Here is a 562,321-nt window from a genome sequence, read left to right as displayed (position 1 = left end):
ATCTCTTAACGATGTGGATGCGTTCTGAGAAATGCATTTTTAGGCGATTTCGTCGTTGGGGCGAATATCAGTGAGCACACTTACACAAATGTAGATGGTGTAGCCTTCTACATACAGAGGTTACAGTAAACATTTTTATCAGTAGAAAGAGTACACTCTAAAGTAACGATTATAAGTACAACATACTACATACATAAATCAGTAAGTTTAGTTATCATTATGAAGCATTATGTACTGTACATCAAGGTTTCTCAACCCGGTCCTCGGGGACCACCAGACGGTCCACGTTTTTGCTCTCTCCCAATTGGCAGGGAATTGGGAGAGAGCAAAAACATGGACCGGCTGCTGGTCCCCGAGGACCGGGTTGAGAAACCCTGCTGCACATAATTGTATGTTCCGTACTTTTAAACGACAAGCAATGCAGCAGGTTTGTTTGCAGCAGCATCGGCACCAACCCATGATGCATCGTGCTACGCCGTTGTCATAGCTATGATGTCACTAGGTGGTAGGAATTATTCGGCTCCATTATGACGTTAAGGGATCACCCTTGTAAATGCGGTGTGTTGCTGGCTGAAACGTTACAACGTGGTGCTGACTGTACGGTATCCCACTGAACGTCAGGAGCCGGGCACGGCCCTGGGTGTGTGCCAGTCATGCCAAGGCCATGCAGCAACGTGCAGGATGAAGGAGCTCTTACGCATCGTATCAAAATGAAAATGTGAAGCCAAGCTTTACTGGCCAGTACACAGTGCATATCGGAGGCTGCTGAAGTAACCCAGCTGGGGCTAAGCAGGCCTGGCCAGGACTTGGATGGGAGACCAACTAGGAAAGCTGAGTTGCTGCTGGAATAGGTGTTGGTGTGGCCAGCAGGGGGAGCCCATCCTGTGGTCTGTGTGGGTCCCAAAGCCCCAGTGTAGTGACAGGGACACTGTGGCCAGCAGGGGGAGCCCATCCTGTGGTCTGTGTGGGTCCCAAAGCCCCAGTGTAGTGACAGGGACACTGTGGCCAGCAGGGGGAGCCCATCCTGTGGTCTGTGTGGGTCCCAATGCCCCAGTGTAGTGACAGGGACACTGTGGTCAACAAGGGGGAGCCCATCTTGTGGTCTGTGTGGGTCCCAATGCCCCAGTGTAGTGACAGGGACACTGTGTCCAACAAGGGGGAGCCCATCTTGTGGTCTGTGTGGGTCCCAATGCCCCAGTGTAGTGACAGGGACACTGTGGTCAACAAGGGGGAGCCCATCTTGTGGTCTGTGTGGGTCCCAAAGCCCCAGTGTAGTGACAGGGACACTGTGGCCAGCAGGGGGAGCCCATCCTGTGGTCTAAGTGGGTCCCAATGCCCCAGTGTAGTGACAGGGACACTGTGGTCAACAAGGGGGAGCCCATCTTGTGGTCTGTGTGGGTCCCAAAGCCCCAGTGTAGTGACAGGGACACTGTGGTCAACAAGGGGGAGCCCATCCTGTGGTCTGTGTGGGTCCCAAAGCCCCAGTGTAGTGACAGGGACACTGTGGCCAACAAAGGGGAGCCCATCCTGTGGTCTGTGTGGGTCCCAAAGCCCCAGTGTAGTGACAGGGACACTGTGGCCAGCAGGGGGAGCCCATCTTGTGGTCTGTGTGGGTCCCAATGCCCCAGTGTAGTGACAGGGACACTGTGGCCAGCAGGGGGAGCCCATCCTGTGGTCTAAGTGGGTCCCAATGCCCCAGTGTAGTGACAGGGGCACTGTGGCCAGCAGGGGGAGCCCATCCTGTGGTCTGTATGGATCCCAATGCCCCAGTGTAGTGACAGGGACACTGTGGTCAACAAGGGGGAGCCCATCCTGTGGTCTGTGTGGGTCCGAAAGCCCCAGTGTAGTGACAGGGACACTGTGGTCAACAAGGGGGAGCCCATCTTGTGGTCTAAGTGGGTCCCAATGCCCCAGTGTAGTGACAGGGACACTGTGGCCAGCAGGGGGAGCCCATCCTGTGGTCTGTATGGATCCCAATGCCCCAGTGTAGTGACAGGGACACTGTGGTCAACAAGGGGGAGCCCATCCTGTGGTCTGTGTGGGTCCGAAAGCCCCAGTGTAGTGACAGGGACACTGTGGTCAACAAGGGGGAGCCCATCTTGTGGTCTGTGTGGGTCCCAAAGCCCCAGTGTAGTGACAGGGACACTGTGGCCAACAAGGGGTAGCCCATCCTGTGGTCTGTGTGGGTCCCAAAGCCCCAGTGTTGTGACAGGGATACTGTGGCCAGCAGGGGGAGCCCATCCTGTGGTCTGTGTGGGTCCCAATGCCCCAGTGTAGTGACAGGGACACTGTGGCCAGCAGGGGGAGCCCATCCTGAGGTCTAAGTGGGTCCCAATGCCCCAGTGTAGTGACAGGGACACTGTGGCCAGCAGGGGGAGCCCATCCTGTGGTCTGTGTGGGTCCCAAAGCCCCAGTGTTGTGACAGGGATACTGTGGCCAGCAGGGGGAGCCCATCCTGTGGTCTGTGTGGGTCCCAATGCCCCAGTGTAGTGACAGGGACACTGTGGCCAGCAGGGGGAGCCCATCCTGTGGTCTGTATGGATTCCAGTGCCCCAGTGTAGTGACAGGGACACTGTGGCCAGCAGGGGGAGCCCATCCTGTGGTCTGTGTGGATCCCAATGCCCCAGTACAGTGACAGGGACACTGTGGTTAACAGGGGGAGCCCAACCTGTGGTCTGTGTGGATCCCAATGCCCCAGTGTAGTGACAGGGACACTGTGGCCAGCAGGGGGAGCCCATCCTGTGGTCTGTGTGGATCACAATGCCCCAGTGCAGTGACAGGGATACTGTGGCCAACAGGGGGAGCCCATCCTGTGGTCTGTGTGGATCACAATGCCCCAGTGCAGTGACAGGGACACTGTGGCCAACAGGGGGAGCCCATCCTGTGGTCTGTGTGGATCCCAATGCCCCAGTGTAGTGACAGGGACACTGTGGCCAGCAGGGGGAGCCCATCCTGTGGTCTGTGTGGATCCCAATGCCCCAGTGTAGTGACAGGGACACTGTGGCCAGCAGGGGGAGCCCATCCTGTGGTCTGTATGGATTCCAGTGCCCCAGTGTAGTGACAGGGACACTGTGGCCAGCAGGGGGAGCCCATCCTGTGGTCTGTGTGGATCCCAATGCCCCAGTACAGTGACAGGGACACTGTGGTTAACAGGGGGAGCCCAACCTGTGGTCTGTGTGGATCCCAATGCCCCAGTGTAGTGACAGGGACACTGTGGCCAGCAGGGGGAGCCCATCCTGTGGTCTGTGTGGATCACAATGCCCCAGTGCAGTGACAGGGATACTGTGGCCAACAGGGGGAGCCCATCCTGTGGTCTGTGTGGATCACAATGCCCCAGTGCAGTGACAGGGACACTGTGGCCAACAGGGGGAGCCCATCCTGTGGTCTGTGTGGATCCCAATGCCCCAGTGTAGTGACAGGGACACTGTGGCCAGCAGGGGGAGCCCAACCTGTGGTCTGTGTGGATCCCAATGCCCCAGTGCAGTGACAGGGACACTGTGGCCAACAGGGGGAGCCCATCCTGTGGTCTGTGTGGATCCCAATGCCCCAGTGCAGTGACAGGGACACTGTGGCCAACAGGGGGAGCCCATCCTGTGGTCTGTGTGGATCCCAATGCCCCAGTGCAGTGACAGGGACACTGTGGCCAACAGGGGGAGCCCATCCTGTGGTCTGTGTGGATTCCAGAGCCCCAGTGTAGTGACAGGGACACTGTGTCCAACAGGGGGAGTCCATCCTGTGGTCTATGTGAGTCCCAATGCCGCAGTGTAGTGCCCCTGAAAAATGGTCCCCACAATGTCAAAATAACAGGTTTTTATTACCTTGTGGGGAACATTTGGTCCCGACAATGTAATATAAACATAATACACACACACAGCAGTATAGTCCATTTAGGGGTGAGTCCCAGTATGTGTATTTGACTGTACTTGTGTTCTCGTGTACCCGTTTTACATCATCTTCCATTGCCAAAGACCAGTTTCACTACTAAGAACACAAGTACAGAGTCTTGTTCCACCCCAAAGTGTAAGGCCGCAGGCCCCGCCGGTCTGACCTCTGAAAAGCCTGTAATGTTCCACCCAGTGTCCTAAGGCAAAGGTCCATGGGCTCCGACAAGACTGGACCCAAATCACCCGATCACTACATCAAAAAGCACACCTCACCCCCACTGGGCGGCCAGAACCCTGCAGCCAAATTCCAGTGACAAGGCCTGGCTGCCTCAAGACAGAGATGCATCCTACACTCGCTAACTCACACCAACACAGGAGGTATTTACCTCAGACTAACATCAGGGACACATACTCCCATGTTTGTTCTCATTTGAATGGTCACAATATGACAGGCACAATACTCTCAACCTTAAAGCAGTATGTTCTCACATAAGAGAAATACAGAAAGTAAGACTAAACCCACCAAGGTGGAGGATCTTATTACCTGGTGGAACAAAGGAATTCCCACATTCCTCCTAAAGCAATTAAATTGGCTGAGGGTCTGAGAATTGATCAGCAGTTCTCCAGGACACACACACAAGATCAAAACAGTCCATAAAATAATCAATGGCCATTGGGACAGTGGATGGTTCCCTACATTGGTTCCATCTTCGCCAAACAAGATCAATCCCATGATTCACTCCAAGGTCCAAGGTCATTCTTAGAAGGCAAGTTAGCAAGACCAGTTTTGCCAAGACCACAAGTACAATCATTGTGTTCTTGGTATTGAGATTCACCCTAGGAAGGCAGGAGCCTACCCAATATTTTGTAAAAATGTAACATTTAAATTAATCATTCAATCAACTAATAATGTGCCTACACTGACTGTGAATAACATGTTGCATAAATATGAATAAAATTTGCAGCAAACTTGCAGTCAAGGAAATCTGGCCATTGAGCAAGTTTTCACCGTCTGGTCGCATCTCGGAATCCCCTCCCCATCCCTCATCACTACTGCTTTCTACCAATAACTCTGCAGATCATCAGCGAGTAGCCGCGTTGTGACTTACACGACTTGCATCTCAGCAGCAGTAAACAAGGTTCGCTATCTTTAGCTGCTTACAGTTGCCAGCCACGCAAATGACCAAGCAGCTTTGCCTGAACATATCACACTGACCTTCAGTGTCTGCTAGCCAGCCACAAACACAAACACAAACACAAACACGGCACAGCCTGCTTCGTCTCCATGTCATGTATTTTGAAAACAGCTGGCAAACTATTTTCTGCCTGATGTTAACTAGCTAGTCATCCAGCTAAATGCAACACTGCCTCCACTAACACCATTTCTAGATCACCGCACAATGCACCCAGCCATCTGTAAATATGTGCACTTTCATGGAGCATTTTTGACAATTAATTTACAAGCCGGATGTTTTTTGTGCATGTGTGACTCAGCAAATCTCGAAAGTGTTGCAGACGCTTTGTGGGGAATAGCTGATAGGCATTAAGTAGCAGTTGTCAATTGCTGGACATGTTTGAATGAAACATAGTTACATAAAGTTTGAACAACACTAATATCTCTTTGTATTTTTTATGTCTTGTGTGTGACACTGAAATGGCACCTACCCACTCCTATGCAGGTTTGGGTGAAGCTTATAACTTATAGTTTAACTTAGAGTTAAACTATAAGGAATTGATTGAAGATGACATGTGACAATCTGAACCCTCACTCCAGCAGCAGAATGCTGTCCTCCCTGTGGAAGTAGGGGAGGGGGCAGGACTAACCAACAACACAGACTATATTCGCGTGACTGTGAAGAGATCATTCCAGAAAACGCCATCAATCTATTCATTTGTCTATAGAGCAACATAAAGGCTCTCAAACGGAATTTGTGCAGATGGATTTGCTGTGACCCGTCGCATTCCTCATCCTCTTTAACGAGTCCCTGTTCGGGGGCTATCAGAAGCTAATTACGAGAGTCCGGCACCCTTCTGTTATATAAGCAAACTAGCGGCCTTGAATCCATTCGGAGCAGAGGACAGTCAAACCTTGGAGAACAGTAGCTAAGAGCGGCTCGCAGTATTTTTTCGGCTCAGCCATGCTGCTCTGCTGATAAATCAAAAGCAGCACTTTTCAGCTTAAACAGGTTACGTTCCTCCCTCACTGGGGCACAAAAACTCGGTGAACAATGAGGTTTATTCCTGAGAAGCCGGTATGAAATATTAAATATTCTGAATCACCAGCCGCAGCCCTCAAACTTCCCATATGGACGTCACGAGCCTTTCTACCGAGGTACGTCGCATTTTCAGAGTGCGACAGATGTGCTGGTCCTTCTGTGCATGTGGGCCAAAACAGCGTCCTTTCCCTTTAAGAGACTGAAGTGCCACCATATTCCCACTCTGGATCTATAACATTTCTCAGAGTTTGCCACTTGGGAAGCTGACATGTCCTCCTGACTGAATAGAGGCCAGGTGTTTAAACTCCTGCTCCCTGTGACCGAATCGCTTTAAAATGGCCAAGCTTATGATGCCAGACTTCACTGCCTCTTTCTAGTGAGTTTCGTGGATAAAGTGTGCTGGGAAATGTTTTAGAGAGGGAAGTGAAAAGAGGAGAAGGGCGAAGGTGAAGAATGCCTGCTATTATGCTTTTATGATGCATTTAACATGCACGGCCACTGGGATGTTCCAATTGGGTTTAAATACAAATTCATGCAGCCTACGCTGGAAATCGCGGAGGAGCTCACCTTTTCTTGCGGTCTATCTGTTTACTTAAATGGACAGGAAATGATGGTACCACCCAAAGACGCCTTCATTTCCTCTTTTACCTTCAGAAAGAGTAGCTGTCCTCATCTCTGGGTTACATTAGGCTTTGAGTTTGATTCATTATGACAGCACCTATTTGGATTTGATTTGAAGAGAAATAATTCAAGTACGAAGCCTTTAGTCGAGAGTACTCCGCACAAAATGTATGTGCATTTGGGCCGTGTGTTTAATGTAATTCTCATAGGAGAAGGTCAGCCCCTGTGGCATTTTATATTTACGACATGTTCTTAAATAACGGGGCCTGTCTCTAATGTCATTTAAGCAAGGTGATTTGCTAAACCAGGAGAGTCCAAGGATGGTGGACGTATCCCGTCCGACCACACAGACGCGCTTCAGGGAGGCATGATGGACCCCAGCAGCTTAAACCAGGAACAAATACCAGAGACTCCCTCCGGACCGACGGATGCTCTTTGAAATTCATGTGTATTTACATTCTTGCCACTGCTGTGCATTTTTATAGCTTATCGCAAGCGGGGAATCTTACCGGTGGCCCCGAAAACGGGCATTTCGGACAGCAGCTCAGAAATCAGCACCTCAGATCTTTGACTAATGCACCATGCAAACGGCCTTGTATAAATCTGCCATCCATCCAACTTTAATTCGTTTATTATTATAGTGCAAGAAAATGTACGCGATGTTCCTGCCAACCGTAACAAATCTCACATGATTCCGTTGTCAGATATATGTATCATGTTAATAATGCTCCAACAATGTAAACATAAGAACATAAGAAATTTACAAACACAAGGAGGCCATTCGGCCCATCAAGCTCGTTTGGGGAGAACTTAACTAATAGCTCAGAGTTGTTAATATCTTATCTAGCTCTGATTTAAAGGAACCCATGGTTTTAGTTTCCACTACACTAGCAGGAAGACTATTCCATACTCTAACTACCTGCTGTGTAAAGAAAGTGCTTCCTCAAATTCGTTTTAAAATGTAATTTCCACTTACTGCCACGAGTTCTAGTATTTAAACTAATATTGAAGTATCCATTTGGCTGAACAGCATCCAGACCTGTTAGAATCTTATATACCTGGATCATGTTCCCCCTTAGTCTCCTTTGCTCGAGGCTAAACAGATTCAGCTCAGCTAACCTCTCCTCATAAGACATTCCTCTAAGACCAGGAAACATTCTCGTAGCCCTCCATTGCACCTTTTCTTAGGTAGCAATGTCCTTCTTAAGATATGGTGACCAAACCTGCACACAATATTCTAGGTGGGGTCTTACCAAGGAATTATATAATCATAGCATCACCTCCCTTGACTTAAACTCCACACACCTAGAGATGTAATCCAACATCCTATTGGCCTTTTTTATTGCTTCCCTACACTGGCGAGAGTGGGACATGGAAGCATCAACATACACACCAAGATCTTTCTCATAATCAGTTACCTTTATTTCAGTGGAACCCATAAAATATCTGTACCTTATATTCCTTCTCCCTGCATGGATCACCTTACATTTATCTATATTAAATTTCATCTTCCAGGTATCAGCCCAGTCGCTAATTAAATCAAGATCCTGCAGCAGCCTCAGTGCTGCTAGATCAGTATCAGCTACACCACCCACCTTGGTGTCGTCTGCAAATTTAACCAGTTTACTGTATGTATTGGTGTCAATATCATTAATGTAAATTAGGAACAATAGTGGTCCTAAAATTGAACCCTGTGGTACCCGACTATGAACGCAGGCCCACTGTGACATTGTGCCTCTAATAACTACTCGCCGTTTCCTGTCAGGTAACCAGTTTTCGATCCAAGCTGCCACAGTTCCTAAAATCCCTGCAGCTTTGAGCTTAAACAAGAGCCGTTTTTTGTGGGGGACAACATCAAAGGCCTTCTGGAAATCTAAGTAGATCACATCGTAGGCCTTTTTGTGGTCAATTTTTCTTGTAGCTTCCTCGAAGAACTCAAGTAAATTAGTGATTTCAGCTTTTAGAGCTCTTTTGGAGTTAAAATATTGAAAGAAACTTTTATTGTCATCTTTAGACTCCAATGCAATTTTTCTTTCTACATTTCTCTTAGAGAGTCTAATGTTATTTAACTCAGCCTGTAGACTTAGATACTCCTGCTTAATTCTGACATCATTAGTTATTTTCCATTTGTGGAACAGAGCCCTTTTCCTCGTGACTTTATTCTTAATTTCCTTAGTAAATCACCTTGGTTGTAGTTTCCTAGATTTAGTTTTGCTGGAAACAGGTATGAAGTCCTCTTGTACTTGGAAGAATGTGCTTTTAAAAAATTCCTATGCCTCTTCAACTGTTTTGCTATTTAACTCCATCCAGTTTACAGTTTCTAGTTTCAGTCTCATACCATTAAAGTTAGCCTTCCTAACATTGTATACTTTTGTTTTGGACTTTGCTCTTCGGACACTAAAATTGACCTTGAATATAACCATGTTATACTCAACTACTATACTCACTACTGTCTAATGGTACTAAAACCTCTAATTTTCCAATCATATCCTGGTTATTAGAGAAAACGAGATCGAGAAGGGCTTCTCCCCTGGTAGGGGTATTAACAAACTGAGTAAAAAAAACAATCCTGTACTAATTCCACCATCTCAAGTTCATTTACAGAAAAGCCAGCGACTGTGTCCCACTATATCCCAGGTAAATTAAAATCACCCATAACCACCACATCATTTTTCATTTTAGAGTTTGTGTGAGTTTATCAACAACGACTTGATCGCACAGTCCGCTTTATGGTGGGATGTAAGTGAATACCAAAATATCGTCTCTAATGGCTAATTCTCATTTTGAGTTTATATTCAGGATCTAAACAGAGATCAACATTACAGAAGACTGTGAATGTCTGAGTTTAAGTGACGATGCTGATATTTACTTTTAGGTTTCATTAACGTAAAACCGTCACATTGTTGAAGCTGTCCTTTATGCGTTTAATGTGACTCTGTAAGGCTCACTAAAGAAAATCTCCTAAATCTGTAGGGTTTTTAGTCATATTGCAATGACCCTGAAGTCTAATCATAGGCACATGCAGTAGTATAAGACTGAAAAAGGAGAAGCCTAAATTTTCCCAGCAGTAACTGAAAAGATTCATTTGAGAGCATTTGAAACTTAAAAGCATCTTTTTTCTTAATGAAGTCTCTTGGACACACTGTAGGAAATAAATGTGTAACAGTGTGGTGATCCAGTCCTTACTAGGACATTGGAGGCTGTTTCAGACTAAATGAGATGGTTGTAGTCACGCCTTTTACACTTGTGTGATTGTTTTTCGGACAGCAGGTCTGTTTTCATCCAGCGTGATTTTTCTTCCTCTACAGCAGGGCACCAGTCCTGGGGGGGGGGGGGGGGGGGGGGGGGGGCGGAGCCATGTGTAGCTTAGTTCTTTACCCCTTCCACCACAAATGATTCAGTTCAAGAGCTGTGTGGTAATTAGCACAAGGAGTTGAATCAGGTGTGTTAAATGAGGGTGAACCAAAAACTGTGTAGGGCTCCGGCCCTCCAGGACTGGAGTTTGAGACCCCTGCTCTACAGTATATGGCATTAGCGTAATTTACAGCATTAGCATAAGCATTAGCTTCCGTTTCCTTGGTTACAGGAAGCCGGCAGCCGTTACCGGGCAGCTCAGGTGAGGTGGGACGCACTGTGAGGCCAGTCTACTCCAAAAGCCCCCAGGGTCCTAGTGCTCAGCCTGATTATTAACATCCCCCTGAAACTCTCCAGCAATATGCAAGGTGACTAAAGCTGGGAGACCTCAGCAGGCCTCCTACCCCCCCCCCCCGCCCCCCTCCACTGGCTAAATGATATCATCAGAAAGGCATTCTCTATGTGCCCACCCCTAATGGCCCCACAACGTCCCCAGAGACTTTATGAAGGCAGCAGAAAGACCATAAAGCAGTATTATAACACTTACTATGTCACTTCAGTCAGAGAGAGACAGACGCACACAATAAAATCTGGCAGGAAAGCCTTTTGTTTTGGAGCCATACAGACGATTTGAGGCTTAATGGGAAAAGCGTGAGGATATTTCAGCGTTTCTAAAATAAAAAAAGAAATAATTTAAAAAAATGCCACCATAACGGACTGCCAGTGTCTGGACTGATGCATGGCTCAGAAAAATCATTTGAAATTCGGATGCTTCAGAAACGGGCCAGAGAATAAAAAAGCAGCTTAAAAATAACTGACAGCAGGTCACAGGAAGGCTACAATAGATACCCAGAGCTACATGATTGGTTATCAATGGCCTGGCCACCTAGCCTTGCCCCGCCCAGGAAAGTCAGGCTCCACCCATACTGTTAATGCACACACACACACATTTACACATATATATATATATATATATATATATTCATGAGTTATCCAGATAAATAAACAGGTTATTAAATCTAAATTTAAAGTCACTTGTATACTGACAGGCAGGATGAAATTAAGCCACTTTAAGCATGTAAGAGTTTCAGACTATCTGTGAAGTCCCAAGAGAGATAACGCCGCATGAGGTGAATATTCTGTGATTGACGGCCAGTTTGTCCATCGGCTTTTTCAGTAAGCCATGAAAATCCTGAATTTGAAAAAAATCATTTCAGCAATCAGGAGCGCTGGGCTTTCTGGAAAAGATTGATTCCATTCCCACTCTGCATTTTCGCGCAATTATGATGCCGTGTGTGTTCTTAGACTCTTAGACTTGTAAATTGACTCTTAGCTGGAGGTAATCATTAGACCTGATAAAATTGGCTGGAAAAAGGCACATTACTGTAATGAAGATATATTCATGCAGGAAAGGGTCTTCAAGCAGGAGTCCGTGGCCCCCTGGGGGTCCTTACAGGCTTACAGGGGCCTGAAAACGCATTTTGTGAAGCCTGATTAAATGCCTCGCTGATGCTTTCATGTGTCGTATGTAAAACTTGCTATTAGCTGCCAGACAATTAGCACAATGCTCTTCACTGCTGTTTTATGTCACAACAAAAGAAGTTTTAAATGTCTTTCTTAGCGTAGCCTAATCATCCTATGTCTCATGCTGGCATCACGGACCCAGAGTGACAAACAAGTCTGGCTCCATGGGGTGGGGGGGCAGGGTGTGAGGGGGGAGGGTGTTACGGGTGGCATGTTTGGTGGGGGGGGGGGGGGGGGGGGTGTTGTCGGAGTGAAGTGTTGGGGGGCAGGGTATTGGGGGGTGGAGTATTGTGGGGGTGGAGTGTTTAAGATTCTCCAACCCACAACTAATTGATACTGAGCAAGTTTTTGTACATTTCCAGACTCCCTTCATTTCCATGGCTACTGTAGGTTATACTGCACATACCAGCTTTACCAGCAAACCGAAAAAGGCTCGGATTTATCCTCCCTCCCACATCAGGTAATCCTGTGACCCACCCAACATTTCAAAGCTGGAGCCCCCTAGGCGGTTCCTAGCTCTGGTCTGCTTTCACTTAGTGTTGCCTGGTTTTAGAAAGGCTGAAAACCCATGATGTATGGTGAGGAGATGTGGCTGGGGGGAGTTTGGTCAGGAAAGACCCCAATGAGAGCCGAAGTGATCACTGAGACAAGCAGATGGCATTGCTGAAGGTGATTTTTTCCTCTTACTCATAGGCATGGGACTCCCAGGGATCATCACAGAGGCCTTCACAGGAGTCATCACAGAGACCTTCACAGGAGTCATCACAGAGACCTTCACAGGAGTCATCACACGGTCCTTCACAGGTGCAAATACAGGGTCTTTCATGTGGGCCTTCACTGGACCCATTACAGGGGCCATCACAGGAGCTATTGAGGACACACATATACACACTACACAGAAGCTTGACACCCCAACCCAGTTAAACCACATGCTCGGGAATCATGCGAATATTATGAGAACACATAAATTCGATATATACACAGAAACGGCAGGGAACAAACACACACATCCCACTCTGCTTTTGTTAACTTGAAAATGAAGACTGTCCCTAAATCCTGCCCTAAAAGCTTATATGTTATGATGTTATGTTGGTTTGCAGCATCTAACATGTCCATTAAGCAGTATAAACACCAACATTAATTAAAAGTGTCTGTTTACTTTGTTACAGACTCATATATTGTTTGGCGGTTTCTGTGTCTATCCCCAGCCTACTGGATAGAGACACACAGATTGATTCTGTGTCTCACAGGACAGGGAGTCGATTGGCGTTCCTCAAGAATGCTAACAAAGGCTGTTTATTAAGCTGGCTGTTCATCATATGGCAAGATGTTTCATTGTTTGTGGGCTGTGTACCTCTGGACTACAGATCCCATTGGCTCCACAACAGCTTGAAGCTGGCAGACAATAATTAAAAAACGCTTGATCTTCAAGACAACCAGCTCACTGAGGATCACTGAAGAAGCTTTTCGTTGCACGACAGCAGTGGGTTTCACAGGCTTTGTCTGAGGAGCAAGTTAGGAAAGAGGGCCGAGTAGATGAAGGTCCCAGAGAAGCGAATAAATCAGACCCTAAAAAATATGCCCATTCCCAACAAGCCCTCCGCTGTAAGCAGGGTGGAGCTTAATTTTCACAGAGGACAATTTCCAGCACTTCAATGGAAATGAGCATACAAATCAATGCAAGCACTCTATCAGAGTAGATGATCCTTAATGGAACACCAGTTTGTCTTTCCAGCACGGTACAGCTCAGGGAGAAATGACTCCTGATCAAAAACGACCCCTGATTAACTTCAAAATGCTTCAACCGTCTCTTTAAGATTCCCAGAATTTGCTCTATTCACAGATTCATTGCTTCATTTCTATTCATCCCCAACTGCTGTGTCAGTAGTTCAGGGCCTTTGAAAATTAGAAACCACAATATGATTTATTACCCAGATAGATATTTCTATTTGACCTATAGTTGCAGGCAATTTCAATGTGCTGTGCACGAGAGAGTGCATAAAATGAATGTTATTGAAGTATTCAGAGCATCCCACACTCCGCAAGCAAATATATTAAACTGGAAATACTATCATTAAAAGTCATATCAGAAAAATGAGTGGATGGTGACATGCCGACGCATGGGACCATTATTGCTTCATGACACCGTGGATGAGGGTTTGAATCCTGCCTTGGCTCCATTGGTACTGATTCTGCTTCCTCCCTTAATGCAAAGATCTGCTCTTCGTGTTAATTGACTCTGCATTGCCCTTTGTGACTCATGTGACAGTCTGGCATCTATTCTAAAGTATAGGCAGGCTTTAGGCCCTATTCCTTCTGAGAGACTCTGCATTACTTTGAACATAAGTTTTGTTGACGATAGATAGCCGGCCGTGTGAAGTGTGGCGGAATATGACCTGTCAGAGACCCGCCATGCCGACTGACGACTTATTTCTGTTTTGCCGAATCGCCCACGTGGTTGTGGTTCTGTTCAGTGGAGTTCTGCTCCGCGAAGGTCACTCTTTTCGAAAGCCGAATTTGACAGGCTAAACGAAACGTCAACTCCGTGCCAGTTAATTAGCAAAAGCACCGGACGCCAGTTCTGAGAAGGGCTCAAGGATCAGCACTGAACGTTCACATGTAATGATTCACCGACTGCATAGAGAATCCACAGTCTCTGTTCTGTCAGGTAACACCAATAAATTACAGTTTTAATAAAGGATGCTATGTTTATATTTCTCTAGTCAATAATGGAGTAGATAAAAATAGATAAACAGTTGAAAAACAAGTACTGATAAAGTCACCGGGGACACAGTATTCAAAATGAACTCTGTGTTTCTTCTAAGAAGCCACTTTTTGTAATTGCTCCCAAGTGTGATTTCAGATGTGCTTGTGCTGCTCTTGCAGGGAACTGACAGAATACCTCTGTGTGCATTTTTTCCTGAATAGCATTACGGTATTTTTTTCTCATCAGTCATTTTCCTGATGCTGGAAGCCATCTGCTCAAGACGAATACAAATGAGATTAGACAAAGCTACAAGACAGAGCCAGCAAACGAGGGTGTACTTCATCTCAGCACTGCGTACATGTAACAGGGTTAACAATTACAGGCATACAACACACTGCAAAAAAGAGAAACATGTCCTTTGCTGGTGGTACAGTTGTACACGTTTTCCATGCATCATTTTGTTATATGAAAAAGTCACCTTTGATTAGGATAATCTCTGTCTTCCAGTGTATGACACGTTTCCTACTGGTCGTAAGGCAAAAGCATGTCCATGCACCCTTACCTCCAGGGGAGCACCTGGACATTTCAGGACGCAGTGAAGTCACTGCACTTCATTCACCTGAAGTTGGACGATGGATCATCTTCAGAACAAAGTCGTTTTGAGTCCCCTGTCCTGCATGCTACTCTTGTTTTGGTCCTTCCTGTGCATACTCTCCTCTCAACGCAAGGCATGCAGTTAGAAGAACTAGAGTATCTTAATTGTCCCTGGTGTATGATTGTATAATTTTGGATGAATGGATTGATTTTCAAGCAGTGCTAAAAAACTATGAACATGTTTTAATATCCATTTAATCAAACATGCACTGTCCTTTCTTGTATAATGCATTCTCCATTATCAGGCAATATCTGCAGACGTGGCTGCTATCGATCATTAATAAAACAGGCTGAACTCTTCGCGAGTTCTTCAGCTCTGCGGTACGCTGCCCATTTGAGTGTCATATTGCATGCGTTCCTGGGTGCTCGCCTGAGGACTCTGCATAAGAAAGTCATGAGCCGTCATCCTTCCGTAAGCCAGCATCCCCACTGGCCTGAAAAACATGATTTATGTGTTTTCCACGTGGTCAGCATCCTGACTTACAGCCTCGCTATCCAGCCGTCACGTTCAAAGCTGGATTTCACAGCTGTCTGCACCACAGTCCCACAGTTTTAATGATTTGCATGAAATACTAAGCTGTTTTAACTGGACTTAAACAGCGACAGCCATTCAAGCAAAAAAATTCTGCATCTAGTTATTTTCTATGCTTTTTTCCGACCGGATGAATTTATTTACCATATACACAACTATATCGTTCACGTTAGCTTTTGATATTCTGACTTGGTCGTATTTTCCTGATTTTTCTAAATGAGATGATTATTCAAAACTTTAACGCATATGCCAGAAAAAGCAGTGATTCGTGGATAATGACATTTGCACAAGATGCTGTGCTTTCTGGTACCTATTATCATAGAATCATGAGACAGGTTAAGCTGCTGGGTCTGTCAAGCATAAGTAATAACCAGAAAATGCACTTGCTTATTTTTGCAGTAATGTGGGAACATGATGCAGAGCTGTGATGATCTGAATATCCTGCAATTTTGCTATTTTATACAGATGGTTTTGTGACTCCAGTTAAGAAGGCCCCTCTGTGGCATGTCACACCATCCTTTAAAAAGCTCTAAGAAGCACAATACATTTACAGTTCTAACAGCAAGGTGTCAGGTGACCTTTATGGATGATATGCACCTTTTTTCATGATCCTTGTTGTTCCTAAGTCTATACATCTTTTTCTCCCTTCCTTGCAAATTCATTTGCTACAACTTATCTACCTTCCCTCCCCACATAAAAGCCCTGGGCCTCTTTCCCATCACGTCTGTAAGGTTCCTGTGTTCGTGATCACACTGGGAGCAAACGCTGCACATACTGCCTCAATAAAACTAATATGAGAACAACTGTTTTTTTCTTCCTTTAAACCTTTTGTGGGTGTCAGACAGACCAAGACAATCAATAGTAATGAAGACAAAACCAGGCTGGCATTAATAGTCTGACAACTGAATTAAAAATACTGACCCCAAAGCTGAACAAATCTAAGGTACATTACAGGACCGGAAAATGAACTGAAGTCAAGTGGAATAAAAAAAAAACAGTGAGCCCATAACGGAGTCACACAGTGAAGATCACGCACAGAGCCCATAACGGAGTCACACAGTGAAGATCACGCACAGAGAGCCCATAACGGAGTCACACAGTGAAGATCACGCACAGAGAGCCCATAACGGAGTCACACAGTGAAGATCACGCACAGAGAGACCATAACGGAGTCACACAGTGAAGATCACGCACAGAGAGCCCATAACGGAGTCACACAGTGAAGATCACGCACAGAGAGCCCATAACGGAGTCACACAGTGAAGATCACGCACAGAGAGCCCATAACGGAGTCACACAGTGAAGATCACGCACAGAGAGCCCATAACGGAGTCACACAGTGAAGATCACGCACAGAGAGCCCATAACGGAGTCACACAGTGAAGATCACACACAGAGAGCCCATAACGGAGTCACACAGTGAAGATCACGCACAGAGAGCCCATAACGGAGTCACACAGTGAAGATCACGCACAGAGAGCCCATAACGGAGTCACACAGTGAAGATCACTCACAGAGAGCCCATAACGGTGTCACACAGTGAAGATCACGCACAGAGAGCCCATAACGGAGTCACACAGTGAAGATCACGCACAGAGAGCCCATAACGGAGTCACACAGTGAAGATCACGCACAGAGAGCCCATAACGGAGTCACACAGTGAAGATCACGCACAGAGAGCCCATAACGGAGTCACACAGTGAAGATCACGCACAGAGAGCCCATAACGGAGTCACACAGTGAAGATCACTCACAGAGAGACCATAACGGAGTCACACAGTGAAGATCACGCACAGAGAGCCCATAACAGAGTCATACAGTGAAGATCACACACAGAGAGCCCATAACGGAGTCACACAGTGAAGATCACACACAGAGAGCCCATAACGGAGTCACACAGTGAAGATCACTCACAGAGAGACCTTAACGGAGTCACACAGTGAAGATCACGCACAGAGAGCCCATAACAGAGTCATACAGTGAAGTTCACATAGTGAGCCCATAACGGAGTCACACAGTGAAGATCACGCACAGAGAGCCCATAACGGAGTCACACAGTGAAGATCACGCACAGAGAGCCCATAACGGAGTCACACAGTGAAGATCACGCACAGAGAGCCCATAACGGAGTCACACAGTGAAGATCACTCACAGAGAGCCCATAACGGAGTCACACAGTGAAGATCACGCACAGAGAGCCCATAACGGAGTCACACAGTGAAGATCACGCACAGAGAGCCCATAACGGAGTCACACAGTGAAGATCACGCACAGAGAGCCCATAACGGAGTCACACAGTGAAGATCACGCACAGAGAGCCCATAACGGAGTCACACAGTGAAGATCACGCACAGAGAGCCCATAACGGAGTCACACAGTGAAGATCACTCACAGAGAGACCATAACGGAGTCACACAGTGAAGATCACGCACAGAGAGCCCATAACAGAGTCATACAGTGAAGATCACACACAGAGAGCCCATAACGGAGTCATACAGTGAAGATCACGCACAGAGAGCCCATAACGGAGTCACACAGTGAAGATCACGCACAGAGAGCCCATAACGGAGTCACACAGTGAAGATCACGCACAGAGAGCCCTAACGGAGTCACACAGTGAAGATCACGCACAGAGAGCCCATAACAGCAAGCGGCTGCTTATCACTCACCCACAGACTATAAGCGTGAGTGGAAACAACCCTCCCAGTTATTCCAAACTAAGCAGAAGAAATCAAGGGCCAATGTAACCTCCAGCAACAGAGCCAATGAATTTCTCATTTAAAAAGAGGCATTTGGCCATTTTCCTAGAACCTGTGTTAATATTTCAGGATCAGCCTCGAGATGCATGACTACCACAAGAAAGGAGCCAACGGAAGCCTGAAGATCCAGCAGGAGACGATATTCGGTAACCAAGAGTCAGTATATACTTTACAACACATAATGACAATGATCTGATCTGTAAAGTCAAAACATGATGATTCATGCCTATATTTTAATAAACTACAATAAAAATACATTTACAAAATGTTGTTGAAACACAGGTTTTAAAAAAATGGTTAAATTTAAATACATTTGGATGCAGCTTCAGGACTAAATTCCAGAAATGACAAATTATAGGAGGCTGTGAATTGGTGTCAATAACCTTGTAATTTAATAAGGTTTTTTGTAATCTAATAAGATTTCCAGTTTCAGATTTAACCAAGAACCAGTTCAACCGCACACAAGGAACTACTGCTGTATGTGCAGTACAAAATGAAATAGGAACAAAATGACAAATTTACTACTACAAACTCCAAAATATCTCAATATAACACTTTCAACTCCTGAATTATGTTTATGTAGAACATACATACACTTACCTTCCTAGACTGAAACATTAAAAACTGAAATGTTTCTAGGATACGATAAAGATTTTACCGGAGACTTCAGGTGCCGTTAGAGATTCACTTTACTCAGTTACTAATACTACTTTTTCCACCAGAAAAAAAAATTCTCTGACTGACAGCTTTTAAATGCTACAAAACAAAACAGCAAGGACAAAAAAATGCATGAAAATCGTCAGATTTAGCATAAGATTTCTCTTAATAAATAAGTATTTTTATCCATTACTTTTATATGAAATCTTTCTGTTATGATTTTTTTTCCCGTCTGATTGTATTGAAGTTTACACTTGTTCACTTCATAATATAAAAATTTCAGATTCTGTTACATTTTCTTAACATCCGCACACCTTTGAATTCAATACTGAGGGCATTATATATATATATTTTTTTTTTTTTTCGTGGCACTAAGCAAACATACACAAACAGATGCAAACAAGCGACTGAACAATTACATAAGAAAATTTGTTATAGATCACATGGAACAGTTCAGAGTTAGGTCTGTCAAAAATTATTACATTTTGTTGGAAAAAAAGAAAAAATGAAAACGAAACAAAAATCTTTCAAATCAATTCACAGTTAAACTGCTGCTTGTCTTTTAACATAAAGTGCAGTTTATAACCATTAAACAGTGTGCTTTTCTTTCTAGGGGATAAAAATGAAGAATTCATCTTTTGTTTTTTTTTGTAAATATAAATATTCTCCAATGCCACATAGAAATAGATAGTAAAAATAAAAAACGTAATTGGTTAACCTTCACATATTTACTGACGGACTGGCTGGGCTAACAAAAATTAGACTGGTTAGAAATGTAAATCCTGTGTCCATTGCCACTGGCCAGTGGAAGGGCCCGCGACAGGGAATAGCCTGGATAAGGGAAGGAACAGCAGCGGTAGGACATCAGGCCGTTGCCAGAAGTCATGGACTGGGGAGACAGACTGGATGGGGACGCTGATCCAAGGAAGGAGCAGTCTACACAGAAACAACACAAGCATGAAAACTACACTGCAGGTTTACCCTTATAATGATTCAGAACATGTCCCAAACACTAAATAAGGCCAATTTAGGTTCACTCACACTAAAGAAACAATCTTGGGACTGGACTATACCATCCTGGTCTATACCATCTTCCATACACTTAATACAGTAGTGTAAGATGGTGTCTTTAAATTTTATTTATCAGATTATATAAATATAAAAACAACCTATGTTATGAACTTGGTGTTACACTGCACTTGACACTGTATTCACTGCAGTTTTCAAAGTCTTTAAAAAGTTCTCTAACGTCATAGCTTTTATAATGTTATAAAGACGTTAAACGTGCAGCAATAAAAGTTCCTGAAAGCTTTCAAAGCAAAACAGATGCATCATATATTTTGCAAAAATATTATGCTTTAGCCTAATTAGGTACTGGGGCTATTTTATGCAGAACTTGATACTACTTTGAAGCACTTTGTTTTTCAGGATCGTCCAATACAGCCTAGCTAATAATAGACAATAGATTTTGAAAAAAGGCCAAAGCTTACAGTATTTTTGAAATTTACTGAAGGAATTACTTGCCCTAAATCTCACTCAAAAAAAAAAAACCGTCTCTTGGGAAGTGCAGTACCACTTGTAGGACAATGCAGTCTTCTAAATCACCAGGCTTGAGAAACTTAAGTGATTTTAGTACTTCTCTACACACTATTCATTCTAAACCCAAAGATCCTATTCAATTTTTCTGTCTGTTTTAAAGATCAAACTTTTAGTGACTTCAGCGCAGATTAAATTTTACAGAAATATTCATTTAGTTCAAGAGCAGTTTACAACTGCAATCAATTTTCTGTCATAAGCACTCAATCACAAAATAGCTGCCACAGTGCAGGTATTAAGGTAAATCTCAACCCTGTACACTACTTTGAACAGAAACTACACCATTAAATCTGGAAAGGATGACACACTAACCTAAACTCCACAGTGCGTTCTGTGCAGCCAATTCTTTGGCATCTTCAAGGATGGTGCAGAGCTTATCTGGCATGAAACTACGGCATGTGCTCATGATAACCACTTTATAGATGAGCAGAAGTGTCCCATCCTGGCTGTTGGTAGAGTACAGATAATACTCGGGGAGAGACCAGCTATTTTTGTGGCAGTAGTACTCAAGATGGGTGATGGCAGAGCAGAACTGCCTAGGTTTTAAGGAGTACATGCTGATGGGTATGAGGTTGCTCCCAGGGTAGAAGGGATATAGGCACCTCTGTATGTCGGGGGTATACTGGCTGCTGAGCCTGGCTGGTATGTTGAGAGACCTGCCTGGGGGCATGTCACAGTTATTATCATCCTTGTTCTGCATAAACACACCATCCACAGAAGATCCCACATACCCCCTCTGACTGAACCTGCGGCCGCCATCTTTGCCGACTGGCTTAGCCAAGGTCACCTCTATGACTGAGCCATCGATGGCCTTTCCGTTCATGGCGTGCAGGGCCGCGACGGTGTCCTCGCGGTTGTGGAAATGCACAAAGGCGTAGTCTGTGAGCTTCTTCACTCTCTCCACAGTGCCAGGCCTGAACTTACTGAATTCACTCCGGATGGTTTCCTCGGATGTGGATATCATGAGGTTTCGGACATACAGTACCCTGACACGCTGCATCGTCTCGTCGTCTACATCCTTTTCTGGTTCGGCCCAGTCCACCTGGATGTTGTGACCCCACAACTGGAAAGTGCCTGGAAACAGAAACAGCAATTGCAGTGCAGAAATGAAGCATCAACAGTGATAGAAGCGGCAAGTATTATTTGCGGAAGCATTTTTAACACAGGCAGGCGGTCAGGCAGAGCAGCTCTAATTGGTTCAGTACCTGGGATGAGTTTCCTTCTGCCCATTGCAGCGGCTTTGTGGGACTCATACTCCACAAATGCAAATCCCCGGTTTCTGCTCTTGTCTGCGGCACTCGGATACACGATGACATCAACCACCCCTTCGGTCACCTTCCTCATCTCCTCCAGGATCTCCTCCTTTGTCTTCTCTTTGGGAACCGAACCGATGAAGAGCCGGCAGTTGTCCAGACTGACACACACGCCGATGAATTTTCCGGGACGGATCTCGAAGTTGTCCAGGAAATGGATGGCTCTCTGGGCAGCCTCTTTCGTGGTGTACATGACAAAAGCGTAACCTCTGTTCTCCCCGCTAAACTCCATCATCAGCCTGAATTCATAGATGCGGCCAGCTCTCTCGAACACAGGGACGAGCTCATCCTCATACATGTCACGAGGGATTTTACCCACAAATATCTCACAGCCACGAGGCGGTGGGGACCCCTCCCAATCTGGAACCAGCAGACATTTTCAAAATATGAATAAATAACCGGTTCCTCCTACACACTCTGTCCTTTTTCTTTGTGCCAAAAATATCTGCTCTATTGGAATGCAAAATGAGTAAAAATAAATCACCTATACAGTCCTGATCGATTTCAATATTTAAATTACATTTTACAATCAAGTACTTTTGATATTTTTTTAATCAGATTTTTAAAATCTGTTTCTTCTAATCGGAAGAATTTTATAATGTAATTTTCACACAGCGGCTAACCCCCATGGGGTACTCACTCCAGCTCTACCAAGACGTCCATACCTGGAGGAGGGCCCCCAAACTTGCGCTGCCCATTCTCCTGCACCATACTGTAGCCGGTTTTCTCCATCAGGGCCAGAAGAGCGGCCTCATTTGGGGTGTCCGTCTGGCTGTCACCTGGCATGGCTTTCGAGATTTCCTCATTCGTCGCTTTGATGGGGGATTACAAATAATTAACAAAAATTTATAATTGTGGACCACACAAAATACAAAGCTAATATCTTATGTGTTATGTGATTACTGAATGTTGTAAGGTGTCCTTCAGTGTCCTGACAGTCCCCTATAGATATAATGCATTATTATTATGATCAAATATACACTTTGCGCACATTAAACACGAATGTTAAATTAGCGTCATGTGTTTTAAAGATTCCTCCACAAAATATTTAATTTCCTATCACTCTTAGCTAAACACTGAAGTCATACTATGAAGAGACAGCTACAATTAACTGATAATCCCAAATGACTGAGGCCGGCGTTACTTTGTGCGTATGAATACATTAATTTATGGCTTTCCCTTCTGAAAAAATAGTGCACTAAAGTATTTACTTAAAAAAATACACTTAGCACAAAAAGTATACTTTCAGCAAAGTTTATTAAGTGTGTTATATCCCTAAAAATGTACTAAAGTGTATTTGCTTACAGACATACTTTTATTCAAGTGTGCTTCAGTGTACTTATGTTTAAATGCAAAATATATTTTCTAAAAGTACACAGAAGTATAATGTCAGTGTATTTAAAAATGTGTGTAAAGAGAATGCATTTTTATTACACGTTTAGTGATCAAAACACACTTTACTACACTATTTTTTCACAAGAGTTCTCCCATTAGTTACAACCATTATAGCTAGTAGCGGGTAAGCTAACAAACGGCCCTTTCCAACAAGGAGAGTTTTGTAAGCCGTTTAATTGGGAGCCGTGTGTATACTGGTATCATGCTATATTTATGTTGATTGTAGTGTTAGCACATATTGCGTAAATAAACAGCAGTAAACGCCGCTCTTGGGCTTTATCTTAACGTTTAGCTACTATGACTAGCAGCTAGTCATCGTGTCCCTCTACCTGGCTAACTGCTAACAGGCTAACTCTGTTTGCCGTCGGGTCAACTTTACTATAAAACTTAAACCTGGGTAGTTTGTCGAGGGCATAAATGAACAAATAAACAGCTAACGAGTGTGATTTGTGTTTTCTAAGCTGGTAAACAGCACTGTGGGTATTATTCGTGACAGGTTTCCCTGGATACAGTGGGCCAAAAGGCCGTCGTACGGTGAGGCGTGAAATGTTTAAACTGCAAAAATAGCTTTTTAAAAACAGTGGCAGGTTTGAAAAATGTCCTCTGCTCTGCCTTCGTTTTATGAATTCTTACCCTTAAAACTTTGACTAACGGGCATGTTTCTCGTCGACAGCCGTCGTCCTTCCTCTCCCCCAGCGCTGACTTGGCCTCGGCACGAACCAATCAGAAACCGCCGATCATGCTTGCGCGGGACTGCCGTCATGCTCGTGCCCAATCGTGCCAAAGGAATAACTGCGTGTCAAGGCGAGAAACATCGCGCGGAGCAACATGTGGGTTAGTGCCGGTGTTACGACGAGTTCAGTTTCGGCCCAGGTGCAGTTCCACCGTTTTGGAATTAGGGTTAGGTTTTAGTGGTTAGATTTAAATTAAGGGTTTTAGGGGTTTTTGGGTGGTTAGGGTAAGAGTTAGGGTTAGGGCTATCGATTAGCACTACGGTAGCCTAACTCGACGAAGTAGCTCAACTCGACAGAACACCGGGCTGCTGTCATCGGCACTGTATATGGGTGACGATTAATGTCGCATAATACTTACTGATCCTCAAAGACTGGTTGCGTATTTGCTATACCGTGACTTCATTTGCAAACACGACAGTGTAACTATAGAATTATTGCCATATCTATCTCGTTCTCTTTTTATTTTAAGTTTTCAAATTGGTAGCGTGCAAGTGGGATGAAAACGGAGAGGTAAAATATATCATGTTCTATCCTCAAGAAAGATCTGGTATACAATTATAAATATGCCGTGCAGTCCACAAATATGGAAAAAAATACGTTGACCTTGACCTTGCAGTTTCTCTCACTGTCCTGCTCCATACACAGCAGCCTGGAACCTCGGCCGGAGTTGAGTACTTACCCCGCGTAGTTGTGTAGTGTTGAATGTATTTATTTTATAGAATCAAGATTGCTAATCGGGGTCCTGAAGAGCGGAGCAGGATAAAATGAGTCAAACGAGAATGATTTATGTAAGTTGCAACAAACATTGGCTCGTACATTTGATGCAAGATGTATAATATAACAATAGTATAAATGTAAGCTCACCTTGAAAAGATTGTCTGTCTCTCTGAATCCACCTCATCTTTAACTGGTATACTAATCTGTGCTTTCATAAACCATGCATTTAAATTCAAATGTGAAATAGATGTCAGAATAAACTTCAGTGTGCTTCAATTGAGTTATGCGCTATATTATATATTGTATCTCACACTAAAACGTACAACTAATATTGAAATGTTGCAAATGTATATGAGCACAATGGGATGGTGAAGCTGTTTGTTTGAATCAGAACCACCCCGACCCGCGCAGTGTGGGCACTGGAGACCCAGCTGTACATAAACTACTACGAGTCCTTCCCCATCTGCAATTTCTGCAGCGAAATTAAATGTATATGCGGTGCCATAACTTTAGAATGATGATAGTACACATTAAACACATAAGTATGCCACATTGTAGCCTATATTGTATTACTACCTTTAACCAGTTGAATGGATATTAATATTAACAAGTAAAGATACCGGTGGGAATGAACTCACCCCGTCACGATCGGATAATAAGATGTTTGGTATGAGTAACTGTGCTGCTCGCCCAAGCATGATTGACATCACCCAATATATTCTTTTCTTTCGTTTCTTTCACCGAAATACTTATGAAAAAAGCATGGCTTCTGAATATACTGTTATGTATTTTTATGTTTGCATGATATAAATGTACTATCTATAAAGGCCTAGGTCTATGTTTCCTTGTACAGATGTATTGTTCTAAATAAAATCGATTAAATGGATGCTTATTAAAGTTGCCATATGCACATAGTTAAAATAAAATTTTAATCATAAATGTTATATTTATTAATACCAATCTAATCGATTTTATTTAGAATTATGTCAATGATGCCATATACAACAATATTATGTGTAATGTACAGTAGAGGCTAACAATAGTAAGAGAAAATATTAAGAGTGCCATGCATTTAACCGCAGTTTATGTGTCCTGTTTTAAACATTTACTTTGTACGTATCCGACAGTGGAAACGGAACAAAGGAGAAACTTTTGTTGTGACGAAAACTGCTTTTTCACATGCAATAAACGTTTTTGGTGCCACTTCGGCCGCGTTGGAGCCGGCTGTAAGTGCAGGCAGCCATCAGAAAAGGCAAGACACGCGGCATTAAGTTAAAACCCCGTGAAACGTGACTGTCTGGCTGCGCCGGGGGGGCTGCAGTCTGGGCGGCGCTGCGCTCTCGCGTGTCCCTGCAGGGGCCGCTTCTCCGTCGGGGAAGTCTCTCCTGTTCTATTCGGTTTATTACTCTCTCACAATGTCAATAATCGCTGTCTTTGGCGTCATTTGTACTTATTTAAATACCTGCTAATCCGCATTGTTAACAGGCCTATCTCCACGTAAAGTGAGGGTGCAGATTGGCAGCTGGACACCAGAAAGCGCACGATTATGGTACATGATTCGGATTGTTTGTCGGAGAGAGTGCACTTTTTCACGCTATGCAGAGATCTGCATGTACAGAAAAGTAATTCTGGCATATTAATGTACTTCAGCATGAATAAAAAGCTGAATACCAAAGCCGAGTCTGTCTTAAAAAATGAGTCTATATATGTTATAACGGGCAGTTAATGTCTATGACGCTATGCATTTTAACGGAACCTTAATTTTGGGAAATAACGGCAGATGACAGCTGCGTGCAGCATTTTAAAGTCAAAATGGGTAAAAAAAAAAAAAAAAAGGTTGCGCCTCATTCAGGTTCTAATCCACTCCTTCTGCTCGTCACTATAAAAAGCTGGTGTAAAACCAAAAATTGGGAGATCCTGTGAATCGTTAGGCTGGCATCCTGTCTAGGGTGTGGCCCTGCCTTTGATCCCCCCCAGCGCCAAAGACACCTGCCTAAATACTAGGTTAATACGTATGCTATGCCGGTAACGTTCTGATAATCGACAAATCCATATTTAGTACATTCAACAATTAACGTTTCTTTGTATTTCAGTTGAAATGTGTCATATTATGCAAGAAAGCATACTTATGCATTATTTCAAAATAAGCACGCTTCAAATTAATATTGTACACGCGCAAGTCGTAAGTAGCCGTCGTAGCCGTCAGTCCTTTAATTGAGACACAGCTCCCTCTGCGGGTGAAACGTCCTTTGCGCGACTAAAAAGCGATTTGAATACTGCTCTTTCCCACCGCTGAAATGTCGATAACAGCTTTAAATTACAATTTGTCTTCTAACTGAATGACCAAGTAATTAGCTGAGTAATGAGTTGTTCTTTAAACGGTCTTTCCTATTGTATATACCTTTTTGAATGTAGATTACCCCCTAAACCAACTGCATGCCGATTAACCTCATTAAAGACAATTGGGCAGTTACAGAATGGATGTCTTACACTCGCCTTGTAATATGGAGAGAAGGATATACTTAAAGTTGTATATTTAAAGCAGCATTAGTCCTGGGGTATTTTCAGTCTTACAGGAAACTTTTGCTGACAGTCTGGCATGCAGGGTTATAGGTTTCTGAAGGATTGTGATTCCAAAATCTCCTTATTTATTACCCCTAAGCTACAGGATAATTTTGTATATAGAAATGCAAATGTTGTTTTCTTTAGTCTTATTTTCTATGTGATACTGTGATGTTGCCGAGGGGGAATGAAGCCAGACACAAGTAATTTTGAAATGTATCTGTGGTTGACATTTAAAACAAATGATTTTTAAAAGTCAAATAATAAACTATGACTGTTGCAGTGCTGAATTATTGTGTAGCATAGAAGCGAGCATACATCAGTACAAGCTATAGTTTTTTCCCCAGTAAATATTTAATTCAAAGTCTTCGATAATTAAAATTTAAGAAGACATATAGATATAGATACATTACACATTGAAACAGTTGTGCTACAAAAATCTATTGTAAACACAAATTGTCACAATTGTATAAAAATGATTAATTTCTATGTCAATACTCTTGGAGTGTAACAGAGAAGATACAGATGTCTTATGTGCAGTACCTAATTTATTTCCGATAAATGATTATTTCAGATTAACATTGGTAACAGCCAGACCATTTGGACTTACATAGTAAGCTTAAATGTGTATAAAACATTCATGAAAGCTTGAAGCATATACTAAACTCGCAAGCCAGCCTTTATGTTACACATATACATTTTCATGGCAAAAGTGATTCTGCCATGTGACTGCTGTCCATCAGCCTGCCATCCAAAGGAGGAATGGCACGAGGATTGTGGGTAACGTTGTGGAAGGAGCAATGCCCAGGTAGATAATGGACATCACTCCGACGAGAGCGGACAGGAAGATGCTTCTTTGGTCCCGTATTACAGACTTCAGACTTTCACAGAACTGTAGGCGAATGGCAGGATTAGAAAAACAGCAAATGCAATATTTGTTCTCAGGTTTGAATGGCCTTATATGAATATATATTGCTATTCAATAATATGTTTAAAAACTTTTTAGATCATTGTAGGTAATTATTTCATAATCATAATCAAACAGGGAATGACTACATCAGCGTGCCCTCACGCACGCCGAACGTGGATCTCTGTCAGACATGCATGTGCACCAGGAAATCAACTATGAGCATTCATATTACAAATATAACAGAATATAATACACAACTCAATTCGTAACAAATATCACATTGCAAAAGGAAATCGAGGCGCAGCATCAGTACCACGGACGGCACAAAGAAAGAGATACACTATGTTTGGAATCCCAAGTTCCGGTCCTGGGGTGGCAGAACACAACAGTCTGCAGGTTCCCCTGCTCAAACATGCCGCGATCAGATAACTACCAGGTTTGGTAAGTGCGTTTGAAGATTCTGGCCCTGCAGAAGCATGCTGTATATGTATTGTGTAGCATATTCTTATTATGCTAAAAAAAAATTAAGGAGCACAATTACCAAACCTGGATACATTAGCTGAATACACTTGTTTGGCACAATCCAAACAATATGAAGCAAATGGTGCCTCATAAGTTCAGGTAAACATTTCCCAGAAGAACTTCTTTGTCTAAACTTAAGCCATGGTGCTATAACTTCCATACTCATTATGCTTGAAGGAGAACGATTCGATTGTTGGGGATTTAATGCGGTCAAAAGACATGTTTCCTGCTGGTGGTCTGGGACACCCCCATAATTATGATACAGGGTTTCTGGTTTGGGGGCAAAGTAGAGATCTTTCATGTATTTAAAACAAAGCACGAATATCAGACTTGTAATGATAAACACGCCCACAAAGAACCCATTAGAGAAATCTATAAAAATGAATCAAATACGCCCCCCCCCCTCCCCGAGGGTGCCAGTGTGATTAATTTAGACAAAGAGCTCACGGCAGAGAAACACATTTACTCCAAAGTCCCAGTGATCAGACTTGATCTTTTCAGAATTTCCTAAGATGAAGAATAAAAAAAGAGGACATCGGGTTTAAGAAGCGTTTAAAACCTAATTAAACCGTCTAGTGAACAATTCGTCTTTACCGTTCCAGTATATAAGATAATGTAATTAATGTATGTAACATTTTGAATTATAGGCATATACAGTTTACCTTAATAAAAAAAAGAACTTAAGATAAATTATTTTCATCTTTCGGAAATGTTCAGAGATTAGACATTCGGACTGTAAAATACCCATTAACGCGGTAAAGCCCGGTAATACCTTCTCGGTCTGGAAGCTGGAGGCTGCGCCATATCTGCAGTAAGTAGCGAAATGTTCGCAGTTGCTCCACAGCAGACTGTAAGCTATGGCCCCCACCAGCTTCTCTGCCCGCCGCGCAACCTCTTCGTTAGGCAGCGGCGGCGTCTTGAGCGCATCGTCCATGGCGTTTAATAAAACAGGCGAGCCATAAGCAAAGTCCTCCACTGTGTCAACCCGTATGGTGGCATTCTTAGCCAGCACCCCTAAGAGTAACCGCTTATTCGTGACGGTCTTCTGGATCTGACTCTTGTCGTTTGTGATCAGCGGCATAATATCGGGCATTAAATGCGCAACTTTGTTGTCCCCAAGGTAGATGCCAAAGTGGATAAAAAGCGTGCGGGGCACCTCCAGCAGATCCCCTCTGCGGAGCTTAGATCCTTCGCAGCGGCTGGCGGTACGCGCGTCATCGCCGGACGAAATGCTATGAAAAGCACTCAATCTGGCAAACAGAAGTACCTTCTCAAGTAGAAATGTCAGCGGATCTAACATGTTGGGAGTCAGATAAAAGCGAGTTGTACTTAATTGAAAGCTTTTATTCCGGCGTCCGCGCGGAGGGGACGCGATTACATCACAGGGTTTCCTGAAAGCCCATTGGCTGCATCTATTTCTTTAGAAGGACGACGGGGTAAACCTCCTAGCCGCGATTAAGAGCTTTTATAATTGCCTTAAGGCTTAAGTCCTAAGATGCGTAAGTCCTAAGCACACATTTTTATTCTTTTTTCGTTTACAAATAATCTCCTTTACTATAATAGACAAATATTAAGCATGAAAAATCAACTTTGTACGTAAATGTTTATATGTTGCCTCACATTGCAATTCTGTGTAGCAGTTCTCAGTATCGTGGGGGTGGCAAACTTCGGTCAGCTGGCTGGACAGATTTTCGTTTCGAGACAGTCTGCACACACCTGCACACGCATGTACATGTATGTAACAGTTTAATTACCTTGTAAATAGTCTGTAAGGTTTGCAATCCAACTCAACGCTAATTTTAGTAACACATTTTGGGTTTATAATGGAGAAATAGAGATTTATCGTAAGATTTCTTGCCTGAGTGTCATGCCAGATGCGTGAGAGTTGGCAGCCCTGTATCATGATGCATTTTTAAGTAATTCCATTTAACGTAACCTACATCAATCAATAAGCCTTAGTGGGCATAACTGATTGTTGTTAATAGCGCAGCATTTGTGAAGTGGATTTTTTAAGGCTGAAAACGCGCCGCAGACATGAACTGAAAGGTCAAGTCGGTTGGGTCTCATTAAAGGCGGTTTCAGAGGAGAGAAGCCCCTTTTCAATATGGAAATAATTAACTCTCTGCAGGCAACGTGCCCATTATAAGGGACCTGGCAGGAAAAATTGAACGGAAACCCAGGAAGTACAAATTTGTTTCACAACTTTGTACAAACAGGCAAACAAAAAATCCTGCAGCGTAGATGGACATCTCTAAAACAATAAGTGCGTTTACATTATGAGAGATACATAAAACTCAACAGATAAGATACTATTCGAATGGATGTACAAACGAGGAAAAGAAACATTTCCATTTAAACCTGGAATCCATAATGGAACCAGTCGAAACTGGTTTATGAGATTTAAAGAAAAATACACCTTGATGTATTTGGTGTATGGAGTGTAAACACTGGCTGCTTTTCATGCTGTGTCATTAAGTCGTCGTTAACTTGCAACTCAGCTGTCATCATCTAAAAGCTTCAGTGTGTGTGGAGGAGAAGGGGATTAGCAGATTAGTGAAACCGATCCCATATTTCTCTGTCATCCTCCTTGGTACATGTGAATAGAGCACGGGTGATGACAGGGGGAGGCCAGCCCAGTCCGGGGAACAATGGCCCCCAGCATGGGGTTACTGCTCTCTGGCAGCCCGGGGGGGGTTCCCCCCTGACCTGTGCAAGGCCCCACACGCTGGAAGCCGTCACCAAGATGACTGATGACCTGCAGCTCCTCTTTGTTCAGAAGACAACGTTGCTGTATGATCTTCACCTTTACGCGTCACATAGACAGACAAGATCCCATTCCCATGCCTGCGGGTGTTTCCTAAAATAATTCTAATAGTGGTTTTTTTTTTTGCTTCCATGGTGTCACAGACCACATGGTGTTTTGCAGACCACTACCCGAAAAGCCAAACCTCAAACTGCCCATAGTTTTTTTCAGACGCTAACACCAAAATTACAAGTATTCCTGCTTTTTAAAGTTGATTCCAACAACAAGCAAAACTCTGATTTAGAATCTAACATCACTAGACTTCCGTTGAAGAATTTTTCTCTTCACAGTGTTCCGGTGATCTAGCAATAAGTTCAGCACTTTGGTTTCGCTCTGAGGGTGAATGCGGCCGCCTTCTGCCTCCCTCAGGCCCCCAGCGGCGCTGCCGCACCTCCTCACGTTCAGCGGTACTCCAGCCTTTTGCTCGTTTACTTCCTGTGTAAATGGCATTCGCAGAGCCTGACAGGAGGCGGACGCAGCACTTCAAGGCTTTATGGTAATGTTTGCGGAAAGCAGGCGCTGGAAATAGGACTCAATAAACCCCCGTGAGCGGCTCCCAGGGAAAAGCCCTTTGTCTGCGCTTTTACAGCAAGGTGGCGACGTCTTCCCTCCAAGAATGCTGCGGCAGATTTTTAATGCCGGGGAGGTGATGGAGAGGACAGACTGGGATTTGCGATTCCAAGCCCACTGACATCGTTCCTTGACCTCGGTCACGCTGGTAGAAAGCAGCTCGCTTCCTCCTCCACCGAATCGCGCCGAAAGTGATGAGAACAGCCGCAATATGGCTGATCAACAGGGGCTACATCAGACAGACTTCATCCTTCAACTGTTGTGGACATCAGACTCACAATTCTCAATCCCAGCGCCACAATCCACACACTCAGTCCTTCGCCCACATAAATATAATAGCAATGAGCTGTGTGTGTATCTAAGAGACGAAGCCACTGAACAGTCATTGCATATTTTTTATTTAGAAAAACCTTATTGAGCCATTAGATTCTCTGTTTCGGCCAGTTAGAAATACACTTAGTTGTATTTACTACACAAAGATTTTACACAGCAATAATTCTCACATCCTTCTGCGCCACTGCCCTGTTTGACTTGTCCAGTCTGTAGCGAGTTTTCACCCACCTCCCTTTACATATAATCCTTGAGCACAGCCTAGACGTCAACAGTTCGATGCTAATGGCTACACAGGCAAACAGAAATGTGCATTGTCCAGACTAGCAGTGAAAATATCGCTTTTTGTTTTTTCAACGCCTTTTACTTTTCTAAGATAAACAGAGGTCCAAGCCCGGTACACAACATGTGACGAAAATAATCTTTTAAAAAGACGCCTTCAGGGTCTTCTCAGGTTTCTCGCAAAATTTTAGCTTCATTGAAAGGAAAACAATCATATAAAAGCAGAGAAAGCTGCCCCTTAGTTTGCAAGGCTCTAAAATTACAATTCCCAGACGAACATGATGGAGAAATGTCACTCCTGGGCCTTTAAGGTCAACGGTCAAGGTCAGGGCAAGTCGATCCCGTGCAGGTAAAGCAGAAGAAAGACGGCAAACGTTTCCCCCAGCGGCTGGAAAGGAATTACGCAAAATGCATGGAACAAGATGGATCCAAAAAATGTAATGCGATACTTTTGTAATTTTATTGCATTTATAAAAGGGCATCTGATAATGAAAACTGTTAAATTAGTCGCAATGTATGTGCAGAAATCAGCTACATAAACTTAATGTAAATTCAGTTATATGGCAGCACGACTTCTCCTGTCCGTGGGTCACATGCGGCCTCCGTGAAGAGTGACGTGCGCAGCTAGATTCCCGCTAACAGCAGCCGGGGTTGTGTGTGACAGCTGGACGCCGCCCGGAATGCAATGCACCGTGGAGACACGTCAGCACCTTGTCACTCGTCTGCAAGCGGTTCCGGTCAATCCACAAGAGACTTCAGGTCCGGCAGTCCCTTAATTTCATAATCCAGCAGCATCTGACCATAGGCTTTGCCCTGTAAGACACGGGGGGGGGGGGGGAGGAAGGGGTTATGGTCAACCGACTTATGGTCAACCAACTTACGGTCATCCGGCTTACGGTCAACCGACATGGTCAACCGACTTACGGTCAACCGACTTACGGTCAACTGGATTACGGTCAACTGGATTACGGTCCACCGGCTTACGGTCAACCGGCTTATGGTCAATTGGCTTACGGTCAACCGACTTACGGTCAACCAGCTTACGGTCAATTGGCTTATGGTCAACCAACTTACGTCAACTGGCTTATGGTCAACCGGGTTACGGTCCAGATCCCCATCGTTTCCAGCATTGTGCTGTAACCTGTTAGTGCTCCATGTGAGCTGATATCCTCGGATATTTTACTAGGGGCCCGGAAGGGGGTGTGTCACTTCAGTAAGATATTTACACAGTCAGTTCAGTCAAGAAACAGGGAGCCCTTTCATCTGATCCGGGTCTGCCTGGCTTGTAAACCTGTAGGGGGCGCTAAGGGGCCACCCGGTGAGTCTCACCTGAGGGTCACTGCGGAGGGAGGCCACCCCTCCCCCACCCAAAGAGCTCCGCAGGAGAAAGTTCAGGCCATGGATCCCAGGCAGTTCGTACCTGGGGGGTAAAAAATGCCCCATCATGGAGCAACAACAAACCTTTGTGTGATCAACCCTAAAGCATTCCATACATCAGACATGTGTTCTGGTGTTGCAGTAGCTGGGGGAAGTGACCAATCTGGTATTTATTTTAATTCCCATTAAAAACAAGTAAATTACTAACATACCATTCTGATGCTGCATGCTTCAGTATTTCTGTTGTTTACAACCAAATCATCCACCAAAAGACTCTTTATAATTCTAAAGCTTCATGTCATTTGCAGGCTTATTTGTTCCATAACTTGTTCCAGAAAACTGTCTGGATGATGTGTGAAATGCCTACGTTCAGCCAGTTTCACGTCGCTCTGATCAAAGATGGTTCCAGGGGAAAAAAGTGCTTGTTAGTGCGGCATCATCTTTGGGCAGGAGTCCCCATGAACACAGGTTCCGCTGAGGCTCCAGCAAAGCAGGAGCGTGGCAATAGGTGTGGTGAAATGTGAGCGACTGGCCCCGCGTCTGCGCGGGCACCGAGGGCAGCAGCCCCGCGTCTGCGGAGGAACGGAGGGCAGCAGCCCCACGTCTGCGCGGGCACCGAGGGCAGCAGCCCCGCGTCTGCGCGGGCACCGAGGGCAGCAGCCCCGCGTCTGCGCGGGCACCGAGGGCAGCAGCCCCGCGTCTGCGGAGGAACGGAGGGCAGCAGCCCCACGTCTGCGGGGGCACCGAGGGCAGCAGCCCCGCGTCTGCGCGGGCACCGAGGGCAGCAGCCCCGCGTCTGCGGGGGAACGGAGGGCAGCAGCCCCGCGTCTGCGGGGGCACCGAGGGCAGCAGCCCCGCGTCTGCGCGGGCACCGAGGGCAGCAGCCCCGCGTCTGCGGAGGAACGGAGGGCAGCAGCCCCACGTCTGCGGGGGCACCGAGGGCAGCAGCCCCGCGTCTGCGGGGGCACCGAGGGCAGCAGCCCCGCGTCTGCGGGGGCACCGAGGGCAGCAGCCCCGCGTCTGCGCGGGCACCGAGGGCAGCAGCCCCGCGTCTGCGGGGGCACCGAGGGCAGCAGCCCCGCGTCTGCGGGGGCACCGAGGGCAGCAGCCCCGCGTCTGCGGGGGCACCGAGTGCAGCAGCCCCGCGTCTGCGGAGGAACGGAGTGCAGCAGCCCCGCGTCTGCGCGGGCACCGAGGGCAGCAGCCCCGCGTCTGCGGGGGCACCGAGGGCAGCAGCCCCGCGTCTGCGGAGGAACGGAGGGCAGCAGCCCCGCGTCTGCGCGGGCACCGAGGGCAGCAGCCCCGCGTCTGCGGGGGCACCGAGGGCAGCAGCCCCGCGTCTGCGGGGGCACCGAGGGCAGCAGCCCCGCGTCTGCGGGGGCACCGAGGGCAGCAGCCCCGCGTCTGCGGGGGCACCGAGTGCAGCAGCCCCGCGTCTGCGGAGGAACGGAGTGCAGCAGCCCCGCGTCTGCGCGGGCACCGAGGGCAGCAGCCCCGCGTCTGCGGGGGCACCGAGGGCAGCAGCCCCGCGTCTGCGGAGGAACGGAGGGCAGCAGCCCCGCGTCTGCGCGGGCACCGAGGGCAGCAGCCCCGCGGGCACAGAGGGCAGCAGCCCCGCGGGCACAGAGGGCAGCAGCCCCGCGGGCACAGAGGGCAGCAGCCCAGTAATCTGCGTGGGCGTGGAAGTCAGCACTGTGTCTGCAGCCAATCGCTTCAGCCCTGCTGGTCCTGGTGGAACGTGCTCATTGGGAAGGCATTAGGTCGGCCAGCTGGGCAGCTACAATAGCAGTCAGCATCGCTTGGGACCTGCCTCTGGTCGGTGTCTGTTAGTAGCTGGTTTTCCAGGTCTGTTTATGTGCGGTAAGTTAGTGGAGGAATTCAGGAGTTTGGGTTTCTGTTGTGTAGCTCCTGCTCCAGTACTGCTTACAGCTCTTACTGGTCTTACAGTGGAAGCTCAGCCTAGCTGCACTTACGCCAAGTCGAGTCCTCCACAGCCGTGTGTTTGTAATGTGCCGTTTGCCGAACAAGAACGTATGGTAAGTCGTTTTGGCTTTAATTCATTCCTGGAGGGTATTTCCTCATGGTGTAGAGCTAGTTGAGCATGAATAGTCACAGCCACAGAGTACTCAGCTGGTTGGTTGGAGAAAAAAAAATCGGTCTGGATTTTTGTTTTCTGGACCTGAACTATCCACCTCTGCGATTAACATCTTACCGAGTGTCCTTTAGGAAATGATGCTTTACATGCCATTTGCGCAAGTACTAGTACAGGCACAATTTCACCTCTAACCATCTGTCATGCCAATTGCTGACACTGGAAATTAGCCACTGTTTTAACCAGTGAGATTCAAAATGTTTTTCTCCTTCATTTCAATGGGAGGTAGAATTTACTAGTTAAAATTCCAGTTTCTGATATCAGGAATTACAAGTAGTTACAACTGTATACATGATATCAGAAATTGGATTTTGAACTAGCTAAAATTTAATTTCTGATATCCATAACTGGCATTTCAGCTCGTTAAAACTGAATTCCTGGTATAAGAAACTGGAATTTTAAGTAGCTCAAATTCCCGACTGAAATTAATGACAAATATGTTTTGAATCTCACTGGCTAAAATAGAATTTCCAATGTCAGGAACTGTCATGGTAACCAATTAAAAATTCAAGCAGAAATGGGAAAGAACCAGGAGATTCTCCGTCACTATGCCCCACCCTCTCTGGAGACAGAGCGCTCACCACCCCCCCCCCCCCGATAAGCGACCCACTGCCTACCGCACGACTGGGGGGGCGCCGCCATCCTGGTTGATGAGGTGCCGGAAGTACTGCTCGACGACACCAGCCGTCAGGAACTTCTTCAGGTAAGGATAGTAGAGGGGGTGTCGCGCTATGACACCTGGGGGCATTTACACGCAGAGACACACTCTTACGGGATAGTAGAGGGGGTGTCGCGCTATGACACCTGGGGGCATTTACACGCAGAGACACACTCTTACGGGATAGTAGAGGGGGTGTCGCGCTATGACACCTGGGGGCATTTACACGCAGAGACACACTCTTACGGGATAGTAGAGGGGGTGTCGCGCTATGACACCTGGGGGCATTTACACGCAGAGACACACTCTTACGGGATAGTAGAGGGGGTGTCGCGCTATGACACCTGGGGGCATTTACACGCAGAGACACACTCTTACGGGACAGTAGAGGGGGTGTCGCGCTATGACACCTGGGGGCATTTACACGCAGAGACACACTCTTACGGGATAGTAGAGGGGGTGTCGCGCTATGACACCTGGGGGCATTTACACGCAGAGACACACTCTTACGGGATAGTAGAGGGGGTGTCGCGCTATGACACCTGGGGGCATTTACACGCAGAGACACACTCTTACGGGATAGTAGAGGGGGTGTCGCGCTATGTCACCTGGGGGCATTTACACGCAGAGACACACTCTTACGGGATAGTAGAGGGGGTGTCGCGCTATGTCACCTGGGGGCATTTACACGCAGAGACACACTCTTACGGGATAGTAGAGGGGGTGTCGCGCTATGACACCTGGGGGCATTTACACGCAGAGACACACTCTTACGGGATAGTAGAGGGGGTGTCGCGCTATGACACCTGGGGGCATTTACACGCAGAGACACACTCTTACGGGATAGTAGAGGGGGTGTCGCGCTATGACACCTGGGGTCATTTACACGCAGAGACACACTCTTACGGGATAGTAGAGGGGGTGTCGCGCTATGACACCTGGGGGCATTTACACTCAGGGGTGACAATCAGGGGTGAACTAATACAGAGGCTTATCCTAGGGTATAGCTTAGGGCTCTGGCAAAATCAGGGGCAGCAGCCTGGAAGTCCCACCTGGCAAAATCAGGGGCCAAACGCAGCAAAATCATGGCCCCTGAAAGTAACTCAGTCACTAAGGGTCTGGTAGACTCACCGATATTGGCCGTGTCGCCCTTGTCTCCACTCCGGGTATAAGCCAGCTCCTCCACTCTATAACTGTGCAGTCCACTTGGCAAGTCTAACATCGGGGCAGAGAGCTCTGTTAATACCAGCCTGCTGCATTCATTCATAGCATCCTGAGGTCCTCGCAACACTCTTCTGATTTCCATTTCCACAAAATTGGTTTTGTGGTGATGTCACTGCTGGAAGGACTGGACAGGACTGGGTTTCAGGGAAACTCGTAAAATGGAGAGACTCCAGCCGTTTGTGTTGTTGGCGTCTGTCTCCGACTCTCGCTTGCAGATTTTCTCATGACCCCTAATCGTCATTAAGGTGCTCTTCTGATAAATTCCCTGGTAGATGTCCCCCCTCCCAGTAAGTAGCAGGAAATGGTTGAGGGACTGACTTCCTGTTGAGTGGAGCCCCATTAGCTTTCATGTGCTTTGCTCAAACCTGTTTATTTTCAGCTGTGCCTGTTCTAGAGACACAATCCTGAACAAAGACAGTCTTGTTTGAGATTCCTGTGTTTTATTCGGCTTACGTTACACGAAGGCTACACGAGGTACGTAAGCCTAAGCAAAGCAGAGCAGGGGATGCCCTGACAATGCAAAACCATGAAAAATACACGTTACATGCTATATGCTAAATTTCAGACTGATCAAGCATTTACCCCCAACTTTTACACATTTGCAATAATGAAGAATAAGTGTATATTAGCTATGGTGTACACTTTCCACTGGTTAAATCAACTTCATAAATTTCACTGGAATGCCAACTGAACGTTAGGAGTTTCCAGGTGGGAGACCACTTACAAACACAACATCCCGATTGTTCCATGACTGCTTCCTCACTTACAGGATTTAGTCGAGCTTGTACAGCTGAGCTCTGCGCTATGTAAACTTAATTAAGCACCGCCGTTTCAAATGATGCGGATAAAAGAGGCTTTCATTGCGAGAGCCGAGCGAGTTTGTGTTGCCATGGCGAGCGACCATCAACCCTCAGCCGACGGAAGCCCTTGTTAATGAATTCAAGCTGGCACTGATTGGATAAGTTACATTCTTGTGGTGAAACAGCCAGCAGGGCCAGCGTGAGGGAGGTACTTAGTGCTCGTGTGCTTTGGTTGCATCTTCTGTAGTATTTCTTTGTGTCTTGGGTATGCCAACTTGGCTTTTAGTCTCAGGAAAAGCATCTGACTCCTTGCTCTGTCCCAGCCTGACAGTGTCCCCACGCCCTGTATTAAGGGTGCCTCACCCTTGGCATGGCTGCCCTGTACCGTGCCCGAGCACGACTGCACCCCCCCCCCCCCACCTCACTCCACCCGCAGGTCTGCGCTCACATTACGCCTAACGATCCGGGGCGGGAGCACGATTTCATCGTCACCGTGCAACTACGCAGTGATCACACTATGCGTACGTGCCCAAGTCCAGTTGAACTGGACCCCATCCCACCACTTCCAGTGGGCCAGGACACGCTACGTAACGATCACACTAGTCAAGCGAACTGGACTTTGGGGATCAAACGTGCTTGGGAGCAGTAAGAATCGTCTAGTGTGGGTACACACTAAATGAACACCAAAAAGCCATGCTGTCTTAGTGCTTAATTACAGTATATCCACTCTGCTGCTGACACATAAAACATCTGCATTTAGCTCAAATCTCAAGATGGCAGCTGGCTTAATGTGCCACCAAACTTCACGTACGACGAAGGACGAAGATTCCTATCCTGACTAGACCCACTAACACAGTGCTAAGATCAAGTGAAACAGCTAGAAAACACTCTTCTTCTATTAAAGTTAAAGTTAAATCAAATTAGCTGCTGAGAATCATGCTGCATAAAAACAATGAACTTGTTTTGCTTGTTTTGAATGCTTGTGGGAGAAGAACCATATCTCAGAAGGTGTGTTGGACCTAGCAGGTCTGTAAATGTCTGAGGTGAAAGTGTCCAACAAAAGCAAAAATCAAGGATGTGTTCTTTCAAAATTCCAGTGCCATGTGTCCTGTTATCAAAATAATCACAATATCTAGAAATCCATCCATCCATTGTCCAACCCACTTATCCTACTGGGCACGAGGCAGGGCCAGCCCATCGCAGGGCACACTCACACACCATTCACTCACACACCATTCACTCACACATGCACACCTACTGTATGGGCAATTTAGTAACTACAAATAGCCTCAGCATGTCTTTGGACTGGGCGGGGAAACCGGAGGAACGACACAGGGAGAACATGCAAACTGCACACACATGTAACCCAGGCGGAAACTCGAACCCAGGTCCTAGAGGTGCAAGGCAACAGTGCTAACCACTGCACCACCATGTCACCCCATCCATCCATCCATCCATCTTCAATACCTGCTTGTTCTATGCATACCTGGTAATTTTCTTATTTATTATAGAAGGAAGGCTGGTAAATGTAACGTCCGGGTATACCATAGACATCCTGTGACGGAAAAAATTTCATGGCATGAGAGTTTGAGCATCAGTGTCTCAGAAGCCACTATGTCGTTTGAGGGAATGCACCCACAGCAGTGATTGGCTATAGGAGGATTCATAAACAGCCAATGACTGACAGTCTATCCCAAGATCGACTGTAAGCTCAGTTACTCTCATTTTTCCCAATATGCTATGTCACTTCCTCCACCTGGTGCATTACAGCTAGTGAAGGCGTCCCCTGGAATATGACCAACCTGTCGTTTTGTTGTTAGATTCTCATTTTTTCATTTTTTTTTCCACTGAGGCATTGTGGGAATGTATAATTTAAGCCAATCTTCTATATGGTAGGAGGACAAATCTGATTTCTCTAATAAGTGAATGCAGGTTTGCGACCCGACCTCTGACCTCCAAGCCGTACCTCTGAGTGTGTCCCCGGTCTCCTCCGTGTCAGGAGGGGAATCACACACTTCTTGCTGGGAAACATCATCGTGCTTCATCTCTCCCACATATTCCCCATCCAGGTAAATATCTACCTGGAACAGAAGGCAGACGACGACAAACTGGCTTGGGTGCAAAAAAACGAAACAGCCCCCAGGCAGCTGACATCACAGACTGGTTACCTTTAACGCTGACTTGGGGTGGAGGATGAAGAACGGTCTCAGAACTGGGGAGCTGAAGCAGTGGAGAGGGGCATCAGCACATTCTGAACAGAACTTCTGCTGTTGAATTTTAAGGCACAAAGCCGCGCGCCGGTAACAGCTGTTGAACTTACACTCTGGGCCGCCCCCCCACTATCGCCGTGAGTCCAGGGGCTGTGGGGAGATTTTCCAGAATGAAAACCATTGGTGTCATACCCAAACACCCGTTGCATTCCGGCAAAACACGTCCAGCGTAGCAGAATTCCGGCAAATGAGGATGTGATTCACTCCACTCAGCCCAAAAACTGCAAAGACTACTTACTAAGAACTGACCCAGCGGAGACCAGGAATATGAATCATCCAGGCGAAACCCTTCAAAGCAGACAGGGCCTCTTTCTGACGTTCAACCCAAAACAGTCTCTACCCCTTATAATAAAAATCCCTAATTTAAAGGCACGTTGCCAAAGACGCCAATAAAATATAAAACTGTACCCAACAGCGGTTGGGCTATTGTAAGATACTAGTAATTAAAAACACACCAGAATAGCTTACAAAGGACATTCAGCTGCAAACAATCTTTGGCCGCACTGGTCTAATTAATCAAAAGTTGCCTGGAACCATGATCTGTGACAGTTAAGGACCGCCTTTGCACTTTGCCGGGTTACCGGACCCAGAAATGAGCATAACGGATGGATCAGGAAGAAAACTCAGTGTTCCAGCACTAAAGAAAGCTTACGTATTATGGGACCACCATCGAAGGCTCCCCGTCAACATAGAGGGACTCGTCCCAATGAAATTCTTTACTTTACTCTTTTAGAAGAACCAATCTTTTAAACATGTTCTCTTTTCTGATGGCCTAAAGCAGAGTTCCTACAGCAGTACTAGCTCAGGGGCCAAATTCTGCCTCTGACGTTTTTAATTCGGTTAGCAGATCCAACTTTTATTTTCCAAAAAGAATAAGACAGATTTAACGCCTGCATTCAGCTAATCAGCCCCCTTCTGCTTTACCGCTGCCATTGCACACACGCTAATTAAGGTTATTGATGTTACATCGTTATTTTTGTGGCCTGGAGAGGATGCTCAGGTCACACGGCGCTCAGCCTGAAGGACTTCACAGGCCGTGACCACAGTCAGTCATAACCTCGATGTTCCGAGTGAAAACATCGGAACAATCCACGATTCACTGACCCCATTTTGACTCCTCCCCTTTTCAGGATTCACAGAGTCGGGTTCCCTACCCATTCCCGTTCCCGCCGGAGCCACTTCTCTGGAGAACAGCTCTAGGGCCTTTTTCTGCTGATGCTGGACGGCCATCCACAGAACAACCTCCCGAGGTCCCTGCTGGACAGAAGACAGGGGCAGCAAAACAAAAAAAACGTGCCAGACGCCTTTTACAGAGATCACGGCACTTCAATCCAAATTGTGATAATTTAAATCAATCTGACTGAAATAGGATAGAAGATGACATTCAAACTGGAGAACTGAGAATACCAGCAGGCGGATCAGGGCACGGAACACAGCGACTAAAAGCGGTGCTCATACCGCCGTTTATGGCAAACACACACTTACACGTTGCTCTACCTAAATCTTATTTAGTAAAAGCAAAATAAACACCGTAAAATTTCATGCCTTTTTAAAATGACTTTTTATTACCGTAATTTCCGGACTATAAGCCACTACTTTTTTCCCTCGTGGCTTAAACAATGAAGTGGCTAATTTATGGATTTTTCCCAGATTTTTCCCGGTTTCACAAGCTTCATGTCGCCAAAAAACGGAGTCCCGTAACATTAGACCAATGAAATTGCTGAAGAGGTTAAGGTGAACCAATGAAACTCTTTACATTAAATCGAGCGTGCTCCCACTGAATCATTCTGATTAAGGTAGTCATTTTGTCATGTACACGCCCTGATCATGGCAAAGACAGAGAAATGCATATGATGCAGCTTTCAAGTTTCAGCGGGGAATTGGCCTCCAGATGAAAATGACGAGAGCGACAATGAAAACGATCCTGACAAAACATCGGATGAAGCAATTCTGAGGCTGTTCAACTCTGACACCGAAAGAGATGACTTCAGTGGTTTCAGTGCGCAGGAGGAGGAAGACAATGACCAATGACTTTCTTGGTAGGCTACAGTTTTGTTACAAGCCGTGTTACAGGCACTGTCTTTCGTTAAAGCCTGCGTAAAGTTAATTTGTTTCAATGTAGGCACCTGCGGCTTATAGACGTGTGGCGTATTTATGTTCAAAATAAGTGGGTGTGGTTTATATTTAGGTGCACTTAATAGCCTGGAAATTACAGCAAATTAGTACTTTCTGCTTGTGACGTCTTCTATGGGTTCAAAAATTAGCAGAAATCCTGAATAAGTCAACAATGAGTTCTGTACCTTGGATTTAGTAGCTAATTCACCAGTTTTCACCTCAAGTAATATTTGCATTTTCCTCCCTTGCTTCCCTGGAACCTTAACTGAAAGGCTGCCCACAGCTGGATGATGGATGTGTGGTGATATGCCAGCAGAACATACCTTCCAGTTGGTGGCGTGAGGGCCATAGGTGTCCTCGGTACCAAGTACCTGCATGTTGACAGAGGTGTAGTCTGCGAAGCCGAGCTGCCTGAACATGGTCCGTGTCCTGAGCACACAAAGCGAGAGGGGAGTCTACAGCTGAGCTAACACCGGAGATTAACACCAGAGATTAACACTGGAGACTAACACTGAACAAGTCAGTAAAACCTGATGAATTACAACAGGAAAAATCAATCATGAAGTATCAACACGGTCAACGTAACACTCATTTTAGCAACTGACATGCCACAGCTTTGCTGTACTGTTTCCATCCCGCATACATATTAAACATCACGAGTGAGCAGACGGGCTGACCTTTTAATGATGCTCTCCGCGGTCCTTCTGGCTTTCTCCGCAGCTCGGGGGCCCCCAACGGGACAAACAGCTGTAGCCCGGAACCCATCCATGTAAGTGGCGCACACCTGGGGAGGGAGGCACGGGTGAGGTGTGTCTGCACCTATACTGAAGTGCTTGAGTACTTCCTGTCGTGGGGGGGGGGGGGGGTCACCTTGTAATCACTGGATGGGGGTGTTCCTTTTGCACCCTCGACCCTGACAGCCCCGCCATCCACACCTTGCGAAACACACAGAAAAAGGTCAACAATGCGACGCAGAATTGCTGCGACGACAATTGCGTCATCAGGATCCCTCCACACTTCAAATGACAACTCCGGTGACACTGGAGAAAGCTTCGGTTTCAAATTCAGTGCTGAGAACATTTAAAGATTTGCTTTCACTTCTTTGCTCTGTTAATGCTGACAAGACAAAGATCACTTATCACGCAACCGAACAGCCAAACACGGCTGTGGCTTTGGGTTAAACGTGGCGATAAAAGTTGATTGGGTGTTACAACAATGGCGGAGTGCCATGCCAACGGTAAATAAAATAGTTACTGACAGTCACCACTGTGGAAATAACAATGTCAGAGCCTGGCGGTGTAAATATGAACTATGCTGTGCTGAACAGACTGAACCACCCCAGAAAGTCGATTCCCCTCTTATTCCCTAGACGAATTGCTACTAATTGCCGCTCTGGACTGGCAACATAAACACAGCGGTCAACATGCGCTGACTGAAATCACATGCAGGTCATTGACAGCTAAGGTCACTGAGACCAGGTCAGGGAGAGCTGATCTGAAGGACCCTCGAGTTTACGCTCAGGATGGGTTTTCAGGCCATTCCGGGACAGCCCTGTCACATGTTAGGGCCCTGAGCCCAAGAAATGACTATCACTGGGCCTAAGGTCCTTAACCTGCAATGCTACCAGCCGGGTGGCCATGAGCACCACCTACAGTCATCCAAGAGAAAGACAGTAGATCTTCCCCAGCAAACCTCACTGTGTGAGTATATCTAAAAGTGACCAAAGGGGGCATACAGCCCTGTCTTCCTGTAAGGGGTCTTGTTTATCTTCTTAGCCACAGTTTTGCTCACACATTCTTTACGGATTCCTGCAGTACCCATGACCAATCACAAGTTAACGAAAACACAAAATCGTCGACAGGCAGATCAGAATCGCTGGGGGTGACTTAGGGGGGGTGGGGGGACCTGGGATCTCGGTGATGGTGACACGTGAGAAGTCACAGGTGACGTCTGGCAGCAGGTAGCGCGTGGGGTCGCCGATCTCATACAGCAGCTGCTCCGTGACCGTGCCGAAGGAGACGAGCCCGCCGGTGCGCGGGGGCTTGGACAGCACGAAGGTACCATCGGCACGGCACTCCGCCACCGGGAAGCCCATGTTATCCCTGGGGAGACACCAATTAGGGCTTAACGAGAATACAGAATCAGCAGTTTATGAAAAATGGAGAAGTGGTAAAAACCTGTGACGTGCAAAAACGTTTGACTGGTCGTGTACATCAGACCAACGGAACATCTCCTGCTGACTGAAGCGGGGGAAGGGGAAGGGTAGGGAAGGGGGCTCACCAGTCAGGCACCGTGTGCCAGTCCGTGAAAATGCCCCCCGTACTCTGGGCACCGCACTCCACCAGGTGCCCTGCAAGGCTGAGAGGGAAATGCGTAGATCAGAGGGGCCTCCTCAAAGGGGCGTGGCGGGTAAACCCCATCAAACGGGCATTGCCATGGTTACGGAGTCACCTCAGCTTACCTCCCGGCCGCCAGCAGATCGTAGTTTGACTGCTCCCATCCAAACTGCCGGGAAAAAGAGGAGAGGCTCTGTCACACAAACTCGCCGTGGTATCAGAAGAGGCCGATCAGCTATGGGGGTTGAAATCTGGCTACAGGACCCATTGACCCCTAGAGCGCTGGACTGCTGCAAAAACAAAAGGTTTGCCGAGTCTGACCTTAAGCGGAACGCTAACCCCAGACTGTACCGTGTGCAGGAGGGGCCCGAGGACCACAGCACTGTCCACGCAGCGGCCCGTGACGACTATCTCCGCCCCCAGGTCCAGGCATCTCCGGATGGGCTGCGCGCTGCAAAAGCAAGACAGGCATTCAGTAGGGTCTGCGAGGGAGGGGCACGGCCAGGACAAGTCTGATTGACCCAGGTGACGGTCACACAGCGTCACTCAGGCCAATCAGAAGGTGACACTGTGAATTCCCATGTTAAAAAGGATGTTGAAAAACAACAAACCAAACATGGTGTTAGAGAATAAGAACAGTGATACATCCATCCATCTTACCGCTTCTCAAATTCTGGGTTGTGGGGGGTCCGGAGCCTATCCCAGAAGTTACGGACACAAGGCTGGGAACAACCCAGGATGGGGAGCCAACCCATCGCAGGGCACACTCACACATGTACATCTATGGGCAATTTGATAACTCCAATTAACTACAGCATGTTTTTGGGGGGAAATTGGAGTACCCGGAGGATACCCCACGCTGACATGGGGAGAACGCCACACAGAGAACGCTGGTGGAGACTCGAACCCGGGTCCCAGAGGTGTGAGGCGACAGCGCTAACCACTGCACCACCAGACCGTACCAATGAAATGGTCATTAAGAAGGTTTAGGACTCGCAGGGTGAAACGTGAACAATAATCAAATCAAATTAGTTTATCAAATGTCAGTATCGCAAACAGCGGCTGATGAAGGCAATGAAACAAGCTTCCCCGAGAGATCCTTGAAGTAACTGTCAGAAATATATCAAATTAAATCAGTGTAATATGCCATTCCCTGGTCGAGACCCAGGAAATATTTACCCCAGGTATGCATTCATACTGTGGGTGCCTTTAGGGAGACGTTGAGTGGTTCCGCTGTCCGCCATCCTGACTTCTGTCAGTAAGTCTTTCTGGAAAAAAATTAAATGACAGGACTAAGCACAAGCACCCCAAATGAGCACGGCCATGGGTTATTTACAAACAAACGAGTTAATCTGTCACTTCTGGCTAATGAGCCTTTAACCTTGCCTGGGCCATGAGGTCATCCCCAGTTACCACGGCAACCTTCATGTCCAGGCCAGCTTTCCGAACAGTCTCCTGTAAGGCCCTTCCACAGGCCAGCGGGTTCACCCCCCCTGCATTGCTGACCACGCGCATGCCTGCAGCGACGAGGCACACTTCATCACTTTTGAACAGGCACTCATGCAGTCACCCTCTTCAGAAATTTAAATAGCATCTTTCTAAGTTAGTGATGACTAATGGAAAAACAAAGCCAGATGATTTAAAGGAAATTTCTCTGCCTTCGATAGTAAAGGAGGAAGGGTTTCAGAGGTAAATGAACCATTTAATGGAATATTGCAAAATTTTCTCCAGTCTCTTCTGAGTGCAGTTACCTCTTTTATGAAGCTCCTTGATGAATGGAGATAAAACTTGCACAAAGTCAGGGACAAACCCCAGGTTCTGCAGGAGAAAATACAGACACCACAGTAAATACAAGCCTTCAAGCAGCGACATCTGTCAGATGTGACTTTCGTATCCTTTATGAAAAACCACCCTAAACATTGATTATCTCTGCTGAATTGTCTTCCCATTTTAAATCAAGTATAATACTCTAAACAGAATGATAAGAACATTTTCATGTGCAACGCAGGGAGGGGGGGAACTTTATTGTTCATTTAATTTATATTATTCTCATAATCAGTCATAGACATTTTGCATTTTGTATTAATTACTCTTAATATCGCGGGGACAAAACATTTTTCATTGCTACAAAGTTGCAAAACAGGTGTAAATCTTTGAAAATCAAAATAGATTGGACTATCTGTTAAAACCACTACAAAATAATGAAGACCTGTAAAAAGTAGAATTTAACAAGGACAGTCATGGAATGTGTCTGACTTACGGGGTCCTTTGCTTTGGTAGCTGTAAGAAGCGACATGGTGATCTCTGAGAGGTAATCAAACACCAAGAAGTCCAGGTTCCCTCCGTGTATCAGCTGTGGAACTGCGACGGGAACCACTCAGTGTGAAACTTTCACACCAAAAGCTGCGCGTCAAGTCAGAGGGCATCTACAGGTGCTACAGCAACTCCTGCACTATGCGGTAAATTTTGATAAACATGAACACTCACATCAAACCTGGCTACGCTAGGCAACCTAATAATGTAACAGAAAATTTAACAGAGAATGAACACAGTGGAAAGCCTTTTCCCCAATTTCCTTCAGGTACTACCAGTAAAGGACTGGCACCCCATCCAGGGTCTTCTCTTATTTGCCCCCTATGCTGCGTAAAAGAGGCTTCAGCTTCCAAAACCCTGTACTAAGCGACTGGAAGACGAATATATTGATTAATGGATGGAACGACTTGCAATGTGTGATACAGATGGATCAAACTCACTCAACACTTGGAAAATGTTAAGCAAGCAAAACGCTTGTTCTCCCACATTTAACACTACAGCAGAACACTGACCAGTGTAAACCTGAATATAAAGTATTCTGAGTTTTAAAAAGATTCATAAAAAGCTGATAAATATGATAATAAAGCAAATAAATAAATTTAAGTAAGTTTTTAGTACAAATAAGTTAGAATGCATCACCATAACACATAGGTGTTAAGCGATCGACATACGGCACTCTTCGCAATGTCATCACATTTGCACTTGTGCGTATATTCAGGCGTTAATGTGCAAGTGAAAGGAAAGTTTACTAAAGCTGGTAAATGGAGTGTGAGTAAGCAGTGTCCGCTCAGGTCACGTCAAGTGTCCGTCTTTACCCGCGGTGGCTGTGTCTCCCCAGAAACCCGAAGCACACCCTATTCTGACATTCTCCCTGGAGGCTGAGTAAGTTACACGGCGATGACACTCCCAGCCATCGGGCTCCGATTTCGGGCTTTTTCTCATTAAGGAGCTGATGCCCCCGGGGTGACAGATACGCCTTGCATCTCCGCAGCGTGTAAATAAGGAGGCCTTTGAGCTGCTGCACGTCCACCGATGCAGGGCCGAGGCATGCACGGCGCAGCGAGAGCTGCACAACTTCAGCATCATCAAAAATATATGCGGTATAAAGACCGAGCTGCTAGCTCAATATCAACTTGCAAAGTTCAAGGTACGCATACAATATGTGCTGCAAAAAACTGTCGCCGTCTAGAAACAGCACATTTGTACATTGGTTCCGAAGATGCATTTTCTCATTCGGACACTAGGTGACGACAGATGCTCACCTTTGTTTTCATAAGCTAATAGACGGCAATAGATATTTTCCAAAAAGAATTATTTACAGTTTTAACGTTGTACGATGTAACGAAACAACAAAAATCAATAAACCAACTATTTAAAAAATCGCCAGTTTTTCCATAAAATCCAGTGAACCTACAGCATATCGGAAGAGGCACAAGCCAGAAAGCTTATGCAAACCCTAGATACGATGCCCGTCTGTTTCAGGTCAGACAGACAGAGATTTAAACCCCAGGAGGTGTGAGGCATGATCCTATCCACCCAATAAGTGAAAATGAGTTTATTTTTAACTACAAATTAACAAAAATAAATAAAGTTAGAAAGAATGGTAGAAAATATTAGAATAAGATATTCTTTTGGTGAATAGAAGCACAGGACTTGTCACCTATAAAATGGTTTTAGAAAAATAAACAATATAATCAGATAATGAACCTCAGGAAGTACCGGGCACATGCCAGACAGCATGCAGACAGGCAGCACGCAGACAGGGAGCACGCAGACAGCACGTATACAGACAGCACACAGACAGGGAGCACACAGACAGCACACAGACAGGGAGCACACAGACAGGGAGCACGCAGACAGCACGTATACAGGGAGCACACAGACAGGGAGCACACAGACAGGGAGCACACAGACAGCACGTATACAGGGAGCACACAGACAGGGAGCACACAGACAGGGAGCACATAGACAGCACACAGACAGCACGTATACAGGCAGCACACAGACAGGGAGCACGCAGACAGCACACAGACAGGGAGCACACAGACAGCAAGTATACAAGCAGCACACAGACAGGGAGCACGCACACAGCACACAGACAGGGAGCACACAGACAGCATGTATACAGGCAGCACACAGACAGGGAGCACGCAGACAGGCAGCACACAGACAGGGAGCACGCAGACAGCACGTATACAGGCAGCACACAGACAGGGAGCACACAGACAGCACACAGACAGGGAGCACGCAGACAGGCAGCACACAGACAGGGAGCACACAGACAGCACACAGACAGGGAGCATGCAGACAGCACACAGACAGGGAGCACGCAGACAGCACGTATACAGGCAGCACACAGACAGGGAGCACACAGACAGCACACAGACAGGGAGCACGCAGACAGGCAGCACACAGACAGGGAGCACACAGACAGCACACAGACAGGGAGCATGCAGACAGCACACAGACAGGGAGCACGCAGACAGCACGTATACAGGCAGCACACAGACAGGGAGCACGCAGACAGGCAGCACACAGACAGGGAGCACACAGACAGCACACAGACAGGGAGCATGCAGACAGCACACAGACAGGGAGCATGCAGACAGCATGTATACAGGCAGCACACAGACAGGGAGCACACAGACAGGGAGCACGCAGACAGGCAGCACGCAGACAGGCAGCACGCAGACAGACAGGGAGCACGCAGACAGACAGGCAGCACACAGACAGACAGCATACAAGCAGCACTCATACAGGGAGCACGCAGACAGACAGGCAGCACGCAGACAGACAGGCAGCACGCAGACAGGCAGCACGCAGACATTGCAGTATTGTTGTTGCTGGCAGCTGTGTTGGTGTGGCCAACAGGTCAGTCTATCCTGAGGTCTGTGTGGATCCCAGTGTAGTGACAGGGACACTGTGGCCAACAGGATAGCCCATCCGGTGGTCTGTGTGGATGCCAGTGCTCCTATACAGTGACAGGGACACTGTGTTGTAAAAATGGTGCTGTCCTTCAGATGAGACATAAAACCGAGGTCCTGACTCTCTGAGGCCATAAAGGATCCCTGGGTGGTACCCCGATGTCCTGGCTAAAATCGCTCACTGTGGCCCTTTCAGATCTGGCCTCCTAATCATCCCCTCCATCTAACTGTGTCATGGATCCGGGCCGTTCGGGCGCGAGGACGAGGCACCGTTCAGGCAGAAATGTGGACGACCCACTTGCGGCTTTCAGGAAAACAGGGGTTTATTAAACAAAACAGAAAACGCTAAGAACACTGCAAAATCCAAAAGGACCACGAAAGGTCAAAAACAAAAGGGGAAAAACAAAGACTAAATATACAAAAGGGTCAAGACAGGCAGGCTACTAACAGCATGTTCAAAACTTTACTGACAATACAACTATCACAAACCATCACAAATAATGAACCACTAGGGACTAAAACTTAGGCAGGAACTTAAATACAAAAACTGAACAGGGTAATGACAAGCAGGAGTGAGACAGACAATTAACCAATCGGGGAAGGTGCAGGACAATGAGCAATCAGGAAATACACACAAGGGCAGGAACAGGCAACAGGTGGAACTAATTAACTCAGGGAACTGAACAGGGAAACTAAGAACTAACCAAGGAAACAGGGAAACAGAAACTAACACTGGGGAATAACAGACAGGTAGAAACACAAGCAAGGGCACAAAGAATTTAACCAAAACCAAATACATATCAGAAGACACAGGAACTAGAAAAACTCATACAATGAAACACTAGGGAACAAAATCTACAAAAACAGAGGAGGTGGGATTCAAACACAAGACAGAAGGCTTCACAGACAACCACATGCTCATCAAGTTGAGCTATGAGGCCGACAGGAAGTGGGGGGAAAACACAAAGACTGACAACAGGAGGGACGGGATGACCAGCGACACCTGCTGGTCAAACGCGGAAGGGACACAGAGTGGGACCACAGGGGCTGACCCTGACAAACTGGTGAATTCTCTCCCCTTCACCACCTTAGCTACTGTGTGGTGAGCATACTGGTGCAGAATGGCTGCTGTCACATCATCCAGGTGGGGGCTACACAATGGTGGTGGCTGAAGTGGCTTCCCATTGGTTTTGCAAAGTACTTTGGGTGTCTTGAAGAGCGCTATATAAATGTAACATTCATTCATTCAACTAAACTTGATTAGCATGGGGCAAATACTGCACATGTAAACAGGGGATTCTAACATCATACGCTGGAAGTTAATCACAATGACGCTGCCCACTGAACCACACGCTGCCTGAACCTTTCAGCAAACCTCTTCATGTGGGAATGTCGCCCTTTCTTCCTTCGCAAAACATTTTTCTTATCATTCTTTGTTGCTTAATCTTCTTTAAACCGTCTATCCCGTGATTCACTACTATCAAAACAAGTCAGCTACCTTTCCGAGGAATGCTCGGTCATTTAGAAATCGCTTTGCATAACTGCCCGTGTGCTGGAACTGAGATGTTGTTTGTCTGTGCTGAACCACAACAGATAACCCAAACATTCTGCGAGCCTGAAGACTGTGGACTTCCACTTTTTCAACGAGCGTTTATGCGCATCTGATTTCCTGGAAGACACACGTGGCAAAACTGGGCCAAGGAATAGTGTGTCTGAAGAGCAGCCATCAATTACGGGAATGGAGAGTGTCCTGTGGGAATTACGGGCACGTGGGCAGGCCTTTTGGCAGGCCTTTTGGCAGGCCGTGTGGGTGTATTTGCCTTAACAGATAACCCAAAAACAACAAGGCCACTCTCAAAATCAATATGGAGCCCCCAGTCCGCTTATCGGCAGATTGAGGTGTAGCCAGAATCGATCCGGGTGTCCTTTTCATGTGATGTTCTTTAATGACCTTTGGACAATCACGGCAGATAGACAAACAGTGAGTAACTCGCATTCCCCATCGGCAGGTTCAAATTCAGTGTAGCACCATTGGGAGCTCGCATTCCCCAAGGCTTCCACGAAAGAGAAGGAAGATGTGGCTGCTGTCCTTTATTGTTGCTTTGTCCGTGCTGCTTTTCCCAGTCCAGGTATGTAGGCAGTGCATGTAGCGGGATTCGTATAATAGCTACCATTACATGAATATGACCGCTGGATTTCTTTTAATGTTTATATTTTAACTCTAAGCTACTGATGACCAAAGTATCAATTTTTGTTTGCTATTTTCCGTGTTTCCTTGCATATTTGATACTACATGCCGAAATGTGTGTTTCCTTTAAACCGGTGCTTCTCAACCTAGCCCTGGAGGACCCACAGACGGCTCATGTTTTTACTTAAAGATGGACTGTCTGTGGGTCCCTGAGGACCGGATTGGGAGACACTGTCTTAAACACTTTCTTGCCACAGCCCGAGCCCACAGTGGGGCCGAGAGGAAACCGGCCCGTCGAGCATGCTTACAAAAGCGAAGCATGCACAACTGAGAAGAACTGGCCTTTCTGTACAGATGAAGACTGGGTGAGTAGTGACCTTCGATGATTGACTGCATGGTTCATATGCATCTACTATAATACCCGAATAAGGACACCAACTCTTCCTCTTATTTTGTTTCTTATAAATATGCAGGGTCCCAAATGTCCTTCTGGCTGTAGGATTAATGGGATCTTAGACCAGACTGACCGAGAGCTCCTAAGTAAAATTGACAAGATTCGCAGGTTTTTAGAGGAGAACCGCAGGAACTACAAGACGACGGATCAGGTCAGCAAGCAGACCTATGACTATATCCGGGAGAAGCTGCTCACCGATGCTGGTGAGTGACAGCGGCGCTTCTTTTAGTCGTATATATCCAAGATGGCAAAGAGAACCGGGCAGGAATGGAGACTTGGCTTAACCAAATGGCGTGGAGGTGAACAAATAGAAGTGGTTTCAGCTTCGGCCTGAGTGAAATATAAAGGCAAACAAAATGGCCGCTATCTGTTTGTGGGATTGGACCTCGAGAATTGTGTAGCCGAGAAAACACAGAGAGGTTAACTTTGTAAGATTGGTCGCATGTGCAGTGAATGAACTGGCTGGTCACCTGACCTCTCCCCTCTCTGGGATGTCTTCAGTAAGCCAGGCAAATACCACCGCAGTCGTATTTGGCTGAAAATAGTTATAATCAATTACAGCTTATGTAGTTTTTCTAGCTTCTCTTATGGATTCCTACTGCATATTTCATTGTTGACACTGTTGTTACCAGAGTCATTAGAAGGAACCTGGCTACTGACTTAATACAACATAAAACTTTCAACATGTGCACTTTGAGGCGCCATTTCTGATTCTTCAAGCTACCATTTTCTCTTGCTAAAATACTGTGTTTCCTATATTAATTTCCTTATTATCGCCATAACACGGCTCTCTTTGTGGACCCAGGCCACGACAATAGGTTCAAGTCACTCGCCGAACAGCTCCGTGAAAGAATTCTGACCCTGAAGGTGAGAATTGACCAGCAACTGAAAATTCTGGAAGCTTTGAAAACTCGAGTGCGGGAGCAGGTTAAAGAGTCGGAGAGAACAGAGGTAAATTTCCACCTGTATTGGCGTACACATCTATTACTGCCATAGACAGGTTCAAAGACCTTTGAACATATATGGGGTCCCCTTCCCAGGTTGACATCGATATAAAGCTTCGGTCTTGCAAAGGATCATGTGCCGGCTATGCTGAATACAGGGTGGACAAAGAGAGTTATGTCACCCTGGAGAAACACCTCAGTAGCTTGGAGGCCATGAAGCTACAGAACGTAGAGACCGTCAGCACGCTGAAGTTGATGAAGAGCAGGGTGATGAAAGACGTGATCGTCCCCAGCCACTTCAAGGCCGGGGCGGCGGACGGAGGGGAGCAGAAACAGGACTACTTCTCGGATGTCGGGCAGGTGAAGTTTACACTGGAGCTCCCGACCTCCAGCCAATCGGCAGCTGCCAGTGTTAGTAAGACCTCAGGTACGGCTCAACAAACAGCTTCCGGCGCCGCCTCAGGCTCCACCTCTCACATCACCACTCAAACTGTGCAGTGCACCAGAACCATTCGAAAACAAGTCACACACACCAAAGACGGCCCTGTGGAAAAAGTTGAGGTAATCGGGGGTGGTCCCGGGTGCGAAGGGCTGGATGATAGTACACTGATTAACATGGCCAAAACAGGGAAAGAGATCACCGGAGACGGCTACACGGTCAAACTGAGCAGTACCGGTGGTGACGTAACCAGCATGTTCTCTGAAATGGGGAAACCCTCAAAGTCCATCACCCAGATGGGCCGGGGTGATGACGAGTTTTTTAGCGAGTTCGACAGCATGCTGTCCTCAGCCAACTCTAAGAGCACCACAGGCGGGTCAAGCAAGACGGTTTTTAAGTCAAGCACTAAAACTATAGTGGGGGATGATCTTGGGGCCTTCCAACACATGGACATGGAGGACGACCTGCCAGACATCCACGCACGCAGCTTCAAGGGCTCCCAGGACCGAAAGAAGAGGGATTATATTGGAAAAGGTACACCAGTCAGCCCGTAACCAACATGGCTACCCACCATTAAGGCTGTGACACGCATAGCAAACCAAGCTGCACAATGATGATTCTATTGCAAATATGACATTTTCACCCATAAACATCAAGGACGTCATAATTGAGGGCCTAGTGAACTTCGTATAAAAGGCATTTTTAATTTAACTATCATATTGTTTGCACATCCACTCTGCTTAAGTTGGCCTAGCCAATCCCAACAAGGGAGATGTTCAGTAAACCAAATTTTACAAGACAGACTTGCCATTCTGACAGGCAGAAATGCTTTGCTTAAATGTTACATTTTAGTCCATTACTATGGAGAAGAGGAATAGGATGATTTGGGAGGAATAACGGAAACTTCCAGGGATAAGCAACCCAGAACTGACAATGCTACTCTCTGGATCTCTCGGCCCACGTTGCTAAACGCTAATTTGCAGGTGTAATATCGTTTCAGATTGTCTCGATATCCTCCAGAAGCATGCGGCAGGACATAAAAGCGGCCTGTTCAAAATTAAACCCGAGGGCTCAGACGATGTAGTGCAGGTCTACTGTGATCAGGACACAGTGCTCGGAGGCTGGGTCCTGGTGCAGCAGAGAATGGACGGGTCCATTAACTTCAACCGGACCTGGGACAACTACAAGGAAGGCTTTGGAAGTGTAGATGAGCAGGGACATGGGGAGGTTTGGCTGGGGAATAAGTACCTGCACTCCCTCACCCAGGGTGAGAGCATGCTGAGGGTGGAGCTGGAGGACTGGGATGGGCGAGACTCCTATGCTGAGTACTCCATCAGTTTAGGGTCAGAGTCTGAGGGCTACCCCCTGAGCGTCTCAGCTTACGTCGGGGATGCCGGGGATGCTCTGGTGAAGGGGTCAGCCAATCTGGGTGCATTCCTCTCTCATGCCGACATGAAATTCAGCACATATGACAGGGATCAGGACAAGTGGGAGGAGAACTGCGCCGAAATGTACGGAGGGGGCTGGTGGTACAACAACTGCCAGTCGGCCAACCTCAACGGCATCTATTACAGAGGAGGGCAGTACGACCTGGGCAGTAACACTCCCTACGAGATTGAGAACGGTGTGGTGTGGCTGACATTCCGGCCGGCGGACTACTCGCTAAAAACTGTCAGAATGAAAATACGACCAGTCGACGTCATGTGATCATCTGTGAGCCTTTAGAGGATGAATGTGCAAATACCTCATGAGATAAATGTACAAAAATCTCCAAATACAGCCATGTAACTCCAAGCAGCTTGTTAATAAAGCCATGTTTTCACATCCATTGTACTTGTGTTTTTTCAATACTTATCTATGAGATCCCAGCAGAATTGGCCCAGCCCTGATAATATCTTTATTTTTGTTTTCTAGAAGTAACACTACCAAGGTGTTGCCACTGAGTGAAATGAAATGCCCAGATCAGGGAGTCTAAGGGCCGCAGTGAGTCTGCTCTCTAAATTATCTGACTTGTCAGAAACCAAATAACCTACATCCTCTCAAATAGGCTAGTTCTCCTTAAAAAGTGATAGGTTCTCTCTGAGCTTCAAGCATCACAGTACCTGAGTGCTTTAGAATTTACTTTGCATTTTTACTAGTCTTCCTGTTTTATGATGTTACTGATTGTTGAATTAGCAAAAAGCTCAATGTCATTAGCCATAGTCTAAGAGGTGCAAGGATGAATAACATAAGAGCATAAGAAATTTACAAACACAAGGAGGCCATTCGGCCCATCAAGCTCATTTGGGGAGAACTCAACTAATAGCTCAGAGTTGTTAAAATCTTATCTAGCTCTGATTTAAAGGAACCCAGAATTTTAGCTTGCGCTACACTAGCAGGAAGACTATTCCATACTCTAACTACATGCTGTGTAAAGAAGTGCTTCCTCAAATTCATTTTAAAATGTTCTCCCGCTAATTTCCGCCTATGGCCATGAGTTCTAGTATTTAAACTAATATTGAAGTAGCCATTTGGCTGAACAGCATCCAGACCCATTAGAATCTTATAGACCTGGATCATGTCCCCCCTTAATCTCCATTGCTTGAGGCTAAACAGATTCAGATCAGCTAACCTCTCCTCACAAGACATTCCTCTAAGACTAGGAATCATTCTTGTAGCCCTCCGTTGCACCATTTCCAAGGCAACATTGTCCTTTTTAAGGTATGGTGACCAAACCTGCACACAATATTCTAGGTAATCGTAGCATCACCTCCTTTGACTTAAACTCCACACACCTAGAGATGTAACCCAACATCCTATTGGCCTTTTTTATTGCTTCCCCACACTGGCAAGAGTGGAAAATTGAAGCATCAACATAAACACCGAGATCTTTCTCATAATCAGCTACCTTTATTTCAGTGGAACCCATAAGATACTTTATATTTCTGCTCCCTGCATGGATTACTTTACATTATCTGTATAAAATTTCATCTGCTAGGTATCAGTTGCTAATTAAATCAAGATCCTGCTGTTGCCTCTGTGCCGCTAGTTCAGTATCTACTACACCACCCACCTTGGTGTCGTCTGCAAATTTAACCAGTTTACTGTATGTATTGGTGTCAATATCATTAATGTAAATTAGGAACAATAGTGGTCCTAAAATTGAACCCTGTGGTACCCCACTATGAACGCAGGCCCACTGTGACATTGTGCCTCTAATAACTACTAGCTGATTCCTGTTTGTAAACCAGTTTTCGATCCAAGCTGCTGCAGTTCTTAAAATCCCTGCAGGGACCGAGAAACCAGTTTAAAACAAAACAGTAAGCAGCAGAAACAGAAGAGGTTAGTGCTGCAGCATTACAGAGATTGTAGCCATAAATTCCATTAAAATCTAAAAGCTTTAGACTGTGTACCTTCTATTTTTTGACCGGCTGCCACAGATGGCTGGTAATGACACAGATCAAGCTCACAGCTAAATGTTACTCTGCGCTAAAGAACGGCCATCATTTTCTAAAACATCATGGAGAGGAGGAGCACAGACTTGGCTGGTCTGTGGTACAGCTCTGTGAAGGCTTATGCAGTACATATATCTGCATCTGGAATTAGTTCCCCTCGGAGGTGCAGTATTATTTCGGATTCAGTCATTACTCCTGAAGTTGCAACATTGCAGTGTGTTCACCTCTGGGTCTTTGACCTTTTTGTTAGCTTCAGTTTTTACCAGTGGGAACATTCAGTGCTGGACAAACACTTAAAGACACATTTATGTCACAATTATTGACAGTTGTACCTGCTGACCTGGTCCCTGGGCAGTGTGCTTTGTGTAAACGACACATGCTTGTGCCATTTGTATGCTCCCATGGTAGCATTTAGCCAATGGTACCTTCCAGCCAAGCCCATATGAATCTCTGACCAAAGCAGCACCTCCTTTGAATACACACTACATAAGGTTACAAGTCATGAGACAATATCATGCGTTCATTTTGCATATTAAACATACTACGCTTTCAAGTAATGTACAGCGCTCACAGAAAGTCTCAGGATGTTTGCTCAATTCAGTAAAAATATTGCAATTTTATTGGTGTTATAACAAAAATCATTGCTTTATTCTTTTCTTTACAAAAATATGCAAATCACATTAGAAACAATCAGTAGGTTTAAGTAAAACTTTAATTTCAAGTAGTGATAAATTGAAACCCAAATTGCAGTTCTAAAAGAGCTGTTCTGAGTTAAAGATCACTGACAAGCAGTCTCACTGGGTGCTTTTTATTTTGTGCAGAAGATATGTGCAGATGACTTATACATTGCTTGTCAATGGACTTTTGTAAATTTACATTTTTACAGAGTTAAGCGTGACAAGACTTTCCGCCAGCAGTGTGTAAACCATAAGCAGTTATTTAAGGATCCGTCTTCCACCCGCTTATCCAGTACAGGGTCATGGTTTGTTTCCTGGAGCCCATCCAGTCCGTCACAGGGCACGGGGCCGGGGTACACCCCGGACGGGATGCCGGTCCGTCACAGGGCACGGGGCCGGGGTACACCCCGGACGGGATGCCGGTCCGTCACAGGGCACGGGGCCGGGGTATACCCCGGACGGGATGCCGGTCCGTCACAGGGCACGGGGCCGGGGTACACCCTGGACGGGATGCCGGTCGGTCACAGGGCACGGGGCAGGGGTACACCCCGGATGGGATGCCGGTCCGTCACAGGGCACGGGGCAGGGGTACACCCTGGACGGGATGCCGGTCCGTCACAGGGCACGGGGCAGGGGTACACCCCGGATGGGATGCCGGTCCGTCACACTCACAATTATGCTACATTATGAATATTCCTCACAGGTGCTGAGTGAGAATTTACGGTGTCATGAGTCACACCACATCTTTTTTTCTACCACAGTGTGTAAAATGCCCAAGTTGAAGCCTGCGCCACCCAAAACCCACAAGTACAGCAGGACTCAAGGGTGGTGTTCCCCAAGGTCACCCCACCCCCTGTGCTCAGACGATGAATGGGTACGTCAGGCTGAGGCTAAGCTCTTCGTACCAATAAATGAATTCTGGTTTAGGCCAAGGAACTGGACTAGACTGGAAGCTGCATTGTCACTGCAGCTGCACACTTACTAGTGTGTGACACCGTGCTTTGTGCTGTCAGTCTGACAGGTGTCCGTCGGGGTGTCGCATGCGGGGCCTCATCGATGATGCGCAGAGAAGCTTCTGGGAGCGTGTAAACAGGTTGTGCGCAGGGATGGAAGAGGACAGAGATGAGATTTCTAAATCAGTGATTATGACCAAACAGCTGTATGCCGACCAGAGAAAAACCATTGTGAGACATTATGGTAAGTCGTGCTTGTTCTAGACGGTAATCCGTGGTACCCGCTTAAGTATGTGGTGTTGGCTTGATTGCCTTATAACTTGGTGTAACTTAACTGTGGAGAAACCTGTAACTCAGTGGCTGTAGCTGATGTCATTCAGTGTTTATTTATTTGTCAGACACGTTTTTCCCCAAACTAGTCCTTCAAGCAACTGGGGGTTAAGTGCTTTGCACAAGGTCACAATGGTGAAATCACTCTGCTGAGCCTGGGATTTGAACCAATGCCCTTCTGACCTGTCTACCGCAGTCGCTGAGATGGAGTACCTGGAGCTCTTCGAACAGCTGCGTAATAACCTGACATCTCTGCGCAGACATGCAGTCGAGCTGGCAGAGAGGCTTAGGGCGCAGTACGGCCTCGTTCGGAGGCAGGTGACCGAGGCGAGGAAAGCGGAGGTGAGGACACAGAATAGCTCTGCGTGCCTCACAGCTCCCATGGGCCGTCAGGAGCTTCACTGTACCTGCTGGTTTTATGCTTCTTCCCAGACTATGAAGCTGGCTGAGTTTAAACACTCAGTCCCACAGCAGACATGCCGCTTTTATTTAGCTAATGCTTTCTCTGGGAAAGTAAGATCATAGAGTCCCTTGAACATCCGGAGAATAGGGACCTAATGGTGAAATCACTGTAGTGACCCTGGGATTTGAACCAGTGACCTTCTGATCATAGGCACAGTGTCCTAAACAACTGAATCACACACCACCCCCTATAAACATCCCAAAATTTCTTATTTTAAGTTGAACACTTCAGCAGACTCAGGTGACACCGGAGTTTACCAAATGTAAGCCATATTCCCAATATTCTCGGACAAAGTCAAAGATTTGTGAGTTTGTTTGTGGTTAAACAGTAAGCCGGTCTTCTGATAGTACATGTTTATTCTCGCTCCTGTTTGTTAGGTGGACGTTGACATCAAGATCCGTAGCTGCCGTGGTTCCTGTGGCGATGCCTTCATGTACCATGCCAACATGGAGAGCTACCAGAGCCTGGATCGAGAGCTGTCATTGTTCGACCGGACATCCATGCAGGAGAAACGACCTAGCAGGACTCTAGGAAGGAGGCAAATGAAGTCAAGGAGTAAAAATCCGGCATTTACCTCGTATGGAAACCTGCCATTTGAACGACAAGAATTTATCAACCAGTTTGAAGACATTGAAAAATATCAGCTTGCCCTAGAACATGTGCTGGAAGATCATGACTAATGAAACATGAACTTCAGTTCACTGATGTACTGAATATATACATTAATGGGTTCAATACTTATATGTTGGCACTCTGTAGCTAAAATAGTGGTACAGCAGTTTGTTGTGGTAACTACTGCCGGGAATAACTAACTGTGTTTGCTGCGAATACACGGAGGGATGGAATCATGCCTTTTCACCAATTTCTCAGTTATTTTATATTCATGTTTGTTAGAATTTTTAATGTCCTTTACACTCCCTCGGCAATTAAGATCTGATACAGTCCTGATGGATACAAAGTATGTGAGTTATAAGTTAAGTTAAACTAACTAGTTAGAATTAGTTACCAAATGTTCCTCGGCGACCTTAAGAACAGATGGTGTTTCATATTTGACAGTTGATTTCATAATCACCATGATCAGTGTGAATCTGCCCCTACTCTCCTAAAAAGCCCCACATCCTCTATCGCACTCCATCTCTCCATTTTCCGAGGCGATGCCCTGAAGCCGGCATCTTGTGATGAAGCTAAGGCGACGCCTGGCCAGCCTCCCTCGTCTTCATCAGCAGTCTGTGCGCGGCTGTGGAACTCCATACTGACTGTGTACAAACACAGGGCAGGGGAAACCATGCATGTTAAAACTAATGCAAACGTACAATTAATAATAAAGAAGAACCTTGAATCACCCTTGTATTACTTAATATATTTTTAAATGGCGTATATGACATTATTTAATAGTGTAGCGGGTAACCCTGTGGTGCAGTGGGTAACATTACGGTATAGTGGGTAGCTCTGTGGCGCAGTGGGTAACATAGTGCTGTAGTAGGTAACATTGTGGTGTAGCGGGTAACCCTGTGGTGCAGTGGGTAACATTACGGTATAGTGGGTAGCTCTGTGGCACAGTGGGTAACATAGTGCTGTAGAAGGTAACATTACGGTATAGTGGGTAGCTCTGTGGAGCAGTGGGTAACATAGTGCTGTAGTTGGTAACATTACGGTGTAGTGGGTAGCCCTGTGGTGCAGTGGGTAACATTACGGTATAGTGGGTAGCTCTGTGGCACAGTGGGTAACATAGTGCTGTAGTAGGTAACATTACGGTATAGTGGGTAGCTCTGTGGCACAGTGGGTAACATAGTGCTGTAGTAGGTAACATTACGGTATAGTGGGTAGCTCTGTGGAGCAGTGGGTAACATAGTGCTGTAGTAGGTAACATTACGGTATAGTGGGTAGCTCTGTGGCGCAGTGGGTAACATAGTGCTGTAGTTGGTAACATTACGGTATAGTGGGTAGCTCTGTGGAGCAGTGGGTAACATAGTGCTGTAGTTGGTAACATTACGGTGTAGTGGGTAGCCCTGTGGTGCAGTGGGTAACATTACGGTATAGTGGGTAGCTCTGTGGCGCAGTGGGTAACATAGTGCTGTAGAAGGTAACATTACGGTATAGTGGGTAGCCCTGTGGTGCAGTGGGTAACATTACGGTATAGTGGGTAGCTCTGTGGAGCAGTGGGTAACATAGTGCTGTAGTAGGTAACATTGTGGTGTAGCGGGTAGCCCTGTGGTGCAGTGGGTAACATTACGGTATAGTGGGTAGCTCTGTGGCGCAGTGGGTAACATAGTGCTGTAGTAGGTAACATTACGGTGTAGTGGGTAGCCCTGTGGAGCAGTGGGTAACATAGTGCTGTAGTAGGTAACATTGTGGTGTAGCCCTGTGGTGCAGTGGGTAACATTACGGTATAGTGGGTAGCTCTGTGGCGCAGTGGGTAACATAGTGCTGTAGTAGGTAACATTACGGTATAATGGGTAGCTCTGTGGAGCAGTGGGTAACATAGTGCTGTAGTAGGTAACATTACGGTGTAGCGGGTAGCCCTGTGGTGCAGTGGGTAACATTACGGTATAGTGGGTAGCTCTGTGGCGCAGTGGGTAACATAGTGCTGTAGTAGGTAACATTACGGTATAGTGGGTAGCTCTGTGGCGCAGTGGGTAACATAGTGCTGTAGTAGGTAACATTACGGTGTAGCGGGTAGCCCTGTGGTGCAGTGGGTAACATTACGGTATAGTGGGTAGCTCTGTGGAGCAGTGGGTAACATAGTGCTGTAGTAGGTAACATTACGGTGTAGCGGGTAGCCCTGTGGTGCAGTGGGTAACATTACGGTATAGTGGGTAGCTCTGTGGAGCAGTGGGTAACATAGTGCTGTAGTAGGTAACATTACGGTATAATGGGTAGCTCTGTGGCGCAGTGGGTAACATAGTGCTGTAGTAGGTAACATTACGGTATAGTGGGTAGCTCTGTGGTGCAGTGGGTAACATAGTGCTGTAGTAGTTAACATTACGGTATAGTGGGTAGCTCTGTGGTGCAGTGGGTAACATAGTGCTGTAGTAGGTAACATTACGGTGTAGCGGGTAGCCCTGTGGTGCAGTGGGTAACATTACGGTATAGTGGGTAGCCCTGTGGCACAGTGGGTAACATAGTGCTGTAGTAGGTAACATTACGGTGTAGCGGGTAGCCCTGTGGTGCAGTGGGTAACATTACGGTATAGTGGGTAGCTCTGTGGAGCAGTGGGTAACATAGTGCTGTAGTAGGTAACATTACGGTATAATGGGTAGCTCTGTGGCGCAGTGGGTAACATAGTGCTGTAGTAGGTAACATTACGGTATAGTGGGTAGCTCTGTGGTGCAGTGGGTAACATAGTGCTGTAGTAGTTAACATTACGGTATAGTGGGTAGCTCTGTGGAGCAGTGGGTAACATAGTGCTGTAGTAGGTAACATTGTGGTATAGCGGGTAGTCCTGCATGGGTTAGAATCCCACTCCATTTGTGGAGTTCATATGTTGTTCCTGCGTCGTATGCATTTCCTCCACATAGTCCGGAGTTCTGCATCAGTCCAAAAGCATGCATTTAGGAGAGCAGGCCGTGCATATGCCTTATGTTGTTAGGTATGGGTTAATTAACGGCCCTGCACACAACCCTGCTTAGGCTAAGCGGCTGGAAGATGGATTAGGACAGATTAATAAAGCTGACCTGCAGAGTGATTGTTGCTTTGTGGAGACACAGACGTTCATGTCTAATTTCTGTGTGTATCCCCTCACTGATGAAGCTACTTACCAAAATGATGTACTCAGAATGTTATCTGTAATACCATTAGCATTGAGGGAGTATTCAACACTCATCTCTAACTCTTTTGAAATGTTGTTAATGGGAGTTTTGGCTGCCATTTCATATGACAGGCACGTTTATCTTTATTAATATTAATGGTGCCAGCAAGTAGACTATATGGCAGGCATCTAGATAGCAAAATGCCATATTCTGGACAACTAACCTTTGTTCTTAGAGATACATCATAACTTTTGAAGACTTTTGTCCTTCATCTCAGCTCAGACAAGTTTCAGACTACAATGCATTTGACTGCAGGATGTTATTGATAATTTTCCAAAGGAACCAAAATGGTCAACAACCATTAGGTGTTACCCCCAAACACTAAAGTTCTGTGGTCATAACTTCAGGTTACGAACATTCACTTGGAAATGCTTTGCTAATTGCTTTGCTATCTATATATATGCATGTATATAAATACTGTGAGATCTGAAAATCAAACAGCACATGTAATTCAAATGATCTTCAACAAATTTTATTGAGCAGAGGAACAAAATTGCTTCTTCGGAGGAGTCACACATTTTAAAAAGGTCCTCTTGTATTTTAAATGTTTTTTATTTTTAAATAAAAATTGCTGGACAATAAATCTGCCAAGCATGTTTTGTTTTCATTCATTCAGTGTTGCTTTTAATGCCTTTGAAATATTATTTAAAAATTCTGTGTCGGCACACTTTATCCTTGAGCTGCAGTTTCCAATGTCATGGTTGGCCATCCTTTTTTTGCAGGCACATGGTTGGCCAACCTTTTTTGCAGGCACATGGTAGGGCAGCCTGCGCTACATGCTGACTATCAAGAGGCGAAAAATGGCCTGATCTTCATGCTGATAGTCTTCAAGGAATACCAGGATCCCTTCCAGTTCATCCACACGATGCCGTCATCTGTGCCGTGCTTGGCCATCTGCTTGGTATAGGCCCCTCCCCAGTAGTACCGGCCATTGGGGTTGCTTGAGTGGCAGCGATTGTACCACCAGCCCCCGCCGTCTTCTTTGGAGCACTGCTTGGACGGGTCCCCGGGCAGCCTGGAGAGAGACACGGTCACCCCATCAACAGGGATGAAGGCTCCAGAAGGTCTTTGAGCAGCACGTCCTCCCCTCTGTACTTACCAGTTGTCATTGTCTCTGTCGTAGGTGCTGAACATCATGCCGTTGTGTATCGTCATGGTCCGGTTCTCGCCCACCAGCTCCCGGGCCCCCGTCAGGAGGGTATCTCCAGCGGTGCCAGAGTAGCCAGCCACGGCCAGCTGGTAGTTGGTGTTCTCCCCCTGCACGGTGAACTGCTGGTACCTAGCTTGGACGCGAGCGCCAGACCAGTCGGTCATCTCATACAGGATCTCAGTTGGACCGATCTTGGTGAGCTGACTGATCCGGTCGTTGCCCAGCCAGTATTCTCCTAAGAAGATGAGAACATCATACATTTTTGTATAGAACAAGAATTATAGATATTTCATATTGACTCATATTACATGTAGTACATGCTACATCTGAAAATAAGCAAGGAGGAATATACAAGAAGAAGTCATTTTGTGGTGTTTTTATTCCATTGTAGCGGGTTTATCATCACCTGGGATTTTGCCGAATCCTTTTGTGTCCGCAGATGCGATGTTTCCAAACCCAGACCTGTAATCATCCCACCTTCTACCAAAGTCCACACTACCATCTTGCCGGTTCTGGATCAAGGTCCAGCCTTGGGAAGGAACAGCCCCATTAGCAAGCCTTAAGCTAACGTACAGCACGACGTGGGCTATCACAACACAAGGAGCTGCCCATAAGGATTAGATGTCTACAGCAGATTTGCCCAATCCAGTCCTTGGGGATCCACAGACAGTCCATGTTTTTGCTCCCTCTTAGCTACCTGCCCGGACATGAGAGGAAGCAAAAATGTGGACTGTCTGGCAGGGAGCTAGGAGAGAGCAAAGCTGTGGATCCCTGAGTACTGGGCTGGGTAACACTGTGATAGAGTAACTGTACCTCCATCAAGAGTGGTCATGTCGCAGTAGACCTTGTAGGGCTTGAAGAAGGAATCTGGCTGGATGAGATACATCTCGGAGGCGACTCCTCCCTTGCGGTAGATGTCCTCGCACTCCTTGCCGGAGACCACAGGGATGGGGTACGAGACAGTACATCGCTTGTTGCACTTCTCCCTCTGGGCCAAGATGGCTGACTCGATCTTCTGGATTTTTCCGCGCACGCTCTCCAGCACTTGCTGGAGGATGCGGATGTTGGACGGGAAGCTGGTGTCAATGGTGTCCTTGATGAAGGCGTGCTGCTGCTCCAGGTCACCTGTGTACTCGCCGACGACGTTCCCGTTATCTGAAAGGCGAGGGTGGACACCATGGTAAATGACACGGCAGTGATATGCTGCGGTGGGGGTGGGGTATTCTTTTATGCGAGCCCTTACCGTCGGTCAGACGCTGCCTCTCGCGCACCTGCGACGACAGGCTGTCCACGTAGCGGTAAATATTGTTAGAGGACCTGGACAGGTCAGTCACGTCCCGTCGGAGCTCAAGGATGGTCCCTTTAATGTTCTTTTCTTGTTTCAATATGACGGTTTTAAGTTCGCACCCCGTTGGACATAAAACCCCCTGAAAAATTAAAATGCAAAACCAAAAACTTTCAAGCTATGATTTAACTGTTTTACCCATATTCCAGTAAGGATATTTTATTGGAAAACAGCCCCGAATGAAAATTCCTTCTCTACCTATGACTGTGCCTCTGCAGTTGTTGCTCCGACTCTTAGGAATAGTTTTCCATTTCAGATCAGATCAGCTCCATCAATCACGGTTTTAAATCCGGATTAACAACATATTTTTACTCAATAGCATTTGCATCTTGGATGTTAGTGTTGCATGTCATTAGATTGGATTTTACAGTTGGATTCTCTGTATAGTGATTGTCGTTATTGGATTTACTATTATAAATTTTATGGTAGGATGTTATGTATAAGGTCTATTTACTGTGTTGTACTGCACTTTGGTTTTGTTAAATAAATGTGTTTTATAAATAAAATGATTTGACTGGTCAAAGAGGGAGAAGCCTTGGACCCAAGTCACTGGGAGAGGCGAGCTCACCATCTGCTCCGACGCGTGGGTGCAGCCGCCGGAGTCGGGCTGCTCCTCCTTCTGCTGCTGCTGCGGCGTGCGCACGGGGGCGGGGGTGGGCCGGCCGCGGTACGTGGAGCCACCGCTGACGGGTGGGGCGGCCGGCGGGGGCACGTTGTAGCGTTCCCTGCCCGTCATGGCAGGTCTGTGACCCCTCGGGTTCAGCGGGTTGGTCTGAGGCGGCAGAGAGGCTCGCGTGTGAGAGCGGCCGCAGCCAGCCACGGCTGGTCGCATTACAGGCATCATTGCCACGGCTGGTCGCATTACAGGCATCATTGCCACGGCTGGTCGCATTACAGGCATCATTGCCACGGCTGGTCGCATTACAGGCATCATTGCCACGGCTGGTCGCATTACAGGCATCATTTTTGTATTAGACAAAGACACAAGTATTACCGTAGTGACAGAAAATCAAACCAAATTCTTACCCCTGTGTCATCCTGAAAGACAAAAGAGACACATAGACCTTTATTAGCCAAAACCACAAATTGCTACAAGTAGCACAAGCTAACAGGATTATTAAAGCTGTATTTAATGTAGAGAGGTACCAGCAGAATGTTGATTCCCGCCATTCAGAGAGAGGAGCGTTTACCTCATCGTTGTCGTAGTCCGTGTCTGTGGAGCACAGGACTCCGTAAACGCAAAGGTGAAGGAGCAGCAGCCACTTCATGGTGGAGAGAAGATCAGCAAAGATGTGGCGCCCTCCAGCTCCCCAGTGTGTATATATACATCGATATCCACCCAGGGGGCGTCAGCAAACGCCTCTCCCGGGGTTTTGTAATGGGTGGATTGCAGGACAGCAGCTGAATGTTTAACTCCGAACGTTAAAACATCAGCAAGATCAGGGCAAAGTTGAGCAGGACTTTTGGGAAACAACTATCTGACTGTGTATTGACTCACCGCAGTGTAAATATCCACTCCTCAAATATCCTGTGAGTATGCATGTCAGCATAGGATCAGGATAAATTCAAACATACCCTGTGATGGACCAGCATCCAGTCCAGGGTGTACCCCGGCCCCGTGCCCTGTGACGGACCGGCATCCCGTCCAGGGTGTACCCCAGCCCCGTGCCCTGCGACAGACCGGCATCCCGTCCAGGGTGTACCCCGGCCCCGTGCCCTGCGACAGACCGGCATCCCGTCCAGGGTGTACCCCAGCCCCGTGCCCTGCGACGGACCGGCATCCCGTCCAGGGTGTACCCCAGCCCCGTGCCCTGCGAGGGTCCGGCATCCCGCCCAGGGTGTACCCCGGCCCTGTGCCCTGTGATGGACTGGCATCCCATTCAGGGTGTACCCCAGCCCTGTGCCCTGTGACGGACCGGCATCCCGTCCAGGGTGTACCCCGGCCATGTGCCCTGCGAGGGACCGGCATCCCGTCCAGAGTGTACCCCAGCTCCGTGTCCTGTGACAGATTGGATTGGGTCCATGTCCCCTGTGACCCTGACCAGGATGAGTGGTTAGAATATCGATCAATGATTGCATGAAAAATACAATAAATAAAGACACATTGTAAACTAGACAAAACATGAGTCAGTGACTTTGCTTAGTAAACAAATTTAACCAACAACCCCACCGAAGTTCAACTACTATCACAGCCAGACCAACCTGATCAAAGTTAAACAGAAACTTTGTCCTGTTTAACTGAACTGAGGCAAACTCAGCAATACTTCTCGTCTGTAACCTATAAATACATGTATTTTAGTCAAATGTTAAACTTCAGACCTTCGGTCTAGTTGCATAATATTACAATTACATGACACAAAATAACATACAAAGTTTGCTAGCAAATGAAACTCCAGGGTACGTAAGATAACACTCAAATAATTTTTTGTTATCATTCTATTATTAGTTTTTAACATGTTGCTACATTTTTAGGTCAGTCGCCTAGTCGATAAGAAGGCACGCATCCATCGGTTGTCTTGGGGGTGTGGGGGGGTGTCCTCAGACTATGGCAGGAAGTGACAAGGCACACAGAGAACAGAACTGAGATGAAAACCCCAGACCTTCAAGGCTTGAAGCACCAGTGTTCCCCTCTGAGCCACTATGCAACATATTAAAGATTCATCCCTGTATCCGTCATTTTACCAGAGGTGGAAATTTCAGGTCCAGAAAGTAAAAATCCAGACCATGATTTTGTTTCAACCAACCAGCTGATTACTCTGTAGCAGTGACTCTTCATACTCAATTGGTTGATCGAAACAAAATCCTGGTCTGGATTTTTACTTTCTGGACCTGAAATTTCCACCTCTGTATTTTACTGGGATATTTTACTGAATAATATCCTGAGAACAAAGATGACGATCAGACGTCAGTGTCATTAAGTCACTGTTTACTTAAAAATTCAGAATTTACACTTTATTCTTAAAAACGTCCAGAGGAGACCACGCCCCCAGACACCCCCAGAAAGGACTAACACTTTTGACTGTATTTTAAAAGCTCTTCCTACAGCCCAGTTATTACCCGAGTAAAAATGTAGCTGAAAAGCAGAGGTTTTCAGCATAGAATTCAGCTTATGATTCACTCTGACAGATACTGTGTCCGATGACACCATGTGACCTGTGGGTGGCAGTGCAGACACACATTTCTGTGCCATGAAGGATCCTGCAGGAATAAGCAGCAGGTTAATGGAGTAGGAAAATCAAGGCAAGGATCGTTTTGTACTTGTCTGAATTTGGAAGGGGTCAGGTTTGATAATTCTACCCTTAGAGGGCTACAGCTGCTTTAATAACCTGATTTTAAGCCTTTAGTTTTGCAGTGTCACCCCTGCAGTATCAACCCCCCCCCCCCCCCCCCCCCTTCAGATTATTGTAAGTTTACAGGTTGGTATCCGCTTGTGTGATGCCCATGAGTGTACCAAAAAGAAATGAGATATGACACAGGGCTATTAGTGGGTAGAATAGCATTAAGATAACATGTCACGTTTTACAGCAGCCGAAGAAGCTTCTGCCATCCTGTCAGATTAAGGAGGATTTTTTAAAACTACTTATTTTGCAAGACGTCAGCTGATGTAACTATCTTCACGTCATTGCTGGTGTCTGTTATCAGAGCGCTCTGTCGGGGGACTGGCCTCTGCTCAAAGACCTCTTTAAATCTTCAGCTTGGTTGTCAACATGAATGTGAATGTCTGCGTACAATGGCACTACGGTAAGGTGCGTGTGAACTGTCCGGTGGGCTTCCGTGCTTCATCAGCGTGCTGCGGAAATGAACATTGTTCTTGAAGCGCTGCCAGGTAAACTGGCCGGTAAGTCAGGCAGCCTTTATTTTAATTGTATTACATTTCTGTAAACTGTAATCTCACGGTTTATTTGACGTCCACATTGTAAAAGCTCACGGCTACTTTACAAGGTGTAATTGGACCAAAGTCAGACCTTTTTATGAACTGTGTATGAAGCTTGTATTTAACCATAAAAACAAACTTAAACAGTTCAAAGTAACTGATTCAACATTTTAATATCCATCCATCCTCTCAACTGCTTATCCTATTCCGAATAGCGGGGTGGGGGGGGGGGGCTTCATCTCATCTTCAATTCATTACAGGGCACAGTCACACTCCTGTCACTCACACAGTCACACTCCTGTCACTCACACAGTCGCACTCCTGTCACTCACACAGTCGCACTCCTGTCACTCCTGTCACTCACACAGTCGCACTCCTGTCACTCACACAGTCACACTCCTGTCACTCACACAGTCGCACTCCTGTCACTCACACAGTCACACTCCTGTCACTCCTGTCACTCACACAGTCGCACTCCTGTCACTCACACAGTCGCACTCCTGTCACTCCTGTCACTCACACAGTCGCACTCCTGTCACTCCTGTCACTCACACAATCGCACTCCTGTCACTCACACAGTCGCACTCCTGTCACTCACACAGTCACACTCCTGTCACTCCTGTCACTCACACAGTCGCACTCCTGTCACTCACACAGTCACACTCCTGTCACTCACACAGTCACACTCCTGTCACTCACACAGTCACACCTACAGAGAATTTGGTAACTCCAATTAGCCTCAGCATGACTTTGGAAAGTGGGGGGAAATCCAGAGCACACGGAGGAGACCCCACGATGACACGGGGAGAAGATGCAAACTCCACAAACCCTGGTTGCAGATGGGGGGGGGGGGGGACAGTACTACGCACCGCAGCACTATGCCGCCCACATTTTAATAATGCACCCTTAAACAAACATAATACTGTTAAACAAATTTAACTGTTAAACCGTTAAACATTGATTGCAGGATCTAATGTGTGACACTGCCACCCCCCACAGTGGGATTCACCAGCACTCGAATTACGCATTTGTGCTGGGGCCCCCGAGCTGTGAGGGCCTCCTGTTGGTCACTACACTACAGGGGCCCCAAAGTGACTTTTTTAGTGGGGCCCCAGAAACAAAAAATCTGGCCCTGGCTGCTCTCCCCCACCCTCCATAATGGGACCGGCCTCCTGGTCGCTCTCCCCCACCCTCCATAATGGGACCGTCCTCCTGGCCGCTCTCCCCCACCCTCCATAATGGGACCGTCCTCCTGGCCGCTCTCCCCCACCCTCCATAATGGGACCGTCCTCCTGGCCGCTCTCCCCCACCCTCCATAATGGGACCGTCCTCCTGGCCGCTCTCCCCCACCCTCCATAATGGGACCGTCCTCCTGGCCGCTCTCCCCCACCCTCCATAATGGGACCGGCCTTCTGGCCGCTCTCCCCCACCCTCCATAATGGGACCGTCCTCCTGGTCACTCTCCCCCACCCTCCATAATGGGACCGGCCTCCTGGCCGCTCTCCCCCACCCTCCATAATGGGACTGGCCTTCTGGCCGCTCTCCCAGTTTTGCCCCACACATTTTCCTGCTGCACAATAATCTCGGCTGCATGCTTACTGCAGGCTAAGGGTCACAAAGCAAGCTGGCAGGCAGGCAGGCCGGTTGTCAGACGTACCACATTCCGGGGATGAGGCCTTAGCAGCCACAGACTAACTCCTTTAAATATGGCTCATCTCAATTTCAGTTTTTAATTGATTTTTATATAGCGCCTTTCACAAGGGAGTTGCCCCAAGGCGCTTTACATGACCGCTCTGTTTTCTTTTGTAACCAGTGGGTGCATATCGTATTTATTACAGGGGGGGCTTCAGGAAGGATCCCATTTCCCAGACGATTAAGCTGTACCTGCACTGCAAAGACGATGAGAAGCTGACTCAGAGGTCTACTGCGATGGGAAACTTCTCTTATTGTTCCATCAAAATCCATCTTGGCAGTTAGGATATGATGTCACAAGCTATGATGCATAGAGTAACCTGGAACCCAGCTCTCCTCCAGGATTGGAGCTCCTGCACCTTTTACTTCCCAGTTTGCCGAGCCCATCCTTAATGCCTGCTTTCCAGTTAGGTACTTTGGTGGTCAGATATATAAGTATGTTTGCAAAACTGAATAACATTCAGCTGTGATTTAGAAGACGATGTTTTCACATTTACTTATTTAGCAGAAACTTTACTCCATAGCGACATAAATTTGAGAAAGAGGGGTTAGCCAGTCCCTGGGTGGGGGGTTAAAGGCTTCGCTCAGGGAGCCAATAGTGACATCACTCTGCCAGGTGCAGGATTTGATCCGAGGACCTTCCGATCACAGACATCGCATCCTAACCCACCACACAATGCACTTTTAAGTTAAAGACTGTTTAGCCTGATTAACCTGTGCTACGTTGCACAGTACCTGCTGGGGCGTGAAGCTTTTCCATTTACAGTGAAGGCTCTCACAGTGCATCTTCTTTGCTTTGTTAGGCAGTTGGTCATCTTATGGCCATGTTGTGTAGTTCAGTGGATTAATCCACCAGTGGTTGTGGTTGGAAGGTTGTTGGTTTGAATCCTGGGCTCAGCAGAACAGCTACATCTCCATTGGGCCCTTGAGCGAGACCCTTAATCCCACCCCCTTCAGAAAAATGTTCTAGGGGTGCTGATTGGATGGAATAACCCTGCATTCAGAGCCCAAGCTTCTTTTTTTTTTTTTTTTTTTGAGCAAAGAGTGTGGCCGCTCCGAACTCACCCGTCCCGTGGAAAAAGGAAAAGAAAAAAGAAAAACAGGGGGGGTTACAGAAACAACAAGCGTAACAATAACAGACATCAATCACCATGGGGAGAGGGGGAGAAAAAAAAAGGTATACAGAAATAATAACACTAATAATGTAGGTGGGGTGGAAAAAAAATTAAGTACAGGGGAATACAGAATACAAACAATCATAAGAAACATAACACTCATCAAATAAACTTTTTATTTTATTTATATAGCTTCACTATCGCCTCTCTCTCTCCAAGCTGTACCCATTCTGATATGGTCCTGCTTATTAGTAGAGCCAAAAGTGAGCCTATACCAAGATTGTTGGGTCTAATAGGTAATAATACACAGGCACAAGAAAGAACCATTGATCTGCATCCATACACAAAGATCATATGAAGGGAAAAGGGCATTTTCTATATTTTACTCATTATTAATAGTATCAAACATCGCAATGTATGTATGCATTCCAGATAACTTGGAACTTCTGAATTTCCAACCTAGTAAAAAAAACTACTATAGCAAGGCTGAATGGAATGGATTCATAATGCAAATATTCACAAGATGATGCTAATTCCACTATTGTTCGATGCTAACACAAGACGCCGATTCTCACAGATGTGCTAGCGGAAATTAGCACATAGTAAATCATGATGTACACCATGTGAACATTAAACAAGCATCTCTTCTGTATTCTGTCACTATCTCTCTCCAACTCAGCCACGCCTTTACTGGGCCGACCCTTCTGCAGTGGAAAACCAAAGCGATTTGGAACTAGTCTCTTTTTGGTGCGGCTCGGGTACAGCTCGGTTCCTGTATGCCAATGGAAAAGCACCATCAGGGTGACAACTGACAACTGGTTCCTTAAGACTATGGTTTCTGGGTACAGGTCTATGACCAGTACTCCACCAGGGCCAGAACACTGGGGGTTTGGCAAAGGGGTTGGTTAATTTTCAGAAATATACCATATGTTTTCAATTTTCCACAACCCCTCATATTTGCACATCCTGTTCACATCTGTAAAATTGATAACACTCAAGTTTATGAAATAGCCAATCAATCTGTTGGTGTCCCACCCCACTCTCCACAGTCTCTGGAATTTTTATGCGACGTATGTCAGTCCATGAATATCAGAAGACTGGGAACCGCTACTTTAGACAGCTAGCTGTTTTGAAATGATTCATGTATTCATCATAACATACCAATGTGTTTATATGTGTTTATGGTGCATCTGCCCCCAGGGGGCGCCATAGCAGTGCAGTGTTACCGCTGCTGGGCATTTGCCCCAAGGGGGCGCCATAGCAGCGCAGTGTTACCGCTGCTGGGTTCACAGTGGGAGGCTTGGGTTTGACTCTCAGCCCTGGCTCTGTATGTGTGGAGTTTGTATGTCCCCCCATGTGAAAGGTGAGTGTGCCCTGCGATGGGTTGGTGCCCCATCCTGGGTTGGTGCCCCATCCTGGGTTATTCCATGCCTTGTGCTCGTAGCTTCAGGTTCTAGGTCTCCGTGACCCTGCATAAAACAAAGCGGTATGGAAAATAGACGGACATATACACAGCGAACAGTTTATAAGTTTCACCTGCTCCTCCAAGCAACAAATCATGCGGCTCTGACCGAATATTTGGAACATGCACACAGGGTCAGGAGGTCCTGTTACCGTGTGGCTGAGACATTAGAGCGGCTAATAGTCTGATCTAAGTGGTTTTGGATGCGGTGTAGTTGTAGCTGCCAGATGTGGTGGTTCCCAGAAAGCACACAGCCTTTTGGGATTGCCGCTCCCTGCAGTGCAAGGTTTACAGAGAATGGTGTGGTGAGTAAAAATGCCCAGCCGAAGAACAGCTGGTTAATGAGAGCGGTCAGAGAGGAATGAGCAGCCTCATTATAGCTAACGGGAAGATCACAAGTGAGAAAATAACAGGGCAACAGTGATTTGCAGAAAGGCCTCACTGAAGATGGGTCCTACCCAGAAATAACTGTGTGCCATATAAGGTGGGCACTTTACTGAGTGTACATTGTATCTAATCTTGTCAACAGATATCAATCTTTAATCCTGGGCAAATAGAAGGGCATGTAAATATCTAGAATAGAATAGAATAGAATAGAATAGAATAGAATAGAATGTCCTCATTGCAAATGTATACAGCAGACACAATGAAATATAATGTTTATAAAATAGATTGTAATATATTACAACAGTTTTATTGCCACAAAAATAATCTCAATATCCACCAACTGCTTTAAGTACAAAACAATGACTCCAAAATTAATCAGTTATCTAAAGTACAATTTCTTATTTTCTCTTTACTAATTACAGATTTTACAAACCTTTTTTTGCATTTCCTCTACATAACTACATTTAATGAAGAATTAATTTCTCCTGGTCCCGCCGAGTTTGATAGGATTCTTCTTAGTTTGAACTGAAGAAACAAAGGAGATCAGTGTGTTTTAGACTCTGACTAGTCGGTACTGGGATCAGGTTACGTAGTTTTTTCAATGAGGTGAAAACAGACGAGAAAATTCGCAGGCAGGAAGTCGACGGATGGCTAAGGAACTGTCACGGCTGAGCTAGTGGCCGATACTCACCAGGGCCGCGGCACTTATGGAAACCACCTGCGGGATCGTGGCCCGGTGTTTGTCAGCCGATACTCCCAGGCCTTCCTGTCTGTACTCTTACGCCATTAGGGAATACGAAATGGCTCCACTTTTACTGTGCCAGTCGAGTGAAACACACAGTGAAAGATCACGGTTCTTTCAGATTTGTAGCATTGTAAGACTAACAATATCGTCAGCAATTAGCACAGTGATTGCAGATATTAAGGTGCAGTATTTAGGATGCTAATCACTATACAAGTTATTTCTACTTGTCTGTCTGTCTGTCTGTCTAATTCATAGATAGATTCATAATTCAAACACACCTGAAAACCCTTAGCATTTGGTTTTATGCTAAATGGAGGAACCATCAATGTGTTGTTTGTAAACCATAACACATGATCTACCTCTGCCTTATCCAGCACTTTCTCTGACATTCTGCAGCGAGACGTTGTCCTACTGTAGTTTTGCTTTTCACTTTTCTTGAAAAAGACTCAAAACAGTCTCTCAACTATGAGAGCATTTCTCAAAACAGTTTATGCATATAGTACAACACTATGTTTTAACTGCAAAAGGTTGTAATTCACCCAAAACAATTAGCTCATGTTTCAAAAGTCAAAATTCTTAGATATACTGTCGAAATGTCAGCATAAGTTTGCTCCTCAGCTGCAAAATTCTGAAGGATAGTCAGTTCCCATTTTCTCTTTGCCAATTGATTTATATTTTTTCTTTAGCAAACTGATACATTTCGTGTGAAAGACACCAGTTTCAACATTACAAGGTTCTACATTGTAACGGTACAAGTTCACTGGCAAAAGGAAGCATTCGCATGCAAATGTAACTTCTTCAGACCTCAAGACACAGTGCAATAGCAAAGAAGTGACACAGCCGAGCAACAACGAAATGGCAACAAAATTGTGTGCTGTGGGAACCAGCAATACAACACTGCAGTATCACTGCAATCTCTGGAATACATTCTTTAACCATTATGAATCTTTGGTGAATTATTTTGCATGTGGTGGCTTACAGGATGATTGCTTACACATACAGTTGTGGGTGTATAACTATTACAATGGGAATCTGCATAATCGATTTTGATCCACAAGACTAAAGCAACTGAAATTACATCAAATGATGACAGTTGTACGAAACCATTTGCATCTATGCACCAAAACCTTTGGAATTGTTTTTCTATCATTTATTTGCCTTCCCTATTCCCTGTTTTTGAATTATTCTGTAGAAATGATGCAGGAATGAAAGGCTCTATATAAAAATAAATTGAACCTGAATTGAAATTTGTGTTAAACAATGAGAAATTATGCTCTTCTGAGCACAAGTGGCATCATAGTGTGGAGATTACGCTTGGTGTTTGTCATTTGGGAAGTCCGCCAAAGCAATCAGGATAAAATGCATTACACTGAGAGACAACATAATTCATTTTGACCAACAAGACTTAAGCAACTGAAAATGATAAAAATAAATCATAAAAAATTCTATATATGTACTTAAGCATTTGCAAATTGAGATGTTGTTCTGCTGTGCAGGAGTGACATCAAGGTGTGGCGATTACGCTCATTGTTTTGTAAATATAGTCATTTGAGAAATGAGCTAAAGCAATACAGTAGGACTGTAATGATGAGCTTACATTACATGGGGGGTCTGGTTGGCTCTGTCATTTTGTCCATGCTAATGGTGCTCAGCGCTGCTCCTGTATGTTGATGTTGCTCTTCTAGGTTACAGGGAATCCTCTCCTCTCGCAATAATACCACAGCTAGGAGTTTTGAGGTTAAAATCCACGCCTGGGAACAGCTCAGACTGGCCTGTAATGCGACCCTGGAGGTGCGGAGCTGTCAGGTTAACCCTACCGACCTGGAGGCCGAGGCTGGAGCACGACGTCCAGCTGCCAGAAAGAGTGCAGGCCACATTATGGCAGAGCAGCCCAGCTGGGCACCAAACCAGACTTCTGCACAAGGGGAGAGGGTGACCCAGTGGATGGAGGCTGCTACCCTGTTCGTGGGAACTGGTTGGTTTGGGCTACCAGGAGTGAGCAGTGAAGGGCTATCAATTACACAAAAGCCACTTCCTCTCGAGGGAGGAGAGGACCGGAAACCTGGTCCACCAGAGAGAGCGTCTCCCCCCATCCATTACCCCATCTGGATCTGCCTCGTCTGCTCTGCGCTTTAAAACTCAGGTCAAACTGTCCTACTGCGAAACACTTTGACCTCTTCACCGAGCATGAAACATTACATTTACGTTTTTTCAGCCGTGCTGGTCCTGTTTCCCTATCTGTGCCAAAACTGGCTTTAACACAGATTAAGTGCCTGAGTGATTGATTTTGTTGACGTTAAGTTGGCCGATGAGAAGCAAAATCCAGAGCATCTCGTACCATAGGAAGACTGCGCAGATACCTCCCATTACATGTGTCAACAGGGCTAAACATCTGGAAGCTTCTGCCACAAGTGGACCGACTGGGTGTAGAAACACGTCCATGGACTTAGTAATGGAAACTCCCTTGTCCACTGAAGCCATCGGGAAAGTCGTCACCAATGTGGCTCAGCCAGCGTCTCATGTTGGATCGACTGGGAAATTTTCCCATATTGATGGTATTTCCAGCCGGGCATCTGGAAACCCCAGGTGCAGTGTCAAATCCCAGTGCCTGACCAGAGAAATTTATTTGGTAAGTTGACGGTAATGAGAATCGGGAGTCTTGAGTCTTTGATGGGTGTATTACTCTTGGCTTCACTGGGAGGTTCCAGAGAGAGGTATCAGACAATTAGGCCGCAGCACCAGATGTTGGTTCTAATGGATACAGTCTCCATGTGGACTTTATTCTGACCCACATCCAGCAAGTGCATATGGGCCAAATTCATTACCCACGTCAGTGTGGCATGGCCTGTTCCTGGGCGGCACCTGGTGCCCTTCAGATAAAGTTGTGTGGATCGAGGAAGGTTTATTTTCTAAGAGAAGTGTAATTCTTTATGTCAGCATTTTCCCCAAGGCTATAACCTTTCAACCAGAGGAGTTCACGGGACTATAAATGGCTCTCTGAGTGTGGTATTTAGAAAAACAACAATTGATTACACAATGGCTCTTCCACATCTATAAGTCAATGTTCATCACTGGTTCCCTCCACCCAAATATTTATCCTAATGTAGGTCCTGTATTAAGTTTAAATAAATCCCTGTGCAGAAATGGCTCATGACGCTTCATGATGGACTACAGAAGCATCGTCAAATGTTTCCTTTTGAGTATAGAAGGCATTTCCATGTTCTGAAGCTTCACTGGAGGTTAAAGTTCTTCCAGCTCAGTCTCTGACATTAACATCTGTTCATTGCCCTCAAAGCTCCTGTAAGATTTCAGCTTCCCGCGGAATTTGACAGTAATTTCCACAGTACAATTTATTGCATGTGTACCTGATTCTGGGACAAAGAAAACCCCAAAGATTTAAAGTACTGTTTCAGTACCACGGTACTATGGTCCACTTCAAGAAGTAATGTCTCTAAAACTCAGCTTGGCTACATTAAAGCTCAGTGGAATTTAGGAGGATTTCAAACCTTTTCTGGTGACCTGCGGCGTTCTGAACTGCTATGGGATTTAAAACCAAAGATTGCCTTCTGTCCACTCTGATACCTATAATCTGAAATTGATTTAATAAAGATCTTTCACATTTTAACAGCCTGTGATACCCAGCCGTCACCCACAGAACATTTTACTCCACATAAAGAGCAAAACGACTCATTCCTGCGGCACCCCTAGGTTTGGGCTCAGATCCTCTCCTATTCAGTCTGCAGGACTCTTTCATATTGTTCTGCATGATAGCAATATCTGATTTAGATTCAGCCACTTGTATAGCCAGCTGTGTGAAGCATTTCTACAGAAGCATTTGGATTAATACCTTTGATCTGACTCTGACTACAAGTCTGTGCCCCTAAACATAGAACGATGAAGTTTCACATTTAACTAGCAGAAGACGTTACTAAAACAAAATAAATGGATAAAATAGCAATAATAATGGCCATTTCTCAATGACGTTAAACACATCAGTAACCCTTTACTTGACAAGGCACAAATATTTACTAAGTGTTACTATGGAAGTACAAGTTATGAACAAATGATGAACAAATATAGTTGCTATTTGCAATAAAAGATGCATCATGATTCATTAATGATGAACTAACACAAGATCAGTATTTCACTTGTCATTCATTACTTCTTCCTTCAGTACTTCCTTCAGTAGTTCACAAAGGGTTACAGAATTAACAGATATAGCAACAAATATAGTAACTGCTTGAGATAAAACATGCATCATGATTCATTAATGATGAATTATCATGAGATCAGTATGTAACTAAGACTTACTTTGTGGTTAGCTAATACATAAGTAATGGCATAATGCTATATTATTTGTGCCCTGCCAAGTGACGTGTTACCAAAACATCAAAATCCCAGTCATATCTGATGTGATTTGATTGGTTGTTTTTTGCCGTATAAACCATTGTTTTCCTGGTTCTCCAGGTGGCCTTCTGTATTTATTCAAGTCACCCAATGACTTTAAAGGGATTTCAGCTGTGTTGAGACAAACGTAACAGATGGCAGATGGTGTAGCTCGTAGGTCTGGATCGAGCTCCGCGGTACCTGGGTCACCCCCGGTCGCTGCACAGCCCCCGTTCAGCCCTCGGCGATTGAATTTCATAACGGACCCATCAGTAAATCAGATGTTTTGCATGGGGGTCGTTCCAGCCGACTGCGGTGGGAGAAGCTGGGAGTCCGGAGAGCCACTTCCCCCGAGTACCAGAGAGTGCGTGGCCCTTTTTTTCCCCTTCATGCAGTCCATCATTTTCACGTGACAGAATGATTCCTTAAATGTCAGCTCGAAGTTCCGGCTCCTGCAGATTCACGCCCCTGCAGAGCTCAGCTGCAGCCCTAATTTAACACACCTAAGATTATCAGGCCCTTCAGTAGAATCTCAGTATTGGAATCGGCGCTGTAGAAGCTAAGCTGGCTCCAGTACTGAGACATTACTGATGGGCCTGATTACCTGTATCAGGCCTGTAGGGCTGCAGCTGAGCTCTGCAGCAGCTGGACTGGGTAACCCTGCTGTACAGTGAACCCTCAGCACTGCGCCAGTGTCCTGTCGGGGTGCGGATCACGGGCCACAATGCCGCTTGCAGTAAACCTTACATATGATTCCTAAAAGTCTAACTCACCATTAATTAAACCGCATTATTGTTTATGGTTATTGTCCTTTTTACCAAATATGCATTTTCTTCTTATTTCAAAAACCAGGTAACATGAGACAACAGGAATATCTTCAAGAAGGCTGAGTGACAGGCTCTGTGCAATGACAAATGGGTACAAATCATGCCCCCCCCCCCCCCAAAGGGCACGCACTGAGCTTGTGTGGCTGTTTGTGTTGTCCAGTGGCAGTGCAGAATAACGGTCCGTTCCTCTATGCCGAGGCAGTTATACCGTGACGATGAGCCGGTCTCAGAAACATCGAGTCAGTCTGCGGTCCAGGATTCGCCTAAATGTGCCAAACAGACATACATGCGGTACGTATCCATGGAAACGTGCGGGGTGGCAGGACCTGACAAGCACACTAGGTCCCTGCTCCGTGTGCAGTCTGCTCCCTTCCCTTAAGCCGAGTAAAGCCAGTCCCTCCTTCCGGGGGGGGGGGGCTGATTCTCACCATGTGCCCCCCCGGCTGAAATAAGAGGTTGGGCTTCTAGACTCCTGGATACAAACTACATTACACTTTATTTATCTAACAGGCACCTTTATGCAAAGTAACACACATTCTTCAGAATGCAGAGTCAGACGGTCTCTTAGGGGCCTTTGCTCATGGGCCCAGCGGCGAAATTACTCTGCCGATCCTGCGATCTGAACTAGTAACCTTCCGCTCACAGGAACAGCGTCCTAATTCACTCAGCCACCCACCAACCCGCCAGAAATTGTGAATTTTATTCTCATCTCTTCTGATAATGTACTATCTGCCACACTGGGAACAAACACTTCTGCTAAATGAAAGTGGAAATGTCCAGCAGAAGATGCATGTTTGATATATAAGACTTAATGGTTAATGATCGAGGTCCCTCAGTACGAAGGGAATACCAGCCTGGTCCTTTTCACTCAGCTCAGGTTACAGCTGACATTCATTTTCTGATCAAGCGCATTCAAATCAAAATGTTATCGGTGATATTATCTTCCCCTTAACAGAAATGCCCGAAATAAGCAATAAAAACTGCTCAGTGCCTAACAAAGCGACCTCTAAATTTGGGATTCGATCACATAACAGTGGTGTCTGTAGAAAATTTTGATTGTGGTGGCCGTCAGGGGCCACATATGTTTCTGGGGGTGGCCGTTCTGCATCGCCTGTTCAATGGTCTCACTTCTGTGGTCCTCCATAGATTTTCTTTTGTGACATGAAGTCGTACTCATACAACATACAATGAAATGCTTGTTTTGGCAGATTCATCTGCTGTGCTATATAAAACAGGGAATATATAGTATATTATAACAGATATAGTATATCTAAAATGTACATAATGTAATAAAATGTATTAGATTTAAAAATAGGAAAACGGATTAAAACATTTTGGGATAGTCTTTGGAAGAGTGGGGGGGGGGGGTCAGATTTTATAACAGCACTGTGCAGAGTCGCCACCCGTCCCGGGACCGTCTCGTCCAGCGCCTTCACGGCTTTGGGAAGGTTTCTAACCAGCGCTGATCATGCGGTGATCCTGCCTCGAGAGAGCGGGCTGAACACATGGACTTAATAATGTGAGTGTAAGTGGGCAGCCCTCCTCCCGCGGGGCACGGCCGGGGCGCGTATCGCAGGACCGGCGCTTCAGAGCCGCGCAGACGCTCACGCTGCGCCGCTGACACGAACCATGCACGGTCCCTCGGACCCCGGTCGCTGCGCGCTTTCATCACTGTTACCTCATTACAGTCGCTGGGTCACGCGTCCTCTCAGGTTACCGCCTAAGGGCTGCGCTGGCAGACTGACCCGCCCCCCCACGCTCTATATCACCGTGTATCACGCTTTGCCATTTAGCCCCGCGGGGCTCGGACGCCGTCACTCATAAGCTGCAGTTGCGTTCTGACATTACGGCGTTATACTTAAGCATGTGTGCGCTTTTCTCTCCACAAAACAACACACAATTGACTTGCTTATGTTGTTTGCAAACACTTAAAAACACAATGCACTTAATAATTCATTATTTTATAGTATTTCATTCTGTCCCGAATAGTCCACATATATAATAACTTAGATATGCGTTACTTCTTGAAAACAATGAAAGAAATCAACATCAGGGAAGACTAAAATTAGTTTGTTACAAAAAATTAGATGCGTTATGAATCTTGCCATTAAGAGATTAAAACGTGATTGTTGTTGGAGTTTTAGCGAGATAATGGATGGCCAGTACATTGCCAATAAAACTTTACAATTGATTGTTATATTTATTTGATCCACCAATCCATCCATTATTGTCTCCTATGTCAAGGTTTCTCAACCCAGTCCTCGGGGACCACCAGACGGTCCACGTTTTTGCTCTCTCCCAATTGGCAGGGAATTGGGAGAGAGCAAAAACATGGACCGTCTGGTGGTCCCCGAGGACCGGGTTGAGAAACCCTGTCCTATGTCACACCTGCCAACACTCCCGTTTTTCCGGGTTTTCCCGTATTCCAAGACTAACTTCCTCCTGTTTTGTTGTTTCTCCTGGAAAACTCCCGTACTTTGCATGGCCCTCAAACTTTATGATCGTCATACACGGATCCATAAGTTTTGTATGTTTGTCTGACGTTACCCAAGTTGCTAGATCATCTATGAAACACAATTTAGACGAGGGCATCTTTTTGGTCCAAGGTCCACCTCAGATTTTAGGTCAAAGTCAGAGGTCCAGAACAAATTTAAATATCAAACACTTGATGAACTTTAATGAGTTAACAATGACCTTCGATACAGACATCAATAAATAACAAAAAATGGGAACTTCTGACACTTGCTGATTGTTTTAAGAACCACTGATCTAGACACACAATCCACACGCTACATAGAATTTCAACCCATCTGTCCTGCTCTTGTTGCGGATGTTGAACAAATGGCGAATTAATTAGCTAGCTAAATTAGCTGGTGTCAGGATGTTGGGACAGGATGGCGTTCCACCAAAAACAACCAAACACACCCACAAATGTAGCACCGATGGACTGATCAGTTCCCGCTTGCACTCGCTAGTCACCAGGACAGTGCGCATGGTCTCCTGCAGAGTCTGTAGGACTGACTGTAATGTCGGGCATAGTGGGGAAAATGACACGAGCCGACATACTAGGTCCCAACAGTCACCATCATAAATGTGATAACTTATTTACTTGCTTATCACCCCCCCCCGTAACTGAAACCTAAACGTTGGCAGGTAAGTCCTACTCAAGGACACAGGGACTCCACAGCCTCTCTGAAGCTATGGACTCCAGGCAGGGAATATCTCAGGGTGGAGTGCCAACCCATCGCAGGGCTACTTTATTTCATATATTATTTAATGACATTTAGTCAGGAGTATAAATGCAACCATCCAGCTCCTCATCGCCCAGTGATGGAGGAACCAATTTGCATATCTCATTGTTCAAAGCACTAATAAACCACAGTGTGTAAATATTTGAATCCTGTGTCCTGACGGGCTGACAAGGGTAAGTGCTGTTCTGTAATCTGCAGACCATCGTCTCCCTCCAGCTGGTAACCTGGGCCAGGAGATGGTCGCTGTTCCACTTTAGTGAGAAATGGCAGCATTTTTAACACAAGGGAAGGAGGCCAGTAAGCGTCTCTGGCAAGAAACCTGGACCTGATTATAAGCTCTGGATGGGACCCAGACTGACAGAACGCTGAGAGTGCAGGGAATGACTGTTTATTTCCAAGGACCCCTGAGAGCGGGGAACTCGCTTTGTCACTAAGACCATATTTCACTGCACACTGGCTCCTGAAGGGATGGCCTCTGGTGACAGACATAAGCATGATCCTGATAAATGAGTAAAGCATACGAACCCTAAGCTGGCAGTTAGCAACAATTACCCTGCCCATACATTCAGTTACCAACAATTACCCTGCCCATACATTCAGTTACCAACAATTACCCTGCCCATACATTCAGTTACCAACAATTACCCTGCCCATACATTCAGTTAGCAACAATTACCCTGCCCATACATTCAGTTAGCAACAATTACCCTGCCCATACATTCAGTTACCAACAATTACCCTGCCCATACATTCAGTTACCAACAATTACCCTGCCCATACATTCAGTTACCAACAATTACCCTGCCCATACATTCAGTTACCAACAATTACCCTGCCCATACATTTGCACTATGGCTGAAAGAGTTCCCATGTGAAAATGACCAGGCTGTAACCTCACACCCCCAGGGCTGGGGGCTTTAATCTGTGTGGGTGGAAGTTGAGTGTTCTCCCCGTGTTGAGTTGCGTGTTCTCCCCGTGTTGAGTTGCATGTTCTCCCCATGTTGAGTTTCATGTTCTCCCCACATTGAGTTGCATGTTCTTCCCGTGTTGAGTTGCATGTTCTCCGCATGTTGAGTTTCATGTTCTCCCCATGTTGAGTTTCATGTTCTCCCCACACTGAGTTGCATCTTCTCCCTGTGTTGAGTTGCATGTTCTCCCCATGTTGAGTTGCATGTTCTCCCTGTGTTGAGTTGCATGTTTTCCCCATGTTGAGTTGCATGTTCTCCCCGTGTTGAGTTGCATGTTCTCCCCACACTGAGTTGCATCTTCTCCCTGTGTTGAGTTGCATGTTCTCCCCATGTTGAGTTGCATGTTCTCCCTGTGTTGAGTTGCATGTTTTCCCCATGTTGAGTTGCATGTTCTCCCCGTGTTGAGTTGCATGTTCTCCCCACACTGAGTTGCATGTTCTCCCTGTGTTGAGTTGCATGTTCTCCCCATGTTGAGTTGCATGTTCTCCCCGTGTTATACTGGTTTGCTTCTAGAATCCAAAGACCTGAAGTCAGGATGATTTGTGTTTCCAATTGCCCAGAGTATGACTGTGCCCAGTAGTGGTGTTTACCACCACTCAAGCCATGTGGGGCTCTCGAGGTTTGGGGGCCCCCTATTGGCTACAAACAGAACAAAGTTATTTTTGTGTGGGGCCCCAATAACAAGAAACCTGACCCTGATTGTGCCCCATGGAGAACTGGCATCCCTCCTGGGGTGTACCCCAGACCCGTGCCCTGTGATGGACCAGCATCCCATCCAGGGTGTACCCCAGCCCCGTGATGAACTGGCATCCCGTCCAGGGTGTACCCCAGCCCCGTGATGGACTGGCATCCCGTCCAGGGTGTACCCCAGACCCGTGATGGACTGGCATCCCGTCCAGGGTGTACCCCAGCCCCGTGATGGACTGGCATCCCGTCCAGGGTGTACCCCAGCCCCGTGATGGACTGGCATCCCGTCCAGGGTGTACCCCAGCCCAGTGATGAACTGGCATCCTGTCCAGGGTGTACCCCAGCCCCGTGATGGACTGGCATCCTGTCCAGGGTGTACTCCTATCTTGTGCCCTTCGCTGAGGCATGATACATAAAACTCACACCTGAATTGTGCTTCCTTGAACTGAACTGTTTAGTATTTCAACACTATCTTAAGCAATAGATTAAACGATAAAATTTTATATGACTAGTAGCATGCTGGGCAATGGATGTGTGAAAGTAATGAAGAGCTTAAGTTAAATATCTACAGATTATACTGCACACTGAATGAAAAATACTGAGCGTGGGAAATAGGTGGGCGCGCGACACTTGATGTACATATAATAGGAGTCCAGTGTCTTTTAATAATTTTTTTTTTTTCAGTTTTCTTAGTTGTTTCTACCTGTAGTGTGACATCATACATGGGTATCTACCTCTAACATAAATAACCAAAAAAGTAAGAAAATATGTCAAAATAGAATTTAATTTCTCAAGTTGCTTTGTTGAAACACGCTGAACCCAGTTTAACTGTCATACCTATCCGACTTTTCTAAGTTGCTTAATCAGATCAATTTAAGTATGAAATATGAATAATATAATGATGTTGCTCATATATTTAATCGTCCGAATATTAATTATTGCATGCATCAAGGGGTTGCAGATAAAATTAGATTAACTTAAATATTAATATATTTACTCCTAACGTACCAATCAATAAGTACACTATAGAATTCAACTCCTCCCTGATTCATTTACATGAGGGACCGTTTCTAACCTCTGCCACACGTACCGAAAGCGCAGTATCTGAGAAGCCCATGCATGGATGTATAGTTAAGACATTTCGGTAAAAACATTTTAAAGCGAGACGCATGTTTTAGGAAAGTACTCAAAGTAGCCCACGACATGCATTTCACGCTGATCGTCACCGCCTTGCTGGGCTCAGTAGGATCCCTGGACGCCGTTCACGGGATATACGCTTTCGGTCAATCTGATCTGTTTCATAAGAGGAGCAACTGCAAAGCGATCCCGGCCTCTCTGCTGCTCTGTCACGACATCGAGTACACCGACATGCGGCTTCCCAACCTGCTCGGCCACGAAACCATGAAGGAGGTCCTGCAGCAGGCTTCGTCCTGGATCCCCCTGGTCCAAAAGCAGTGCCACCCGGACACCAGAAAGTTCCTGTGCTCTCTCTTTGCCCCGGTGTGCCTTGATGACCTGGATGAGTCTATCCAGCCATGCAGGTCCCTCTGCGAGGGGGTTCGGCAGGGATGCGCGCCCGTCATGTCTGCTTTCGGGTTCCCATGGCCAGACATGCTGGACTGCAACCGCTTTCCGCCAGATAACGATCTGTGCATCCCCCCTGCCAGTACCGACAACTTCGCACCTGTCACCAAAGAAGGTAAACGCTGCTATTCGTTATCGCTCCAAACAATAAACTAAAGATTTAATCACGTAGGGATCGACCACCTGTCCGTACACAGACAAACAGGTCCGCGGCCAATTGTTTTAATTGCGAAAAACAGAAACAATGTAGACTACTTTTTTTTAATAGGTCTATCACGTTCATGGAAAACATAATTTTGATTAAGATATCCATCAGAATTCTCCATGGTGTTGACCCCTAATATACATGAACTCTGCTTGTCAAAATCTTTACAAAAATCAATTGAATTTTAAAACTGAATTATAGAATAAGGCGTATTTTAAAATCTGAGTTAATCTAAAGACGTAAGATGTAAACAGTCATGAGGTGGCAGCTTAGAATTATGGAATAATGTGCTTTGTCCTTAATTTTTTGATATTTTGTTTACGGTAAATGCAATTTTGGTCGATTTATTTACTGATGTGTGTTTTCACTTTTAAGTTCCAAAAGTTTGTGACGCTTGCCAAGAAAAAGAGGAGAATGACAATGAGATCGTTGACAGCCTCTGCAAGAACGACTTTGGTACGAAAAACATCATGACTCTAATTGCTATAAGATATGGATCAACCGGAAAACCGTAAAATACGTACATTCCTATTAATCTCAATTTTTGTATTTGACATAAACATAACTGGCGATCTTTATGGCAAATCTTCTGCCAGTTATCTATTATTCAGAATTAGCTCATTTAAAAATCTACACTGGTTTAATTGAAGAGTAACTTCAAGGGGAACCAGTTGTTAGATAATTCTGTATTTTGATTTGAATATATCTGAAAGGTTAGTTGGTAATAGCTGCCCATCCAATGAATTAAGACTTAAAAAATGTGCTAATTTTCCCGGTTGATTGGTTATTTCCCGTTGGCCCCACCCTCAAAAGAAGAACCACTCGCTAGTCTGAACTCAGTGTCGGATGCTTGATGTGTTTTTGTGTCCACGTCACAGCATTGAAAATCAAGGTGAAGGAGATCTCCTACATGAACGGGGACACCAAGATTATCCCAGAGAGCAGGAGCAGGACCATCTACAAGCTGACGGGTGTGACGGAGCGGGACATGAGGAGGACCGCCTTGTGGCTGAGGGACGGCCTGTACTGCACCTGCGATGAGATGAACGACATCAACGCCGCGTACCTGGTGATGGGCCAGAAGATGGACGGGCACCTAGTCATCACCTCGCTGAAGAGGTGGCAGCGTGGCCAGAGGGAGTTCAAGAGGATCTCGCGCAGCATCCGCAAGCTGCAGTGCTGATTGCGCACGCGATGTCCGTCAGCAACGCCGTCACCCGCCAAGCGGGGGCGCCCGAGTGCCGTGTTCCGACGGACACAAATGGATGTAAAGAGCTTCATTTCTGACTGATTAGGCTGCAATTCTGTTTAGAGACGAACAACTGTGTGTCAGTTTAAAGTAAAAAAGACAGTTACAGTACCTCTGAATTCAATATCTAGTACATTTTCACTGACTTTTCATAAAAAAATGTTTTCTATGGAATTATTTTACATTTTTTTTACCTTGTTCTTTGCAGGAATCTTGAATTGTTCTATACTTTGTATATATATATTTTATGACAGGGCTCTTGTAATCAATTTAAATACATTTTATAGTTTTTTTTTATCTCATGTTTTTTTTTTATCTTATGTTCAAATACTTTCATGGTTTTTGATCTTTTAAGCTGAAATAGATGTTGGATGTTCCACCTGTTGGTTTAGTGATGTACTGAGGTTTATGAGAATAACAAAAGTTGTTTGCTGTATATGGTGTCTGACTGAATGATTACTCTGCGTCGAAAATCAATATGCAGCTTAATCCCGGGTGCCCTTAATCCAAGGCAATACAGTTATAATCTTGTACTTTGATATATTGATATGTATTTTTAAATTAACAAGCCATTGTACAATAAAATTGCATGACTTTAATAATATTAATGCCAAGGCTTTCATTTTCAGACATGCCTTCTTAATTTAGCCAGTTGCTTGGGAAGTTATACGTATTGATCTATAATGACTGACCATGCAAGAGTAAACTTTGCAGTTCTTGCCATAAGTGGCAAAAATATTCACATTGGCTAAACAACCACATACCAAACGTAATATTCATTCATACAGCAATCCGTCCAGCAAAACATATAAAGTGATTGCTGCATTAATCAGTTCAATTTATTTTTATATAGTGCCTTTCACAACAGTCACGGCAAGGTGCTTGTGGTACATTGCAACATCAAGACAGAATAATACAAAAACAGGCAAAAGGGAGGACAAAGAAATGAAAAGAAGGAAGTAAAGAAAGAAAGCCAGATGCCACTGGAGGAGAGGAACCTGAAACCCCCAAGTAGGAAGAAAAAAAACTTCTAGGGGTCTAAGGTCAAACCCCCCCAGCCCCGCACCCTGGCCAGGCTTGCTAACCTTATAGAAAAAGAAAGCGTGGGCTGGCTCACTAAAAGCAGGGTGCAGACTGTGGTCGAGGTCAAAGCCAAAACCAATCAGTGAGTCAGTTTTCCACGCCAGCGGCCAGACTGAAAGTCGACAGACTGAAGGCTGCACCCACGATGTTAAAGGTCATGAGTCACACCCACAATGTCACCCCTCCATGGGACTGATCCAGGATTCCAGCTCAGATGGGGGCCATTACCCAGAAAAGAAACAAAAACAAGCAAAGCATCACAAAATGTTGAAACATTGGACATCTAAGTAATATTCAGCATCCCAAAAAAAAAATGCGATCAAAATACAACCTCCAGACTAGTGGACCCCATGTAATGATGTGTGGTTATATGGAAATAATGAATGACTACTTGGTGATTGATTAGACAGACAGACAGACAGACAGATGCTTCATTGATCCTGAAGTTCTTTTCGGCATCAAGTACTTTACATATTAATAATAGAAGAAAAATAAATAATAATACGGCTGAGAAACTGGCAATAATGACAATAATTAAGGATAATAATGATGAAAAGTGAGCTAGTAAGAATACTAATAACTACAGAGATACTGCTTAGTTAAGTGCAAGTGCAAAGGAATGTGAAACATACTGTAAATGACGGCACATTGTAACCGTATACCACAGCTAACCAGCAAATAATAATAATAATAATAGTAGTAGTAGTCACAGTTCATTTTTCAGAGAAAAATTATTTCAGTTAGCAAAAATATAGCCCCTATAAAAGAATAGAACGTCTGATCAGGCTACCCACAAGAAGCAGCAAGTTACCATAACTGCTTATTTATGAGTAAAATGTCACACAGGTTGTTATATTGACATGTTTAATAAAAGATTAAATCGCCAAAACGTAGACCTGATATTCGACTCCCGGTTCTACCTGTGCGCTTAATGGAAAATTAACACCCACGTGACATCTCTGGACCAATAAGAACGTGGCATTTTCCAAAGCCGTGTTGTAATGTGTATTATAAGACATCAGTTCGCCGATGCATATGAGCATTTATCAAATAAAACTTTTCTAAATGGGTATTATTACAATAATTTGTCAACGAAACGAAGCAACTACATGAACAATTAGTTAGTATTTAAAATTTCTTATCAGTAACGTTATGTAATAAACATAACACTTAAATCAGTAATAAGACTATTCTAGCCCCATTTACCTAGTGACCTCTGTGGGAAACTATACCGCCCGTTACGCAAATAGCGCAGCGGTGCTCCGTGAATAGCGGCCGCAGGCGAAGGATGGCGGAGTGCCGCAGGGCGGAGGCATGGCTGCAGCTGTTGGGCAGGTAGGTACCCACGCCGAGGATGCAATACGATTTGCCGATACGACCTGAAAACGGAGTGCAGTGCAAATACCCATTCCTCTGTCTGCACAAACAGCTTTCAATTACGCATTTTAATCCGGATTATTTTATTTTATCGTGCTTGCAGACCTGCAACATGCGCCTGTCAGTGTCTAAATGATCATCGTGATGTGCAAAACCTGATCGCATGTACTGATCTAAGAATGCATGAACGGTCTGATGTCCAGAAGCTCCCGGTGCTGTACTCTTCAGGGTTTCCGTTTTCAGTGCCACGTTTGCTCATGCTTGATGTTTCTGAAGGCACTTGTGCATTAGACTTGTAATTTGATTTCTGCGCTTGCTTACGATGAGGTGTGTTTGCCGGTCGCTGTTAGCAGTGCAGGTTGCTGGACCTGCAAGCCGGGGTCGTGTCCAGCCGACAAGGAGTGGAGCGCCTTGTCAGAAGTATTATGCTATTATTTTAAAAGGCTGCATTAATTATTTTGATCGGATGTTTGACATAAAAAATGTGATAACTGACTGCTATTTATTTACTGTCGATATCGCAATACGATATTTGTTTGCAGGTAACTTGTATATTCGTGGTTGTTTTATCTATGTAAATAATTATTTTATCTGAAGTGGAAGTTTAAATGTTCTCCTACAATGTACAATGTGTCCTGCTAAAACCACTTTCTTTGTGTATGTGTGTGTAGGTGCATGGGAGGAGCCGGCCTGAAATGGTTTGATATCTGTGTGTTCATTTAATTAGTTTAATCCCAGGGTAATCCTAAGAAAGTGGGCAGTTTAAAAATGACACAGTATATTACATCATGGAGAGAAGTTCCAGTCAAGAGGAAGAAAACCTGTGTGTGTGTGTGTGTGTGTGTGTGTGAATAATTATGGCTGTAGTGTTAATAAAAGTTTAACATTTGCATTTCTCTTCCAGGGTGATATTCTGAAAATGACCCATAGAGAAAACTGGAAGTAAGTGGCATTTAAACCAACCGGAGTTAAAAGACTTTCTAAGATTCTTGCCATGTCAGAGTTGCTGTGTCAGCTGCGTCCTGAGCTGCTGTGGGCTCCGCCGGGGGCGTGTTAGGGTTACTCACAGCCATACTCAGAGACCCCTCAGAGTACGATAGACTGACCACCCTGTTCATCACCACCATCATCCTCTGGAGTAGTGTGGCGCCTCCCACAGGCCGTCATTGCACATTGCACAACGTGATGCTGTTTTCCGTCACATAGCTCTCGTCTCCTCCTCCTGCACAGGATACAGCATGAGAAGCTGCACGTCAAGCACCGTGGCCATGAGGCCATGCACGCCGAGATGGTCCTCATCCTCATCGCCGCCCTGCTGGTGGCCCAGGTCGTGCTGGTGCAGTGGAAGCAGAGGCACTGTCGGTCCTACAGCGTGAGTCCGGCCGTCTCCGCACAGACCGCACTGCGTGTTTTTGTGCTGGTGCTGAGGGCTTTTCGCCGTTACTTACAGCCAGTGGCCACCCTCTTCCACTCGCCTGCCTTTCTGTCATCGGCTGATAGGGTCTGACTCTCGCTTGGGTACCGTACCTTTTCTGCTTTCCAACTTGACATCGTTCCTTTGTACATCAACTTTCCACTTGTACCACAAAAAGACCATGGAACGGGCAGCTGAATTACTTTGTTGAAAATTAAATTAAACTACGATAGCTTACAAAATATTCCGTTACTGCTATTGAGTTAAGGGAACTTTGTGAAGTTGCATTAACAATTTAAAAATATAAAACTGTACCAGGCCATTCTGTAGCTCTTCCTTCTGATGGAAAACCCTCAGTGTTGTTGAGTGACAGACTAATTCAACTAAATTTCAATTCAGTTTTATTTGTATAGCGCATTTTCACAACATTACATCGTCTCAAAGCGCTTTACAGCATCACCGCCCAAAGCCCCCAGTGAGTAAGCCATAGGCTCCAGTGACAAGGAAAAACTTCCAAGAGGGAAGAAACTTTGGGAGGAATCAGACTAAGAGGGAAAGCAGAGGGGGCAAAATCCTAATTTCCACAGTACAAATTTTAAGGTTTGAGTCTAAATGCAGAGGGCAGGCAGGTGATGCTGATAATCACGAATATCTCCTTCAGGTTTTCTCCCTGTGCATTCTGGGAGATGTCCTGGATCATGCTGCTCATTGCAGCTCCTGCAGATGTAGCTCCCTTCAGTGCGTAGCTTTAACACACCTGATGCAGATAATCAGGTCCTTCTGTAGTGCCTCAGTATTAGAGACAGCTGTGCTGAAGCTAAGCTCTGCAGGGTGCTAAATGTCCAGGAGCATGGATGAGCAGTGATGTTCTAGAAGAAGTTATTAGAAAGGCATGGATGGATGGATGGGTGGATGGATGGATGGATTTGCTCTTCTTGCCTGGTGACGCCTGTTCCTGTGGCAGCTGGTGACCCTGCTCCAGATGTGGGTGGTCCCACTGTACTTCACCATGAAGCTGTACTGGTGGCGCTTTCTCTCCACGTGGGGGATGTTCTCGGTCATAACCAGCTACGTCATCTTCAGAGCCACCCGGAAACCCCTGTCTGGCAGGACGCCGCGGTACGTACCACGCTTGACCGTGGACCTTCGGGGGGGATGACGGCTGAAGAGGACATGTGGAAGAATCACATGAAATATCACTCATGCTTGGGGTCCCATTCTGTTTTGGTATGGAGATCTTTCAGATGTGAGTACGCCAGTAGGGGGCGCTGTCATCTCCACCTCCATGGTTGGGTGTTCAAATCCCATCTCTGCTATGGGAGTGGAGTTTGCATGTTCTCTCCCTTCTTCCACAGGCCAGAGACATGCAGTTAGCCTAGCTGGTACCTCTGTTGTGCTGGATAAGTGGGTGGATCAAACCGTTCCTGCGATCCCTTCGATTTTTCGTTTGCTTTTCCCAGGATGGTGTATAAGTGGTTCCTTCTCATCTACAAGCTGAGCTATGCGGTGGGGGTCGTGGGTTACCTTGCCATCATGTTCACCATGTTCGGGTTTAACGTGTTCTTCAGGTACGCCTGCCTGCATGAAGCTTCTCTTTGCCCTGCTGATGCCCGTCGGCTTTCATGGACACGATCTCTCTCAGATGTTTGCTTTTTGCCTTTCACACAGATTATCCTTGACCGTGTTTGTTTGTTTGTTTGTTTCGTTTGTTTGTTTCTTTCTTCCACAGAATTAAAGCAGAAGACTCAATGGATGTTGGCGTCATTCTCTTGTTTTATGGCTTATACTATGGGGTCATGGGTCGGGACTTTGCAGAGATATGCTCGGATTACATGGCTTCAACAATCGGGGTGAGCATGGCCGTCCTTTAACTGCCCCGATTTCAGGTGTTTCAGATCCTAACCCAGGTCCCCTTATTGCTGTCGATGTCGGGTGTATCCTGCGTCCAGGACCCACTTCAGCTTGGGATATGTCAGCCTGCGGCCCTTTGCGCTCTGTTTCAGTACTACAGCGGCGGGGGGGTGCCGTCCAGGAGCCTCTGCCACGACATCTGTGCAGTGTGTGGCCAGAAGATTCTGGTGGATGTCAATGAAGAAGGAATCATCGAGGACACATATCAGCTGTCATGCAATCACATGCATCCTTTGGCCAAAACATGTTTTTCTTTCCAGAAATGTGCTGAAATTACTGAAGCGGACCAGGTTCAGATTAAAGACAGCTAACACACTCACTAATTCCTGGTACTAATACTGTCTTTTCAAATGTCTATGTAAGTAATTTTCAAGACCACAATAAATGTCTTTTTGATTAGCCTTGCATAAGGCTTTTTTTCATAGGAATTCCCCTGGAGTCACTAACCTCATTTGTTTGGCACGTAGTTGTACTTGTGAGTCCATGATGGAGCTGGAGAGAAAGATATAAATATTACTGAAGCGTGTCAGACACCCGCACTTTAACTCTGAGCATCTGTTTCACTGGGACAGTGAATGCTGTGCCTATGTTATTTAATTTTCGTATGCATTTCTTAACTGCTACCATCAAAAGATTCCATGAATTCTGCATCCGGGGATGGTGCATTGTGGGTAAGAAGCAGACCTGTCCCTATTGCAACGAGAAAGTCGACCTTCAGAGGATGATGAATAATCCGTATCCTTTGAAACTCCTCGTTAGTTTGTTCATTCATTCCCCAAAAATATCTGCAGTTGGTTAAATGTTAAAGAATTAAAATGATTTCTTACATTTTACTTTTAAACCATAACTCAATCTCTGATATATTGTGTAATGTGTGAACTTTTCTGCTGTACTATGGAATGTACTTTTATAAGTCATATAGCCTAGTGTCTGTTAAAATTGCGATATTCAGTCAAAGCCTGAGCAAAGGTCACGCCTCATATACATTATGAAGCCTTTAAAACGTGTGTAATAATCCTTAATCTCCTCGATCAGCTGGGAGCGGACACACGTTTTGTACGGTCAGCTTTTGGACTGGCTGCGTTACCTTGTTGCATGGCAACCTATCATAATTGGAATAGTTCACGGCATTAACTTCACATTAGGTCTGGAATAACGGCTTTCTGCTGGTCCGTATGTTTTGGTTTCACATCTGATTGTATTTATTTTCTGCGCCTTCTGAATGGACTGAAACTGACTTATTAAAATACCTTTTGTTGAAACCCACTCAGAAACATGGGTAATTGTAATGACATGTTTGTACATTGATTTTTTCTAAGAAGATACAGAGGAACTTGAAAGTTAGATGAGACGTAAGTAGAACAAACGTTTGATGCCATATTTCAATAAGGACAGAAAAAGATTTTTTTTTTAATATGGTAATCTTTTTTTTTGTATTACCCAGCAACACTCTGGAAGGATCTGTTCAGAAACATTACCTTAAAACACTTCTTAATGTTACCCTTAGTAGGTTTAGAAAGTATTTCACACAAATAATACAAGACATTGTATGTTAAACCAGTATTTAGGGTGTCATAAATAAGAACTAACGGGGCAAATTTTGTGTGACATACAGCTATGATTTTTGACACTAATTTCAGACCAGGTTCTGGCGTTAAGACTAGGCTATGGGGCTGATGTGCTGGGGTCCGCAGGTCTGGTTCTGTTGGCCTTTGTTGTTTATGAGGAACTAAGAACAGAAGAGCTGAAACAGAAATTCATGAAAGAGAATACAGTTATGAATAGTAACTCCGCACAGATATACGGTTCATATTCACATTTTCCATGAGAAATGTTCTTTCCACTTTCAGTTTGACTGCTTTCTTAATATTCTGGGCTATTCTTCTGGGAAAGACAATGCAGCAACATCAAGAACACTTATAGTGTCCTTTTTATATTATTATACAAGATAAAAAGCAATCATCAGCGTTTCACAGATATCGTAACAATATCGTGATACCTGGTCATTACTGCCACGGCAGAATGTTATCAGAAGAAGAATAAAAGAGTCATTTGATGTGTGTGTGTGTGTGTGTTGTATTGCTTGTGAGTTCTTTTAACATGACTGAATTTGCTGACATTACATTCCACACTATATATTAAATGAAAAATGAATATCGTGAGTAAATCACTTGAAACTCCTCATCAAAATTCTGACCCTGTGACTTCAGGTGCTGCTGCTGACTGGATCTTGTTTGTTTCTCCTTATGTAAGCTGATGTCACTTTCTGCTTATTCCAAGATGTTTACCATGTTGTCTACGGTGCCCCCTACTAAACCACATGCCGCAGCCCCAAACCGCAGGCTTTGGCTCTAAATTCACTACTTACTCCACGAAATACGCTCATATATCATAGTTCATAAAAATCACACCACAGATATTTGTCCAATAAGTAAGGTAATCGCACACCGGATAGGCCACTGTGGATAGAAATCAAGGATCTAGAGGGCTTATAAATTCAAATTATTTACATCAAATCTTGTCATACAGCGGATCCCAATGGTCATGGTCCCAAAAAAATAAAAAATCAGATTACTTGTAAATACAGTGGAAACCACTCATAATGATCACATCTGTCTGGGTGAAACTGACTGATCACTGAAAGTGGATGATCATTATAACTGATTTTCCCTTTTTCTTTCTGTCTCAGGCAGATTACCAGCTAACTAAGATTGTATATTTATTACATGAATATAAAGTAATAGAACGGACAGCGTCACTATTTACTTAATTTTATTGGCTCTTTCAAAATTCAGTACAGCTTTTTAAAACACTCAAATTACAGTACGTGTCATTGAACTGTATAACTCAAATGCGCTATAATACGTACAGTACTGTATGTAAAATATAGCTTACCGTGATTTCGCTGCATCTCAGCTCGTTTTTGACAGTTTATCATAAGCTTTCTTTTGACTTTCCGGGCCCGTAGCATTAGCCTCAGATAGCTAGCCAGTAGCAGGCGGGTAAAGTAGGCTTATCAAAGTAAAGTAAAAATAAATAAATAAATAAAAATCCATAGTTTTTATTTTTTCATATGTTGTCATGTTTAAATAAACCCAAAATGAGCACTGTAAGCAGACTGCTTCATTACTATAAACAAATTATTTAAACAGTATTTGTACAGGAATGATTCTGTCCCAAGCTTTTTGATCCATATAAATGGTTGATCACTATAACCGTGATCACTAAAAGCACTTTCCACTGTATTAACAGAATAAAGTATTGCTGTTCAGGGAGAGGCAGCAAATGAACACCTGCAGTGTGGTCTGCATCTGTGCTCTGGGGATTAAGTGATTTAATTGCGGGAAGTTCTCTGCTACGGAAAAACAAATGACGTAGGCTCACACATGGGGAGGAGAGCCTGTTTAATAACTCCTGCACATCACATCTAGCAAACACTCTGATTAATGACCCGTGAGACGGAGGATGTCATTTCTGAAGAATATCACAAGGGACCAGAATATTCTATTAAAAGCCCAGTTTTAATCTAGTTTCCAATTCCTTGATGGTCATGCACAAAGTGGAACATATTGAGGTCTTTACTTTCAGCTGAATTCACTCAGAGTTCTTCAAAAGGAAAGTGGCTGATTATATAGTCAGGGTTAAGGATAAAGGCTGTGCTTTCGTTTCTTGTTAAGTTATTGTTTAAGCGAGTTAGTAAGAGAAACAGGATATTTGACTGCTTGGCTAGATGCCCTGTTGCTGGAAGGAGGCCCAACATTATGTTAATGACAAATTAATGACTGAATGATGTCACTGTTATCACAATTAAGCGATGTTAACCTTCGTAAGAAATGCCTTCTGTTGAAAAAAAATAGTATACACAGTTCACGCAGTTAATGTGTGGATTATATGCATATATGAAACGCATAACGTAAACAAAACGTCCGTGCCATCTACCTTTGCTAGTATTATGGCACCCTCTACTGATGTGAAAGGATATACGATTTCACCATGGAAAAAACGGCGTTGAAATCCAAATCCAGTTTCCACACTGCTTTTCAGTTGAGTCGCTCTATTAGCGCATTTCTCGAATTTACACGTTAATTCACTAATTTCCTTGTTGGCTACTTTCAGTCATTTTGATTAGCTGAATTAATTTAAAATGTTACGTCATTTTACATCACTTCATTTAAATTTTGTGGCCAGAATTTAATGCAGAATGAGTGGCTAAAGGTTACTTAAGACACTCATTGTAACACAGATATATCTGATAATGCTCCATCTCTGTCCAATATCTTCTTTGTGTTGTATATTTATGAGTTCAGTATCCAATAATTTGTTAATTAACAAAGGACCATATTTAGTTTATGGAAAGCCATAAGGAGTTACTGTCACACTAACAAAAGAAAATAAAAACTTCAAAACCATGTCTGCAGTATTTCACCTACTGTTGTATGCGTGTACATAATATAGCAAACATGGGACAGATTATGTTCCATGTGGTTGTATAAATTGGGCTTGATTTCTCCATCATACTTTGCACAGCGGGTGTGTTTTGCACAGGCCTTTGAACCTGTCTTGTCTTCAGATTCCCATCAAGTTACACTGATAAAATGAAACGATGTTTCGTTTGCACAAGTACATCGGAATGCTTCTTTTCACATATCCCATCTTTTTACCTTTGAGACCTAGACACAGTTGATAGTGAAGCTTGGGAAAGCCATTTATATGGGAAAGACTAGCATTAGGTACTTGGACTTCTCTGGTTTTGAGTACATACAACAAATTGTTGTTAAATTGTGACTAAAATATCACATAATAATAATATCACAAAACTTATTTTCAGTACATCAAGCTTTTAGTACTTGTACGATAGTATTTGAGTGCTTGTGTCTTATTATTGTGCCGTTGAGAATATTTTGCTTGAGAACACACCAAAAAACTAGAGATGGCAATTTCTGCACCCAATATCGATCCGTACCGAAGACATCCGAAACTTCTGGTCTCGAACTCTCGATACGGAGTTTATGAAATGTTTCGAAATACCGGTGACCGCTGTGTCATTGTTCACGGTGAAAGAAAAAACTTTGTTTTGTTGGCTTGAGCGAGTAGTTTGGCGATCATTATTATGTGAAATCCAATTGTATTAGTGAAACAAGTTAGCAGTTAGTGTGATTTAGGCATAAGGATAGTGAGGGACATATAGTTACAGTAGGTGTAATATCAAGGTTTTGCTTAGATTCAGTTAGAAACATAAATGAAAAAGCTAGAGTACGCATACACAGTTTTGGTAACACGTCACTTGGCAGGGCACAAATAATATAGCATTATGCCATTACTTATGTATTAGCTAACCACAAAGTCTTAGTTACATACTGATCTCATGATAATTCATCATTAATGAAACATGATGCATGTTTTATCTCAAGCAGTTACTATATTTGTTGCTATATCTGTTAATTCTGTAACCCTTTGTGAACTACTGAAGGAAGTACTGAAGGAAGAAGTAATGAATGACAAGTGAAATACTGATCTTGTGTTAGTTCATCATTAATGAATCATGATGCATCTTTTATTGCAAATAGCAACTATATTTGTTCATCATTTGTTCATAACTTGTACTTCCATAGTAACACTTATTTGTTTAACGTCATTGAGAAACGGCCATTATTATTTCTATTTTATCCATTTATTTTGTTTTAGTAAGGTCTTCTGCTAGTTAAATGTGAAACTTCATCGTTCTATGTTTAGGGGTACAGACTTGTAGTCAGAGTCAGATCAAGGGTATTAATCCAAATGCTTCTGTAGAAATGCTTCACACAGCTGGCTATACAAGTGGCTGAATCTAAATCAGATATTGCTATCATGCAGAACAATATGAAAGAGTCCTGCAGACTGAAGAGGAGAGGATCTGAGCCCAAACCTAGGGGTGCCGCAGGAATGAGTCGTTTTGCTCTTTATGTGGAGTAAAATGTTCTGTGGGTGACGGCTGGGTATCACAGGCTGTTAAAATGTGAAAGATCTTTATTAAATCAATTTCAGATTATAGGTATCAGAGTGGACAGAAGGCAATCTTTGGTTTTAAATCCCATAGCAGTTCAGAAAGCCGCAGGTCACCAGAAAAGGTTTGAAATCCTCCTAAATTCCACTGAGCTTTAATGTAGCCAAGCTGAGTTTTAGAGACATTACTTCCTGAAGTGGATCATAGTACTGTGTTTTCTTTGTCCCAGAAAATTGTACTGTGGAAATTACTGTCAAAGAAATTCCACAGGAAGCTGAAATCTTACAGGAGCTTTGAGGGCAATGATCAGATGTTAATGTCAGAGACTAAGCTGGAAGAACTTTAACCTCCAGTGAAGCTTCAGAACATGGAAATGCCTTATATTTTCAAAAGGAAACATTTGACGATGCTTCTGTAGTCCACCATGAAGCGTCATGAGCCATTTCTGCACAGGGATTTATTTAAACTTAATACAGGACCTACATTAGGATAAATATTTGGGTGGAGGGAACCAGTGATGAACATTGACTTATAGATGTGGAAGAGCCATTGTGTAATCAATTGTTGTTTTTCTAAATACCTCACTCAGAGAGCCATTTATAGTCCCGTGAACTCCTCTGGTTGAAAGGTTATAGCCTTGGGGAAAATGCTGACATAAAGAATTACACTTCTCTTAGAAAATAAACCTTCCTCGATCCACACAACTTTATCTGAAGGGCACCAGGTGCCGCCCAGGAACAGGCCATGCCACACTGACGTGGGTAATGAATTTGGCCCATATGCACTTGCTGGATGTGGGTCAGAATAAAGTCCACATGGAGACTGTATCCATTAGAACCAACATCTGGTGCTGCGGCCTAATTGTCTGATACCTCTCTCTGGAACCTCCCAGTGAAGCCAAGACTATTACACCCATCAAAGACTCAAGACTCCAGATTCTCATTACTGTTGACTTACCAAATAAATTTCACTGGTCAGGCACTGGGATTTGACACTGCACCTGGGGTTTCCAGATTCCCGGCCGGAAATACCGTCAATATGGGAAAATTTCCCAGTCGATCCAACGTGAGACGCTGGCTGAGCCACATCGGTGACGACTTTCCCGATGGCTTCAGTGGACAAGGGAGTTTCCATTACTAAGTCCATGGACGTGTTTCTACACCCAGTCGGTCCACTTGTGGCAGAAGCTTCCAGATGTTTAGCCCTGTTGACACATGTAATGGGAGGTATCTGCGCAGTCTTCCTATGGTACGAGATGCTCTGGATTTTGCTTCTCATCGGCCAACTTAACGTCAACAAAATCAATCACTCAGGCACTTAATCTGTGTTAAAGCCAGTTTTGGCACAGATAGGGAAACAGGACCAGCACGGCTGAAAAAACGTAAATGTAATGTTTCATGCTCGGTGAAGAGGTCAAAGTGTTTCGCAGTAGGACAGTTTGACCTGAGTTTTAAAGCGCAGAGCAGACGAGGCAGATCCAGATGGGGTAATGGATGGGGGGAGACGCTCTCTCTGGTGGACCAGGTTTCCGGTCCTCTCCTCCCTCGAGAGGAAGTGGCTTTTGTGTAATTGATAGCCCTTCACTGCTCACTCCTGGTAGCCCAAACCAACCAGTTCCCACGAACAGGGTAGCAGCCTCCATCCACTGGGTCACCCTCTCCCCTTGTGCAGAAGTCTGGTTTGGTGCCCAGCTGGGCTGCTCTGCCATAATGTGGCCTGCACTCTTTCTGGCAGCTGGACGTCGTGCTCCAGCCTCGGCCTCCAGGTCGGTAGGGTTAGCCTGACAGCTCCGCACCTCCAGGGTCGCATTACAGGCCAGTCTGAGCTGTTCCCAGGCGTGGATTTTAACCTGAAAACGCCTAGCTGTGGTATTATTGCGAGAGGAGAGGATTCCCTGTAACCTAGAAGAGCAACATCAACATACAGGAGCAGCGCTGAGCACCATTAGCATGGACAAAATGACAGAGCCAACCAGACCCCCCATGTAATGTAAGCTCATCATTACAGTCCTACTCTATTGCTTTGCCTCAAATGACTATATTTACAAAACAATGAGCGTAATCGCCACACCTTGATGTCACTCCTGCACAGCAGAACAACATCTCAATTTACAAATGCTTAAGTACATATATAGAATTTTTTATGATTTATTTTTATAATTTTCAGTTGCTTAAATGGGAGAAAGTGGATTATGTCGTTTATCAGTGTAATGCAGTTTTTCTTTATTGCTTTGGCAAATTTCCCAAATGACAAATAACAAGCATAATCCCCACACTATGATGTCAATTGTGCACAACAGATCATTGTAATTGTTTCAATCACATTTCAATTCAGTTCAATTCACAATATCTCACCTTTGGCATCAGTCACCCTAAGGCGCATTACATGGGTGTGTTGTGATACATTCCACCATAATTCATATAGAACAATTAAAAAACAGGGACTAGGGAAGATTCCAAATGATTTAGTGTATATATGCAAATGGTCTTGTACTGTGGAAGAAAAAATTTAACTCTGAACGACCCTTCTGCCTTCGGTCAAAGTAGGGAAAATGTCACAAACTCAGGGTTGGTGAGGAAAAATCTTTTTTATTAGTGAGATGATGCAAGTTAGCAGCAGGCAGGTCAATCGCTGGAAGAAGTGCCGACTGACCAACCTGCTGAACCGACCGCCGCCAGCGACTGACCAGCCTGCTGCCCCACCGCCGCCAGCGACTGACCTGATTGCTGCCCCACCGCCGCCAGCGACTGACCAGCCTGCTGCCCCACCGCCGCCAGCGATTGATCTGATTGCTGCCCCACCACCGGCAGCGACTGACCTGCCTCCAGAGCCCAACCTAGGCCCCAAAGAACTCCTGTCCATGTCTCCAGTCTCTGGCCCAGAAGAGACCACTTGTCCAGTGCCTGTTCCGCCAGCCCCTTCTCCAGTGCCTGTTCCGCCAGCCGCTTCTCCAGTGCCTGCTCCGCCCACCCCTTCTCCAGTGCCTGTTCCGCCAGCCGCCTCGCCAGTGCCTGTTCCGCCAGCCCCTTCTCCAGTGCCTGTTCCGCCAGCCCCTTCTCCAGTGCCTGTTTCGCCAGCCACCTCTCCAGTGCCTGTTCCGCCAGCCGCCTCTCCAGTGCCTGTTCCGCCAGCCCCTTCTCCAGTGCCTGTTCCGCCAGCCCCTTCTCCAGTGCCTGTTCCGCCAGCCGCCTCGCCAGTGCCTGTTCCGCCAGCCGCCTCGCCAGTGCCTGTTCCGCCAGCCCCTTCTCCAGTGCCTGTTTCGCCAGCCACCTCTCCAGTGCCTGTTCCGCCAGCCGCCTCTCCAGTGCCTGTTCCGCCAGCCCCTTCTCCAGTGCCTGTTCCGCCAGCCCCTTCTCCAGTGCCTGTTCCGCCAGCCGCCTCGCCAGTGCCTGTTCCGCCAGCTGCCTCGCCAGTGCCTGTTCCGCCAGCCCCTTCTCCAGTGCCTGTTCCGCCAGCCCCTTCTCCAGTGCCTGTTCCGCCAGCCCCTTCTCCAGTGCCTGTTGCGCCAGCCACTTCCGTGGTGCCGCTTCTGCAACGCCCGATCCAGGGCTCTAGGAGGCCAGGTCCACAGCACATGTTCCAGGCCCCGAGGATGCTACTTCGTCCGAGTTTTCGGTGCCCGGCGCAGAGGAGGCCGCTTTGCTATTCTGGAATCATTTGTCTCCCTGTCAGCTGTGTTGATTCCCAGACCGCCATGACACCTTACCTGCTGCTTACTTCTTGCAGGTGCCTAATCCTTCACCTGCTGTCTTGCTGGTGCTCCCCTCTAATTCAGCACCTGTTCTGCCTGTGGCTGCCTCTTCAGGAGCCTGGTTCCCCTGCAGCATCTGCAGCACCTAACTCCTCTGAATGCTGATGGTGGATCCATCCATCCATCCATCAATCCATTTTCTGTAACCGCATGTCTTATCCAGGGTCACAGAGGTCCACAGCCTATCCTGAAGTCCATGGGTGCAAGGCAGGGAACAACCCAGAGTGAGGCGCCAACCCATCACAGCTGATGGTGGATCATTTAGGTTAATTACCAGATTTAACCGGTCTAGCTGATTTCCTTATTGCATTAGTTATCGATGACTCAGTTCAGAACACTTACTTATCCTGTTTTCTCCCGATTGCCTGTATCTCCTCCTGTGTGTGTGTCCTAACCCATCCCTCAGTGTGAGTGCCTGGGTCCCTCAGTGCCTGCACGTGTATTCGCCTTACTCTGTACCTCTCGGATAGATATTTTGGGGTTTTTTTTACTTTGGTTTTGCCTTTCTACTATGATATGTGTTTAGAATCCTGTTTATCATATGCCATACTTGGATCCTCCTTGCATCAAACCAGTACCAGCCACTCTCTGATTGCCATTTCAAATAAACAAAAGCTTGAAATTTTGATGTTTGTGTTAACTGACATGTTTATTGCATTGTGGGAATTATAGTTATGCAATTCCTTTGGACCTTTGAACCTTGAATACGATCTGTCTATGTGGCGTCACCCCAGGAGTGTCAATGACATTCCAAGAAGTGACTAATGTAGCTGAATATGCCACCCTGGGACAACACCCAGCGAACAAGGCTTACCAAAAGGTTCGTTGTGAGTAAGCGAATTCTACAAAAATGGCCAAATACTTTATAAAAAATAAAGATAAACAAAACAAGAAAATCAAAACACAAAAGAACCCAACCACCACAGCATGAAAATCTTGACACACGCACTAAAAAAGGAGAATATAACGTCAGCAGGTATTCGGCAGCGGGAGGCAGGCTGGCAAGTACATGTACAGACACACACACACACACACACACTAAGGTCGTCCACCAGATGACCTACCTCCCAATGTGACCACAATACACAAAAAACACATAAAAAGCTCACAGGGAATTCAAGTGCCACCCCTCTGTGTGGGCCAGTAATCTTCAAGGTACCGCCTGATATTCCCCAGAGCAGACCTGATCAATAAGCCACCGACCCCCAATAAAAAGATGGCAACTGGACACACGCTAGTCACACTCCTAACGGAGCAAGGGGACCAGAGACCACAGCTTGGAAATCCAAATGGAGGCGAACGGCTCCGGTGAGAGGCAACGCAAATCCATCAGCAGCGAATGTGCTATAAAATTAAGCTGGCCAACTTGCGGGATACCAACCACAGACAGATGGGCGACACATTTCAGTACATTTGCAATCTAAAATAAAATTAGTGCCTGTCTAAATATTACACCAACTGCTTTGTACTATAGGACAGGGCATCGAACATTAAATATCAAATACCTTCCATCACGATGATCCAGGGGACCAGAGCTACAAGTGGCAGGGGCTAGGTACTGGAAAATACATAAAGGCACACATCCTATCCAAATGCACCCAATCACACCCACGAATTACCCTCTAATCACCACTAGAAACGATCAATGCCCCTCCCACAGTACACGGGTATATAATTCAGCCGGGCTAATGTCTATGGCACGCCGTTTGGAAAAAATGCCGCACATTCTTTAATACTACTCAGTCTTTCCACATTTACGCTAATGTCTTTCTAATTGCTTGAGAAAGTGAGTTGAAAATTGTATTGCGTTTTGTTGTATTACCCTGAGCGTAATTAAGTGCATTGGCACTAGGTGGCACTGTTAACCTAGTGGTAATATGGTAATGGAACATGGAGAAGCTGACGAGAGGCAGGGAGTCTAGGAATTACCGTAATTACATTCATAAAATAAAAGATTTTATTTGAATCAATTATAAGTTCAAGACAAATTAGCGAAAAGCTGCTTAACTTTCTTACAGAAACCACAAAATCATGTTAGATACAACCAGTGATGTGTGATCAATAAGAAAATGCTATTTGTATCAAAGAAACTCATTAGGAAACCATTCTAATATTCCTGATATTTTAGGAGTTGACATGTCTTTAAAATGTACTTTATTGAAGCATAAAAACATATTGGGATGGCATGATATGTGCTTCTCATAATTTAACATGTCCTCCAAATGACACAATGTTCCGCTGCAAGAAAAATATCTTTTTTTCCCCCAGTCGAAATATATGCTTCTGGTAGAATGTCCCAAAGGCTTAACTGAGGGGAAAGTTAAACATGAGAGGTTTTTCGAGTTGGCGACATCGGCTTCGTCGCATGTCATTGTAATTTCATCATAAAGCTCGTTTCAGTTCCTAAGCCTGTCCTCACGCCGATCTCTCACTCCGTATAGGTGTGGCAGTATATAGTGCGTGCCATGCATTTCTCAGCCAGCCCCATTTAGTGGATCCTTCCAGACTGACTGATCAGAGCGTGGAAAATATACACATTTACATTACTACTTAAATTATGAGGAATGTTGCAACTGCCAGGCATTTAAAAATTTTAACAAGAATATATTTTGACACAACAGCCTAAACAACAACTAATGCTCACCGTGTGTTTTGCCATCTTTAAATCCTGTAACCCTAACCTAAATCCTAAACCTAACTCTAATCCTAAACCTAACCCCCTGAACGGCCTGTTGTACCATTAACGTCATTGCACCCGTATATGGTAAATGAGTGGCACCTTGCCCCGCCCCATCCCTAATGCTGCAGCAAGGTATACTTGGGGTGATCCTGGGCGGGTGTTTAGCTCCAGGCGTCATCGGGAAGTCCTGTGTAGGTGGTTGTACCATGAAACTGGAATTTAGGTCGCTGTAGCAGGGGATATGGAGAGGGGAGACTCCGTCAAACCAGTGATGCAGTGAGCATCAATGTCTGATTGAATCTAACCGTGAAATATATCCGCTTTTCTAATGAGTGCTTTGCTGATACACTGCTTTTTTATCTTAGCGAAGCTCTGTACTTTGCGGGATTGCTCAGTAAAGGTAAAATGCACAGTTTTCCTCTTTGTTTAACATGGACCGTGTTGACGGGCACCAGCATGCTGCTTTATCGCCTTATACAAAGCTAAGGACGCACTGGCGTCTAGAAATAAGCTTCGGTGCCAAAGCGTAAAACCTTCTAGTAGCGTTAAGTTACACAGTGCGACTGTTCAGAAAGTCCGGAAATAAAGGTGAATATCAGCAGCGGTAACTTCAGGCTGTTTAAATCCCCCACCAGTGTTGGCTACTTTTTGCAAGGTACGCGTGTTACAATTTATTTCCAGAAAAGTGTGAGACACGGCGGATTCTTCTTACGCCATTGCCAGCGCTTTAAAGGAGATGTTTGGATTCAATACTGTATCCTAAGGTAATTTCTTCTGAACATTGTATTGAAAACATAATGAATCTACATGGGCATGGTTTAACTTGAAGAACTGACAATATCTATTTATTGTTTAAATCGGAAGTATTTTTATTTCTAATCAAATTCTCTGTCCGGATTCCGATTATAATGCTTCCATTTCTTTGGACTTATGTCAAAGCAAAATTCGGCAGAACTATTCGAGTAAAAGAGTAGTGAAGGCGGGGGTTAGACTAAGCTGGTGGTTCTGCTGAACTTCTGCTGGTTAATTTGATTCTTCTCCTTCAGCTGTCTGGGTGAATGTTTGGGAGACACGGTGGCACCCGATTTTAAAGAAATAATCACACGTCTGAATAAGCAGCGAGAGGCGTTTCAAGTAAGATTCTAAATTATTCAAGTCGTTATCCGATTTCTCACATTGGTTTTGGAAACCAGTATTTTACAAATTTTTTTTTTTTTACTTTCGGTTTTATACAGAAAAACGAACGATGCACGGATTCGGATTGTAATGTTTATTGAAATTAGTTTCACGTTCAGAAACATGGACATCTGTTACACTTTTAAGAATATTAATAGCAAATGGTAAACACTGCTTGCGAGGTCACAAATAACGTGGTATTATGCTGGGAGTTATTTATTAACTAACTACAAACTTCTTAGTTATATACTGATCTCATGTTCGTGGGTAATTAGTGAATAGTGACATATCTATTACTTCAAGTCATTACTGAATTGGTTACTACTGTATATCTGTTAATTCTGTCAACCTTTATGAACTATTGAAGGAACAAATATTGAATGGCCTGACGTACTGATCTCGTGTTTGTTCATCATTAATGAATCATGATGCATCTTTTATCTCAAGCAGTATTTTTATTTTTTTTTTACTTTTTATCTGTTAATTCTGTAAAGGTTCGTGAACTGCTGAAGGAACAAGTAATGAATAACACAAGTGAAATGTTTGTTTGTTCATCATTATTTGTGATGCATCTTTTATCTCAAGCTGCAGAACACTACATCTTCCTACAGTGGGACTTATTATACTCCAGTAAAATATAACAGTAATGTAAGCATTTTCATTCCATCATTCATCTGTCTATCAGTTTCTGTGCATCAGTTTACAGTATTTCAGTAAGCTACTCAGGGGGGGTTGTTCATTGGCTAGTTCTGAGGTGTCACTATTTCCAGTGTTGTTATATACTGCTGTTTTTGCAGTGCACCTGGCACATGATGCTCTGTTTTGTTCTGGAACTGGAAGTAATTATGCATGACGCAAATGTTTCGATGGATACTTTCTGGGAGGACCTCAAGAATTATTCATCCAAGGTAAGAACTAAAGACCAAAAATCTTAACAGAATATCAACGACAAGCATGAACATAGTTAATATCAATTGTGAGGTATTTCTGCCTGGGTTTTTCCAGAATGTGGAGAAGAGTGACTGCCCACAATGTGAAGAATATGAAGATTCAAATGCTTCAATATTTTTAGATGGATTTGACATATTTATAAAGAGTTCATAACGTAGCACAGTAAGTGTGAAATAACACTGTATAATATGTCTTTGTTTCTGTCAAGTTAAAGTTGATTTTCTGTAGTCGTGTTGTGTGTTTCACACAGTGATCCTTGTCAGTTTTAGAGCAAAGCTGGTCTAATCGCTACCTAGTTTGGGAGCCTTTTGCAGTTAAATTGTTTTTAAATGGATGCAAGAAGTTGTTGCTGTACTGTGATGCATGAACCAGTTTGTCTTTTGAGAAGTGCTTTGGGGATTGGGGAAGGAGTACGACTTCACCCTGGTGGGGGGCAGTGTTTGCGTCAGAGGGGGTGGCTGGACCAGGCACAGCAGTCCCCCCCCCCCCCCCCCCTCAAGATGGCTGCCTACTTACGACATCACAGAGTCCCGCTGCCTTTTATGGCTTTTCTCCAAGCAAATGGGAAAAGATGGTGAAAGAGGATAAGATGTTACACTGTACTGCTGTTTACACCACAGTATCCGAAAAATTGTCTGAGTCAAGCTAATGTGTCTTTTTATAAAATATGAACAGGAACAACAAGGCTCAAAAATATCAAGGTTTCTTGATCATCGAGGGAAGACCGTATACTGATTCAGTTCTCTGGGAGGGAGCAAAAATGTGGACTGTCTGGGAGGGAGCAAAAAGGTGGGTCGACTGGGGGTCACCAAGGACCGGGTTGGGAGACATTGTTCTAAGAAGGCTGGGAATCTGAGCTGCTGTTGGTTTCATACACACAGACCTTTTGCCCAGTGTGGAAAAATCCCCTCTGCACAGCCCTCTTCCTGGAACATTACTTTCATCATTTTCACAGGAAATGTAGGGGAAATCAGAGCCATATGAATTTAGCGTGGAATGGTGGCCTTTTCCAGACACAAAATACATTCCTGTGTGGTTTTCTGCTGAATCTCCCTGACCACATATGTATACAAATATGTATACAAACACCGGAGAACCAGAGTTGATCATCTAAACCAGGTTTGGCCGGTCTTGCCCACAAAGGGCCAGTGTGTATGGAGGTTTTCTGGGTAACCTTTAGGTCAGCTGTTCAAAACCGGTGGCCTGTACTGCGAAGCGGAGTTACTGGCTTATCGGGGTAACTTTTCAGATTTTAGGTACCACAGTTCAAATGGACTTCATATTCGCTCACTTACATTTTGCCCAGACTACCTTAAATCCGACAAGTTACCCCGGAAAGCCATTAACCCCGCTTTGTAGTACAGGGCACAGGTGTGAGGACTCTTCAGCCAGTCAGTCCTCTGATTAGTAATCTAATTAGGGAGTTGCATTGAAAACCCGCACACAGAGCGGCCCTTTCTGTCCACCTCTGATCTAGACAGAGAATCATGTAAAAATTGACGTACAAGGCGGTATAAACAGCATTGCCAATGTTTACTTCAAGCTTCTCCAAGGAAAAATGTACACAATAAACAACACATTATGTACACAACAGTATAGTTATACAGAAGACGTGCAGCAACATCCACAATATATACAATACTCAGTCTCACAAGTAATTCAGTACTACAATATTAAAAAGGGCATTTGTCTGTCGATATATTTAATGAAGGGATGCTTCAAATTTGGCATTCAGCATTTGTCAGAGGAGTGTGACAAACATATGCACATGAAATGAATGGAAGACAATATGGCCTCTTGCACAATCACAGTGGCCACTTTGTTCTTAGTGGGTGTGTCTGTATGTCAAGTTTCAGCCTTTCCATATGTCCCATCTGGAGGTCTGTAGCACTTGGGAAAAGCCAGCAGCTGAAGCGAGTTGAAAGCATACTTCCTGCACTTAATGTTCTTTTGCACGTTCTCAATTCGACATCCTTCTCTGGTGGGGACAACACGACTGCAATGAATTCACAAAAGTCCTGGCCATTTTGGTGAACATCATCTATATGTAAACAAACGTGGAAATTGAAAGCACAAATAGTACTAAGATTGTGTTTCAACCAACCAGTTGAGTACCAGTTGACTGTGACTCTATACTCAAGTGGTTGGTTGAAACAAAATCGTGGTCTGGATTTATACTTTCTGAACCTGAACTTTCCACGTCTGTATGTAAATAAGTTTTATGCAAAGTTTTGGTCTCTCATTCCATCATAAAACAATTGACTGCTGAATAAGCCCAGGAAAAAAATGCTTGTATATTTCAGGTTATTGAGAAGTAAACCTTGGAATGATTTGCAGGAAGGCATGCAATCACTCGTGACCAAACTGCCAGATATCCACAGGGAAAAGAAAAGAAAAAGATAAATAGGAAATGGGAATTGTACTTCACTTTATTATCCAGAATTCTATTTTTGGTTTAGTAACAAAATGTGATTAAGTGTTAAGGTTAAGATAGTACTGGTTAAACTTAACATTTACGAAGCCCAGCAACCTTATTGTGAAAGAAGGAGATTATGTCTTTTATTTTGCAAAGTGCAAGACATTGGTCATAGAGGTCTTTAATGGGAATTTAGTTTATATATATATATATGAAGACCATGACATTCAATAAACCACACAGTAAACTGTAATTATTGCATGATTTGCAGTTTATTGATATTTTGCAAGCAGAAAAACGAGACTTAATATGAGCCACACAACCAGCAAGTGTGAGCTGACCAGGAGAAGAGCTACAGGGTAGAAATGGCGGGAGGCGGGTTTGGGTTCTGCTATGGAGCCCGTTTCAGGGACAGGCCAGTGAGTGCTTTCCGCCCGGGACAGCCGACTGCTGAACGGGCCAAGAACAGAGAGAGCAGAGGTGGGTTAGTAAAGGAGACAGACATTGACCGGCAGAGCGTCAGGCAGTAGGCTTGGGCAGATAATCCATATGATCCATAAATGTTTTTTATTACTTATTGATTTTGTCACAGTTATATGGACACATTCAAAACATTTGTGTTGAGTTTTCATTGTTGGTTACAACTAAGTCTACTTTCACCGAGTTTTCCCCACCGCCCTCCACCAAAAAGACGAGATTATCAATAATCTAGATATTTTTTGCAGCAATAATCAATAATACAAATTGATATATATCGGCCCAACCCTATTAGACAGGAAAGGAGCCCGCCGACAGACGGCAGTGTAAAGCGAGCCCACTGCCGTGAGTGAGGCAAAGAGGCGTGTGTAAGCATGCAGGCTGATAAGAGACTGTGTCTCCTGTGGTCCATGTCATCTGCCCCTAGCGAGCTGCTGATTTAGCTGGCCTTGTCAGACAAGTCCCACACCCTGTGCTTTTTGCAGCAGAGTTTGTGGTCTGTCCCAGACGCCTGATTATATCACACGGCAGGGTCTGGACAATACACCGGCAGCAATGAAATCCACTTTCCGATACTTATGGAGAAAAAAGACGTATTCTGGCCAGCTCACCAATGCCCGTCTTAGACTCCTGCTCCCTTTATTTTCTTTAGCTTTACATCAAACTCCACTGTTCGCAATTTTTCTGGCTACCACATCTGAAAATCTTTGTGACAGAGGGTTTTTTTTACGGCATCAAACAACTGGCATAAATAAATATATGGCACATAGGATCTTTATGATGCATTTGTGGCTAAACGTGCCCAACTCCCTCCTGCTTGCAAATAAACTGGATGCATCTGGGGCCCATACGACAGACTTAGGAGCAGATTTATACAGAGGCATTCCTGGGCTGCAGCCTACAGCCACAGCAAAATAAGTGGCCCCATCTGACAAAATCAGGGGCCCTGTCCGGCAAAATAAGGGGCCCTATCTGGCAAAATCAGGGGTCCCATCTCTGTAAGCTACTGGCCAATTGATTCTCTCTGGAGTGGCAGGCCTGGGGGGGCTTTCAAGCCAAATCAGCCTGGGACCCCCCAGAGAAGTTAATCTGGCCCTGCACGGGCTGGATGAAAATGAGCACATGCACTGGGAATCATGGGAAATGCGACGCTGTGTCACCATGAGTCGCACCTTGCAGCGTGAGGGAAGGATGGCCTACCTGCGCATGCAGTCCAGGGCCCGGCTGAAGTGCTCACTGTCCAGCTGGTGCTCGTCCCTCAGAAGCGAGCACTGCTCCAGCGTGACCGACATCGACGTCCGGTCTTTGGCACTTTTACAGCTCGTGAACCGAATGCCATTGAGCCTCCTGCAGATCTGCATTTAAACGAGCGACATGAGTATTAGTGAGTATTAGTGAGTATTAGTGACTCGTGTATTAGCTGAGCATTTGCTCTCCCTGCTTTTCCCAGCGTTTCATTACCCTCCCGTGTGGATTGCCAGCCCGGTAAGTGTGTGATCCTTTCCCCTCTTGGAGCAAGTGTGCGTTCCGCTTTCTCTGCATCTACACATGTGGCTCCCCCAAGATCACCTTGCTGGATTTCTGACCCATCAAGGGAAGACCATATATTGATTCAGCTCTCTGGGAGGGAGCAAAAATGTGGACTGTCTGGGAGGGAGCAAAAAGGTGGGCCAACTGGGGGTCACCGAGGACCGGGTTGGGAGACATTGTTCTAAGAAGGCTGGGAATCTGAGCTGCTGTTGGTTTCATACACACAGACTTCTTGTCCAGTGTAGAAAAATCCCCTCTGCACAGCCCTCTGCCTGGAACATTCCCTCAGGCGCCTGGGTCTTTCATCTTGGGGAATTCCAGAGTAGGAGAGACTCCACCTTCAATCAAGAGCTCAACTGTTCTCCCCCAGGATCGCTTTATGGCATTTTTGACCCCTGCTTCTCCACTTCAGTCTTTTGTATTTGCTACCTGTTTGCTCGTGTCATTACACTGATCTTTAAAGACTTTTACATAAATACACAGTGGGCAGTGGTGGCTTAATGGTTAGGGAATATAATTCACATTATCTAGTAAAGTCAATTTAGACAAAACATGTTCCTGGTATTAATTACTAATAGTCACATAAAGGCAGTGTAGTAGATTATGTTTCCTTGAATGATTTCCACCAATGAGAAAATAAATATTATTAATTTAGCTAAATATTATTTTTAAATAGTAACATAAAAGTATTTGATGTTTATTTAATTTCAGAAGAAATATTTAGTAGAGTTGAGCCGGATACTCGGCTGAAACGAGTATCCGGTACGGATAAAGCACTTTTGACGAGTACGAGTATCATACGAGTAATACAAGTCAATATCTGTGCTCGGATTGAATAAAAATTCTCATTGGGTAGCTGACTGTCTGCGTTCTGTGATAGACTAGTCACAGCGCCCCTCCCCTACACACATACAGATTTATTGTGTTGCTGTGTCCCGCTCTGCTCACTCACACACAGAACACTGAGAAGAGAAGAGAACAGCGCTCTCTCTCTCTGTGTCGCTCCCTCAGTCACTCAGGATCGCGGGTTTTTTTCCGTTAACGTTTAGGGTTTCTTCAGCTTCAGGTTTGTTTGTAGAATTCGACTCGCGTCTCTGCCTGTCGGAGTTTTTTTTTTCTTTTTTAAACCGTCAGCTGGCTCTAGCCAGTTTTTTTTTACTTCACGCACTGAGTGTCTGACACTTTCTTGCTGTATTTTATAAAAAAAAATAAAGGTAGTTGTGGTATAATTAATATTACAAATTAAGCTACACACACAAACACACACACACACACACTCCCCCCCCTCTCTCTTTCTCTCTCTCTCTGTCTCTCTCTTACTCACTCACTCACTCACACACACTCACACATACCTGGTGTGGAAATAAAAAAAATTAAAAAGAACCAAAAAAAAAGAAATCACACTGATCATAAAAAAATTAAAAGTTAAAAAAAGAAAGTTATGTTGAGATGAAAACTCTTGTTCATTACATTTTACTTCATAATTGCAACCGCATGTGTTGTATTCATTGTTGCAAAACTTGTTCTGTATATAGTTCGTTTGTTATCGTGATCAAAACCACTGATCTGAAGCTCAATGCTGATGCTGTCATGTAAATAGTTTTCTAATCAGCAATAAATATAACAATTTCTGATCAACCCATATCAATTGCATGCTTAAAATAACATACCGGTTAAAGCCCCACCCATTTAAAGACAACCCGACCCACTTCCAGGTCAAACCCCGCCCACTTCCTGGTTAGGCCCCGCCCATTCCGAGTACAGATACAGATACAGATAATTCATATGGTTAACAGATACGGATACAGATACAGATAATGCTGTACTCGCTCATCCCTAATATTTAGTATTGTTTTCATGTCTAATGTTCAGTTTTATTTTCTTATAGTCTAAGTTTTTGCTAATGAGAACCGTGTTAAGAGGCAGCAGAATTTGAGGGTAGTCATGCAGTGGAATTTTTCCATCCCCCTCCCCATACGGTAGCCTGATCTCCACAGTATCCTCACCACTCCCGCCAACCACAGGATCTCCACATTCTTTTTCTTCCGAGATGCGATGTGCTGACTGAGAGTTCCCAGTAACTCCTCCAGGTTGGTCTGCATCTGGAAAGAAGGCAGACCTGCAAGAAGGGACGGCATCTGTGAGCCATTTATGGAATGGGACAGGACGGTGGGGCTTAGTGTGGACAGTATGGGATGGGACAGGACAGTGGGGCTTACAGTGGACAAGATGGGATGGGACAGGACAGTGGCGCTTACAGTGGACGGGATGGGATGGGACAGGACAGTGGCGCTTACAGTGGACGGGATGGGATGGGACAGGACAGTGGCGCTTACAGTGGACAGGATGGGATGGGACAGGACAGTGGCGCTTACAGTGGACGGGATGGGATGGGACAGGACAGTGGCGCTTACAGTGGACAGGATGGGATGGGATGGGACAGGACAGTGGCGCTTACAGTGGACAGGATGGGATGGGACAGGACAGTGGCGCTTACAGTGGACGGGATGGGATGGGACAGGACAGTGGCACTTACAGTGGACAGGATGGGATGGGACAGGACAGTGGCGCTTACAGTGGACGGGATGGGATGGGACAGGACAGTGGCGCTTACAGTGGACAGGATGGGATGGGATGGGACAGGACAGTGGCGCTTACAGTGGACAGGATGGGATGGGACGGGACAGTGGCGCTTACAGTGGACGGGATGGGATGGGATGGGACAGGATGGTGGTGCTTAGTGTGAACGTGATGGGAGGGTACTTGTATAAATGACAAAGGTTTCAAATCCTGTTTTTGAAGCCAGTCTCCAACACACACAAACGGCCATTTAGTCTGAAAACAAGCAACTTTCTTACACTTACATTTTGATGGACTGTTATCGCTTAATGACTTGTAATAGTTTTCCAAGTTCTCAAGGCTTTTCTGATTTATCCTCTCCTGTAAGGATATGTCACCGAACCTAAAAAACAGTGATGAAAAGATTAACCTTAACAATTGAAAAGGGGCATATAAAACCTTAACAATTGAAAAGGGGCATATAAAACCTTAACAATTGAAAAGGGGCATATAAAACCTTAACAATTGAAAAGGGGCATATAAAACCTTAACAATTGAAAAGGGGCATATAAAAACTACCGTGACCTCAAACAGCCTATAAAAACAGCAAACTGTGAGCCAAAGCCACCCTGACCATAATACTGTACCGCACATAATAATAATAATAATAATAATAATAATAATAATAATAATACATTTTATTTTCAGCGCTGGTGTGTGAGTGACTGGTGTGAGTGACTGGTGTGAGTGACTGGTGTGTGAGTGACTGGTGTGTGAGTGACTGGTGTGAGTGACTGTGGTGAGTGACTGGTGTGAGTGACTGGTGTGAGTGTGCCCTGCCATTGGGTGGCGCACATCCTGTGCCTTGTGCCCATAGGTTCTGGACCCTCCTCAACCCTTAACAGGACATGCGGTTTTAGAAAAAGTATGGATGGACATAATTAATTATTAAAACTGAAACAGATGTTTCACTTTCCGCAGAATAAAAAAACGATGTAATGTTATTCCACTCAAGCGCTGGCAAGTTTCACCAACAGCTCTAATGACATTACACAAAAGTTTATGTTATCGATCATATTTTCCGATGTAGAGACATAAAGATGCAAGCAAAAGGGAATTCATTAACATCTTGGAACAAAACGCATTAACGGCGTACAAAAATAACTTCATCTGCTCAGTTTTTGCTCTAGTACTTCTGTCTCTTTTCCCCACATAACTGGTATTCTCTGAGGCGTACGTGCTGTTAGTGTCATAATCACATGATCAGTGACTAGTTGAGCAGAGAAGTAAGGTCGACTTGTCCTCTAGTCGACTGGTCTATGCAGCCCCTAACCACAGAGTCATTTTTCATGGTATTTGTGCATGCAGAATTTGCTTTTCTTTGCTTTCAGGAAAAAAAAACTGACAGCTTCTCAGATATGAAAACAATGATTAACTATGAGAGAATTCCATCTTGAATTTTCAGAGAAATTTTTAAAATTGGTTGCCATTGCAAAGCTTATCTATTATTACCACTGAATAGGGGAGAATGTTATGTGCACATTAAAGGCTTTAATTTATGTCTCATATATATTTATAATAAACATTCCATGCTAAAACATTTTGGAAGAAATTCCTAGTATATGCAAAATGAGCCTTGAAACTGAACGGTTCCTTCCAACTACGTAAGCTGTTAATAGTAGCTAGCGGGAAATGCACGCCCATGTCAGCTGTAACCATGGAAACCTTAGAGTGTCTGACAGTACCTCTCAGCCAGTGTCTGCTGCTGGTTGATTCCCACATTAAACAGGACGGGGTAAACATGCAGCAGCTGGCCCCTGACCTCAGCAGGGAGGAGCTTGAACATGCAGCGTGGCAGAGGCACCTCCACGGTGTAACATTCCCTGAAAGACAGGAAACACACTTTTTACATTTTTGGTGTATTTGCATACATAAACTAAATGCTGTTCCTCCAAGACCAGGGGTGGCCAACCTTATCTGCAAAGGGCCGCTCTGTCTGCGGGTTTGCACTGCAACTCCCTAATTAGATTACTAACTAGAGGACTGATTGGCTGAAGAGTCCTCACACCTGGGTTTGAACAGCTGACCGACAGGTTATCCCGAAAAACTTCATACATACTGGCCCTTTGCGGATAAGATTGGCCTCCCCTGCCCTAGATCGAACGGTGTCATAATTGACGACAGACAATTATCACAATGACCAGACAAATATCGGAATGACAAGAAGGGTGCAAATTATTTTTAAAAATTGCGCTGAATAATATATTCAAAAAGGATAACTGGCAAGGTGTCCAGTGATAGGAATAAACATAAAGGGAGGAGAGGGGAGTATGTCTGCTTGCGAGGAGGTTTTGGGAGTTCAGGAGTCTGATTGCTTGGGAAAGAAGCTGTGTAACATCCCAATGGTCCTGGTTTAGATCTTAGATACCTTTTTCCAGAAGGCAGGAGAGAAAACAACCGGTGTGAGGGGTTGGAGGGATCTCTGATAAGGCTGGAGGCTCTGCAAGCACGGTGTTGGGGGGGAGCAGAGAGGGGAGTGGTGGACCAATGATCTTTTCAACTGTCTTCACCGTCCTGTTCAGTTGGTGGTGTTCAGTCACTTCGCAGTTACTGAACCAGGAAGTCAAGCAGTAGGTCAATACACTTTCAGTGGTGCCCCTGTAAAAGTTACCGTGGGCTGGGAAGGGAGGCTTGCCCTCGTTAGTCTCCAAAAGGGGAGAGTCGCTGTTGGGCCTTGATGATGGGCATGGTGTTAAGGGTTCAGGTGCTGCCCTGCACGCCCTCTCTGCCGCATCGCCATCAGTGATCTTCTTGACTTCGTGGACAAGACTGTGGTTCGTGCACCATGCCGTCAGCTGCTCCACTGCCACCCTGCATGCTGACTCGTCTCCGTCTCTTTTGAGAGACCCCCCCCCCCCCCCACTGACTTAACCCTTAGAACCCGACAAACACAAATGCGTTGACTTTTGCGCCCATTAATCTCAGGCTCGCAATTTTGGATAGGTATAACGCACAGAGATGAATCACATGCCTTGCAATCGAGAGAACTTACTTGAGCGGACATCCAGGTGCAACATTGTGTGCTAAAGTATTTCAGAGTAATCCTGTTCACAATAAGGCATATATTATAAACATTTTCCACTAAAATACAACATAAAACCACCAATCAAATCCACCACTTATCCATGAAACATCAATATTATTCATATTTGACGGAAAACAAAGCACGTGATCACTTTCGCAATGATCCATGTACTACTGATCCTGGTAGAACACAAAAGACAAATATTTACTTTATAATTCACTTATTATAAGCAGGGATGGACATAACTGGTACACAAGTAGGCGGGGATTTTACTTATTCCTGATGTGAGCAGCCCAGGCCCTTTTATTTACACGTGTGAGCTCTAGCAGTGTGTTTTAGCTGATTGTGAAATATTCTAACGATTGTTTTAGAGATTGCTGTGCTTAGATCATTGTGTGGGGGTTGCGGTGTTGCCTGGGCGCTCCACTTACTTATTGGGGCAGGGACACTGAACTGTGCAATCCTGGTAGTAAATGCTTATTTCTATACTTCTGTTGTGAGCTGTTTCTTATGTCTGGTGCTCAGTTTAGCCAAGTCACGAACGTGCATAATTGTGAAAAGTTACCCCTCTTACATACGCATTCACCATTAAAAATGATACGTGTGACAATCGACTGTGGTAAAAGTGTAAGTGTGTACTTATTTTACGTGCATTTATGCTGATATGAAAACTATATATTTCATTTTAATCTTTATATACTAACTATACTTCATTTGCGGTACACAGATTAAAATGCAACGCATTTTCTTGCCATAGCAGTAAAAATGCACATAAAATAAGTATGCATTTGTGCTTTTACAAACAATCGATTGTTGCACATTTTTAAAGGTGAATGTGTACCAATTATGTCCATCTGTCACGGTTCGGGAAGGATGGAGGTGAAGGCAGCTATCCGGGAAAACGAAAGGGGTTTTATTCCAACCAAAAACACAACACAAAAATGCCAAAGGAAACAGACCGTGAGGGGTCAAAACAAGGCTGGGAGAGCAGAGGAGAAACACGGGGGCGCAGGGTAACCGGAGGGGGAGCACAATCAGGCAGCAGTAACACACACCAGGAGGCACTCTACACACACACACACACACACAAGGAGCAGATGAGAGGCACCTGGGATCGTCCACGAGGGCTGAAATGAGAGGCAGGTTTAAACGAGGAACAGGTGTGGCTTGTTAGTGCCACACCATGGAGAACACAGGGGAAAAAGGCATGCCGGGCGTGACAGAGCCCATTGAACTACTGCACTGCGGGCACGTGACCGAGCCCAGAGAGGGGACCTACAGAAGTGGAGGGCGAAGGACAAAGGGGAGCTGAGGACAGACTAGACTAGACAGGACAGGGACCCACAAACCAGGACTGGACAAGACGAGACCACAACTGAGCAGGGACACAGTACTGACATGGCAAGGGAACACTAGGACTATGACAAAGACATGATGCCAGGACATGGGAACAAAAGCAGGACAGTGAGGAATAGATGAGACAGGACCACAACTAAGTAGGGATGCGGAATACGAGAAGGGCAAAGCTACACTGAGACCAGGACAGAAGCAGGAAGGCAAGAACTAATACGGGGGCACAATAACAAGGCAAGGACACACTAGAACCAGGACTGGAACATTGTGACTAGATCTGGGGTACAAAAGCACGACCGTGGGGACTGGACAAGACTACAACTCAGCAGGGACGTAGAACACAGGGATCACAACAGGGCACAGCAAGGGACATGTCCAAAATGAGAAGTGCCTTGAGTGGCAAATTGTTTTCCTCAAGGTATTTTTTACAGTAGGGGCAAACACTTCACAAATCCATACCCTAAAAAATTGCCTTGTTGCCCAAGCTTTAGCATTTGATTTCCACATAACATTTAGTTTATTCTTAAGAACTTTATGTTTCTTAAATACTCTAGGGTTTTCAGAGTGGTAGACCAAGAGAGGCTTTATTTTTAAAATCACCACTAGCATTTGCACACAACCACAAAGTTAGCCTTTCATTGGTTTGTGGCCTGGCAATTTCTTTTCCTCTCGAGTAATGTGGGTTCTTTTGGGCATTTTCTTCAAAAACAATCCCTTTTCATCACAGTTAAACATGTGATGTGGCATAAAGCCATTTTGGTCAATGATGATTTTTGGCTCTATACACCACCACAATGGATATCAAATGAAACGAACAAGATGTGCTTTAACTGCAGACTGTCAGCAGGTCCCTTAACAAGTGGGGGGCACATATGCAAACTGTTGTAATTCCTACACTGTTCGCCTGATTTGGATGTAAATACCCTCAAATAAAAGCTGACAGTCTGCAGTTAAAGCACATCTTGTTCGTTTCATTTGATATCCATTGTGGTGGTGTATAGAGCCAAAAATGTTAGCATTGTGTCGATGTCCCAATATTTATGGACCTGACTGTACTTTTCAGCAGCTGCTCTGTCAACAATGGCTGCCCCCCCATGCCTTACAACACTATGAATTTCACTTCTTTTCCTAAACCTACTAAACCAACCCCTACTAGCTAGAAACTCATGTTCATTAGCACTTGATCCAGGTCTGTCTTTCAGGAGATCAGCATGCAAGCTTCGAGCCTTAGCACAAACACTACGACCAACTAACTGTTTTTCGTTTATCCACACAATTTTTCTACTTCATCTATAATTGGAGGCCTCTGTTTTGTCAAACTCGTAACCCCTTTAGAAACACAAGCACCTTTTGTTGCCTCTACAGTATATGCCTTATAAATGTACTTAAAGTGGTACTTATACTGCTGCTTTCAAACTTTTCAGTTATCTCCTTTCTAAGTTCAATTGTGGTTCTTATGGACTTCCTTTCCGCCGTCTCTGCACTGGCTTTCTTTGGACCCATGTTTATTAGCAAAAAAGCTTATAAAAGCCACAAAAACTATACAATGCGATCGCAACACTCAGAGCAACGTGTGAACAACGCGTAAGACTGACGCCAACTGAGCGTAAACATTAAACGCTTGTTTACAAAGGAAACCGCGCGGTTTTTCAGGACGAACTCCAAATTTCCCGACGAACTCCGGCTCAAAATTTTCTCGTCATTTCACGACGAAGACCAAATATGACGAGTTCAGAAGCCGACTACTTCCAGGGTTCTACTGTATGCTGTATATAAAAAACACGCATTGTTGTTTATCACATAACTTCAACAAGTTTCCAAATGGATGCAAAATCAAACACATTCATTTCCGTCTGGCACTAGCCATGTATTCCTTCACAGTACTAAGGCACAGAAAGGTCCTCAATGAAAACCCTGCGTTCCCACATCACAGAGACTCTAATCTCAACATTTATAAGATTATATTTGTGCCTGCAAATATTTATATTAGGTGAAACTAAAAATTTCAATAGGTGCAAGTAGTTTTTCCTCATAAGGATATCTAAACTGTGTCAGCATTTGCACATCAAATTATGATGTATCTGAGTAGCTGAGTACCTGAAAACAAAACCATAAAGCATATGTGGCTAGCACATGTACATAAAATGCAATGAACCTAAAATCAAAGGGATAGAAAAATGCTCAAAATGGGACAGGGTTCAAAGGGTTAAGCAGAAGGGTGACTGTGCCAAATCTTTGGAACAACCTCCCATCTAACATGAGTTACAGCCCTTACCTGTTTTCAACTGAAAATCCACTTTTTCATACTGGCATTGAGCCCAGATTAATGACATTTTAATTTCTGTTGTTTTTTCTCTCTCCTTAGGTATTATCTTTCGACTGGCAACTTTGGTCAGAGTGAGATTTTCAATTCAAGACAAGTCTGCACACACCCGCACACGCATGTACATGTAACTTTAAGTTTTATTACCTTGTAAATAGTTTGCAAACTCCTCCAGTGCTTTTGATGTAGCTAATTTTAGATTTATAATGGAACAATATATATTTGCCGTAAGGTTTCCTGCCTGAGCGTGACAGTTTGATAACATGAGCGTCACACCCAGGGACGTTACTAGGATTGAAAGACAAGGTGGGGCTTAGCCCCCAGGGTTGTAGGAAGGAATTTTGCGTATAGAGGGCTGAAAATTTTTCACCAAACCTAAACAGGCTTCTTTAATTTTATTATCTCATTAATCTAGAAGGCTCCACCCTGAAGAAAACTACAACAACAAAACAAATAATCTCTCTACCTGTAAAGCTCCACCAGTCTTAATCATGCACGCTCCCTCAGCATCAGCTCCCTCAGCATCAGCTCCCTCAGCATCAGCTCCCTCAGCCTCAGCTCCCTCAGCATCAGCTCCCTCAGCATCAGCTCCCTCAGCATCAGCTCCCTCAGCATCAGCTCCCTCAGCATCAGCTCCCTCAGCCTCAGCTCCCCTGCCGCTCTCCTGCTTCTCCCTCAATCTTACAAAATTCTTTCGTATATCCATCTGGTATATAAACTGAACTTCAGTGTCCCTGTTTTTGCTGTTGTAAAAATATATCCACTTAATGATAAGTGTCCATGTTTTTGCTGTTGTACAACAGCAAAAACAGGGACACTTACCATTAAGTTTTTGATAACAATAACTAATTATGACAGCAGCATTATGTTAGTCTAAATTAGTTTTAAAATAGCCAACGTCACTTTCCTTTCACTTACGGAAACCTAAGTACAGTTAATTAAGCAATTAACAATTACTGACACCTACTCACAATCTCTGACAATGAAATTATCTGGCCGCTTCTTTCTGTTGAACGTTGCTACTCGCTAACAAGCAGGACATGTAGCTTCCGCCTGGGTCCTAATGCCCGCTTCTACCTATAGCAGCTTAAACAGCCAGTACATAATTTTAATTACCGTAAATAGGCCTAACGACGCCCATGGTCACACCAAATGCGTGAGAATTAGCAAACTGTCATGACCTGCTCATTCGCTCCTCCTGTGTGCCACGCCCACCTCGTTACCTCAAGTTAATTCCCGATCGTCATCACCTGTCACCTGTTGTTTTCTGCCTATCCTGTGTATTTAGTCCACGTCTGAGTCAGTATTCCCCAGTCTGGTCTTTGACGTTGTGTGCAGTTTTGCCTCAGCGTCAGGAAGTCCAGGATACAGCTGTAGGCGGGGATCTATATACATTCAGTTGCCTCAGCCTATCCGGCAGCTCCTGGGGTACAATTGTGGGTCCTGGAGTTTGTGTTTGTTTTCCAAGTGGACCAGAATGAGGTGGAGTATGGTGGATACTGTATCGGCATTGGAGTGATTATCTCTGTATGCAGACAAAAATGGGTCTAGGTTTGCACCGAGACACTGCACTGGAAAAAAGACAAAGTTAAGACAATCTAAAATTTCAAGGCAACTTACTGCACTAGATTTTTGAGTTTTGAAGACTCAAACTTTTAAATTTTGAAGAGAACCACCGATTGTTGTGACAACTGCTTATTTTTTTATTCAGGTAATCTATCTTTCATATCTATAAAAACTTCTGATTTTTAGTTTTACATGCTAAGAATTACAAACATCAAAAGTTGTGCCACCTTATTCTCTTTTGTTCAGGTGATTTATCTTTCATATGTGCAAAATATGTGCCAACTAAGTATTATAAATGAAGATTAAACAGTTCAATTAGCATGTTTATTTTAAACATGATAGTAATAAATAATAGCAGACACATGTTGAGGTAGGGAAGGACAGCTGCCTGTTGTGGTGCCTACAGGGAGCTGGGGGGGGGGGTCACAGGCCTTGCCCAAGGGCCCCCCCACATGTGCTGAAGCTTGGCTTGAACTGCTGGTCTTTAATCCATGAGTAGAGAGGCTAAGCTCTCAGAGCCACGTGCTGAGGTGTGTGGAACATAAGCTGAATAAGATTCTAACACAAAAACACTGTTTACAGTTTTATAACTGTTCAGGGTTTTGGCAGCATCATAGTCCGGAGGGGCCAGCCTGTAGCTCAGTGCGTTAGACCTCTGTGCCTCTGACCCAAAGATTGCCAGTTTGAAGTCCAACCAGCACATCTGCGGCCACTGTTTCTCTACCCTGGGCACTGCAATGGGTGAAGCCTTAGTATGCTAAACTCAAATTTTAAAGTCTTTACAGAAATTAAAGATAAATCTTAAGAAAAGACAATAGCTTTGAACAACTTTTGTTGTTGGGAATTCTTAGTACGTAAAACTAAAAATTAGAAGTTTTTATAAATTATCTGCACGAAAAATAATTACTTGGCATAACAATAGGTGGTTTTCCTAAAAACTTACAAGTTTGAGTTGCCATCAAAACTCAAATTTTTTTTTAATTAAAGCAGTTTACTGGGACAGCCGAGCGGGGAAGCTTAGCGGGGCATCTTACTGGGGCAGTTTAGCGAGGCAGTTTACTGGGACAGCCTAGCGGGGAAGCTTAGCGGGGCACGTAAAAAATCTTAATGGTCATTTTTTAAATGTCAACATTTTGTATTCTTTACTGCTCTGCAAGTGCCTCAGTTTACTAAAACTAAAAAAAAAAAAGAGAAGTTTTTTTTTTTTCTTCATTTGTTCACATGTCCGTCTGTCACACCTGGTTAGTGTTAACTGGTTTTAATGTTTTCCAGTGAGAAAGTTGGGGAGGGTGTTCAGTGTTATCAGTACATAACATTGTTTTATGGTCAGATATCTGCCAAAAATGATATAAAATGGACATAATCATTATGTTTTTACAAAGTTAATATTTTCAAACCATTTCCCCTTAAAATTAACAAAGTTTTAAAATGTGAAAAGAGCAACTTCTGGCTCGCCACAGGACCAATGCTTGAGAAACTACGTAAAAAGTTCCTTTTTGTTTAGAAGCTGTTGTCAGTGGTTAGGGAACAGGTGTTCAGTAAAAGTTAGCACAGCCACCATTATCCGTGGCTGGATTTTTGTGTGTATACATCTCGGGTCACTAAAGACCCCAAGAATGCAGGGCTAACAGCCCAGAATTTATAACTGCTAATAAAGTGTGGCCTGTGCGGTATTTGATGTTCCTGCTTTTGCAGGCTTTCGCAATAAGATTCTTTAGTTAGTTAGTTGATTGCTTTCAGAACAGCACATATATCAATAATACAGCAATAATACTCGGCCATTCTGTAAGCCACACAGGCTGTGGCTGAAATAGAACGCGATGGCACACTGCTTCATAAAGGATCACTGCTGCTTTCTGCCTTGTCATTATAACACCTTTTCCCCTTTGTCTCTCATCATCATTTCACTGCCAAAATACATGCATAATGAAAAACATACATACTTTGTTTTAGGCTTTGTAATAGTTTAACAGCTCAGGGCCTCTGGGGGAGATGCTCAGCTTTGGCATCCCATCCAGGGTGTACCCCGGCCCCGTGCCCTGCGACGGACCGGCATCCCGTCCAGGGTGTACCCCTGCCCCGTGCCCTGTGACGGACCGGCATCCTGTCCAGGGTGTCTCCAAGATGGACAGAACACAGTCTGGATGAGAATCCCAGGTTTGGTAGAGATTAACTGGCTGACCATCTGAGTCAAACCACACAAAATTTACAAGGCTACTTGGTCAGATGGACAGCTCATTGTTTTTGCAATGCTTCTTAACCCCAAAGAAACCACCAGGCACTCTCCTGTACGCTCAGCGGATCTCCTGGACATTCTTCTGCGGCTTCTCCTGTACGCTCAGTGGATCTCCTGGACGTTCTTCTGCGGCTTCTCCTGTATGCTCAACAGATCTCCTGGATCGTTTCCTGGACAATTTCCTTGACCTTCTCCTGGATGTTCTCCTGGACCTTCTGTGGGTCGTGCTCCTAGAATTTCTCCAGGACATTCTGTGAGACCTTCTCCTGGATGTTCTGCAGACTGTTCTCCTGGACCTTCTCTTGCATATTCTGCACTTACCTCCAGCCACAGACTTTAGGCTGCAGATCCACCACGTCACTGGATTTAGCCTCGGTGATTTTAAACGTTACAGTGTGCAGATCTGCAATCCCCACCTCCATGTCCTCCAGCATGCCAATCTCCTCACCTAGGCAGTGAGGGTTAGGGTTTTAACTCAGCATTTTTAATGCATTTCTTTCTAGCAGTCGGCCCTGAAAGGCGGTCCGGCCGGGTTCGGCACTTACTGTATGTGCTGAGCAGACTCTCAAACTGGGCCAGCACTCCCACCAGGTGAAGCTGCCGCAAGAAGCCCCCATCCTGCATCCCAGCATTAAGCCTCGTGATGAACCCACAGGAGAGGGCGGTGAGCTGTAGGGGGCGACAGAGAACCACCAAGTTCACAGGAGGTACAATCCAGAGAACTTGTTATGTATGACTTAAAATCGGGGAGACTCAGGTCAAGCTGCTTTAGAGGCTTAGAGCCCTAAATCCACTGTGGACCCTCGCAGGCCCCTGGTCAGATGCATACTAAACCCTCCCGATTTTGAGGGAGGTTCAACATGGGTGCAATTTGGGGGGGGGGGGGCGGGGGCGCAATGCCCCCACAGTCGCCTTAGTCGGAACTGCAATTAATTAGCTAGATCAGCATTGCTTTATGTTCTGTTTTGGCACTTTGCACCTTCGCATAAGCAGTTTGCTGGTACAAAATAGGAAGATGAAGTAATCGGATATATGTGCATCACGGCAGGTTAATAGTAGGTTATGTGTTAATGTGTGCTAACACATAAAGTAAGCGGGATACAGGGTTTTGACACCCTACCCCCCCCCCCCCCATGGGGTTTCGTCTCGTCTAAGTCTACTGTCTTACTGTGGAAGACTCTCTCAGCCCTGCTCTTCAAACGAAGGAAATTATGGGTTTGATCAACTGGTCTCTCAGCGCAATTGACACCATCTTCTCGATGAGAAGCCCAGGTTCGGGGGAACCTGATTGTCCTGCAGGAATGTACGCAGCTGGCTACACGATGGACGGATGGGAGAGGTGGAGGGTCGTGTGCCTGGTAGCTCTTTCCGTGGAGGACATCGAAGATATTTACCTATTCGGAACCATGATTACAGGTATGATGCTGATTGGAATTGGCACTGCCCTGACTTATCGGAAATTAAAGAAAACGGTGACAGCCGCTCAAAGCCCCACTAGGCTGGCCAAATTGATTGATGGTCTTGGCAGAGCTGTTGGCGCTCAGACTATGGCTATAGATCGCAAACTGGATACCATCACAGTGTCAAATGACCGCAGATTTGATTACATCACCGTGACTATGGACCGCAGATTGGATAACATCACGGAGAAGCTCACGGCTTTGCACAGGATTTTAGACGGCGGAGACCAGCGTGGACATTAGAGGAGCTGCGAAATTACAGCTTCTCGCCCAAAAACCCAAACAACCCAATTCTATCTTCTTCTGGCTCCCCACTAATCAGCACGGGCCTTGGTCAAGGCCGCTGCTGTATTCAACAACTCCCCCAGAAGACCAAGGTGGTGAGACTCTCTCTTGCATTCCTTTACCCAAACCACAAGGACACCCTCCCCCAATCCAACGCCTTCGCCGCTTCATACCCCCAGAGTGGACAGGCGGGTCTGTTGACTGGCGCTGACTTCGTTGACTGGCGCCGGTCAGGATGGCTGTTGTCTATGCTGGACTACCTCCAACTCCCCATTCCCCACCCCTGTTGCAAGTCACGAGTCTGTTCTTAGTTGTGGTGACCATGTGCTTATGTTGCTGAGGTGTTTTTTTCTGTTCCTACATTATACTCCCTATTGGAGTAGTATGGGGGCTGTTTTTTTTTTATTCGCCTCGCGTCTCCTACTGTAATTCTGTTTCTCTGTTTTTCTATATCCCCTGTCTACCTGACCTGTCTAACCCCTGTAATGTTTGTATGTGTATGGTCGGGTAGATCGGGACAAATTTCATTTCACTGCATGTTGTACCTGTACATCTGTGCATGTGACAAATAAAGCAACCTTGAACCTTGAACTCGTACCATTGCTACCTGGCTATGTGCCTGTTCAGTAGCAGCTGTATTTTGGGGCGAGGCTTTCAGACCCATTGTGTTCCTACTTGGTTACGTGCCTGGATCCTCGAAAGGGCAAGTGGGATGGAGCTTGAGATCAACATTTTGCATTAGGTTTATATTGATTGTCAGTGCTTTCTATCATTAGTTAGGTATTTAGACTTAAATATTCAGTCATTTGGGGGTCTGGGACGGATTAAATTCGACTTAGACCTCGACCAGCTTTCTGGAACGCATTAAATTTGTTTTCCAAGGTACCACTGTAATACTTTATTGATATCCATGGGGAAACTCTTTTCACCGACCCCCCCCCCTTCTTGCTCTCCGTGACACAGAGACACACACGTAGGTGAGAGCGAGCTTAGCAGCGAAGGGCAGCCACCCGTAGTGGTAGAGGTTAAGGGTTTTGCTAAGGGGCTCACAGATGTGACTATTCTGCTGAGGTCAGGCTCGAACCAGCGACCTTCCGTTCACAGGCTTAGCCAACTGAGCCACACACTGAGCCATAAGCTGTCTCGTCCACTGCCAGGCTGTGCCCAGCAGGACGGATGAGCACCTTTATACTGTAGTCTGTACTGGCAGCTGAGTGTGCAAGACGGCAAAGGTGTTGTGGTCTGCGATGCTGAAATACCCGGCCCACAAAGACTAGAAGCAAAGCGCACATTGCCACCAACCACCAAGAGCACGGACGACACCTACCGCTTGACTGAAGACCGTGTCCCTCCTCTGCCGCAGCAGCAGACCCTGAGGGAGACTACACGCTACCTCCTGCAGGAGGACGAACGTCATGGACTTCTTCGCTCGGTCTACAACCTCCATCACGCAGTCCTTCAACGTGACCACTAAGGGGTAAATTTTCTCTTGCCACCCATCTGCGTCTAAGACAAAGGAAAAAAATATTTACAGATAAATGTTTATTTAAAGTTATTTACATTTTTGAGTAAAATGCTCTAATCTGTCCTTGGACCAGGGGAGTGTTCACTGAAAAAGCAGCATATTTGATGCAGATGTGAAATGCTTTTGTTTATGGTTTTACTCAGATGTGGAAAAAACTGCATAAATTCTGTAGCTGAATTAGATGAACTAGCGGATCTTTCCAACAGCTTCAGAACATCCATGCAAAATATGCAGCTATTAAATTAATAAAACTTGAGCAACATTGTTACTGCACTGTTTTGATGTTACACCAGCAGGTGGCTTCATTGAAGAATATTCTTCACCAGATTTCAGCTGGTGTCTTGGCTTTTGGTGCCTTTTTGCACCTCCATTTCTTCATGTGTTCAATACTTTTTCCCTGTGTCATTCCATTTTATTACTTAATAAACTACTACTACTTAATAAAATAAATATAACTTAATTTATGGACATCTATGGTTTGATTTCTTTGCATGTGTGGGTTGCATGGGTTGTTACCGATAGAGATTTCAGATATAGATAGATTGAGACAGCAATTTCGAATCATCAAAACAATTTCGAGTTTCGAAATACTAGTTGTGCACAGCCTGCTGGCAAAAACCGGAACTGCAGCGATAGCAAATACGGCAGAATAAAAACCTATTGCTGCAAACTTCGAATGTCACGAAGCTCGAACTGTAAAAAAATGTGCATAATACAATATAATTTCTTTTTGATTATTTTTATATTCTGTCATTGGTATCATATCTGCAATTAGTGTGTAATAACTTTTTGCCAAATATAATTCAACTAGTACGAATCATAAAAACGTTAGATTATTAATGTCTCTTGTGTATGGTCGCAAAACCTCTCTTGCACTAATATCAGTCTGCACGTCCACTTCCGTGGCCTCTATAATGGAGCGTATTTAGCCACCGGCTCATTCCACCATGCTGTGCTAAAAATGCTACTGGGGATTATCGCTGCCCAAAGCCGTCAGACAACTGGTGACCGACATCACACTTTCTCCAGACATTACACTCCCCACCCATAGCCATAATACGTCAGGAAGCATCCTCTCTTGTTATAATACTGTCCGGTGCCTTGTGGTCTAACTGCACATAATTTATTTGCAGATGATTATTATTATCTGTAAATATTCACGTTTAATCTCACATTCTCACAAGATTTTACATCCATTTGTGTACTATGTAGGCTACTTTTAAAATCTGCTGCAGTATGTTTACTTTGCTCACACCATTTGTACAGTCTTTGTACATTGTCTGTTTGTATCGGCATTATTTGCATGTTTGTATGCACTAGTGATCCGCGGGTGCGGGCAGTTTTAGGGCAGAAATTTTTCAAGTATCGTGGGTGCGGGCGGGTCAAAAAGTTACAAAACGCTTTTCATTATCAATCAAATCGTGTTGTAAATGGGGTCGGCGTATATTTTTCAATTTGTAGGATAAGCTAGGCCTACTAGTTTGGTGAAATATCACAGTTAAGTATGCTCTGCTCTACTTCATTTTAGACAAAATTAAGTTAAAAGAAGACCTAAGTTCTACTAAGTTCATTCAAATCTGATAGAGTTCTCAGATCTGATGTTACATCAGATGTTACAGTTTTGACAACTAGTGTGTTTTGCATACATGCGCGCTTGTGTGTGTGCGAGAGAGATGTCTTTCGTGCAATTTTCTGCAACCCTTCAATAAATAACGACATAAAAATCGATCTTTCGGTTTCTTTGTTGTTGCTTGTACACAGTTAATCTTGCATAAAATTGTGTCATCATCTTCAATCAGGATACCCGCGGTCATGGAAAACCTGGAAAAGTTTTGGAATTTTGAAATAATTTTTCCAGGCCCTGGTGAAAATTTCATGTCAGTAGCACCTTTAGAAATATATTTACTGAGAAAAATGATGACGTGTTCAATACTTAATTTTACCCGCTGTATTCCTCTGTCAGATATGACTTGCGCTGTAACGGCCAAGGAGCATTTTCAGCTCTGCAAGTCCACGTCCTGAAAACCAAAATCATTCCCGAGACGTTTTCAACAAATGGATGAGTGATTACTTTTCTCTGCTAGCGGTCTTAATGAAAATGCTGATTCCAGGGGAGAGAGGCCCTCTTATCTCGGCACGGTTCTGCGCAGAGCATCGCCTCCGGTTCCGCACAGACGCTCGAGCGAGCGGGCACACGCACACGCGCGGACACACGCATAAATGTAAGTTTTGGCACTTCTGGAACACTCCACATTCACTAACACCAGAAGTGATGGTTAGACAGAGCAAACCGCTTACGTGGGCTTCTTGTCAACGTCTCTGAGTGTCTGGATTAATACAACGGGATGAAAGATTCAGCCACGTCCTGAAACAGTTTTAATAGATTCGTAATATTCACACGCACCAAGTGAAAAAGAACAAATGCAGCCTGTCAATGGGAGGGAATTAGGGGATAAAATTGCATGTTTTCTTAATGGGAATCCCAGGTTCAGACAGGGTAATAATGGCATGTTTTCTTAATGGGAATCCCAGGTTCAGACAGGGTAATAATGGCATGTTTTCTTAATGGGAATCCCAGGTTCAGACAGGGTAATAATGGCATGTTTTCTTAATGGGAATCCCAGGTTCAGACAGGGTAATAATGGCATGTTTTCTTAATGGGAATCCCAGGTTCAGACAGGGTAATAATGGCATGTTTTCTTAATGGGAATCCCAGGTTCAGACAGGGTAATAATGGCATGATTTCTTAATGGGAATCCCAGGTTCAGACAGGGTAATAATGGCATGTTTTCTTAATGGGAATCCCAGGTTCAGACAGGGTAATAATGGCATGTTTTCTTAATGGGAATCCCAGGTTCAGACAGGATAATAATTGCATGTTTTCTTAATGGGAATCCCAGGTTCAGACAGGATAATAATTGCATGTTTTCTTAATGGGAATCCCAGGTTCAGACAGGGTAATAATGGCATGTTTTCTTAATGGGAATCCCAGGTTCAGACAGGGTAATAATGGCATGTTTTCTTAATGGGAATCCCAGGTTCAGACAGGGTAATAATGGCATGTTTTCTTAATGGGAATCCCAGGTTCAGACAGGGTAATAATGGCATGTTTTCTTAATGGGAATCCCAGGTTCAGACAGGGTAATAATGGCATGATTTCTTAATGGGAATCCCAGGTTCAGACAGGGTAATAATGGCATGTTTTCTTAATGGGAATCCCAGGTTCAGACAGGGTAATAATGGCATGTTTTCTTAATGGGAATCCCAGGTTCAGACAGGGTAATAATGGCATGTTTTCTTAATGGGAATCCCAGGTTCAGACAGGGTAATAATGGCATGTTTTCTTAATGGGAATCCCAGGTTCAGACAGGGTAATAATGGCATGTTTTCTTAATGGGAATCCCAGGTTCAGACAGGGTAATAATGGCATGTTTTCTTAATGGGAATCCCAGGTTCAGACAGGGTAATAATGGCATGTTTTCTTAATGGGAATCCCAGGTTCAGACAGGGTAATAATGGCATGATTTCTTAATGGGAATCCCAGGTTCAGACAGGGTAATAATGGCATGTTTTCTTAATGGGAATCCCAGGTTCAGACAGGGTAATAATGGCATGTTTTCTTAATGGGAATCCCAAGTTCAGACAGGGTAATAATGGCATGTTTTCTTAATGGGAATCCCAGGTTCAGACAGGGTAATAATGGCATGTTTTCTTAATGGGAATCCCAGGTTCAGACAGGGTAATAATGGCATGTTTTCTTAATGGGAATCCCAGGTTCAGACAGGGTAATAATGGCATGTTTTCTTAATGGGAATCCCAGGTTCAGACAGGGTAATAATGGCATGTTTTCTTAATGGGAATCCCAGGTTCAGACAGGGTAATAATGGCATGTTTTCTTAATGGGAATCCCAGGTTCAGACAGGGTAATAATGGCATGTTTTCTTAATGGGAATCCCAGGTTCAGACAGGGTAATAATGGCATGTTTTCTTAATGGGAATCCCAGGTTCAGACAGGGTAATAATGGCATGTTTTCTTAATGGGAATCCCAGGTTCAGACAGGGTAATAATGGCATGTTTTCTTAATGGGAATCCCAGGTTCAGACAGGGTAATAATGGCATGATTTCTTAATGGGAATCCCAGGTTCAGACAGGGTAATAATGGCATGTTTTCTTAATGGGAATCCCAGGTTCAGACAGGGTAATAATGGCATGTTTTCTTAATGGGAATCCCAGGTTCAGACAGGGTAATAATGGCATGTTTTCTTAATGGGAATCCCAGGTTCAGACAGGGTAATAATGGCATGTTTTCTTAATGGGAATCCCAGGTTCAGACAGGGTAATAATGGCATGTTTTCTTAATGGGAATCCCAGGTTCAGACAGGGTAATAATGGCATGTTTTCTTAATGGGAATCCCAGGTTCAGACAGGGTAATAATGGCATGTTTTCTTAATGGGAATCCCAGGTTCAGACAGGGTAATAATGGCATGATTTCTTAATGGGAATCCCAGGTTCAGACAGGGTAATAATGGCATGTTTTCTTAATGGGAATCCCAGGTTCAGACAGGGTAATAATGGCATGTTTTCTTAATGGGAATCCCAAGTTCAGACAGGGTAATAATGGCATGTTTTCTTAATGGGAATCCCAGGTTCAGACAGGGTAATAATGGCATGTTTTCTTAATGGGAATCCCAGGTTCAGACAGGGTAATAATGGCATGTTTTCTTAATGGGAATCCCAGGTTCAGACAGGGTAATAATGGCATGTTTTCTTAATGGGAATCCCAGGTTCAGACAGGGTAATAATGGCATGATTTCTTAATGGGAATCCCAGGTTCAGACAGGGTAATAATGGCATGTTTTCTTAATGGGAATCCCAGGTTCAGACAGGGTAATAATGGCATGTTTTCTTAATGGGAATCCCAAGTTCAGACAGGGTAATAATGGCATGTTTTCTTAATGGGAATCCCAGGTTCAGACAGGGTAATAATGGCATGTTTTCTTAATGGGAATCCCAGGTTCAGACAGGGTAATAATGGCATGTTTTCTTAATGGGAATCCCAGGTTCAGACAGGGTAATAATGGCATGTTTTCTTAATGGGAATCCCAGGTTCAGACAGGGTAATAATGGCATGTTTTCTTAATGGGAATCCCAGGTTCAGACAGGGTAATAATGGCATGTTTTCTTAATGGGAATCCCAGGTTCAGACAGGGTAATAATGGCATGTTTTCTTAATGGGAATCCCAGGTTCAGACAGGGTAATAATGGCATGTTTTCTTAATGGGAATCCCAGGTTCAGACAGGGTAATAATGGCATGTTTTCTTAATGGGAATCCCAGGTTCAGACAGGGTAATAATGGCATGATTTCTTAATGGGAATCCCAGGTTCAGACAGGGTAATAATGGCATGTTTTCTTAATGGGAATCCCAGGTTCAGACAGGGTAATAATGGCATGTTTTCTTAATGGGAATCCCAAGTTCAGACAGGGTAATAATGGCATGTTTTCTTAATGGGAATCCCAGGTTCAGACAGGGTAATAATGGCATGTTTTCTTAATGGGAATCCCAGGTTCAGACAGGGTAATAATGGCATGTTTTCTTAATGGGAATCCCAGGTTCAGACAGGGTAATAATGGCATGTTTTCTTAATGGGAATCCCAGGTTCAGACAGGGTAATAATGGCATGTTTTCTTAATGGGAATCCCAGGTTCAGACAGGGTAATAATGGCATGATTTCTTAATGGGAATCCCAGGTTCAGACAGGGTAATAATGGCATGTTTTCTTAATGGGAATCCCAGGTTCAGACAGGGTAATAATGGCATGTTTTCTTAATGGGAATCCCAAGTTCAGACAGGGTAATAATGGCATGTTTTCTTAATGGGAATCCCAGGTTCAGACAGGGTAATAATGGCATGTTTTCTTAATGGGAATCCCAGGTTCAGACAGGGTAATAATGGCATGTTTTCTTAATGGGAATCCCAGGTTCAGACAGGGTAATAATGGCATGTTTTCTTAATGGGAATCCCAGGTTCAGACAGGGTAATAATGGCATGATTTCTTAATGGGAATCCCAGGTTCAGACAGGGTAATAATGGCATGTTTTCTTAATGGGAATCCCAGGTTCAGACAGGGTAATAATGGCATGTTTTCTTAATGGGAATCCCAAGTTCAGACAGGGTAATAATGGCATGTTTTCTTAATGGGAATCCCAGGTTCAGACAGGGTAATAATGGCATGTTTTCTTAATGGGAATCCCAGGTTCAGACAGGGTAATAATGGCATGTTTTCTTAATGGGAATCCCAGGTTCAGACAGGGTAATAATGGCATGTTTTCTTAATGGGAATCCCAGGTTCAGACAGGGTAATAATGGCATGTTTTCTTAATGGGAATCCCAGGTTCAGACAGGGTAATAATGGCATGTTTTCTTAATGGGAATCCCAGGTTCAGACAGGGTAATAATGGCATGTTTTCTTAATGGGAATCCCAGGTTCAGACAGGGTAATAATGGCATGTTTTCTTAATGGGAATCCCAGGTTCAGACAGGGTAATAATGGCATGATTTCTTAATGGGAATCCCAGGTTCAGACAGGGTAATAATGGCATGTTTTCTTAATGGGAATCCCAGGTTCAGACAGGGTAATAATGGCATGATTTCTTAATGGGAATCCCAGGTTCAGACAGGGTAATAATGGCATGTTTTCTTAATGGGAATCCCAGGTTCAGACAGGGTAATAATGGCATGTTTTCTTAATGGGAATCCCAGGTTCAGACAGGGTAATAATGGCATGTTTTCTTAATGGGAATCCCAGGTTCAGACAGGGTAATAATGGCATGTTTTCTTAATGGGAATCCCAGGTTCAGACAGGATAATAATTGCATGTTTTCTTAATGGGAATCCCAGGTTCAGACAGGGTAATAATGGCATGTTTTCTTAATGGGAATCCCAGGTTCAGACAGGGTAATAATGGCATGATTTCTTAATGGGAATCCCAGGTTCAGACAGGGTAATAATGGCATGTTTTCTTAATGGGAATCCCAGGTTCAGACATGGTAATAATGGCATGATTTCGGCACATGGTCTGGCAATAATCTGAGATTAACAGCACATCTGATCTCTTTTCATCTGCACTCACATTCCAGACAGCCCCCCCCCCCCCCCCGCCTTACATATTAAATATATATTTTTAGTTTAGCAGACGCTTTTATCCAAAGCTACCTAAATTTTTTAACAGTGACATCATTCTGCTGACCCTGGGATTTGACACGGCGACCTTCCCCTCACAGGCACCAAACCGCACAGTTATGTCCTAAGTCAGTGTGCCCCACACCGGCCCATGTCTCCAGCCCCCAGAGGCGGCCGCATGATCTCCTACCCGGCGTGTGTGAGGTGATGACATCCGCCAACGCGGGTTCCGGGGACACCGCCTGCTCGTTGTCGGACTCCTGCAGCCTGTCCACCATGGCGATGATGCAGTTCAGGCTCTTGGCCACATTTGTCCACACTCTGTCCTGGAAGCATCCGGAACAACCAGCATGAAGCTCCGTTCCTACATGACATGATAACATCGAACTCCAAGAACGCAATCCTCAGTCTCGGCATGTCAGTCGGCAGTGGAGCAGGTTTGCCTGTTTAACTGAGGCGGATTCGGTACCTTCTGATACACTAATCAGCTTGTTGCCCAGGTGCCTTCAGTACATGTTGAGGTACGTCACCATGAGGTGTTTTTGTTTTACAGACGGAGACATTTTCGCTCAAAGGGCCCCACCTGGCTACTGATGTATGGTGCGGTCAAGATGATTACAGGTTCGAGAGCCATTCGGCCAAAGTGGAAGCGATTATGACTTGCAGGCAGGATGGACAAATGACCACAATTATCCTGAATGAGGGTGGGGGGGGGGAGCACTTGCCCATTCCTCCTCATCGTAGTCCACGCGAGGGGGGACGGAGTTCTGCCTCTTCAGCAGCGCAGGGCCGTCCTCCCTGGGGGGGGAGCCGTTGGTGCCCACACAGTCGGTGACGTAGTCGGGCCGTGCTGCATGCAGTGCCAGGAGGGCGGTCTTCACCAGCTTGTCCTTCAGGGCATGGACGAACCGCTCCGTCTGTGAAGATGCAGCGATCCACGAAACCAGGAAGACAACAACGGCGATTCACACATGGGTAACAGGCCCCAGTTACATTAAAGGGAGCTTGGAAGAACATGAGAGGAAACTTAAAGGTCAAATACATCTTAGGTGTAACTATGAAATAATGTATGCGGATCGTGTTTTGCTCTGTGAGTTCATGCGTCTTGAAGTTGGACATTTGCGGTCTAGGTTATCGGATGAGTTAAGCAAATGTCAAATGTGGCTGGCGTATTTACAAAAACAAAACAGTTGAAATGCTTGAGCAAAAAGACGTGCTTTTTTTCTGTGACCTTTTCGTCTTATTTTACATTAATTCAGATGGAGGTCCTACCCATATAAGGGCTTTCGAAGCAGCGGCCTACAGGAAACAGTTTTCTGATAGACATGCGAGACGCAGACTGAGAATTTGGCAGCTCGTCTTTCAGCCTGAGACTGATTGAGGACGCCCACATAGTCTCTGCTCCCCCCCCCCACATCCCCAAGCTCCTCCCAAAACTCACATCCATATGCCACCCTTCCATCTCAGGCACTTACACTCTGGAGTACCGCCGTGTGCCAGTTAGCCCCTCTGCTTATCTTCCCAGTCAAATTTCCCAGCCCATTGATTATTCATTGCATTTTCGCCTGCAGCTGAACAGAGGCCCTGGACTGTTTTCACGGGCTGTGCATTATACGTGCTGCAGATTTCCCCGCTGTTTCCACATCCATATGCTTGCTTTACTATTAGCGAGCTTAAACGTTTTAAAATCTGCAGCCCGGGGAGATGAAAGCCAGCCTCAGGCTGATCCTGAGCAGGAGATCCTTGCTCCAGGTTGCCCTCATGCCTTTTCATTTAAGATGGAGATCTGTGCCACCATTAAGTGGCTGCTCCAGAGGCTGCGAGATCCTCCCACGAGGCCGCAGAGCAGCTTGCGCTGTTGCGGTTCTTCGCTCACTGAGACTGGGATCTCAAGGCTCCTCCCTGAACCACTAAACCTGAAAATGTCAGGTCATACTCCCTCTCACAGCGTGCAATCGAGGGACTGCACAGTGCCCAGGCTTCCAGATCATTCTTTGTATTGTTCGTATGGAAGGTCACGTAACTTCAACCTAGCTCGACTCTGAAGCCACGCCCAGTGTTTATTCTGAGGGCGGCAAACTCAGACTTGTAGGACTCAGCCTGTCCCAAGAGTCACTTCTTTGAGTGAAGGGACAGAATTAGGGCCTCACGAATGTGACTCACGAAAGAATCATGATTCTTTTGCTTAGAACTGAGATCACTATTTTTTCTCAAATTTAATTGTTTATCGCACTCATTAAATTGCAAAAGGAAATGTAACAAGAACCAAACGTGACTGTGCCAAACATATGTCCGATATGAACCAGGACCGGCAACTTCTGACAACAGAAAGGAAACACTCAAGTGGCCATTCAGTTAGGGTGACCAAGACAGCCGCACCGAAAGTTCCACTACCGAAAGTGCAAGGGGGGGACTTTTTTAGGTTCTTCGATACTTTGGGGAGGGACTTCAAATGCTTTCTTTGTAAACTGGTCATGCAAGTAGCCTGCCTCTGAAACGTAATACTACTGCCGTCTTGAAAATGGTTGCGAACTCAGAAAACAATAAATGAGTTAATAAAAAAAATAACAATAATAATAATAATGGATGCATGGACAAATGAAGTGACACAAGCTTTAACTGCGATCTGGTCGGAAGAACCAGAGATCAGGACAGCATGAAAAGAAAGTATTTTGTATAATATACTAGGACAGCACAGTATTAGGAAATTCCTAAGTATTGCAATGCGATTTTGTTGTAATAAATATTGGGGCATTTATATAACAGAAGCTGCAGCCTGTAACTCTGGCCATGAAAGCTGAACCTGTCAAAGACATGGACTGGAGCACAGTTTCTCTCCCACAGCAGTGTCCCTATTGGTCTAACAACAAACGATTCCCACTTTAGTCAGCTGGGATCCTATAACTCTTCCCAGAATCATCCAGTTTACTTACATTCACTGTTTATTTATTTCAGCCTGTATTACATCCCAAGCTGCTTCTGACTTTACATACTTGTAAAGTGTCTTGAAATTGTCTTGCATGTTGTATGTTAAACCAGGCCAAACCCACCAAGACTGATTCCTTGTAAGTTTAATAGTCAGGACCAATAAATGATTTGAGTTGTGTTTGTACTGGAGCACTAGGTATAGCATGAGGTCACATGATGCTGACCATCACAGAATCACAGCAGTTTCCTCTAAATAAGTCACTGTGCAAGATGAGTGTTATGTGATGAGGGTGGTTATTGTGACACTGTCCTCTGTCCTGCATTTCTGTGCCCTAATCGCGTGTCCTTACCCTGACAGCAACCCTAATCCTGTGTACCTTGGGATCCCCTCCTGATCTTGGCACCAATGAGAGAGCCTGTCCCCCTGCTTTCTGCGTCCTTTCAAATCACTGGCAAACCGTAACAGAGCAGCCAGGCTAATCAGCCAAGTCGACCGGCTGCCAATGCGCTCTGGAGCAGCAGATGTGACATGTTTGTTTCCCCAGCGCATTATGGCTGCTTTTATTTTCAGTCTTCCGCTAATCGCTAATCCAACATGGCCTTCCCTTGGCTGCTACGCCTCATTGCTGTTTCCAAAGCTACTCAGAGTTTAATAACATGGGTTGGACTTACGTATCATTTGGAGAGTATTTCTGCTATAAATCATGAAGAGTGTGAGGACAGCAAGTGCTGACGCGACAGACTGTTGGCTGGTGGCTAATATCGCTAATAGCTGTCAGCTGGTGGCTAACAATGCTAATGACTAATTGTCTCCAAAGAACAGTACGCTGTGGTCGCAGTGGTGAGACATGGTGTTCCCCTGAGGGGCTGCACCAGAGGGCCTCCGCAATGCGAACCGGCCAAGGCGGGAGTCTGAGGCCTTACCGTGTCGCAGAGCGTTTTGAGCGCTTCCTTCAGGCTCTCTGCAGAGCGCTGCTGGGCGGCCTGCATCAGCTGGTCGGCCAGGCTGAAGATCAGGGGCTGCAGCTGACTGAGGCTGGCCAGGACCCCCCGAGCCTTGGCTGTGTCCTCAGGGGAGAAGTAGATGCACTGGTACGTGGTGCTGAAGCTACGTCGTCAGGAGACACCGTAGTGAGTGCTGGACCGCAGCCGCTGGTAATATGCACATTACACTACATCAAACAAACGCTCGTCCGACTACAGAAGACATGGTCAAATTATTTAACCTGTAGCTCCTTGGGATCTGATAGACTCTGTAATTCAGTTCATACTCTCAGTGATAAGAAACGCTTGACTTTAGTTCAACTGCAGAAATTCTTATTTGGCCATGATAGTAAACTGGTGTTGAGGGGCAGGAGAATTAAGGACTGAAATTGAAGAAACTCAAGCCTGATAAACAGAAGCCTGATTGTTATGAGAAACAGAAGCTTGTGCAGGAAAGGCCGGCTCACGCACTAACCCATGCCTACAGGCTGACGCAGCGTTTATTATTTAGTGTAGTGACTGTTTGTGGCCAACAGGGGGCCCCTGTGCAAACACTGCCACTGATACCAGGGGTGTGTCCGAAATCGCGCACTTGCGTCAGTGCACTGAGATGTAGTGCATAGTGCGCACTGCGCACTTCCTTCTGTAGTGCACACTACCATGGGTAAGTGCTGTCCTAAATGGAACACTAATGTTTTGCACTTACCGGAAGTGACGGGCTAGCATTTGATCACGATTCTCCAGCGCGCCAAAGTATCTGCTCTGTTTTGTTTACAATGAATTTCCTTGTGGTTTTATTTGTGGGCATATAACCTATCTACGATCGCCTAACCGGCTAAAGAACTGCTAACATTTACGTGTGCAAACTCTTCTAAGTCGATATAATCACAAACTCAAACAAATTATCTATAACTGTCGTCAGAGTGACAGGATACACACCGCAGTACACATCAGTAAAATAATTTTATTAACGTTACTTAGATTTATATGAAGCAGTTGCCTCCGCTTGGGCTTAAGTGTCTGTTTTGTTGTCCGTCTTAATTTAATAATAAAAACTTGCCGAAAGTCCATCCCCTTCCGCTACGTAGTCAAAATGGCGTCTGTTTAGTGTGAGTAGTGTCCATCATTCTGCACTGCGTTTTCTGGCCGTTTTCAGTGCATCATCCGGCTACTTTCAGTGCACTGAATTTTAGCTTTGTTGTCAGTGTGAACGCACTATGCCCTAAAATCGCGCACTAAAAGTGCACAAGTGCACGATTTCAGACACACCCCAGGTGTTATGAGAAACAAGAGCTTGTGTGGAAGAGGTCAGCTCATGCAGAACTGAGCTCTTTGAAGGCGGAGGATTTACGCTAAAAAAAATGTCAGTGTGTTCTGGCGTGTACAAGAGGTCAGACCGTATTTCACGTGGAACAAAACAAAACAAACGGATCGGCGTCCTTGTAAGGCTTTGAAGTTCACTTTCTTCTAAGGCTGATAAGATCAGCCTTGGCCTGTATGGTTCAGGCTCCGGTCAGATAAGGAAGCCTCATTATTTTTTTTAATCTGCTGTGATGGAGACAAGTATTTTTTTGGCAACGCTCTAACCGAACCCTCTGAACGCAAGATAAATCTGTAATTGTCTCCTTGCAAAACAGACTTCAGACCTCAGAGAAACGGATGGTTTTGAAGAAAGTCCGTGATTAAAAGAAGCTTAATGAGATCATGGCCAGTGAGCTGTGGGGGGAGGCGCCTGCAGGGTTTAGTTAGAAGCAGATAAAAAATGGAGGCATTTAGGAAGCGGGTCCATGTCTGCAGCTACCTCTGTGGCATGGTACCGTTATCAATCTGCATCCTCCACACCCCCAGCACCTCGGAGGGGCAGTCTGCAGGGGGTGGGGGCTTCACACTGGGCCAAATGAGTCCCAGCAGGACCGACCCGGCCGGAGACGGGCCGCAGGAGCCGGCTTGGGCAGGAGGTAAACAGCAGGGAGGAAGGTGGTTAACGGTGCCACCGCCATCACAGATAGAGAAACGGGCAACGGCCTCCATTATCCTGGGATTCCAGCCAGGGGTGGGTTTGCTGTTCTCTAGGCCCCGCTCAAAAAGTCACTTTTGGGCCCCAGCACCCCCCCCTCCTCAGTTATTTAAAAAAAAATAATAATAACTAGCTAGAAAGAAGAGTCAAAAAACAGTAGCTAGTTAGCTGGTTAGCAGAACACACCGCTTCAGCATCTCATAAATGAGGAATGTGTTTGTTTAATATTTAGTGTAGTTACTGTTTATGGTCAACAGGGGGCCCCCACGCAATACCAGTGTCATGGCCCCAAAATATGACTCTGTTGCACTATTAGAGTCACACATAGAAACCATGAATTTTGCAGAATGAGCATGTTTAGGTAGAGGAGGACACCTTGAGGAATATTGTAGCATTATCTGAAGTACCGTGTGGTATCAGTACCTCAGTCTGATGTCTGCTCAAGCATGCACTCAGAAATTACAGGTATAATGAATGATTCGTTTTTATTTTAAAATCCCAAAAGCATTCAACGTGATGGAACTGCTGTATGATATCATCTATCGTTAAATAAAAGGTTTGATTAGCAGAATGAAAAAAAAAACCCACATGCCTCTGGGCTCATTTTGCAGTTGCTGTTTCTGTTTGACCCTCTTTCAAGATTTCCCTGTGATTCATTAGGTGCCCGGTGATGGGTTGGCGCCCCCTCCTGGGTGATCCCCCGCCTTGCGCCCATAGCCTCCAGGATCAGCTCCGGACCCCCCACAACAGTGATTAAGACAAGCAGTTACAGAAAATGGATGAATGGATGGATGGATAATTTATCAGGTCTCATCATCATATTTGCACCGATCTTCCTGATGGGGGCGCCAGTGGTAGCAGGCCGGAAAGGTCAGACCTCTCGTTCCAGGACCATAGACTTCACCTCATTCTGAAGCATCCCCAGTCATTCCCAAGGCAGCTGGGAGATAAAATCAATCCAGCGTGTCCTAGGTCTTCCCTGGGACCTCCATCCAGATATTTCCCTGTACAACCTTCTACGTGTCTTCTGATCCCTGTTTAAAAACCGAAAACCAGTGCAGAAGTAATTTCACCGCCTGCCTTGCAACCTTGAAGGGATGCGTCGATCACGTCCCCTTGATGGCAGGCGGTGGTCTCCGACCATCTCCACATGATGTCACCTAACTCTGGAGGATTTCCACTATGGAGCTAATTTAATAAATGACAAATAGAATCTGGGATCCCCTGGAATGATTCTATGCTCAGCCTGCAGCAAAAGTGAGCCAATGTCTTATTTCACAGGAAAGTGGCTTTTACTTCACACAGTCAGGGGAAACTCCAACCAAAGGAGAGACTTCTGTGGCTCTGGGCCGGTCAGCCAATGGAGAGCCGAGCCAAAGGAGAGACTTCTGAGGCTCTGGGCCGGTCAGCCAATGGAGAGCCCAGCCAAAGGAGAGACTTCTGAGGCTCTGGGCCGGTCAGCCAATGGAGAGCCCAACCAAAGGAGAGACTTCTGTGGCTCTGGGCCGGTCAGCCAATGGAGAGCCCAACCAAAGGAGAGACTTCTGAGGCTCTGGGCCGGTCAGCCAATGGAGAGCCCAGCCAAAGGAGAGACTTCTGAGGCTCTGGGCCGGTCAGCCAATGGAGAGCCCAGCCAAAGGAGAGACTTCTGAGGCTCTGGGCCGGTCAGCCAATGGAGAGCCCAGCCAAAGGAGAGACTTCTGAGGCTCTGGGCCGGTCAGCCAATGGAGAGCCCAGCCAAAGGAGAGACTTCTGAGGCTCTGGGCCGGTCAGCCAATGGAGAGCCCAGCCAAAGGAGAGACTTCTGTGGCTCTGGGCCGGTCAGCCAATGGAGAGCCCAGCCAAAGGAGAGACTTCTGAGGCTCTGGGCCGGTCAGCCAATGGAGAGCCCAGCCAAAGGAGAGACTTCTGAGGCTCTGGGCCGGTCAGCCAATGGAGAGCCCAGCCAAAGGAGAGACTTCTGAGGCTCTGGGCCGGTCAGCCAATGGAGAGCCCAGCCAAAGGAGAGACTTCTGAGGCTCTGGGCCGGTCAGCCAATGGAGAGCCCAACCAAAGGAGAGACTTCTGTGGCTCTGGGCCGGTCAGCCAATGGAGAGCCCAGCCAAAGGAGAGACTTCTGAGGCTCTGGGCCGGTCAGCCAATGGAGAGCCCAGCCAAAGGAGAGACTTCTGAGGCTCTGGGCCGGTCAGCCAATGGAGAGCCCAGCCAAAGGAGAGACTTCTGTGGCTCTGGGCCGGTCAGCCAATGGAGAGCCCAACCAAAGGAGAGACTTCTGTGGCTCTGGGCCGGTCAGCCAATGGAGAGCCCAGCCAAAGGAGAGACTTCTGAGGCTCTGGGCCGGTCAGCCAATGGAGAGCCCAGTCAAAGGAGAGACTTCTGAGGCTCTGGGCCGGTCAGCCAATGGAGAGCCCAGCCAAGGGAGAGACTTCTAGCACGCTTCTGGTCCACTGATGCTTCCTCTCTCGTTCTTCCTCTCACAGGATGTATGCACTCCGCCATCACTACTTCGGCATAATTCCCCCCAAACGCTTACGGGTATAGAAACATGGCAGGGGTTAATCAGAATGGGTGGCACCAGCGCTCACGGACACAGACGCCACTGCAGGGGGTCCCTGTGCTGCCCAGTGCCCACGCTGCCAGCTGCCGTCCGCTCTGACTGAGCTTTTCATGGAGGAGCCTTGACTGACCCATTATTTAAGCCATACGCTTAGCCAATTTGCCTTAGCTGAGAAATAAACTGCCCGTAATAGGGAACAAGATATCTGCCATTTTAAATGGGTTGCTTCTTAAAACTCAGTTATCTGTGTTATAATTTAAGTAATGACTGGTTTGCTAAATAATTAACCCCACATTAATATGCGTCAGTAAAAGGCATATGTCCCATTTATTGTATCACAGAGAAAGGGGGGGAAAAAAACCAACAAATGAATATTAGACTTAGTATAAATCAATGCGGGTATAGTTTGTTCAGTTTGAGAGGAATGAAACGAATGTAAGTTCCCAGACAGATCTATTCAGCAAGCAGCTCAGTCTAGGCTAATTAACGAAGAGCCCTCATCTGAACAAAAGCAAATGTACAATGCGGGCTGCTCTGATTTGTTAATTTGGGTTCTGGTCTGAAGAAGATGAAGCAAGTTATGGTGATGGTGATAATGATGATGGTGATATTGATGATTATGCTGGGGAAGTCTGCACCTCCCACAATGTAATGTATAACGCAATCGAGCTCTAGACAATTCTACACAATTATCAAACACACACGACATGCGTAGGAGCTGGAGACCGGCTGTCACAGGTACTCACCTCTTCTTCTCGGCCTCAAACCTGACCAGCTGTCTGCGAAGACCCCCGTTCTTAAAGCCCAGGGAGTGTGCAGCTGGGGCGCCCACCGTGATGATGTCATACGCCGTCTCTATGGCGACAGGAAGCAGGGCGCCGTTATATCAGCCAGCCGATAGGCCAGCTCTGGGCAACCCTGATCGCCGAATGCCGGTGTTATGATCCTGTAAACTGGTCTCAAGCGAGTCGATGCACAAGTCTTTACGGATCGTTTCCGATGTGTGGTGATGGCAGATTCGTCAATTTTAGAAAAGTGAAATAGAATTGTAAATATTCGGAATTGTCCAGGCACGTACTTCAGGTTACGTAAAATATATACTTCAAGAGCAATCTTTTTTAATAAGGGATTCAATTTTATATTCATTGGCTGCTGCATCACCTTTACAACTGCATGCATGTTTGTCATATTTTACAAACGTGTTGGACAAGTCCTTTTCTTAATTAGCTCTATCTTTTATTTATTAGGCTCTAAACTTGACGAATCTGCATCCGTCCCCTGCTAAAATAAGTGAATGCACGCCGTGTGAACACGCTTCATACTGCTTAACAGGATCACCACTCATGCCAAAACACCAGTATCCAGCAGGTCTTCTATCCTATCTGATGAATTACTATCTGCTGAGATCAGGTGAGGTTCACCAGGTAGGATGGAAAACCTGGATACCAGCAATCCAGGATCAGGGTTGCCCTCCTCCGGTCACCTCCTCCGTGACAGACGCTCTGCTACATTCTAAAGTTTCTCCTCCAGTGTTCAGACATCAGCAGCCCCAGAAGGACCATCTGCCTGCTTTCAAACAGCATAGGTCCTGCTAGCTCTTCCTAGATCAGTGGTATCCCTTAGAACAGTGTTTCTCAAACCAGACAGTTCGCAATTTTTCTCTTTCCCAATTCCCTGGGATTTGGGAGGGAGCAAAAACGTGGACCGTCCAGGGATCCCCGAGGACTAGTTTGAGAAACACTGCCTTAGAAATCAGAGCTCTGCTCAAGATAAATTAATGCCATTAATACAATTTCTACACAAAGAACACAGGAACAGCATCCAAGCCTGCTTCTTGGATGCATTTCACACCCCCAGTGAGCCATTTTTGCATATTTAATTGAAACAACAATAACCTGTTTAAGTCAATATCAGCTTCAAGATTAACGAGCAAAAGTGATCTTTAAATATTGATAAAGGATCCCTGGAGACGGCGTGAGCTCACAGTCATTTTAAAGACAAGCACTGCAGCTGCCATCATGCTCAGTTCTGAACAGGCTTTCATCGATTTCTCCATCAGGCAGAGAACCCACAGACTCCACTCCCCATCGCTGGAGGCCCGGTGCAGCCCCACGTGGGGCCGCTACCACGGCAACCCTCTCCCAGACCTTAGCGACTCCGTTCGCTATTATCGTTCATTAATGATTTCCAATTCCCTTCGTCCCCTCGGCGCCGAACATTGAAGTCTTTCACTGGTTTTGCCACGGTGGTATGACAAAGGCAAGCGGAAGATAAACTCCTGTCACTGACAGTGAAATTGCGGTTCGCTCGCTTTGTTCCCCTTCGTCAACGTTTACCTCGCGAGCGTTCAGAGCCTTTCTCCGTGAGAAGAAAGCCAACCGCCAGAGCTCAGACGATATACACAAGCCATATTTAACTAATCCCCAGGCCATCGTGAAAGGAGATTAAACATTTGGTGCATTATGCTACCGTGAACAGGTAATGGTGTGATCTTAACATTGGTTTACTCTGCCCCAGCAGCGCATCAAGTGTCTCACATGACTGGCATTCAGACTGACAAGCTAATATGCCCCTGTCATTGGAAAAGCATGATGGGAAATAGAAGGAGACCGGCCTATCAGGATGCACACGGGTCTGCATACAGTACATTTCCTCCCCCTTCACGTTACATCCATTAGTAACACTCAATTCCTGCATCCCATCGCATTTAGCAAGTGCATCCAAGTCTGGATGGACTCCTCTACTTCAGTCCCTCAGACAATCCTTGGTCACACAACAAATAATTTACCATGATGTCATTCAATCATCCAGCTCATTCTTGCTGATGTGCATCCATTAGGTTTCCACTGAGGAGAATTCTCTGTAGCGGATGTGTAAACAAAACTGATGATGTGGCAGTTTCTGATGTTCAAACGACAGCTGCTGATTCACAAACAGGTCATCTAATATCACTGAATTGACTGCCACTCCCATACAGAGATCCCTTCTTCATCTTTAATAACTGCTCTGTAAGTGACAGCACAAAGCCACTCGAGTCACCTGTCAGAAAATTAAGGGAGACTGACTATTCCATTATAGCATGCACCACATGAATATACTGTATGGAAACTGCCCCCCATGACCCATGGAAGGGTCAAACATGAACAGAAACGTAACCAGAGCAGTGTTTGCACCATGAAGTGTGAGGCAGACAGTTACTGTAGGTAAAATACGGAATACGAGAGTCAGCCTCTGTTTTCTGAATCAGGGCTCTGATTACTCAACTACTTTTCCCTTGAGTGCTGAAGGCTGCTAGGGTATTTATATACCAACAGATCTTTGTTTATAGGGAGTATGTGTACTGACAGAGCAGACGCAGCTGTGTGTTTATATGGAGCATGTGTACTGACAGAGCAGACGCAGCTGTGTGTTTATAGGGAGCATGTGTACCGACAGAGCAGATGCGGCTGTGTGTTTATAGGGAGCATGTGTACCGACAGAGCAGACGCGGCTGTGTGTTTATAGGGAGCATGTGAACAGACAGAGCAGACGCAGCTGTGTGTTTATAGGGAGTATGTGCATTGCCAGAGCAGATGCAGCTGTGTGTTTATAGGGAGCATGTGTACCGACAGAGCAGATGCAGCTGTGTGTTTATAGGGAGCATGTGTACTACCAGAGCAGACGCAGCTGTGTGTTTATAGGCAGTATGTGTACTGACAGAGCAGATGCACCTGTTTGTTTATAGAAGTATGTGTACTGACAGAGCAGACGCAGCTGTGTGTTTATAGGCAGTATGTGTACTGACAGAGCAGATGCACCTGTTTGTTTATAGAAGTATGTGTACTGACAGAGCAGACGCAGCTGTGTGTTTATAGGGATTATGTGTACTGACAGAGCAGATGCACCTGTTTGTTTATAGGGATTATGTGTACTGACAGAGCAGATGCACCTGTTTGTTTATAGAAGTATGTGTACTGACAGAGCAGACGCAGCTGTGTGTTTATAGGGATTATGTGTATTGACAGAGCAGACGCAGCTGTGTGTTTATAGGGATTATGTGTACTGACAGAGCAGATGCACCTGTTTGTTTATAGAAGTATGTGTATTGACAGAGTATACGCACCTGTTTGTTTTGGGCTGGTGACCTGCATCCTCTGCGTGTGCAGGTTTATGGGGATGAAGTCCAGGTATTTCTCAGCCTTACAGCAGCTTGGCTTGAAAAAAGTTCCTGAGGGAACACGAACGCCAGGGTGAAATGAAACACAGCACATATTTAGCTTCAGTGGGTGAGCTCTATACGGGTCTCAAGGTAGGCAAACTCTATATGGGAATGAAAGCGGGCGAACTCTATACAGGATTCAAGGCAGGAGAGCTCTATAAGAGAATCAAAGTGGGCGAGCTCTATACGGGAATCAAGGTGGGCGAACTCTATATGGGAATGAAAGCAGGTGAACTCTATACGGGATTCAACATGGGCGAGCTCTATAAGCAAATACAGGTGGCCGGGCTCTATAAGGGAAGATCTACAGGTATATGAAAATCATGTCGGGCGAGCCCTACACAGGATTCAAGGTGGGCAAGCTCTATACGGGATTCAAGCTGGGCAAGCTCTATTCAGGACTCAAGGCGGGCAACCTCTATACGGGTCTCAGGGGTGGGCGAGCACTATATGGTTTTCAAGGTGGGCAAACTCTATACGGCAATCAAGGCAGACGAGCTCTATATGGGATTCAACGCGGGCGAGCTGTATACGGGAATAAAGGCGGGTGAGCTCTGTATGGCAATCAAGGCGGGCGAGCTCTATATGGGACTCAAGGCGGGCGAGCTCTATATGGGACTCAAGGCGGGTTAACTATATACGGGATTCAAGGTCGTCGGGCTCTATAATAGATTAAAGGTGGGCGAGCTCTATATGGGATTCTACGTGTTGTTGCATGCTTTGGAATTTTTTCTTAGGTAAACATCACCAAATAACATGACGGTCCAAGCTAAAATCAGAAGCAGAGAAAAGTCTTCACTATTAAATTATGCAGCATGAACAGCCGGTCCATCACAGGGCATGCGGCTGGGGTACGCCCTAGATGGGATGCCAGTCCATCACAGGGCACGGGGCTGAGGTACTCAGTGGACGGGACCCCAGCCCATCACAGGGCACGGGGCTGGGGTACGCCCTAGATGGGATGCCAGTCCATCACAGGGCACGGGGCTGAGGTACTCAGTGGACGGGACCACAGCCCATCACAGGGCACATACACAGTCACACATGAGGGCCAATTTAGAAATTAGTTTTTGAAGTGTGAGAAGAATCTTGAAGAATACCTGGAGGAAACCCACAGTGACGTGGTAGGAGCACACCAACAGCACAGAGGCGGGATCCAGAGCCGTAGCCCTGCAGGTATGAGGTCACCATGCTGCCTAAACTTCACACATTCCAGTTACACTTACAGGAGGCACTTTGCCCACTGTGGCTGTTTCCACACAGAGGAGAGGAACGTATGGGCCGGAAATGTGAAAGAGTGACTGGGTAATCAGAAGGAACAGGGAGAAGAATCTGAGAATCTCAGGCTCTTCCCGAAGGAAGTGTGGGCAGACGCAAACGCAGAGAGCCCCGCTTTGAGCTAAGGCACTCATCACTCCATGCACAGCTGGGATGCAGAATAATCACCACGGCAACAGAGGCCAGAAAGGTGGATCAGTTAGATCAGGGTCCCATCTGCCTGCACAGGTGGTTATGGGTCATGGGGAGTGGGGGGCAGTGATCTGCATCCACACACACACACACACACACACACACATACACACACACACAAATACTCCTGCCACGTACCACATGCTGCACAAACAGCAAGCCCAGACAAACATGGTACTGGCTAAATCAGGATGGCCAATGGAGGAGGCTCTGTATGTAGAGAACTTGTACAGAATGACCAATTAAACTTTGTTCAAAATCATTTATTATTTAGAGTCCCTGTCACTCAGAGGCCCTTGGAATCACACTAACTTCTCACTCTTTATAGCTCCCTGGTCATGTTTTTTTAAAAACGTGGTCTGATTTGGGCGGGAAGGAATCAGTGGTGATCTTAACTCTGGGACTGACCAGTCCGTGGTCTGAAGCTCACACGGACTGTAATTCCATTAAGAACATGGGAGATGAGCTCTGGCACCTTCTGATACCACAAAAGACGCGGTAATGTAATCGCCCATTCTATGCTGGCGAGCTTCCTGAGAGAGAATACCCTGAGGGTGCCACACACCTTGGAGGTCAATTGCTTCATTAGCCTGTCATTAATTTCCCAAATTGTCCGAGGAGCTCCCCCTGCTGGACCTGGCGGGGTACTGCAAGTGGGCGAAACCCAGTCACAGGCCGATAACTCTGATGGATGGAGAATCGCACGCGGTCAGCAGGACGGTGTGATGTCATCCACATGGCTTTCAGCTGAAACGTCGGCCATCACTAAGGTGGCTAAGGTGCCAGGGGGGTGTCCAACATGTCCAGGCTGTAATACCCCGTCTAATATGGGGTCAGACGGTCCCTGGAGCAACTGCGGCTCAAGCGCCCAGTGGTGACATCACTCAGCCAAGCCTGGGATTTGGACTGGAGACTTTCTATCAAAGGCCTGTCATTTTAACCCACTGAGCCTGCAGAATCTGATTTAGTCAAAGCAAAGCTCGAACCAGGGCCCACTGGCCCCACAACGTAATCACCAACCAAGTGAGTGATTCCGCTAAGCATGTGGAAGTGTTCAGGCTTTTTCAAAGAGCATTCATTCTTCATTTCAAACCAGAACCTGTTTTTGATGTACCGTATTTTGCGCACTATAACGCGCACTTAAAAGCCATCAATCTTCTCAAAAATCCACGGTGAGCCTTTAAATTCGGTGCGCCTTATGTGTGCACTGAGTTCCAAAATCTGTAAAAATGTTGTTGTGCATTTTAGTAAGCGCTCCGCTTGATTGACTGTCGGACCATTTCCTGCCGACATAGGGACGTAGTAATACGTACACTAAGTATGCTGGCAGCGATAAACCAATCGCAGAACATTACGTAAAGCCACGTACAGAGGTACGCTTACCTCCGCCACGCCTACGGCAGGTAGGTATATTGTACTACTGGTGCGCTGCGAAACAACATTTGTTTAGCTAAGGACCCTGAAAATGGCATCAGAGAAGAGACATGCTCACGATGCACAATTCAAACTACAGGCTATCAGTTACGCGGTTGTAAATGGGAATAGAGCAGCAGCGAGAGAATTCAAAATCAATGAATCTACAGTATGGTTCGGAAGTGGAGGAAGCAGGAGAATGACAACAGACTGATCAAAAAACAGTGTGAGTGTATTTTTAAATACGTAGTAGAATAAGGTTTAACTAAACTCAGTTTTGCTTTTGTTACCTTGTTTTTGCATGCGCCGAATAATACAGTGCGCCTTATGTATGGCTTAAGTACAGAAATAAGCCCCGCAATTGAGAGTGCGCCTTTCAATCCAGTGCGCCTTATGGTGCGCAAAATACGGTATTTTACGCCCACATTTCGTGATTTTAGTCCATGTTTTAGTCTATTGTAGCCTCTTCGGCTAGCTGGCAGAAGCCTAGAGCCTGCAGGTTTGGAGTCCAGTTCACCAGACAACCAGTGAATTAAAAACTAATTAAAAGCAAAAAAAACACAGCAACAAAAAGCCCACCTAACTTACACTAATCTTTTGTAGTTAATCAATAATAAAGGTAAAGCTATTCCCCCACAAATCCAGTGTACACGGCTAGAGCAGACACATACAGAAGGAAACAGAATCATTAAAACCTCTCTCTCCCGCTCTCTCTCTCTTTCACACACACACACACACACACACACACACACAGACACACCCATCACCAGCTTCCGCTGTACAGAGCTGCTCTGTCTCCAGGCCTGAGGGTTACTGCTGCACTTTATCACACTGCTTCACCAAGCAATGCGGACGTGCAGCAAAGCCCAGCTCCACTACGGGCCTCAAAGCTGCTCTTCCACACCGAACAGCACTGACCGTGAACATGCTACCAGCTGGCCAAGGGAAGCCTCCGAGGACTGACAGGGCCAAGGGCTAAGACAGTTCCAGGGAGACTCATATGAATGGGCTCCACGGCAAGATGAAGAGCAGATCCAGAGATACAAGATGGCCTCCCATCCAGCAGGGGGCGATGGACCAAAGAGGAGGCCCTGTGTACCATTCTGTGTACCGAGGAGCATAACACAAACATAGAAACACACTCAAGGATGCGCTCAAACAATCATTGTGATCCGGAAAATCATTTGGCTATAATTGCTTCATTCTTGGTTCCACTTAAAAAGGTGCTTTATTTCAAAGTTTTACTTCTCCTAACATTGTTCCTAATTAAAAAAGAAATGACACTGATTCACAATTATATCACGTTTCCCTGTATTTCAAGCTCGTCTCAATTTCAATTAAAGCCGCATCGCTATGGAAACCTTAACATGGCTAATTAAAATGAACAGAAAACTAATCTGTCACGCCGTCCTGGCCTCTCTGGTGGAGGGAGGTGTCCTAGTGGAATGAGCTACCTTTTAATCTTGAGGCTTCCCTAATAACTCACCAATCATAGCACAGTGGTGGAATGCAGTGTGCCATCTTCCACTTCTCTGTCCCCCTAGTGGTAATTTGTGAAACCACACCCAGAGGCACAGGCCAGCTGGCCCTCTGCGTCTCACCATCCGTAAGGCACCTGCATGTCCAGTGAACAGAGCATGCACTGCCACCATGTGTTGGGAGGCCAGATTGCAGGACCTTCCGTAGCTCAGAACACAGTGACTGCAGTGTTTGTGCGTTGACACTCTACACATCAGATCCTTAAATTCCCCTTGGTTGCAGTACCAGTTTTTCATTCCAGGCTTGACCTGACACACGCAGTGGTGGATGTCTGTTTTCTGTTAAACGCAGTGACGTGGCTTCCGGCATTGTACATGGTTCTCCCTTTCGGAACTCTATCGCCTCCCTTTCCACACCATCAGCTGCTCACCTCCCATCTTGCTGAGCTCCGTCAGGACCTCCTGGTAGCTGCTGATGGCCTGGCCCAGGTGGATCACCACCTCCTTGCGCAGGTTGTCCCAGTGCGGGGAGAGGTCTCCCAAACCCTTTAGCTCCTGTATCCTGCGAACGCGGATAGGAGTGTGAGAATCGGGGGGGCATAAGGTAGCGGTGCAATAAGGATAAAGATGAGGTGTAATCCATGTGTTTACAGGACGTGTTACTGGTGACACGAAGCATAGACACACAAAAATCAATAAAAGGCAACACAAATTAACTCTCAGCCAGAATATTCGTTTAGCTACATTTTCAGAAACAACCCAGTTACATTTTTAATGCAGAAGCATTTTTATGCACAGTAAATGGCCTTAAAAAGTGGGATGAAAATCCTTTTGTATGGTTACATATTTGTATCTGTATGGTTACATATTTGTATTTGTATGGTTACATATTTAGCCCGACACTAATCTGATTCAATTAAGACCTTGATGGCGGCGCTGACTGAATGCGAGCAGTGGGCTGATATTCGAATGCATCTAGCCACCCAGAGCCAGCGGCACATCTGCTAACTCGAGCTTCCTCCCCTCCTGCTCGTCAATGTCACCCCCGATGGATCCGGCAGCGCGCACGTCGGTCCTGCCCGGATCCGGCACTGTCAGTCATCTGACTCTTCCACAGGGACACCACTCAGAACGCTGCCCCTGCTGTCAAGCTGAGGTTATTGCACTGCTTATTATTCAAAAAGTCATATGGCAAATTACAGTATATTTATATATTTCACCCTGTGACAACTAAGTAAAGAAATAAAAAATAATTTTCAACACTCATTCATGATACCCAATAAAATGACACAGTTTTACTAATCGCTTCTCAGTTCAGGAGTAACTGCTTGTTAAATGTAGTTATTAATAAGATACTAAATGCTGCTAAGGGATATCTAGAAACCTTTTGACCAGGTAATTACACATAATTCATTCAGAGGGGCCAACCTTATTAGCCATTGATATGTTTTGAATAGGTGATTGACAGGACAGGGGGCGAATCAGCTTTTAGCTGATTTAGCTCCGCCCTGTACACGCCTTTGCCATTGATCCAGCATTAGTATGATTTCCCTGTTCCACATAAGCGTTGTCTCTGCGTCGTGAGGGTCACGTTCATCCTGCATCCCCAGCTGACGCTAAAGGGAGGTAGAAACTCCACACGCCGCCGACGGCTCTGCTGCTCTCCTGCTCTAATATGAAAACACAATAAAACTTTCAACAGGGTTACAGAAACCCCTGGGAAATTTCAAGTGCTTTTTTCCCTCTCATTCAGCTACAAGGGCACCTCTCCTTGCAAAGTGTAGTCGCCGGCAACCTTGGGTCAGCTTGACAAATAATATCTTTTATAAATGGAAAAATGACTTGTTAAAATAATATTTATTCACTTCAATAAAAGCATGTGGCTTTTAGCATAAATTCTCATGTCCTTATATTTTTATGCAGGATACAAAAACTGATTAATTATAGCGTAGCCGCATTCCAGGTTTAGAGACTCAGAGAGTTTCTTCGGACCCCCACGCTCCGCAGACCGCCGTTCCCAAACTGAGCTGGCGTTCCAGCAGCCACACTGTTGACTCAGCTCTGCAAATGTTTTAATTCCTCTCTGTTGATTCCACTGTCTTGCTGGAAGGTCCATCTACAAACTGTAGCGTGTTAGGAGAGGGTGGATGGTGTTCAGTCAAAATGGCTTCATGTTCTGCAAAAAGTTCATGATTCCATCTCCCTTAACTAGGAGCTTGGGACCAAAGAAACACCCTGAAGCACAAACCACATTTTCCAAAACCGTCTCGGATGACTTTTGACTTAAACTATATCTTCCAGCCTCCAAAGTCAAACAAAACTCTGGTGGGCAAAAAAAGCTGCAATATCGAATCAGAAAATGGTCCTTCGTGGAGGTGATACTGGACCAAGGTTTCAGAATCTATGGGAGCAGCAGCTAACACTCAGTTCTAGATAATTCAAGTGCTGGCCTTGAATTTGCTTTTAATAGTCAAACCAAGTTGGCAAAGAACATTCTTACTGTAATTCTGTAATTTCAATGTTTTACATTTTAAGGTTCTGTCTATGTCAGCCAATGGCGTAACTTTGGCTGGAACACTGGGGGAGTTGAGGTCTCCACCCATTATGGGGGAAACATGATTATTGGGGGGGTTGTATTAGCTGGTTTTGATTTATTGGCGGGCCTACAACTCCCTCACCCCCCCCATAATTTACGCCCATGATGTCAGCGCAGTAACATTATTACCTGAACATCTTTTTAACATAACTAATGTTGAAAAATATCGCTTTATAAGAAAACTATTTTATCAAAGTGCCAGAGGTATATTCTGCAAACACGACCGTCCACCCGTGAGCCCCTGACCTCAGAAGCGGAGAGCGGCAGCTCTACCCACTGCCCTGCCGTGCCGTTTGTCTGCCCTATCATTATTATTCTTAGTTGTAGCAGTAGTTGTAGTAGTGCGATAACGTTCTGGTAACATCAAGAAAACTGGACACTTTTAACATTTCCATATCATAATTGTAACATTCGGTAAACCATCCTAGAACAAAAACATTGTTAGCAGGGTACTTGCACTTGGGGATACAGTAACCTGCGCCCCGATCATGCAGGGTATCCTGTCAAGTACCTGACATGATCGTGGAATACCGTGATTTTACCTTTATATGGCTTTTTTCCCCACCAGTTTGTAATAAGCAAACTTTCACCGACTATCTTCAGATATTTCTTTGCCTTTCACCACATTGATGATTGACAACAGATTCTGTAGGTGTTTTATTGTCTTTTTAATTCAGCCCACACTGGCCTGATGGATAGCCCACTCTTGAATTAACGGGGTCACACTTCTCAAAGGTTATGGTCACATAAAACGAAGGCACCTCTGATCCCATTTACTTCATTAACAATAGCACCTCCTTTGTATTATAAACTGTGACAGGTGTGAGATTCGTATCTCTGTCATCTTGTGGGCAGGTTCCTGCCCCTAAAACCGCAGTGACCCACTGCTCAAAATCACCTGAACACTGAGGCCTGGTGTTCAGCTCTCCCTCTGGGCTCCTAACACACACGTCCACTAGCCAAAGCCCAGGTTTGCTAAACGAACAGTTTCTTTTTCATTCAGCTACAAACAGGAGCTTGAATCTTCGCCTCGGGGATCAGTGACTTTATAACATACCATCAAAGCCCAATTATGCAACTCAGGCTGAACTGAATGGATGCTTTGTTCACTGACTACACATCGCTTTGGCACTTGCTTGCTGTTCGTGATAAAATCAAATATTTATGGGCGCGGCGAGAATTTGCAAGAAGCAAGGCTTTCTCTGATGAGACATTCTAAACTGCAAAGCTACCATACACCATATGTGTTTTTCTTTAAAAATCAACACGCGTTTAGCAAAATCCGACGCCAGCGTCTCACACGGGACAACTCCGTAGGAAACAGGAAATGGAAGCAAGGGGTGGGAAAGTCTTCAGCTTCTCGCTCATGGCTTGGTTTCCTGTGTCCTATCGCCACATGTTCCACTGACCTGAGAGTTAACTGGGCTGTCAGACAGACTCAAGCCAGCACTGTAAAATTCGTTTGATCCACTGAGAACTTTCACCAAATCTGTTCCTCCTACAAAATATGTTCCTTCTATTATCTCTTGTGCTTAGGAGTTTGAGGAGAACAAATTCCATAAGTTCTTGACAAAACCCTTCTGCTATGCAGAAGTGTGGTTCAGTGGGCTACTTCTGTGATCAGAAGGTCAGTGGTTCAAATCCCAGGTTTGCGAGACTGTTTTCACTGTTGGATCCCTGAGCGAGGCCCTTGACCCCTGACTGCTCCAGGGACTGGCTGACCCTGTGCTCTTAAAAGTGTCCGCTAATTACGTAAGATGTAAACGTTCAAAAGCAAGATCCTATTTCAGGAAGCTGGACCAACCACTACTGGACAAGGACTCTGGAGTTCGGTAATCCTGCTCAAGGTCACACTACGGACCCGTTGGGCACTGACTGAGGCAGAGCCTAATGTGTAAAACATGTGTTTTGCTCAAATATTTTTTTTTCCAGATATTGTCATGTCTCACTTGTGATTCCTAATTAACCGCACCATACACTATTTAACTTTGCAGATTTGCAGGCTTACAGAGAAGCTAAGCTGCTTTGCATAAAAGCACCTGTCAAGGAAATAAAGTCATCAAACCATTTTCATCCACAAGGCTTCACTGCTGTCACCGTGACAAACCCTTGAAGTAATGGCAGGGGGCGCTAGGCAGAATGTTAACTGAAAGCCTCAGAAATGACAACAGAAGTGCTTATAAACGTGTCGAGTGTTCCGACCTCAAAGAGAGGGGCAGCAGTTCACCAAGCGGTCCCCCAGTCTTCACCTCGTCAGAGCATGGGGGACGCTTATTCCAGAGGAGCCCAGAAAGAGCTTAATCTGCTGGCAGGATAATAGCACTATGTAAGAGATTATTCTATTGGAGACACAGTTTGGGTATAAAGAGGCCAGCCAATCAGATCCTTTCTTACAAACCAGCCAATGAGCATACTGCGTATGGCGATGCCAAGAACAGTAGCTGAATGGTGACTCGGTGACAGACCTACAGTGTCAAAATGTCACGCAGAAAAATCCTGCTGATCAATACCGCATGAAAATCTGCATACATGTCTGACGATAATCCTGCACCATGCATCTCCAGCCTTTTCCTTCTCCAGTAATACGGCACCATGTCACTAAACAGAAACCACAGGACAACAGATCAGTCCTGACGGATGCTGGCCTGCCTGAGGGAGAAGCCAGAAAAAATCAGGAGAAACACGCAGTGCCTCAGAAACAGCCCCTCTGCACAGACTAGCTAGCAAACTGGGACTCGCTAACAAACAGCCCCTCTACAGAGACTGACTAACAAACAGCCTGTCTGTATGGACTCGCTAACAAACAACCCTTCTACAGAGACTGACTAACAAACAGCCTGTCTGTATGGACTCACTAATAAAAAGCTTGTCTGTATAGACTCACTGTATAGACTCTGTATGGACTCGCTAACAAACAGCCCATCTGTATAGACTCACTAACAAACGGCCCCTCTACAGAGACTCGCTAACAAACAACCACTCTGTATGGACTCGCTAACAAACAGCCCGTCTGTATGGACTCACTAACAAACAGCTCCTCGGCACAGACTTGTGTTTGTTTTGTTTGACTTGCTAACAATCACGGACTCACTAAGTCAACAGTTAACCATCTGTGACGATCAGTTTCCACTTTCATCTCATAGAATTACCTGAAATCTGAAAGACACATGTACTCGATTGGAATTACTCAAAACCACTTCATTGGGCCTGACCCACAGGAAGGCCTGGTGTAATTTCACCTTATAGAACTGGTCCCAACACATTTAGCTGCAAGTCCTCTCACTTTAGAGGAAATACAGCAAAAATAACCAGACCTCCAGCAGACAGACTTTGGCAAAGTTAAACAGATGTGAATAATTTCTATTTCCCTAAATATAGCTCTCTCTCTCTCTCTCTCTCTCTCTCTCTCGCATTATTTTGGCTGGCGTGCGCCTCTGGGATGGGACCAGGCCATGGAGTCCATTACCTGGTCATGTCTTCCTGTATGTACAGCTTGAGGAGCTGTTTCGGGATGTGGAAGGACAGGGTACACTCCGCCATCTTCTCCCGCACCAGCATCCACTTGCTGTCCGTGGTCTGAAAGCTGTACACCTTACACACGGGGTTCCTGAATACTGCAAGGCAAAAACAATGCAGGAATGCAAAGTGTTATCTATGACATAATGTAATGCAGAGATACATTGCTGCGTAGATGACAAGTGATAGCTGACTGTGATCGGAAGGTTGCTGGTTCAATTCCCATCCGCAGCAGAACAGTCATGTGTCCATTAGGCCCTTAGCAAGGTCCTTAACCCCCCCCCCCGAAATGCTCCAGTGATGCCATACAAACAGCCGACCCTGAGCTCCGACCCTAAGCTTCACTCTTACCTCCGTGTGTGTGTGTGTGTGTGTGTGTGTGTGTACTCAACGCGAAGGAGAGCAAGATGGGATATGTGAAAACTAAAGAATGCCAATGTATCTGTGCATGTGCAAATAGTAAATAAAATATCATTTAACTTCACCATCATACTGTAAGGTTATAATTGCCATTAGTTTTACACCAAAGGTGTACAGTAACGTGATGTTACTTACTGCCACACCCCTGCGAAGGGGCAGTAAGTTAAAAGGTCACGCATTAACAGAATACTTTCAAGTTCTGCATACAGTCATTTAGAGAGAACCGGCACCCGAACAGGAGAACAGGAAGCAGCCGGAACCCGAGGTGGATATGAGGCCAACAAGCTTCAACCAATCAGTTGAGTACTGTGACTGTCACCCTTTACGCTCGGTTGGTTGGTTAAAGCAAAATCTTGGTTTGGATTTTAAATTTCTGGACCCGAACTATCCACCTTTGCCCGTTAGTCCCTTTCGAAGTGCATTTAGAATGCTAAGCTGTTAAGCTCCGAAACCCCCCCCCCCCCACTGGTACACACATGAGTGAGCATGTCAAATCATAGACCAAAGATCGATTCACAGCAGGAGCAAAGCCTAATAACTGGGATTACAATGGAAAGGCGATAGGAAGAAGTAGACCCCGGTACACAGCCAGTGTTACAGAAAGGCGCCAATGTGATCCTGAAACTCAGCAGACTGTAACGCAGCATTATTTAAGGCTGAGGCGACAAGTGCGGCACATTAATCTACAGTCGTGCTTCCCAATCCACAGGCGGTCTGGCAGGGAGCTGGGAGGGAGCAAAAACACGGACCGTCTGTGGATCCCTGAGGACCGGGTGGGGAAACACTGATCAACAGCATCAGAAGATGTATGGATACAATTAGGATGCCAGTTATACATGTGGATACATTTCTGGTGCATAAACTTGCATTTTTACATGCTATTCTTGTGATGGATAATATTTGAAAATGCACTGATATACAATCACCCTCGTGCAGGGTCATTAGACGTCTCCCCTTATACCTTAAGAAATCTTTAAATTACCGCATGACTCAATTGCTAGCCGGATATCCAAACATCTCAGCTGAGTCAGTTAATCAACAGACACAATTATGTAATTCTCTTTAGCTTTTGCATTATTTATTCCTGCAAAGGCAAATTTAAGATAAATAATTGATGTGTACTTCACTGACATATGTTATATCTAGTTTTATATATATATATATAAATACTCATTGTAAATTGCAATACCCAATGCCCATCAGTCCTTCATGACTTTAATGTCAACATTTCAAAAGGAGTTAATAAAAAATTAAATGCATCAGACAGAAATGTGGCTTCAGACACAGACATGAGAGTTTCAGCATGACGCACGTCCTTCAAGGTTAAACAATGGCGGAGCCACATTTCACCAGACCTTCACTTTGAAATGAAGCTACTGCCGTTTGTATTCATCCCGCTACAGCGTGTTTGTCTTCCCATCTTGTTCTCGTTTTTAAGACACACACACTCAAATGAGAGCAAAGCTTGGGTTCGGAGCTCAGGGTCCCTGCAATATTTTGTGGGGCTAAGGGCCTCACTTAAGGCAGCTTCTCTGCCAAGCAGGGGGATTTAAACCAACAACCCTCTAATCCCAGACACAAACCCACTGAGCCGCACAGTTCAGTAGACCCAGCCGGAAATCTGCCCCCCTCCTTTTTACTGTGAGTGTCCGCAGTGCCCAGTGGCTCGACAGTATTAAAGAGTGGGACATTCATCAGCAGCTAAGGTGCGGGAATCCAGCAGCCCCAAACCCCCCAACCCCCCCCCCCCCCCACATAAACTGTGAAACATAAAATACAGTGAGTTTCAAACATCCAGTCCATGGCTCCGGGGGAAGAGGAGTCAGCCAAGGACCCCGACCCACCGGTGGCATAAAGAGTGGGACGACCTCGAACCTGCACACGCTATTAAGCTGGCGGCCAATCACCTCCCTCAATCTCTGCGGAGGCTGTCGAGCAGACGACCTCGAACATTCCTGCGGGCTGCGGGTCAGAGCACGGGCAGCACCATAGAGAGCGACGCGTGCACTCAAGTGAAGCATCAACACAATGTCACACAGAGGACAATACCACAGCCCACTCAGCGCGCGCCTGCATTTACAGTTATTTAGCAGGGATAACGTTCATCCAGAACGACACGCATTTTTGAGACAGCTGAGAATGAAAGGCTTTGCTCAAGGCTCCAATGGTGAAAATGCTCTGCCAACCCTGGGTTTTGAACAAACAACCTTCTAATTACAGGTAAAGCAGTAGAACCTGCACAACTACACCTGGGAAGAGCCCTAAGGAAACCGCAAGAGCACTCAGATCCGCAGACTGATCTGCGTTACTGGCCGCCATCAAGCTGTCCTCCGGAACCACACAAGCTGGGGGGGGGGGGGGAGGAGACCTCAGTGTGCAGATAAAGCGACAATCATGCCAGGAAGTTCTCATTCCTCTTTAGTTCAGCTGAGGAGGGGTAAAATAAATTATAAATAAATTACTTGTGAAAGAAATCAATCTGAGGCTGAGCTGTTTATAGGGGCTCTGCTTCCCTGCCTTACTGTGAATGAAGATCAAAAGTGTTTTTATAAAATCAATATTAAAAAATTATTTCCAGATTGAGGGATGTGTTTTATTAACTCTCCTTCTTTTTTACCAGCAATGAATCGTAGGTATGTAGCAGGAATGTCCACACTTCGGGTGACAGTCTCCCTGCAGAGCATCACGGTGACGTCCCCCTCACCTGCAGAGCATCACGGTGACGTCCCCCTCACCTGCAGAGCATTGCGGTGACGTCCCCTCAGCTGCATTCATCAGCGGGCCGCTGTCTTTGTCTCGCACGGACCCCTCTGGTGACTCGCAGACCACCGTGTGCTGAACACAGAAACAAAAGACACAGGGTGGGATTTTTCAACACTCTCCACTGAAGAAGAAGCAGCAAAGCTTTGTTTTCCATTAGTACAGGTACTGATGCTGTGGACTGTGTTCATTTCCACATAACCCATCCTGCTCTCCTTTTAACACACCTGGGGTGGGAACCGGCAGAGACCAATTCAGTATGTATCAGCAAAGACAAGGGCTGTAATTGTACACGTACTCATATGTGATTTGGTTACATCATTTGCAGTCCAGGACGTGCAGTGAAACGAATAAATACATAAAAAAATAAGTGACACCTATATAACAAGTAGATGCTGTACATGGAGAACATTATGCTAGTTGTGGCTTTGAGTTGGTTACAGCTTCACCGCCGGCGCAGAAGATGGTGCCCTAGGCCAGCTTCACCGTCGGTGCCCCCTGTCTGAGGCAAAGTGAAATCGGCTGGCTAAGTCAGCGCCCCCTCAGAAGATGGTGCCCTAGGCCAGCTTCACCGTCGGTGCCCCCTGTCTGAGGCAAAGTGAAATCGGCTGGCTAAGTCAGCGCCCCCTCAGAAGATGGTGCCCTAGGCCAGCTTCACCGCCGGCGCCCCCTGTCTGAGGCAAAGTGAAATTGGCTGGCTAAGTCAGCGCCCCCTCAGAAGATGGTGCCCTAGGCCAGCTTCACCGTCGGTGCCCCCTGTCTGAGGCAAAGTGAAATCGGCTGGCTAAGTCAGCGCCCCCTCAGAAGATGGCGCCCTAGGCCAGCTTCACCGTCGGCGCCCCCTGTCTGAGGCAAAGTGAAATCGGCTGGCTAAGTCAGCGCCCCCTCAGAAGATGGCGCCCTAGGCCAGCTTCACCGCCGGCGCCCCCTGTCTGAGACAAAGTGAAATCGGCTGGCTAAGTCAGCGCCCCCTCAGAAGATGGTGCCCTAGGCCAGCTTCACCGCCGGCGCCCCCTGTCTGAGACAAAGTGAAATCGGCTGGCTAAGTCAGCGCCCCCTCAGAAGATGGTGCCCTAGGCCAGCTTCACCGTCGGCGCCCCCTGTCTGAGCCAAAGTGAAATTGGCTGGCTAAGTCAGCGCCCCCTCAGAAGATGGTGCCCTAGGTGGTCGCCTATGTTGCCTAATGGGTTGACCGGCACTGTCAGAAGCTATAAACTCTCCTTTATAATGTTTGTGACGGTCCCTGATCTACTCTGCATGTAATCCAGAGCAGGGAAGTCAAACACACACAGGCAGACGTGCAGCTTTTAATTAAGGCACCGGTGACGGAGCCTTTCATCCCTACAGGATCTCCGTCCATCACATAGAGCCGCCTCGTTGCCAGTCTGCTCCGCGGAGCCATTAATCAGCGAAACCGACGCGCTAGACGGCTGACGTGAGTTATCGGTGTAATTACGGGCAAATCTCCCCCGACACGGCAGACTTCCCAGTGGCCGGCTGACGCGAGGCAGTGCTGCCCACTTCCTGTAGGGGGCGCGGGTGTTTCAGAGGGACCTGGGATGATACTGAGGTAATACTAGGTACCAGCAGGAAAGGCTAAAAATGGCTCAAAGGCCTTCAGATTCAACTTAGCATTTCACTGTCCAGAAATGTCACATTTAAACATTTTTTTCTATGAAAATAAAGGATATTTTCTACTCTTTTTGCAAATCTATGCCTTGCCATTATCTCTTTCAAAAACTGTGCTCAAGTCATCCATTCAAATGTACTGATCAAATGATCTTCGGCCAAAAAAATATTGGTCAGTTTCATCCTCGATTTTCCCATAGAAGCCAACAAAAACCCCACTAAACTGGGAACTAAATAAAGCTTAAAAAATGAAGATGTTTTTGGGAGATTCATAGTGGAAACCTACAATCGCTGACGGACACAGGAGCGAAGGTCCCCACTCTTCAGGTCCTGGGGAACCGCAGGAGGCATATTTCTAAAACCCTTAAACATAATCACTTTAAGTTCTTGGTGTCACATTCTGTCTTATTAAATCTAACACAGACAAATTTCCAGTTCGTTCCTGCTGGTTTAATGCTCAGCGGTATTTTAGGGTGCAGCGCCTTCTGAACCTGAATGGGGCAGCCGGCTAGCAGGCTTACATAGAGAAGCAGGACAGCGCCTCCTGATGGCACGGGACGGATCCACAGGAGAAACCTCTCCAGGCCCCCCCCCATTCCACAATGGTAGCCATGTTCCAGCAGTATTGACCTTCCCCATCATTGGGGTGGTGACTGAACTCAGGGCACGCTGACTGGTTTCCGACCCCCCTAGGTATTAAATCGATATTTACAAAGGTGAGTGCATTAAGACGTTACAGAATGCTGATGCTGGAATGTAGCGGGTGGGTTAATGATGTGTGCATGCTGGTCCCAGCCCTGCCCACTCCTGTAAAACACCTGCCTTCCCGAGTGTGGGACCGTCCCAAGAAGAGGCCACATGGGGAGGGGGGCGAGGAGGGTATATATTCCTGGAGGTACCCCTGGAGAGTGAGGCCGGGAAGGTACACACACACACAAAAACACACATACTCATGAGCATAATTATATAAGGTCTTACATCGAGTCGTGTTTATGTCTGAGGTCCACAGTAAATAATATACTCTGATGGAGAGACGCCTGAAAGGGGCCTCAGCAGAACATCAGCGGACGTATCGCTTAGTGTAACTGGCCCTGAATGGGCTTCACAATGACCCCCTGCCCATATCTAACCTGCAGTACAGTACAGAGTAATGTATGTATGACAGACAGCTAAAAAATCCAGTTATGCCCAAATGCGAAGGCTGTACACACATGTTCATGTACAGTGACTAACTCACTGCACTTAGAGTATTGTTTTGTACTCACTGTTCTTATTCCTGCACTGACATGCGCTACTGCACTTTTTTCACATTCACCAAATGCATGTCGCATATGTCAGCCAGCCTGTATGTGAGCACTGTCTTGTGTGTGTATGTAAAGGAGACACTGTGTGATCACACTCGGGTAATAACCTGATTCTGATGTTCTATAAGTACGCACACACACGCCCTCACATGACCAATATTCCCACACAAATAAAAATAAGACCCAGAGCCCCCCAAAGCCCCCCAGAGCCTTACAGTTCCGGCCCCCAGTGACTCCAGCCCGGCTTCACTGGTTACCTTTTGTCCCGTGGTGTCTGTGGCGGCGACCTGCTCCGTCTCTCCATCCTGCGCCTCCCCCATCCTCAGGCGGCTCACAACCACTGCCCCCATAGCGCTGGTACCATCTGATGTCCTGGATGGGGGGGGGGGGGGGGGATAGAAGCACAGGGCTATGACCGACGGCTCGGTGCTGAACGGGAACACGCGCCTGCCGCATTTGTCTTCATCGCTCCTAAAAACCTCAGCCGGCATCCGCACATCGGCGAAAAGCCCGCGGGCCCCCAGCCTCCCCCCCGACGGAGAGGAATCACTCCTCTGCGTGGAGATGGCGCGCTCCTAATGGCGATTGATTGCCTCACGTTGCCATCGTTATCCCCCAGTGGGGGCTGGCGAGGAGCAGAGGTGTCCTGTCAGCTGACGTGATCGGATTGCGGCAGCGGGAACGTCGTCCAGCATCACTATGAATGTAGAGTCAGTCGTCCGTTCTCGGGTTTGAGGAAGAAGCTGATGGCTGAGGCTTTGTGAGCCGATTGCCGGTGCAGGGTGCCGTTGAGAACGAGCGCGGCCTGTTCTGTCCCACGAAGGGTTAACACTCTCAGACATTCATGCAAAATATTTAAGAAAATGTCACATTTCAAAGTCCTCCACCCAGGCATAAATTGAGAACAATTAGAACCTCAGTTGTCTCACTCTTTGTTTGAAAAGCTGGACATGAACCCACAAGATGAAAGTCTAGAGATTGACCTCAAACTACCTTTAAAGCTTTGAGGAGGTGGCTGAGAATCAGCCAGCACTTTGCTCTTCCTCCTTAAGTCTCAGGCCCTCCTGCTTAAGACATGGACAGCGAGGGATCTACATCCTCAAGCACATCTGCGGAAATCCATCCGACATGGTTTCCATGATCTTTCCAAATGCTCACAAAATAGAGAATAAACATACAAACTGCTCCTGGAAAAGCACACATACACAAATTACGCCCAAGTCACCAGGCTCCATCAAACAGAGTTTATGCCACAATTACAGGGTATTGGACAGGCGGATACAGAGAGCAACGTGATACAGGACAGACAGCAGTGCAATAAAAGACAAGACAAGAGTCTAATATACAACTTATTCTGACGTCACATTTTAAATCCACAGACATCAATGTGTACTTGGTCCCACTTTTGCAGCTACAACAGCTGCCACTCTTCTGGGAAGGCTTTCCACAAGATTTTGGAGTCTGTCTGTGGGAATTTTTGCCCATTCATTCAGAAGAGCATTTGTGAGCTCAGGCACTGATGTTGGACTTGAAGGCCTGGCTCACAATCTCCTTTCTAGTTTATTTCAAAGGTGTTCAATGGATTTGAGGTCAGGGATTTGTGCATGTCTTTACGGACCTTGCTTTGTGCACTGGGGCACAGTCACGCTGGAACAGAAAAGGGCCTTCCTCAAACTGTTCTAACAAAGTCGGAAACATAGAATTGTCCAAAATGTCATGGTATGCTGAAACATTAAGAGTTCCCTGGAACTACGGAGCAAAGCCCACCCCCTGAGAAACACCCCCATACCATTAACCCTCCTCCATCAAACTTTACAGTTGGCACAATGCAGTCAGGCAGGTAACGTTCTTCTGGCATCTGCCAAATCCAGACTTATCCATCACTGCCAGACAGAGAAGTGTGATTCATCACTCCACAGAAGACGTTTCCACTCCAGAGTCCAGTGGCAGTGTGCTTTACTCCACTCCATCCGACACTTGGCATCGTGCTTGGTGATGAGAGGCTTGCATGCAGCTGCTCGGCCATGGAAGCCCATTCCATCAAGCTCCCGGCACACAGTTTTTGTGCTGGAGTTAATGCCAGAGGAAGTTTGGAACTCAGCAGTTACTGAATCAACAGAGCATTGGTGACTGTCATCCACTTTGCACCTCAGCACTCAGAGACCCCGCTCTGTTACTTTACATGGTCTGCCACTTTGTCACAGTTTCTGTTGTTCCTAAATGCTTCCACTTTGCAATAACAGCACTTACAGCTGACTATGGAATATCTAGCAAGGAAGAATTTTCACAAACTGACTTATTGCAAAGGTGGCATCCTGTGACAGCACCACACTGAATCCACTGAGCTCTTCAGAACAACCCGTTCTTTCAGAAGTGTTTGTAAACCTGACTGCATGGCTTGGTGGTTGATTTTATACACCTGTGGTAATGGGTCTGAATGAAACACTGGAATTCAATGATTAGGAGTCGTGTCCCAATACGTTTGTCCATATACTGTATGAATGAGAGAACATTAAATTAGTAATAAACAGGAGAGTAAATGGGGGCGGATGTGCAAATAACCAGAGAAGGTGTACAGTACCGATAAAGTACAGAACTGGAACATTAAGATTTTTGGAGTTTAGCGAAGCTCACACTGGCTCTTCTCTCCGGCAGGCCTGATTACTTCCTGAACGTTCTGCTGCATAATGAATACTCTGGAGTGGGGGGGTTGGGGGTATTTCCCCAGGAACTACAATCCCAGCCCTAACTTTTCCTGCTCCAGGAAATCTGTCTGCTGTACCCTCACCAAAGGAAACACAAATCAAAATCAAGTCAAGTAAGAAACAACATTCAAATTAAATAACATGCCACCTAACTACCACCTTTTAACATTTTTTGTAAAAATGCACGTGAATACATTTGAAGCGATCCTGCACTGTGGTGTATGAAACTCCTTGACTTGTCAGGGTGCTGTTTCAAAGCTGCATCCCCTTTTATCACTCTGCAACGTTAGACGGACTCTTGTGATGGGTGTGCTGTCGCCGCTTGTAAGCGCTACTTCTGCATTTATAAGTCGTCACACAGAATGCGCCTTGATGTGGCATTTTTAGCCACACAGCATCTCATCCCTTCAACACGTCTCCATGCAGCATGTTTTTACCCTATGGACACAGTAAATGCCCGTCTTTCAACTGGCGTGTAGCGCCGTAATCCGTGTCACGCTTGATACCCCGACGGCATTCCATGCATCTCGCCCTGCCACTCCGTTTCAGCTTTCAACTCCTCCTGTGCTTTGGTGTTAACTCGTATAATTAGCATAATTAATAATGGATTAAAGCTTGCATGGATGATAAAGGTTATAACGGACATGGCCCCGATTACATTGTTACATAATTAGCTCATTTAATCTGCCGACGATGCATTACAGAATTGCAAGATGTCATTCATTTTATTGTCTCTGTTGTTTTGACGGTGTTGTACAGCTTTGCATCTACAATGCAGCACATAAGTCAAAATGAAAACCTTATAAATGCTTGTATAATACGAGCTTGCAGTTTCCTTGCAGGTACGAAAAGATTGCGGCCGGACCCTCCGTGAGGTTCAGAAGCAGGCAGGACCGGGGTACCTGTACCGAGGGTTAAAGGGCACTCCTTTGACTGTACCTCTAATAGCCCTTTGACTATACCTCTGATAGCCCTTTGGCTGTACCTCTGATAGCCCTTTGGCTGTACCCCTGATAGCCCTTTGGCTGTACCCCTGATAGCCCTTTGGCTGTACCTCAGCCATTTGGCTGTACCTCTGATAGCCCTTTGACTGTACCTCTGATAGCCCTTTGGCTGTACCTCTGATAGCCCTTTGGCCATACCTCTGATAGCGCTTTCGGGTGTCTAGCTAGAAGGCAGGAAATCTGAACAAAGACTGTAATATGAATCATTAGTATAAATCACAGGGTTTCACACAAATATGTAAACAGGTGGCTTGTACGTTAACATCAGTAAAAGGCCTGAAGTGTCTCAGGAGGTATAAGGTACATGAGTGGAGTACCTTTTATTTAAGCTTATTTTATTTGGCGGATGCTAAATTTTAAAAAAGGACTATAAAAAAGGGTCAGCCTATCCCTGGGATTCAAACCAGCAGCCTTCTGATGAAGGTGGCCTAACCGGCTGAGCCTCACCCCACCCCCCCACACACTCCAGTTCACACACACCTGCCTCCCACCCCCAAACACACTCTCTTTGGCCAGTTTAGAGACACCGATTAGCCTAACTGCATATATATGGACTGAATGAGCAAACTCATGTGACACAGGCAAAACATGCAGCCTCCACATAGAGAAGGGACTCGAACCCTCAGCCCTGCGGGTGCGGGGTGCAAGGTGCCAGTGCCATCACTGATACTGCCCTTTTTATTAAAGCCCTAATGCTCAGATGCCATATGTCAAATCTGTCTTATGAGTCTCCCTTTCCACTCTGCTTAATGAAGCTTAGCTGTGAATGTAAGCATTAATGAGTGCAGGTTACTCTTAATGTATTCTCATCTGTACTGAATTTGGAGAAGTGCTTCTGCTATTCTCAGTTTTAGTCACCTATCTTCAGAAACTCCACTTTAACTCTTTCAAAACTAGTAGATGCAATATTAATAAAAGTACAAGTGTAAACTTGAAGTAAATATGTCGACACTGTAGCTACAGTGCTGTGAAACGTCAACTAATTAATGATTCCACCCATAAGTGTTTCTCTCTGCTCCATCCTGGGCTTTAATCACAGAGAAGCCCGTCATGCAGTCAGGCTAAACACCGGGTTGCAGCTGAGGTCACTGTGTTTAATCACACGAAGGAAAAGCCTCCTGTCTATCGGTCAGAGTTACAGTTAGAAGCGTCGCAGACATTGCCGGTGTGTGACGTCACCTGCAGCCGGAACACAGACAGTCACACCGTGTCGCAGACACTGCCGGTGTGTGACGTCACCTGCAGCCGGAACACAGACAGTCACACCGTGTCGCAGACACTGCCGGTGTGTGACGTCACCTGCAGCCGGAACACAGACAGTCACACCGTGTCGCAGACACTGCCGGTGTGTGACGTCACCTGCAGCCGGAACACAGACAGTCACACCGTGTCGCAGACACTGCCGGTGTGTGACGTCACCTGCAGCCGGAACACAGACAGTCACACCGTGTCGCAGACACTGCCGGTGTGTGACGTCACCTGCAGCCGAAACACAGACAGTCACACCGTGTCGCAGACACTGCCGGTGTGTGACGTCACCTGCAGCCGGAACACAGACAGTCACACCGTGTCGGAGACACTGCCGGTGTGTGACGTCACCTGCAGCCGGAACACAGACAGTCACACCGTGTCGCAGACACTGCCGGTGTGTGACGTCACCTGCAGCGGAAACACAGACAGTCACACCGTGTCGCAGACACTGCCGGTGTGTGACGTCACCTGCAGCCGAAACACAGACAGTCACACCGTGTCGCAGACACTGCCGGTGTGTGACGTCACCTGCAGCCGAAACACAGACAGTCACACCGTGTCGGAGACACTGCCGGTGTGTGACGTCACCTGCAGCCGGAACACAGACAGTCACACCGTGTCGGAGACACTGCCGGTGTGTGACGTCACCTGCAGCCGGAACACAGACAGTCACACCGTGTCGCAGACACTGCCGGTGTGTGACGTCACCTGCAGCCGGAACACAGACAGTCACACCGTGTCGGAGACACTGCCGGTGTGTGACGTCACCTGCAGCCGGAACACAGACAGTCACACCGTGTCGGAGACACTGCCGGTGTGTGACGTCACCTGCAGCCGGAACACAGACAGTCACACCGTGTCGGAGACACTGCCGGTGTGTGACGTCACCTGCAGCCGGAACACAGACAGTCACACCGTGTCGCAGACACTGCCGGTGTGTGACGTCACCTGCAGCCGGAACACAGACAGTCACACCGTGTCGCAGACACTGCCGGTGTGTGACGTCACCTGCAGCGGAAACACAGACAGTCACACCGTGTCGCAGACACTGCCGGTGTGTGACGTCACCTGCAGCCGAAACACAGACAGTCACACCGTGTCGCAGACACTGCCGGTGTGTGACGTCACCTGCAGCCGAAACACAGACAGTCACACCGTGTCGGAGACACTGCCGGTGTGTGACGTCACCTGCAGCCGGAACACAGACAGTCACACCGTGTCGGAGACACTGCCGGTGTGTGACGTCACCTGCAGCCGGAACACAGACAGTCACACCGTGTCGCAGACACTGCCGGTGTGTGACGTCACCTGCAGCCGGAACACAGACAGTCACACCGTGTCGGAGACACTGCCGGTGTGTGACGTCACCTGCAGCCGGAACACAGACAGTCACACCGTGTCGCAGACACTGCCGGTGTGTGACGTCACCTGCAGCCGGAACACAGACAGTCACACCGTGTCGGAGACACTGCCGGTGTGTGACGTCACCTGCAGCCGGAACACAGACAGTCACACCGTGTCGCAGACACTGCCGGTGTGTGACGTCACCTGCAGCGGAAACACAGACAGTCACACCGTGTCGGAGACACTGCCGGTGTGTGACGTCACCTGCAGCCGGAACACAGACAGTCACACCGTGTCGCAGACACTGCCGGTGTGTGACGTCACCTGCAGCCGGAACACAGACAGTCACACCGTGTCGCAGACACTGCCGGTGTGTGACGTCACCTGCAGCGGAAACACAGACAGTCACACCGTGTCGCAGACACTGCCGGTGTGTGACATCACCTGCACGCTGTGTCACCACCGAGGAGTTTCTGTATAGCGTCATAAGGATTCATTATCAGTCATTAATCATTATTAAGAAAGTGCTAGAAAGTGCAGCTCATGCCTGCTGCTTTTTCAGGTGCAAACTTACTGTACCGTATGTAATTAGCTTCAGTTACTTCACACGTTCGCATTTAGGTGTTTTAAGAAGCCTACACTGTGACCTTTGTTCGACGGGCTATAAAAATATACTTCCTGTCTGTTGATCTCTGAAATACAGTTTTTTCTTAAGTGAAAATATGAAATATGACATGTGGCAAACTCATTGCTACCAAAAGCCAAAATAATCTCGGCTGCTTATTTCCCGTGACCGCAAGCGCCGACGGTCTGCAGACGCGCTGTTCTGTTCAGCAGACTCCTGTATTGTACTTTTCGGCAAACACAGTTCGAGATACAGTGGTGTGAATCCACACACACGTACGCAACGAGCACAGATTTACAGACAGGCAGGCTGACAGACACACAGATACTGCCCGCCTGTGTTGGACGAGCCTGCTTGACTTTCCAAGACCTACAAGATCTATTCTGGGATCAGAAAATGGGCCCTGCAGTGAGGCCAGCCAGCAAAATACCCCCAGGCCCCCCCAGAAGGTCCTAGCTCCTCTACTTGGAAGGAGGGACACTGCTGTTGTCCAGTTCAAACCTCTACCGGAGTATTTAGATTAACAAGAGCGTACACAGGGGCGGGTCCACAAGAGCACTGGCTCCAGATTAAAACTAATTGGCCCCCAGACTGCTCCCTGCCCTGTCACTCACCATTTCAAAACACATCATTGGCTAATCATAAGGTTGACCCGGCTGTAGGAATTATGCCCCTGACATGCTCCCCACCTTAAAAAAAAATCTGAGAATCGTCCCAGGATAGACCCAGAAGCACCTGGTCCTTAGTTCTGTGGACGGGAAATGCTGCACATCTGGGGCGGAGTACATTTCAGCAGTTTATAAACAGGGGCCTGTGACCTGCCCTCCAAAACAGTACTGAGCTTAGTCACCAGAAAGCCAAAACAGCAGACGGTCAGCGAAGAAACAGACACACTGTGTCAGTGCTTTACAATATCCCCACCTTTATAATGCCTGTATAATGCATTTATAGAACATTCATAAGCAGCATGTAAGTATACCTTAACATCCTAACAGACCTTAACAGCCTTAACATTATTGCACGACTATGTTTGTTATTATCATATAATGTTTGATGTTAGTGTATATTAAAGCTGTTAAGGTCTGTGAAGGCATAGTCACATACTGCTTATGAATGTTCTATGAATGCACTATGAATGCATTATGAAGGTGCAGTTAATCTAAAGCATTAACCTATGCTGATATTATCAGACACAAAGCAAAAGGCAATATAAAGCTCAATTAGTTAGTAACAAAGTTCTCCCCTGCTTTTGACAGCTAATATCGTTATAATTGTTCCTCCTGAACTGATTTTCAACCCCCAAGTCGTCATATGCTACACGCAAACTAAAGCTAAATAAATTATCGTTTTGAAAATTCAGCAGTTTTGCCCGAGCATAAAACATCGACTGTGTAGCTTCCAGAATTAAATTACCAAAATAAAAACTTGCAAAGGAAACTTTGAGGGTGTTTGTGTGGCGGCTGACATTGACCAAGCGTGTTGTTTGTATTCATAACATGTTCCTCCTCCGCGTAGACCAGGGGGACTTAACAGGCCGTAAGAGTCATATCCACTGAATACACAATGCCCCCCCCCCAACACACACACATTGGCAGGTGTATCTGAACCTCATGACATTAATGTCAGGTATAAAGCTAAGGATGATGAGTTATAGCGGGCTGCCTGTGTCCAAGACGCCACCATAGTGAAGCGACAAATGCTGATAAGACCTTAGATGATGTTTTACTGCAGTCAGGGAGCCCAGGGTGCTGTGTGTCACACCGGAGCAGAGACACTGCTAAATTATATTCAAGTAATTATTCCCATTTTAGAGCTTTAAACATAACGAAGATATTAACGCTCTAATAAAACAAAGTAAACCATCAGAGTTCGGGCCTGATCCTCATCATTCTGATTGCTGTGCAGAGTCTACAGCACGATGGTATCTGCCGTCTGGGCAGGTGGACCGTGGTGTTTGAAGCCTATTTCCAAAGCCTTAAAAATAACAGCAATTGCAATTGAATAATCCTGCAGTGAGGTCAATCTGTGTGAGCGTGACTCTTAATGCCATAATGACACTACATAATATTCTGCGGGGGCTAGACTGGTGGCTTGTTTCGCAATTGCCTTCTTAATGAATCAAGATACAGATGCAAAAACAGTGGGTAAGGAGGGGCTACACACTTACACAGGCACAGGGCAACTAATAGAAGGGTGGAGGGAGTTTGGTACTATGTGACAGAGATGGAGGGGAGTTTGGTACTATATGACAGAGATGGAGGTGAGTTTGGTACTATGTGACAGAGATGGAGGGGAGTTTGGTACTATGTGACAGAGATGGAGGTGAGTTTGGTACTATGTGACAGAGATGGAGGGGAGTTTGGTACTATGTGACAGAGATGGAGGGGAGTGTGGTACTATGTGACAGAGATGAAGGGGAGTGTGGTACTATGTGACAGAGATGGAGGGGAATTTGGTACTATGTGACAGAGATGAAAGGGAGTTTGGTACTATGTGACAGAGATGGAGGGGAGTTTGGTACTATGTGACAGAGATGGAGGGGAGTTTGGTACTATGTGACAGAGATGGAGGTGAGTTTGGTACTATGTGACAGAGATGGAGGGGAGTTTGGTACTATGTGACAGAGATGGAGGGGAGTGTGGTACTATGTGACAGAGATGAAGGGGAGTGTGGTACTATGTGACAGAGATGGAGGGGAGTTTGGTACTATGTGACAGAGATGGAGGGGAATTTGGTACTATGTGACAGAGATGAAAGGGAGTTTGGTACTATGTGACAGAGATGGAGGGGAGTTTGGTACTATGTGACAGAGATGAAAGGGAGTTTGGTACTATGTGACAGAGATGGAGGGGAGTTTGGTACTATGTGACAGAGATGAAAGGGAGTTTGGTACTATGTGACAGAGATGGAGGTGAGTTTGGTACTATGTGACAGAGATGAAAGGGAGTTTGGTACTATGTGACAGAGATGAAAGGGAGTGTGGTACTATGTGACAGAGATGGAGGGGAGTTTGGTACTATGTGACAGAGATGGAGGGGAATTTGGTACTATGTGACAGAGATGAAAGGGAGTTTGGTACTATGTGACAGAGATGGAGGTGAGTTTGGTACTATGTGACAGAGATGAAAGGGAATTTGGTACTATGTGACAGAGATGGAGGGGAGTGTGGTACTATGTGACAGAGATGGAGGGGAGTTTGGTACTATGTGACAGAGATGGAGGGGAATTTGGTACTATGTGACAGAGATGAAAGGGAGTTTGGTACTATGTGACAGAGATGGAGGTGAGTTTGGTACTATGTGACAGAGATGAAAGGGAATTTGGTACTATGTGACAGAGATGGAGGGGAATTTGGTACTATGTGACAGAGATGAAAGGGAGTTTGGTACTATGTGACAGAGATGGAGGTGAGTTTGGTACTACAGTATGTGACAGAGATGAAAGGGAGTTTGGTACTATGTGACAGAGATGGAGGGGAGTTTGGTACTATGTGACAGAGATGGAGGGGAGTTTGGTACTATGTGACAGAGATGGAGGGGAGTTTGGTACTATGTGACAGAGATGAAGGGGAGTGTGGTACTATGTGACAGAGATGGAGGGGAGTTTGGTACTATGTGACAGAGATGAAAGGGAGTTTGGTACTATGTGACAGAGATGGAGGTGAGTTTGGTACTATGTGACAGAGATGAAAGGGAGTTTGGTACTATGTGACAGAGATGGAGGTGAGTTTGGTACTATGTGACAGAGATGAAAGGGAATTTGGTACTATGTGACAGAGATGGAGGGGAATTTGGTACTATGTGACAGAGATGAAAGGGAGTTTGGTACTATGTGACAGAGATGGAGGTGAGTTTGGTACTACAGTATGTGACAGAGATGAAAGGGAGTGTGGTACTATGTGACAGAGATGGAGGGGAGTTTGGTACTATGTGACAGAGATGAAAGGAAGTTTGGTACTATGTGACAGAGATGGAGGGGGGTTTGGTACTATGTGACAGAGATGGAGGGGAGTTTGGTACTATGTGACAGAGATGAAAGGGAGTTTGGTACTATGTGACAGAGATGAAAGGGAGTTTGGTACTATGTGACAGAGATGGAGGGGAGTTTGGTACTATGTGACAGAGATGAAAGGGAGTTTGGTACTATGTGACAGAGATGAAAGGGAGTTTGGTGCTATGTGACAGAGATGGAGGGGAGTTTGGTACTATGTGACAGAGATGAAAGGGAGTTTGGTACTATGTGACAGAGATGAAAGGGAGTTTGGTACTATGTGACAGAAATGACAGGGAGTTTGGCACTATCTGTGCCTGTTATCCATACTGGGCTATTCAGGGACGCCCCATCAGAGCCACCCTCACTTGTGCTACAAAACTTTGCCGGCACTGAACTGGGATATGGGCTGCCACCATTTCTTAAAGGGGCTTGTGGCTGCTGGACGGCAATGCAAAGAGAACTGAAGTAAGGTAAACAGGAAACTGTCATCTGCAACTGTGCTGCAAAAAAACCCCAAGGGGAAGGGCAGAGGCAGAAATGATCGACAGCCCCCTCAGATTTCACAGCACCACGCCGTCTGCGAAGACGCGTAGGAGATCCGAATGAAGAAGACCTTGCAACAGCAAGCAAACGAACATTTCATATCCTCAGATGGGGGTTCAAGCTTGCCAGGCTGCCCCGCTGAGAACAGCAGGCTTCTCTCCTGTGAGGTTTCCACCCGTGTCCCCCCCCCCCCCCACACACATGGCCCAGCAGAGACCTCAGAAGGTTAACACTTCCACCCTGGGATTTGAACCAGTGTCCTACCCCCACCCACCCCGCCACCCCCATAAAGGCTCAGAAATATGTAATGGCGAGGTGATGGACATCAACAAACAAACACTCCCTTACGGAAATTCGATCCGCTGCTTAGCTCATCCAGGTGTCTTCAGAGGTTAACGGCACAGAAGCATGAATATAACAGAGCGGAGAGGTCATGGGAGACTCTGGGGGGCCCTCAGTAGCACCACGTTGAGCAAATTCATTCAGGATGGGAGTCTGTTTCCATTGAATCAGAGCTTCAAATATTCTTTTCTGTCTGCAAAACCCATCAGCGATTTTAAATCAAACTGCAAAATGAGGTCCTTCAGCAAATCTGCAGCAATATGGACGTGAACAATTAACATAAACGTTTATATTATCCTATCTAATCTCATCTCATCTATGCCTGCGCTTCGCTGCGTTCAGCGCACAGCTGATACAGAGGCGCCTCCATCAGCACAGAGACCCGTTCCTGTGCCGAGGGGTTCTCTCCAAGCCTTACACTGAGCTGGGAGGAGAACCTGGAGTCTCTTTTAAAGGTGCCAAGTTAAACAGGGGAGCAGTGGGTGGGCAGTGTAAGATCTTCTAGACCTTCCACCCTTGGTCTATAAGCAGTTTATGAGCTCTCATGCAAGTGCATATCAGTATTCGCGCTATTCTGACCTAAGTCCTACTTATCAGATACAAAAATGGCCTGAACAAAAAAAAAACACTTTCTTGTTTCTCTATTGAACACATTGATCCACATCCAAGGTGCTTGTTTGAAAAAGGCTTGTGAAGCTGCAGGATAATCAGCGCTATTAAGGGGGTAATTTCACATTAATGATCCAGTCAATGAAAAAGTGGTCAGATGTGAGTCTGTGGGTCCTTACAGGAAATACAAACTTTTAGTTAACAGTCAATTCTTTTCTCTCTGATGAGATTCATCAACACTGTTGGACAGGAGACAGTCCGTCAGCCACTGACTAATGTTCTTTGGGGACCTCATTGGTGCCCCCCTGCCCCCCATCCAGGACTTGTACTACTCAAGGACTAGGAAACAAGCAGAGAAAATCATTGCAGATCCGTCACACTCTGGACACAATCTTTTCCAGGTCCTCCCCTCTGGCAGGCGCTACAGAACTCTGTACACAAAACCCACCAGATACAAGAGCAGCTTCTTCCCTCAGGCCATCACCCTCATAAACAGCTAAGCTGTCTCACCTGCCTTCTCTCAATTCCCCCCCTTAAACTCAACCCCGCACCTTATACTTTGTACAGTGGGTTACCCATGTGTGTATATTTGAAATTTTATTTCTTGTATAGTGTAACTTATTGTTTGTATAGTGTCATTTATTGCCTGTGTACTAGGGAGTCTCAAGCAGCCAGAAGCAAATTCCTTGGCGAATAAAGCTGATTCTGATAGAAAACACTACAGCAGAGTCGAGCTTATGGCGTTAGTACCACAAGAAAATCAACATTTTCATAAAAGGACTGCTTCGTTGTTCCAGAGACTACCTGTGTAATTCGCACCTACACTGGAAAAGCCCTCTGTATACAGATGGTCAGCAGAAATAAAAAAGTTAGGCAACAAAACCCACATCCCAGCTGTGAAGCATGTTGTTGGCTGTAATGGTTTGGGACAGCTTGCAACTACCAAGAAAACAATGACTTTTGGAGTTTACCGGTAAATTCTGCAGGGGAATCTCGGGGTATCTAACTGTGAGCAGAAGCTTAACAAAAAGTAGGTCATGCAGAACAACAGCTCTAAACACACCTAAAACTATGACTCAATGCCGGCTATAGAAGAAATTTCACAAAAGTCCTCCAAACCAAATATTAACAGGAAAAGAAAAGGTCTGGCTGCTGGTAAAGATGATGCCAATAGATACTAATTTGCACGACTGATGTTTCCTCCAACTGCTTCAGTTTCCTCTCACATTCCAAAAACATGCATCTAACTGAGTGGCATCTAAATCGCCAGTAGGACGTCTGAGTACAGTATGTGTCCTACTATGGACTGGTATCCTGTCCAGCGTGTAACCTCGTCTTGTGTCCTACTATGGACTGGTATCCTGTCCAGCGTGTAACCTCGTCTTGTGTCCTACTATGGACTGGTATCCTGTCCAGCGTGTAACCTCGTCTTGTGTCCTACTATGGACTGGTATCCTGTCCAGCGTGTAACCTCGTCTTGTGTCCTACTATGGACTGGTATCCTGTCCAGCGTGTAACCTCGTCTTGTGTCCTACTATGGACTGGTATCCTGTCCAGCGTGTAACCTCGTCTTGTGTCCTACTATGGACTGGTATCCTGTCCAGCGTGTAACCTCGTCTTGTGTCCTACTATGGACTGGTATCCTGTCCGGCGTGTAACCTCGTCTTGTGTCCTACTATGGACTGGTATCCTGTCCGGCGTGTAACCTCGTCTTGTGTCCTACTATGGACTGGTATCCTGTCCGGCGTGTAACCTCGTCTTGTGTCCTACTATGGACTGGTATCCTGTCCGGCGTGTAACCTCGTCTTGTGTCCTACTATGGACTGGTATCCTGTCCGGCGTGTAACCTCGTCTTGTGTCCTACTATGGACTGGTATCCTGTCCGGCGTGTAACCTCGTGTTGTGTCCTACTATGGACTGGTATCCTGTCCGGCGTGTAACCTCGTCTTGTGTCCTACTATGGACTGGTATCCTGTCCGGCGTGTAACCTCGTCTTGTGTCCTACTATGGACTGGTATCCTGTCCGGCGTGTAGCCTCGTCTTGTGTCCTACTATGGACTGGTATCCTGTCCGGCGTGTAACCTTGTCTTGTGTCCTACTATGGACTGGTATCCTGTCCAGCGTGTAACCTCGTCTTGTGTCCTACTATGGACTGCTATCCTGTCCAGCGTGTAACCTCGTCTTGTGTCCTATTATGGACTGGTATCCTGTCCAGCGTGTAACCTCGTCTTGTGCCCTGTGATAAACTGGCATCCAGCCTCCTTGTCCCAAAAACCTCAAACAGGAGAAGTGCTTAGAAGAAGGCTGGATGTTCACTGAAGATGTGAAAAGGTGTGCTGTTTATTTAAGTGATGATCAAAGGCCTTAAGACTTGACAAGCTGGGTAACACAAGCTGTGTTTTCCATGCAGAAATCCTCCTTATCTGCTCTTGAAGAATGACAGTGATATTCCGCTTGACTTCTACAAAAGAAGATGCAGGAGGAGAAGTAATGATAGAGGAGGGTCCCCTCTCCAAAGACCTTAATTCTAGAAAGAAGACACTTGAACAGCAGCCCGAAAAAGATCCCACTGTAATGATTTAATTAACACCTGAATGAGCCCATACTTAAAAATGAAAGGTCTCTGCATTTATATAATAGAGCCCATATTAAAATAAGGAGGCTGTTTGTACGATGTGGATGGCCTGTATTTGGGATTTGCTGTGCGTCATTCCTGTCCAACTCTGCCAGGGTTTGGACTAGTTAATGGGGGCAAACTGGTCTCGCCTGTTATGACTCAGCCCTAGTAAGCAGGATACCACTGGACAGCAGTTACAGAGCTGTAACCTGTGATCATTCACCACGTTCTGATGGTGTGCCCCGCTACAGTGTATATCACACTGAAGTATACCAAACCCTAGTATAAAAGACAGTTTTATGTGGCGTGCCCCGCTACAGTGTATATCACACTGAAGTATACCAAACCCTAGTATACCAAAACAGTATTATGTGGTGTGCCCCTCTACAGTGTATATCACACTGAAGTATTCCAAATCCTAGTATACCAAAACAGTATTATGTGGTGTGCTCCGCTACAGTGCATATTGCACTGAAGTATACCAAACCGTAGTATACCAAAACAGTATTATGTGGTGTGCTCCGCTACAGTGCATATAATACTGAAGTATACCAAACCATAGTATACCAAGACAGTATTATGTGGTGTGCTCCGCTACAGTGCATATAATACTGAAGTATACCAAACCATAGTATACCAAGACAGTATTATGTGGTGTGCCCCGCTACAGTGCATATAATACTGAAGTATACCAAACCATAGTATACCAAGACAGTATTATGTGGTGTGCGCCGCTACAGTGCATATTGTACTGATGTATACCAAACCGTAGTATACCAAAACAGTATTATGTAGCATGCACCGCTACGGTGCATATCACACTGACGTATACCAAACCGTAGTATACCAAAACAGTATTATGTAGCATGCCCCGCTACGGTGCATATCACACTGAAGTATACCAAACCATAGTACACCAAAACAAGCTGGAATCTGGCCTGTCATCTGAAGCCCTGGTGATCATTGTACATGCACAATATAATATCGATATCACCCAGCCCTAGTCCCACGACTGAGCTCTTTATTCGCACCTCACCTGTGTACCTGCCTCCGCCCCCCCAGGCCTTCTCCCGGCCCCCATCTCCCCCTGAAAATCTAAAATACTACAAGTAAAGCTGTCCCTCACCACACGGCCTCTGGGTGGCGGCATTGCATTCACCATCCCAGTTCATATTACACAGTATGTCCGACATGGTCTTAAAGATACGAGCAACTGTAGACGGATGAAAATGCAAAGCGTAAAAAAAACTTTGTAAGCAATAAACGTGGCGTCACGTAAACAGTAAAATGAATAACACCACGATGGAGGAGAGGAAACATAAATGTCAAGGAAATAAGAAGGCATTCATCAAAGACGTGGGCACAGAAACCTATTCTTTGATTTAGCGAAATGAACGTGAGTATAAATCAGTGTCGCTTCTCTTAACTAAAATGCCGCCGTTTCTGCTGTTTCGGGTTTCAGGTTTCATATACCAGAAAAGGTCAGCCACTCGCTTCGGCAGGCAGAACCGCGATTTATGTAGCTTCACCTTTCGAAAATGGGCAGGACGGGGTGGTGGGGGGGGGGGGCATTATACCCAAGAAATATTCAGCGGATCCGGGGATGAACCGGCCGCTGCAGGGAACAGATTGAAACGGCCACTTTGGGTCCATTGTGCGTCTTGTCCTGCTATGATAAAGCGGCTCCTCGCCGACTGCCCCCGACTGGACACCTGCAGAAACTCTGCCTCAGCGTGCCGTCCAATAGCAGGCCAAGCTCTCGGGGCACTGTGTAGTTGACTGAAGGCGCTTAATGTGGGGGGAGGGGAGCTGGACGTTATTGGGTCTCATTATGAAACTGTGTAACACAGTTAGCACCGTATGAGTTATAACTGACGGTGAGTGCGCCCTATTTCACAGGAAGCCGTCCCTGGATTGGTGGACCAACGACAGCCAGCCGCCTCTGATTTGAAGAGCAAATGGAGGGATATTCCTCATTATTCATGGCCGTGGGCTCCAGCGCCTGTGACTCCGACTTCTCTGATCTTAAATTAAAGCCACAACCAAAGCATGTCAACATCATCAAAGAGAGCGGCCAAGAGGGACGCGACCCCATAACGAACCGCAGCCCAAATGAAGGCGGTCCACGAGCCTTTTGAAGCCTGCCGGACGGCGGCTTAGCATCAGAGCATTTCAAAGCCTTACCTGAGGCTAAGTGTTAGCTGCTGCTCCTTCAGTAAGTCTCCCACTGAGAAAGAGGCGTAGCCCAGGAAACTCCTCTGCGGACGAAGAGAAACAGGCGCATTAGCGATTGCAAGGCCACCGAGTGCTTCTCACACAGCAGAAATGCGCCGAAATAGCTGCGCCGCATCGGCCTGCTCTTACATGCGGCCGCATTTCTGAGCCCGGGCTGGCAGGACGGGCCCCCTCCCGAGCACAACAACACTGTAACTCCATGCCGAAACAGAGCGCTGAAGCATCGGCTCGGGTTTCTGTGATCCGAGATGCCATTCTCACTGACACCAGTGGGGTGTCCAGTTCAGTGGCGACTGGCACCACCTTACATTGCAATGCGCTGATTGTCCCAGCGCAGGAAAGACCCGCTCCACCTTCCTATTCATGCGGCTTCCCCATATTCATCGCAGTCCGCAACCACCCGCCCCCCCCCAACAGTCTGCACTCTGATTGTCACTCCAAATCGGCACTCAGTCACGCCTTGAGTTATTACACGTCATGCTCTCTGATTCTCTTTTATCTATCCACAAAAATTCAGGTTAAAATAAAATTAGAAAAAACAAGAGGCAGCCATCTTAATTTACAGACTTGTCACATTTTCCTATAAATACTTGACAAACTGTAGCTGTAAGGACTAGGTGAAGAGAGATGATGGGAACTACAAAATTAATCGATTGGCTGAGCAGACCAAAGTAATCGATTGGCTAAGCAGACCAAAGTAATCGATTGACTAAGCGGACCAAACTTTTTGTCTGTGCTTCCCTTTTGCAGAAATGCAAAATCACTGTGAGCGCCCCCTGCCCCCTAAAGCTGCCACCACCCCAACTCATGCAAATTAAAACCTCCCCCGCACTCATCACTCTAGGTTACCTTGGCAGCCGCAAAGGCTGCTCACCCACCGAGGGGTGGGGGGGGGGGAGCAGGACCACAACAGTAGAGACATGTTGCGTGGTTTCAGCAGGTGATCCAATTGCTCAACAGCCCCGTTGCCAGGATACCGGCAAAGGGGGTGGGTCACATGGGTGACAGGTAGGTGGGCACAGCACGTAGACACCCAGCTGGGTATTCATTGTTATGCCTCTAGGTCCTGGCCCGTCCTAAGTGCTCTGCTTCTCATGGCCTGTGACCACACGGACCAGCGCTGAGACCCGCCTGGTGAGCATCCTGAGCTACACACTGAGCTACACTGAGCCACACTCTGAGCTACACTCTGAGCCACACTCTGAGCTACACTCTGAGCCACACTCTGAGCCACACTCTGAGCCACACTCTGAGCTACACTCTGAGCCACACTCTGAGCCACACTCTGAGCTACACTGAGCCACGCTCTGAGACATGCTGGGAGCCACACTCTGAGCCAAGCTCTGAGGCACACTCGAGGCCGAAATGAGCTATATTCGGAGCTACACTCGGAGCCACACACTGAACTGCACTCTGTGCCACGCTCTGAGCCACACTTGGAGCTAAACCTGGAGCTACACTATGAGCCACGCTCTGAGCCACGCTCTGAGCCACACACTGAGCTACACTCTGAGCCACACTCTGAGCCACAATCTGAGCCACACTCTGAGCTACACTATGAGTCACTCTCTGAGCCACATTCTGAGCCACACTCTGAGCTACACACTGAGCTACACTCGGAGCTAAACCTGTAGCTACACTCTCTGAGCCACACTCTGAGCTACACTCTGAGCTACACTCTGAGCTACTGTATATTCTGAGCTACACTTAGAGCCACACTCTGAGCCATACTGAGCTAAACTCGGAGCCACATTCGGAGCCACACTCTGAGCCACCCTCAGAGCTACACTGAGCTATACTCGGAGCTACACTCAGAGCCACACTCGGAGCCACACTGAGCTACACTCGAAGCTACACTTGGAGCTACACTGGGGTCTTCAGTGGCTGCTGCTGCATTCATGGACAGAGGGAGAGAAGAAGGGAGAGAGTGATATAGAAAAGAACAGGCCAGAGAGAAAGGGAAAATGAGGATAGTGACAGAGGGGTGAGAGACGGATAGTGAGCGGAGAGAGCGGGGGAGGGGGTGCAGCCTGACCTCTCGGCTGTAGCTTCTTACTCAGAAAGCTAGGGGGCGTAGTGCTTTCTGCGGCTACTCACAGTGACATGAGGAGACAGAGGCATGTGGCGATTGGGTCCACACTGTCCAGAGCAGTAGCAGAGGATGCAGGGGGCAGATCGTCTTGCAAAATTGATGCAGGAACACAGTTTGACCTTCCTCTAAGACCCACTATCAGCCTTAGCTCAACTCTGTGAGACCTGAGAGCCTTATAGTAATTTAAGACCAAAGCAGACGATTGGCTAAGCCGTAGCTCAACTCTGTGAGACCTGGGAGCCTTATAGTAATTTAAGACCAAAGCAGACGATTGGCTAAGCCGTAGCTCAACTCTGTGAGACCTGAAAGCCTTATAGTAATTTAAGACCAAAGCAGACGATTGGCTAAGCCATAGCTCAACTCTGTGAGACCTGGGAGCCTTATAGTAATTTAAGACCAAAGCAGACGATTGGCTAAGCCGTAGCTCAACTCTGTGAGACCTGGGAGCCTTATAGTAATTTAAGACCAAAGCAGACGATTGGCTAAGCCGTAGCTCAACTCTGTGAGACCTCAAAGCCTTATAGTAATTTAAGACCAAAGCAGACGATTGGCTTAGCCGTAGCCCAACACTGTGAGACCTGAAAGCCTTATAGTAATTTAAGACCAAAGCAGACGATTGTCTAAGCCGTAGCCCAGCTCTGTGATACCTGGGAGCCTTATAGTAATTTAAAACTAAAGTAGACAATCAGTAAACCGAAGCCTTACAAGAATTTAAGATCAAAGTACATGATTAGTCAAGCTATGGCCCAACATGAGTATAAACCAGGAGCTTTGCAGTAAATTCTGTTTGGCTTGGGAGCCTTGCAAGAATTTAAGGCTGAAATAGACAATGGATCACAATGGATCAGACTGTCAGCTTAGCCTTCATCCAAATAGTGCAGAAGCTAAAGTGTTGAGCTACGTGTCAGAGAAGAGTTAATGTGGCTTTTAAGCACGCTGGGTCTGGCATGTTACCCCCCAGGCCATAATGCCCTGGGGTGTTAGTCTCACACCAAAGGGTGCGCTTAGAGTAGACACTCTGCTTCTCACTCTGAACCAAAGAAACATGAATGCAGCACAGAGTTTGGATTGAAAAATGAAGTACTGTAGCTAATCTGTGTGAAGCTTTTTGAAAACACAGCCCCCCCCCCCCCCACCCCAAAAACAAAAAAAAAAGTGCTCAAATTTAAAAGCACGTGACAGAGGGGCCAGTGATTCACGTCCTGGAGACCACTAGCATCCCAAAGCCGAGCAAACAGCACGGGATGTTTGGGTAACTAACCGAAGATCTCGTTAGCACTGGGCGGCGCTAATCGGAGAGATTATCATAAACATACACATCTAGCAAGGCTTCATTTTCCCACCACAGTCCAGGGGCTACCAAAATGATCGCCGGCAGAGGAGAAGCTCATGGGGGGGCAGGCAGTCTTTTCATACTGCAGCGTGACGTCATCGTCACCCAGCAGAATGGCGCAGGCAGGAAGTAAGTTTTAATTAAGTTTCATTTTTATCTGCGCCCCCTGGGGGACAGCCGGCACCCTTTCCGGGCTGAAAGTCTGATGAAATGTCCTCAGTGATTCTCCACCCCCCCATGTTCTACAAAATGAAAACTGCAATTTCACACAGAAGGCAAACATTCAAATGTAAATGTGCATTATATAGCTATCTCACAGGGCCCAGCTGAAAACTGTCGAGTGTGCTTCCCTCTTATAAGTGCTCCCCCAACAATTAAGGAACGTTTGGTAAGGCAATAACACAAGCATACTGATTAATGAGCTTCTCTAAGTCCTACTGAAGAATTAGTGCAATAAACTTTATTAAACCCTGATTCACCAGTACAAAGTCAAGCATTCAGTATAAAGTGTCTGCTGATGAAATCTTTGGGCTGGATAAGCCAGCCAGCAGATACAGCTGAAGTTCAGCGCCGGCCAGTAGGAGGCGCTGGACTAGTGGACATCCTGTGTATTGTGAGGAACGGGCTGCTGCTTCAAACACCCCCAGAGCTTAGAACATGCTGGGTTCAGAAGGCGCCGGGAAAGACGGTCACCTCGAGAGACAGCCGTGCTTGAAAGCACAGCCCTTTCAAAAGAAAGCAGCAGATTTTGACACTGCAGGCCGGGGGGGGGGGGGGGGGGGGGGAGGGGTAAGGGGAGGAGAGCAGGAGGAGAGAGGGAGTACAATAGGAGTAGAGCATTCAGGGAGATGGGGAGGAGAGAGGTCTGAAACAGGAAGTCAAGGGGAAAGGGAGTGAGAAGGTAGGAGGACATTGAGGGAGGAGAAGGGGAGGAGAGTGGGAGAAGAGTGGGAAAGTAGGAGGACAGGGAGGGAGAGGGAAGAGAAATGGCTGAGGGGGAGGAGAAGGGGAGGAGAGGGGGAGAAGAGTGGGAAAGTAGGAGGACAGGGAGGGAGAGGGAAGAGAAATGGCTGAGGGGGAGGAGAAGGGGAGGAGAGGGGGAGAAGAGTGGGAAAGTAGGAGGACAGGGAGGGAGAGGGAAGAGAAATGGCTGAGGGGGAGGAGAAGGGGAGAAGAGTGGGAAAGTAGGAGGACAGGGAGGGAGAGGGAAGAGAAATGGCTGAGGGGGAGGAGAAGGGGAGGAGAGGGGGAGAAGAGTGGGAAAGTAGGAGGACAAAGTGGGAAGAGAGGCTGAGGGGGGAGGAGAGGGGAGTACACCGGGAGGACATAGGGAGAGAGGGGGAAGAGAGGCTGAGAGGGGGGGAGAGGGGAGTACACCGGGAGGACATAGGGAGAGAGGGGGAAGAGAGGCTGAGGGGGGAGGAGAGGGGAGTACACCGGGAGGACATAGGGAGAGAGGGGGAAGAGAGGGGTCTGAGAGGGGGAGTCAAGAGGGGGGGGGAGCAGAAGGAGGGGGGAAGCAGGAGGACAGGGAGAGAGGAGGAAGAGAGGTGGCTGAGGGGAGAGGAGAGTGGGAGGAGAGCAGGAGGAGAGAGGGAAAGTAGTAGGACAGGGAGGGAGAGGGAAGAGAGGTGGCTGAGGGGGAGGAGAGGGGGCTGAAAGGGGCCTGCGCTTTATGGATCTGTAGCCCCATCCAGCATGACTCCAAAGTAACATTATTACAGCAGCTTGCTCATAGCGCGGAGATAATTGGCTGCTTAGAGAAAGCTCACAGCATGGTGCAGACCTCACTGGCAAAGGGATGTGCAATGAAACGTGTCCTTCATGTGAGCGTCTGACAGCCTGGCATGAAAAGCCAGCATCCTCCGGAAGTGGAGGAAAGAGCCATGGATTAAGCAGAACCCCCACCCCCAGAGAACAGACTCCAAATTAGGGGGTATTTCCCACTGATTTTACTGACCATCATCAAGCTCCCTTCCTGTGACTGTGCTTCCATATTCCAGTCATTTACCCAGAACAGGGTCACTGGAGTCCTTTACAGAGCACATGCAGACACACACACTGACACACACACACTGACACACGGACACAGACACACACACAGACACACGGACACAGACACACACACAAACACACACACACAGGCACACGGACAGACACACACACAAACACACACACACTGACACACGGACAGACACACACACAAACACAGACACACTGACACACGGACACAGACACACAGACACACGGACACAGACAGACACATATACACACACACAGGCACACGGACAGACACTCACACAAACACACACACACAGGCACACGGACAGACACACACACAAACACACACACACTGACACACGGACACAGACACACACACACACACACACACACATACACACGGACACGGACACACAGCCTTCATCGAAGCCAGCCCCTCCGTCTCCTCACGCGTCATGTGATGAGGGGCTTTCGTTAAGCCTTCATTAAGGGCCCAGAATGCGCTGGGAAGCACTCTCACTGTGTTCATCCGTGACGCAGCGGTTAGCATGCAGCACATGGCCTGTCACCGGCTGTCACATGGACCCTGGGCGCCACATCAACGAAAGTGTCACTAAATAAATAAATAACGCGGCTACCGAGGCTCTTTTATTTGATTTCATTTTTATTAAGGTCTTGTTCACAGCGATATTAAATCAGACTTATCTCGGCTCACACGCTGCCGACCCCCCCCCCCCCCCCGAAGGCATCCTGCTATCGCTCGGCTGGGACACGCGTAATAACTGCAGGAAAGACACCAAGGCGAGGGGGGGCACTTTCTGACTGTACCAGCCCCCGCTGACTTTCAGCAGCCGTCGGCCTTGTCCTCCTTCCTCTGATGCAGTGTTTCCCAAGCCGGTCCTCATGGACCCCAAGCCGGTCCTCAGGAACCCCAAGCCGATCCTCAGGGACCCCAAGCCGGTCCTCGGAGACCCCAAGCTGGTCCACGTTCTGGCAGGGGAGCTGCAGGGAGCAAGTAGTCTGACTTGGGGCCCCGAGGACCGAGTTGGGCCCCCGAGGACCGAGTTGGGAAGCACTGCTCTAACAGCCCCCTGTCGTCACTCTCACACACCCCCTTGACCCACAAACTTCTGTGCAGCTCCTGACTTCAGCTAAACTTTACTCCATGACCTTACAGCTCCTTTGTGGAATAAAATTGAGTTTAAATAGATGGCTTTGGGTATAAATGAATTTTTTACAGCGATCGCTGCACAGAGGTTATGAATATTAAGGCTCAGCATTTGTGGGGCAGTCTGTCTGCTTTCGAGCATTCAAGATGCAGGGGGATCAGCAGACTCAGTGAACAAGAGCTGGAAAAGTGTGTTTATACGACCTCTGCTGCACTTTTTCCACAGTTTCGGTTTGATTTGCGTCTCCCTTCCGACAGCAAATACCATGCCGGAAAGTGTGAGAGCCGTTAAAGGACTTCCTGCCGGCACAAAGCGCCGTTTGTACCTGCGATCCACGGAAAAACCTTCAAAATCACCGTGTCACTGGCATCAGAGGCAGGAGCAGGGAAATACTGTTCACGAGAATCAGAACCAAGGAAGAGAGCCCCGTGACGCCAGGCAGGGAGCGGAAAAGTGCCTGTTTGCTCTGCGATGGCGATGCTTTATCCAGCTTTGCGGTTCTGAATGATCACAGTCTCGCCGGGCCTCTAACCCAATCGCTTCTTTAATTGGTTCTATTGAACGCCAGCGAATTTTGGACTCCCGTACCGAGGACTTATCTCAGAGCTTCGGCAAGAAATGAGGACAGTGGCCGGGAAAAGCGTAGACAGCGGCTGACTTCTTCAGGAATCCCGAGCAGCTAAAAACGCAATTAATTAAACTGTGAACAGAAAAAGAATAACTTCTGCTATGTTTTGTGAGACTGCATATACACACCCATCCAAACATTATTTGTGTTTTAAATTTCATTAAAATGAATCTTCTGATAATTGTAAAACCATTTCGCAAGAGTCCACTGCCCTGTAGGTGCTGAGTCAGCTGTTAAGCTATTCAATTAACTATTAAACAGACATTGTTACATACAACATAGTCTGTTTGTCTATCTCTGTTGTCATCTTGGATGATGCGGGATTCAGGTTCACTCTCACTAATCAAATCTAGACTAAAAACACACTTGTTCAGTCTAGCTCATAGGAACTCTAGTTCTAGCTCTAGGTAATTGCTCACTCCCAGTTAGACCTACAGTGTGAGGTGTAGAGCTGGGTGGGGATCGGTGCCATTGGCTTTGGATGAGCTGACCTGTCAGTCTGTCACTCTAGCTTCTCACCCCCTTGTGGAATTAGAGTGCTGACGTTCAGGGACTCCCCATGCCTGCGTTCCCGCCTGCCTCTCCCTCCTACTTATGCTGCCATAGCCGTATCTGCTGGAGTTTACATACTGCACTCACCTAACTGATTGCACTGCCTCCAGTCTCCCCTACTGGCTACCAATATATCCTTCCTACCCTGCTGCCTGCGAGGCCTCCTTTCCAGCACACCACCGTCCTTTCCTCGTGAACACATCAAACCTTTAACTGAACACAATTGAAAAGCACCAAATATGTTCTGACTAGAGGAATTAGAAGAAACTCCACATGAGCCAAGACACTGTTGTACGTAACACAACTGAAAAGTCTGTCGCTACGATTCCTCGGGAGATGTGAGATCCTACTGAAAGCAGGAAACCGCCGAGCTATAAAAATCCCAAACCGGAGGACAGCTTGCTTTTTATAACCGAATGCAATTCAGAATCTCTTCATGAAGGGAAACACCTTCCGCATCACTCCTCCATCACAGGTCATGGGCGGGAAACACCTTCCGCATCACTCTTCCATCACAGGTCATGGGCGGGAAACACCTTCTGCATCACTCTTCCATCACAGGTCATGGGTGGGAAACACCTTCCGCATCACTCCTCCATCACAGGTCATGGGCGGGAAACACCTTCCGCATCACTCCTCCATCACAGTTCGTGGGTGGGAAACACCTTCCGCATCACTCCTCCATCACAGGTCTTGGGCGGGAAACACCTTCCGCATCACTCCTCCATCACACTTCGTGGGCGAAGAAACACCTTCCGCATCATTCCTCCATCACAGTTCGTGGGTGGGAAACACCTTCCGCATCACTCCTCCATCACAGTTCGTGGGCGGCCCTTCTACCAGCAGGTCTCTGTCTACCCTTCACGATATTTTAGATTCCCAAACTTAAGTTCTGTAACTTCATCTCCAAGACGGCATCTTCTGTGGAGGGGAGGTGTCCGTGTTTCAGCTCCGAGTGAGATTTTGGCATCTAATACCTGAAGCACAGTCTCAAATCCCTCCAGCGAGCCCTGGTGTTTCGTTATGAGGCTGCCACTGCAGTCATTAACACACGGTCTATTCTGTTGACGCGACCCAACTTTTCCCTCACAGTAAACACAGTTAATCAGCAGCGGGCCCAGCCAGTCGTCCGATAGATCAGCCAGCAGATATGACCCCCCCCTCCCCCGTTTGAGGTCCGGGGCAGCACAAGGTCGGCAGCAGGAGCGTCCCGGTTCCTGAGCTCCATGGCACCCGGCCGGCTTCTAATGCCAGCTCCGCCATCCATCCTGAACCCCCCCCCGCCGTCACCTTCACCTTGCCTGGCTGTTCCTGTCCAGAGAGGTGCGGGAGGGGCCGTGCCAGGGCACATAGCTCATAGGCCCAAGGTGAGCAGTAAATGAGGCCTGCAGAGCAGACGCCCACTGCCTTTTGTAAAAAAAAATCTGAGTTCTGAGAGTTTCCACCGGGGTCAGTGACAGAGAGGCGGCTGGTGACGCAATCGAGCGGTAAAAAACAGCCTAGCTTGCGGGGGGGGGGTTACACATACAGGCCTCGCCCTATGCGGCAATTCTCAAGCCTGTCCTCAGGGACCCCCAGACAGCCCAGCCCAGAGGAAGCAAAAAGCCCAGCCAATCAAGAACACCAAACATCTGGTACCAGGTGTTGGGAGCTGGGAGGGAGCAACAATGTGGGCTGTCAATATAGCCTGTGATTGATGCTACGTCTCTGTTAGCATAGCAGTGATGATCCTACCTGTTAGCTGGGAGACTGGGGTCTTATCTTATCTTATCTTATCTTATCTTTCTGTCATCCATTCATCTATGTAGTCCATTATCGCATTATCACAGGCTACGAGAATGATTCCTGGTCTTAGAGGAATGTCTTATGAGGAGAGGTTAGCTGAGCTGAATCTGTTCAGCCTCGAGCAAAGGAGACTAAGGGGGAACATGATCCAGGTATATAAGATTGTAACAGGTCTGGATGCTGTTCAGCCAAATGGCTATTTCAATATTAGTTTAAATACTAGAACTCGTGGCCATAAGTGGAAATTAGCGAGAGAACATTTTAAAACAAATTTCAGGAAGCACTTCTTTACACAGCGTGTAGTTAGAGTATGGAATAGTCTTCCTGTTAGTGTAGCGGAAGCTAAAACCCTGGGTTCCTTTAAATCAGAGCTAGATAAGATTTTAACAACTCTGAGCTATTAGTTAAGTTCTCCCCAAACAAGCTTGATGGACCGAATGGCCTCCTCTCGTTTGTACATTTCTTATGTTCTTCTAGGTCTTAACAGCCCTGAAATACATCTACAGCTCTGGCTGTCTCACGTGACTGAGGTCTGCAGCTCATGTCTATACCATCTAAAGAGAGAGATTTTCAAAAACCAGTCATTTCCATTACTCTCTCAGACTTCACTGCAGTCTCAGGGAATCCTGACTTTTCTCCAAATATAATTAGGTTTGAATCTCAGACTGTTGACTGAAAGCACCCTGTTCGCTCTTAATTTTATGGAGCCCAGCTGATACCCAGCCGACACACAGCCGACGCACAGCCCAGCCAACACACAGCCGACACAGCCCAGCCGACACACAGCCCAGCCGACACACAGCCGACGCACAGCCCAGCCGACACACAGCCCAGCCGACACACAGCCGACACAGCCCAGCCGACACACAGCCCAGCCGACACACAGCCGACACAGCCCAGCCGACACACAGCCCAGCCGACGCACAGCCCAGCCGACGCACAGCCCAGCCGACACACAGCCCAGCCGACACACAGACCAGCCGACGCACAGCTGACGAGCTGACACACAGCGGATGCACAGTCCAGCGACACACAGCCCAGCCGACGCACAGCCCAGCCGACGCACAGCCCAGCCGATGCACAGCCCAGCCGACGCACAGCCAAGTCAACGCCCAGCTGACACATGGCCCAGCTGACGCATAGCCCAGCTAACGCACAGCCTAGTCAACACACGGCCCAGCCAATGCAGAGCCCAGCCAACACACAACCCAGCCAACGCACAGCCCAGCCAACACACAGCCCAGCCAATCCCCAGCCAACACACAGCCCAGCCAATCCCCAGCCAACACACAGCCCAGCCAATCCCCAGTCAACACACAGCCCAGCCGACGCACAGCCCAGCCGACGCACAGCCAAGTCAACGCCCAGCTGACACATGGCCCAGCTGACGCATAGCCCAGCTAACGCACAGCCTAGTCAACACACGGCCCAGCCAATGCAGAGCCCAGCCAACACACAACCCAGCCAACGCACAGCCCAGCCAATCCCCAGCCAACACACAGCCCAGCCAACGCACAGCCCAGCCTGCTGAGGGTGTAAGCACAGCACTGTCATCCACTGCGGCCACACCTTGCTTTCCCAAAAGCAGCACCTCCTACGGCCCTGCAGGGGCTCGTCAGAGACGCAGAGCAAACCAGCGTGTTCATGACCAGTTATCATATGTGACAGTGTTACACTAGCAGTGCCGGTCGGAGCCCATGTGGTGCCCTAGGCGAGCCCCATCACCAGCGCCCTGGTCGTGCAATTTCCTACGATTAAAATTAAACTGATATGACCTATTTTTTTTTTGGGTCACACCACACAAATCTACTAGTATCCTTGAAACCTTTCCCCTTCCCCTACGTTGCGTAACTGTTCTCTGTGGACACTGCAGGGGGCGCCAGTACCTCTAGGGGACACAAGTGAAACCAGTCGCTTGCTATGTGGCAGCCTGTGCCGCTGTCCATGTCACCGATAGGCCAGACCGGCTCTGCAGGCTGAGACACGATAGCAGGCAGCCCGCAAAGATAAATCAGGAGAGAAGGCCGCTTTACTCACGGTCTCTGCGGAGCGGTCTCTCACGTCGTAGACCGTCAGCTTCAGCACTGTGTCCTCGCAGAGCGGATAGTCTGGAGGGAAGGTCACCCCCGTCAGGAAGAGCGGGTCCCTGGTTCCCTGAGAGAGGGAGGCAGGCAGGGCAGCGGCTGAGGTGGGGTAATGACTGTGGTGGGTGGGGTTTGCCACGTCAGAGAGCCCATCGCCCGAAAACAGGAGGTGTCAGAGCTCAGGGACACAAGGACCTTTAATCACTCTCTGCTCTTAAATAAATAGTTTTTTTTATTTATGGGGGTGTCCAATAGTCATAGCTAACTGAGTCATCCTAACCAACCCCCCCTCCTTTAAGCACCCCTGCCCAGGACAGTGATTTACATTCAGAGTTTATAAAGGACTGGTTTTACCTTCTCAGTCGACTGAAAATATGAGTAAAATAATCAAATAAAATAATCTTATTGTGCAGCACAAGAGTCACTGCTGTGGGACCCCAAGCAGTAATGTCCTGGGGTTTTGCATTCGGGGCAACAACCTATCTATATTTTCCCCCAGGCTTGTAATTAGCCTCCTCTCGTTAATGGGACTAATTATGTTTTATGGGCAGAGTAAGTGCCACAGAGATGGGTGCTTTGGAGACCCTGATGGATCCAGCTCATTCAGGCCCCACCTCCAACTCCTCCCACTCTGCCCTGATCCCAATCTAACTCCGCCCTAGTCCAGCATGACTCCGCCCTAGTCCAGTATGACTCCGCCCTAGTCCACCCTAACTCCGCCCTAGTCCAGCATGACTCCGCCCTAGTCCACCCAAACCCCGCCCTAGTCCAGCATGACTCCGCCCTAGTCCAGTATGACTCCGCCCTAGTCCACCCTGACTCCGCCCTAGTCCAGCATGACTCCGCCCTAGTCCACCCAAACCCCGCCCTAGTCCAGCATGACTCCGCCCTAGTCCAGCACGACTCCACCCCTGAGCCTGCCCCCATGTCCCTCATAGTTCCACAGCAATTACAGGTTGTTCTGCTAAGTTGTTTATTTACTTGTGTCACTTATGATGATGACACCAACCGTCCTCCGGGATGAGCCCCCCCCCCCTCACACACACACCTTGGTAAACATCATTGCAAACAGGAGAATCTGTGGTAGATGAGAATCGAAGCTGGGAACTGGTCTGTGGCTCAGTGGGCTAGGCCTCTGTGCTTGCAACCCGAAGGTTACTGGTTTGAATCCTCTTGGTGGCGGAATAATCATACAGTTATCAGGCCATTAATCTTCCCAAAAAAGGCTCCAGGGTAGCCAGATAACAGACCCCATACTGGAACCACAAACCTTACCTGTTCCTAAAAAGGAGAAAAAGTTGGGATATGCAAAAAGAACAGAATTCTAATGCACTTTGACAAATAAACCGTCACACGCCTTATGAAAGGTAGAATGATCAGTCAGACACAAGCAAAAAGTTTACATCAAAAATCCTCCTGTTATTCCCAGAATATCCTCTTAAGCACGTTAAACACTCCCTAAGCTTTCCATTTGCGCGGATGTCTGGCAGAAACCCAGCCCTACCTGCGGGGGGAGCCGCACTCTCTTTGTGGGTAAGTGTGGTTTGCTCAGAGCGGCACCATCGCGCGCGGGCAGCGGCTCGCAGACCCTGCGCCTGCCGAAGCGCATGCACCAGTCCAGTTTGCCGGGCATTAGTGCGGGTCCTCGGTCCACGGGCAGAAATCAAAGCTTGATCATTTCAGACTCGGAGCAAAGACAGGGATCCTGGGCGTCCCGGCGGGTCCCGGGGCAGGAGTATGCCGCGTTCCGATAGGACCGCAGTTTAAACGAAAAAACAAGCAAAGAACACTCTGGAAAATTAAACCAAGGGGAAATAAGTCCGTCTTTGTCAGCATGGAAGTGAGTTAACCTCCGCCTGCCGGGAAAATTTAATCTTGACAGGAAAAGCGGTTTCCAGGCGGGGAGGGGCGTGCTGCTCCCCCCGAATGCCTGTGGTCTGGGTGGTTGCTGGCAGAACGGGGGCTAAAACAGAACAGCAGAGGAGTGCCCTGGGTGGGGGGGGGGGTAGGATGAGAGCTTACCTCGACGATCTCCGTGCAGGAGTAGGCGGCCAGGCTCCGCTCTAGCGTGTTTACCACCGAGACCTGCAGCATGCTGCTGGGCTTCCTGTCCCGTGCTGGGCTGGCCAGGTTCTGACATGCTGAAACACACAAGACACCAGAGAGGTAAGCAAAGCAGCTCCTAGTGCAGCCAGGGCTCGGGGGCCGCCTCGCATGTGAGGAACAAACAGAGCGCATCACCACGCCATCAGGGCCGCCTCGCTCTGTCTACTGCGTCTTCCTAACCCTCTCGCAGTAAAGGTGCCATCTTTATTAGTGTTTAATCTCCATCAGCAGAACTGGCCTTGCTTCCTATTACAGGAAAGCACTGCCCCGCTTCAGCTGGCTCTGGAGAGGAAGCCGACTTTCCTTCTCAGTGCTGATATACTCAGCAGACTCTCTGAGCTCCGGGGCCATACGGAGAGCCCTGCCTGCAGAGCCTGTATGCACACGGAGAGCCCTGCCTGCAGAGCCTGTATGCACACGGAGAGCCCTGTCTGCAGAGCCTGTATGCACACAGAGATCCCCGTCTGCAGAGCCTGTATGCACACGGAGAGCCCTGCCTGCAGAGCCTGTATGCACACGGAGATCCCCGTCTGCAGAGCCTGTACGCACACGGAGATCCCCGTCTGCAGAGCCTGTACGCACACGGAGATCCCCGTCTGCAGAGCCTGTACGCACACGGAGATCCCCGTCTGCAGAGCCTGTACGCACACGGAGATCCCCGTCTGCAGAGCCTGTACGCACACGGAGATCCCCGTCTGCAGAGCCTGTACGCACACGGAGATCCCCGTCTGCAGAGCCTGTACGCATACGGAGAGCCCTGTCTGCAGAGCCTGTACACACACGGAGATCCCCGTCTGCAGAGCCTGTATGCACACGGAGATCCCCGTCTGCAGAGCCTGTACGCATACGGAGAGCCCTGTCTGCAGAGCCCGTACGCATACGGAGAGCCCTGTCTGCAGAGCCCGTATGCACACGGAGATCCCCGTCTGCAGAGCCCGTATGCACACAGAGAGCCCTGCCTGCAGAGCCTGTATGCACACGGAGATCCCCGTCTGCAGAGCCCGTATGCACACAGAGAGCCCTGCCTGCAGAGCCTGTATGCACACGGAGAGCCCAGTCTGCAGAGCCTGTATGCACACAGAGATCCCTGCCTGCAGAGCCTGTATGCACACAGAGAGCCCTGCCTGCAGAGCCTGTATGCACACGGAGAGCCCTGCCTGCAGAGCCTGTATGCACACGGAGAGCCCTGCCTGCAGAGCCTGTATGCACACGGAGAGCCCTGCCTGCAGAGCCTGTACGCACACGGAGACCCCAGCCTGCAGAGCCTGTACACACACGGAGACCCCAGCCTGCAGAGCCTGTATGCACACAGAGAGCCCTGTCTGCAGAGCCTGTATGCACACAGAGAGCCCAGTCTGCAGAGCCTGTATGCACACAGAGATCCCCGTCTGCAGAGCCCGTACACACACGGAGAGCCCAGTCTGCAGAGTCCGTACACACACGGAGATCCCTGTCTGCAGAGCCTGTATGCACACAGAGATCCCCGTCTGCAGAGCCCGTACGCACACGGAGAGCCCTGTCTGCAGAGCCCGTACACACACGGAGAACCCAGTCTGCAGAGCCCGTACACACACGGAGATCCCTGTCTGCAGAGCCTGTACACACACGGAGATCCCTGTCTGCAGAGCCTGTATGCACACAGAGAGCCCAGTCTGCAGAGCCCGTACACACACGGAGAGCCCTGTCTGCAGAGCCTGTATGCACACAGAGAGCCCAGTCTGCAGAGCCTGTATGCACACAGAGATCCCCGTCTACAGAGCTCGTACACACGGAGAGCCCTGCCTGCAGAGCCCGTACACACACGGAGATCCCTGCCTGCAGAGCCTGTATGCACACAGAGGGCCCTGTCTGCAGAGCCCGTACACAAACAGAGATCCCCGTCTGCAGAGCCCGTACACACACGGAGAGCCCTGCCTGCAGAGCCCGTACACACACGGAGAGCCCTGCCTGCAGAGCCTGTACGCACATGCATAGCCCTGCCTTGTGTCTTTTGCCTGAACTGTAAGCCAAGTTATATGCTTCAACCATCAGAAGATGAAACAGAAAATGTCAGAAACCTTGAGAATTTTAAATCAATCATCAGTTTCTGGACTGCCTCAAATTTATACATCAAGCATCATGCACTGATTACAACATGTGCTACCCTCACCTACAAATGGAGAAAACCAGACTGATCAGGCAAGACCCGGGCACCTTGTTTTAACAATTCGTCATATTTTCATCTGATGAATTTAGAAATCAGGCAAACAAAACCATGTTACCTGAACAAAACAGTCATGCAGTTTCCTCAAAAGTTAAACCGGGCAACATGGTCCTTGTTTGAACCACTCTGCAACGTCTGCCTGAGAATAAAGTCAAAATATACAGTAAATTAAAATGTTACGGTTCTACTGATTTCAAATGCAGGACTAGAATATTGGCGGCAAAGGCGGGAAAACTTAAATTTACAAGCAATATCTGAAAGCCTGTTGTTTGTCACAAGCTGTACCTTTGGGGGTTAATTAAAACTTGCCAGAAAGGCACATCGCCTTGTAACTTTTGACGGGAATCTCTAACACCGTCTTGATGTCAGCAGACAGGTCTCTTTACCCATAGTCCCTGTCCATAACAGCATCCCATGCATTTCTTACTCTGCATAGTAAATTAATAATGACAAAGGGAGAACTGATCGTTTGTTGTCCAGTTTCTCACAATTAAAATGTATTTTTTCTTTTATGGACGGAGTCAGAGTTGCATGTAGACTTTTAGAAGTCAGATGATGCTTGGTGCAGGAAGATCAGGCACGGATGATGAGGTCACTATCTCGGCTGAATAACATACTAGTGTAATGTACAGCATTGTGCCATTGAACCGAGATTTGTTTGCAGTTGTTCAAAGAAAACTACATCCAGAGAAAGTTCTTGTGTCAATGGTAAGCACAACAGACAGTTACGAGCAGGATAATCACAATTTGTGATCGATATTTGCATTCTAATGAACAGTGCTTTGCTTGGAGAGAGAGTCAAAGTCTGGCTTTACTGCACTCCTGCGCTCCGCACAAAATGTCCTGCCATATTCGTACACTTCAGGGCCAAACCCCAAAGTCAGACCACCCCTTATTTTCACCCCTTGGCCATCAGGTTTCTTATGATGTACCTCGATTTGCTAAGAGTATGTCGGAAAGCGCCTGCACACAGCAAAAAAGTGCCCCAAGGCTCTATCCTTGGTCCGTCTGAAGTCTGAAGGGATCTGCAGGATCGGGGAGGCTAACTGACCACATCTGTGAAAGGATGCCAGCCCTCTGAGCAGCGCAAAAACGGCGCTGAAAGGAATTCCCCTTACCAGACTCATTATATGTCAAGGAGACCCAGTTACCAGGCAATATTGTCAATGATTCACTCAACCTGGCGAATTACTTTCCGGTAAAATTGTGTCATGAATAAATCCCACCCTGATGACATCAAGGAAAGGAGGGCTGTTTATAACCTGATCTACACAAATTGAATAATTCATTCGTCAGATGTGCATCCCTGAGTCCCAACAACATCTTGACATTTTCAAATTGTCCTGTTTGTGTTATGATGACAAAAGGCAGTTTGGCTTTTTGTTACAGCGGCTTCCGAATCAGCCTCATTAATCCTGCATTTAAAGCCCCTGTCTGCCAGGCTCATTCCAGCTCCTATTACAGCCTAGCTCACCTGGTGATCCACAAACAGAGAGGTAACCCTGAAACAAACACGCGTTATGATGCAACTCTTCGTAAAAGGCGGCTCCACAACCCTCAAGCTAAAAGGCAACTCTATTAAAAGCAGAAAGACTCCATTGAAATGTGTTTCCTATGCTAGCTCTGTAGGAACCTGGTCACAACTGCAGGTGGGAGGGCCCTTTGCTGAATTAATCAGGCTCTCCACTATGGTCTCATTGCCTTTTTGCACTTCCAGAACATATCCATCCATCCATCCTCTCTGTACCCTAGTTTAGGGTACACCTTTTAAATTGAGTATTTCAGTATTTGAGTGTGCATTTATTTTTGTGTTATTCAGATGATTCTGATACCATTTTGAACATCTCCTTTTATCACTGGTCCTGTTTAGAGGGTTTGCTGAGGTTCTTTTGATTCACTTTCTCCAATATATGTCACTGGCAAGATGTACACATGAATATATACATGAAGTCGGCCATAAACGTCAAAGGTAACCAAAGGTTTGCCACCTTACAAAAAATCTATAGTAGTCTGTTGAATATTCCGAACAAAATGTCTACATATTGCAAGCAGGCATTAAGGCGGTGTTTGTTACTCACAAGTGACGTGACACTACAAAGCGGAAAGGGCCCCGCTGTGACAAACCCTGGGTCATCGTCACCAAATGCCCCTCACAGAAGGACAGCAGGCCTGTGGGAATCCCATTAAATCCGGAGAGATTGGATTCAGACAGTGACTCTCTCATCACGGGGGGGGGCTTCTGCCATGGCGGGCTCACGGACATGCTGGCCAGATTCTTTTCTTTTTCTGCCACTAACAGTGAACCTGGCCTGGAGGCGGCGGGGGATGGGGGGACACTGGGGGTCACCAAATGCTCCATATCGGCTTTGGTGGCACTGACTGCATATGCATAATGGACAAATATACTAATATTACAGGAAGTCTATTCTGACCTGGAGTTCTTACCGCTGGAGCTGCTGCTGACTGCTGGGAAATACACAGCGGCCAGGACTCCTTCCCTGGACTCCTTCACGGAGGAGGTGAAGGTAAGGAGCACAGCCCTCAAAATGACAGGACGGGCACAGCGACGGAGTTAAAGCCCTGGACTCCTTCATGGAGGAGGTGAAGGTAAGGAGCACAGCCCTCAAAATGACAGGACGGGCACAGCGACGGAGTTAAAGCCCTGGACTCCTTCATGGAGGAGGTGAAGGTAAGGAGCACAGCCCTCAAAATGACAGGACGGGCATAGCGACGGAGTTAAAGCTCTGGACTCCTTCACGGAGAAGGTGAAGACAAGGAGCACAGCCCTCAAAATGACAGGACGGGCACAGCGGCGGAGTTAAAGCCCTGGACTCCTTCACGGAGGAGGTGAAGGTAAGGAGCACAGCCCTCAAAATGACAGGACGGGCACAGCGGCGGAGTTAAAGCCCTGGACTCCTTCACGGAGGAGGTGAAGGTAAGGAGCACAGCCCTCAAAATGACAGGACGGGCACAGCGACGGAGTTAAAGCCCTGGACTCCTTCACGGAGGAGGTGAAGGTAAGGAGCACAGCCCTCAAAATGACAGGACGGGCACAGCGACGGAGTTAAAGCCCTGGACTCCTTCACGGAGGAGGTGAAGGTAAGGAGCACAGCCCTCAAAATGACAGGACGGGCATAGCGACGGAGTTAAAGCCCTGGACTCCTTCACAGAGGAGGTGAAGGTAAGGAGCACAGCCCTCAAAATGACAGGACGGGCACAGCGACGGAGTTAAAGCCCTGGACTCCTTCATGGAGGAGGTGATGGTAAGGAGCACAGCCCTCAAAATGACAGGACGGGCACAGCGGCGGAGTTAAAGCCCTGGACTCCTTCACGGAGGAGGTGAAGGTAAGGAGCACAGCCCTCAAAATGACAGGACGGGCACAGCGGCGGAGTTAAAGCCCTGGACTCCTTCATGGAGGAGGTGAAGACAAGGAGCACAGCCCCCAAAATGACAAGCCGGGCACAGCGGCGGAGGACAGGGGGCCAGGGAGCGGAGCACTAGAATTACAGAGAATAGAGATGCGTAAAAACTAATTATGCGATCATTTAATTAGCTATTACACGTGTGTATTTGACAGCTAATTAAACCTAAAGCTAGAACTGAATGATCTAATAAACGACGTTGTGAATCTCAATAAAATGTGGCTGACAGCCACTAATATCTCCAAGGTTACGAACAGCTAGCTGAAATACATTACACAAAGACCTCCATCCTAGGAACAAGGGCAGAGGTAGATCTAAGGGGTGACCAGGGGTAACTGGCCACCGTCAGCCAATACACCAGCAGGGGCGGGGCATAAGAAGGCGCAAAATTCATACAGAGTGGCCAACCTAATCATTAGCCAATGATGTGTTTTGAATCGGCGGATGACAGGGGAGGGGGCACTACTGGGGCCAATCAGCTTTTAGCTCAGGCCAGTGCCCATTTAGCCCCGCCCCTGTATACACATCACAGCAATATACTCAAAATGTGGATTATTTTATTTATATGAAACATACGGTGCGGCGCTTACCGGAAGCTGATACGGTTCAGATTTACATGCTGCAAAGTGTCATAAATATACTGCTAACAGCATTTATATCCAGATTAGGCCCCGGACCTGTATTACAGACACGGCTTTACCCAGCTTATCAAACATGCCAGGGGATCATTGCCGTTTTGTTCCATGACACCCCCATAAATATAACTTGCCCCTGAACACTACCCCTATCAAAATTTTCTGCAGACAGCACTTGATTGGGTACTGGGGGGGGGAATATTGCTTAGTTCCTCTTTGGGGGTGTTATTCCTGATGAAATCACTGCAGCAGATGTTTAAACAGAGCTGATGGCAGGTGACATGTAGATGAGGTTATAAGACTCTGCTTGAGCTAATTAGTCCACACTGCGAAAAAATGACCAGGAACTCGGGACACATTGTTGGGCTTAAGGTCATTAATTAGCGATGAGCACCACGGGATCCTTAACAATGGTCCGGACTTGGGGTTTGCGAGAAAAGGCTCTTGTGCGAGCGTCACATGTCAGGACAAAAGAGGTGATGAGAATTACCTGCCTGCTGGCTCACCTGGAAAACCAGACCTTCAGTGGCCGATCTGTCAAAGAAGATGGGTGTACAGGGATCTAAGACACTGTCACCCGATCTACACAGCACCTGTCCCCCGCGGCTCCCCCTGCTGCTGGTGGGCCCACAGGGGGACGAACCCAGGTTACGCCATTGGGCCCCAAGGGTGGAGTCTCAGCCACCAGGCGCTCGCCTTCGAGCTCCCTGCACAAGCCTGGCCCCAGGACGAGGCCCCAGGACGAGGCCCCAGGACGAGGCCCCGGTCTCCCCAATCCGGGCAGGGTGCATAGCCCATTGTCTTATTCTTCATGGGGGTGCTCTGAATCGCCCTTAGTCTGGCTGCTCTCCCAGGACCTACTTGTTTTGGGAGTCCCTACCAGGGACACACGGCCCCTAGGACCATGGAGGCCAGACGACAAGGAGGTGATGCATGCAGGGCTGGCAAACACATTACTTTTTATTTTCCACAGTATTTGTTCGCAAACTGAAATCGGAAACATCATCTGGCTTAACATGATTCAGAATCTAATGGAATTACATTTAATCCATCCACTCTTTAATTCTATCCAGGAGATTCAGAAGTCTGGTTTAAAGTTTCTTTCAGGAAAGTATTTACCCAATTTCTCACAGCCTTGCCTGAATGCATATTTGCTTTAATACAAGTTAACATATGTTAATTTGTTCATTTTTTTATTGAGCAATTTTAAATAAACATATATTCCATTTCTGTAGCCCTGTTTACATAAAATCTCATTTTCTTCTGCTTCTTGAAACAGATTAATTAGTATTAGAACTTAGTCATCTTTAAGGACCAATAAAAACCTATTCAGGCTACAAAAGATTTATTTAAAGTCATCTTTAAGAAAATCATTGCCTGTTTTGTGTTCCCATAGCACGGAGAACAATGAGCACTGGGAATGAGCACAATTCAAAGGATTTTAGTGGTGTCTACGTGATGTAAAATTCTGACTGGTTTATGTATTAGGATTAGTGGTGGGTCACGCTCCAACAGAACACACTTCACTACCCTACACCTCCCAAAACTGCACAAACGGCTGGAATTTAATTTTTGCTAGTAGCTGACTGAAACAATGTAGTAACCCAGATTAATTGTCATTAGCCCATAATGAACAATGTAATTTTCAAGCAGAAGAGCAACCTGTTCACATCCAGTCCTTACCGGCCACACAGCTATTTTTTCGGATTTTCAAATCATCATGTTTTTTTTTAAGTGTACATTAGGACACTTCTGTGCAATTTTGTCATGCATTCATTTTTTCAGTTTTCTTCTTTATATATCCAACATCTCCAGTAATTCTTTGCTCTACAAAATGAAGAATCTAATGCTGAATGCAGGACGATCAGGCCCTTCACGCCAACTGGTTAACTGGGGACGTGAGTGAAACTGGGATTGACCAAGGAGACCCTGCATGTAATCACCAAAGAGAACCTTTGGTGTACCTGTGCCAAGAAAGGAATGCAGAACATACTCTCTGCTCCTTGTTATGCTCCAACATGCTATCTTCAGGGCTGTCAGCTTTGGTCAGCTGGCTGCAGTGAGATTTTCAGTTTGAGGCAGTCTGCACACACCTGCACACACATGTACATGTATGTAACAGTTTAATTACCTTGCAGGGTTTGAAAACTATGCTTTAGTTGTAGCTAATTTTAGGTTCATAATGGAATAATATAGATTTGTCATAAGGTTTCTTGCGTGAGCGTGAGAGTCTGAGAACATGAGAGTTGGTAATCAGGTTTTTTTTTTTTAATTAGTCAGTGGGCTAGTGTTCAGTGTAACTTACTCGCCTGAGGCGAGAGAGTGAGCTTAGTTTCCAGCCCTATGGGGACACAACCATCTCTGCAGTGTCCCCTCAGTGCAAGCTAACCCTCATCCACGCTGGGGCATCCCCCCCTGCGATTCAAAGCTTCGGAGCTGGTCTGTCGTGGAGCTCCTTTAATGAATAAGTCTCTAGCTGTTTTCCATGTGCGAGAACGGTCCGGCAGAGCTGCGGAGTAACAGGCGGAGAGAGAAACTCGGCTGCTCCGTGTTTAACTAACGGAAGAAGAGTCTGCTTGCATAATGATGTGGATTTTAGCCACTCATTTTTATAGCTGAACATGAGAAGCAGGACTGCAGGGGCCAAGCAGGGCTGTATACAGAGAGCACTGGCAGTACATATCATATGCATTTTTTCTGCTTCGTTCTGGAGGTGGGGAAATGACTTAGACGAAGCAAAATAATGCCGAATTGAGCCTAATTGGCCTGGTTGATGAGGACGTTCATGTGACTACATTCTGCGATAGATTAAAGCATTCCACAAAGAGTGTGTGATATGAAATCACAGCAACGAGAGCAGCTAGGAGGATGTGCTTGCTCGGGGGGGGGGGGGGTGAAAGAATTTGACCGATGAGAGTCAGAGATTATCACGTGGGGTGAGGGCGGACATCAGAGGGCCTCCACACATGCTAATGACTTAACATCGAGGAAGGTCACTTCTGCAGAACTCTGAGCCAAAATGAAACTTGCAGGCAAGGCTGAATGTGAAAAAAGCACCTTCCAGTGTTACCAAGTGTTCCAGTGCATGCATCACTGCTACATAAATTTGAAATGGCAAAGATCATGAAGCCGCCCATAAACCCTTATCTCACCTGGAGTAATCTGGGATTTGCCCTAGAAGTCAAAGGACGTGAAGAGCCCACCCTGCGAGGGGGCAGTGACACGCTTCACTGACGGTCACACGGGTTAAGGTTATGGTCAGGCTTGGGGTTAAGCCTAGGTTAAGGTTATGGTCAGGCTTGGGGTTAAGCTTGGGTTTAGGTTATGTTCAGGCTTGGGGTTAAGCCTAGGAGCGACGGTCATAGGACAAGTAAGGAAAGACAAACTCACCGAGGCTGAATTCCACCAATGGCAGCTCAGGAACCAGAATGGGGCCTGCAGAGAGAGTAAAACATCCAGCTGTTAAAATAACCTACTAGGTGAGCAGCAAAATGATGGCATTGAGGAGAAGAGCTGCGGTAAGAAGCCCTTTGGTGTGTAGGGCACACAGGGAGTCCCACGTGGCGGCACGCACGGATCGGCTGTTTGCTGACAGAGTGCTGACACGGGGCACGTGAAGCCCCAAGCAGGCTGTGATTGATATGTATAGGCTGTCGAGGACTTGGCGCCTGCCAAGGCGAGGGCTCTCCTAAGCCCAAGAGCGCCAAGGACTGGCACGCGTGGTGAGCGCTGCCCGCGCCTCTGCCATCTGCCTGGGTTTCTGGTTCCCTAACAGCCACGGGCTCATTAATCCTTAAAAACGGAGCTGCGGCAAACTGCTCGCCAGCCTGCCGGAGCCCAGCCGCAGGGTGGCGCCTGAATCCCCGTCCCGTGTCCCCGGTTCAGTGTCCCACTGCAGCCAACGAGCAAATGGGGATGTTAAACAGGCACAGGAGATCCGTCCCCATAATGGACCTGCAAGTTCTGCGTCTTGTTCCGACAGGCCACGCTGGAGTGAGACATGTTTCTAACGCCTAGGTAGATTTACCTGACGGCACATGAAATGAGGCATTACTGCATAAAGGAGGCTCTTTCCCCAAGAAATGAGAGTCACCTTCCAATCCATCAGCCTACGGGGCGAGCTGGGACATGTGGTGATTTGTTCAAGACAGCTGTGTTAATGGACGCCTTAGGAAATGCTGTCTGACTTGCTTACATATTCGGAGAGCGATGTCAGTTGCGTAAAGCTTTTGGCTGCGTCACGCTGACAGATTCATCATTAGGCAGCATTATCGTAAACAATACCAGCAGTAACATCTGCTGGCAACACGTCGGCTTCCCTTGTCATACAATAACTGTTTACAAGCACATCCAGTATCTCTATATTAATTAAATACTCTGGGACTGGGATTCTCCTTTTCTAGTAATGCTGTCAAAGGTTCTTAAAGTTGTCTCTGATCCCTCCAGAGTCCAGAAAAATGACAAATAATGTCTCAGTGTCTAATACCAATTTATACTGTGTTGTGCTGTCACTCAACGACAAATTAAACATCTAACAAATGCCCCCTAACCATCAAGGCAAATGCCCATAGTGACCTGTGGCTATGCTATATAATGCAATTTATATAGCATAATAGGTATTTATGGTTTAATAGGTATTTATGTCTGAGTGCACAGTATTTATGTCTGAGTGCACAGTAGCACAGAAGTGTGTAGATCTGTGAGTTATAATGCTGTGCTGGAGAGCAAGATTGTCTGCTTTCTCTACTGAACAGAATTTTGAATAAAAGCATCTGCACACCTGTAAACTCCTTCAATGCATCTGAGAAACTGCAGCACATGGATAATGGAACAGAAAGTCTGATCGCTGTCTCTCACTTTGAGGGTCACTTTGGTCTGACTCATAGTGGGTCAACACAGAGGTTCTTTCATGCCATAATTATCTAATTAAAGTAATCTGTCTAATAAAAAAACGTCTCCTTTCCCCAATAACAACTGTTCACTTTCTCTTCTGCACCAGTCATCTGAAATATAATGAATATAATCTGCTAATATAATCTGAGTTTGATATTGTCTTGATGTGTAGTAGATAAAGTTCCTGTTTAGCTATACAGACTCCTCTACTTGCGAATGAGATACGTTCCGAACAGCCGTTCGTAACTTGAAATGTTCGTAAGTCGTTATTCAACATCATTTTAAGGGTATACGCAAGTACAAAGAACTAGGATGCTGGGAGTACGCACGCTACGCTGCTGCGCGGCGGGAGTAGCGGCCAGAAGTCGTGCTAGGTGGGATTGCGCGCAGAAAAAAACGATGTTGCGGACAGGAAACGGGAGCCCAACGAACACAATTTGGACTTACAGTCCTCTCCGTTCGTATGTCTGAAAGTTGAAAGTTCGTAAGTAGAGGAGCGTCTGTATGTAGTTTAATAGCCGAAAGTGACAGAAACTCAAAGTTCACCTGCAAGTGACTCACACTTTTTATCAAGCTGATTGCTTTACCTCTAGATTCCCCCAAAACACCATTATTTATCCTAAATAAACTCTGAGTGCAATACACACTGTTTAAAAGCGGTACAATACACACTGTTTAAAAGCGGTAAGCTCCCCACTGCTCTGCTGATGTCCGGCCATCACCACGTCGGCTCCTGCCTGCTCGTGACCTTGACAGCTCTCGCCTGCTCACAAGCAGACACTGACCCGTCTATTTCAGCCTATCCGCCGTTAGCCCCCCAGGCTGTGCTCGACTTCCCCTTAGGCGCCGCAGGAATGGTACCTCCTCCCTTCAACACTGGTAGCCTGTCTCAGGGCCCTCCCAGAGAGGCCACCACTGCTCCGCAAGCTCCCCACCTGGAAGAGACCGCGGGCACTCCATGAGTCGGGAAGGGAGTGTGGCTGGGTCTGGGGAGAATGAGCCTGTCCCGTCGCCGGGCCCCTGGCTGGAGTCCGCCACATCGTAGCTGGGCTCCCTCCCAGAGCCCATTGCAAGATGGCTGGTGGTCAGATCAGCCTCTTCTACTGGCCACCACCAGCCCTGTTCCTGACACAATAGTAGCCGATACCTCAGCTGGCATGCCAGCCTCCCACGACCCGGAATAGTCACGCCCAGAGGAGGAACTTGAGTGGGACCATCTGGGCATTGCTCTAAGTTATGAGTCAGGGGGCCCTGCCCAGGACTTAAAACACACGGGTCTTTGACGCCGAAAACATCTCCAGTACTGCTCAGCCTCCAGCCTCAGTCCTTGTCTGCCATAGTCTTCGTAAGTATAGTCTGCCCAGTCCTGATTTTTGATTCTGTTTTGTCTCCCTAGGTCTCCAGTTCTAAGTCTGAGCATTTGATGTCTAACCCTGTCCAGCGTCCCTGGTTGAGCCCCGTGTCCTGGCCCCAAGTGCCCGTTTTCTCGTCTGATCCCTGGAGTGCCCTGGGGTGCCCTCCTCGGCGTGGAGGGGGGTACTGTCACGTTCAGCCCCGCCCTGCTTCCCTGTTCCCAGCGTTTCCCCTGACTCTGTCTGCTAGTCAGCCCCGCCTGAATGCTCATTAGTCTTGCCTCATTTTCCTGCCCTCTCGTTAACCAGCCACAGCTGCCTTGTGTTCACTCCTCTGTTAATCACGTATAAAAGTGTCTTCTAGTCCTTTGCTCCCTGTTTGGTCATTATTCTCTGTCTGTGTCTGCTGCCCTGCCCAGTCCCCACAATAAACTCCCCTGCTAGGGGTTTCATTTGCTAACAGTCTGCCTTTGGGTCGTCCTTCTCCTGCCATATCGTGACATACTGCATGTGACAATATGATATCCCTTACGGCATTTTATTTAAAAATTGATCAAATGTTTTATTTTGACATGTGTGGAGTCAATTATGTAATCCATTCAATAATAGTGCGTGCTAAGCAGAAATCTGTGTATACTCCGTGTATAATCCATGTATACTACGTGTATACTACGTGTATACACTCGGAGTACTTTAGCGCCTTTCCCCCTCAGCAAAACGAATGCGTTTACTCATCTCCGCTATTTTTGTTACTAACCCCGAAAATAATATTCTTAAAGTTAGAAAAAATCTTAGTCGCCTACTTTGTTTTATTTATTCGTTGTGTGTATGTTAAAGCATGTGGGCGTTACATCTGAATAGCTTGTAAAGTGATAACGGTTTAGTTGCTGTTGTATTTGAATTTAATGTAATTACTAATGGCTAATTGCAGTGGCAGAGTACAGCAGCGGTATAGTACAGCAACAGTAGAGTATAGCAGCGGTAGCGTACAGCAGCGGTAGAGTATAGAAGTGGTAGAGTACAGCAGCAGTAGAGTATAGCAGCGGTAAACCAGCTGCACCAACCTATAGGTTCCACCATCCTGGTTCGCTGATGGTGCTGCAAACTTAACACTCTAACTCCCTATCTTTCCCCAAACATTTATCATTCTCGTCCATGACAGGCACGACCAGAATTATGGGGGGGGGGGTGCAAAACAAATTGTGTACAAGATCAACTGGGCCGAGCAAAACAATTGGATCTGACACTTACAGACCCCCCACCCCAATTGTTGACCCCCCCCCCCCCCCCCCCGTCTCTTCTACTTTATGTGGTGAAGGCATATGAGCCCCAAGCACAAGGTATGAGAGACATCAGCTCAGGGCCACCAGGGGGCGCTGCCCAGGCAGGTGGGTGTGAAACGCTGGTCCACGGATCACATAGGGGCAGCACTATAGCATATCACCTGGAAAGCGTGAAATACTTTTTCCTAGTGGGGGGGTGTATTACGCCATCACCATGCTCTGGTAGCCTGATAGTTATTCCCTGTTTTGCACCTGTAGCATTTAGGATAGGCTCCAGACTCCCCACGACCCTGCATAGGACAAGCAGGAACAGAAAATGAATGGATGGATGGATGGATGGATGGCTACAAGATCATCACATGACACTAAGCTAGTGGTGTGATTGGGCCAGGCATCTCTATGATTGAAAACGATCTTTGGCATACCTGCTGCAGTAAATACCAGCAGGGCTGGAATAAGCTCTCAGCATGAAGATGGCATTCTGTACCCGTGACCCGCCCCCTGGGACCCGCCCCCTGGTTAGCAGAGCAGGATAGAGCCTTATGGGGGGAAATGTAAAAATTCTCTCAGACTTTTTCCAGTTGGTGTCTCTCATTTTGTGACAGTGGTAATAATAATAATAATAATAATAATAATAATAATAATAATAATAATAATAATAATAATATGGAAAGGATGGACGGCACAGAATTTATTTCAGTACCTGGCTAATAATGTAATTTAATAAGAATCTTTAAAAGACACATGATATATATAAAACTGCAGACATTTATGGCTTGGAAGAGACGTGTAGGATGGTGAGATATCCTGAGCCAGGACTTTTATAGTCTGGGAATATCTATGTGAAATGAAATTACAAAAACAAATCCAGCAATGACATTATGCCAGTGCAACAGAATACACATATAGCACCATCCATCTGTCTGTCTGTCCGTCCTTTAACCGCTGACCCTAGTCAGGGTCATGGGACATTACCTGACATATCGCTGTGTTTCCTGGAGCAAGATCATGGGGAGTCTGTCCCCACATGCCTGAACGGCTCATTATATTGATTATTATTTTACTGTGTGAGATGTGCTCCTTCTAGACATACATTAATCCAGCAGGATTGCCTGTGTTGAAAATGGATGCAAAATCACTGGAATTCTTGTAGATTTTGTTTGAGATCCACAGTAAACCAACAGGATAAACACCACCAATGTTTAGTTTGATGCGGCTGCTCTTGAGTGGCATGTAAGAGAACCTTGGCTGTTTATTCAATGACTTTATAGCATCAAGTCCTCATTGAATGCTGGGTAAAATCTTCACGTTTCAGCAATGCAGTGAGGTACATACTCTTGTCATTGAAAGCAAGCACTGCATTTTCTGAGTATGTTAATTACATGTTAATTGCTACTATCTTCATTCCTGCCTTTGCATCAATCGGTGTGTGTGTGTGATAGATCTGAAGAAAGCACTGGAAGTTAAGCACAGGTCAGGAACATTCACCTCTCCTATAACTATGTGAAACTCATCCATCCATCCATTTCCAAGCACTGCTTGTTCTGAAACCATAGCTGGGATGGTGATCAGGAGCCGGTCAATTAAGGGGTACCCACACAAAAACAAGGGCAGCGATCAGCGTCACATGAAGAAGACGTGAACATGGAAGGAGCACACAAGCCCTACTGGAGACAGATTCAGGCTGACAGCTCAGGAAGCGCAAGCACGGCACAATGAACCACCCTGCCGTTACCCGGCAAGGACACCGAGCTCCGGGTTCAGGGCACAGCCACGGTCCGCCCACTTCCATCCCTGAGAAATCCGGGGTTGCGAGCACCGGTTCCCCTTCTCTGTGTTACAGGGATGCTGCTTTCCTGCAGCCTTCAAGATAACACTGTAAAGAATCCCGACTGCATGGTGAGTGAGCGGAGAGAGAGGCTGGAACTCACCTGCTCTGGCTCCGCCCGCCTTGGGGCTGTCAGACTGCACGCTCCCGGTCATCGCCATCAGGAGTCGTCGGAGGTGCTGGATCCTATTCCGCAAGCTTTCAGAGTTCGCTTCCCGCAGCACCACAATCCAGGACTGCAAGGCTGATGCAGTGCCGGCTTCCAGACAGAGATCCGTCTCTCCGCTTTCGAACTCTGTGTGTGAGAAGCGCAGGGCACCTTTAGGGAAGTCTGAAGGGGACAGGGCACTGGAGGGTGCGGGGATTAGGGGGGCTGTGGGGGGTGGCTGAGCAGATCATTTAAGAGAAGGTAAGAGAAGACGGATATTATGCATGATACAGACCTTCATCAATCCATCTTCTCTGTCACAGAATCCAGTAACCTAATAGTCCAGAATCAGACCCCCGTCGGCTTGCGATTTAGCCTGCTGCCTCATCTTGGCAGTGCAGCGGTCCGTCTACCCCCTCCCGAACGTAATAAATGTGCCACAAAGCTCGGCACAGGGAGGATCAAGCCACGACACTCAGCGGAAAGCGTCCTACTCAGCAGGGCTGCCCGCTACAGCCAGGATCCAATTCATTAAAGGTGCTGAGCTTAGCCGTGCCAGCGGAGGAGAGACGGACACGCGAGCGGCACCGGCAGCGATGTGGCGATGAGCGCTCCGCTCGAGGGGACCACCGGGATTCGCTGAGCTAGAGGTGTCCGTCATCGCTCGGCAGAGCCCTCCCTCTGTGCGGCCCGCCCCCCCGTCCCAGCCACAGGCGGAGACGACTCACAAAGACGACAGTCTACATTTGGCATCAACAGGTGGCTTCTCATTAAAGGGCACTCATCTGTGTGGGGGAGGAGGGAGAGAGTGTGTTGCGTGACATGGGGAGGGGGGGGGACGTTAGGAAGAAACTTGGGGAGGGATATGCTGCTTCATTTTCAAAATATCCAAGTTAAGTGATGTGAAACATGTTTCAGCCAAAGCTATAAAAATGTCTCTCCTGCATTGTAATGAGGAGGCCAAATAGGGGATGAGATCAGCAGAACAAATTAATGCGTTTGAGCGCAAGAGATTAAGTTTACATAATTAGACACGACAGCCACATTATGCACTCGGGCGGCATAATTTATTTCTTTAGTTATCAGCACCAGGGACTGTCTGGTCGTGAGCAGAGCACCGAGTCTAAGTGAGATGGACGGTTCCCACTGACCTGCGAAACAATAAAAAATAAGACGAATGCATTTTCTCCGCGGATGTTCAGCTTGCCTGCTCCGCGGAGAAGAAAACTCGCGTGCGATGAACGTCTCGCCACTTCGCCTTAACGAAGAGTGCAAATAGGCAGCGACTGTCCCATTAAAGTGTGGGAAGAGGAGGAGGCGATGCGGCCGCAAGACGCTTAACGTGCTCATTTTAACACACTGAACGCAGCCTTATTATGCCGATTTATGAGAGCTGCTCAAAAAAATCGATAGAGAGAGAGCCAAGGCGACGGAGCGTGGCCCTTTAAGATGCTTTCTTCAAATACGGCACTGGCAGGTACTAGTCACAGGACACATCGATGTGGCCAGATGCGATCATCACCCTTACATCTAGCTGAAGGACCTGAGCCCTTCTGATCTCTAACCCTTATCCTATCCGTTTTCCGCTGTACTGTGTAGTTCTCTATTCCGTATTTTCAGCGTTTTCCGGTAAAATTCCCGGCCTGACTTGGTCGGTGGTCTCTTACTGATGATGTGCTTGTCTTGCAGGTGCTGACCCGTGACCCACTCTGGAGAAAAATCGTTGGTCAGATAAATGAGGGTGAATGTAAACTCTGAGTCACCGGCACACCCTGCCCCCCCCTCTCGAGAATCGAGAGAGACTGTGGTGCAGAGATGGCATGTTGGCACCACCTGACAAACCAAGACTGATAGGAAGCAGAAACGAGAGCGGACATGCAGGAAGCACCTGAGCTCTCAGGCTATTTGTTCACCACCCATTTCACATTTTGTTTTAGTGATATACATTTATTTTTTTGAGAAAGAAGGGTTAGATAATGCTTGTGGTTAAAGCCCCATCTGTAACATCACCTTGCCAACTTTGGGATTTGAACCAATGACCTTCCACTCCCAAGCATAGCATCCTAACCCTGTGAGCTGCACACTGCCTCATTCCATGCCCCTTTCCCATCACCTCTCTGACTGGAGAGGCCCAAATCAAGGCCGAGATCCAGTTGAGCTCACAGTGCCATTTTGCTAGACTGAGTGGCAGTTAAGCCTACTTCTCTGTGCATTTTCAGTTCACTGTACATATGCTGGACATTTATATAGATGTATAAACTTCGCTGTCAATTATCTAACAAAAGTCCTGTACTCTAAATTATTTCTTGATTATGATTAAGTCAATCTCTCTTGTTATTATAGTGTGTGGCTCTATTATGTTTGAGTATCCTGCTGAGAAGAGGGCAGGTCACATACAGCAGCAGGCCACATACAGCAGCAGGCCACGGGGGCACTGGCCCCCGCTGAAAGATGACCCTGAGTGGCCCCCCTCCCCTGTCACTCACCTAATGAAAAGAGACACACCTACGTGACTGGCCAACACCCTGGAGAGACATGGTGGTCCGTTTACCGTGGATGGTGGAATTCTAAAGTAAAGCTTGAATCAAAATATCTATATAGAAAGATAACCTCTGAAACATCATCGTCTAATATGTACAAGATCCTGTTCGGGATGCAGATATAATGACTGACTCCGTTGTCAGCTGACTCTCCCCAATACCGACTACCCCCCCAGCCCAGCAGTACTGCATCACGCTCCAGCTTCACGCTTCAGCCCAACAGGTACTGTACCTCAGACCTCCATTCACTCCACTCTACCTCCTGTCCGTTTGGTTGTCTCCCCCGATGCTGTAATTATCTCTCCCCTGCATACTGGGAAGATGCACCCTCAACCACAACCAGTCAGTTTCCATTCTGGCCTTTCAACTCAGTTGCGCTACATCAATCAGCTTCCTCTCTCCCTCTGTTTTAAAGTTCCTCTCTTGGAATGAATGCTTTCACCAGCAAGAAGTTCAACAATATTAGGAATCTCTGAGGTTCTCTGCCTCCCCACCCCCTGCATCTAGTTTATCAAAATATTATTACACTTTACTGTGCAGCCCTGCTTTGATTTTCACCTCTTGGGTAGGTCGTACTCAGCTGCCAGAACTCTACAGCCATAGGCCTTACGACCGCAAGTTCAAAAGGTTTTTGTGCTGGATCTCCTGTTTACTCCAGATCTCAAAGCTCTTATGCTGATCACACCCAACCCCATGTCCTCACCCCCTTACACACACCGCTCTCCATCTCCCAAACATATAATCTCTCCAGCTGGATGACTGACCACCAACAGAATGCTGGATGGAATTCCTTCTCATGCCCATCTGTGCCTCAATTCACAAAGATCTCTGGTCAACAAAACTGTGTTTTCATCAAGAACCACCACAGGCTACCTAAAATGAAGGCTACAGTCTCTCAGTCTAAGGTTTTGAAGACCCTGCATCATCTGGATTACCTGCCACACGATGGGATTTTCCCAGCTGGCAGCCCGCTCTGCGATCACATCCTAGATCAACTCTGACGCAGCTCTGCTGTTGTTTGAAATGCCTACCTGCTTATTCCATGAAACCAGCAACTCGTAGGACAGGCAGCTGCACGCTTCTGCCTGGAATGTCTCTCACACACACGGGCTGAGGCCCTTAGCGACTCCCAATCCTTAGTTCTGACACGTGGGCTTGATAAAAGAACATCAGCACCTCACATTCTGAACGTCATCAAAGTCCTTTCAGGATTCCGACACAATCACAGGGATGGCTGTCTGTGTCCTGAGCAAAGGTCAGGAATCAGCTATAGAACAAATTTTCCACGTCACTCCGGATAACAGGATTTTTTTCCTCTCAGCAAATCCCTCTTCTCTTTAAACTTCACCTTCCCATCAAAACACATCTCTTCAAAACGCCCTTCATCCAGTCACCCTTGTGTGTCTCACTACGTGGACACCTTTTGCATGTGTGCCGTACATTATACTCAGTTCCCTGAAAACTTTCCGAAAGGCACATAAAACACATTTTTAAAAATCATGCATACATTCTTTGTCAAGAATAAAATGGTGCATTTCTGCCAAAAAGTCAGTCATTTTCACCTAACGATGCCAAAATATAAAAAACAATAACGACACTGAAATATGTGTCATTTACTGTACAGCACTAGTTATTCAATGACTGTACCAATTTGCAATTCCCCTTATGCTGTTTATTAATTACCTATTAAAATGAAGTAGTAAGTAAATAAATAAGTAAAAAAGGCAACAAATGGTTAAAAAATCAATTAAAAATACAAACGATTAGCATGGTATTCGATTAATAGAGTAAAACAGAAAAGGCTGCTGTTCTCTTTAAAGCACTTACCAGAAGTGAAAGAGAGTGACTGAATGTGAGATTTCAGACGGCTTTCAGGTGCTGCCTTGGGTAAGGGCCTCCCAGACTCTGTGCTATCATGCATGCAATATAGAGGATTATATCCATAATGCAGCCCATCAGGTAAAGAATAAGAACAGATCACTACTGAATGTCAAAGCAAAGCTTGTAGCATGAGGCTGGGATGTATCCCTTTTCAGTAAAGCTAAAGACACTGAAATTGATTTTGTTTCACTTTATGGCGTCTGCGACCCTACATCGAATTCAGCTTTACAACCTAAATATCTTTCTGAACTGATGATCACTCTTCTGATACACCGATGTAATTCAGTGTAACAGTGTAACAGTACATCAGGACAAAACCCGGCATGTAAAGGGTCATACAGTGACACACATTTACTGGGGCTGCATGTATGAACCAACCGAAAAACACAAAGCAGCGCATCCTGGAGAAGTGCAAGAGGAAGCGAGAGGAGAAAGCCGTGCGGAAAGGGGAAGAGTGTGCCACAGTGGGCCGGAGCACGGGCAGGAAGCAGCGGAAAGTTCAGAGAAAGTTCTCCATTTTCATAAGTCCGCAGCCTGACTACATACACCTTATGGAAAACAGCTATGTAGAAAAACACTAGATGTGGCCTAGCCAAACTACACATCTATTCCCCGATATTCCAGGGCATTGCACATCTCTTTTTTCAAACAAAATTAAACAATCGGCTTCGGGGGACAATAATGAAACAGACAGGCTCCCGCTTAACTCTTACTTTTGCCTTCCTCTTCGTCGGCTTTCCCCGCGCTCAGTCACATGCTACTCGCTGGCAGAAATGCAAAATGCAAACAGATTCATCCGTGTGGCAGTACTTACTGATGCGTAATGCAGAATGGTTATCTCCACTCTCCACGACGTGACATCGTTCCAGGACGATAACCTCCACTGGGTCAGACCGCTGCAAGGACAGAGAACGGAATCAGGAGGAGGGCAGCCACCTTGGGGAACTGTCAGGGCTAATTGCTGATTGACAGCTGGAGAGACGCACGGACCCGTGCATCTGAGAGAAAATCATCTCCATGTGGCCGAAGAAGAAGAGGAGGGAGACGGAAGGGCTGAAAAAATAACACACAGTCCTCAATTTGCCTCTTGGTACCACACAGCTTTTGCTCCTGGCTGATGGGACACATTCTCTCCTTGATTAGTGAATAGCAGAGCTTATTCACAGCCCATTGAGCACTGATTGAACCCAACACAACAATGCTGGTTCTGGCTGTATTAAAGAAGAACAATCAGGCCTTAATCAGAGGTAAATATGCTAGGTATAGAGAGTTCATATTTGCAGCCATTGTCATTCCTAATTCTTCTGGCAATGCAGGCTAATTAAATGCCTCTCTCTTGCCCATCTTCTGTCACTCTCCTGCAAAGTATTCAGTTTGCGTTTTCACAAAGACCTTGGTGAAGCCTGCCTTTGTTGAGGGACTTCTCAGACATTGAAGTACAGGACGTGCTCTGTATTTAACCATTCATTCACCGAAACCTACAGTTATACATTTTATTCAAGTGCTCATCTCACAAAAACCTTTTTACTGTGAATTACAGTACCAAAGGAAATCTTGAAACCTTTTATAATATGCAGTAAATATTCATCAAATAACATGCCATATGTAAATCAAATTTCACACTGACCCAAATGATCTACCAACCATGACATTGAGAACATAAGCATCTTGGAGTGGGAATGATCTCTCATACTTAGGAAAAGCCCAGGATTTGTGCCATTCTTACACAAGTCCAGTAGAGTGGCCTTTATTATCCTACCGTCCATATATAAATACTGAATATAGCGGCATGAAATTATGTTCCCCCAGGACCACAGTGCAACATACAGCAAGTGGAGGGGGCGGGATTTCACAGGACTTATAGTACAAAACACATGGGGGCTCTTCACAGGGGTGCATATACATATTGCGATGTGTATGTATATAAACAGGAAGTAAGACAGCAGCACAACAGAGTGGAATAAGCTAACAATACATAGAGGAATAATGATACGATAAAGGCTCTGGCTCAGCACAAGAACAAGCCATCAAATGATCTATTTAAAGCAGTTCCTGTTCTTATGAGACCTAGATGTAATTACAGCATTTTCTGGGGCAGATGTAACTTCTCATGGACCCTACAGGCAGATGAGTCCTCATCATGGAGGCATTTGGCTGCAGGGATCTGCACAGAGGGAATGTGTTACGGTCAGGCTTCCCCACAAAGTCTAAGTGATACGGGAGTGTGAGTCAACAATGCTATTCTTTGAGAGGGTAGCTCTGCTGTCAAGGCCATATCTACTGGGATAGGAGAGTATGAACTGTCAGCACAGTCAGCCAAATGGAGCCAGCTGCTGCTCTCGGGGAGTCAGGCCACTACCACCGGGAGGGAGGTCTGTAGATGAGAGTCACTGACCTTGGTTCTCTTCCGGAGAACACTCAGGCACTCTTCTCATATAGCGGTATTACTGTATGATTTACCATAGAAAGATGTAACTTGAATGTCATGTTATGCCCTTTCCTGTGAAAATTATGCCTGGGTTCAGGATCTAGTTATGGAGTTGGATGCATTGATAGAAGAGCGTGTGTTTGGGCCTCTGATGCAAGGCCTTGGAGGTGTTGGTCAGGTGACCAGCACCTTCACCCGCTTCGTCGCCATCTTCCTCCCAGTCATACAAGGCTGCCTTCTGTTCATTCTCTCGGCTCCACCGAATGCACCCATGCTGCGATGGCATCTTCCAGCACCTGCCTTCTGGCTGTTTTTTGGTCTCTTCCTCCCCCTGTTTCGTTAACCCCCCCTCTCCGCCCCCGCTTAATGTCCCTCTTCCCTTCCTCCCACTCCTGTATCATGTACCCCGGTTTAACTCGCACAGATCTAGGGCCCAACTCAGACCCATTTGTCAGGTGTCAGAATGAAAAACTCTGAAAGCAGGGAAATTGTATTTAAAAATAAAAAACAGCCATGAACATCGATTTGTCAAAGGCAGCACTGGGGACCAAGGTGGGAGAATGACAAAGAACACACCCACAGCGGGGGGGGTTCAGACTTAACCGACGTCCCGAGAGCTGCTGCATACGAGGCACATGGGGTGAAAAGCGTGCTGAAAGGCACCTAAAGTATCTCGGAGGAGATGCAATTAAAGCCCCTCTGAGGAGTCGCACTGCTCTCTAAATGGAATTCCGATCCAGCCAATGGGCTGAGAATGAACGATTGAATGTCTCGTGTGGCTTCGGTGGGGCTAGCCTCCAGTGTCAGACTCATGGTATCACACTTGGCGTAAGTGGGGGATGAAAAATTCCATTTGAATTGTATTGATTGGGCACAAATTCTGTTATTTAGTTCCCCGCAATTAGTCAATTACAGCAAATGGCAGTTTTTTTCTTTTTTTTTCTTTCGTCATTCATTCCAGCCACTGGGCAATTTTTACAGGAGGAAAAAAAAACATGTTGATGTGAGGCTCAGCTGTCAGCGGGACACAGCTGGGAGGACGTCAGCGACAGGAGGGAGTTAAAAAGCAGCAGCAATTTAGTTGGGCCCTCGATTCTGGTGTCATGCTCCAAGCCGAGTGCCCACAGCCTTTGATGTGTTTTTCTGCATCCATGCACCTGAAATTTGCCCCAACAGCATGATACTGAAGCCCCCCCCCCCCACAGTAAGGTACCAACAAAGCCTTCGGCCAAGAAAACCACACCGTGCTGCATTCAGGGAATAGACAGTGACACAAAGGGTGCTGTCATGCAGCAGTCATGCATCAGTAATGCAGCAGTCATGCAGTAGTCATGCAGCAGTCATGCATCAGTAATGCAGCAGTCATGCAGTAGTCATGCAGCAGTCATGCAGCGCCAAAGACAGTCAGCTCTGCATTTTTCAAAGGAAAAATTCGAATGCCCTCGTGTCAGAGAAATGCAGTTTGACTGGTCCTGCTTCTCACACAGTGCTCTCCTGCGTGAGGCGATCCAAGAGCCGGGTGGAGATGAGACCACTCTCCGTTAAGAGGGTAATAGCGGGAGGGTCGGGTACTAAACCATCCGCTTCACACTCCAATCTGCCCCCATTTGGGTGAGCGAAGCCTGGGGCATTCCGGATTTTTCCGTCTCACAACAGCTGACATATGGACCGGCCTTGCGAACCCCAGGGCAGCACATTTCCAATCTAAGACACGTCATTTACTCTAATGGAGCACGTTACCAGTGTCAGCAGGCCCTTTCCAGTTTCGAACCACTTGGCATTTGGGGAGATGATAAATCAGGCTACCTCTCCTAGGCGCTCAGAACGTCCACTCTCACGCTATGGAAGACCCCTCAGCTGGGAGACTCGCCTGACTGATTGCCTCTGTGGAAAACCTGAGAGTGAGAGTGGAAACCCCAATATCCACCCGCTCCCCCATTTAGGCTGAGGTCCACAGCCGGGGTTTCATGAACACTGCATTTCTCCCCTGGAATTATGTATCACAAACACCAAAGAGGAAACAGGAAGAGCTTAGCAAAGGTGACTGAAGCTTTCAGCCAGACAGCGACAAAGCAGAACCTCTACAAGCCAATCACACCCCACGTTATGGTTCTGCACTTCAGAATATCGGTGAGAAGACCCTGATTCCATGTGTCGGTATGAAAGAATGTGCACTATGGTCTCAAATCGTAGGCGTTTCACTCTGATTGGATTGTACTGATAAGATTTCCACTCTGTCACTTGCCCTACAGGTAGAGGGCCTCAGTGACAGATGACTACCCCCAGGTTCCCCTCGCGCTGCTCTGCAAAACGCGTTCACATTTCCGCCTCACAACAAAGCGCCTCGCTGCTGCAAAGTTTTCAGCCACGCTTTGGTTTTCTGACTTATACAACTTCCTTGTTTCGAATAATCGGGGCTTTCATAATCAGGACTTCTTATTTGCCTAGCAACCATACAGATGACATTTTCAGATAAGACAAACGTATCTTCCTCATATTTTAAAGCATTTGTTTATATAGGAAGGTGTGTGCGCTACCACTAATCGAAACCTGAAAGTCAGGGAACTACAATCCCTGCTGCCCTTAAATAATGATCAAAAAGGAGCAAAATCTAATAATGACCATCACCCAGCTGTGGCTGCATATTTATATGAATGAAGCCGTCTTTCCCATGGAAAAGTCTGCAGAGCTTTCAGCTTGTCCTTGTTGCTATGGAGTTTATGTCACTCGAACAAACCAAAGTCAAGTCAAAGTTTTTTTGTTTTTTTTTTCTGTCGCATGCAGTCATACAGTGAAATGTTTATCTGGCAGGTTTGCTGCCTGTGCCTCATAAAACTCGAGATATTATAATCCTGTGTACTGATGACTAATCAGTTATTGAGAATGATGTTCAACATGTTTTAAAAATGTATGCAAAATCCATCCGCATACCTCCTCTTAGAGTTCCAGGAACCTACAGGAAAATAATAATAATAATAATAATTTACGACTCATTTAAGCACCGTTTCCTTGTCTCTCCAGTAAGAACAGTTTGGTAGCCGTCAGCACAAACAGCAGTATAGGAGGGTCGTGGCACCATTAACATCTGCAGGGGTCTTTCGGTAAATAGCACAAGATCTTTGGAGTTCTCTGAGGCTAATGATGATGGAGTGCATACACTTCAACCAGCGATAGCAGCACTAGGCATCCTCCAGACCCTCACTAAGATTTTTATTATTTTTTTTTTTTAAATGAGTCCAGAGGGTGCTGAAATTTCATGGGTTTTAACTCCCAAGACCTTGATATTCATAATAAATGACTATAAATAGTAGCTGCTCAACACCAGAACTTCGCAGGGCTGTCCTTTACAGCGTGGCTCAAGAAAAATGAGTAAAACACTCAAAATAAATTCCCTATTAACGTGTCCTAGCAGTCATGGCTTCCATCTCTCCAATCCAATCAGATATAAGACCGTCAAGCCACACAAATCACCGGCCAGGACGACTCAGCTTGTACTCCAGCATCACAGCAATCAGTCGGGCTTGTGTTTCCCATACATATGTATGCATTTCTTGCATGATGTGTGTGTGTGTGTGTGTGTGTGTGTGAACAGGTTTACCTACCCTTATGGGGACATAATGTCCCCATAATGTGATAAATATCCGTTTTTTTCCCTTATGGGGACCGGTTTCCTGGTCCCCATAAGGGAAAACTCTATTTTATAAAAATCGGTGACTGCTATGAAGAAACTAAAAATGCAAAAACTCTTCTCTATTTTGTTAGGTTACTTATGGTTATGGTTAGGGTAGGGTAGGGGTTAAGGTTGTCATAGTTAGCGTTAGCATTTTTCCCATTGAAATGAATGAGCGGTCCCCATAAGGATATGTTTACCCTACGTGTGTGTGTGTGTGTGTGTGTGTGTGTGTGCGCGCCGCAATACACCGGTAATAAATCCCGTCATGAGTATGTGCACAAACATGTGATCCACACGCTGCCTTAAATGGAAAACCCGAGACTCACTATTAAAATGTCCCGCGGAAAAGGTCATTAAGGACTGTTCACTGACATCTCCTTTCAGAAGAAAAGTCAAACACTTAAAAATAGACTTTGTGCCATTTTTCATCGGCACAGCACACGGGATGCGGGTCTTGGCACGTCATCGGTGTTGGCCGGCATAAACAGGCCGGCGCAGGCCTGCTGTTCCCACTGCATGGCAGGCCGACCCCGGCCCTCAGGCGCTGCCCGGCGGAAGGCAGAATGAGCCGTGATCATACCATGCTGGCAGAGGTAACGGGACTCTCGCCTAGCTTCTCTCCCTGCTTTGGACACTTCGCTAATAAAATATTGAAGCCTCTCCCTGATTAAGGACAGCTTCACCTTCTGACATATAGCCTGTTAATGGAGGGGACAAGATAAAGCGAGACATGGAAGGAAAGAGGTTTTACATCTGCATCCTCACAGCGAGTGCCACCCTGGGCGTCGAGCGGCTGGCGAGGGCACCAGGTGGCTGCCGATGCTCGCCTAACCCTAAAATAAATCTCTTCTCCCGCCGACCAATAAATGTGATGCCAATCAAAAATGTTGAAAGAGGTGAGAGAGGCGGCATTGTTGAAGAGCAAATTAAAAAGAGCCACTCCGGAAAAAATAATGAGCCTGGTCCAGAAGGATTTGATTGCTGCGGTTTAATTAGCCCAGAACAGTCATGAAACAACTTGTCTTGTTACAATCTCCTCCGACGCCGCTCTCGTGGAGCCCCGCTCAGTCATTCCTGGCCATCATCCTGCCCCCCCCCCCCCCCCACCCAATTCCGTTAATTTATCACACAGTGCCCCCACCCACCAATGTGCATTCATTACACACGGAGCCCTGCAACAAGAGGGACAGTCACAGTGCAGTAAACACGGCTCTATTTCAGGGCCAAGCAGCATGTTCTTAATATAGAGGATCAGGCATGAAAAAGATAAACATAGATGGTGAGATTTGCTCCGGACTGGACGCCGAAGGAGCCGTCTGACTCAGCGATGGTTAGAAGGTTGGTTAGGGACTCAGTTTTCATGGTTTTTCCAGAACGGGGTTGGAAACCTTATCAGGGAATAAAAACGCCTGGTGAGGAAGACAGATGTGGGGGGGGGGGGGGGGGGGGGGGGTTGGTCAGGTGTGCAGTGGGTGAGAAAGGAAGCAGGTGGAAGGTCTGAAGACCTAACTGGAGACACCATCCTCTCCCAAGAGCGAAAGACGGAAGCTTTCAGTCACACACAGACACAGGCGGACGTCTCAGGTCCTGAAAGTAAAAATCTAGACCAAGATATTGTTTGAACCAACCAGTTGAGTATAAAGAGTCACAACCACAGAGTACTCAACTGGTTGGTTGAAACAAGGTCTTGGTCTGGACTTGAAGTGTCTCCTTCTGCGCATAATCATATACTGAATAAAACTTAGGGTCACCAGTGAAGCACGACGGCGTGGCGTTGGCCTGTGGCAGGAAACCCAGACAACCCAGACAATGCGGACAACAAGCACCCGCAGAGAAAGAATGTGATGCGAAAACTAATTTATCATCACAAAATACATTCCCTTCATCCGCAAAGCCTTGAACACGTCGCTCGGTGCAAGTGCTTCTGCATTCCTTCGTTAAAAAAAAAAAGAAAAGGAAAGAAAAGAAAAACTGGAAACAGTTCTGCTATTGTTATGACATACGACTTAAACACCCGGATTCTTATTATTCTGTACAGTTGCACTTTCCTTGGGAAATGAATGTAAATTTTCGAAACGCATCCATTACACAAAACAAAGAACTGCGCCGAAATAAATGTACTGGCTGTACCTGTGAGAAATTCAAGCATTAACACTCTGACACACTCCATTAAGCACATTTTCATTTCATCCACTGGCAGATTTATGCCCAAATGAGTTTAAATCCTTATACTTGTCTATACTGTGTCTAAGCCAAACTTTACATTGTACCTTCTCTTACCAGATAATCTTGAATGATTCTGTGAGGGTACATGCTCTTACTGGTATTATCAGAAGCTGCTGCATTCTATTTTTGGATCGTGCAAAACTTATTTTTCATTGAGCAGGTATTCGGTATCAGCAACTGCCTCTTCCACTCTTTTTAACAAGCCGGGCTCTTTGTCACAGCCATGTCGATGGCATCCTCCCCTCCTGACATTTTCATGACTGCTCACCATAATACACTAGGCAGTGGTGTAGTCGATATCACAGAGCAGGAGTGACAGTGTGGTTTGTCTTTAGGCAGGGGGACTGAGCGCTTGCTTCTATACCCGCTTAGCCTGGACCAGATACATAGGAGACCTCACACAGCTTCCCACATGCTGAAAAATAGACTTACAGAGAAATCTGCTAGCAGTTTACTTAAGGCCATGTTAATAGCCTGGACATGGGCATAATGTGTTATGCCTTTTTATAAATATTTATAGCCATGTTTATACTGCTTTATGAATGCATTATAATGCATTATGAATGTGTTTATAAATCACTAAAACATGAAAGTGTTACAAAAAAATTTACCAAAATATTATAAACAAAGGATATATTTTCTCTATTTAGGAAACCTTAAATGGTTATTAACATTAACAAGCCTTATAGGCATAAGGATGAACTCATAAGATACATTAATAAAAAATTAACTCGACAGATGCAGCAGAGACATTAGTATGAATTTACAATAGAGACACTAATTAGGGTGAATGCAACGCAATTACATCAGGGAGGAGGAACTCACAGCAGACGCATAAAACAGATACTGAAACGAGTTAAATAGTTAATATGACACAGCCGAAAGATTGACTCCTGAGACATGGAGGGATCTATATATTATAAACTCTTAAGACATGTTATTGAATAAGCAGATGTTTTTAACATCACAGTTCCATTGTAGCGCTTTACCTATTGATCTGAAAAACACCACAAGCTCAGCATTTACAGACCCACTGAATCCGCAGTTAAGAGTCACTGGAAAAAGATACTATTGACTAAAGAGCCAAACATGGTCTGTGTGAGCGCTGCAGTTTTGCAGAGAAAAAGTGGGTCAACATCAACTCATGGTTTTTCCACTTTTTTGGCAAAGCAAATAAACGCTTATAGATTTCCACAGCACAGCCTCAAAGCACGATCCAGCTCCACGCAAATGTGCGCATGTATGACGTCGTTACTCTGCAGACTAACTCACGATCACTTAACTGAAGAAAGGATCTGTGGTCCCCACATCTGTGGTCGCAAGTTCCAAAAAACAATTAGGAAGTGTATAGGTCTACATTTCAGAATAATCAGGGCATTAACAGTGAAATGTTCAATTAAGTTGTTAGATTCGACAAAAATGTTTAACAGTGAAATGTTCAATTAAGTTGTTAGATTCGACAAAAATGTTTAATTTGTTCCAAAAACCGATCATAACATTAGTGGTTTAAACACGGTAGGCGTGACCCTGCAATTGCGATGCTCTCTGAAGTCAATCAGCACTTCACTTGCATGCACCTGAGAAATGACTGAGCCAAAATTTTAGAATCTTTTTTACATTCCATTTAAGGAGCAACTTCCTTTGCTTTGCTTGTCAGCTTTTAGTCAACACAAATTTTTAGGGAAGAAAGCACAGCACAGATATGGCAGCAGAAATGATGGGGCACCTGATGAGAATCTACTAAACGCTTAATGAGCGCTATTGTTCTAATCACTTTTGTATAACAGCTAATTAGACTGGCTGTCCCAAACTCAGTCGGATGTAATGCTCTATTTGCTGAAACACACACAGTTCGTCACCACCATGAATGCAAAGATCTGACAGACAACAAGCTTGATTATGCTTGTACCCAGAGTGTCACACATGTATTCCTCTGCCTCATCCTTTTGTTCAGCTTGCTGTTTATCTGTAATAATTCAGGTTGCACAGAGTATTCATCCTGAGAACTGCATTCCTTAAGAAATTTGTGTTAGTGGGGGACAGACCACTGGCCCAACATAAGTAGATATATACTTACCGTGTCACATTTTCCAAACTTCACTAACTCCTGTGGAAGTTGAGTGCCAGCTATGGGTAATTATATAGTATTTTTGCCAGATGGGCTGAGTAAACCATCCAGCAGTGATGCGATTACCTCCTGGAGTTCTGCTCTGCCTAAATTCATCTTTCAACTCAACGCGTTCCTGCTGGGAGGAATACCTCAGCCCGAGATGCTGTGTCCGTTCCAAATCGGCTTTGATCTCACAGACACAGATTTTCAGCTACGGAGTCCAACTACGAGCCCTTGTGGATACCCTCACAGCATCATCCAAGGATGCAGAGGGGGAAGGCAGGAGAATGCATACAGACTCCCAGAATATGAGGGTAAAAGCAGCCGAACATCATTAAACTACCATGCAAGCGCTGAACCGAGCAAACTGCCATATTCACGCAAAGTCTGAAAGCAATTAAATATATACATTCCTCAATATATTAACCAAACTAAATTTTAAAAAAAACCTGCACTGCATTGAAACAAGCCGATTTCTGAAAATCAGAAAGAGGGATTGCTGAGCTCTGCCTTTTAATTAATGCCAACTAAGTGGCTTCTGAAATCTGCAGCATCCTATTTAATCAGTCTCCAGAGAAGAGGGAGCTGCACTGATCCAGCCCAGACGGTAAGAGCAGCTCGCCAGGAAGGGATCCACTTTGTGTGGTTTTACTGCACATGGTCAATCTCAGTCGGCAAGCTAACATGCAAACTGCGCACTGCACACAAACAGACCTGCACTGCTTTGAATGAATGCCACTTTTTAAAAAGAAAATGTTCTGATTTTTGGAAAGCTGAGCACAAATAATGTTTAATTGTATAGAGAATAAAGTGTGAAGATGCTCTTAATTGTTCTACCTGGCTGTTGTGTTTGTTTTTATTTTTTATTTTTTCAAAAATTAAATAATCCAGTTAACCAGGATAGACAGACTCAGCCCCGGGGATGATAAGAACAACCCAAGATGGGGACAGAGGTGATAGGTAACCCATTACCCTTCACATTTGTGATCAGCTTTTAATCCTGTGGAGTTATTTGGACCCTAGCAATTTAAACCTCCAGAAATTGATTATAAATTTAAATTGTTGCCCATTTATGTCTCAGGTTATTCTGTTTCTTTGCTAAACACCTAAATAGCCTTTATAATTAAACATACAGCCCAACCCCCCCTTATACATCCAGAATACCTATATGATTACAGAAAAATATGCAAATCACCTGATTAACTTAAAATGGAAAAGATCTTTTGGGTGTCTTAATGTCTCCAACTAAGGCAGCAGAGCGGCAAAGGGCCACGCCGTCCTGAGGGGAACAGTCACACACGCAAGCTCAACTCTGTGGTCTGAGGTGATTCTCTTGAATGGACTTAAGACTGTTAATAAAAATTGCCCTGAAATGTCTGCAATTTTTCCCATGAAACACATTAAAATCACTGCAAACCCATCATGCCCCAGTTGAAAGCCAGCTGGCCCCCGGAGAGCCCCCTCCCCTGTCACCCGCTGATCCAAAACATATAACTGGTTGGCCCTCTGTATGATCTATGGCACCCCTAATGCCCCCACCTTAAAGAAAACTAGAATTGCCCCTAACAGCCAAACCCATGTGATATACTCAAAGGTGAGACAAATTTCTCTTTGGGGGGTAAGCCTCCCCCCACTATCCTGCCACGTGCCTTTCTGGCCCTGCCCGGGAACATCTCTCTGCCCGCCTGGGCTGCTCCTACAGGCGTCAGCGTTTCGGGTTTTTACTCTGCACTGTGGAGGTAATGGAGAGCCCAGGATAAACGGCCACACGCCGCTTGCTTAAGCTCATGTGGGCTCCACAGCTTCAGTGTCCTGACCTTGTTAATCGTTCCCTTCTGCTACCAGGCTGACATCAGCTCAAAAACAGGTTATTCCAGTTCACCTCAGCATGTTTTTGGACTGTTGGGGGAAAACGCACTACCTGGAGGAAACCCCATAACAACACAGGGTGAATATGCAAACTACACGCACATGGGGCCTGGATGGAGAGTCGGGCCCGGGGTCCAGAGGTGTGGGGCGACAGTGCTACCCACCGTGCCACTGCATGTCCCCCACTGAGCAGACATTTCTGTCTAAAGTGGTACACAAGTGAGAGAATGGGGTCAAGACAATCCCCGAGGAAGCTGGAGTCGCAAACCACACTGATCACCCCAATGGTTAAATCACTCTGCCGATGCTGGGATTTGAACTGGCAACCTTCCACTCATGAGCAGAGTGTCCTAACCTGCTGTGACACATACCGACTGTAGGGTTTCCTCCCACAGTCCAAAGACATCTAGTTAGAGTAACTTGCATCTCTATACTGTGCATAGTATGTGATTGTGTGTATGTGCCCTGCGATGGACTGGCATCCCATCCAGGGTGTACCCCGGCCCCGTGCCCTGTGATGGACTGGCATCCCGCCCAGGGTGTACCCCAGCCCTGTGATGGACTGGCATCCCATCCAGGGTGTACCCCAGCCCCGTGCCCAGCATTGCCCTCCGTGCCCTCCGTCTCCCCTGTGATCCTGCCCTGAATAAGTAGTTAGCTGACAGATGTAGTAAGATCAAGGAGAAACAGGAAACACAGTCTACTCTGACTTAACTTCATTCTTCTTGTTTTCAGCCCCCGAGCATCTGCCGAGTTGAGAAAACACCAAACAGGCCACTTAAAAACAGGCGCTGTGCAAACGTTTATGATGTGAGCCCAGATTAATGGCGGCACCGTGCCCCTCGCTGACGACTACGTCTGACAAATGTGGCCAGCCGGAGAACGAGTCGCGCAGAACCTTCTCCCCAAGGTTACTCACAGCGCCTTTAGATCCATATCCATTTATAAAAGTTCAATTACCCTAAATATCCATGTGTAAGTGACTGCATTTAAGGAGAGGGAGGCTCCTCTCTGCAGGACTCAGCCTGCTACCTTTTGGCTGATATTAACGACATGACAGTAATGCACCCCAGCAGCCGGGGGCGTCTCACCAGGGAACCTCAACACTCTTCTGCGGTCCAGGACAGCCACAGTGCCCCCCTTCCAATCCATCCCACATAGATGCAAACGACCTCATCTACACAGGATGGGGTTCACTGATTGCACTTTCCCTTAAAGATTACAAGCCGTCATGTAATTTGCAGATAGTAAGTCAATCAGCAATGACATGCCCTTCCCACCGTGCTGCGCGCGTTTTAAGGGCAGGCAAAGGTCTACCTGTTGTACATTTTACTATAAATGTTTCTCTGGTGAAGATACACGTTACATGCATGTCACAGCCCCGGGAAAGAGGCACAGGCAAACAAAAAGAAACACCTGCTCGCTGATTCAGGACGGGCCCCCTTCCAAACACGGCCGAATCAGTTTGGCTGCGTGAAAAGGCGTTCCTTATCAAAAAGCTCGACTGTTCAGACTAAACAGATTACAGTGCTGTTATCTTTCCAATCCTAAAACATTTGCTCACAAGGCATATCACGGCAGAAACAAGGCTCTGATTTATCAGCCTCGCTATGATATAATACTTCACAGATGGTGGAGATGAAAATGAAAGCTGAAATGTACAAAGATAATACAGAACAAGAATATTACTATATTCTAGTGAGCATACAAATGAACCAGATCAAAGCACCTGTATTCAACACACTCATCTTCTTGCTTTCACCTGCCAGCAATACTTTATTTGAAAACAGGTATGTGTGTGTTTCTTTAGACAGAAGATCCCAGGATCAGTATGCTACCTGCTATGGGAGGCTCCTTTAATTACAGGAAAACACATTTAGACTTGCAAGTCCAAGAGATGGATGCAGCAAGACTCAAAACCTGGTCTTCCACAGAGAAGGAGGTAACCTTCATGTCACTGAGAGTCCCCTCAGACGCCCCCTGAGAATGTCGTTGGAGAAGGTCTTTGGAAAACTAATCCCACCTCAGAGCAGACTTTTGGATTCCTGGACTTAGGTGTTCCACAGCAGCTGCAGGAATATATATAAACAAGATGGGAAAAGGCCCTTCCTGCGATTCCAGGACTGCCTGGCTGTCCCTCTGTAACCGGACGGCATCTGTACGGCTGAAGCTGAGGGATCATCATACATCAGATGCAGGCAGGATGGGAGACGCTCCATACTTCTACATATTTGTTTTTTTGCAGAACCAAGCATGCTGCTCTGCTGCTGAGACATCCAGGGAATTATCTCACCCACCCCCCACCCCCCCACCCCCGCTCACTGCTCCTAAATAACACTGCTTGTTTCCTCTACACTTGAATCTCAAGTTGTTTCCCAAAAAACAGGTTCTGAATGAAATTACTGCAGTTTCCAGAGTCATGGAGCCCGGCTTGTGAAGAGGGGAGGGGGCATGTCTCCATGATGGGCGCTGTGATACAGGGATGGAAGGCTGACGTCTCCATGATGGACGCTGTGATACGGGGATGGAAGATCTGCTGGCCTTTATCAGCCCCTGATGTGTCTCGCAAAACCAGCTCCATCGCATTTGAAGATGTCGAATTGACAGGACAGTGGAACAAAAATGAAAAGCAGACCGAACTGCATCTGAGCTGTGCTGCCGGCCCACCTATCACTGCGCAGGCCTGCAAAGACGTGCAAAATACTGGAAAAAGAGAGAGAGTCAACAGCAGCATTAGCCCAGATAAAACAGCTGCACTTAGGCCTCTCTGTCCTGCATTAATGAGCAGCAGTAGCTGCGGGGGGCGGCACCGTAGGGACCCAGAAAGCTAAGGTTGCTAACGTCGCCTTTGGGACCTTTCCGGGGGGGGGGTGAAGAGGCACATGACTGGAGTTTAATTAACACATGAATGTGCTGTGCTCCACCACACAGAACTGCACTGAAGGAACAAATATGGAAGGCCCCTCCCAGGCCGGCCTGGCCCCAGCCGGACTCACGCGGCACAGAGGCAGTACTCAGCCGTCCAGAGTGATCACAGGTCGGTCCCCGGTTTCACCCAGCCAGAGCACAGCATGACGCTCCGTCGAGGCCGACTGCAGCTGAGACAGTCTGGTGACGTGTGACCGGCCCTCTCCAGGCTCGAACCCACACCAGGCTGCTATAATTTATGGGTTTAATTTATTAGTATTTATTAGTTTTGTTTATTGACTGTAATCTGGACTGATTTGCACTATTGTTCATATTTTTAAACAATGTATTTATTATTATTATTAATATATTATTATTATTTTAATTTATGTTCTAGGTTGTGCATGAATGTACCAAGAAAAAGCCCTACGGCTTGTTGGTATCCCTGGCCAATGAAGGGAATTTTGATTCTGATGTCTGGTGCCATGTGAGGAGCAGGCACACTCTCCAGTATGTTACCTCCCCCCAGGGATATGTCCTCCCCCCACTGCTCTTCTCCGTCTACCCCAGTGACTGTACCTCCAAGAACCCTGCTGTTAAAATCCAGAAGTTTGCAGATGGTCATCAGACTCATCCAAGATGGAGACGACTCTGCATATCGGTGGGAGGCTGAGCGGCTGGTGCTTTGGCGCAGTCAGAACAACTTGGAGCTGAACATGCTGAAGACTGTGGAGATGAGGGTGCACTGAGACTCCCCTCAGCACTGCCCCCCTCCCAGGCCCAGCAAAGGATACACTTTCTGTGGCGACTGAGGAAACACGGCCTGCTACAGGAGCTGCTCAGGAACTTCTACACCGCGTCACCGAATCCGTCCTGTGTACATCCATCATGGTCTGGTTCAGAGCGCCACGAAACAGGATAAGACTGCAGCAAACAGTAAGGTCAGCAGAAATGAATCACTGCTGTTCCTCTGCCCACCCTCTAGGACTTATACCCTTCAAGAACAGGCAGAGAAAATCACTACAGATTCCTCGCACCCTGGACGCAAACCTTTTGGGCTCCTGCCCTCTGGCAGACATTACAGATCCCTGTGTAGCCAAACTACTCAACACAATCTCATTTCCATATGTGAAGCTCATTATTGCTGTTGGTAATTTATGTATATCACTTGTCTTCTATGTAATCTGTATATTGTGTATTTTTCTTTAAATTATATGTTTATTGTCTGTGTAACTTGAGATTCACGGTCGGCTGGATCCAAATTCCTTGTGTGACTTAACATACTTGGCCAATAAATCTGATTCTGATTCTGATCTAATTCTGATTCTGATTCAGCTCTGGGCACCGTGACGGCCCGTGATTTATGCGAACTGTGAGGGTTTTACACCCTTCCCAGGACACGGCTGGACAGAAAATGCCCCAAACAGTTCCACATATTGCCCTTTGCCCCAGGATAAATGTCGTTTCCACTCAGAGTGACATGGATTATATGACACGTAAAATCTACAGGTTACCCCCAAGCTAACTGCAGGCTTTAAATCCAAAGGACAGATTTTGTGTAACTAACACAGAGTAAAACAAAAAAAAACACATAACATATACATAACAGTATTTGCACCTTTACATACATTAATCATCTTAATCTCTTATCCTGGAACCAGTCCATCGCAGACCAAATTAATATTGACTCATTTATCTTTTGAAACTGTCCTGAAACCATGACGGCGACCTCTGATGTATCACATATATCCGTCATCTTTCCTGCACGCACACTTCAGGTTCCGTTGCCATAATTAAGACATAAACACACTGTTTGGCTGTTTTGAACTGGATTATCTACAATGATGTCACATGTGCTGCTGATTGCAAACACGGGGCAGACACTGTGGCGCAGTGACACCACGGCACAGTGACACCGCGGCACAGTGCTCGCAGTGGAAGGTCATTTCCATCTGCTGAGCGCTCAGGCCGTTTTTGGTGGCCTTACGAGCGTGGAGTCAGGCCTGCTATAGGGAATGTGCCAGAAATGCAATGCAGGCCACATTCCTCGGTGGGGTTGACAGTGCGTCCCCTGACAGGAGCCGGCCCCATCCCCGCAGCACCGTCACTGCAGCACCGTCACTGCAGCACTGGGACCGCAGCACCTTCACCCAGCCCGTCACTGCAGCACCGGGACCAGTGCTGCTGGCTTCTGCTTCCTCTTTCATTTTATGGAAATTCTAGCATTTCGGTCATTGAAAGGCAGGGCCGCGCTCGGAAGACCGGCTGGGCCGATGAGATATACTAGTCTGGGGGGAATCAGTGAGATGATGTGGGGTTTGCTGGAGAAAATGGCATTTAAGTCGGGGGGGGAAGGGTGCATGTGTTTAAAGTCAAAATCAGAAAGTTGGCAAGAAAATGTCAAAGCTTCTAGGCTGTCGGCCGGCTGAATACCTCAAGATGACAGAGCGGAATAATGGAGGCAGAGATAAGTAACCGCGCCTGACCCGGGCACCTCAACTCTGCCAGTGTTTGCTGAGGTCTCCCACGGCACCAAGTAGTACGAGAAGCCTACAGACCTGAAGCTCCGCAGCACAACTGAACCCCCAGGCTGCAGGAATAGCCAGGTATCTGACGAGGGTGTGGCGGTCATTCTCCAAATGTCAATGTCTTCGAATCAGTCAGAAATCAATCCCTTTCCCAGCTCCATTAGAAATAATTTCTTACATTTGCTAGAAAGCAGTTTCAAATCCTCAGCGAGCTATATCAATAGCACCGGCAAGATGCCACCGCGAAAGTGTGATGGAAACTGTCAGTCGGTGCATTTGCGACGTCATGTTTGCTAAAGGCTGCATCCTTGTTAGTTGGTTCTGAAATTCTCATTTCAAGCTGCTTTGTTATAATAATAATAAAACCATTCCATTTCATTCTATCGCTATGAAACAGGAAATCACAGCAGTAATGCAGTTCACAGCAAACACTAATATATCTATCTGCAATTTCCTTCAGATTTAACAAACTGCCTGTCTACCTGCCTGCCTGCTTGTATCTCTCTGCCTGCCTGTCTCTCTGCCTGCCTGCTTGTATCTCTCTGCCTGCCTGTCTCTCTGCCTGCCTGTCTGTATCTCTCTCTGTCTGCCTGCCTGTCTCTCTGCCTGCCTGTATCTCTCTCTGCCTGCCAGCCTTTATGTCTCTCTGCCTGCCTGTATCTCTCTCTGCCTGCCTGCCTGTATCTCTCTCTGCCTGCTTGCATGTCACTCTGCCTGCCTGCCTGTATCTCTCTGCCTGCCTGTCTGTATCTCTCTCTGCCTGCCTGTATCTCTCTCTGCCTGCTTGTATGTCACTCTGCATGCCTGCCTGTATCTCTCTGCCTGCCTGTCTGTATCTCTCTCTGCCTGCCTGTCTCTCTGCCTGCCTGCTTGTATATCACTCTGCCTGCCTGCCTGTATCTCTCTGACTGGCTGTCTGTATCTCTCTCTGCCTGCCTGCCTGTATGTCTCTCAGCCTGCTTGTATCTCTCTCTGCCTGCCTGCCTGTATCTCTCTCTGCTTGCCTGCCTTTATGTCTCTCTCCCTGCCTGTATGTCTCTCAGCCTGCTTGTATCTCTCTCTGCCTGCCTGCCTGTATCTCTCTGCCTGCCTGTCTGTATCTCTCTCTGCCTGCCTGTCTCTCTGCCTGTCTGCCTGTATCTCTCTCTGCCTGCCTGCCTGTATGTCTCTCTCACTGCCTGTATGTCTCTCTGCCTGCCTGTCTCTCTTCCTGCCTGTATCTCTCTCTGCCTGCCTGCCTGTCTCTCTGCCTGCCTGCCTTTATGTCTCTCTGCCTGCCTGTATCTCGCTCTGCCTGCTTATACAGTATGTCACTCTGCCTGCCTGCCTGTATCACTCTGCCTGCCTGTATCTCTCTGCCTGCTTGTCTGTATCTCTCTCTGCCTGCCTGTATGTCTCTCAGCCTGCCTGCCTGTATGTCTCTCAGCCTGCCTGTATCTCTCTCTGTCTGTCTGCCTGTTTCTCTCTCTGAATGCCTGCCTGCCCATCCATCCACCCATTAGCCCATCCGTCTGCTAATCTGTCCATCCATCCATTTTTTTGTCTATCTGCCTGCATTTCCATCCATCCATCCATCCGTCTGTCCATCTGTCTGTTTGACTGTCAGTCAGTCACACATGGTGCCCCCCCCCCACAATGTTACTGCATCAGAAAGGCTGCTCTGACATTCTGACATGGAGGAGGTGCAGTGGGTGAAAATCAATCGCTTTGCCTTCATCCTCCTCCTCCCCCTAGCACCTGCCCATTACGGGTGTGGGAGGGGGCGTAGAGCCTGGCTGATGAAGGGGACTGTCAGTCTGAGGGGACACAGACAAATGGCCGCCAATCAGTACCAGAGCCCCAGCTCCAAAGCTGGGACCAACCCTCCCCCCCCCCCCCCCCACTGCTCAACAGGCCCCTGTAGAACCCATGACACACCCTGGTGACTCGGAGCGCCTAATCGGCCATTTGCCGACTTTTATTCAACACCATATACAGTAAGGGCACCTTTAGCGAGCTGTAAAATGCTGGGGGAGGAAGGGGCGCTGTTTAGGGCCCGAACGGGAGAGCGACTCCCAGCTTATCACCGAATCACTGGCACAGTCAGATGCCCGCCCCGCAGAATGCGCTTGATTACTGTAAGCTGAGAACTTCTGCTGTGACAAACGAAGAGAAGTGTGTTTGACAAAAATAAAACTGTCAAAACATTCCTGCACAACAAAAGGAAAGGCAGAGCCCCCCCCCTCCCCCGCACCCCTCCCCCCGGCATGGTGATGCAGCACTTGCGGTAATGACTGAGAATCACAATTCTGAGGTGCAATATGTTTTTTTTTCTGAAACGGCAATGATTCTGTTTCAGAAGCGTCTTCAATCAGAGGAAGCACAAAGTCTTGCCCATTCCCGTTCCTCTGTTTGTCTCCTGTTGGACAAACACTTTGTACTGCTTTTGGGTTGAGGATGAAAACCCATTACTCTACAAATAAGCTTGCGACAGCCCGGAATGGGGAAACAGGAGCACCTCTGCCCTGCTGCAAAGTTAATGAACTGGCAACGGCCCTCGGCGAATTGCTCCTTTTCCAGGTCTCCGCGCCTTTCGGGCTGTGAGGTACAGAGGTAGAAATCCACTCAGTGCTGGCCGGGGTGGAAATTAGCAGTGTCGCTGTGATCTGTGCAGTGCTGCCCGATGTGGAAAGCAGCAGTGTCGCTGTGATCTGTGCAGTGCTGCCCGATGTGGAAAGCAGCAGTGTCGGTGTGATCCGCTCAGTGCTGGCTGGGGTAAGCTACAGCATATTTTCACTGCAGACACTGCACCATTTGAATTTAATGTTTTTTACTGCACATATACCATCTGCTAAAATATGTAGTATGTACAGTGGAAACCGCTTATAATGATCAGGGTTACAGTGATCAACCGCTTATATGGATCGAAAAGTTTGGGACAGAATCATTCCTGTACAAATACTGTTTAAATAATTCACTTATAGTAATCAAGTAATCCTCTTTTTAAAACATAACAACACATGGAAAAAATTTAAACTATGTTTTTTTATTATAACTGTTTTTTTTACTTCGATCACCCTACTTTGCCTTGCTGTAGTCCGTCTGCTTCTGGCCATCTGAGGCTAATGCCGCATGCACAGAAAACATGACAGGAAAAAGACAGTTTTCAATGACAAATGTAGACTCATTCATCAAAGTTTATGATAAACTGCCAAAAATGAGCCACTGTGATGCAACAGTGAAACTATAATATGCTATATTTAATGTACAGTACTGTATTATAGCATATTTGAATTACATAGAGATCAGTAATTTAATTTGTGCAGTACTATACTTTGTAAAGCGTTTGAAACGGTTGTACTGTATTCAGTAGTACAATTCAATTCAATAGTCAACAACATTCAGTAAATAGAGACGCTGTCCATTTTATTACCTTATATTCATGTAATAAATATACAAATGTCGGATTCCACTGTATTTATATAATTATTTACCCCTTAATTCCCCGTAATATTCTGTTTTTCAGGATTCGGCTTGTGTGCTGTGCACTTTTTTATCTGCTTGCACTACATTTGCTTGTTTGCATCCATCTGTTTACTCTGCTTTTGCGTAACAAGGAGGCACAAGAATTTCCACCCAGTTTATCTAATCTAATCTGATCTGATCTGATCTAATCAAACGGGGGATGTGCACGGGGTCACGGGGGATGTGCACGGGGTCACGGGGGATGTGCACAGGGTCACGGGGGATGTGTACGGGGTCACGGGGAGGCCGTGCCATGGGGTAGGGAAGGGACTTATATAAAATCACAGTATAACACAGCGTATATCAGGCATATCACACTATAATGCCTGAGAATACAGTGATGCAGCTCCGGGTCAAATCATTGCTCTATGCTTCACTGAACTACTTGTTTTGAGAAATTAGGAAGAAATAAAAAATGTTTTGAGAAACCGAGGATATCTGTAAAATTCTAATGTACATGTTTTCCCACAAACCTTAACATTATGTAAATCTTTGTCAGCGAGGGGAATCTGGCAAAGACTGTAACAGCCATGAAGGCCTGTGAGGAGAATGTCTGTCTGACACACACACACACACACAAACACACACACACTACCCCGCTGAGGGTGTCACCGCTAACTCATCGGGAAACGGTTTTGCTCTGTAATATTTTTTTCCATCCAGTGCAACAGTTATTTGGTAAAAAGATAACAGTAATTCTAAAATCCCATAGCAGTGGCCGACAAGATTTCACACTGAAGAGCAGCTCTGATGTTTTCTCTGTATAACATCCAGAGAAGCAGGACACTGTCTGTCTCATGAGGGTGAGGCAGATGAACATCACTGTTCTCATTGACTGGTTCCATCTGGCCTCTCTATCTCTTTGTAGTGTATTCAGTGTTTTATAGAATGGGTCGTACATACTCCATACCAGATCATAAACTTATTGCTGTTTTTCTCCATAAAAATTGATTCTATGCTCCATTATCAAAAACACTCTCTCCTTACCCCCTGAATTCTCCGCATGTATCTGTAAGCCATCCGAAAGTCCGCATATCATACGGCTTTCTTCACCAACCTGGACCCTGTGGTCACATGAACATTAATGAAGTGGTGCACTCTCCACCTCTCTCACATGAGCGCAATGGGGCCACAGCCTGACTCGCCGAGGTCCTGCTTCCGATCATGATCGCAATCCGAGTTCTCGGTTTACTGACTGGTAATACTTACCAGCCGTTCTCCAGTCCTTTTCTACGCCAAGCTGCTGTACACTGAGCAAAACACAGTCTCTGCACAGTAAATGCTGAAAAGCTGCATGATTCTGCTGCACTGCATCATGTTAAACATGAGCTCTACGCAATGAATTCATTACTAATTAGGGCAAAAATCAGTAATAAAAGATAAATAGGATCTACTTGTGTGTATGTTATCTTCTGTCACTCACTGCGAGCACAGCCCCCCCCCCCCCCCCCCCCCCGCCGCTGTGCTCCTACCCAAAGTGCTTCAGGCGGGGCCTGCAAACAGGAAATTGCCTCACCCGTCCATGAAATGTGATTAAAAACAAAAATCCTGATTTTGCAGGAGGTCCGTCTCCCAAAACTAAATAGAGGCGGTGGCGGGGGGGCTTAGGGGGCGGAAATACATTAAGAGAGCAGCAGTTCCTCAACCCACCTGCCTCCGGCCGCATGCGCTGATTGGCTGCCGATGATTGATGTCATCACTGAGTCGCCATGTTGAATTATGAGGATTTCAGCTATGGCCTCTTTTGAATTAGTTAATTGCTTGAGTTTACATGATTAACTTTTGTCAGTTCTCAGCAAATGTGCGTAGGAATATAAAAGAGATGGAGGGACCTTCCTGCCATTGGAAAGGTGACATCTGGAGGAGGCTTCACTGGTACCTAGTGATAGGTGAGGTGGGGCTTTGCAATACACTTCCGGCACACCATCACTCAGCCGGCGCTGAGCCAATGGGAATCCAGGAAGTGGCCAAGTGTCAATGCTTTGCTTCTCCTGTTGACAATTAAGGGAGGTAGAAGCCGCTAGTAAGACACTGGCTGGGCGTCTGTGGGAACATCACATTCCGAAAGGGTGTCACATCCAGGGAAGACACTGGCTGGGCGTCTGTGGGAACATCACATCCTGAAAGGGTGCCACATCCAGGGAAGACACTGGCTGGGCGTCTGTGGGAACATCACATTCTGAAAGGGTGCCACATCCAGGGAAGACACTGGCTGGGCGTCTGTGGGAACATCACATTCTGAAAGGGTGTCACATCCAGGAAAGACACTGGCTGGGCGTCTGTGGGAACATCACATTCTGAAAGGGTGCCACATCCAGGGAAGACACTGGCTGGGCGTCTGTGGGAACATCACATTCTGAAAGGGTGTCACATCCAGGGAAGACACTGGGCTGGGCGTCTGTGGGAACATCACATTCTGAAAGGGTGTCACATCCAGGGAAGACACTGGGCTGGGCGTCTGTGGGAACATCACATTCTGAAAGGGTGCCACATCCAGGGAAGACACTGGCTGGGCGTCTGTGGGAACATCACATTCTGAAAGGGTGTCACATCCAGGAAAGACACTGGCTGGGCGTCTGTGGGAACATCACATTCTGAAAGGGTGTCACATCCAGGAAAGACACTGGCTGGGCGTCTGTGGGAACATCACATTCTGAAAGGGTGTCACATCCAGGAAAGACACTGGCTGGGCGTCTGTGGGAACATCACATTCTGAAAGGGTGTCACATCCAGGAAAGACACTGGCTGGGCGTCTGTGGGAACATCACATTCTGAAAGGGTGTCACATCCAGGAAAGACACTGGCTGGGCGTCTGTGGGAACATCACATTCTGAAAGGGTGCCACATCCAGGGAAGACACTGGCTGGGCGTCTGTGGGAACATCACATTCTGAAAGGGTGTCACATCCAGGGAAGACACTGGCTGGGCGTCTGTGGGAACATCACATTCTGAAAGGGTGCCACATCCAGGGAAGACACTGGCTGGGCGTCTGTGGGAACATCACATTCTGAAAGGGTGTCACATCCAGGAAAGACACTGGCTGGGCGTCTGTGGGAACATCACATTCTGAAAGGGTGCCACATCCAGGAAAGACACTGGCTGGGCGTCTGTGGGAACATCACATTCTGAAAGGGTGCCACATCCAGGGAAGACACTGGCTGGGCGTCTGTGGGAACATCACATTCTGAAAGGGTGTCACATCCAGGGAAGACACTGGCTGGGCGTCTGTGGGAACATCACATTCTGAAAGGGTGCCACATCCAGGGAAGACACTGGCTGGGCGTCTGTGGGAACATCACATTCTGAAAGGGTGTCACATCCAGGAAAGACACTGGCTGGGCGTCTGTGGGAACATCACATTCCGAAAGGGTGTCACATCCAGGGAAGACACTGGGCTGGGCGTCTGTGGGAACATCACATTCCGAAAGGGTGCCACATCCAGGGAAGACACTGGCTGGGCGTCTGTGGGAACATCACATTCCGAAAGGGTGCCACATCCAGGGAAGACACTGGCTGGGCGTCTGTGGGAACATCACATTCTGAAAGGGTGTCACATCCAGGAAAGACACTGGCTGGGCATCTGTGGGAACATCACATTCTGAAAGGGTGCCACATCCAGGGAAGACACTGGCTGGGCGTCTGTGGGAACATCACATTCTGAAAGGGTGTCACATCCAGGGAAGACACTGGCTGGGCGTCTGTGGGAACATCACATTCTGAAAGGGTGCCACATCCAGGGAAGACACTGGCTGGGCGTCTGTGGGAACATCACATTCTGAAAGGGTGTCACATCCAGGAAAGACACTGGCTGGGCGTCTGTGGGAACATCACATTCTGAAAGGGTGTCACATCCAGGGAAGACACTGGGCTGGGCGTCTGTGGGAACATCACATTCCGAAAGGGTGCCACATCCAGGATATGCCCTGACACTCTTAGTGGGGAGACCATGCTCCTGTGGCCAAGGAGGAAGGACCTAAAAAGCGGCGTTTGTCCTCATGACTTCTCGGCATTAACCATCAGCTGTGCCGGTCTGGAGCCTTACTGGTTCCAGGGATCTTATTTATAACTGCCTTGGGGAAAAGGAATCACCGGAAAGCGCATACCGCTCAACCCAAGAAGTCCCATATACCAGTGCAGCCTTTTTACAAGACTCTTGACATGGGCAGTGGTATGACATCAGAGTGTACAGAAGGTGATCTGTGGCCATGACTTGATGACTTAATGCTCTCTAGAAAACTAAACTAAATTATCCCGAGACGTCTGCTGTCCTGCTTGGTTTCACCCAGGGCAAAATAATATCAGTGTAGCCCTGCTTCTGATTCCTCACATTCTTCCCCACTTAAAAGCTTTTTTGTCCTTTACTTGTCCTCTTTAATCTCCCTTATTCACCATTCATATCTCCAGTAACAATTTCAGGATTAATAATTCAGACACAAAAAAATAATTCCCTGGCCTCAAACTGAGTTCTTTCTCCTGCGGAAATAAATCCTACAAGACCAAATTCTTTACAATAACTAACCCTTATTATAAAATGAGGGTTTCATTCTAAATGTTACTCTTGGACAAAAACTCCAAAAGACATGTGTTTTGCTTTTCTATATGAAAGCATGAAAATGTTCAATACAGTGTCTGTCAGATTAATACTTAATCCAAATGGGTCATGAAAGTAAGTCAGCCTGCAAGTTGTGTTTGAGACATGAAAGTACCTGAAATTCTGAATGGCTCCATCATGGCCTTGTTTGTATTGTATTTGTACACTCAAATGCCCTTAACACATTCCCTACTTATTTTGTCTGTGATCTGTGGTATGTTTTAAACTCCACAATAGCAAAATATTTGAATAGCTCCTATATACTTTAGAGAAACACACTAATTTCTCTCTGAACTGGGGGTAAAATAACTATTGAGTACATCTAGAAAATTATTTTCTTAATTAAACTGCATCTGGCAAACATGCATATTTGTCTGCTTGAAAAATGTAATTACTCAGTGCAGCACAGATTTTGTCTTTCTACTTTCCTGAATGAAAAAAAAAATCCCACCTGTCATTGGTTTGTAACCATCATGGATAAGAGATTTTCATGGAAAGAGAGAAGCCCCTTTCCTTATATCACATATGTCCCCATTCCACCCAGAACATGTCACAGCTCTGATCACACGTGTATTTATCCCCGTTTCCATGTGAGGATCTCTAGATCTCGGCTCTTTAGGTACTGCTGCTTTTGTTTGCACATAAAGGAATGAGAATCAACCACAAAAAAAGCCTGATGCAACTCACAGAAAGTGATCGGAACATTCAATTCAGGAGGTTTTAACTGAAATAAACAGGCACAGAGGTGGCTCTAGGTTACTGAGGAGGCCTGCTCCGATTCATTCTGAAAAACAGACCAAAGCAAGTCGATTCGCACATCGTTCTCGGTCAGACCCTGGGAATCAGGCAGTCAGACTGCGCGAATAAGACCATCAGACTGCAAGAATCAGACCGTCAGACTGCAAGAATCAGACCGTCAGACTGCAAGAATCAGACTGTCAGACTCTGGGAATCAGACCGTCAGACTACAGGAATCAGACCGTCAGACTGCAAGAATCAGACCGTCAGACTGCAAGAATCAGACCGTCAGACTGCAAGAATCAGACTGTCAGACTCTGGGAATCAGACTGTCAGACTACAGGAATCAGGCCGTCAGACTGCGGGAATCAGGCGTCAAACTGTGGGAATCAGGAAGTTAGACTCGGAGAATGACTGATGGTCCAGCTCAGAAAAGCCCGCAGCAAACCTCACCAGCTGAAGACTTATTGTTTCGTATCAGTGGCCACATTCTGAGGGAGGCCCATGGTGATTAACTAGTAATGGACCACAGTGTTTGGTGGTCATGTCTGAGGTGCACATTATGAAAAGTAACAGGGGGCTGTCTGGTACCCAGCACTGTGAAGTTCTGTGACTGTTCCCGCCACATCCACCATAGGGTTGGGGTTAGGGTTAGGGTTAACCAGACGTGAACCTGGGCAGTGAAACGTGATGGGGGCAAGTCGCATCCAGAAGCTGAACGTCAGGGTGACAGATGAGGTATCCTCATTCGGGAATCTAAAACATCCCAATTTCTCACGCACCCATATTTATGAACCTGTGACGGACTGGCATCCCACCCATGGAGCATGCCAGCCCTGTGCCCCATGCCACCTGGGACTCTGACCAGGATAGGTGCTTTGAAGATGGATGAATTGATCGGTCAGCCTGGACATCCCCCAATCCTTGTGTGATCCATGGACGCTCTCCCCCATTTCCTGAAACCCTTTGAAATATGTTCAAGGTTTCTGTACAAAAGAGTCATAATTTGATTCATGTTAAGAAATGCCCCCCCCCCCCACAAAGATTTAGGGCAGATCCCCTTTTATAGTTTCATTAAACTTTCAAACAACAACCCAAAACTCCATGAAAATATAACAGTCGGAATAATATGTTAAAAATTAGGGACAATATGCTCTGCAGCTCTTGGGAGTTTGGAGGAAATACACGGAAACAAAAACGAGAATCAGACAAGGATTTGATAGCGGCGCTGCTCCCCCGGTGCGAATAAGCGGGACGTGCCCTATCGATCCACAGTGAGCTTCCAGATCCATACAGCCTACCTGTTATTTCATGCCATGCACAGAGTGTTTCCACGGAAATACCTCTGCTTTTTATCACCGATTCAAATAGCCTTGAAAATGCAGAGAGGAGAAAAGGCGAGACAAATAGCTCTTTAGTGTTAGCGGCGGAAAGGCTGAAAGGAATCGATGAAACCTCAGGCCAGCAGTAAAAGCTCTGGGGGTATCCAAAGGCGGATCTCAGCGCTAGAGGGCCAGCCGAACGCCTTCCGCTCATCACGGGTCGCTGGGGCGCACGGCGCCAAGCGGACCTCCTCTCCCTCTCTGTTTTACGCTGCATCACTACCCTGAAGTTTTACAGCTCGCCAGATGAAAACCTGAGGACTGAGAAGAGGACTATTTAAATAGCTATGCCCGACATTGTTTTGATAGAGGACTCAGTCAGGCCTGCGGTCGGCCTTCATGTCTACAAGGTCATTTTGTAAAGAGATGTAAAGAAAGAACAACCACCCTGATGTGTCCACTAACCAGGCACACAGAGTCCTTCACCAGGTTGACTGGTGTGCTTAACAACCACTGACCCTACCATACTTCAGCGTCAGTGCCACCGCAGACCACACCATACATCAGGGTCAGTGCTGCCGCCAACTGCACCGTACGTAAACGTCATCAAGCATCAGTGCCACCGCAGACCGCACCATACTTCAGCATCAGTGCAGCCGCAGACTATATCATACATCAGCGTCAGTGCCACCGCAGACCACACCATACATCAGCATCAGTGCCGCCACAGACCGTACCATACATCAGGGTCAGTGCCACCGCAGACCACACCATACATCAGCATCAGTGCCGCCACAGACCGTACCATACATCAGGGTCAGTACCACTGCAGACCGCACCGTATATCAGCAACAGTGCAGCCACAGACCGTACCATACATCAGGGTCAGTGCCACTGCAGACCGCACCGTATATCAGCATCAGTGCAGCCACAGACCGTACCATACATCAGGGTCAGTGCCACTGCAGACCGCACCGTATATCAGCAACAGTGCAGCCACAGACCGTACCATACATCAGGGTGAGTGCTGCTGCAGACCGCACTGTACATCAGGGTCAGTGCCACTGCAGACCGTACCATACATCAGGGTCAGTGCTGCTGTCCAACCGCACCATATGAACTGTCACAGCACAGATTCACAACTATGCAAAAAAGTCCACAGAAGCCATGAAGGGGATTCGGTGAGACCTTTTCATTCAACTAATGAGTGGAAATGCCTCAAATGAGCACCAGGTTAAATCACCTGTACTAGGTTACTTTAATAGGAGAAGTTAAGTCAAAGCAATTAACTGTCCTAACTGAAATATATTAATGGAAAACAGTGGTCAGAAAAGGTCAGGGGGAGATGTATATATATTACCAGCCAAGAAAGATGAGCAGTGTCTCTTTCATGGACCCTCAGATAATTGGCTCCTCGGGGAAATGAGAGGCAGAAAGCAAAAGCAGATGAAGACCCGAAAAGCACAAAGAGCAGGACTGCCGAGGGCCGGCATCCCACCTGCGGCTGCGGTCCCGTCGCATCTCATCCGGCTCATTTCATTTTGCATTTTAATTCCTAGGTCCTGCTTCCGTAAAGTGCTTTGGGTGTCTTGAAAAAGCGCTACGTAAATGCAGCATTCACTCTTTCTGTCCTTCAGGTTACACGTTTGCTGTGAGTATCACAGGGTGCCTCTGCTCTGATCAGGGATTTTGGGATGATGAGAATTTCCGGAAAGGACATTGACCTGCAGTTTTCAAAGCCGGCCAGATCTCTTGAAAACTGTCCCGTCTCCCGCTGTGACAGTGAAATTGACACTGCGTCCAGTCAGGGATGCATTCAGTCCATTAAGACAAACGTAGTTGTCCTCGGAGCAAATCTGTGAACGTCTCACAGGATACAGCACCGTGAAGCCACTACTGTGAGGAATGTTCCGGACACGTGAAAGATCATAAAAACGGGGATACTGCTGGTTGTCCGTATATGACACACATTTACATTATATTTATTTAGCATGCACCTTTGTTAAGTGACGTGCTTTTTGAGAAAGCAGGGTCAGGGTCAGATGGTCTCTGGAGCACCTGAGGGCTTTGGGTCTTGCCCAGGGGCCTAACAGGAAAATTACACCGACCCTAGGATACAAACCAACACATCTGATCACAGGCACTAACCCCCTGAGCTGCACAGCCTCCCATTCACACGTCCCACCCCCGCCAGACTGAAGGAGGATAACCCTGTAAATATTAACATCCACTGCAGAAGCACCCAGCCCAGCACCCCCCCCCCCCCACTCGAGCTGGGCCCCCAAGGAGTGGCTGGTGTGAGGGCAGGGGACCATCCCTGCAAGCGTAATATGGGCCATCGCCCAGGGCGGCATCTTCTGAGGGGACGCTGACTAAACCAGCCGCCGCCACCCCCCGCCTAGGGTCCCCACATGGGCTTAGAGCGTCCCTGCATCTGGGGAGGGAGAAGTGAGGGAATAGAAACAAAGAGAGAAAATATCTCTGATGTCACCACTGATCACGCGCGTGGAAACAAAAAGATGAAGAGAAACTGGTTCATTTCACTTTGGAGTTTGGTATCATTAAAAATGAAAGGATCTTATCAGTGTTCCTTCTGTGAGATCACAGAAGGCAGTATTTCACATCCTGCGTGTCTTTCGGGACTTACAGAACAGGACACCCAGATAAATACAAATGCCAGTTTGCTTGGCTTTGCTTCCTGATCACACAAACAGGGCAAATTTACTGGTCTTTCAATTTTAGCCACATCATTGAACAATAAAATTACCATTCATCTCACAAAGGAGATGTGAAACCATTTACTGTATCTGAAGTCAAACAACTGAAACGTAGCAGATAGCATAGGGGTGTTCCTAAATCGGCGAGGATAACGCCAGAACGCGACGGAGTACTCATAAACCATGGGGCCACACTGACCTCATAGCAGGCACCACAACACGTCCATTGAATTCTGAACAGATTTGGTCAAATTCCCTAAGACCCCATACTAGCTGCCAATAGTGGGGAATGAGATCTTGTAATTATGCCGACGTACACCTAACTCAGAGGGGCCACTGCTACACTGCAAAGCAGCAGTTCCAGGAGGTGCTTAACCAAACCTTACTGACTCTCCACTGCATTCCTTATTTCCTTATCTAACGCATTTACCATTCATCTTTGAACTGGACCTATCAGGATATTTTTCAGAACCATAAGGGGATGGTGTGAACGTGACTCAGGGGTCTACACCTCTGTGTCCGTGATCAGAAGGTCACTGGTTCAAATCCTGCCCTCAACAGAATAATTACTCGTCTGTGGGCCCAGGAGCAAAGCCACTAGCCCCCAGATCCTAGGGGGGCTGCATGCTGGCTTTCATCAGGATGGAGAACAGGATGGAGTGGAGTGACAGCATCCCCACAGGGATTAATGAAGTATCACCATTCTATTAAGTACATGGCTATATCAAAAAAAGTGCATAGTCACTCCAAAGACAGGAACCCCCCTCTTTTACATCCTAACCGTTATCACTGGTGTTTTCTGAGTTGTCCTTCTTCTTCACGACAGCCAGGGGCAAAATCAGAATATCTAACGGAGAGGACGTGTGGAAGCATCACATCCTCCTGGTTTAAGGTTCCCTCCATGGTGCTAAGGATCCGGCACACGACCTGGTTCCCCGCCAAAAAAAGGCAGAGACAGTGGGAAGGAAGCCCAGGTCCCACCCAGACATATAATACACCCACAGGCAGGACTGAGGCAAAGCAGAGAGCTTATCAAACTGGGGTCTATTGAAATTAGATTTTACATTTTAGTGCTGCAATGCAAAGTAATCATTTGATTCTTTTTGTTACTGGACAAATCTCATTAATCAGGGAATTGTTAAGTTTGCCAAAAAAGCAAACTTAGAGGCGGTGGAAAATAGATGAGTGTGTGGGGTGTGTGTGTGAATTTTGTATTCACCTGGTGTAACATCTACAGTGTAACTTTAAAAATCATCTTTATGAATTCAAGCTCTTTAACCTCCTGAAAAAGACAAGAAAGCTGCTATCAAATGTGAAATATTCCCTAAAATCAGTCACTGGGGGAACAAAATGTCACATTTCAAATGTTCATTAAAAATTTTAAAGTAACCACAAATCACCACAAACCAACAGCTAATGTATGAAGATGATCCAGTGTTGGGGGGGGGGGGGTGAAGCTCACTAATGACCATTAAAATACCACTTACGAAAATTGTCAGAACTCAATTTTGTGTGAAAAAATGTAAATGACTGGAAAGGAAATGTTTAGATATTACATTCAAGCTCTCTCGAAATATCTTTGAAAAGTAATCAAGCTCACGTTTTCATTTTAATAAGACTTAACCATTCTCCCTTTGATGAAATGCCAGCAAAATTACATTTTTAAACTTCCATGGTACTTAAAAGTTATCATCTCATCTCTCTTATACGCTTACAGTCCTGCAAAATAAATAAAGTATTCCAAATTTCCTTTTGATATCCTTTTCATTTTCAATTTCAAATGTGGGGCCACTTACTTGATATGAAGCCTTTGGTTTGTATAGTGAACTGTCATTTAATATGTTGCTGGAAATTCCCGTAAGTAGATGTAATACTGAAAAATTCACAGCTGCTCTGCAGTGAAACGGCTGTAACTCTGAACTACTGGTTAGGGGCAGCATGGGGTTCGGAGTGTTAGGGGCGGCGCGGGGTTCGGAGGGTTAGGGGCGGCGCGGGGTTCGGAGGATTAGGGGCGGCGCGGGGTTCGGCTGGTTAGGGGCGGCGCGGGGCTCGGAGGGTTTGGGGCGGCGCGGGGCTCGGAGGGATTGGGGCGGCGCGGGTTTGGGAGGGTTAGGGGCGGCGCGGATTTCGGATGGTTAGGGGCGGCGCGGGGTTCGGCTGGTTAGGGGCGGCGCGGGGTTCGGCTGGTTAGGGGCGGCGCGGGGTTGGGAGGGTTAGGGGCGGCGCGGGGTTCGGCTGGTTAGGGGCGGCGCGGGGTTCGGAGGGTTAGGGGCGGCGCGGGGTTCGGCTGGTTAGGGGCGGCGCGGGTTTCGGAGGGTTTGGGGCGGCGCGGGTTTCGGAGGGTTAGGGGCGGCGCGGGTTTCGGAGGGTTAGGGGCGGCGCGGGTTTCGGAGGGTTTGGGGCGGCGCGGGTTTCGGAGGGTTTGGGGCGGCGCGGGGCTCGGAGGGTTTGGGGCGGCGCGGGGCTCGGAGGGTTAGGGGCGGCGCGGGGCTCGGAGGGTTAGGGGCGGCGCGGGTTACGGAGGGTTTGGGGCGGCGCGGGGCTCGGAGGGTTAGGGGCGGCGCGGGGCTCGGAGGGTTAGGGGCGGCGCGGGTTTCGGAGGGTTAGGGGCGGCGCGGGGCTCGGAGGGTTTGGGGCGGCGCGGGTTTCGGAGGGTTAGGGGCGGCGCGGGGCTCGGAGGGTTTGGGGCGGCTCGGGGTTCGGAGGGTTAGGGGCGGCGCGGGGTTCAGCTGGTTAGGGGCGGCGCGGGGCTCGGAGGGATTGGGGCGGCGCGGGTTTCGGAGAGTTTGGGGCGGCGCGGGGCTCGGAGGGTTAGGGGCGGCGCGGGGCTCGGAGGGTTTGGGGCGGCGCGGGTGTCGGAGGGTTAGGGGCGGCGCGGGGCTCGGAGGGTTTGGGGCGGCGCGGGTTTCGGAGGGTTAGGGGCGGCGCGGGTTTCGGAGGGTTTGGGGCGGCGCGGGGCTCGGAGGGTTAGGGGCGGCGCGGGGCTCGGAGGGTTTGGGGCGGCGCGGGTGTCGGAGGGTTAGGGGCGGCGCGGGGCTCGGAGGGTTAGGGGCGGCGCGGGGTTCGGCTGGTTAGGGGCGGCGCGGGGTTCGGCTGGTTAGGGGCGGCGCGGGGTTGGGAGGGTTAGGGGCGGCGCGGGGTTCGGCTGGTTAGGGGCGGCGCGGGGTTCGGAGGGTTAGGGGCGGCGCGGGGTTCGGCTGGTTAGGGGCGGCGCGGGTTTCGGAGGGTTTGGGGCGGCGCGGGTTTCGGAGGGTTAGGGGCGGCGCGGGTTTCGGAGGGTTAGGGGCGGCGCGGGTTTCGGAGGGTTTGGGGCGGCGCGGGTTTCGGAGGGTTTGGGGCGGCGCGGGGCTCGGAGGGTTTGGGGCGGCGCGGGGCTCGGAGGGTTAGGGGCGGCGCGGGGCTCGGAGGGTTAGGGGCGGCGCGGGTTACGGAGGGTTTGGGGCGGCGCGGGGCTCGGAGGGTTAGGGGCGGCGCGGGGCTCGGAGGGTTAGGGGCGGCGCGGGTTTCGGAGGGTTAGGGGCGGCGCGGGGCTCGGAGGGTTTGGGGCGGCGCGGGTTTCGGAGGGTTAGGGGCGGCGCGGGGCTCGGAGGGTTTGGGGCGGCTCGGGGTTCGGAGGGTTAGGGGCGGCGCGGGGTTCAGCTGGTTAGGGGCGGCGCGGGGCTCGGAGGGATTGGGGCGGCGCGGGTTTCGGAGAGTTTGGGGCGGCGCGGGTTTCGGAGGGTTAGGGGCGGCGCGGGTTTCGGAGGGTTTGGGGCGGCGCGGGGCTCGGAGGGTTAGGGGCGGCGCGGGGCTCGGAGGGTTTGGGGCGGCGCGGGTGTCGGAGGGTTAGGGGCGGCGCGGGGCTCGGAGGGTTAGGGGCGGCGCGGGTTTCGGAGGGTTTGGGGCGGCGCGGGGCTCGGAGGGTTTGGGGCGGCGCGGGTGTCGGAGGGTTAGGGGCGGCGCGGGGCTCGGAGGGTTAGGGGCGGCGCGGGTTTCGGAGGGTTTGGGGCGGCGCGGGTTTCGGAGGGTTTGGGGCGGCGTGGGGCTCGGAGGGTTTGGGGCGGCGCGGGCTTCGGAGGGTTTGGGGCGGCGCGGGGCTCGGAGGGTTTGGGGCGGCGCGGGTTTCGGAGGGTTTGGGGCGGCGCGGGGCTCGGAGGGTTTGGGGCGGCGCGGGCTTCGGAGGGTTTGGGGCGGCGCGGGGCTCGGAGGGTTTGGGGCGGCGCGGGTTTCGGAGGGTTTGGGGCGGCGCGGGGCTCGGAGGGTTTGGGGCGGCGCGGGTTTCGGAGGGTTAGGGGCGGCGCGGGTTTCGGAGGGTTTGGGGCGGCGCCGCGGCGACGCAGAGGTGACTGCAGAACAATCACAGAAGAGGTAGATGGAATAAAAAACCGTCTGGCTAACGCCCACATTTATAAAGGGTGGAATTCCATGAGAATGTGACGGTACCAGAAGGAACACGTGACAGGGCAGCCACTAGATCCATCAGCACAATGAAGCACCAGCGCACTTACACAGAAGGATGCGTTAGACTCCCACCAAAAACAACTGAAAGGCCTTTGAATATCTACTTACCTTGAAAATACTCTTTCAGCCATCAAAGTGTTCAGCTGAAAGTCAGCTATACAGACAGAGAGACAGTGCACTGCAGGCAGCTGTCTGCATCTTACTTTATACGTTTGCAGGTTTGCGCTTACTCAGGATTTTGGGTAATTTCAGAGAGAACACCTCCACCAATCTGCCTTTCAACAGCTTGTCCTGGTCAGAGTTACAGGCTAATTTAACCGGGAAGAATTTAATATTTACGTCTGGAGCCCAGAGCCCTACAGACTGGCTAACCAGCATATCCGAGCCTGGACTAAGAACAGGCCCGGTAAACATTAATAGGTAAAGCTGGATCCACCAGTCACTAAATGCAACACTTCGGTCACACACCGATATGCTCAGTTAATCTCAGAAAATCTGTTACTATAACTTAGATACAGAAGACATGTCTTTTTCCCCACGACAATTCAGAAATGTGCATTGTACAGTACAATGTCTTCCAACACTGGATTTGCAGTTACACCAATAGTCATACAGGACCCTGGTTTGTTGCTTCTGGGGCCCCACCTAATACAGTGACTGATCGTGGTCAGCAGGGGGCCACTAAACATCGGGTTCCCCAGGGGCCCCACCTAGTGCAGTGACTGATCGTGGTCAGCAGTGGGCCACCAAACGTTGGGTGCCCCAGGCCACAGCCAACACACACACACACTTCAAAACACACAATTTTCACAGCCGTCTCAACCAACATTTTTCAAAAAAACAAAATGACAAAACTTCACATGGGAATGAAACCAATAAAAGATGCACTTTCCCCAGCAGCGGCTGCCTTCCCAGCCACCCTAATGAAACAAGTGAAGCCTTTTGATCAGAGCTTTCAGAAGTTATTGTGGAAACTCTGCCTGAACCTCACTGGGTGAAGCTCGCTTGACAACCACACACTGGTAGGGATTATGGGTTGTTTCTTTCCCCCTCCCCACAGTAAACAAACATTTCAAGGCCTTTTTTTGGGAAACCATAAGCTGTGCGAAATGTGACTTTGCAAGATGCCTTCATAACATCCTGACTGTTTTGACAGAAAAAAAGAAGATCTATCCAGGACAAAATAGGTAAAGCTGCCTTTTCAGTATGTTATGCCATGTTAAAGAGAAACGCGGTTTTCTTGAAGGCAAGATAAAGCAGAACGGTGATATTACAGAAGAAGGTCTATTGCTATTCAGAGTAACAAACAGTGCAGACACACAACTATGATGCACGAGTCCAGCGGGAACGCTCTCGCTTTAACATTCACCGCTCAGCAAAACAAAGCCAAGCTTTTCCCTGTTCAAATACGCCGAAACTCCTTCAGAAAAATCAACACCCTCTGCATGTAAATCTTTTTTTACTAACATAATTTGGGACGCTGATAAAATTGAAGGGCGCGTAAGCTCTTTCAAAGCAGACCCTTATAAACCCATAAGACGATAATCACGGCAGGATGTGAGACCAATCAGAATCCAAGCCAGCGCGTAGGTCAGGATGTTTGTTTTTGCTTTAGGTAAAATAAGATCCTATTCGTTCCACATCTGCCTCACAGGAAAAATTTGCATCGCCTCCATTCCCGCTAAAATGAACTCTTACTGCTTACAATGTCTGCACTAAAAACAAAACCTGCACTATAACAAGGTTCATTTTCCTGTTAAGGTCGGTTTCAAGAGCAGAACAGGAGTATTCAAATATCCTTAGTGCTTACAGAGACCTCTCATAGACCTTCCTTAATGTCACGTACGCCTGAATTGAGATGTTTACAGGCGTGAACATGCACCCGTCAAAAGATGTGATGAATACATGCATCGTTCTGCCAGAGTCAGGCGAGAGAGCAGTCTTCCATTACTAAATGAAATTAATTAATTACTTAATTAAAGCCAGGAGCTCAAAGTTTATTCTCCCTCAACATTCTTCTGCCAGGGGCTACGGCAGAGGAAAACACTTCAGCTGAATCCACACTGGGTTTATCGTTTCGTATTTGCATAAAAATACCATAAGATCCAAGAATTCCACAGTACATCATTTTCAATATGCTTCACGAGACACATATTGTGTATGTTCAACAGGAGTGTCCCAGCAGTTCCTCTAAACCTTCCCACTTAGATAGTTTCTAAAAATATAAAACTGGCACACGAGCCGTATATGAATGACGTTTGTATCACTTATCAAAGCTAGGCTGTTTCACAATGACCCGAGGCAGCAGTCTGGTAGAGTGTATATGACGGCACACGTCACCTGCCTCCACTATGAAGCGTCCCTCCAGAAGCTGTGAGACAAGGACAACAGAGTCACCCATTTGCAAGGAACAGGATGTTTTCTGTAGATCAACAGCCTGCCTTTCAGAGTAATTTGTGCCATTTCGCGATGACCACGGATCAGTCCCAGAGTCCTGGTGTTCAATCAGGCCATTATCCACAGCCTGCAGGTCCGATTTTAACGGTTTACAAGCAAACAAGATCTCAGTGCTGTTGTAACCTCAATCAATGTCGTTACCCTGAACTGTTTTAGAATCCATTCGGCTAATTAAATAGACTTGCAGATTTCTTTGTACAATAAAAACACATTATTTGAGGGGTTCTAAGTGAAATAATTGTTTATACTCAGAGGGGAATGAATCCCTATGAAAGTTTTACCACGTTAACAGCAGCCATTAACAGATGCAGTTTAAAGAAATACATTAAACAAAGAAAAATACATTATTTATAAAATCTCTCCTTAGAGACTTTCCCGAAGGGACACAGCCAGAGAAACATTAGTTCATTTTCTCAGCTACACAGCAAAATATTTAAACAAATTCAAGTTAAACTGCTTTCACAAGAGTACCACGGCAGTTCTGGCATTGGTTTCAAACCTTTTGTTGGGCTGCTGCACCACCTGCCACAGACGTTGACACATTACTGCCATGCGACCTAAGTCACTGACCTCAGTGCTCAGCGCCGTTACCTGTGGAGAGTGTCTGACAAATGAATCATGAGTAAACAAGTGTGGAGTGGAGCTTTTCTGAGATATACACAGCCCACAGGTTTTCCTAAGGGATAAGCAGGGCACAAATACAGAGTCACATCCGCCTTGCAAGAGAAAGTGAGTCGGAGAGACTGGGAGATGCACTCAGACTCTAAGAGTTTTTCCTAAATGCAAATCTATAAACCGAACTTTGGTAGTGTATAACCTTTGGTGTGAACTGGATGAAGTCGCTATAAACCGGAAAGGTATCAGACCCCGAGCGCTGGGCATCATTCCCGCCAATGTGAAAAGGTGAAACCAGCATGGTGGACGTCCGAACATCACCTGAGCTCACACTCCTCGAAATTACCGCAACAGGAATCTCTGTGGAAACGCGCGAGAGCCGGAGCAGAAATCTCTGCGAAAATGCGTGAGAGCCGGAGCGGAGATCTGTGCTGAAATGTGGGTGAGAACCGGAGCGGAGATCTGTGCCGAAATGTGGATGAGAGCCAGAGCAAAGATCTGTGCCGTAATGTGGATGAGAGTCAGAGCAAAGATCTGTGCCGAAATGCAGGTGAGAACCGGAGCGGAGATCTGTGCCGTAATGTGGATGAGAGCCAGAGCAAAGATCTGTGCCGAAATGCAGGTGAGAACCGGAGCGGAGATCTGTGCCCAAATGCGGGTGAGATCTGGAGCGGAGATCTGTGCCGAAATGCGAGTAAGAGCCGGAGCGGAGATCTCTGTGGAAATGCGCACAAGAGCCGGAGCAGAGATCTCTGTGGAAATGCCCACAAGAGCCGGAGCAGAGATCTGTGCCGAAATGTGAGTGAGAGCCAGAGCAGAGATCTCTGTGGAAAAATACGCGAGAGCCGGAGTGGAGATCTCTGCAAAAACGTGGGCTAGGGCCAGAGTGGAGATCTCTGCAGAAATGCACACAAGAGATGGAGCAGAGATCTCTACGGAAACGTGCACTAGAGCTGGACCAGGGATCTCTGTGGAAATGTGTGCGAGAGCCCGGAGTGGAAATCTCGGCGGAAAGGCGAGTGAAAGCCGGAGCGGAGATATCTGCCAAGACACGCATGACAGCTGGAGCAGAGATGCGCACGAGAGCCTGAGCGGAGTCAGGGAGAGGGAGCGTGTGAGGCTTACCTGACTGGGGCTCTGCATCAGGAAGAGCAGGTTCCCTCTCAGCCGGCACCATCGCTCTCTGCGCTCTGCACGCGGGCAGGGGGAGAGGAGAAAAAATAGACAGGGTTAAAACGACTGAGCTACCGCCGTACGCTGCTTTCTAAGGATCCAGGGAGGGGGGGGGGGGCACTCGCCTGGGATTAGGAGATGGTGAGACTGCGGGGAAGCGCATCGCTTTTAAAGGTCAGAGCCGGCAGGGAGAGTCATTATGCGATTCTCGCTGTAGGCACCAGCGCCATGTGCCTGACAGGCGGCTTAATAGCAGAACATTTCCAGAAGGCAGCCAGGGACCCAAGGCAGCAGCACTGGAAGCTCTGCCTCTTTTTATTGGTCCATACCTCTGTGCTCAGTAGGGGTGTAGCAGAGCTAGGAGGGGAAGCTTCTAAAAGCTAACAGGGGGAGTGCAGCTAGACTATAGGGAACTAGCTCAACTCTGTATGCTGAAGTGAATAAGCACAGGCTCATTTTAGCATACTCAACACTGTATGCTAAGGTGAGTAAGCAGAGGCTCATTTTAGCATACTCAACACTGTACGCTAAGGTGAGTACGCACAGGCTCATTTTAGCATACTCAACACTGTACGCTAAGGTGAGTAAGCACAGGCTCATTTTAGCATACTCAACACTGTACGCTAAGGTGAGTAAGCACAGGCTCATTTTAGCATACTCAACACTGTACGCTAAGGTGAGTAAGCAGAGGCTCATTTTAGCATACTCAACACTGTACGCTAAGGTGAGTAAGCAGAGGCTCATTTTAGCATATTCAACACTGTACGCTAAGGTGAGTAAGCAGAGGCTCATTTTAGCATATTCAACACTGTACGCTAAGGTGAGTAAGCAGAGGCTCATTTTAGCATACTCAACACTGTACGCTAAGGTGAGTAAGCAGAGGCTCATTTTAGCATATTCAACACTGTACGCTAAGGTGAGTAAGCAGAGGCTCATTTTAGCATATTCAACACTGTACGCTAAGGTGAGTAAGCAGAGGCCCATTTTAGCATACTCAACACTGTACGCTAAGGTGAGTAAGCAGAGGCTCATTTTAGCATACTTAACACTGTACGCTAAGGTGAGTAAGCAGAGGCTCATTTTAGCATACTTAACACTGTACCCTAAGGTGAGTAAGAAGAGGCTCATTTTAGCATATTCAACACTGTACACTAAGGTGAGTAAGCAGAGGCCCATTTTAGCATACTCAACACTGTACGCTAAGGTGAGTAAGCAGAGGCTCATTTTAGCATACTCAACACTGTACGCTAAGGTGAGTAAGCAGAGGCTCATTTTAGCATACTCAACACTGTACGCTAAGGTGAGTAAGAAGAGGCTCATTTTAGCATATTCGCCACTGTATGCTAAGGTGAGTACACACAGGCTCATTTTAGCATACTCAACACTGTACGCTAAGGTGAGTAAGAAGAGGCTCATTTTAGCATATTCGACACTGTATGCTAAGGTGAGTACACATAGGCTCATTTTAGCATACTCAACACTGTACGCTAAGGTGAGTAAGCAGAGGCTCATTTTAGCACACTTAACACTGTACGCTAAGGTGAGTAAGCAGAGGCTCATTTTAGCATACTCAACACTGTACGCTAAGGTGAGTAAGCAGAGGCTCATTTTAGCATATTCAACACTGTACGCTAAGGTGAGTAAGCAGAGGCTCATTTTAGCATACTTAACACTGTACGCTAAGGTGAGTAAGCAGAGGCTCATTTTAGCATACTTAACACTGTACGCTAAGGTGAGTAAGCAGAGGCTCATTTTAGCATACTCAACACTGTACGCTAAGGTGAGTACGCACAGGCTCATTTTAGCATACTCAACACTGTACGCTAAGGTGAGTAAGCAGAGGCTCATTTTAGCATACTCAACACTGTACGCTAAGGTGAGTACGCACAAGTTCATCTTAACATGTATGCTACACTAAGATGGTTAGTACCAGGTGAGGAAATAGGTCCTTCACAAGCTAGTACTGTTCTTTTGCCCGTTCATTCATGTGTAACAGGTTTTTTCAGAAGTGGCTTTAATGTTTATGAAACGGCAATGATATTTTGGACTGTTCGGGCTGAAAGTTGTAGGCTACTGATCATCATTTGACATATCGTCCAAAAGGCACAAAAAGGACCATATACTCCTCACTGTGAAAAGAGAATGTCCTAAAGACCTTCTCCCAACCCGCAGCCAACCCTGCAGCGGTAGGAAGTCCACGCTTTGGCCAAATATTCAAAACGCCCTTCAAAGTATCTGTGACTCTCCTGTTTGATTAAGCAGAATAATGACAGAGCCTTTTTATCTAACGCGATGTTTCCAAACCCAGCCCTCAGGGAACCCCAAGCCGGTCCACGTTTTGGCTTCCTCCCAGTTCTCAACCAGACATTCCACATTTTTGCTCCCTCCAAGGTCCTGGGTAGAGAGCTGGAAGGGAGCAAAAACATAGAGTCTGGGAGTCCCTGAAGACCGAGTTGGGAAACACTGCTTCATAGGACAAGATTTAGAGCTGTACCAAGTCCTACTGTCCGATGGCACGCTGAAATACTGATTTCAAAAGTTCGGAATTATAGTCTAGATCAGTGGTTCCCAAACTTTCTCTGCAGGGCCCCCCTTTTATAGATAGGAACATTATTGAGCCCCCCCCCCCCATTCAAACTACACAGGTTCAGATTCAAACTTTATTTGAAAATAAAATTGAGCAAAACAAATGCAATTACAAAATACACATGGTGCAATTTCACCACTGTGGGAGAAAAAAGAGCAATCAATTAAAAATAAAAGTCCAGCATAAATTTGAAGTTATGTTAATATTCATTGGCGTTCACAAATTAAAGTTTGTCTTACGATTACCGCATTTTGTTTTTAATGATAACCGCAGGTTTCAGCCTATACTATAGCACAAAACAACACTAAATCATACCCATTAACTGATAGTCTCCCTGCACTTCATGTAGAAAATTTTAAACTTTGTTTTTCATGATATGGTTAGATTTTTTTGTCCGGCGCTGCAAAACGTCGTCACGCGTCACCATGTCACATGGTACAAAAACCTTGCAAAAGAAAGACGACTTAAGACAGATGGTACAGCACCTCTCAGCCGGCTGAACAAACTGGAACAGCCTCCGTGACGACACAACTTTGCCCTTATTGGCTGAAGAACGTGTCGTTTGTATGACGTCTGTATCCCAGGAAGTTCCGATGCGTTATCTGCTATTTCTCCCGAATATCACGTAAAGCAGTGAGAACAGGTTTTCAGTTAATTTACCTGGTAAAATAAAGTTTAAATAAATGACGTAAATGCTCTAATAGTACACGTAAGTTAGTGGTTTATTTATTGTTAGTTACTGTAATGTTGCGCTGCTTTATTTGTTTAATCGTCCAGTCTGTGAAGAGATTATTTTAGGGTGGCACATGCCCCTGAGGCTATCCCATTGGTGCGCCCCCTCCGCAATACCTCTGCGCCCCCCAGTTTGGGAACCACTGGTCTGGATAACAATTAGCAAATGAAAGTCTCTCGGGCTTTCCCCCCCTTTTATTTGTAGACTGAAATCTCTGGAATAATAACAACCCAGCAGCGATAATTAGGAAGTCAGTCTAGCAGAACGCCGGCAGCATTAGGAGCAGATTGTTCTGGGCTATGAGCCCTCAGGGCTCTGATACAATCACACACATCCACCTGACCCCTGCAGACCCTTTTCAGATGTCTCCAGCTCCTTCGCATGGACGTTGTGAGCGTGCGCTCATCCTTGCCTTATTTCAAGATCCTCCCTGTCACATTTGCGCATCTTTCATTTTTTTAGCAGATGCTTTACCCAAAGCACCGTACGTTTTGTGAGAAAGCAGGACCAGCCAGTCAAAGGAGCAACTGGGGGGGGGTTAGGGCCATACTCAAGGGCCCAACGGTAATATCACCCTGCCGACTCTGGGATTTAAACCAAAGACCTTCTGATCACCCATGGGGGGAGGGGTACTTCCTGTACTCAGCGATTCACCAACAAGTTTAGCCCACATCTAGTTTATACGCTAACAGTGGCTACAGTGAGGTAATGACATTCACTCATGGCTTCTGTCTCTGACAGCTACTCTGAATCATAAAAGGTGTTCCTCATATGGGCCCCGATGATACCGGCCCCGTGGCCCCAGAGGTGGCTACAGGGGGCTTTAGCTCCCTCTCTGCCCTGTAGTACTGTACCTGGAGGTGGCTGAGGAATGCCGGGGGGGGGCCTGTGCACCCAAAGTCTTCCTTCTTTATCAAAGTTTGCCGGAGGTCCCTGGGATAGAGATGCTAATGCCGTCATGTTGAACCTCATCCTCTTCCAGGAGTCAGGCCACCAAGCAGTGATGTACACCTGTAACACACACACACACACACACGTTTATATTCATATCTTTGAGGGGACTGCTCATTCATTTCTATGGGAAAAATGCTAATGCTAACTATGACAACCTTAACCCCTACCCAGCCCTAACCATAACCATAAGTAACCAAACAAAAGTCTTGTGGAATTTTTATAACACTTAATTTCCCCTTGTTGGGACCGAAAAGGTGATCACCATAACATCAAAATAACAGGTTTTTATCACATTTTGGGGACATTTGGTCTCCACAATGTAATGTTTACCGGAACCACACACACAGACACACACACACTCCCCCACTGAGGATCTTCCTATCTAAATGGGGACCGTCCATTCATTCCTATGGGAAAAACCCTAATCCCAACCACAACACCCTTAACCTCTACCCATCCCTAACCTTAACCATAAGTAACCAACCCAAATACAAGACTTTTGGCATCTTTACTTTTTTGATTGCACTCACAGATTTTTATAAAACTCAGGTTATCCAAATGGGGACCTCAAAAGATGTCCCCAAACGTAGGGAAATTTCAGGTTGTACTACACTTTGGGGACAATTTGGTCCTCAAATGTGATCTATGCAAACCCACACAGACAAACACACACACACACACACAGACACACAAACACAGACAAGGAAAGCAGCGAGTACACCAAGAGCCTGTACGAGTGTTCAAAGGCCAGAGGCATCCTGCTTTCACCTGTCACAGTGAAAATAGATCAGAAATTTAAAATGCAGTGGCTAGAAAGAATGGATTTCACTGCATTTGAATGCTCCAGAACCCTATAATAATGAGAACCACAAAACGGCTTAAACAGTGCAAAGAGCTGAGCCTGTATTAAAAACAAAATACATGCAATTTCACAAGCATTTCCTAAGGATGAACCGAGACTAGCTGTACACTTTGACAAGTTCCATTACACAGAGGGTTTTCTCCTGGTTTACAGTTGCAGAGCGTGACTAACCATAAAAAAAACGGCAGTGATCTGAAAAAAACTGCACTTTTAATTCGAAACACCTGTCATGCCGAGTTGGCACCATGCATCTGCACTGATAAATTATGCAGAAGTGCATTCCTGCGTTTCCAGACAGAGTCAGAGCTCAGCTTGTCCCTGATCTTCTCGCGGATTCCTGCGGAGATACCTGTGAGGAAGCGGCAGTGCGGGGCGAGAGGGAAAGACGTAAATACAGGCGGGAAAGAGCACATTAAACGTAGCCGGCAGGGGGATTTCAGCCGGCTGCGGTGTTACGTTAGAGGAAATCGCTGGCGACGTTCATGGCTTAGCGAAAAAGTAACAAGCAAAGCCGTGAGATACATGAACGTTTTAAATAAAATCAGAGAAAAAAAAATAATAAACTTCTTTGAAATTAGTATTTGCAAACTGGCAGTGATCCATACTGTTTTAAGCCCAGCTCAACAGCTGTACCATGCAAGTATAAAATTAACACCGCAATGTTTACGTTACGTTGCATGCAGGTTACGGACTCACAACCAGAAGGCTGATGGTTCTAATCTCAAGATCCGAGTTTCCTACCTAAGCCTTCCAGTAGCCCATAAACCTACCCACTTTATGTGTATAACCATGCATCAGCTCTATGCAGAAGTACCTACCTAAGGAGAACGTGCTGCCCTCACACAGAGTAGGGTTGGGATTCGAACCCAACACCATACAAGGCAAAAGTACTGAGCCACCATGCCACCAACTTTAGGGTATAACCAAGCTCAATTTTATTAATATATATGTAATACAGAGGCCTATTTAAACACACATATACACATATCAGCAAAGGCTTGAAGGCTTCTGGCAGATGGTCCTCTGCCAGATCTGTGATGCTCATTAAAGCAGAAAAACACAAGCGAACCTTTAACATATCCACTCTCCACATATCCCGAGTAAAAGCTTCCAAACGCCTACATCTCGTTGACAAATATTAAAACTCATTTCCAATACATCCACTGTCGGACAGACATCTCTCAAATAAAATCTACCTCTACAGACAGAATACTTCATGTGTACTTCACAAAAATCCAGAAATAAAACCCAACATACAAAAAAGTGTCAAACTTTATTACGGTCTCTTTTAAGTTCTATATTTACACCACAGGGCAAATACATTTTTAAACAGCTTTCAGAAAAGAGAATACAATATCGCTTAGCTTCATTTACCCCAGTTATTATTTTAAAGTAAATCTAAATTTTTTAAACACTATTTGCTCATAAATTCAAATTGTATTTTAGTTAAAGTTACAAGTTACAAGGTATTGGATCTTTAGCTATCTTTAAAGAAATACCTTTATGCTTATCGTTACAAGCTTTTTGAATATTATTATTATTAATATCATTATTATTAACAGACAAACAGCCTTGACAGTCATCAGAGGTTTGCTATCTACCTTCCGTCGTGCGCCACGGATCGATCTGACGCGCCTGGCAGCACGAAACGACGGCGATTTTGGCAGCGTGATGAAAGCGTCTGAAAACCACCCGAGCCCCGGAAAATCCCCGACCGATAACACGGTCAAAAGGGCGGGAGGCCGGCTGTCCGTCCCGGACCTGGGATGCTGCAGCCCAGTTATGCGCAAACAAAACTGCTTTCGGAGCGGCCAGTGGCCGCTTCCATCCCCATCTGACATAAGGATCATTCAGCTGTCGTGATGGTCGAGCTGCCCGTATAACGTCTGTCCACAACACAGTGCGTCGCCGCAGAACCAATGCGTCGCCGCAGAACCACGCTAACTCAATGCGTCACCGCAGAACCACGCTAACTCAATGCGTCGCCGCAGAACCACGCTAACTCAATGCGTCGCCGCAGAACCACGCTAACTCAATGCGTCGCCGCAGAACCACGCTAACTCAATGCGTCGCCGCAGAACCACACTAACTCAATACGTCGCCGCAGAACCACGCTTGCCCTAGTTTTCAGTGAGGCCACAGCTGGTTTGGAAGTCCAGGAAGTCGATGATGATCTGAGATGTCAAAGAGTCTATAGTGGGGAGCTCTGGCCATTTGAAGTGTAGGTCATGGACAACCACCAAAAAGCGCTGATGGTGGAGAACCCCATCTGATAGCCCATCAGCCTGATAGCCCAACTCGCCATAGCTCCTCAATGTCCCTGTCTATCCCCGGCCACCACACCAGGTCTCACCAGCACTGTTTCAGCTTCAGAATACCCAGGCAGCCCTCATGAGCCATAGTCAAAGCACAGGCACACAGAGCGCTGGGGACCACTGTGCAAAGCCCACGCGCCACACAGGTGTCGTTCCAGCAAGACGGCTCCTGTTCGACTCAGAAAAATGCGGCCAGTTCCTCAGGCACCTCATGAGGCCAGCCATTCCGGATGTAAGTGCAGAGCTGAGAGAGAGGATAGAATCCTATTCAGGAGCTTCTTTAAGCTCCTGCAGAGACACAGTGGCCTGGAGGGCTGTATGTAACATCTGAATAATATCCTGTTCCGCACACAGAGTGCCCGTGTGTGGGACTAGCACAGAGACAAAGTCAGAGAGCATGTCGACCTCATCACTGCTCCTGCCTGGGGTCAACTGCAGGTTAGGGTTGTGCTAGCGGTGTAGCCTCAGTGGTGTGTGACCTGTGCAGGGCGGCGCCGCCAGGGCCTGGTGATCCATCCTGGGGGTGAAGGAGCGGCTATAGTGATACAGGTGCAGGTTAGCGCCTCGCGCTCACCCACTGCGTACCACTGCTCGGGCTGGTTAAGAGCACTGGAGGCAACAGCAAAGGGCTCCTCTGCGCGAGTCTGTGACGGCGTCGCAGCTAATGCTGTGACCGGCACGTCACAGATCACGAAAGAGGGACTGGAGATGTCAAAGTGAGCTAACGCTGGGGGATTTGAGGGTACGCACGGCATCAGAGCATGCCCGAGACCACACACAGGGCTCGTCCAATCACAGCAGCCGGTGCAGTAGGACTGTAGCAGGGCAGTGCTGAGGAAGGAACTATGGGTAACAGGCTGTCATGCCCAGGAAGGAGGTGAGCTGAGCGGCTTAGCTGAGCACAGGGACGGCCTGAGCGGCGCCCATGTCGGATTTGGGTGAAGTCAAGCGGCCTGCTGACAGGCAGAAGCCCACATATTCTGCGGTTGGCACAGAGAAGACGCATCTTCAGCGTCGGGCATTGGCCTGTACTTGGCTAAGGCTGCGAAAACACTGTTGAGTCGCCCATCGTGGCTGTCAGTGGTGGGCCCGTGTACAACAAGATCTTCGGGATATACGGCAGCGCCCAGTATGCCAGTCAGCGCAGAGACCTTGACCTTTTGGGAGCAGTTGGGGGCGGAGCTAAGGCTAAATGGCATGTAGGTGTAGCGAAACATTCCTGTTTGTAATATGAATGCTGTGAGGTTTCCGCTGCAGGTGGAGAGGCTGTAAATATCCCCGTTTGAGGCTGGGTTTGGAGAACACGGCAGAGCCCTGGAACTCAGCTCTGAGCTCTTCTGAGGGGACAGCAGACACTTATCTGGGACCACCAGCCTTATTCACTGCATGGATATCCCAGATACGTCTGGCCACCACCGGGTTTGAGACCCAGGGCAAAGCGTCCACTGAGTCAGTGATGCCAACGTCCAGCAACTGCTGTAGCTCGGCTGAGACCCCACCACCGAGGGGCAGCGGGGCTCGATGTAGCGGCTTAATGACGGGTATAACAGGAGGGTAGAGGGGAGGTTGATGGACAAAATCAGCGAGGCAGCCTAGGCCTTTAAATAGTGATGGCCATTTTTGTGCCAAGGTGTGGCAACAGTGAGAATTGCCAACCCCCCCCCCCCCCCCGTGTCCAGGAGACGGAACCCCAGAGCAGAGAATAGGGCCAGACCCATCAGGTTTAATCCGCAGTGAGAACATGAAAGCTGAACCTGGGCACCATGGGGCGGAGGGGCGGAGGGGCGGAGGGGTGGAGGGGTGGCCTTCCAACCCGGCTGGAGAAGAGTGACAGACAGTGGCAAAATGATTCTGCTTACTACAGCTACGGCACGTCTGACCATGGGCTGAACAGTGAACAGCTGTGGAGGCATGAGACTGAGACGCAGAGTTACCGCCGGGCTCTTGTGTGCAGAGCCCAGGATGCTGCCGTTGCCCCAGATGCATAACGGCGGAAGTGTCGGGTTTAAGCGTGTCGCTCTGGCCGGGAGGCATCCTTGAGTGGAGAGAGAGCAATCGGAGGGGGTTGCTGGGCTGGATGTGGGCACTTGCTGCTTAGTTAGTGCAGGTACACGGCTGTACTCTCCACATGCAAACCAATGGTAGGTGCCCTAGACAGCAATAAATCAACTGGTTCGAGTAGGAGAGTCTTGTGCACTTTCATGTTGTTGATATGTTCAATTAGCTGGTCACGGATCATCTCGTCCTGCAGCACAGCGAACTTGCATGAGTTCGCCTGCCCCCATAAATTAGCCACATATTACTGCACAGACTCCCCAGGCAGCTGTCGGTATTAAAAGTGACTGAAGAGCATCTCGTGGTGCAGCAACAGTGTCACAGGTGATACTGGCACTGTTTCCTAGCGTCCCGAGCCGACGCTGACCCTCTGCTCCCAAGCGATGCTGCAGCAGTGCCTTCTTCAGAGCCGCACTCACATAAGTCAACCCCAGTGCTATGAGGTAAGTTTCAAAGGTTCACCAGGCAACGACAGGAAGGGGTAGGTGGCGGAAGCGATATATCAGCCATCCTCATCGCCAGATGTTATATTTGAAATCACATAATACTGCCTTTTCTTTGTGTTCCTGTTTCACACGTTCACACTCCACAGACACAACCAATCCAATATCCATCACTTACAACATAATGATTACAGCACGATCACTAACTTAATGCATCACCACAGAATAGCAGTAAATCAATGCATCACCACAGAGCATCACTAACTCAGTGCTTCACTACAGAACAACGCTAAGTCAATGCATCACCACAGAGCATCACTGACTTAGCGCTGTTCTGTAGTGAAGCACTAAGTCAATGCATCGCCACAGAACCACCAACTCAATGCATCATTGAGAACCCAATGTGCAGACATAACAATTAGCATGAATGCTGGAAGATCCCCGAATTAACCTAGAGAGAACCAACAGAAGGATGAAACCAGTCTCTGGTGGTAGTTCCAGTCAGTGTCAGCTTTAATGCTATTGGAGGCCATAATTTGGGGGGGGTCACCAAATAAGCCACAGTGCCTCCCAGTCAAAGAGGACCCTGCTGCAGACACCATGGAGGCAGTGGGAGCAGAGAAAAAGCCCCCAAAAAGTAATTACCTTTAATCGGAGCTGATTTTAAATTGTTTTAGTTCCTTTCACAGCTGATTAATATTGTACTACAAGTTCAGCTAAGGGACACACAATAAAAACCAGAATTCTTCATATTAAAGCAATTAAGAAGCTGCAATGGAACAATGTTCAGATTCACTGTGTGCTCTAAACCTTAACTGCATGTCAGCATGGAGTGTCATCAATTTTTAGAGGAACTGAGCTTTAGAGCTTTAGAGACGGCCCGTATACATTCACACGTTACCGCTGAAGCTGAGATTGAGAGAACAAGCCTGTCGTTAATCCACGGTTCTTTCACACTACAATCAAATCCCTAAGGGTATTTATGAGATATGTTCATCCAGCCATTTTCCCATCGGGGCCAAGAATTACAGCCAGGAACCAACGGGCTGTTGGGAGATGATGTGGCAGGGAAACCAGGAGCAATCGGATGGGGTTGGAGCAGGACAATCCTGCGCCACTCCCATGGGCGAGAGGGGGCCTGTTTGTTTCAGGACAAACACCTTTATTAAAATAAAATAAAAGATGGTGTCCTTGGTGGGTGGGGGGGATCTCACATGGCCCACGAATGCCCCTCATTTGGTGGGGGGGGGGGCTCACATGGCCCACGAATGCCCCTTATTTGGGGAGGGCGGGCTCACATGGCCCACGAATGCCCCTCATTCAGGGGGGGGGGGCTCACATGGCCCACGAATGCCCCTCATTCGGGGGGGGGCTCACATGGCCCACAAATGCCCCTCATTCGGGGGTGGGGCTCACAGGGCCCATGAATGCCCCTCATTTGGGGGGGGGCTCACATGACCCATGAATGCCCCTCATTTGGCAGGGGGGGCTCACATGGCCCACGAATGCCCCTCATTCGGGGGGGGGGGGGGCTCACAGGGCCCATGAATGCCCCTCATTTGGGGGGGGGCTCACATGACCCATGAATGCCCCTCATTTGGGGGGGGGCTCACATGGCCCATGAATGCCCCTCATTTGGGGGGGGGCTCACATGGCCCATGAATGCCCCTCAATGAAGCCAATTCTGGTAACCACCAGACAAGGAGACGGGGTGTTAAGTTAGCCAGCAAGCAGGTGCCAGGAGATCACATGGTTAGGTAGGCAGCGTGGCACTCAGGGCAGTACTTGGTTCTATGGTGTAATGGTTAGCACTCTGGACTTTGAATCCAGTGATCTGAGTTTGAATCTCAGTAGAACCTGTATTGTAAATATTCTCTTTAGTTGTAAATTACAGGTATGCCCCTGGCTGGATTCATGGGCCTTGTAGTGCTGGGCATTCAGCACACGGTGCCTGTGATCAGATGGTCATTGATTCAAGTCCCACGATCAGTACAGCCATTCCCCAGCAGGTCCCACGATCAGTACGCCCATTACCCAGTGGGTCCCTCTGCCCTAAATATGGTATAAGTGCCACCCAGCTGGCTGACCCGCCGTGTATGTACTGTATATACCACCAGCCACTCACTTCTGTCGAGTCTGGGAAAGTGAATGAGGTCCTTAATGTTCACTCTATACCTTTCATTTGACGAGGTGGAGAGACTCTCTGTTGAAAGAATGTCGTCCTGCCTGACTGCAGACATACAAGCTCCGACTGCCTCGCTCTCCATCTGCTATACCTCACATTATGACATTCATTCACTGAACAGCCATGCAGTAATCCACAAACCTTTTTTTACAATGTAACCGATTGGTTTAATAAAACAGTAACTCATCCGGGGCAATCTGGTAACTCCAATCAGCCTCAGAATGTTTTTGGAAGGTGGCGGTAAACCAGAGTACCCGGAGGAAACAACTCACACATATGAGCAAAAAATTAAGCACAGGACCAAATCAACCCCCAACCCCCACCCCTCTAAACACACACACACACACACCTCAAAATGGCTATTGCAACCATATCAGAATAACTGCTAAAAATTTGTTAACTCAAAAAAAGGTTTTTAAAATAAATATATTATGCAAATGTACAATAAAAAATACCAAAATGCGAAAATATGCAATAATAAATCATTTGAGGGGAAAAGAAACACGTAGGAGATTTCGCATAAAATCACGACACTGGCAATAAGACTCGTCGCCAGCGAAGTTTGTGTTGAAGGAGGCAGCTTAGGAAGGCTGCCTGTCGCCGCGTTTAGCCACGTGCAAACACTGTACCAAACATAAAGGTTTGATATTCTCGCTTATAATGGACAAATGAGACGATATGGGGGGGGCACTCACGGCTTTGCTGTTTGCTGTCTGCGGCGGCAGCAGGACGTCACAAGCCTCGCGCCAACCCGGACGGTCCGGTAGAGCTTCATACTTTCCCGTCATGTCCTCCGTGAACTTTAAAGATTATACCTACGGGAATGATAATAGACTGACTAGGAAGGGAACGACACACGGTTGGAACGCACCCTTTATTTACCATGAGGATCCCAACGCGAAAAAGTTCGGAGATCAGCAACTGGTACGGACAGCTCGGTACTCCCACAGTATGGACAGGGACGTGACCCTACCCTCCATAGCCAAATCTACGCCCTTGTAGTGTACTCCCATCCTAACACGCATATCCCAGTCTCATTTTCACGTCTAAAATTCAGTGCGATTATCCTGTTCAGACATACGTCAAATTCGACTTATGACCTGTCTGAATCGCCTCGGAACCAGGTCGCATGTCGGGGGCAGTTTGTTCATTATTAAGGCTCCCCAACTAACACAAAATACAGATAAAAGTCTGCGTAATAAACAGACAGCTTGTTATTCAGGCATTATTTAAAATCGGGGGCAGACACCCCACATACACCCGCGCCCGTTAATTACCGCACTGCACCTCCGCCGCTCAGAACTCAGTGAAAGAGGCGATCCAGTGACGCACTTCATCGGTTTGTCAAGCAACACCGCCACCTGCTGCTTGACTAAGGTACTTCATCAAGGGCTCTGATCGTATGAATTTAGAAGAGTTTGATAGAAAGACCCTTTTGTGTGCCATCTGTCTGCTGTTGACAGAGATAATCAGGGAAAGCTGTTTACAACAATTCAATTTCAAAAACTGGATTAGGATATTTAGGACTACTATTCTCCCAAAATGATCATAATCTTCCTTGCTTTGTGGTAGCACTGTGGCTTAGTAGGTAGCACTGTGCTCACGTGACGCTATGGTTGTGGGTTTGGATCCCCTCCCGTGTGTGTCCAGTTTGTGCATTTTCCCCATGTCATGTGGGTTTGGATCCCCTCCCGTGTGTGCAAAGTTTGTGCATTTTCCCCATGTCATGTGGGTTTAGATCCCCTCCAGTGTGTGCGCAGTTTGTGCGTTTTCCCCATGTCATGTGGGTTTGGATCCCCTCTAGTGTGTGCGCAGTTTGTGCGTTTTCCCCATGTCATGTGGGTTTGGATCCCCTCTAGTGTGTGCGCAGTTTGTGCGTTTTCCCCATGTCATGTGGGTTTGGATCCCCTCCAGTGTGTGCGCAGTTTGTGCGTTTTCCCCATGTCATGTGGGTTTGAATTTACCCTCTTCATTATACCACTGGATTTTTTTTTTACTGGGCCAATTCATATTTTCAATTACATCCGTAGACTGCATTTATTTGCATACAGCTTCTGCTAGTGAGATGTCTACGTATGTAGACCCATGAACATCGCACGTTGAACCCAATGTATTTCAAAGGGTAAAGTTCACACTGGAATATCGTTTCAGGTTACACACCTCTCAAACACGGAGTCGACGAACTGTGGAATAATATAGCTACGGATTCACTGAAAACGCTGAACACGATTTTGTCGTCTTTAGAGAGGAGAGTCAGGCGCAGTCTGACACTAAACCGGACAGACTCGGTTGTCTGTGCGAAACATTAAAACACGTTACGTAGCCTACTATGGTAGTTTGCACCTTATTGCTAAATAAATAGCAAATGTAATGTCACTTTCGCTCAAACTGCGCCGTCTGTCACCAACCAGGACGTCCTACAACTCACTCTACATCCTTAAACTTTGTACGAAGAAGCGAGGCTTCGACCCACACACCAACTTTAACCCTAAAATATAATCCTAACCGGAGCTGTCTTTCCAGGAAGTCCTGTTTAAACTGCATTTTGAGCAGCTCGAACTCCTGAATTACTTTCCCGCAGATTGCCTTCCTTACCTTGTCGACCGCACGTCCTTGAGGTCTTCAGCGTATCACCAAGCATGATAAACACACAGAGTCGCGGTGCGTTAATGAGTTTAACTTCCGATTTAACTAAAAAGCTCTTAATGTCCCAACGCCATTACGGAGACAGCGATATTATGCAAGAGCCACGCTGCCTTTCAACGTGATCGGCGACACAGTTATATTGAAAACAGGTCGTAAAACATGCGTTATAAAGTCTCTCCGATGAATAAATTCACTTTGAGAACACACTGATTTCTGAATGTAATGAGCAAAATCATTTTCAATTAATGCTTCCCAAAAGCGCTTCATGTAGACATTAAACGTTTTATTTCGATTCAAAAAGCGACAACTTAACTTTATACTGAATTACAGATATTGGTCGCGAAATGAAAAAAAAAATGCGATGATCTACGTATAATTTCATATACGAAAGAAGACATTTAATCACATCTAAAATGTCTTACATTAGAAATAACAATCTTGCATGTCCGATGGCAACGGCGGTCTGCTGGTCCTATTACTTTATATTAACTTTTTCATTTATAAATAGTTAAAATAAATGTATAGACACAGGTACGCATACAACAAACACTTCACCACACCCCGGATTTTACAGGCAAACTGCCAGCTAACTGGCGTCTTCCAGATGTCCCTGATAAGAGAAAAAAATATCCTCTAGGGAGGTTCAAAGATTGTTTCGTCACTCATATAATTAAACCGAATGACAACCCGATACGTACCGTACTCATACGGTAATCACTGTAACCAAATAATCAATACTAATGTCCTTTACGAAAAAGCATAACGATTAAAAGTACTTAAAAGAAAAGCCGATGCGTGCTATAACAGGAAGGGGGCGCGCCAGCTCTTTGTTCTTGCATCCTGCAGTCCTGGCTCGCCTGGGCTCGGTTTGGGTGGGTCATTGCTCTGCTTATATGGGTCTGTAAGCGAGAGACCAGTTACATTAAGGATTCAAGAACATAAGAACATAAGAAATTTACAAACGAGAGGAGGCCATTCGGCCCATCAAGCTCGTTTGGGGAGAACTTAACTAATAGCTCAGAGTTGTTAAAATCTTATCTAGCTCTGATTTAAAGGAACCCATGGTTTTAGCTTCCACTACACTAGCAGGAAGACTATTCCATACTCTAAGTACACGCTGTGTAAAGAAGTGCTTCCTCAAATTTGTTTTAAAATGTTCTCCCGCTAATTTCCACTTAGGGCCACGAGTTCTAGTATTTAGACTAATATTGAAATAGTCATTTGGCTGAACAGCATCCAGACCTGTTAGAATCTTATAGACCTGAATCATATCCCCCCTTAGTCTCCTTTGCTCAAGGCTAAACAGATTCAGTTCCACTAACCTCTCCTCATAAGTCATTCCTCTAAGACCAGGAATCATTCTCGTAGCTCTTCGTTGCACCTTTTGTAAGGCAGCAATGTCCTTCTTGAGGTATGGTGACCAAACCTGCACACAGTATTCTAGGTGGGGTCTTACCAAGGAATTATATAAGTGTAACATCACCTCCCTTGGCTTAAACTCCACATACCTAGAGATATAACCCAACATCCTATTGGCCTTTTTTTATTGCTTCCCCACACTGGCGAGAGTGGGACATGGAAGCATCAACATACATACCGAGATCTTTCTCGTAATCAGCTACCTTTATTTCAGTGGAACCCATAAAATATCTGTACTTTATATTTCTGCTCCCTGCATGGATCACCTTACATTTATCTGTGTTAAATTTCATCTGCCAAGTATCAGCCCATTCGCTAATGAAATCCAGATCCCGTTGTAGCCTCTCTGCTGCTAGATCAGTATCTGCTACCCCCCCCCCACCTTGGTGTCGTCTGCACATTTATATTTGTCACTGGGACAGTCAGACTATTACCTGCAGAGAAAAGGGCAGTCAATTCCCCAACTAGGAAATGCTACGATAAGCTGTGATTAAAGTTCAAGTTATTTAACTGGGTTTCGATCTTTGTTAGTATATTGTGTGATAAAATGACTTGTTTCTCTGTTTTGGCCAAGACAAAGAGCCGGAGGGATTTACACAAATTCCTACATATTCATTCATTTAAAAATCCACTTTTGGGACATAGAGAAGTAACTGGAAATTTCCACTGGTATGCAGGCCTTTGCTTTATCTTTAAGGCTGTTTCTGTGTTGCTTTTTTCCAAACTTGGCTCCAATCCCAAGTTTTATGTCTGTAAATTATTCAGAGATAAGTCTCAAAAGGACATTAAGAACTTCCTGCATTTTGACAGAATGAATTGGAGAGTCCGCACCAGTTCCCAGCTCTCTATGTGGCGTCATGTCTGCTGTTACAGCCTAATCCATATTGTCCTGTAATTAATTCCAGCAAATAAACAAAATCTTGTGATTAAAGTTTTTAAAGGGTGGCATGGAAGCTCACTGTGTAGTGCTGTGGCCTGACACCAGCAGGATTGGGGGTTCAAATCCCTCCCCAGCTCTGTGTGTGTGCAGTTTGCATGTTCTACCCGTGTTTATGTGGCCGTGAACCCCTCCCCGGCTCTGTGTGCGTGCAGTTTGCATGTTCTCCCCGTGTTTATGTGGCCGTGAGTCCCTCCCCGGCTCTGTGTGCGTGCAGTTTGCATGTTCTCCCCGTGTTTATGTGACCGTGAACCCCTCCCCGGCTCTGTGTGCGTGCAGTTTGCATGTTCTCCCCGTGTTTATGTGACCGTGAGTCCCTCCCCGGCTCTGTGTGCGTGCAGTTTGCATGTTCTCCCCGTGTTTATGTGACCGTGAGTCCCTCCCCGGCTCTGTGTGCGTGCAGTTTGCATGTTCTCCCCGTGTTTATGTGACCGTGAGTCCCTCCCCGGCTCTGTGTGCGTGCAGTTTGCATGTTCTCCCCGTGTTTATGTGACCGTGAGTCCCTCCCCGGCTCTGTGTGCGTGCAGTTTGCATGTTCTCCCCGTGTTTATGTGACCGTGAGTCCCTCCCCGGCTCTGTGTGCGTGCAGTTTGCATGTTCTCCCCGTGTTTATGTGACCGTGAGTCCCTCCCCGGCTCTGTGTGCGTGCAGTTTGCATGTTCTCCCCGTGTTTATGTGACCGTGAGTCCCTCCCCGGCTCTGTGTGCGTGCAGTTTGCATGTTCTCCCCGTGTTTATGTGGCCGTGAGTCCCTCCCCGGCTCTGTGTGCGTGCAGTTTGCATGTTCTCCCCGTGTTTATGTGGCCGTGAGTCCCTCCCCGGCTCTGTGTGCGTGCAGTTTGCATGTTCTCCCCGTGTTTATGTGACCGTGAGTCCCTCCCCGGCTCTGTGTGCGTGCAGTTTGCATGTTCTCCCCGTGTTTATGTGGCTGTGAGTCCCTCCCCAGCTGTCTGTGTGCAGAGTTTGTAATAATAATGACACTATATTCTATAACAGTGATACATATGTAGGAGACAGCAAGCTTGATAGCAATAAGCAGTCACCCATAGCAGCACCCATGGAGCTGGGGGTTAAGGGCCCACAGATGAGGCTATTCTGCTGAGACTGGGCTTGAACCCAGAGCCACACGCTGTCCCCATGGTTTGCATGTCCCCCCTTTGTTGTTCTTGGTTCTCCAGTTTCCTCCCCGGTCCAAAGACATGAAAACCAGCCAAGTGTCATGCTGGCCCACGTGAGAACCTGTTTACCATGGCTGGCTTGGTGAACCACCCTGCAGCAGCGCCCTCTGCTGTTTACTTACCAAACAAGCGGGGAGAGTAAAGTCATCTGCAGGGATTTCCCTCAGGATGCTAAAAACATGACCCTCAAGCTCCAGAGATGTTTGAAACAAACGCCGACCTTGAGCAGCACTGCAAGGCTCATCAGCGAAACCAGGGAACTTTTCAGGATAAATATAAACATGTCAGCCCCGTGTACCTCAACATTCAAATGCATACCACTGCAATGCAGTGACATTTTGATTGTGTTTCCTAAACACTATGGAATATCAACAAACATTTAATCATTTTATAACATATCTCTGGTCACATCAGTTTGAGTAAAGCTAAAATGGATGTTGCTCTACATTTTACCATTTAAAACCTCAATATTAATGTAATTCTAATTAAATGGTAATGTAATTCTAATTAAATGGTAATGTAATTCTAATTAAATATTTTTCTTCCTAAACCAAAAAGATTGTGTCTAATTGTGGCTGTGCTGTTCAATCAAAAAGTCAACAAGTCAGTTATGAACTTTCAGTGTGAAGCAGCTCATATCTTTCTGGTCTGGCATTTCATTCAGCCTTTATAGGAACCTTAATATATATTTTTATAAAGTTTTTCATGTTTTTTTCCTTCTTTATGAATTTAAGTCAGACAGCCTTGGAGGTTCATGGACGATTCTAAAGGTTCTGACTCAGAAAACAAATATTCTGACTGCTCTCTGTAACTGGGAGTTTCATGACTGAGCCGTTGGAAACAACGTGAGGGCAGGCAGGCCAGCTGTAAGGACGGGGGGGCCGCCAATCCGCCGGGAACATGGAGGACGGGGGGCCGCCAAATCCGCCGGGAACGTGGAGGACAGGGGGGGCATCAATCCGCCGGGAACGTGGAGGACGGGGGGGGCATCAATCCGCCGGGAACGTGGAGGACGGGGGGGGCGCCAATCCGCCGGGAACGTGGAGGACGGGGGGGGCGCCAATCCGCCGGGAACGTGGAGGACGGGGGGGGCATCAATCCGCCGGGAACGTGGAGGACAGGGGGGGGGGCATCAATCCGCCGGGAACGTGGAGGACGGGGGGGGCGCCTATCCGCCGGGAACGTGGAGGACGGGGGGGGCATCAATCCGCCGGGAACGTGGAGGACGGGGGGGGGGCGCCTATCCGCCGGGAACGTGGAGGACGGGGGGGCCGCCTATCCGCCGGGAACGTGGAGGACGGGGGGGGGGGGGCGCCTATCCGCCAGGAATGTGGAGGACGGGGGGGGGGGCGCCTATCCGCCGGGAACGTGGAGGACGGGGGGGCCGCCTATCCGCCGGGAACGTGGAGGACGGGGGGGGGGCGCCTATCCGCCGGGAACGTGGAGGACGTGGGGCCGCCTATCCGCCGGGAACGTGGAGGACGGGGGGGGGGGGCACCTATCCGCCAGGAATGTGGAGGGGGGGGGGGCCGCCAATCCGCCGGGAACGTGGAGGACGGGGGGGGCGCCTATCCGCCGGGAACGTGGAGGACGGGGGGGGGGGGGCACCTATCCGCCAGGAATGTGGAGGGGGGGGGGCTGCCAATCCGCCGGGATCACATGCTGAGGATAAGTTTGGATCTTCCTGGTGAAAGATTGCAAAGAGTGATCAAACAGGACAATAATAGACAAGTCAATAAATGCTGGATGTATGACCTCAGAAGGCAAAGGTTAGACCTGAGCAGGACGGTAGGAGACTGTTAGAGAGTCTGGTGCTGGAAAGCCCATGTGCCCCTTTTTAAACTTCATTACCCATTTTCACTTTGTCTCAGAGGCATGAATGGCGGAGTTAGAGTTATCGACAGGGGTACAGGCCATCGCCCCCACCCCCTCCCCAGTAAAGACTCAGTCCCCCTATCTATTCCTCTCTAACTATACCCCTGGTTCAGGCGAAAGGTCCTGGCTCTTGTTAAGAAGCCTACTGAATTGTGTGCTCCTCCATAAAGAGCTAAATGAAAGGCATTCAGTAGTACGAGAGTCCGTTTGTATTGTTTTCAGGCTACCTTTACAACAAAAGCATTCACACTCTTGCAAGTGTTAAGCGACACTGCTGATAGCGCAGGCGCACCAGACTCAAATCTAATTAACAAAACAGCCACTAGATGGCAGTAAAACACAACCGTCGGAAGGGCGATGTTGCCCATACATGCTTAACGTTCTTGCCCATTGGCCTACCAATAGGTGGGTGCATTCCCAAGCTTTCCAGGAAGGAAGTACTAGGAGATGGGTTAGGACGACTAGCTGGACCGGTCCCTTCCATTACAATGGCTGGTAGTCTGACACCAGACTTTCTCTGTACTCAGGATAAATCTCTGACTAAAGATTTTTCTTTTTCTGCCATATAACTATCAATGTAAGTCACTTGTGGCACGTTTGAATAGTAAAGGCCTGTCTTCTGTATTGAATGTGTAAGTTTTAATCACTCTAAGTTCATTACACACCATAGTTGATGCAAGCTGAACATTTCAAGGTGAAGAGCTGCTGTTTACCTTCGCTAGTTAGCACATTTTGGATTTTCCTTTTTTTTCGGAACAAATTAAAGCTTTTCCAGTGTTTTTGAAACCAGAGTACCCCTCGGAAGTTATACTAGGCCATATTTATTGTTTGTTTTAATGGTATCTATGGTCTTTAAAGTCATGATTTGGATATGTTTTAGGCTACTACCGTTTCAAGGTTGTCACGTGGAACGCGCTATGTGTTGTCTACATAATGGATAGTTAATATTCGGATGCATGACAAATATTACAGCTCACCATGAACCAGCTATAGCAAAAATCACTTATTACCTCTAAATAAAACTGTCATGATTAAATAAAATTCTTTATTTAAATGTCGCCTATTTAGCAAAAGCATCTCAATTCACAATAATTTTAGTTAAAGTAAAAAAGGGCCTTTTAAACATACATTATCACAAAAACAAGGTTTTACTATGAACAAAACAGCGAAATGAATGAAACGGCGCAGGCGGCGTGGAGACCGTATAGTCGTATCATGATAATAGCGACGATTATTCTGCATGTTATTAAGTGCAATGAATAAGTCCTAATCTTTTCCCTCTTTCCCTTTCTTTCTTTTTGTTCCTTCTCTCTCATTCTTCTTTTCCCACAAGGAGGTGCAAACACTGGCCATAACTTGGAGGACAACTCAAGCGGCATTCTGGTTACTGTAGTTTGCATGGATACAGCGCTCCACCAAGTCGTCTTTTGATGCATTGAAATCTCAGTTTATATCCGTCCTGCTCTATTCTGTCTTTCCCCGGGGCACTTTCACACACCCCTAGCATAATACAGAACTTCACACAAATACTTTCACTACAGTCCTATAGCGCAAACTTTGCGTAAGTCTGGAGTACTACTTCACAACTGGCGGAACTACAGCTCCCATAATTGTACGCTTAGTTTCTTGAAACCGCCTTTCCCTACCTTCTTCCAAAGGAGGCTATATTGAGGGGAGGAAAAGGGACGGAGCTGCGTGAGCACATAGATCACCCTTTCTGGCTGTCAACTAGCAGAACACGCAGGGACTGAGACCGGGAGTGAGATCGGGGAAAGGGAGCGGTCCGAGTTGAACTGTAACACTGGATCCGTAAATAATAAGCTGGGAAACTGCGGGAAAGCGCACTTTGAAAGGCAGCACATACACACACACACACACAGGAGAGCTCTTCCCAGGACGTAAACTAGGCGACTTTCATTACTGCGTGCATGAACTCCGGCTGGCCAGGACGGTCTTCAGAGAGCCTCCAAGCATTTCCACCTCTCATTTATGGAATATTGTCGGCAAATCGGCCCGTGCCAGTTTGCCTTGTGCCTTTCTTGAATGTGACCAAAGGGAAAAGATCCTGTTTTTTCCTTTTCTTGAAAAGAAGCGCAGAGTCGGATTTGGGTTGGGAGAGTTGGGGCTACGCTGTCAGCGGCTCCCAGAGAGAAGGGTGGGTATCTACCGCTTTATGTAAAAACAATCAGTGCAACAAAGGTACATTGTATTTTTCTGTTGTTTTCCCTTCTGATTACACGGCGCTTAACCAAAAGATCATATTTCGTATAGGTGATCGCAAATTGCGGCCGCACTGCGCGGAAAACGGCGACAGCATGAGCGGGGGAGATGTGGTTTGCTCGGGCTGGTTGAGAAAGTCTCCGCCTGAAAAAAAGTTGCGACGTTACGTAAGTAAAAACTGCATCGATTTGTACTAATCGCCGATTTAACAGTAACGCGTGCGGCATTTCGCTGGACAAGTTCCCTGGAGCTGTTCTATCGCACATATATAGTTTTGATACAAATGAAATATGCCGACCAGTGTGTTATACCCAGAATCCCCGGTATTTACAAATACTCGCAAAACAATATTGCAAAGCTGTAATTACTGCTGTAAACTGTCACGAAAAGAGTATATCTACTACTTAGATCGGATCTAGATGGCATCGATCGGGTCAGATCAAAGGGGCTGTTTAAGCGCAGTTTGCCTGCTGCCGCATATTTACATAGGTAACACATAACCGTCTGTTTCGAAGAAGAAACGCGAGGCAGGCAGCTGGCCGTCCCCGTCCAAATTGCGTCACGTCATAAATTATTAATCGCATCTATGTATCAAATCTTATTGCTCGTGTTATAGTGATGCAATCGATTTGAAATTGCACGGAATATGTTGAAAATATAATCGTTCGGTAGTTTTAATGGCAATGAAGATAGCAGTGAGTTGACAGATTGCAGGTTATTCTTAAAAATATATTACAAGCACTTTTCCAAAATAACGAAATCACAGTTGTTAGGAATTGCTTGTTTAGTTTCATAATAAAAGCCAAGGAGTAGCATGTTATTATATATAGATGTAGAAGGTAGTCTAGTATATAACACTAGTCTATTGTCGAAAGCTATTCAGTGTACGATATACATTAAAGCTTGGTATTTTTCCCGGCTGTTATTGTGTTGAACGATTGAGAGTCTAAAGGACACATGTCTCCACTGCTAGCAGATTGTGTCGCATAATATGACCTCTCAGGTCCTCAAACACATAGCACTAAGTCCCCTCGCGTACCCACGCAGACAACCGTCAGTTAGGCGTCAGGAGCAGGAAATGACAGAGCAGCTGCCGCTCTAATTAGGGTCACTTTGGGGTTGGCGGGGCCTGGCGACCGGGACATCCCGTCGCATTGTGTCCCTGCATGATACGGAGCGTTTCGTAATGCCGGCTTTTATTTGTACGCTCCCTCATGGTTTACAGGAACACCTCACAGAAGCGCCAATTTTAAGAAACTTAAGTATGGCAGGCTTCTGCTCATAGAGGACTATATAAATCATGCATGACCGCAAAAATAAAAATGAACTTTTAGCACTTTTACATAGTGATATAATTTCGGGCTTCCCAAACTTGGATATGTTTGTTACTGTGATGGATTTTGGTTTGGTTTTATTATTTACTGGAAAGGGCAAGTTGAAGAATCGCATGGAGATCATAGATTGATAAAACGATTCACGTCTCCTCCGATTGTCAAGTTTGATATAGCTACTTATCTGGTGATTGCTTTTACCGTCTGCTTTGTGTCGTTTTCACTTCTCATATACAGTCCTCGATAAACGCTCATATTGGCTCATCTCGACTGTGACCTGCATTGTTTCCCTTGCTATTCAAGATTGCAAATGAGCCTCGGTCAGAGTGACAATTGACAACACGCATCCCCTCCCGAATGGTGAAATCAGAAGTGCGGTGAAATGTAGTTTAGGTGAAAACAGTTCCGTATTTTCTTTTAACAAACCCACTTGCGTAAATGTACGCTGCTTTACATAGAAAAATATGTGTGATACTGTAGCTCAGTAAAGTCAGTGACAGGACCGGAAGAGTTATAAGATCGAAAAGCAATTTCCTTTTTAGCTTATTATGCTAACAGATTTGATTTTGATGTTATGTAATTAAATTAAATTAACATTCGAGGTAGTTCCATGAGACTAAAGCCATGTTTCCTTTCCAGCGACGTGAGCGTGTTTGTTTGTTGTTTGGGTTCGTGATTTGCTGCTGTACCGGGTTAATATAGGTTGAAATGGACCAGCCTCACGAACAGGACTTAAGGAATACCACGGAACAATGTTAAATTGTTTTGTTATTACTTATTGTTGTTCTTTGTTTTGTCGTGGTTATTAGGCCTATTATTATTATATTAATAATAACTTTTTAATGTTATAAACTATAAATCAAATGTGTAGATCTTAAGCTGTTGTGAAAATGTCTCATATTGTATCCCTGCATACTGACGATAGATGACGTCATGTAATAGTAGAAACAGATTGTATGTCATTTAATTTTAATATTGCCCCCTGTTGTACCTAAGAAATGACCATATCACTTATGTTGAATTTCCACTCAGTCACATACCCATAGGGGAAAAAGTACAAATATGTCCCAGAAAATTTATATTTGGAAGGACACCCCCGCTGGCCCTCAGCTGATCTATGTGTAGATTATCACATCCCACGTGAATACTGGCATTGTTAGTTTTCATATGCAGGTTGTTTGCCCTGAACCTCATTCCCCTGAAGACGGGGAGAAGTATCCTGTTACTGCATTTTTTTCTTGTCATCCAAATATCTGCAGGTTACTTATCTGGATTTCCCACAATTCCACTCTTTTCTTTTCCAGAATTTACACCAAACGTTGAGAATTTTCAGCAGTCCATCGCGGTGCAGGGAGGAGGCTTGATTGATGTTCATCCTGGCAGTGGAGGGTGGAGGTTCAGCCTTGGGGAGCTCTGTTCCTGGTAGAGGTGTGATGAAGGTTCAGCCTTGGGGAGCTCTGTTCCTGGTAGAGGTGTGATGAAGGTTCAGCCTTGGGGAGCTCTGCCCCTGGTAGAGCTGTGATGAAGGTTCAGCCTTGGGGAGCTCTGCTCCTGGTAGAGCTGTGATGAAGGTTCAGCCTTGGGGAGCTCTGCCCCTGGTAGAGGTGTGATGAAGGTTCAGCCTTGGGGAGCTCTGCTCCTGGTAGAGGTGTGATGAAGGTTCAGCCTTGGGGAGCTCTGCTCCTGGTAGAGGTTTGATGAAGGTTCAGCCTTGGGGAGCTCTGCCCCTGGTAGAGGTTTGATGAAGGTTCAGCCTTGGGGAGCTCTGTTCCTGGTAGAGGTGTGATGAAGGTTCAGCCTTGGGGAGCTCTGCTCCTGGTAGAGGTGTGATGAAGGTTCAGCCTTGGGGAGCTCTGCTCCTGGTAGAGGTGTGATGAAGGTTCAGCCTTGGGGAGCTCTGCTCCTGGTAGAGGTGTGATGAAGGTTCAGCCTTGGGGAGCTCTGCTCCTGGTAGAGGTTTGATGAAGGTTCAGCCTTGGGGAGCTCTGCCCCTGGTAGAGGTGTGATGAATGTTCAGCCTTGGGGAGCTCTACTCCTGGTAGAGCTGTGATGAAGGTTCAGCCTTGGGGAGCTCTGCTCCTGGTAGAGGTGTGATGAAGGTTCAGCCTTGGGGAGCTCTGCCCCTGGTAGAGGTGTGATGAATGTTCAGCCTTGGGGAGCTCTACTCCTGGTAGAGCTGTGATGAAGGTTCAGCCTTGGGGAGCTCTGCTCCTGGTAGAGGTGTGATGAAGGTTCAGCCTTGGGGAGCTCTGCTCCTGGTAGAGGTGTGATGAAGGTTCAGCCTTGGGGAGCTCTGCTCCTGGTAGAGGTGTGATGAAGGTTCAGCCTTGGGGAGCTCTGCTCCTGGTAGAGGTGTGATGAAGGTTCAGCCTTGGGGAGCTCTGCTCCTGGTAGAGGTGTGATGAAGGTTCAGCCTTGGGGAGCTCTGCTCCTGGTAGAGGTGTGATGAAGGTTCAGCCTTGGGGAGCTCTGCCCCTGGTAGAAGTTTGGTGCGTTTGGCTTTGCAGCAGACCGAATACCGTATGCTAGTTTTGCGCACAATGTTGGCTCTTCATTAATGCACTACGGTTTTGCCCTGCCACAACAAAGGATCAAAATGTTTTAAATCTGCAGATCTAAAGTTTTCAGAAATATTTCATGCAAATCTAGGCCCATGATGCAAACGAAGAACTGAAGTGGGCTTTGAATTTTTCAGGAACAGAAGATAATCTGTTTAAAATCTGTGCTGAAATTGTCATGCATCCATGATTGTATGCGATGGTTGTACAGGATCTCGGATATTAATCCTGAGTGTAATTATGCAAATCCACACCTTTCCATTGTTGTAATGTTTCGGCTGTTAGGTCTGTGCATCACATACCATGTAACCAGTTACTTCAATTTGCCAAAGAATTAGCAATCAAACAAATATTGACGTCCTGATGTAACGGTTGGCTGGGGCCCGGGCAGCGTAAGCGCTGAGATCGTCTTTCACTCTGCAGAGCGGCCATGCAGACGGTCGCCACGGCGACCGAGGCACCGCCCCATCAGGCTGTGGTCAGCGTGAGGGTGGGCAGCCGGGATGAGCACATTTTGGCGGGTGGGGGGGACTGTTCTGTTATCATTTGTCGTTGTCAGAGGGTCCTTTCTACCAGACAGTCTCACATGAATGGCCAGAGATGGCGCTGTCTACTTCTTGCAACTGGGCTGTCGTGGCGATGTGAACAATCCAGCATTCTGCTGAAGCTGCCGTGCGTCTGTACTGGCTGGTGTATGCCGAATGGGGCGGCTGTCAGTCAGAGCATGTGTGGTCCAGCCAGAAGAGCAGACACCCCTGACTTTGTGGAATTTCCTGTCACAAACACTCCCAGCATCTAAGCTACCATGTCACAAACACTCGCTCTCTGCACCTTCTCCAGGGTGATGCTCTACTGTTAAATGCAAAGTCATATTTTATCCATTTAAAAAAATACAGGTTCCTAAATAATGATGGCGCCCCCTTTTGTTCTGGCCGGGGATGGTCACTTCCTTCAGTTTGGGAGTTATAAGTTCAGTCTTGTGTTTTAAGTGGATGAAAGCAGGCCCTGCCCGTCAAGCATGGACACGCCCACATCCCTGCCTTTGTAAACAACGTCTCGCATGCAACGTATCGATGTCTCTCACACGCATCCATTTAAAGCTACATAATCTCCCAGATTGTGCCGCATGCATTATGCATTAGAGCGTGTGCGACAATTCCCCTGTGCGTCTGCAATTGCACCAAGACTCATGCATGCACTGCTCACAGGGAAATCTTCTACGGAGGGCTGGGGGGAGCTTGCGGTTTATCCCAGATCTCGTGCATCCAGCCCGATACTTCTTTGTGCTGTAAAAGATGAAGATAATTGTTGGAAAAACAAGAGCGGGATGCCTCTCTTCCAGGGTGGTGGGGGGGCTGCTCCTCAGGGTGGAGGAGGGGCGGTGGAGCCAGCCTGCTTGGCGTCTGTCCGCTCCTGATGTGCTCTGGGCCTCTGCTTCTCCAGGAGGGTGGGGGCTGCTGCAGATCCAGCATCATATGATGGGAGAAGCCACTCTGGGGGGGCAGCAGGGAGTTCTCACCAGGAGTAAAGGGGGGGGGGGGGTCTCACTAAGAATTAAATAGGAGGGGGGTCTCACTAAGATGTGTAGTCTCACCAGGAGTAAAGGGGGGGTCTCACCAGGAGTAGGGGTGGGGTCACACCAGGAGTAAGGGGGGAGGTCTCACCAGGAGTAAAAGCGGGGGTCTCACTGAGTTAAATGGGAGGGGGGTCGCAGTAAGATGTGTAGTCTCACCAGGAGTAAAGGGGGGGGGGGGTCTCACTAAGAATTAAATAGGAGGGGGGTCTCACTAAGATGTGTAGTCTCACCAGGAGTAAAGGGGGGGGGGGTCTCACTAAGAATTAAATAGGAGGGGGGTCTCACTAAGATGTGTAGTCTCACCAGGACTAAATGGGGGTGGGGGGGCAGCATATACTATAGCTGTTTAAGCCTATGTTGAGACTAGATGAAGTTCCCTTATTAGTTGAATTAGTTGAAATTCCCTTATTCCCGGGTCTGTTAAAGCAGGTTCATTTGGTGGGGAGCCCTTCATCAGAACCACTGGGCTTTGATCCAGAAACACAGAATCGCTTTGCTTCTGACCACCCTACACACAGACACACACCAAAAAGCCGTCTGAGCTCCTGCCAGGGGGGGCAGGTCTGAATAGCAGATGTGAAATGCCCCTACCAGCCTCAGCAATCTCACACGTAGCTGTGAGGGAGGGTGGTCGGGGGTTTGTGGGTGGGGCCTGTGGCAGCCGCTGTTCCCTGCCGCCCCAGGACCGGGCCTCAGGTCGGTGTGCGCGAGAGAAAACGCGGCAGGAGCAAGGGAGACGCAATTGGTTCCTCTCCTCGCCCCAGCTGGACGCCTGAATGATGCTCTTTTAACATTTCTTCTGAACCTATATGATGCTGAGAAGGTCTGTAGAACCCCTTTTCTCGTCGTTCTGTTTCCTAATGCGGGAGAAAGGACTCAGCTCAGCGTCTCCTCAGCGAGGCCTTTTTAGATAAGGAGGTAAATCCTGGGAGGTGCTGTATGGTGCAGGCTTTGGAAAGGTGTGCGTTTGCCGTCTGACCTGCTGCTGGCTTGTAGGTTGTTTCTGTTCTTTCATTAGCCTGAAAGTGTGGCATTTAAGATCAGATTAATCACTACTGTTTTTTGACTACACTGTTAATAGTTTTCTATACAGTGTGTTGGTCCGTGTTTTGAAGGCTAAACTGTAACCTTGGGTTACTCTGTGTTTGGCTTTTTTTTTTCCCAGTCTGTGTTCAAACTCCTGTCTGGTTTATCCCATTTACCTCTGTTGTTCTAGCCCTCAGAAGCAAATGCAACTTTCTGGGAGGTTGGGTTGTGGAGGATGGACCTGCCTGTTCTTTGAGTGGAACTGCAGTAGGATGACTGTGGTGGCTGAGTGGGTCGCACCTCGGGGACTTTTAATCAAGTGATGGAGCATCCTGATCCTGCTGGCCAGGTTCAGCACCCCTTAAAGTTGCGGGCTAATCCATGGTGGGTTATCGGCATGGACGATGTTTCTCTAGGTGAGATTGCAGCCTGGGGGGGGGGGGGGGTTTCCGCCACCAGGCTGCCCAGGTGCTGCCTGTACGAACACAGGATTTGGCAGTGGGCAGGACGGGGAGATGACATGGCGCTTAGTCAATGGTGTCTGCTTCCTGTGGGACTGGGGTCATCACAGCAGGGTCTCACCCTGAGGCGGGGGAGCCACCAGCAGCCTGCGTGGCACAGATCAGCACAAGGAGGCCTGCTTCTGTTTACCTTCTACAGCAGGCCTCAGTGAGCAGTCGTTATGGTGCTGGGGGTTTCACACTGTGGTGACATCAGCAGGCTTGCCCGCCACTCCCGGGTTCTCTGATTTTTACGCCAACCGCAGCAGTCTTTCTGCCTCGTGCCTCCAGCCAGGCCTGCCTTCACTGTCTTGCTTAGCTCTCGTATGGCATGAGGTTTGTGTGAATTGGGAACTTACAGGCCACATGGGAGACAGGAGACAGGGATAAAACTCTGACCTTCCCATGACCCGGACCAGGATAAAGTCAGAGGATGGATGGATGGATGGTTGGATGCAGATACTTCTACTTAACCTGCTCCTGTTACAAACGGTCACCATAGTGGAGTCCCCCCCCCCCCCCCCCCCCCAGCAGAGTGAAATGCCTGAACCCTGACTGGACCGGGTCGTTTGGCAGGGGGGCTTGTGCTCTCTAAATATTGTACATTTAATGGTAGTTTCAATTATACACTAGAAATAAACACATTCTAGTTTAACTGCCAAGATAATTTTTAAGTAAGTGACTGTTGTGATAAAATGGAGTGAGAACATCCTTCCTTGTTCTGGTTTGGCGAGATGAGGGGGGATTTCCTGATGAGGATGCCCCCCCCCCCCCCCCCCTTTGATCATGCACTGCTCCAGAAATAGCTGGTGTAGCACGTCCTGCAGCATGGCTGCCTCTGCGAAGGATGACCAGCAGCTCGTAGGGATTCCCATTCCTGCAGGTCTGTGAGAGGCCCCATTTCCTGCAGCGGAATATTCTGGTATTTCGGACACGAGCTCGACCCTGTGGCCATTACAAAGGGGGCCTGCATTTCTGTGTCAACGGCTCCGCACTGCATGACGCTGTCGTGAAACCCTTCAGCGATCATGACTCTGGGTCTTGGTCAGGGCAGCCTGACATTTTCCTGAATGCCGTGCTAAGAACCCGCTGGGAGTCCCAGGGCGCCCCGTCTCCTGATCTCCCGTCCCTCCCGCTTGCCCCGGACCCTCCGAAGCTGCCGCTCGCTGACAGCTGGCCTTGCCTTTCACCCAAGCCCTGATGTGAAGCCGATTGTCCTGTTTTCTTTTAGCTGCTGCGCCCCGCCCTTATCGATCTCTTTGCCACCCAATCGATGAGCAGGGAGCCCCTGCCCAGCTGCCTCTCTCCCCGCCCCTGTCCCCCCCTCCCTTGCAGGAGGGGGTGTAACTTCAGCTGTGTGGCTGACCCCGCCTGCTGCCTGCCTTCCTGCGGCGCTGGTCCGACTTGAGAGGGATTCAGAATTCCATCTGAGTCGGGATGCCCCACGTTAAAAACAAGTCCACCGTTTTCACAGAAAACTGCAGAAATTCACTTATCCAGTGACTGGGATCTTGGATGCAATGTGATATGGCTTCGCTGGCGGCGGGGGGGGGGGCTGACTGAAGTGCTGCTGTCCTGCTGTTGGAATCCCTGGCTGCCTGTCCTCTGTCTCAAGCTTACAGCGTGAGCCGCTATCACCCAGCAAGACTCTGGCACCTTCCGTGACGCATCCTCTGCTTCTGGAGCCGAGTCGGATCGGTTGGTGAATGCCATCTACACTGCGCTGTGATGTATGCGGAGAGAGTGTTGGCCATTATGTCGCTTGAGAGCTTTCCGGGTTAATGTCTTAGTGTGTGTGTCTGAGTGTGTGAGCTGTTTAGCCTCTTAGTTTGATACACGTCATACTTACTTATCTGATGACATCTTCTGTGACAGAGCTGGTTGCTTCAGGTAGATGGAGTCTTGCTAGCCAAACCGCCCTCTCCCCGCTTAAGAAAGGAGGCTTTCTGTGGTGTTACTCGTGTACTTTATTAATTCCTACTTGCAGAGGAAGGTGAGATTTGGACGTATGCATGAACTTTTCAGGTCAGGAGCTCCCAGGGTTAGGCTGCCTGGTTTCCAGGACTTAAATTTGTAAATGCATTTAAGAAATAGTACGTTTAGTTTAAATACTTAAAACAGCCGTCCCTTTTAAACGTGTTTAAATGTGGCTTTTAAATGCACTCCTTTGAATGATCTTTCTCAGGCCGAGCATGTTTGCCTCCTGTTATTTCCTCCTCACTTCCTGCCCTTTTCCTCCCTCAGCTTCCTGCCTGTCTGGTCACCCCAAGAAGAGATGCTACTTTAGACACAAGTTACTTACTTACTGCGGAGTCGCTCCCGATTCTGGGATGCGCTGTCCGGAGCTTCAGTGAAATCATTTGCAGGGCGGTCGTGCTGCGATTCCCCGGCGCGGGGGGGGGGGGGTGGGGTTATCCTTCAAAAGGACTGTTGTAATGTGGGTATTATGTAGATAGGATGAGCGTGCCCCCTCAGGGTGTAGAATGAAGCAGATGTGATGAAGAGTGGAACGTCAGAAAGCCGAAAGAGAGATCAAGGCATGCAGGAAAGTGGCCGCTGCAGGTTGGCTTGTCCATGTTCTGTCCTGCAGGTTCTGCAAAGTGATCAAAGTAAGGTGAAGGTTCTCACTCATATCTCCAGCATGTAGCAGGGATGGGACATAACCTGTGGCTCCAAGAACATGAAGCTCTATAGGAAAAAGGCAGTTAATCCCAGGGGTGGAGTCTGAACAGCAAGACAGGAACTCCTAAGCAACACCGTGCAGTGAAATTTACGGCAGAACGAAGTTACAACACTAGATTTTTGTAAAATGCGTAATGCTGAAATGGTTGACATATTTGTGGTCAGGAGTGGATTTTTCTGTCTCTCTTTATTATGTGTGATCCCACATTGCTTCACCACAGTGAAAAATCTCCTAGCAGCCAATTGTGTCATTCCGTTGCGTAAGACTTTTCCGGAAGTAGCTAGACATCCCAAAGAGTGCAGTCCTTCGTGTTTACGGATCGAGCGTTTCACCTTATGGAGACTTCGGACGTGCCGGGGCTGTGTGTAGCTCACCCTGCGTGGTCTGTGGTCCCACCCAAGCCCCAAAACAGATCTCAGGAGCACTTAGTGTATCTCTGAGGACGCTGCGGGAGAGTGGTTTGAAGTTAGAGCTTCTTGTCAATACATCTGCGCTTTATGGAGACTGTAGGTGCTGGAGATTGAATCCTCACAGCTGAAAGGTACGTGTGGGTTACCTCGCCTCCTCAATGCACTGTCAGGTTCTCTAGGTTGAGTTCGATGTTGTGAAATTGTGCTGATTAAATTCAGGATCTTTCAGTTTTAGCTGTTCAGGACCTTTCTCGTAGTTTATCTGACTTATCCTGTAAAGAGGCTTCAACCCCTTACAGGTGACGACATTAATCAAGGTCTGCATATATATTATTAAAGAAAAAACATTTCAGATAACTTGCAGAACTTTTCCTTTCTGGAACCTGCACTCAAAATGTGGACATCAGTAAGATTTCAGCACAAAACTTTCTGTGGAAATTCAGATAACAAGCTTCTCTAGTGAAGATGCCATACACACATGCACACGCACATGAGTGACAACAGATACTAGCAGGTTTGTCGACCGTGCCAGATCTTCCCAGCAGGGACGCACCGATCATTCTGCGGCATCCAGATAGCACCAGTGTGCAGTCAAAATACACAGCAGGCCGATACAAAGCTGTTGTTTTCCCACTTGGCTGCTCAGCGTTTTTATCGGGCTGTGCCGCCTGGGTGCCGCCCCAGGTATCTGTGTGGGGGCGGAGGCCAGTCAGATCTCCTTATAAACGTGACGTGTCTTTATGACAAAGAAATCTCTCTACCTAGATGTGGCGCATGACTGGTCATTTTAATTCATGTTGCCATTAAATAAGAATTTGAGACAGAATAAAGCTTGTAGTCACATGATTGTCACTACTGTGAACCCACTGCATGTGTTGGTGTTGTTTCATTTTTAATCAGGAGAGTAGACTCCCTTCCGAACCTTGCACTCCTTTGCTGCCTGTGGCTCTGATGCCCGCGCCTCTCCCGCCGTAAGACGCTCTGTAGGGCCGGACGCCGATGCCCGCGCCTCTCCCGCCGTAAGACGCTCTGTAGGGCCGGACGCCGATGCCCGCGCCTCTCCCGCCGTAAGACGCTCTGTAGGGCCGGACGCCGATGCCCGCGCCTCTCCCGCCGTAAGACGCTCTGTAGGGCCGGACGCCGATGCCCGCGCCTCTCCCGCCGTAAGACGCTCTGTAGGGCCGGACGCCGATGCCCGCGCCTCTCCCGCCGTAAGACGCTCTGTAGGGCCGGACGCCGATGCCCGCGCCTCTCCCGCCGTAAGACGCTCTGTAGGGCCGGACGCCGATGCCCGCGCCTCTCCCGCCGTAAGACGCTCTGTAGGGCCGGACGCCGATGCCCGCGTCTCTCCCGCCGTAAGACGCTCTGTAGGGCCGGACGCCGATGCCCGCGCCTCTCCCGCCGTAAGACGCTCTGTAGGGCCGGACGCCGATGCCCGTGCCTCTCCCGCCCTATGACACTTGGAAGATGCAGAAGCAATACCCGTCCCTCAAGTCTGAGTGATGCCAACATGCCCATCACTTGTTGTGCATGCAGGGGTCAGAGGTGATGCCGCATAACAAAGATGAATCTGTGTAATGATACAAAGAGGATCTGTTGCGATGCCCTTCCTGCCCCCCCCCCAGTCTCTGTCCCCACTGTGTCCCTTTAAAGAGGTGCATTGTGGGGCTTTCCCGGCCAGCTGGGTTACATCATCACCATGCCGGCCTGGGTGTTGATCTTCAGCCCGGGGCTGGTGCCGCTCATGCTTGGGGCCTGGAGCTCTTGGCCTAGAGCTCTTCGTAGCATGATTCCGCCTCTCTCATAAAAGAAAATACACTCTCGTTTATCTACCATTTTCTTTGAGCCAATAACATTCACCCTGAACTTAATCTGTTTCTTTTGGGATGCGTACAGTGCTTCCCCTAGATGTTTACTGCTCCAGGACAGTCGCTGACTGCTCAAATTAACAACACCAAGCAGGGCTCTCTGCATTCCTGGTGTGGTTTAATGTACGTTAGGAGTGACTTTGTCTGTTTCTTTGTTTGTGTCCTCTGGCATAATAAGCTCCTGACTTTGGATTACACTGAAGCAGAATGTGGGTCATGGGGCAGTAGGTTGAAGTGGACATCAGAGGATGACATGGCCTATGGGGGGGGTGGTTGCCATAGCGCATCATGGGTAAAAGCTGTGGAACCTGTGGAGTGACTCTTGAAGACATAGGGCAGGGTTCTTTAAATCTGGACCTCGATTCCAAATCCAGGCTTTGTTTTCAGTTCTCCCAGGTAGTTATTTTAATAATTACTGATTCTGATTGGTCAGAGGCTTCACACCTGACTGACAGGTAAAGGAAGGCTGGAAAACCAGCAGTGCTCGGACGTCAAGGACCGTGATTTGAATAACCATGACCTAGGGCTTGTGCACAGGGCCCATCAGGTGGTTCTGAGGTGCTGCTGTCATTGCTTTCTGTTTGGGAAGAGGAGCGGTTATGATGGACTTGGAGAGACACCCCCAGCTGACAGTTAAAATGTATAAAAATATATTTCCCCACCCATGTTTTCGGGGAATTTAAATACTTCTCGAACAAGTAAATTTTTGGTTGGGTGCCTGTGGGTTTGCTGATCTGGGATCAGGAGGGAAGGCCATCAAACAAGCCCTGGCCGATATTCAAGGCGGATATATTTCACAGTTACAAATGATTCAAGTGTCATTTCTGAAGATCCCAGAAAAAAATTGACACCTTCTGGGAAGGTGATGGGTACCTCTCCCAATCCGAGTGTAACTATAGCAACAGCCATCCATCTGCCGAGTCTCCTGAAGGCTCCGGCTGATCTACGGTTCCCGGTTTGTTCCCAGTCCCTGTCTGCACACTCCACACGCCACCCACGCGACCGCCCGTCTTGCGTGGGAAGCTGCGGGCGGCAAGGCCAGCTCCCCCTTTGAGACGCGTTTGGGTTGGACTGAAGCTGCTGCCAGGGTCTGAAGCTGAGCCAGATCCGTTAGCAGCCATAGCAAGGTCCGCCCCCAAACACCGGCTTTTTTATGCACTTCGCTATCGAGTGTGTTAATAAACTTGTTTCTGGGAAGTGCTCTACCCTACTGCATTTGCAGTGCATTGTGTCTGGTGATTGTTTGAAGGGTGTAATCAGGAGGTGGGCCTGGTCCTGGTGAGGTGAAGACCTGCCAGAGTATCCCTGCTTCCTGCCCTGTCTTTCCTGGGATAGGTACCTCACTCTGCGTGGGAGCTGGATTCTGCAGTGATGGATGGAGGTATGCGTGGAATATAAGACCTTTCTGTGGGCTGGCAAGGTCCCTTAGCAGTGTCATTGCCCTTATAAATTGGTGAATAACTCATTCCCCTAATGGCACCTGGATGCGGCCCAGGCTACCCCCCCCCCACATGCAGGAAAAGTGTTCTCCTGGGGTTTTTTTCTGTGATGCTGTGGCCACCGCATCCAAAAGCCCAGAAGTGGGCTTAGGTAGCCCTCTGAGGTCTCGATGTTAAGAGAGCAATGGTCGTGGCACTGTATTATTCAAAGCTTTTTACTTCTCAGTGGTCACTGCAAAGTCTCTGTGGTGTGGGCCCATGCGATGAGGAGGCCACGCCCACTTTTTACGAGTCTGTTGGGACTGGCAGCAGTGTGGAAGCAGAGCCTGTAGCCCAGGATAACCATCAGGTCTCGCCATCTGTAGGACTTCAGCAGGACTGCGATAGCAGCCTTTTCCCATAAGTCTGCTCCCTTTCCGTGATGCAGACCCGCCGCAGGCTACTTTAATTTTAATCCGCTCTGTAGAAACACAAGCCATTCTTTATTATTAGAGCTCTGAGTTTGCTGGCTTGCTGTATGTTAGGGTGATCAGTTTATCTGATGTAGACCAGTTTGTTTGCAGATTCTGCTGTGGCATCAGGAAGCTTGGAGCCTCCAAGACCTCTCAGAGGATCCTCACCATCTCCATAGAGAAGGGAAAAAAAAATCAGGTTCTTTGATTTGCAGCACTGAGATAGCATGACTGTTTAGGCAATCTTGACATGCATGTTTCTCTACACCAAACATAAGACAAAAGGGGCAGCCTTGAAACCATTATCATTAGCTGCCATCAATAAGACATTCACCATTCTTCTAGAATATCTCCTCACTTGCGTTCAGGGTTCCTGCCCACCTCTGCCCATCACCTTGCATCGCTGGTCCAGTCATTGCCCGGTCTGACGACACGTTTTGTGCTGTGGATGCGATTCCCGAGAACACACACTTTCACATGTTGCCAGTGCCCGAGTTGAACATGCTCCAAAAATGAATGAAGATAAGAAATCAGGCTCCCAGAATCCGCCCTGACACGTTCCTCCCCCTGGATATCTTCTAAAGTGCAGTCCTCAAACATTTTGTTTTTCAAAGGCTTACAGTCCCAGATTGTTTGTTTTTCCTGTCTGACTAAAGTTGTCTCTTTGGACCTGACAAATGTGGTTCAGAGGCACTTCGGGTGAGTTTAGGTAAACTTTGCAAAAAAAAAAAAAAAAAACCCAGAATGCAGTGCCAATCTGGCAGTTTTTTTCTTTTTTTTAAAGCACATAGATGATATAGGTTGGCATCCTAGTTATTGTTTATGCTATGAAACGCTCTCACTGCCGTCAAACGCTGAACTGGAATCACGGTATGTCATATTCCAAGGTTCCCAATTTTTTCGTACTACGTTGCTTCTCCCCCAAACAGCTGTCTGGCACCTCCCACTGCCATCTCCTCGGGGTGGGGGTGGGGAGTGTGGTGGGGGGGCCTCATCGGGCCGTACTCGGCATGACAGGCTTGTTTGGCTTGGCAGCCACTTGTTTGTTGTCATGATGCTTTTTTTTGGGGGAGCTTGGCTTGGCCACAAAGCCCCTGTCAATGGGGCACATAAAGAGAATTGTGTTCCATTGTTAATGCAGTTTAAACTCGGGCGGGGTCAGGAGGAAAACAGAAAATGTGAAATTTGATTTTCATTTAATTTTTTTTTTAAAGAGGAATGGTTTGCTGGGTGTGTTTTCTAGCCAGCTGACAGCTACACTCGTTTTTTTTTTTTTCCTTTTTTCATCAGTCCATCCGTCTTCCTACTGCTTATCCTGGTCGGCGTTACTGGGAGCTGATGCCAGCACATCACAGAGCATGTACTTGCACACGCTGACACAAACAGTCACACACTCTGGGCAGTTTGGAGATGCTGGTGAGCTTCGCCACGTGTCTCTGGACTGTGGGAGGAGATGGGAGCCCCCTGAGGAAAACATGCAGACACGCAGGGAATGGAGGCCAGATTCAAACCGTGAAGGTTTCAGGCAGCAGTACAGCCCCCCGCCCCCCGCAGAGTAAAAAAGGCCGGGGGGGGGGACAACATCCCCTGTGGCTATACCATAACCCCCCCTCCAACTCTGAGTGCCCTTCAAAGCAGTCCGCCCTGTCCCCTGTGGGATTAGACAGTGACTTACAGTGATCTCTCTTTGCCATTTAGCCTTTATTTATAGCGTCTTTAAGCTTTTGTCTTTAACTGTGTCAGGCTGTGCTGGACTTTCTCTTACGGTCTGGCTCACAATGGTACTGTAAACCCCTAATTATAGGTGCCTGAGAACGGCTCTGCTCTCATCTGGCGGGCGGGTGAGTCAGAGGTGTCCGTGTCACAGAGACGGCGTGCAGCGGTCGGACTGCCAAAGGTCAAATTAGAAGTAAAAGTCCTGTAAACAGGCCTCTAGAAATGCCACTCACACCCACTGTCCTGCCCCCCCCAGGCATGGAAGAAAAGGTGGTTTGTTCTTCGAAGTGGCCGCCTCACGGGGGACCCCGATGTGCTGGAGTACTACAAGAATGACCACGCCAAGAAGCCCATCCGCGTCATCGACCTGAACCTGTGCGAGCAGGTGGATGCCGGGCTGACCTTCAACAAGAAGGACCTGGAAAACAGCTTCATCTTCGACATCAAGACCATCGACCGCATCTTCTATCTGGTGGCCGATACTGAGGACGAGATGAACAAGTGGGTTAGGCGCATCTGCGACATCTGCGGGTTCAACCCGACCGACGAAGGTGAGTGTGGGGGGCAGCCGCCGGGCCGGCGTGAGGGGTGGGGGGGCAGCCGCGGGGCCGGCGTGAGGGGTGGGGGGGCAGCCGCCGGGCAGGCGTGAGGGGTGGGGGGGCAGCCGCCGGGCAGGCGTGTGGCGTGGGGGGGCAGCCACGGGGCCGGCGTGTGGGGTGGGGGGCAGCCGCGGGGCCGGCGTGAGGGGTGGGGGGCAGCTGTGGGGCCGGCGCGCAGAGTTAACTGGTCACGTCTGTCCTATAAAAATGTCCTCTTTAATTTTTGCACATAAAAATATGCTACAGGGAAAGGATGCAGTGTGTATGATTTATAAGCAAGATACTTTTTACTGACACACTGGCTGAGCACTACATTTACAGCTGTGCTCATATCTGGCTTAAGCAGCATGCAGTGTTGCGTGTGGCACCCCAGGATATACACACCTGGATGATAACTGCATCTCAGGCACAATTTCTCTGAAATTACAGACGAGACCATCCCTGTTTTCTTGTGGGTTTTGCATTCGTCTCCCTCCCTGTAGCTCGCAAGCATGAGGCAGATCCTGGCCATGCAGTGGAGAGAGCTCTCCCAGAGCACATGCAGTGGAGAGAGCTCTCCCAGAGCACATGCAGTGGAGAGAGCTCTCCCAGAGAACATGCAGTGGAGAGAGCTCTCCCAGAGCACATGCAGTGGAGAGAGCTCTCCCAGAGCACATGCAGTGGAGAGAGCTCTCCCAGAGCACATGCAGTGGAGAGAGCTCTCCCAGAGCACATGCAGTGGAGAGAGCTCTACCAGAGCACATGCAGTGGAGAGAGCTCTCCCAGAGCAGAGGCACTCAGACACTGAAAACAAGGGAAAGTCAGAAATCGAGGTCTTTTTTTAAACTGGGAAGGCAACTGGGTATCAGTTTGCATGCCTGCTCCCAGTCTGGCGGAAGGAAGCCTGCAGACGGCTGGTGACTATCTGCAAATTGTGCCTCAGAGATGCCTGGCTATTGGATTAATCCGGGAAATACCCAGTGATGAAGACGAAGCTTTCCCTAGTCCGCCTGAGGTTGTGATGCTCTGAACAGACCCCCTTGAGCGCTGTGACGCAGTCCTCATGCAGCTGGGCTCGTCAGCCATCGTCTCCCTGCGCAGATGTGACTCAGCGCTGAATAAGACGGGGTGGGCGGGCTGACCGACCCAGCGAACTGTGCGACCTTGAGAAGCGAGTGCCCTGAGAATGTGGCGAACGCTGGAGAGTCACCTCATGCCCGTGTCCTGTGTTGTGTGTCTGTGCAAGATTAGGTGGCTTTTCAAAAAAATAATAATAATAAACTTCCACTGGGTCATGGAGAGGCAGGCTTCAGCCACACGTCAGAACTGCCATATTACACAAAGAGCCTTGGCTTCTCGGTGGGGGGGGGTCAGGCTATAGGCACCCAGTTCACTCTTTGGAGGCGTCCTGAGAGGCACAGCGTCATCTTACGCACGTAGCCTTCAGCCGCCTATTTCAGATCTGCCGGTGGACAAAGGGTCCCTCAGCCCACTCCACGCCCCCACGGCCGCCTCACCTTATCTCCATGAAATGCCAAGCTGCTTCCGAAGCACCTGGGGGAATTTGCTCGTATCTCATCTGTGAAATTTCTCATGCATCTTGAACCCTTTTCGGCATCTTTCAGGGAATGTGTTTCTTTGCAGATGGTGCGAGTTTAACTGCGGGGACATAATTCCTTCCCAAGTGATGGATAGCAGGTTGACCTTCAATCGATATGTTGTGTTTGTCGAGACTGATACAGGTTCTCTTGGTATATGTATTGTTTCAGATCGATGTGCTGATACATTTCTGTGGCCCGTGCACGTTTTTTGTCCTCCATGTAGAGGAATGGGTCCTCCAGACGGTTACCAGATATGTTTTTTTTGGACGCCCAGCACAGAGCCCGAGGTCCTGTTACACATCAGCAGTGCTTTGGTCCCACCCTGCTGGCATAAACATCCACCCTACTGTTACTTGGCTAGTTTCAGGTCACATCCCACCTAAGCTCAGATGGAAAAAACTTTCCATATGAGCCTCTATGTAAAGCTTTCTCTCGGTTCCACAACTGAGTCAGTGTTCACTGGCTGTGACTCTTTGTGACAAAGTCTGAATGGATATGATGGTGGCTGATCACAGATAAGAAGGTGAGGAGGAGTCAAACCACGATGATGATTCACTTTTATATCCCTTCCATGCCCTGTAGATGGCACCAAACCCTCCCAGCCTGGAGGCCTGGGATTGGACCCTCTGCCTAATCCGGGTCTGTCAGCCACGGCGCCCTCCCCCATGAACAGTGTGCCACCCCCCTACCATCCAGTGAGCATCCGCCACCTAGAGTCCTCATCCAGCCTGGAGGAGGCTCCCGACTACCTGCTGCTGGTCAACTGTGAGAGCAAGAAGCCCACAGCGTCCAGGTGAGGCCTGGACAGGGCCTGCTTCTGCATGAGGATGCTGAGGCAGTGTGTGGGGAAAACAGGGAGCTGGGAACCAGATGACTCCTATACAGGAAGCAGTAGTTAGGAAAGAGACTGGAGTGCTTGAGGAGATGTTGCAAGGAGCTTGTTAATCTGCACAGTTCACTGTTCTTTGGCTTGCATAAATATTGTGACTGGGGTCTTGATTATTTGATTCTTTGATAGTCAAAGACATTATGTTGAAGACTCACTTCTATTGAGTCTCTGTTCTCCTCTCCCCATGTTCTTCCTCATGTTTGGTTCCCTCAAATGCAGGCTCCAGGGCTCCTCCAGGTCTACCTCTTCCGAGACGGACTGCAACGATAACCTCCCCTTGCACAGGCCCCTAGCATCGTCCTTCCCCAAACAGCCATCTTCCAATGGCTTCTTCCCCCAGCCCAGCTTCTACGACTCGCCGCCGGCCCGCGGGTCCTCCGTGACAGCGGACACCGCCTCGTACTGTCTGCCCCGCAGCTACTCGCAGGACACGGTGCTGCAGCCACGGCCAGCATATTCCATGCCTGGGCAGGACACGGACTCCCCCGCAGGCGAGCTGCATGTCCTCGGGGCGCCACCTCGCAAGACGTCAGTGGAGAGCCAGCTACGGCACATCTCCATCAGTTACGACGTCCCGTCCGCGTCCAGCTCTGCCCGTCAGGCCCACGGGGCGTTCTCCGGCCAGGTGGACGTCCCCCCTCCACGCCCCCCCAAGCCCTCGCTAGCCACCGCCTCAGAGCGCTCCCCCACGGACACGTGCTACATGCCGCGCTCGGTGTCAGAGAGTGACGGTAACTACTGCGTCCCGACCAGCACAGGGGCCAAGGCGCCGCGTAGTAACACCATTGGCACCATGGACCTTTCAGGCCTCCGGAAAGGTCAGTACCTATTTCCTCCCTGGGTTTGCAGTTCCAGAACATTCTCCAGGAGGCCTGCATGCCCCTGAGGACCCATTTGAATCCATGCGTGGTTCGGGCGTGTGTCAGGGAGATTCAGACCTAGCTCCTTCAGACATTGTTTACTGTTACGCCATGTTACTTTGAAAAGTAACTTGAGAGGTTATATACAGTTTGCTAAATTTCAGTTCAAGTTTCAGTTCAGATACAGTTGGCTGCATTTCAGGAAAATTATTTATTTGGTTATTTTGGATCCTTTGAGGGATGTCTGAATCCATTTGTGTGCTCCATTTCTCCAGCTGAAACATTTTAACAGTTGTGCTATCCTCATTTCATGATGAGCTTTCAGTGATAACAAAATGTCCGTCTGCTGCTGGTTACTGATGGTTCTGTTAGCCTGAAGAAGCATGAATGGTCTTATTAAAGATTTCCTTCCTATGTTTCAGAAGAGATCCACAAGATTGCCATTTTTAATATACCTTCTCCACCAAATTTGACCAAAATTCAAGCCTATTTCAGCATCTCATTTTTTGTTGAGTTATTATTTTGAGATTTTGAGGTTAAGTGATGCATGACGTATGGGTCGGGACCAATGTGAGAGGTGGCCAAGGAGGAAAAAGGTTGTCCTAACTCATAATTATTCAGAGGCATGTTTTGGCCATGACAAGCAATAAACCAATCAGAATGGTGCGTCACCGCACCTTTAAAGGCAGCATGATCTAATGCGGATTGCTATTACAATGGCACGTTTGCCCAGCAAGCCAGATTTCGGCCGAGGAAGCGGATGTGCTCTTACGCGACGTAAAAATGCACAAGCACATAATTTACGGGAGCAGCACTGTTCCACTGAAGCCTTTCGAGGTGAAGCAGGCGTGGGATGAGGCAGCAGCGAGTGTTTCCTCCTTTTCTGGCATCACCAGATCATCTGCTCAGTGCTGAAAGCCGTATAATGATGTCAGAAGGCGGGGAAAGCAGAAGCTCGCTGCTGAACGAGAGCAGCGGCTGGGAGGGGACTAATTATGCTTGTTTTTTTTATTTTAATTTTGGGCCTGCAGTTCACATAATATAAATAAAAGTGCTGTGTTTTTCAGACAAAGTACAACCTACAGTTTTTAAGGTGTTTGAGCATGTTCAAATAAAAGGCAACAGGGCTGTTATTTTCTACCCTCACAATTTAGATTCCTTACCAGGCTATAGACGATTCAGCTCTTCTGCCAGCTGACCCCCCCTTGCCCGCGCTGCAGCTGGCATGCATTCCTTTGTTGGCATCGGCACATGCCATTCAGTATTACACCTTCTGAAGTCCTCTAATGTGTCCTCATTTATGTCCAACAGACATCCATCACGCATGGCAATGTTACACAATGCCACATGCCACAAAGAATGCTGCGACTTTCTGAGGGTTGTATTGTAATGTTCCACCTGACTTATCTAAATGTCAGAAATGCATTTTCAGTAATCGAAATGTCCTTTCAATTACAGTACATGCTTAATTCTGATAATGAACGATTTTTTTTAATGATACGGTTTGTTCTTTACCTAATATATAGTTTTTCTTTTGGCATTTCATTAAACAGTATGATTACGTGAAAGGACCAGATGCACTCTATAATAAAATGTACATAAATAAAACAAAATAAAAAACCATTAGTGCACCTCAAGGGTGTAACCTGTGTTTGTAACGAGCGCCGTGCACTTGCACGTTTCTAAAGCGCGTCACTTAAATACCATTTAACAATGCGGCACATACTGTTTACGTGGTTTTTGCTGGTCAGAAGCCAATGTCATTTTGCTGCCTTAAAACATAAACGTGCTGACAATGCGCCCGGCCGCGCCTCATTAAAAATACCCAATCTTGTGAACGGAAAGCGGGCGCAAAATCATTTGCTATTTTGACGACACGCACGCATGGTGTAAAAACGAGCGATTCGCTGATATGAAACTAGCAAAACCACTTTGCGTCGCACTTTGTGCAGGTGGAAAATGGAGCCCACGGTGTTTGACTGGGAAGTAAAACTGTCACCTTAACTGGAACATAATGAGATCGTAGCTGAACTAAAGCAGAAATGTAATCTCATGAAGTTTCAATCCAATGGACAAAGCATAGCTCTCCACTTCCTTACACCCTCTACCCTGAAAAACTCTGGACACTTTAATTTGCTGTTTTTCCGACGAGCTGCAAAAAGTGCTCCCCATTACTGGGAAGCTTGCAGAAAAGGTCTCATCTCCTAATTGCGCTGATTGCTGATATCCCATCACGCCGAGGGTTGTCAGTTGCTGCTGTGATTGGCTGGTTATCGGTACCAAACATTGCAAGCATCATGGTAGCTGTTTCCTAATCACCGCCACCCCGATTACAATGTGATTTTAACCTGTGTGCAGCTTTTTTTTGATGGATCAAAGAGTGCAGAAGGTTACAGTCAGACGATGGTATTCTGTATTCCTATGACTGTTGTGGAATTTCTCTGCCCTGCAGATTTCGGATCTCAGGACTGCTACGACGTCCCGCGCCCTGTCAGCACAGACAGAAGCAGCTCATTTGAGTTCAATGATAATTTCGGCAACTATTTAGTAAGTCGACACTGGCAATGCCGTCAAATCACGTGGCTTTTCCAAGTCCGCTGACCGTCTGATGACAAATCAGAGCTATTCGATGTGTCAAGTCGCACCTCCAATCCTAGCTTAGTGAAACCAGAAGCCATTATAATCAATTAATCCAGCTGTTAAATATAAACATGGCAGATGGAAAGCTTGATGTAGGCAGATTTCAGAAGGCTTGCGCTTTCCAATTGTCTCATGATTAGCCAGGCCCACGAACATTCAGAGTTTAGTGGAAATGCACCCTGGGAAAAATTATTAACTGACGAACAGGTGACTGGAATCCTCTAAAATGTTATGATTTTTTTTCAGGGATTGGGAGTTAGTGACTTTGTGGGATGTGTAACAGAGCACTGTACTTACCCATCCACAGAGAAACAAGGGCATGATTCCGGTGGGACCCACGGCTGGATCCACCGAAGAGATGGATGAGAATTACGTGCAGATGAGCAACTCGCCACGCCACGGGCGATCGGGGAGTCTGTCCGAAGGGACGCAGGAGCCCAACTACGTGCCCATGACACCCGGAAGCGTGGAGTTCTCCTCGCTGGGCAAGCAGGTCCCCCCGCCAGCACACATGGGATTCCGCTACAGCCCCAAGACCCCACCGCGGAGGGCCGCCCCCGTCGGCGAATGCCAGCCTCCTCCCATTGACCGCAACCTCAAACCTGACCGCAAAGGTAAGTCTGCTTGGAAGGTGTGTGCACACACGTGCATGTGTGAACAGGTAGCGGTGCGTGCGTGTGTGAGTGAGTGAGTGAGTGCACGTTTTTGGGATGTAATTCAGACTGATGTATATACTGTATGTATATATACACTAAACGTACCTGCCCATGTTTATAAAATGATCCTACAGTTACCTATACATACACGCATTCACACAAGCATATTAGCATCTGTCTGGAATCTTTATCTTTTCCCAGTACGACTCCCACTTCGAGCATATTTGTTCCCTGTTTGGCACCTTTGACAAACATCCTGAGGTCGTTTTGACACGTGGCCCTTTCTGTGCGTGACAGCATGTGACCTCCCTGTACAAGGGGACTTTTGTACACGGCCTCTCTGGTCCTGTGGGCTGGCTGGACACGTCCCCGCGCCACCAGTGACCGGGGTCTGGGGCGGTCACCTCTGTCCCCTCTGTCACCCGCTTGAAAGAGTCTTTTGAGAGCACACTGCAAGTCACGCTGGATGTTTCTGCCTAACAGGGGAATTTCCACACAAAAACTAAAAACAACTCCAAGGTACTGAGATGAGAACACAGGGCAGAGGGAGGGAGGATTGTGTAAAGTATACGGCCATGTCTTCCCCCCCCCCCAATGTTACTGCAATGGACACATATTATTCTGGGTTTTTAAATTAAAATTATGGTAATATTCCTCATTCACCTGGATTTGTGCTCTCGTGTAAGATTTTTTCATGCCAGATCAATTCATAAACCTGGGCAGGTACAAATGGGCTACTGGTGTCTGTCCTGTAATGCCCATATTATGGGCTACAGCTGCTGCACGGCGACCTCAGGGCAGCTTGCACTGGCTGTCCTGTCCGCCATCTTGCCACTCAGGATGTGGGTGTGGCCTGCACTGGCTTCGTTTGGATGTTTGTCTGCAGTGGCACTGGCTGCCGCCTGACCGAGGACAAGCTGTCATGAATCGTCCCGTCTCATCCTGCTGCTCCATAAATATTTGTTGAAGCACTTCGTGTCTGAGACCCAACAGCAGGTGGCGCTTCGCCCTGCTGTTCTCTGAGGGCTGCTTGGCTTCTGCTGCTGTCTCTGGGCCGGGACTGCCGTGGTGCGGTGCTGGGTGTGGCTCAGTCTGTCCTGCCACAGAGCGTGTCCATGCTGTGCTGCATCGTTTCACAGCCTGTTCTTTGGTGTGCCATGCAGTCAGGAGCCTTGGCGAGGTTCCCTGTCGCATGGGTCAAGCCGCATGCCGCACGCTTTGTGTTCTGTCTGTGTGGGGTCGGGTGGGGGGGGGGGGGGGTATAGGACACTATGCTGTGTTTTCCCCCGCCCACAAACACTGTAACAACATCTTCTCTCGCCAATCAGGTCAGAGTCCTAAAATATTAAGAGCTAAACCATTTGGTTTAGAGCGAACTGATTCACAAACCGTAGGCGAATTCCGAAGACGACTGAAGGGTACGTACTCCTCAGAGGTCCTCGATTTACCTTGCAGGGGTTAGGCAGCCTAACACTCCCAAGACACTCTACCTTTGCCCTCTGGGAGTCTGTTTCTTTACCTGCAATCTCCTGCGCCCAGTGTATCTGCTGTGTAATGTGATGGCAGTCTTCGGGCTTCATTTATTGTAAGTTTATATCCTGTTTTAAGTGAAGGTTCTGCATCTTTAAGGCTGGAACAGACCACGGTGTCCCTCTCCACCCAGGAATCAGATCATACCTGATGTACCTGCAGCTGATTTCTCCCAGTTAGCAAACTAACTCCACTTCTGAACTTACAAATGTGTCAGCAGCGACCTGGAAGCCCAGGTTTCATGTTGATGTACTTCGGGGCTCTTAAAGGTGCCTCTGAATGAACCTATGAACCTACCTGTGACGTTGGCTCTGATTTATGTACGGCTGTGACGTGCTCGGGAAGCATTCGTCTTCCAAGACATTTTGAGTGCAAAGTCGCAGTGCTACAAACATTTAATCACGACTTACCTCCTCAGCAGAGGGTCTCATGTGAAAACAGGCATTCACGTAGCTGTAATATATTTTTGTTAATATGATAAACCAAAATGAAACCAGATGGATGGACTAAATCTCGGTGAGTTCTTGGGGATCTCATGGCTCTGGTGGACCCATTTTTCTGATTGTGGTGTTTGGTCTCAGAGGGCTTATGATTAGGGTCATGATGCATTTTTGTTCAGTTCTCTGAGGTGGGAGGCTGATCTAATGGACCTTCACACTCAGAGCTGCACGCTGGCATGATTCGCCAGTTTATTGTGAGTGAGCAGTGCCTTCTCAATACTTTCCTACATCCCATAATGTCTTCTGGATGGCCCAAGTTAGAGGCCACAAGTGGGATTGCTGAGGTATGGACATGTACACCGTTTGGTCTTGGAGAGTGTCAAAAGTACACGGCACTGAATTTATTATTTATCCGTGTTGGAGGCCAAAGATGGATGTTTGACTGTCCGTCTTGTCAGTATTTTGGAATCATTTTGAGAAGCCTCATCCTGGCCTGTTGTTAGACTCTCCTAGTGACCTGCCTAGAATGTCCTCCACTGTTCGTCAAAGCAGGGGGCAGCGGTGAGCGAGATGAGGGCTTCAGCTGTTTTTATAAACGTTTGGATGTGATGTCTCCTGGCCTTTTAAACTCTATATCAGTGGTAATCATTAAACAGATTGATTACTCTAAGGTAATTCCTTGGTGTCATTTTCCTGGCATAACCTTAAGGTGAGAACATTGTTCCATTTATTGTGTCCTAAGTCAGCAAGGCAAAGCCGTTAGGCTGCTGAATGCGGACAATGGATGCCCATGTTATCAGGGCTGTTAGGGATAGGTTCTGTGCTCAGGTGAGCAGGAAGTTTAGCCTGATCTGTTAATCCCGGCACAGTGCAAGGTGCCCTGATGAGGGGACACCCATCTGTGTCGGGTGTAGCCATGTAGTGTAGGCGGTGTGCGTCCCTAGTCAATCCGCTGCGGATGGTGTTTCCTCGCCAGGTGGGGGACAGCGCGAGTTTTGCATGCTGTCGTTACCGGACTTCTGTAAGCGGCAGCTGCAAAATGACGTCCCGCAGGCATGAGATGGAGATGGAGAAGGTGGCCAAGCTCTGCATCGCTTTCTATCGAGTTACTGATGCTCACCTCCCCCTCCGTGGGGCTGACCTGGTCGTCGTGTCCCAGCCACTGGATGAGGGGGCTCAGGTTACAGGGGGAGGGGGGGGGCTCTCCTTCCAGCAGACATACACGTCTGCTTGCTGTATTGTTTTGCTTTTCCCCTCTTGCTTTCACAGCATTTCACCCCCAAGAGTGAGAAAGTCAGGGCTTTAAAGGTCCACACAGCGCTCTTCAGTCATACGCCCGCTCTGACCGTGTGCACTGTCTGTCACAGCAGAACGCATGCAAAGCTGATTTGTAGTAATGGAACCCATCGCTTCCCATCCCCCCCAGTTAAACCAGCCCCTCTGGAGATCAAGCCCCTGCCGGAGTGGGAAGAGCTGCCGGCCCCTGTGCGTTCCCCAGTGACCCGCTCCTTTGCTCGGGAGTAAGTATCCTGTGCCTGTCCTCATCTGCGGCACATACGGCCTCCCTCATGGCTTTGTCGTCATGGCGTCCTCGAGGACGGGCTAGCCGCAGCTACACACCGACAATAACAACAATTAACAGACTGCCATTAACGTAACTCACTGTAAAGTAGCCATCACAGAAGAGGAACACTGTTTCAGGGAAAGTTTCTCCAAACGTGATGATATTGCGTGCAGGACACTCCTGTGTAAATAACACTCCTTCAGTAACAGGAAGTGTCGTCCATCGTGTGCGCTCTGTTTTCTTCTGTGCTGAGAGATTTTGTGTTCTTCACTGCCCTCTGTTGGCAGGACCTCGGTATTGCGTGTATTTGTCCATGTGCTTAAACATTGTCCTTATAATCAGTCACCCCAGGTTCCCTATGCCTCCGAGACCTGAATCAGTACAAAGCATCACCTCCAGCACCGACTCCGATGACTACGATGAGAATTACGTGGCCATGACCACCTCCAACACAACAGCAGATGAATCAGTACGTAAACCCTGTTCCGTGTCTCTGTGAGTCTCTTGGAACTTTTTCTCTTCCAACAGGTTCTTCCTGTTGGTCCCTTCTGTGTCCTTTATGGGCTCTAATTCTTTTCTGTGGCAGCATCTGTGCAGTTTGTACTTGAACAGCCTAAGGTTCATTTTTCCTCGTGGAAAGTTAAGTAGAGCTTCTCACTGCGGCCAGGGAAGCTGTTATTAATTCTGGAGATTAATCCAGCAGCACACTCACCATGTCCACGGGTCAAGAGGAAACTGGGATATTACCAGTGGGAATAAACATTTGATCTTCAAGCTTGAGAGAAAATGAGAATATGGGACAGCAAAGATTTATAGTTTGTTTTTAGCAGGTTTTATCTGAACTGCATGTACCCGTTGTCGTGCAAAGTCTGACTGAATGTCAGGCACCAGTGCTGAGGTGACAGTCGCTGCAGGTTGACCAGACAGAACAATGCGGCAGTTGTTTATTCCAACCCTTCTTTACTGTGCAAGAACTGTGTGTGTATGTGTGTGGTTGTGAAATTAAATACATTTATACTGCAGTATAAATATTATCAAACGACACTACATCCAGAGATTAAATGTCTCAGTAAAACAACAAATTTACAGATAACTGTAATAACGTCAGTGGCAAAACCGGAATATTCCTTGCATTACTAATACTGGCCTCAAGAGGGCCGAATCGCCAAAGGGGTCCGGACCTCAAATAATTAATACCTTAAACACTAAAATGAACTGAAGGTTTTGTCAAATAGGCAATAAATTCCATTCATATTGATAAACTTTTTTACAGGGGGCTTTATATAACATGTTAGCAAAAGCTGAACATAATACTTATAACTGTGTGTCTCTGTATGTGTGTGTTTACTAGGTGTAAATATATAATTAATTTAATAGAGAGACAGGCAGACAGAAAAAGAGCATGAGCATATTGAAGCATATTACGATTAAGGTACGGACACGTTTCCATCGCACGTAATTATGTAAATGTATAAATTTCACTTACCGTTGGCTGTTCACACCCTGCCTCACAAGGGCTGCCAGCCCTCACACGTCTGGCATGACACGCTTTCAGGCGCTCACGCAAGAAATCTTACGGCAAAACTATATTCCCTTTTAAACCTAAAATTAGCTACATTAAAAGCACTGGGGTAGTTTGCAAATCCTATTTACAAGGTAATGAAACTCTTACATACGTGTAAATGGGTGTGCAGATTCTCACAGTCACGCCAGCCAGTTGACTGAAGATGGTGACACTGCAAGACAAGATTATTACAAACTGCACATTGACCCCAGTAACAAGCTGAATAGACTTAAATCTTATGCTGAACTTTCAAGGGCCAAAACTGGCAGGCATAAATGAACACAACCGCTGACTGACGGCAGGGTTAACCAATAACATGCCGAATAACAGCGAATCCGGGTGGGTAGCCTAGCAGAACAACTAATATGAATTATGTTGTAATCAATACAACAGAAGTAGAATATTCACTCTACAGCCCTTTTTAACACCTGTCTGTGAAAGTATTTGTTTATTTTTTACAGTGTTTCATGTTTAGCTCTTTACTCAGATGAACCACAGCTGCTCCTAGGACTTAATCCAGTGACCTTCTGGTTACATGGTATGATGGTCAAACCCCTTTACGCCACAAGGTTCTGAATGTTCAGTGCCAGTGTGTTAAAGTTTAAACCTGAACCGCCTGGGGTGTGGCACCGATCCAGGTCGGCTAACATGCTGGGGCTTAACTGGTTCCTGATTGCTCAGTTATCCCACTGGGTTCATATCTGGGAGATGTCTAGAATCTCTAAATTTAATGACAGATGGCGGTGCCCCTGCATACCTTATGGTGACCTCTCATACTAGCCCCTTGCCCAGCATCTCATCTCTGTCTCCACCCAGCCACCTTGGATGTCCTGAATCTCTCTCTCTCTCCTTTCTTTTGCTTGGAGAGATAGCAGTGCTCCTCCAGCTTTCAAGGAGGCTGATCTCCTTCTTCAGCTTCTCCCGCTTTGTCACCCGTTTTCTTTCTGTCTCTCTATAATTACACCCCGAAGCACGGCAGTAATGTCAGTTGTCCAGGACTCGCTTTTCCCTGCCTTCCTCTCTAAATTTTGCCCATTTTTTTCCTGGAAAAATGTTAAAGATTCCAGGATTTTGTCTGTGCTATTTCAGGTTTTTCTCTTTTAATACATTAGGAATGTACAGTAAGGTTTTTCTCGCACTATGACATTTCTATAAAAGCACACACATCACATAAATGGAGAAAGCTGTTATCTCTTAATTTCCCTCCATTACCTTCACACGAGCTTTCATGCAAAGTGTCAGTTATGACATCCCTTCACATCGGGCGGCCAGCAGACCACTCTGGATGTCCGTTAATGCTGACAGCTAACGCTTCTTACCACGCCCCGCCCCTTTCAGCTCGCCTCTTCCTCGCAGAGCCTGAAGGTCGGTGCTCAGATGAACGCAGATGGGGGTGGCAGCCCGATGGTGAAGCCTAAAAGGGACAGACAGGTGGAATATCTCGACCTGGACTTGGACCCAGGAAAATCAACTCCGCCGCGAAAGGTATGTCAGGAGTTTGCCCAAAAAGATTACTTTTGAAGGAGGTGATCCTATGCAGTGCTAGAATGGGGTACAGGAGACCATCTGCGGTGTCTGAAGCATCTGCATCTCCTGTGACTTGCAGAAGACGAGTAACGGCACTGGAAGCGCGGCCTCTGATGAGCGGGTGGACTACGTGGTGGTGGACCAGCAGAGGACGCAAGCACTGAAGAATACCAAAGAAGCCTGGAACGGAGGGAGGCAGTCCACAGACACTGACACTCCACCGAAGGGACCAAAGTGAGCCATGGAGCGGCATCTTTGTGGATTACTGATCACCAGGAGGCTCCAGGAGGTCCATCTGCATGCACAGAACTTATTGTGAGGCACTCTGGAGTCAACAAGGTCTCCTACTCTGCTTGGTTATCTGAGGCTTGTTGTGAAGCTTCTGCAGTAAGTCCAGAGCAGGACCGGTGGAAACCCCTGTGCTCTCCTTATGGTGTCCTTATGCTCTCGAGCATTTCTGCAGCAGACTGGGTATCGTAGTCCTGTTCTGTATCTTTCAAAAGACTCGATATGGACCAAGCAATTCAGTCAGGCTGCCTTGCGTGTCTTCTAAAAAACATCTTTACTCACTCTCACTTCCTTCTGTAATTGTGTTAAAGCTGTTAAAATGTTCCACAGTGTCATCTCAAAAATGGAAATCAATATTTAGAATTTTCACATTCATTTATCATCATCTAATTTTTTTTCCAGTTCAAGTCTAAAAGTGCAATCAGATGTTCTCGAAAATGAAATATGTAGGCTTGAAATGACAACTTTCTTTCCCACGCTAACTCTGTGACTTTTGTGCAAAGCAGAATGCAAATAACGTGGTTAAAAAGTACGAATGTGCGCGAGGCGTGTGGGCTGCACATGTGCCGAATGCAGTGTGTGACGGCTCAGCTATGGAGTTTGCTTGTGAATTCCCATTCCTGGCAGGACGGCGCTATCAGGCTAATTATCAGGCTAATTATCAGGCTAATTAATCCATCTAGAAAATGGTGGAATCAACAACTGTGACTACCTTCAAACAGTAGGTTTGTAAGCTTTCTCCTACTTATGCAATGTTTCAAAGAAGAAAATCAGGTACTCAATCAATTTCTAATTTCCGCAGAAACAAGCTTCTGCAGCCCTCTTCCTACAGGTAGAACGACCTTTCCAATATCAAACACGCCCTTGCTTAAAAAGCAACTTTGCTGTAAAAGATACCTTCCAAACAAGAGCTAAATGTTTTCTAATTTTTTTACTGGGATTTTTTTTTTATGATTTTCAATTCCCCCTTTTATATTCTGCCACAGTTTCACTTGGACTGTAATTTATTTTACCAACAGAATTCCAGTTTTTTCTGGAATCTTACAGACTGCCTTACTAAGCTCAATGTCTTCTGTAAATATGATCAATGCTGCCTTTTAGGATTGCCCTCTCTGACCTTTTTAAGTATTTGTGAATTTTACTCTTCAAAAGTATTTTAGCTTTACTAACCTGGCCATTATGACTTGAGGCATGATGTATGTCTGCTTTCACAGGTTGGTATTGTATTCACTGGCCCTCTTCTACAGCATGTCCAGAGCAGTGCCTTGATGTTTTTTAGCCTTTCTTCCCCCTCAGACTATTCCTCTGTCAGAAAATTCTTTTTTGAAAGACAACTAAAAAAATCAACACTAAAATTTGTTTGGAAACATGTACATTTTAAAGTGTGCGAAATAAAAGCAGATCGTTATGCATTATTTCTATTTCAGCACCTTCACTGTGTTTGTGACAGCATATACAAAAACGGACTCTGGGTTTTACAATGTATATTTCTGTTTTTAATCAAAGGACATAACTCTCTTCTTGGTAAAACTTTAATAATAATAAATAATAATAATACATTTTATTTATAACGCACTTTTCATTAACAAAATCTCAAAGTGCCACATTTAAAAACAACAAAGTTAAAAATATCCATAAAATCAAAATAATATCACTACTACTAAGTATGACATCTTAGCAGTTGTATGCTTTCTTAAATAAAAAAGTCTTCAAATTTGCTTTAAAAAAGTCCAGGTTCTTTGTAACTCGCAGCTGGACAGGAAGATGGTTCCATAGCTGTGGGGCAACAGAGCAAAAAGCTCGACCTCCCATAGTACACAGCTTAGTAGAGGGAACTTGAAGTAGCATACTACCTGATGATCTGAGGATGCGGTTGGAGGTTTGCAAATTCATCAAATCCTGGAGATATGAAGGTGCCAGACCATAAATACATTTATGGGTTAATAGAAGAATTTTATACTCGATCCGGGAAGACACAGGGAGCCAATGAAGAGATTTGAGGATGGGAGTAATATGTTCAAATTTCTTTGCTCTCAGTAGGATTCTTGCAGCGCTGTTTTGGATGTATTGTAACTTTTGTATGTCCTTAGCAGGAATCCTACTAAACAGTCCATTACAGTAATCCAGCCTTGATGAAATAAAGGCGTGGACAAGTTTCTCTGCATCTGCGAGGGTTAAAAGAGGGCGGAGTTTGGAGATTTTTTGTAGATGGTAAAATGATGTCTTACACAGATGTTTTATGTGGTCGCTGAAGGTCAACTGTGGATCAAACCGTACCCCCAGATTAGTAACTGAGGAGGAGAAAGTAATAGCCTGGCCATCAAAGGAAAACTGGAGTATAGGAAATGAACTTATCTGGCGTGGGGTGCCAACAAGGAGTCCCTCAGTTTTACTGCTATTCAGCTGTAGAAAATTAATGTTCATCCAAGCCTTAATTTCCTCCAGACATGCAGTGAGGTTCAGGATGGCTTCTGAGGGGTTTGGGGCAGTTTTAATGTATAGCTGCGTGTCATCAGCATAGAAATGAAAGGACAGCCCATGTCTGGTTATGACGTGCCCAAGAGGTAGCATATAGATGGTAAAAAGCATAGGACCAAGAACTGACCCCTGTGGAACACCACATGTGACATTGGACAGTCTAGATGTACATCCTCCCAACATGACTTGTTCAGTCCTTCCAGACAGGTAGGATTGGAACCACTGCAACGCAATTCCCGAGAGTCCAACTGTATTATGAAGGCGATCCAGGAGAATGGCATGGTCCACTGTATCAAACGCCGCTGACAGATCCAGGAGAATAAGCAAGGATGGTGAACCTGCATCAGCTGCCATCAGCAAATCATTCGTCACCCTAATCAGTGCCGTTTCCGTGCTATGGGCTGAACGAAAGCCTGATTGGAACTTCTCAAACAGATTATTACATTTAAGATAGCTCTGTAGTTGGATTGCAACTATCTTTTCTAAAACCTTAGACAAAAAAGTCAGGTTTGAGATGGGCCTGTAATTTGCAAGTACCTCTGGATCTAATGAAGGTTTCTTCAGCATCGGGCGAATGACAGCCGCTTTGAGGGAGGGTGGAACATTACCAGTTTGTAATGAAAGATTTACTAACTTCGTAATGATTGGACTGACAATAGGGATGAAGGACATGGGCACAAATTATACTTGACAGGGCACAAATTATATAGCATTATGCCATTACTTATGTACTAACTAACCACGAAGTAAGCCTTAGTTACATACTGAACTTATGTTAATTCATCATTAATGAATCGTGACGCTTGTTTTATCTCAAGCAGTTACTATATTTGTTACTATACCTGATAAACCTTTGTAAACTACTGAAGGAAGTAATGAACAACACAAGTTAAATACTGATCTCATGTTTGTTCATTAATGAATTGTGACGCATCTTCTCAAGTAGCGACTATATTTGTTCATGATTTGTACTTCAGCAGTAACTGAGTTATTTCTAAGTATTTGTGCCCCATCAAGTAAGTATTTTAATGGCAAGGAAAACAATCTCCAGAATATTTTCTTTCTCTTCTGCGAAGGATGAAGCAAAATTCTAGGCACTAACCAGATGGTGTGAAAGAGTGGGATTGGGTCTCTTACCTGGGTGTTAACAGTTTTGTACTGAGTTAGGCAAGTTCCCGCAATTGACTGTTTTTAATACACATGAATCTTAGTTGATGAAAGCTGATACAGCATTAATATAGATGTTAATGCCAATTCTAAGTATTTCATAGACTGAGCAAATCTGAACTTTGCGGTGGTTTATGGAAAGAAACCTCATCCTGTCTTCCTCAATGCTGAAAATAACACCAACTAGGCCTAACCTGTGTGTAAATACCATTCAATTTGAGACAGACTAACACCTTAAATAGGAGCTGAGGATATTTACTGTCCAAATAAGCACTTGGGCTGAGGATGAATCAAAACTTAAGGCTTCGAGCCGTCCTACAGATCGGCTTTATTCTAAGTGAGCCACTAAGGAAAAACGTATAACAGGGCTGGAAACTCATGTATCTGGCGTGACGTTCACTCTTTCAGACTCTCACGCTCACACAAGAACTCTTACAGCAAATGTGTATTGTTCCATACACCTAAAATTAGCTACATCAAAAGCACTGGTGTAGTTTGCAAACCCTGCAGACTATTTACAAGGCAATTAAACAGTTACATACATGTATATGCGTGTACTGGTGTGTGCAGACTGTCTCAAATTGAAAATCTCACGCCAGTCAGCTAACCGAAGTTGGCCGCCCTGAAAATAAGGTGTTATTTTCTACTTGAGGAAATGCTTTTGGCTTTTTTGGTAACAGAGCCCTAAGCACCTCAGTTCCTTTAATGATTCCATGCTTGCCCGGTGATCAATTTATTTTTCCACTGGTAATAATAGGATCGCGAGACGAGCCGAATGGTAAGATAGCTGAGCTTCGGTTATCATCAGTGCGTCGATATAACATGCATATGTTAGTGCAGAAAGGACAGCTGGACAACACAATTCAGTGACATTAAATATAGCGACTGACTAACTGTGAAGCGATGGTTTCAGATGATATGCAAACATTCACAGCTTGACAGGATAATGGAAGCGCACTGTAGCTGAGCAATCCTGACCAATCTGGGGGCGATTTAAGTTTACACTTGGACTTTGGGTTAATATAAATACGATCTCGCCAGCATGTGGACATGACACACTAATGCTTCGACAAGACACAGAAATTAAAGAGATTATTCCGTTTGTTATGCCCACAAGAGCGCGACAGTTACACAGTGGAAAAATAAACATTAATAAATATATGTATGAGATATTCAGTTATTAACTTATGCAACCTGTATTTATAATGCACGTCGATATATATATTTACCTGATGCTTTCATCCAAAACGACTTACAACACAGGGAAGGGTTATGTGTTCCCTGATATTAAAACCCATCTTTGTGTTATTAGCGCAATGCACTACTTGTTGAGATACATGAGTAGCTTTCTTTACGTAGATAAATACAATAATAATTATATTATTATTCTTAGCGTGTGGCAGTAAAGCAGGAGAAAGCGGGGTTTTACTAAAAGTAAAGGCCCCGGTTTATCTGGTAAAATTAAAGTCACAGCGTTCAGCGCGCAAACATGACAGCAGGGAGCAGCCAGGTACGGCGCGCGCTGTCTGCGGGCGCAGCGCGGCTCCTCCGCCCCAGCGCCGCTGGCCGCCGAAATCTCGCGATATCTAGCCGGACGAGATCTCAGCGTGCGAGAGAAAAAAGCCGGTTTGCTAAGGTAGGCGGCGTGGTGCAAGTCCTGTCCCATAAAGGGACTGCAAATAAGCGGCGGCTGTCCGTCTGTGTCGGCGGTCACCTCTGTGCTTCTTCCGGACTTTTTGAGAAAGTAACGGCATAAAGCGGCAGGTGCAGTCGCAGGCCGGGATTTAAATCGCTGACCGGAGGATGTCCGAGGGGGAAAAGAGCGGCTTTGAGCCGGAGCAGCGCCTGGAGGCTGAGCTCAAGGAGGAGGAGGTGAGCAGAACAATGGGACTCTATTATGGATGGAGGTGCGGCGTTGCTGGGGATGGGGATGAGTGCAGCGCTGGCGCACGGCGGCCACCGGCCGGACCGGCGCTGTAATTTAATTCATATTTAATGTCCTCCCAGAGCAAAGCGTGGCCAATTTCGCACTTTGAAACTTCCCAGTTGTGTTCCCGGTGCCTTTTCCCACGCCTCGCTTTGGGTCCTCGCTGGATGCTGCGGGTGTCCCGGGGGGGCGGGGAGGCGGGGGGACGGTGTCTCCGGTCGTGCTGCCGTTTTGTCCAACTGAACTCTTTGTCTCCGGCACCTATCAGACTTTCGCTAGTAGCCTCTTCTACCGGCGCAAGTGACCGTGTAGGACGCCCAGGAGAGGATAAATGCAAATATAAGCAGAATTGTTTTCTTTAGTAAAATATCTCGACTGTCCCAATTCATAGTGGCTTTTATAAACAGTCCATGAGCCGTATTATGTCCCGATCGGGCCACGGCTGTCCCTGCCTGGATCCGGTGTGCGCTGGCCGGTCCGGTCTGTAATGACTCCCTGACTGCGCTGTTCAATGAAATGAGTGCTAATAACTCGCCATTGCTGTCTTTATAGTAAAATATGTGTTTCTTTCTTGAATAAATGTTTATTCATCCTTGACACTTATTTGTCCATTTATCTCATAAATATTCCACCGTGCATCTTGAGATCGCGATCAGTCTAAACCGTCAGGTTATGGTAGTTTTTCCAGTATTTAAAGTCTCGTTACTGGGAGTTGCGCGGCGTGTTGCATTCACTTCCACACATCGTAGTAGCCGCATTGTGCTTTCATTGTGTCGTTAAGAAGTATCCGAGAAGCGTGACAAGTGCGCCCCTACCCGAGCAGCTGCGAAGCCCGCTGGACCTCCGCCCCGCGGTGGCGCTGCTGGCCCCTCTTACAAATGCAAGGCTCGTCCCGTCAGCATTTTTACTCTTCATTTAACCAGACACCGAGTACAGTAATGCTGCAAAGTCGTTGTTTTTATTTTTAACAGGATGGAGCGTCTGATTTGGAAAAAGGGGGAGAGGAAGGAACACCTCCCAAACCAACAGACAGAAAAAAGGGCCTTCCACTCCCCGGCTATGAAGCTAAGATGGTACATCTCCGTTTCTTCTGCAAAGAAACCAGAGGTGGATAGTTCAGGTTCAGAAAGTATTTAGTGGCCTTGCTGCACCTCTAGTTTGATCTTTAATTTCTGGACTAAACTATCCACCTCTGACTGAAACAACAATTGAAAACCTCTCCAAAGCTTATACTGGAGCTGGTGGGTGTGGTTAACAATGTCATTGTTTTAATCCAATGGAATAGGAGCAGAGTTCAAGCTTCTGGTGATTGACAGCACATGCTCCCAACCACAGCGGCTTTTGAAGCATACAGTGAGTTAGAGCACAAGTGATGATTGTTTGTTTGTTCTCTTCCGTTTTGTCCTTGCAGCAAGCTGACCGCACTAACAGATTTGAGTACCTGCTGAAGCAGACGGAACTCTTTGCCCATTTCATCCAGCCGGCCGCTCAGAAAACCCCCACCTCGCCCCTGAAGATGAAACCTGGGCGGCCCCGTATCAAGAAGGACGAGAAGCAGAACCTGCTCTCTGCCGGAGAGTGAGTGCATCACCTTTACTGCCACCGTGAGGCGCTGTTACTGTGACCTCTGTGCAAGCATTGCTCCTAATGCGACCCCCGTGGCGTCTCCCCTGCAGTAACCGTCACCGTCGCACGGAGCAGGAGGAGGATGAGGAGCTGCTGAGTGAGAGTAGCAAGGCCACCAACATCTGCACGCGCTTCGACGAGTCGCCTGCCTGTGCGTACCTGATTATGCACCTTCTCCCATGAGAGCCTAACCCCTGTGGGCCTTCAGGCCCGGCTGCTGGTACCCCTGTAGTTTCATGCATCGTATCACCTCACACTGTGCATCTGCTGCTGGGTGCTTTTGTGTTACGGACGCTTCAAAAGCTAATGATTTTTCCACGTCGGCCTTCACTCCACAGGGGTTGATTAAAAAGACAACTCAGCTCTCCTGGCTGTCGGCCATTTTGATACCGATGTACGGAAGAGTTGCTTTGCACACTGAGCTAAAAGTTCTGGGTTTTAACCATTTGGCCACGACGTGGATTCTTTTGTTCCAGATGTAAAAAACGGAAAACTGAGGGACTATCAGGTTCGAGGCTTGAACTGGCTCATTTCCCTGTATGAGAATGGAATCAATGGCATCCTGGCAGATGAGATGGTAAGGACCTTGTCTTGTGAGATGTCAAAATTTGGGCATCGCTCTCCTATGTCAGATGTAGTGATTGTGGGCGTGTCCCCGGTCTCCGCGTTCTTAGGGCTTGGGAAAGACATTGCAGACCATCTCGCTGCTGGGTTACATGAAACACTACAGAAACATTCCCGGACCTCACATGGTGTTGGTGCCCAAGTCTACCCTGTACAACTGGATGAATGAATTCAACCGGTGGGTGCCATCGCTAAAGGCGGTCTGCCTCATTGGAGACCAGGAGCAGAGGGTATGTGCACCAGTGCTGAGCCCCTTTAACGTTCTGAAGACCGTAATGATTGGCAGTGAGCTTATTGCTAATGTTAGGTCCCTGGCTGTAGGTTGCTTTCATTCGGGACGTACTCCTACCCGGAGAGTGGGATGTCTGTGTGACCTCCTACGAGATGATCATCAAGGAGAAAACCGTGTTTAAAAAGTTTAACTGGAGGTACCTGGTCATTGACGAAGCTCATAGGATAAAAAATGAGAAGTCAAAGGTACAGTGCTTAAAATGTTTCCAAAATCTGCTACTCAATCTGAAGATTAGAGAGAACCTTTGCGTAGCGCTTGAGAACTTCAAAGAGTGATCATATTGACTGACTCTGCTCATTGTTTTTTTGTAGCTCTCGGAGATTGTGCGTGAGTTTAAGACAACCAATCGCCTGCTTTTGACTGGAACCCCCTTGCAGAATAATCTGCATGAGCTCTGGGCTCTCCTCAACTTCCTCCTCCCTGATGTCTTCAACTCTTCTGAAGTGAGACCTTCACCATAGAATTATAAGCACCAACTTTTACATTGTTACACTGAATGTTTGTACTTAAATGTCTTTGTTTTCAATAAAGGATTTTGATGCTTGGTTTGATACCAACAATTGCTTGGGGGATCAGAAGCTGGTTGAACGTCTGCATATTGTGAGTACTGTCCTACATTTGGTTTTTGCCACATCTGAGCTTGACATTGTAGAGAAGATGCACGTGTCCTGAGATTCCCTCCTTCGATTTGTCTTTACTGTAAATAGGTGCTTCGCCCGTTCCTTCTACGGCGCATCAAAGCTGATGTAGAGAAGTCTCTGCTGCCTAAGAAGGAGGTGAAGATGTATGTGGGACTCAGCAAGATGCAGAGAGAATGGTTGGTGCCATGATTTAATTTGGATTTATTTTTGTTATTTAGTTTAGGACTCTGTTGCATATCCTCTTATGTTTGGTCATACTTTCATCCAGCTGTTTGTCGCTTCAGGTATACCAGGATTCTGATGAAGGACATAGACATTTTGAACTCTGCAGGCAAGATGGATAAGATGCGACTCCTAAATCTTCTGATGCAACTGCGGAAATGCTGTAATCACCCGTACCTGTTCGACGGCGCCGAGCCCGGCCCTCCCTACACAACGGACCTGCACCTGGCGGTCAACAGCGGCAAGATGGTCGTGCTGGACAAGCTGCTGCCTAAGCTGAAGGAGCAAGGTCAGACTGTTCCGGGGACCCCATAGCAATGTAAGAGCTGGTCAACATCTTGAGCCTAACAAGCTGTGTGATCCTCGTCCCTAGGCTCCCGTGTGCTGATCTTCAGCCAGATGACCAGGATGCTGGACATCCTGGAGGACTACTGCATGTGGAGGAACTATCAGTACTGCCGGCTCGACGGCCAGACTGCACACGAAGAGAGACAGGCACGTTCCGTCCTTAGCCTTTTATTCCACGTAGACGTGAGTCGAGTTTCTCCTCTTTTGTCTTATGCCTTTTGTTGTTTTGGTTTGCCAGAAATCGATAAACACATACAATGAGCCCAACAGCTCCAAGTTCATCTTCATGCTGAGCACCCGGGCAGGAGGCTTGGGGATTAATCTTGCCACTGCTGATGTGGTCATCATTTATGACTCCGACTGGAATCCACAAGTTGATTTGCAAGCTATGGTAAGTTTTGTGATCTTGAAGGGCTCATTCCCAGCTCCAGAAAACGCAGAGTATGATCCTCCCTGTTTTGTAGCCACATAATTGCTTGTTTATCAGGTGTTACTAATTTGGGACCCAACCAGCACCATTTCTGAAAGACTTAACTTGTCATCGTTGGCTCCCTTAGGATCGTGCGCACAGGATTGGTCAGAAGAAGCAAGTGCGCGTGTTCCGGTACATCACAGAGAACACGGTGGAGGAGAGGATAGTCGAAGCTGCAGAAATGAAACTGAGACTGGACTCCATTGTCATTCAACAAGGTAGGATCTTGGTTCATTGATACGTTCCCCTCAAACTGTAGGGGTGCTGATACATGGATGTGGGGTGTGATGCTGTTTCTGAAATTGCCAGCATCTATTATCAGACTTATTTAGATATTTTAATCTAAGTCCATAAGTTAGACTGAGCAGTTTTCTATCCACAAACAGGGAGGTTGGTGGACCAGAATCAGAATAAGCTTGGTAAAGATGAGATGCTGTCGATCATTCGACATGGTGCGACCCACGTGTTCGCCTCCAAGGAGAGCGAGATCACCGACGAGGATATCGATGAAATTCTGGAGAGGGGCGAGAAGAAGGTCCGTTTGAGCGTTTTGATGTTGGTGGTTCTTGGGATGTTCATCTGTTTTGCCTCACAATGTTTGTTGTAGTTTAGCCTTTTCTAAATTCACAAATCTGTCATCTTTTTATTTTTTATTTTTTAAAGACTATGGAGCTGAAGGAAAAATTATCCAAACTGGGCGAAAGCTCACTCAGGAACTTCACCATGGAAACTGATAACAGTGTGTACAACTTTGAGGGAGAAGACTACAGAGAGAAGAAGAAGGTATGCCTCTAGTGTTTGTCCCTCTTAAGTTTTTCATAATTTCTCACGTTCTCAGATATTACCCACACCATTTGAGATGCCCAGTTACATTTGACTTTCATGCTGTTTTTGGGTTGCACTGGCATCTTGTCCTAACACTGTGGTGATTCTGGAAATGTTACCCAGTCCTGTATTTCTGCACTGTGACTCGTTTCTTGCGCAGGTGGTGACGGAGTGGATCGAGCCCCCCAAAAGAGAACGTAAAGCTAACTATGCTGTGGACGCGTACTTCAGAGAGGCTCTGCGAGTCAGCGAGCCGAAGGCGCCCAAGGTCGGGATGACGGAATCTTGATAAATACTGCAGTCTGTGGTGCTTTACTCACTTTTCCTGATTAACATCTGCCTCCTCATCCCACCTCCAGGCTCCCCGGCCCCCAAAGCAGCCGAACGTCCAAGACTTCCAGTTCTTCCCTCCTCGTCTCTTTGAGCTGCTAGAGAAAGAGATCTTGTACTACAGAAAAACAATTGGTTACAAGGTATTACTGCATTAATGTGTGCATGCATTTGTGTGGTTTTACTATTACAATTCGGCTAATCCCAACATAGTCATATCCTGGATATTCTTGGAAGCAGCAGGCAGTGTTATAGTGCTGGAGTCCAACCCTGAGCATCTTCTGCGATATCTCTGCTCTTATGCCCCACATGGGGTAATGTCTCTCCATTTGATCCTGTAGGAGTGTGTAGCAGTAATAATAGTGGCTGTTAAACATCACAAATAACTGGCTGTCTTCCCCAGGTCCCTCGTAACCCCGAGGTCCCAAACTCCGCTCAGGTCCAGAAAGAGGAACAGGCAAAGATCGATGAGGCAGAACCATTGGCAGAGGAAGAACTGGAGGAGAAGGAGAATCTTCTCTCCCAGGTAACGGATGTGCAGGGTCAATGCTACATGACCTTCCATGGGATCCGTCAAGGGCCCTTCATTTCAAAGCGATTTGATGGAATTCAAGCTATGCATGTTATGGGTGCTAATTGGAAAATGTCTGTTAGTGGAGCTCTTGTTTATTCCAATGTACAGATGCTCCTCGGCTTACGATGCGGTTTGGTTCCGATGAATCTTGAGTCAAATATGAATATGATACGATGCACTTGAGTGCTTCGCGGAAATAATCTCTTGGGGATATTTGGTTAAACGCAAGAAAAAAGCACCGTATGCTATGACGCAAGAGTCTGCATGAGACGTTTGTGCTCATGACTGTTACAAAGACTGGAAATGTGGCTGCGTTCCCTAGCCTGGGAACAGAGCAAATTCAACGTGTGATAACTAGTGAATGTGCATCACTATCGCAGCATCATAAGTCAAACCACAGTAAAACGAGGAGCATCTGTGTCTGGGGTCTAATATTGGCTGTGGTATGAATTAAGAATCGCCTCAAATGTTTAATGTTTATTCTGGGAGCCAGTGTGATACTTGGTGTAGTGATGGTATGATGTCATCTTGTCTTGCCAGGGCTTCACCATCTGGAACAAGCGTGACTTTAACCAGTTTATCAAGGCCAATGAGAAATGGGGGAGGGATGACATTGAGAATATTGCCCGGGAAGTCGAGGGCAAAACCCCGGAGGAGGTTATTGAATATTCTGGTAAGATGTGTGGTCTGAGTCAGAGTTGGAAAGTTCAGGTCCACAAAGTACAAATCCAGACCAAGGTTTTGTTTCAACCAACCAGTTCAGTTTAAAGCAGGGTTATTCAACTCACGGTCCTCGAGGTCCGAGCACTGCTGGTTTTCCAACCTTCCTTTACCTGTCAGTCAAGTGTGAAGCCTCTGACCTGATTCTGATTGGTCAGAGGCTTCACACTTGACTGACAGGTAAAGGAAGGTTGGAAAACCAGCAGTGCTCGGACCTCGAGGACCGTGAGTTGAATAACCCTGCTTTAAACTGAACTGGTTGGTTGAAACAAAACCTTGGTCTGGATTTGTACTTTCTGGACCTGAACTTGCCAACTCTGGTCTGAGATGAGTTTCTACTTGACTGGGAATAATGTGTGTTAATGTGCTGTCCGTGAATGCGTACAGCTGTCTGAAAGCATGTTAATGTGCTCTGTGAATGTGTACAGCTGTCTGTGAATGCATGTTAATGTGCTGTCTGTGAATGCATACAGCTGTCTTCTGGGAGCGATGCAATGAACTGCAGGACATTGAGAAGATCATGGCTCAGATTGAGAGGGGAGAAGCCCGAATTCAGAGGAGAATCAGCATAAAGAAAGCACTTGATTCCAAGGTGAGACCGAGGCCAGCTGATACTCAAACCAGAACATCTCGTTCAGCAAAGCCTTCTGTTACTGGCCCAAACACCTCCACATTCCTTAACATACCATATCACATTAAGGTCTTCTGATAAAATGTCCAAAATAAGTCGGCTTCAATCCGATATATTTCTGCTGATGAAAATACCATGGACTCCAAGGTCTTCTGGTCTTGCTTGATGCCCTGTGCTGTACCAGGCACATTGACGTGGGTCGGTGGTAACTTTCACAGGAACTTGAGTCTGCGTGTTACTTGGCATCTCTCTGCCGAGTGCGGAGTTGACGTTACCACGTTCACCTCCTCAGATTGGGCGCTACAAGGCCCCCTTCCACCAGCTGAGGATATCGTACGGCACCAACAAGGGCAAGAACTACACTGAGGAAGAGGACCGCTTCCTCATCTGCATGCTGCACAAGCTGGGCTTCGACAAGGAGAGTGTCTACGACGAGCTCAGGCAGTGCATCCGCAACTCCCCCCAGTTCCGCTTCGACTGGTTCCTCAAGTCGCGTACCGCCATGGTGGGTAGCGTACCTGAGGCACCACAGTGTCCCCGTCCAGAACATCATCTTAGGCCAAAGGCTCTGTGTGGTTCTTTCCATTAGCTGGGCAGTCAGCCATTTAGCTAGTTAATGTTTAGAAAACTGCTTTCTTTTTAACAGACAGGGTTGAAATAAGTTTAATTTCATGGAAGGTTTTTAAAGTTACTACAGCCCTCTAGTAGACTCTGCCATCTGGGATCTTTGTGTTCTAAAAAAGAAATCCTGTTATTAAAGTAAGTTTTACCTGAATCCAGCAGAATACCCTTTTGAGATTGGGGGAGAGGGGAGGGCAAAGATGACAAATGACCTGTCATTTTCGACCGTGCATTTTCCCTGAGGTTCTAAGAGAAACTAGCTGTTTTATTGTTCTGTAAAGTAACCCGTACTGGCTTGCAGAGCGAGCCCCCACTACCGGGTTTGAGACCAAGTCGACGGTCACATTAGTGACTTTGCTCAATGCCGGCGCTGATGCTGACACACATTTGCCCGCACGCAGGAACTGCAAAGGAGATGCAACACGTTGATCACACTGATAGAGCGCGAGAACATGGAGCTGGAAGAAAAGGAGAAGGCAGAGAAAAAGAAGAGGGGCCCTCGCTCTTCCTCCGTAAGTAGGGTTTCTCTCCAAGGGAGCAACTCGGCCTGAATTTTGTTATTAGGCTGGTTAAAACGCCACAGCTCCCGCGGCCCAGATGTAGCCTTTAACCCAAGAGCAGCTACACAACCGAAGCGCATTAATCAGCGTCCTCAGTGGCTTTCCTCTTGGAGCACACGCCCCGTATCAAAATCCAGTTAAAGGAACGCAGTGTTTACTCTGCAGTGCTGTTCCTCCCCTCCGTCGGCCGCCGGCCACCGGCCACCACCCTCCTCCTCCTCCTCAGTGGGGTGTTTGTCTCCCTCAGGCTCAGAAACGCAAAGCAGACGGGACAGATGGGCGTGGAAGGCGGAAGAAGATAAAGCTGTGAAGAGGATGGCCGGGCAGGAGAGGCAGCCCCAGGGAGGGCGGCGGTAAACCGGCAGCGGTGTGCGTTTGTTTTACGGGTCATCATGATGTACTGTACGGAACTTCAGCGTCGTTTTCCTGTTGATCTTGGAGGGAAGTGCCCCAGAGCAGCTCTGCTCCTGCTGTCTTCTCCTCCTTTATGTACTTATTTATGCCTTTTAGGTTAAAGCACTGCATTGGTGTTTTGGTTTTGTTTTGTTTTTTAAGATCGTTCCCTATTTTACCAATATTTGTATTAGAACTCATGACACCAATAAATTTTGTTTTTGTAACACTATTTTTTTTCGTTCGTTTGTTCCTCGGTGACGTGTTTTTTGAAGCTGGGGCCTCTTTCTGCACTTTTGCTTTCTGCCTGAGCCTTCACTGGGTGCACTGGGTCTTCTACGAAAACGTCCAAAATAAGTCTGCTTCAATCTGTTTATGCTTCAGCTGAAAAGCTCCAAGCTTGATTTGATGGTATCAGTGGCGACTTCAATGGTATAAATGGACTTCCTGTCCTGTTTCATTGTCCAGTCCTCAGATCAAACGCCGTATTCTGAATAGTTCAGATTTTTCTTCAATCCTTTTTGAAGGTGCTGCCAAGCCCTTCGTCACAGCTGTAGAACGTCCCGTTTGACGGCTGGATCTCCAGTTTTTGTTCCATTGAGGCAACACTGAAGTTGCCATTTCTGTGGTCATAACCTTTTTCCCATATTTAAGAGTAATCATGTAGGTTCATGTTCTGTTTAGTGTCCTCCATATTCTACCCTGACTGTGGCTTCTTGTGCAGTGTAGAGATTCTTCATAAGTTCAGAGTTGCTGCGGTGCACCTGTTTTTCTAGAAGCTTCTATTGGTTGACATGGTCAGCATGAATCCCAGTATTCCTGCCCATGGCTCGTTGCTCATTTTCCCTCTGGCTTCCCAAATCCAGCTGCTACATCAGTTTTGCTGTTTATGTAGGACTCTAATCTGGTCGACTGTTGATTTCTGTTGGGATGACATTTGTCCTGATGGCCTTTGGCTGTGATATCAACACTGATCTGGTCTCTCATTTACTTGTTGACGGTTGTTGTATATCGGTTGCTGATGTCTTTGCCGTGGAGCTATTCTGTGTCATCTTTCCGTCTCTCCCTCCTCCGACATCCTTTAGCATAACACTTCAGAAGGTCAGAATGTGTTTAAGTCTCACAGATTTGAAAAACCGTCTTCCACGGTTTTCCTTACTTCCTCCTTTGACTTGGCAGATGTAACTTTTTGGAATTTGCAGTTTGTCACCTTTTCAGCTTCTCCTAAAACTTGCACATAAGGAGCGCATGAATCCTCCATGGTTTGATCCTAAGAATGCATGTTCCTGTGACCTTGGCCAGTTTCCCACAGCCTGGTCCCGCTGTCATGGCCGTCCAGGCCGACATGCTGGATGTTTATGCCCTTATTGCGTTTGTACCCAAAGTCCTCAGCCGCCTTCCCACCTACTGTGATCCACCGTTTCCTGTGTAAACACCACTTTCACACTGCATTCGTACTCAAAGGTCACCCTGCGCCTCTGAGGCCTGCTGTGAGGCTGGTGTAGATGCTCCACTTCCAGCCCGCAGCTGCCTTAGCGAGGGGAGGGAGGGCTGACCTGACTTTCAACTGAAGAAAAGTAAATCTTTAGTCAGGGCCTGTAAATCTTTGTTGTACTTTCAGACCAGTTTTCCATGGCACAGTGGTATAGGTGAGAGGCAATGCATCCATCTTCGGGTTCCACATGGGGTTTATTTGAGAAGAATGTGAGAAACCTCCCACCTAATAACAATTTGTATCAGTTCCACAATGTTTCCAGTAGAGGGCAGTAGTGGCTAACAAACTTCATGTTTTACTTGTTTAACTGAGGTTTTTGGTGTAAGTTGTGTTGAACTGCATTACAGCCATCTGCTGCTGGAGTCAGTAACGGGCATCACTGGACAGTTCCTTAAGTGTCTCACAATATTGTGCTCAGCCTTTATGACCTATTAATGTGTCTGATTGTGGACCTTAATGTGTCTGCACCATAATGTCTCATAGTGGTTCTAAATGTGTGTTACAATGTCTCAAGTAAAATACATGAAATCAGGTCCGCCGACTGAGGGGACGGATTAGTGGAGCTGCAAAGCTGCTTGGAGGAGCGGGTGACATCTCAAGCCCAGCCAGAGGCAGTAGAAGATCAGCTGTCGCCGTGCATTTATTTTAGCAGGTGCCTTCATCCAAAACAATGTACAACTGAGAAATTAGGGTCAGCCAGTTCAATAGCCCAACGTCGACCTACCAAAATTAAATACTGAACAAATAACGGCATTAGAGTTACCCCTCTCAATAGTGGAACTTTTTGATGCACTACAACGTATGCCTGACCTATATTTATTGAACCATTGGCAGCAGCAATTCGGAAAAATAATAATATCAAAGGTGTTCAAACAGCAAATATAACCCATAAAATTAGTCTTTATGTGGAAGTTGTATTACTTTTTCTTCAAAATACACAAAAATCTCTCTCTGAGACTATAAGACTCATAGATAAGTTCTCCTTCATCTCAGATTACTCTATTAATTGGAACAAGTCAATTATTCTTCCAGTATCTTGTGACTTCCAGTTCAATCCAACTATCCCACTTCAATCTGGGAACATTAGATACCTGGGTATTAACATTTCTGCCAAGCTGTCAGATCTGGCGCGATTAAATCATAGTTCTCTGCTTAAAAAGTTCGAAGATGACCTTGCACGGTGGAATAATCTGCCCACATCACTTTTGGGAAGAGTAGCAACAATCAAAATGATGATCTTGCCAAAAATTAACTACATGTTCTCAATGGTTCCGAGTCAACCTCCGCTGACTTGGTTCAAATCATTGGACTCCATAATTTCAAAATATCTATGGAAATACAAACCACCACGAATAAGTTTAAAAACTTTAAAGAAAACCCAAAAACTGGGGGTTTGGAGCTTCCTAATTTGTACAAATACTTTCTTGCCAATAGACTGAAATGGACTACGCAAAACAATTTAGACCTTAACTGGCTGGATATCGAGCAAACTTTCTGTAACGATATTCGAATCCAGGACCTGCCATTTATCAGTCATATACTTAAACGACATTGCTGTTTTAAGAGCATCAACATCAGCACATCGTTGACAGCCTGGTGGGAATTTCTTAGAACGAACCAAACTTCAGTGGTCCCATGCAAACTGACACCCATCTGGAACAACCTTGACATCCTGCTAAATAAAAAAATGACAAACTTCCCAACATGGCATAATAAATTAATCATGCGCCTTGAACATATAATCTAAGACAATCGCATGATCTCATTTGACAAAATAGTAGAAACCCATGGCATTGAGAAAAACGATTCAATTCAAGAATATCTTCAACTTAAATCAATAATACATAATAGATGGTGTCGTAAGCAATTAAATCTGGAGCTTTCACCTAAAATAGCAAACTTCCTAATAACTCCAACTAAAAAACTACTATCTAGGATATATGTATCTAGCAGAATTTCATACAACGCTCTCACTCCCTACCCACAAATGGGAAAGGGATTTACTCATCAACCCAGACACTAACTTCTGGAGGCAATTTTGCTTGAATACCTTTCAAATGACTCAGAAGTCCAACCTGCAGCTAATGCAGTGCTAAATTTTACACAGAACGCACTACATAGGGCAAAGGATGTTCGAGATGGGTATCAGAGATACTGACATATGCGTAACTTGTAAGAAGGACGCACCAGATAATTACCTGCATGCTTTCTGGTACTGCACACCGGTCAACGAATTCTGGCAAAGGATTTGTGAAGACTTATCGACACACCTAGGGCATCCCATCCCACCCTCCCCCTCTCTCTGCCTGCTTGGGGACCTCACTAACTCTAATATGGACACGAATAAATCTCACAGTACTAACCATTGCCAAGAAAACAATCCTTCTGAACTGGAAGTCAAAAGAGAGTTTAAACATAACATAAATCTACTCTTAGACTATGTTTCCTCTTATGTCTGCATGTAAGAAAAATCAATTGACAGAATTTGAACATAGTTGGACTCCAGTAATTAATTTTCTAATGTAATGTTGCCGAGATGGGGGTTGGGGGTGGGGGGGGGGCGGCTGGTGGTTGCGATCCTCTGGTGTTCCTCTTGGCTGGGGTCCCGTGGTTGGTGTCTCTGGGTGACTGTTGGCCCGGCCTGCGGCGGACGGTGCGGAGGATGGGGGGTTCTGCCCCCCCCCCCCCCCCCCCCGGGTGGGCGGCACGGTGGGGGGGTCACAGGCGGGACTGGGGGGGCTCCCTGCCCGTTCCCCTTTGCGGGCCTCCTTGTATGGGGGTTGGTGCCCCCTTAGTCCTTCGTGGGCTTCCTCTCGGGTTGGGCGGGTGGTTGTCTCTGGGACGTGTGGCCTTGGGCCCGGGGGTGGGGGGGGGGGGGGCACTGTCACACGCCCCGGTGGCATCAACTACCAGCACATCCAATGACAAATCAGTTCACACCTACACTTGCATATATAAGAATGGGCGCAGACGAGGTTGAGCGATCAGTATCATTATCATTATTACTTTATAGAGTAATTTATAGATATAGAAATTGAAATATACGTGTATGTGTGTTAGGGTTGGGACAACGCGTCGACGTAATCGATTACGTCGACGCGTAAAATACGTCGACGTAAAAAAATCTGCGTCGATGCGTCGTCATTTTCAAAACAGACATGGCGGCAGCGGGTAGCGGCAACATGAGTGAGGCAGTCGCGGTCGACCCAAACCACTCCACCCGAACACGCAGTTCTACAGTATGGGGCTATTTTAACCGAAAACCGAAAACCACTCCAATGCATAACTACTTCATGTAATTAACATGATTGAACTCGCGCACACAGAAATGTGAGAAACAGGAACAAAATGGATTTTTTGTGAATGAAGAGCACTTTTTGCAGAAAGCAAAGTGAATGTTACATTTTGTTTAAGGACACAATTGTTGCTATTTATTTTAAATGTTTTGTTAACTTTTCCTTAATTTTATATATGTTTGCACATTTTATTTCTTGTTAAATGCTATCTCTAATATAAGATGGTACGACTACTACAACTTTATTTTGCAATTTTGTTCATTAAAAGGTCTTCAAATTAAGAAATTTGTGTTTTTCATTGATATACATAAATTAGTAAATGTGAAATTGCTATACAAGTCAAATAATGGGGAAATAATCGATAATCGAATCAAATCGAAATCGAATCGGATTGAAAAAATTAATCGTTAGATTCATCGATGCATCGAAAAATTAATCGCTAGATTCATCGATTAGGAAAATAATCGTTTTGCCCAGCCCTAATGTGTGTATGATCAAATGTGTGTATGTTACATATATATAATACCTATTTGTAACATTATGATTATTATTACTGTTGTTGACATTATTGTTATAATTTTTAATTGTTGTCATCATCAGGCTGCTATTACTGTTTTGTTGTTTGACGTCCTTTTAATGAGTGTTATGTGTGTTATGGTGGTTTGTTCTCTGCATTCCCCTACACTTTGTTGTCTGCATCCCACCTTCATTATTATTATTATTTTTTCTCTCTCCCCATGGTGATTAATGTCTGTTATTGTTATGATTGTCGTTTCTGTGTCCTCCATCCCCACCCCCCCTTTTTTTTGTATAATCGCGGTACTAGGGCGGGTGAGTTCGGAGTGGCCACACTGGAATATCTTTACACTGTAACTTTAATTTAAAATAAAGTTGTCCTCCAAAGAGGGGGGGGGTTAGTTTTAAAAAAACTAGGCCATTGGAGAAATCACTCTGCCAACCAGAAAAATTTGAAGTAATGACCTACATGAGCAACCTTGTGGGGACCGCACACCACACTCTTCATGAAATGCTCCCTTAGTGACCCTGACTGGGTATCATACTCTTCATGAAATGCTCCCTTAGTGACCCTGACTGGGTATCATACTCTTCATGAAATGCTCCCTTAGTGACCTTGACTGGGTATCATACTCTTCATGAAATGCTCCCTTAGTGACCTTGACTGGGTATCATACTCTTCATGAAATGCTCCCTTACTGACTCTGGCCCAGAACTCAGTCTATCCATCTGACTAGCTAGTTTTAACCGGTGCATCTTCAATTTCCGCCCGGCTGCTGCAAACGGAAGTAATGATTCATAGGTGCATGCCATTGTGGACAGAACCGGAAGTGCTAAGCCTGCAGCAGTCCTCCGCAGAGAAGGTGAGGGACGGCATGTTTCAGAGCATGACAGCACTCTGCTCCCTCATCCCAGTTATAATGCTGCTCGTACCCGCGACCGCGGCCTGCCGCTCGCTGAGTTTGCCGTGCACGCCCCTGTCGCCTCCACCCGCCCCCTGCTTCCTGACCATGCCGAGGCTCCACTCTGCCAGCTGCCAGCGTACGCCAGCCGGGTGTGCCCTTCGCCCCCGGAGACCATGGGTCTCGCACGCGGCGCCTGGGAGGAAGCAGATACCGGCAGCCTGGTACAGAAAACCACACGGTCTACAGTAGCTGCGGCGTTCCTTTCAGCTCGGGGCTTGTGGTTACAACGGCAATTAGAGCAAGGAGATGAGATGGATGGTTGGAGGGGCTCCATCGTTTAAAGCCTTTCGACATCTCTATCAGCCTCATCTGCCACCTTTTCCGTTAGTTTTCAAACTGAACCTGAGAGACCAAGTTGAAGTGAATAGGTGTTTTCGCATCTACCTATGTTTTTGGCAGCTGGATGGTAGGATATCAGGCTAGAGTCCAACTCCGCAATCTTCCATCCGATCACTTCAGGCTGGTGTCGCTTCCACACTTACTGGATCACAGTCAGGACAAAGTCACCACTGATTTTCAGGACCGAACAGAGAGTGATGAGTCTCATCTGATCTTTATTGCCCCATGTTCACCTTCAGATGTCTGCAAAACAGACAAGCAAAGCGAAGACACTGCTGTGCTCAAGAGAGGTCTCAAACCTCCAGAGCAGAAGTGACAGCAGACTTTAAAGAGATTGCATAATTTTTACAGAAATTAATTTACAATTCACATCCTTCTATATTCAGCTTTTATGTCTTAAATATAGTTCATTATACACAGAAAAAATAGTTTGTTGCAACAAGTTTTGACTATAAATTGTCATTAGAATGAATTGCAGTCATTTGCACAGTTACATTTACTTCATTGAGAAAAAACATGGCATCGATCCTGTACAAATTTGTCTTCGTGTTTTTAGTGGTTTTCTCCTATCAGCTATTAGCAAAGTGTGCAGCATGTTCATGGAGATGAAACGGAGAGGAGCAGAGCAGAAGGTAGGAGAGCAGGCAGGAGGCCACGGTGCAGGAGGGTCTCGTCAGTTTGGACTGAAATGTGGAGCCAAAGGACTCATGCGTCTCCCTTTAGTTCCGGGAAAGCGGTCAGACCTGGAAGAGAGAGGGAGACAGAATGGAGAGGTGAGTTACACACGAGGATCTCCAGAGGAATGATGTCACACATGTGGGCGACACCTCCCGTCAACAAATATACTGCTCATGAAAATTATGTCTGAAGTAACCATAGTAAAACTGTGATGTTTATCTGCGTGTTGGTGTAGCCATTTCATAACCTCTCTGAAGGTTTGATAGGAACCATCCAATACTGTCATGTGTTTGTTGACTAAACTCCTGTTTAGCTGATCGATACCTCGTCAGATTATTTACTGATGAACTTAATTAAGTGAGAGGCTGGCGAAATGTAGTATATATATGGATTACTGGATTATTGTTGTTTGTACACACTCTATTGTTAGTCTGTTTTCTTTTACTGGGTTTAAACGCTTTTACACAGCATTGTCCTGGAAACTCCCGACTGATGTAAGTAATCCCTTCCACAAACCCATACGTAAGTTAAGTTTTACGCAAGTCAGATTTACCATCCCATACCATTCAGGACACATTATAACAAAAATCACATAAAGCCAAAATATAGTAGCAAAATATCTGGGGGGGGGGGACGTGTGGCTCAGGGGGCTAAGCCTCTGTTCCTGTGATCCTGTGGGCCCTTGAGCGAGGCTCCTAACCCCCAGCTCCCTGGGCCCCTCTGCGGGTGGCTGCCCTTCACTGCAAAGCTCACTCTCACCTACCTGTGTGTTACGGAGAGCAAGATGGTGAAGCAAAAAAGACAATTTTCAAGTCAGTTTTGCTTGAATCAAGAGCCGCCTGTAGTTCAGGCAGCGTGAGGTGTGACCATGCAGAGGGACCCAGGGGAACAGCAGGGAACTAGGAACTAGTTCCTAGAACTTGAAACTAGGAACGCCACCTGTGTGGCACCCTGCATATTCTCAGATACTCAGATCCTCTGTCGGAAATGACATCACATGGGTTTCCCAAACCGTTTTCACTTCTGCAGTATTTGCAGCTTGTGTCACTCTCAGGATGTAAGATTCACTGGGTTACAGCCTAGCGACCTAGACCAGGATCGGCGCTTGGAGAATGGATGGATGGATTACAGGACATGTTCCTGGATCCCATAGAGCACGTCATATAAAGAATAAAAGTCACACTGGTCTCCGAAGCGGAGATAGTTAGCGGGGGTCAGGTTAAGCAGAGGATACCATGTCTGTGAACAACTATCATCTGAACCAGGGGTGGGCAAGCTTATCCTTAAAGGGCCAGTGTGTGTGCGGGTTTTTGGGTAACCTTTAGGTCAGCTGTACATACCCAGGTGTGAGGACTCTTCAGCCAATCGGTCCTCTGATTAGTAATATAATTAGGGAGTTACAGCGAAAACCCGCAAACACAGCGGCCCTTTCGGTGTAAGACTGCCCACCCCTGATTTAGACCAAATATACAGATCTGTTTGAGTTGTATATGCTGTCTTGTACAGAGTGTATTGACACCCAGAAGAGCCTCAAATGGATTAACTCCAATGTAAAGAACACTGTAAATGAGCCCTAATGGCTAATTTGGTCATCACATGTAGGGAACGTCACGACAGAACACCCATAATTCAAAGTGACCTGGTGCATGACCTCACAGATATGAACTGACCACATGGCTGATTTTACAGATACCAGTACCGTACCTTATAAGTTCAAAGTGTGAAGAAAGGTTGAGGGAACCAGCCATGCTATACGGGCTCATCCAGGCTGATCTCGGTGAAGATCTCAGCACCAGAGGGAACCGCCGTAGGAAAGTCTGCAAAAGGAACCGTGATAGAGAGAAATGAAAGTGCCATTCAGGCCGAGATGCCAGCTACCTGTGCGTTTGTGGTAAAATCACTATGGTTCACCATTATGGTGATCCAGAGGCAGGAATGCCAGGAAGGGGTGGTCTCTAGCTTAATGTGATCACAAGATTGCCAGTTCAGATTCTTTCGTTGGCAGAGTGATTGTCCGTCTGTTTGACCCTGATTTCTCAAAAGCAAGGCGTGCATGCACTCTACATGCGTGACTGTCTAAGGCGTGCATGCGTTCTACATGCGTGATTGTCTAAGGCGTGCATGCGTTCTACATGCGTGACTGTCATTTTGCTGATAACCTCTCTCTGTACTATAACACCGAAAAACACAACATCTTTCCTCAGCATCCTTCATTTCCCAGGAGTCACCAGTATTGAAGTTAGATTAATGCAAAGGCTACAGTCTAGGTCTCTGGAAATCAGGGGCCCCGTTCCTCCTGCATTTTAAATTCTCTGTAGTCTCTCTTTCGGCTCTATAAAATAGCTGAAGTGGCTCTCTTGGGGCCCCTAGCCATGTCAGCCTGGGGCCCCCATAGAGGTGATCTGTCCCTGACTGCAGTGACTTTTTGTCACCATCTGCAGTGAAATGTCAAGGCCAGTTTGCATCCAGCTCCTTTTAGGGTTGCAGTGAACCTGGAGCTTATCAGCGGCAGGGGGAGCAGGGACACCTTGTGAGTCCATCATAGAGACGACACACATCTGCAATGTGGGTGGAGACCCACGTGCAAACTCCACCCATACGGCGCCAGAGTGGGCACTAAACATGCCACCTGCATACAACTGCATGTCTTTGAACTCTGGGAAAACGACCATCACTCCCAATGAAATACAATGATAGTTCGCAATACAAAATAAATAAATGAAGGATACAGAAGGTGACCCTGGCGAGTCCGGATACAGCCCATGGGCCCTTGGTGTACAGACCTGGGCTGGACGGCAGCCTGCCCCCAGCGTTGTTGTTATTTTCATTCTGTGGCTCCCCCAGGGTGTCCGTGAAGGTGTCGCTGGATTGGTTGGCTTCTCCGTCAATCAGGTTGAAGTTGAACTCAAGAGGCTTCTCTTTGGGCGTCAAGGCAATCTGGGAGCCAAAGCTGTCCGACTTTTCTGAATCTACTGTGAAGCAACGACAGAGACCGACATCACTGCCTCCGGAACATTCTAAGCAGCTGCCATTATACGCCAAAGCTGAATTTTCCAAATTGATTTGTGGTGTGGTGCCTTGTTCAGGGGCAACGTGTGGCTCAGCAGTCAGAATATAGTGTTTCTGACCAGAAGATTGGTGGGTCAAATCCCAGGCTTGGCAGAGTTATAGCACCATTGGGTGCTTGACTGAGGTCCTTAAGCCCCAGTTGTTTTGACCCCCCCTTCTCACTGCTGCTTTGTCTGATAAATAAACGTAAGTCTCCTGAAACTGCAGACAAACTGCACTGACATCCCCATAGAAGAATAAATCTGCCAGCAGACGAGTGGAAGTTGTGTGGGCAGGAAGTGGGCTGAAGCGGGGCATCCTGCTGGCAGAGAGTGCCCCCGGGGCTTCTGGGTAAATACACAACTACGAGGTGTCAGAATGAGTGACCTTGGGTATTCTGGGTAAATACACAACTACGAGGTGTCAGAATGAGCGACCCCGGGGCTTCTGGGTAAATACACAACTACGAGGTGTCAGAATGAGCGACCTTGGGGATTCTGGGTAAATACACAGCTATGAGGTGTCAGAATGAGCGACCCCGGGGCTTCTGGGTAAATACACAACTACCAGGTGTCAGAATGAGCGACCCTGGGGATTCTGGGTAAATACACAACTACGAGGTGTCAGAATGAGCGACCTTGGGGATTCTGGGTAAATACACAGCTATGAGGTGTCAGAATGAGCGACCTTGGGGATTCTGGGTAAATACACAACTACGAGGTGTCAGAATGAGCGACCCTGGGGATTCTGGGTAAATACACAACTACGAGGTGTCAGAATGAGCGACCTTGGGGATTCTGGGTAAATACACAGCTATGAGGTGTCAGAATGAGCGACCTTGGGGATTCTGGGTAAATACACAGCTATGAGGTGTCAGAATGAGCGACCTTGGGGATTCTGGGTAAATACACAACTACGAGGTGTCAGAATGAGCGACCCCGGGGCTTCTGGGTAAATACACAACTACGAGGTGTCAGAATGAGCGACCTTGGGGATTCTGGGTAAATACACAGCTATGAGGTGTCAGAATGAGCGACCTTGGGGATTCTGGGTAAATACACAGCTATGAGGTGTCAGAATGAGCGACCCTGGGGATTCTGGGTAAATACACAACTACGAGGTGTCAGAATGAGCGACCCTGGGGATTCTGGGTAAATACACAGCTATGAGGTGTCAGAATGAGCGACCCTGGGGATTCTGGGTAAATACACACCTTTAATTACATTTGTTGTGGCTAATGCAGAGACTTCGACATAGAGTGTAAGCTCAGGGCTCGTAAAATCGCTAGCCTGTCGTCCTGGGACAGTCAAGTTCTCCCGTCAGGCTACCAAAGTGTAACAACACCCTGCCCTTGAGTAAAATAAAACTCCTTCCTTTATTTGCCTTTTCTGCTTATTTGACTAGCTATTTGGAGGAAAAAATTTGATCACCAGGGTTGCCAACACTGTTCAGCTGTCTGGCGTAAGATTTTCAGTTCACACACATTTACATGTATGTACAGTTTTATTACCTTGTACATTGTCTGTAGAGTTTGGAAACTATATCAACACTTTTCATGTAGCTAATTTTAGGTTTATAATGGAATAATATAAATTTGCCATAAGTTTTCTTGCGTGAGTGTAAAAGTCTGAAAGTGTGTCATGCCAGAAGCATGAGAGTCAGCAACCCTGGACTGCTGAAGGAACGAGTTGCTAATTGTAATGTTGGTTTGTCCGTTAGGAAGTTTAAGTCTGATTTATAGGAGGGTTACATTTTATCAGGAAATTGCCTTGCACTGCCATTTTGGTGCATTGTCGGTGATGGTAATTGAGTACTCCAAGCACGTTAATGCACGCAGGTTAAGTATGGCTTTATTATCACACCAGTTACATTCAGTACACTGCACATGATGATGTGAAATTACGTTTTATATATATGTTTTATATACATTATATAAAAGCAAACGATATAAAGAGGAAACGGATATTACTGGTTGGGATCCATAGACAGCGAAAGCATCATGGCTGTGAGCCACCTGCTGTGCGATATGAGGATCAATTGTTTTAAAACGTCGTGCGTAAAACTGAGGCAACTAAAAGTCTGTAGATTTAATTTCTTTATTTCTGGCTGGCAAATAAACTGCGGAGGAAGACGTGTGGCCGAAATATTTCAGTTTATTTATCACAACACGAGGCGGAGTTGTTAGTTTCTTCACCGGTGTCTTGTTTCCCTGTGTCCTTGTTGATTGGCTGCCAGTTGATTGGCTGCCAGTTGATTGGCTGCCAGTTGATTGGCTGCCAGTCCTCGCTATCATTGTATTTAAGTCCCTGCCTTTTTTCACTTCCTCTGTTGGTCATTGTGTTAGAATGCTCCTGTTTGCTATGTCTGTTACTCTGCATTACTACTTTCACTTTGTAGGTAATTTGTGGTTCTTTTAGGAGTGTTAGTAATTAGTTTACCTACAGTTATAGGGTAGAATTGGCAGATACTTGAGGGTTCGGCCACAGTGACAAGCAAAGGTGCAAACTGGAGCTGTTTTTATCTGACAGTGTGGTCCGGTGGAACCTGTCATAAGTTCGCTGCTGGTGCTCAGTTATCGTTACTTCATAGTGGCTGGTTTGTCTAACATGAAATGATAAGAATGGTCTTTAGGATAAGATTCCGCATCAAATTTTTAAAAACATTTATCTTCTGTGAGTAACTCAGTTACTACTGAAGTACAATCGTGAACAAATATAGTAGCTGCATAAAATACCATTATGGTTGATCAATGATAAACATGAGATCAGTACATAACTAACACTTAGTTACTGGTTAATTAATACATTAAGTAAGAGTGTACTACTACATTATCTGTGCTCTCAAGGGTTACTGGAAAATGTTACAGTTTTCTAATTCAGTAAGTTATATTGTGCCAGTCAATGCTGTTTTATAAAGCTCAGGCCCACTGCACCTGTACCAGAGGAGGAAGCCCCAGATCCCACTGCACGTCCCACTCCGTTTACTACTGGCTGCTACTTCAAGCAACACAGTGCTTTATATGCAGCTTCAGGCAGCTCGTAACGACACTTTTCACCCATATCCTACAGACTGTTGTGGGAAACAAGTCATAGACCACAAGCAATTTGAAGTTAGCTGTTCTGGGCTCCTCCCTCCCAAAACGGGGGCTTGGGGGGGGGGGGTCTCATTTGATGTACAAACACGCACTGAGTGTGTGCAGATGCTGCAGACCACGCTCAGTGCGAGGGAACACTACTGTGAGGTGAGATGATGTGAGCAGAACAATGGCCTCGGTTGAGAGAAGCGCCCGGTGAGCCAGGCATAGGCCCGGAACCTTCCGGATTGGGAGCCTCACGGACTGCACCCTACCGTCCTCAGGGCCCCTTGTCTCCTCTCCAGCCTGCAGCTCGCTCTCCCCGGGGGTCACGTCGCTCTCGTCTTTGGCAACGTATTCGAAGTCTGCAGGTTTCTCTACACGGAAGCGAGAGCATGTGAGGGCAAGCAGCTGGCTTCTCCTCACCCCACAGCCTCTCACGACTCATTATAAGATGCATGGGTCATAGCAGCATGTCGGCATCGAGTGACACCTTCACACGAATATTTCTGAGGAGAAGATGCGTCCATATTGAATTTAAATTCTCATATTCTAATGTGCATATTAACTTACAAACAAACAAATAAATAAATGTGTCCCATAAAATCTTTCACACCCCTTCTGATCCTGGATCTATCTTTCCCTGCTACACGTTCTGTTATTTTGGTCCCTTGAGGTTGACTTCACATCATGTTCTTTTCAGAAGAGTAGTGACAATGATAATTACCATCATTTTGGTTGGGTGCAAACACTCCTCCTTGGCCCACAGAGCTTAAAGGAATGTCAACCTCGTCTTTCTGGTACAAGTCAAAAGAGTATTGCTGGAAAATGAGCAGAACGTGAATATCAGAGAGCCGCTTTCCAAGACGGCTGACAGCTTCCTCTTTTGCATCTGAGGCATTTACAGTGAGATGGTCCAGTGGTGCGAGAGAAATCAGGCAATCCTAGAAGGTGTGAAAATGCCTTACCCTCGTTTTCTTGCGTATATACCAAATTACGACGATCAGAATACCGATGATGGCCATGAAAAAGATTAGAATGAGAACTCCTGTGACAAAAAATTGTAAGACGTGTCAAAAGATGTTGACCGTGTGAGAAAGGCAGTGTGGCAGTGTGGCAGTGTGAGAAAGGCAGTGTGGCAGTGTGGCAGTGTAAGCCAGCGAACAGCCCTCACCTAAGACGATGTTGCCATTCTCTGCGTTGGTTGCACGTTCTGTGGAGGGAACCAACAACATCATTAAACCGATTCTGGACAAATAACCACGACTCGCAGATAGACCATTCATTCACTCAAAGGGTCCGTGATCAAGCTGAACCTTAACAAACACAAGTTGTGGGGGTGTAAAGGATGTTATATTCTGCCTACTGAGGGCAGAATAACAGAGCTGAGGCACCTGAGTAATTTGTGGACCTGTAAGGTCAAAGGTCACTGGTCTGGGTGACAAATTAACATGATGCGCCTTGAATATTTTGACTGGGGAGCATTGTAGGCATGTTCATGGGAGTTTTACTTGCACAAAAATGTTCTGAGGGCAGAAGGAAAAATGATTGGTCCAGAGAGATAACCAATCAGATTGTAGAGGAGGTGGGTCAAGGGCAACTAGAGGACACAGAATCAACCAATCAGATGTCTTGCTCCCGCCTCCTCTAGTTGCGTGGAGACACCTCCTCTACAATCTGATTGGTAATCTCTCTGAACCTATAATTTTTCCTTCTGCCCTCAGAGCATTTTTGTGTAAACAAAACTCCCATGAGCTTTGGACACTATAAAGAGAAAGAATTATCTTAGAATTAAAATAATGACTTCATAAAAGCAGAGTGGTCCTCCTGGGATGAGCAGAACATTATGAAGAGATCTCTGCAGATGCATTGAGAAACAGACCTACACACGTCTTTAAATAAGCACTTCCATTCATGAGTAACACTAATGTCACAGCTCCCCGCCAGTGCTGCAGGTTCAGTGCGGACACCAAAACACTGAAGCATCAAAAATTACAAATACATAATTTTTAAATTAAATCTATATAAGGAGTATATCTGAATATGTATATCACAAACAGAAAACGACACCGATAACTAAATTATTGGCATTAGTACTAGATTACTAAATAACTAGCAGTACTCAGTAGTACAAATACAAATTCCACGTCTACATCAGTGATAATTTGCTTGCATTCTGACCAGGCAGCTCATTGCTCCCAAGGCAGCTAATTCAACCCTATAAGCAGCATCACTGGTCTGCTGGACCAAAGTCCACTGCCAGTGCACTAACAAGCATTTTCATTTTGACTGGGTTCTCTGATTTGTCACATGCAAACTGCCTTCTGATTTTCCTTCTTAAACAAGAGACTGATGATCGAGCGTTAAAGTTAATCTGGCTGAACACTTAAATGCCCCAGCAGCTTTGACATCATTGTGGTGACCCTAAAGGAAATGAAATCTCTATGTGAGACCTGCTCAGAGTCGCCGTCTCTACGGCACTGACATAAATATTTGCTTGGATGCTGGTTCAGCATGAATCTAATTCATTTGAAACAATACATGCTCTCATTTTAGATCAGTGGTTACCAACGCATCGATAACGATTTAGCCCTCACCGTAACTAAAGACTGGTGCCCTCAGTTTTAAATGAAAGATTTAATCGAAGTTCAAAGGCTGCATAATGTTATAGGGAGCAGGTGGCTGTACACTGCACCCAAATGCCACCCAAAACTGAATCCAACAAGGAGGTATCTCTCATTTTGTTTGCACCATCCAACTTTTTGGCGCCAAGATTTGAACGCAAACACTGACATTTTCTTGGTAAATTTACAGAAGAAGCAGCAGGAATATCTCTACGCTCTCTGGACGTCCTTTCCTACACAGTTCAAATTTTTGCTTCCTCTCAGCTCCTAGCACCTGTACCAGGTATTCGGTGTTCCTGATTGGTGGGGAGCTGGGAGGGAGCAAAAACGTGGTCTGTCCGGGGTTCCCCGAGGACTGGGTTGGGAAACACTGCACTATATGGACAAATGCTCTTCTGGATGAATGGGCAAAAATTTCCAGAGACACACTCCGTAGTCCTGTGGAACGCCTTCCACAAGGCCAATTCCATAATGATGCATGTGGATTTACAATGGGACGTGATAAAAGTTCCTATAGATGTAATGGCCAGGTGTCCCAATACTTTTGTCTATATAGTCTACTTTCAGTGCTGTTTTTAGCACCAGAGAAACCCAAACCCTTGAGAAAAAGCCTTGTCCTACAACAAGACGACTCAATGAAGTGCACCTCTTCTTACCGGGGGTCGTGCTGGTCAAGCTGTCTTTGCCGGAGTTTTCCCTGGCAGGGACACTCATCATCCGGCTCGTCTGATTGCTGCCCAGGCTTGACATGGTCACAGCTGCCGTCGTACCGTTTGACATTCCATCCTTACCAGTGGTGGAGTTAAAGTGCAGGCCAGTGGTACTGGCCGCCAGGGACGTCCAGCTGACGGAGTGATTGTGTCCAGTGCCAGCCGTCGGAGTCGCTGTCCCCGGGCCTGAGCTGCTCACGTTTTGTGATGCATGACCGTTACCCACGACAGCGGCCAGCAGCAGCAGAACACCTGCCGAATACAGAGCACACACCTTAACAGCAAGATGGTCCATTTTATCCCCATTTTCCATAAAAAAACAGATAAATTTTGCACTTATATGATGCAGCGATGAGAGATCGGCCTGCCCCTCACCCACGAGCCAACAACAACATTTCAGATACCTGCTTTCATTTCAAGGTTAAACAACTACTAAACTACTTAAAAATCTCTGAAATTACAAACAAATCTTTTTAGAATTATATTCAGAAGTTACTCCATGAAAAAGACGCATGCCTGGAAAACAGTTTAAACATTTGGAAAGAAGAACATTTTCATCATTTTGGCGTGCCACTAAATTTTTTCTTTAAGAAGGTCGAATTCCTCACACTGCACGAGTTAACATTTTGCCATTTACAGTTCAGTTGTCTGATGCTCCTAACCGGCAGGATTTAAGTTGCTATGATTTTAAACGCAAGGAGAGCTTTCATAAAAACTTACCGAGTTTTTTATAGTGACTGATGCAAGTTTGGAGCATTTTGATAAGCAGTATTGTGTACAGGGTGACTGGATGAGCATGTGCTCCTTACAGAGAAATCAAGTGATGCACGATGGCAGTGACAGGAAACGGGGCGGCGACAGCGCGTCACGCGCCTGCATCTAGCCGTTTGACCGCAGCGGGGCTCCCTTTCTGTTCTCCGCGCGGATTCGTTTACGTATCACTTTATGCACTTTCACAGTATTTAAAAGAACCCTTTCATTCGTCAAAAGTTTTTCATCGGCTTTGTAATATGTATAATGCCAAAGGAAAAGGTATTATATTACGACATGCCATTAGAATAAGTAGTACTGTAAAAATACCGTAAAATGTCTCGATAGAGCAGGGAGACGGACTTTTTAAAGTGATTCCTAGCCAGGCCCCACTCCCACCTGCTTTAGTTGGTGCACCGCCTAGCAGTGAGAGCTTTGACAGCCGGCTCCTCCGCGGCCTCCTGACGCTTTTATTGCTTGTCGCTAGGGGGCTGCATAAGCAAAAGAATTTCAGAGAAAAACTGATTGCAAGACAGTGACATGAATCTTAATCCCGTAAACGTATTGCTTTGATTTCGAAACAAACGCGCACGGCTATTTGAATGTGCAGTTGACATTTCCCTAAGGGTTGTTCGCTGGACAAAAAATATAGAAAATCGCTGATACTTAAGATGCCCAAGCTGGGACAAATTTAACAGCTGGAAGGCTCATTGGATTAATGTGGGTGTGTGTTATTAGAAATTGCTAACTTACCCTGATTTAATATTACATTTATGATTATAGAGTAACTATGTTGTTTAAGCTTTTGCTGTTCGTGATTAACGGGATTTTCCAATATGCTACGGGGAAACATCAAATATCTATTAAGATATTGTCTAAAATAAAACATGTTCTGTTCAGTAACATGGGAATTAAATGTCTGAATTGAAAAACAGTCTGGGAGGAACATTTTTCCCTCTGATGTGGAAAGTGAGTTTGGGTCAGCGGAGGTCAGTGAGGAACAGCACTAGGGGAGAGAGCTAAAGTATTGAGAGGAGGGGGGGGGGGGGGTCATTAATCGCCGTTTATTTCACCATGTCAGAAGTAATCAGTAAAAGGACAAGAAGGAGCCGGTTACCCTCCCTCCCACTACTTCACGGGGGGGTCCTGGCTGCCAGGTCCCTTGTGAGGCATCTAAACCCAGTCCTGCACCGGTTATTGTCACATCAGAGCGGGACAGGCTTGTTCCGCCCCCTGAATGAGCTAATCACTCTCCTGGAGGTGTCGGGGGGGCTGACGACCACCCACTCTGAGCCGGGAAATTCACAGCCACTTTATGATGTGGCTCCTCAGGGCAGCACTCCATAAAGGAGCCGGATTGTTTGGCCAGAACATCCAGCGAGGGCCGCGCAGTAAACACCGTTAGCGCGCCGCATTAGCGATCGCCGCAACTTTTATTTGCGGCAGAATTTAGCTCATTTTAACGAACGTGTGTGGAAGGAAGAAATCAGGGGAATGGCATCCAGCTTCACGGACTCCTGAGGAGGGGACACCTCCGAAAATATTTCATGGAATAAGAAACAGCAGCTCGGAGACGGATTCCGTTTCTGGAAGATTTCAGTCCTGTGTCAAGGCTCACTTTGGGTTTAAAACACAGCAAACTAAGAAAGAACAACGTTTAGGGGAAAATGAAGCTACTTTGCCAGCCTTTGCCAAGGCCTAAGGAAAGAGACGATCTTGTACTCTGTGTAAACAAATTGGTCAGCCAGTGAATCCTAAAATGACTTTTGCACAATGCTCACTGCTCGCACGTTGTACACGTATCACACAGGTTTGAAACAACGAGGCATTTAGCGGAAACGCTGAGAAGGGAAACAGGAGAATGAGGAACCAGAAATGCCTCGTCCAGGAACACAAACAGTCCATTTCGAAGCTTCACCCCTGACAATACAACATTTTGTCTACTGTGGTTTTATGTAATGGATTCTGCTCGCTGATATCTATGCATACTTCTGCTCTGTGTTTTGAAAGCTGTAGATTAGCGCTGTGTGATAGCAGCCCACAGTACTGAGCACTGCACTGGTGACTCCTACAGGATGTCATCAGCAATTGCAACTCGTCTATTATCTTTGGATCTAAAGTCTATTAGTCTTTTATCTAAAGTGACAAAGAACTAACAGCAGGGTCAGACAGTCCTTGGAGCAGCTGGGGTTTAAGGGCCCTGCTCAGGGGCTCAGCGGTGACATCACTCTGCAAGGTGACATCACTCTGCAAGGTGACATCACTCAGCCGATCTGAATCCGTCCTATCCCACAGAACCTTAATGTTTGCATTAAACGTGAACAGGTACCCAGAAGGTGTCCGTTTTTGGGGTGTGGATTTCTGCCGTGGGATGAGACCTGCTCTGCCTGTGAAGGACTTTCCAGTTGCATCTTCCTAATTAAGGTTGTCGGGGGGGGGTTCAGTTATGGACAATGCTGAATGTCAGAGATACCCAACAACCAGAATGCAGGACTTTAACCCACATGTAACCCAAATATCGAATGGCTGCCACCTTCCCCCCCAGCAAGCACACAATGTGCTTTGGAGATCAGTGGGAAGATGGGGCCTGAATCTCCAGCTTAAACCCCAGCCTGCTGCCAGGAGGGTCTAAGTCCACCAGCCGCTGTAATCGCCAAGGCTCAGAACCTGAACCATCAATATTTCCAGCTTCACACCCTCAGCAGGCCCAGAGCCAGCGCTCCACTGATCTCCTCCCCACGTCCGGAATGTTCTTCCGACATTCCTCAGTGAAAGTCAGCATGTGCCGCAATATCGGATGTCACTGCTGAACAGGTTGGGCGTGGTGTGGCATGTTCCAGATAATTAAAGGCACCCCCCAGTTCCTTAAATGATGAGGGGGAGGGGGGTTGATTGGGTTTGCAGGGACCTTAGTGTCACCAAGCTCACACCAAACGGGACCTACAGCAGGAAGGTGACACACAAAATAAATGCCGACAGCATCTACATGCTACACTAGAAGATCTCATGGACCACCATGGATGTTGGTCTGTCCTTGTGGTGCCTTGAAAGAAGGATCAGACACAAAGGGGCATCTGCTTTGTCTCTCCATGAGCCGCCGGGACTTTTCACCTGTAGACGTTCCTAAAATGATGGTGGGGCGAGGGACCCTTCGGGGAGCATGACCCGCATCTACTGCCTTCGTGTGCCAAGCTGCTCCAAAACCGGCCCCTTAGACGTGCAGAGTCTCCCGAGGTCAGCGGGAAGTCCAGCATGAACCAGGGAGCTGCCAGCGCCATCTAAAACAAACCTCGTTTATGCGTCAAAATAGAGTTAAGCTGATTGGGGAGACAGGAGTCATGTGGGGTTGCCATGGCGTCGGGCAGGCCAATAAACAAAGAGCGGACAGGGCAGAGGACGTGGCTGGTGGGAGGGAACGCCCCTGTCTGTCATCACTACATCATAAAGTGCTGCTTTTTCTACCCAAACTGCTCGTCCAATTGGACAAACACATCAAGGCTCACTGCTGTTTACTGCCCCTGAGCAAAGCGGGCTTAGATATCCAGCGTGGGGTCTACCACACCCCTCCACCCTGCGGGAAAGCCCAGCCGTCCGGTAGGTGACCGGAGGCCACGCCAACGCGGGCACGTGGTGCCAGGCTTCCGGAAGGCTGCGTGGGCTTCCCAAGGCGTCCCCGCGGCAGGCGGCATGAAGGCCAGCTCTGTCTGCCCTGCTGAGAACGAGGAACCTCACAGACCTCTGAGGGCTTTTGTCCACCCATGCCGAGGCCTCCTTGTTGATCTGAGGTCCACCAAAACATACAATTGCAGATTAATGAACAAACTTGTTTTCTAATTAACCTTTTTTTATTATTTTTTTAAAAAAAAACCTTTTAACATTTTTTTTCCAATAAATAAAATCAAATTTCTTCATTTATTTTTATTTCTTAAATACTTTTCTATGAGTCATTTTCTCTAGTTAACATTTCAATGTTTATGTGATGCTTGTAATGCCACGTTAAGCCCTGTGAGTGAGCCGGCGTTGAATTCTCTTCACTGGCCATATAAAAGGGGACAAAGGAATCGCTTTTGAAAAGCTCCGTCTCCAAACTCAGCAGTCTTCAGGACTCGGATCCGTGAAGCTGGACAGGAGGTATGAATAGCAGGAACTCATGCACCGTCCTGTGAAGCATTAACCGGGGGGGGGGGGGGGGGGGGCTGGCTTCTCCAAGGCATCTCTGTTAATAATGGCTCCCAAATGCTTGGGAGAGAGTAAAATGTATTTTGCTCACTATTATAATGCACATGAGTATATTTTCTGATTCAAATGTTTTTTTTTTTTTTCAGTCTGTGGTGAATGTAAATAACTAAGAAGCATCCCCTGACCTGCACCTGTGCCCACGGACCTCACAGAAGGTGAACAGATGCTTTCCGGCACTTTCCAAATGGTCTCCTTCACATGGTAGTAATAAGGAGATGGGATGTTGTTCCCACATCGCATCTGCTGCGTGTAGCCGCTGCCGCTCAGGAATGTCCGTGTTTGACTGCAGCCTGCATGCGTTGCAGTTTCCAGCGGCAGGTTTGCAGCACTGGGGCAAAACAAGCAGCCGCGGCCAGCGGATCTGCGGGGAACTGGGACTGTTCTGCGGCCCCCAGATCAGAAGGAGGGGGGTGTGGCTCAGTCAGGGATCAAAAAGTCACGGGTTCGAATCCCAGGACCAGCAAACTGATGTCTCCATTGGGCCCCTGAGCGAGGCCCTTACCCCCCAGCCCCACGGCCCCTGCACACTGGCTGACCTGTGCTGTGACCACCAAGCTTGTTCTCACCTGCATGTGTGTCTGAGTGTCTCATGGAGAGCAGGATGGGGTCGGCTAAAAGGGAATTCCCCCACGAGGATCAATAAAGTATTATTATTGCATTCTAAGTGACAGGATGGATCAATGAGGGTCACCTTCTGTGCTTCCTATAATCTCACTTAGAGAAATCTGTCATTTCCAGATCCAGCTATCTGCCGCTAGATGTGACCCTGGTTCAAGGCCGTCTCTTATGCTACTGACTGAAGGTTTCTCCTCAGCATCCTTCGGATCGTAAGCTCAGGATGGTTTCAGACGCAGCTTCAGCTAAGCTGCCTGGATTCTGATCAGCTGTCATAATACCACAAAGCTGTGTTTTCCAGATTGATTCACGGTGACGGAGCCCAGTTTTTGGTCTAATGGTTGGCTTGGGGGGTTTTGTGAGGTTCGGCGGGGGGGGGTCAGGATGATGTGTCTGTGAATGGACGGTTGCTGGTTTGAATCCCAGGGTCGGCAGAGCGACTGCAGGAATTGTCTGACTCTGCAATAACATATATGTCACCTTGAATGAAATCCTCTGCTAAATGAATCGAACGTGAAAATGGCTCTGAGGTCGAAGATGCTGTATCCGGATCTGGAAGGATGCAGACTGACAAACACATAAGGCAGCCATATATGGAGTGTCAGATAAACACTAAATAACACTCATCACAAACTCCTGCCAGTGTCTCATGCCGGTCTTTACAGAATGCTTCTCTGTCAAGGCGTTTACTGACGATTCGGCTGTATGGCCGCCATCTATGACTCATCCAGGTCACATGTCCCATGTACTTGTCTCTCATGTTTCTTTGCAAAATAAACCCAAGATATTTTCCCTAGATTTCCCTATATTAGATTTCCCTAATATAGATAGCCTTCATGGAAACTATACATGTAAGCATCATAAACATCTAACAAACTTATAATTATTATATGGCTATAGTGTTACACTCCCATGAAATACCCATTAATGCTTATTTGAGGTGTCATTGCTGTTTATTGGGGACCTACTGGGTGTATTAACGGTGACGTAACCCTCCCTCTGTAAAAATGCTTTTTGCGGACTCTAGTATCGGGTCGACGATGGCGATGTGCAGCGGATGAAATGTGCAAACACTCCTGCGGTCGGCAGCCCTCCACGCCGCACGTTTTGCACATCCTCAGTAATCCTTACAGCTGCCCGCAAGGGATACAGAGAATCACCGCCGCCCCCCCCAACCTTACAGAGGGTGATAAGGGAGTACAGATCTTCATATTGTGTTTATTCATTTATCAGCTGCTTTTATTCAGAGTGCCTGCCTTCTGGTTGCCTGGCGATTGGAGGGAGCGTTGGCACCTGCTTGTCATCTCCCCCCTGCTCCCCATTTGTGTCTCAAATTTTACTGTATTTGACTCTCCCTGCCGGCCCCTGGAGGATGGGCTCCCCCTTTGAGTCTGGTCCCTCCCAAGGTTTCTTCCTTCTGGGGAGTTTTTCCTTGCCACTGTCGCCTATGGCTTACTCAATGGGGGCTTTGGGCGGTGATGCTGTAAAGCGCTTTGAGACGATGTAATGTTGTGATAATGCGCTATACAAAAATTAATTTGTTGTTTGTTTGTTTGTGACATACACTCAAGAAAGCAGAATCGGCCAGCCCATGAAGTAATTGCAGAAATCACTCTGCAGACCCTGGGATTTGAATCAGCACCTTTTGAACCTTTTGATCACAGGTCCTAACCCACTGAGGCATACAGCCACACAGGCCACGCCCCCACTGAGGCATACAGCCACACAGGCCACGCCCCCACTGAGGCATACAGCCACACAGGCCACGCCCCCACTGAGGGGCCGGTGCTGTCAGGCCCTCTCTGTGTGCTTGTGGATATCACTCCCCCTCGGGGGCAGGGTCAGCGGCCGGCTTGGGCCCCCCATTGCGGGGTCGTGTGGCGAGTCTCAGGTGCCGGGCACACAAAGGGAGCTCTGTGAGGGCCGAGCCGCCCAGGTGGTCCACCGCGCCGGCCAGGCCGTACCGGGGAGCGCGAGGGGCTGGCCTCAGGGTCCCAGGATGGGGGGCGAGGGCCAGTGCACACTTTACACCCCCTCCGCTTAGCTGCCTCTCCCGTCCCACGAGACGGATTTCATCGCAGCTGGGTGGCGTGAAACATTTCAGGGATTCTTCACCTAAACTAAACCACCGCGGAGGGAATCTCTCTGGTCGGCCATGCTGCTCGGCACTCCCCGCACCTCTGCCTGATCGGTGCGCCTGCCAGAGACACTTTTTATCAAACAGTAATTCCATAGCCCAGCTATTACCAGCGTGAGCTACGCCCTTCAACTAGCCATATTTCTTTCTGTTTCTCACTCGACTTTGTCTTCCCGCTTGTTGACTTCCTGTTTAAGCTGCTCTTCGTGACGCTCGCTGAATGCTGGAAAGTGATGCTGAAGGACACAGGGCCTCCCACACCCAGTATTTTACATTTCACCCCTGTTATAAAGCTTGGAATTTACTGAGGCAATTAGGGACTGAGTATCTGTTTCAAAGGTACAACAGAAGTGTCCCCCAAGCACCGAGAAGGTGCAGCGTGACCCTGAGAGGATCAGCCCGGCCTCCTGTCTGCCTTTACTCAGAAAACATCTCCTGTCTTCATTCCGGTTTCCTCCCTGCCACCATGGATAGATGCCGTTTACCTTTTCAAAGTGTGATTTAATCAGGTTTGAGTCACAGATGGATGTCGACTCCCAAGGATGAACGTGGGTCAGTTTGAGTGCAGTGGAGAAGTCAGGAAGCATGAAATGATAATGTGATTTCTAGAGGCTTCTGGGCCAGAGAGAGCTGAGACTGTGGTAACTACAGACCCTTGTCCTTGGCTGAAATTACTTTAAAATGACACACAGGAGAACAGGGTGGTTTTATGGTGTAATTAACCCCAAACATTAAGTGCTTAAGCTGAGGATCTCTCAGAAAGTCAGACAGCTGTCAGCTGGCATGGATTCATTGCATCCTTTATTAACATAAGTGTCCTTTCTCAACACGACTGAATACTGGTGCATCAGCTAATAGGAGCCTGATAAGAAGGACAAAAAAATACTAAAACAGTTGGAAATAAATACAGTTAATAAGTGAACTTACACCGTGACCAAAAGATTGCTCTTGTAATCTGTCATAATAAACATCACATTAAAATGTTATCCTCTGTGAATTAAAACCTAATGGCTTCTGAAATGGCTGCCTTTTACGGAACCCATAACCTACCGATAACGCAGAGGATGCATATTTATCTGCGAGAGGGTCGACACAGAAACAGGAGCGCCGCGGGCTTCGATGATGTGGGTTCCTGGCTGAACGCGGCAGCCACATGCTTCCTGGGCCCATGCAGGTCAGCAGCACATCAGCGACTCCATTACTGCTGTAGCAAAGGACCGGGGGCCAGGCGGCGCACTCCCTGCTCAGAGCAGTGCAGCAGAAACCTGCAGAGCCACCATCCCATTGGCCGGCTGGCTGGCCGGACGCCCTGGGCTGGAAGACGGATGATCGACTGGCTGCATGACGGTTTGTGGTCCATTTCATGGCGTCTGCCAGTCAGGCTCGGGACCGCCGCAGTTTTCTGACAGTCATTTTTATATCCCCTCTGTTTCTAGTTTAGTGAGATGTGACTTGAATATTAAAAAAAAAAAAAAAAAAAGCCACATCCTTGCAGGGCGTGTTCACCTGCACAGTAATAATAATAAATTTGCAGGTTGTTAATCATTTATTCTCTGTGTAGCTCTACATCCTATGACAAGTGGAACCAGACAGGGGCATAGGAACTGTGGGGGGGTGGGGGGGGACGTGGACCCCCTGATATTTAACATGGATTCATTCACCCCCTCAATAAACAGACCTTAGCAATTAAATTCTTCAGCTCTGCCCCCCTCAGTATTGAGCTCTCTCCTAGCCAAAAGGTCTTCAAACTACACTTCTTTTAATATTAAATACTCTGTCTACATTTCAAAGGATAACTTTTCGAGTTATTAACTCAGTGGCAAAATTGTGCCTGTGCACAATCAGAAATCTGTTGGGAAACTGCGTAAATCTATGTCTGAAATGCTGAAACAGCAAATCCGTGGGATGCATCTGACAAGCCGATCTGTCGGTCAGTCTGTGCTGACTGATGGCTCCCCTGCTGCCAGATCTGTAATGTCTCACCCCGGGAGCCCGGGGGGGGCGGCGGCCCGGGGGCTCCTGTTTATTATGCTCCATTACCCAAATGTCCCCTATCATAAGTTTGTAATTTACCCTGAAAGTTACACGTCTAAATAATACACCCCTCGAAATTTGTGGCGCACTAAAAAACTACGGTAATATAACGCATGTGCATTGAAGAAGAAAACATTCGATGTTAGGTATAATAGACAAAACATGTAATTTTCCACAGAGCAAATAACTGCATAAGTTTTACAGCCATGAAAAAAAGCATGAGAGATTCCCGGCCTGGCGTGTGGTTGTGCTGAGTCCTGAATTAGACTCTTGTTCTAATTAATCCTGATTTGGCTACTGGCTTCAGCGGCGGAGCCCAGCCGGGGCTGACGTTTTCTGCGGTGAGGTCATTAAACCCGGGGGCAGATCCCTCTCCGCGGTCACCGGGGCTCGATCCTGCGCCTTTAGCTGAATAAATCATGTATAACAGCAGGAGGGACCACACAAGAACAGCAAGACGCCCGCGCAGCCGCACACGGCGAGGAGACACCGGAGGGACGGAGCGGAGGGGAGCGAGGGGAGCGCAGAGCGGGAGAAAGAAAAATGCGCGACCTTTGATAAGTTAAACTTTTAAAGGGACGTTTTTTTTAGCATTTGCCTGGCGGGGCCTCAAGTTAAATAGGAGCGTCCCTTTCCAGCTCCGGCACCCAGCTAGTAAGGCAGTGGAGTTTCGTAAGAGAGTGGGACACGCCGGGGGGATCGCGGGGGCGGCCGGGTCGGCGAGAGGGGCGCCGTGTGTGGCGTGGGGGGCGGCCGGTCACCCCGATAAATAGCCGACCCTGACCAGACCGGAGCGAGGGATCTCGGAGAGGAAGCCCCGTGTCCGTGAGAGCGGCGCGTGCTAGGGCTTCCCCCCCCATCCCTGCACACGTGGTTCCTCAGATGAGGCCGCAGGGCGGGCAGGGGGGGGGGCAGCGGCAGTAGAGTCAAACAGTGAGGCTCAGAGCAGCCGCGGGAATCCGCGTAAACAGCCCGCCGCGTTTTCCGCTTTGGCCATCCGAACTGTCACCAGCCGGGAAATGTACCGTGAAATGTGCCATCCTGTGTAACACTCGCTGCCTGTTTGCTCACGCGGAATTGCGGAGCGCTGTGACGTTCATTGTGTGTGTATTAAGGGATGGTGTATTTAGGGAAAGAAGATTGAAGCGGTGCATCTGTCAGGAACTTGGCTCCGTTTGCTGCACTACTGCGATAAACATGTGCCACACTACTATACAGAGCTCTACTGTCAGTTAAAATATTATTATGAGGTTCTGTAAAGCAGACACACAGACTCAAAGACACAAAAAGACGCATGTAAAGGGGGCAAATCATAACACTTAACATCGTCACCTGAGCCTTTGTCGCTAAGGGCACCTGCATTGCGCCGCCCTTGTGGTCAACATGCCATCCTGCACAGTTAAGGCCAGAGCTGGCCGGTCTTACCCACAAAGGGCCGGTGTGTATGTGGGTTTCTGGGTAACCTTTAGGTCAGCTGTTCAAACCCAGGTGTGAGGACTCTTCAGCCAATCAGAACCTCTGATTAGTAATCTAATTAGGGAGCTGCACCGAAAACACGCACATATAACGGCCCTGTCTGGGTAAGATTGCCCAGCCCTGGTAATGACTGATTCATGCTTCTGCATTGGGTCTACGCAGTCGGCAGCACTTGCGCACTAGTGTCTGTGTTGCTCTGCGATTACTCCGCCAAAATGTGAGTGCGTGGGGTGTAGGTTTCTCTAAAACTTTTTTACTATGTTGTAGGAAACAAAACTTACAATGCTTTGCAATTTTAATGATTGTTCCTTTTTAAGATTATCTAGTATATGCTTAAAAATCAATTTAAAGTTTACTGCTGTTGCTTTTGCATGAGCGCTACATGCATTCTCCGAGACAATAATAGTAATTTTTGTCCTTACTGTTTAAATTACTCATATATGGCTTTGTAAGAAATTTTTAACTTCTTTTGTGCTTAATAAATGTATAAATGTCTCTCGCCATGTCTGTCCCCTGCACATCACCTGCAAGGTGACACTACTGGGACGCGTTAAATGTCAGCCTTGGACCCAGGTTCAAGTCAAAAGTCAAAGTATTTTTGTTGTCACCTTCAGCTACATGATATTTCGGTCATTGCCTGGGATGAAATTTCCATCTCATTGGTTGTAGTGCAAAAAAAAAAGAAAACGTACAGGGAATGATATGTTATAAGACCTACCGCAGGGAATATGTTACATTATATACCGCAAGGAGCCGAAACCGTGGATAAGAGCAAATCATCCACGGGCGATTTTCGTATACGTACACTTGGTAAAGTTCACCAACATTAAATACATTAATAATAAAGGGTATTGTGCATTATTATACAGAACTCTACTGTACTCTCCCGAATGAAAGGGATTCTGACTTTTCAGCCTAATTTTCAATAGACGACAGAGCAATAAAAAAATCAAGGGATGACGGAGCAATGACATCATGCTTTTTATACCCCTCAAAGGACGAAGGAACAATGCAAAGCATATTGCAACACATTTTACGATAAAAATACTGCATCATGTATCAGCACATGTCCTGTAATGAGAAAAAGTTTATTTGTTAAAAAATATCTGTCTGTTGTTGGCACGCATCAGTCTGTACTCACTTGCTGCACAGTTTGAGACTTATGAACAGTTTAAACTGCGGATACTGAAAGTGCGGACGCTGAAACTGCAGATGCTGAAAGTGCGGATACTGAAAGTGTGGACACTGAAACTGTGGATACTGAAAATGCGGGCACTGAAACTGTGGATACTGAAACTGCGGATACTGAAAGTGTGGATACTGAAACTGCGGATACTGAAAGTGTGGACACTGAAACTGCGGATACTGAAAGTGCGGATACTGAAAGTGTGGACACTGAAACTGCGGATACTGAAAGTGCGGATACTGAAAGTGCGGGCACTGAAACTGTGGATACTGAAACTGCGGATACTGAAAGTGTGGACACTGAAACTGTGGATACTGAAAGTGCGGGCACTGAAACTGTGGATACTGAAACTGCGGATACTGAAAGTGTGGACACTGAAACTGCGGATACTGAAAGTGTGGACACTGAAACTGCGGATACTGAAAGTGTGGACACTGAAACTGCGGACGCTGAGAGCGCGGACGCTGAATGTGCGGATACTGAAAGTGCGGACGCTGAAACTGCGGACGCTGAAAGTGCGGACGCTGAAACTGCGGACGCTGAAAGTGCGGACGCTGAAACTGCGGACGCTGAAAGTGTGGACGCTGAAACTGCGGACGCTGAAAGTGCGGATACTGAAACTGCGGAATATTGACATATTGACAAATGGACATATTGAGGTTGAGAGGGGGTGGTGTGTGCTTGTCATCAGAAGGATGTCAGTTCCAATCCTGTCCTGAGCAGAATAGTCACATGTCTGTTGGGCTCTTGAGCAATGCCTTAAACCCCCCCACCCCAAAACACTACAGGGCATTGGCGTGCACTGCCCGGGGTGGGGGGGAATTCAAACACACGCCCTTTTCAAAAAATATAAAAATTTGTCAAATATATTCATATTTTACTGCTGAACTGTGCAGCTTTTATTTCTTTATTTTATGTTGCAGCTCCTTCCGTCATCTTTGCCATAGAAAGGACAGGGCAGCACACACAGCTAAACCAATGATTCGTCCAACGGGATCAGTGTGATTTTTGCATTAGGTCATTATTTTAATATTCATTCGAAAACTGGCTACTACAAAAACCAGCATCACCCAATATGGATATAATTACATAGTTCAAGAAATTGTTTTAGTATAGACCTTGGTTAAATTTCTAGAAGGTTCCCAGGAATTCTGCCCCTGTCCCTCTATAAGTGTCTGCATGCCAGTGCTCCAGGACTGCTGGACAGCTGTCCAGCCCAGTGCACAGAAGCCAGGCTTTGCTCTCTCTTACGTACCTTTATGTGTGTGTCAAAGGAGAGGAGATGAGACGCCTGAAGAAGCTTTCCAGGGTTCCTGTTCTTGGGCAAATGGCAAACGAAGCATCATGTCTTTTCATTTCGAGACCTAATCTTCCTGTACATCTTGGAAATCCTTCAATCAAAGTGAGTCAACAGGTAGCAACTGGAAATTTATTGGGTTGTCTTAGAACCTTGGTTTTGTTCGTAGCACAGCAGAACCCACACAGCTGAGGCTGTTGCTGCACATTTCCTACCTAATTATCTTCCCATCAGCTGCTCTGTGCTCCACAGGTGATGTCTAGAATGCTAGCAGTGAAGGGGAGGTGCTGTTTTTGGCGACTGGTATTTTTATGCGACCTAACATGTTCCTGACCTGATAAACATTTTAAATACATTTCTCATAATGCTGGTGCTGAAAGTGATGGTTAAAAGAGGAGAAAAAATATACCTATGACAAAAAAATAATGATGCAAGCCAGTTATCCAGAAATGATTAACTTGGGCTTCATCTGACCTTTAAACTTAATGTCAGGCCTCACAAGCCACTTTTGGTGTTCAGATGGTGAAATGGGAGCTGTAAGACCAGGGTGTCCTATTGGTGTCCAGAGCGCTCGCTTTCACTTTCGGTTCGCCCAGATGGTGAAATGTGAGCTGTAAGACCAGGGTCTCCTATTGGTGTCCAGAGCGCTCACTTTCACTTTCGGTTCGCCCAGATGGTGAAATGTGAGCTGTAAGACCAGGGTCTCCTATTGGTGTCCAGAGCGCTCACTTTCACTTTCGGTTCGCCCAGATAGTGAAATGTGAGCTGTAAGACCAGGGTCTCCTATTGGTGTCCAGAGCGCTCACTTTCACTTTCGGTTCGCCCAGATGGTGAAATGTGAGCTGTAAGACCAGGGTCTCCTATTGGTGTCCAGAGCGCTCACTTTCACTTTCGGTTCGCCCAGTCAGTCTGTGAACCAGAGGCTGTAAGATCCGACCCTCCTTTGGTAGTCAGTCATACATGTGATGTCAGTAACTTTTGCGCGTTTACTATTCTCTGCCGTGATAAATAAATTATATCATTTGCCTTTGGAGTTCTAATGCTTTTGTTTGTTTACATTTGGACTTAGATTACAAGCTGCAAAACTCAAACATGCCAAGCTCATTATTATGCTGTCTGTTTGTACTGTTGCCTGACTGACAGAAAAGTGTATGGCAATAACAGAGGTAGCCTACCTCAGCAACAGAATAGTTGATCTTGGACCCAACGGCCAGTCACATGATGCCGTCACATGACCACGGCCCTTTGTGTGCCTTCCATGTGACAGTTGATGACATTTACAGCTTTTCAATATTAACCATCTCTGCAGCAAATCTTAGAACCTTGAGTATGAACCCAAGTGACTTCATGATGATCAACCTGAAAAATAAAGAAAACTACCAAAAAAGAGAAGGTCTCCTGCTGGATAAGCGTGCAAGGAGGACTCACAGAAACTGCTCCTCTTCGCATTCAGAAGTACAAAGTGACCCGGCATCGCCTAGACCTTTTAGCTAATGCCACTTTAGATCTTGCGAAACAGTGGAGGAGCCCTTTACCATACATGCCTCACAGTCTTCCAGAATTTATTGCTAAATGTTCAAAGCCCAATTCAGTTTTTTTTCTGTAACCATGACAACAGTCCCAACCAGAGTCACAGATGAATCAAAATGGACTTTCTGGGTTGTTCTTTGGACAGGACCAATAACAGAACACTGGAATGTTACACTTTATTGTTCCTCATGATTTAAAATAGAATTTAAGAAGACTGCAACCTCCGTGTGCCATTATTTGTAATTCAATATGTAATTAAATATGTGAAAATAAAAACTGTAAAGCTTTAAATATAAACAGTAAGTAATTTTCACAGTAACTGGTGTCAATATCAGCCCCGGAAGCTTCCTTGTGCTGTGACTCGCCAACGTTCCCCGACGACGGGAATGAGGACAGGGGAGAACGTCAGCGGCTGTGACAGCAGAAGCCATCCAGCACCTGCACCCAGATCACATGACCCGGCAGCTGGCCAAACAAAGCGCCGCTGGGTCATGTGGGGAAACGCTTCATGGCGACCTGTAGGAGCTGTGATCATGTGATCATGACGAGGAGGAGAGCTATCAAGCACGACCAACACAAAGGCCGCACAACTGTGGCGCTTTCCAACATCATGGGGACTTTAATGAATTTATTTTTATATATTAAATGCTTTATTTTATATATACGCCGGGAAGATTTACCGGTATTAAATGCCATTGCTTTCATGATTTAACAATCGGGCGAAACAGAGGACTCTTGTTCATCCTCGCTTTCAGTTAAATGACCTTAACAGGCTTTCTTGTGCTGCCGTTAAATCACACAATGTTTTAACAGGCATGACACAATAGCTTGCAATGCCCATGAGGAGAAGGTAGGGGGCATCTTGCTAAATGCCCTCAGATTCAAAGAGGGTTCTGGAAGGTTGGGTCTCAGCTCCTTTGTGGCCTCCCTGAGAAAGCTGGTCCCGGAACACCTACCAAGCCTTTTCTCTCTCTACTTTCCATGGTATTACTGATTTCCATGGATTTTATCACAGAGAGCAGCTTGAATGATTTGCTTTTCACGGTGGCTTAGAAGTAAATAAATTCCAGGGGAAACCCTCCCTGCCCTCAGACTGCCATTGGTCTTCTTTAGAGACTGGATGCATTACAGAGCGCGAGAGGCGAGAGGCTATCAGAGGAGTGCAGACACTTCGGGATCATGCTTCTGTTGCTATTGGCCTTTCTGTCGCTAACACTGGCTCTGCCGAATCGCCCGAGTGACAAACATTAGCTATTAGTGAATGCGAATGTGTGAAATCCTAGTATAATATCTAATCAAGGCATGTTAATGGGGATTAATTATCATATCATCCATTAACAGGAATGTACAAGTCAGGACTTTGTGAAACGTGTACATGCCATGTGTACGTAAAGGATAAATACGGCAGCGTGTGTGACAGGAAGGCCTGAGGGGGGTGTCGCTGGGCTAAGAGCTCTGGGCTGGGCTGCGGAGCCTCATAAATCAGCTCCTCTCAGTCCCAGGCAGCTTGTAAGCTAGGGAGGCCTGCTGGCAGGGTGCGATCATCAAACCTTATCTCATGATGACAACTGGACATGGGTTTGTGAAATCAGCTCATCATCAGTCTGACTTCCTGTACATGTCTCGGGGTCAGACCACCCGGGTTATCAAGCAGTCCATCTCCAAGCCCCTGGTGTGAGAAGAAGCTGCATAGATTAGCCTGGAGGATCACTGGTGCTGCTTCTGAAACAGCTACAGGCTGCAGTGTCGTGGTCAGAACTGCATCCGTGTTGGAGGATCGCTGGTGCTGCTTCTGAAAGGGCTACAGGCTGCAGTGTCGTGGTCAGAACTGCATCAGTGTTGGAGGATCACTGATGCTGCTTCTGAAACGGCTACAGGCTGCAGTGTCATGGTCAGAACTGCATCCGTGTTGGAGGATCGCTGGTGCTGCTTCTGAAAGGGCTACAGGCTGCAGTGTGGTGGTCAGAACTGCATCCATGTTGGAGGATCGCTGGTGCTGCTTCTGAAACGGCTACAGGCTGCAGTGTCGTGGTCAGAACTGCATCAGTGTTGGAGGATCACTGGTGCTGCTTCTGAAAGGGCTACAGGCTGCAGTGTCGTGGTCAAAACTGCATCTGTGTTGGAGGATCACTGGTGCTGCTTCTGAAAGGGCTGCAGGCTGCAGTGTCGTGCTCAGAACTGCATCCCTGTGTAACGAGCTCCATCTCCACAGCTGGGTGGAGCATGGAGTCACTGCAGAACTGTCTGCGGCCACTGCAGCTGCAGGTGGTCATGCACACACACACACACACCAACACATACACATACCAATACACACACACACCAACATGCATACACACACATATCTTCATGAGGACTGTCCATTCATTTCTATGGGCATAACCCTAATCCCAACAAGGACAACCTTAACCCCTACCCAGACCTAACCTAAGCCATAAACGACCAATCAGAATACAAGACTTTCGGATTTTGTAGTGTTTTCAATGCAGTGACAGATTTTTATAAAATAGAGGTTATCAGTGTATGGACCAAAGAAATATAAAAATGTAAAGTATCTGTACCCCACAATGTAGTAATTGCAAAAACGCGCACATACACACATACACACACACACACACCTCCCTTTCCAGAAACAGCAGCATTTAATTAAAGTTCCTTCCCTCTCATGCTAATGTAAAATCATTCAACAGATCTGCGGACAACAGTTTTTCAAATCATTCTGGGCCAGACGGGTGTGTGTGGTGGGGGGGGGGGGCAGGGGGGGGTTGATCAGATCAGTATCCAGATTCAGCAGGTGTAGGGTGGGAATGGTGATATTTGAAATGTGGGTCTTAAGAGGGATTTCTGTATTACAGGACTGGCATCCATACCCAAACCTGCAACTCGTGTGAAATGAACATGAATATGGCTGCTGGTCCCAGAGATCACACTGTGCTCTTCCTGCTGGATTCATTATGGACAAAATACCTGGTTCATTTCACACGTTTAAATGCTAATTTATTGCCATAAAGCGTATGAGAAAGCATAGACTTTTATATTTTAATTACCAGCAGGACGTGTTTTTCCCAAATGCAGTAACATTTTATGTCTGGTGTCTAGCTGCACCAAATAACCGGTCACTGACAAATACTTCCAGAAATTTCTATTATTTCAGCGTCTGGAATAGTCCCCTGTGAGACTCTGTTAGAGGTTTATAGTAAAAACATTTAGGAATTTACAAGTCTGGTTTATTGATTATTAAACATAGGTGGTGCAATCCTTGTTGTTAACAACTTAGTCGAAGAAACCCAAGCAACATTTAAGACTGAGGTGCTGATTTAAGTCGGCCAGGAAGCTGTATGCAGAAAATCGTTCAGAACACCACCCTTCAGCCTGACGTAGCCTGACGTAGCTATACTGCTTTCTGTAGCTGTCTGTAAACAGCATCATCTTACAAAGTGAACTCAGCAGCAAGTGTTTGTGAAAAAAGCAGACGGCTGTTTTATTAAAGGTATTTAAAGCAGCGTCCGGTTTCTCACTGACTGGATGTACATCAGTATCTTACAGTACATCTCTTCAGAGAGTCAAACACACGATACCTGCAGCTCCGCGCTCATTAATCTTGGAGACCCACAGAAAGCACACCTTTATCTGGAAGAAGTGGGACTCTTTTTTTTTTTTTTTGACTGTCACACTGGATCAGCTGCTCTGGCGAATCTGTGTGTAGCAGCAGCCACATGCTTTGAGACGTAACATGTCCTAAGCCCAGTGCCGGGCGATCCTTTAGGAGACACAGGCGGCCGCCTAGGGCGCCATCTTCTGAGGGGGCGCCAACTTAGCCAGCGGATTTCACTCTGTCTCAGACAGGGGGCGCCGGCGGTGAAGCTTGCCTAGGGCACCATCTTCTGAGGGGGCGCCAACTTAGCCAGCCGATTTCACTCTGTCTCAGACAGGGGGCACCGGCGGTGAAGCTGGCCTAGGGCACCATCTTCTGAGGGGGCGCTGACTTAGCCAGCCGATTTCACTCTGTCTCAGACAGGGGGCACCGGCGGTGAAGCTGGCCTAGGGCACCATCTTCTGAGGGGGTGCCGACTTAGCCAGCCGATTTCACTTTGTCTCAGACAGGGGGCGCCGGTGGTGAAGCTGGCCTAGGGCGCCATTTTCTGAGGGGGCTCTGACTTAGCCAGCCGATTTCACTCTGTCTCAGACAGGGGGCGCCGGCGGTGAAGCTGGCCTAGGGCGTCATGTGGGCTTGAACCTGTACTCCCTGTCTCAAAACAATCAGAATCAGAATTGGAATCAGAATCAACTTTATACACCATGTATAGCCTGAGTACAAGGAATTTGTTTTGGTGTAACTGGTCACAATAAAGTAAAATAAATTACAAAAATAATATAAAAGAATGGTAACATAGAGCGATCAATGCCCAGGCACAGGGGGGTGACACTGGGTGGCTTCTGATTTCCATTCAATACAAGCCCGGCATGGCGTACGAACAAACCCGGGTGGTAGAAGCATGCAGGGCTGCCGCCGGTGTGGTCTCGCGGTGCGAGCCAGTGATTTAGGGGCTGTTGCTGTCGGGCAGGTTGCCCAGCGCTGCCGCTGACTCACCGCTACATCCGAGGCTGCAAGACGAGGCCCAGATACGCTCATGGCAGGTGGCCACCTTCCTCTAGTACCACGTCTCCCACAGTGCATCCTGGGAAGTGCGCACTCTGATTGGTCACATTGGTTCCACAGCATCACCATCCACCTGCGCAGAGGGCAAGGCGGAGCTGCACAGGTGGAAACAGAGCCTGATACTGTACTATGTGAATCCTGTGTTTCAATGAAGTCTGATTGACGTCTGATGACAGTTTGTGATGAACTGTGACCCTGTGGTCATGTTCTGCTATTCATGGGAATCACTTTTGGTGTGAATGACACCAGTGTGGTCGCATCTCCAGTCAGTCACGGTCCGTGTTAGGCGCTCTGCCGGGCGTTTGTTGTTTGTTCGTTCGTGTGTTTGGGCGTCAGGATTACAATGTTTACGACTGACGTCTGATGTACCGCTAATGTTGGCTGCAGCTTACCTGCCGCCCCCTGGACAAACAGGGCTTGTCCAGACAAGGCCGAAATCACTCTAATGTCACTTCGCAATTACTCTCACGCAGCATACATTTACAATTAAAGATGAAGTCGAGTAAAAATAGACAACTGAAATTTTAAAACGTCTATTTAAAAAAAAAGCATATGGGACGATAAATTTCCGACAGTCTAGCAAAGTTTTTCCTCTCATTTTCTGCGACTCCAGCTGTAAATATAATTCCGATGCATGGCGCGGCTGTTTTATGCGTTACCGCGCAGCGGGGGGTCTTTATCACGTATCACTCAATATAGCATTTGAGCTTCTGCTTTTGAGTTTGATCCAAGAGAGCACGGCTGTGGCTGTACAGCCTCCGATGCAAGACATAAATAAAAGATATGAAACTTTATTATATGCTAAAGTGCCTCCGCCGCTTTTATTTTCAAATTGAAGCTCTTTCATCGCCCTGACAGGTTATCCATCCCCCAGATCTCGCTCTCTCTCTCTCCTTTTTTCGGGGTCGGGTGGACTGGGGGGGTGTTCATGCACGTCACTTACCCCCCTTACTTTAAAAGAAAAAGGCGAATGGGTCAGGATCGTTCCCGAGGATCCCGAAAGACTCGCACCGACCACCGTGCAGTAAAATCGGTTTACAGGACGGGTTAGCGATAGAGTCAAAGCAACAGCAATGCAGTGAGCTCGTCTTTATCTGTTTATATCATAGGTCTATATACACGAATAATAACTTTTTTTAATCGCGAATAACTTGCACGTGCAACTATGTAACTATGTTGGTTAGAATATATTGATGTTTTTTTTTTCTTTTTTTTTTTTCATTTTTGTTTTCGCCACCTCAGTATAGGTTACAATATAAGTTATTTTTCTCTCTATATATTTTCTTTGCGTATTATTTTGCTCCAGTACTTTTGTCTTCATCCAGTCGTGTCAGGATGCGGCTTTTCCCCCTCCTGCTCATACTGACCATTGCAGCGGACATGTGGGAAGGGGGTGATGCCAAATACGGGGAGCATGGAGAAGCGGCGCCCAGGAGGAGGAGATGTTACGACGGCAGCCTGCCGAAGCGCCCGAAGAAGCGAGACAACGGCGGCATGGGTCTGTGTCCAAGGCTGTACCCCCGGCTGTCCTGCTGCCCCTCCAAGAGGTCCGCCTTTCGGATGCTCCACCGCCGGAATGGCATGGTAAGTCCGCTTCCTCCTAAGCTTGCGCATTTCTGTTGGGTCTCGCTTCTTCATGGACCTGCAGGTTAGCATGAGACCCGCTTTGTTATTTACGTGTTTATTAGCTGTTAACCGCAGCTGGTACCGCGCAGTGTGTCTCCGCTGCCTTACGCGTGTGCCGGTCTCAACAGCTCTCTGTTTACACACCTTAAAGCTTCTCTTTATACAGATGACACCGATCACATAAACTCACAGACACACAATCAACAGCATTAGTGCTGTCTATATTAATTTCGGAACTGAAGGGAATCCTATAAGAAATTAGTTTTGCCCCCATGGGCGGACAATTTGACCGTAAGCGAATAAAAGCAACATCACATTTTTTGCAATAACCAAACTTAACAGTCAATATTAAAACTGCGAAACCGCCTCGGTACCGATGAAATGGATCTTTTGTTATAGACTCGCAGAATGGACGCCTGTTTCTGGGTCGTATATTACTTCACATTCCCGAGGCCCAAGTATATTATCATCATTAAAGTTATGAAATCAAGGACACGGAGAGGAACACCTCCGTCCGCACTACGCACTGTGGGCCCACACACGCAGCCGTCTTGCTTACGGCTAAAAAATAACACCACAGTTGTGCGCATTGCTGGATCACTAATGACTGAAACCGGAGAGCGTCACTCTGCCTGTCTGTCCAAATGTTCATGCTCTCGAGAGGCTGTGAGTCCCGGACCGCGACTCACCTTCTCAGAAATGAGTGTTTTGTTGTTCTTGTCTTGCCTGGGGCGCTGTGCAGAGGGAGCCGGGCTGACGGCGGGAGACGAATTCATTGAAGAATGACTGAGTGTGTGGCTGTATTACACACAGAGGATGAACTTGAACATATTTAAAAGTTTATCGCCACCTGCGTCCTTCATTTAACTGAATTGTTGAGCTGTTCCTGCATTTCTCCAGCCTTCTCCTGTCCAAGTCAAAGTGGTTTCTGCACCGTCAGAGCACACACAGCAGGAAGAGCAGGGCACCCCCAGGATGGGATACCAGTCTGTGACAGGGCACACACAGCAGGGAGAGCAGGGGAAACCCAGGACTGGATGCCAGTCTGTGACAGGGCACACAGCAGGAAGAGCAGGGCACCCCCAGGATGGGATACCAGTCTGTGACAGGGCACACACAGCAGGGAGAGCAGGGCACCCCCAGGACTGGATGCCAGTCTGTGACAGGGCACACACAGCAGGGAGAGCAGGGCACCCCCAGGATGGGATACCAGTCTGTGACAGGGCACACACAGCAGGAAGAGCAGGGCACCCCCAGGATGGGATGCCAGTCTGTGACAGGGCACACACAGCAGGAAGAGCAGGGCACCCCCAGGACGGGATGCCAGTCTGTGACAGGGCACACAGCAGGAAGAGCAGGGGAAACCCACGACAGGATGCCAGTCAGTGACAGGGCACACAGCAGGAAGAGCAGGGCACCCCCAGGATGGGATACCAGTCTGTGACAGGGCACACAGCAGGAAGAGCAGGGCACCCCCAGGATGGGATGCCAGTCTGTGACAGGGCACACAGCAGGAAGAGCAGGGCACCCCCAGGATGGGATACCAGTCTGTGACAGGGCACACAGCAGGAAGAGCAGGGCACCCCCAGGATGGGATGCCAGTCTGTGACAGGGCACACAGCAGGAAGAGCAGGGGAAACCCAGCATGGGATACCAGTCTGTGACAGGGCACACAGCAGAAAGAGCAGGGCACCCCCAGGACGGGATGCCAGTCTGTGACAGGGCACACAGCAGGAAGAGCAGGGCACCCCCAGGACGGGATGCCAGTCTGTGACAGGGCACACAGCAGGAAGAGCAGGGCACCCCCAGGACGGGATGCCAGTCTGTGACAGGGCACACAGCAGGAAGAGCAGGGCACCCCCAGGACGGGATGCCAGTCTGTGACAGGGCATACAGCAGGAAGAGCAGGGGAAACCCAGCATGGGATACCAGTCTGTGACAGGGCACACAGCAGGAAGAGCAGGGGAAACCCAGCATGGGATACCAGTCTGTGACAGGGCACACAGCAGGAAGAGCAGGGCACCCCCAGGATGGGATGCCAGTCTGTGACAGGGCACACAGCAGGAAGAGCAGGGCACCCCCAGGATGGGATACCAGTCTGTGACAGGGCACACAGCAGGAAGAGCAGGGCACCCCCAGGACTGGATGCCAGTCTGTGACAGGGCACACACAGCAGGAAGAGCAGGGCACCCCCAGGATGGGATGCCAGTCTGTGACAGGGCACACAGCAGGAAGAGCAGGGCACCCCCAGGATGGGATGCCAGTCTGTGACAGGGCACACAGCAGGAAGAGCAGGGCACCCCCAGGATGGGATGCCAGTCTGTGACAGGGCACACAGCAGGAAGAGCAGGGCACCCCCAGGATGGGATGCCAGTCTGTGACAGGGCACACAGCAGGAAGAGCAGGGCACCCCCAGGATGGGATGCCAGTCTGTGACAGGGCACACAGCAGGAAGAGCAGGGCACCCCCAGGATGGGATGCCAGTCTGTGACAGGGCACACAGCAGGAAGAGCAGGGCACCCCCAGGATGGGATGCCAGTCTGTGACAGGGCACACAGCAGGAAGAGCAGGGCACCCCCAGGATGGGATGCCAGTCTGTGACAGGGCACACAGCAGGAAGAGCAGGGCACCCCCAGGATGGGATACCAGTCTGTGACAGGGCACACAGCAGGAAGAGCAGGGCACCCCCAGGACGGGATGCCAGTCTGTGACAGGGCACACAGCAGGAAGAGCAGGGCACCCCCAGGATGGGATGCCAGTCTGTGACAGGGCACACAGCAGGAAGAGCAGGGGAAACCCAGCATGGGATACCAGTCTGTGACAGGGCACACAGCAGAAAGAGCAGGGCACCCCCAGGACGGGATGCCAGTCTGTGACAGGGCACACAGCAGGAAGAGCAGGGCACCCCCAGGATGGGATGCCAGTCTGTGACAGGGCACACAGCAGGAAGAGCAGGGCACCCCCAGGACGGGATGCCAGTCTGTGACAGGGCACACAGCAGGAAGAGCAGGGCACCCCCAGGACGGGATGCCAGTCTGTGACAGGGCATACAGCAGGAAGAGCAGGGGAAACCCAGCATGGGATACCAGTCTGTGACAGGGCACACAGCAGGAAGAGCAGGGGAAACCCAGCATGGGATACCAGTCTGTGACAGGGCACACAGCAGGAAGAGCAGGGCACCCCCAGGATGGGATGCCAGTCTGTGACAGGGCACACAGCAGGAAGAGCAGGGCACCCCCAGGATGGGATACCAGTCTGTGACAGGTCACACAGCAGGAAGAGCAGGGCACCCCCAGGACTGGATGCCAGTCTGTGACAGGGCACACACAGCAGGAAGAGCAGGGCACCCCCAGGATGGGATGCCAGTCTGTGACAGGGCACACAGCAGGAAGAGCAGGGCACCCCCAGGATGGGATGCCAGTCTGTGACAGGGCACACAGCAGGAAGAGCAGGGCACCCCCAGGATGGGATGCCAGTCTGTGACAGGGCACACAGCAGGAAGAGCAGGGCACCCCCAGGATGGGATGCCATTCTGTGACAGGGCACACAGCAGGAAGAGCAGGGCACCCCCAGGATGGGATGCCAGTCTGTGACAGGGCACACAGCAGGAAGAGCAGGGCACCCCCAGGATGGGATGCCAGTCTGTGACAGGGCACACAGCAGGAAGAGCAGGGCACCCCCAGGATGGGATGCCAGTCTGTGACAGGGCACACAGCAGGAAGAGCAGGGCACCCCCAGGATGGGATACCAGTCTGTGACAGGGCACACAGCAGGAAGAGCAGGGCACCCCCAGGATGGGATGCCAGTCTGTGACAGGGCACACAGCAGGAAGAGCAGGGCACCCCCAGGATGGGATACCAGTCTGTGACAGGGCACACAGCAGGAAGAGCAGGGCACCCCCAGGATGGGATGCCAGTCTGTGACAGGGCACACAGCAGGAAGAGCAGGGCACCCCCAGGATGGGATGCCAGTCTGTGACAGGGCACACAGCAGGAAGAGCAGGGCACCCCCAGGATGGGATGCCAGTCTGTGACAGGGCATACACAGCAGGAAGCGCAGGGAAAACCCACGACAGGATGCCAGTCAGTGACAGGGCACACAGAATCATGTCTGTAGCTCTGTCCAGATGTCTGTAATATTCTTTGTATGACAATGTTGTTGTACATAATGAACCAAGGACATTCTCAGGAATTGTGTCACATGTCAGGCTTTATTCGCTAATTAGCCTCAACTAGCAGTTTTAGGCAGCTTGTATGAAAATGTAACTAGATCTGTGTGTGATTGCTTCTGCCTCGCTGTGGCAGGTCCTCTCCTCCAACAACACGGACTGCACAAAGCTTTTGGAGGAGCTGCAGTGTGCCCGCTGTTCTCCTCACGCCCAGCTGCTGTATCACACAGCCAGCCCCGGACGGGCACCACGCGGGCAGCCTCACCTGCCCATCCTGTGCCAGGATTACTGCAAACGGCTGTATTACACCTGCAGGGGACATATACCAGGTATGCCTGACCTTCCTGGCCAAAGTGACCTAACTGAGCGGTGTAACAGCCACCCGGGCAGGGTGACCAGGCAGAGGTCAACTGATCTTCTGAGCCGTCATGCTTACTGCCTCCAGAGGCACATCACTCCACTGGAGCTTATCACAGACTGAAGATGAAAACAGCCACAGCTCAGCGTTTGTGTCAGACCTCGCTGTCATTTGCTGTCGTGGTTTTATTCTGAGCATCACTGATCACTGAGCTTTTATGGCGGTCAGGGACGTCTGGGTGAAATCCAGCAGACACCTGTACTCATCGCTCTTTTTTTTGGTCCTGTCAGGTCCGAAGCAGAGTGCCTCCCCGTTTCATCCTGAGATCTCCATGAACGCTTGCTATGGCGGACTTTGATTGACGCTTGTTAGTGTGTCGTGTTTGTGTCAGTGGCTCGCAAGATACTTACATACACAGAGGAACAAAAACCGGACCACTGATTCTGATGTGCAGTATGCTCAAATCAATTCTGATAAATGGATGTACCAAGACCTTGCTCAAGGGTACAACAGCAGGACCAAAAGGGTTGGTCGTTAAAATCTGTATAGTAGATGTGTGCACACGACAGTATAATAGGCAATAAATAAATGTACTACTGTCATAAACAGATACAAGGCACAAAAAGGGGGCACAGCTGATGGTAAACTGTGTGGCTGGCTTGTGGTTTGCTTACTAAAAACGGCCTGGAAACTTGGTTTCTAATGTTGCTGGTCCCCGTTAGAGAGGAACGTCTGCTTCTGGATGTTGTGGCAGAAGCTTCAAGAAGGACAGGCAGCTTGAATATTCCAGAGTTATATTCTCCTATTATAGAGAGCAAGTGAAAGCGAATGTGAAGAGACAGGGAGTGAGAATGTGAAAGGATAGGGAGTAGGAATGTGAATTGACAGGGATAGGGAATGTGAAAAAACAGGAGCTGAGAATGTAAAAGGACAGCAATAGGGAATGTGAATGGACAGAGACAAGGAACGTGAATGGACAGAGACATGGAATGTGAAGGGACAGAGAGACAGGGAATGTGAAGGGACAGAGAGACATGGAATGTGAAGAGACAGAGACATGGAATGTGAAGGGACAGAGAGACAGGGAATGTGAAGGGACAGAGACAAGGAATGTGAATGGACAGAGACATGGAATGTGAAGGGACAGAGAGACATGGAATGTGAAGGGAAAGAGACATGGAATGTGAATGGACAGAGACATGGAATGTGAAGGGACAGAGAGACATGGAATGTGAAGGGACAGAGAGACAGGGAATTTGAAAGGACAGGGACTGGGAATGTTTGCAGAGTCTCTCTGCAGATGTACACACGGTGACAAATGGCACATTTATTTTTCTACAGTCAGTGTGTTTATAAAACTGCTGAAGTGTGTCGAGATGCGAAGTGCTTTGGACGGCCACCCACACTGCGCTGGAAGATCACCAGACAGGATTATAACATTAGCGATGGTCTGCACACAATGTCGGTCCTGGGATGGGAAGCATATTATGAAAGGCTATCTTTGGCCACTGTTTTCTTGTATGTCGTCAGTAGCATAAAACTTACTGTAATTCAGTGGGGTTGGGAGAGAACTTCATCTACTAATAGAACATGAAAGGAAATGAGAGACACAGCCCTGTGCCTGTGATCGGAAGGTTGCTGGTTTGAAACCCAAAGTTGGCAGGGTGATGTCACTGTTGGGGCTATGAGCAAGACCCTTAAACCCCATTGCTCCGGGGGCTGTTTGACCCCACTTTCTCAAAAAAGATCATTTTGGATAAAAGCATCTTCTAAATAAACTAAATGTAATTGAATGTGATCTCCTGGCCTTAATTAACAACAGTGTCTTGATTTTGCCTTCTGACAGCACACAGGGACTCAATGCCAGAAGTTGGGGTTTTGATGTGTAATGTATAGGATGCAGTTTAAGTGGATCCAACTCATTAACGAAGGCCTGGTTTAAGGGCCTCATTTTTTAAAGGTCTTCCTCGCATAAACAGCACAAGTCCATCTGGCATCCTTATAGCAAAATCGCCAAAACTCATTTTCCACAGCCACAAAGTATACATTAAACGGGGCTCGAGACCATCAATCCAGTGGAACACACGTCTAGCCACTCTAGAATATTCTGCGGTAAGTTTAGACATAGACTGTCTAGAGGGCTGTAATGTTTAATGGACAGTTATCTGCATGCTGTACGGAGCACTGCATACACCTCGCACACTGCAGCCATTCTGCAGTGGGAACTGCGCACTGACCCCTGAGTGCTGTCTGGTGTGGTGTCTGATGCGTAATGTGTGACATCAAATGATCCAGTGTCACCACTTAAACCCGGAAAAAGGCAGATACAGCTGCTTTTCCGGAGCAGCACAGACCTATGGGATGTCTTCGAAGTCCGTTTTGCACTGGAGCAATTTTAATCATTTGATTTTCTTTTTCCTCTCCTTAGAGCTGTTCCAAGCTGACGTGGATGAGTTTTGCCAGTACTATGGAACCGGAGGCAACAGCCTGTGCTTTCCGGATTTCCATAGAAGACAAACCCGTGGGCCATCCTCCAACTACTTAGACCTGACGGATGACTATGAACAGAAGGAAGATTTTAACAGGTTCATCTAAATCCATGTTTATAAATTTAGTTCGATTTGAAAGCATATCTGTAAAACTGAGCATATTTATGGCTTCTAGGTCACATAATGGACTGTTCTGGTGTTTGTTCCACAAGGGCTGATTAAAGTGTCTTTAGCATTTGCAGGGTTTTTGGCAGTAATGCTTTGTATGGGATCCTTGAATGAGCCGGTCTGCCTCACTGAGGGTCTTGCAGGCTTGTGGTATCTTACAGACCGGTGCAAAGACCCAAGTGGCTCAGATATAAAGATTCACTTCAGGCAGAAGATGATATCCAGGGAAATCTTGAATCCTTTTCTATTACAAAATGTTAGTGTGTGTTTCCAATTTGCGTTGGTGTCAAGGGGGCACAGAAGCCAAGACGATGACGGACTGAAATTCCTCTCTCTTCAGTTCATTGGTGTATAAAAATCTGTCCTTGTCTGGCTGTGAAGACAGGTCTCACCATGTGATTCTCATCGAGGCCTTCACTGGCAATCCTAGGACAGGCTTTTTAATCGTATTAGACTATTGCTAAAAGGCATTTAATGATGCCACGTGACGTCGAGTGAACTTGAACGCACTGGGTGTTTCTAAAACATGCGATACTTCCTTGTCTTGTTTGGACCAGGCTCTGATTCTGAGGTATGATGTGTTTACTTGGTCTTGACTAAGTTGGCCGTGACTCCTGAGTACAGAAACTGGAATGAGGTCAGGTCCTTGTAGTATATGTCCAAACTTAATATCAGTACATTATGCAAATAAAATACATAGATTTAAAACTGATGAAAATCAATATTATGTGTCTAGTAGGAACTGTGGGCATCTCAGTTTGGACCCCAGGAATGACCTTGACTGGATGATCCTCTTGGTGACCACCTGCCCGCTGTTTTTTGCCAGGAAACACAAAGACAGCTGTTACTGTGCCATGGAGGTGGCGGGGGGGCTGCGGCAGCCCGTGGGGGCAGTGCACTGCGGGGACGGCTCCCAGCGGCTCTTCATCCTCGAGAAGGAAGGTGTTGTCCGCATCCTCACCCCCAGCAAAGTGCTCATCAGAGAGCCATTTCTGGACATCCACAAGCTGGTGCAGGCGGGCACGAAGGCAAGAGCTCGCGTGAAAGATGTCCGTCCACGAGAAACTGCTTCATAATAAAAGCACCTGAAGTGAAGTGGCTGTGCAATTTAATGCATTAAACACTGAAAGGTCCAAACAGTTACAGCAATACTGATGCTAACTGAGAAATACTGCTGTGATACTGATGCTAACTGAGAAATACTGTGATTTAATGTATTATACATCCAAACGGCCAACTAGTCAAGGTTATACTAATGCTAATTTTAGGCCTTTCCTGGTGATCAAAAACCATGCTTCTTCTTTCTTTGCTCTGTAAAGTCATTGATCAATAAGCAATCCTAAATCCTTCATCAAATGATATTCTCATAAGAGATTAGGGGTCATGGGGAGATGGGGGGGGGGGGGGGCTGTTTCACAAAGCAAGATCTCTCAGTTAGCTGGCTTAACTTAAGCGAGAAGTTGTGATCGTCCAATAGGAGTTCAAGTAAGGAGCATTCCTATTGGACAATCATGACTTGGTTTAAGTTGACCCAGCTAAGTGAGACATCTTGCTTTGTTGACCTCCCCCCCCCCACAGCTTGAAGATTTAGGTTTACAAGCTGCAGCATTTGTGAGTGATTATGGCTTCATTTCGCTCAGTTTTGCGGGAAAACAGCTCAACTTATGCGGCTCCTTCTCGATCAGAAAAACAGACACCTGAGGGACCAGCATCAGTGATGGATCATTTTTAAACATCTCCCCCAGTTTCAGAGCTGCAGGACTGGGACTGTGGCCTCTTTGAGTGCCTTAATTCCCTGTCATCCTGCTCTGGAAACCCCGTTTGCCTACGGTGTTAATGGGCTGGAGACGGCATAGTGACCAGGGCCTCTGCTACCCAGTGCTGTTTCATTAGAGATTAATATCCCCGTGTGGGATGCGTGTAAAAGTGCAGCTGAGCTGTGGTAAAGTCAGCTGGTGTCCTTCCAGCCTCACAGCTGTGCTGAGTCGGGCCGCGCTTTCAGTTTTACTACGCCGCAACCTACGCCTGCCCTTAGTGTGGTTTATACTTTAATAAATCTTACAATATCCAGCCCTATGATTCCATTGCAATGTCACAGAGGCTTCTAGCACAGGTTGAGCTCAGCTTCTAGGAGATTCATAGTGTGTACAGCTATAGAAATACCTGAATGTTGTGTGAACGTTTATCAAGGTGAGATCGGTGGGTTTGGTTCCTGGGCCATAGAGCCTGACCAGTTTAAGTTCCTTCCTTTTGTTGAATTTGTTGGTCCCAGTTTGAGCCCATTCCCGTTGGTCACTTTGTTGTTTCTGGTTTAATTAAGTCCCTTTCTGTTGATTACTTTGTTGGTTCCCAGTTATCCCAGTTCCCGTCGACTGTTCGGCTTACAACTCATAGTAAACAAGACAGTAAGGGCTATAAGAGAGGACGCATGAGACAAGGGGTTTCCGGCCTTTGTTATATTCGGGGGAGGGGGGGGGCAACTGGGGATCTCAGTTGGAGGGGTCAAGCATCATACGGAGATCACGTCCACCAATCAGTGTACAGTGAGGACAAGAGAGAGGGAGAACCAGTAACAGAAGATCGGGGATATGCTGAAACTTCCCAAATGCTAAGGCCACAGGCGGCAGGGCAGAAGAGTGGGAGAAGAGAGAGGGCACAGACATCGCTTAGGAACGGCGGAGCAGAGCTGGGCTGAGAGAAAGAGAGACGGTGGAGGCTGAGGGGGAGAAGGGGAGGTGAGGGCTTGCCCCGGGTCCCAGCTGCAGCATAATTAACTTCACTGCTCTTTGTGTTTCTCGTTTGACTGCAGGGAGAAGATGAAAGGGGCCTCCTAAGCCTCGCATTCCACCCCAATTACAGGAAAAACGGAAAGCTGTACGTCTCCTACACCAGCAACCAGGAGCGCTGGGCCATGGGGCCGCACGACCACATTCTGCGCGTGGTGGAGTACACCGTCTCGAGGTTAGAGGCAGAGCAAAACATTAAAACAGCACAACCACATTCCGCACGTGGTGGAGTACACCGTCTCGAGGTTAGAGGCAGAGCAAAACATTAAAACAGCACAACCACATTCCGCACGTGGTGGAGTACACCGTCTCGAGGTTAGAGGCAGAGCAAAACATTAAAACAGCACGACCACATTCCGCACGTGGTGGAGTACACCGTCTCGAGGTTAGAGGCAGAGGAAAACAAAAAACAGCACGACCACATTCTGCGCGTGGTGGAGTACACCCTCTCGAGGTTAGAGGCAGAGCAAAACATTAAAACAGCACGACCACATTCCGCGCGTGGTGGAGTACACCGTCTCTAGGTTAGAGGAAGAGGAAAACAAAAAACAGCACGACAACATTCTGCGCGTGGTGGAGTACACCGTCTCCAGGTTAGAGGCAGAGGAAAACAAAAAACAGCACGACCACATTCTGCGCGTGGTGGAGTACACCCTCTCGAGGTTAGAGGCAGAGCAAAACATTAAAACAGCACGACCACATTCCGCGCGTGGTGGAGTACACCGTCTCTAGGTTAGAGGCAGAGGAAAACAAAAAACAGCACGACAACATTCTGCGCGTGGTGGAGTACACCGTCTACAGTTTAGAGGCAGAGCAAAGCAAGAACACCTCACAACCTTGTTCTGAGCGTGGTTCAGTACACCATCTCCAGTTTAGAAGCAAAGCAAAGCAAAACCACCTCATGACAACGTTCTGCATGTGGTGGAGTACACGGTCTCCATGTTAGAGGCAAAGCAAAACAAAGAAACCTAACAACCACAAGCAGAACCAAATTTTCAAGGTTAAAGGCAAAACAACACAGTCATTCCTCTGGCCTAGAGAAATGAAAGCCTCTACTTACAAAAGAGTAGTCCATATTTTTATTTTTATATATTATAAAAAATGATTTCAAAAAAGAAAAAGGCTTTTTTAATTGTAATTTTTTTATGAATGTGGTTTGGGAAAAAGTCAAACCTGTAAAGTTCATCTTATGCCTGATGTACATGCTAAGGATAGTTGAGATTTAATTTTATATAATTACAATATATAATGAAAGTTGTTGCACTTCATCAATTGTTCTTTGGTGTGTGAATAATATAAAGGGAAGCGCCTCCTCTGACTGTGTATTATGGTCTAAAAACCAAGAGACATTTTGGATTAATTACATCCTCATCAAATCTTTAACCCTCACTGATTCATCTTCAAAGCTGCCTTCAAAAACAAAGGAATTTTTCCAGCCATGTAAAACATTTGAATCACTTCCTCATTACTGTAAATTTATTACTTTAAAATGGGGGCAAAGACTATGCGGAATCACGTCATTGTACCAAAGTGATAGGAAATATTTAGGATCTGGGAACAATGAGATCACACATTAAATTGGTGAAATGCTAGTATGATGGACTGTGGTCTTCAGGAAGGTTGTGCATTTTTGGATCCAGAATGGTTCTCTAACTGTCTGAATTAGACCCTGTTTTATTAACTCAATACTGAGAATATGATCGTTTACTCAGTTGTCATTATGCACTTTCAATAATGGGCACCCTTCCATCTCCCTGGTTACCCCTTGGAGAGCTGCTACACCCGCCTACTCAACACTTCCCCATCTCCTTGGTTACCCCTTGGAGGGCTGCTACACCCACCTACTCAACACTCGCCCATCTCCCTGCTTCCCCCTTGGAGAGCTGCTACACCCGCCTACTCAACACTCCCCCATCTTCCTGGTTCCCCCTTGGAGAACTGCTATACCCGTCTACTCAACACTCCCCTATCTCCCTGGTTATCCCTTGGAGAACTGCTACAACCATCTACTTAACACTCCCCCATCTCCCTGGTTCCCCCTTGGAGAGCTGCTACACCCGTCTACTCAACACTCCCCCATCTCCCTGCTTCCCCCTTGGAGAGCTGCTACACCCGCCTACTCAACACTCCCCCATCTCCCTGGTTCCCCCTTGGAGAACTGCTATACCCGTCTACTCAACACTCCCCTATCTCCCTGGTTATCCCTTGGAGAGCTGCTACACCCGCCTACTCAACACTCCCCCATCTCCCTGGTTCCCCCTTGGAGAGCTGCTACACCCGTCTACTCAACACTCCCCCATCTCCCTGGTTCCCCCTTGGAGGGCTGCTACACCCGCCTACTCAACACTCCCCCATCTCCCTGGTTACCCCTTGGAGGGCTGCTACACCTGCCCACCAGACACTCCCAGGCCAGTGACAGGCCGCTGCTTCCTTCCAGAAAGGACACCAACCAGGTGGATGTGCGGACGCAGCGGGTCCTGATGGAGGTGGCAGAGCTGCACCGGAAGCATCTTGGAGGGCAGCTGCACTTCGGGGCTGACGGGCTGCTGCACATATTCCTGGGCGACGGCTTGATCACACTGGATGACATGGAGGAGATGGACGGCCTGAGGTAGGCCCTGGGGGTGCTTTTGACGGCACGTCTTGAGAGCGTCATGCAGAAATGAGTGAGCGGCACGCCCCGGCCGTGCCTCTGTCCCACAGCGACTTCACGGGGGCCGTGCTGCGCGTGGATGTGAACACAGACTCCTGCCAGGACCCCTACGCCATCCCTAAGGACAACCCCTACTTCAACAGCACCAACCAGCCACCAGAGATCTATGCGCACGGGCTGCGCAGCCCAGGCAGGTAGGTCGCACTCAGGAACATGATGTCTAGGTTAACCTGAGTTAACTGAGGCTAACCACCTCGACACTGTTACAGGTGTGCCGTGGACCAGCACCATGTGAACAGGAGCCTCCTGATCATCTGTACAGACTCCAGGGGCAAAAACTCAAGCACAGGGAGGATCCTGCAGATTAAAAAGGGGGAAGACTATGGTGAGCTGAGGAAGGGCCTTTTTTTTGGAGTTTTTATTTTTAGCGAAGTCTCTTAGTGTTAGCTTGTCTTTAACTTTAGCTAAGTATCTTACTGTTAGCTTGTCTTCAGCTTTGGCTAAGTCACTTACTGTTAGCTTGTCTTTAGCTTTGGCTAAGTCACTTACTGTTAGCTTGTCTTTAGCTTTGGCTAAGTCTGTTAGTGTTAGCTTGTCTTTAGCTTTGGCTAAGTCTGTTAGTGTTAGCTTGTCTTTAGCTTTGGCTAAATCTCTTATTGTTAGCTTGTCTTTAGCTTTTGCTAAGTCTCTTACTGTTAGCTTGTCTTTAGCTTTGGCTAAATCTCTTATTGTTAGCTTGTCTTTAGCTTTTGCTAAGTCTCTTACTGTTAGCTTGTCTTTAGCTTTGGCTAAATCTCTTATTGTTAGCTTGTCTTTAGCTTTTGCTAAGTCTCTTACTGTTAGCTTGTCTTTAGCTTTGGCTAAATCTCTTATTGTTAGCTTGTCTTTAATTTTGGCTAAGTCACTTAGTGTTAGTGTGTCTTTAGCTATAACTAAGTCTTTTAATTTTAGCTTGTGTTTAGCTTTAGCTTAGCTTCTTAGTGTTAGCGTGTCTTTAGCTTTCAAGAGCTTTTTGCAACTGTATCCTGCTGGTCATCACCTGTACAGTTAAAATCACACAGTAAGATGACCAATGTGAAGATCCATATATTGTCAAATTAAGTAATTCTATTTGATTACTATGAAAATTCCATATCCTCCTGAGAACAAGCCATTAATTTTTGTTCTCTGTAGAGGAAATTGTGTTTTTGTTCATATTTCATGCCACTTTTAAGTCCTGTTGCTCCTTGAAGAGGCCAGTTAGGGTTTTAAGACGGCATCACATGTGTGTGCTCTCTATAATTCCAAAAATTATTTTTTTCCCCTTGATCTGGAAGATGCCTCGTGTTTGTTAAAAACAAATACTTTTATTATACTGTTTTTGCAGTTTTGATGGTTGGGTATTTTCAGTGTACATGCGTATAAAAGCCTGTTTTAAAGTTACACACCTGTAAATACCATTCTTTCTGTCACTGGCGAATTATTAAGGTAAACAGCATGTTTATGCCCTTTGTCCTTCGGACTTGCATGTGTCTGTGTTCAGATCATGTCAGACAGATTTATCTAATTGTTTCCAACTCCATAATGCATTTTTGATCTTGTCTGCAGAGCACGTCCCTCCGCTGTTCTATTTGCCCCCCAGCAGGGCGGCGCCTGTCGGTGGGTTTATCTACCGAGGCTGCCAGTCAAGGCGACTGTACGGCAGTTACGTCTTTGGCGATCGCAGCGGGTGAGTCTGTTATGCTACAGTGACATTTCGGGGAGGAGGGATTTACGGGGGAGGGTGGCCAATGGCGACACGCGGTGAGACATGTGATGCGCTGATGTCACAGGCCCAGGCATCTCATCCATGTGGTTTACAAATAACCCACAGGCAGGGGCGCCGTAAGGGGGAGGAAAGCTAGGACGATTCCAAGGGCCTCTGAGTGACAGGGGCCCTAAAAAATTAGGAAAATAACTGGATTGGTTTGGACTGGGGGGCCTAATATGATATGGGCCCCAAAATCTCTAGCAACGCCCCTGCCCACAGGGGTCCTCAATACTCTGGTTTCAGCCAGCATCTCACCAGGGGGGGGTGGGGGGGTGTTTTCAGGGACAGCTTCATGGTCTCCTCTGCTCCTCAGGCTGTGGATGTGGGGAACATCACATGAGAGGAGCCGTCCAAACCCCATTAAAAGGTCAAAAAAGTGAGATGCTGAAATGACCACTTTAAACAAGCCACATTAAAGCAGCAACATTTACATTCGTGTGATCAATTGTTTTTTTCCAAAGTCGCGTGCAAGTCAGCACCGGTGTAGGAGCGAGTTTGATACTGGGGGAGCACAGCCTAAAATTTTAAATACAAAAGTCTATATGTTTGGAGGGTGAAAGAAGCCTAATTAAATATTGAGGGGTACACGCCTGCCCCTTGCATCCTGTACCCCTATTCATGAGGCAAATGGCACTTCGCAAACATATGGCTGTCATGGAGTCGACTAGGCGTAAGCGTAAGTGAAGGACCAGGTAGAGGTGTAAGCAGGATCAGAGCAGGAGCTACACAGCATCTACCAGCAAAGCAAGAACCTAATCAGACAACTGGGCAATCAGGAGAAAGTGCAACATTAAGAGCGTTCAGGGACTGTGGACGGGTATCAGACTGGAAGAGACGGGTATCAGACTGGCAGAGACGGGTACCAGACTGGAAGAGACGGGTATCAGACTGGAAGAGACGGGTATCAGACTAAAAGAGACGGGTACCAGACTGGCAGAGACGCGTGTCAGACTGGCAGAGACGGGTATCAGACTGGAAGAGACGGGTATCAGACTAAAAGAGATGGGTACCAGACTGGCAGAGACGCGTGTCAGACTGGCAGAGACGGGTATCAGACTGGAAGAGACGGGTATCAGACTGGCAGAGATAGGTATCAGACTGGCAGAGACAGGTATCAGACTGGCAGAGACGGGTATCAGACTGGAAGAGACGGGTATCAGACTGGCAGAGACAGGTATCAGACTGGCAGAGACAGGTATCAGACTGGCAGAGACGGGTATCAGACTGGTAGAGATATTCCTGTATCAGATGGATGAACCAGGGGTGTATTAGAGGGTAAAAGCACATAAATGCCATTTATGCCCCTTAATTAATTACAGAACAGTCGTTACTTACCTTTTTATGCACGTTTACTGACTTGTCAGTATGCAATTTAGACGTTAGAATCCAAAATATAGCCCGTTGTTCACTACTCACTACTAGCGTACAACAGCTGACAAAGTGGCACACGGCCCCCCCCACTTCACTCCTCAGCAACGCAGCCGGTGCTAATGAGCAGATCACTGCAGGTCCTGCAGCATGCATGCGGAACAGGGGGCATCAGGCAACATTTTGCAAGAATCGACCCCCACCCCCAAAACACAGATGGAGGTTGAAAATGGTAAACAGACCGAGTGGTTCTTTATTTTTCAGTTAATAAACTAACATCAGTTGCCATCAAGTTCTTTAGCCGGAGACTGATGCTGACTGCAGTAAAGTTAGCTGGCTAGTAGATAAACGGTAAATAGACAGCCTATCTGGATCAGTGCAACTGTATTTCCCTTTGAGCTAGCTGGACATTTATCCACTTCATAATAATAATAACAATAGTAATAATAATGATAATGTGATGACGACGATGGTGATGATGACGATGGTGATGATGACGATGGTAATGATGATGATGTCAACGATGATGATAATGATGATGACGATGATGATAATGATGATGACGATGGTAATGATGATGATGATAATGACGATGATGATGATGACGATGGTAATGATGATGATGACAACGATGATGATAATGATGATGACGATGATGATGATGACAACGATGATGATGACGATGATGATGACGATGATGATAATGATAATGACAATGGTAATGATGATGATAATGATGATGATGATGATGGTAATGATGATGATGACAACGATGATGATAATGATGATGACGATGATGACGATGATGATGATGATGATGATGATAACGACGATGATGATATTGATGATGACGATGGTAATGATGATGATGGCGACGATGATGATGATGATGATGACGATGATGATAATGATAATGACAATGGTAATGATGATGATGATGATGATGATGGTAATGATGATGATGACAACGATGATGATAATGATGATGACGATGATGACGATGATGATGATGATGATGATGATAACGACGATGATGATATTGATGATGACGATGGTAATGATGATGATGGCGACGATGATGATGATGATGATGATTTGGTTTCAGTCGCAGTCCTGCATAGATGCTAGGTAGTTTATCCACCGTTTTTAACGACACCTAAGGGTATGTTATAGTTATGCACAGTTATATACCCACCTGTTTCTTATTACCACTACACCACTGTGGTTAACCCATAGCTTAATACTTCTTAACTTGTTAGTCAGCTCTGGGTCCAGCCACAGATGACGGCAGTGGGTCGGACCCTCAGCCAAGGCTCGTGTGTGAACGCCCCATGCAGGGGCTGTGCCCGTGGGCCACTGTGTGCTGGAGGCGCGTTTCCCGACTCCGCACTCGTGTTCCCCAGCCCAGACTGTGCGGGGCGGCCCGGTCCAGCCACAGATGTGCGTGTCGCCCAGCACTCCCTCTGTAAACAATAATCACTTTAATGAGGCTGTTGACAGAAGGACCCCTTAAGTATTTTTCCATGGGGGGGTAACGCCAAACCAACTTGCAAGGCAGCAGCTGTGTATCTGCATCACGTCGAGAGATTCCTGAGAATCCTGCCTCCCACGAGGTTCAGCCAAACACGGAATCATACATGCCCTCCACTGCGTCCTGATGAACATATCCCCAGTGGGCTAAAACACTGTTCTGGCGATCGGAAGGTTGCTGGTTTAAATGCCAGGGAGAGAAGAGTGAACTCCACATCGGACCCTTAAAGGAGCAGTTTACCCCAAACCTGAAAAAGATGTGTTTTAGAGGTGCCTTAGTGCTATCTATCTATGTCATGTGGACTTCTGTTAAATATAATGGGAGTGAATGGCTTTCTTTCTGTGACAATTAAAACAGCAAAAAAAATTAAAAAATTCAACAGCAGTGTTTCGTACCAGGAATCATGACCCAGTTATCATAGATAATCCACAGACTTTGTAGTGAGCAATTTAATGTAGGAACTACTTTCTTCTGCTGAACTCCACACACCAATCGTATCGCTGCGGAGAAGATAGAGCAGTGATTTTTCTTTTTTGGGGTGAACTGGCTCTTTAACCCCTGACTGCTCCAGGGACTCTGACCCTACTTTATCTATCGTATACTGCTCAGAGTGCCCCCTGCCTGTCGCATACGGTATGCAGCATCTGCAATTACAATGTGTGCTTCTCCCCATTAACGGCCGCCGTGTGTGCGTGGGCCATGATCGGCTAGTGATGCCTGGCTGGGCCGTGTTCTGCTTCTCCGGCAGGAACCTGCGGATCCTCCAGAAGGCCTGGAGCGGTCGGATGTGGCGGGAGAAGCCCCTGTGCCTGGGCGGGGGGCACCCCTGCGGCAGGTCCCTGGTGGGGCAGGTCCTGGGCTTCGGAGAAGATGAGCTAGGTGTGGAGCAAAGTGATTCCTTGTGCTTCGGCTGTGTGTGAGCAGGCTGGGGGTCTTAAGCTTTAGATGGTCTTTAGCATTATTTGCAGGGCTGCCATTTGGCGTGACACTCACCTTTTCAGACCCTCACGGTCACGCAATAAATCTTACGGTAAATCTATATTATTCCATTATAAACCTAAAATTAGCTACATTAAAAGTGTTGGGGTAGTTCGCAAAACCTACAGACTGTTTACAAGGTAATAAAACTGTTACATACATGTAAATGCGTGTGCAGACTGTCTCGAATCTCACTCCAGCCAGCTGACCAAAGTTGGCCGCCCTGGTTAAAGTCACCCAATTAGATAACCGGTGTGAAGATCATATTTACAGATCATATACTTCAGTTGGAGTTCTATGAGAAATCCATCAGTCTCATTTATGTCTCCTACTGTACATGTTTCAATTAATGACTGAATCCCTCAATCATCCACACTGGATAATTTTAATTTTAATTTTATGTTTAATAAAGCATATACGGTATCGCCAACGCTGCTGTAATCTGTGTTTGAGGAAAACACATGTATAAATAGCACATATTAATAAATACTCATCAAGCAGTGGAAATTAACTGGAATAACGATCAAGCGGCGTACAGCTCGCTAGAAGCTGTTTTGCAAACAATCCAAATTTCCAAAAATGCTTCGCAGATCCGGCAGAAATTAACAGGCACCCCGTGGATTTTTACTATTTAACTGGTGAAAAAAATCTGTTCCGATTTTTTCCGCAGACCACTCGGAATCCCCCTGGAATGAGCAACCCTCACAGTGAGGCCCATATTCACTGAAAATCCATAAAGATTTGGGTGTTTTCCACATTTTTTTCCCTGTTGTCCAAAAAACAAAGATCGAGTTTGTTAGGAAATGAGGGACGGCAGGGAATATCTCTGAAATCATTTTAATGCCTAAAACGGTCACTGTCTGTGGTTCAGACCGCTGTACTTCGTGGTGTTTCCGACATTATACGATAGGAAATGATTTTATCGTACTGTGTTCTGCACAGTACTGATTCTGTGGATTGCTTTGGTGATTCCAGTGAAAGAAACCAAAATCTCCAGTCAGAAACCACAGCACCCACCAGCTGTCTCTGTTACAGCCATTCCAGGGTCCATCACAGAAACTGTTTCTTAAAGGCTTTAGCTGATTTACTGAAGAAGATCGATCCAGAGAGGGGTCTGCACGTCACAGGCGCTCTCCTTTCCAGACGCTCACCTCAGATCCTGCTCTCTCTCCATCTCCTCCCTGTAGGTGAGGTGTACATCTTAACCACCAGCAAGACTGTGGCTCACTCCCAGAGCGGCAAGCTCTACAAAGTGATGGACCCAAAGAGGTACGTGATCTTCAGGGCACGATGCTGTGTGAACCGCGTGGCCGTCACACCGCGCTTCTGAGGGTCAAGCCGCAGGTGGTTGGAGCTTTTTGGGACCATCTTCTCTGTGGCCCTTCAGCATTGGTTCCTCACCTTTATGTTTGAGGTCAGTCACAAGGCCACAAGTAGCGTCTCGACTGGAGATTGTTTTCAGGGGGGGTTCGAAGATGGCTCAGATCCGCATGCCCCCCCCCCCCCCCCGGCTAGCCAAACGCCCCGCCTCTCCTGGAACATCATGGCTGGCCTGTCAGTTAAGCGAATCATTGCATGGCTTCTGCCCCGGCCAAAACAAATCGCAGTTAAAAAAACTGAGTGTGAGCTCAACATGTTTCTGGATGGAAGCACTGCTTATGCTGATGCTGTGGTGGGGCGGCGTGTGGCCAGAGTGAGTGTCCTGCACTGTTAAAAGTCGCCGTCCGCTTTCAGGGCCGTGTGCTCCTCAGAGATTAAACACAACGCTTTGCTCATTCCTGCTGCTGCTTAGGACATCTGTGGCTGCTGGGATCCAGTCACTGAAATAACGGAGCTTAAAAAGCGTCAAGTTAAAATACGCCAGAGTAAAGTCCAGGGCTCGGGTCAAGTGAAGGGATCTATATCCTTTCAGCAGGTCTGACCATCAGCCAGATGTTGTCAAACCTGCTCTTTCCACATACAGATGGGTATCATGATCTCAGCTGGTCTGAATACTCACTTTGTGATTTTAAAAAAGGGTTTGGCTCAGACTGCCAGAGGTACGAGCAGACATGAGCTGTGTAACACAGACCAGGCACTACGCTAAAAAGACCATTTCAGCCACACAACGGCCATTTCTGCCCATTCGCTCAAGGTCTAACCAATCAGAATTATATCAAGACTTTATTTTATATATATTTACGCTGAGCTTGAGCAGATATTGGTATCTGGACACAGAATGTTTGAGAAAAAGCCATACCTTGGAAAGGGTGCAAAATAGGGCTACAAGAATGATTGCTGGTCTTAGAGGAATGACTTATGAGGAGAGGTTAGCTGAGCTGAATCTGTTTAGCCTTGAGCAAAGGAGACTAAGGGGGGACATGATCCAGGTATATAAGATAATTCTAACAGGTCTGGATGCTGTTCAGCCAAATGGCTATTTCAATATTAGTTTAAATACTAGAACTCGTGGCTGTAAGTGGAAATTAGCGGGAGAACATTTTAAAACGAATTTGAGGAAGCACTTCTTTACACAGCGTGTAGTTAGAGTATGGAATATTCTTCCTGCTAGTGTAGCGCAAATCAGAGCTAGATAAGATTCTAGCAAGTCTGAGCTATTAAAGTTCTCCCCAAACGAGCTTGATGGGCCGATTGGCCTCGTTTGTTAATTTCTGATGTTCTTATGTAAGTAGATAAATATAATGAACACAGACTGAATCATATTTACCGTCATTTGTAACGTGTTCTGTACCCTCAGTGGACATGTAGTCATTTATTATGAGGTCATTGAATAGACGACTGGTGGATGGATGGATGGATGGATGGGAATAGGCAAGCAAAGCCATGTGAGATGTTCATCCCAGAAGAGTCTCCCCTAAGCATGCAGAGTTTAGGGTTTGTTAGATTCCTGCATCATATGGTTTAGGCTTCAGGAAAATGCAAAGATGATTCGCGATACCTGTCACCGCGTACAAGAGTAACTGACGGTTATATGGCAGAAAGCATAAGTGCGGCTGCTCAAAATATGGAATTAAATCAAAACAGATCCCTGCCATCTTTAAATGCAGCGGCATACGTGCGAGGCGACCTCACACAACCCTGCGGCGCATCCTTCATCGCAGTCAGCCTATAAATTACGTGTTTAAACCGCTCAGCCCCCGGGATTAGCGAACAGCGTTTCATGGCCAGAAGCAGGTGAGATGAATCAGAGCTTGGAAGCTGATGGGCTTGGAGCAGAGCTCTTCGGCAGATTGCAGCACCGGCGGGTGGGGGGAGCATAAGAGGGGCCATAAATCATACAAAGTGACCAACCTAGTCATTAGCCAATGATATGTTTCGAATCGATGAGTGAAGGGGAGGGTGCACTTTGAGGGCCAATCAGCTTTCAGCTGGCCCCAGCACCCCTGTGGCCCCGCCCCTGTACGCACTCGGGATCAGAGGCAGTGCTTCTCCTGTGCTCTCTGACATTCTCCTGGCGTTTCCCCGGGAAGCTCCGCTCCGGCTCGAGGCGGCAGCCCTTTTGACACGCCCAAGCCCGTTATGAGCATCTCGTTACGGGCAGCTGGCCCGGCTTAGTGGTCCCAGGGCTCCGGCGAGGAGGGTGGTCCGGCGTCTGCTACCTGGCGGCTCTGTGCCGCGTCCTGGCAGGAAGGGGGGCAGTGCAGGGGAGGGGGGCGTCTGCACCACATTGATTCTTCATTAGGACGCCATGCCAGGCGCATATGAGGCAGAGTAAGCTGCCTGAAATTGCCACTTTCCTCCTGAGGTGACTATTTACACACGTCTTGCCTGACAGTCGCCTGATGGGGCGCAAATAAGCGGGCCACCGTGTTCCAGAACATTCCATGTACGTGAGGAGGCGGGGGGGGGGGTGGAGTGTTCAGCGTGTGGCTACCCTGTCTCTGGTAACCACGGTGATGATGGCTCCTCTGGCCCTCTGCACGCGGGTCGCGTCCCGTGGGAGACGGATGCCTTTACGGACAGATGTTCCTCCATTCATCGCACTGAAACGTAATCTCGGGGGCGGGGGGGAGGTGAAGCCTGTCGCGGAGTTTACTTCTGGCGTAGTCAGTTTACCGTGGTAACTATGTGTCCCGAAGCATCTTAAACAAAATAGACACATTTTAAATGAGAATGAGTTATGGTGCAACTTTAACCGTCCTGGCCTGGCCGCTGGAAAAGAGAGTCTGGCTTCCTCGTGAAGCCATTTCCGCGTGGCTCTGCTGCTCGCGTTCTTTCAGCCAGCACAGTTCTCACGAAATATTCAGGTGTGAAAAACAGCGACTGTGTGAAACATTAATGGGAAAGTTACTCAGCATATGTTGCTAAAATGTTCGCTAAACATGCGAAACATCTGCGGTATGGAATTGGAAAGCATTAAAAATTCAGTTAAGCGTTATTTGTTAAATAACACTGGATTTCAGGAGGAAACAGGAGGAAAGGGCACTGTATGTCGCTTCTGTCCCCAACCGCACGTGTAGTGACTGTGACCAACATGGTTTGAGTGATGGTGAATGATGGTCCCTGTGAAATACCGCATGGCGCGTCGAGCAGGACGTGTCTCTGACGGGGAATGTCCCCCCCAGGCCGGCGGGCCCCAGGGAGTGCCAGCGGCCAGTGGAGGCCCCCGAGCTGCTGGCGGCCGCCTGCTCCCGGCAGTGCCGCAACGGGGTGTGCACCCCCACCGGGCGCTGCTGCTGCCTGGCAGGCTGGGAGGGGCCCCTCTGCAAGGCGGGTGAGTGATGGGAGGCTGGCAGGCGGCTGGCGTTTGAGCAGCGGGTGAGAGCTTCATAAGGCAGCCATAATGCATAATAAACATGGCTATAATGTGTTATGCCTTTCCATTAATTTACTTGTAACCATGTTTATAATGCTTTATGAATGCATTATGATTTTGAATGTGTTTATGTATTACTAAAAACATATCCTGAAGTAAAGTGTATCCGAAAACCTTAACTTGCGATGCCCACTTGAGGCTCGCGAGCGGGTGATAAAGGAAAGACAGGTTCTTTGCCATCAATGTCCCTTTATGAGACGAATCCACGAGTCTCTCCTCTCCTGTATTCTAGCAGTAATTTCAGCTATAGATAGATGCGATTTATAGACAGATAAACTACACTAATCCCGAGGTGAATTTTAACAATGAGCAATTTTTGTGATGTTGTGTTTTACCTGCATTCTTCTGTTCCCCTCGGTGGCCAAACCCCCCCCCCCCCCCCAGCAAAATGCGAGCCCGCATGCCGAAACGGGGGCATCTGTGTGGAGCCCAACAAGTGCCTCTGCAAAAGCAGCTTCTCAGGGGCTCACTGCGAGAAGGACGAGCATGGCGTGGAGATTAAGGCCAGGGACGGCATCGTGGATCGAATCATGGACGTCACCTCCTACCTGCTCGACCTGACCAGCTACATTGTTTAGGCAGAGACCTCTACTAGGAGATCTCCGGAGCAACGTTCGACACCCTGGGGCATTTCCTGTGATATCATTGCTTCCATTTCTCTGACCAATGAGCTTAGCTATCCAAAGCGATCTCAGGCAATAGCGGGAGGACAATTATGTCATTAAGATTCTTAATCAGAAGACCTGGGATGCATTGATGTACCTTGGCTGCCTTGGAATCTGGAGCTCTACCTCCATAACCAGATCTTGGAATCTGGAGCTCCACCTCCATAACTAGACCTTGAAATCTGGAGCCCCATCTCTATAACCAGACCTTGAAATCTGGAGCCCCACCTCCATAACCAGACTTTGGAATCTGGAGATCCACCTTGATAACCAGACCTTGGCATCTGGAGATCCACCTCCATAACTAGACCTTGATATCTGGAGCCCCACCTAAATAACCAGACCTTGGAATCTGGAGCCTCTCCTCTGTAACCAGACCTTGGCTTCTGGAGACCCACCTCCATAACCAGGCCTTGGAATCTAGAGATCCACTCCATAACCAGGCCTTGGAATCTGGAGATCCACCTCCATAACCAGGCTTTTGAATCTGGAGATCCACCTCCATAACCAGACCTTGGAATCTGGAGATCCACCTCCATAACTAGACCTTGAAATCTGGAGCTCCATAACCAGGCCTTGGCCTCGGGAGACCCACCTCCATAACCAGGCCTTGGAATCTGGACCGGACCTTGGAATCTAGAGATCCACTCCATAACCAGGCCTTGGAATCTAGAGATCCACTCCATAACCAGGCCTTGGAATCTAGAGATCCACTCCATAACCAGGCCTTGGAATCTGGAGATCCACCTCCATAACCAGGCTTTTGAATCTGGAGATCCACCTCCATAACCAGACCTTGGAATCTGGAGATCCACCTCCATAATCAGGCCTTTGCTTCTGGAGATCCACCTCCATAAGTAGACCTTGAAATTTGGAGCTCCATAACCAAGCCTTGGCTTCGGGAGCTCCACTACCATAACCAGACCTTGGCTTCTGGAGACCCACCTCCATAACCAGGCCTTGGAATCTGGACCAGACCTTGGAATCTAGAGATCCACTCCATAATCAGACCTTGGAATCTAGAGATCCACTCCATAACCAGGCCTTGGAATCTGGAGATCCACCTCCATAACCAGGCTTTTGAATCTGGAGATCCACCTCCATAACCAGGCCTTGGCTTCAGGAGCTCCACCTCCATAACCAGACCTTGGCATCTGGAGCTCCAACTTGGTTCTTGTAGGACTGATGCTCCTCCTGGAATTGATACACCATTGCTGCTACTGCTATGGTGTTTTAACTCTGATAGATAGTGTCCTCATGAGGAGAACACCTGACCTGGTGTAATTAACATCCGAAACTCGCAGAGATCATCACTGTAAACAAAAGCATGCATATCTCAAAGGAGTCACAGTTGCTTCAGAAATTCATTACAGCTGAGATGAGTAAACTTTTGAACATTCAACTTTCAGAACCACGGTGCTGGGTGTCTGGCATAACCCTGGGAACAAAGAACACCTTCTGACTTGCTGTCTGTCGGACAAAGTTTAATGGTGGTCATAGGACACTTGGGTCAAACATGGGACACTTCCACACAGAACAAAAATCTCCTTGAAAAACACAATGAAAACAAAGACACAACAAAAGGAAGCGCGATGTGTTTTGGATTAACTCTAACAGTAAAAGGAACCCGGATGGTGACTGTAATGGACTGTAATGGCACTGCACAGAAGAGGACAAAGGCAGAAATCCACTTGTTTGTTTTGAATTCTTCTCTGTTATTCATTTCCAAGCAATATCCTCTATCACGTCCTGTGGGTTTGCTAAAAATAGCCTCTACATTTACAGAGAAATGCCTTTAATAAAGAAAGCAGCAAAAAAAATGTCATTTTTGTAATGAGATCAATCTGAGATTTCTGTAAAGTGGAATTTCTGAGGTTTACAGCTAACAGAAATGAACAATGTGTATTTACTTTGTCTAAGCTGGTGCACCCTGCAGATAAACACAAGATGTATGTGAAAGACGTAGCAGATATCATATATCAGACTGTTTGGCTGTTACTGTGACATGGTGTTAGAAGAATATTTATGCTATATTCTATTACGGTGAAAATACAAATCCAGCATTTCATGTACTGCTACAGTTTACTGCAGTTCCAAATAGCAGGTATATTGCATAAAATTTACCACAAGCCTGAGTAACATTTTACCGAATTAAAATGTCTTCATTCATTTTGGGTCACCTAAGTTCTTGCTGGTGGGGGCTCTCCTACATCTCCATCACGCCGAGCGGACACTGACGTTAGCGTTAAGTGTCAGGGTCCCTCACTGAGGAAATCCCTGCAGGTCATTTGCCCCGGAAATCCCCGTAAGAACCCCGGGTTTTCTGTCTGTGAAATCTGACAAGTCTGAGGTAGGTGGCACCCGCAGAAGGCACTTGACCTTACGGCGTACGCACATCCTGTCCCGTCCCCAGCACCTGCACGAAACCCAAGCCCACGCTTGTGTTGGCTCTGGGCCCCAAACCCCGAAGCAGGCCCAGGTCATGTTCAAGGCTTTAAACGTGCCAATTGGCCACCATATGTCCCTTTCACGCCTGAAGAGCCCGTTTGCAGCCTTTTCTCTCATCATTACGGCAGGTTTTTGCTCTGCCTGTAATTGTGGACCAGCTGTTGTACCTAAACAGCCACTTGCACACCACCATCTCTAATGATTTCCTCATTTCCCTGAAGAAAATGTCCAAAAATGTGCATTCTCACCCTTTGAAAATCCTCATAAAGTCGCAGCCAATGGCCAACTTTTTACTGGATCACAAATTATTTGAAAGTACTTTGTGCACTTAAAAAGCGCTACGCCAGGTGTATTGACTTAAATATCCAAATATGTAGTATCCCTCTGAAAATGCTTTTAAAAGTGACACGAGCATCGCCTGCTGGCCATGTGGCCCCCATCTAGGCTTTGGGGCTGTGGATTTGTCACCCCACAACTCCCAAAATAACAGTGAGCCCACTAGGTGCTTTGTCTATTGACGAGTCTCACTGCATCATCATCAAAATAATAATAATAATAATAATAATAGTTATTATTATAGTTATTATTACTATTATTATTATTATTACTTGAGCAATTATTTGAGCATTATTTGAGCAATTTCCTCTGGGATTAATAAAATCTTCTGATTCTGAATTTGATTACTTGCAAAGGCTGTTTCTGCCTCACTCTGGTCAAACACACTCAGATGTTGTTGTCTCACATGAGTTAGAATGCTGCATGTGTTTCAAAGTTCAGTGTAACAGTCCTGGTCTAATCGAATACTCTGACTCCAGTGTTGGTGCAATTTAATGGGAAACCAAAATAATTTACGTGATGCGTAATGGTGGAGGGTCTTTCAGCTCTTCGTCACTAGTTATGACCAACTCAAAGCTACAATTATCAGACTATTTTACCGAAATTATGTAATCAAAAGGCATGAATACATGTACAGCTCATAGCTACACTTCAAATGTAGACCTGATTTGATCTTCAGCAAAAACTATTAAAAATTCCTGATACAAGCCTGATACAAATATCAATATAACATTGAGGGGGGGTCTCTGGCAACTCCCACCACGCATTTTAGTGCTTTTAAATTTTGTTCACATATTATTTTATTCATCTCCGGACCCCAACTTAGGGAGCCGCTGATCGAGATCCCCTTCCTCCGGGTTATCCCGTCCACGCGGGCTGGAGTGACTCTGAATCCTGCGTCTTGGCAGAGCGCCACTGCTGGAGCAAACGCCACGGCGAGTTTGACGCCAAAGTTAAACTGAAGAAATGACCAGTACATGCTGGTGTCTGCAGCAGAGCAGCCGCGTCTCTCCCAGACCAGGTCAGGCATCTGACTTTACACACTAATATAAACAGATGGCGAGTCGCCTAAATAAGATATAGGTGCACAGGTTTGAGTTTAGCATTGATAGGTACCAAACCAGGTCCGAACCCCCTGCTCTCCTAAACACACTCCGTACTCTCACAACATTGGCAGGAACACATCCCTACTGTCCACACCCAAATCTACCCCCCCCCCACAAAGGGGAAATAAGCTGCCTCACCGCCAATAACAGCTTTTAGCTACGTAAGCCGTATACGCGCCAGAGTTATAACGACTTCTGTAGTAATGGACTCTCTTTATATTATCTTAGCACTATAAACCTTAACTGCTATTTATAAATAAAATGTGAAAATGATGTGCTGTTAAAAGAACATTTTCACTTTCCCTCTTTATAATATTCACATAAAACACATTTAAATAGGCCTTAACTTTTGTATTTCTCTGGATACTCGTGACAGTGTTTTGTAAATTAAATTTGATTTATGGAGACAGTATTTTGGGTCCGTGAAAGGGAAATCGATGTATCTATTAAAGTTTATCGCCTCCTGCCAAACAATGTCGGAACTCTCTCCTGTTTTTTTGGACAGCAGTAAAGTTTGGACTCTTGAGGGATTTGGAAGGGTCCGGAATTGCAGGTTAACTCTGACTTTCTCATCAGCTTCCACTCGGGATCAGGAATGATTCTCGCCTACGTCTGAATCCATGTGTGTGCGGACTGTCAGGATTTATTGGAAAAGCACAGGGAACGTTCTGGACCTGCCCTCCGTCCAGTACCAGTGTATTTCCTCTAAACGGGCCAGTACTAAAGACCACCCACCCACTATAATGTCTGAAACCTATTACATGTAATACAATATCAAGTTATTTGCGAAAAATTCTGAGCAAATTAAAATTCCATAAAGTGGAACAAAGCAGTGATTCTGTAAGGTTCCGAGTGGATCTCAGGTTATCCTATGACATTTCAGAGTTATCGCTGGCAGGAGACGGTTCTCGTCTGCACCCTGCTCATTTCTGCTTTGAAATAAGCAACACGGGATTATTCTGGACAGGATTTCATACACATGTGACAGTTATCAAATATATGCACTATTCTGTGGGTTTTTGTTTTATTTGTATAGCAGATACTTTTACAAAACTGAGGAGTAACTGAGGTTAAGGGCCCTAGTGAAGGTGACATAACAGTGACATAACTCTGCCAGCAACGAGATCGGAAACGGGGACCTTCCTATCATGGACTCCGTGTCCTAAACCACTGAGGGACACATCGCCCCCTGCAGGACACAACACAATAATACATTAACCAGCAGTAACCTATAAGTACTACAGTGGTGCCTGCGGTTCACGAACACAATCCGTTCCAGGAAAGTGATCGTGAACCAATTTGTACGTGAAGCAAGGCAATTTTTCCCATAAGAAAGCACTGAAGATTGATTAATTCATTCACAAGCCTACCAAGTAATCATTTTTGTTAATTAATTTTCTGGTTTTCATAATAAAAACTTTTAAGAAAAACACAATATAGTGTGGCGACGGGCGGACCGAGGCATCGCGGAGAGAGAGACATGGAGACTTGCTTGCCCAGGAAATCATGCTCTTTATTAACAGTCCTTAACCCTTGTATTGTTGTTGTTAACGTTAATGTTAATGGTTGCCTATTGTCGCGTGTGTGTTTGCCTGTGTCTTGTGTGTACCCGGTCTGATCCTCGAGTGTATTTAGCGTGTGTAAATCTCTCACCGTGTGTGCATCTTGCAGTTCGGCATCTGACAACCTTGTGTTTCCCATCTGTGTATTTGGGTTCGGTGCTCGTTGGGTGCCTGTTGTGGTCCTTCTATTTACAATTGCACGCGGGGCATGCTGGGACATGCTGGGACATGCTGGGACATGCTGGGGCATGCTGGGACATGCTGGGACATGCTGGGACATGCGCCCTGCTGATGTTACACTAGTATAAAAAAGGAATCTGGTCAAGGAATCTGTTCGGTGACCAAATTTTGTACGCTAACCAGCATCCTTTTCACGAAATTTTTGGTCACGAACCAAATTTTTTGCTAGACCACAGCATTCGTGGTTGGCAGACACCACTGTATTACTCACTTGAAACTGTAATTGGTCATTTCAGAAATACTGAGATAATAAATAATCCGTGTGGGGAAGCTCTCTTTTTGCGTACCCCATCTTACTCTCCATGAAACACTGAAACATATGTAGGTGAGAGCAAGCTTAGCAGCATGGAGCGGGGGGGATGATGAGCTTGCTCAAGGGCCCATGGACATGTGACTATTCTGAGGTTATCTTAGCCTGAGGTTAACTTAGCCTGAGGTTAGCTTAGCCTGAGGTTAGCTTAGCCTGCTGAGCCACACGCTCCCCCCTGTGGGCGGTACTGATACATGAGTAGGGGGTGTTACGGCGAGTCAGAGTGCATAGTACATGGACATGACTTAATTTCAGTGCGAGGATGGACCCCCCCCCCATTTCAGCCATCGTTATTTACTGAGGAGTAGCTTTAGGAAGAAAAACACAGTGTTACTGAGACAGATCCGCGCAGTGACAGCTCCGCCTCAATCTCCATATAACCCAAGAGCACAAATCGCATCCCTGATTGCTAACACATTTCCCAACAATATTACTGTCATTTGCAGGTAGAATTTCTATAAATATTTATGGTGATTTCGAGCCATATGATGCCTTTAATCCCATTTCTGTTTCTGACATACTGCTGAGAGCATATCAACACCAATGACACATTACATCTCTCTGTCAACTGTTGATATCCCCCAGTAACATCCCTGATGATTAGATAGATAGATAGATAGATAGATAGATAGATAGATAGATAGGTAGATAGATAGATAGATTGATTGATTGATTGATCCTAATTGATCCTAAAAGAAATTTCATATTATTATTAGCTTATGGCTACAAAGACAGCAAATCAGTCATTCAGACTCTTCAAATACACTGGGACCAGTTAAGCATCGGTTCAGGTCCTAAAATTAAATCATCATGCTCAGTCCTGTAATCTCAGGTTCATGATCATGCTCAGTCCTGTAATCTCAGGTTCATGATCACGCTCAGTCATGTAATCTCAGGTTCATGATCATGCTCAGTCCTGTAATCTCAGGTTCATGATCATGCTCAGTCCTGTAATCTCAGGTTCATGATCATGCTCAGTCTTGTAATCTCAGGTTCATGATCATGCTCAGTCCTGTAATCTCTCCGTGGCCGTGTGTTATTAATGAGGGCCGCGCATCTGCGACAGTCTACGCAGTAATGCCACCTGTCTGGCTGGCTACACTTTCAGATCTGCATAAACAAGACGCACCTGACCTGGTAGCGTAACAGAGGATTTACCGCGCAGTAAATCGCGGTAATAAGATGGAGCAGAATCCAGCACAGCGGGTTAGTGTAGTAAACAGACAATGTATTATATGGTGAATGCAGAGATGACATCATACTTTTATTGTTTCTGGGACCCTCTGCCCTCCCCCCAGTGTAATTACTGTTTGAGGGCCCCAAATTCAGAGGCCTGGTTTGGGTGGTGCCAGAGAGCACAGACCTCCTGGAAAGGTCTTCCTAGACCTCTGGTGGTAGGGTGCCATGAACAGCTCTGGTCAGCTGACCTGTATGAGGACCTGCCTTGTGCTTGGGGATGTGGAACCAGTCCCCCCCCCCCCAAAACCCGGACACTCCCCTCATTGACTACCCCCTCGACCAGCCCCTGGTTCCTGACAGAAGGGGGTGGGTGATAACACCTATGGGACGTGGTCTTACTGTGGGGGGGCACACACCAGTCTGTCATCACCCTGGAAAAGCAGCTCCATCTCCTCATCCCCAGCGCTGAGGTTTTTCAGCTCCTGAAGGCCAGCCAGTGTCTGGCAGCTGCGAAGCGGGATTTAAAGGGCCGGTAGCACCTACAACTTGGGGCCAGCGGAGTCGGACCTGTGTAGCCCCCTCATGGCGGGGACGCGTGTAAAAGTGCCCCCCGCCTGCACTAAATGCAGAAGTACAGGAGCCTGCGGAGGCATTTCCTGGGGAATCCATCAGCATCTCCTCACTCTGGCCCCTCACACCGGGACGGACCGCCGCAGTGTCCCTCTGACCCCTGGCTCTCTGTAAGTCACCTGCTAAAAGCATCAAGGACTCCCCTCCCCCCCCGGGACAGGGATGTGACTGCTGCTATCGTTATTAGGGCCAGAAAATGCGACAATCCCCGGCGTGAGAAGAGCAAACTTCTTTATGAGAAAGAGAGACAGTGGATCAAGATGCTACGCTCGTGATCGGTATGTCACTGGTTCAAATCCTGGAGTTGGAAGAGTGATGTCACCATTGGGTCCCTGAGCAAGACATTTAGCCCCAAAGTCCTCCTGCTTTCTCAAAAATACATAAAAGCATCTGCAACAAAAATATTATGTAAAATGGCAAAAATAAATACTTCTCAGGTTTATATCCACCGCAGGGACAAGTGACACCAGAGGCAGCCGGCTCGCTGTGACGTCCCCCTAAAGCCCGGACCTCAGGGTAAAGTGCAGCACAGGGATGTACTCATCAATCAACAATCAGGCCATCCATCTCACAGAGAGCAGCCCAGCGCACTTGGATAAACACGACCGCGAAGAGCATGCTAACCTCACCGGGGCCAGCGCCAATAATAGCGAGGAAAGAAGCACAGAGAGGCTGCAGAGCGGCGAGCGGGGGGGCGCCACACACCGCGCTTGTGTGGGTCGCATCCCGTGGCCCGGCCCGTGGCACGCCAGCCGCCAGCACAGCCGGCCCGCTTTCGCTTTATCGCGATGATGAATAGCACTGGGGGCTGGACGCGAGTCAGAGCAGATCGAGTGTGACCAGTTCGCAGTCCTGCCCACTCTCCACTTCACTGGATGCACTCGACAAAACCGCACTGGACTGAGAACCCACCCCCCCCCCCCATTATCTAATCACCTCAAGTGCTCACGCTCTTATTTTTCCATCTGGACTTCCCCCCCCAGGCTTATAAAATAAGTGCATGGGGAGTTGGTTTCTAATCCATCAGCATGGCAGGAATATCTACCGCAATAATCTCGTAATTAGACCATAGACTCTGCTGCCAGGAACGTGGCCGAGGCCCTCAGTGTTGCCTCATTGGTCAAGCAGAACAAACAAGGCTTTCTAATTGGTCAAGCAGACCAAACAAGGCTTTCTCATTGGTTAAGCAGACCAAACAAGGCTTTCTCATTGGTCAAGCAGACCAAACAAGTCCTTATTATTGGTCAAGCAGACCAAACAAGTCCTTCTAATCGTCTGTCCTGTTGGCTGATTAATGTGAGTAGATGATGTTGTAGGATGGGGAGACAGATTCAAACTGAACCCAGGTAATTCTGGCAGACTCCTGGACGGACTGCTTGCTCCTTCCGTTCCTCATGGATCTGGCAGATGGATCCCAAAAACACCAGCACAGGAAACAGCTCCGACTTTAGGTGGCCCTCGTGCCCTGTTGAGAACATTCCACGGGGCCCCTGGAAGGGATGGGGGGGAGGCCCCGCATCGAAAACATTATTTCAGAAACATGCAGGTTTCCACAAGCCCATGGCGACAGGCAAACTGTGGGTGGGGTGTGACGGGGGGTGCAGGCGACCAAAATTCCCACCAGGGTCCCCCTCACAGAGAAAACAAATCTGAAAATGCTTCAATAAATAAATTTTAATTTAATATTTATTTAGTTAATCACAGGGCACACATGATCATACACTACAGAGACACCAGTTAGCCAAAACACATTTTCTGCTTTTCTAACAGGCCACACACATAAATTTCTCAAAAAGGAAAAAGAAAATATTCTTGTGAAAGTGCAACTGATTCATCATCCATCTCATAACGAAGGTCCTGTAACGGTTAATGCTCATTTAAATCACAGTGTTGGATTAAAGACGTACGCGGTGTACAGTATATTTGAATATATGTGAATAAATATTTTAAGCATTGAAGAAACTAGAGGCGACATTAAAGGACAGCGTGGTCAAGAGATCACAGCTTTCATTCAGGATTCCTACACCGGCCCATCTTCTGCTAAGCGCCGCTTGGTCACTATTGTGACCAAACATTATATTTTGAATATAATTCTCATGTAAACTGCCTTGCGTTACAACGATGGTGTGGCGATACAGTGATGGCATGGCGATACAGTGATGGTGTGGTGATATAACGATGGCGTGGTGATACAGCGATGGCGTGGCGATACAGCGATGGCGTGATGATATAGCGATGGCGTGGTGATATAGCGATGGCGTTGCGATACAACGATGGCATGGTGATATAGGGGTCCCCCAAACCTTGGTGGTGGTAAACACCACTGGTGAGGGTAGCGAAGTTCTGTTAATTCGGCTTTTGGTTTTGCACATCCATCTTCTCCACGTCCCTTATGTAAGTGATGCATTTTCTTTCATCACACAAACCTAAAGCTTTAAATGATAATGTGAGCACTCCCCCACTCCCACCCCCACCTGGGTGTGGCCAAACAGTGCTCTCCTGCCCCCTACTGGAGAGGCTCTGCATTCACATGCAGATTGGGTCTAGCTGCTAAGGCTGGCAGGCTTGCACTGGGGTGTCTGTTAGCAGCTGGGCGCCAAATACAACCAATCGGCTAGAGATCCTCCCCCCCCCACCCATTAAATCAAGGGTGAATGTAGGAACACGACATGTCTGTTTGGAAAGCTGACGACATGCTGGGAAGTGCATTTTCCAGACCCTGTACAGCAAACTACATGAGAAGCGTGACTTTGCCTGCATTGGTGATCGAAGAGGATAACGGTGGAAATAATCACATCACTCTCTGTTTTAAAAAAATGTCAAAACAGTTTAGGGTTCTCACTGCGTAACATGGTATTAGTCCATCTCCTGATCAGGATAAGTGGTTAGAAGAGAGATAGATGGGATTTGTCTCTATTTTCGCCTGTTCTGAAGACTTTCTCTCAGTCCCAACAAAAACTTCCATGAATAGTAGCTCTGAAAGCCAGGCCTTTGTGGGAATACTGACAATAAGCTCACGATTAACTCAAGTGTAAATCCACACAACTCTACCCAAGAGGCTCACCTTGTCCCATCTCCACCCAAACCCTGCAACTGACCAGCTTGAAACCACACAGATTGATCTTAGTTCTGTCTAGGACTGGATGTCCTGCAGGGTTAGTAGCACCACATGGACACCATGTCCTGGCTCACAGTTCCACTGATATCAGAACCTGGAGCTGGATTCCTGCACAGGCCGGTCCACCAAGCACGACGTTTGGATGCGATTGCGTGCAGAAACACGAAGGCCTGGATTTTCACGCCAACTGCTTATTCTGTACATGATTTATGGAGCATTCCTTGAGATAGGTCAGTATCACATTCACCTTTACAGCATCTGCCTGGAGTTCACCACCATTCACGAGAAACTGATGGAACTGCTTCTTGGATCAAGCTACAGTTTTGATGGACATCGACTGGATCTTAGGATGGCATGTGGCACATAACTATCACCTGCAGAGAAACAGAGAGACAGTCTCTACGAAAAGTAGATCTCAGCACTACTGCACATTTATTAGTGTTTCTGGTCCAACATATCTGTTACTTCTTCATCCTTGGCAAGAATCTTAAACCCTTTTTTTGTATGGTTGTTATTCGGCTCAGACTTTGACACGTAGCAGATACCTCAGCTTCTTTTTGGCCTGCAGCTGCCAGATCTGCACGGAAGCAGATATTAACGAGCGTGGAGTTCGCTCTGGACAGGCACACGCTCAACACAGAGGGAGCAGAGTAAGCATGGAAAACCGTTCTATTACACGAAGAAACATCGCACACATGCAAAGCCATGAGAGCGATTTGTATCCGCACCGCTTCATCAAAATTGGATTCTTAAATATCGAAAACACAGATGCCGAGAATCCTCGCACACACAATGGAGGTGACGTGAATATACGAGGTCATGTGCATGCACTCATACCAACGCTGGTGACCCACAGTGCTCAAAGGTCTCTGCCAAAGCACAGAAATTCGGCTCCATTTGCAAACCCCTTAACAGTGTCACCCCACATTTTCACTTTCAGTCCCTAATGCATCTCTCATATTCCTGGGTACATTCTCACGAGCACCCTTGGTTTGCTCCTGGTAAACCTGCCCTCCTATCAGTAAAGGTCAAACAAGCAGGACAGGAAACCTGCACACCTTATTAATCAGCATGCCAAGTATTAGAGCAACTTATTTACACATCACTCACTGTTGGAGCAGCCTCTCTTTACACATCACTCCCAGTTAGAGAAGCCTGTTTGCACATCATTTACCATTAGATTAAGCGCTCTACATCTCTCTCAGCATTAGAGGGGTCTATCTTTACACATCACCCATTGTTAGATGAGCCTGTCTGTACACATCACTCACTGTTAGAGCAGGCTTTTCTAAAACGTCACTAATCATTAGAGCAGTCTTTCTTTACATATTACTATCTAGAAAAACTGGCACTTATAAACCCGACATTTTAAAATTGACTCATGACCACTGTCCAGTTTTTAACCAAGCTTTAGGGTTAAAGGCATAGGGGCCTCACTGGCCTTCTGGCATAGAAATGGTGTCCATCCCTTTAATAACACATCTAATAGTGTTTCATTCGTCAGCCATAAACACGCAGTGTGTTTGGCCCACGTCTGCTTCCCACAAGTAAATTAACTGACCGCGTGCAGCTGTGTGGCCAATTTCTGACAAGGTGGTGGGCCAGGTTTGGCAGGACGTGGAGTTCAAAGAGCAGACATCCAGCAAAAACCTATGTTTGTGCCTGAGAAATAAATCACGCCAAATGGCCCCCCTGGGATGGGTGGGGTCCTCTGATTGGATTGATAGTGTGTTTAGCAGGCACTAATCTCAGTAATGAATGCATGGGCCTTTTTGTCAAGGGACAGGTGTTCTGAATCTCCAAAACAGCGATAGCAGGCATCTTGCTGCACGTGGGCGTCCCTGGAGGTCACGGCCGGCCTCCACAAGTGGAGGGTAGCTTGAGGAAGGAAGAGCCAGTAACCAAATATCACAGAGCGCACGGCCCCTTCAGACAACTACAGCAGGATTCCGCCCCCCTCCCCCTTTAGTAATCTGTAATCTCCCAGAAAAACGCTGCGCGTTCAAATCCACAGAAGTCCACAGCATCAGTAAGATGAACCTACTGCAGGTTCATTTCTAAACATCAGTCAGACTTCATATTCGACCACAGCTGGGCTGTGCGGAGACGTTTTAACGGCAGGTGCACAAAGGTTAAAAACTGGGCACTCAGTATCTTTCATTAAAGCTCAGGGACAAGATCACATCAAACAGTTCGGGCGAAACGGGCAGGTGCTCAGGCACCCCCAGGATCCCCCCCTCCGCCCAATGCCTGGACAGGGATCCCCTCTCCCCCAACCCAAGATGTTCCTGATTAAATACTGACATCTGCTGGATAGACTGCTGCCAAATCCCCACCAGCTGATACTGCTGCCTTTTCTCTACTCTCTAATCATTTTTGCCTCCCTGCTTGGGAATTTTTGGTCAATTTCCTCCGTTGGCATCTGGCTTTCTTTCATTATTTTTTTTATTATTATTTCATTAAGTTGAGGGAGGCGTAAAAACAATTTCCCCACGGGGATCAATAAAGTATCAATTATTATTATTATTATTATTTCTTTGTCTTCCCTTTTCCCCATTTTGTAAAATTCTGTATAAATTCAGTAACGTATTACAATACACCCATGTTAAGCACCATGGGGTGACTTCATTGTGAAAGGCGCTATATATAAAAAATAAATTGAACTGCTGTCCTCCAGAGATCGAGGGAGACCACAAAAAGAGGACGACTAAAGACAAACATTTCTGAATGACTTTAATCTAGTTACACAGTAATAACTTTGTAAAAGGCAAATAATCAAAGGCAGCCTTAACAGAGACCGCTGTTGGCACAGTAATGTCTGAACTTCAGACAGTTTAATTACAAAATAAAGACATTAATGAAGGGACGTGGTCGCTACGGTGATGGCATCATCTGATGGTGCGGTACATCATGAAGTCCACAGTGGTGCATCGTGGGAACTTGCCGATGGAGGTCTCCTCCACGGGCGTGTAGACCTTGATCTGCCGCATGTGCGTGTCGCGCCCGTTCTGGTGATTGGCCAGCACTGCGATCTGGATCATGAAGGTCCGGATGGGGCTGTTGGCCAGATTCAGCAAAGGGATGTGTATCCATCCGCTGGGCTCCACCATTTCTAACTGCTGCAGGGGCCGAAAGAGAGAGACAGAGGGTGGACTTCAGAGCAGGAGGGCAAATGACCAGCCAAGCCATGCGGGACAAGCTCGCATGAGCTGCTATTAGCTACGAGACGTCGGAGAAAGTGGGTGTGGCTCGTCGGGGACCACGCGCCGGCGTGTGAGGCCACTTGACAGTAGCGATCATAACATGGTTAAATTTGAGGTTAAGTTTAGTGCCCGAAGAGCAAAGTCCAAATCAAAAATATATAATGTTAGGAAGGCTAACTTCAATTGTATGAGATTAAAACTAGAAACCGTGAACTGGATGGAGTTAAATAACAAAACTGTTGAAGAGGCATGGGAATTTTTTAAAAGCACATTATTGCAAGTACAAGAGGACTTCATACCTGTTTCTAGCAAGAATAAATCTAGGAAATTGCAACCTAGGTGGTTTAATAGGGACATAAAGTATAAAGTAAGGAGGAAAAGGGCTTTGTTCCAGAGATGGAAAATAACTGATGATGACATAATAAAGCAAGAGTATCTAAATCTACAGGCTGAATTAAAAAATGACATTAGACGAGCTAAAAGGAATGTCGAAAGGAAGATCGCATTGGAGGCTAAGGATGACGTTAAAAGTTTCTTCCAGTATTTTAACTCTAAAAGAGCTCTAAAAGCTGAAATTACTAATCTGCAGGATAGTAAGGGTCTTATAATTGAAAACGACATTGACATAGTAAATGAGTTCAATGATAGTTTTGCACGGGTATTCACTGTCGAGGACACTAGTAACTTACCAGTTCTTATTACTAATTCAACATCGTCTATAACTAATATATATATAACTGAAGCTGATGTTTTGCAAAGCCTAGCTAAGCTCAAAATAAATAAATCACAGGGCCCTGATGGCATCTTACCTATAGTGTTAAAAGAGATGAGGGATATTATTTGCCGACCCTTAACATTACTGTTTCAAAAATCCTTATCTGAAGGTGTGGTACCTTCTGATTGGAAGCATGCCAACATAACGCCCATTTTCAAAAAAGGGGATAGAAGTAATTTGTCAAACTATAGGCCAATCAGTCTAACTTGTATAACTGGTAAAGTTATGGAGGCTATAATCAAAGAGAAAATGGTAGATTACCTGGACTCAAATAACATTTTGAGGGATAGCCAGCATGGATTTAGGAGAGGTAGATCCTGTTTAACAAATCTGTTGGAGTTTTTTGAGGAAGCTACTCAGGAAGTTGATGATAAGAAGGCCTATGATGTCATCTATTTAGATTTCCAAAAGGCTTTTGATGTTGTTCCCCACAAGAGGCTCTCACTTAAACTCAAAGCGACAGGTATTTTAGGAACTGTAGCGACTTGGATTGATAACTGGTTAACGGATAGGAAGCAGCGAGTAGTTATAAGAGGCTCGATGTCACAGTGGGCCTGCGTTCATAGTGGAGAACCGCAGGGTTCAATTTTAGGACCACTTTTGTTCCTAATTTACATAAATGATATAGACACCAATATATACAGTAAACTGGTGAAATTTGCAGATGACACCAAGGTGGGTGGTGTAGCAGATACTGACCTAGCGGCTCAGCAGCTACAGCGGGATCTTAATTTCATTAGTGACTGGGCTGACACCTGGCAGATGAAATTTAACATAGACAAATGTAAGGTACTCCATGTAGGGAGCAGAAATATAAAGTACAGGTATTTTATGGGACCTACTGAAATAAAGGTAGCTGATTATGAGAAAGACCTTGGTGTGTATGTTGATGCTTCCATGTCTCATTCTCGCCAGTGTGGGGAAGCAATAAAAAAGGCCAATAGGATGTTGGGGTACATCTCCAGGTGTGTGGAGTTTAAGTCAAGGGAGGTAATGCTAAGATTATACAATTCCTTGGTGAGACCTCACCTAGAATATTGTGTACAGGTTTGGTCACCATATCTTAAAAAGGACATAGCGGCCTTAGAAAAGGTGCAGCGTAGGGCCACAAGAATGATTCCTGGTCTTAGAGGAATGTCATACGAGGAAAGGTTATTTGAGCTAAATCTGTTCAGCCTCAAGCAAAGGAGACTGAGGGGGGACATGATCCAGGTCTATAAGATTCTAACAGGTTTGGATGCTGTTCAACCGAATAGTTACTTCAGCATTAGTTCCAATACAAGAACTCGTGGCCATAGGTGGAAATTAGCGGGAGAACATTTCAAACTGGATTTAAGGAAGCACTTCTTTACACAGCGTGTAGTCAGAGTATGGAATAGTCTTCCTGATAACGTAGTGCAAGCTGAATCCTTGGGTTCCTTTAAATCAGAGCTAGATAAGATTTTAACAACTCTGAGCTATTAGTTAAGTTCTCCCCAAGCGAGCTCGATGGGCCGAATGGCCTCCTCTCGTTTGTATAGTTCTTATGTTCTTATGTTCTTATGTTCTTAAGGGGGGCGGCAAGCCGAACGACTCTCCATTCAGGCGTGAGAGGGGCCCCAACACAAACTGCTAACAAGAGAGCTTACAGAAATCTTACCAAAATACCAAATGTATCCTAGAAAAATAATTTTAAAAAGGGGAACTTGCCTTCTTGTCTTTCAATTTCCTCACAAGGCTAAATAGAAAACATTTCAGATAAAAAAACATTCTTGAAGGCTTTTATGTAAGGACCTCACAGCACGCCGAGTGTAATCCTTACCAGAATCTGGTTTATTTATAAAAAATCTAAATATTTACTGCTAAGTGCTGGGACACAGAAGGCAGCGGGAGGGGCCATTGAAGCGCCCACATATGGTCACAGACGTTAGGGTACGTCAAGGAGGGACACAATAAATAATATGTAAATCCGATCTGTGTGTTTAGAATCACATTCTCACGTTGCCGGTTTGGGAATTTAATACAGATCTCAGCTTTTAATTTAACACGCTATTAACATTTTCCAGGCCACCGAGGGGGCGACTCTGGCGAGGATTGGGGGCCAACTTCAACATAGGAGAGGGTGTTACGGCCTACCGCACACAACGCTGAAAGAACAGCTTTCAAACACATGCAGCGAACTGTGAAACCGCAAAGGCGAAGTTCCCCGCACTGTCCTCGCTGCTCCAGCCCAAACGAAGATGCCTTTTGCATTCTGGTCAGATGTCTAGCTTAGTTGCTCAGCAAACCAATCGATCACGGTGGATCTCCACTTTTGTCTTTTTGAATCTCAGTACAAATAAGACGCACCAAGCAACTTTCACCAAACCAAAAACAAGTAACCGTGGCTACAATGACTAAATCCTGTCACACTGTGGTACAAATTTACCTTAATTCCAGAGAATAATCATTTCAACCACCAAACGAATCCGCCAATTTTTAAATTTCCTCAATATTCTGGTGCACTTCTTAATTTCTTGGTACCACATTTACACTGAGTATTAGGTCTGCATGACATCACACTACGACGTACTCGTGACTATATTTGGCACACGCAATAATCGCCAGGGCTTCGGGTGCCGGCTTTTCGGTACTATGCAGATATTTACTTATGTCCACAATCTGGTAAACAGATTAGTAGTACGCCTAAAATATTAATGAGATATGCAATGCGACGCAAAAAAACTAGCAATCTGTATAAATTCAGCGGAAAATCACGTTTATTAAATTCAGTTAGCGGAGCGCCATATGCTACCGTTTTAGTGAATCACGGAAGCGATAAGTAGTGAAGTGGCGGTGAAGAAGGGACAGATCAGCAGCCACAGCATCTTCTAAAGGAGGAGATATTGTGGAAAAATGAGGTACTGGTTTGGTGGTACTATTTGCAGGTTAAAGTTCGACACGTTTATTAAACATAAGGATATGCTGAATTTGTACAGATTACTAAATTTTGGGCATCACAATATGCCTTAATATTTTAGGCACATTACTAATCTGCTTACCAAATTGTGGGCATAAGGAAACATCTGTATAGTACCAAAACACTGGCATCCGGACAAATGTTTCGCCCGTTATCTAAAGCCCTGGTGATTATTGCACGTAGGCCATATAATCTCGATATGACATCATGCAGTCCTACTCCATATACCCACTTACATATAGTGTAAGAGAAAGTGCATGTTAACTGTGCTCTATGTACCATGCTACTGTACACACAATTTTCCCCTGTAAGCAATAAAATTTTTTTAGCATTATTAATGATGCCTCTCTGTTTGCATATTAGCCCAGCACTGAGTCTCCCCCATATGCTGACGGGACCTCAGCGAGCCTCACAGGTCCCACTAAAGGACCTTCTCCTTAACCCCAGTGTCAGCTTTTAGAATTGCATTCTCACATCGCCTGTTTGTGAGCTCCAGTTGTAAAATCTGTCTTTCTTGCAAAGCATCAAAGCATTTGGAACATTAAATGAATCCGCTTATCTCCAAAACATCAACCTCATTAAAAAAAACTTCTCCTAATAAAAAAAAAAAAAAAAAAAAAAACAGATTCTGAGCCTGCATCATGCCTGAAATGCACACCGCATGAAGGATATCCAGCCTATCCGAGACTCTACCCGGCATCGTTCCCTGTCATCATGGATTACTCCCTGGAGGACAGGAAACACTCCAGATCTAATCTCTTTTGGAATGCTACTCCATCACCGCTTTCACAAATTCAGTCATCAAGACCGTAGTTCTGGCAAAGTACGAGGTCCTTACTCTGCTTCAAGGGTAAAATAATCATCCTCTTTGTTTCAGCCAGATAAAATTTAAATGCATTCTTAAATTTATTCTCTAGGTCAGTGGTCTAATCATTTTTAAGCCCTCAGCAGACAGCCACGCCTCAAAGGAGTTAACAGCAACAATAACACGGCCCAATTTGTACTCGAGATTCTGGCTACGACTTCAGCACCATCCAGGGCCAAATTCTTCAAGCTGCTCACAATACTACCGCAAAGAGGGAAACAGGACCCAATTACACATATTTTAAAATTACAAGTACAGGGCAAAAGCAGGGAATTCTGCCCATGATAAGGTGGATAAGTTAGCACAAACACGAGCCGGGGCCTGAACCGCTGCAGATCATGCTGGGATAACACAGCCTGTAGCCATTTTAATTGGGGGCCAGACTAAGCTGCTCCGCAGCGTGACTACCGTCGCCAGGTACGGAGACAGCTGCCGACTTTCCCACTCCAAGACCACCCTGCCGTCTCCGTGACAACATAACTATCGCTGCAAGGCCTAGCAGAGACGAGGCACCGGAGTAACCCTTAAACATAATTCAGGTCTGAGCCTTGAGCCCTTGACAATCTCCTGCAACAAAGATCAACCATTACAACAGAACAGTTAGAAAGTTTAAGGGGTTTCTATCCGAGTAGGTGCTTCTGTGAAGCAAGACTGACCTCTAGTGTATAGTCATTCAAATTTTTAAATTACAGCACACGAAGGAAAAGCTTAGGGAGTCCTGCCTCCCAAGTCAGCATGCAGCAGCACTAACTAGAATAAGCATCCTTACCCTGATCTCCTGGAGATTGTGAAAATTGTGTCCGACGCGGACAGAGATCTTGCTGGGTGTGTAGCTCTCATCAGATTTGTAATCAGCATATATACAAAGCATCTTCACTGTTGTTTTCCTCCTGGAATCATATTTAAGAAATCATCTTTATGGTTCAAAACCAGTGCTAAACATATAAAGACTCCGTTCATTACTGCGTGGCTTTCTGCAACGGATGAGAGTCATCTCTTTTATGGGATGGCTGCCTTTAAGACCAGCACTGATTGCATGGTTAGTTTCATTTTATTCCTTTCCATAAAAGCTGAATTACACTGAACCCCATTCATTATCTGGCTGGCGAGCAGTGAAAACACCACGACGGTCTCAAAGCCAAAATGCTGACTAAAAATAATGAATATAGCGCTTCAAGGAATTCAGATCACAGCATCCACCCAAGTTCAGTTTAGCAAAGGCAATTCTGCATCACTTTGCCCAATTGACTGACGTCAAACCCAACACAAAAAAAGCCAAAAATTGTTTCAGAAACCACAAAACAACAACTGACTCAACTCACATTAAATACCATTCTAAGACGTACACCAGCATTACCACTTCAAAAGGTTAAAAAAAAAATCCCAGTTTCCTACAAGATTAAAAGCAAAAAACAACCCAGTCAGAGACTGATGGCCAGACCTACCACACCTGAACTGGATGTTGACCAGGTGAGGCTGTGAACCGTCCGACTGCCAGTAGGTCTCCAGGTTGTCATCACGAAGCTGATCGACGCCAAACCCTGCGAAAAACCAGAGCTGAGCAGAGGAGCATGACCCGAGGGCTTCGGCATGTCTGCGAGGACCTTGCTTTAGGAGCGTATTCACAGTGCCTGTCAGAAAACCTGTTCCATTACCAGTTGCAGGAACTCAAGGGCTGACTCAGGAACACATGCATTACCACCTGCTGAGTGCCTCACGCACCTGGCTTGCAGGAGGACAGTGACCACACAGCCTGGGATCCAATCTCCCTCACGGTCCCAGTACGCTCCAGCTGTTTCGGGTCAGCCCCAGGCGGGGTCTTTCCTACTGTTGTCATTTATACACTCCGGTCCTGCTCTTCAGCTCACCGCAGCCATCAACGTCCTAGATCTGCAAAATAATAATAATAATAATCAATGTGTCGTTAAGCCATCAAATAAAGAGATCCGGGGGTAATTAACTGGTAGCTCTACAGCTATTGTTAGCTGCCAAGTAAATAAGACGGACAACCTCATCACTCAACAGCTATTGCATTACAATATTATGCAATGTAATATAATTACATGTAATTCATAATTAACCGAAGTTGAACTCATGTTTAAATTTTCATTGAGAATTCAGCTGCAGTACCAGGAAACAGTCACCCTTCCCGGGAGAGGGAAACATCATTTAAAATAAATGTAAATGTAGCGGGACGAGAGGAACTTTTCACCCTACTCACTAAAACGAGAACGTGCATCATTTAAAGTGAGTAACTTGCCTGCAGGTGCTGTGCTTACAAACTTTTGTTCAGTGCTACCAACATACGCCAATATACACGTTTTTTTACTACAGGTTACCTGATTACTATCGTACACTAATTAGATAAATCAGCTATGTACACAGTAAACCGTAATTACACCGCAACATGCCAGCTGGAATATATAAACACATTTGGTAAGTAAAACAGGCTAATATATGCCGTCTGCTACTTCCTACCCAATAACAGTATGCATAAAAGCAACAAGCTGACCTGAAGAGTCGCTGATATCGGACATCCGCACAACCGCTGCTATCACGCTAACAAGCTCAGCTAAACAGCAGCCGTTAGGTAGCAAGCTAATAGCATGGCCAGCTTTCCGGTTCCGCAGCCGTTTCGTCATTTCCGCCCCGTCTAAACTAATGATGTCATAGCCAGTGAGCGAGTAGCCCGGCCCTTTTGATTACGGGGGAGATTATATGGAAAAATAGATAGACCTACACAGTACATTAAAAATAAAATAAGTTACATAATAATTGTTTTTGGTCGCTGTGCATGTAACATGTTTCCGTGTGGTGAGCTGGTCACTCTAGGAGGAAGCTGGTGTGAGATCTGTAGTTAACCTCACATTTTTTGATGTTTTACCTTCGTTCTGTCCTCACTACACTATGTCCCGTGGTGCAGCTTGACAGCAGCTAAAATACTTCCTGCAGTCAACAAACCAAGTGTGTTTAAAACCTGATTTATTAAGAGAAAGTGAAACTAAAAAAAGAGACAAAAAATACAAATTATAACAGGTTTATTAATACACCATTGATAAACCTATTATAACAAAGAGGTAAGGATCATGCACTGATTACAGTGTGTTGTGTTGGAGTCAAAGCCCCGCCGGGTCCGTTGATGAGAAGAGATTCACAGCACAGTCGAGGAGTTGTTGCAAGTCACAGTTTATTCTCTAACAGATTGCAATCTGGGAGCAACTATCCAATATACAATCAGCATGTACAAGATGCTCGAACCCTCGGTGTCAGTTCTGTCCCTTTTATTGGCCTTCTAGGGTGCTGCCCCCCCCCCTCTCGGTACTTTCCACCTACGTGATCACAACATATTTTGACTTTTGTTCCAATTAGTCAGTGTGTGTATGTTTCCCCCCTTTTTGTTAAGCATAACCGAAAAAAAGTGTCCATTGTATGTTGGGTTCCTGTTTTCCTGCTATCTCATGCAAGATCGTCCAGACCTGCTGGCATGCTGTCAGTTCCTGATTTTTCCAAACTGCATGGGGTGAGATCACCCCATCCTGCCGGCCTAACATCGGTTCCCATGTCTACTGTCTACATTATGTTAGATACTACTCTATTAGCTACGTTCTTAGTAGATATTAGATGATTAACCCCTATTAGCTACATTGTTATAGAATTAGTAAGTGATTATATGCTTAACCCCTCACCAGACAGGCAGGCAGTTCCCAGGACCCCAGAGAGGGTTATCCTGGACCCCCGATGAAAAGGGGGAGTGAAATCCGAGGTCATATTATGATGGTTTGCAAGTTCTCGTTGCAGATTTCTCCAAACAGATCCAGGAAACGAGACCCGGCACGGCAGAGTGGGTCCTCCTGAGAGTCATCAAACGGAAGTGGTCAGAACCCAGGTGGACCGGCCCCTTCCGAGTTACTGAGAGGACGTCACACGCGGTTCGTCTGAAAGGCAAGGGCGACACCTGGTTCCACTGGAGCCAGTGTGCGGCTGCGGAGGAGCCAGGCAGAACCACCACAGAGATCCAGAAGGACCTCGGAGAAGACACGCCGAGCGTCAGTTCAGCTGAACCAGACGCAACTCAGGTCTCTACAGAAGGGCAGAATAATCCCTTGACCTGAGCAGATCAGCAGGGTGGTCTATCCCTGACTTGTTGAAGAAGTCATCACCTCGTCCATCGCAGATCATCAGGACCAGGATGCAGAGATTCAAGATAAAAAGGGGACTTGTGGGGGGAACCAATGTATTGTGTGTAATGCTTAAATTTCTGATGATTATATTGCTTTCCATTGTCCAGGCTGGAGAAGCCAGTCAGTTCCAGTGCGTGGGATCAGGGGGAGAGACGCCTCTGAAGCTTTAGTACATAAGAGGCACCCCCACCACCTTCGTGTTCGACTTATGTGACGTGCTGGATTGCCAGGAACAGAACGCGTCATACCGGGGTTATGATGTGTGGCTTTGTTACGATTATTACTATCATACTGGGTGCAGTACTGGTCAACAGTGGGTGAGACGTTGGTTCGTGGGGTGCGGCAACTGGGACATGGTGGCTAAGTATACTGGGCCCTGGGAGCCCATTGGTCCAGTATATAATAGGGACTGGTGGACTAACATTACCTTCTCCAGAGTAGCCTCTACGGGAAAATTGGGCTTTAATCCACTGGCGCTGTCTGTGGGAGAGTATTACCGTCCCCCAACGGCAGGGGACCAGCTGACCGTTCTGGTGGGCGTTGATCAATCCGGACAGGACCCCTGGGGCATAGTGCGCATCTGGTTTGTCGACCCTCCCAGAGAGGTTATACAGCCCCCGGGAGGGCCTGACGTATCCCCGTCCATCAATGGGACCAGGGTGCTTCAAATAGATTATACCAGGCTAAATCCTTTGGACATTTTGGGATTGTCCACTGGGCACAAGGATGGCAACCTTTGGTTGGCCTGGATTGCCCAGACAGCGAAAGAACAGCAGATGGAGGGCTGTGTGGCCTGCGCCTCGGCCAGACCCCAGCTCTACACAGAGCCGGCCTCATTGCATGTCTCAGACACCTGGGGCTACGGCTGTATGATAGCCTTGACCCGAGAAGCCACCCCAGCAAACTGTACCACCTTAGCATCCCTTTTCCCACCTATCGACCCTAGGACTAAAGCAGGACCATTTATTCCCCGAGTAGGAGAGTATCTCTGCTTTACCTTCACAGGCACGGGTCCACCAATTGGGGACATTTCTAGCGAGTGGTGCCACAGAACCATACATAACGGTTCCGGTGACACCCTGATTGGACATATGGCCCGGTCTGGCCTCTATTGGTTCTGTGGCCGTGAGAAGCTGCTTGTTAGGATGCCTCTCAGCGGTCAGGGTAAGGTTAGGGGCGCCGTTAGTTCTGATAGGGGAACGTCCCGATATATTGGCTAGTACAACCCCCCCACCACCTACCACAGGACAACCAAGGCACACATTTATTAGGCACAGATGTGGGACTCTTACTTTTGATCCCACGGTAGATTCCCCAACATATATAGACGCCATAGGAATACCAAGAGGAGTGCCCGATGAGTTTAAATTGGCCGATCAGGTAGCTGCGGGATTTGAGAACATTCCCCTTGTTGCGGCTCTATTCCCCATCACCCCCAATAAAAATGTGGATCGTATTAATTATGTTCATTACAACGTTTTGCGGCTCTTAAATTTAACTAGAGACGCCGTGCCGGGCCTTGCGGAACAATTAGGTCCGACTTCCCTCATGGCTGTGCAAAATAGGATGGCACTAGATATGTTATTGGCCGAAAAGGGGGGGAGTGTGCACCATGTTCGGGAAAGTGTGTTGCACTTTCATCCCCAATAACACCGCACCAGACGGCTCAGTGACCAGGGCACTTGAGGGTCTTCGGACCCTCTCCAAAACGATGCATGATCACTCCAGGATTAATAACATCTGGGATGACTGGCTGACCTCCGCGTTCGGACAATGGAAAGGCTTGATAACTTCGCTACTATTATCCATGGCTACTTTTACTGCTATTTTAGTAACTTGCGGATGTTGCTGTATTCCTTGTGTTCGCGCATTATCAGTTCGCCTCATCACCACGGTGATAGAGAAGCGTGATAACACCTATGCGCAGATGATGCCTCTCCTGCCTCCCAGGAAGGAGGAGGATGAATGTCCTCCTCTGGGGATGGAGCTCTCCCGCCTGTAAGGTGATCTCCTTGCGGAGATCAAAAGGGGGAAGCAAAATTTTGCTAATCATTATCGATAATCAGGGTGATCTCCTAGCAGAGATCAAAAGGGGGAAATTGAGGGGTTAATTATACAATAATCCAAATAATCATACAATAATCCAAATACTAATGTACTAATTTCTAATAACACAGTGTATAATATAATGCAGACATTAGAAATGGGAACTGATGCAAGGCCTGCAGAATGTGGTGATCTCACTTCATAAGGGAGGAAGACATCAAGAATTGATAGCAAGAGAACAAGGTCAAGATCACCTCGTACCAGACACCCAGGAGGATAAGAATCCATCAGATAACCAATGCTTATTTTAAACTGTTGCACAATATTAAGGGGGGGGGGGAATATGTACTTGCTGGCTACCTAGAACAAATGTCGAAATATGTTGTAGTCACATAGATGGAAAAGTACAGAAAAGGGGGGGCACACCCCAAAAGGCCTATAAAGATCCAGAGCCGACAGCTATGGTTCGAGCTTCTTACTGTACATGCTGAATGTATGTCAGATGGTCGCTCCCTGATTGCAATCTGAATAGAGAATAAACTGGTGACTTGCAACTACTCCTCGACTGTGCTGTGAATCTCTTCTCATCAACGGACCCGGCGGAGTTCGACTCCAACAAGGGGCAGAGCAGAAAATAATTTGGAAGTACTTAACAATCATGAGCTTCCTGGAGCCTTATGTCAGGGGGAGGACCACCTCCTACAATATGTCCCCATCCTCACAGAATAGACCCTCCAGTCCCCAGGCTACCTCAGCTCCTTTACCAGCCTGAATTCCCCAAGGTGCTCTCTGGATATGAGGGTCTCATGCACCCACAGCCTATTCTTTCTTGGTGCTGTTGGAGTCAGAACTCCGCCGGGTCCGTTGATGAGAAGAGATTCACTGCACAGTCGAGGAGTAGTTGCAAGTTACCAGTTTATTCTCTCACAGATTGCAATCTGGGAGCAAACACCCGACATACATTCAGCATGTACAGGAAGATGCTCGACCCTCATGGGTCGGTTCTAGATTTTTATAGGCTTTTTGGGGTGTGCCCCCCCCCCCCTTCTTCTGTATTTTTCCATCTATGTGATTACAACATATTGTGACTTCTGTTCTAGTTAGTGAGTACATGTGCCCCCCTTTATGTCAAGCAAGGTTAATATAAGCATCGGCTAATTTATGAGTTCCTGTTTTGCCAGAGCAAGGTCGTCTTGCCATAACCACCCTCTGTCAGTTCCTGATTTCTTCCAACTGCTTGGTGTACAGCCCCCTTGCCCTAGTATCGGCTCCCATGTCTAGTTTCTTCATTGGGTTAAAGGCCATCTGATTATAAAATTATTAGTTGCATTCCAAGCTGAACATCCCTTCAGTGCTAACAGAGCTAGTGCTTTTCTTTTATACATTGTCGTGACTGACCGCGGGACGGGACAACAACAAAACAGGAGAGTTTAGAAAACCACGCCTACTTCTTCCGCTGAGCCTCGCGGCAAGCGCGGCGCGTTAAGCGCACTCGCTGTTTTTTCGGAGGAAGCCCAAACCCCGCAGCGAGCGCAGCGCATGCCGCGTTCGGTCTGAAACCCGCTTTACAGGTAGGAAAATCCATTCATTTGTGTTGTTCGGGACCGGGATTTATGTGACGACTAAGGGAATTTATCGACTTACAAGCGGCGATTTACACAAGGAATTTTAAAGGAAACATCATTAGGAAAAATCGGGACTTTTGTTTGAGCGTCGACTTGTGCACATTGACGAGTTACAAGCCGGCGACTTAGACCAGTTTTACTGTATATCAGCACTTGCTATAAAATGATAAGGCTTATTACCGTTTAGCCAAAGTACCGTAAGCAGACAAAACAAGCTGAGAACGCTGAGAAATACAAAACGCTAAAATATCTTTCACCTATAACAGATAAAATGCTAATACATGAAATACATACCGACAATGCTATCAAAGGAGGAGATACTAAGGTAAAGACAACAACCGCGAGACAAACGCAGAACACGTCTTGAATTATGTTACTACACCAATGAAATGCAGCTGAGCTGTATCAGATCTGCCGAAGGAGACATAAGGTTCTGCTTACTGTTTGAAATCAGCCGTCTTCCAGCCATACATAAGTATTTTCCTTTATATAATTATTCCTGATTTGTGTTTATGACTGTGTCTTTTGTGGGATTCAATATAATTTTAAAGAACATACAATGAATAGAGGAAAAGGAGAATATAGCCATGATGAAAGGAGGGGGTTGATTGTAAAATAATGCAGATAACAGAAATCAGGAACTGACAGTGTGGGAGCAGGGCAGAGTGACCTCGTCCCAGACAGCTGGAAAACAGGAACACATCATATAAGCGATACTTATTTTAACTTTTGCTTAACATAAAGGGGGGGGGACATGTACTCACTGACTAACTAGAGCAAATGTCAAAATATGTTGTAGTCACTGTTGGAGTCGAACTCTGCCGGGTCCGTTGATGAGAAGAGATTCACTGCACAGTGGAGGAGTAGTTGCAAGTCACCAGTTTATTGTCTATTCTGATTGCAATCAGGGAGCGACCTGATCTGACATACATTCAGCATGTACAGGAAGAAGCTTCAACCATATGTATCGGCTCTGTCTCTTTATAGGCCTTCCGGGGTGTCACCCCCCCTCTTCTCGGTACTTTCCCGTGTACGTGACTACAACATGTTTTGACCTTTGCTCTAGTTTGCCAGCAAGTCCATTAGCCAGCGGGTGCATGTCCCCGCTTTTGTCTAGCACTAGGTTAAAATAAGTGTCGGTTAGATGATGGGCTCCTGTTTGTGCACCCTATCAGTTCTTGATTCTCTCCAGCTGCGTGGGTGAGATCTTTCCATCATGCAGGCCTAGTATCAGTTCCTCTTTCTGCTATCTACAATATTTTAGACGCTATTTTATTAGAAATTAGTAGCTGCATAATTGTACAATTAACCCCTCAATTTCCCCCTTTTGATCTCCGCAAGGAGATCATCACATAGATGGAAAAGTACCGAGAAGGGGGGGGAACACCTATAAAGAGACAGAGCCGACAACTATGGTTCGAGCTTCTTCCTGTACATGCTGAATGTATGTCAGACAGTCGCTCCCGGATTGCAATCTGTCAGAGAATAAACTGGTGACCTGCAACTTCTCCTCGTCTCAGCTGTGAATCTCTTCTCATCCACGGACTCGGTGGAGACGGCTTACTCCAACAATTTGGGGGCTCGTCCGGGATGACCAGGAGATTCGCAAGATTCGGCTAAGTGTTGACGCAGCCAACTTGGACACAGAGGACTGCGAGGCGCCGACTCGAAGAGGTAAGCAGAGTCTGTTATATCAAAATCTGCATATTGGTTATGTCAAATTGAGCAGTTTGAAGTGTCCAGTGGCCCGTCGGTAAATTAACACGAAGGAGGGGTTGCATATACCAGGTTCACATGTTGTATATGTAGTGTGTCTATGTGTTGTGTGTGCATTGTGTTCAGGGATTGTGTGCAGGCATCGTGTGTGAGGAAGTAGAACTTTAAGGAGCGGAGGGTACGGCAACCCCACTACTTGCTGACGAGCGGTAGAAAAGCTGGGTTAGAGGCCCGGGGAATTCAGGTCCCCCGAATTCTAGTTTGGCAAGAGGGAATAAGGTCCTCCTCTCTAAAACGTGTTGGAGTCCCGAGGTATAGAGCCCTCAGATACCGGGTTGGAGTCCCTGGGTTAAAATCCCAAAAGTACCGGGTTGGAATCCCGAGACTAGGAGTCTCAAAATACCACTTTGTGTGCGAGTGTGCTGATTTGTGTGTGAGCAAAGTTGTGGGTTCTTCCTGTCCAGGGTGCTCGCCATTCGCTCTCTGTTGGTTGAATTTGCCCGCGGCTCTGCTGTCGCTGCTCGCGGTCTTACAGTTTATCAGAACACCCCCTTCCAAGTTGGCATTGCTGGGGACCGGGGGGGGTGTCGGCAGGGAGCGGGCCGGTTTGACTGGGATTGAGCTTGTGAGACGTGCCCTTTTCAGGGGAGACACAACCGTGAGTTACATCTAAATGCAGTCTTCTTGTTTATAAAGTTGTTGTTTTATGTATTGGTGGTGTTTGATAGTAGGTCATTCCACGACAATAAACAGGTGTACTAAGTGTGGGTGAGTAAGTCAACACCCGGAGGCAGAAGGGTGGTTAGACGAGGGATCAAAACAGTCAGGGCAATTTGGAAATGGACCGCAAGTTTGATCGGGAGCTGGATGACGGGGGATGGGCGCCCCCGGGAAAATGCGGTGTGGAAGCCGCTAGTAAGGCAGGACCAGGAGGTGATAGGGAAAGATACAAAACTTTCACCATAGGAGATGTGCAGGATCTGGCAGATAAAATGCCTCCCCCGGCAGAGGGGGGGGGGCAGTGGATGAATAAGTTAGATCAACTTACTCAGGGTATGACACTGGCCCTAGGGGATTTCCGGGCGGTGGCAGCCCGGAGCATGACTAAGCATTCCTTACAAGACCTAGAAGCCAGAGCAGAAGTTACTACATGCGCAGATAGTGTGCGTCTGAAGGCAGTGATAATGGTCCTAGGTGACGCCATGAGGGAGATGTTCCCCGCCCCTAGTGGGGCAGCCGTTCCAAAGTTTACATGGGACCCTAAGGTTCACCCTAGAGAATATTTGGATAAATGTAAAGAGGATTGGACCCGGCGAACCGGGTGCCATCCGGGGCAGGCAGGGGTGCAGCGGGAATGGTTTAGATGGGCAGTGATCGAGGGAGTCCCAGAGGGAGTGAGGGCAGCTATACTGGGCAACCCAGATCTCCCAGGAGCAGACTCAGAAGTGTGGGACCGGTACATAGCGAACCATTTGCAGAGGGCAAAAGAGGAAGCAAATAAGGAAGAGAGCGACCTTAGGGCACTGCAGACACAGCTGCTGAAGCTGCAGGTGGGCGAAGCGAGGCGAAAGGCTATTGAAGCTAAAAAGAAAGGGCAAGAAAAGCAGATGGGGGCGGGGGTTTCCCCAGAGGGACCACCTACATACCCGCCCGGCCCTTGGAACGGGCCACCCACCTACCAACAGGGAGGGTCGGGCCAGCAATGGGGAAGGGGAGGAGGCGGTTTGGGCTGGGGTCACAGGGGCCGGGGCTGGGGAAGGGGCGTGCTGCAAAGGGGACCGCAGTCAGGTGCCTGTTTTAGGTGTGGGGCGGAAGGACACTGGGCCAGGCATTGCCCAGCACCGGTCTCGGTCAAGGGGCGCGACAAGAGAGGCCCTCCTAGGAACCAGGTGATGGCCCCAACCCACACGGAAGGACCGTATCCGGCGATGGGCGAAGGGGAGTGGGACTGGGACCCCTCCTCCGCTCAGTGACGGTTCCCGCGAGCGGCCCGGGACGCAGGGGAGGCAGACCCTATGCTGTCTCTCATGGTCATGGACAAAAAACTGCCATTTCTGGTAGACACGGGAGCCACGTATTCCACTCTTAACGTGATCCCTGAACAACACCATCTGTCTACCTCAACAGTGACCGTTGTGGGCTTCTCGGGGGAGGAACAGAGACTCCTTCGTGGTGTCTTCTTCCATTCCAGTGAATCTCTTGGGACGGGATATGCTGGTGACGCTGGGGGCCTCCATCCTGTGTTGTGCAGACGGACTGGTGGTTACCTTGCCGGAAGGCACTCGCCTGCGGTGCGACACCCGGACTACGGGCTCGGGGCAGTGGCTGGTGCAGCCGGTCCACAGTCAGGCCCTGGCAGATATCTATTGGGGCCTACTGGAACCCAGCCTGACTGGCATCCTGTCGGCCTACTCAGCGTGGCGGCCCTGGATCTCGCTCCTGGAGCCCTATGTGCCCCCACCTGACCCTCCTCATGTGACCCTTTCCTACGATAGGGATAGTACTGATTGGTATGAGGAACTGTTTGCTGAGCAACTAGAAGGCCAACAGTGGCAAGTTGCCTCTGAGAACTTATATGTGGGTCCCGAAGGGGTAGCCTCAGCCACGCTGCTGACCTCAGAACAGCTGCCCTGGTTCATGATGGGACAGGAAGCTGTCCCACACATTTCTCTGGCCCTCCATCCCAAACACCAGGCCAAGGATTTGGGCCCGATGGTGGAACAGGCCAGAGAAACTGAGGACTGGGTACAGACCCAGATCCCACAGGTCTCCTTCTCGCCCTCCTGCAGTACATATTGCATACAGGTCGCAGCACAGGACACGGCCCTCCTGCAACATGAGCAGATAGCCAGAGACCATGGGCGTGAAAAGATGGACCACCCAAGGGCGGCGGCCCTTCTGGCGTCTCTGCCAGACTCCATGTGGTCTACCAGCCCCACAGATGTAGGTCTAATCCGTCTGTTAGAAAAAGGTTTTACGGTCAGTAAGGACAAATTGCAGATTGCTAGGACAGCAGTGACCCTCCGAGGACGAGTGCGGTTAGGGGCAGGAACAGGCCTCTCCCCAGCTCATCGGTCGGCTATCTTCCATTACCCAAAGCCCATCACGGTAAAAGACATGTTATCTTTCCTAGGGCTCACAGGTTACAGTCGCACCTACACTCCAGATTACACGGGGCTCACACAGCCCCTGAGGGCTCTTGTCCGAGAACACGGCCTACGTAACCTCAGTGCGCCCCTTAACTGGGACCAAGCATCTGAGGAGGCGTTTATCACCTTAAAGCAGAGGCTAGCACAGGCCGCGGACCTAGCCCTCCCAGATTACTCTCTCCCGTTTCATTTGGATGTTTCTGAAACAGGAGACGTTGTTAACGCCATCCTGTTTCAGAAAAAAGGGGAGAAAGGAGAGTGCTGATGTACGTCAGCATAAAACTCGACACTGCAGAAAAAAGACACCCCTCATGCACAAGGCACGCGGTGGGAGTGGCCAAAATTATTCAGAAAACAGCACACATAGTGATGGGACACGCGCTGCACATCCTGACCTCGCACAGTGTGGTGGCTTATGTGAATTCACAGACGTTTACCATGATGTCACTCAGGCAGCAGAGACTTAGTAAAATACTAGAGGCACCTAACCATGAATTTTTCTCACGAAGGGATCAACATGGCAGACCACATGAGCGGGGGAGAACCACACAAGTGTGAGTACCGAGTTCAGAAGGAGGAGAAAGTCCGACCAGACTTAGGGGCAGGAAAAATAGTGGAGACAGAGGATTGGTTCACAGATGGGTGTTGTTTTAGAACAGACACAGGAGGTTTGCAGGCAGGATATGCAGTGGGGGCCGGATAAGGCCAGGACTATGTGACCTTGAAGGTAGAAAGACTGGAAGGAGCCCAGTCAGCCCAGAGAGCCGAGGTGATAGCAGTTATCGAGGCCCTGAAATTAGCAGAAGGGAAAGAAGTTACCATATACTCAGATTCAGCATATGCTGTAGGCGCAGTGCATGTGGAACTCAGCCAATGGCTGAGGGCAGGATTCTTGACCGCGGGAAACAAGCCAATAAAACATGAAGCAGAAGTGAAATGCTGGCAGAAGCCTTGATGCTTCCCAAAAAAGTGGCAGTGGTAAAGTGCAGGGGACATGAAGGGTCAGGAGCAATGGTAGCGAAGGGAAGGCCGCAGATGAGGAAGCGAAGAGGGTCGCAGGGTACGTGGTGTCCAAATACATGGTCACGGTAGAGGAGGAAGTTCACCCGAATTACCGACTGACCCTAGAGAAAGTTAAGCACGGTGCTACAGTATGTGGGTGATCTGCTCTGTGTGATATACACAGGCACTGAAGCCGCCGTTGCTGAAGGTCTTAGCGAAAGGGGGGCTTAAGGTGCCCAAAGCTGAGTTGCAAAACTGATAAGAACAGGCTGCATGCTTGGGGGGTGAGTTCAGCCACGGGAGGGGCCCTTATGAGGCCTCTGTGTGGAAACAAAGGGGAATGCTAAGGACTCTGATGGTCTGTTTCACAACCGGGATGGATTTTTGGTTGTGTCTTTATCGTGTGGTTGACACCTTAATAATGCATGCGTATGGTCTTGACCATTGCAGAAGGGGGGAGTGCAATGAGAAAAAAAACAAGGTTTATGAGTTGAAGTTGTACATGGGGTGTCTAACTCAAATATGCAAAGTTATTCTAAAGCAGGAAGACAGGAAAGGAAGATATAGACACAGGACAAACCACTCATCTCCCCAGGAGATGTACACCTCAAAGTGATAAATTGCAGGGGTTACAGGATGAGATGGCAAGAGATGCAGGTCAACACCCAGGAATGTTTGACTGGTGGTATAAAATGTGGGGCAGTTGCTCTGTTACTAATTTTTTTTTGTGTAGTTCCTCTTGTTCGCCCCCTAGTGGGGAGAGCACTGTCCCGGCAGGCGACTGTAGCTGCAATATCTAGGGTGGTGGGAGGACCGTTTGGAGCGGCATCCTCCAGGACCAACACGGGAATGGATGGCGACACAGACACCTTGGATGCGGTCCTGCCCAGAGCTGAAGCTCGGCCGTACTGCCCGTGAATACTCCAAGCGGGAGACCTGCAGCATGCCTACCTCCCACGACATCTGGGATTCTTCTGCTCACGACGGAGTCTCTGTTATATTAGCCTGCAATGTCATTAGTTAATCTTTTAGTTATTGTTGTAGTACATATATCTGTTTTCATATTGAGTTTGTAGTAGATTTTGTAGTCCTGCTGTACCCCCTGAGCTGCTGTTGGTTGATTCTCTGTGTTAGTAGTTTGTGAGCCATGCCTGCCATGGACCCCGAAGGGGGGCCGCGCCTGTGGCGGGCTGGGAGAGGGATTTCCCTGAAGCTCAGGGTTTTTGCCCTCCTTCCTAGGCGGGATGGACAGGATTGTGTGTGGAACTCTTTGGAGTCCTAAAGGGGGGAGTGTGCGCTATGTTTGGGGAAGTATGCTGTACTTACATTCCTAATAACACAGCACCAGATGGCTCAGTGACCAGGGCACTCGAGGGTCTCCAGACCCTCTCCAAAACGATGCATGCGCACTCCGGGATCAATAACATCTGGGATGCTTGGCTGACCTCTGTGTTCGGACAGTGGAAAGGCTTAAGGAGCTCGCTTTTATTATCCATTGCTACTTTTGCTGCAATCTTAGTTACTTACAGCAAGACCCGCATTCCCTGTCTGCGCACATTGTCAGTTTGTCTCATTACCACGGTGATAGAGAAACGGAACAATACCTATGCGCAGATGATGCCTCTCCTGCCCGTCAGGAAGGGGGGGGAGAAAACAGTCCTCCTCCAGATATTGTACTTCCACGCCGCTAAAGGTGATCTCCTTGCGGAGACCAAAAGGGGGAATTGTGGGATTCAATAGAATTATAAAGAACATACAATGAATAGAGGAAAAGGAGAATATAGCTTAAAGCAGGGCATGATGAAAGGAGGGGGTTGATTCTAAAATAATGCAGCTAACAGAAATCAGGAACTGACAGTGTGCGAGCAGGTCAGGGTGACCTCGTCTCAGACAGCTGGAAAACAGGAACACATCATATAAGCGATACTTATTTTAACTTTTGCTTAACATAAACGGGGGGGGGGGGGGGGGTAACATGTACTCACTGACTAACTAGAGCAAATGTCAAAATATGTTGTAGTTACATAGATGGAAAAGTACCGAGAAGGGGGGGGGGACACCCCGGAGGGCCTATAAAGAGACAGAGCCGACAACTATGGTTCGAGCTTCTTCCTGTACATGCTGAATGTATGTCAGACAGTCGCTCCCGGATTGCAATCTGTCAGAGAATAAACTGGTGACCTGCAACTTCTCCTCGTCTCAGCTGTGAATCTCTTCTCATCCACGGACTCGGTGGAGACGGCTTACTCCAACACTTTACAGAACTGGTAAGATGACATTCATGAGAAAGTTGGCTGCGTATCTGAGTAGCCAGGCAAATGAGGTAAACACTGAGTGCAACACCCATGTCGGCCTGCTGTGTCGAGGCCTTACAGGCGTAGCAGGGAAATAACATTATTTCACACAGTGCTCACTCTATACTCATGGAGTACTCACACTGTATGCACAAAGTAAACACACTGCTTATTCAGTTAATGTATTGTTAATAGTGTAGTCGTTATTTTATATCACTACACAGGGTAGGTTCCCATCTTGAACCTGAGCTACAAGCTCAGCTCAGCCCCAATTTCAAGGTCAGCTGCTGTCATCATAAGATAGGGAGTCTGTTTTCCTGTGCTCTTCTCCATGAGTTGATCGGGGATACATATTCCCAGCCTCTGACATTATGAAATTCCTGCAGATCGAAAGTATCATAGATCAAGATGGAAGTCTTTTGAATAACTTCTAAATGTATTGTGGCCCTGGGTGGACCGAGCAGAGAGACATGGAGACTTGCTTGCTGGGGAAATCATGCTCTTTATTAACAGTCCTTAAAAGGACTACAACAGGCACCCAATGAGCACCGAACCGAATACACAAGTTAAATAGACCGGAGGAGAAATTAAGCACTAAGGAGCAGCGGTCCTCAGGACGGGTTCGTGTGAAGTGGATAATGATGCCATTGACCCACGTTGTGGATGAAGATTCTCATAGTTTGTGGAGAAAGATGTCAGACCTGTTTGGATGGTTCAGGTTCTTTGGAGAAATTTGCATCTGCTAATTTTGTCGGAGGAGGCAGCGAGGAGACCTACAAATTTATAACCCAAAAAGTAATTTTCTCCGTTGTTGTCATCAGGTTTACAGACATCCAATACAATGGATTTATATTCATTGTTCTGGTTTGTTGTTGGTGATGAACCCGTGAGGGAGAGAACACCAGCGGGTGTAGTCGGCCCTCTGCTTGGGTAAAACCCCCGATGTCTATGTGACAGACGAGTCCTCGGCCTACCTGGGCTGCGAGCAATGCCTGATGGCTTCCAGAATCACCATTCGATAGTGTAAGGATCAGTTCAGCTGCTCATTGCAGATAACCTATTACGTTTTTGATAGACTATCTGGTTGGCTTGACCATTAGCCTTGTATGCACACTCATTAGCACAATGTCTGTACATATTCATTGTATGTTTATTCTCCATGCTGAGAAGGCAGCCTTCATGGTAGAGCATAATTTGACCTCGTAGCTAGTGGACGAAGTCTAACGCATAAGCGGTTCTGGACGGTGTAACATGGGTCCGTTAGGGGAGCTGGGACTGTGAGCATGCTTCTTATTGTACAGGCAGGATGTGGTAGGCTGGAATGAATAAGCACAACTGGAGATCATGATCAGGAGAGATGGGAAGAACGTCTTTGTGAATGACTGGACCAGAGTGATATTGCTGCACACCCAGCATTCCCAACACACTCTGGCATCTTCTATTCCACTGGGAGCACCGCCGACGATGGTTTGGTTTGGACTGGGCACCAAAAACATTTTTTAAATGTGCCTATCTGAGTAACAGGATCACTGTTTTTAGTCAAATAGATGTTTTTTCTTCTGTAGTCAGGTTAAAATTCTTACTGTAATTATCTTTAGAAAACCTCATTTTCTTGACCATTTCTAAGTTCTTCTCCAAATGTAATTATGTGAGTTTCATCCCTTTATAAAAATTATTTTTCTGCGACACTTGCACCTTGCTGATTTGGAGTCAGGTGTGTCAGCACTGGACAGATGGGTGACAGAGGCAGTCAGAGGAACAAACCTTTATTCTTTTCAGCAAATATGTTTTGCCTTATTCTAACAGACCTCAGGCACAAATCGGTAAACAAACAGCAAAAAAAAATAAAAAAATCCAGAAATCTTTCAGAATTAAACACTCTAGACTTCAACAATACTTTCAAACAGTAAAGTGTCAACGTGTGTGTGTGTTTTTAAAGCTAAAAGCGCATAGAAATGAGGACACACAGCAGACATGCATAAAGTGAAGGACTACAACCATCAGAGATACCAGTGTAAACACGGCGTCACCACCTCCACCCCTCAGACAGTGCAGCTCTGGCCCCGTCTGCCTTTCTGCTTACTGTGCTGCCCACGGCGGCTCAGCCTCAGCAAAGCCCTGTAGTCGTGTCTTTACAGAGCTGCACTAGTGAGCATGGCGCTCTGTTTGAAGGCACAAAGCCAGAGCATCACCAGAATTCACAGCAAACCTAAATCCCCCCCCATCAGAATTATATGGGGAACGTAACACGATGCATAGGCACAGTCAAAATTACAGGTGGTCTAGTGCAAAACAGAAAAAGTTGAGCACCTGGCGCCCTCTACTGGATCGGAGGAGTGTTTCATGAATGCTCTTAAAGTGTTGCTGCAGAAATGTCCTGGGGCATAAAAAAAAATAAAAAATAAAAATCTATTTTTTATTTGCAGTAATGGCGCAACGGTCAAAAAGATGGGATTTTCATTAAATACTTGATTTGACATTTGCAGCCCCAGTTACATTTGCACCAGGTAGTACTGGGAATTAAGGCCGGCTGCATAATCCACTCAGGCGGAGGTAGTGGAGGGGGAAGGCAGAGTCGGTCCAACACCAGCCAATCTCCAGAAAAGGAGGAAATAGATCAACTATTACCACTGAAATCTGTGCAAAATTTTACAAGGATTTTTACACAACTTTAACAAACCATAAATACATCTTAACAGTTCCAGCAGAGTGTGATATAATGGTCAATTTCATATCTCTATAATAAAAAACTTGTTTTGTTTCTGAGTAGCGTGTTTCTGTTCAAACCTCCCCCAGGGCCACAATGAAGGCATTCAGGCAGCGAGACCCAGACAATCAGCCCCCCCGCCCTCGCAAAGTCCTTTAAAAAGACGGAGCAGCCGGACAATCTCTGAAATTTATTTTCCGGGGATGAATACTTTGAATCCAAATATGAAAAAAAAAAAAAATGCGATCCGACTAAAATTAGTCTTTGGCTTTAAATATCCAAATTTTATTTAATTTAATAGAAGCACAGACTGGGATAGGCTTTCCAAGCAGGTTCCCTCCCCCCACCCCGTATTCGGACCTCTGGAGCTAAGAGAACATTCTGGTATATAGCAACAACTGCTCCACACCTGAAACGAGAAGCTCCAAGCTGGAATAAAATGAAAAATCCCAGAACCAAAAGCATAAAAAAAAAAAAAAAAAAAAAACACACACAACAAAAATCTATCGTGGACTTGGAAACCCCACAGAGCTTCAGGGGTTGGTGTAGGTGAGGTGCCGCTGGCCGTCGCCGCTGTAGCCCCCCTCTCTACCGCCGTGATACTGGCTATAAGCCCTGCCTCTGCCACGACTCTGTCCCTTATCGTTGGCAGTGGGGTAGGTCTCCCCTGGCCTTCTCTCCTTGTATCCGTACTCCCGCCGGCTATCCAGGGCTCGCCGACCGCGGTACGCTCCCCTGCCCCTCCAGCCCCTCTCCCTGCCGTAGCCTTGGCTGTCATCATAGCCTCTCCGCCCCCTGTAGTGGGTGCCGTAATAGGACCTGCCGTTCCTCAGAGCTAGCCCGTCGGCGTCACCCTCCTCCCTGCGAGGGTACACTGCGACGTAGGCCGACCTTGCGCTCCCTTGGGGACTCTCTGCCGTGGCTCCTGGCACGCAGTCACCCCCCGGTCCAAGGATGACCTCTCCCAGGGCACGGTCCTTCTCAGGCACGGCTGAGTCAGGTGTCGCCTGAGAAACCGCCTGGTCAGGCTCTCTGGCCACGTGACCCTCGCGTGACAGGACTGGATCCGCCAGAACGCTGGCCTGTGAAGACACGTCCGCAGCCGGTGAGGCAGTCTGCTCCATGGACTGCTCCATCCCAGAAGCTGGTGTGGAGGTGCCGGTCCCATCGGTGCCTGACTGATTGGCAAACTTGGACATAGGAGGCTCGGCAGTGCTGGCCAGCTCAGTTCTGCTTGGGTTGGCGCTGGGCAACCTCTGAACGGGGTATCCTTGCAAGATGGTCGGGTATGGAGGGGAGGCCAGGAACTGAGGGTGGAACTGCGGGGTGGGCGCTGCGTATACAGCCTGGCGGGACCAAGAGACACTCCCCATGCGGGGGGGCAGCTGGAGGGCGGACTGTGGGCTATACCCCAGGGCCGGCCGGCCCTCCGAGCCCAGGCAGAGGTCCGAGTGCCTGGGAGGTGGCACCTCCACGCCCAGGCCGGCCCCAGGGTGAACGGGGCAGTGCAGCGGCTCCCCCGGGCCTAACGACCTGCCGCCGGCCTGGCTGAAAGGCACCTGGCTGTAGGCCTCCTGCACAGAGTTCATGTGGAGGACAGGGGCCGGGGCATCCGCCATCCAGGGCGTCACGTAAGAAGACTGTGGCAGCGGCGGGGGCTTGGGCTGCATGGCACAGGCATTCATGTAGGCTTGGTACAGGGGGTATATGTAGGAATGGGGCATCCACATGGGGTATGTATACGCCTGTAGGGGGCGCAAAGGAGGGAAAGTATCTATCAGCAAAACTCATCTCTAAGGGACAGCCGATAGGGGCCTTTCCCTGGATTAAGACCACCTCCATCATACAACAGGCCTTTCCATCATTTTCCTGACACATAACCCATGCAGTCACCAAACTCTAATCCCAAACGGGACATGTTAGGCTGTTACAGCTGGTCACATCCCCAAATGGGTATCCTCCTGCAAACCTGTAACTTTGCCCCAACAACGCAAATCTTAAATTAACAAACATGCATCACAGTGATACCAGCCTGCAGACACTGGATTTTTTTTATTTATTTTTTTTAATTTTATTTTATTTTTTTGTCAGAATAACAGCCGGAAAGTTCTCCTGCATAGCCTGAACATACAACGGATCTAAGCATCGTCTGTTGGCTGTAACAAAATATATCCTCATAAATTCTTACCTTGATGCCAAGATTGTAGAAAAATCTGAGGATGTTTGTGTCTACAAATAAAAAGCATAGGTCAAAAAAAAAAAAAACAAAACAAAAACATACATATTAAAAAATGACAACCTCATAGAGCCCTGGAGTGCTCTCACCTCTGGGAAGATCGTCTCCGTTGCACATTAAGGAAAACGGCGGAATCATTTCAATTTCTTCCTTCTCGTTCACAGGGAAGCCAGGGTACAGGGGGTCCTGGTAAGGGGACGGGAACTGGTGCAGGGGGGGTATGGGGGGCTGAGCTATGGGCCCGTGAGCAGCAGACGAGTGGGGACCATGGGGGTGAGGCAGCTGTTCGGGCAGCAGGGGTATCGTGGTTGGTCCTGGGGAGATCCTCACCTGTGACATCACACCTGCCAAGAGGAAGTCAGGATTGGAGAAGCCTGGCAGATACCTCCAGAGTGGATTCTTATAGTAAATTAAAGAATCAATGCAATGGATCTTACCCAGAGGACAGCTAGTGGCTACCTCATACGGTGGGGGCTCCAGAGGTAGGGATGAAAACCCAGAAGGAGGCACTGGCCCCTTCTGAGGTGGAGGAGTAGGAATTACGCAAGGTGGAAGCGGGATTTGAGATGGTGGAGTAGAAGGCGGCGGAAGGAAAGCCACCTGCGACGGGCCGTGGGTTTGGGGTGGCTGAACAAGAACTGAGCCAAAGGTAGTGTGAGCTTTGGAGGATTGACTGATACCGGGGGTGCCAAGACCAAGAGCTTGAGATGGTTGAGCTGGAGGAGAAGTGGAGATGAGACCAGAAGCTTGAGATGGCTGCGTGGGAGCAGAGGTGGAGATGAGTTCAAGGGCTGGAGAAGGTTGAGTGGGAACAAGACTTGGAGCTTGAGATGGCTGATTGGTAGTGGAGGTGGCATCAAGAACCGGAGCTTGAGATGGTTGAATGGGGGCAGAGGTGGAGATGAGACAAGGACCTTGAGATAGTTGAGTAGGAGCAGCGGTGGAAACAAGATCAGTGACTGGAGATGGCCGAGTAGCAGCAGAGGTAGAGACAAGACTAGGAGCTTGAAATGACTGAGTGGGAGCAGAAGTGGAGATGAGACCAGAAGACGGAGAAGTCAGTACAGGAGCACGAGATGCTGGACCAGGAGCTTGATATAACTGGTTCAGAGAAGCCGTGGGAGGTCTTGTGCCTTGGGTCGTTTGAGTGGGAGCAGGGGTTGCTGGACTAGGAGCTTGAGATGGTTGAGAAGAAGGGGTGACAGGCCCAGTAGACTGGGATGTTTGAGAGGTGGGAGTAGATGGAGCAGGAGCTGGAGATTGGTCAGAAGCAGAAATGGGACTCTGCAGCTTCGGAGAAGAATTAGATTGTGCTGAAGCCTGGAAGAGATCCAAATATACAAGTTGAGATTTGTCATTCGAAGGGTCACTGCAGGTGCTCGAGTGTACATGTTATACATCACAGAAAAACCGCCTCTCACCATGCCCTTGATCTTCTCCCCTTTCATTCCAGTTTTAGGTGAGAGAGATTTCCTTTCTGTATTAAGACAAATGTAATTGGACTTTAAAAATGTAAGGGCAAAATGTATACCATGCATCTTCTGAGAGTTTATCATGGAGATGAGCGAGAACGGCCCCCTCACCACTCTCCCAGGACTGCTCTTGCAGGTCTCCCTTCTTCCTGGACCCACGTCGGTCTCCAGGATGTGATCCTGCCCTCTTCCCACTCTCACCCAGTTGGGCTCCCACCTTCTTCCCATGGCCGTTGGCATTTGCGGCAGTCTGAGGAAGAGGGAGTTTCTCAATATGCGTACTTGACCGCACTTGTGTTCTCAAATGCCCATTTTAAGTAATCTTCCATTGCCGCATACCAGTACCAATAGTCAAGAACAGAAATACAGAGGACGGCAAAAATCCCCAGAAGTCATTCTTGCCCTTCCCCAAATATCAAAGGTACATCTACTGCATCCTTGCCAACCAAGACAAACCCAGTGATTCATTGTACACCAAGTTCATTCTTGGGAGACAAGTTAGCAAGAATGATCTTGCAAACACCACAAGTACAATCTTTACGTTCTTTTCTCTGAGTCTAGCTTTGAGTGTGGAAAACCAAGGTGCACTCAGGCTTTGGAATGGCCAACTACAGCAGAACCCAGGGTTTAACTCGACCTCCCTGCAAAGTAGCGCAATGAGGACAGCCCAATCTATTCGTTAGATTACTGATAAAAGCACCGAAACGGGGAAGACCTGCGGGTCACCCAAAAATGCGGTTTGCCTCTCAGTGTAAACGTCAGCTGTGACTTACTCCCAGGGCTGGGAAGCTTTTCTCGTCTCTCTGCATTATCTCCAGGAGGGCCTGCTCCTCAGACAGAGCCCCAGAGTGAGCATCCTGTGGTGGGGCAGCTGTGGTTCTGAGGTCACCCTTCCTGGAACGATAGCACCAACAAATGATGAAGACATGGGCCCAGTCAAGATTCCGGGGCAAGCCTACCCCTGACTGCTATACCACACATGGGAATCAACTGACCAAGAGACAGTCTTTGCTTAAACGGCATGTATATGAAGAAGCATATCATTGGGTTTCTTTAAAAAAGGTTCGGATCGAATAACAGAGGAATTAGTGTACGGCCCCAATATGCGATAAGTGGACAGTGAACTAGTGCAAACAGACCCACACATTTTATGTCTAATACAAGAATCCAGTCTACTATTGTTTCTTTGAAGACTTGAAGTAAATACACTCATTACTTCATCATGTATCAATGCCGGACTTTCATTAATATCATTCCCTTTGTTTGCGGTACCCTTGCATGCCAATTTTGATCCTGGCCACAGCTCTTGTACTTCAGAGGTACAGTGCTACCCAGTGAAGCTGGGCTGTGCTCTGATGTGAATGAAAGGGACAGAAAATGCAAGATTGTATTTATACTCCCAAAAAGATCGTCGTCCTGCATTTTGGTGAACAGGAGTCAGACAGAAGAGGGGCACACCTGGGGTGAGAGGTCCTGCTGGAAGGCGGCTCCTCTGCTACCACCTGCGAGGGCCAGGAGTCTTGCTTCTGAATCCTGCCCTGCGCAGGCGTCCGGGCTGCAGGCGACGGAGCTTTCGCTGACCTCCTCGTTCTGGACTCCCACTCTGGACGGGATTTGGAAAACGTCAACGCAAGAGCGGCAAAACCTCCTGGACTGGGACGCGACCCGGACGTAGCTCCTCACCGGATCGGTGGCCATTCCCATCGAGAAAGGTCTGCTTCCTCCCCTTTTCCGCCACGGTGCTCCACGTCAACGCCTCATCCGTAGAGGGTCGCAGGTTACACAGAGGGACACTGTGCCTGTCCAGTCACAAAGGGGTGCCATCTTTTACATGTGCAACAGTAATCCATCCTTGACATTCGCTTATTGAAATCAGACCAAACAGGGTTACACTAGTGCTCCTTAGTGCTGCAAAGCAAACCGTCCTCTATTTGAGTGAAAAACCATCAGGCTGCAGTTCTGCAGTGTCACTACAAAGCGTCACGTGACTCGCAGCAAACTACTGCAGTGGAATGTTCATGTGTCAGAACACGACTTACTTCTTCCCGAGCTCTTCAATGAACACCATGACGGGGCCGTTGTTCGGGGATACCTCCTGAACGTACGCACTGTAGAACCGCCCCGAATTCTCCAGCCGCGCCTGAATTGACAAATACACCATATTCAAAAGAGAGAGAGGTCCCGCCCGGAAAGGTATGACTAAAGCATATGTCCTTCTGTCAGACAGGGGACAACCATACCTTGCATTTATCTCCGACAGTGTACTGCATTCCTGCAGCGATGCGGAAGTCGCGTTTTTGCTGGGCTATGGAAATAAAGATTCGTTTTAAGGCCACCTGAACGGCATCTCAAACTTTGGCAAGGAGCGAGGAATGCAGGGCGTGCCGATAACGAGCGGGGTAGTGGCGTTTACCTCTCTGAGACCTCAGCCACACGTCATAGGCCACATTTCGGAATACGAACGGGCACAGGGACTTCCGCACACTCTGGGACAAAGCCGGAGGAATGTTCGATTTGGCCGGTGTCTAATGCAGACAGAAGCAAAGCTCTTGAGAGAACAGCAGCTTTCACAGACAAAGCCCCAAGCCTACCAACCTCTACATTAAATCGCTCAAGTATGCTAAGAAATACCTGCAAAAACACCCGCCACCGGACTCCTGTATACATAAGCTACAGATCTATCCCAGAAAACCGTTGTATCGTGAAATATCAAATCCCAAAGCGTCCGAGTGAAACAGAACGAAGCACATTAACGCGACACAGCTTCATTCAGCTTTTCACATGAAAAACAGGCTGATGTCAACACACTAACCTGTACTTTAGGAGTGCCAGTGCTGTTCGTAGATCTGAGGTTGTTAACGCTTGAGTAATCGGTCAACTCCCTGGACCTGTCCAGGAAAGACATTTACTTTAATTCAATGCCAAATCAAAGATCAAAATCCAGAAAAAGAAAAGTCAAAACCATTTCAATGAGGGGAAAAAGTACGCAAAGTAACCTCATGTTTCCTGTAAAATAAAACTATGTTTAAAACACTACAGGACCCAACTGAGGAAAAAGAGCTAGCTGGATAGTGCTTACATTCACGATGAACGATATTTATTTGGGCACATATGGAGCCCCTCGATAACTCTCAACACCTTTCACGACAAGAACCTGCCCCTTACTGAGTTGGCATGGCAACACGCCCACAAAGCAACTTCCAGAAACTCCCTTACTTTCTAACTGTCTGCCCTGGGGATTTAGAATATCCCGCTGGCTATGCGAATTCCTGCTACACCAGGTCCAAAGGTCATTAACTGGATGCATGACACTCGGGAGGGTACAGACCAAACACTTTAATGGGCAATACAAACGGGGAGGAACCGCGAAGCAAGAATTACTCCTAAAGTTAACTATTTAATAGACTTAATATGCAATATAAAATGCACACTAGTATTAATATACTTTATTTCTGAAAGCTAAATTTCTTTTATAACACACACTAGCTAACAATAAAGAGTCCAACATTTACCACCTAGAACACTCGCTGCTTTAGATTACGGGTTCCCAAACTTGTTTTGGGGGGGGGGCAGATTTACATGGTGAATGACACTTACTGAAATTTAGTATTTTTTTTTTATTATTTCTGAAATTAATCTTGTGGCAAATCTTTGGATCTGCAGAGTGCGGTTCACAGGGGCTAACGCCGCAGGACCCAGTTTCCATTTTACCAACTTCCTGTAATGCACAAGCTGGCGTCTGACTGGACACCGGCATGAAGCGGCCCAGTAGCCTTACCCGAGAGCGCTGTCCTCGTCGAGGTCCGATTCCTCACTGCTCCGACACTCCCCGCCTACGTCACGGCCGGTAACAGCACAGCCTTTTAAACAGGCGTCCACCTGGTCGTCATCCATGCTGCACACCTTCTTATAGAGCAGCTCGTACAGGATGGCTGGAAAGAGAGACAGTGCAAGACTGAGGCATCAGGGTGACAACAATAAAAGACTTTCAAAGAAAACTCCAAAACATTTCATAGGTCACTGACAGGAACATGCATGCTCATGTTTTAAAAAACAGCATCACTGCCTCCATATATGTCCTACTCGGTAAAACCCAATGAGTGGTCTTGTCTGCCAAAGAGCAATTCACAAATTCAAAGCAGTGTCCTTAGCATCCTGTCATTAGGCACAGTGACACATTTTGTTCAGCCAGACGAGTGAGTGGGGAGGTGGTATTCTCAAAACTGCATTAGCACACTTACACTGGCAGAGTGCGGCGTTGCTCTCGAACTCTTTCGGATACACGCTATCATAATGGTTCCCGTTTAGAAAGCAGAGCCGAACCTTAATACAGACACAAAGACAGGGGACAAAAGCGTGTTGGTTCACAGCGATGGCCGACCACGTCACAGCTAGGCATGGGTGTACGTGCTCTCATAACCTCACCAATACACTGACAGCTGAGAAATAATTCCACTACTAAAATGTCATCTCAGACTCTGTAAAGCACACTGGGTTATAATGTATCGCAGACTCTGTCAAGCACACTGAGTTATAATGTATCGCAGACTCTGTCAAGCACACTGAGTTATAATGTATCGCAGACTGTCAAGCACACTGAGTTATAATGTATCGCAGACTCTGTCAAGCACACTGGGTTATAATGTATCGCAGACTCTGTCAAGCACACTGAGTTATAATGTATCGCAGACTCTGTCAAGCACACTGAGTTATAATGTATCGCAGACTGTCAAGCACACTGAGTTATAATGTATCGCAGACTCTGTCAAGAACACTGGGTTATAATGTATCGCAGACTCTGTCAAGCACACTGAGTTATAATGTATCGCAGACTGTCAAGCACACTGGGTTATAATGTATCGCAGACTCTGTCAAGCACACTGGGTTCCTTTTACCTGGTCAGGGAAACCATTCTCAGTTATATGTACAGGTGGTTTCCCAGGTTCCTGAAAAATGATGAAGTCATGCCTATAACAGGGAAAACAGGAACTATTACATCATCACTGGACCTTAAAGGGTCTATCACTACAGAAATATATAATTCACTAAGAAGATCTAATTAACATCTAGCAAAACAGTGATAACAGAAATATCTGCATTTACTACAGGAAAATATAATACAAACTACCACTCTTACTTGTAGATAAGAGCCAGGGCACTAATCTCTACTTCTCCAACCCAGTTCTGTAAAAATAAAACCATTATTAGGCTGACCACTAACATTCGGTTAGCCACAGTGAGACACCAGCATCAGATCAGGTTATGGAAATAAGCTTTCAGCAGTCCTTTTCAGCCCAACCAACATACAACAGATGCATTAAAGGCGAAAGTAAAACACATTCCCAGATGTCAAAGAGCAACTAGCAAAATGGCAGAAGCAGCACTACCACTGGGCAAAGGACACCAATAAACAGGGACCCCCTCAGGCACCTACCTGTGGATCCTGAAGGTGCTCCAAATATTCCGCGAAGTTCCCCTCGACAAACTGCAAGCCACATAATGAGAGGAAACGGATTGTTACGTCAGGGGCCGAGGGTGGGGGTCCATCATCATGCAGAGCGTCTTGATGAGACCCACGTGACGGCAGCCCTACATACCGCCTCGTACTTCGTCCTGTTCTTCCTCAGATAATTGACGCAGGCGGCTCGCACTTCGGTGTGCCGGCTTTGGCAATACAGGACCTGCATAGGCATGGGGAGAAGAGAGAGACGCTCGCTTTATAAGGGGCAACGGCCGGCTGCCTCGCGCCGCGCCGCCCCGCCGGCCCGCGCTACGCGGCTGCGGAGGAGCTGGGCCGGGCGCACGTGCTGCAGCGCGAGGCATCCGGCCGCCTAGTTCAGCCACGAAACCAGCAAGTTTTCCGCACACAAACCACACCTGCTCCGCCACGGCTCGGAACAAACAGGAGCCGTCTTTGGCGATTTTCTTTCGGTAGAAGCCCTTCGACTCCAGATACTCGTCCATTAACTTCTCCAGCGCCTGCCCGTCTTGCGAGCCCGCTTCCATGGCTAATCCTGCTCAAGTTTTCCCACCGCTCTCTTCCCCTTCGTCCGCGTCTCTCTCTCCGTCTCCGACGCCCTCCTCACACTCCAGGATTCAGTGTCGCCTTGTCTGTTCACGAATCCAGGAAATAAAGTCCCGATTCCACGTCGGTTTCGTTTTCACAGAAACATCAGCTGCGAAGCAACTTTACAGCGGCCGTGAGCAGGCAGCCGGCTGGACATCCTCTCATCGGAAGGCGACTTCAGGCTCTACCGTACGAGTGCCAAAACTAACTAAACCCCGATTTTCACCACTTATCTCTCCGATGTGCGACACGGTAAACTGTGGACGATCCGTTTCATAACACAGTCCCGGTACCGCGCTCCTCCGAGGACTTTTGACAGCAGTTTCGCAGTAGAGAAACTGGCTGCCCAGTTGAACGCTGGAACTTGTAGTCCAGCGAGGCTCTCCGGTATCACTGGAAAATTAAACTACAAATCCCAGCATGACTCACACAGGCCGGCAGCTGCCAATGTGCGCCTGTGGGGATGCGTTTTAATGTGATTCATCCCTGTCTTATTTCATGGGGACGGTGCAGATCAAACAGTACTACCGGCTCTACAGGTTTTTTGTGTATTTCCCCCCAAACTGTTGATTTATTAAAGCCATAGTTTTGTACAGAAAAGTAAGAGACTTTGCAATAGTGAATTATTTACCATTTGGGCCACCGTCATTTCAGGCGCAAATTAATACTGGTAAAGTGATAAGGTGTTATTTTTATGTATAAACTATGATATAAATAAACTAGCGGAGGCCCGAGACCTACAATTCTCCTGTTCCATTGTTCAAGAGGCGATCCGGTCCTTTAGTGTATATGGGGCAAAGAAAGACAAAGATAAACATTTGTAGCAACATTTTATGACAGATGTGCATGATGATTATTTCGTTTAGCCATATCTGGGACTAAAGCGTTATGTGAGATGTAGTGCGTTTTAATGGTTTATTTTTCTGATTTTGATGTGGTACGTAATTTTATAGATGGTAGATGGGTTATATGTAAAAGGAACATCGGTCTGTTCCCACATAATAATGGAGTTGGACTTCCACCAGCAGTGGTCCGTTGGGTTGTGTACAAGTGTGATGATTTTAGCCGGATTTTCACCTTGTGGGAGTATTTCTCAGTTAGCTGGGTTAATTTAAGATAAAAGTCACGATTGTCCCTTAGGAGTTTAGGTAAGGAGCATTTCTATTGGACAAACATGACTTCTAGCATAAGTTATCCTAGTTGAGAAATCCTGCATCGTGTAACACCCCCTGTACATCCTGGTTGTTGATAAAGAATTGACTTTATGAAAGAACGATTTAAGGCTAGAGCCCTAAACATTTTTGAGTTTCCCCTCATTTAACACACCCGTTTAACATAATGTTTTTTTTTATTCTGTGGTTGTGCTTGTTTAAAAATACTAAAAATCCAAGTTTAATTATTTAATATTATGGAGATTCTGTGAGATGAACTTGAATCATGGATTCGCATAGTGAACAATGAATATACAACAGGTGGTCTTCCATCTTAATGAATGAAATCACAAGTAACCAATGGGTGTGATAGAACCATATATGAAGGGCTATTAATGGGGGAAAAAAGGCATGGGACAAAACAATGTGACCGAAGGTGGCTTCGCTTTGTCACTTTAACTGAACGGAAATCAAGTTAGAAAATCCTCTGTCATCAATCTTGCAACTGGAAACCAGCTGAGGGAGGATGGCCTTTTGTCTCCCTCTGCTGGACGGAAGCAGCATAGTACAGGGTAATGATCGGAATTTTCTTGAAGAATAGTATTATGTAAATGATTAATTCTCGATTTTATAAATTGTAGAAATGTCAGTACAATATATAAGTCATGTCATTCTGAGACTATATGGAAATTAAATTCTGCCTTTAGTGGTAATTCAAGAAGAATTTTTCAGGATTTGGTGGCTGAGGGTGTATCCCACATCTGCTCTGTGCGGAGATGCCATGTTCTCCTCCAGTTCAAAGACATGTAGTTAGGGCTCCTGGCATTTCTGAATTGTCTGTAATGTATAATTGTGTGTATATGTGCTCTGTGCTGGACCAGCAGCCCGCCCAGGGTGTACCCCGGCCCCGTGCCCCGTGATGGACCGGCATCCCGCCCAGGGTGTACCCCAGCCCCGTACCCTGTGATGGACCTGCATCCCGCCCAGGGTGTACCCCAGCCCCGCGCCCCGTGATGGACCGGCATCCCGCCCAGGGTGTACCCCAGCCCCGCGCCCCGTGATGGACTGGCATCCCGTCCAGGGTGTACCCCAGCCACGTGCCCTGTGATGGACCGGCATCCCGTCCAGGGTGTACCCCAGCCCCGCGCCCTGTGATGGACTGGCATCCCGTCCAGGGTGTACCCCGGCCCCGTGCCCTGTGCAGTAATTTCCAATTCAGTAAATTTTTCAGGGAGTTAAATACTGAATTATCTGGTTGAAATGGAGATTAAGTTGCAATGTTTGTACTTTTGACGGTACAATCACTGCGGCTGTACCCTCAAGGGTCTGCTGTAGGTAAATGTACATTTTAAGGTACAGAAATGGACTCTGAGGAACATTTTGTACCATTGGGGGTACAGTAATGTGGTTTGTACGTTGGGGAACAAACCCATAGCAGGGCTGTAACCTTCAGTTTTCACGGAATTATAGGGCTGTTGTTGAGGAATCTGGGGAGGCTTCCCAGTGATGACCCTGTCGCCCTGCTGTATGAGGAGCATCCCTGTGTCCATCCCAACAACAAATATACTGAGGTGAGAAATCTGTCAGGCATGTGCCGTGAAAACCCAAGGGGCCGAAAGGCTGAGCTTTTACTTGGATTCAGTTTCAGCCCCCAGCTGAGGGTGGCCGGGTAACACCTGCTCCTTTAAGCCAGTCACATTCATGATACATCGTTCTTTTATGTGTACGTTTTTAACTTGCACATGTGCAGGGACTTCAGGCCAGGAGGTGACTTGCTTTGTCTGGATAGTTACTGCAAGCAAGGTCTGTGTTTATGCTGAGATCAGAAACTGGCGCTCCGTAACACGTTCCGCCCATCGTTGTCCAGAGAGGGTGGGTAGCCCGTTAGCAGAGGGCGGGTAGCCCGTTAGCAGAGGGCGGGTAGCCCGTTAGCAGTGGGTAAGTAGCCCATTAGCAGAGGGTAAGTAGCCCATTAGCAGAGGGTGGGTAGCCCATTAGCAGAGGGCGGGTAGCCCGTTAGCAGAGGGCGGGTAGCCCGTTAGCAGAGGGTAAGTAGCCCATTAGCAGAGGGTAAGAAGCCCATTAGCAGAGGGCAGGTAGCCCGTTAGCAGAGGGTAAGTAGCCCGTTAGCAGAGGGTAAGTAGCCCGTTAGCACATCGTATTTAGCCACTATAATAAATAATGTTGGCAGGGTTGAGCTCTGTAAGGTGTTTGTGTCATTTCCCATTACTAGGAAGGTATTTATATATTTAAAGAGTCAGGTTAACTTCACAGCTGGTTTGTATTGTGTGTGTGTGTGTGTGTGTGTGGGGGGGGGGACTTCATTCTATAGGCTTTCATAGTGAGAAAAAATGGCTGTGTGAAGTTGATTGTATTGTGGAATAAGTACCTCGGCTTCCTCCTTATCCTGCTGGGCATGAAGGGGTCTGTGCTGGTTTTCTGCTGGGTTCAACTTCTGTTAAGCTGCTCTTTCTGTATAAATTTTAAATGTGAGAGTGTGAAGGACTTGGCTAATGATGTTTCTGGGTTGAGGCGTCCCTGTGTGCCTCACTGCTGGCTCTGAAGCTGAACCTGCTCCACATCCCCTCCGAACGCAGCCGCTCCTCTCAGCTTCCTGAAGGACTCAGTCCAGCTCGTTAAGATTCACTCCATCCTTTTTGCATACAGTGTTTCTCAAAAAAAAAGCGAAAGGAGCAGAGTAAGGACGGCGCCATGGGCATGCACTGGCCCGTGTTTAACGCCGTCACTGTGTCGGTGTTAATAACCCAGAGCACCTTCATCTAGACCGTCATCAACAAACTGAAAGTAAACTGTATTTACCATTTGCACAACTCTGAGTACAGGCACCTTGGAATTCTTTAATTTTCACATAATCGATCTTCTCTCCTTTGAGTCACACTCACATGCACAGTGGGTGGGAATGCAGGGTCAGACATAGCGCCGAAGCCCCTTGAGCCTTTCAGGGGGGTTAAGGGCCTTGCTCAAGGGCTCATTGAGCATGTGACTATTCTGTGAGGAATCACAGGTTATTGTACTGAAACGGGCCCCTTAAACCAGAGACGCACAATGATCAGCATTATGAAGGAGTCGCTATGGTGATGTGCGTCCTCGTCACAGGGTGGGAGTAAGACTGCCGTCTGGTCCCGGTATCATGGCCACAGCAGCTGGGATCTGGGATGTTTGTTTATTATTGCCGAGCCTGGGGGGGGGGGGTGAGGTGGGGTGGGGGGCTGGATTTAAAGCTCAAAACTCACCATTCTGCAGTGCTGCATCACACAAACACGCAACAAGGCAATTACCTCCCCCAGGGAAAAGCCCCCATAAAGGTGTTTCCTCTGAAAAATCCCAACCGTGCTCTTCCACTGCCCCAGCCCCCCCCCCCCCCCCTGAGATCCCATGCTTTTAAAATCAGCTGCTGCTCTTGGAATGCTGGGTTATATATAGGCCCAGTGCTTTCAGCCTTCCTGGTGCTGCGGCCCGGCCCGACGAGGCGAGCGGCTCTGGCTGCTGTTTTTAGGCGACCTCGCAGATGAACACTGTCTGAACATGTGACACCGCTCTAGGCCAGACTGGCTACACCACTTGACGGTGCTCTGGGATATGCCCCGCACTTCCTGAGCAGGGTGTCTGACGGCAAAGGGCGTACATGGTCATGTCCCCAGGAAGAGTGAGGGGACAGCAGGGCGAGGGCTGATGTCTCTGGGGGCCCTGGGCTGACATGGCTGTAATTAGAGGGGATTAAAAACGGCACAATGTCAATAATCTGCTGCCAACCGCGGAGGGTTGATTGATGTCATAAAATTTTGCTAATGGGAGGTGGTCCTGATGGTAAATTTGCCAATTGGGGAAATTTAATAATTTTACTTTATACTTTATTAATAATAGTTTTTCCTGAGATGGCCACTGTTTTGCGGGGTGTGGCCCCTGATTTTCCTGGGGCCCTAGGCTGTAACCTAGGATAGTCTCTGCATTAATTGGCTCCTGGAACACAGGGTTAGGTGCATCATACACATGACTGCATACCTTCTCCTTACCTGTAGGTGGTGCTCACTTATGTGGTAGATCATCCTGTGTGTGTTCAGTGCTTTTGGTGAGACGTCTCCATTTCCAGCTGTGAGGTTTTTGACCCAGAATGTCCCAGCCAGAGGGGGGCGCTGTTGTTTTAGCTAAAAGGGCAGGCTGACCCAAGCTCAGTGCTTAAATGCTGCTGTGCTCGTGTTCCCTCGTGTTCTAGGGGAAGGCGACCAGGCGGAGAAGTGGACCGAGAAGCCATGGGTATCCTGGTGCGAGAGCTGAAGAAGAGGAAATGCTCCAGTGGGAGTGGGGGTCGAGACCCGGCCGGCCGGCACCACAAGCTCCAGGCCCTGGACGAGTGTGAGGGCGTCTTCTGGAGCAAACGGAGGGAGGGCCAGGGACAGCCTCATGCTTGCCCTTTCTGTTGAGGAGAAGTGTTTCAGGCAGCTTTCATAGGAGGCTGCGCCAATCATGTCAGATCATGCTGCCCTCTAGTGGCTGTTTGCTGGGTTGCGAAGAAGTCGCGTGTAGCTCACAATGCAGGATCTCCTCAATTAATATTAAAACGTAGACATTTCTTATTATTGCGTTTTGTTTGTTTCCCAGGGCAGTCATTTAGACACCAGGCTGGGTGGCCCCCTCCCAGGCCCGATGACCCACTGTCCCCACCACACCCCGGGACAGCCAGCCCTGCTGACCCCCGGAGTCTCTCAGGTTGCCAGGTGGGGGTGCTGTTGACGCGCTGTGTCATCATCCCAGTGACGGTTCTGGTCGGATTTCGCTTGACGGGGTGTGGTGCTGCTTATGCTAGTGGCGCCCTTTTCGGCCTTTACCCAAGCCCCGCCCCCAACCTCCGGAGACCAGCAGGTCAGGTGACCAGGGGAGTGTTTTTAATTGGCCCAGTTTTAATTGAACTAACTATGTGCTCTAATGGCTAATATAGTACTTGCTGACTATGGGCATTAGCCAGCTGCGCTAAGATGAGGTCAGACGGCGTGCGAGGCACGAGTGGGGGGCTGGCAGGGAGCAGGGCCTTTTTAAAAATGCACTTACAGATGTGCCACAGGCAGAGGGCAGCGCTGAGGCGGTCTGCGCTGGCAGGCTGGCATCCGGCTGAGCGGGTTTTAGACTCATACAGGCCGCCAGCTGGCACTCAGCCGGGTCCCAGAACCGGTATAAAGGCCCTAATGCTTCACAAAGTCCAGCGTTTGGTCAGAAATAAAACTGACAGCTGTGTTGGCAGTCTGGAAGCGCGGTCTGTAAGGCACCTGTGTGCGGCCTGCATGCAGACTGCGGGGACTCTGCACTCACACCTGCTGATCGTCCTCCTGAGATAAACATGTGGATTTTTCCCCCAAATAATGTCCTGGGAGTGACATTCATACATGTCTCGGGATAAATTTTGGCCAGAAAGGTCTAGATGAGGGTTTTGGAGAAAAACGCAGCTTTAAGTGATTTGTTATCCCGTAGTTTTGGTTGGTGGGAAAGTGCCGCTTGTTATGTGGATAAGCGGGGGCGTGCAGTGCCTTACATAGCTGTTAGTATCTGTCTGAGTGGCTGTTAATGCCCCCCATTAACCGCACAGAATCCGGCACACACGCAGAACATGTGTTCCTTCCCATAAAACGTGCTGTGATGCGTGTATCGCTCTGGCATGTCTGGCTTGCCATTTGTTTCAGGGATGGGGGGGGGGTGTGGTACCACTGGCAGGATGGACCAGCGCCCTCTGCTGGACTGGGGACCGCCGACATGCTCCCCTGTACTGGGTGAATGGGGAGTCAGACTTCATGCTCGACGCTGTCAGGTGACCAATCTGACCGCACTAAAGGACCTGGAGATCCTGCAATGTCCTTCAGAATATGATCCGATTGGACCTTCTGAGTCATTGTAGCGCTGTTCCCACTGTGCCGTTTCTTGTTCTAGCATGAGCATGAAAGGATGGTCTCTAATTGAGCCCATCAGGCCTTAAGCCCCGCAGTGATATTGGACTGTGTAAGACAAGCTGTAAATCTGCATAAATTACCATTGGTAAGGGCCAGCTTTGGACAGCATTGTGATAAGCAGGTGAAAAGCCACGCCAGGTATGCAGCTCTGAGGACTGGAATGACGTAAAAGAAAAAAATATGTATTCATATATTCATAAAAATATGTCGATTGAGAAGATGTGGTCCCTTTAAGAAAATATGGGTGGGTGTGGCCCATGTGGGCAGGGCATAAATTCCTGGAGTTCTGAAATAGCCAATCGCATTCCTTGCTGCCAGGTGGCATGTGTCCATTTCTCTCCCTTATTCCAAGCTCTTAACTGAGTAACTGGCTGGTCGTTTGGTCGGTCCGTCTCACCTGAGCTTTGTAGCGTCTGACACTCATCAAAAGGCACCAGAAGATCTGCGGGGCGTCGCTGTATTCCGGCTCAGAAAGCCACTCTTTTCATGCGTGAAAGTCTGGATCAGTGTAGATTGGCTGTGGCATAGTCTTACCAGACCTTAGGTCACTCCTCTTCCTCTTGGGTGAAAGTATAAAAGGCTTGTTTAGTGCAGGTGTAAGTCAACTAGATGTTTTCTTTGGACTAAATATCATCACATTAAACTGCCCAATGCTCAGTCCTCACAGAGTATAAATTTAACTTGGGGTAAATGTGTGTTAATACAGTTATTTCCTGACCCTTTACGAGAGACCTTGTGTTAAGGCGGGACAAGGGTATTCTTTAGTAAGTACCAAGGCTGAACGACCTTGACCCCGTTTTACCATATTAGTATGTGACGTTAGTGATTCTGATTGGAAATAGGTGGCAAATAATACATGAAATAATATTAAAATGTTATGCTTTCCAGGATCACTGTAATCAGCCAAATGTCTTGCTGGAGATGCTTGTGTTATTGATGTAACCAGCAGGGGGCAGCAAGCCGCTGCTCTCTCAGAGGACCCATCATATTTACCCACATAGGCTTATGTGCATATTTATGTTTCTCTGCTGCTGAAGCAGTTAGAATGAAATTCTATATAAATTTGAATGAATGTTTGCATTCCACCACAAGTCTTTCATATTTAGCTTTTCTCTGCTTCTGGGGCTGTGAGCCCAGTCCCCCCCCCCCCCCCACCCCCACTATGCGAAGTGTTTCACTGGCTGCCTGTCTGTCTGGATAAAAACGCATAATTAAATGTGGGTTGATTTCACCTGTAGTCCCAGGAACTGATGCTAGGTTTGGCATCTTCACCCATGAGACACAGCTGTTTGAGCTGTCTGTGTCCTGTAGCCTGCGGATGCCAGCTGCTGTATTAAGACCTCGGGAAACCGGGCCTGCATTTATTCCAAGGAAGCACACTAGGGGGCACCAGAGCTGACTCATTGACCTGGGTTCGGGCTCAAGGGGCTTAAAAGCTGTGTAGCGTGTTATGGTTGTCAGTGATGGAGAAGTCTGGGTTAAAAGTAACCAGCAACGTTACAGGATTAATCTGTCAGCAGGGCGGCGGTGCGTGACGCTCTGGGATCACCCCCCGGGCTTGGGTTTCCCCTCTCAGACAGGGCGCTCCCCCCCCCAGAGCAGCCACTGTCACTGCTTCGGGGCAAACAGAGTGCGCTTGTTCCGCGAGTTCACCCTGTTTATCTGCGGCCGTTTTAGATTCACGGCACGTGACGACGCAACTCTGTGATTGTGGCATGAGCCGGTAGTCTGGGCGCCTCAGCAGGTGTGGTTGCCTGGGGGGTGTGGACTGGGCGCTTTAGGGGTGTGGACTGGGCACTTTAGAGGTGTGGACTGGGTGCTTTGGTGGTGTGGACTGGGCACTTTAGAGGTGTGGACTGGGCGCTTTAGGGGTGTGGACTGGGTGCTTTGGTGGTGTGGACTGGGCACTTTAGAGGTGTGGACTGGGCGCTTTGGTGGTGTGGACTGGGCGCTTTAGAGGTGTGGACTGGGCGCTTTGGTGGTGTGGGCTGGGCACTTTAGAGGTGTGGACTGGGCGCTTTAGGGGTGTGGGCTGGGCGCTTTAGGGGTGTGGACTGGGCGCTTTAGGGGTGTGGACTGGGCGCTTTGGTGGTGTGGACTGGGCGCTTTAGAGGTGTGGACTGGGCGCTTTGGTGGTGTGGGCTGGGTGCTTTAGAGGTGTGGACTGGGCGCTTTAGGGGTGTGGACTGGGTGCTTTGGTGGTGTGGACTGGGCACTTTAGAGGTGTGGACTGGGCGCTTTGGTGGTGTGGACTGGGCGCTTTAGAGGTGTGGACTGGGCGCTTTGGTGGTGTGGGCTGGGCACTTTAGAGGTGTGGACTGGGCGCTTTAGGGGTGTGGGCTGGGCGCTTTAGGGGTGTGGACTGGGCGCTTTAGGGGTGTGGACTGGGCGCTTTGGTGGTGTGGACTGGGCGCTTTAGAGGTGTGGACTGGGCGCTTTGGTGGTGTGGGCTGGGTGCTTTAGAGGTGTGGACTGGGCGCTTTGGTGGTGTGGGCTGGGCGCTTTAGAGGTGTGGACTGGACGCTTTGGTGGTGTGGACTGGGCGCTTTAGAGGTGTGGACTGGGCGCTTTAGGGGTGTGGACTGGGCGCTTTAGGGGTGTGAACTGGGCGCTTTGGTGGTGTGGACTGGGCGCGTTGGTGGTGTGGACTGGGCGCTTTAGGGGTGTGGACTGGGCGCTTTAGGGGTGTGGACTGGGCGCTTTAGGGGTGTGGACTGGGCGCTTTGGTGGTGTGGACTGGGCGCTTTAGAGGTGTGGACTGGGCGCTTTGGTGGTGTGGACTGGGCGCTTTAGGGGTGTGGACTGGGCGCTTTGGTGGTGTGGACTGGGCGCTTTAGAGGTGTGGACTGGGCGCTTTAGAGGTGTGGACTGGGTGCTTTGGGGGTGTGGACTGGGCGCCTTGGGGGTGTGGACTGGGCGCCTTGGGGGTGTGGACTGGGCGCCTTGGGGGTGTGGACTGGGTGCTTTGGGGGTGTGGACTGGGCGCTTTAGAGGTGTGGACTGGGCGCTTTGGTGGTGTGGGCTGGGCACTTTAGAGGTGTGGACTGGGCGCTTTAGGGGTGTGGGCTGGGCGCTTTAGGGGTGTGGACTGGGCGCTTTAGGGGTGTGGACTGGGTGCTTTGGTGGTGTGGACTGGGCACTTTAGAGGTGTGGACTGGGCGCTTTGGTGGTGTGGACTGGGCGCTTTGGTGGTGTGGACTGGGCGCTTTAGAGGTGTGGACTGGGCGCTTTGGTGGTGTGGGCTGGGCACTTTAGAGGTGTGGACTGGGCGCTTTAGGGGTGTGGGCTGGGCGCTTTAGGGGTGTGGACTGGGCGCTTTAGGGGTGTGGACTGGGCGCTTTGGTGGTGTGGACTGGGCGCTTTAGAGGTGTGGACTGGGCGCTTTGGTGGTGTGGGCTGGGCGCTTTAGAGGTGTGGACTGGGCGCTTTGGTGGTGTGGGCTGGGCGCTTTAGAGGTGTGGACTGGACGCTTTGGTGGTGTGGACTGGGCGCTTTAGAGGTGTGGACTGGGCGCTTTAGGGGTGTGGACTGGGCGCTTTAGGGGTGTGAACTGGGCGCTTTGGTGGTGTGGACTGGGCGCTTTAGAGGTGTGGACTGGGCGCTTTGGTGGTGTGGACTGGGCGCTTTAGAGGTGTGGACTGGGCGCGTTGGTGGTGTGGACTGGGCGCTTTAGGGGTGTGGACTGGGCGCTTTAGGGGTGTGGACTGGGCGCTTTAGGGGTGTGGACTGGGCGCTTTGGTGGTGTGGACTGGGCGCTTTAGAGGTGTGGACTGGGCGCTTTGGTGGTGTGGACTGGGCGCTTTAGGGGTGTGGACTGGGCGCTTTGGTGGTGTGGACTGGGCGCTTTAGAGGTGTGGACTGGGCGCTTTAGAGGTGTGGACTGGGTGCTTTGGGGGTGTGGACTGGGCGCCTTGGGGGTGTGGACTGGGCGCCTTGGGGGTGTGGACTGGGCGCCTTGGGGGTGTGGACTGGGTGCTTTGGGGGTGTGGACTGGGCGCTTTAGAGGTGTGGACTGGGCGCTTTGGTGGTGTGGACTGGGCGCTTTAGAGGTGTGGACTGGGCGCTTTAGAGGTGTGGACTGGGCGCTTTAGAGGTGTGGACTGGGTGCTTTGGGGGTGTGGACTGGGCGCCTTGGGGGTGTGGACTGGGCGCCTTGGGGGTGTGGACTGGGTGCTTTGGGGGTGTGGGCTGGGCGCTTTAGGGGTGTGGACTGGGCGCTTTAGGGGTGTGGACTGGGCGCTTTGGTGGTGTGGACTGGGCGCTTTAGAGGTGTGGACTGGGCGCTTTGGTGGTGTGGGCTGGGCGCTTTAGAGGTGTGGACTGGGCGCTTTGGTGGTGTGGGCTGGGCGCTTTAGAGGTGTGGACTGGACGCTTTGGTGGTGTGGACTGGGCGCTTTAGAGGTGTGGACTGGGCGCTTTAGGGGTGTGGACTGGGCGCTTTAGGGGTGTGAACTGGGCGCTTTGGTGGTGTGGACTGGGCGCTTTAGAGGTGTGGACTGGGCGCTTTGGTGGTGTGGACTGGGCGCTTTAGAGGTGTGGACTGGGCGCGTTGGTGGTGTGGACTGGGCGCTTTAGGGGTGTGGACTGGGCGCTTTAGGGGTGTGGACTGGGCGCTTTAGGGGTGTGGACTGGGCGCTTTGGTGGTGTGGACTGGGCGCTTTAGAGGTGTGGACTGGGCGCTTTGGTGGTGTGGACTGGGCGCTTTAGGGGTGTGGACTGGGCGCTTTGGTGGTGTGGACTGGGCGCTTTAGAGGTGTGGACTGGGCGCTTTAGAGGTGTGGACTGGGCGCTTTAGAGGTGTGGACTGGGTGCTTTGGGGGTGTGGACTGGGCGCCTTGGGGGTGTGGACTGGGCGCCTTGGGGGTGTGGACTGGGTGCTTTGGGGGTGTGGACTGGGCGCCTTGGGGGTGTGGACTGGGCGCCTTGGGGGTGTGGACTGGGTGCTTTGGGGGTGTGGCTTCCGTCCATGTGTTTCTCCACGCTGAATCCCAAATGTCTCACGCTCTGTCTTCTTTATCCATGGTCGATATTTCATTGCAGATGTGGGGGGGGGGGGGGGGGAGGCTGGATTCCCTCTTACTGCTTCTCAAATATTTTTAGGCCCAGAGCCGCATCAGGAAGCATCAGGACACTCAGGCTCACAGCGGTACCCTTGTGCGTCGGACCTTTTTCTTTCGGTAAACCGATGCTGTAAAATGAACGACAGGAACAGGAAGGCATCTTTGCCAGCTTCTGCTGGGCCATGGCACCGTGGAGGGGGGGGGTCACGTTGTCCTGGGACAGGCCTGGTCGTAAGAGGGGGGCCGGCAGGCCTAACAGCAGGCTACTGTGGCTTTGGATGTGTCCCCGCCCTTCAGAGGTGGCCGCTGTCTGGGTCCCTCCAGCTTCGTACTCAGCTTTGTGGCTGTGCCTCTGCGGTGTGACAGACACACATTAAAACCCCACGTCTCCGCCACTGTTACCGGCTGGCTCTTGATAGGCTCCTGCTTGCTCGTCCGTCAGAAAGGTGATCCTGGATCCAGATGAGAGATCTGCTCCAAGTCCCACAGAAACATGGATCTCCTGTCATCTGCAGGGACGGCTTTTGCTTGCCCCGCCCCCGGCTGCTGTTCGATGACAGGGAATTCTGGGAAGGAGGTGAGGGCTGCGTGGGATGGGGGGCAAAAGGCACCTCGTTGAGTTCAGGTTTTATAGAAAATGTTTTAGAAAATGATTACCCCCCCAGAAATCCACACACCCCACCACCACCAGCCACTCAGCTGCATCTAACTTTAGCACCTGTGCAAGCATGCCCCCCCCCCCGAAAGCTGGGGTCACCAGTCGGCCGCATGTTTGCTCGCGGGCAGGGGGGGCTCAGATCACGCTCCATAGGAGGGTGTAGTACCGGTGGCCATGTGACGTGATCCGATCCCGTAGCGTCGTGGTGCAGCCCGCTGCCAGCCCCCTACTGCTGCATGCACTGCCGGGAGAATCAAGATCAGTGCAGATTGATCTCCCCCCAACCCCCCAAGAGTGGCGACCTTCCCTCAGATGCCGTCTGTCCGTTCCCATCATGGCCGGAGCCTCTTAAGTCCTTCTGGTTTTTTTTTTTTGTTGGGGGGGGGGGGGGGTTGCTCTTCATGACAGAAAATTGAATCACTTTTAATCCGGAGCTTAATTGCCTGAGCCGTCTGCCTAAATGCATTCGGCTGCCTGGTGCCTGCCGACGCAACCTGGGCTGTAATAACATCCCTGACTGCCGGTGTTCTGCACACAGGAGAGGAGGCCACAGCACCTTGGCCCCCTGGGGCCACTGACAGAGACATCAAACACTCCCACAGCCCCCCTGGTGCCCCTGCCCCAACCCTCCTCCTCCATCTGCTCGCAGAGATGCCACCCTGGACGGCGGCATCCGGGCCCCCTCGCGCTTTGGGGCTACACTCCAGCAGGGGGCCCCGCTCTCCATATCCCTACCAGAACGATGGCTATGGGCCCCCACTCGTCCGCCAGCAGGGGCCCCGCTGTCTGTCTCCCTGCTGTAATGGATGCTATGGGCCCCCATTCGTCCGCCAGCAGGGGGCGCCGCTCTCCGTAGCCCTACCGTTACGATGGCTATGGGCCCCCACACGTCCACCACCAGGGGCCCCGCTGTCTGTCTCCCTGCTGTAATGGATGCTAAGGTCCCCCACTCGCCCTCCAGGAGGGGGCGCTGCACACATTTGGTTTTACTTTGCTGGAGTTCAGGAGCCAGAGCTCCTGGCTTCACTTCCTGCTCTGAGTGCTGGCTGATGGTCCTTCACTCACATCCTGAACAGAGCTTGTGGGTATTTCTGACCTGCCTGGACGTAAACCTGCACAGCACTGGCCTTCCACCTCAGGCCGGGAGTCAGATCTCCTTGGCGCTCGTCGGGATGGCCCGGGTTCGGGCCCCGGAGTCCGCTTACTTCCCATCTGGTCGACCGCTTATGAGAGAGACAGGAATGTCCATGTCAGGCCCCCGAAAGTGGATATGAGCTGGCGAACACCGCGTTTGGGCCCACAGCCGCTTGGCTGCCTCCTGCCGCTTCGGCTTTTTCTTTGTATGTTCCTCGCAGTGGTGGCCTTTTGGGGGGGGGGGACGGGCGTCAAGCTGCGCTGACTCTCTGAGGAACCCGCCGGGTGGTGCTGTGCCCCCCCTCAGCGTCTCGCACGACACGTGGTGCTGGTGGGGTGTACTACATTATCCCGGCGGCAGATGGGAGGCCCCCGCTCCCCGCTTGTGCTGGGGTGGGGGGGGGGGGGGTGCCCCGCTAAAACTGCCAGGCCCAGCTGGTACCTCTGAAGCCCTTGCAAGTGTCTCTCCTCACCTCCTGATACCCTGAGGAACTCGACTCCCTGCAGTAAAGTGAGGAGGACATTAAAAGAGCATAGGGCTGTGTTTTGGGCTTCCTGGGGTGACCCTGCCCGCTTCCCCGTGTCCCCGCATCCCCGCTTCCCCGCTTCCCCGCTTCCCCGCTTCCCCGCGTCCCCTCGTAGCACCTTCTGCTCCCACAGACCCTCCAGATGCCGGCATCTTTAATGTGCTCGCTGGCTCACTGGCTGTGCGACTGCTCTGTGTCACTCAGGTGACAGATGCCCTGGTGTATCCCTCGTGCTGCCGTCAGCCCCAGTGTGGAGGACACTATAAGCCCATGTGCTTTTACTTACAGCCAAGCTGCTCTGACGGTGCAGGTTGCCAAGTGTAGCGGGTCACTCTGCCTTTCTGTTGTCCGTTGCCTAGCAGAAAAAAATCAACACTGGTCACCGGAGATGGGTTGCAGAGTCTCGCCCCTGAGAACCTGGACCCTCAGCTGGGGCTTCACGGTGTACGGGGACCGACTTGCGGTTTAAGCTGTCTACACGCAGTCGGCGATGCCGGAAGATGGCCATCGTGTTAGCAGATCGGGGCCACGTTTGTATCCCTGCGAGTGTGAAGCCATCCGGAAGGCTGTGAGCTCAGCGTGCGAGAGGGACGTCCTTAATCAGGTCAGCGCCTCGACCACCTACAGGGGGCACTACTCTGCCAAAAGCCAGGATGGAGCCATGCAGGTCCAGCCCCAGCCCAGCTCTCCCACCCGGCGGCAGACCCCACCACGCGCAGTGAGAGCTCTTAAGCATCTTAGTTACGATTCACTAATGCTTCTTCAGTTTTATTCTCTGTTTCAGCTAGTCTTTTAGGACAGTGTTTCCCAACCCGCTCCCTGCCAGGCGGTCCACACCTTTTGCTCCCTGGGAGATAGCAAAAACACAGACTGTCTGCAGGTCCCCGAAGATTGAATTGGGAAACTGGGATTGTTTTAGGAGGTATGGAGTGAGAATTGGCATCACAGGAAGGTGTGAACCAGAAAGGGCAGCTTTTCTGCATAAAAAGTGACTCCACTACCTGCAGATCGCAGGCGGCCAGCATTGCTGCATGGCTCCCCCCCGCATGTGGATAAAGCGGGATGCAGACAAAGAAGGAACCGGGAGGATATGTGAACTAACACCTGCGTGCTGCCAGAGGGGCATGCTGACAAGGAATGCTATTAGGATGTTAGACAGCACTCTGGATGATTTTAATTCCGTATTCCCCCATTTAAAATGGCAGGTCATGTCGATGAGGCCTGAAACAGTGTTCATTTGGTTACTGTATTACAATCATTTGATTAATAGAGAATTGATAGCTGAATTAGCATTTTTTATACTAGTGCAGTCAGGGAAATGAATGTATGGACACAGTATATTGGCTTTTTTTTTTACATTTTTAATGTAAATTGTTTTGTAGGGCATTCATAATGACCAAGGAGTACCAATCAGCTGGCCGTTTCACCCCCAAAATCCACAGGTCAGTCTGCTTTCACGCAGAAAGCCATTAGCCGTCTGTGATGCCGCTTGAAATTGTACAGAAATGATTGTCCTTGACTTAATTAATAGGTGAAAAGTGGGATAATGGGCACATTTCCAGAAGGCCAATATTCAGAAGGCTAATAAGGAAGCAGTGTGAGCGTCTCCAAGTGGCAATGCAGACAGTACTGAAGGTCCCTGTCTCTCTCTGCCTGTCTGTCTCTGTCTCTTTCTGCCTGTCTGTCTCTCTCTGCCTATCTCTGCCTGTCTCTCTCTCTGCCTGTCTGTCTCTTTCTGCCTGTCTCTCTCTGCCTATCTCTGCCTGTCTCTCTCTCTGCCTGTCTGTCTCTTTCTGCCTGTCTGTCTCTCTCTGCCTATCTCTGCCTGTCTCTCTCTCTCTGCCTGTCTGTCTCTCTCTGCCTATCTCTGCCTGTCTCTCTCTCTGCCTGTCTGTCTCTTTCTGCCTGTCTCTCTCTCTGTCTGTCTGTGTCTGTCTCTCTCTCTGCCTGTCTCTGTATGCCTGTCTCTCTCTCTGCATGTCTGTCTCTTTCTGTCTGTCTCTCTCTCTCTGTCTCTCTCTCTGCCTGTCTCTTTTTGCCTGTCTCTCTCTCTGCATGTCTGTCTCTTTCTGCCTGTCTCTCTCTCTCTGTCTGTCTCTCTCTCTGCCTGTCTGTCTCTTTCTGCCTGTCTCTCTGTCTTGTCTGTGTCTTTCTCTCTCTCTGCCTGTCTCTTTTTGCCTGTCTCTCTCTCTCTCTCTCTCTACCTCTGTCTGGCTGTCTTTCTCTCGGTCTGTCTCTGTTTCTTTCTCTGTCTCTCACAGTTTGTCTGTCTGCATCTCTCTGTCTGTCTGCATCTCTCTCTCTCTTTCTCTCTCTCCCCTTCCCTTCTTTCAGTAAGGGCTAAAACAGACCCTCATTTGAAAGCCAGCAGCCTTTCAGGCTGAAGTCTCAGTCCAGTATTTGATCCTCGACCTACTGGCTCCATACAAAAACATCACAGACTTAAATATATTGAATGTTTAACTGGGGACTATGGACTGAAGTCCATTGTCAGGCTTTCAGCTTAGGTTAAAGCATTTTAACTGTCATTAATTTCAGATCTGAGATTCACACTGATTGCCTTTGGCCTGCCTGTTTTATGGTCTCCTCTCTGACAGGTGACTGGTTTATGGGCTGTTTACCTCCACACTGACCTATCAGGAGCAGGTGACCACGGCCAGTTTCCATGTCCTCAGGTTCCATGTCCTCAGGCCCCCTGCTGGCCAGTCAGTCTCCTACAGCGAGGAGGTCAGCGCTCCTCTCATCACCTGCTCATCTCTCCCGTTTTATGGCCCCCAGTCCGCATTGCACTCCATGGGCAGACGGCGGTCCCCCCACACGGCCCACCCAGACACCTGACACGGCGCCCCCCCATCCAAACGAGCTGTGCATCTGTAAAGATGCATGTAACGGGAGCGGCGATGTTCCCCGAGCAGCGCCACCAGATCACATGTCTCACAAATTAAATATTTCACATAATACCGTCCCTGGAATAAGGAACTTTTATATTAATGCGGTGCCTCACAACAGGAATCAGTGAAATAACTGTGAAAGGTACAAAAACAGAGGTACACAGACACACACACACAGCTACACACTGAGACACACAGACAGGCACATAGACACAGACAGACACATGCACGAGCACGCACGCACGCAGACACACAGACGCAGACACAGACAGACAGACAGACAGACACACACACATGTGCGAGCATGCGCACGCACTAGGGTGGGGTGAAAAAATCTAAATTTCCAATAGCAATTTCCAATAGTGCGGAAAAGTTGTCACTGGACCTCGTTATTAAACGTGCAAAATATCTTTGAAATAGGTTAATATTTTCAGGTTCCACAACGTGGAAATTGCTATTGGAAATTCTGATTTTTCCACCCCACCCTAGCACACACGCACGCGGTACAAATGTGTTTTAATCTCCATGAATTATTCATTTTGTATCCTATTATTCATTTTAAAGTGTCCCGCCTGGCAATCCGGCATAGCCAGAGGTGCCCCTGCAGATGTGGAATGAACAGCCCTGACCTTCACTTAATCAGTGGACGCTGGTGGATTGGTACAGGGGGGTTACCCCCCCGTCCTGCCCTTCTGATGGCACGCTCCTTGTCCGATGGCAGCTCTCCATGTCTGTTTAGTGAGACACAGACGGGCTGAGGGCCAAACCCTGAGTGGCTGTTGGCCGGCCTGCCAGAGGCTTTGGGGGCGGGACGCATCAGGGCCTGGTACGCATGGTTTAGTGCATCAGGACCCCCTGGGGCTTGTAGAAGGTCCTTTGGCATCTTCACAGGCCTGTTTTATTGATTTTCTGTTATGGGTAGAGCCACGTCTGTGGGAGGGGCTTATTGGGGGGTGTGGCCTTGGGCGTACCTAATGTGGGGGTGCTGAACAGCCGCCCCGTGGCACATGCTGGACCTGCTGTGTACCTACCTTCTGCTCCTTCTCCCAGCCGTCTGTTCAGCTGGCCAAAGGTCACAGGTAGAGAAGATGTGGCCGTCGCTGCCCCCCCGCCGCCCCCACCCGTGCCCTTGTGGGGCTCAGTATTAAGTGTTCCGGCTTTGCGACAGCTGCTTGTGGTTAATCTCATGAGCGGGTCGCCCACCCCCCCAAGTTAGAGGGACAGGCCTACCTCCGTGTGGAGAAGGTGTGGCCTGTAGCTCGTGGCTGTGATCCAGGGCCTGGCTGCAGGACCTCCTCCTTGGGAACTTTCCCAGACCTCGCCAGGCCCGAAGGCCTCAGAGACGGCCTACTGCCACCCAGATGAACTGCCATCCCGCTTGGCCTCCTCATGCTGTTCTTCTGGGGAAGTGGATTGTGCTCCTTTGTTCCTCACATAAACAGGAATGGGGGGAGGGTTCCTCTGTATGAAGTTATAACCCCCAAGAAGTATATTGTCTTCTGTCCCGAATGAGGGACTGCTGCTCTTCTGTCCCAAACGAGGGAATGCTGCTCTTCTGTCCCAAACGAGGGAATGCGGCTCTTCTGTCCCAAACGAGGGAATGCTGCTCTTCTGTCCCAAACGAGGGAATGCGGCTCTTCTGTCCAAAACGAGGGACTGCTGCTCTTCTGTCCAAAACGAGGGACTGCTGCTCTTCTGTCCCAAACGAGGGAATTCTGCTCTTCTGTCCCAAACGAGGGACTGCTGCTCTTCTGTCCCAAACGAGGGAATGCGGCTCTTCTGTCCAAAACGAGGGACTGCTGCTCTTCTGTCCAAAACGAGGGAATGCGGCTCTTCTGTCCAAAACGAGGGACTGCTGCTCTTCTGTCCAAAACGAGGGACTGCTGCTCTTCTGTCCCAAACGAGGGAATTCTGCTCTTCTGTCCCAAACGAGGGACTGCTGCTCTTCTGTCCCAAACGAGGGAATGCTGCTCTTCTGTCCAAAACGAGGGAATGCTGCTCTTCTGTCCCAGAAGACGGAACACTGCTCTCCTCCGCAAGCCTCTCCTAAATGTTACATGACTTATCAATCAAGGCCAGGCACCTGCTGTCTTTGGGCTCATGCATTAAATGAACATGAACCATTATTCTGTTTAATCAAATCACTAACATGTAATCATATTTTAGAGCTTATCAGGTTTGCATTTCAAGTGTAAACTTAATTTTTAATTCTTCTTGTCCAGTTTAATGCATCTGCTGTGTGTGTTTGTTCTGCATGTGGAGTGTAAGGGGTTAATGTGTTTTTCTCTCTGGCCACTAGGACCGACGGGCAAATCCAACCGACCAAACACAAGCTCCTGGATTCGTCCCAGAAGCCAGTCCGACACAAACAAAGAGGTACAGTGTGACCCGTTCACCTGTAGTGCTGTTCTACAGCTACACGAAAGTCCCAGGTGGGGCACGCTCTGCCCTTCAGCGAGATGTTTCACCTGAACCCGCGCTCGGAACCCGAGCCGCAGTGTTTTTATTCACCGTGAGCCTTGCAAATGTCCTTGAATGTCTGGTAAGCAGATAAAACGCCTGACACCAGTTCAGAAACTCGCAGCCCGTTTCATGGCAGTTATGAGAATTTCACGTGCCGTTCATGCCGATAGCGCTGGCCGATCTTCCATTTCTTTGTGTCCACTGCACTGGGACACCGTTGTAAAAGGTGATGGGGGACCCTGGCTCCGGGACAGGAGCCGGCCTTGTAGTTATGCACAGTTCCATGGAGCAAACAGATTTTATGCATGCACCCCACTCCTGGAAGGCATGGAGTACAATACCACCCCCCCCAATCAGAAGTATAATACCAACCCCCCCCCCCCCCCCCCCGTTAAGGACCTGCAGATGTAGAATGGAAGGTCAATGTGGAAATGGAAATCAATCTAAAGAGTTTCTTTGATGAGGTGTCACTCTAAGCTGCTGTGTGGTCTGTATTCTTTGTTATGTGTTCAGCCTATGTGGTGCATGTGTTCTGTTTGGTATACACTGTCCGTGTGGTGTATGCTGCCTGTAAGGTATGTGGTCTGTGTGGTGCATGTGGTCTGTGAGATGTATACCATCTGTGAGGTGCAAGTGGTCTGTGAGGTGCATGTGGTCTGAGATATGTATATTGTCTGTGAGGTGCATGTGTTCTGTGAGGTGTATACTGTCTGTGAGGTGCATGTGATCTGTGAGGTGTATACTGTCTGTGAGGTGCATGTGGTCTGTGAGGTATATACTGTCTTTGAGGTGCATGTGATCTGTGAGGTGTATACTGTCTGTGAGGTGCATGTGATCTGTGAGGTGTATACTGTCTGTGAAGTGCATGTGGTCTGTGAGGTATATACTGTCTTTGAGGTACATGTGGTCTGTGAAGTGTATGCCATCTGTGAGGTATACACTACCAGTAAAACATTTTTCACACACTGAGAATTTCTGCATTTGCATGTTACTCACTTAAGATTTACATTACTTAACATTAAACATATACTCAATATTCTTTGCTAAAAATACATTTACAATATGTTCACCATTTCAGTACCTTTATTAGCAATGTGATATATTTGATTCATCAAAGGCATTCTTTCCACAAGAGACATTAAATACTTCTGTTTCATGGGATGAAATGGTTATTTAAAGTTAAAGGACAGCCTAGAATCTGACTCTGCCATCACCACACAACCAATTAATAGGATGTCACATGCACTGGTATAAACTCTTTCCATGTTATAAAGAAAGCTTGTTTTATTTGACTTATATTTTCATTTATAGTTGTTCACTTAACTTTGCAATACTTAACAAGAGTAAAAAAATTATTAAATAAATTGAAAAGTTGTAAAAAACCTGTGGTGTGCAAAGACTTTGGACTGGTCGTGTATATGGTCCGTGAGGTGTATATGGTCTGTGAGGTGTATATAGTCTATGAGGTGTATATAGTCTATGAGGTGTATATGGTCTGTGAGGTGTATATGGTCCGTGAGGTGTATATGGTCTGTGAGGTGTATATGGTCTGTGAGGTGTATATAGTCTATGAGGTGTATATAGTCTATGAGGTGTATATGGTCCGTGAGGTGTATATGGTCCGTGAGGTGTATATGATCCGTGAGGTGTATATGATCCGTGAGGTGTATATGGTCTGTGAGATGTATATGGTCTGTGAGGTGTGTATGATCCGTGAGGTGTATATGGTCCGTGAGGTGTATATGGTCCGTGAGGTGTATATAGACTATGAGGTGTATATGGTCTATGAGGTGTTTTCTGTTTTTTGCCTCATAAGACATGTCAGTGCATTTATATATTTGGGGTGAAGGTCATCGTATCTGGAACCTGCTGACAGCTGCCTGTGGGGGGGGGGGGGGGGGCGCTTTACCAATGTCCTTTGCAGAGACAGAGGGTTGTGTTTGGTGCGGGGAGCTCTTGCATGAATGACCCTGGTCCCATACAGCAGTAGGTATCTTCTCCACATTCGGCCACTTGTGCATGGACCAGGGGTCTCCAACTCTTGGCTTCTGATGAGCATCAACTGGTCCAGGTATTTACCTGAGAACAGGTGTGGCTCATCAGAAACCAGGTAGGATTGAAAACCGACTGGATAGTAGCTCTCCAGGACTGGAGTTGGAGACCCCTGGCATGGACAGTCTCAATCGGTAGGACGTGTCTCTTGCAGACCTTTTCCAGTCCACTCTAGTTTAGGCACATTTGACTGGGACCAATTCCAGTTCCCAGTATTATATGATTAAAAGAGTATAGAAGTTAAGCTTGGAAATGCATCTTTTTCTCAGTTTACCTCCTACAACCTTATTCATCAGCAAGGCCCAAAATGGTTGCCATAGTCCGTCCTCCGGCCTTGCAGGACTCTCTGCAGTCTTAAATCTAAAATGAACATCCTTGATTTTAAGCCGGATCCTCACTTGTCTGACGGCTTTCTCTGTCAATTGATCTCTTCTTAGTATCTAGTTGATGTCTGTACATCAAGATCACAAAGTTCTTCAAAGACACTTCAGATGCCCCAGACTGAAAAAGTGCTTTTGGTTAATGTAACACCAACCGCCTTCATCCAACACAATCAATCCTGGTCCTGCTCTCTCCGAAAGCCTTTTTTGCACACTGGTGCCTTAATTCCCAGTGATTATTAATTGCCCGGCACTGCATAGCTCAGTGTTTTTCCTGCAGAAAGCTTGAGGAACATTTTCAGATCCACTGAGCTCACTTTGGTATTGCTGTGGAACATTCTTGTGTTGAAAAAGAAGAAGCTTAGCTTCTTGGGGGAGGGGGCAGTTTAAAGAGCTTTGAGCAGGCAGGGGGAGGAGTCTGGTGCGAGCCCAAGGCTGCAAGGCGATTCCAGAGACCACGCTTACACTCTGAGCAGATTTTTTTTTTCTCCTCAAGGGGTCATAGGTAGGTCTCAGCTTTTGGAAAATGAGGCGATCGGCCTTACATGCTTCTCCCCAGGGCTGTGAACAAGCCGTATTAAACCCCGACAAGCTGAGCTTACCACCAGAAAATCTCTGGTCAGCAGAAACTCTGTAACTTAAAGGGGCGGACAAGCAGACAAATGCATGCTTGTCCTGCTTGTCGCACTGTTAGTGCTGGATGTGTCATTGTAGGATTTTAATTAAGTAGTTTTTGTTTAGCGGGGTGGGGGGGGGGTAGCATCTCAGCAATAACGCGAGCAAGACACAGCTGAAACAGCCCACAATGATCTTTAAGACATGCATTTGGGGTTTGCCTGCCTGCAAGTGTGTGTGTATCCTGCAGACCGCAGAACCGTGGAGGACATGCTGCAGTTCCTGTGTGAAAACCACCACAGCTCTACAGCTGGAGGTTGTCCGGAGAGACACTGTCTCTGGCAGGTGACCAGGTCACAAGGGGGACACGCCTGCTAACTAACACTCAGCTAGACACGAACCACCTGCCACGACGCTTTAGACATAGCTATGCATCTTTTTTTAGTAGGGGGGGGGGGGACCCTGATGAAAATGTATCATCTCTGGAGAATCTCTTAAACAAGGTCCAGGTAATGTGTTCAGGTAACAGACTCCAGCAAGGATAAGTGAAACTGATTGGAATCCCTGGAATTCCAGAAATCCATTCCAGGATCACCTTTCCAGTGACTGACATATTCCGGTATTTTGTCGGGTTGACAGGCTTTCTCCAAACTTTCCCCTGACAAGACGGCAGCTATGTCTGGGTGGCTGAGGTACCTTCACACGACCCCGCAACCAGGCTGTGGAACGCCGTAAAAGCAGCTAAAGGCGCAGGTACGTTCACACGACACGCCACCAGGCTGTGGAACGCCGTAAAAGCAGCTAAAGGCGCAGGTACGTTCACACGACACGCCACCAGGCTGTGGAACGCCGTAAAAGCAGCTAAAGGCGCAGGTACGTTCACACGACCCGCCACCAGGCTGTGGAACGCCGTAAAAGCAGCTAAAGGCGCAGGTACGTTCACACGACCCGCCGCCAGGCTGTGGAACGCCGTAAAAGCAGCTAAAGGCGCAGGTACGTTCACACGACCCGCCGCCAGGCTGTGGAACGCCGTAAAAGCAGCTAAAGGTGCAGGTACGTTCACACGACCCGCCGCCAGGCTGTGGAACGCCGTAAAAGCAGCTAAAGGTGCAGGTACGTTCACACGACCCGCCGCCAGGCTGTGGAATGCCGTAAAAGCAGCTAAAGGTGCAGGTACGTTCACACGACCCGCCGCCAGGCTGTGGAACGCTTTAAAAGCAGCTAAAGGTGCAGGTGCGTTCACACGACCCGCCGCCAGGCTGTGGAACGCTGTAAAAGCAGGTAAAGGAGCAGATACGTTCACACGACCCGCAGCCAGGCTGTGAAACGCTGTAAAAGCAGCTAAAGGTGCTCAGCCATGCTGGTCTTTGCCAAGGACAGCGTGGGAGGGCGGTATGGCTGCTGGCTAAAATTAAACCTGCTGCTTCCGTTCTTATCGCCTCAGTTCCCACGGCCTGGGCACCGCGTGGCAGAGATCACAGCTGTGGAGAAGCTGGTGGAGACCTTGTCCTCCGGCCTGGCGAAGACACACCGAGGACCCCATGCCAAGCTGACCTGCCAGCACAGGAGGGTAGCAGATTTCCAGAAACACCTTGAGTGGGTGCCACAGCCTTGGCACAGGCAGTACTAGCACAGCTCCTGACATCACGACATGTGTGGGTATCTGAGACATACGAGGGTGGGTCCATAACTGCTGCTATGATGTCACCAGTGCCATAACCACGAGCCTGGTCAAGCTTTATTTATTTAGCTGTATTTAGCGATTTCATTGTCTTGAAAAGTGCTTCGTGCTGTTCTCTGGGTATTTGGTTCTCTAGTTTGCTGCTGGTGAGGCCAGGAAGATGTAATTCTACTGGTCTCAAACTAGATTGCTGAACATCATCAAACAATCTGCTGTTTGAGAAAAGATAAGAAAATCTTATGTGTAAGGAAATAGCCAAATGTATCTGTGGGCCAGTGTGAATGTCAGGCCCTCCTTTCTTTGAGAAAGGCCACTCCAGCAACGCTAGGTGTTAATTGCTGACCTGTTCAGGAGTCTGTCACAGCGTCACCTCAGCTACAAACGTGTCAGGCGTAGTTCACAGAGTAGCCCAGAGAGCTACATGCTGTGATTAAACAAACAGTTGGAAGTACTGAACTTCAAGCCAGGGTTGGAGGTTATCTTCCTGAAAGGTATGTGTAATGAGACCCCCTGTCCACCAGGGGTCAGTGGACAGAATTTAATACAAGGAAATCGTGGTGGTGGGCTTCATATAAGCAACAGCCCACGGAAAATGAAAAGATGAGCTGTTTGCCATAAAGACTCCTCTATCTATGTAGCTATTCCAGCCCACAAGCTTTTCCCAGGAACTCAGTACAGTTAGTGACGGGAGGGTCGGTACCTGGATGTGAAGCATTTAAGACGTGCTGCTGGAATCCAAGGGCTCTTCAGTGACGGCTTTATAGCAGAGGAGGAATGGAGCAAGGTGCTCCATGGCTGCAGGCAAGCTGTGATGGATGGCTTCCTTAATGTCGGCAAACGCTTCATCTGGGCTTCATCTGTTTTCATTAGTGCAGGCTGAGCTTTGGCTTGGAGCAGGCAAGTAGGGCAGGAGGGGTGAGCGGGCCGACTGCCTTCGGTTCGAGACCATCTTTAGAGCACGTCTGGCACAGGCACCTTCTGAAGAGATGGATGCCACAAGGAAATCACCTAAATCCCATTTCCTGCAAATGTAGAAACTAAATAGTGTATTAAAAATTGTAAAACTGCATTAAATAAAGATAGAAGTCCAAGGATCACCAGGTAGCTGTCTTCTGCCAGTAACACATATGCGCCCTTTCAAAGCACCGTAGAAATGGGCCTTTGTAAATATCTAAATAAAGATATGTATTTGTAGTTGAAAAAGTGTGTTGTGACGGGTTTTGTAAAGTCCACATTTCAGGCAGCATTTCAAATCCACAATGCTCATGGAGGAGGGAAGACGAGGTCAAGGCTGTGTGTGTTTGCCACAAAATGACAGATACTTACTGCATTGAGTTTGATTAGGTCATCAGGACACTTAACAGGCACTGGTTATGCAGCCCAACACAGGAGGCTCCGGTGCTGAGAGATAAAAACTTCGAACAGTCTCAGTGTATTATCATATCGTAGCTTTACTTCCAAATCCTGTTACATCAAAAACTTGCAATCAGAAAAATAACAACAAAGTAAAAAGGACAAAGGACAATGTACAAATGATGGTATTACCAGTCATAGTCACAAACAACCCTGTACAGCCGTAGATGAAGTAATAAAAAGTTTTATACAGTACAGTACATACTGATATTACCCAAACCAATAAGAGATAGACTTCAAAAATGTTATTTAGTCTCATAGAATAATAACATGGAAATTAACTTAAAGCCTGAAAAAGCCTGAAGACATTACAGAATAATAAGTGCATAATCAGAAAAATGAGAAAAAAAATAAGTGCTGGAAGCTCAAGCTTTTTAAAGCATGCAGCTAATGAAGGGTTAAACATAGTAAAGCAATCAGTTAAAATCACTGTGCAGCTTACAGTTAGGCAAAGAATAGCAAAATCAAGTGCTTGGAGACATGGGGAAATTGGAGAGGACCAATCAACAGCCAAATGCCTTAGCTTCGAAATAGGGAGGACCAGCTAAGAACAAAACCTCTCAGCCTCAAAATACGAAGAACCAGCCAAGAACAGAACCTCTCAGCCTCGAAATAGGGAAGACCAGCTAAGAACAGAACTCCTCAGCCTCAAGATAGGGAGGACCAGCCAAGAGTCGAACTCCTCAGCCTTGAAATAGGGAGGACCAGCCAAGAGTCGAACTCCTCAGCCTCGAAATAGGGAGGACCAGCCAAGAGTCGAACTTCTCAGCCTCGAAATAGGGAGGATCAGCCAAGAGTCGAATTCCTCAGCTTCGAAATAGGGAGGACCAGCCAAAAACAGAACTCCCTTGCCTCGAAATAGGGAGGACCTCCTCAGCCTCAAGATAGGGAGGACCAGCCAAGAATCGAACTCCTTAGCCTCGAAATAGGGAGGACCAGCCAAGAACAGAACTCCCTTGCCTCGAAATAGGGAGGACCAGCCAAGAATTCCTCAGCCTCGAAATAGGGAGGACCAGCCAAGAACAGAACTCCTTAGCCTTGAAATAGAGGAGGACCTGCTAACAACCAGAGTTCTTGGGCCTTGAAGCGGAAGAGCACTTGCTAACAGCGAAATCCTTTTGCCTCAAAACAGCTGGTCCTCTTCTAATAGCCAAATGTCTCTGGCATCGAAACAGAAGAGTACTAGCTAACAGTCGAACTCCTTGGGTCCTGAAACAGAAGAATACCGGCGAAAACAGAGAAATTCGAAACAGAATTGGACTGACTAATAACTGATCTCCTCAGGTCTTGACAGAGAAGGGGATTGGCCAAGGGCTAAACTCCTCAGCCTTGAAACAGAGGAGGACCAGCTAATAACTGATCTCTTCGGGCTTCGGCACAGAAGAGTACTAGCTAACAAACGAACTTCTCAGGCTTCAACACAGAAGAGGGCCAGCCAACAGCTGAACTCCTCCGGTCTGGAAACAGAAGAGGACTGGACAAAAGCTAAACTCCTAGGCCTCGAAACAGAAGAGAATTAGCCAATAGCCTAACTCCTCAGCCTTAAAATGGGTAGACCGGCTAAAGACCAAACTTCTCAAATTGAGAGGTTACAGGGATAGGGTGAAGGTATCTCTTTTTCTCCCTGGGTTGATAATATGTGTTATTTGCATGCTGTTCCCTTCCACCATGTGGCACTAGAGTCACACACATAACACAATGGGGGGGTCTTTAAGGGGAGCCCTTTTGGTGCCGACGTGCTGCAGTACATACCAAACCTGCCTAGGCTGGAACTTCGACTCCACAGAAACTCTGGCACAACCTGGTCTGGCAAATGACCAAATTCAGTCCTGACTCAGCAGGTTTGGAGATCTGGGGTTTCTCACATACATTATATTATACCAATCAGAGTTCCTGCTGCAGAAGGGGAACAAGTATACCCTTTCTTACTCAAGTTTTGCTTCGTTAAACTGACGCACACCTGCAACAGTTTAGCAATCATATAGTATTATGTAATTATCCAAAAACAACTGTGCAAAACTGCCTTAATTTCTTTCAGCATGAGCAACTAAGCTCAGAAGTTTAACTGCTCTATGTATAAAAGTCAAACCCAAGGCTGACTGTGTTTCTTCACTTCTTTCAAGATACTGCAGTAACTGCATCAAAAATGGCTAATGAAGCTCATGTTTTCGACTTTTAAAAACTAGAAAACAAAGGAATATAAAATTCAATTTACAATACTCTTTATGACATCTGAAATCGCTTAGCAATACAGATTTTTTTTTTCCATTTTTACCTTTTCAACTTTTGCACCCCATTGCAGTTTAATTCTGCAGAAATTAGATTTCGTTTTGGAATTTCACCATGGACAGACTGTGCAACAGATTAAGTTGGTCAACAGCAGTAATCGTGACATTAACGGATAGGAAAACAATAAGTGCTTGTAACATTCGAAAGTGACAAAAATGCTTCAAATTTGAAACAATCTCACCAGGGCAGTTGAATAATACTGAGAAAAAAAAATAACACACAGAGAAATGTACACATATATCTAGGTCAGATACTGATTTGCCTACCAAAAGTCATGGGACACAGACTTCTGTGAAATGAAACCGATTCTGCATCGGGCTGTTTGGAAACAATGCAGGATTCAGTGTGTCACTGAGCACAGCCGTGGGGCTCCACACACACGCAAGGTCGCAGATGAGCTCTGCTCCTGAAGATGTCTCCTGAGCTTGTAGGATGGCTGGTTGACGCGGCGTGTTCTTGCGAATGTCCAGGTCGTCCCATGACTTTTGGCTGGACGGGGAGGTTAGCAATAGCACACCCACGGCTAAAGGTATTAGCCACGTCTGTGAATCTCGTTTCTGGCATTGGTTCCTGGCGAATTTCTGAATTATTATTCATAGGGGGAAAACAGAAGAATGAAGAGGAAGGCCACCATTTACAGACTCTGTCTTGCCTGATTATTTACAGGGAAAAGCTGTACAATTAGCCCAGTTGTCGCACTACTCTATGTAGAAACGCTACAGGAAACACTGCTCTTCTAAATGCCGCGCTGCCCTCCTCCCCAGCGCAGACAGCCAGGGATGGTCTCCGAGGTGCTCACTTCACTGAGGGACTGCTGCCGATGATATAAAGCACCAGTCAGGCGACACCACACACTCAGCCTCCATTACCCCCTGAGCGACGTGACAGACAGACCTCCATCCGCAGTCACTACTGGCCCCAGAGCCTGATCCGGTCCACAAGGCTCCACTCGGTCACTCCTAAGGACAGCCAAATTGGCGGCTGTACTCTGGAGTCGGACCACGCCACTCACGTTGCGGGAATTCCCAGGAGCGCAGAACAGTAGATGCACACACCAGCAGAGCATAGCGCCGAATTTGCTGCAACACTGTCTGCGAACACTGGAAGCGATCGATCCTGGGCCCAGTGGCACACCTCAGGTAACCCACATGCAGAATTGACTCCACGTACCGCCGAGACATGAGATTCCAGTGTGCTGAGCACCTGGGATCCTTTCTGTGATTTTCCCCATAGTCAAAGTTACACCAAACTTACTGGAACATATATGCAGGCATGCATCTTAATGCACGAGGAAAGACAGAAAATACAGGAATGTGAGGCAGGTCACAGGTCCCTGCTGATCTCTGTCAGAAACGCAGTGGGTCATTTAGACTCACGCACAGGTAACAAAAAACAAAAATATAGATATATTCAATGATACAGAGGGGAGTAAAGCAGCACTGATATAAATGCTTTAAGCACATATTTATAGTTGTTTTAAATATAAATGTGTATTTTTCATGTACCTTGACTACTTTATCCAGCATGTTCTGTTTACTTGGGGGAAAAGGTCCGACTGTCGGATCCAGGTCACCAGTTACACGGCCTCCAGGCCCAGATAGGCGAGAAAGGAGTGCTTCAGGGACTTGGGCGAGAGGGGGTGGGAGAGGGAGGTGCGGGAGGCCGGCCGGATTCGGGAGGCGGGCAGGGTGGAGCAGTGAGACAGGGGGACGAGGTGAGCCAGCTCAGAGCCAAAGTACGTCCCATGTGGCACGGAGGAGCAGGAGCCCTGCCGCAAGAGGTAGCACAAAGCCGGCCCGATCCCCGGTGGCCTCTTCGCCGTGACAGACAGCGGGATGCGGGGGGCAGACACGCTGACCGACGACACGCCAACGCCCCCTGTTGGGGACAGCCTGCCACTGCGCTTGCAGCCCCTGCGTCGTCGGTGCTTCTCTGGTGGCTCCCCGTCCCGGTGGCCGTGGGCGAAGGCGTGACGGACGCAACAGAGTGGGCCGCGAGGCAGGCTTGGGTCGGCCTCAGGACCGGGACAGCCGTGCACTCGCTGCTCGCACTCCTGCAGCCTCAGCTCCCGCTGGCTGCCCTTCCGGGTCCGTCCACGTCGCTGTTCAGTCTGCTTGCGACACTCCGGGGGGAGCATCGCAGAGGCTGGCTGCTCCGTGGGGTATGGGAACCTGGGGTAGGACACGCACGCGCACACACACACACACACGCACACACACACACGCACACACACAAACACAGAGCAGGCTCAGCACGGTCTGCATGCAGCCCTGCCGATGGGGAACGCCCCGCCACGTGGTCAGGGCCAGCTGGGTGACCCCCAGGGGGTGCTACTGTGTGTGTGCGCGGCACAGCTTGGCGGGAAAAGGGAATTCATGTGTAAGAAGATGAATAAATGAACGGCACTTACATTTAAATAGCACTTTTCATCTGCTCAGGACCCCAAAGTGCTTCGCAAACCCTGCAGAACAGAATCACCTCAGAATCGGGATGGTGAAGCTCACCCTCTGCTTTCTCCCTAACCCCCCCCCCACCCCAGCCCCCCAGCCACAGCCCCGCTACCGGCAGCTCTTTGTTGTCACGTTAAAACTTCCCAAAAATTCATATGATAGGAGGAGGCTTGAACCGAGCTCCTTCTGGCGGCTCTGAAAGTGAAATCACCCTGATTTGCATCAGGGAAGGTCGTGAACCAGGGGCTTATTTTCAGCTCAGAGGAGAGGAGCTCATCCTGCACAAAGTCTTTGAAATATTAAAGAAGGGACAGGGACAGGTCAGCACCGTGAGGGGGGGGGGGGGGTGAGGAGGCAGAGCTAAGCCCGAAACGCTGTGTCTGGCTGGGAGAGGTCACCCAATTAAAACTGTAATCCCTCAGCTCGCTGCGTTACAATATGGCGACCCGATAACACCTCATATCTGGGAGGCGGGGGCCCGTGGGGCCGTGGGGCCCGTCCCGGCACTAGGCGATCTCACTCAGCGCGGTTTTGGGCCAAAATGCCTTTTTGATGTAACATACCACTCTGGTGTCCCTGCTGTGGGATAACCGGGCGATACTTCTGTCTTTAATTGGCCGGCTGGCCGTGAAAAGGGGCAAGACAAAGCATTATCTGAGGATGCTGGGAACTGGGTTGCTTGCGACCCCCCCCCTCCCCCCCGCCTGCTTGGGGAGAGGCTCAGCGGCCATGTTCACGAGTCGCTTGCAGTTCAGGTTGTCCAAAAATTGACACCAGGCACCGCAGCAGTCTGCCTGACCTTTGACCCACACCCCCCCACACACACACACAGCCGTAACAGACCCCCAACTCCGTGGGGAGGTCAGTACTCGCACACAGGACAAAGAGAAACCTAAAAACCTTTTGGTCCACTCAGAACCCAGTCACAGCCCAGTAAGAGCACGGAAGAGAAGGGGGCATCCTGCCAGCCTGTGGGATGCGGGGGGCCCTGGAGGGTGCGCTGGGCCGGGGTGGGGGGGCCTCGCTCACCCGTCACTCAGAGTCGCCGATATTTAATTACTGACAGAGTCAGTAGGGCTCAGCCCTGCTAATAATGCAGAACACAAACAAGCAGCTGATTTTCAGCCGAAATCCAGGGGAAAAATACTTTGGATAAACAGAAAATGGGGACATTCGCCAGTTTAATTAAACAGGCATGTAAACAATGATTCTGCCCCAGCTGTGCGTGTAGCGTGTGCATGTAGTGTGTGCATGTGGCGTGTAGCGTGTGTGTAGCACGTGCATGTGGTGTGTAGCGTGTGCGTGTAGTGTGTGCCGTGTAGCGTGTGCCGTGTAGCGTGTGCCGCGTAGCGTGTGTGGCATGTGGCACATGGATGTTCTGTCTGTGTTCTACAGGTTTTTTCTGCCTTCCAGGGGAACTGGCATCAGAATGTATGAATGTGTGTGTGCCCTGCAATGGACTGGCATCCCGTCCAGGGTGTACCCCAGCCGTGGCCCCGTGATGGATCGGAATCCCGTCTGGGGTCTACCCCACTCCCAGCCCTGTACTGGATAAGCAGTTGTAATAATAACACTAATAATATTAATGAAATATTAGTAATAATGATTTATAATAATGGGTATAAGGAGAAACTATGGGAGCGGGCAGTTTGGCTGCATTTGACATTGACGGAAGCAGAAGGACACGGCAGCAGGTCGCGACCTCCAGCCCGCAGATCTCTTTCCCGCAGTAGGTGCTCGACCATGAGGTGCAAAGCCGCCCGGACAGAAAACTCCAGGGACGGACCGATGCAACTCGCAGGCCGTGTGGCGTGTGAAACATCGGCCGCGTAGCGGGACCGCCCCCCCCCCCCCCGCCCTGTATCCAGGGGCCTCACGAGACGTCCGGCCGTGTGCCTGTTTGGCGGGACTTCTGCTGTATGCCGCAGTTAATGTCACATTTCTCAGATCAGTCAGGAGAACCTGCTACTGCTTCCAGAAGCTCCAGGTCATTAACAACAAGCAGACAGATAAACCTCGGATTTGAGGGAACCTGTGTTTACTGCTCACCTGAAGATAAAGGTGTTTGTTGGGAGTGTGGCCTGCACCAGGCTTACGCTGCTTCACATCCATGCCCAACATGGCCTAACATAACTATAACCAAACCACTCCCATAGCTACATTCCACAGAATGCAGGAAGGTTCGTCCCAGAGCGCTGGATAACAGAGGCTGGCTGTGTGAACGCACCATATACAGTCAGGACAAGAGGAATGTCATTAGAAGAAAGTGTGCGGGGTGAAGGCCGAACAGGGGGTGGGAGCTGATTCACAGCTGGGCGGAGTCAGGGGACAATGGAGGAGGGAATGGCCAAGTCAGGCTGGTAGAAAGGCGGAGTCAAGGTGAATGGGTGGGGTCAGGGTGAATGGGTGGGGTCAGGGTGAATGGGTAGAGTGAAAGTCAATGACTGGGGTCTAGTGAGGAAGAATCAATTGGGCCAGGGTGGGTGGGCAGAGTCAGGATGTATGATTTGGGCTAGGATCGGTCGGTGGGTTGAGTCAGGATGAATGAATGAATTGGGCCAGAGTGAGTTGGTGGGTGGGCGGAGTCAAGATGAATGATTTGGGCCAGAGTGAGTTGGTGGGTGGGCGGAGTCAAGATGAATGATTTGGGCCAGAGTGAGTTGGTCGGTGGGTTGAGTCAGGATGAGTGATTTGGGCCAGAGTGGGTGGGCGGAGTCAGGATGAGTGATTTGGGCCAGAGTGGGTGGGCGGAGTCAGGATGAGTGATTTGGGCCAGAGTGGGTGGGCGGAGTCAGGATGAGTGATTTGGGCCAGAGTGGGTGGGCGGAGTCAGGATGAGTGATTTGGGCCAGAGTGGGTGGGCGGAGTCAGGATGAGTGATTTGGGCCAGAGTGGGTGGGCGGAGTCAGGATGAGTGATTTGAGCCTGACTGATTGGGCGGAGTCAGGATAAATGAATGATTTGGGCCAGAGTGAGTTGGTGGGTGGGCGGAGTCAGGATGAATGATTTGGGCCAGAGTGGGTGGGCGGAGTCAGGATGAGTGATTTGAGCCTGACTGAGTGGGCGGAGTCAGGATGAATGAATGATTTGGGCCAGAGTGAGTTGGTGGGTGGGTGGAGTCAGGATGAATGATTTGGGCCAGAGTGGGTGGGCGGAGTCAGGATGAGTGATTTTGATACAGGTGGGTGGAGTCATGGAGAAACATGGAGGAGCTGCTCTGACGGCAGTTGAAAGGGGTGGGGGGGGAGCTCGCCTCCCTTACTTGAGCCTCGTGGTGGGGAGGACGTGGCACTTCTTGTGCTCCCGTAGCTGCTCGGGGCTGTCCATCAGCTTGTGGCAGATGTCGCATTCACATCCACGTGCCAGGAGGTGCGCCTCCACGTGGCGCTCCTGCATCGCCCTGGTCTTGCACACAAAGTTGCAGAAGACGCACTCAAAGCCTGCAGGGAGACAGCCGGGCCATTAGTGAGGCCTGGGGAGAAGGGGGGAGGGGGGCGATGACGATGACGAGGTGTCTTGCTCTGTACCCTTTTCTGTCCTCTCCTCCGTTCCTGATCCTGAGTGGCTGTCTGCAGAAGGGGGCGTGGCCAGCAAGCCCTGCAGTCCGTCATTACCGTGGGCAACGTCACCACTCTCCGAGCCGCTGATGGAGTCACTGAGGGCCGACAGGGAGGAGGAGGTGCTTTTGGTCTCGCTGAGGGGACTTCTAGAGCTGCACCCTATAGGACAGATGCACACTGGATACTTCAGTTCACTTCAGGGCACAGGATGCCAGCGCATCACAGGGCACAGGGTGCCACAGGGCACAGGATGCCAGCGCATCACAGGGCACAGGATGCCACAGGGCACAAAATGCCAGTATGTCACAGGGCACAGGAAGACACAGAGCACAGGATGCCAACATGTCAGGGGCACAGGATGCCGCAGGGCACAGGATGTCAGCACATCACAGGGCACAAGTTGCCTGTGTGTCACAGGGCACAGGACACCAGGGTGTTGCAGGGCACAGGAGGCTGCAGGGCACAGGATGCCACAGGGCACATGATGCCAGCGCATCACTGGGCACAGGATGCCAACGCATCACAGGGCACAGGATGTCGCAGGGAACAGGAAGTCAGCATGTCACAGGGCACAAGGTGCCATCGTGTCACAGGGCACAGGATGCTAGCACATCATAGGACGCCAGTGGGTCACAGAGCGCAGTACGCCGCAGGGCACAGGATGCCAAAGGGCACAGAATGCCAGCACATCACAGGGCAGAGGATGCCAGAGCATTGCAGGGTGCAGGGACGCCAGTGCATCAAAGAGCACAGGATGCCATAGGGCACAGGAATGCCAGCACATCACAGGGCACAAGATATCAGTGGGTCACAGGGCACAGGAATCAGTGCATCACTGGGGACAGGATGCTGTAGGGCACAGGATGCCAGAGCATCACAGGGCATGGGATGCCAGGGGGTCAGAGGGCACAGGATGCCACATCACATCACAGGGCACAGCATGCCAGCGCATTGCAGGGCATGAAATGTCAGCACGTCACAGGGCAGAGGATGCCAGTGTGTCAGAGGGCACAAAATGCCACAGGGCACAGGATGCCAGCATGTCAGAAGGCACAGGATGCCAGTGCATCACAGGGAACAGGATGCCAGTGTGTCAAAGAGCATACACTTAATAACACACCAAGGATGAATTAGGGGCACCAAGCCACCCAAACCCACACCCACACAAACACAGAGTCCATGCAAACCTCATATGGAGACACACACAGCCAGAGGAAGCCCTGGCGGCCTGAGGTCACCATGAGCACTGCAAGGGGTGGTGTTATACCACCCCCATTTTGACTGAAATATCAGCCTGTCCAAAGACCCTGTCCAATGAGCATGTCCAATGAGCATGTCCAAAGACCATGTCCAATGAGCATGTCCAATGAGCATGTCCAATGAGGCTGTCCAAAGACCATGTCCAATGAGGCTGTCCAATGAGGCTGTCCAAAGACCCTGTCCAATGAGCCTGTCCAATGAGCCTGTCCAATGAGCATGTCCAATGAGCATGTCCAATGAGGCTGTCCAATGAGCCTGTCCAATGAGCCTGTCCAATGAGCCTGTCCAAAGACCCTGTCCAATGAGCCTGTCCAATAAGCATGTCCAATGAGCCTGTCCAATGAGCCTGTCCAATGAGCCTGTCCAAAGACCCTGTCCAATGAGCCTGTCCAATGAGCCTGTCCAAAGACCCTGTCCAATGAGGTGGTCCATTGAGTTAGTATAATGAGCCTGTCCAATGAGCTTGATCATTGAGCTTGTTCTCAGCCCAGATCTATGGGAGGCAGTGGGACTGTTTCTGTGCCCCCGGCAGCTGATGTCACCGTGGCGAGAGGGTGGCCATTCCAGCCCAGACACCTCCATGCTCGTTTCTGAGCAGTACAAGATGAGCGGGCCGAGGCCCCCGGGCTTCTGGGCTTTTCCTGAACACATTTTTACTGCTACACAACATTAACTGCTGTCATCATGCTGCTCATGGTCGACCCACTGTGTGCTTTGGGGCACCTGTGCGGGGAAACATGCTGTATCAAAATGAAGTGGGAAAAAGTAACTGGATCCCAGTGCCTTCAGCTTGGTATTATACTCAGAAATAATCACAACACTCATCATCCTGACGATGAGACACAAATTAATTAAAATGCAGAAGTTGGGTGTCCCGATGCATTTGAATGTGCATTAATTAGCACAGTGCAGTGCAAATGCATTTCAGTATGGAAATATAACCAGTGTATTTTACTGCTGTTTTAAATTCCGTTAAATAAACAGTGCTAACCCAGGAATTATGAGATTAGAGCTCTGAGGATCATAACGATGAAGATTAGCTGAATTTGTAGATAAAAGCCCCTGATTTCATTAAGTCTGTCTGGCCGCTGGGAGCAGCTGCAGTTGGCACAGTAATGGGAGGTCAGTGACTCGCTCTCGGGCTGTAAAACCGGTCCTTTCGTGTGTCATTTTGGCGCCGGCCTGGAATGAGGGTCCTTCACGAGGCTACACCAGTGCTGCCGAGACAGAGAACCTTAGCAGAAGGGTCCCAAGCTCATGGCAGCCCCAGACTTGGCTGTTTTCATAGCCCGGGGGCTGGGTTACACACAATCTAGGATAGGCTGCACATTTTGTCTTGGCGTGAGTTGAGAACGGTGTACAACTGTACAAATCTATGGATGAAAAACATGCATTTGTATTTACTAAGCTAAGTCAAATTTGCCAGTAAGCAGTGCTTGAAGTGGGCCGGTACTCAACGGTACGGAGTACCAGCACCTCTTTGGTGTCCTTTTCAGAGTACCGGCACCTGGTATTGGACAACAAGGGGAGTACCTGCACCTGGTACTGAATAACAAGGGGAGTACCTGCACCTGGTACTGAATAACAAGGGGAGTACCTGCACCTGGTACTGAATAACAAGGGGAGTACCTGCACCTGGTACTGAATAACAAGGGGAGTACCTGCACCTGGTACTGATTAACAAGGGGAGTACTGACACCAGGTACTGAATAACAAGGGGAGTACCTGCACCTGGTACTGAATAACAAGGGGAGTACTGACACCTGGTACTGAATAACAAGGGGAGTACTGACACCAGGTACTAAATAACAAGGGGAGTACTGACACCAGGTACTGAATGACAAGGGGGAGTACCTGCACCTGGTACTGAATAACAAGGGGAGTACTGACACCAGGTACTGAATAACAAGGGGAGTACTGACACCAGGTACTGAATAACAAGGGGAGTACCTGCACCTGGTACTGAATAACAAGGGGAGTACTGACACCAGGTACTGAATAACAAGGGGAGTACTGACACCAGGTACTAAATAACAAGGGGAGTACTGACACCAGGTACTGAATGACAAGGGGGAGTACCTGCACCTGGTACTGAATAACAAGGGGAGTACTGACACCAGGTACTGAATAACAAGGGGAGTACCTGCACCTGGTACTGAATAACAAGGGGAGTACTGACACCAGGTACTGATTAACAAGGGGAGTACTGACACCAGGTACTGAATAACAAGGGGAGTACCTGCACCTGGTACTGAATAACAAGGGGAGTACTGACACCAGGTACTGAATAACAAGGGGAGTACTGACACCAGGTACTAAATAACAAGGGGAGTACTGACACCAGGTACTGAATGACAAGGGGGAGTACCTGCACCTGGTACTGAATAACAAGGGGAGTACTGACACCAGGTACTGAATAACAAGGGGAGTACCTGCACCTGGTACTGAATAACAAGGGGAGTACTGACACCAGGTACTAAATAACAAGGGGAGTACCTGCACTTGGTACTAAATAACAAGGGGAGTACTGACACCAGGTACTGAATAACAAGGGGAGTACTGACACCATGTACTGAATAACAAGGGGAGTACTGACACCAGGTACTAAATAACAAGGGGAGTACCTGCACCTGGTACTAAATAACAAGGGGAGTACTGACACCAGGTACTGAATAACAAGGGGAGTACTGACACCAGGTACTGAATAACAAGGGGAGTACTGACACCAGGTACTAAATAACAAGGGGAGTACTGACACCAGGTACTGAATAACAAGGGGAGTACTGACACCAGGTACTGAATAACAAGGGGAGTACTGACACCAGGTACTGAATAACAAGGGGAGTTCTGACACCAGGTACTGAATGACAAGGGGAGTACTGACACCAAGTACTGAATAACAAGGGGAGTACCTGCACCTGGTACTGAATAACAAGGGGAGTACCGACACCTGGTACTGAATAACAACGGGAGTACCGACAGCTCTTTTTCCCCATTTCAAGCACTGTCTGCAAGTGCGTATAAAAATTGGTTCAAAACACTGACCTGGCACTGGAAGACAGTACCCCAAAATCTCATTGAGGCAATTCAGTTTAGAAATGAAGCTAATGTCGGTGGGTCAATATGAGGCAATGGGATGGTCAGCCCAAAGCTGAGAGGTGACCCTGCGACCCCCCCTTCAGGTGATGGGGGCTGACCTGCATGCTCAGTGTGGACGTGCGCCTTCATGTCAGCCTCCTCGATGCACGTGAAACCGCAGCTCCTGCAGCACAGCGAGAACATGCAGCGCTGCTGCTCGCCATGGAGGGACATGTGACCGTTGAACTGGACGCCGAGCTCCACCTCGAACCCGCAGACATGGCAGCTGGGGGAGAAACACGGGGAGGATGCGGTCACCGTGGAAACGCACGTTTCCCCCGTTTACCGGGGGAATTTGCCTGGGTTGTGACAGGCATCAAGGGGAACACAAGCTGCTCTTGGTGCTGCTCTGCTTAAATGGGACGTTCATTCAGAGCTCTGCCCTCGTCCAGCTCAGGATCCCGGGGGGGGGGGGGCAAGGACACTTATTCACTTCACCGGTGCCTTTTTGTATGACTCAGAAAGCACACCCTGACCCTGACACCAGATTCCTCGCTCTGTTGTAGGTCTTTCCTCGACCCAGCGCCCGTTCCATTTTCCTGCGTCCTGGGTCATCTTTTACTCTTCCCCTCCCCCCCCCCCCACTCCTGTAACCCAGCAATGTCCCCCGTTCTACCTGAAGCCAATCCTACACAATTTTACACTTCCACGTCCCATATCAAATGATCAAGTGTTATCCCACATTCAGTGGCTCCCAGTTGGCATGGCAACCAGTGCCAGGCTGGGGAGGGAGAGCCCATGGAGGAGCGGCTACCTGTAGTAGTAGGGGCTGTCCCGGCAGGGGCTGCCCCCGCTGGGGTTGGGCGCCGGCCCGTTGGAGCCCCGCAGCTTGCCGCAGTGGACGGCGAGGTGCTGTTTGAGGTTGGACCGGCACTTCGCCACATAGGGACACAGGTGGCACCCATACCTTCGCTCCCCTGCAACAGCAAATGGAGCGACGCTGCGTGGGACCGTTCAGCAGAGGGCGCCAGAGAATTCAAACGGTCACGTGAGCCGGTCTCCCAGCCAATTGGCTTTCCTGTTGCATTACGATTCCCCTGCAGTTATCCTGATTGGCTTGATTGATAATTCGATAGTTAGTAGGAGGTTCACCTCTCTATTGCTTGTCTGTTCTCATAAAACTGACATATTGCTTTTAGCTGGGTACCACTCAAAATCATTCATTTTTCTTTATATTATAGTATGTTGCCGATGGTTTTCAAAGAATTTCCTCCTAGGATAAATAAAGTTTATCTTTAATTATTATATAACCCTTTAATACACTTGAGCGCGGGGCAGCTACATGTCGATTACTCTCCACCAAATGTGCCGGGTAACATTTACGTTTAGTGGTTGGGTTTCATCACCGACAGTTGATGGTCGTCCTAACAGTAATGGGCTGTAGGTATCTACTGGAGGTCGAGGGTCTGCATCTGCTTGGTGTAAGATGTTCAGAAGAGTTTACTGATGTCCGTGAAGCATCACCTTGTCACTGTGGTAAACAGCCATCGTGCCGCTTTTGGCCGGGCTTTAATACACCGTGAGTTTGGTACACTAAATGCGGGCACAGAGCCAGCTGCCTGTGATCCCAATGAGGAGGGTGGGTCCCTCTTAGGCTAATTAGCAGGCTAATCTCTTTAAAGTAAGGTTAATCCAGTTTAGGAAACCTTATTTACTCACAAGCTTAAAGAGTTGAATAAACAACAAAACTCCCACAGTTAGCGACCTTGGATGAGTGAGCTGTAGATATGTTAAATCAGAGGGGCGGCTCACCTATGTGCTGGGACAGATGTCGCGAGAGGGTCTGTCGCCTGCCAAACACCTTCCCGCACACAGGGCAGGGGTACAGCTGCTCGTTCGCCCGCCACAGGGAGGCGCCATTCCCTGCGTCCCCGGTCAGTTTCACCCAGCCTAGATCACGCACACAGAGCTGTCAGTTATCCTGCCCTGACTCTGCCCTCGTAACGATACAGACGCTGGGCCGATCCATGCTCAGCCAGGCCCGCTTAATCCAACACCAGACAGACCTAGTCACCCCTAACTCTGCACCCATGACCGGTTTGATGTTAGATCACCACAACATGGGCTGTCAGCCAGAATCGCTCGACTCGACCAGAATAAAGACCACATGTTCGACGCTTTCGCTCTTCGCTTTGAGGTTTAACCCGTAAGGAGGACGTCCTCACAAGGGGAATCGATTCAAGCAGAACATATAACGCAAAACATGGCCCTTTCTATGGACACGGACTCTGTAATGTAGAAGCAGCATCTCGCCGAGCCAGTGAATAGGAACTGACACCTACTGGCAGCCGAGGGCCGCCGTGCTTGGGGCTGGACCGGTACCAGGTTGCAGCCTCATCTCAGAGCCCTCGTTTCCTTCAGCGGTTTCACGTTCCCCTTTCATGTGCCGCCCAACGATGTCCGGGTGCCAAACAATAGCTGCCGGATCACACAGCTTCTCTGTCGTCTGGCGGAAGGCTCTAAAATGGCGCTTGGGGCCGTCTCGGGTTTTGAGCCTCTCCATCTGGACTGAGATCCGGCTCGACCCCACTGGCCCATTTGCTCGTCAGGACCTTCGGATGGCCTGATGCAGCAGCAGCAGCAGAACTGCAGCACGGGGGGGTGTTAAATACCCACTGTACCACAGAGATATAATCATAATTACACTCAGACATTACTCAGTAAAGCCTCCCAAAGGCCCAGAGTTCTGACAGTTCCGTGTTCCATAGGCCCAGAGTTCTGACAGTTCCGTGTTCCAAAGGCCCAGTGTTCTGACTTCCCCACGTTCCAAAGGCCCAGTCTTCTGATGGCCCCACGTTCCAAACGCCCAGAGTTCTGACAGTTCCGTGTTCCAAAGGCCCAGTCTTCTGACAGCCCCACGTTCCAAAGGCCCAGTGTTCTGACTTCCCCACGTTCCAAAGGCCCAGTCTTCTGACGGCCCCACGTTCCAAAGGTCCAGCTGTTCTGACGGCCCCACGTTCCAAAGATCCAGCTGTTCTGACGGCCCCACTTTCCAAAGACCCAGTCTTCTGACGGCCCCACGTTCCAAAGGTCCAGCTGTTCTGACGGCCCCACGTTCCAAAAGTCCAGCTGTTCTGACGGCCCCACGTTCCAAAGGTCCAGTCTTCTGACGGCCCTACGTTCCAAAGGTCCAGCTGTTCTGACGGCCCCACGTTCCAAAGGTCCAGCTGTTCTGACGGCCCCACGTTCCAAAGGCCCAGTCTTCTGACGGCCCCAGGTTCCAAAGGCCCAGTCTTCTGATGGCCCCAGGTTCCAAAGGCCCAGTCTTCTGACGGCCCCACGTTCCAAAGGCCCAGACTTCTGACAGCCCCTGCCGTGATCCTCTATCACAGCGTAGATGCAGGCCGGTGGACCCCACACAACCGGCCACGTCTCCCTCCCCGGCGGATCGCCCGGCCCAATCTGGACACGTGGGGGGGCGGCAGTGGCGGCATTAGCACAATTAGCTTTCAGGGCGGCCTTGCCACAGAAAATTAAATCATGATGGCCGGGAGCGCAGGACAGGGCTGACACGCACAAATTACCCTCCGCACAGCGACAGAGCTGGAAGTCAGGAGGGTAGGGGTGGGGGGGGGGGCAGGGGCAAAGGGGCAAATTGTGATGGACGTCATGCAGAGGAAGAGAATTGTACAAAGAACTGGAAAGAATTTCAGATAGAGATGCCTACATGAGTTCAAACACAGACCTGCCCCCCCCCCCCGCTCCCCCAGAGACAGTGAGCTGTGTGGAGGTACCTTGCAGTGATGCCCTGGTGGAGGAGCCCGTGTCACTGGAGAGGGATCCTGAGCTGTACAGTGACTGCCTGCAGGGCTCTTTTGAGTACGGCCTGGAGAACAGACACACGATTTAGAACCAGAACAGAGGGATCCCCCCCCCCCCCAAACCACACCCCACTTTACCTGGCCATGCCCATTATACTGCTGTCTCTGCACTCCTTTGCTTTGCTCACTTTCTCTGAAAGAAATAGAAGCGACAGAGACCCAGTTAAAAACCCACACTGCTTCGGAACAACTCCGGCGCAGTCGTCATGACGATGCAACGTGGTGCCCAGGAAAGAAGTCGCACAGAGGAAACGGGAAAACATTAGCGTGCTCTGAACGGGGAGGGCCAGAACTCACGCTGGTCCAGGAGCACGAGGACGCCCATTTTAAACGTCAAAAGAGCTTCACTTTTTAAGCAAACCCTTCACAGACCCGGGACGCTTATCTCATACCCAGAAGCAGCTCTGCCATTTCATGCTGCCAGCTCCTTTGTCGTTAACGATTCTCCGCTATTCCACACGTTCTGGATCAACCCATTACTCTGCAAGTAAACGGTCAGGCCAGCTTATAAAAGGAAAATGACCCGTAGGGGAGCCGGACAGGCAGACGCCAACATGCGCGATCTGCAGAGTGCCCCCCCCTCTGCCCGAATCACTGTCACCCCTCAGACCTCGTCTTACTCCTGGGAGCCCTTCAAATATCAGAAGAGCATCAGCTTCATTACATTGCCCCCCAACACCCGCTTCCTGTCAGGCGAATCACACTGCGGGTTTTAGAGCTGAAGTCACGGTAAAGGTGACTCCAGTGAATGTGGATCACCGACGTCGCTGCTCCACTAGGCTGCCGTGTGACCCTGCTAACATGAGCTCAGCAACGGCAATATTAATTTACTCATGATCCTTTACACTTATCTTCTGGACAAGTCTGGGTCCTTAGCCACGGATGAAGATGCAAACGTGACACACACAGGGGCAGTACGGAAATCGAGGCCCACAGCTCAGCAGGCCGTGCACAGCCCAAACACACTTCCTGCTTCCCGTATCATGTACCAAGCTGGCCAGTATGGTTTGCGACGTACAGCCAGTCTCTTACCTGCGTTTCCTGGGAGGACCTCACACCAGAGCATCCTCATCACAGGAACACTTAGTGAACCGCAGTGATGTGAAAAACCAAAAGCTGGGTGACACGAGGGAGAATTACTGCTGAAGTGGGTGTCGGTCAGCACTGTTCTACCCGCGTTCAGGGACAGCGGCGAGCCAGGCGGTGACACGCACTGACGCACGGTGACATCACCTCCTACCTGACAGCTTGTACAGCAGCTCAGAGGCCATCTTGACAGAAATGTCCTGGCTGAAGAGTGCTTTCTGTGGACACAGGGGGCCGGCGGGCAAGCCAGTCAGAGGCTCATCAGAGGGCAGCAGGCAAGACGAGGCCAGGGGGGTCAAACCGGGGGGATCCAAGTCCATGGGTTCTGCCTTTACCGGCGCTCCATGTGAGTTACATGGCTCCCTCTTGTTCTCTGCAGGTACCGGGAAGCCAAACAGCAGAGTGAGGTCATAGAACAACGTAGCTGCTAAAATTCAGACAGTCACATGGAACCGCCAACACACTAAACGTTAAAACAGGTACATGGAACCATCTACACGCTGACATTAAGACAGACACACGGAACCTCCTACATGCTGACATTAAGACAGACACACGGAGCCCTCCTACATGCTGACATTAAGACAGACACACGGAACCTCCTACATGCTGACATTAAGACAGACACACGGAACCTCCTACATGCTGACATTAAAACAGACACACAGAACCTCCTACATGCTGACATTAAGACAGACACACGGAACCTCCTACATGCTGATATTAAGACAGACACACGGAACCACCTACATGCTGACATTAAGATACACACGGAACCACCTACATGCTGACATTAAGAGAGGCACACAGAACCACCTACACGCTAAGTTAAGACAGGCAAACAGAACCAACTATATGCTAACATTAAAACAGGCAAAGTAAACTATCTACATACTAACAAGCAGAGATCACTCAGAACCACCTACACACTAACAAGAAAACAGGACACATGGAACAACCTCCAACAGGCAAACAGGGAACACGGAACAATCTACATACTAACTGGAAGATAAGTCACACAGAACTACCTACACACTAAAAGGCACATAGCATGTTGGTTGTTCTATGTTACCTAACAGGCAAATGACAGCAGATAGAACAATCTACAGTACATGCTAACAGGCAGACACGGCACACAGAACAACCTACATGCTAACAGGCAGACACGGCACACAAAACAACCTACATGCTAACAGGCAGACAGGGCACACAGAACAACCTACATGCTAACAGGCAGACAGGGCACACAGAACAACCTACATGCTAACAGGCAGACAGGGCACACAGAACAACCTACATGCTAACAGGCAGACAGGGCACACAGAACAACCTACATGCTAACAGGCAGACAGGGCACACAGAACAACCTACATGCTAACAGGCAGACAGGGCACACAGAACAACCTATACGCTAACAGGCAAACAGAGCACACGGAACAATCTACATGCTAACAGGGTACACAAACCCACCTACACACTAAGAGGCAGACAGGGCACACAGAACGAGCTGCACACTAACAGGCAAACGGGGCATGCTTTCTTTCACATAGAAAAACACGGCACACAAAACAATCCACAGATAAACACATGCCGAGTGTCTCCAAATGACCCTAAAGCAGGGAGAACCTGTAATCTTTACTGAAAATAATAAAAACAAGTAATTAAATACCATCAGGTGTGTTAAATGGGACATTTCTCTGGAAAAGATCCCTCCCTGAATCGCAGGTAAGTAAAGCGTGACACTTCACTCGGAGTTCGGAGGGGGGACAGGCTAAAAATAGTGGCCCCCACGGTGCCATGTGAGTGAGTTCGGCCCACGCCGCTCGGGACCGCGTCCCCTCAAGCGTCACCGTCCAAACCACGGTTCTGCCACCACATGCGGCCAAAGGGGTCAGTGAATTCCCGATTCCACCAGCTCTGCCTCCAGGCGGGGTGGGGGGGGGGGTGCAGTTGTCCGAGCGTGACCTACATGGCGGCGGCGCCCCGAGCCGCATGGCCCAGGTGTCAGGGCTGTTCAGGCCGCTGCCAGGCCACGGTGCTGCCGGCCAGAGGTAGCTAATCCCTCCGCTAGGGCCGGCCGTGTGCCGGGGGTCAGCGCTCGGTCGCCGAGCTGCCCCCCCCCCCCTCCAGGTCAGGATGGACACGCTTGAGCCGCCGCCACCACTTGCCGGCCACACTCTCCATCTGTGGAGCGCCCCCCCCCCCCCACACACACACAAGCGTGCGCATTTATCCCCTATCCCCATTTCCCGTGCAGCGACGCATGCTAAACCGCTGAAAGGGGGCTGTGCTTCCACACGCCGCGTGATGCTAGCCTGCCAGCGGCACCCCCTGGTGGATGTGCGGTCTCTCACCAGAGGGGGGTTTAATGTGTCAAACCTGGACACTGGGGGTATTTCTCTCCAGACAGGTAGACCTTCCCACACTTAGATTTCTCAGTGTCCCGTCCACATGTTACACCCTCTTTGTACACGTAGACGCACATGCGTGATATCCATCGGGGGTGGGGGTTGGGGGTGGTGTCACCAATCACATGTCTCTCACTGCCGCCTCTCAACTGAATGCATCATGGGTACGATTTGTCATTTGAAAGGGGCTAATGATGTGGGGAGATGGGCACACAAAGACACGCACACACATGCACATGCATACACACAGAGACACGCACACACATGCATACACACAGGGACACGCACACACATGCACATGCATACACACAGACACAAACACACATGCATACACACAGGGACATGCACACACATGCACATGCATACACACAGGGACATGCACACACATGCACATGCATACACACAGACACGCACACACATGCATACACACAGACACGCACACACATGCACATGCATACACACAGGGACATGCACATGCATACACACAGACACGCACACACATGCAAATGTATACGCACAGAGACACGCATACACATGCACATGCATACGCACAGAGACACACACACACATGCATACATACACACAAACACACATGCTTGGCATACACTCAGACACACACAGGCAAGCACATGCAGATACACACGAACACAAAGACACACATGCATATACTCACAAACATGCATGTACATGTACACACATGCAGACATACATGCATACACATGCATATGAAGACACACACAATGTCATCCCCGCCACGTGGTCCCCAGCCCTTCATCAGCAGGTTAGACAATAATTTGTGTAGTGAGAGAGGCAGGGAGGGGGCAAGTTTGGGGAGGGGGCATCCATGCCCAGTGAAGCGGCACGCTCCTGACCGCCCCAGGGCCCGCAGCGGGTCTCCTGCACAGAACTGAGGGCCATCGCGGTCACACTCCAAGCAGAGGAAAATGACGTCCCTGCCACTTAATGTGGACAGATTGGGGTTGTAATGCGGGGCCCGGTGTTCTCCACCACCCCCAGCACGCCACCCCCACAGCCGCTGACAGACACCAGGTTCAAATAATGTGGGTAATAACATAAAATGAACAGATTAACTGTGAGGGGGGGGGGGTCTGGAGAAACAGAAGAGGAGAAGAGACGAGAGGAGGTCTGGTGAAGGGGGGATAGCGGTTAGCGGGATGTTGGGCCCAGGCAGAGGCAAGGACAGCGTGCACCCACAGGGCAGACTCCCACAGTGCAGTCCTGGGGAGGCAAGGCTCTGCCAGGCCATACACACACATCCCCCAAGAGAGCGACCAGAGGAGGCCCCCCCCACACTGCCGTCAGCAAGCCGAAACTGCGCTTTGTTAGCACACCACAATACGACCATAAGCGCAGCCTTCAAGCCAGAAGCGATGGACTCGTACCCGAGAGCTTCATGAGGAATTCGGATGCCACCTTCACGCCCATGTTCTGGCCCAGGAGGCGCCCATCAGCCTGGCAGAAGGGCTGGCCTGGCTGCCCAAGGGCCGGACGGGGACTCGATTCCTCTTCCGATTGCTCTTCCTCCTCCTCATCCTCTTCCTGCTTCACAAAAAAACGGGATTTCTGGGCCTCCTTCTGGTTCGCAGCTGTGGAGAGGGGGAGGGAAGGGAAGGGGGGTGTCAGTTGATCTCTACTCCATTTAGAGAGAGATGGAAGATAGAGAGGGAGAGAAAGAGATAGAAGAGAGAGAGGAGAGAGCAGGAGAGAGTGGGTGATATTGAGAGAAAAGAGGGAGAGAGAGGAGAGAGTGGGAGAGAGAGAACAGCAGAGAGAGAGGAGAGACAGAGAGAGAGGAGAGAGCAGGAGAAATAGAGTGAGAGAGAGAGGACAGAGCAGCAGCAGAGAGAGAGAAGAGAGCAGGGGGAGAGAGAGAGAAAGAGAGAGAGAGAGAGAGAGAGAGACGAGAGAGCAGCCAACCCCCTGGGCTGCCACGGGCCTCAGGAAAACAAAGCGAGCTGATCAGCATCCACATATTGAGTGCACAAGGACCGCGATCTGGACGTTGATCTGTCAGCAGCTGAAACGTGCTGTGAGGTCCCCACAGCATCTTGGGAAACACAGACCCCTTCCAGCTGTTAGCCCTTAGCGCTGTAGTGTGGCAGCACGCCGGGACCTGGGGGCTCTCAGCACTGCAGCAGAAACGGGTGGGGAGCAGCCCTGGCCTTGGCTCTCAAAGCGGCACCGCACATATTTTTCACGTTCTCCACAGGAGTGTATAGAACTGGGAGGGGGGGGGGGGTATTACAGGAGGAATGCATGAACTGCCACCACCCCCCCCCCCCAGACAGGGCAGTGAATTTATGGGCTTCTAAACACTTAATTTGTTGTTTTGGAAGCGGTCTTGGCATTTACAAGTGGCCCTCGGGAGAAGGTTCCAGGTCTCCGTCGCCTGGTCGTCTCAGGTTACCAGCCCACACAAAACGAGGCCCCCCTCCCACGCAGTGGGCCGGGAGACGGGAAGCGCAACTGCAGCTCTGACAGCACCATTACGGGGATGGGCGTGGGGGGGGAGGCGCCTGATGGAGGACGGTAAACAAACCCGCCTACATGACGCTGCATCATAGCCATTCTCACAGCTAGAGCTCCCACAATGCACTGCGGCTGCTTGTCGCTCGTGCCGGTGCGTTTCCCTTGTCTTCAATGGCTGCGGGAAAAATGGGTCATGTTTCATCGGTTTCAGACGAGGAACAAATAATTAAAAATGCAGAGCCACCATCCGGTTTCCAGAAAACGGCACGGAGCGCCGGCGGCTCTGCCTGGTGGGCGCCGGGCCTGAGCGACGTGCAGGGGCCACCTGGGGGCGCCACCGTAGCCTGCTCCCACGTCCCTCCCCCCCACTCCGCGTGCCATGTCGCCGGCCCGCGCCGAGTCCCGTCGGTGATTAATGACGACGAGCGCCTTGACAGCCCCCCCAGGAGGGGCGGGAGATGGAGCCGGCGTCCGCAACGCCGCACAGGGTCTCGCTGAGGACCCAGGGGGCCCCGGCAGAGGAATGACCTTCATGTTAGCGTGGCGCGGGGGCCCGGGGACGCCAGCTGGAAATGTCACGCCGTCAGGTGTCGGCGGGGAGGCTAAGTATAACCCCGGCGGCACCTGCAAGGTCGTCCTCTAATTAAAAGCGTGTTCTGGCGTGTAGCGGCAGACAGGCGTGGGCACCCGCGTGCTCCAGGACAGCGCCGCTCCCCTCTCCGGGGTCCGGGGACACGAGCAAAACAGCTCAAAAATACGAGCTACACAAAGTCACCCCGCTCCCCGACCTCTGCGCCGCCGCCATAAATAGCAGCCATTTCCATCGGAAGGCACCGTGCTTGGCCGCTGAATTATTCATCAGGCGGATCCATGGAGCGCCAGCGGCCCCCGAGCCCGCAGAAGGCCGCCCTTCCCCTCGCAGAGACGCCCCGGCGGACGGGCGTGCCGCGCAGCGAGCGCTTAGCGGCGTTGATGGGACCGGCCTGACCTTACCTCCCGTAACTGGGTCGCTCGACCAGCCGACCGGGGCTCTTTTCTGTCTCGCCCACACACGGGCAGGACGCCTCCACCGCCTCTCATCCGCTGCCCCGGCTGCTGTCAGACAGCCTGATTAACCCCCCCCCTTGCAGAAAAGGAGATCCAGTTACATGGAAGGCTTTGGGCCAGGCGGCCGAGTGCGCGGCAGCCAGCAGAACCGGCCTGACGGTAACCTGCCTCCGAAATGCAGCGCCCTACAGAAGGCACCTTCCGGAAAACGCGGAGTGGGAGTGGGGGACCCATGGCGGTCGTCCTGTCTCTCGGTGCTCACCGGCTACATGCTCACCATCTGTTGCTCAGCACACGAAAACAAAAATGGTGCCTTTAGTTTATGATCTGAGCACCAGGGATGGGCGGGACCTTCAATCACCGTCAACCAGAAAAGTGGCCAATGGGAAGCCGGAGAACGTGGGCGAGTGACGGGGCTCCCGCCTCGGCCTCCGTTTCTCACTGCAGTACACCCAGTTCCCAGAAGAGCGGCGCCGGTTCTGTGAACGACCCGGCCGCTTACTGATGTGAAGGTCCTGCTCTGCTCAGAAGCATGGTGAGGACAGGGAGGGCCGGTCTGGCCAGGGACAAAAGGACGGGCGAGGCAGATGGCGCTGGAGCGATCCGCTTTCGCTCTTTGTCTCCGAGCCTCCTGGGTCCGTAGCGGACGGTCCCACTCACCTTGACACAGGCTTCCCGTGCGCCCTAACCCTGCCCACCACGTTAGACCGTCCTGACATCCCGGTGGGGGCTGGGCGACTCGCACACCATGCGAGTGAGTGGTCATCGCGGCGGGGGGGGGGGGGGGGCCACAGGCGCGAATGTGGGGTCCTAACACCACCAAGACAGCAGCTTGGGGGGAGGGGAGTAAGAGGGACACCGCGGAGGCTAATAATCTTAAATTATCCTAAATTACAGATTCATCTTTAATTATGAATTATGCATGGCTGTGTAATTAATCTAATGTTCTACTTCCTAATGGTCTAATTACGCAGCACTGCGTGGGACAGCCATGGCCCCGCCCCCACCACACTGGGGGGGCTCACGGGCGATCGCATCACTTGCGGGAACCTCGCCGATGTCATGGACGCCACTCAGCTGTGCGCCCGCTCGTTAAGCCCCTCATTACCTGAGAGCTTGATGAGCAGGTCGGAGGCAGACTTGGTGGTGATGTCTGTGCCGAACAGGGTGGTTAGAGGTGTGGGAGGGCCAGACTTAGGAGTGGCCTGGTCGGAGGGGGCGCAGAGACTGAAGGGTGACGCCCCTGAGACATGGCTCTCCTGGGGCTCCTCCTTGACCCGCACGTGCTCGCCGGGGTCCCGAGGCGAGGGCCGCAGCGAGCTGTCCGCCGAGGCCGGGGAGCCGCCTCTGTCTTTGCTCTCGCCGTCGCTGGATGCCTCCTGCTTGACCCGCAGCTCGGCGCGCGGGAAGTGCTGATGGCAGCGCATGTGCAGCTTCAGGCTGAAGTGGCGCGAGGAGGTGAAGGGGCACAGCGGGCACTGGAAGGTCTCACCCCGGTCCTGGTGCTGGTGTACCTGCGGCGGAAGTGGCTGGTGAGCTCCCTGCGGCCCTGGGCTCCCGCGGCCCTCGGCCCCCCAACGCTGGGCCCCTACCTTCATATGGGACTTCAGATTATCTTTGCGGGCGCAGCGGAACGGGCACAGCGGGCACTGGTGGCTCTTGAGGCCCGTGTGGATCACCATGTGCCGCTTCCAGTAGCTCTTCCGCTTGATGACCAGGCCGCACACAGGGCACTGGAAGGGCCTGCCCCCGTCCTCAGGGGGCACTGGCGAGAGAGCAAAAAGACAGAGGCGTGAGGGGGGGCACCCGCCATCTTGATGAGCCCAGTGGGGCTTTACAGGTCCAGGAAAATCCCAGCAGCGTGTACAGAGACTGGGCTACAGGGAGAGCTGAAAGCTGATTGGCCGCCTGACTGCCCTCTCCCCTGTCACATACTGTACCAACTCTAAACTGTTTATGCCCATGATAAGATTGTCCCCCTCTGTAAGAATTACTGCCCCCCTTATGCACCCCCACTTCCTAGAAACAGAAGCCTCTGCCTGGCCTGCAACCTGTGGTTTGCCAAAGTGGGGGCTCAGCTCGGATGCGAGACACCCCTGCCTGCAGGCTGGCCACCGTTCATTTATTTATGATGATGATGAGGATGATGATGATGCTATTAATATTAATATGTATAAGTACAGCCTTACAGACACATAAAGCACAGGAATGGATGTGCTGAGTATCAGATCCGTCTTAACCTAGAAAGTTCCGTCGGCCTTTTGTGTCTGGAACATCTCGGTAGGATGCCAGGGGCATTGCGGTGAGGAAGGCGGTTCTGTCGGTCCAACAGGAGAACCTCAACAAGCCTGTACAGGACACCCAGCATTGGAGACCAAGACTTGTCACCGTCATCGCTGCAGAAGTCCGGCCAGACAGCAGCTTTAATATGCAAGTCATCTTCCATCTCATTTATTTTCTGGCATCTTCTATATCATATATATTTGGAGCCCATTTCCTCCTGATCAGGTACGATCATTGCTTCACCAAGTCAGCAAACGTGTGACCACACTGCAGTGCAGTAAGCCAGTGACCCCTGTTTTGGGGGACAGTGAAACAACAGAAGAATCACTGTGAAGGATCCCCATTGCGCTACCAAGCCCTGAGACTGGGACCCCTCCAGACCCAGTCAGACAAGGGGGTCTCCTGGCCTGCCAGAATAAATATTGGCGTGAGCTGGCAGCATGTGAGCCAGTGAGGTCTACAGTGTGTCCACACTACGTCACGGCTTCCGGAAACATCCGGCGTTCCAGCGAGCGGTAATGAAATGATGAGCTCCCTCAAACGCTAAAACCTTCACAGGGTTCACAAATTTACGACCTTTATCCTGAGAACAAGGATCTAAAATCAGTAGAAGCGTGCCACGTTCTCCAGCTCTTTGCCATGCCTCTATATTACCCACAATTCACTGCTATGCAGATCTACCACCTTAAGAGCCCTTTGTCTGTGTCAGACTCTAAGAGCTTGTGTTTCTCTCCAGGAGTCTGTGGCCACTCTTGTATGAAGAGTGATTGTATTTGCTCTGTAATGTTTGTGACACCAGGCATTTCGCACAAAGATAAATATTCAGTCTAAAAAGGGGCGGGGGATGGGGAGGGCCCTCACTAATGGAGTCCGATACAGTACCTTCCTGACTGCTGGCTTTCACCTTCCCTTTGGGGGGGGACGGGGGCGGATCGGCGCTCCGTCTGGCCGTAGACAGCTTCTGGTCGCTGTCCGCCAGCGGCTCGCCATCACCCAGAGATTCCGCCGCTGTCGCCTGCTCCCGCTGGGAGCCCAGGAGGTTCTTAGCTGCTCGCACCGCCACCTCCTTTAGCAGTGCTGCTGATGGCGTCATGGAAACCAGCGAGAAGAAGGAGCAGTTTGCGGACGGCTCCCCCTGCTGGAGCCCCCGCTCGCTCACCTTCTTGGACAAGGCTGCCAGCGTGGAGCTGGCGGACTGGGAGTTAAATGGGCTGGGGAAGGCGTCAAAGCGGGCCGGCTCGTCTGCCCTGCCCCCGCCGATAACCCCGGAGGAGGACGACGATGACGAGGAGGATGAAACAGCCAAAGAAGCTCCGGCACTTTTGTCCTGCCGTACGGCATTGGCCGCGGCCTTCAGCTTCTGGATGGCGGAGTCCGGGGATAGGCTGCTGCCGCCAGGGGCGGAGCCGCCAGCAGGTAGCCAGGTTTCCCCCCCACCCACCCAGGCGAAGCTGTTGCCATTGGCACCAGCAAAGGGTTCAGAAAGCTCCCGCTTCACCGCACTGACCGACGCCGTCGGGGTGGGTGAAGCCGTCATGGAGGCAGAGCTCTTGGCGAGTTTGCGAGCCAGAGCGCTCAACTGCTGGGCGTGGCGGGAGGATGGGGACAGGGCGGAGTCCAGGTGCAGGGACGAGGTGTCCTGGGACCTGTCCCGGTCAACCAGCCCCCCCACGTCTAACCGGAGGGAGTCGGCCTCCAGGAGACGCCTCAGGTTACTGCTCAGCGGCGCCCCCAGTGCATGGTCCCCGTAGAGCGAGGACACCACCGAGGACAGGGTGTCCTGGACCGTGAAGCTCCCCACGTGGAAGGAGTCAGAGTCCAGCCCCTGGAGGTCCAGGGACGCGCGGGGCACAGGCGTGGGACAGCCCACAGAGCTCTCCCCCGAGGTGTCTTGCTCCGGAGGGCCCCCTTCAGGAGACGGCTGGATGTCATCCTCAGAAGGCGTGTCGGAGGCGTGGCCAAACCAGCTCCCGCCTCCCACAGGCTCCGCCTCTCCATCCTCAGCTCGTTCCAGATCTGAGAATCAAGGACAGGAACGAGTGAGCGAATAAACAAATAAAAAATAAAAAAATGTCATATATACTTATATGTCATTCTTATATACTTATAAACCAAAATCACCGTTTAAAGTTACCTTAAACGCTAACATTTTACATTTTTACATTTTAGATGGTTATCGTATGTATCACATGAGCAGTGCTCTGCCGCAAAGTTAATTTTTAGTAAATTAATAATAATAAATAATAATAATAATAGCTACGTTGGCAGAGATTTCTATTCCACACAACACATTCATCTATTCATGCTTCTGTTTTTATATATCGAAATATCTATTCAGATAACAGCAGAATCCGTTCGGCGCGTGTCCATCTCGGGGACATGGTCCCGCACGCGGGGGCCTGGAACATCACGCGCACTTCCCTGCGCCGCCCGACGCTCGCATTTGCATGCCGCGGCTTTTGGAGAACATTTCGCTCTCCGCGTTTCCTTTCAACCATATTTTTCTCAGGGTTTAAAGGAGTTTCGTAAAAGGGGTTACCATGGTGACGGGCCCTTCTGGGAGGCGAGACAGCAAAGATTAGGGTAATGGAGGTTACAAAGCGAGATTAATATTCATGAGGCTGAAGATACCACCAGGGAGCCAATGAAGATAGGGGAAGGGTCGGCGAGGGTCATTAATATACACTTCATGTATCAATATTCATAAGCAAAACAATCCTGCTTGCCAGACAAGGGCGGACAAAGGGGGGGAAATATTACCAATGGCCTATAAATATTAGCATAGAGAGGCAGGGAGGCTGGTCGTGGGCACAGCTTTCACTTCCCACGAAGCTCGGCCGCAGATACGGAGTCCCGGCGTGCAGCGACCGCGCCGAGGCCCAGCGACGTGCGTGTGACGTCACCCTCTCAGCACGCCCCCGGATCCAGGCCCTGACATGGCCTCCTTCTGCGTCTCAGTGAAGCACAGAAGGCGGTTGCCGGGCAACAGGACCTGTGACCTGCGGGGATCACCGCGGCCGGCGTACATCTGGTGGCAGGGTCGGCTCCGACCCGGGGCAGCCATTACCGCCATCGTGCTCCGAGCGCCCACGGAAACAGAACCCGTCCACGCCTTCCACTGGGCCAGTAAGGGTGTCGCTCCGCGTCCCGCAGTGGCACCTCAGCCCTGTGGTTCTGCTGACATGGGCCCGTCACCCACCCTGTACGCTACACGCAGGATACAGCCTTGGGGGCAGAACCGTGTCCTCAGAACAGAGGCTGCACAGTTTCCGGCACTGGAGCCTCAGGATGGAATGACTGGCAGCTCCTGAAGGTCACCGTCCTCCAGCGAGGGGGTAGCGAATCCCGCGGGGGGCTCGTCTGACACCACACTCCCCCCCAGTCTCTATCGCCCGTGTGTGTTACACGGCGCCAGGCCAGCAGGGGGAGAATTAGTACTTAATGACCAACCAGGTCAAACCCCCCCCTCCCCCCGAATGACTTTGCCTCTTGTGGCGGGAGAGCAGCAGGAAAGGGAGGGAGGAAAAACACGAAGAGCCTTTGGTGGGTCACAGCCACCGTGTGTGTGGACAGAGAGCTCCGGGTCTTGGCCATGGGTACGAGGAAGCATCGGGGGAGAAGGGGGAGTTATCAGATTGGGCAGGGAAGGCCTGAAACAGCCAGGAACAGGCGACAGGAACGGGCAGCAGAGGGAAAAGCCCCCCTCTCTGCGGTCCGAGTGGCTCCCATCAGCGTGGGCACTGAACACGGGGCCCGATCAACGCAGGCCATACAGGTGAGTGCAGATTTTTGACAGGTAGTGGCGTCAGCTAACCCAGCGAAGTGGTTAATAATCCACATTCACAAACGGTGTGAATTAATGCAATCAGTCAGGCCCAGACCACACTCCTGCAGCTCTGACTAACTACACATGCGTGTCCATATATAAAACACAAAGTACGCTTGATGTATGTTCCACTCATAGCCCTTGATCGTATAATAATGTCTCCCCTTTTCAAACTTACCTCATACTACTGGAATCATCACTGTCTGTGTCTTGCAGCTGTCAGTGGTTTGGGGCATTAATTCATGCAAAATAAATCATTTGAATACAACAGTATTTAATGTATCGATATTTGAAGTCTCTTGGGTAAAAAGCCAGTATTGAATGTTACACTATGAATGAAAGTCCTTCAGTCTGCGGCATCGCACACATACAGGCTGGTTCCCAAACCCACCAGCTCTGATGTCATCGTGTCTCCCGTGACAAATGTGCGGCTTCCTGCTCTGGTCACTTGTAAATCAGAGTCGATGGCCCTGGTTAAACCTGTCCAGAGGCTAAGAGCAGGACGTCCTCATCACCAGGTGAATCCGCGTCCCCACAGGGTCCTGTCCCACCCGCAACGCCGCACGCTCGCAGCAAAGGACAGGAAACGTCTCCCCCCACCTCAACAAGACAGCAGACCCAAGTGGCCAGACAACCACATTTCTCGGGACCCCAGTAAATAGTTAAATATACTGACCAAACCGTGTACTAAACTACAGGGTTAACATTACACTGAGAGAACCCAAAGGCAAAAGGGTTATCTCGCCTGTCAATCTCAGGTCACCCCCCTCCCCCCTCCACATTCTGCTCACCTGCAGGGGCGCCATCTCTCCCGTTAGAGGGCGGAACACAGTCAGGGGGCGGGGCAATGGCGAGCGATGATAATCAGCCCGATCCGACAGCAGAGCTTCCCTGGAGGTGCTGTCATTAGTCCCCCCGGTCTTTAGCAAAAGCCCCCTAAATAAACCCCCAAGGGCAGCTGGCCTTTCAGGGGCCAGTAAACAATCCGTAATGAGGCGCGGCTTGCCTCCAGTAGGGGGCGCTCAATAGCACAGGCGGACTCTTCTGCGACTTCACAGGAAAGCAGCCAGTGGCTGGGATCGTGGTGACTGATGGTGTGGCCACGGGTACATGGGGGACGGCCACCTTAAAACCCAGGACAGAGATCCGCATGCACACCGCTAGCTTTGGCTAAATTAAAAAACAGCAAGAACTATAAATATGACGGCCTGGACAGTGAGAGCAGCTGGAAGACTGGAGCTGGTATGAGGGATGAAAGTAGATTCTTCAAACCATCATGTTTCATTTTCCTCTTGGCTTTCACATATAATCACGCTCAGCAGAGGCTCAGTGTAATATAAGCGCAATATCAACACAATATCACTGTGTCTCGGTGCGATATCAGTGAGCATCAGTGCGATATCAGTGAATATCAGTGCGATATCAGTGAGTATCAGTGCGATATCAGTGCGATATCAGTGAGTATCAGTGTGATATCAGTGAGTATCAGTGCGATATCAGTGAGTATCAGTGCACATGTTTCCATAAATCCAGCTGCTCCAGGTCAGACATCCACGCCAACCGGAGCATCCAGTAAGGAAGCACTGATGAGCCCAGTCTCTGCTCTGGGGGGTGCACTAGATCACGTTGAGTAGACATGCATTGTCTTCAGAGCCAGGGACTACATCCCCCAGGGCAGGAAGGTAAACATGAAGTACTGCAAGGCAGCAAGGGCTGAGCCGTGGGGCTGGCCGGCACACGGGGCACAGGATGCAGGACACAAGATGTAAGATGGAGACTCACTCACAAGATGCACTTTCTGACGACACTCACTGAACTCGCTCACTGGACACGCTGTCTGTCCACACTTGCTGAAAACACTCACTGGACGCATCATCTGTTCACACTTGCTGGACACGCTTGCCGAGCATGCCTTCTGTCCACACTTTCCGAACACGCTCACTGGATGCACATTCTGACCACGCTTTCTGTCCACAATTGCTGAACACACATGCTGGATATACATTCTGACCACACCCACTGAACATGCTCAATAGATGCGCTTTCTGTCCACACTTACTGAACACGCTCACTGGGCACGCTATCTGTCCACAATAACTGAACACACTGGCACATTCTGTGCACGCTTGCTAAAGTTCTCCCCAGGGCCCGGTGCGGAGGTCACAGACCCCACAAGCTCATGCACCCTGTAAACACAGCACTGGGAAAATAAACAAACAAACAAGCGGACAGGGGCCACTGTGTCGCCACGGGGACAGCGGTCTGTCAGCGCGGCCGCAGCCCGTCTCACTCACACAGCAGAACCAGCCCACTTGAGAGAATGGCAGCTGAGCACCTTGGGTCACGCAGCGCCTCACCTCAGGGACACAGACCAGCCGGCAGGTCCCTTTGTTAAATTAACAAATTAAATAACGAATCAGAAACGGAGTAAGTGTAGATTGTAGGACGGCAGCAGGAGGAGACGGACGAGGTGCAAACAGGCCCTCTTACCAAGGTTAACGAGGAGGAGAGCCGAGTCTCCGCCGGGGGCCTGAGGACAGGACCGTCTAGTCAGACGAGCGGAAGAGTCTGACGGCTACAGGAGACGAGCTTTTAGTGCCTCTCGCTCCCAGACGTGTGCAGCAAGACGGTGACCCACACAGCCAAGAGCAAGGGGACCCTTCTGGACGATGTCGGCACATGCCGGGTCTTCCGGCTCACCATATCATCACTAGAAACAGATTCCTGATGATGGGAAAAGCCCCACCATTGTGCTCTCATTAAAGTCCCACAGGCTGGGGTGGGGCAGGGAGGCAAAAGGAGGAAGAGTTAACCCTCCAATGCATGGTGCCCAGTAGTAAGAAACTTTTATTTAAAAAAAATAATAAATTCCCATCATGCATAGGGAAATAATTGATTAAGGGAGGACGGAGCCGCCGTGTGATTGTGCCGCTCCAGTTTGTTAGCGAGCGCCAGGGTGCCTGCACATGATGGGGGTTTCCCACCGCTCGTGGGGGGGTCAGGTCAGCGGCAAAGTTAATTTAACCCGCTAATGTAACGGCCACAGGACAGACAGTGTGTCGGCACACTTCATTAACCGCCCCCCCCCCCCCCCCCCGTTAATTTTACAGTAAACTACTCCACGTCTGTGGGGCTGTACATCTCAAGCACTAACCCTATAAAGCCTCTTGCTGTTCTTGAAGTGCAATTTGTTTGACTAATTTCTGATATTTTTCCCTTTTTCTTTATTTATTAGCCTAAAAAGAAGATTAACCATCAACAAACAGAAGTCCCGAACGAATCAAATCACCGTTTCGCAGCGTACAGAGCCCTGCCGGGGCCCGGTTCCATTCAGCGGTAGTCACATGGCACTGCAGGAGTAAATCAGAGTCGCGCTGAGGTGTGCACATGCACATCAGACACACCGCTGTCGGTTTTCACTTCATTTAAAGGCGTTACTGTGTCTTCAGACTCACCCAGGAAAGGCGTGTTTGTACCCTGGGTGACAGTGTCAGCGGACTCTGCGTACGGACTCTGCGTACGGACTCTGCGTACGGACTCTGCGTACGGACTCTGCGTACGGACTCTGCGTACGGACTCTGCGTACGGACTCTGCGTACGGACTCTGCGTACGGACTCTGCGTACGGACTCTGCGTACGGACTCTGCGTACGGACTCTGCGTACGGACTCTGCGTACGGACTCTGCGAGCATTGCCAGCCTGCCCGCTCCATTCTAGCGACTCTCTCCATATCGATAAAAAGGTCCACGGCCCAGTTACCGCCTCTGGCTGAATTTCCACTCATCCAGCCTGGGCTGATCCGAATCACGCAGCCAGGCCAGACTGGTCGGCGAAAACGTGGAACCGTTTAAAGGCCCCCAAGCAGTGAGGCTCTCAGCATCTGGATCTGCCTCTCAACCCCGTACCTGAGGCCCTGCAGCCCCCAGCCACCCAGGAAGAAGGCGCCCCCCCCCACCCCTAGCCAGCCAGGAAGACCCCCTCACCCCCCAGCACGGACCACAAGTTCAAACCAGTGACAAAGAGTCAAACATCCAAAAAATCTAAAAATGCAAAAGCAAATAACTTTTACTCTGATTAATCGGCACTCAGCGTCACATCTCCGTCCTCAGCACTGACCCACCTCAACCCCCTAACAGGATAATGTTATTTTTCCTGGGGAGTTATGCCATGTCTGCAAATTAAACAAGACCTGCCCCCCCCATTGCTGTAACTGAAATTAGCACTAAATGAATCCATTACTTGGCACTTGAGCAACTGCCTCCTGGCCCCACGGGGCGATGACTGGAGAGCAGCGGAATCTGGCCCCCCCTGTGTCTAAAAGACACTCAGAGCTCACTGCATCCCCCCCCCCCAATGAAGCGGCCTGCTCACCCTGGCTAATTTCTGCCGACGTCGCAGTGAGACTCCTGCGAGACTGCCTCTCCTTCTCCCTGTCCCCCCCCCACCCATCTCCCCACCTCAGATCCCAAAGCTGCAAACTTCTTAAAAAACCTGCAAATGTTTCTGAGGAAGGAGCAACACCAACTTCACACACACCACAACTAGCAAGAATTACTTTTTTTTTTTGCTGACAGCCCAAATAAAATGCCTCGTTCCGGTACTTTCCAGGTTATTTAGGTCATCAGGAATTGGAGACCAGCTTAACAGAAAAAATAAATACTTTCTAAGGGGCAATGAGCAGTTTTGGGTAGGGAGAGAAATGAATTTCCCCCAGTTACCTTCAACAGCCGACAGAGATGCAAATGAGGCCATTTCAGCGCGAGGCAGATTCATTTGGAGGCATCAGCATTTGCACCAGAATCTTCTCAGATGAATTGATCAAGTGAAAGTCTCTGTGTGGCCCCAGCCGCCGGGCAGCAGCTCATTAAACGGAGGCAAAGGAATTAGCTGAGAGGCTCAGGAGGAGGCGGAGCCGGGGGTGCGAGATGGGAGCGGCCCAAACCGCGTCCGGCTGTTTGTCTATCTGCCAGCTCTGAGGAGAGCAGGAAGGTTCCGGCAGAAACAAACGGGCCGAGCTTTCTCTCCAGGTCGTCGCAGCATCACCTGGTGCTGTTTAGCCGGGCTCTGGCGTCACCGTGGTGATCTGTATCACAGCACCGCCGCCATGGCGATCGAGTGCCCCTGCAGACGCGGAAAGTATGTTGATATATACAACCGCCACCTTCCTGTTGCCCTTTAATTTATTTTTAAGTTAAAAGCCTGTACATTATTAGTCACTTGGGCTCAATTCAGCAGACACCAGTAAGAGAGTCTGAATTTAAGTTGGTTTTTGGCAGTGGCTTTCCGTGGACTGGATGCCAAGCGTGAGATGGAAAAGCCCTTCATGTTTTCCAAGGCTTTTGGGCCTCGGGCCAGACGAGGTCATTATAATCACCGCGAGGGGAGGAGAAGCACGGGGGACGGAGCCACCGGGCCGGGCCAGGATGCAATCACCGGCCAGTAAGTGGAGACGGAGCGGACATTTCTACACGTCGACCCGCAAGATAGACGTCCCGACTCCAGAGATCTGAATGGGCAACAGCTGCAGGGAGTGAAAGAAAGATCTGGAAGGATCCATCATAGAGCCAGGGTGAGGGTCAGTGGTCCAGGGGAAGAAAGTATCATCCTTCTTATAAAACGAAAATGATTTTTGGATGACTTTTTAAAATTAGTGTAATTTGTTCAAATAGCAATTGGCCTGATTTTTCTGCCAAATGCCAGACAAGGTGAGTTTGCGACAGATAAAAACAGGCTGGATTTTAACCTCGCTGGGTGAGTATCTGAAACACAGCAAGTAAAAGGTGGAGGGACAGTAATTTAAAAGTGTGACGAATGACTGTTCTACCACTTTCAGCAACACTGACATGAGATTGTCAAAGACTTTTCAGCTCTCATGCAACTATGAGTGTTTAAATAAAAAAACACACTAAGAAACATCAGATTAAAAAAACAGACACAAAACAAAGTATCAATGATTCTCTGAAAAAGAAAAAAAAAATCAACCATCAGAATGTGCAAGATAATGTAACTGCCGAATATTTAATATAAGGCTGGGGGAGAGGGGTCAATAGGAAAAGTACTATAGGAAACATTCAGGGTACGTGCCAAACACCCATAATGCCCTGCGTGCCAAACACCCATAATGCCTTGCCTGAGGACAGCCTGGTACATCTAACCAAACATTCCCCCAATGTCTTTCAAAAAAAATAACTCAAGGGGCCCCTAAAATTGAAAGCAGACTCCATGAAAACAGCGGCCATCCATCTCCACATGCCCCTTACTGCACCACCTTCAAATTGGCCTTTATTTAAAAAGGAATAATCGATTGATTTGTGAAGCATTCGCCAAATTACGATTGCAGGGCTCGGTGTAACAGAGTGAGAAGCGTAAGACTGTTGATGTGAATGTCCTCAGGGTGTTGAAGCCTGGCTTGATTAAACTTATATGAAAATAGGCTGTAGAGCAACAAACACCATCAGATATTGAAACGTTTTAGATTCTTTTTTTTTCCCCTTTGTGGCCCTTGTTTCTCAAGCCTTAAAGTTCACCAGGCTTCTTAAGCTGACAATCGCAGACTAGTCCAAGTTTTCACGCAGTCCTGTTTAACTGGAGCATTTTTGCTTGATCTGGTTTTGTGACCTGCACAGGACCCCCCGACACAGGTATAACAGCAGCCGCTTGGATAGCCAGTGATGGCTCTTTCCCAGCCGACTGGCACGAGACAGTGCGTCTCTGTCCTTAACGGGAAGCAGGAAGGACCGGAGCAGGTAAACCATACCTACATTCTAAGATCCCAGATGTTCCCAAACTCTCAGGTGAGAGTGAGCAGGAATCATACAAGGGTTTCATGTATTTAAAAGGGATGGAGTGTCACGCAAGCTGTGAAAATGGCCCTTAGGAGAGCTTCTTAATGACTGGATATTGAAAGCCGGGCCTTAACTGAAAATTTAACCCTTTGCAGTCCTCGGGCAGCTGGTATGTGCATAAGGCATGCATCAGTCAAGTGCCCTGCTTTAAGCCAGCGACCGGGGAAAACGAAAGACAAAACAACAAAACAATACTGTATCACAGAAACAAAGCTGCGGCAGTTTCTGCGCCACGCACTCCGTAATAAGCTCTCCGGCGTATTACGGTCATTTATGGGAATTTTAAATTGTGTAACAGCTTAATGACATAGGAGTAACATGATATAACACACAGCAGCCTCGTATCTTAGTGACAGCGGAGCCACATGGGGCAATTAGCCGGTAATAAGGCGAGGTGCCCGAAAATGCCCCGTTACTCCGCGGCTGTGACCGGGGGACTGGGGGGCACCTCCGAGATCCTCTGGCGGAGCTGACAAGGAACAGCAGCTTGCCTTCTTTTATATCAGGCGATTTTTAAAAAGCACGGCAAGATTAAGGGGAAACGGACAGGCACCGTGAGTTGCACAGCGAAGCACATCTGGGGGGCCTGGCCGGTTATCGCGGATCCGCAGACGGACGCTGAACTTCAGGTGACCGGCCGGGGCGCTGACACTGGCAGCCCGCTGACACTGGCAGCCCGCGGACGCGGACACGGACAGGGATGGGTGGGACAGCTCGCGCGCTATCTCAATAATAACAATAACAAGAACAGTAATAAAAGCCACAATAATGATAATAATGACAATCATAATGACAGGTTAAAAAAACCACACACAGCGACACCGCGATCGCCTGGAAGTGACCTGGCGACCGCCACCGCTGCCCAGAGCATCCGCCGATGCCAAAGTTGCGCAGCTGGAGCTGCGGGCAGCCCAGGCGCTCTGCGCGAAAACAGGAAACAAGTTGCGCCGATTTGGTGCCGCCGGAGCTCGGAAGCCCGAGTCCAGCCCCCTCGCTCCGATCCGGCTGACCCCCGCTCTACCGCAGCCGGATCCTCAGATCCTCCCCCTTTTTCTTCTTCTTCTTCTTTTTTTTTTTTAAGAAAAAAAAAAAAAGAGGGGACACGGACTTCAATGAACGGATTTACAAAAAAGAAAGAAAAGAAAGAAGCAGCAATCGGCCGTAAATGGCGCACGGATGGAGGCGACGGACGCGCTCACCGACTGCAACCTTGAGAACGGGACCTTTATCGATCACAGAGTGCGTTTAAAGACACGCTGGCTGGCTGCTCGTCGCCAACATGGCTGCCCGGCACAGACCTAAAAAAGGCAGAAATAACACCCTGCGCCGCGTCTTTGTCCGCTTCCAGCCCTTTAACCCCGAAGTGCTGCGCGAAAGCCCCGCGGAGCCGCCGAGACGCCGCCGAGCGGCGGACTTACGCGCAGCCAGGCGCTGGGGCTGCTCCTGCTTTCTCCGGGGCATTTTCCCCGCTCTTCACATCCTCCTCCTCCGCGTTTAGGGATGAGAAGGAGGGATGTTTTTCTCCATTGAGACGGTGAGCCGGCGACCGATGGCAGCGGCTCGTCCCGCACCTGGCGGTCCGCGGCTCCGGACTGCGCTGCCGGGCGATGGGAGGCGGAGGAGGCGGCGATCCCGTGTCTGACTATGGCTGCTGTCGGTGTGTATGTGTGCCGGAGCCCCTAACTGACACTAATGCGGGGATCAAAGGGCAGCGGCAGCGGAGCAGCGCGCGCGCGCGCACACACACACACACACACACTCCCCGCACATAGGCTACACACACTCTCCCCACTCACTCACTCTCACTCACACACACACACACACACACACACACACACACACACACACATACTCCCCGCACATAGGCTACACACACTCTCCCCACTCACTCACACAGACACACACACACACACACGCGCGCGCGCGCGCGCCCGGCTCGGTGCCCCCGAGCCGCCTCATCTCGCGCACATCCAAACGCTCCTCGGAAACACTGAGCGATGCATCGTCACATTAATCAAGTTACACCGCCGTCGGTCTTGTTTATTCTGTTTGTTGTATCGCGCGTCGTCGCTTAATTGGAAATACTACAGTTTTATAAATCGTGACCAAATGTTAAATACGCTCATTTATGCCCTAAACATTAAAGTATTCTAAAACACGTTTTTAAAATACCTGTCATTCGAAAATGTCTAAAAATGCTGAAATCACAAAGATGCTTAGAAATAAAATAGGCCTATAGTGAGACAAGGAATGTCTGGAATTCCGACCATTAAAAGGCCGAATGAAGCCTTTGTGAAATTATCCCCTGGCACGTGGGTGTGATGCTCTATAGACTCCGTGCCACTGTTATTATGCACTAATGACAGGCAGCTCTTGGGGCACTGAGTATCCCCTGCTTTTATTTTATTGTGTATTTTCCCTGTGAGCCCACGGCTGATACGGGACCCATGCTCTGTGGTTAAACTGGATCGAAGATGCACTAAAACAGCATCCCCGACAGTACACACACAGAATGGTGCCACACGGAGTCGGCATCCCCCTCTGAAAAACTCTGCTGTGGGTCTTGTCTCTTGCGGCCTCTGAATTTTCTCCATTTTGCCTAAAAATGCCTCACCAACATAGACTTAACGGGACACCTCTGTGGGATGACGACCCCCCCCCCCCCTCCCCGAGTGCGTTTTTTGAAACCCTCTGTGATCAGATTGTGAGCCACTCTGTGTGTTTATCCGTTCGTCTGTTACAGTGAAGATCGCCCTTAATTCTCCTGGTTTCCAGACCCTCCAGACGATGATCGCGGCCTGAATCGCCTTCCAAGCCTCCGCCTGGTACAGCTCTCCCTGCACTTTATGTTAAAGATAGCGCCTGAAAGCTATTGCTTTTGTGTAAAGAGACTTTCAATGGGCCGCCAGTGCCGCAGAGGCCGGGCCGTATGGGGAGAACGCATCCTCTCTAGAACCCGTTACCGTGAATATCAAGAAGCATTAGCAGGAAGGTTCCGGACACTCCTGTGCCTGAAGAGCCCATGTTCCCAGAGAGACGGCCACACATGGCTCCTTATGATGGCAATTAGCTGCCGCTTTAATTATCTCTCTGGGCTGACGACTGGTGACAGACCCATACTTTGCATTTTGCTTAATTAAAATATAGCACGGGGTAATTAGAGCAGCCCGGCAGTCCAGCGGGGCTCGGGAAAGCCTGATGCTGAAGCTACACGGCCAATTCAGATACATCTACGCTAGAACAGCCTCTGGAAGACAGGCCTCCTGCAGGTAGGCCTGCCAGTGCTGTGACTTTCCTGAAAAAAATGGTTGTATCAGAGGGGCACACACCCTCGGTAGGTAAACAACTATTTTCTGGCTTATAATTAGTGTCTAATTAGTCATATGTCTGGGTTGATTATCCAGCCACTGCTAAAGATGAGGTGCTTAGAGAGACACCTTGAGGATGACTGATGAAATGCGGCTGGTCGGCCCAATAATGACTCGGCCAAGGTCTCTGCAGGGGAAGGGTTAGGAGACACACTGCAAGCTGCACGCTTTTCTGCTCCTTTTGAAACACACGATTCAAAAATCGGCTGAATGTCCCTTAATGCATTTTGAAAAGACCATCCTACGACAAGTCTAGCAAAACGAACAGAAACCCGACTAACAGCCAGGAACATTGTGGAGACATTGAACACAAGCTTTGAATCCTGTAAAGGACTCTGTAGATTGACTGTAGATTGACTGAGTGACTGTTGGCCAAATCTCCGTGGGACTTGCGTACAGAATGAAATGCTTGTGTATGGATGTTTTTCATCGGGTTATTGGTCAGGAAGGTGTATTATTTTGTGTATTGTGAAATCGGTGTGTTACAGGGTGTTACAGTAAGGCATAACTACCATGTAGACTCGATGTGTGTTTTTGGGAACGTGGAGAGGTGAGAGTCGATTGAGTTGGCAGGGTTACCGGCAGGTTCCGGCTGGTGACAGACCAATTAAAGTGGCATTTCTGACTGGGTGGCCTGGCGTGTAGCACCACTGCACTGACACGATGAAGACGCAGGAGGACAGTCGCTCGCCGACAGCTGCTGGTGCTGACAGTGCAGCACTGGAAAGCTTCACCCTCTTCTGGGTACTTTCCCAGGAGAAGTGGCTGGGGCCAGGCAGTGATCCAGAGGTGCCTCTTTACCGGCCCGAAGGCGCCTTTCAGGCTGCGGGCTCCTCACCTCTCACTGCTGCTCTTCAGGCAGCTGGTGCATCTCCACCTGCTCCTGCTTTCTGCTGGGTGTGCTGACGATCCTGTGGTCAGGAGGTCACTCCTCGCGGTTTCCGGAAGGAACCACCGGATGGACACATGTGGTCCGTGTGCGGTTCCAGAAGAGCAGTGCCTTCCCGAGGTCGGAATCGTGTTTCAGGAGGATGTCAGGGTTTAAAAAAAAAATATTTTTAGAAAGCTGCATTGACTATCACTTAATAAGGAATCAATCATTTTTTATATAAAAGGCAGAGATCAATATCTAATTGCTGCAATCATATTTATAAAGTACAGAGTAATAGTTTATTACTGCAATCATATTTATAAGGCACGGAGTAATATTACTACAGTTATATTTGCAAGACACAGAGTAATATCTTATTACTACAACCATACTAATGACATTTGTATTCTGCTCACACCATAAAATCACAATGCTAGTGGGGCCTATGAGGGTGTGGCCCCACCTTGTACTACCAGGCAGGTGCTCCAGCCCTCCCCCCCCCGCCCCCGTGTGACTGCCCACAGCTAACGATCCTGCACCGGGAGCGAGGGTGTTAATGGCGCAGTAGCCGCGAGCACACGATGCCGGCAAGTTCAGCAGCACGGTGGTCGTCTGACCATGGCACGCGGGGATGCGTGCAGGGCCCCGCGGAGACGGCAGCGCGGAGACGGCACAGCGGGTGGCGATAGAGTCACAAGAGGACGGGGTGCGATCAGCAGTGAGAAGAACGGGGGGCGGGGGAGGGGGGGGGGGGGACTTATGAAATCCATGTGTTACAAATCCTGCTCATTTCTGTGGCTATTGTGATGAACGGCCAACGGGAGCTGGAGGATCTGGGAGACTTCGGGAAGCGTGAGATTCCCAAGGCTGAAGGGCAAATGCCCAGTGAGGTGATGACTGCCGAGCCACCTCGGGGCAGGTTCGGCGGAGAGGCGGACGGACGGATCGCGTGTCCAGTGGAACGCCTCTGCGCTTCACGCGCTCTCAGCGGCGCCGCACAGGCTGCCAGCGAACGTCAGCTTGGACCCGAGCCGCTTCTGTACTGTTCACACCGTCCCCTGAGCGAGAGAACCGGGGGGTGGGGAGTCTGTATCTTACGGCAGAGGAGCGAACGCTTAACAAAGAGAACAAATCAATTTCATCTTCCCTCCTCCAAATCGAATCGACCCGCCACCACCGGTAAGAAAGGTAGAACATTTTAATCACAAATAATTATCATAATCATACATTACTGCCAAGACAAGCATACGGTGAGTATTATGTAAACTGCAGAATAAACACAGTTAATGCAATATTGCATATTTTATCAGTTAAAGTAGTGAATACCAACTCCAAAATGCGAGGAAAATATCATTTTATATAAATACTTGTTGCCCTAGATGGTTGTGTAAGCGCCTTGTGAGTAAAGAGCGTCGGCTGGGGAGGGAGGGTCCCTCTTGTGACATCCCCCCCAGGCCATGGACGCCAGGCGGGTATGGGGGCCTCTTGCCTGATCCTGGAGGTGCCCTCCGCCTGAGAGCCTGGCCCCACACCCTCCACATCCAGCGAGGTGGACCTGTGTCACAGACATTCCCAAGCCAGATCTGCAGATCTCTCAGCCGCTGTATGGTTTTCTTCTACATTAATGTAGCAAGCATGTACGTCCAAAGTGATGAGCATTTTTGAGGAAGCAGGGTCAGTCACACAGTCCCTGGAGCAAATGGGGGTTAAGGGCCTCGCTCAAGGGCCCAAGGATGACATCACTCTGCTGACTCTGGGATTTGAACCAGCGACCTTCTGGTCAGAGGCTCAGTGCCCTGACCTGCTCAGCCACGCCCCCCATTTTTGCTGCCGTTTGAGGCTTATGTTACTGTAACAATGAAGCTCCTCTTCAGTATTGTCCCAGCTAAGCATTTTAACCTTTGGCTCCCCTGGCTGAATACGGCGATTCCCAGCCCCTTTGAATGCTGGGATTTTTGGTGAGACTTACTCCTTGGTGCTAATCTTTGGCGCAGCACAGTGATGGCCTCACTATGTTAATTTTAGACACTTTTCTGGCAGATAAGGCCAGGATATAAAAGTGGCCCTTCATGCCCATGTGCCCCTCCTCGCTAACCGTGCTCTCTGACTCCCCCTTTTGACCCCGTGTCAGTACTGCAGCTCAGTACAGACAGTAACAGGGGCTTTGTAAAACTATGTCCAGAATAAAATCCCAAAGGTTTATACTATGCTGGAGGTTCAGATTTACAGATTAATTTCACCCTGTAAGTTGGATAGTAATGGGGGGGGGATGTTTTACTGTCCTATTCATATTTACATCACCATTTATATCAAATCAGCTTTGGTGGAAGACTCCCATACAATAACACACTATGTAGTCTCTGCCTATGCATCATAAGCATTATAATATATAAAATATCATACTATGTTTTCTGATTGCAATACCACATAAGATCAAATATTAAAACTCAGAATGGCAATAATAAATCTGTATTTTACAACACTATGAGTAATAAGTGCTCCTACGACCAAATGCATTGTGTTTGTTCTGGCTGGTATCCACATTGTGTCAGATGTAACAAAGCACATTTCTGCTAAGATAGCTAGACAAATGTGTGGTTTTTAAATGGTGTATATGCTGTGTGCTTGGCCAGAGATTCATCCCCGGAAATTGCTGGAATCGTAACATTTGCTCAGTTTGCAGCGCAGACGATCCTCAGGTGTTGCAAGAGCAGATGGGTGCAAAAGCAGGACAGGAGTGTATTTCCAAGACTGCAGGCAGCCTTGGTTTTATTTGTTTTATTTGCCTGCTGCTTAAACACGTCCGTCTGCTCATCTGAGAACGGCGACTGGCCATTGGATGATTCCCGCCATCCCGTTTAGAAAAGAAAAACATCTTCTGGGAAGAATACAGATAAATGCCATCTTCGATTCCCCACCCAGCTGAGAGTGTCTTCCAGAAGGTGGACACTCTAACAATACAGTGTGCACTCTGATATAATATTCATGCCAAAGTTTCCACTGTCAGCTGCAGAACACGGCTTCCGATTTTTGGCTGATTTAAAAATATGTGGAGAGAACATTCAAATGGAGCAGATTTGAGTTATCGGTTAATGTCCTCTATTTTTGGTACCTTTGCGCTCCACTCCTTGCCAAGTGTGCATCAGATCCATTCACGTGAGGCTGACAGTCTTTGGGGCTGGAAATAGCATCTCAAAAAGGCACTCGAAGACACACGAGGAAGGTCCCACAGACCGCGTTTGGTCACCAGTGCCCCTCTGCTGCAGCACATGCAACATGTCATCTGTCACCGCATCTCTTCGCTTCGCACGCCATTCGCTTGTCATTCAAATTGCAACGTGCAGTTCCCTTGTCTCATTGAGGCATTATGGGTAATCACTGGTAAAAAGACTTGAGTTGTGACCTTAGAGCAACCAAATTGGGAAGGTGTGACTTAATTGAAGTCGTCTATCATCTTCTGTGCCAGATTGGATCTTTGAGGAGCAGGCAGGCCCTGGTGTGAAGGACAGCTCGTGGTCAGCCTCGGGTATGGCGTCTGTGAGCTTGCTAGCTGATGCAGCAAAACTATCTGACAGAGGTTATCGGGATTTATAGTAGCACTGGTTGACCTCGGCAAATTTTACAGGGTGACTGTTACAGGACAGGGGCGTAGTGGGACTGCAGTTACAGCTTTTTGGGAGAACAGCTGATCCACACTGTACACATTTTGGTATACGGAGTCGCAGAACAGCTGATCCACACTGTACACATTTTGGTATATGGAGCCGCAGAACAGCTGATCCACACTGTATACATTTTGGTATACGGAGTCGCAGAACAGCTGATCCACACTGTACACATTTTGGTATATGGAGTCGCAGAACAGCTGATCCACACTGTACACATTTTGGTATATGGAGTAACAGCTGATCCACACTGTACACATTTTGGTATACGGAGTCGCAATGGTACAGGTAAATTTTTAAAAAGTCATTTGAATTTACAAGACGAATGAAAATAAAAGATATGGTTTGATGTAAAATGAATAAATTACAGTGTCATTTATTGTAATTAATGGTGACAGACAGTGCTATACTCTACTGAGCCTGCGATGGTTTGACCTTTCAGTGGTAAAGTTACAGTAGCATAAGGCCTCAGTGACACGCAGAGCATGAAGAGGTTCATCGCGAGGCGCCTGACTGATCCGCCTGGAGCCTCTCTGGCCCGAACAGCTATCAGAAGTGCAGCTTTTCCTACTGCCTGAGGTTTCTTGGAGATAAAGATGTCAGCGTACAGAGCGTCGCTTAAGGTGCTTAATGAGGTATAAGCGTCACGCTGGGCGCTGGCTGGCAGCGAGTCACGCCCCGGCCGCCCGCGTCGGACCCACGCTCCAGCTGGAACCTCCGCCAGCTTGAGAATCGGGGCCAAAAGTGAGGCTTGCGCGTCGTTAAGGTTCAGCCGCGTGGGTTGCGGTCAGAAAACAGGAACAAAGAGAAGCTGACAGACCTGCGGGACAGAGCGGTGTGACCTCAGCGCTCTCTGCTCATCACACCCAGCTCCTGCCCTTTCCATGGGTCTCCCAGAATCCTCCATCAGAATCCGTCCAGCTGGACCCCGGAAAAACCCGAACAAAGCGATTAGTCCGACCGGGGCCAGCTGGCTTTCATTAACTGCTTACCTGTAGGCACGGGGCCGCTAATTAGTCACTGTGGTAATGTAAGAAGCCAGCCAATCACAGCCTTTGTCCCCCGGCCAGATCGCGGGCCGCTGTAAATGAATAGGTGGTTTAATAAATGCGGAATGTCACTGATCCTGCTCTGAAGCCGAAGGCTGTTGAATGTCCTACCACGGTGTGCAGAGATGTGCTCCCTGAAGCTCACGCCTTCAACAGTGTGATGCAACCAGCAAGGCTCATCCACGGCCTCACTGTCCACGTCACAGCATGACCTCACAGGAAGGCTCTAGAGAAACGGCAACGATGGCGCTCCAGGAAAATGGCAGGAAGGAGCAGGCTCCTCCAGAATGTCACGGGGTCTGATAGACCCCGTCTGCTGCCGTTCTCGATCTGGAGCAGTAGGGCATCTTTTATAAACAGACATTTCCATGCATTTACCAAATAAGGTCTTTTATCTCTGTCTAAAAATAATTACAAAAGGGCACCGGCAAATGTATTATTTATATCCGGTGATGGTTAGGAGGTCTTTAGCCATCTTGCAAGACGGACTCTTAGGTTACACTGACATTTGCAATCACTGCTGAGTCTCTCGAAAAGCAATAAATAAGTACATTGAAACAAAGTGAAATTTCAGCAGCTCTGCCAGTTAGCTGGCTGCTGTCCTTTATCTCGCATTGTCATGGTGATGGGTGATGAGGCTGCGTCCCCCCCAGCCCCCCCATCTCAAGTTTTAATTCACGTCTAGTAGGTGGCACTCGAGTTGTTCTGAAAGCACCGTTTTTATCCACATGTATGTAGGATGGTGTCTGTCGTGCTCGTCCCCCAGCCAGGAAAGCCCATGATTCCTCAGCTCCGGCACGAAGAAGAGGATGGAGATGACAGCTTCACCTGGGCCGCTCTCGCAGGACCGGGCAGCGCTCAGAGAGGATGACACCAGCCGAGCGCCGAGCACGGTGCATTTCCAGGGGAACGTCTCGGAAATCTCCCACACTGCACCGTTTCCCTGGGAGATGTATAATTATAATATCACCCTGCAGAATAGTATTATAGCAACCGACACATTGGAGGGCAGTGAATTAAGGTACTGGATTTATAGATGCGGTCTCGGACGGGGGGACGATGTCTTGACCCAGATCACTAGGCTTTGGTGGGTTTGCTGACAGTCCTCCCCGTCAGCCTGAATGGCTGAAGCTGCCTGTCATGGACACCCTCCGTGAAGCCCTCATCTGAGGTGCATCGCTGCCTGCAGGATATCAAGGGGATACCTCTGCTTCTCATATGTGACCTGTCAAGGCGCTCCAGCCATTGAATTCCAGTGCAGGGAAGGTTCAGAGGGACAGTGGTACTGCAGGCCGTGTGCGCCGCAGAGTGAGGTGACCCCAACGTGACGGGGACACCAGGACTGGTGACACCCAGGCAGAACCCCGCAGCGGTGTGCAGGCTAATTTACATCACTGCAGATTTTACTATTTTTCGTGACAGCATTCAGATTACGGTCAGGTGGCCGCCGACAGATGAACGAGTCAGGTGCAATAAACCCGTACTGCTGTCATCGCAGAACCCAGGTTGGCGCAACACGGTTCTGTGACATTTATTCCAGACGTGAGGGAGAGGCTGTCATCAGGCACAGAGGGCGTGTGGAAGCTGGGAATGATATAGTTTGGGCTGTGAAAAGAGAAGACGTGCCGTTAACTGCCAACAATGAGGCCTCAGTAACTCATTTTCCCTGAGGAATATACTGTAAGCAGACAGGGAATGGCGGGAGGGAACGGCGACTTTATCTGGGAACGGGATCGGAAATGGGAGGATGAGAACAAAAGGCAGCCGCTTCAGAGACACGTGGGGGGAAGGATGCAGGCGCAGGCACCAGTATCAGGGTCTGAGTGTGTTTTCCGGGAACAAATAGGAGCCAATGAATGAATGAATGACCCTGTCATGTGACTTGTCCAAACCCCTGGTGTCACACATACATTGAAGTGACATCACTGTAGGCTGATAATCTCTGACTTGTATCTACATTTCCGGATGTCAGAAACTGGAACAGAAACATTTAAAAAAAACATGTGACCACTTTGGATCATATGAACTCCCCCTTGCTTCCGCGGTGCAGGTTTTCATCTGGACGCGTCATCCTGGACATATACGTCGCTTTCGAGCATCAGAGCAGAAATGCCGGCGTTTACGGCACACGAGCCTCCATAATGACGACGAGCTCGCCTTCTCGAGCCACTCCGTGTGGGAGGACACCTATTCATAGCGCGGGGCCATTTTCAGCAGCCCCGACGCTCGCAAAACAGACCAATAAAGCAGAGGAGAGCGCCTTGGAGCGGGATGGGACCGTCATCGTCACCGAGGTACAGATGGCGATTCATCACCGCCAGCATCATGACCGTATGTGCAGCATTAGCTCATTAAAATGGTTGCGGCGGGATTCGCCTTAGAGATCGAGTCCCTCGCACAGGAGGATGGAAAGCAGGACTTTCTTCGTATTACTTCTGTAAAGCAGAGGATTATGGAGAGCCAGCCGTCCTGCACACGGAGCGCTCCCTGCCGGGGCTTCATAACACGCGTTTGCTTAGCGTGTGACCTGTAGAGGAGGCCTCGCCGGCTAAGCTTCTGAATATTGCAGCCTGAGCTTCCCACACAGAGGGTCCTGCCACTCAGGCGCCCTTGCCCCCGCCTCCGCCGGCCCCCTCCGCAGCCGGTCAGGGGTCGTGATTCTCAGGTTAGGCTGCTAATAAAGGGGGAGCCGGGGTCAGAGTCTGTCTCAGAACCCTGCAGGCACCTGCGGAACCGCGGTGTCGAGCTCGCTTTGCAGACTGAGGATCAGCTTCCCAGCATTCCCGGCGAGCCCCAGACTCACGGCTCCTCGCACCAATACCGACGGTGATGGCTTCTCCTGAGTGTCCACCGCTTAGCATCTGAATGTGCCACATTAACCCACTTCTGCTGCATGGTTTCCATCACAAAGGACAGAGCATGACACACAGGTATTAATCATTCATCAGCTCCTTATCGGCTTGACCCCCGATGCACGACTCCCAGACTCCCCATTTCCCGGTCGTCAGAGTCGTGCGGCTGACCCCAGTTACTACCAACGCAAGTAAGAAATGAACCTCTGCCCTCCACGAGGCTCTGAGAACATCGCTGCCGAGAGTTATAATTCTCTCCTGTGCTTCATTATCTGCTCGACGGTCTATGTCAGGGGCATGACTATGGACAGCCCCCCAAATGCATCGTCCGCCCCACCCAAGAGCCCCCCAAGACCTCTGGCACAATTCAAACAGCCAACGTGTCCAAATCCTCTCCCCCAGATGGCATCCTGGGGACACTGGTGGTTTACAGCTTCACTTTGTCCTGCTTTTGGGAATAAAAAACAAAAATACGATAAGGAGGGGAAATTGGCTTAGTATTATCCATAGAATCTCACTGACACTGAGTATCTGTCCACCAATATCCCACCGCATATCCAGTGGGGGGAAGAAATGTGTATTGCCTGTGTTTCTCCTGTAACATGCAGTCATGAAGCCTTCAGGGGTAAATGCCACCAATATCCTTTTTCATCAATAAAGGTAAAACATCGTTATTGCGGTGAATAAATTTAATGCCACTCATACTGTACTTACTGCAAATGCATCTATACCCAGAATATCCGTTTTCTACCTGGATGGCCACATACAAATATTATGTTGCATAAAACATTTCAATTTCAATTCTATTAATTAATGGTTTATCGATTACTTTTGTCCTTAAGTAACGGAAGTAGCTATTAACTGTTTCACTTCAAAGCATATTTGGAATGAAAAATTGCCATCTGTAAGTAGGAATGAGAGTGAGGCTGCATAAAAGCCCTGTTTCTATGCCCCCCACCCCCCAGTATGTCAGATCAATTAGGGTAATAAGCAAGATTAGCTATACTTAGTGATGTGATATGAACACTTAATATTTTATGGTAACAAAGTACTGGTGGAATTCACCACCCAGTATATTATTAATATTGTTGGCAGTTCAATATTAGCAAAGGTTCCGAATATTAATACTGTATATTAACATTTGTGTATTTCCTCTTATATTGTGCTTAGTGTAATTACATTGTCACTCCATGAAGCACATTTCGTACAGGCACCAAGATGGGTCTCCAGCAATTAAACAATTAGCTGCGATCTTAATGAGTCGTTTCCACACCGGTACTGCAGCACAGTACGGCTGCGTCCTGCAGGACACATGCCGTTCTGGTGCGAGTGCCTATGGTGGCCAGGAAGCAGACAAAGGCTCCAAGGTCAAAATCCCCTGGAAAGTGAAGGACAAGTTATTGATCAAACTCCGTCAAGCGGCCAGACTCATAGAGGTGCACAGGGTTCACCTACCAAACAGTGAGTCATTACGGAGGCAGCAGCGAGGTTAGCTCAAGCAAGCTAATATTTACTTTCTGTAATTAAGGCAGCCTTGAGGACAGTCTCAGTCCGTCTTTGAGTGGCTGTCCAATTAATACCGCTCACATTAATGACCGATTTGCAGGCCTCATTCCACGCTACTAGTTAAAATGCCAGCGTTGAAACCAGGCTCTTGTTACTGTTTTATTTACCATGATTTAGCTCTTTAGCGTTGGTGCCAAATGGCAGACGTGTGAAGCACTCGGTCTTGTATTTTGTGTAAAAAAATGAGCGGACGGCACAGGCAGCGCCAATCAATCACAGAAACGCTTCTGTTTGTTCAGTGTGCAGGTCTCAGGCGGCGCTGCGCGTGTACCATCGACAGGTTGTTTTATCTACATCTGTTTTGGGATTCACGGAGCGTAGCAGTGAGCGTGCCGTAATCTTGTGTGTGTGTGTGTTTTTTTTTGTTGTTGCACCCTTTGATTACACTCTTCGAATCACAGACAAGTAGCACTCACCTCAGAGCTCGCTTCAAACATCCCATGAAAGCTGCACTTTGCTTTCTCTTTCTGCTCATTTAGCTGCATTGTGTATATCAGGGCTCAGGGAAGTTACAGCTCCACCATTCGGCAGTTGATATAACTGCACCATTTCTGAGCATTTTTCATTTTAATGTATCAAGTCACCCATTGATACACAGCAGACAGGTAACAGCTCAGTGGGCAGTAACACCTGCAGCTGAACACTCGGCGATCGGACCTCCAGCTGCGTGAAGCAGCAGCCTTTTCATACAGGAGTTAAGTGCTTTTGGATTGAATTTAATTCACAGGCCCCTCCTCTGATGATTGGATATCTGCAGCCCCGGCTGACCGCTGACCCATTCTCTATCGTGGCCTGTGTAATGATATTCCGAGGTCAGGTTAGTCTGCAAACCGTGTGGGCGAGCGGTGCCTCTTTATTCCGGAAACTTCTCACGTCTAGAGAATAGAACAATGGGGAGCTCCTACTGGGGGGGGGGTGGCAAGGGTGGATAAAGTGTTCCTTGGATGATGATCCCTAACATCCACATGGCAGAAGGAACGCTGACAGCCAGGAAGGGGGGGAGGTGTGTGTGTGTGTGTGTGTGTGTGTGTGTGTGTGGAGGGAGGGGCACGGAGCGGCCACGGGATTAGTGGGGGGTGGGGGGGTTGAGATGTCTGAGAGTTCCTGGAGGTGTCTGGCTGCAGCTGTCACACTTCCTGGTTCCTGATAGAGAGAGGCCGGGCCGAGCAAAGCCTCTTCACTGTGGGCTCATGCGTGGGCTCCCATCAGAGTCTCTGCAGTCACACATGGATCCCAGAACCCAAGAAAGCACCCTTAAAAGGTAAGGCCGCCTCATTATGTAAATGGAAATTAACAGCCTGATTCGTTAACGGCAATGCCATCTCATTACATAACTCTAAATTAACAGCGTTGATTCCCTTAAAGGCAATGCGTCTCCTTATGCAACTTTACATTAACAGTGGTTATTCCCTTAAAGGCAATGCCACCTCGTTATGTAACTCAGCACTGATTCGTTAAAGACAGGGCATCTCATTATGCAAATTATAAAGTAATAGTGCTGATTTGTTAAAATCTCATTATGTAAATATTACCAGCAGTGATTTGTTAAAGGTAAGGTGGTCTCATTCCGTAAATTATAAAGTAACAGTGCTGATTTGTTGTTTGCAGGCATTATCCTGACAGAAGGAAACAGTCCTTATGTGCTATTAATTACTTAAATGCCTACAAAATAAACACAGAATTTATATGCGTGGTTGTAATATATCTCAGGGCCAATTAATTCAGCAGGAGATGATCTCCAAGCAGGCTGGTTTGTCAGTGCAATCGTGTAACGGCGTGAGGCTCACCTCGGAGTGGTCACCACTGAACCTGCTGCACAGTCCTGAACGTCAGGACCAGAGATGCACCCTCGCTGTACGCGATGAGGGACAGACACGGTTAGGAGCTGGTTTCCATCCATATTTAATTGTGTGTGGATGTATGCGTCAGACGTGTGATTGGAATCATCCTGACGCAGACACACATGGAGGCTGTATCTGCAGACCTTTTCTTTCAGGCTGGACTTCTGCAAATGTCTTTGTGTGTGTCACTGGCGCCCCCCTGAGGACGGGGCCTCATTCACACTCATGTTTGTGTGTGTCACTGGCGCCCCCCTGTGGACGGGGCCTCATTCACACTCATGTTTGTGAGTGTCACTGGCGCCCCCCCCCTGTGGACGGGGCCTCATTCACACTCATGTTTGTGTGTGTCACTGGTGCCCCCCCCCCTGTGGACGGGGCCTCATTCACACTCATGTTTGTGTGTGTCACTGGCGCCCCCCTGAGGACGGGGCCTCATTCACACTCATGTTTGTGTGTGCCACTGGCGCCCCCCTGTGGACGGGGCCTCATTCACACTCATGTTTGTGTGTGTCACTGGCGCCCCCCCCTGTGGACGGGGCCTCATTCACACTCATGTTTGTGTGTGTCACTGGCGCCCCCCTGTGGACGGGGCCTCATTCACACTCATGTTTGTGTGTGTCACTGGCGCCCCCCCCCCCCCTGTGGACGGGGCCTCATTCACACTCATGTTTGTGTGTGTCACTGGCGCCCCCCTGTGGACGGGGCCTCATTCACACTCATGTTTGTGTGTCACTGGTGCCCCCCTGAGGACGGGGCCTCATTCACACTCATGCTTGTGTGTGTCACTGGCGCCCCCCTGTGGACGGGGCCTCATTCACACTCATGCTTGTGTGTGTCACTGGCGCCCCCCTGTGGACGGGGCCTCATTCACACTCATGTTTGTGTGTGTCACTGGCGCCCCCCTGTGGACGGGGCCTCATTCACACTCATGTTTGTGTGTGTCACTGGCGCCCCCCCCCCCTGTGGACGGGGCCTCATTCACACTCATGTTTGTGTGTGTCACTGGCGCCCCCCTGTGGACGGGGCCTCATTCACACTCATGTTTGTGTGTGTCACTGGCGCCCCCCCCTGAGGACGGGGCCTCATTCACACTCATGCTTGTGTGTGTCACTGGCGCCCCCCTGTGGACGGGGCCTCATTCACACTCATGTTTGTGTGTGTCACTGGCGCCCCCCTGAGGACGGGGCCTCATTCACACTCATGCTTGTGTGTGTCACTGGCGCCCCCCTGTGGACGGGGCCTCATTCACACTCATGCTTGTGTGTGTCACTGGCGCCCCCCTGTGGACGGGGCCTCATTCACACTCATGTTTGTGTGTGTCACTGGCGCCCCCCTGAGGACGGGGCCTCATTCACACTCATGTTTGTGTGTGTCACTGGCGCCCCCCTGAGGACGGGGCCTCATTCACACTCATGTTTGTGTGTGTCACTGGCGCCCCCCTGAGGACGGGGCCTCATTCACACTCATGCTTGTGTGTGTCACTGGCGCCCCCCTGTGGACGGGGCCTCATTCACACTCATGCTTGTGTGTGTCACTGGCGCCCCCCTGTGGATGGGGCCTCATTCACACTCATGCTTGTGTGTGTCACTGGCGCCCCTCTTATGGGTGGGGCCTGTTTTTGTGTGACTGGCACCCCCTACAGATAGGACCTCACTCGAATTTGTGTGTGTCACTTGCGCCCTCTATGGGCAGGACCTTACTTGCACTCGTGTTTTTGTATGTCTCTGGCGCCCCCCTGTGGGCAGGGCCTCACTCATGCTTGTGGTTGTGTGCAGCAGACCATGAGGAGCTTCTGCGAGCTGTTGCTGTGCGTGATCCTGACCCTGTGGCTGCCCACCCCCGCTCGGGGCTTCTCCGGGGGGGCCAGTCGCTCGGCCTGTATGGACATGAAGCCTGGTCACATCCGCGCCAAGCCCCAGGATGCTAGGCGCGCCTTTGTCACGCTCTACACTGATGTGCGCTCCTACCTACCAGGGGACATTGTGGCCGGTAAGCAGGGGTGATGTATCGATATATCGAGGGGTGATATATGTCTGGTCCCACCGGAATTATGCTGCTGGGAAGGGAGGGGGGACAGCAGAAAGATTGCAAAAAAACTCACAGAATGTCATAGAAAATATGACATAGCACAAAAAAACAACTGCCAAAGTATCGAGAAACAGCGGCCTGGCGATTTCATAACAGGGCTGTGAGAGAAATGTAAGCAGAAGCAGGTCACAGAGGGCTTACAGGAGGAAGCCTTGCTCATTATGGGATGGCGGGGGAGGGCTGGCGGTCACAGCAACAAAGGCAAAGGTAAAGAGGCCATTTTAATAGATGAGAAGACAAAGGAACTTGCCGACGTGGAAAGGGAACTCGGGGACAGCGAAACACGATGCACCAGCAGTCTGTCTATCAGGAGAACCCAGTTACCTGAGAAGAGGACCCTCCCAAACAACAGGCTGTCAGTGTTTCATCAAAGTCCTAATGACAGGGACCAACGAGACCACAGTCTTCACACTGCAGAGAGCTAGTGCCGGGGGTGGAGAATTAGCCAAGAGAACCACTGTGACCTCCGAGGCAAGGTTGTGTACCCGTGTTATATCTGTAATTAGCATCAGGGGGTTCTGTGTTCCAAAACACATTAAATATGACACAGAAGTGACCCCTTCCAGTGTGAATGAACGGCATGTGTGGACGGGCGAGGGCATTCTGATCCCGATTCAGGATTCCAGGTTCATCTCCTCCCCAGATATGTGTGCCGGCGTCCCAAAGTCATCCATCGTGCTGAATCCAGCCAGATCGAGAGACTTTATCTTAATAAGCTGACCTGCCTTTGTGAAGCCTCCATTTTCTTTTCCAAGATGAGCACATAATTAGGAATGACATTAAATATGAACTGACGCTGTGCTCAAATAATTAGTCTCCATTAGAATATTTTGGGGTCTAATCTGTCTGTGGCGACGGGGTCCAGACCGCTCTGGCCCACGGCCAGCCTCTTCGTCGCCTGAATGATCTTCATCTCCTTTTCTGTCGCTCTCTTAAGAGTTTAATTTTGTTTATTTGAATTTATTTACTTTGCAGATAGCTTCACCTGAGGAACCATAAATGGCATTCTGTTCTATTATGGTAATACGTTTAAATAAAATAAAAAACCATTAATTCAGGGGTATGCAGTCTTACCCGCAAAGGGCCGGTGTGTACGCAGGTTTCTGGGTAACCTTTAGATCAGCTGTTCAAACCCAGGTGTGAGGACTCTTCAGCCAATCGGTCCTCTGATTAGTAATCGAATTAGGGAGTAGCAGCGAAATCCTGCATACGCAATGGCTATTTGTGGATAAGACTGGCCACCCCCGGATTAACTGCACCTTCAGAATGCATTCATTATGCATTCATAGTACATTCATAGGCAGTACAGAAGTATTTGATAACATTGTAACATACCTTAGCAGCTTTATTATACATTAACAAACATTTTATGATTATAATGTTTGTTATCATATAATGTGTGTTATTATTATTAAAGCTGTTATGGTATATTAGGATGTTAAGGTATACTTACATGCTGCTTATGAATGTTCTATGAATGCATTATAAAGGCTTTATGAAGGTGCAGTTAATGTAAAGTACCAAAACCAAAAAAAAACTAGGAGCAGGAGAAAGATGGACTCCGACTCCAATTAGACTCCTCGTTACCCGATTGTGACCTTCACTATATGCCCGGCTAGGACGATATAAATGGCAAGGAAGTAGTGGCTGTCCTGTGACACGACCGGCCCTTACAAGCAGCGAGCGACACAGATCCTTCCAAAGTGTGTTAGGGGAAAGGGGAGATGAGAAAGGAGGAGTGTCGACTCTGTCCCCTTAATCGGGGCTGGTTTGAGGCATGAGTGACATGAGCTGCAAAGGGCCCTGCAGCCACCAGGGGGCCTCCAGGCCTCGACCCTAACTGGAGCCAGCGTGCCTCAAATGGGTCTGTCCTCGCCCCTGCAGTGGCAGTGAGGAGCACCCGGGACTTCATGGGCTTCCTGCTGCAGGCGCGGACAGTGGCGGAGCTCCGTCCTGCCGGCTCCTTCGTGGCGACGCCAGTGGGCTCGCGGCCACTCGCCTGCGTGGAAGAGGCCGACACGGTGACACACGCCGACAAGCTGCTGAAGAGGAACCTGTCGTTCGTGTGGAGGGCGCCGGACCGACCTGTCGGCGACGTGCGCTTCCTGTAAGGCCTGCCGAAGCAGCTTCTCACACGCATGGTGTGTTACTACACAACCACTGCTGCCATCGATACGATAAAACCACAATGATCCTTCATTAGTGGTCACGCTACAGCAGTACACGCCATGTCGTCACCTTGAGCGCAGAGGGCTCCAGTGAAGGCCGAGGTGGTTCCCACCAGTTACCGGTGCACTGACCCACCACGCGGTCCTTGTGCCGCTCTTGAAGAGGCCCCGAAATGGGCGGGCTTATCTTCCCTACAGGTGCAGTGAATGGATGAGCCTGGGGCTGCATTCAGCCTCATTAGATCAGTGGGAGACCTCCTGGATAGGTTATACTTTACTGTGAGGCTGGTGTTACATTCAAAAGCGACAACAAAAAATATTCAATGTGTTAACTTCAGTGTACGATTGATAGAGCATAAGAGACAGTGAAATAAAAAAAGAGCATAATGTGAACGCCCTGGTGACCCCTGTCAGACTGACCGAGGCCACCCCTTGTCCCCCACTCCCCAGGATTACGGTGGTACAGTCTTACTTTGTGTACTGGGCCGGGATCGAGTCTAGCGTGGTGAGTGACGACACAGGGAAGAGCACAGAGGTAGCACAGGCAGCGGAGGGGGTCTTCAGCACTCCCAGCCCAGGTGAATGCATCTATCGTCACGGTAACGCTCCAAGGGTTTATCCACTCCAGGATGGGACCTGTGCCACCTGTGTCACCGGTGTTTTCTATGTCACACTTTTAGCAGTTAATCCTTACACATGTACTCTCTAACAGCAAAACTCTCAATTGTTATCTGTGATTTGGAAAATGATGAACTATGTTTTTTTATGGATATTTACTATCCTGACATTTCATTTGACTTTAAATTGAACCTGTAAGTCATTCAAGTGAATTCAGTCTTAAAAAAAATACACACAAAACAAAGCAATGAAAGAGGCACGAAGGCACGGGCGTCCTCTAGTGGTTAAGCTAGGTATTACCTTTAAAGTACTGACAGTCTCTTCATTGAGACAAATACCTTCTTTCCGTTTTATCAGGACTGAAGGTTCCGACTCTGACAGTAATTCTCCATGTTCTCCTTACAAAGTAAAGTTTTATCTATAAATGATAACTTTTGGAAAGCAACAGATAAGTGGCTTTAAATAAATAATTGAAATCACATTTTCACACGTTTTTCACACTTTGATTCCTCTGCAGAACCAAATTTCATACAGTGTAGGATGAAGAACCAGCAAAGTCAGATTTAAAAAGAAACCAAAGACAAAGGTTTAGACTGAGAAAATCAGTTTGAACATTGATATTTATAACTTGGAATATTTAAAATCACACATAAAGTGTATCCTTAAAAGAAGCTCATTTCTGAATTAAAAATCTGTAGTGCCTATGTTTCTGAGAGATGTGCCGTTTTACACTCTAGAGAACATACTTCAGAGTGTTTACATGTTTTACACGCTGCAGAACATGCTTCAGAGCACGCTCCAGGGCAGACTGCAGAGCACGCTTCAGAGCACACTGCAGAGCACGCTTTAGGACAGACTGCAGAGCACGCTTCAGGGCAGACTGCAGAGCACGCTTCAGGGCAGACTGCAGAGCACGCTTCAGAGCACGCTTCAGAGCACACTGCAGAGCACGCTTCAGGGCAGACTGCAGAGCACGTTTCAGAGCACACTGCAGAGCATGCTTCAGGGCAGACTGCAGAGCACGCTTCAGAGCACACTGCAGATCAGCTTCAGAGCACACTGCAGAGCACGCTTCAGAGCACGCTTCAGAGCAGACTGCAGAGCACGCTTGTGATTTCTTGTGATCTTCTCCTTCTCATCATGGATTCTTTTTAGGGTCCCCAGGGTCCATGTTGCCAAATAGAGAGGTGCTCCCAGGAGGGGGAGTCCCCCAGGGGGCCATAACCCCCCTGGACAGGATGTTTCAGGCTGGTACCTTGCAGCCTTCCAAGCTTGACCTGGGGCACGGCGCCACCCCAGCCCGCACCGGTGATCCCAAGCCTCTTGCACTGCCTCTAGACTCAGAGCAGATAGGGTAAGTATCATAGGTCCCAAAAAGCAAAAAAACATCACTGCAGGTAACCTGCTGAATCGAGAGCAACCTATAATCCACATGTGACAGCCATGATGACAGGCGTCCTGCGAGGGTACGCCCCTCAGGGCAGTTACAGAGCAAGTGACATCGCGTTAGGGACCACAGCCTGTGTGATGACCAGAAAAGCTTGTGCTCTGTGCCATTCCTTTCCAGGGAAGCTAGCCAGACCCGCATCACCACGCTGCAGCACTGTCAGGAGTGTAAGGGTGACACAGAGGTATGATGAGCAGCGGCCTGTAGCTGTGCACACCACCGGGAAGCCAAGGTTCTTCTTGCTGCCCAGAGCAAACAGGATCACCATAGTCCCTTTTTCATACCTATTACTCTGTCAGCAGGATCCAGGGGAAAGCTTGCTGCTGCCGGTCAGCCCAGAGGGGGGTGATGTGGGGCTCTGGCAGGCCCGACAGAGTCTGCTGGTGGGCCCTGACCTGGACACCAAGGCCACCGTGGCAGAGACGGAGAAAGCCACCTACGCCAGAGTGGCAGCCTGGTCACGGGTCACCTCTGCCCCCCAGCTATCCAGCCCACGCACCATGACCACGGTCACACACTCCCAGCTGCAGAAGCCTGTCCCAGGCTTGAATGTGTCACAGGGGGGAGAACTGGGACCCCCGAAGGAGGAGGCACCAGAGAGGGTGCCTCCCCTGGGTAGGGCCCAACTGGGCATCCTGTTGGGCGTGGGTGCCGGGCTGGGCATGGTCCTTGCAGCAGGCCTGAGGTACCTGCACAGCCAGTACTGCTGGAAACGTAGCGAGGTTTCCTTTGGTGAAAGCAGCCGAAGGGGTGGAGTCATCCACGTGCAGGAGTGTGGCGACCTGGTGCAGGTGCGCAAGATCCGTCAGGACAGCTTTGTGGTCCTACAGGCAGAGTATAATGTTCTGACTCCCCCAGGAAACTGACACTCTCAGCCTGGCATAGACATAGATACACATAGCCTAGCAGACAGACAGAGACTGTCAGACACAGTCAGGCACAGAGACAGAGACTGACAGACACAGCCTGGCACATAGACAAAGGCCGATACTTTTTCTGGCAGAGACACAGAGACTAACACATTGCCTGGCAAAGAGATGGACACACTGAGCCAGAAAGAGACAGGAATACACAGCCTGGCAGAGACAGAGACTGACAGAGACAGTCTGGCACAGACACAGAGACTGACACACAGCCTGACACAAAGACAGACACACAGAGCCAGGAACAGAGATGGGGACACACTCAGCCAAGAACAGAGATAGAGACACATAGTGACACACAGCCTGGCACAAAGCAGAGACAGACACACAGAGCCAGGAACAGAGATGGGGACACACTCAGCCAAGAACAGAGATAGAGACACATAGTGACACACAGCCTGGCACAAAGCAGAGACAGACACACAGAGCCAGGAACAGAGACGGAGACACACTCAGCCTAGCACAGAGATAGAGACACATAGTGACACACAGCCTGGCACAGAGACAGGCACACAGAACCAGGAACTGGGAAAGGGGCACACTCAGCCTGGCACAGAGATAGTTTCGGTCTCTGCGTGTGTCTAACACAGGGAGATACACATGCACAATTCATTAAACTTTTCAGAGGGTAGACCGCCAGGTGGAACGTGTGTACAGCATAACTAACGATTAGGCCAACCACATTGAACCACAAACCAGTGTTGAAGTACATTTATACTGAACACACGTTTTTATTTAAATACTAATTATCAGTTTTAATAGGCCTATTTAACAGCATAAAACATTTTACTGTTTTAAGCACGTTAATAATATTTAAAAACTGTGCCTGTCAATTACAGGAATGTTTTCTGGGGTGAATCAAAGTATACTGCAGTAAAAACTGTGTTATTAGGACATGTATAATTGACTAACAAAAAATGTGTGTAAGCTATATGTACAGTAGTGTTAGATAAACACACACAAATACAAACACACTTAATTTTTTTTCAAATAAAAACACCATGTATTGCTTTTTAAAATTGTATTTTCAAAAATTGTCTGTTTTAGAAAATTACAAGACATAAAAAAATAAAACAAAACTACTGCATTGTAAACGGCCTGAAAACGAAATTCACCATTCATCCATTAGGGGTCAGGTTTGCACAGAACATCAAAGTCAAACATAGTGACATTATGGGTAAAGTGTGAAGTGAACTGGAGAGCAGGGTCCGTCTACAAAGCTGGATAGAAGCAGGAGAAAAAGATGAGGCCCTCTAAAGTATCAAGGGCAGAAGGACGAGGCTCAGGCATCGCAAACATACCGACAGTTAAGCGAAATGTATGCAAAGCCTTGGATTGTAAGGGCTTTTATATTATCAAACTTTGAAGCAAGGAAAAAAAGCAGGTATAACCGGGGACAAAATCTCTCACTATTGTCCCATTTGGTCATTTGAAGATTCAGAAACTCAGAGACCAGTGTCACCAATAGTTACCCTTCCATTACAAAAACCTCAAACTTTCATATTCTCCACCATCAATAGTTTTTTGGTATTTAGTGTAAAAAAAACAAGGCAGTGTGACAGGAAAGCTTCTGTCTAAAGCAGAACATGGCAACTCAGCGCAAACCACTAAAACAAACACCAAAAATAAACACTTCTGCCTACTCAGTAACATAGATCTCCATTCAGAGAAATACATTAAAAATGACTTTTGCTGTATACTTGGAGTTTGTGGCTGTGGCTGTAAATAATTCTGATATAACTACAAGACATTATTGATTTAATCACAGAATCAGAGGGCATAATATTAATGAATTTCACAGAAAAAAAAGACAGGGACGTGGGCAATGGCCTGTTCTGTAGACCTCAGGAAATCATAAATACAGCAAGAGAGCCTGGAGTTGCTGGTGCAAACCATCTGGTCCACAATGAATACTACACTGCTTTAACCAGTACCTGATGCTCCACAACAGAACCTCGTGACCTTAACTTACTTTCTGATCGTGGCTGATCTGTGGACTGGTTAAGTCGCTCAGAGACCAGGAACTGGTCGAAGGCAACTCACGCTGGACTGAACGCTGAAGGATCTAAGCAAAAACATGCACCGAACTTAATATACGTCAATGGGGAATGTTAAACATTAATGGTAGTTGAGTTGGTCCTTAAAAATCAGGGGTTTCCCCTAAGCCCCCAGTCATTTCTTACAGTAACACAGTAGGCACAGTATCAGCAACAGACCCAGACTAACATCTTCTCAGTGCCATAAAATGCCGTACCTCTGGACTCCATTATTTTACAAACATCCAGCAGCAGCATGCTGATTTAATGGAATGAGGTCACCCGCAAGCCTCTGGGCAAAAACACAGGGTATCGACGCACTGAATCCTAAACGACATCATTCCTGCACTAATTAGTGCTTACCGGGTGAAGATCGCCCCAGCAATGGACTTTTCCTCCACTGAATCAAGGAATTTCAAAGGCAGAGGCTCTCTGCTTATTTAAATAGCAGGGCACGATGGTTTATTGATGGCGGGAGAGTTTAAGGTAATAGACGAGTGAGCAGGCAGTTGTGGTGTTTAAATGTAACAAAGTGAACGTGGACTCCGATCTGCAGGCTTCTGCAAGACCCACTGAACAAAGAGCAGAGTCAAAGGGAGCACTGGACACATTTGCAGATTGTCAGACATTCATTCTTTGAAAAAATACATCTATGAAAAGAGAGGGCGATATAAAAACACAGCTCTGGCTGTCCAGGTCAGTCCTGCAGGGCCGTGCTCTTCGCACGGGACCAGCTGGGAAGTCCACTCAGGGTCTATAGTATGAGCATGTTCATCACAAGGCGGATATCTCATGATGGAGAAAATTGGAGGGTCCTCCGTCAGACACGTCAGGTGGAGGGTGGCGGCCCCCGGGGGGGTCCAGAAAAGGCACTTGAGCAAATGTACCATTCTGCTTGTGGGGCAGGCAGGGCAGGTTGGGGTCCTGGCTTGGGTATAGCACCTGGGAATAGTCCTGATCTGTTCTCATCACATGTGCAGGTTCTCTCACACCGGCTGAAGCTTGGTCAGTTGTGCTGCCTGGGGGGGATGGGGGGAGGGTAAATGCAGTAAGTAAAATGATCAAGCAGACCCCCTCCAAATCCCAGTGATAACGTCTGCCGGCACATCCGGACACCACTTCTCCAAAGCTAGATTCACCCGATTTCACCCACAGCACCCATCATCATGTGCAGAATCACGCCTCTTCACACAAGGAGCCTGATTTTATATGATGACCATTCAATGCGTCATCAGTGTACAGGAAACCACAGCCAGAGGCCCTTCACCAGGGACGGCCATGCTGATCTGATCTGGCAGATCCATACTTACATACTCCTCTGTGTCGAGCTGGGAAAAATCCTAATGCAACAGTAAAAGGGACTAAGGAGAGAAGACAAAAACACGTGGGAAGGATTAGCGTCAGCTCACAGCCACGTCTCTGTGCAACGCCTCTGTCCCACGTCACAGCTGTTATCACTTGCACAGTGAAAACTAGTTTTATCCTAACATTATTCATGACTTATCTCTGTGCCACATCACAGCTGTAATCCTGACTAATCTCTGTGCCACTTCACCTTTATTATTCATGACTGATCTCTGTGCCACATCACCACTGTCATTCCTGACCAATCTCTGTGCCACGTCATGTGATTCCATATTAATCTCTGTGCCACATCCCAGCTGTAATCCTGATTGATCTGTGCCACATCACAGCTGAAATCCTGACTGATCTCTGTACCACATCACCTCTGTTATTCCTGACTAACCTCATTGCCACGTCATCTGTTATTCCAGACTGATCTCTGTGCCAAGTCACATCTGTAATCCTAATCCCTGTGCTACATCACATCTGTAATCCTGACTGATCTCTGTGCCATGTTACCTCTGTTATTCCTGACTAATCCTTGTGCCATGTCACTGTTTCCGTAGTGATGCACTTTACATTTCACAACTATAATTCCTAATTGCTATTATACAGTGAGAATTCACTCATCACAGTCAACTGGCTGAACCGTTTTGTTAACCACGGCTGTTTACGTGCATTCATTTTGTTGTAATAATATAAATGTTGTATTTTTGCTCTACCAGTCAGTGTGTGGGTGGGGGCATTGCCCACAGTAATTACCACTCACACCTGTTATTGAGGTGTGAGATTCACACAGCTACTTCATGCTAATGGCCCTGCTCACTACTGTTTTTCCATTCAATTTGTTTTCCAGCTTCTTCCCTGCTTTACTTGAAGAACCTCAACACTCAGACAGCTTCATCCCAACACTGCCAGCTGCTTTCCATATCTTAACGGGAAGCGCATCCATTAAGAAAATGATCTGTGAGCGAGGCTCCATTCAGGTGATTAATAAAACTTCAGTTAAGGCTTTAATTTTTAAACACCCCACCGATCTGACCTTGGGACCTGGATACTAAATTCATCCTGCAGCCAGGCTGACTGGAGAGAGGGGTGTGATTCTCTGGATGCTTATGCCGGGGGACGTTCCCGTCATACAGAGGAGGCATGTAGAGGGTGGCAGCGGCTCTTACCCTCTGCCTGGTCACCATCCAGGACTTGATGGTCGGCACCAGGATGCTTCCCAGGAGGATCTGAGCGGGGTGGTAGATCAGCAGGGGCACGGAGATCAGGGAGAGGTGCTCGAAGCCCTCGAAGACAATGTTCAGCATGGGGATACCTGGCAGAACAAAGACTGTTATATAAGCCTTTATAAAATGTTTATGATTGTATATGCAATTAATGTGTCCTGCCCTGTGGTGGACTTCATTCGGGGCATTCCATCCAGGGAACACTCCGACCTGTACCCTGTGCTGCCTGGGATTCACCCCAGGCCCCGAAACCAGGACGAGCAAGTAGAAGATGCACTTCATTAAATCAGTAAGCACAAAAACATATGACATAAGCATGATTATTACGGGTTTTACGTTTTTTGTTTCTTTTTTGGGTGACAGCGACTCTGCTGCTCTAAGGATTACTGACCATCCCGCTGTTTTCATCATGCTGTGACGACCCATTAAAAAGAACAAAAGGTGTGACACGCTGAAGTGCGTCACTACTGCCAGTAAAAGGAGATTTAAAAAACACTGGCGGTTCTGTGGTTAAGAAGAAGACTCCTTGATCTACCCTGGCACCACTGTGACCTTCACCTGGATTTTAACACATGCTTGTCTCTCTGCCAGTCTTGTCTGCAGCACAGCCACTGTTTATAAGTGAATCACGCCCTCGACGGGTAGGGGGGATTCGATTAAAAAAAAGATTCGGTTAAAAAGATCTCCATTCTGAATGTCACGGCTGAATGCAAATAAAATATACATATGCTGTAAATAAACACATGCATGTTATATACCCATATGCAACCAGCCAGCTTCAAGCGGAGATAAAGCTTCCTGCAGCAGGCGTGTGAAGCATATCACCAGGAGAGAGACACCAGAGATCCTGACACCCACCCAGACTCAGACGGGTCACAAACCTGCACATTTCACTGACTGCCAGCAGAGTGTTACAGGTGTATGGCCATTTCCTGCTTAGTTCATGTGTTCACACATAGCTGCAGTGTCTGTAAACCTGTGTTAGATTTTGCTGGCCTGAAAAAACCGTGGGTAAATAAGAAAATATTTTTTCTGCTCTGCACAGTGCGTTCCGAGCAGCATCGTCACAATTCAATCTTTAGAGCGTCCACACGTTTCACGGTAAACAGGCGTGGCTTCCCGGCCTAAAAACACACCCAGGTGAATTTTGGAACATAAACCGCGTTGGTGCAGCCAGCGGAACTCCCGCAGCGTCTCACATCCTGCTAATGTAGGGAGCTTTTAACACCCTCACTTTGCCCCCCCCCCAGCTTCTGGTTGATTAAAAAGCCATGAGATGTCAGTAAAGATGGCAAACAAGCAGAGGAGGCCCCAGTGGAGCCGCCATGTCGTCTCCATCATCTCAACCATCCCCATTATCTCCAGCTCCATTCCCTAACCCAGCCAGCCCTGAAGAGCTCAGTCTAAGCACAGGCAGAAGGAGAGGAACCATCTCAACAGAATGATACTATGGTACTGTTAAAACAATACTATGGTACTGTTAAAACGACAAATAAAGCTCATTGACATAACACACCTCATAACACACCTCAGTGTGACCCCAGCCAGCGACCGCACTGCGCCCACAGTCCGCACTGACCTCAGTGTGACCCCAGCCAGCGACCGCACTGCGCCCACAGTCCGCGCAGACCTCAGTGTGACCCCAGCCAGTGACCGCACTGTGTCCAAGCCCATGTGGGGGGGGGGGGGGGGTTGTCTAGGATGGATTTAATCAGCATTTTGATTAGTGACAAGACGAGCCCCGTGCACGTCTGTGTCTGACTCATTGTTCAAATTAGTCTCAGTATAAGACGAGTCCGATACAAGAAGTCCAGCCATGCTCTCCGAATGGACAAGCTGTAATCTGAAGGGCTTTGAGTCCTAGATGCTTTAGGAAAGGCTCCAGAAGAGGAGTCCTGTGTGGTAACCATGTGAAACGGCAGCCTTGTCCTTAGTGAACACAGACATACTGAGCCCGCACCGATTTGGGGAGTGGTGAGGACAATGGCAGCACCAAGCAGCAAATGGGCGTCAGTTAAAATGGGATGGTGTGGCACTGCTAATTCCTTACCCAGAATGCAACATGGTCTCATAAGCACACGGTCAGGGTCTGGAGCCACAGCACATGTGCCGTGCGAGACTCCACCTCAGTCACAGGACGCTGACACGCAGCGCCTGCTTTGGAGTGCCGATGGTTTCTTTCTGAATCCCTTGCTCTCCACCCACCCCCTCCGCTGTGCCAGCACGACACGTCCCTTGCAGCACAGACGGCCACCCTGACAGGAGTGATGTCCACCCTCACAAAGCCGTCTGTCACACAGCCTGACACCTGCCCCCCCCCCTGCCCCCCGGACCAGGCCTTGTTACAGGGCCATGATGAAATTAGCTGAAATACCCATCATCCACCCGGGCTTCTGTGCATCCGACGACCTGAATGGCAGATCACTGTCGCTGTGAAGCCAGACATCATGTGACTGTGGCTCTCACGTGAGGCCCCGCCTCCAGCAATCAAACTCACCGCCCAGCGGAAGGGGGGGGGGGGGGGGGGCTACAGGGAAGTGACAGAGATGCGCCGTTAAGGTGCAGACCCCTATCTGTGCTGGGACGTCCTAAACTCTCCCGTCAGGCACTCGGCACGGAAGGGCAGTCCACCTATAAATGTTCCTCAGCGTTTCTCGTCACACAAGTGTGAAAAGGGAATTACAGACAGACACCTGAAATACTCCACAATAAACAGACACATCTGGACATACTGCTGGGGGGAATTATTTCTTGGGTCCTTTTACATTTCTAAGCTTCATAAATTTAGTCCTCAGTAAGTTTTACATTTTTAAACTTAATTTAAACTGGTATAGAGAGCTGACGCTAATTTCTCTTTCTCTTAATGAAGTGTTAATGAAAATGACAAAACATAACACTTGTGTAACAGAAGTGTAGCTAATGAGCGTAAATATGACTGTTTCAGTATGAATATAAATATGGATATGATATAAATACCAGTATGGACAGCTTTTGGTAATGTCCTGCCAGGTCAGTCCCCTTAGTAACTCTACAGAAAGCTGGTGTTTGGAAAAACAGCATCTTACACATCTGTGTTATTTAATGATGGGAGTGGCAGGATGGATATAGAGTATTTGTAGATCACACAACAGGCCGTTTGGTCGGTAGGTGATGAGCCTCACGTACTGTTTACTACTCTGACACAAACCACTAAGTACTGCCTGTAGAGACGCAGCTGGAATAATCACTAATAAAAATACCATGTGGGCAGGGAACATCCGGAAGCCACACCAGCACAGAGGCGGACTGCACACCCGACATACCCAAGGTGAGAGATTTGTGCGTAGCGCAGAATATGATAGCCACAGTGTCTGCAGGCGTGAATGCCGACTTCTTCCTGCAAGAGGGACAGAGGAGCGTGAGACGCTGAAGACGCGTGCCGTCAAACATGAAGGGACGGGCCGGCTACGCGGCACGCAACTCACCTGCTGCTGAAGATGAAGGCCAGCAGCATGAAGCCCAGCTGGATGGAGAAGACTGGGGGACACACAGACAAGCATGTTACCATGGAGGAGGAACAGCCTGAAGCGCTACCTGGAAGACGCGTCCAAGCGCCAGCCACAAACAGAGGGTAACACGCAGCGTCACAAAGCTAGTAATAATTTAGCAAGATCCCTCCCCTTCCAAACTGTTAAGGGCCCCACAGAAATCCCCACATTTTTTTGCCCCTGCTTTGCCATTTAATGGTCATACACTCGCTTTTCCTAATTAAAATACAGGCATCATTACACACGACTGTTTACGTATTAAGGGTTTCCAGGCTATCAATAGGGTGACTGTATAACAAGCCCAAATGTTTAACCGGCCCCCCGACAAGGGGGGGGTGAGTGGCTTGGCGGGCAAAGCCTCTGTGCTTATGATGAGAAGATCACCGGGTCAAGCCCCAGTCTTGGCAGAACAGCTCCTAACCCCCAGCTCCAGGGGCACGTTAGCCGACCCTGCGGTGTGACCCCCAAGCTATGCTCAGCAAAGAGAAGCATTCCAATGTACTTGTGCAAATAATAATAAAAATTGATACTAAATGGGAAATACAGCATGTTTAAACTCTACACGTCACGGGCGGTAAGATCACACACACCACTCAGCTGCCCAGGGAGCAGCTGCATCAGGGTCCGACCCGAGCTATTTATGACTTCAAGACAGGTGAGCTATTGCCCCCGTTATTCACCCCCCCATCTCACACTCACATCGTACAAATGAGGTCCCCTTAACCCCGCAGATGACCTCACTGCGAGACTCTAAAAGCTAACGAATCGCTTTAATACATAAAAGAATAAATATGAGTCTGGACAAGATTAAAGTAGTTGCGGACTTATAATTAGCCCGATGGCCCATAGCTAGGGATCACTATTACATCTCTGTCCGCAGTGATTAAGGGGCCACGTCGGGAAAGACGGCCACCGAGGATCGAGCACGGCGCTGGGGGGTGGGGTAGGGATGGGGGGGGGGCACTCACTGATGAAAACCACCAGCAGCAGGCTGAGCCGGTCCAGGTGGATGTTGGGGTTGGAGAAGGTGTCGCAGAAGGTGGTGTAGATGATGATGAGCAGCACGGCGCTGCTGATGGCCCCGAATGGCGGCTTCCTCCGCTCCAGCCAGTCCTTCACAAAACGCCGGCACACCTGGGAGGCGGCAGGCAGGTCAGTCCAGAGGGGAAGGCGGCAGGCAGGTCAGTCCGGAGGGGAAGGCGGCCGGCAGGTCAGTCCGGAGAGGGAGGGGAAGGCGGCCGGCAGGTCAGTCCAGAGGGGAAGGCGGCGGGCAGGTCAGTCCGGAGGGGGAGGGGAAGGCGGCGGGCTGGTCAGTCCGGAAGGGGAGGGGAAGGCGGCCGGCAGGTCAGTCCGGAGGGGAAGGCGGCCGGCAGGTCAGTCCGGAAGGGGAGGGGAAGGTGGCGGGCAGGTCAGTCCGGAAGGGGAGGGGAAGGCGGCGGGCAGGTCAGTCCGGAAGGGGAGGGGAAGGCGGCGGGCAGGTCAGTCCGGAAGGGGATGGGAAGGCGGCGGGCAAGTCAGTCCGGAGGGGGAGGCGGCGGGCAGGTCAGTCCGGAGGGGAAGGCGGCGGGCAAGTCAGTTCGGAGGGGGAGGGGAAGGCGGCGGGCAGGTCAGTTCGGAGGGGGAGGGGAAGGCGGCGGGCAGGTCAGTCCGGAGGGGAAGGCGGCGGGCAGGTCAGTCCGGAGGGGAAGGCGGCGGGCAGGTCAGTCCGGAGGGGGAGGCGGCGGGCAGGTCAGTCCGGAGGGGGAGGCGGTGGGCAGGTCAGTCCGGAGGGGAAGGCGGCAGGCTGCCACAAACAGGCCCTGACAGCCAGGCGGGCGTGTAGGCGCAGGGGGATGCTGCCGGGGATGGGGAAGAGCAGCAGTTACGCAGCACTGCCGGCCCTCATGAGGCCCCCTGCATGGCATGAGGCCCCCAGCTGGCTTTTGACTGGGTTACTCATCATCCCAGATGCTTGGCGTTCGCTGTCGCCAGAGTGACCCCATTAAGCCTCCCACCGGGCTCTGCCTCGCCCCCCTAATGGGTGAGTATAATTACTGCGAGGCCCATCTACTTACACGGTGCTGCTTGGCGCAGCAATAAATAAATAAACCACCCGCTGATGTTTGAAGGAATTTCACCAGGGTTGCTAATTGAAAGCGATCAGCGGAACGCGTTAATATTTGAGCAGCAGAAGTTAATTAAATTATAAGTCAGGCTTAAAAAGCACGAGCATGTGTGTTGTGGGAAATTAAATGATGAATCACCCCAGATTTGGCCCTCACGCCGACCTGGAGATGGCCGGCTGTAGGACTCATGGCTCCATGAAGACCTTATCTACCTCAACCACGCCATGTAACTTTACAAAGTCTGCAGTGAGGGAATGGGGACAGGTTTGTTTTTCATAAACGAATTCAAAGGCTAAGCGAGTCCTGAATCAGGGCCCCCTGACCTCAGTGACACTCCCAGAAACACAGTGTTTTCAAATTAACACTTCACTCTTGTAGAAAGGACAAAGTAATTATAGTAAAATCAAATTAATTAATATTCAAGTGACTTATGCAGAGAACCTGCACAGTTTTTTGTGGGGGAAGTATTTAAGGTTATATATATATATAAGGGATATAAATGAACAATCGCTCCAGGTAAGAGCCCGTTTCATTAATTCACTTTTACGTAGCTTAGCCTCTGACCACTGCGCTCCCTCAAGGCGTTACTTCAGAAAATAATTACATATTTGATGAAAACTCTTTTGTCATATTTTACAATATTCTAATGTTCTTGTGCAGGACACAGAGCTTGGCTGGGAGGTGAATTTAACCTCTTGCTGGACACAGACGGGTATGCATGGCATGCTGGGAAAGCAAGTGCGTTTGCAGCGCTGGCTGTGTTACGGATGGCGCGTCAGCAGTGAGCATCGACTCCGTGTCCCTGAGGGTGAACAAGTTCTGTCTCCCTGCAGCATAATCAACAGAACTTTCCGAAGACTAAATGACCTGCTAACCAGCCACCCTGGTAGGGGACCAATATGGGAACAACTGAAGCACAGTAGTGGGTGTCGAACCTCACAAGCTCCACCCACAACCTAAGCTGCACTCACAAATATCACAACATCAACAGGCACCAGTGCTTCTGCACTTTGGCTCACAGGTTTGATGTTACTTTCTCGTAAGTAATAAAAGGACCTGCCACACGTTTTCCTCAGGTGACCCAACTCCTGACGTCCTAGACGACTCTTTCTAAATAAATATATGGCAAAAGTAACCATGACACCTGAAACACCTGAACTTTATATAGCCATGATTAAGTGCCATTCAAATTCACAAGGAGACAGCAGAGGACGGCGGTCGTCTGGCCTGCTCTGATGTGGGTTACAGCGAGGGCTGAATACGCCTGAGACACGATTTCAGAGAGGCTTTCAGACAGGGAACAAAGTTTTGTCCAAGCTTTTCTATTCACACTGTCCGGGAAAGTCAGGTTCAGGTTTGAGCCCTGATATATTCATGTTAATATTAAAAAAACAACAGAGAAAGATCAGGATGACCACTACCAACACACATGAAGTATAACTTTTAAAAGCTTAAATAACTTTTAAAAGCTTCCATTTCAGCTGTGCTGATTAAAGAATGGTGAGATACTGCAGCCACAATGGCAGCATCATTAATTCATCGCAAACAGAGGGTTTGGGTGTGTCACTTTGAAAAATGTTCAAAACGGCCAGCCTGTAATAAGATCACTAAGAGGAATTCTGCCTCATTAAGATTTCATCAGAAAATTCTCTTTCATATGAAGCACCCAATATAGGCTGTCAGAATCAATCAAGTCTGGAGGAGGACAAAGCCGAAGCAGACAAGAAGCACGGCGACCAAGCAGCCGGGCTCTCCTGTCAGGACAGCTGAAGATACAGCTGTCCTGGCACCACCATGAGTCAGGAGCTTTATGGCCTGTGGTGGGCGCTCCGAGGCAAGGCTGGCTTTGGGACAGTGCCTCGCCACGCATGCCCTCAGGTCTGAACCTACAGGTCAACGTTCACTGTGGGCTTCATTTCACTGACTGACAGACAGACAGAGTGTCTGTTTGACTGACTCTCACTCACTCACTCACTCACACACTCACTCACTCACTCACAGAATAAACAAACCAGAGCATTTAGGAGCGTTCAAACTCAACTGTCGGTGTTGTAAACCAAAATGCAGAATACTGAAATGGCAAGAGCATCACTTCCCAAGGCCCTCAGGTGTCCTCCTTAGTGGAGTCTGTTCTCCCGGAGGGAGGGTTTCTAGCTTTTCACACAAGGAAAGGGGACGAAAGGTGTCTGGGGGGAATGTCATAGTACCTCCTCAGGTGATCTGGGTTTCCAGAACATACCAAAATGCATCACTAAGAGGACAACACAGCCAGAAGTGGACCCTACAAGTCCAAGCGGTTTGGTCAGCTTGCCCCGGGAGGGAGTGTTAGGTGATGACCGGATGCCAAAAGCCCCGGGAATGAAGGAACCTGAACCAGACTCACCTGACCTATGATCAACGGAAACTCACCTGACCTACGATCAGTGGAACCACCACGGTCATGAAGAGCTGGGAGAAGATGGAGGAGAATGGCACCGAAGAAGAGGAGCCCAGCTGAAACAGAGACACCGGGTCACACAGCACCTTCTGGAAGGAGTGGAATATACAGGGCAGGCTCACAAAGATACAGGAAGATTGCTGGGAGCCTGGCATAGGGAGATGCTGAGCATACTGCCCGGGAGGGTGCGGTCCATTAGGATGCAGTAATACAACTATTGACCTGTATGTACATGTAAAATCCTGCTCCCAGATCTCAGGGTTTTTTTTTTATATGAGTGTTTTAGTCCTCCGCCAGAACTGGACCAGAACCCGTCTGGGCAATGGTACACCATTAACATCCCACGGAGGCAGATGAACATGCTGTGGGAATCACAGCATAATGCATAAAGACAGCTGGCCTTGGGAGAAGTGAGAAGGACATTAACTCTGAACGGAGACAAAAGAGCAAAGCAAGGGAAGATCATTTATATTTACACTGCACATCCATCAGAACACGAACGGTGCTTATTAAGGAAATATTTTCAGGAACGAGTAAGTCAGGAATTACAATAGGGCTTCATTGCAGCTGGAGGTGAGGGATTACGAATGATGCCTTCAGCTGATGCAGGGTGCTTCTTTGGCAGAATGAGCTGCTACCAATACGGGAAATTGTTAAAGAGTGCTGGGAAAGCTATGGAGGAGGCATACTTACAAATATGAGGAGCAACACAGGAGTGACCACTATGCCCTGAAAATAAGAGAAAAAGAGATGAAGCCCTGCACTGTGCATTCCCCAGATTAAATGCAATTCAGTTTAATTTCTGCCCTGCACTGTGTATTCCCCAGATTAAATGCAATTCAGTTTAATTTCTGCCCTGCACTGTGTATTCCCCAGATTAAATGCAATTCAGTTTAATTTCTGCCCTGCACTGTGCATTCCCCAGATTAAATGCAATTCAGTTTAATTTCTGCCCTGCACTGTGCATTCCCCAGATTAAATGCAATTCAGTTTAATTTCTGCCCTGAACTGTGCATTCCCCAGATTAAATGCAATTCAGTTTCATTTCTGCCCTGCACTGTGCATTCCCCAGATTAAATGCAATTCAGTTTCATTTCTGCCCTGCACTGTGCATTCCCCAGATTAAATGCAATTCAGTTTCATTTCTGCCCTGCACTGTGCATTCCCCCATCACATGCACAGATAATTTCTAGAATCCTGCACACTATAACAAGACTGCTAAAGTACTGCATTTGAGTCCAGCACTATATCCAGTCAAGTAAGTTTTGATGATATTGCCGGGTTTAATACCATAGATCAAATATATTTAAGTTTAACTAGCAAATCCCAAATTAAAATATGTTTATACAGTAGCTAAATACGCGGTAAATCAGATATACTAAATGTAAGCTAGGTAACACCATTTCATTGACAATTTAACTGTTGAGACCCAATTGCCACACAATGCACTGATTGAGTTTAAAAACAATAACTCACAAACCCGTCGAACGCCAAACATGACGGCACTAACAGTAATATCATTGTGTAACCAAGTGCTTGTGAGTAATTATGTATGCATAATAACAGCCCAATAGAAGCATCTGCATCAAAACACACTGCTTGTAAGTCATATTATGCTTGCTGAAATGGTCCGACTGAGCTCATTTATTACAGACAAAACACCTGTTATAGTCTATTAATAACAACAAAATTCAGCATTCTATTTATTAGGAAGTCATGTGCTTCATATTTCTGCAATATTCATTCACAAAAGTTTACATATGCCTGTTAGATGTCGAGCTCCTTCAAAACGGAATATTTCCAAAATTCCCCAACTTAATTTCCCATGGGAAGTTTCCAGAAATTTTCCGCCCCTTTGCAACCCTGGTCCTCATGTGGAAAACAGGATGGTTTTACACTAGTTTATACAAGGCATCCAAACCAAGTAGCACACCTAGAAAGGTGTACAGGGAAAAGAACTGCTGGAAACATTACTAGCTTTCTGACAAGCTCCTCATGTCAAATTAACCTGAAACAATAATACAGTCACTCTCGAATACATTACTGTCATGTAAACGCTCAAGCGGCTTGAGGGAGCCCCCTGGAGAGCTGGCGGAGGACACAACACTTCAAACCGTGTCACTTTCGGAGACCTCAACAAACTCCGAGAGTCGTCGCCATTCACAATTAATGAGACGTCCGACTCACGTAAACAAAAGGAAGCAAGTTGGGCAGTTAACCCTGTGTAACACCTTTCTGCCACTTTACAGGAAACGGCCCCTACATCTAGCAAGTCTGTGACATCAGTTACTATGTGATGAGGTTAATAACAACAGTTAAACTCTCACTAAGCATAAAGACGGGGGGGAGAGAATTATGACGAGTTATGCATATCCGAAGTTTGGTGGTTCTGCATTGTATTTTTGTAGTTCAAACCATGTGCAGCCTTTTTACGTTAACCATACTGATGCATAAGGTGCATTATAGGCTGGGTCCAGATTAACCTACGGTTCGGTCCAGACTTTGAGAACCCCCTGATATTAAGTCGAGTTAAGACAATTCAGAATGAGAACATATGCTGAATCAAAGCCTTTCTTGGTCGTACCTTTGCTAATCCATCCCTTCTGACCATTATCATAGATGCCTCCTTCCAGCTATATTTGTGGAGTGTGTCCATGGTTTGGAAAGCATTGCCACAACAGATGTTAACACAAACACTTAGCCATCTGAAAAGTCAGTCTGGGAAGCCATGCAACACCTATGAATGGGGGGCAGTGTGCGGCTCGGTGAGTTAGGCCACTGTGCCAGTGATCGGAAGGTTGCTGGTTCAAATCCCAGAGCTGAGCGTATTTACTGTTGGGCCGTTGAGCAAAGCCTGATTACTCCAGGGACTGACTAACTGTGTTTTCTGAAAAATGTATGCTGCTTTGGATAAAAGTGCCTACTAAATTAAAGTTAAAATGTCTAAGGTTTCACAAGCAGTTTATCAATGGCTTTGTTACAATACAACAGCCATACATCTCCTATAATCCCAATGCTAAAACTACTCCACATTTTGCAGGTAGTCGAGGTGGCCTGACTGAGGGTCTTTCGGTTTATTCTTGAGTGATATTATGTTTGAGGTTTGAAAACTGACAGCTTGAGGGAGAGGAGGTATGATCAGTCCAGACTGTCACAACAGGCAGGGAGTGGAGTGACGGCGAGGGAGTCTTTCCTTTAATGTCTTTAAACAGGACTTTCTCCTTTAAATAACTACTCCTCTTCAACATATACTGAAACTGATTTAAAAGGCAAATTAGCATATGGCAAATGATGAAAGCAATTGTGATTTCATATAACGTCAAAAAAATCCTGCCATTGTTTAACTATATTCAGTTTAAATATTGAATTGCTCTGTGTGGAAATGTGTCATCCTGCATGCAGATTAGCGAGTGTAAATGACAAACAGCTTTTAAGATATCCAGTAGATGGCGCACTCTTCTTAAAAAGATTAATAAAACAAACGCTAGTTTTACGGTAAAAAAAAATGAACGCACATTTAAAAAAATGAGACAGACCCCCATTTGTGATTATTGGAAAATAAATCTCAACCTAAACAAAGTTAACAGGTGAGCCATTAATAACTAGTTCTTTGAGTTTTTTTAACTAATAAATAAAAAAAGGTTTTAAAAAAATTAAGTGGATGGTAAATGGATGTCCATTTGAGGCTCTGTCATCATCACTGCAAATTAAGCGCAATTAAGATACTGAATATCACAGCTCTAATGAGCGGAGTGCTCTCTAACAGAGCTTCAACATTTCCCCTTCCCATGACAGAAACACTACCTCACCACTGGATGGCGCTTGTGTAATTCAATTTTAACCCCTGTAAACCTTCTTATTTACATAAACATCTCCAAATAAATACTGAAAAGTTTCAATCTTACTTTCTTTTGTCACTGTAAAGAATATACAGTGCTGGATAATAGGGAATGAAACTGCATCTCATTAAAAAGCACTTATGTATAGCTAATTGATTTAAAGCCAATAATGGGGGTCAGGTCTATTACAACCTGGGTACACACCCATTGCTAAAATAATTAAAATGCTTCTTTAATATTTAACAGGTATGTTTACCCATTTCCTTTACAATTTCATCATGCCAATAACCTTAATTGACCAGACAGCGTAATAAGACACAATTAAAACAGGGTCTTTCATTGCACGTTAATTTAGGACCAACACCTCTAATGGGCAGCTGCAGTATTTCCAGCCAATTAAAGGAAAGCAGAGGTGCATTGGTGCAGTGCAAAAACATACCCAGCGCTGCAGACATTCACAGTCCTGCATTGTCACTTCCAAAATAAAAAGATGAAATATCCCACACTTCTGAGACCAGCTGAGGAGAGAGTCTGACAGCACCATGCGGCTCAAATTTGGTGAGCTGTGGGGAAGAGTGATTCAGGCTGCAGTCATGAGGGGAAACCAAATGTCCATGTAGGTCTGTGTAAGAAAGATAACCAGAAAAATAACACGCAACACAAAACAATGCCAATAACTAAAACTGAGAACGATGTCTTGACGTTAGCTAACAGCTACTACACATGGTCAGAAATTCTTCCAGGTGACCTCATGGGGGGTGGGGGGGCAGGAGCCAATAAGGCAAAAGTGAGAGGGAGGAATAAACCAGGCCCTGTGCTGCCTGGGCACCTCCATGGCTAATCACTAGCCACCAGATCTGACGACGACCATCCTGACCAGCTGAGATGACCTCCTACCATCTCTGCCCTTCTGAGCTTAAAATCACCATCTGGATTAAGACCCTCAAGCAGAGCCTGAAGGCACTCCCCCCTTGGTAATAAACACTCCCCTCCACCTTTCAGCCCCCGCCATGGAACACAGGGGCAGCTACAGGCCAAACACAGGCCTGAAAAAACATTCATCATTGTTCATTTATCATTATCTCACAGAAAACAGCTGAAATACCAACAATACAGATAAAACCTTATAAATTAGTGAAGTGTACTTCCATTCCAAAGAAACCCTTACTAAAACATCTTCTTAAAACAGCAAACAGGACAACAACTGTCTATAATGTAAGTAAAAACACAGCACACCCACATAGGAAATGACATCAGCAATGACAACATCCCAGTGAGACACCTGGATGAAGACAAATGGCCAAATCACCTCTATCACAAGGTCATGAAGACACCAGTTATCAGAGGAGGCCCAGAACACACTCTGGAAAACGGGTCTGCCAGAGGAAGATGGTGCCACACAAACGAGGATGAACAGGGAGAAATCAACACTTCAAGTGAAAGCAGAGCTCCGGGCGAGCTGCAGGGGGAGCCGTCAGCAAGCGGGGACTTGGCAGGCGAGCACGGCTTCCGCTGACAGCCAAAACGGCCATCTAACGGCAGCAGGATATGCCCCATGAGCCGCTTCCCTCCACAGCTTGGTTTCCCATTTTCAGCGTTTAGGAGCCTGTTCTCTACGCGGCAGAGTCTGTTCATGTGACAGGATAATTAGTACCAAGATTTACCAGGTTTTACCCACAGGGAATGCAGACTCCAAAGAAGGCCTGTCTTTAAATGAGCCTTAAAATTGCGACTTACACAATCTGAAAAAACAAGACAAATAACTGATGTTACTTTGTGAGTGCTTGTCATGTGTGTAATACTGGTTACAATTCTTAAAAAAAGTCCGTGGAGTTCAGGTGCAATGGTTCAGTTACTGGTAACCACACGTGATAAAAAACAGAGGCAGGCCTGCTGATGTCACTGACCCTGCACACTGATACTATAACACTGAACACAGATGACAGCAGGGGCACTCATCTGAACTGGTATAAACAGTAGGGGGTCAGTGAACCCGCCCCCACCACCCGGCATTCAGATGAACACAGAACAAACCTGCAGTAAATGAGGCTGCCCCTCATTTTCCAAGCACGCACACACGCACACACACACACACACACTTTAGAGGGGACTGACATCCACCATAAAGACCTCTAATCAAAATGCATATTTTGCCTTTCTGCTGTATGCTGTGATACTCAGAGTGTGTTCAGTACAGAGTAAATGAACACATTTTGCTGGGCTTCATTCCAAACAGAGTCTGTAAGCCGTTGCCACATGACATTATGCCCACATGATGAAGAAGGGAATACTGAAATACAAACCGCCTCCTTGGACTACTGAGGTGGCAGTAAGACAACAAAGGTCTATACTGGGGTGACTGGGTGGAAGTGAGCAGCTATGGAGAGCCCCCAGCCAGACCCACTACTCACGGCCCACAGAAGACCTCTATGTTTAGCTGCATTTCAGAGTAAACCTATGCTGGTCTGCGTGGGTAGTAGTCTGCCCCATAAGACACAGTAATAATGGCAATCGTGTTTCTGAAGTGATTTTAAGGTGCACCAACCGAGGGCCAGGTGTGCAGACGAAATGTACAGACTGTGATAAAATCTACAGCTGAGACACTGACACCCAGAAGGCAGTGACACTGCTGTAGGTCAGAAAACCAGGGCAGTAATTAATGCATATTAACTCATTCAATGAGTCCTATCCATAAACCATTAAGCTACATACTGTTTTTTTTAACTAATGATCTGCATCATATGTTCATAGATCAGGTACTATAAAATCGTAATCAAAATAAAAACCTTCTGTAGCTGTCCTTTAAGGTAATCTCCAAGGCTTAGGAGGTTTGTGGAGCTGACCCCCCACAAGATCAGAAATATGTGGAAAGGCGCTGCTCAGCTTGTTAGTCAGCGGAGGACCCCATCACCACTCTGGGGTCACCTGGCAGTCTGGTCTGCTCCTGCCCTCCTGTTGGCAGCCTGTCTGCCATGGCCCCATAGCGTGTGGCCTCAACTGGGATTCCTTTAGAGGTCACATGATCAAAGGCCATGCTCCTGCCTTGATGGTTTTTGCATAAACACAGTAACTAGTCTCACACCGGGCTGAGACGTAATGAACCAGTACTAAGTAAGAGTTATATGATTACAATCTTTAAATCATGGAGACTGCATGTACGAGTAAAGCTTTCTGTGCATTCAGGACAGTGGACTCAAAAGGTGGAACGACAGAAACAAGGTCTCAACAAAAATAATTACAGGACTCAAATTGTTCATCTTTAGTGTGAATCTAAGACTGCTGATATCCTAATGGAGCAGGTAGTGCTTCTGGGGCATGCAGGAGTCGGACATATTTGAGCGCGCATGTTTGTGTTCCCAAAAGCCGCTTCTCATATGGTGCCAGCAGCCCACGAGTGTGTGTGTGGGGGATTTTCGGGGCCGGCCCGGCAGCGCTCCGAGGCCCGACACTCTGGCGGAGCTACACAGGCGGGGCAGAGCGCTTTTTAATGAAGCGACCCGGTCCTCAGCTCTAATTTTCAAAGGAGAGCGAGATTAAAGTCAAAAGGTCTCCCCCAAAGACACTGTGCTCATCTCTTTGAAAATACCCCAAGTGTACGGAGACCCGCTTCCCTCCCCCGCCAAAACGAAAAAAGCGAGGATGTGGTCAGGCCCCTGGATTCCCTGGTCCTGTCATGAACACAGCACGTGCAGGAGGGGACCATGTTTCACAAGGGTCACCGCTTGACGAAGACAACAACGGGTGCATTTCTCCCACCATGTGGAAAGCGATGTGCAGATGCAGGCACATACAATGAATAATTCATATTCCCCGGGACACCCCCGCTAAGATGGCACGCCCCTCAGCACCTTCACTTCAAATTTGTCCCGTCTTTAGTCTCCCCTGTTCATCTGCATTTCTGATAGCTGCCCCAGTCAGATGCACGGCACGACGCTCCAGGAAAACACTCTTTCATCTACACACGCTTACACACCATTTCGAAACACCGTTATCCTCCACAAACCCGAGAGTCCAAAAAAAAATCATAGTTTTCTTCCTCCATTTCTTGCCGATTGATTTTAAATACAGCAAATATTTCTTGAGTCAAAATGACTCTCAAAACGCATAGGGAATGCAACAGAAGGTCTACAGATCTTAAAATGAACTTCTCGGTAAAACCTTCAGAATCTCAGTCATTTTAATCCAAACTGCAAGTGACCCCATTAAAAATAAAGACGACTTAAATGGTGGACCCATCGTGTCAGGAAGGTTTCCCGATGTTTCCAGAACACATAATCAGACATTTTAATTTCTTTTAGCCGGTCGAGACAGCTCACATCAATGGGTTGTATGTGTCGAAAGCCCTTTCTTCCAGCCACACAGAGGGAGCTCCGAACATCGGCAGCTTGGCATCGTATGTTACTGGGAAGCGGATGAGTCTCTCTGTCTGTCAGGAACTCCAGCAGACATACTTTCCCATGGGCTCCTCAAAAAGCATCTGCCAAGCAGGCAACCTGACACAGCCCAGCAGTTAGAACAAGAATCGTGTTTAAAACAATACTTACGCATGAGGCTAACACCAGTTTAGGGGGATGGGTCCATGTTCATACATCCTGAGGCCTACTTCAACATCTCACTTTCCCTTGATTTACATAATACTTCACATGGACAGTTCCGGTCCTGTTGAGCACAGCACAGGCAAAACACCTTCCAATGGGGCAGGAAGCCGAGACAGAATGGATAACACTAAGGGGATACGTTTTGCCAAAGGTCTGATTTGTGGTACAATAGTTTCCAAGAAAGCCAGAAGTACATCAAAGGAGCAACAAAGTGTGGTGCCTCCAGAGAATGTCTCTAACCCATAAAGGGCTCTGGGGGGGCCCTAAAAGTCAACAACATGATGACAGGAGTGAGGAAAACACAATGTATTCCACAGAGGTGGAGCAAATTGGGGTCAGTGCAGACCTCTTAGTGTCAGGCCCAAAACTTCCAGTCCAGGAAATCAGTGAAAGGGGTTGGATTTCAGCATACTTATGCTGGAAGAGACTCAGGGATCCCAACTCACACTAATCACAAATCAGCTTCACACTCAATTTACTCACACAATCTGTATTTCCCAAATAAATACAAGACAGCTTAGGAAAACCAAAATACAAAGAAAATAAAGAAATATTTCTAGACTAGACTGTCAGACTGATATACTTCATTTCAAGTTATGGAATAGCTGTCTGGAGCACAACCTCACCAATCCAACACCACACGAGTGCCGTGGTTTTAAGCAGTTTCAGAATTTACTGCAGTGTCCCAACCAAATGTCTGCAAAGTAAGATGCTGACTGCCAGCTTTATTTGAGGCCTACAATTCTACACAAGCATTAATCGCGTTAACGTTGAGGCAGACCCAGCACTGGGGGGGGTACAACTTTATTATTGTTCAGTTAGTTCCTTGTGCTCATATGCTCTTCTTGTTCAGTAATTACAGCTGAAGGTAAACCCTGTTATGTAAATATTAGTCACCATCACTGATCACATGGTGAAAGATAGGTATTTAGGTCTGTAAGGCAGTTCTTCAAATGCCACTAAAATCTAATATTTTATTCTGTTTTTCAATTATTGTTAAACAGGAATCCTAAATGAGGGGAGGAGGTAATAAAACGAGCTCACTAACTTTGAGCAATTCTCTGTGGCACAAGGATCAGATGGTCTTAACGTCTGAAATGGATGTAAATTATATTCATCTATCATTAGTTATTAACACTACAGCTACATACACACAACGATTTCTTCAACAATTAGACCTTAACATTTCTGATTATTAATTAGTCAAGGGACATTAAGAGGCCCAACATGAATATTTGATCTTACCAAAAACGTAGATAATTTACATCAACAAGAGGAGAATGTATCGCGTTTTATTTACATTTTAAACAATATTTCACTCAAATTCAAAAAAATAAGCAAAGAAATTTTTATTGTACAAGCTTATAATTGACGTTGAGGTTTTTTGCATGAATGATTCACAAAACAGTTTGGTTGAAGCAGCTTAAGGAAAATCAGACAGGAATGTGACATGCTAAAGACACATACTGTAACAGCTTATCGTATCATCCACCATACCACCTTACCGTTTGCTTAATCGGGGCCGGGGGGTACAACCACTCAAACTCACCCACACTATGCATGTGTGGCTTAATTACTCTACTGCCATGCTTAAAACCTTAATTTGACAGTTCAGAGTACAGTACAGTACTTCTCTCTTATATTGATCCCTCTGATTGCCAGATGGGACAGAGCCACAGATTGCACAACACTCACTCGCTCGCTCACTCGGCGTTAAATTAGTCTCAAAACCTCAGACCACACGTGCATATGTGTTTGCGAGCAGAAAACCTACCCTCTTTACGCACTCACGCTCTCTGGACCCACTCTACACGCTTGCTTCTGCACAACTCGCTCGCTCGACAGGTTGAGTATTGAAACTTTGGAGGGAGGAATAGTGGCTGATTTCTTCACTTTGTTAATTGGTTACTTTGAATCCTGTGATTGGCTGTTTGCTTTGGAAGAAGATGAAGATGATCACTGACCAGTCAATGAAAGAACAGCCAGTTTCACGCTCAGTCATTATGTCGGAGCAAGAAAGTCTTACACTAAGTTAACTCTTTCAGAGATCCTATTTTAATATTGCACGTTCGAGGTGGTAATCAGAATCATACATATATGATTCAGAATGTAATACTTAATGATTTGTTGATACCTGATAAACACACCAACATGAATAAGGGGAGTACAGGGCCCAATTTTCCCCACTTCAAACAATAAATAGCCTTTCAAAACAAAAACATTTGGAGATACTGCTGATGATCACAATATAAATTTTCTAACTCAAAGGGACTACCATTTTCCAAGCTATTCATTTACAACATATTGCAGTGCCGGTGGGATTCGCACATCCCAGCATGCCTTACGAGCGCATGTATATAGCCCTGTGTATGTCATTGTAAATAGCCCTTGTATTATTATTGTTGTAGATATGGTTAATACTTGCTTTCCCGACTGTGGTGTGTGTTTGCCAATGTATTATGTGAACCCTGTCCGATCCTCGCATGTCCTCAGCTTATATAAATTTCCCACCCTGTGTGTACTTTATAGTAACGGCGTCAGACCACCTTGTGTTTCTGGTTCGGTGCTCGTTGAGTGCCTGTGTTATTCATTTTCAGGACTTAATAAAAGGGAGTTGTTCACTCCTAAACGAGCCACCTCGTCATTCTCTATCATCGCCGCGATGTGTCAGTGTGCCAGCCATCTCAATGGTGTCAGAAGTGGGATCCCAGAAGCGATCCCCCAGGTGCTGCTGGAGCGGGCGCTTTAAGACATCATCCAGCAAGCCTGCTCCAGCCTGGCGGATGTCGAGGTGGCAAGGGAGCAGCGGCGCCAGAGAAGCAGCAGTGCTCGGCTCATCTGCTGGTGCTGCAGGAGAGAAGGGCACCGGGCATACCACTGCCCAAAAGCCAGCACCAGAGCTGCCAGCAGATGAACAGGGGATACCAGAGCCAGGAAGGCACCCTCCGCTCCATCCAAGATACACAGCGTGCCCTGAAGCCGTTCCTGCCAGCCCGCTAGACTCGCATCGGAGACGGCAACGTCATTTAGTGAGGAAGGCTGGCTCTTCAGCAGACTCTGGCTGCTCACCAGCCATCAAGTGCTCCCCACTCACCAGCTGTGAGGAGCCGCGATGCGACCCCAGCTGTGGGCATGACCAGTAGAGACAGCAAGCAGAGGCTGCTTTGCGTGTGAGTGAGGAGGCATGCCTCAGCTGGGAGGCCTGGTTAGCTCAAGAGCGATATGAGCTAGACAAGCAGTGGGAGCAGGAGCATTAGGTTTAGGAGTGGCTGTGGCAGTCTGCGGAGCTGGAGCGGCAGAAGCTGACTATGTGGCAAGCTAGCCAGGAGCAGGAGCGCGACCGCCAAGAGTATCTGAACAAGCTAGCAGAGGTGGCATTCTGGGGCTGTGAAGCAGCGCTGTTTGGCCGGGAGGATGCAGATTGGGGCTTGGAAACCCAGCTGGCCCAGAAGCACTGCAGAGGCCATGGTGTGGGGCTGTGCAGAGGTAAAACTCACTCTGGAGGCCCAGCTCACGAAAGACCACTACCAGCGGTGGGATGAGGGCTGCTTGGCATGCCTGTGAGAGGCTACCCATGTCGTGGTGCAGGAGCAACTGTGCAGGCCTGCCTGACCCTGCGAGCAGGAGGCCCCATGACAGGGCCAGCCTGCCGCCTAACATCAGGGCCCCACTAAGAGGGGTAAAAAGAAGGACTGGGGTCTGGAGGAGGCCGCAACGCCATCTCCAGCTGCTCTGCTGGCTGCCCCCAGAGAAGGGGGACTAACTGTGGGAGTCGTTGGGAGTGGTGTTCCCTGGCCAGGAGGACCCCCTGTAAGGGCTACCAGATCAACCTAAGCCGTGTAAAACGAAGTGTCAGCAGTCAGGGGGATCTGACATGCCAACACCCACCAGCACCCACTTGCGAGCTGACGGCCCTCCCTTCATCGGAGACACACTGGCAGCTGCCATCGGACTTTGGGACTTGGTTCAGAGCTGAGGTGGGGGCTGAAGGTGATGGTTGCTGTGATCACTGGGGAAGGGGGTAGTATAGCGGCAGTGGAATTAGCACATCCTGGCGTTGTATTGTTGTTGTAGGTATGGTTAATACTTGCCAATTGTGGCGTGCGTTTGATTGTGTCTTATGTGAACTCTGTCCAATCCTCGTGTGTCCTTAGCTTGTATAAATCTCTCACTGCGTATGTACCTTACAGTTCGGCATCTGACCACCGCTGTTTCCGCTGTTGTTGTATGTTTTATTTGGTTCGGCGCTCAATAGGTGCCTGTGTTATCCCTATTCAGGACTAAATAAAAGGGAATTATTCTCCCCTAAACAAGCCACCTTGTCATTCTCCATCGCTGCCTAAATGCACATACACAATATAATAATGATATACAGTGGTACCTCAGTTCTCGAACTCATTAGAACTCGAATTTCTTAAAAGTCGAACCAACCAGTTAAAAAAAAAATTACTTAGAGCTCGATCTGAATCTCAGAAGTCAAACCGTGAATGCCGACCTAAGATAACTTGAGTCACACGGCACGTCTCTCAGCGGAAACAAAGGGTAAAGCTTCAGTCTCAGCCTCGCATTAGCTGTGATAGCATCGTGCATGTTTACACTAGCTGAATACATGTATTTAGACAGTAAAAATACATTTAGACAATGATAGACAGTAACAGTAATTATTATTATTATATAATAAAATACATTTAAAAATAAAGATTTCTTATTCATTATTTTAATATTAATAATAAACCATTAATATGTTTAATTATAATAATATTGTTGTGGGACGGAACGGAGACAAAGGCGCAGACGTCAGGGTATCGGGGAATACGGGTTTAATTACAGGTAAGGCAGGCAAAACGCAGACGGATAATACAATGACCGGACAGGGGAAACAAACTGAAACGCGGACGAAATACAGAGGACTAATGACAACAACCAGAAACAGCTGATCACATGGGGATTCCACACGAGGTTAATGAGGGGGCGTGGCACACGGAAGGAGCGGACGGTCGGGGCAGGACACATTGTTTAGATTTATTTTCTTACTTTACAAATTACTGTTTTGATAAATGTGCTTAGATATGTTTAGTATTGCTCTTCTTGTTTTATCCGGTTCATTTTGTGTTTAAATGCTTAAAAAAACATATTTAGGTGTATTTTTTTGGGGCTGGGAACCAATTAATTGGTTTTCCATTATTTCTTATGGGGAAAATTCAATCAGAACTCGAACTCTTTAGGATTCGATCCGGAGTTCTGAACGGATTAAATCCGAGTTCTGAGGTACCACTGTACTTTAATAATGTAATATCTGTAAGATAATATATATGTGGGTACTGTTACATGCGTGTACAGTTTGAATTTTTATACTTCTAGTTACTGTCTCTAAGTATGTCTGCAGCATTCACAAGTAAACAATTTCATTGAGTTGTCATAAGAATTTCATTGAGTTGTCATAAGAATTTCATTGAGTTGTCATTGCATATGCAATAAAGACCTTGATTTCAATTATTAGAGTAATAGAAGTCATCAGGCCTGCAACAGAGAACCATACAAGGGGAGATAAAAAAAATTCAGGAAAACAATCACCTATCTATAAATACTCTGCATGTTACAACATACTTAATCCAATGAATGTTCCATTTGCACATTCTGTACATATGCTCTGTACTCCAAACAAAAAATGATACATATTAATGATGCGCACTTGACAACATTACCTTGTCAATGTGCACTGAAAGTGCAATACTAACCCGGTGGTTCTAACACTAGACTGACATGTAACTAGTATCAGGGGATCGCTGCTCCCAGGATTTAAACTGGTTTAGTGATGTTGTAGGAAGAAAGATACCTTGTTGTTCATTTGTTGATTTACTGTACAGTGGTCCATTCTGCAGTGACTTTTATATACATTAATATGAAGTGGAAAATTCCAGCAATCCTGCACTGAATTTCAAGTACTGCTTGAAGTACACACACACACGTCTGATTTCGATTACCACCTCGAATGTGCAATATTAAAATAAGATCTCTGAAGGATGATAACTTAGTGTAAGACTTCTGTGCTCCGACGTCATGACAGAACATGAAACTGGTTGTTCTCATCGTCTGCTCAGTGATCATCTTCTTCTTCTTCCATAGCAAACCAGTCAATCATAAGATTCTAAGTGACCAATCAACGAAGCAGAGAAATCAGCCACTGTTTGCACCTCCAAAGTCTCAAAACTCAACCTGCTGTGCAGACGCGAGGACGCAGAGAGGATGGGTTTTCAGATCGCGAGAGCATACACGCGCGTGGTTTTTATGTACGCGAGATTTGAGACTAATTAAACGTCATATTCCCCCTTCCCCGCCCGAAACGCCGACCCCGCGTGCCCTTTAATTACCACCGCAGCTGCACCCCCTGCTCCATCCATCACCCCTAGCATGTTGTTAAAACCCCGGGCTCTCTGATGGGTCTCATAAAGTGAATCGATACATCGAGCGGGTCGTCGGCCACGGACCCCAGGCACTAACGTGTTTATTCGCGATCCGGGTGTCCAACGCGCGTAGGAGACTATCACACGCTTAGATATAATGGTTATGGTTCATTTCCATTTTCTGTAAATACAAGAGGTTAAATTCTATATTCCAATAACAAATGCGTATACGGCTGAGGCAGACAGTTTATTATTATTTTACGAATATAAGCAGAAATTAAAGGCATGATATCCATGACGAGACTTACACTGCGCTTTGCTGATATATCGTCACATCCATATATACATATATATTAAACAAATTCAAAATGAAGCGACGTGTGTTTGTTGATACGTTATGAAAGGAACGTGAAACGAAGGAAGGTAAACTTACCAAAAAGCTGCCGAAGGCGGAGTTAAATATGGCAGCAGCCTGTAAGGGAAAGAGAAGGCAGTGAGACAGCGCGAGCGGGAAACGGCGGCGGCTCGCGCCACGACTAGCGCCTCCATCGCGGCGGGAATCTCGCGCCTAGCCGCCACTGAAGCAAGGTAACAGCCGGCAATATGAACATAAAAACACACACTTAGGCTACACACTGAACAATGGAGTGTGAAGGTACAGGGGTACCCCGATACATAGACCGCGGAACCCTAGGGGTCTGGTAACTTTAGCGGCATCATTAAGAATGCATAGAGGAACAATCACGAAATAGTTACCTACGAATAATGTAATGCAAACCGATAAAACTTCATTTTTATGAACTATATACATGTTTTTTTTAAAATGTTACATAAGTTATAAAATCAAACAGAAAAGACTTGATTTTACAGCCCCTCTTGTTCCGAGGCGTTACGCCGTACACACCTGTGTCTCATCTAACAACACGGAGGCTGTACGCCGAGACACCAGCAAGGAACACCTTTATGCGTTGGAGTTTTAAACTATTACAAACTAAGCAGGAAAAGCAAGGCAATCCCAAGTGAATGTATTTTTATTACAGAAATTTTCAGATAACCCCACAGAGGAATATACCTGCATGGAATCTGCTACCTGGCCATTAATGTCAGTCTGCTTTGATGTACGGGCTGGTTGATTAAAATACTCTAATTTACTCTGATTATGCACAGACATCCATCCATCCACCCATCCATAAATTTTCAAAATGCTTATCGTGGTAAGGGTTGCATGAACAATGATATTTTTATTAATTATTACTTCTGTTGTCTTGTGTTAAAAGTATACATATTCCCAGGGCATTTGTGTGTGACATGAATTCTTAGAACAAAAACAGCCTGACACAGAGTCAGTGGATTACACAGGAGGAGCACACATTCTCTTACCAAAACAGGCCTCAGGATGACCTTATTAGTTAGCTAGTTTACACCACCTTTACCCCAGACACTCCTCAGCTCGTGGGCTGGAGCAGAGCCCAGAACACCCGAACCAACAACAAAGAGACATGCTGTCGAATGTAGGGAGGGGGTCAGGTCAGTTAATTCCCAATACCCCACACACACACAGGCACATCCAGCTATGGGAGGCAGTGCAGATAACCCTCCTGCCACCAGGTAGTAACAGACTGAACTCGGTCCAATGGCTGCCCGGTGCCAGACACAGAGCGATACCACGGCTCCTACCCCAAACGAGGCTGTGGAGCAACTGCATCTGAGATCAGAAGTCAGACTCCAGAGAGATGAGCTCTTGCATTCCCATTCATTACTAATTCAACGACGTTGATAATTTCATTAGATTATTAGTTTCCAAGCGTTACAAATGAATAATGGCAGCTGGATGGGAACAGGACTCAGCATGAGAGCCAGCTGAGGACCTCCTGTGTACCCAGAGCCACACAAACATATGGCAGTCTGAGCGTCGTAAGTTCACTGATCATCATCATCTTGGCAACTGGAAAAACCCAAATATTTTAACTGGTCTCTCCTCAACTCTGGTGGAGAGAGGTGAGGATTCATGGGAAGGTTGGAAAGGGACTTCCAAAGATGGGGCGTTCATCTGCTCCCAAAGACCTGACATTTCAGACAGAGGGAATGTGAACTTTGGGAATAAACATGATTTTTAAGAAAGTCACAAAACAGGCTTGATTTCAGCCAAGCAGACTCAATCCAACATAACTCTTTTGGCATTTTAAACATTATAATAATAAAGGGTCCAGCTGGAAAGAGGTTCTTAAATTTCACATCATGTTGGTTGCAGCTGCACATGTACAAAGGAAGGGCTGCTCTGGGTCAAACTCAGACCCACAGAACCGCACCACCTTCATCAAGAACACAATCTGAATGTTTACTGCAAACTACCAACATGATGATCATACATTCAGGAGAAAGAGCAAAACAAAAAATCTGAAACTCTGTACATGGTTGATTCAGTATAGCGGCATGAGGTGTAGTGGGATGTTTTTACACATCACAGATGCTACTGTGATGGAGGTCGAAGTCACCAGCATCATTAAGAATTTGATTTTAAAATCACAGACCGAAGGCCATGATCCTCGAATCAGTCAGTCCTCCCATTATGGATTAGACAGTGATTCACTCTGAACAATACAGGTACTGATTAACCTGCACGAACATAAAAGGATACAACACAGATAATGAAAAAAACCTAATGGATTAATCGGCCTCTCTTACTAATTAAACAGTGACACTGATAGGGACAGACCTGCTCCAATCGTATGTCGAGAGTCTGAACTGAGCATGACTCTCATGACGATAGGAACCTTATTCACAGCAGTCTGTGACACATTTCCGCTACCCGGCTAATGGAGTGCAAAATAAAAATGTCTAGATGGTTCACAGAGCTTTCATTACTGAGCGACACAAAGCTTGCGGCAGGTCCAATATGTGACTGTCATTCAAGGAGACGGTACACTTCATAATGGAAAAATAATTACTCGGGGATAGAAGGAAATAAGTCAAACAATGTTATGTTTTTTTTTTTTTAGCGGAGTATATGGTACATTCTTATGAACATACACACTGTCACAGAAACCCCAAATCAAGATAAAAGGAATGCGAGTCAAAAAGTCCACCCTGATGAACCCACAAGGTGCCTCTGCTGCAGCAGCAGTGTAATCAGCGGTCCGTTTATTGCCCTTTCAGACTCCATTAACACAACAATAATAGCAGAATGGCACAGCAACAAAAATGATCTAACATGTAAATGCATAAAGGAGAGCTGGAGATTTACTAAGGGTGGCTGAGTCAATCACATGGTTAGTCACGTGGGTTTTACAGTCTGGTCTGAGGGAGTTTCACTGAAACCTAGAACCACTTAACTCAAGTGTGACCACATGGTGCCCATGGAGACATCCCAACAGGTCCCTCTGGATACAAAGGAGGTGGATGCAGTATCCATGGATTTCAGTGGTGAATCCAGGCCTGACATTCTCCTCACCCACCGTCCTCAATCACACTGTGCAAAACCCATGACAACAACTACATCTTACCAGACTGAACATCCATAATGCAGAACATGCCATGTCACAGATATCATGAGTATGTGTGTGTAGGTTTGTTTCTCTACAGCTTCATTAACCAGGTCTCACCACAGCAGAACTATGAACGTGATGGGGACATGTCTCATTCCCGCCGGAGGGAGCTCGCCCTCTCAGAAAACTAAAAAAAAAAAACTCATCCTAGCCGTTGGCTCTGAGCATAAGTCTAGTAAACACTTTCAAAATGGCCGCAGAAAAATAAGGGAAGGAAACCAAACACTGTAATTTGAGAGGCAGACAGAAGCTGACAGTGTTTAAATACACATTACGCTTTGGTTGATTTATAAGCCTGGTCAGACGCCTCCATGCAACTGAAACTTCAAAACAGATTCTAGTCCTTGTATCTGAATTAGTCTTCAGCTAAAGAGCAGTCAGCAGTCCCGCGTAGGGGGCACGTTTAACAAAAAAGGGGGCCAGTGAGTACCCTTGGAGGGTGGAGGCAGGGCACCACCAGATCGCCTCCACCCCTCCACCACTCCTTATAGGACTCCTGTCTCACAAGCCTTACAGTCACTCAAAAGGGAGAAAACAGTGAGATTCAACCTCAGATAAAAGCTGCTGATGTAACTTCCAGTTCAGTCATTGTCATATAATGACATCTGTCGGGGGGTACGCAGAGGTCCGGGGCCCCACCGCCAGCCACCCTATTTATATCTGCTCTCATTTCTGCTGATTAATAATGCAGTGCCAGCATGCAAAAAGGACCCCACCATTTTGGGTCAGCATGACAGACCCCCATCGATACGTTAAACGATAGGACAAAAAGCTCTGTTACATACTTTAAATATGCTGCTAATTTTTATTTATGACCATTCTTTCCAGGAGATCATGTCAAAGCGTATTTGATCTGAAGGTGTTCGTCGCCGGCACAGCAGAACCAGGTTTACAGAACGAGTGAGGACAGCCAGAGGCCAGCACACATGAAGCAGCTGGGGTTAAGGGCCCAACAGTGATACAAATACTTGACTGGCCACGGAATTCGGTCCCACAGGCTTCCAGTTACAGGCACAGAGCCCTGACCTGCTGAGCTTCCCACTATTCGTATAAAATATTAAAACGACCATATCTAATCAGGTCTGATGATTTCCAAAATGAGGAAAACCTTGTGTGTAATAAGCCTCTAATTCAAAAATTATCAGTTAAACTTAAAACAGCTCTTAGTGTCATTTGTGATATAAGGATATTAGAAACTTAAACCACGGGAAAAAAAAATCCAGCGACACCTTCTCCTCCACACGGCACACAGCCAGACCAGGGAGGCCGGTGTAAAGGCGTATCAAGGCGTCAAAGGAAACCAAGGGAGTCGATTCTGAGACTTTCGCTCCCTGCTGACTTAGTTTGAATTACAGGCTCTGTGACCAGGATGCAGATCGTTACCAAAGAACTCTCCTGCTCAGGCCATGCAGGATTCTCCATCTGTAATTCCTGCATGAGCAACCAGGCTCTCTCATCTTTAAGCGTGGAACAGTGGGAACTTTTGGTGCTCACCTCCAGGCCTGGATGTCATGGCACATCTGCGATTCCCTCAGGCTGCGAGCCGTAAAAATGCAGTCTGAGCTGGAATCAGGAGGGAAGAAAGTTTGTCGTTCACAAACATTACAAACCTTTCACAGATCTTCCAGTGAGAGCGTGAATCCAGCCAGCTATCTACCTCCAAATGACAACTTTGAGCAGCTTTCAGTGGAACAGCACCTACTTTATAACAATAACATTATGGGATGGAGAGCAGGTCACTGTGATGGGGAACACTTCCAAAAAGATAAGCAGTAACTATAAACAAGCAACAATTATTTAATTCAAAAAGGGAATTATGTCACTCATTTCCAATTATTCAGCTTTAAATAAAAATCAGGCGGGGGCTCCATTTTATAGAACTCCCTGAGCTTGTAATTAATGCTGGGTCCAAAAGAGGGCCACCTTTTCTTAATAAACCCCTCCAAATGAAGTGCTAAATGGCTGTGTATGCACTCCTTCCACCTGCCTCCGGGTACAGTAATGCCTTTTTTTCGTATGTATATGAGCCTGACCCCCGGACTCTTTAATGCAGGTATTCTGCCCCTCTAATCATAAAGCATATTAGTCTTCGTCTGCACCAGGCAGCTCCTAACGACGGGGAGGACAGCTGGGACAGAGGGGGCAGCAGGCTCATGCATTAACATAATAATCCGACTGCTCTCCCACAGGCCCTCGGGCCAGACAGCATGTTAGGAAGGGCCTCTGAGGGCCTTAGTAGAAGCCGTCTTATTGTTTGCCTGTCAAACTTTGTAATTCCTGGCCTGCAAAACATACAACGTGCTGAAAACTACACATTATATTCTCTTTTTTAAATCTGTTCGTCAATTTTTTTCTTTAAAGATACAGGTGCTTTTATTTTCTAATTTGTACAGAATTCCAAAAGAAATTTGAACAAAGTTTAATTAATATTACTATTATTAGAATCTAGAATATAACATTTTTGTGTTGGAGGAAAAATAACACGTGTGTCCCAGTCAAACTGGAAGTCTATATTTCAAAGTATTTTTCCACAAAGCTGAGGAAATTTTAAAGGAACCTTGACAAGCAATAAACAATTGCCAGGGGTGGTTAGGTGGGCAATTAGCGTGTGAAGACAGTCAGATTTTTTTCAAGACTACTCCATAGACTTCACTCAGCACACACAGACCATCCCACACAGATGACCCAAGAAAGCCCTTTGAGCACACCTCCAAGCCCCCCACTCAGCAGCGGGGGCACCTCCAGCACCCACACTCCCACTGGCACTCCACGGGCAGAGCTTTTTAATTGCCGGTGAGGCCAGCTTAGCGTCTGGGTCAGCCGTATTCTCTCCAAGGACGTTTCTGGCCACATTTCAATTACCACCAATTGTGGAACCCGGGGCTGAGCCGTGGACAGTTGTCCACCGAACGTGGGCCAGGAGCGGCAGCGGCATTATACAGAAGGCCCGGGTGCATCTCCAGGTAGCCAACGTAAAGCTCCATTCGCATCACAACGACCTGTGACCCTCTGAGGTCCTTCTAATCACACAGCTAAAGACATAACAGGACCTAGACTTTAGAGAAGTCTTATTATACTGATGAAGAAATAGGCCAAATATTACTACAATGAATTTTAAACTCATAAACACCTGAGATAAAAAAAGTCTGCCCTAAGCCAAACCAGAAAATAGAAACTTTCAACTGACTGTTTAAATTCTGTATTTGTACACAGAAAGACCCACACTATAAGTGCCTTACTGAATCATAAAGCTGCAACATTATTCAACCAAACATTAGATTGTACATTTGTAGGGGCTAAAAAGGCAAAGCTAACAGTAACCCAGCGTGGAGTCAGCTGGCCATAGCCTTTAGACACCTCAGGTACATCTTTGGGCCAGCCAACCCACCTCTAGTTTCGGCAATTATAATCCTGTGTTTTTTTTGGGATCGCCGACTCTCTGACTGAAGCCCGAACCTCAAGCACACAAACCCCCAGCCTCATAAATCATTAATCAAAGGGCGCACCAAAAGGAAATAGAACCGGAGAATGATGTTTCCTCAGGGCAGCGCCCTCCCAGAAGCCCCCCCCCATCCTGCACCACAGCCAAAACCCCACACTACTATTGGGTGGATAACATCCTCATTCTATATCTGATAACCATGTCCTACCTGGGACTCTGAGCAGGTGCCTCCCATTTTCTGACAGAGAGACGCCCGGGAATCCAAGCAGGTATTTCCCATTTTCTGACAGAGAGACGCCCGGGAATCCAAGCAGGTATTTCCCATTTTCTGACAGAGAGACGCCCGGGACTCCAAGCAGGTATTTCCCATTTTCTGACAGAGAGACGCCCGGGAATCCAAGCAGGTATTTCCCATTTTCTGACAGAGAGACGCCCGGGACTCCAAGCAGGTGCCTCCCATTTTCTAACAGAAAGACACTCGGGACTCCAAGCAGGTACCTCCCATTTTCTGACAGAGAGACGCCTAGGAATCTGAGCAGGTTCCTCCCATTTTCTGACAGAGAGACACCTAGGAATCTGAGCAGGTTCCTCCCATTTTCTGATAGTGAGACGCTGGGGACTCCAAGCAGGTACCTCCCGTTTTTTAACAGAGAGATGCCCAGGACTCCAAGCAGGTACCTCCTATTTTTTAACGGAGGGATGCCCGGGACTTTGAGCAGGTACCTCCCGTTTTTTAACGGAGGGATGCCCGGGACTCTGAGCGGGTACCTCCCATTTTTTAACAGAGAGATGCCCGGGACTCTGAGCAGGTACCTCCTGTTTTTTAACAGAGAGATGTCCAAGGCTTTAGGAGGGAATGCCAATTTTCTGACAGAAGCCTGGGACTCCAAGCAGGTATGGCCCATTTTCTGATAGAGACGCCCAGGACTTATGTATATATAATGATCTGAAAAGAGACGCGCACTGCTAGTTCAGTGATACAGGGACTCTGGTTCTTCAACACAAATGGGCTTCCACGACTCGGTCTAACATGCACAAATGCTTCAGGGTTAAGATGCTGCCTTGTTTAAATGATGGTACTCAAAAACACGATTTGGGGTGTGGCGTTTTCTCAGAGCAGCACTGAAAACCTTAAATCCGCGTTCCTCACAATGTTCAATTATGACTATTTCAGTTTCATATCCTACGGCACACTCACGCCGAAAGAAAGACTTAATTAGATATACAAATCCTCCCCGATCGTCATTAATGGGAACCGCAGAATAAGCAACACATATTTTGTGCCCATAAGTAATTCTCAGGTACCTTTGATCTCCAGCCCACGGCGAAGGCTGCTGCGTGCCGCTGTCTGGCTTCTGGGACTTTGCCAGAACCAGACATCTGGCTACTTTGTTACCATTGGCTGATCCGGTCCCAGGAGGCCACTCTTATGACACCAGGCAGAGAGTATCCTGGCAAGGATTATTATCAGCACATTTTGACTGGATTAGGGTGCCAAAGTGATGCTCAAATCTCTACAGGGGTCTTCTGAGCCGTCTCCGCTTGCGGGGAAAGGAGGAGTACTGGTTTATATCACAAACCCAAAACTTAAAACAGTGCTTTAAGTATTGCAGGATATCTTCATTTCATCTGTAATAGCAAGGCACACCATATATATGCTATATATTTTTTTTAAATCTTTTTTTTCTTTTGCAAATTAATTTGAATGTAGGTGATTTCATTCCACAGACATGATTTAAACATCACTGTTGTCGTTCAGGCCATGTCCTGTTGGAGGCGCTGTGACACAATACATGATGTGTCCTTTCATATCTATCTGTAGGGTGCATAAGTTTATCCATACCCCAATCAGACAGCAAACAGCTGACCTGATTCCTGAGGGTAAACAGGAGAGTAAAGCAAAGCAAACTGTACGTTAGGCTCCACGACACCCCTTCAAACAACAAGACCCTCCTGGAAAGACAGATGGAGCAGACACATTCAGGTAGTCTGGCATAAGGTGCTACTCAAGTCGATATGATCTTAGCCCAGGAGAGAACCTCATACTCACAGTGGAATAAAACTATATAGTGTAGAAACCACACAATTTGTTATCTGCTCAAATTCCTTACACCAGCCTGCGTTTAGCTGGTCATACCCAAAGGCTCAAGCTGCCCTCAGCACCATCCGCCGACCAATGCTGACTGACTGCCATTTCTGCTTGCAAAAGCAGTGACCCACCGCGAAACAGCAATGATGAAGGACTGTGTAGCAGAGAGCTGTGTTTGGCAAGATCGAGGCCATGACTTTAGCTCATCACTGACTCGCTTCTGGTCCCAGGGCCTGGTGATCTGCAACGGCACCAGGTACTGCCTCAAGATCAGAGATAGGAGGCTGCTTCGTGATACAGTCTCTTCGAGATACAGTCATCCTGGCGCCCTCTCACATCACCACCATGTTCATCAGACAACGACATTCCCGGCTCGTCTGCTGCAGTTTCTCAACATACTCCGCAGCGTCCCGATGAGTCTGAGGGTTTGCACACTCCGCAAACCACCTCATTCACATCACCATAAAAGCCAGGGAATTTCACCAGAAGGAAAGGAAAGCAACAGGACCAGATTATGTAAAATATGTGTAGTGAGTGTAACACCCGACACGAAAGCGTATGGCAAAACACGATGGAGAGAATTAGCACATATAACATGAAATACAAATTGTTAATATTAGTGTTATAAAAATATTGCCTCAATGAATAAAAACCTAGTCAAATTTAGCCATCACCTTGAACAGTGTTAAATGCACACACAGCAAAGTAGCTTATTTTCACAAAACAAGTCACAGATGACACAAAACAACAAGTCGGCCGCCAGTCTTTTAAGCCACCTACTAGTTAGCCATTACCAGCTACCTGGTGAGCAAACTCAGGCCTCGTCCCACAACATTAAGGGCTGCTTCACCAAGTCTTACCTCATTCCCTCCAACCGCTTTCGTCAATATGACAGCCGAGGAGACCGGGGGAGGCATGCAGCCGACCGTCTGCAACCTGCGGGTCAGAACCAGGGCGACCGTGACGTTAGGTCAGCATGGCAGCCAGGGGGCGGCAGTGTGGTCTGCACATGGCATGAGGGCGACGGCAGGAGGTTCTGACACACGCATCGTTCATCTACATATAATATACATGTACATCATCATTTCGCAGAAAGATATAATTTTTAAAAATCATTTCATTTGCACAGGCTCACATAAATGATAAATACCATGCTGAAAAGAACCCATATAGTTGCCATAAAGACACATTTAACTTTCCCTTGGTGCCTGTTTCTGCTGTGTGGAAACAGAAATAGGAGATATGCCTTTAAAATGAAAGCAGGCCTTTGTGGACACTATGTCACCCCGCCCCCCCCCCCATGCCCGGAGCTGAAAAGCTGACAGCCAGACTGAAGGCCCAGGTTAGGGGGGAAACGGGGGGGTGGGGGGACAACTGGGGAAGCAGAGCACAGAGTCTACCATTACATATGAAGGGGGCATGGAAAAAATATGGAATGAGGGGAGGAGCCCATGAATAGGTGCAGGCTCCCTTCTGTGAAAAATATGAGGACTGACAAGAACATCTTTATGAACCTTTACCGGGAAACTGAATTCAACCTTCACATCAAAAGCCACTGAATATGATTTGTGGATCTCTGTGCCGCTTTGAAAGAGGAATGTCGACACTGAAATCACTATGGACATTAATGTCTCTCATGACACCGTCTAAACTTATTAAATAAAAGGGAAGTTACTAGCGGTTAATATTAAATAATATAATGTTTTTGACATCTGTAAATGAAGGGAAATAGTCATATTACAAAATACTAAATGGCACTTTTCAAACTTTTGGCAATACGCGGTTCATTCAAACAATTTTAGTGTGACTGAAATATGTCACATGACGTCGAGTCCTATAAAAGCACTGTAACTCTTTCCACTGATCAGCGCTCAGGCTAAAGTCATCTGTGCAACACTAAACCCATCTGGCTGCAAAACCCACTGAACGTGCACAGCAAGATCACAACAGGGCAGCCTGGTAGTTCAGCAGGTACTGTAACGATCTCCCTGCTCCTGTAGTGCAGGTTCAGCCTCCTGTTCCATATCGACCTACACACCAACACACACGGGAGCTCTCCTTCCATATTCAAGTTTCTGCCTACAGTGCAACAGCCTCACAACAGAAGAAGGTCACTTACCCTTTCAGCAGCCATTCATTGATGGCTGTTAACGCCAGCAGCTTCAGGAAGAGCCATATTGCGACAGGGAAGAAGGCCAGCGTGAAGGTCTGGACGAAAAGGTGGAGCTTCACATGCATCAAAGCGCTTGTCAGCTCCTGCGAGACGTAACACCAGTGTCTTCAGCTGCTAGAGACAAGGCCACCGATAGGCCCATATGTCTGGGCCTATCAGAGTCCTACACACGTCATTAAATCATAACATTAGTCTACAAACATCCTGATACTCATATCTGTGAGTAACTGGCTGAAACAGAAAAACAGCACAGAAGGCAAAACAAAAGATGTAACACATCATGCTACGTATACAGACAAGCTCAGCCATACGTATTTACTGTTATTAGTGCTGGCATATGGACCAGTTTCTAGTACCACACACAAAACAGGACATTCTGGATTACCGAAACAAGGCAATTTTAAGGATATTTCATTTAAGACCAGTTTTGCATGATGACACATTCAGGGACATTCCCACCCTGAAGACTGGAACAGCTGAAAAATGAGTTGGAACATGAGCCCTCACATTATCACCCTTAGAAAAACCAAATTATTTAAGTGCTGGATAAAGAGCGTCTGTAATTAGATGATGGTGTACCTCTGTTTTTAACGATAATCCACTGTTAAAGAATATGGCAGACACGGCAAAATATGTGACCGTAATCTCGGGCTTCAAGGGACCTGTGCATGGAGAAGAGTGAAGAGATTAGTGATGAACCACGTGGTGGAATAAAACTGGACTAAGAAGTACTACACGGAGTGAGACCTGTCATAGCAGCAAAATGTACTAAATACACAATGTATCTTGTGACTCAGCACAAGTAATCATTTCCCAGACAGATTCAGTTGTATCTAATTCAACGTCCAGAAGACTGAAGTAAATTAAGGAAAATATGGAGCACATTTGGAACTTTGAATTACAAAGAAATCGGCCCTAGATTACACACACACACACACACACACACACACACACACAGATCTTTGTATGGTGTAAAGTTAAGCAGGCAAGTGAGTGGGCATTTGGAGCTGCTGGGGCTAGCATGCGGAACATGCGGAAGCGAGCGCGAGCACCTCGGATGCAACGTGTCACCGGTAACGTGCTCATTTATTGGGGACGAGATCGGGGATACGAGCCCCAGAGGTACAGACCGGCGGACAGCACGAAAAAGCCACATCGTGACTGATCGGCATCTTGTGGAACTGTCATAAGGGACTGTCATCACACTGTACAGGGCAGTTGGCTGAGATCACGCCGAATCGCCCCGTGAATGACATGCATGCCTGTTTATTCTACATATTTCGTGCTTTATAATTGTTCGGATAAACTGGGCAAAGGAGCCCAACTCACCTCCTCTCACCCCAACCGAGGGCTCCAGCTTGGCAAACGAAATCACGAGCACGATACCGATTATAAACCATTCCTTTCGTATCCTGTCCAACAGGGCCATATTCCCGCAACCTATATCTTTCTATTATTACTATTATTAACGGCTAGTCGTTGGTACCACACGTCCATTGAGCTCACGGAGTGCTCGCGAGCCTAGTCGTTTGGGCACTGTCCCGTCGGCGTAAGAGGTCGCCATCGTTGATGTAAAATATGTAAAAAGGGCGCACTTTTTTTTTTTTTTTTTTTTTTTAATCTTGGTCAAATATTTTGGCCAACATATTCCCTCACTTGACACACTCACGACGTTTTACACATGAATGTTTTTTAATCGGATAATCAGAATTCATTTGTTTACTTATTATGACATAAAGCCCATTTTGACATATGTATGGGACTGTTTACTTGGTGTTTTACGGTCCCCCTGTGAATGACGTGTCACGAAGTTTTTCCCTTCCTTATTGATTCAGCCGTCACCTAGTTGGCGCTGTGAAATGCTACAAATCTTGAATTACCAATGCAGTGTTCATATACAAGATTGTACGGAGAAATAATGGTGGAGACGGAGAAATATAAAAATGCTTTATATAAATACATTTCTCCAATATATTGCTTTTAAATTAGGTTTAAACTAGTTTCTGTTAGTATAATTATTGTACCGGTTACGTCACGTGTTTATTGTGAATTGACAAGTAACCATGAGGCATATGATTAAGGGTGGCGTGGCTGGAATTAATAAAGTCATCTGGATATTTAAGTAATAAACAGGAAGGTAGTTAAATGTATCGAATATTATGCACTAAGAATGTAGTTTCGTTTGATTTCTAGTATGAGTGAATCCGATACATTTTGATAGAGATTTGGAAATTGGATATCTCCACCGAGCACTTGTGTCTTATAAGGTAGTAGTGTGATCCTATCGGCAATATTTAGTGGTCTTATTTACAAAATAAAAAAACCCAAACCAAACAGGAACATTCTGTTTTAGAGAATAAAGCAAAGTAAATGTAAGAGCTGTCCCATCACAGCAGCAGTGCTCCGTTCTTGGAATGTTCTTCAAGAGGACCCTGAGAGGAGCGCTGGGTGTACAGGGACATGTAATAGGGAGGCATACACAAACACACATGCGTACACACACACATGCATACACAAACACACATGCATACACACACACATGCATACACACACACATGCACACACACAAACACACATGCATACACAAACACACATGCATACACACACATGCTTACACACACACATGCATACACACACACATGCGTACACAAACACACATGCATACACACACATACACACAAACACACATGCGTACACACAAACACACATGCACACACATGCACACACACAAACACATACATGCACGCACACACACACGCGTACACAAACACGCATGCATACACAAACACACATGCACAGACAAATACACACATGCACACACACAAACATACGCAAACGCACACACATACATGCATACACATATGCATACACACACACACCAACAAACACATGCACACACACACATACGCAAACTCACACACATACATGCACGCATACACACTAGTACACATGAATCTCCATGCCTAAGACCTTGAAAGAAATTGATATGGCAGTTAATCCTTATTCCAGACCTTCTTTCCTCAGTAAGCCTATTTCTTAACTATTGTATAAAGAAATATTAATGGCCCATATTTCCTTTATTCTTAGTTCTATTCATTAATTTATATTTTGTTAATTTTACTAACTATAATCAATGAAATACATATTTGGGAACATTATTGTTGTCTATATTAAAAATGAATTAGGATACACATATACCTCTGCTTCGATAATGTAAGTCGTAAGAGTGCACATTGGTCTCTCTCACCGCGTTCTCTGTGGCAACTGTTTGTTTAGCTGTCTGTTGATTTCCGCTTACTTCACAAAGGAAGTATGATTGAACAAAATAGATGACGTTAGTAGCATAATTTTTAGAATTATTAAAACGGCTACACAAAGGCACGATTTTAATACAGTTAATGATGACGGAGAAATTGCCAGACAGGTTAAATAACTCTTTGCCAAATGGGTTTGAGTTTAATAAACTCCACCGGTGTGGTCAGCGGAATATTTTAATGGAGCAATATTTTCCCGTTTAATCCATTTTAACGTAAGTCGATGATTATACTGAAGCTGAACGAAAAGTAAGCACCAGTTGCTAAAAGTTGTCCTGTTCTAAAATCCATTTTCTATGGGTAAAAATACTATTCTGGCAGGGTTTCAATTGTTATTAATTCCAGTTATTAATTATACTAAATTAATAAATTCAGATAATTTTCGGTGTCTTTTAATGTGTATTGGTTCCCACAGAGATACCCGCATTTCAAGCGGATGATATGACACCCTCTCCCCCATTTCTCATGCATTCACGTTATTTTCTTATAGAAACCCAGCAGAAATGCAAGTGAATAAATATATCTAAATTTCATCTACAGTTCACCAAGCTGTAAAAAGTGATACCACAAGCAGTCAGAAGACGGCTCCCCTCATTCAGGCGTTTTCAAAGACGATCTTTCCGTAATGCGCCGAAAGACGCTCATTTTACCGCCTAGCGGCAGGTTTGCGTCGCCTTGTTCTTTGCGGCGTCATTGTTCCCGCTGTCATGTCGAGCTCCAGGGGGAGGTGGAGCCTTACCTGCCTTCTGAAGAAGCAACAGCTTCATTCTTTGCTTCTTCGCATCACTGCGCCACATTTAAAAATTATCTGAAGTTTTCTGTCCTTTAAAGGATAGACGCGAGAAAGGAGGAAACGTGTTTAGCCCGTTCTACCGATTTTTAGGCGCCTTTTGTCGCTTATTAACGGCTGTACGGGCGTTTAATAGCCTGTGTGTTTTAGCGACTTGTCATTTGAAGTGTCGCTGTGTATATAAATGAAATATACTGTAGGTAGGTAGGTAGATAGATAGATAGATAGATAGATAGATAGATAGATAGATAGATAGATAGATAGATAGATAGATACAAAGGCAAACATGAGTTTACAAATAAGCAATCATATAGCGTTCCTCAAGTTAATAATTTTGGTACTATTTGAGACTCCCTTTTTATCGAATGGAATGTGACGTTGTGCGGTGTTTAACGTGACTAAATATGGAAATGCTGGATAAGACATCTAAGCCGTAGCAGTGCAGGCTCATGATATTTACAATTGTTACTTACAATTAACAGTATTACTAAAGAGTAATAGTCATAGAATGGCCTGCATGCTGGTCAAGCTGCCTAGTTTAACAAAGATGCCGAAATGCCTATTTGTCACGCCACTTGATTCTCAAAATTAAATTTACTTATACCCAAGTAAATACTATAGTAGTCCAATAGGAAGGATGCATTTCAGAGCGATCAAAAATGTCCTGTTAATTGTTTTTCCACTTTACGTCATAAGATAAATAATGCAATGATATTTTAAGCAGGTTCCGTCTTAACAGAACAACAACAACAACAAATTGTATAGCGCATTATCACAACATTACATTGTCCCAAAGCGCTTTACAGCATCCCCACCCAAAGCCCCCAGTGAGTAAGCCATAGGCGACAGTGGCAAGGAAAAACTCCCTAGAAGGAAGAAACCTTGGGAGGGACCAGACTCAAAGGGGGAGCCCATCCTCCAGGGGCCGGCAGGGAGAGTCAAATACAGTTAAAACAATGTGATCGATTGCGTGGATTGGGCTCGACCGAAACCCTGAAACCAGGTGGATGTGTTCAGTCTGTCTGTGAGCATGTAACTGCTCAGTATGTGAGCGACATGAACCGGACGTAGCTATGGGAAAGGACCTCCAGATCTAACCCACTGCGCATAGTGACGTTGGAATGACATCTTTAATATGTCGTTTTTGGACGTCCAA

The 562,321-nt window shown here is 47.7% G+C and overlaps 18 protein-coding genes, 2 long non-coding RNA genes and 1 other non-coding gene across 56 annotated transcripts; 10 read left to right on the top strand and 11 right to left on the bottom strand.

Annotated features, from left to right (window-relative positions):
- Nucleotides 1-18,464: 18,464 nt before the first annotated feature.
- rbm46 (RNA binding motif protein 46) lies at nucleotides 18,465-24,003 on the bottom strand. The gene is made up of 5 exons (XM_023790813.2): nucleotides 23,846-24,003; nucleotides 22,483-22,629; nucleotides 21,710-22,177; nucleotides 20,817-21,578; nucleotides 18,465-19,844 (listed from the first exon to the last, which is right to left on the bottom strand). The coding sequence occupies exons 1-5, from the start codon at nucleotides 23,973-23,975 to the stop codon at nucleotides 19,657-19,659; spliced, it is 1,695 nt and encodes a 564-aa protein (XP_023646581.1). The 5' UTR covers nucleotides 23,976-24,003; the 3' UTR covers nucleotides 18,465-19,656.
- A 3,554-nt stretch (nucleotides 24,004-27,557) lies between these two features.
- LOC111833401 (lecithin retinol acyltransferase) lies at nucleotides 27,558-30,061 on the bottom strand. Its single transcript, XM_023791627.2, has 2 exons — nucleotides 29,430-30,061; nucleotides 27,558-28,117 (listed from the first exon to the last, which is right to left on the bottom strand). Exons 1-2 carry the CDS (start codon nucleotides 29,955-29,957, stop codon nucleotides 27,965-27,967), a joined length of 681 nt encoding a protein of 226 aa, XP_023647395.1. The 5' UTR covers nucleotides 29,958-30,061; the 3' UTR covers nucleotides 27,558-27,964.
- Nucleotides 30,062-32,411: 2,350 nt separating this feature from the next.
- On the bottom strand, nucleotides 32,412-49,075 carry lratb.1 (lecithin retinol acyltransferase b, tandem duplicate 1). Of its 3 annotated transcripts, XM_023791607.2 has the most exons (21): nucleotides 48,703-49,075; nucleotides 47,835-47,935; nucleotides 47,326-47,392; nucleotides 46,961-47,091; nucleotides 46,754-46,842; nucleotides 45,926-46,025; nucleotides 45,700-45,743; nucleotides 45,519-45,596; nucleotides 45,144-45,340; nucleotides 44,109-44,173; nucleotides 43,916-44,022; nucleotides 43,562-43,667; nucleotides 42,278-42,380; nucleotides 41,174-41,213; nucleotides 41,022-41,073; nucleotides 40,820-40,934; nucleotides 37,961-38,044; nucleotides 36,789-36,909; nucleotides 33,972-34,062; nucleotides 33,353-33,455; nucleotides 32,412-33,030 (listed from the first exon to the last, which is right to left on the bottom strand). In XM_023791607.2, the coding sequence occupies exons 1-20, from the start codon at nucleotides 48,971-48,973 to the stop codon at nucleotides 33,381-33,383; spliced, it is 2,037 nt and encodes a 678-aa protein (XP_023647375.2). In that variant the 5' UTR covers nucleotides 48,974-49,075; the 3' UTR covers nucleotides 32,412-33,030; nucleotides 33,353-33,380. The 3 variants fall into 3 exon arrangements, with proteins under 3 accessions (XP_023647375.2, XP_023647384.2, XP_072553955.1); XM_023791616.2 differs by having other exon boundaries at nucleotides 32,412-33,455; nucleotides 42,278-42,377; nucleotides 48,703-49,074; XM_072697854.1 differs by lacking the exons at nucleotides 32,412-33,030; nucleotides 33,353-33,455; nucleotides 33,972-34,062; nucleotides 36,789-36,909 and adding an exon at nucleotides 37,518-37,767.
- A 3,768-nt stretch (nucleotides 49,076-52,843) lies between these two features.
- On the top strand, nucleotides 52,844-56,660 carry fga (fibrinogen alpha chain). The gene is made up of 6 exons (XM_023790875.2): nucleotides 52,844-52,940; nucleotides 53,257-53,364; nucleotides 53,473-53,656; nucleotides 54,259-54,404; nucleotides 54,494-55,370; nucleotides 55,837-56,660. The coding sequence occupies exons 1-6, from the start codon at nucleotides 52,887-52,889 to the stop codon at nucleotides 56,541-56,543; spliced, it is 2,076 nt and encodes a 691-aa protein (XP_023646643.2). The 5' UTR covers nucleotides 52,844-52,886; the 3' UTR covers nucleotides 56,544-56,660.
- Nucleotides 56,661-64,952: 8,292 nt separating this feature from the next.
- fgb (fibrinogen beta chain) lies at nucleotides 64,953-68,298 on the bottom strand. Of its 2 annotated transcripts, XM_072697852.1 has the most exons (7): nucleotides 68,188-68,298; nucleotides 67,566-67,769; nucleotides 66,896-67,079; nucleotides 66,466-66,807; nucleotides 66,059-66,181; nucleotides 65,602-65,887; nucleotides 64,953-65,517 (listed from the first exon to the last, which is right to left on the bottom strand). In XM_072697852.1, exons 1-7 carry the CDS (start codon nucleotides 68,263-68,265, stop codon nucleotides 65,289-65,291), a joined length of 1,446 nt encoding a protein of 481 aa, XP_072553953.1. In that variant the 5' UTR covers nucleotides 68,266-68,298; the 3' UTR covers nucleotides 64,953-65,288. The 2 variants fall into 2 exon arrangements, with proteins under 2 accessions (XP_072553953.1, XP_072553952.1); XM_072697851.1 differs by lacking the exon at nucleotides 68,188-68,298 and having other exon boundaries at nucleotides 67,566-67,977.
- A 19,204-nt stretch (nucleotides 68,299-87,502) lies between these two features.
- LOC111833648 (secreted frizzled-related protein 2-like) lies at nucleotides 87,503-89,470 on the top strand. The gene is made up of 3 exons (XM_023792151.1): nucleotides 87,503-88,090; nucleotides 88,556-88,636; nucleotides 89,059-89,470. The coding sequence occupies exons 1-3, from the start codon at nucleotides 87,595-87,597 to the stop codon at nucleotides 89,361-89,363; spliced, it is 882 nt and encodes a 293-aa protein (XP_023647919.1). The 5' UTR covers nucleotides 87,503-87,594; the 3' UTR covers nucleotides 89,364-89,470.
- A 2,038-nt stretch (nucleotides 89,471-91,508) lies between these two features.
- Nucleotides 91,509-97,274, top strand: rnf175 (ring finger protein 175). 3 transcript variants are annotated; one of them, XM_023790601.2, is made up of 9 exons: nucleotides 91,509-91,847; nucleotides 92,794-92,831; nucleotides 93,120-93,261; nucleotides 94,268-94,422; nucleotides 94,764-94,871; nucleotides 95,033-95,153; nucleotides 95,307-95,440; nucleotides 95,848-95,949; nucleotides 96,250-97,274. In XM_023790601.2, the coding sequence occupies exons 1-9, from the start codon at nucleotides 91,827-91,829 to the stop codon at nucleotides 96,368-96,370; spliced, it is 942 nt and encodes a 313-aa protein (XP_023646369.1). In that variant the 5' UTR covers nucleotides 91,509-91,826; the 3' UTR covers nucleotides 96,371-97,274. The 3 variants fall into 3 exon arrangements, with proteins under 3 accessions (XP_023646369.1, XP_023646363.1, XP_023646376.1); XM_023790595.2 differs by having other exon boundaries at nucleotides 95,253-95,440; XM_023790608.2 differs by lacking the exon at nucleotides 94,764-94,871 and having other exon boundaries at nucleotides 95,253-95,440.
- A 10,473-nt stretch (nucleotides 97,275-107,747) lies between these two features.
- Nucleotides 107,748-109,982, top strand: LOC111832880 (uncharacterized). Of its 2 annotated transcripts, XR_002835610.2 has the most exons (6): nucleotides 107,748-108,216; nucleotides 108,310-108,392; nucleotides 108,675-108,762; nucleotides 109,390-109,452; nucleotides 109,602-109,712; nucleotides 109,810-109,982. It is a non-coding gene; the product is annotated as an uncharacterized lncRNA (long non-coding RNA). The 2 variants fall into 2 exon arrangements; XR_002835609.2 differs by having other exon boundaries at nucleotides 107,750-108,392.
- Nucleotides 109,983-111,269: 1,287 nt separating this feature from the next.
- LOC111832836 (type II inositol 3,4-bisphosphate 4-phosphatase-like) lies at nucleotides 111,270-272,408 on the bottom strand. 5 transcript variants are annotated; one of them, XM_072697847.1, is made up of 27 exons: nucleotides 272,256-272,408; nucleotides 270,356-270,475; nucleotides 261,701-261,857; nucleotides 257,479-257,543; nucleotides 219,043-219,124; nucleotides 213,763-213,954; nucleotides 207,694-207,738; nucleotides 197,959-198,077; nucleotides 195,890-196,006; nucleotides 184,242-184,315; nucleotides 167,282-167,396; nucleotides 164,067-164,166; nucleotides 160,862-161,009; nucleotides 155,231-155,361; nucleotides 150,343-150,447; nucleotides 146,987-147,095; nucleotides 141,607-141,790; nucleotides 138,480-138,671; nucleotides 137,945-138,080; nucleotides 130,373-130,551; nucleotides 127,846-127,969; nucleotides 127,622-127,748; nucleotides 118,483-118,620; nucleotides 117,043-117,140; nucleotides 116,185-116,297; nucleotides 113,849-114,003; nucleotides 111,270-112,621 (listed from the first exon to the last, which is right to left on the bottom strand). In XM_072697847.1, the coding sequence occupies exons 2-27, from the start codon at nucleotides 270,446-270,448 to the stop codon at nucleotides 112,444-112,446; spliced, it is 3,276 nt and encodes a 1,091-aa protein (XP_072553948.1). In that variant the 5' UTR covers nucleotides 270,449-270,475; nucleotides 272,256-272,408; the 3' UTR covers nucleotides 111,270-112,443. The 5 variants fall into 5 exon arrangements, with proteins under 5 accessions (XP_072553948.1, XP_072553949.1, XP_072553950.1 ...); XM_072697848.1 differs by having other exon boundaries at nucleotides 111,270-111,733; nucleotides 272,256-272,404; XM_072697849.1 differs by lacking the exon at nucleotides 270,356-270,475.
- Nucleotides 269,263-269,334, top strand: trnaq-uug (transfer RNA glutamine (anticodon UUG)). The gene has a single exon. It is a non-coding gene; the product is annotated as a tRNA-Gln (tRNA).
- Nucleotides 272,409-279,225: 6,817 nt separating the features above from the next.
- LOC111833063 (GRB2-associated-binding protein 1-like) lies at nucleotides 279,226-311,045 on the top strand. Of its 8 annotated transcripts, none has more exons than XM_023790988.2 (12): nucleotides 279,226-279,869; nucleotides 279,986-280,101; nucleotides 295,750-296,044; nucleotides 298,255-298,465; nucleotides 298,781-299,379; nucleotides 301,874-301,968; nucleotides 302,369-302,675; nucleotides 304,046-304,135; nucleotides 306,114-306,207; nucleotides 306,594-306,720; nucleotides 309,172-309,300; nucleotides 309,422-311,045. In XM_023790988.2, exons 2-12 carry the CDS (start codon nucleotides 280,030-280,032, stop codon nucleotides 309,578-309,580), a joined length of 2,178 nt encoding a protein of 725 aa, XP_023646756.1. In that variant the 5' UTR covers nucleotides 279,226-279,869; nucleotides 279,986-280,029; the 3' UTR covers nucleotides 309,581-311,045. The 8 variants fall into 8 exon arrangements, with proteins under 8 accessions (XP_023646756.1, XP_023646783.1, XP_023646747.1 ...); XM_023790979.2 differs by having other exon boundaries at nucleotides 279,270-279,869; nucleotides 309,154-309,300; XM_023791015.2 differs by lacking the exon at nucleotides 304,046-304,135 and having other exon boundaries at nucleotides 279,227-279,869.
- A 3,828-nt stretch (nucleotides 311,046-314,873) lies between these two features.
- LOC111832917 (SWI/SNF-related matrix-associated actin-dependent regulator of chromatin subfamily A member 5) lies at nucleotides 314,874-324,313 on the top strand. Of its 2 annotated transcripts, XM_023790696.2 has the most exons (25): nucleotides 314,874-315,147; nucleotides 315,984-316,082; nucleotides 316,174-316,275; nucleotides 316,614-316,780; nucleotides 316,879-316,979; nucleotides 317,305-317,405; nucleotides 317,503-317,682; nucleotides 317,774-317,929; nucleotides 318,056-318,187; nucleotides 318,276-318,344; nucleotides 318,452-318,561; nucleotides 318,670-318,896; nucleotides 318,981-319,102; nucleotides 319,194-319,346; nucleotides 319,513-319,645; nucleotides 319,814-319,962; nucleotides 320,091-320,210; nucleotides 320,413-320,520; nucleotides 320,612-320,725; nucleotides 320,986-321,108; nucleotides 321,697-321,829; nucleotides 322,350-322,468; nucleotides 322,800-323,012; nucleotides 323,530-323,640; nucleotides 323,936-324,313. In XM_023790696.2, exons 1-25 carry the CDS (start codon nucleotides 315,079-315,081, stop codon nucleotides 323,996-323,998), a joined length of 3,174 nt encoding a protein of 1,057 aa, XP_023646464.1. In that variant the 5' UTR covers nucleotides 314,874-315,078; the 3' UTR covers nucleotides 323,999-324,313. The 2 variants fall into 2 exon arrangements, with proteins under 2 accessions (XP_023646464.1, XP_023646469.1); XM_023790701.2 differs by lacking the exon at nucleotides 315,984-316,082.
- A 6,574-nt stretch (nucleotides 324,314-330,887) lies between these two features.
- LOC111833475 (uncharacterized) lies at nucleotides 330,888-341,871 on the bottom strand. 2 transcript variants are annotated; one of them, XM_023791773.2, is made up of 9 exons: nucleotides 341,546-341,871; nucleotides 340,772-341,077; nucleotides 338,666-338,704; nucleotides 338,460-338,539; nucleotides 338,219-338,312; nucleotides 337,767-337,868; nucleotides 334,154-334,339; nucleotides 333,075-333,187; nucleotides 330,888-331,435 (listed from the first exon to the last, which is right to left on the bottom strand). In XM_023791773.2, the coding sequence occupies exons 1-8, from the start codon at nucleotides 341,580-341,582 to the stop codon at nucleotides 333,120-333,122; spliced, it is 912 nt and encodes a 303-aa protein (XP_023647541.1). In that variant the 5' UTR covers nucleotides 341,583-341,871; the 3' UTR covers nucleotides 330,888-331,435; nucleotides 333,075-333,119. The 2 variants fall into 2 exon arrangements, with proteins under 2 accessions (XP_023647541.1, XP_023647548.1); XM_023791780.2 differs by having other exon boundaries at nucleotides 334,154-334,342; nucleotides 341,546-341,868.
- An 18,201-nt stretch (nucleotides 341,872-360,072) lies between these two features.
- Nucleotides 360,073-363,106, bottom strand: LOC111832905 (uncharacterized). The gene is made up of 4 exons (XR_002835617.2): nucleotides 363,065-363,106; nucleotides 362,117-362,391; nucleotides 360,681-360,822; nucleotides 360,073-360,335 (listed from the first exon to the last, which is right to left on the bottom strand). It is a non-coding gene; the product is annotated as an uncharacterized lncRNA (long non-coding RNA).
- On the top strand, nucleotides 361,706-386,833 carry LOC111832894 (hedgehog-interacting protein-like). 2 transcript variants are annotated; one of them, XM_072697845.1, is made up of 14 exons: nucleotides 361,706-361,827; nucleotides 362,125-362,333; nucleotides 366,680-366,872; nucleotides 369,330-369,486; nucleotides 370,385-370,586; nucleotides 372,368-372,519; nucleotides 374,782-374,955; nucleotides 375,048-375,191; nucleotides 375,267-375,382; nucleotides 376,585-376,705; nucleotides 380,434-380,564; nucleotides 381,851-381,932; nucleotides 385,229-385,377; nucleotides 385,864-386,833. In XM_072697845.1, the coding sequence occupies exons 2-14, from the start codon at nucleotides 362,130-362,132 to the stop codon at nucleotides 386,055-386,057; spliced, it is 2,019 nt and encodes a 672-aa protein (XP_072553946.1). In that variant the 5' UTR covers nucleotides 361,706-361,827; nucleotides 362,125-362,129; the 3' UTR covers nucleotides 386,058-386,833. The 2 variants fall into 2 exon arrangements, with proteins under 2 accessions (XP_072553946.1, XP_023646424.2); XM_023790656.2 differs by having other exon boundaries at nucleotides 361,706-362,333.
- A 12,956-nt stretch (nucleotides 386,834-399,789) lies between these two features.
- anapc10 (anaphase promoting complex subunit 10) lies at nucleotides 399,790-407,498 on the bottom strand. 2 transcript variants are annotated; one of them, XM_023792269.1, is made up of 5 exons: nucleotides 407,367-407,498; nucleotides 406,577-406,744; nucleotides 406,305-406,395; nucleotides 405,624-405,744; nucleotides 399,790-400,192 (listed from the first exon to the last, which is right to left on the bottom strand). In XM_023792269.1, exons 2-5 carry the CDS (start codon nucleotides 406,689-406,691, stop codon nucleotides 399,962-399,964), a joined length of 558 nt encoding a protein of 185 aa, XP_023648037.1. In that variant the 5' UTR covers nucleotides 406,692-406,744; nucleotides 407,367-407,498; the 3' UTR covers nucleotides 399,790-399,961. The 2 variants fall into 2 exon arrangements, with proteins under 2 accessions (XP_023648037.1, XP_023648043.1); XM_023792275.2 differs by lacking the exon at nucleotides 407,367-407,498 and adding an exon at nucleotides 407,115-407,326.
- A 4,828-nt stretch (nucleotides 407,499-412,326) lies between these two features.
- Nucleotides 412,327-420,764, top strand: LOC111833194 (uncharacterized). Of its 3 annotated transcripts, none has more exons than XM_023791207.2 (3): nucleotides 412,327-412,652; nucleotides 414,048-414,150; nucleotides 414,227-420,764. In XM_023791207.2, the coding sequence occupies exon 3, from the start codon at nucleotides 416,634-416,636 to the stop codon at nucleotides 417,834-417,836; it is 1,203 nt and encodes a 400-aa protein (XP_023646975.2). In that variant the 5' UTR covers nucleotides 412,327-412,652; nucleotides 414,048-414,150; nucleotides 414,227-416,633; the 3' UTR covers nucleotides 417,837-420,764. The 3 variants fall into 3 exon arrangements, 2 of the variants coding, with proteins under 2 accessions (XP_023646975.2, XP_023646965.2); XR_002835701.2 differs by lacking the exon at nucleotides 414,048-414,150 and having other exon boundaries at nucleotides 412,329-412,652; nucleotides 414,227-418,125; nucleotides 419,307-420,764; XM_023791197.2 differs by lacking the exon at nucleotides 414,048-414,150 and having other exon boundaries at nucleotides 412,329-412,652.
- A 1,853-nt stretch (nucleotides 420,765-422,617) lies between these two features.
- On the bottom strand, nucleotides 422,618-433,702 carry otud4 (OTU deubiquitinase 4). Its single transcript, XM_023791823.2, has 20 exons — nucleotides 433,160-433,702; nucleotides 432,880-432,963; nucleotides 432,717-432,767; nucleotides 432,420-432,466; nucleotides 432,178-432,250; nucleotides 431,524-431,605; nucleotides 431,061-431,214; nucleotides 430,095-430,170; nucleotides 429,696-429,807; nucleotides 429,523-429,587; nucleotides 429,322-429,422; nucleotides 428,966-429,081; nucleotides 428,741-428,885; nucleotides 428,056-428,176; nucleotides 427,394-427,532; nucleotides 427,232-427,287; nucleotides 426,248-427,130; nucleotides 425,900-426,154; nucleotides 425,763-425,803; nucleotides 422,618-425,319 (listed from the first exon to the last, which is right to left on the bottom strand). Exons 1-20 carry the CDS (start codon nucleotides 433,286-433,288, stop codon nucleotides 424,108-424,110), a joined length of 3,942 nt encoding a protein of 1,313 aa, XP_023647591.1. The 5' UTR covers nucleotides 433,289-433,702; the 3' UTR covers nucleotides 422,618-424,107.
- A 25,649-nt stretch (nucleotides 433,703-459,351) lies between these two features.
- On the bottom strand, nucleotides 459,352-497,786 carry LOC111833409 (zinc finger protein 827-like). 7 transcript variants are annotated; one of them, XR_011981843.1, is made up of 15 exons: nucleotides 497,253-497,783; nucleotides 486,046-487,179; nucleotides 484,473-484,645; nucleotides 483,989-484,394; nucleotides 480,747-480,950; nucleotides 477,090-477,308; nucleotides 475,928-475,982; nucleotides 475,763-475,854; nucleotides 473,781-473,918; nucleotides 472,783-472,945; nucleotides 472,088-472,254; nucleotides 467,598-467,789; nucleotides 467,333-467,510; nucleotides 460,292-463,791; nucleotides 459,352-460,250 (listed from the first exon to the last, which is right to left on the bottom strand). XR_011981843.1 is itself a non-coding variant. In XM_072697843.1 (15 exons), exons 1-14 carry the CDS (start codon nucleotides 497,293-497,295, stop codon nucleotides 464,033-464,035), a joined length of 3,213 nt encoding a protein of 1,070 aa, XP_072553944.1. In that variant the 5' UTR covers nucleotides 497,296-497,783; the 3' UTR covers nucleotides 463,652-463,791; nucleotides 464,031-464,032. The 7 variants fall into 7 exon arrangements, 4 of the variants coding, with proteins under 4 accessions (XP_023647413.2, XP_072553943.1, XP_072553944.1 ...); XM_072697843.1 differs by lacking the exon at nucleotides 459,352-460,250 and adding an exon at nucleotides 464,031-464,081 and having other exon boundaries at nucleotides 463,652-463,791; XR_011981844.1 differs by lacking the exon at nucleotides 459,352-460,250 and adding an exon at nucleotides 464,031-464,081 and having other exon boundaries at nucleotides 463,703-463,791; nucleotides 467,598-467,725; nucleotides 497,253-497,785.
- Nucleotides 497,787-510,305: 12,519 nt separating this feature from the next.
- Nucleotides 510,306-519,285, top strand: LOC111833365 (reelin domain-containing protein 1-like). Its single transcript, XM_072718477.1, has 7 exons — nucleotides 510,306-510,466; nucleotides 510,916-511,082; nucleotides 512,822-513,035; nucleotides 515,019-515,241; nucleotides 515,753-515,880; nucleotides 517,076-517,274; nucleotides 517,324-519,285. Exons 3-7 carry the CDS (start codon nucleotides 512,828-512,830, stop codon nucleotides 518,231-518,233), a joined length of 1,668 nt encoding a protein of 555 aa, XP_072574578.1. The 5' UTR covers nucleotides 510,306-510,466; nucleotides 510,916-511,082; nucleotides 512,822-512,827; the 3' UTR covers nucleotides 518,234-519,285.
- An 11-nt stretch (nucleotides 519,286-519,296) lies between these two features.
- On the bottom strand, nucleotides 519,297-558,615 carry slc10a7 (solute carrier family 10 member 7). Of its 7 annotated transcripts, XM_072697839.1 has the most exons (13): nucleotides 558,391-558,615; nucleotides 557,641-557,723; nucleotides 557,008-557,144; nucleotides 555,749-555,824; nucleotides 546,246-546,284; nucleotides 531,665-531,700; nucleotides 530,944-531,027; nucleotides 527,398-527,563; nucleotides 526,367-526,418; nucleotides 526,205-526,278; nucleotides 522,846-522,991; nucleotides 521,637-521,687; nucleotides 519,297-521,345 (listed from the first exon to the last, which is right to left on the bottom strand). In XM_072697839.1, the coding sequence occupies exons 1-12, from the start codon at nucleotides 558,488-558,490 to the stop codon at nucleotides 521,667-521,669; spliced, it is 1,014 nt and encodes a 337-aa protein (XP_072553940.1). In that variant the 5' UTR covers nucleotides 558,491-558,615; the 3' UTR covers nucleotides 519,297-521,345; nucleotides 521,637-521,666. The 7 variants fall into 7 exon arrangements, 6 of the variants coding, with proteins under 6 accessions (XP_072553940.1, XP_072553939.1, XP_072553937.1 ...); XM_072697838.1 differs by lacking the exon at nucleotides 521,637-521,687; XM_072697836.1 differs by having other exon boundaries at nucleotides 519,297-522,991.
- Nucleotides 558,616-562,321: the final 3,706 nt, after the last annotated feature.

The sequence above is a fragment of the Paramormyrops kingsleyae genome, chromosome 12, assembly GCF_048594095.1.
Source record: "Paramormyrops kingsleyae isolate MSU_618 chromosome 12, PKINGS_0.4, whole genome shotgun sequence".
Lineage (NCBI taxonomy): Eukaryota > Metazoa > Chordata > Actinopteri > Osteoglossiformes > Mormyridae > Paramormyrops > Paramormyrops kingsleyae.
The sequence above is the reverse complement of the archived record's forward strand: the minus strand, read 5'-3'. Positions and strand labels throughout refer to the sequence as shown.

Bases quoted from the DNA above. Each gene is read 5' to 3' on its own strand.
- rbm46 (XM_023790813.2), bottom strand. From the start codon at position 23,975: ATGACGGCAGTCCCGCGCAAGCATGATCGGCGGTTTCTGATTGGTTCG. The intron at 22,630-23,845 runs GTAAGAATTCAT...CCCCCATCAAAG, and splicing joins CGTTAGTCAAAGTTTTAAGG to CGACGAATGAGGAAATCTCG. The intron at 21,579-21,709 runs GTACTGAACCAA...TTCTGTTTCCAG, and splicing joins CAGAAGGAAACTCATCCCAG to GCACTTTCCAGTTGTGGGGT.
- LOC111833401 (XM_023791627.2), bottom strand. From the start codon at position 29,957: ATGTTAGATCCGCTGACATTTCTACTTGAGAAGGTACTTCTGTTTGCC. The intron at 28,118-29,429 runs GTATTACCGGGC...ATTCGCCTACAG, and splicing joins CCAGCTTCCAGACCGAGAAG to TTCTGTGAAAGTCTGAAGTC.
- lratb.1 (XM_023791607.2), bottom strand. From the start codon at position 48,973: ATGATGCTGAAGTTGTGCAGCTCTCGCTGCGCCGTGCATGCCTCGGCC. The intron at 47,393-47,834 runs GTAAGTCAGACA...TTTCTCCTGCAG, and splicing joins CTACCAAAGCAAAGGACCCC to AACCTGGGGTTTGTCCCTGA. The intron at 46,026-46,753 runs GTAAATATTTCC...TTGCTTTTGCAG, and splicing joins AGTATGAATGCATACCTGGG to CGCGCAGCCCATCCGGAGAT.
- fga (XM_023790875.2), top strand. From the start codon at position 52,887: ATGTGGCTGCTGTCCTTTATTGTTGCTTTGTCCGTGCTGCTTTTCCCA. The intron at 53,657-54,258 runs GTGAGTGACAGC...TTGTGGACCCAG, and splicing joins GAAGCTGCTCACCGATGCTG to GCCACGACAATAGGTTCAAG. The intron at 55,371-55,836 runs GTACACCAGTCA...ATATCGTTTCAG, and splicing joins GAGGGATTATATTGGAAAAG to ATTGTCTCGATATCCTCCAG.
- fgb (XM_072697851.1), bottom strand. From the start codon at position 67,961: ATGATGCCTGTAATGCGACCAGCCGTGGCAATGATGCCTGTAATGCGA. The intron at 66,182-66,465 runs GTACAGTTACTC...TTCCTTCCCAAG, and splicing joins CATGACCACTCTTGATGGAG to GCTGGACCTTGATCCAGAAC. The intron at 65,888-66,058 runs GTGATGATAAAC...TCATCTTCTTAG, and splicing joins AGGATTCGGCAAAATCCCAG to GAGAATACTGGCTGGGCAAC.
- LOC111833648 (XM_023792151.1), top strand. From the start codon at position 87,595: ATGCATTTCACGCTGATCGTCACCGCCTTGCTGGGCTCAGTAGGATCC. The intron at 88,091-88,555 runs GTAAACGCTGCT...TTCACTTTTAAG, and splicing joins CGCACCTGTCACCAAAGAAG to TTCCAAAAGTTTGTGACGCT. The intron at 88,637-89,058 runs GTACGAAAAACA...TCCACGTCACAG, and splicing joins CCTCTGCAAGAACGACTTTG to CATTGAAAATCAAGGTGAAG.
- rnf175 (XM_023790595.2), top strand. From the start codon at position 91,827: ATGGCTGCAGCTGTTGGGCAG. The intron at 92,832-93,119 runs GTAAGTGGCATT...CCTCCTGCACAG, and splicing joins ACCCATAGAGAAAACTGGAA to GATACAGCATGAGAAGCTGC. The intron at 95,154-95,252 runs GTGAGCATGGCC...TCCTGCGTCCAG, and splicing joins ACATGGCTTCAACAATCGGG to GACCCACTTCAGCTTGGGAT.
- LOC111832836 (XM_072697847.1), bottom strand. From the start codon at position 270,448: ATGACGGGAAAGTATGAAGCTCTACCGGACCGTCCGGGTTGGCGCGAG. The intron at 150,448-155,230 runs GTGAGCAGCTGA...GTGTTCCCTCAG, and splicing joins GGAGCTCAGCAAGATGGGAG to GAACTTTTTTCAAGCCAAGC. The intron at 116,298-117,042 runs GTAAGTGTAAGA...CCCTTCTTGCAG, and splicing joins CGATAACAGTCCATCAAAAT to GTCTGCCTTCTTTCCAGATG.
- LOC111833063 (XM_023790979.2), top strand. From the start codon at position 280,030: ATGAGCGGGGGAGATGTGGTTTGCTCGGGCTGGTTGAGAAAGTCTCCG. The intron at 299,380-301,873 runs GTCAGTACCTAT...TCTGCCCTGCAG, and splicing joins CCTTTCAGGCCTCCGGAAAG to ATTTCGGATCTCAGGACTGC. The intron at 304,136-306,113 runs GTACGTACTCCT...CATCCCCCCCAG, and splicing joins ATTCCGAAGACGACTGAAGG to TTAAACCAGCCCCTCTGGAG.
- LOC111832917 (XM_023790696.2), top strand. From the start codon at position 315,079: ATGTCCGAGGGGGAAAAGAGCGGCTTTGAGCCGGAGCAGCGCCTGGAG. The intron at 318,562-318,669 runs GTTGGTGCCATG...TTGTCGCTTCAG, and splicing joins AGCAAGATGCAGAGAGAATG to GTATACCAGGATTCTGATGA. The intron at 323,641-323,935 runs GTAAGTAGGGTT...TGTCTCCCTCAG, and splicing joins GGGGCCCTCGCTCTTCCTCC to GCTCAGAAACGCAAAGCAGA.
- LOC111833475 (XM_023791780.2), bottom strand. From the start codon at position 341,582: ATGCTCCAAACTTGCATCAGTCACTATAAAAAACTCG. The intron at 341,078-341,545 runs GTAAGTTTTTAT...TGTATTCGGCAG, and splicing joins CAGTCACTATAAAAAACTCG to GTGTTCTGCTGCTGCTGGCC. The intron at 333,188-334,153 runs GTCTGTACACCA...TTCCTTTTGCAG, and splicing joins CAGGCTGCCGTCCAGCCCAG to ACTTTCCTACGGCGGTTCCC.
- LOC111832894 (XM_023790656.2), top strand. From the start codon at position 362,085: ATGCGGCTTTTCCCCCTCCTGCTCATACTGACCATTGCAGCGGACATG. The intron at 372,520-374,781 runs GTTAGAGGCAGA...GCTTCCTTCCAG, and splicing joins GTGGAGTACACCGTCTCGAG to AAAGGACACCAACCAGGTGG. The intron at 374,956-375,047 runs GTAGGCCCTGGG...TCTGTCCCACAG, and splicing joins GAGGAGATGGACGGCCTGAG to CGACTTCACGGGGGCCGTGC.
- anapc10 (XM_023792269.1), bottom strand. From the start codon at position 406,691: ATGACAACAGTAGGAAAGACCCCGCCTGGGGCTGACCCGAAACAGCTG. The intron at 406,396-406,576 runs GTGCGTGAGGCA...GGTTTTTCGCAG, and splicing joins ACTGTCCTCCTGCAAGCCAG to GGTTTGGCGTCGATCAGCTT. The intron at 405,745-406,304 runs GTGTGGTAGGTC...ATATGATTCCAG, and splicing joins CTGGTCAACATCCAGTTCAG to GAGGAAAACAACAGTGAAGA.
- LOC111833194 (XM_023791207.2), top strand. From the start codon at position 416,634: ATGCTGGTGACGCTGGGGGCCTCCATCCTGTGTTGTGCAGACGGACTG.
- otud4 (XM_023791823.2), bottom strand. From the start codon at position 433,288: ATGGAAGCGGGCTCGCAAGACGGGCAGGCGCTGGAGAAGTTAATGGAC. The intron at 430,171-431,060 runs GTAAGGCTACTG...TTTCCTGGACAG, and splicing joins GACGAGGACAGCGCTCTCGG to GTCCAGGGAGTTGACCGATT. The intron at 429,082-429,321 runs GTAAGTCGTGTT...GTGACTGGACAG, and splicing joins ATTGAAGAGCTCGGGAAGAA to GCACAGTGTCCCTCTGTGTA.
- LOC111833409 (XM_023791645.2), bottom strand. From the start codon at position 497,295: ATGCCCCGGAGAAAGCAGGAGCAGCCCCAGCGCCTGGCTGCGC. The intron at 477,309-480,746 runs GTACGAGTCCAT...CGGTACCTGCAG, and splicing joins ATTCCTCATGAAGCTCTCGG to AGAACAAGAGGGAGCCATGT. The intron at 475,983-477,089 runs GTAGGAGGTGAT...TATTTCTTTCAG, and splicing joins GCTGCTGTACAAGCTGTCAG to AGAAAGTGAGCAAAGCAAAG.
- LOC111833365 (XM_072718477.1), top strand. From the start codon at position 512,828: ATGAGGAGCTTCTGCGAGCTGTTGCTGTGCGTGATCCTGACCCTGTGG. The intron at 515,242-515,752 runs GTAAGGCCTGCC...CCCACTCCCCAG, and splicing joins GTCGGCGACGTGCGCTTCCT to GATTACGGTGGTACAGTCTT. The intron at 515,881-517,075 runs GTGAATGCATCT...GATTCTTTTTAG, and splicing joins CTTCAGCACTCCCAGCCCAG to GGTCCCCAGGGTCCATGTTG.
- slc10a7 (XM_072697836.1), bottom strand. From the start codon at position 558,490: ATGGCCCTGTTGGACAGGATACGAAAGGAATGGTTTATAATCGGTATC. The intron at 557,145-557,640 runs GTACACCATCAT...TACGTCTCGCAG, and splicing joins GATTATCGTTAAAAACAGAG to GAGCTGACAAGCGCTTTGAT. The intron at 526,279-526,366 runs GTGAGTTGCGTG...TCCCTCTTGCAG, and splicing joins GCCTTCATCTTCAGCAGCAG to GAAGAAGTCGGCATTCACGC.